A 576,716-nucleotide genomic window follows, 5' to 3' on the forward strand; every position below is an offset into this window, starting at 1 on the left:
ATCTTCCGAGGTACTGAACTAAAACAGCAACATCATGTACCACAGGCGCGTAGGAAGCAAATATTTAATGGGGGGGCAAAGGAGAGTATCATTATAAGTGGTGGATTTAACGAAGGGGGTGTCCGGGGGCTCTCCCCCGGTAGAAAAAAAAATTGTATTCTAAGGAGAAAAATGGTGCTTTTTAAGCATCTTTCGTACATAAAAATAGAATGTACTACTAGCAGAAATTTTAACTTTTTTTTACAACAAATTTACTTAAGGCTCGGCATCATAAAACAGTGTTCACTTTTCAGTTTTTGCCTCGTAGAATTCATTTTAAAGGCAATTTGTTGAATTTTCCCACTGCACAGAGTACATAAATTACAAGCACCTTCAAATTTAGTCCCCAGATATCATCAAGTTATCTAAAGCTGTAGAAAAGGCAAAGATGTATTTATAATTAAAAATATGTTTGACTAATTGCATCATAATTACATGACGGTGGTTGAAGATTAATATTTGTAGTGTGAGATAAAATATTTTGCCAACTATCTATAGCTATGGTTACATTTTCTTAATATGTGCTAACAAACAACTGCAATAATCAAAACAAGCTATAATCAAATATTTAAATGAGGATGAGCCTTGAGTAAACAATTTAACAAAGACGTCATTATCCCACTCATTGCCCACTCTTAAGTAAATTCATTTGAATATCAGAACCGGAAAACTCTTAATGTTACACACCTTTAATTAAATATTCTTAGATGATGCCAATATTCAGAATGTATTGACACAAGCATATGGTGTACCTAGTGTCCACTGAATATTAATTTAAAACGTGACAGAAAAACTGCTTTACCATTAATAAATCTGAAAATCTAAATATCTAATGATAAGTTATATGACAAAATAACACATTCAAATTGATAGTCAAATCTCAATATAACAAAAATGGGAATAGTGAGCCGTTCGACATATTATCATAGCATTTTTATGTTCCTCATAATTTAATTTACAATACATAAAAACATTTTCAAAATTCTCAGAATAATTTGTACGAACAATCCGTATTTTTTCATTGACAACTACACAGTTACTAGAAATGAAAATAAAAAATTAAAGATTGAAAAAAGCGTTTCGCAATAACACTCATATCATTTTATTCAGGAAAGTCGAAATTTTATTTTGGTATTAAAAATTAAAAAAGTCAATATTTTAATTTTTTTTACTGTCGGAATCCCTTTAAGAATAAGTTTAAAATGCGAACCCCACAGAATAGGCGAGTGAAGATGCTTAAAAATAACTCCAAATCTGCTTGATAAATTCTTGTTCAATGATTTGTAGATTCAAAGAAATTTTTTTATTACTTGATGGAATAATCACGAGCGACGAGCGGAAAAAAAATTATGTACCGACATACTAAACTTTAATGTTAAATAGGTATATTACATATGGTTTTCGGGATCATGTAAAAATTCGTCTCAGTCTAAACTGCTCAAAAGTAATACCTGAGTTAAAGGAATCTAACTCTTCTTTAGGATCTTTGTCTTCACAGGCATTACAGCCTAATGTGCACTGCTTTTTAGGCGGTGGTTGTGATGAACTGCAGGACTGTGCAGAACGGTTGTTGAAGAAAAAGTTGATGCTTTTCTGAGTCATTGTAAGCCGCAAAAATTAAAATACTGTTATAAATTTTCTCCTTAAACCCTAAATGTTTTTCATCACTGCCATTCCGCACTATTCACTCACGATACTACAGATAAATAAGTTTATTTTAAACAGTTCTGTAGTACGGCTCACAAATTTTCTTGGACTTAAAAGCAAGACGTACAGCTGTTGAATAATGACTGATGTGGAAAGCGCTCTGCACATCAGGTCGTTACCGTTAGGTAGAAACGAGGCGGGGTGAATGCAAGGGTCTGAAGGTCAGGTAGACAAGGGTGGACAAAAACGGAGCGTAAGCTACTGCAACGAGCGGAAACATTTACTGGTCTTATATCCCACAATAATATTTCCGCTATCAGCACTGTGAAACGTGAATATTTAGAAGAAAACAAGAACAGTTGCCGTATTTATTGTGCCTGTACTCTTATCGAAAAGTCTTAATTTATTTTAAGAATAAAGTAACGCACAGACAAGAAAATCCCACAAAACCGCTTAGCATTGCAATGAAGGCAATGCCTCTGTTCATCTGATGCAATGGCCGGGCAAAACCATCACTTTGCCCGGCCATGAAATGTTATGGCCGGGCAGTCACCTGGGTCGCCCCCCCGGTTCCTACGCGCCTGGGATCAAGCCAACAGGATCACGCCATCGGATCTTTTGACACACTGAACTAAAACAGCAAGCATCATGTACCAGAAGATCAAGCCAAGAGGATCTTCCCTTCAGGATCCAAGGATAAATTTATTACTCACAGAAAATGAACTACGTTAACAATTATTTAAATGAATTTCATTATTACAACACCCACAATGATTAAAGTTCTTGAAAAAAAATTTGAAAAACCCACACAGGTAAAAAACAATGAATGTCAGCAATTGCGTGAATTATTATGTTTTGTAATGTAAGCTGTAGACTGTTATTTTTCCACAAACCTTTAGGAATTAAGAAACTTTCCTTTTAGGGTTAATTCAGGAACGTCTCCAGTGTATGTAAAACATATATTCCTATTTATCACGGGTAAACAATGAATGGCAGCGGATGCGTAAAATCATAGGTATTGTAATGTTGGGTATAAAATTTTAATTTTTTCACAAACTGTTAAGAATTATGAAACCATCCTTTCTGATTAAATTTAGGGATGTTTATAGTGTGTGAAAACTATGTTTTCCAAATTTTTTCTTCCCGTTTTAAAAAGCTGTGACATCCAATAATTACCATCCATTAGGACAACATATTGTGCAAGTAGTAAGATGTACTACTTGGGCGTTTTTAAAAAATTCGCAAGAGAAGTTTTACGGGTTGAATATATACCGGTGGTTGTGACCATAAGCTTGAGATATTGCATTAGATGGATGTTAGTTGTTTACCTGTCAATAATTATAAATATAATATTTGTTGTAATAATAAACATTTTTGAACAGACAAAAAATTGGAAATTCAATTTTCATGAAAATACATGTATTTTTTTCATTATACAGGTCCGGCAAAAAGATATCCCATATTTCAAAAGGCAGATACAAACAAACGAAGAAAGATACAGAAAAAATACTTTTAATTGTGAACAACAAATACTATGCCATTTCAAATTACTTGGTTTTAAACATTGTCAGATAAATGGCGTCCTCCATTGTTGACACATTGACGAAGCCTTTCCTGGAAGTTGTCCATAGTTCGTTGTGTCATTTCCGGTGGAATGGCAGCCACTTCCTGGGTGATTGCTTCCTTAAGTGCTTGCAGTGTTGTGGGACATGTTTATAAACTTGCGCCTTTAAATGTCCCCAAAGAAAAAAGTCACAAGGTGATAAATCAGGCGATCTCGGGGGCCAGGCGATGTCTCCTCGCAAAGAGAGAAGACGTCCAGGAAACACCTCTCTCAAAATTGCTAGAGATCGCCGCGAAGTGTGAGCTGTGGCGCCATCTTGTTGGAACCAGACTTCTCCCTCTGCATGGTCTCTAAGAAACTGGTTTAACTTAGGTTGGAGGAAGGTCTCAATAATGTGACAGTAGCAATTCAAATTAACCGTTTCTGTAAGCCCATCTTCTTCAAAAAAATACGGACCCCACACACCGAATTCTGCAACGGCGCACCAAACTATCACTCGAGGGCTGTGAAGTGGTCATTTGTGAAGTTCCTGTGGGTTTTCTGCTGCCCAGTAGCGGAAATTTTGTTTGTTTACAGTACCTGACAAGTGGAAGTGGGCCTCATCAGATGAAATCAACACAGCACCAGGGGGAATGTTCTGAAGAATGTCCTCACACACAGCTCTACGAGTTTCAAAATCTCTCTCACTTAATTCTTGGGAAACCATCATTTTGTATGGGTACATGTGAAGATCTCTGTGCAGGATTCTTCTTACACTCCGATCAGACAATCCTAGGGCAGCTGCCTGTGCTGAACGCTTTGGAGATTGCTGGATGGATGCTCGAACACGTGCCACATTTTCCGACGTTGTAACAGTCCGAGGTCGGCCAGGCGATTTTTTTTTCAGTGCAGAACCTCTTGCTCTAAAGTTTGATACCCAAACGAGAATAGTTTTTCTATCCGGAACAGAATCATGTCGGCCAAGTTCGAACCGAATGCGAAATGCTCGCTGAGTATTAATCACAGAACTTATGTTACGAATAAACTCCTCCACAACAAACGCACAATGTTCACCACGCCACGCCATTGCACCTACTGACAATGGCACGTTTACCGCTATCGATCGATATCCCCTTCATAGACGTATATCCACCACAACTCACGCAGCACCCTCTCCAAATACGGGAGGTCTTTTTGCCGGACCCTGTATTACCTTTGAATTGTAATATATATGAAAGAATATGACCAGTGTTGAAAAAGTATTTTGTTAGTTAACAGTTATAAAGAGGTGAAAGTGGGCTTCAGTGCTCAATATGACTTTTCCATTATCATTTTCTTCTAGAACTGTAAGCATGTTTTCACAAAAACCAGAGTTGTGTTAAAAATGTATATCTTTAAACTCCTGAACAATTACAACCTTACAGGGGTGGAATCTTAAATTCTTATGTAAGCGTTTCCTTACAGTGGGCTCACTTTACAGGCAATGTCTGAGAATGTTTCCAAACTGTGCATGCATGACATCTAATGACTGCTTCCTTGACTCAATCATTTTTTTGGGGGTCCGAACACTGATTTATTTCGGGTGTTTCTTTTTCATCACTCTTCTTGTATACAGCAAAGTGTTACAGGATGGTTGTCACCATTCCATAACATGGTACTTTGTTTTGCCTCTTAAGTCTGTCGGAACACCGCCAGAAATGCTCCAGCAGTGCGCCTCTTTTACGGCAGTAGTTATAGGACCAGTGAAACTTGGCCCCGTCTATGGAAGAATATTCTAGGGCATTTGATCACCACGTCGCCGGAAGTCAGCGCCACGTGGAAGCCAAGCCTGTTTAAGGAAGTTCTGGCTCTCGAAGTTCTTTGCAACAAAGGGGTACATATAAACCCAGTCTGCAAGCAGAGAGGAGGAGAAATAGCCCGACCACCACCGAAGTACAACCTCACATCACTTCCACCCGCCGTCGTCCCGTACATCACGCTGCCCCCCAGCCGCCTTCAGTTATGTTTACAAATTTTGTCGCCCAAAATGGTAAGCTCAGCTATCCTTAAGTATTAATAATAAACTTTCAACGAGTCATCTCAGGTGTTGGACGTCTTGACAAGATTTTCAAAGAGGTGCGAGTGTGACTCGCTCGATGAGTGGATATTGGTATTTTTTTTACTTGAGGATAGAAGCAAGCAAGTGGCGAGGCAGGTGATGTAGAAAGTGGAGACATGTACTTTAGACTACACTGAATGACGGTTATCAACAAATCCCATGAACAATTAGAATCATCTCCGATGTTTTCTACTGCAGATTACATCTATTCCCCACGACAAACGAGCTGGATGGTGTAGTTTTCTACGTTGTTTAACAGCCTTAGTTTAGGTGAACAAGTCCGCTGGTCCACGATTACTCGTGTTGGACCATGCCAAGAAACGAGCATTCAACGTCTCTGGGACGTGGCGAGTAAATGAACGAGTTTGGGCTGATAGTAATGGATGTTTGGGTTTAGCACGTCAACAGCCCAAGTCGACAGAGAGAGTTAGAGACTGCTTGCTTGGGGAGGTGTGAGACAAGTAACCATATTTATAGGAACCGCACTTCCAGCGGTGGACTTAAATAAAATTTCTTATTTTATTAATTCATATTTGTCAGATATATTGGTACCAGTTAAAATTCATAATCGTTATAATTATTACCATAAACTGTTAGCATACCGTACTACTTGCTATTATTTAAGTTTTTGTTGTACTCCCTAACTGGCTTGTAATTAGAGTATCTCAACCCATTTATACATTGTGCTTGTGCTTGGGCTGTCATAGTAACTAACTCCCATCATCAAAATATTGTCTAAAGTGACATTTATTTTATGTAATGGGCACTGGGCCATTTACATTTGTGAGGATTAATATTGTGTAGAAAGATCTTACTGGGGGCATGGTATAGCCCCAGAGAAAATGGGGTTTTGGGGTGGTCCTCCAGAAAATTTGAAAATAAACTCTTGAAAACAACTTTACTAAGCCAACTTGGAACTGGATCTTAAATTTCGGCAATGATTTGGCCAATTTATCTTAAGAATGTTTGTTATTCCAGTTGTGTCAGTAATATAAGGGCACACACGATGTTCTCTCATACCAAGTGGCACAATATAAATGACAAACCCTATGGAGTCGGTCGTTTCCTTCCACTGCTCTACCTCTTCTGTAAGGTGCATACTAAATGTTCAAGAAACAGCCCATTTTTCTTATGTGGCATTTATCTAATGTTATTTTTCAAACATTCACACATGAAGTATATTTGGTACGAACAAAAACAACTTAACCGTGTTACAATAAAATACTGTTTTTTTCTTTAAAAAATATATATATCTGTCTCTGGTATATAAACTCAAAGATATACATTGAAATATTTGATGAATTTATTTAATTACAAAAAATATTGACAGGTAAAAAATTTTGTTAATTTTTATCTATGAATTTCAATTGACCAAAAAGTTATGTTTGCAGTTCATAGTACACATAGTAAACTTCCAATTGTATGCACTTATCAAAGGGAGAGATGCAGTGAATAATTAAAAACCATTGAAAATCCGTTAAGGTATGTGCAAAATGTAGTCCTACATAGGTCAATTAAAGCATTTTAGCTTGCATTGTTGTATATTTACTATGGACATAAAGGCCTCCTCACATGCCACCTTCGTTATTGAATTTTTTTTATCATTACTGTTATTTAAGGGCTATTCCTGTAAATTCATATTGATAGATCTCTTGCATTTGTTTTGTGGGGAGTAATGCATTATTGTAAAAGTGATCAAGAATGGACACTACCAGTTTATCACATTATGTATTAAGCTTTATTCCCAGGGAGTACCTAGGATGTATGATGAATATCAATTTATTAATGATTAACTAGAGTCATAATCTAAATGTGTAATCAGAAAATTTCTTATGTGATTATTCTGAGAAGATAGTTTAGCATCCAGTTGACATGTAACTTTGTTGTAGCATTGAAAATTGTTTACATGTAACTTTTTTTTAGTGATTAAAAATGTATTTATAGTGACAAGCAAAAACCATTTTTCAACAACAAAGGATTTGAAAAATGGATAATTTACTAATGGTAACAAAAAATTTTATGGCAGGTACAAGACTGTTGAGCATATTTGATAAAATACATTGTTTCACATTATAATATATAAGATACACACTGGGGTAACAGTAAAAGATTTAATGCTTTAAATTTCAACTATGTATATGTACATCTCCGACAAATATGGGCAATCACTGATGAAGTTTGTGTGTGGTTATATTATTTTGATTGGTATACTTGTAAAATAATAATTTGTCTTATCTTGTAAGTTTTATCTGATGATAGACAGTGGTTTTAATCCATTCCACAGGTGATTTTCTTGATTTGGTAACATCATTCTTTACACACCATTAATGTTTTGTCAAAATCTTGCTTTAAAGAAATTTTTTTTTTTTTTCACGTGGTCTTCTAGAAAAATCCTTGCCATGTCAGATATATTTAAGTTTGAACTTTATTACTGTGAACATCACTGTGTTGAATGTACATGTATGTATTTTATTTACATTTTTGTAGTGCCATAGTAATTTAGTGGTGTATAAGTGCGTATCTTGTTGATCTATTTAAATGTGGGATATAATGTATTCATCTTGAGTGATATTGCAATATATTATAATAAAATAATAATACAATAACAATTTAGAATGTAAAGAGTCAACATAGTTAAAAAAAAATTATAACTTTGTACTTAATTTATCACACAAAATGCAAAGCAAAGGGGTTATGCAATTAAAGCCAACAGTAGTTTTTCTTTTTCTTTTGATAGTACAAATTTCATTATGAATCTTGTGGCATTAAGAAACTGACTAAATGTGGTAGACTGCACTGGCTGTTTGTATGACTACATGTCACTCAAGTAGTATTAATTATTGGCTACTAATTGGTAAAAAAAAAGTTTAAATGAATTGATTCTCAAGAATATGTGCCCTTTTGTGTAAAACAATTTATTCGGTGTACCACATTTACTTTAAGTATTATTTTTCCTGTAGAGTAAATTTCACTGTTGGATTTCAGAACTCATTCTTCGTACACCATATGTACTTTTATGCCACATTCAACTCATCCACCATACTGCCAGAGCTTGAAGCTTTGCTCTCCTCTTCAGTAATTATGATGAGACCATGTACAATATGTAAAAAAGAGTTTCATAACTTCTGTTAAATAACAAGTTTTGATTGGATGTTAACCTGAAGCTTAGTTTTTCAAGCATCTTCAGTAATAACATTTGCAGGCTTCTTTGTTTACAGTAGCTCCCCATGAAGTATTACCACTGAAAGAAAGTATGGTTACATTATATCTGTTGAACCAATTTATAGTTCTTACTTATGACCAGCCAGCAAATAATTTTTTACTGCAGAATGTTGGTTGTAAAATTTTAAATTACTATATATCATTTTGACGATGAACTAGTCAGTCTGTTGTAATGATAATATCACAGTTGAAGACTTGAGAAGGCTTTCACTCAAAAGTTATTGGAGCACCACATAGAAATAATAATTCATTAAAAAATATTACTTTGCAGATAATAAACATATGTTATGGATCTTTTTTCATTCAGTACACTGCATCTGAAACCTTTAAGTAATTACAAAATTCTTTAAAAAAAAATTTGTATTTAAGAACTGTGAAATTGCTATGTGATGTTTCACAGTTATACTTGGAAATCTCTCGTCTTTACTGAAAAATGCTATGTGATATTTCACTCTTGCAATGTGACATGAAGTTTTGAATGCAGGGATTAGAATGCTCTTCTTAACAAAAACACTCAGTAATCCAGTAATATATTTCCACATGCAATTGTAATATGCTCAAAAATAGGCAAGTGTAAATTTTAATTTCATATATTTTCAGTAATGAACAGTAACTTTTAAATTTAACATTTAAATAAAAGCACACATGTAGTCTTGAAGAATTATTAACACTCACTTTTTACTGTTGATATTATCTTCAGAATTTCACTGTTTATTCATAGTGTTAATAAGTTCATTGAGATTGTAGCTAAACAAACAGCCTGTATATATGTACATATATGTTGATCTACGACTTCGTATGCACTGATAAACATAAATATGTTTCTCGGTATTACTTAGTGAAAGTGACTAAAAAATTTAGCAAGGTAGTGCATAGTTATTGGGGGGTCAATATTTGGTTAGTTTGCTTTTGCTATAGCTGCAAAAAAAATGTCTTGCTCCACTGAAGTTTTACACTAGTGTCTTGTACTCATGTTCAAAACTGTACACAATGTAAAGAAATTGTAGAAGTATAGTGATATATTTAAATGCTTTAAAATTAAGAAATTATTTGTATACACACATATAGCGCGATATGAATAAATTCCAGTTATGTTGGTTTGACAGGTGGAACACTAAACATTTGGAGACTTAACATTGGAATAATTCACAATTTAGTTAAATTGTTTTATTTTGAGAATTTTGTTGGCTTTGCTTTGATATGCTTTTCTTTCCTTCTTCACTCCCACTTTGGTTGCTTCATGTTTCCACATAAGTTTTGTCAAGCACATGATTGATTCTTGATGTTTTGTTCCTTTGATGTTCATTTGCAATTTTATTCACAACACATTGTCATCAGTCGAGTTTGTAGTTGTGAAACTTGCTTTTTATAAAATTAGTTGACTTGGAAATAAAACATGTAATACACAAAGGAATAACTTTAGCATAAATTCACAACCTTTCATGTAAAAATCTGATATTTCAATACAAAAATAAATATTTAAGTAGCTAATGCTTATCAAGCGCGGCTCCAGAAAGAGGGTGGTGGGGGCGATAGCCCCTCCCGAGACCAATTTTATTGATTAGTGTATATTTATGTTTACTCAAATATTTAATTTCATATGTTAAACTTTTATCTCATCAAAAGTTGCATGGAGCTACTAAGGTTCTGTATTTGAAACCTGTAATTTGTAATTAATATTCCAAGGCCAATATCTGACTACTTTCATTTTTTGCAACTACGATCTTTCTTTGTGCAATAGCCCCTCCCGAAAAGTCATCCTGAAGCCGCTATTGACGCTTATTTTTCAAAAAAATTTGAAAATACAAGAAAAAAATTAGGAATACTTAGTTAAGAACATAGATAGTAACAATGAATAATACTGTATTTGTAAAAGCAAAAATGATAATGTTCATCATTGAAATTGTCCATCATAATTTTTTTTTGGTAAATTTCATGTGAAAATCATAATGTAGGTACATTTACATAAAGCATCAGTAAATATTCTATAGTTAATGAATTCCTTATTATTGATCATCATATCAACATAATTGATATTACAAATTTGTTGGTTTTTTTAAGCATTATTGTAAGTTGAACTAAAATATAGCTTCATGTATTAAAAAAAATTACAATTTACTAGCATTAATTACTAGAGCATATTTTATGGAAAAAATAAAATTAAAACACTTTTCTGTGCATTTTCCACATGAGTGCATGTGACTCATTATGCAAAATGTGAAAATGCTACTATGGTCAAGACAAAGTATTTGTATGATAACCAAAATAACTTGACATTACGAAGTGTAAGAAACTTTATATATCAGGTACATATTTTGACATCAGATTTGATAATTGCTGGCTGCAGAATTAATTAGGAACAAGCTTAATTTTATCTTTGTGTGTGACAGTTTGGAGAAATTAGCAAGGCGAAGCTACGACTGATTCTCCAAATCCATACTGTACAAAAACTTTAAAAATGCAACATGGCAGCTAATTATTCAAAAAGTATGCAATAATTTTTTGTTTGCTTGTGTGGAAAAGACACAAAAAGAATACAGGTTTAATCACGTTTAACGTTAATATAAAGTAACGACCTGGTATGGTCTTGAGAGCAATTACACATGCATTCATGACATTCTGAAAACTACCCTGCAGCAAATAACTTGGCTAGGTCACTTACAGTTATTGAAAGAGAGAGAGAGAGAGAGATAAATCAACATTGACAAATAATATAAACATTCCTGTGGATACTTTGACATCCACAATTTTGTTCTATAATTTCTACTGTGTCTTAAGTGGTTTTACTTTGCTTTGTATTTATATTTTTGTTTCCTTGTAAATATAATGAAAAAGCATAACTTTATTGTTAAGCTTCTTCTTGGGCTGAAGATATTTCAATGATGAACTTTTATAAACTTAATTTCAAATTCATAAAGTTATGAACTAAGTACCTCCTAGTACATCAGATATAAGTGATAATTTGTACAAAGTAATATCTGGGAATAGATAACTTTGTGTCTCAATAGGCAGTTGCATAATTTGATGAGAAGTCACTCACTGATAAGTTTTTTTTCTTTTCATTTTTTACAAATTAACCAGAGCAAATAGATAAATCTATCAGTCTTGTGTCAAATTCCTGAAATGTGTTACTGTTTGTAACATGCACTATTTTACCTACATATGTTTTCCTTAAACTATAAGGACCAAACATCATAAGTTTTACGTCTATTATTGCTTAATTATATTTACAGGATTTTAAATATACTTTTAAGATTGCTATAAGAGAAATGAGTGGGAATTTTGCAGAGGTAAATATCAAGTCAAAATTGATTAAAAAACCACATATTTGAATAAATACAGAGAAAATTTTAATATTGTAAATTTTAAAAGGACACAATGATATGAATATAAATATGTACAATATACTGCCAAGCAATAATGAATAATTAAATGAAATTGATATATACTCCTTTGCAACGATTTTGGGCACTTTTTGTAATGTGCTAATTACATAATTAAATATAGTTATTATTTTAAACATTAAAATACTCTGCAAGTATCTTTAATTTACACCATATCAAAAATTTGAAACAAAGTCTTAAAACCCAAGTTTCATTTTCATACCCATTAAGAGAAACAACATTACATATTTACTTTGAAAAAAAAAATGAGTTGCTCCGCCTGTATAAGTAATTTCTGTTTGTAGAATTGTTGCTACAAGATTTAGCTATAATCATTTTGTAACACGAAAACTGAATAATTTTGACATCATTTCAGATTCAAAAATCTTAATTTCATAATGTTGTGAAAACCAAAACTTTTTTCAGTTTCTTTCTAAAAAAAAAAAAGGCAAATCTACAAGTTGAGTTTTGATTTTCAGTCACAAAATTAAAGAAAAACCTGGATGCATAAGTGTCTGATACACTATTTTCTTCACTTCAAATTTTCTACACTTCATAATTTACATTATTCAATAAATGCTAACATAATGTACAGACTTGCTTAAACTATCAAAAAAGCATGGATAATTTATTTATTTTTGCATTTAAATCTAAGACACAACTACTAAAAAATCTACATTTCCTTGCTATAGTATAAAAGGTAACAAAACAATGAATGACATATAAATAATGTCAAAATATTGAATATTATTTCAATAACAGTAATTATATCAATTTTAACAATAATAGTAGTAATAATGTTACAATTGCTATTATTAATAACAATAATGAAACTTATGTTATTAACACTACAGCAAAATAAATCTTCAAATTTTACTCATTTTTGATGTTATGGTAAAATACTAACTTATTGTGATCATTTTTATGTAACCAAGTATTTATAATTTAAACAAGACATTTTCCTAGTTCATTACTTATTAAAGCATGGTTTTGCAACAAGAGTTCATCACTGTAATAAATTCAGTTCTGTAGATATAATTTACACATGATAACTGTATAATGTTTCTACAATTTTTATTGGAAAAATATCATGTACACAGTTATGTGAGCTAAGTAAAATTTCTATAAAATAATTTTGTCAGATTGATTGACAAATATCAATCTGATTTTAGCAAAGGTTTCACTGTCAGAAATTTTTAAAATAGTGCTGCTTATTACAGACAAGCATCTAGAATGTAACATTCTGAAATAAAGATGCTTATATTTTCAGCCAAATACACATTTCTGTATGAAGAATTCCTGCCCAAACGGACACAGGTAACAATATGACCTTAACATTACTAACTTTTTTAAGTTTTAAAATACTGTATGCATGTATGCATTGTTTTGTTTTCATTATTTATTAAACTTTATAGAATTTTAAAACACAATTTTGTATGATATGTGAATATAAAACAAACCAGAATATGCACTTTTGAAACACTTGTGATACTAGTTTTGTTTGTAATACTGCGACAACAACATACATTTCTGAGATCACAAATTTTACTCATTTTATAGCTTCATAAAATGATACAGAAAGTACAGAAAAATGTATACATGCAACTAAGAAATATCGCAAAGAATAAGCATGAGTGGTAAACATTTTACTTCTTTTATGCTATTACTTTCTGAGGATAAAGAAAACTAATTAAAAAAAATTCTAATTGATGATATACTGGTCTTAAAGACTAGATTTTTCCCCTTTAAAGACTATCAGAGTAAAAATTTAAAGTAAAAAATTATACTATATTCTTTTTACTTGTACTACAATTTTATTTCATCATTTTTCTAAAACAAAAAAAAACTAATCAACAAATAATTCATATACAGTGAAACCCCCTTTCATTCACTTTTCAAGGGACTAAGAAAAAATGCAGAAAGTAGTAAAAGGTGGAAAAACAACTGTATTATCTTTACATTAGACCACAGAGCAGTGTTGTAAAATGCAGGTAGGTATAAAATGGGGAATGTGAGAAAAGGAGTTATTCTGTATATTTAATTTTAACTACATCAATAAACATGCTACTACTGAAATGAGAATGACAAAAACATTTCTGATTATTCATTAAATTAATCATTAATATCCTTAGGACATGAAAAATTTAAAAAAAAAATTATGTGGCTTAGTCTGTTTGTGTTCCATTTGAAGCAGAAATCATTTTGAAGAAAAATGCTATAAAATATTTAACAGTAAAATACTGTCTACATTATTTTCCTTTTTTTCGCTCATAAACCAGTTGTATAAAAATTATTATTTACTTGACAATTAATGTTATGATATTCATCCTCGAAACACATGAAACTTCATTCATACACACACAAACAAATGCACAAATGGAAAATGTCATGAATACACACAAACACACACATAACAGAAATGAATATTTATTTAAAATCTCATAACGGATAAATTCAGATATATTTTGTTCCGTAACTTATTCATAGAATTTCAGCATACTTAAGTAATAAAGGCAGCCTTATTCTGCATTTTTTTCCCTTGAGCATGCTTTGTGGATAGTCAATCTATTCACAAGATTTCTTTTTAGATAAGAAATAATTTTAATGTTACCATCTGTTAATATTTAAGCTCTTTATCACATTCAATATTTACTTGGCAACAGTATATTTATCTTTAATTTTTGGCTACTGCTGATAACAAAAATACCAACTTAATACATTATAACAGTCTTCTTATAAAATCAGTATTTGCTTAAATATGAAAACAATAGTAATCTGTAATGCTGAAATTGAAACAAAAATATTGAAATTAAATGCGTTTCTCTTTCTATACATCTTTCTTCATTCCTGTGCTTATGTGTACTAATCTCACATTAGCTTTAATAAAAAAAATATAAGTGTTTCACAAAGTACATATTCACACCTGTTATCTTCAATGATTGCACTTTTTAAATATTAATAGGGACATGAAATTTAGTTTTGTTCCCTTTCAAAACACAAAAAATCGTCTATAATTTATGAGAATCATAAAAAACAGCCATAAGTGATTTAAATACTTAGAATGTCAAATAGTAGGAATATTTTTTAATATTCCCACCTCTCATCCTGTTCTTCAGATTTGATTTGCTTTGGTAAGTTATCTAAAGTAACGCCTGATTTTTTGTCTCTGTTTCCAACAGATATATCCCACTCAGCAACTTCTCTTCTTTCTTCATTCAATGTGTTTCTTCCTTCTTCATCTTTAATTTGTTTAGTGTGATCTTCTAAACACCTGTCCACTTCTGACTCAATTTCATTGTCTTCTTCAACTTCAGTTCTTTCATCTAAAGGTGATGATGGTTCAAACTTTCCACTTCTCCTTTCATCATCACCTTCTGCATCTTCAGATGTTTGACTCATTTGTATTCTTTCTCTACAATCCACAGTCATATTCCTATTTTCTACATCTGAAAGAGCCTCACTACATTGATCATCATCATCCTCATATCTGTCTAAAACTGCAGTTGGTTCAACATGAACCGTTTCTTCGTCTTTTTCTATTTTCATGCCATAGTCATCCGTAGTCTGCATTACACACACACCATTGATGATTACTTCCTTTTCTCCTCCTTTGTCTTTCCCATCTTCTTTAGTGGAAACCTCTTGCCATTCAGGGTTTACCCACTGAGGGGCAACTGGCTTCCTTCTTGAAGATCTCCCACCACCACCCACCCCACCCACTGAGGGTGTTAAAATTGTTGAAGATTCTTTTTTAACTGATGCTTCTCGCAAACTTGTTGAGGATAGATTGGAATCTTCACTCCCAATATTGCTTTCCACATCTTCATCATCTTCAAAATCAGTTTCCCGTTTAATACTACCCATACTTAAATCTAGTCCACTGTACTGTTCTTTACTCGCACTAACCACATTGTTCATCGTGCTGGTCAAGTCACAATCAGATGATGGTAAAAGTCCACGGCCTATTAGGGCAGCTAAGTTATTATTGGCTGTGAAGTAAGGTTGATATGGAAGTGGTACTGAACCCAAGCCCATTCTTTCTTTTTGAAGTTCCAATAACCTTTGATTGAGCAAGAGTCGAAACTGCACAGGATCGAATGATCCTTGGGAACCAGAGTTGTCACGATTAATAACCGGGATTCCTCCGTTATCCGACAACAGTCCATGCGAAACCTGCTGCTTGAGTCGCATGCGATGATTATGAAACCAGTTTGTTATGGTTCGAGAGGACAGCGCCAACTCGTTTCCTAGAAACTCTATAGTCTGAACACTAGGATATGAATCCAGGGCAAACGCAAGCCTGAGAGCTTCTTTTTGTTCTTCTGAGAAAAGAACTCGTTGTTTTTTGGCTGAAGGTGGTCCAGGACCAGGACTAGGACTGTGGTAGAACTCGGATGTGTCGTTGGAAGACGTGTCGCTGCTGTTGTCTGCTGCCCCTCCCCCGCTGCCATGGTGGCCGTGCCCACTGCTACGGCGTCGCTTGTTCGCTTCTCTGCGCTCGTTCTTCAGAGCCTGAAGCCTGTCTATGTTGTGCGTGTCGCTCAGCCATAACTGCATCCGTATGAAAGGTTCTCTTCCTTTAATACTAAGCATGTGCCATGGTTTGGGTTTCGATAGCAATTCACTTACTGAGCCTTGAGATAACCCAAGTACAGCCTCACCAAAAATCTATAACATAGAAAAAAACAATGCTTCAGGTATAAAGGAAACATTGGAATCAAAAAAACTTGTGCATGTTGAATAATATTTTTAGTTGAATAATATTATATCACTATTACATATTCTAGAAAATGAGAGAGATCCTTCAAATGCAAATAAGGGGAGGGGTAATGATGAAATTATTTTATCTTAATGTATATGTTTTCATAGTACATTCAGAGAATATCGGGAGTAATGAAAATTATTGGTGTTAAATTATTTTTTTACTAAATTTATAAAAGGCTAAACATAAAAGGGTTTTCTGTACTGGAAAAAATGTACGGTTACTCTATAAGGATTAAGTAGTAATAAAATATGTTTACCTATATAATAATGGTTAGATATTAGATTTCACATTCATATTTGGTCAGTGCTTCATATGCAACCAACGAAAGCACGAGTTAAAAAAAAATTGTTCTAATTTTATTGTACATTATAAATCACACTTCCATAAGATTTTTAAAAACTGCCATTAAAAGTAGTAACATTGGCATTGTCCTTTCATTTTTATACTTAACTATTATACAGGTCATATCTACAGTAGTTGACAAAACTGTGAGTACATATTATGCAGGACATGTAGAGGAGATAGAAATGTCAATGACAAACTAAATACCTCTTATATGTCTGATTTTCTGAAGGAAACTTCTTTGCTGAGGGGGCAACAATTTTCAAGCATTACGAAAATTCAGATCGTATGAAGGGAATAGTTAGGTACGTGGAGTGGAAACCTGTAGAGGAGGAGAGTGCGTCAGCGACGATGCCACTCCAATGCATGCACTAGCGGTCAAATGGGAAGAAGGCAAGGGAGTGGGGAATGGATACTTAGTGTAGCGTGCTATATGCTAGTTATAATGGTAGAAAGGGAAGACGGCAGGGGAAAGGTAGAACTGACACAGTGGTGATGCTACTGAATTCTCGTTAACCAGCTTTTGTTTGTCTAGCCCTCAGGTTTCGTAATGGCTAACGATTGCCGCTACCATATTTCTTTTTTCTTTTATTATTTTTAAAGTATCTACAGTTTATTTATTCGTGTGGATAAGAGTTATTTATTTATTTGTGCAATTAACTTTATAACTAACATTCATTTTTATGTGAATAATGTGGTTGAAAATTTATGAAAGACATAGACTTACGAGATTCATTTTATAAGTGTAATTTATTTTTGGTATGTGAGCACTGTGAAATGTCAAAAGGACTTGTAAGATAGACTTTATAAGTTTGATTTATGTTCAATTGAAGTGTTTTTTTTTTGTGCTTTCATTTTATTCAGCATTTTAAAAAGCAGAAGCAGATAAGAGGTTTTATCAAAGGCAACGTGGAAATAAACAGCCAAACGAGGCACCAAAAAGTGTCTGTGAATGGAACCAAAAGTACAGGATGCTGAAAAAGGCTTTTTTTTTCCACTTGAGATCATACCTGCAATCATAAATTATTTATTATCTATTGTTCAATAAATAATATACTAATAATGAATCTCTATGTATACCTAATAAACAAGAAGTTTCACTTCTGTCACGCATGGACTCCACGGACTCTCTTTTTTTAAGGTTATGCATGTTTTATTCACTCAAATATTCCGTTATTACTATGTGTCTTAGGACTTTATTTCACGCCATGTTAACGGAAGACGTGTACTTATTATTCTTTTTTTAAAACCCTTGTCACTTGACTGTTACCCTATCCTAAGGATTATCTTGTTTTTGTAGTTATGTTGCACAGCAGCCCATATCCCGGTGTATGATGTTTGCTAAAAAATTTTAATTGTTGCAAAAAGTTGCAAAATGGAGCGTATTTTCAGAAGTGTGTTATGTTTTCAAGGAAAAATTTGTGTGATTACCATTAGTCACACTAGTTAATTTTTTTTTCAAAGAAATTCATATCAGAACACTATTTTAATTGAATAGTAATTACTGAACATTATGTACCATGTGAAAGAGTGGCATAAGATTTAACTGACGCTTACTTTCTGTAGTTTAGACCGTTAGTATTTTAAAAACTATGGCACCTCCTCCAAGTGTGCTTTCTGCTTACCCTTACATTGTGTGCATTCCAGGACTCAACACTTGCTTAACTGATCTGTTAGTTCTGTATTGTAATTTTACCGAAACCTAGTTAGTTTATTCGCATAGCTACTTCATCAAAACCTGCTCAATATTCGCTTTCTAGGCCTCGAAACATGCTGGAGTCTATACAGCCAACTAGATATTTTTGCTTGTTTTCACCCTATAGAGTCTTCAGTGCTTAAACCAAGGAAGGGGTTGTAACTGGGCTGGGGTCTCAGTGTGAGTTTCGCCTATGCCAGCCATGTGGGTGACATCACAGCTTAAGATTAGTGTCTGCTCATTGCTGGGTTTCTATGCTCACTAATTATAGAGTGAGCCCAAATAACCACAACAATATAACCCAATTTCAAAAATATTGTTTGTGTGTTCTGAACTATTTGAACATCTACACCTTGTGACAGATGAATTAAATTGATACTGAAATAAGAACTTCAGTGCATGCATAAAATTTTTAAAAATTAACAAACTTCATTAGACTAATTTTGAGAGGGCATATAAAAAGATAAGACAGTTATAATACAAAATGATTTGAACCATTATATATTAGTGATTCATGCTAAATATTATAGCTATGAACCTTTTAACAATATTTTAAAAGAAATTTCAAAACATACTATTATTCATATGCATAAAACATTTCATGCTGAACCCACCTTTTGACCAATATTATTGGCAAGAAGCGCTTCTTTAATCTTGGTGGTTATGCTCTGGGTGTCAAGGTCTTGGGTTAACGCCGCCATCTCGTACACGCTCGGACTCATGTGCTGCTGAAAGGCCCTCATCATGGCTGTGGACTGTTGCTGATGCTGCTGCTGTTGCTGGTGCTGCTGTTGCTGCTGTTGTTGCTGCTGCTGCTGCTGTTGTTGTTGCTGTTGCTGGTGTGGGTGATGGTGGTGATGGTGGTGATGGTGATGGTGTGGGTGCGAGTGTGGGTGTGCATGCCCGTGCAGAGCGTAGTGTGGAGTGTTAGAGGAGAGCTTCTTGGCATCGGATCCCGGGCCGGCGGAGGCTAGTGCAGCAAGGGAGTGGTGGCTTGGCGGAGTGACCAGCAGCGGTGGGAGAGGAGGTTGGGGAGGCTGCGGCTGGGAAGGCATCATTTGTAATGATGGTGGCAGAATGGGTCCTTGGCTCTCACCACTGATGTTTTTGTTTGAAGCGCTATCGGGAGGATGGTGTTTAGAGGATGATGGTGGTTTGCTGAGAGGTGGACAAGCTAAAACAGGAAAAGCAGAACAGATTAAACTAATTAAATTTACTATCACTGAGAAAGTGTATATTTATAAATATTTTTCAAAAAACTGAAATTGTATTCAGAATATAATTTTAGTAATTAAAATATTATTTTTAAGGAAATGCCCACATTAATGATATGTGGTTCTTAAGGATTCTTCACAGTACTGCGATACAGAGCGACAGATTAATCTACCGATCAAATAACTGATCACCAGTGACATCAGTAGACCACTACAGTTACATTGTCGTCAAAGCTAGCGTAGATGACATTGTGTCTGTTCAGCGACAATATTTTAGCAACAAATCAAGAGACGCTATTTAAAAAGACGATTTATTTCAGAACTTTTTTCCTTTGTATTTTATTCTTTGATATTTTTTAGTTAACAAAACAAGATTTAGGTTTAGAGCATGTATAATACAATGAATATATATAATTTATTTATATTACTGCATGGGAATAGTTCACTTATATATTGGCTTTTAATAAGCAGGGCTGTTGAGAGGAGGGGCTGTAGAGATAAAATCCCTGGGGCCCAGATACACGAGGGGCTCGGTTACATTTCAAGACTTTTAAATGCATGGATTTAACGTAATAGGCTGAAAATTACAAATCTGGAAACCTTAAGTTATGCGATATGCTCATATCACTTTTACAGTCCTGGCCACTGTAACTTTGAACAAGAAAATCTGCCTGGAAGAAAGTTAAATACCAGACTACAAGGAGAAACAAAAATATATATAAAATATTTTGATTCATCATAGATGAGGAGGAGGTTTGGTCATGGGCGAAAATCTTTACAATTCTAAGGGGGGGCCCCGTGGGATAGCATTCATCATTTCCATTTCACATTTATGATTTAACAAGTGCAAGCAGGCTCCCTCAAACAAGGGCTTGATTCAGGGAAGGAATTGGGGGGGTGGGGGGGGGGGGGTGCAATGATAAAATATATTTCTTGTAGAGTTGAGACAATACCACACTTTCGATACTCAATATGTACTTGATAATTTTTTGACCACATTACCGTAAATCAGTTTTAATTCTCTTTAGTTGTAGTAAAAATATACATTATTGTTCATTATGCATTCAAATTTAATAAACAATATTGTATGTCCCTGAAAAAAATCTAATAAAATACTTTACCAAACATAACACAGAATTAAGGTACGTAGGCCTACATATAATGAACAAAAATATGATGTGTACATTAAAAATAATAATGAACAAAAAATTTCAATTTTTACTAATTTCACTATTTTAACAAAGTTTTTTTTATTGAGGAAATAAGCATCCAAACACTTCCCGTATCAAGTTTACTTGTTTTGTTGACAATAACATATCTAGCTTTACTAAACTGAACTACTAAACTGAAGAGTAGTTAGTAGAATGCTCAGGACTTCCCAGTTAGCTGGCGTAGTGAAGGAAACTCATGTTTATTCTTCCATTGAGCATATCTGTTTGTACTGGGGTAAGTGGGTCCTAAAAATATGCTCCAACTTAATTTTTTTTTGCAAAACGTGTTTGGTCATTGGTTGCAAGAATAAACAGTAAGATTACTTAGAAATATAATGCCCACATTTCATGCTTTACCATAGGTACTGTAAACATTTTTTTTACAAAACTTTCACACTGCATTCTTCATATTAGTTAGGTCTGTATAAAAGTACTTCCAAACATCAGACATAGTGCAAACTGTAACACTTTTGTATCACTGGGATCAAATTCAAATATGTTAAAATGTTGCTCATACATTTAGAAACAATACAAAAATAGTTTCTGTTTAAATATCTACTGTACAGGTAACAAAAATTTTATTCCACTTTTCTATAGTTTGGAATTTAAATTATTATTTTTTTGCTATAAAACAATTTACCTAAATTTTTCTTTGTCCTGTGTGTTTTAAAGTGTGTTTTATATAAAATTATTTGAGCACCAATTGACCCCAACTTCTTAACATGAATCAAAATAGGGTTTGGAAACATAACTCTTTAAATACCCCACTTAACGTGAATTGGAGGAATTTTTTTTGTGGTTAAAATTTTTTTAAAAACATGTTAGTTTGATACATTTGTGGACTCTACTACTATAAAAAATTTTACAGTATGAGCATGATTAAAAAAAAATTGATTTGCCCACCAATTTACCCCATCTTACCCTACATGAAAGGTTTGAGAGCTGACCAATTTTTGTGTGTTTCTAAATTATCTTTCTTTGCACACACCCATTGTTTACACTATACATAGTGTTTTACGTATCTACATCCGTGATGTTTATCCGCATCTGCATCATTGTAGAACTGGAGTTGACAACCTTTCAGTTAGGGCCAGACCTGTCCGTCCCAGCCAGCCGGAAATATTTATGTGATTGTATGCAATGGCACAAGCACGAACACTGATATGTTTTTAAATAAATGCTATCTATCAGTGTCAAATTGTGTTCCTAGTATTTTGAGAAATGGTTGTGCTGCAAGGAAACTTGAAAAGTTGATTACTTGAACAGAATCTTAGTTTGTAATTACAGTTTAACCTTTAAGTATATCCTGCTAAAAAGCATGTTTTCTTTATGCAAAAAATTACTTACCAACATCACATACAATCTCTTGTCAGTTATAAGTTTCAGTAATATTTTTTTCTGTTTTGGTATTTTTTTAATATGTGCTTTGTGAGATTTGGAAGGGAATAAATGTAAAAAACCATTAACAAATTATTTTCCAGTGAATTTTTTTTTTTCATCAGTGTCTATGATTGAACTGAGAACCCCAAGTTTGGAAGGTTATGACAGACAACTGATTCAACCATAAGTTAATGTTTGGGCAACTACCGATAATAAAATGTAGTTCTTACTAAACAAAAATATCTAGATTTAATGGACTTCACAACAGTCTCTGCAAAATTATCCGTTTGTGTGTTTAATTCTAATACATGTTTTTGAGCAATTTTAATTGAATATTTTACTTAAATGCTGTTTATCTTTAGGAGTAGGTAATCTTGCTTAAATAATGAGAATCATATTAATAAAAAGCAAAGATGCAGACAATAAATGAAAAAATCTCTTACGTGGTCCTCCTGCATAGCTTCCAGTCCTCATCAACTTCTCTGGTGCAATCTTGTACTGGCTGGCGACCAGTTTGTGAACAGCATTGTCATCTTCCAGGAACATTTTCATGCGGATGAACGGCTCCCTCCCCTTCTGTGTGAGCATGTGCCAGGGTTTCGGCCTCGCCAGGAGGTCCGACACGCTCCCTTGCGACAGTCCCAGCACGGATTCACCAAACAGGCGTTGACTGATTGAATACTGACTTAGCGATTCTTTCACCTGGAAACCAATTAATTGCAAAACAAAAAATTAGACTTTTTACTATATATTATTGGAACTCTTGCACATTAATGTTTGTAATGGTACACATTAAGATTTAAACATCATTGTGTTGAACATGGTCCAGGTAAATAAATAAATAAATTAATTAATATAAATATATATAAGTAGACTGTCTCTACGAGAGTGTTATTCACATGAGACAGGTTCCAGGGTTTGTAAACAGTTCAGTGTTTTTCCATCACTCTATAAATAATTGAGGGTATGGAGACCTGGCTAGTGAGCTCAAGGCCAGCCTCATGTCACTTCTGTCCATCCTGAGCTCCAACTCCTGGGTTGTATATGCATGGTCAGCATGGCTGGCTGTCTTCTTCCCACACACCATCTCATAAAACGTAGACTACTTATGATGGATATTATGCAAATTATTAGATGTAGGCTTCCTACGTGCCAAATTGCATAACACAAAATTAATGGCACGCTTAGCTGCACAAACAGAAAATGCCACTGAATTGTATGATAATAATGCTGAACAAAACTATAGTTGCATGCAAATGCATACATAGCCATTTAGAAGATGGGTATAAAAACTTTGAATTGGGATGCTGGCCCCCCTATGTGCCTAGTGCTTGTTAGCATATTTGCATAGCTGCAAAAACAGAGTTACTATTGAAAGACTGATCTGTAGCCTCACTGACAAAAAAAATAAAATTAACTTACGTATAGTTGCTGCCAATTAAACTGGGAACATAAACTCTTGGTTGCATTTTTGGTGATAGGTAATTTATATTTACACTCTAGAACATTATAGTAACTTGAAGCATGGTGAAGTCTCCATGTGAATAAAGAAAAAGAGTTCAGTAGATGGGTTATTTCATCTTTGTAATAGCAATGCACTATGCATTTATTCTACAGACTAAGTACCTCACGGCAGGGAATCACATGTGATCCAGACAAAGCAAAATTGTTAGTTATTGAAGCCAGCCTGTAAGTCAGAAGTGATAAGATTGGGAAGAATAAAAAGTTTAATCAGAATTACAATAGCAAACTGATTGAGACTGGTTATACAATGGTAATATCATGGAAGGTAAGCAGATGTACATCAGTTCATCTCCCTTAGATAGGCTTGTAAGCACAAAGCCAGGTCAGTGCACAATTAAAACTATTCTTTATAGTTCACTCTACTCACAATAAAAGCATGGCAACACACCTACAACTTGGTAAAGTGGATACAAAGTTACCCTAGAGTGAGGTGGCACAATGGTAGAACATTGGACTTGCGTTCATGAGAACTCTGGTTCGAATCCCTGTGCATTCATCCGCAATTCGGTTTTCTGTCATTACCGGAAGTCATTCCAGGCAAATGGGATGGTTTCTTACAATAGGCCATTGCTGATTCTTGTGCAATGTCTCTGATTTGTTATGTGTGAAACTATTTCTAATGACTTCTTTGTCAATGAAACATAAAATGGAAATATTTAAATACTTTAAAAAGACCAAAATGCACTAAAGCGTCATGTAGGAACAGAACAAACGTCCACAATGTCGTGGATGAGTTGGGTTTCCTAGGTTGGCGACAGTGAACTAGCGCAATAATGGACGACAGACACGAGGCAGTAGTGTATAATGTTTTATCTGTAACTAAGCAGTGTTTCTAATTATCCGTCTATGTAGTCGTGTATTGTTGACAACTACCTTAGAAGTTATTAAAGGACTTTATGTGAAACTACATGGTGCCGAAACCCGGGTGTGCGTGCGAACTAATTGGTGAATAAATAGCAAACAATGGCAGAATCGGGGGTTAGCTTGAAACCGCCAAAATATTTATCGGTATCAGAAGATGGAATGCCAGCACTCTGGAAATCGTGGCTGCAACAATTTAACTGGTACGCAACAGCAACCAATCTCGAGAAAAAGGCTCCTGAAATCCAAGTCGCGACATTCATGACCGCGATTGGACCTGATTCAGCGAACATTTACAACACATTCACGCTCACTCAAAAGGAAAGTACGGACATTAGCGTCATCAAAACCAAATTTGATGCACACTTCGCACCAAAAATGAACATTACATACGAAAGATACATCTTCAACAAAATGAAGCAAGAAGAAAGCCAACCATTTGACGAGTTCCTAACCTCAATTATCAATCAAGGAAAAAGGTGCGAATTTGGAGAGTTATATGATAGCTTACTTCGTGACAAGTTGGTGGTAGGAATTACCAGTGACAAAGTTCGGGAAAAACTGTTAGCAGAAGAAGATCTCACATTTAACCAAACAGTGAAAATATGCAGGGCATGGGAAGTAACTAAACAACAAGTACAGGCTATGCAAGCTGATGCACCTTTACCAGCAGTACATACTCTAAGTCGTAAAAACCCCACCCTTGCAACTAGCGATCAACAAACACACACAAAAACTAACTGACACAGGTGCGGTTATATCCATCAACAACGCCCATGCCCAGCTCTGGGAAAAGAATGCAAAAAGTGCAGGAAATTAAATCATTTTGCTCAGGTATGTAGGTCAAAACAAGTGCACACAATTACTAGCAGACCCCAGGACCAATACTTACAAAAGGAAGACGCTGCCACGTTCTATGTGTCAACCATAAACATACACCAGGGTGAACTGGATTGGACAGAAAAACTGGTGCTACCCAACAACCAGAAGGTTACCTTCAAACTGGACACAGGCGCACAGTGTAACGTGTTAAATAGTAGCGTCGCAAGTAAAAGCTTGCTACATGTGACCCCTTCCAGAACAAGAGGACTCCTGTCGTTCACCCAACACAGTGTTCCAGTATTAGGGGAGACAACAGTCAGTGTGTCTACAAACAAGAAAACCACACACATGCTCATGTTCCATGTGGTGAACGAGGGTCTACCGTGCATCTTAGGGAGGCAGGCCTGTGAATCATTGGGGTTTATCAAACGAGTGAAAACAGCGGTTGCAGATGGTGAGTTTTTCGAAGGGATAGGATGTTTAAAAGGGTTTGCATATGACATCGACCTGGTAGAAGAACCAAAATTCACCATCTACCCACCAAGGAAAGTACCTTACGCCATTCGAGATCAAGTTAAAGAAGAATTGGATTACATGGTCACTAATGGAATCATCGAACGCGTGAACGAACCTACGCCGGCAGTATCTCCCATGGTAGTGGTGAGAAAAAATGGCAAAGTTAGAATCTGTATGGACCCATCTGATGTAAACAAAAACCTAAAGAGACGACACTATCCCTTACAGACTGTAGAGGAAATAACAGCTCGACTAAAAGGATCCAAATATTTCACACTCCTTGATTGCAAAAAGGGATTCTGGCAGCTCAAAGTGACCGATAGAACGTCCCAGTACCTGACGTTTGCTACACCATGGGGCAGGTACAAATGAAAAAGGATGCCGTTTGGACTAGCTTCTGCACCCGAAGTTTTTCAGCAGGTAATGAGTCACACACTGCGAGATGTACCACGTGCAGAATGTTCGATGGACGACATCCTTATACATGCAGAAAGCAAAGAAGAATTAGAGGAAATCACCAACCTGGCGATCAGCAAACTGAAAGAAGCAGGGCTAACGCTTAACCCAAGCAAGTGCGTGTTTTCACAAAAACAAATAAAATTCTTAGGACACATAGTGTCTGACACGGGAATCCTTCCAGATCCGGCGAAAACAGAAGCAGTTGAAAGATTGAAGGAACCATCATCGGTCATAGAACTTCAACGATTTCTGGGAATGGTGAATTACTTATCCAAATTCATTCCCAGAGTTGCAGAACTGTCAGCGCCACTTAGAAAACTACTGGAAAAAAACGTTGCATGGCACTGGGACGCAGAACAAAAAACTGCATTTGCAGCACTTAAGGAATCGTTAAAATCTCCACCTCTTCTGAAATACTATGACCACACTACGCCGGTAACACTCTCAGTAGATGCCAGTAGCCACTCTGTAGCTTCAGTGCTCATTCAAGAGGGCCAGCCTATTATGTATGCGTCTAAGGCACTCTCTAAGTCCCAACAGAACTATAGCCAAATAGAAAAAGAAGCCTATGCCATATTGTCGGCTTGTAAAAAATTTCATGAATACATCTGGGGAAACCAGCATTTGACTATAGAAACGGACCACAAGCCGTTAGAGGCAATTTTCAAGAAACCCCTCCAAGACAGCCCAGCAAGACTCCACAGAATACAATTTGAAATACTACCATACAACCCAACCATCATCTACAAGAAAGGAACGGAACTGCACATAGCAGATACATTGAGCCGAGACTGTAACAACATGCCAGAGCCAGACCCACATCCCATGTTTGAAGTACACGTGACCATACCGTTGTCACCCTCACGGGCACTACAACTGAAGGACTGCATCCAGGAAAGCGGAGAACTGTCGGATCTTCGTCAGATGATACTGCAAGGTTGGCCAGACACAAGAAATCAAGCACCAGCCAACCTGCAAAAATACTGGACCTTCCGTGAAGAATTAGCAGTGTATGAAGACATCATCTTCAAGGGCAACAAAATAGTAATACCCCCGGGTTGGAAATCATTAGTTTTGTCACAACTCCACCTATCCCACAAAGGAACTCAAGGCACACTGGCATTGGCACGAGAACATGTGTTCTGGCCAGGTATGGCGCAAGACATCACCAGGTACGTTCAACAATGTGCTACATGCCAAAAAATTCAAAATGATTCACCACAGGAGCTTCTTAGCAGTGAGCAAGTTCCATCCCGACCCTGGCAATATGTCGCCTCAGACATGTTCCAGTATAAAGGGAAAGAATATCTCCTTGTTGTTGACTCTTACTCTGGCTATTTTGACTTTGTGATGTTGAGTTCAACCACTAGCGACGTAATCATCACGAAGTTAAAAATTTGGTTTTCTCAACATGGAATCCCAGACGAGCTTCGCACTGACGGAGGCCCGCAGTATACATCCTATCAGTTCCAAAAATTTTGCAAAGACTGGAACTTTAAACACAGACTATCAAGCCCTCACTTTCCACGCTCTAATGGACTGACAGAAAGTTATGTGCAGGAAGCAAAGAATCTTCTTGCAAAATGTGCTGAGGATGCATCAGACATATGGCTAGCATTGTTACATCATCGAAATACACCAAGAGGAAAACTCGGCTCCCCTGTGCAAAGACTTATGGGATGCAGGACAAAAACGACTTTACCATCCTCCAAAGAACTTTTGCAGCCAGAATTAGTGGAAAAAGTTCAAGAGCATCTGACGGCGATAAGAAAAGCCCAAATGGATCAATTCAATAAAAACAAACGGTTGCCGCACCAACTCAAGGCAACTGATAAGGTCCTTTACCGTGAGGCGCACAAACATTGGGTACCCGCAAAAGTATTGACACACGTACCCAACGCGAGATCGTATATAATTGACACGCCCAGGGGACATTATCGCAGGAATTCTTGGTTCCTCAAGCCCAAGAAGCCTCCGGTAACACAGCCCGAGCAGCCCCACACCCCGCAACAGCCAGAGCCTGTCTCGCCAACAGCTAAGCACCAAGAGGACCTACAGTCAGTACTTTCCACACCAGCGTCGGCGACCACCCATCAAAGCGACGGATCTCCAGAGTTTCGGGGATTCGACAATGAGGACTTTCCAACAGTGACAGGAAAACACCCAACCACACCAGTGACAACCAAAACACGCAGTGGGAGAAGAGTACTTCCACCTGAGAAACTTAATTTGTGAATTAGTTAAGTCAGGTCAGGTTAAACTCCTGACCATTACATTCGAAACCTAGGCCCAAGAAGCAGAAAAAGGGAGATGTCGTGGATAAGTTGGGTTTCCTAGGTTGGCGACAGTGAAGTAGCGCAATAATGGACGACAGACACGAGGCAGTAGTGTATAATGTTTTATCTGTAACTAAGCAGTGTTTCTAATTATCCGTCTATGTAGTCGTGTATTGTTGACAACTACCTTAGTAGTTATTAAAGGACTTTATGTGAAACTACACACAAGACCACAAAATTAAATTTAGATCACAATTTTCTTGTGTTTTTTATCTGTTTGTTGAGCAAGAAGAAAATTTTGAATTCACATTCAATTTTTGAACTGACTCAACACTCGAGTATTCATTGAGTGAATGATAATAGCATTCCAGGAATGTTATCATCTTTCCGTGCAATGCTGTGCTTAGTGTTACACTGCTGCATCATATGGTATCTGGATTTCAGTCAAGTGGAACTTAAGTTTTATCTGGAATGTTTCCCAACTTCTTCTTGACCAGCCATAAGAGTTTGTTGCTAGCATAGGCCAGTAACAATGTGTTCAGTACAGCTGACTAAGAGTGCATGGCTTAATGACCCCTTGCTGGCCAGAAGTATAGCTCAGTAAAGGAGCCAAGTGCTGTAGTTTTCAGCAAATGAAGAAGCAAAGCTGAGAAAAATTAATCTTGGCAAAATTTATGATTCTAGTTTCTGCCATTTAAACCATATTTTAGGGTTTTCTATTTTGGAATTAAGTTCCTATAGTTAGTTGCATATAAAATGACACAATTTTCTGCTGGTGAAAAACTGAACCATACAGTATTTGTGACAAATAAATGTTAGTTTTAGGAGGAGGATCAAAGAACTGGTTTAAACTAGCCACAGATGTAAAAAATTTGGAAAAAATATTATAATAACACAGACGAACACAGTGGGCTAACAACGACGAGACATAAATGCAGGCAGACAACAAACCTGGACAATGCAGTAAACATATAAACACAGCAATGAAGATAAACCAGTACTACGGACATAACAACGATGATAGCACTGACGAACTCAGAAGATTTCCAATGAGAACAGTTGCAACTATTATTATTATTTTTTCCATAAATAAGTTACTTCAACGGAATTCTTGTGCTAAATGATATTTATATGTTGAACCATTTTTTGTCCGTGCTGTCGTTGTTGTGTTGTCCATAATACTTGTTTAGTTTCATCGTTGGTTCCGTTTGTCCGACATCAGCTGATTCAGTCTTGTTTTCTGTGAATTTTGTATCTTCATTTTTTAAATTTATTTTTGATTTTCAAAATTTTTCCATTACAAACAGTGAAAAACTGTAATGGCGTATGTCCAAAAACTGCACTGAATCAGGTTAGCACTGATACTGTAGAGAGCAAGGGAATATGGAGTGAGATTTAATAAATCAAAATGTCAAATTAGTGTCAGTGAAGTTAACTATGTAGGACACAAATTGGGTCTGCATGGCATTAGTCCTGATGATGAGAAAGTCAAGTCGATTGATGAGATGCCAACACCAACAAATAGGAAAGAGTTGTTGACTTTTTGGGAATGGTTGCACATGTTTCAAAATTCGTACCACTAGGAGCAGAGATAGGTTATCCACTACGGGAACTTAATAAGGATAGGTGTAGTCTGGCAGTGGACAGAAAAACATGAGAAGTCACACAATCACTTGAAAGAAATCCTAGTGAGTAAACCATAACTGTAGTATTTTGATAAAACAAAACATATTGTTTTGCCAGTAGATGCATCCAGCCATAGCTTGGGAAATGTAATACTGCAAAATAATTTACCAGTTGTGTATGTGAAAAAGTCCCTCAATCAAGCAGAACAAAACTATGCACAGATAGAAAAGGAAACACTAGCAATAGTATTTGGTTGTGAAAGGTTTCAACAGTATCTGTGGCCATTAAGCATGTCAGACTGTCCAAAATTAGTAAAGCCATACTGTAAAGAAAAGTGTCTCTTACACACAGTTGATGATTTAGTTGTTTGAGGTGAACAAGTAGTAGTACGTAAAGCTTTATGAAAGGAAATGTTGAACAAAGTGCATTATAATCACTTAGGGATCTCAAAATACAAACACACAGACAGGTAGCACTTGTACTGCCCACAATTTAACAAGCAAATAGAGGATCTAGTTTCAAAATGTCAGATTTGTGTTAATTATAAAAAAATAATGTTGCTGAACCAAAGTACAAGAAAGAAGAATCAGAAGACCATGGATGATTGGTACTTGTATTTTTGCCTCTCTAACAAAAACTACATTTTGGTGGCTGATTATTTCGCAAAATTTGTAGAGATTGAGGAATTAAAGAATCTAAGCAGTGATGAGGTAATACAGAAGTTGAAATCAATATTTTCGCGATATGAGATTCCTGACACCACACGCAGAGACAATGGTCCCCAGTACATGAATGCCAAGAATTGGCAGTTTGCAAAAGAATGGAATTTTAATCATGTCACAAGTCCTCAATATATCCAATCAAATGGTTTATTAGAGCAACAGATACAAACTGTAAAAAGATGCTAAAAAAGGTCATGCGGGAAGAAAAACAGGCAGGGATAGCCATGTTAAAGCTCAACAACACACATTTAGAGCGTAACTTGAATTTACCAGCTGAAATGATGTTTGGAAGAAAGCCAAGTAGCATGATAACATTTCATAGACAGAGTAATGAGAAAGGTCATAATAGAGAAAGGACTAGGATAGTTGCTAGGAGAGATCTACAACAGGGGGAAAAGACACTTAAAAAAAACCCTTTAAAGCTGGGGAAAATGTTATTTACAAATCCAAGGAAAGGTATTGTGGTAGATCAGGGCAGGTCATAGGCTTAGCAGCTCAGAGACTAAAATCTTACAGGATAATTACAGAGGAATGTAGAGTAATCAAAATAAATAGAGCATTTTTGCACAGAAGAAGCAGTGGGCAATAATTTAGGATAAAAGTTGAACTTTCATGAGTGGTGGGGACTCGGTCAATACAGAATAGGAGCCAGAAAGAAAAGGAGTTTTTAGATGCTCAAAATAAGGCTGAGAATAAAAGACAGTGATTAGAGGCAGCTTTGAGTAAGGCATTCATGAAATCATCTGCGAATGCTCTTGTCATACGAAGCGGAAAAGTTTGTACCACACTTGACTACTTATAGGATTATCAAACATAAAAGATCAAAGGATCTGTTTGGAAAGGGAGATGTAAAGAATTTGTAGTAACAAGATTGATATTGATGTAAGAAATAGGAGTTTTGTAAGGTCTACAGCAGGGTAGCCAATATGGCCAATAAAGTTGTGTCGGATGGAAGCGTGTTGTTTATTAAAATGCTCCAGATAATGAATCCATATAATAAGGTTTACATAACTTTACAGTGCTGATGATATATTTATTTACAATATATTATATTCAAGAAAGATATTAAAACATAGGATGTTTGAGTTTGATATGTACGGCTGGCACATGTAGCTAAGAAATGATACTAGTTTAAAGTATGTAGTAAAAAAACTGAAAAGGATACTGGTGGATTTTTAGGTAACGACAGGCACTTGCATTTTTCAATAATATCAGCCGAAAATTAACAAGCGTACTGTGAATCGGTAGAAACACTGATTAAACTAAATATCTGCAAAATCGGCTTCTGCCGATTTGTATCAGCACAGCTAAAGAGTTCAGTGTAGGTACCAGAGATCATTGAAGACAAAACAAAAGTAATAAAGACTGTGGAATAATCCTAAGCACACAAGGTTCACTTCTGTTGTTGGATAGCTGTTGTAAGCATGTAAATCGTATTGGAACATTTTATTTACTGTTAAGGTTGTAAGTAACAATAATCCTATATGATAGTTGTAGGTGGACAAATATGTTTAACTGGTACCTGAGTAAGTTTTTAAAAGTGTGTGTTTTGACTAATGCAGGTTATTGGCAAGAGTTACTAGAAATGATTATTTGTTTACTTAGACATATAAAAACTTAAATATAAATAATATAAAGTAATTACACCCACCACTGAATAATACACTCTCATGAATGTTGCTTTGCAAACAAATGTAAGTTGTATTTTTGATCTACAAAGTTTTACAAGAACGTACATTTGGATTTTTTTTTTATCATGATACAGTATTACAATCTCACAAATAATTTTTTATGGTATCGCCATTGTTCTACACATTTTTACTGACTGTAAACCATGCTTAGGTAAACAAAATGTAGTAATACACAAAGTAGACACTTTAAACAGTATGTACAGAAATTCAAACAACAAATTGTATTTCCAAAGAGCACCAAGTCATAAATACAAATATCCTGTATATTACATTAAAAGAAATTATTAATTTTGCATATTCTCTTGCCTCTGGAAGCTTAACATATAATGATATCACAAATTTTTTCTTACCAATAAAATACCAAATTGAAACATTTATTTTATTAAAACCTCCAATTTTTTAAACATTTCACTGCAGCCACTTACAAACTAAGCATCTGAAATAAATTATTCCAAATTGATATATTTAAATCATCATAAAATCTAATAACATCAGAATAGAACCTAATACTTAAGCCCTCCTTGCCCTCCTTTTTTTCTATCTAAATTCCTATCTCACTTTTACAGTTTCATTTATTACTTTGATATGCTCGCTACTGTGCTCTTAATATGCATTTCTCATTTTGTAGGTTTTGTTGATATGTGAGAAACTCAACTATAATATTAGGTGTCAGGAACTTACTTTGGGAGGGGGATTTGAAAATAAAAATAAAATGAGAATCTTTGTATTCAAAAAATGTAGGTCAACAACAGGGGTTTGAGCAGTTACATCATCATCCTCAACATGCAACAAAGGCCTTTTGTTGTTTGTGACTCCAGGTGTTTTAACAGCTTACCTTGCATCATCCAAAAGAACATACTGCCTTCATCGAGATATCACACATTTTTTTCATAACTTTAGGGTAAATATATATCCCCTCCCTTTCCCTCCCCTACAACTGCTGCTGTAGGTGTTCTAAATGTATCTAGACTATACAGTGATTCTAAGAATCGTAGCTTTGATTTTGCCTGAGGCATTCAATGTAAATTAAACAAGAAGTCATTTCCTCATAGCCTTTCAAGGAATTGTAATAGGATGTATTAAAAAAAAACACATAGGTATGTATTTTTTTTTCTCCTAGTGGTTTATGATAAATCATGAGAAATAACGATAATTATTTTAACCTTGCAAAATCCTAATTGTTTAGGTATTGAAAAAGTGACATCCGGCCGAGTACACTAGTCGTATAAAACGCTGAAATCTTATACATTTTGGAACTAGTATAACTACAAATAAAGAACATGAATATAATCTGTAAAATAAAAAATATAACTAAATGTTCTGATGCAATGATTTACTTTACACAAAACAGAGACTATTTTTTGCAAAGCAGTAAATGTAGTTACTATTCAGATGAAAATATTAACACTATTCATTTGCAAGCAGGTAGAGTAAAATACTGATGTAAAATTGAAAGGTTGTTACTAATTAATCAGCCCTCCCTCCCCAGTAATTAATATAGGTATCATATTTATCATATTACATATGCTACCTATGTTTCACTAGGTTTTCTTTCTTCCTTGTGACACTGATAATGATAACATATGTGAAAAAAAGAGTAATGAAGGTGAGATTAAACCTTGTTTATGAATTGGAGACTTGAAAGAACAAAGAGAAGTAATAAGAAGATGAGAAGAGAGTGTACGGCATGTACCACAGTGTACTTTAAGAACCGTCCTGATCCCATCACATGGTTCAACGTACCTTTTTTACAATATCTTCTGTGTTCAGATTGTTGAACATGTCGAATTGCTGTTGTGTGATTGGTGGAAGAACTGCTTTCAAGGGCCTTTGGGAAGGACTATGGTGGGTTGGCGTGCTGGGTTGTGAAATAAGGGAATTTGTGATGGAAGCCATTCTTTGTAGCGGACTTGCTGCTGCTGAGCCTACGAACTCTTCACCAGGAGCTATCGCTGGAGGAAGAATAGAATTGCTAAGAGGGCTGCTGGCACTGCTCCCTGTAGACGTTTGTTGTTGATGCCCAATTCCTGCACATGTCAACATCAGCACCATCAATACTTTTAGTTTTACAGTGAGTATACATTAATAATTGTTTGAATATATCAGGAACATAGCGTACATGGCATTCAACAACTATCTTGAATTTTGTTCAGATTAGTTTTCTGCAAGAACTTTGATTACAACTTCCGGGAATGTATTTTTTCGGTCTTCAAACCATTAGTAATGTTTTTTTCTTTAGATTGAAGTAAAATTACTGAATTGAATATTAAGTACAGTGAAAACTACAGAAAATTTGACCCTAATTTAAAAAAAAATAGTTTTGGTGCAAATGATACTTCTTGCATACATGTCCATGGATATCAAAATGTATTTCATTTGTTGCTTATCCAACAGGTCTTCAGTGGTCAGTAGTTGTGATCATTAAAGCATTACATTCACAAAATTATAATGGCAGTTGGTAAGTAGACTTTGTTATAAGTTTTGAAGATCCACCCACAGATCAAAAGATTAGGATTTGAGCACCTGTCTGATATCAAAGTTTTGGCTGGCCTGCATGATGCTTTTGGTTGAAGGATTACAATTTGTGTAAGGGGTTCTGTGTTTTAATCTCGGAGGAGTCATGGATGTGTGTGATATTTTTATTGTAATATTAGACTCAGTTCACTTTGAAAACTGCTCTCCAATGAGACTACTAGCAGAAAAGCCCCAAACAATGTAAAATATATAAATTTGGTAACCTGTTATACCTGAGACTTTAATCGTTTATACATAACCACAATATAATATTTATTTCCAGTTTACATCAAAACATGAAGTTATATTGGAGTGGTAATAGGATATTATTCCAGCTAAGTATGTTTCAAGTAAGTTACAGAAAATCAATGTTGATAACAATTATGCAACCTTAACATAAATAATAATGTATCAATGTGTATAGTGCCTCACGTCAGCTATGAGTTCACATACTGATGTTACCTGGTTCGGCTTTCGGCCTCACGAGTGAAAAGGCACTCCCTGCGTGACGAAGGACTTCCGCCACCGACTCCATCCCAGCAACGGCATCTTTCTTGCAGTCGAGCTCCACGTCGTGGCAGCCGCCGTTGGTGACCTTGGCGCCCAGGTCCCGCCTCTCCTTGGGCAGCGACAGGTCCTGGGCGACCCCGTTGAGCTGAGCGTGGGGCAGGTGTTGCAGGGCCAGCAGGCTCGGCAGGACGGGAACTGCACCCATGCCTGGGCCGCCCACGCCGGCCACCGTGTTCAGCTTCGCCAGCTCCCGGTGGTAGGAGTCCAGCGCCATGCGGATCTCCTCTTGCGTGCGGTCCATCTGCGCCCCGCCCCCGCCGCTGAACAGGTGCGGAAACAACAGACTATTAGCCAACGTGGGGTGCTGTCCTCGGAATCACTCAATCCAGATACGACAGCCGCTGAAATGCAAAACAAGCATGTGGCGTTTGCCTTTCGTTTGAAAAAAAGTGGCAAGACTGTTAATGTGACTTTGTCTGAAGTAATCTTAAGACAGAAATAGAACAGGTATTGAGAGATGAACTAAGTAACCTTTACAGGTTTGAAAGTTAAAGGGTTGAATGTACAGTTGGATAATAATTTCATTTTTTTAAAAAGATTTTTTTGAAGCTGCCATGTAGTGATTACAAGCCTCTATTATATTGTGCTTGGTTTGACTGCCAGGATCTCTGCATCATTAATAAAACCAGATATTTTAGTATGAGAAACTAATTAACTGATATCTTATCAAAATAACCTAATAAGTGGAAGAAATTTTCATTTAAAAGCACTAATATTTATTCTTTCTTAAAAGACAATAGGTTCCTGATAGACTATTATTTCCTCTCACATCCTTTGGGAATTGAATTGGGAACTGCAACTGTAAATAATTAGTAACTCCATATTAGGTACCTACATCTGGAAGATTAAAGATTGTTTTTCATCATTTAATAATATTTTTACTAAAATTCATAAGCTTGCTTTTTGTTTGAATTATTTATTGGTTTGGAATCCAAAAAGAGTCGTTTTGGCTCTCACTGCACCTGGAAAAAAAAAAACTACGGAGTTTAGATTGCATTAAATATTAAAAATTATTTGATTTAGAAGTATTTAAGTAATTACATCTTAACACGCATTACATTCAATACTATCATATGCAATTTAAGTCTAGAATTCTCTAAATAAAATCGGGAAAGTCTTTTGCACAACTTTATCTTATTTCTTATTGTTTCGTGTCCTCCCCTCATAATATTTTGATGGTGATCAAATGAGATGGCTTGCATCCATTAGTAACCTCTAACTTACAAATCTGCTTGTTCAGTTCTGAGGTAGGAGAACCTCTGATAACCTCCGAGAACCTATAGGGACTCAAACCTACACCACCCAGTTTGCATTCTGTCTCAGTTACATCAGGTGTGTCAGCGTAGCTTACAATATTTTCTTAACTCCTGTAAAGAAGGCTAATGAAGTCCAGTAGAAGAATGAGACTGTGTTATAAGTGAATTTGGAAAATTGGCAAGAAATGCAGAAGAAAAATTTACATATTCTTGAAACTGACATTACAAATATTTATTTTCTCATCAACTAAATTTAATCCAATGCCTGAAAAAAATAATATGTGACAATATCCACCATACTTGGTAATTTCGTTACCTGTAGATACATGCATTTAAACACAATCATAAACACATTTAAGAGTCAGTTTACATGTATTGACTCCTTTCCCTACAAAATAAACAAAAAGGATAATGCTAGCTTTGTAAAATTTAAGAATGCTGATTTCCATCAAAGTTATTACCATGAAGATGACCAGTGTGTAAGAGATTTATACCTAGGAAAGTGTTCACGTGGCCCGCGCATTGTGTCTTCCATTCTCCTTCCCATCAGTTTGGCAAGTTCCTCGTGATATATTCGGACCACTTTTTCTTGCGGAATGTCATCGTTTTCATACTTCTTCAGGCGGCGGTTCTGAGATCCATCCTTTGCAAAAGGAAATTTGAACAGTCAAACAGGATCAATGGATACTATACAAATATTCACTCTAAACTTATGTGATGGAACCACAAACACAAAAGTATCCAAAAAGTCCACACTCATACTAAGATAAGTTTCTTTATGTTTAAGACATTAATGGTTTGTATGAAACAGTACATTAAAATAGTTACCTATTTGGTGGCTATGAGCAATGTTTTCACTAATGATGTACAATAATATTCTTGAATCACCTTAGTTTCTCATGTCAAGATAAGATAGTGCCATTATAAATCTTGCACCAATTATGTAGGTCATGCTAAACCGAATTAGACTCGCTCAAAACATCTCCGGTTGAAACTCTGCTGCCTATTTGCAGGACTATTGTTGCATGTGGTTGTTTGTGCTCTTTGGAAGTGATATTTACAGAGCTTCAAAGTCTTTTATCGAACACATCTCGTCTGACTTAAGGAGTTTTGTGCACATTCTTGAAAGCTGTTTGTTATGTTGAAGTGCAGTAAGTAAAGTACTAGTAATGATTTCACTAAAATTTAGTTTTGCTGTATATTGTGTACTGCATTTTAAAAATATTTAATTGAAATGTACCTAGGTGGTTTTATTTTGAAAAGCATGTGAAATATTAGATGGTTAGTCGGAAGGTCATTGAATCTACACGTTGTTTTTGGTGACTCCAAAAACTATATTGGCAGAAAAACAATCTAATGAAGTCCATCTAATAAAAATCAATTAAAACTAATTACTATAGCTTCCTATTCAGGAAAAAAATATTAACAGAGGCTTTACTCATCAGAAATAAAAATATTCTTTATGATGCTCATGTAGCATCTCACTCAATTAGGTTTCAAGAATGGAAGGGATCTGGGCTCCCAGAATTCATTAACAGTTGGTAACAATTGTAAGAGTTGAAACTTATGTAGAAGTAAATATAGTCTTGTAAATTTACAATGTTATTTTAATAATCTTCTTAAGTTTTGAGTGAAATGAACTGGTCCCCAATTAAAAGTATTTATTACTATTTGGGCTTTGTGAATTTCCCACATGCATGGTATTTATGCCAGAAAGCTTATTGAAAGACAGCTTACTAACCAAAATAACTAACTTACTTCGGGTGTTGAACCTGTAACCTCTGAAGGTGGCTAGTAGTGATGGAAAAAATCATATGTATTTATTGATATTTAGGAGAAACTGAAAACTGATGTCTTTGCAAACAGTTCAATCACATGAATTTTTTACTATGATGTCGTAACCTCAACTATTTGAATGCTTGGCAAAAATTAAACAAGCGATTCCTCTTCATCGTCTCTGATGACAGTGACGGACATCAAAACCAACAACTGATGCTTGCACAATGTCCTCGACGTTGGTAGCTAGATTGGATGAAGCAAATTACATCACACTGTTGTGAAACATGCTTTACTTGTAACATGAAAATATTCATCCTGAAACTTTATGTAGGATTTTTTTTAATGGAATTGGTCTTAAAGAATGAAGGAGAAAAGCAGTTTACAACATGAAATTTCACTTCTCCTCCTCGTCCTAATTATAGAATAAGTTTCATCTTTTAACATAACAACATAGTGGCACATTTGTGACATTTTGAAAGAATTATAATGAAATTTAATTGGCCTGAAAACTGTACATGATTTTGTCTCAAAATCATTTCATTAAATAAATTGGGGGCAACACCTTTAATTTCCACATATTTTTGTGAAATGTTACTACCCCAAATTATTTCAATGAAATGATCTTTCCACAGTGACAAAATTCACGTGGTTGTACAACTCCATTCAATTAAACATAATCCAGACGTTCAGTTACATTTAAATACATTATCTATTATTTACAATAAATGTGGTTCAACTCCCTCTTTAGAGATGGGTACCAGCATTGGGAAGCACACTCGTATAAATGTTTTCAACTCATTTTGTTGTGATGAACCAGCAGCCAAAGTTTTTCGGTAAAATTCAGACTCATTCTGTGTGTGTGCGTGTACACATGCATACATACACACACATACATACATATACACACACAGACATACACATACGCACACATACACACACATCAGCACCAAAATAATCATTAATAAAAAAAATGCTGTAAAAATGTCATGATTTTATGTGCAGCATTCACCTCACTTTTGTTTTCATGATATTTTAGCTTTTAGCTTAACCACTAAAGAGTTGGTTTTTGTCTTGTTTTTAGAGTGCTTGATTTTTTGGTAGAGTTTATTATTTGATGGTAATTTTAAACAAATACATTAGAAAATATCATAGTCAGCTAACCATTGAAAAAGTTATTAATTATGTGAAACAGTGAGAGCTATTGGATTTATATCTGTTGGTATAGAAAAACCTGTGAAATCTTTTCCATCCCACTAATTATTTTTAAATGATTCTGCCCCTCACTAATAGCAAGAAGACTTGGGGCCCTTTACAGTACTAAGCCCTGCTGTTTGTCATTCCTGGTTAGATGAATGCCTGAAAAAAGTAAGCGATATTGTTTATAAGCATATTCATTGTAAAATTATGCTGGCTTGTTAATGTTTACTCGATTTCAGTTAGGATCCTCACTGGAAGAGCATTGATACAGCATACACGTTCACAGAGTGGAGTTTCTAGTGATGATAACCAGCCTAATAATGTTTTGTAGTTATTCCTCACAACATTAGTTATCTTGTCTGTGAAATAAATTAAATTGTAATTTTCTTTCTTCTCTGATTACAGTATTGGGTCAAAAACACCTTTAATCAAATGAAATTTAATTCAAAAACTAGGATGTGATGTTTGGAAATTCTGTTCTTGTAGCACATGAGATGGTGCAGAAACATTGATTGTGTTCTTTTTATGCAATTTTAATTTTAGTGCTTTAACAACTCTTTTGTAAAATATTAGTGACAAAATTTATTAAATTTTTCTAAGTGGGATTATAGACTGTTGGTGTAGCTACTTTTTTTTTTTTAAATGGAAAACTTGCTTTGTATATTACCACTGAAGAAATGAGTGTGAGTCAAGTTCAAGAAAACTTATACACAGGAAAATAGGTTCATGTGGTTCCCTGTTTGTATTTCAGTATAATGTTTTTTTCCTGCATGCTTAGTTTGTAGTACAGAGTAAATGGCACCCACTGTTTTCAGAGTAATACTACCTGGCTTGTTTGCATTAAAAATCTTATTTTGGACACCCTGGTAATTTATATTAAGTTTATTTTTTTTTTAATTTTACTATTTGTTCATTTTCAAACACCATAAAATAGTGTCTATTGATAGCAGTATTGTTACAGATGTAGTCAATCTGGAAAAAAAAAAATTAATTTCTAAACACCATTATAATTTCACATGAAGAACTATTTGTAGCAGCCGGGCATTATTAATAACAAGGCATTCCATTTGCGCAAAGTGCTTGACTACTTGAAGATCGGAAGATGTCCACACCGTCCTTTGTGGAGCTTCGGTTTCCTCCTAGTGATTCCCTTCTCTCTCCACCTGCTATTTTTGTATTGCCCACTCTTTTCTTTGCTAGCTTCCCTCCCAGGTGCAGTGATGGAGCAAGTGCAGGCGTGTGCAGGCAAGTGCAGGCGTGCAAGCCTCCTGCCTCAGCCTTGTTCTGGTTCAGTTGCTGTCTCGTATTAGTTGTTCCTGCATCACTGCGATGCTCTGAGGTAAGCCATGGCAACACTTAGCTGATTTGTGATTGGTGTTGATGTTCGTGGTGGTTGAACCAGTACACATACCCTTTTGCTTTTAAAGTTTTTTTTATGAAATATCCTTTTCGGCTACCACAGTCAATATTTTGTCTGGATTTATTGTTTTTGTCATTCCTATTTCTTGTATTTTTGCTTGCTACTATGTCTTGCCATGCCTTTCCTCACTGGGTACTGCAGCGATCACCATGTATTTAATTTTTTTAAAAGCCTTAAAATGGCTCTTACTAACACAATCAGTGTTTTTGTTCTCTCCCTTATTAGCAAACTTAAGGTAAACTGATGTTGAGGAACACATTTGTTCCATATTCTCGTTTGTAATTTAAATGCTCATGCTACATAATTTTGACGATAAACTGTTAATGTTTCTTCCTTGTGCAGTTTCCAAATTGTCATTACCATAGATACTGTAGATAGATACTGTACATATCCAAACTATTCTAGCCTGATGTCTACATTATTACAAACTGGGATTGCTCAATATAACCGAATGCTGAACTTGTAAAGTGTGGGTCAAAAATACGTCATTCTACATGACATGAAGATTTGCCAGTACAGTAAGTGTGGGTTCATTAAAATCAATAGTTTTTTTTTCTTCATTGTATCATTAAAAAAATAATACTCTACGCCAAAGCTAACTTTGACTTCCATGAACACAAATGATAAATAGCACCGTAGAAATGTTTTCTTGTAGAAAATTGATAGGTATATTACATTCAAACTTTATCCAAAAATAATATTATTAACACATGGTGTGTTTATAAAAATATCTGTTTGTGGAAATATAATGATTTTTCCTAGCAGAGACCAAGTTGTAAAGTTTCTTGGTAAAGCTGATATAAGATGTATTACAATAATATGAACATTCATTCAAAATGACTTTCATGTAAATGGATTTGGTCACAAACAATTTCCAATCTCTTTAAAATGTTAGTTGTTATTTTATTTGGTAATACATTCTCATATTACTTAAATATTTCAGTTCTCTTAGGTTTAAGACATGCATAACTATATACTGTAATTAACAAATACTGTTCTTGCTCTGTAAGAACACTAATGCATGCATGCAACATTGAATATAAAATAAGAGCAGCAGCAGATTTGATGTGACATGTTACATTTATAATTTAGTTTATCTTGAGTTATTGTACACACATTGCAAATTAAATGGCAGCTAGATTACCTGCGCATGGTTAGGTGATTTGCTGTCGTTGCTGCGGCTGTCCTCGACTTGAGTTTTCATCATCTGGCTAGCTTCGCTCAGAATGTGTGCAATGCGTTCTTCAGTCATGTTTTCAGCATCGCCTCTAGCAAATGCCGGAATACCCGTGTCTTTACCTACACATTACAAAATATATTTTCAACCAGTCTGGACAAACATGTGAGGTGAAGCAAACAGTGTTTTAAGTGACCACATAATGCTCTATTTGTAAACTTTATGTTACTATTCATATGAACAGGTTCTATCTCTATACAAATTGATCAATACTTTGATTTATTAATGTACAGTATATGTACCTGTTTTTGTGAAATTTAGCAATTACTACTGTTGGAAGTTTGTATCTTAGTAAGAATCATTCAAATTTATCAAAAAATTACTTCTAGTGTGTAGGATACACATATATAAACTTATAAATATAAGTTTATGTATTTTTATTTGACTGCATATTGGAAGGCAATAAATGATATTTTATTGCTAATTTCTACATTATGAAAATTAAAAAAAAAATGATGTTTTTGCTTTGCAGATTTGCAACAAACTAAGGTGTACCTGCCCTTAATACACCACAAAATTAACAGTAAATAAATTCTTGCTAACATTTATATTGTGCAGAACATAATTCATTGTGAGTATAAATTATTAATTTAAGATGACATTTTAAATGGAGTTTAACATGCAAGCATATAAAACAAAAACACAATTTTAAATTCTATCGTATGGTTAATAGCAGATATTTATTCGTGAAACTCAATTACACTTACTTTGATTCCCACTTAGTATTACCCACACACATAATTTTCTCTAGAAAAATTTCAATAACATATTAACATGTATGACTATTTGCATGTAGCAGTTTACGAGAGAAGATTAACATGCTCAGTGTTTTTTTTTTTTTTTTTTTTTTAAAGTTTGTTCCTTTATAACACAATTCCTACAGGCAACTAGAAAATGAAGTACCTTGTGTTACATAATATCAGTGGGTATCTCAATGTATTTTGATCTACCATTGTAGCTTATGGAGTTAAGTCTTTATTAATGTAAACATTTGGACAACACACATCACATACTGAAGCTATTTCTAATTTTTTTTAAATTTTAATGCATTTGTTAATCCTGGGAAGGAGAAGCTAAAATAATAATAATAATAATAATAGACCGATAAATTTCATATTTCACTTGGCAACCATCCTCCTACATTAGAACCTAACTTGAAATGATTGACATTACATGGTCCAAACTTGTAAAAACAAAATATTTAGCTCATTTCATTCCAAATGTTTGACAATATCAACACCTTTGAGTTTAAATAACTCACAAAAATAACAAACCATCACCATATTGTTGGATTATACTGAATCAATGTACTTGCATGCTGGAATACAGAAGTTTTCCCCTTCAAGCCCAAAAATTATTTTTAATTAAATTTTTCACATTTGGCTAAGTTTTACATGCCTAATGGATTCTGCATGGTAAATACTTAAAATGACATATAAATATCTTGCATGTAACATGTTAATTAAGACATGTTTCTTCTTTATTGCAGCCCGATAGGGAGTTGACTTTAGCGTAGTTTAGTTTTCAGTAAGTTTGTCACGTTCCTGTGTTGTGATTGCAGCAGTGAGGTGCTCTCAGAATGTTGCTAAGTAGGTAACCTAGCATCATGGCGCCTGGAGCAGAATTTCTCTCCAAAGGATGGTTAGGTGTGTATAACCATTGTTTTAAATTGCAATATGATACATTCAATACTAAACATTTCTTTGTATGCATCCTTCGTTAAATCACACTTTTAACACATGCAGTTAATGTTTGAAGCATTGAATGTTAAAACTCTAGCAAGTACCTAATCCTAAAAGTAACTGACTGGAAACTAGTACACCCTAGTTGTGTCACTTGAATCTGTAATGGCAAGTGTCAGAAATTTGTTAAGAATTCAGAATCAAAATTTTTTCAAAGTTGAAACAGGCAGTTTTTTTTAAAGGACAGCAAAAATATGTTTGAATTATGCAAAACAAATTAAAAGTTAAATTTTTTCTGTCAAATATTCTTCTGCAAAAAGCAGGTGGGAAAAGATAAATTAAGTTCACAATATGTTAAATATATATTTTAGTTTTTTTTTGTGTTTTGATTAAAATTGAGTTAGTTTTCATTGTTAAAATTAAGGGTTCATTTATTTCCCCATTTTTTACTAGCCCCTGAAAAACAATTGAACTGTATACATTTGACTTTTATTGTAAGTTCTGATAATATGTTTATGTTTAATTTGACTTAAATTTTTCCAATGCTTACACTATCCACATTTATGGGATTGAATATTGATTGTTTCCAAATTAATATTGTCTTGTTGTCTTGTTTTATTTCTTTACTTGTGTTTGTTTAACGATATTGTGAGTTTACCCAAGTGTGTGTTCACTTTGGCTGAGTTTAGTTCATGTGATTGGTCATATCCCAAGTGTGGGACTCAGGTTCACACCATGACAGCCATTATTGTGGTGAGTGATCTAGCAGCCTAGGAGATTGTGCAAGGCCACAGGACATTCTGATCAGGGGCGCAACAACAGGGGGGGGCCAAGGGTATTTTGCCCCCCATCTGAAACCTTGAAGTGGGGGCAAACGGGGGCAAAGAAAGTGCTGTGTAATCAATTTTTAGATAATAAAACTGCTTAAATAGCACCATTTTCCACCTTGAAATACAAATTTTCTCGGGGGAGGACCTCCGGACACCCCGCTTCAGTAGGGGGGATCGATAATTCTTTATAAAAAGGTATATTGCTCCCCTTTGGAAATTTAGTTGTTGCGCCCCTGATTCTGATGACAGTAAAACCTCGAGTTGGAACCCTGGCTATCTCATTTCGAGTGATACCTCAGGCACAACATACTGAAGTAAACTTAATGAGAAGAGTTAGGATATTTTTTTTTTTTTTTTTTTGCGATTATTGCATTTAAGTGTTTGCGTCGACCAGTGGCTACGCCCCTCCTGGGAGTCCGACGTTCCCATCACTCCAACACATCCAACTTCCCGGCACATTTCGAACCTCCCGCCAGTGGCATGCGTGTGTGCGTGTGCGTGCGTGCGTGCGTGCGTGCGTGCGTGCGTGTGTTCGTGTGTGCTTGTGTGCGTGTGTGCGTGTGTGCGTGTGTGCGTGTTTGCGTGTTTACCAAAACCCCGCCACCCTAAGACACTGGTGTAGTCAGACCGCACAACCCTATGAGAATAAATAACAATTCACAATGTAATATTTTATTTTACGCCCCAAAGTACCTACACGTACTTTCAGGTGCAGTGATGAGATAATAAGGATGTAGCTACGTCTTGAGCAGACATTCCCGCTCGTGAAGTGCTAGTTTTTGAACTGTAGGAAATGTTCGGAGGGTTAATCTTGTTTCAACCACGGCACAGTTTCAACGTCGACCTGACAGTCGTTTGGCTTAGAGGCCGCTCGCCTTCCTGTGGCCATTGAACGCCCCCCTCCCCCCCCCCCCCCCCATGCCCAGTCTCGCTCCAACGCCCGGCTTCGCAACATCTGATCTGAAAGCATCCGTCGTTTAGCTTTACTTTTATCACCATTTTTTTTTACGAGAATACGTCTTTAAAATTGCTTCCATAGTGGGAGGCAATTAAAAAAAAAGAATGATAACCAAATTCGGGGAATACAGTTTGGTGTTGCAGCTACATATCTATTATCTCCATCCAAAATTTAATTACACCATTGGATAGAAAGGATCAAAGAATTCGTTACGCTAAGTGAGGACTGTGACGCATCGCGCGCGGTGGAGGGGGAAGCGCCGCCATTTTGAGGTCATTTTGCTGCGTTTCGAGATTTCCATTTCGTACAACTTTTGGCTCTGAGAAGCTACGACGTTCATTTGAGTTTAAATAGTCAGCTCTCGTCACAATTTATCGATTGCATGTATAAAACATTACTGTAAAATAGTTATAGTGAATATATATGATGTTAAAATTTAAAAAAAAGATTATAACATACATAAAATAGCGTATTTTATATTTTGTATAGAAAATATTACCTGTTACGTACACGTATCCACGTACAACACACGGCCGTGTCCATGATACAGCCACACCCCATTTTTTTATTCATCCTCGAGGTCTACTTCGGGTAGTACACTACTGTAAATAATATTTTATATCTACGTCTGCGGATGTTTGAAACTAGCTGAGAACTTGTATCTAACTCAGTCCACGTCACTGGACCCCGTTAGAAAAATCCCGTGCCGTTTGCTTTTCAAGTTATACTTTTCTTACAAGAACGTGGCTGTGTAAAGGGCCGTGTCAAACGAATCAGGTGATGTCAGGGTATCTCGGAGCAGGGACTGGGGGCGTGTGGGATACCTGGGAGCTGGCCGACCCGGTAGTGTGTGAGTGAGCACAGCGCGTCCGTCGCTTGCAGCGGACCTGTTCCTGAAAGACTGCTCATTCGGGAGCACCTGGGCGACACCACAGTCCTGAGCAAGGAGCAATGGCTGGGTGCCCTTTGCCGAATGACCTGTCCGTAACTAAACAAAATATAAACCCCTTGTTGTAGGACTAAAGCCTAGTCTACAATTGCAATGTCCTAACCTGTGTCAGAAGGACACTCGTCGGTGATTGGTCCACGTGACCCTCTGACGTCATGCGTCATGTGGGCGAAGGTCCGAACCTACTTTGTCCGAAGACATTCGTCAATTTGAACTTTTTGTCTCAACCTGTGTCCTTTGGTAGCATTGAATAGCAACAGAACACTAACGATATTAGAGTTTCCGGTTCCCGTTTGCAAAACATGCACGAAAACAATAATAAAAAAATAAACAATCGAAAGACCTTTACTTTGCTCTGGTGACAACTTTAGAAATCAATAGTTTCGGACATAGGACACTACAATTGTAGACAAAGCTGTTTTCCGTGCGTCAATGTGACGTCATTCACATTCGGATAAGGACGCGGACCACGCACAGGTTAGGACAATTGTAGACGGGCCTATAAGTACTAACTAACATCCAAACTAACTATTCACACAAACAATGTAACACATTTTCATAATAATTATACGTACTTTAGAATTACTTGTAAAATTAAGATAAATTAATGTATAGTCAGAAAGGAACGTTTCACATCTGAATAAATTGTGCAGTCACTCATGTATCGTGTTTACTTCTAAAAACCATGGGTGTATTAAAAGTCACCAAAAACTGGAGTTAGGTAACTGACATTGTGGTTTATGTACGTTTTTAAGATATTGGATCCATTGTTAAACAATAAAATTAATATTTTGTATCACCTTGTGGCAATTTTCAACATTGAAATACCTTAATTATTTATATAATGAGTGTTAAAAAATATTACACGTGCATACACCTAATATTACATCTCACTGTGGTACCTCTCTTAACTACAATTTCTGTTAACACAGAACATAATCTTTATTAATTCTGTATACCACCCAAATATTTCTGCACCTTCTACTCAAATCAACTATATAAAAAAAATATTGTTATCAACCGTATATGCCCCAACAGCAATTAAAACAGCATTCTACCATTAGTATAATAAAAGTAAGTTAAATTGGTTTTTAATAGCATTTTAAAATGTATAAGACATTTGTTAGACAACATTAAATACACTTCAATGTTTGTCAATGTGTTTTGGCTAAAAAAAGCTAACAATACACTTTAGTTATTGCTTGTGCCAAATTATTGAAGCAATGATAATTTTTTGATAAAATGTTCCCTGAGTGCAAAGATTATATTTTAATTCAGTTAATTAAACATTTTTTTCTGTAGTGTTTTAAATTTAAATGATGCTGATTTTATACAATATGTTTCGTTCAGTGAAAATGAATTATTTCATGTGTTTTTAGAGTACGTATGTAAGCTTTTTTTTTTTTTAACCCCCGATGCAGAGGGGTGTTATAAGTTTAACGTGTGTATCTGTTTATCTGTCTGCATTTTTTTTTTTTTTAGTTTTTAAAGATGCATATAAATCTTAAAAAATTGATTGGTTTTGCCCGTAATTCTGTGCTAATTATTTTCAGACAGATGAGGTTTTGTTTCTATAGTCGTGTAATGCAAATAACAATTTATTTAATTGCGTTCTAAATATTTTTTTTCAGGTTGTTAAAACAAGTAAGGGGAAAAGACGTTGAAAATCTAACATCCTTGTGTCAAATGGATTTCAAACCAGTGATCTTCAAAGTTATCATCTGTTAAAATACATAGGTACTTCTCTCATCATTGACACTATCAATGTAGGAAATGGAGCATTTCTAAGATTGTAACAAAATTGCATGAGGAATATGCTATAGTGAATTACACTATTTTTTTCTCACACAGAATAGTTGCAAAGCATTGGAAAGCTTCGTTTTCTTAATCTTTCTTAAAATATACACACTTGCACCACCACTGTGGTAGGTAGCTTCTCTCGGTCCTCTTTAAACTATTTTTGTGGAGTGCCTTGCAACCACACCAGGTCAGCTTCTTGCAGTACTTCAAATTCTGAAAAATATTGTTTGCATACAGACCTTGCCTACCAGGACTTTGAACTAGTGATAATAATAAGCTGAAACAATATTTGAAGAGTAAAGTAGGTGCATATTGCCTCAGCACCTGAAACCCCATGTCAGCACCGGCAGTGCTGATTTCCCAACTTGCACGTGGGCTACAGGCACATATCTTTCACACAGTGTCATGGACATTTCTTAACCATGAAACACTGTATCACCAAAATGTCACTGCTATGTGCTTTTAACGATGGCCCTCAGCTACAGTTTCTTGATGAGGATGCTTCCCTTAGAATCCCAAAACACTACAGCCACATGCTTGCCAGCCGAGGGCATTGAATTTATTCAACAGAAAGTGGCCCTTATACTTTCATTGCCTTGACTGAGTTTGGACTCCAGTTACTAGTATTGTAGCCATGTTTCATGGTCTTAACCAAGTTGAGACATTTAAAATGATGGATCTAACTGTGATGTTGCAAGATGTCTCTGCTCAGGCACACTCGCTATTTCCTTTGCAATGTAGTCAAGGTTTTGGAAACCTTCCTGACAGAAATCTTAGTCATCATTGAGTGCTCGGGTAAGATGCACTGCAAGGTTTTTATGGAAATTCTTGTGACCGCTTTCCATTTCTGCCATTGATGTACACACTGTTTTTAAACCTTCACTATACTTGAAAGTGGCTTTTCGTAACGATGATTGATGTCCAACAATAACTTATGAATCGCTGCTGGAATCATACTCTACACCATTAGAAATTACTTTGTCTAGCACTGCCATCAATGATCCACCCCCGTCCCCCAAAAGTGTCAACATGTGTTGTGACAGTGGCTTCATGAATGTTGTGTTGTATACACTAGTTGCACCCCACAGCCAAGTGCTGCCCCAGGTAGTATATCACTGCACTATCTAACAGCAGCTGTCTTGGTCGGTCAAATGGTGAACCATGGTTGGTGGAAAATGGTAAAATGTACATAAATATTTTATGCCCCTCGTACATATTTAATACACCATTTCTTTACATAAAATTTTCTAATAAAATCTTAAAGACGAGCTAGTCTGCTGCACGAACCTCAGGGCAAAAGTCTCAAATTCTCTCAACTCTGCTTCTTTAATTGGCGATTGTATTATTATCCCTTCTGGTATAGTGCCGTGACATGAGTCGGTTTTTACTTCAGTACTCAGAGACATTGGAATGTTACTTCTCAATGGCAGATATGTGTTTAGAATTTATCCATTTGCTGTAGTACAATTGTGTGGTAAATGATGGCTATGTAGCAGCATCTTTACTGCAACATGACATTATTTATAACCTTAGACGATAGAGGCTATGTCATCTCAACGATAATAGCAGGTGCCCAAAGTCAACCATGACCCATTGTTCTTGCATTGACGAGGTACTGTGAAGCAAACATTCGGAGTGCGACTGGCATATGTTTTCCTTATTGTTTTATCTGTACTAAGTGGCCTTTGTCACGGTACAAGGTGATACACGATGGTTTATCAGCATTCTGGCAAAACACTGTGAACAATCACTACCCCTCATTTGTTTACGCGATTTCATTGCAGACTATGCCCTCTTCTTTGTGTTGCCCATGTACCAAGGATGGTATGGATTAGTATTAATAAACCTAATATTTTTATCGTTAGAAAACTTTGTGAAAGAAGTATAATTGCTACTGTTCCATTGTGACTTACATTAGAATTCGATAAAATTAAATAATAACTGTCCCTTAGTGAGGTGATCAAATTATACCTACCTGTATGCATAACCATGGATGCCTGGTTCATATCTTATGATGATTAAAAGCCTTTAGTGGAGAATGATGCGAACAATAACAGGTTATACATACACTGCACCACGTCGTATTTTCGTATATATTTTTTTAAGAAATCGGTCCACCAGATTCAACTAAGTGATAGTACATTTGTATCCACTACCCCGTGACCATAATTAACTTTATTAGTGGCAAGTAAAAGGCAGTAAAAATACCAAGGCATTGTTAGACAACTCCGGCAGTTTAAAGTTAGCCAATGGTTCAGATATATCCACAAAAATATTATTGGCTAATCTTCAGCTGCATTTGGAAACAATTGTTACGAAGGCAAAGAATATCTCAACTCAAAAAACCTTATAAATTGGTTAACATCGTATAAGTAAGTTGTGAAAGGGCAACAGGTGAGATTAAGGAACAACACATATATGGTGCCGATCTTGAAAAGTATTGTTTAAGCATTAACAGACAAATTGATGTTTGCCAATTAGCAGCTTCCAGAGTAGAGGCACATAAAAATAGCATAGTTACAAACCAAAGGTAGACAAAATCATTTTTCCACCAAGAAAGATCAGTGAAAACGATTGCCAGGAGCATACGCAGAATATCATTTGGGAAGGAGGGGGAAAGTAGAACATCTTTGCTGTTTGCTTCCTTAAATGTTTTTCCTTTTGTTGTGGATAAAGTTAGATTATTTTAGGATTTCGGTATGGGGAATATATATTCCCCTCATTTCCCTTACACTGGGTACGCCCCTGGCTATTGTACCCAAAATATGGTAAGAAGGACAATGAATACCAAATGCTCGTGTTGGATCTTGAAGCAATTGAGTCTTCCTGATATAATCTAAAATTAATAAATGCATTGGTTAAAAAGAATAAATGGGAATTTTTTCTAGAGAAAAGAGAGGAAAGGACGAAATCCTACCAAAATTTCGTTATGTTAATAGAAAATATTATACGAAAACACCCAGAATATACATTTAGCAACTACAGTAAAATTATTTCAAACAAAGTACCCTAGAAAGTAAGAGGGTATGATATGAATTAGTAATGCTTTCCAAAAATCTGGAAAACATGGCTCCGGAAATAGGTACTCGTATAGAATCTTAATCGTCAGTTATAGAGCATAAACTCAATAATGTTCCAGTGTTGAATAAATTTTTGAAGAATGCTTTAAATATGGGTTTAGACTAAACTTATTTATCTGCATCAGTAAGAATTCTTAAGAGGAAATAAAAACAGAGTAAGTAAACAGTCATGGAGCTTGCTGGTAAAGTTGATTTTGGCACAATATTAAATGGGAATAGTCTTAAACATTGAGAGGCCTTTTTTAAAAGGCTTGAAAATCTGAAAGAAAGTTTAGTTTTCCTAGATAAAGATTATTATCAGTGCTGATAATAGCCCAACTGTGATCATAGCCTAGAATTAGTAAGAATTATAAGCCCAGACTAAACATCGTGGACATTTTTGTATCTCAAATAATCATCAGCCATAAGGACTAAACTGATACTATAAAATTAAAAGAAAACTAATCGGCAGATTTAATCCGTACATGTTCCAATATTTTCAGGGATTGGGCACTTTGAGATATCTAGAAAACTAACTCCGACTCTGCCATTATGCTGTAAAATAACATGTGGGAGGAACTAATTTATACCGAATCGCTAAAGCAGATCCTGGTCTAATTGTCATTTACCGACAGAAAAAATGATAAGCTGAAGGAAAGCAAATTTCTCAAGCATGATAAAAATAAAAATTCTGTGTTCATGTTCAACTATACGCCATTTTCTTGAATCTATATCTCCACAGGACAGTTCTGGATGCCATCGACTCCATCACTTCTGGTCTCACTGCACATGGGTATCACTTAAGCGGGTATGCCACGATGTGTATTTCCTTGGAGATTTCAATGCCAGCAGGTATGGAGAGTTCTGTGGGAGGTTTTGCAGAGTGCTGGCCTTTTTCTATGGTTTTCATGGAAGTTTTGGTTATTGATATTGTTTTTCTGTAGCAGGTTTCCTACAAGGTTGAAATTTTTGCCAATTAGACTACTGTCAACGTCTTGAGTTACCAACTGTGATGAAATTTGTAAATGCTCACCCATTTTCAATCGTGTTTGGTTGTTTTTGAAGTGTATTTAAATAATCTACCGTCTTGTCCATTTGTATGCGCATATGGTGTAATATTATGTGATGTGTATTCAGATAAAAATTACGCAATTTGAAATGTACGTACGTACGCACGCACGCACGCACGCACGCACGCACGCACGCACGCACGCACGCACGCACGCACGCACGCACGCACGCACGCACGCACGCACGCACGCACGCACGCACGCACGCACGCACGCACGCACGCACGCACGCACGCACGCACGCACGCACGCACGCACGCACGCACGCACGCACGCACGCACGCACGCACGCACGCACGCACGCACGCACGCACGCACGCACGCACGCACGCACGCACGCACGCACGCACGCACGCACGCACGCACGCACGCACGCACGCACGCACGCACGCACGCACGCACGCACGCACGCACGCACGCACGCACGCACGCACGCACGCACGCACGCACGCACGCACGCACGCACGCACGCACGCACGCACGCACGCACGCACGTACGTTCATCGCCGAGTCGTACCTAAGTTATATTTGTTTGAAATTTAAAATTATCCCAAAGGAAAAATAAATGTTATTATATAAACTCATATTTGATGGTTTGAAGAATACGTGCAATTTACTGCATTTAAAAATTGCAACACAAGTGTCAGTCCAACCTACAAAATTCGTGTGTTCATGAGAAATAACTTGCAAATTACCTAACACTTTCAGTATAAAGTTTGAGGATATTATATTTGTTTCTGTGACTGGTAATGTCAAACAGTTTCTTAAATGTTAACGAAAGAGATAGAAATAACATTTTTATTTTTCGTTAGTCTCTCGTTACCTACTTAATATTTTATGTGAAAAACGCGAACATTTTCGCTGCGTAGGATTTTGACACGTATTTGTAAATTGTTTTTTGTGATTATGATAAGTAGTATTACGTCGTTTTCTTATAATCCAACTCGTTTTTCACACAAAATATTTCAGAAATGCGTCATGTTTTTCATTGCATCTGAACGTATGTTAGGCTTATATAGACTTGTTACATTTATTCGTAATAAAGTAGACCTATTCCGGGATTGAAATGTACTGCAATGAATCCAATTATAAATCAATATCGCTCGATTACAATTGAATGAGAAAATAAAGGTTATCCTTTTTTCTCCCCTACTATCTCACAAACCTATCCTACATACCTGCAGGTACACATGTGACATGTGGATAATATAATTGAAAACAATATACACCAATAAAACCCACACCAGTATTATTAACTAAACAATGACAGAAAAGGATAGTTTCTGAAAGAATATTATTTTTAACAAATATGTAGATTGTTTCCCAGAAGCCACTACTCTACAAGTTTGAGCTAAATAAGCAGAAACTATAAACTAAAACAGGTGTCTTTTAAGTGATAAAAGTTTTCGTAATACTTATATCCATAATAAATGAAGTTGACAATTGCATTGTAGATGCTGTGGATAAAGTATCGTGCCATAGGTTATTCCATAGAAACGTCCATACCAGATATCATGGAGGCTGAGGCAGCAGTTTTGTTGGAAGCTTTTAGTGGAGCCTGTACAAAACCTTCCATCGTGACTTTAGATATGTCTAGATTACAAGGGAGCTAAAGTAGAAGGACACTCAAATTTACACAAAAATAATAGAGCTGATTGACAGAATACCTTAAAACTATGGGGTTATATCTCAATTAGTTCTGCATAGCCTTGCGTCTACGAGTACGAAATAAGTGAATGCTGATTGAATCAGAATTGGAACATACCAAAATGCTGATTGTACTATGAAGAAATGTGAGGGTGTGAAATAGTAAAGTCATGGGCTAATTTTTATTATATTTTGCCGTGGCTGTAAAAAGGAACAGCGATTTTGTTCAGTCTTGGATAAAATGTAGTGGATGAAGCTATTGGAATACATATAACTAAACAAATTTCACGGCCCTACGTGTATACACGAGTCGCATCCGTGTCAGCCTTGTTCACTTTTCCACACAAGTTGGCGAACACTCAGAGGTGACTACGTTCAATTTTCGGAGTAGATTGTGTGTTGTGATAAAATTTTATATATTTGTAAAGTGTTCAAATAAATTGAATTATTTAAAAAATACCTAGATTTGCTAAGTAAATGGTTTGTTCTTTTTTATCATGCCTTATTGCGATACAATGTTAAAAATTTGGATCTCAGCACATAGAATTAAAGCAAGCTTCTTTTTGTACGCAACCAAAACGTAGCGTACCTAGCTCACGTTCTGGTGAAAAAACAAGTATTAAACGATGCAGCATTAAAAATTAAAAAACAAATAAATATTACACTTTTACTATTTAAATTGTATAAATCAACTAATGTAAGTTCAAACAGTTTTCCAGTTTTCTGATAAAAAACGTCATATCATCTCTGCTAACTAACTGTAGCCTATTTATAGCAGAAGGATCACAAATGTTTCCCCAAAGCTTAAAATGCGGCCTTTAAAGAGTTGGACAGCGATGTATGTTTTTTTTATCTCGTAATTGGATTCGCAAAATAAAGTCTGTTTTTACGACTGGACCTCACTTAACGGTACCTACAATTACGCTTGATGAAATCCCTATACCAAACCACCTAAAACAGGTAAGTTTTTCCTCCGTATCTGGGAATGGTGTGGTTGTTTTGTCGCGTCAGCAGCTGCGAATGCTGTACGTGCATGCTGAAGGTAGTCTGCTCTGAGCTCGCGACCCGCAACTCTCTCTCTCTCTCTCTCTCTCTCTCTCTCTCTCTCTCTCTCTCTCTCTCTCTTTCTCCGCGAGATCAACCTGCATTTCCCGCAATGGGGGAGCAGGTGAGCGTTGCCGTTGGGTTTTCTCGGGGTACTCCCGTTTTTTGCAACTGATGCATTTCGTCGCTGTTCCGCCCTCGTGGCTTTGACGACACTTTATCTATCCATATGAGCTAAACATCTCATCGACAGCAATACGTGTTTCTTTATCAAAGAGTAGTTTTGAAAAATACATATTACCAACATTTGAATGATAAAATGTAATATAAAATATTCCACTATCACAGGAAAGCACCTACTTTTTTTTTAAGGCTCGAAAGCTAAAAACTTTCAGAAATAATTTACGCATGATTTTAAGTCGGCAGTCTCTAGCTATTTATATCTTAACATGTGAATATAAACCAAAGTGAGGCGTCAGAAACAAAATGCAGTTAGCAAATGTGGAAGTGTGTTAGGAGTCACGGTGATGACTTGCCCACCACCAAGCCTATCAGGGGCCAATCCTCGGAGGGTCGGAGCCGAATTTTCTCTTTGTGGGAAATGTGACAGACGTTTCCGAGAGTCTCTAGGGTGTTTCTCGGGGTACTCCCGTTCCCCCCTCCCCGGTATTCCACCCCTGCTCCGTTCTACAGCCTCGTGTCACGTCACATCAACGGCCGAACTGGCCATGCTAGTGTGCCAACTCCTTGTATTTTGATTTTCACAGTGATATCGACATGGGCGTCCTCAAAAGGAAGAAAGTTCATTTCCGAACATCCGCTGGACTTCATGGGTGAGAGCTGCATGATGGTTTTTTTTATTCCACGTACCAGAGTGTGGTTCGTGGTTAATAGCGAAAAGTAAACAAAAAATATTGGAGTAGCTGTGTAATCCAAAACTCTCAAGGCCTAGCTCGTTTGAATTAACAATGAATACGAAACAAAAAAAAAACCTTGATATTTAAATTTAAAAATTAAATTGGCTTAATTAAAAGGGCGATTTGTGAACACGGCAGGAGTTTTCGCAGAAAGTCGAATGTTTGATGATTCCAAAGAACAATGCCTGGATGCAGCAAGTGTGTTCATTACAACAGCAATTGCTGTTCTCGGTTTAGTCCAACTGTGACGGTGCAGAAATACGGCTTCCTGTAGTGACGATTTCCGCTGCAGAGTGTCGGGAGGGTGGATTGGGTGTTGGAAGGCAGCAAGGCAGTAGGCGGTAGGGTGGAAGGGTTGTTGGAAGGCAGCAAGGCAGTAGGCGCTAGGGTGGAAGGGATTTTGGAAGGCAGCACGGCAGTAGTCGGTAGGGTGGAAGGGTTGTTGGAAGGCAGCAAGGCAGTAGGCGGTAGGGTGTAATGGATGTTGGAAGGCAACAAGGCAGTAGGCGGTAGGGTGGAAAGGGTGTTGGAAGGCAGCAAGGCAGTAGGCGGTAGGGTGGTAGAGGTATTGGAAGGCAGTAGGCGGTAGAGTGGCAGTCGGTTTGCGAGGTATGGCTTTATCATCAGAGGTTTTTATTACGTCTGTCGTTGGTCTTCATTTCCTCGGATGATCAAGACTTTACTGTACATCTCTTGGGCGTAAAAGCGGTAGAAGTGCTCGCTTTAAAGAAAATTATCCCGCCACACACCGCACGCTGTACAAACAAATAAAGAATATGAATTTTGTAATACTATATGCATGTGCGTACTTTATTACTAGAATCGTTTCAGGACCATGCTGGTGTTCGTAGAAACCCAACAAAATGTTGTGCAAGTGAAGTACGTACAGTTCGTAGCGTGCCCTCCGCAATTAACCTACAGAGATAAAGGAGGCAGATAGCAAGCAACAGTATAAATAATTTACTTTTCAACCAACGAAGCAACACTGCAAAAAGTCTTTTAAGTTAATGTGCAGTTTTAAACTATGCACTCATATACATTTTATTTCAAAGCTGTATAAACACATTTTGGTTTTTAATCAGCAATGCAGTGTTATTCATTTTAAATGCAAGCAACATAATTTAATGATAAAACTATTTACCTAATATTTAAAGTAAAAATGAGTCCACTAAGAGTTACGTCAAATTCAGTCATTTTGCTGTAATGCCCTAAAAATTGTAAACTAATTTTTTTCCCTAAAGCACCATGAATAGAATTAGTGTAATGTCAACATTTGGTTATGATGATTTAAAGACAAACTGGATATTTATAAACTTAAAGAAATTAATGAACGCATCGTTATAACCAAGCAAACTATATTTCTTAGTCTGGGTAAAATTTAGTAACACACTTTGTGAATATTAACAAATTTATAACATAAATAATTGCAGCTTGCGAGATAAATTTGCAATTCAGGAAAAGAATTATGCCTTGCAAGAAAGTGAATAATCCTTGATAATAAATGCATAGAACAGAGTTTGGTGTCTGTATCAAAAAATTCCAAACATTGAAACACTGAATCATTATTTTATACTTCAGTTTATTTGAGAACTCATCAATAACCAAATATGGCCCTTGGACATTTCCTGTTAACCATTACCCATTTGACCGATCATGAAGGACTAAGCTAATGATGATAATCATCTTTGTTTAGTTTCGTTTTAAAAAAACTCACTTAGCTTAATCCTACTTCGCTCATTAGAACAGTAAAATACATAGGTACATAACGTTCTCGCAATACTATTACCAAATATATTAAATATTTCCAATAAGTTACTTTCAAAAAATCAATTTGTTTACGTGCACAAAAATACAGAAGCATAGTATTCTTTATCACAATCTGTCCTATAAGCTACCTGCATACTCAGAATACATTATATCGTATCACACATCATTGCTAATGACTTCTTTACGGATGGTGATGTGAAGAACAGTTGTGGTGATGTGACGACTGGATAGCTTGATACATGGCTGGAAACATTATCACATTTTAATGCAGTACAGCAGCATTTCGGTTATCTGCAGCAAGTGTAACTCTTTCCCAAGGAAAGAATGCAGGCATTATTGTGTTATGTAGAGCATTATTTCGAAAAAGAGGCTAATTCAACGAATTTGCAAAGCCACCATGCAAGCCAATTATTTTTGTCATGCCATTATTTGTTACAGTATTATTTATATTAGCATGATGAGCATAGTTAACTACTTAGGCCTGTTCATGTTGAAGTGAGAACATAGCTAGAGATTGCCTGGCGTGCTGCGTTAACTACGTCGGTAGTCTTAAGTGACGCACCAAAAGAATGAGACAGGAAGAAGTGAATAACTACATATCGTAGTACGAGAGTATCCTTAGTTATCCATACGAAAATCAAACCAGTAGATAGAAGAAAGTAAAGTCCAAAGATACATTGCGCGTGTTGAAACAGTCTTTCATATATCAGATAGTAACACAATAGTAAATACATTATAACTTGCGGCCAAGGTATCATTATTTCCCACTGAAAAACAAATTTATACTAGAAGTTTACTGAACATCATGAGTTGGGTTATCTATTCTGAAACGTTGTGTGTCCGACAAAACAATTCGAGAGCTCGCTACCAACAAGATAAGTTTTCCAGGAGCACGCAACTGAGCTACTGAGAAAACGGGTAAGAGAACAGATGACTCAAAGTCGCGGATTCGAAAACTATGGAAATGCATTAAGATCTGTCGGATTAGATCAAAAGCTAAACCAACCCTTTAATTCGTTAATATAACTTCTGACTTTCATTGTGCTTGCCAGGATAATTATCATAAATTCGTCAGTTTCTCCAAGCAAAAGTTTATCAAAATCCAACCCGGAAACGGCCTACAGCTGTGTTATAAGGGAACAAGTGTGTAAATAACTGGCCAAACACGCTTTAGCTTACAGAAATATGCATGAGCACATAACACCAGAAGAACGTGTCAGATGTTTACAATATATAAATAAAAATTTTTTTTGTCACAGAATGTTTTAAAAATAAACCTTTTTTTTAATTTTGTAATTTCTGAACGTTGTCTTTTCCCTCTCCACCATTTGACCAATCATAGTTTTACAAAAACAAAATTTTAGTTTGGAATCCAGTGAGATTAATTTGAGCAGCTTGTATTTAAATACTTGCTCAATATTTATGCAGACGTTTCACACGCGCATAATCAGTAAATACCACAAAACTTTGGCCAGTAACATAGGTAACATTCTGAGACAACTATAATATATTTTAAAATATATTTACTACATATGATATGTATATAAAAATAAATACACTTATTTAAATGTATAGTTACTTGACGTATAAGTTTGCAAGTGGTAATGCACAAGGTGCAGAATTTATATTAAAAAATATATATTCTATAGCTGCCAGAACTGCCACAAAAATATATATAAGTTTGTGGAATATTTTGTCACAGTGTAACTAATTATTTATTTTAATTACTTTAAAATCATAGAATATTTATCATTACAAAAACTTTCAGTTTAGAGAGTCAATAGTATAACAATGAATACCCAGGGAGTGAGGATAAAGAGCGACCCTTACACCTTCATGCTTATATGGACTGGTTCTCGTGTATGAGTTCATTATTGGAGGTAGTTTATGTTTAATATTCCATTTTGCAGCATTTAATATTATTTTATTCAATTAATCGTTTGATTAGGATAATAGACACCAACACACCAATATAAATATTACAACCTTGTTTTTACCTTCGTATTAAAAATGAATTTTAAAATAAATCTTTGTTGAGTATTAACTTTTTCATGTATGGACGTCGTTATCGGTATTTAATTCTGGGTAGAATGATTCCCAATGATAAAACTTTTGAAATAGCCATGTGATCATTTAACTACTTAATCATTCATACGGAACTATAATATATGGTTAAATATTTGTAGCGTGATAAAACATAAACATTTTTCTCTTATACTCAGACTCGAACGTATTTTTGTGACAATTCTGGTAGTTGCTGTGGTAATTTTTGTTTCTACCTTATCCACCCCACACTCCTTGTAACGCGACCATCTCAACCATGCACTTTCATTTGAAGCATCTGAGGTTGGATTGGCCGTTCAGTGCGCGGGATCATGTATCAGACGATGAAGATGAAACATCTATTCACATGTGCGACTGGTGTGAGAAGCACAGGAGCTGGCGAGAGAAGAAGAGCTGTTGGCAAAACTGCAGCGAAGAGTTGTATTGCGATACAGCCAACGCAGGTAAGTACGCCACTGCATGTTTGTTTCTAAAAGTGGATACAGATTATGCGCGTGACGTGGGAAAGTGTTTTTGGTGTATCCAGCAACACCTGCGATGCTCCGAAACAGCGAGACGTGTTATCCAGTAGACGTAGAACAGAATACTCAGCCATTTGTGACATTAGTAAGAAGTGGTGCAGAGAGTTATTTTATCTCGAGTGTCATTACGCATCAGTTATTTCGACCTGAAAAAGTGTGTTATTCAGTGTGAAAAGATTTGATAAATGTGCAAGGACAGTGTAATCGATGTAATGAAAACTCTGAGGGTCAGTTATGTGCTTGAGAAAAATTAACACCTTTCAGCTCCGTGGATAAAGATCGATGAATCTTGGTTTGATAATTTCACAACATGCATGACTGTGCTTATAAATTTAAAAAAAATATATTTTTGAAGACAACGCTTGCACTTCCTACATTATTTTGCTAGTTAAATCTAGCATGGCGTAAATTTTGAACACTGTTTATTTGTTGCGCTGTTTTCAGTCATATTTTATGACCGCTTGATATTATTTAAAGTCATAGTCGGAAGTAATTTATGGATTTTATTTTACGGCTGCCAGAATAGTTTTCACGAACGTAAATGTATTAACCAATTGACTAAGGGTATGGAATCATTTAAATTCCTCTTTCTGACTGCGACTGTTTCTAAATGTGTGGCCTATGTGTATCCGTTACTATCTTTTTTTCTCGCTGGTGTATTCTATTTAATTTGAACTGTTGGGCGTCATGAAAATTTTTTTTGGAACAAGTGAATACGTTTTATTATGCCGTAAGTTGCATAATAACCAATAATACAAAGTAAATTTGTTAATATAGGGTTTTTGTGGCACCGTCATGCGGTTTTGTCACAAAGACTTAAGGCAATGTAAATTAACATGGGCTCCAAACTACTTGGCTCATAAATTTATGTGAGTCAACCTGTGGTTCGTAGCGAATTTTTTTTTATATATTGCTGTATTTTTAAATTGTCACTACCGAATATATTACTGAACTAATTTTTAGTGAATAGATCCTTTACTAACATTTACTTTTAAAAAACTCAGCCAACGACTTCTGCTTCCCAGTTTTTATGTAATTTGGTTTCAAGAGTTTAAAAATTTATTTTCACTCAAACTTAGTTGATAAATATCTTATGGCTTGAAATAATAAGGAAATATGTATCGGATGAAAAAATTAAAACAATAAATTAATATATTATAATGCTCTTAAAAATTAAAAATAAATGTTTTACTATTAAATTTTTTATATAATTTTTATAAATTTTCATAAATTTATTTTACAGAATTAAGTACTCCATTAAGTCTTATATAACATTTCACGCATATTAATTAAATTTAATATTTTATTGCCAATGTTCTTTTGAACATTAATATACACGGCTCGGAAGCAATTTTTATGTAAAAATCCGTCTCACATATGTTTTATTTTGATAGCCTACAATTTATGATTTGTAAACATTATGAACTATGGATAATAGTTTATATCTTGAAGTTTTTACTTCTTGTTTCAACCGGTGATCATTTGAAAATAAAGCATTTGTAACACGGATTCATAAAACGTCTAATTTTCGCTTGCAACAACCCATTCCACAAGCACATCTGTAATTGCTACTTTGTTTTCATCTATCGTCCATTTGTTTTTATTTTTATTATAATGCTATCCCCAGTTTGTAACAAGGATTTAATTGAGATTGATGCTTTTGCTAAATTCTGCGATGAAGTCCTTTACAAAAATACTTCAATATCGAATTGCATACGGGTCCATACATCAATTGTACCCGTATTAACAAACAGCTATTCAGCAATCAAGTAACAGAACAAATAACTGTGGATGTGAGGGATGTGAAAGGGTAAAGTAGTAACATGGTTGACTCTTACCTTTCTTTGGGATGAGTGATTTCAGAAGCAGGACTGCATTCTCGTCGCAGGCCCAAGCGTGCATCTTGCGGTAGCTATCCCGTCCCTTCTCAGTTAGTTTGTCCCACGGCTTGGGCTTAGAGAGAAGTTCCGACACTGTTCCTTGGGAGAGCCCGAGCACGTATTTTGCAAACAAACGCTGTCCAATATTATTAATTGACAAAAGTTCGCGCACACGTCGTGATATATTCAGTGTATCTAGGTTCTGAGTGGAATATTTGTCCATGTTGTACCGCAGCATTTCTTGCAACCTTGCTTCCATGGGATCACCTTTGGGAATTAACGACTCCCCTAATCGTCCCACCATGACACCGCTCGGGTTCATGGGTCCGCCGTCCTCGGTGAAACGAAATGGGCTCCTGGGATCGTCGAACCTGAACGGGCTTTTCATCGTGTCGTCACTGCGGAAGTAACTGAGACCTGCGCTGACGGGCGTGCTGGTCGGAGGGGGCGCCGCGGAATTGTTTACGTTCGAACTGACACTCAAACTGTTTGCGGACAAACCACTGGCCAGCGAATGAGGCGAACTGATATTGTTACTGCACAGCGCACTCGCCGACGACGTCACTTCTGGCGGAGTCTTTGGGTTGCCATTGACCAGGTGGTGGTTGTGCAGCGAGGCGCTGCCCTCGGGTCCAGACATGATCGCCGCGTGGGAGGTGGCATACGAGACGGCAGCCAGCGGAGAAGATATGGCCGAGGTGGTGCAAGTGTTCACTAAAGGAACACATGGCGGGGAAGTCGTCGTGGCGAAGCCCAGAGAGCCCGTCGACACGGACGACAGGGGATTGGGCGACCCCGACGGTTCGACGAGTTTCATGCTTTCTGTTTCGGGCGGCGGCTGCAGGGGTGTCGGCGGGTTCGGAGTCGACGGCGCAGTCTGCGGAGGATCTGTGGGGGAGTGAAGACTCATGATTGGTTGGTGCGGTTGCTGAAGGTGGTGGTGAACAGAGGAAGAAATGGCTGCCGCATGGCTTTGGCTCAGAATCGTGCGTTCGAGAGAACGGCGCCAGTTTGCGACTATTTCTTCGCCGAGGAACGAGCCAAAAGTCTCAACATTTTGAAGTGGGGGCGGGAACAGCACGGGACATGGAGGGGCAGAAGGGGGCGGAGGGGGAGGGGGTGGAACGACAGAGTGGTCAAGAGGGTGACTCATAGAATGTGGAAAGGAATCCACCGAGTGATGTGACGTTGTGGAGTTCGTGGTGGTAGATGTGTTGGTAATACCTGGAAAAGGGATGCCAACAAGTGTTTGCTTAGTTATCTTATGGTTTTGATAGTTCTGTCTGCTGAAAATTATACATCCCTTTAAACTCTGTAGCCAAATGTTTGGAAGAAAACTTAAGATACCACACACAAATTTCAAATGAATCTTTATGTTAACCATCACGTCACTTAGATCAACAGTGAGCCCAAAAATAAAACTTCTGGTATACATAATAACTGTAATAACTGATAAAAGCTCATGCATCAAGATATTTTAAACAGAAACTAGAGAGAAATATTTCTACGGAAACCGTCCAAAATAGGATTCTACTTTATGCTAATGAATACAGTTGAAAAGCTTACAGACCAAACTAGCACTTCATGCACTGGCTAAGCAATGCTTCGTACATGCAGTATTTTTAATGAGTTATAATTTAGTTGGAACAAAAAAAAATGCCATGCAACTTCTAACGCTTATGAACCCACATCGTCACATCACCAGGCCTAGGAACTTGGGAAAATATTCTGCTGCTTGCACAAATGTTTTCTTTATTCACATGAACTCAAAAGTTTGTGAAAGTCAAACTTTTGTGGTAGCCTTCAAAATGTTTTGAGTTCCTAAATCCATGCATTAGCTAGCCACAGACAGCCCGTTACTGCAAGATAGTGAAACACTATGTTTTGTTGTAAATATTGTCAACAGTAGTCTTGAAGTGACTTCAATTTTAACAAATTCAGAAGATATTAAACATTAATAATGATTATATCTCCTACTGCATTTGTTAGTGAATTCGCTCAGATATATTTTAATACTTTATTGAATTTTTATATCAGCTAATTGTAAGTTAGGTTATTAATTTTCATAATCTCAAGTAAAGTGAAAACATTTTAACTTGGTAAAGAAATTATTTTTCTCTTATTTTCTTACTGAACACATTTAAAAAAAAAAAAAACATATGCAGCGTTTAATCGGTGTGTAGCTAGCGTTTAACACTTATTGGAGAGGGAAATTCATACGGAGGTATTTTCTAGATTATTGATAGCACTTAAATTATTATAGAAATTAAATATTAGACGCAGTGAACAGTACTCAGTCATATATGCTTATATATATATATATATATATATATTTTCAGTATAGTGTGTATCTCAACACTTTTTAAATGGTCAAAACAAGCTTTCAATTTTTACAAGATATTACATTCTGTGAATTATTTTCTTCCATAAAGTTGGCGAAAAAAAAGTAACAAAGAGATGGCCAAAAAAAGCGTCAAAAAGCTAATTAAAAGCTCTGTTAGTTGTAACTTGACTAATTTTAAAAGCAAAAAAAAAAAAGATGAATAGGGAAAAGATAATTTTGTAACGTGAGAGCTTATTGCAAACAAAAATAATAATAAAATACTACAGCCAATATTTATAGTCGAAAATTCCCATGTCTATATTCAGAATGATTCTATGACGCCTCGCTGGTTGTGTGTGCGGCTGGGTCTCCTTCCCAGGAGACCATGTGTGTTGTCCATGCGCCCACATAGCGTGGGAGGCAACGACAACCCACACAGTCGTCTCGCCTGGACAACCCCAGCCGCGGCGCTGCCTGCAGTCTCGCAATCAACAATCAACGACCTCATTATAATCGTCTACGTAAATGTATTTGCAATTCCTCAGCATTCATTCTCACGCGCCGTGCTGATTTTTTTTTCTATTCATTTTCTCGTCATCGATATTATTTAAGAGCTATTTCTGAAATTTCAACTCGATACCTATTTTGCATGTGATGGTCTGTCACTAATATGTTCAACAGATATTCACTAAGTATAATATAAAAAGTGTAAAAAAAACCGCGCAAGTGGTAACAACTACGAACACATGCACGTCTCTTTACACCTAATTATGTTATACCAAATATCGTAATACTACAACATGGGGAAACCCTGGCCAATTATCATTGGCGAAGCGCGAGACAATTTTACTGCGTTGCTTTCAAGCTGTTTCCACTCCACGCCACTAGATGGCATTACTCTCACGCACTTAAAAAAACGTAGTTACACTCTAGGCCGCCAGGTTCGCTGACATCACTTGTCTCGCGTATTCCTTACGAGTTTCCTACATTTTACCTATTACAATATAAAATATATATATTTGATGATAATAAATATTTGTTGAGAATATAAGTGCAAAGGAAGTGTCGATTTTAAATTTCAGAAATAGTCCTTAAAGTAATAGTATTGGCGATAAAATGAAGAAGAAAAAATCAACCACACGATGTGTGAGACCAAGCTGTAACGCCAAATAAAGCATCAGTTATGTTACAAGCTCGCGTCTTGAGTTTTTAAATCAGCTTTGTTCATGGTGAAAAAATATAGATAAAATGATAAAAATGTTTTAAGCTTAAAAAATTATGAAAACCAGTTTTCTAACGACACTTCTTTAACATACCTAATATTTTCATTACTTCGTGAAACAAAAATTACTATCCACATAGCAAAATATTTTGATACATATTTTTACATACTCTTATTTTCGTATACTTTATTATAATTATAATTATTGAAGATTGTAAATAATGTTTTCCTACAGTAAATTTTCCTGGTTTTATTTGTGTAATTCAGGTAAAATCAATTAAGTTGTTAGTTTGATATGTATTAAAAATGTCTCTTAGCCCAAGGCCAAATTTTGAAACAAAAAGATTTAAAAAAAATCATTAAAAAAATTAATTTAATAGTGGTGATTTAACTTGTCCTATTTATAATATAAGCTAGATCAGTTCAGAAATAGGAAGTGGACATAATTATTTTTCTATCTGTAATAAAATATTGTTCTAATTTGTTGGCCTTGCATCGTATGATGCTGTCCTACATGTTACGATTATTTTCAGTGGGATGTCCTCAACTAACATAAAATTAAAAAGTACGAATTAAATTACATTTCCTTACAGAAATGTAATGTTTTACTTAAGTCATGCCACAAACTGATGTTTTCAAGACGATAAAGGGATAAAAATGTCACGGTGATGCATAGAAAGTTATTTAGAACTAAATGGGGGAAATACATGTGATAACAATACCTTGGTTACCAGTGCAGCTGGAAGTTGGCTTAAGGGAAGAATTGTCAGGCTGTTGGAGAGCCTTCGACCTTTCCAGAAGCAACAGTTCCAGCGACTTGCTGGAAATGTCTCCAGGATTTGCCATTCCTGCTGGGCAATCGATGGACCGCAGTATGCTGGAAAAAGAGCTCAAAGTAGAATGCATACAAAAAAGAAACAAAACAGAGAAGTAAACAACCCTGATTTTTATGTAGCATCAAGTTTGCCTTCCAGTAAAATCATTGGCATTGAAAACATGTAAACAGCAATTACTTTTAGTAACACATTCACTGGATAGCTGCCCAAAACACTAATGACAGTTATGTTTATTTGTGTTAGTAAAAGTTCCTGGAGGGAAAAGTAGGGTGAGGCCAGGTATTCAAAGTTTGATGGATTGTTGAATCCAGAGTTCCCAGCAATATTTAATTAAATGTTAGTGTCACAAATCGATAGTTTTCCGTTACAAAAATGTAAGCCAAAAAAGTACTGGTTATCAATTTATTTTAAGACATACATTTTTTTAAATGAAAAATCACTCGGTTTTAGCCCGCCAATGGAATATTATGTGCATAGGAAATTAAAGCATTAGGAACATCTTTTGAAAATGAAGCATTCTAGTTTACATATTTAAGTAAGAAACTTACAATGGTATTAAAAAAAATGATAGTTCTATTTTGGAAATAGACGTGTTTTTATTGAAATTACTCAAAATTAATTTAATAATTCCTTGATTTACAAAATATTAATTGTTATAACATTTTTAAAACTTTTTATGGCAGTGTATATGCTTGTTTCAAATTGCACAGGCCAACAAGATTTTTTTTTTTGGTGCCTAGAATTTTGGAACTGATTTTTGCTATATTTGGGGCGCTGAATCTAAAATGAAATTATTTTTTTTTTTTTCTATCAGCTCTACTTTTTGAGATAAGTGTGAAAAAAGAAGTAAAACCGCCTGCTTGACTCAAGCCACTTCGTTATAGGGATATCCCAGACTGGGAATCCCATCCTTCATTTCAAAGCTTCAATTAAAGTTAAGGTCAGTTTGTGAGTTTTAGCCGTGCAGGATAGATTGAAGTTGATAAAAAATGAGTTCCAGTAGAAGAAGTTGTGTAAATCATCCTGATGTGTTTTGCTACATATGCGGAGAATACACATTAAAAGATGACAGAAAGACTGTTAGTGACCTTGTAAAGAGAGCTTATCATGGACACTTTGGTGTTAAGCTCGGTGATAGGGATACATCCTGGGCACCGCATCAGGTTTGTAAAACTTGTACAGAACATTAATGCCAATGGACTAGCGGGAAAAGAAAGGGTTTGAAATTCGGCGTACCGATGGTTCGGAGAGCACCAAAAAACCACATCGATGACTGTTATTTCTGTCTAGTAAATATTACTGGAATCAATCGAAACAACCGTAGCAAGTGGACTTATCCTGATTCAGTCTGCAAGATGCCCGGTCCCTCACTCAGAGGAAGTACCGATCCCAGCATTTCACCAGCTTACAGAGCTTTCGGAATCGAAAGCCAACACCGTTCAATTAAGTGATACCTTAAAGTCTTTGTGGTTAGAAGATCGTAAATATTTTCTAAACTATTAAAAGGTTTTGTGGAATATTATCATTTAAGTAGTGGGTGAGACCAGCCTATTAGCTTGTGTATAATTACACAGATACATTCAAAATATGCTTAAGTGTGATGTAGACGACTTTTATTAGACCAGCAGTTTTGGTTAAGTAAACATATCGGCTGAAAAGCGTGATAAACATGTGGCTGGTAACTAATTGCAGTATGTAGGTGCCAATTTAAAACGTCACACATTCTGTAATTGCGTGTATCCGATTTCATTCATATTTAAAGGACAATTTTAAATATTATTGGAAGTTTTACATATATGATTATTTAAGATCGCAGGTAGGCAACTGCTACTTTGTTGATGATAGCGACTGCCACATCGATAAAAACGTCGGTAATATCTTCGCCTTCTTAGCGTCCACAACCCAGAAGCCAAGCAACTCCATATATGATTATTCTTGTGAGTTTCCTTGGTCTTACCGAATGAGTAAACAGAGTTCTGATGTACTGTTACAGTTAGTTGTCCTAAACATTTTCTTCAAAAGCACAAGATGGAGAAAGTCTGTTACAACGAAATGTTTCACAGCAAAATTGCGACTGAAAAATTGCTAATGCGCGCAGGTGAGTGCCTCTATACTTGATTCATTCGATCATACAATCTAATCACCGCGGAAGTAAGTCTGGCTGCATCGTTTTAATTGCCGCAGTCCTTTCGTCATTGTGAGCTTGGTGGTATTTGAATACACCTGGCATTTCTCAGTTCGAGGATCGAGCTGAGAGCTGAGGAGTGTTAAATTGCGAGAGGCAATTTAATGTTGGCTCACGAGAACATAGCTAGTTGACCCTCATCGGTGAATTTTTTGAAATGGGCAATAAAATATTACTGATGAATAGTCTAAATGTGTGCAAGAAGATTGTTAGTAGATTTTATGAGTTATTTGTTGAATTTTCTCGGTGCTGCATGAGTGGTCGAATTCATTTAAGTGTGTGGGCAATGCAACCTGGCAAGCCATTTTGAGTACTTTACTTTAGCCTGCTTGAGTTTGCGATTCAGGTGTCCAAGTAGGTAATTTGTTGCTTTAATGACTGTGCTACCAATTAACGTGATTTTATTCTTGGTAATTTTTTTCGTCACATGATAAATGCCATAGCAACGAGAATTAATGCTTGCCGAGCCAGTTAAGTTACGATTGGATTTCAAGTGTCAACGATAATTTCCGAACTTAAATAATTTGGAAATGTACTTAAAAGTCGATTTTCTTACCTATAGAGAAATATTTTTAATATGTTGGCTATTCGGAGGACTGGCAATGTGCTCGGATAAACACGGTGTTTAGACTGGCACGGTCCTCGGACGGACAATGTCCTCGGATAGACTCGGTCCTTGGACTGACACGGTACTCGGAGGACTGGCAATGTGCTCGGATAAACACGGTGTTTAGACTGGCACGGTCCTCGGACGGACAATGTCCTCGGATAGACTCGGTCCTTGCACTGACACGGTACTCGGAGGACTGGCAATGTGCTCGGATAAACACGGTGTTTAGACTGGCACGGTCCTCGGACGGACAATGTCCTCGGATAGACTCGGTCCTTGCACTGACACGGTACTCGGAGGACTGGCAATGTGCTCGGATAAACACGGTGTTTAGACTGGCACGGTCCTCGGACGGACAATGTCCTCGGATAGACTCGGTCCTTGCACTGACACGGTACTCGGAGGACTGGCAATGTGCTCGGATAAACACGGTGTTTAGACTGGCACGGTCCTCGGACGGACAATGTCCTCGGATAGACTCGGTCCTTGGACTGACACGGTACTCGGAGGACTGGCAATGTGCTCGGATAAACACGGTGTTTAGACTGGCACGGTCCTCGGACGGACAATGTCCTCGGATAGACTCGGTCCTTGGACTGACACGGTACTCGGAGGACTGGCAATGTGCTCGGATAAACAAGGTGTTTAGACTGGCACGGTCCTCGGACGGACAATGTCCTCGGATGGACTCGGTCCTTGGACTGACACGGTACTCGGAGGACTGGCAATGTGCTCGGATAAACGTGGTGTTTAGACTGGCAAGGTCCTCGGACGGACAATGTCCTCGGATGGACTCGGTCCTTGGACTGACACGGTACTCGGAGGACTGGCAATGTGCTCGTATAAACATGGTGTTTAGACTGGCACGGTCCTCGGACTGGCAACTTGCTCGGACAAACGCGGCGTCTGGACTGGCACGGCACGATACCTGAGCTGGCGCTTGAGGTCGTCGTAGTCGCGCTGCGCGTCGAGGCGCGCCTCGAGGCGGGCCACGTGCTGTCGCCGGAGGTCCAGCTGCTCCTCGAGGCGCGCGATCTGCGCGGCCGAGCTCTCCTGCAGCTTGGCGATGCTGGCCTGCAGTCGCTGCACGTCCTCCACCAGCTGCGAGACCTGCGGACACGCCGGCTGCTCACCACCACGCACCTTCTGCACTACAACTGCTGCAGATGCTGCACTATTGCAACATACATTTATTACAGTCAGGGGCGCAACAACCACGCACCTTCTGCACTACAACTGCTGTTCAAGGTGGAAAATGGTGCTATTTAAGCAGTTTTATTATCTAAAAATTGATTACACAGCACTTTCTTTGCCCGCGTTTGCCCCCACTGCAAGGTTTCAGAAGGGGAAGGGGGGGGGGGCAAAAAACCCTTGCCTCCCGTGTTGTTGCGCCCCTGATTACAGTTTACTTTTTCCATTATTCTGTGTTACTTACAAGAAGATGGTTTTTAGTTGTTTTTTTTAACCAAACCTATTTTGCATCATGAGACGTAAAAGTCTCCCTTTTATTGTTATAGCATTCTTAATTTTATTTGTATGTAATTTTTTGTTGTTGTTTTGGTGATTTAAGATGGAAATAGAGCTGTTTTTAAAGCTGCAGCTTAGGTCAACACTTGCTTGGAAACAATTAGCATGATAGGGATATTTATTTAATAATCCCTTTTAATTTTCAAGGCTCTCGATATGCTACTGGAATTCTACTATTGCTTGTGTTGTTGGTCAGTGATAAAAGTATTTAAATCTTTTCCTGCGTTACAAATTATCGTGACCATAACATGCTGCTGCTGTGTAATGTTCTAGAATTCCCATGATCTATAGTAAGCTAACTAGTTAAAACTAGATACAGCTACCACGAAATAACCGCACATATTTTTTAGTGTACAGATAACTTAGAGCCAAGCTGGCTGTCTGGTTGGTATTCTCTGCTGGCTCTAGTTACAGTACATTTAATCTTACAGCACAAACATATCAAGTAGAAGTACTGTAAAAATCTCGGGAAAACGTTCAATGATATTTTTGAATTCGTGTATTTGTACATTGTTTCGCCAGTGAAAATAACCATAGAATAGAACTTTGTACAAGAAACGTACATTCTTTCCAAAATTCCACATGAAACTCTATCGAGGGTATACTTCAGAGTATGACTCGAATGCATACCTAAAATAATATGATGGCTCACAATCGCCTCACTTCAAAATTCAAACATGACAAGCTTTTATCTGTTCTGACTCAGGCCACGGGGATTACCATATCCCAGATACAAAATTGGGTCGGTCGGTGTATGAAACACATAGAGAAGGTGCAGTGTCAGCGGGGGTCGCGCGCAGAACGGGCAACAAAGTGACACTGTGCGTGGGACGCGCACGCGATGATCTCAGCGGGGAAGTGGCGCAGGCCTGGCGAGTATCGGCGAGGACCAAAGAGGTGCCAGCTGAGCAAAGCTCGCCTGGTCCAGCGGGCAAGATGGAAGGCGGAGAGAGGAACCGACGCGTTCTGAAAGGACGCCAAGTGACGAAGTCGTATTTATTAAACACTCGCGCCCCGTTCAGAGCGACAATGGGTCCCATTCATCTCGCCTCTCCAAGGTGGTCGGCGCACTCATAGGTTAGCGCAAAGCGCTACAGCTACGAATACATATATCACTGATGGAGTTATATTATTATTTTATTTTACATTTACATTATACACAAGAAATAGAACACTTACAAAAGCTGTCTTGTGTGTGAGTGAGACTATCCTATTTTATTTACAGTATTTTTCAGCCATAAAATAATATATTTTCATTTTGATAATTAACTTTTTCGTCAGAAAGAATGGCTTCAATTTTTGAAAGCCAAAATTATAAATATCTCTGAAAATTTTTCTTTGTGAAGTAGAGGAATAGGTAAAATTATATTCTGTTTATGACGAGTGACATAATCATAGCTACGTAATTAAACTAGTTACCGCAGCTCTGATGACACTCTTTAAATATTATATATTCTTAAATGTTTAGTCAGTTCCTGGGATGGATAAGCAAAGCTTTTCTTTAGTTACATTACGTATATTCAGTGGCCAGGAACGCACGGCCAGTAGGTGGCAAGAGGCATCCATTTGGTAGCTAGACACGTCCATTCAGTAGCCAGGCACGTAATCTGCAGCCAGGTACATTTAGTTTGTGGCTGACATGTCCAGTTATAAGCTAGGCATAGCCAGTCAGCGACCAGCCACGACAAGTTTTTGGCTGGACACATCAGTTGGTGGAAAGGCACGTCCAGTCAGTGGACAGGCACATGTTTAGTGGTCAGGCACATTCAGTTTGTTGGCTAGTAACTTCCAATTTGTGGTTAAGTATTTCCAGTCTGAGGTCAGGTTAACACGATCGTTTGAGGCCAGTCACGTCTATTCTGTGGGCAGGAACATCCAGTAGTTGTTGGCTAGACTCCTCTGTGGCCATGCACGCCAGGTAGGTTGGACAGACACATCAGTCGGTTGGGCAGGCTAATAAGGACAGTCGGTGACCAGGCACATCCAGTTGTTGGCCAGACACGTTCATTCTGTGGTCAGGCATGTCAGATAGGTGGACAGGCACATGCCGTCAGTAGCCAATAGGTGTAATATTTCGATACTTGATATACCTACCGTTTTAACAAGTCATGTACAATGTCAGATGTGTAGACCAAGCATCTCCGAACCAAGAGCTGTTTTTCGACGATACTCGGTAGAACATTTTAAAAATGCCATGTTCAATGTCAGGCTTATATATCAGATATCTCGGAACCACGAGGCGAATCATCTCCTGACTACAGACTTAACGATGCACATTCATAAAAAAAGAAGCTCATTAAACGTAAAGGACGGACATTTTGATGAAAATTCAATTTGGTAAAATACGATCTAATCACAGGGATACTATGATGATGATATCGTGGGATTCAAGTGTTGATTCCGACGATGATAATATTCTGCTGGCTCTCACAGTATGTAAACGTTAAAAGAAATAGTTTCAAGAATTTAATATAAAAGCAAAATAATTCGAAAAATTTCATCATTTGATGAAGTAGTCGCTTGTGAAGACGAGACCAAATTTATGGATTATTTCAGGATAAATTCAACTCAGTTTGATAGCATTCCCTTTGAATCAAATCCCAGGCATTTTAATTTTAATTAACTTTTCCGTCGACTTGATAATTGAAAGCACAATACTGAGAGAAATTAAATTTCATAAAAACCAAACGTAGAAGTACAGCACAATTTCTCTTGAAAACAGATGTTTATGTTTATCTGCGCATGCGCAAAGTCAGTGACGTTTTAGAAAAATAGCCGAGAACCAAACACCTAACAACGTCACCAACATAGAGAACATCGCGATCATAGCTTAACGCACTGTTTTAGCTTTTTAAGGATGATTTCAAAAAAATATTTTAATTCCACGAATGAACTTACAATCACAGTCACTATTGTCGTTTCCGCCCTACGCAGGGTTCCCGCCAATGTTAATTTCGCATTGCGACGGAAGAGTACACAGTGAGATGGCAGAAAAACTTGAGCAGAGATCGCAAATAGTTATCATCAAATGTGACTCAAATGTGTGCGTATATGTGTATGCGTGTTACGGCTCTCAGCCCAAGACTCCTGATAAAAGAAAGGAGCTTCAACTACATACCTCCACACGCCAGCTATGTTTAACCAGAAAGTTTTCATTAGCAATGATAATACGGCTAAATGATAATTTATTTTTTAATTTAGAACACACATACCCCAGGCCAACATAACTTTATTATATTTCCGTACAACTACACCACTTGGTGGCATGACTACAAAAAATATAAACACCGAGACATTTACAGCGCTATTATTTTGCAAAAATAACTTCTGGAAACTACTACAACCCATAACATCACGGACAATGGTTAGTTCTTTTACTGGTGTGCATTGTTCTAAGACCCCAGATGCTTTCTTTGTAACACGTGCATCATCGAACGTTACTCACGGCACAGAGAAGCGAGTAGATAAGAAAATAAAAAGCAAATATTATGACGCAGCCTACTCTTGGTTTAGTGCTCACCCTTACCGTAGATTGCGTTGGTTGAATTTTCGGAAGAAACAAGTCTCTACACCAAGTGAGCACATTTAATTCCAGTGTATAAAATTAATTGAATCCAAGAGGAATTAGTCTATTTATAAGAGAAAATAAAATAGTGATATCTGTGCGTGTTAGTCCACCGTTGAAGAGATGAAAAGTACTTAGTTTTTAGTCTTAGTAAATTCCAACTATCCGTCACGTTTTCGGTGTCGGCGGCTCTAAAAGGGAAGCTGATGTTTAAAGGCTTCCCACCCCCCTCTAAACCGTATAACCAATCCTGATGCGAACAAAAACAACCGTGCGTGTTTTTTCGTCGCGAAAAAGACCTAAGCCTATCCACCCGAAATGTCTCAAAGCAACACTTTTATCAAAGCAGAACTGAAAAGCAATGCCTTAAGGGAAGAGGAGCATATTCAGCGACAGTCCTGTATCGGAAGCGGATAAAGGGTTGCGGCCACTCGCGGAGCTTGTTTTTTTAAAAGTGCGCGTGCTTTGGGGCGTTGGGAAGGTTGTGGGTGGTTGTGGGTGGTTGTGGGTGGCTCAGGGAGGGGACATGGCTGGAAGGATGTTTCGTACACAGCAGAACGAGAAAACGACAGTGGTGGCGCACTCAGTCGCTCGCCCATGCAGTGACCGATAAAATATGGTGGCCAAAAACCGAAACTGTAAGGCTTTTACTTCTCTGTGTATAACGACTCGTGCATTACTCATTCACTCGTCTCACCCGCGATTTTCTCCCTTTTATTCATACGGAAGAGGTGGAAAAAAGAAAAAAGAGACGGAGAGATAAAAACAGGGAAGAAAGCATAGTAAAAGAGGATACATTTTTGCATCCATTCTACACAATATCTCTGAAACCCACCCCTTCCTTCCAGCCCGAATCCCTCCTCGGCCCCGCAAATGAACGATCTATTCCATACAGTACGTAGACTGTAAGCCATAGCCTACACAGACAAAAAAATCAACCGGAGGAAAGGCTGTAAGAGAGGATAAAAACGATATGGCCATTGAGCCTGAAGGGATAGGAAAAGAGGGAAGCAAAGGGGTGGTGGCGAAGTAGTAGCAGGGACGGAGGGAGACGGGAGAAATTTTGCAAATGGAACAGATTTTGAACGTCAGACTCAACCCCTTCAAGCCCCTTTCTCCTTCCCCCCACCCCCTACAACTCCTTTCCACTTCCCCCTGCCCAGCGCACACGCACACACACGCACACTTCACCCCAACTCTCTCTCCATTTTCTCCAAACCTCTGAAACCATTTATACCCCCACACTTCCCAACTTTTTTTTTATTTTCGCCCACCGGACAAAATCACTCATTTTCTTCCCCTGTCCCAACCCCCATCAAACCGTTATTTCTGACTGTTTCGCGTCATTCCCCAAAGCCTGACAGAAAAGTTTGTCGTGGCCGCAGATAAGGCTTTTGTTTGCGTCCGCAGCAAGCAAGGAGCCGACCGCACAGCAAGCAGCGTCGGTTCTTGCCCTGCTCCGCCCGCAGAGGGCTGGATCTTGTGCTCAGGTCCACTAGCAGCGGGCTTTTTGTCCGCAGCACGCCGATAATCCCCAGTCGCGAGTACCTACATTTTTTATCCATTCACCCCTCCTCGCTCCGCGAGATATTTTCTTACCCTGGTGAATATCTGATAAAGACTGCGCGCGGTGCCAGACACAGCAGCCAAACGTATCCGTCCTTTCGAGAGACGCCTCCCTTTAGTTTGCTCGCATGCTACTCGTGCGGTCGAGAGACGCCTCCCTTAGTTTGCTCGCATGCTACTCGTGCGGTCAAGAGACGCCTCCCTTAGTTTGCTTGCATGCTACTCGTGCGGTCGAGAGACGCCTCCCTTAGTTTGCTCGCATGCTACTCGTGCGGTCGAGAGACGCCTCCCTTAGTTTGCTCGCATGCTACTCGTGCGGTCGAGAGACGCCTCTCTAGTTTGCTCGCATGCTACTCGTGCGGTCGAGAGACGCCTCCCTTAGTTTGCTCGCATGCTACTCGTGCGGTCAAGAGACGCCTCCCTTAGTTTGCTCGCATGCTACTCGTGCGGTCAAGAGACGCCTCCCTTAGTTTGCTCGCATGCTACTCGTGCGGTCGAGAGACGCCTCTCTAGTTTGCTCGCATGCTACTCGTGCGGTCGAGAGACGCCTCCCTTAGTTTGCTTGCATGCTACTCGTGCGGTCGAGAGACGCCTCTCTAGTTTGCTCGCATGCTACTCGTGCGGTCAAGAGACGCCTCTCTAGTTTGCTCGCATGCTACTCGTGCGGTCGAGAGACGCCTCCCTTAGTTTGCTTGCATGCTACTCGTGCGGTCGAGAGACGCCTCCCTTAGTTTGCTCGCATGCTACTCGTGCGGTCGAGAGACGCCTCCCTTAGTTTGCTCGCATGCTACTCGTGCGGTCAAGAGACGCCTCCCTTAGTTTGCTTGCATGCTACTCGTGCGGTCGAGAGACGCCTCCCTTAGTTTGCTTGCATGCTACTCGTGCGGTCGAGAGACGCCTCCCTTAGTTTGCTCGCATGCTACTCGTGCGGTCGAGAGACGCCTCCCTTAGTTTGCTTGCATGCTACTCGTGCGGTCGAGAGACGCCTCTCTAGTTTGCTCGCATGCTACTCGTGCGGTCAAGAGACGCCTCTCTAGTTTGCTCGCATGCTACTCGTGCGGTCGAGAGACGCCTCCCTTAGTTTGCTTGCATGCTACTCGTGCGGTCGAGAGACGCCTCCCTTAGTTTGCTTGCATGCTACTCGTGCGGTCAAGAGACGCCTCTCTAGTTTGCTCGCATGCTACTCGTGCGGTCGAGAGACGCCTCCCTTAGTTTGCTTGCATGCTACTCGTGCGGTCGAGAGACGCCTCCCTTAGTTTGCTTGCATGCTACTCGTGCGGTCGAGAGACGCCTCTCTAGTTTGCTCGCATGCTACTCGTGCGGTCGAGAGACGCCTCCCTTAGTTTGCTTGCATGCTACTCGTGCGGTCGAGAGACGCCTCCCTTAGTTTGCTCGCATGCTACTCGTGCGGTCAAGAGACGCCTCCCTTAGTTTGCTTGCATGCTACTCGTGCGGTCGAGAGACGCCTCCCTTAGTTTGCTTGCATGCTACTCGTGCGGTCGAGAGACGCCTCTCTAGTTTGCTCGCATGCTACTCGTGCGGTCGAGAGACGCCTCCCTTAGTTTGCTCGCATGCTACTCGTGCGGTCAAGAGACGCCTCTCTAGTTTGCTCGCATGCTACTCGTGCGGTCGAGAGACGCCTCCCTTAGTTTGCTTGCATGCTACTCGTGCGGTCGAGAGACGCCTCCCTTAGTTTGCTCGCATGCTACTCGTGCGGTCAAGAGACGCCTCCCTTAGTTTGCTTGCATGCTACTCGTGCGGTCGAGAGACGCCTCTCTAGTTTGCTCGCATGCTACTCGTGCGGTCGAGAGACGCCTCCCTTAGTTTGCTCGCATGCTACTCGTGCGGTCAAGAGACGCCTCTCTAGTTTGCTCGCATGCTACTCGTGCGGTCGAGAGACGCCTCCCTTAGTTTGCTTGCATGCTACTCGTGCGGTCGAGAGACGCCTCCCTTAGTTTGCTCGCATGCTACTCGTGCGGTCAAGAGACGCCTCCCTTAGTTTGCTTGCATGCTACTCGTGCGGTCGAGAGACGCCTCCCTTAGTTTGCTCGCATGCTACTCGTGCGGTCGAGAGACGCCTCCCTTAGTTTGCTCGCATGCTACTCGTGCGGTCGAGAGACGCCTCTCTAGTTTGCTCGCATGCTACTCGTGCGGTCGAGAGACGCCTCCCTTAGTTTGCTCGCATGCTACTCGTGCGGTCGAGAGACGCCTCCCTTAGTTTGCTCGCATGCTACTCGTGCGGTCGAGAGACGCCTCCCTTAGTTTGCTTGCATGCTACTCGTGCGGTCGAGAGACGCCTCTCTAGTTTGCTCGCATGCTACTCGTGCGGTCAAGAGACGCCTCTCTAGTTTGCTCGCATGCTACTCGTGCGGTCGAGAGACGCCTCCCTTAGTTTGCTTGCATGCTACTCGTGCGGTCGAGAGACGCCTCCCTTAGTTTGCTCGCATGCTACTCGTGCGGTCAAGAGACGCCTCCCTTAGTTTGCTTGCATGCTACTCGTGCGGTCGAGAGACGCCTCCCTTAGTTTGCTCGCATGCTACTCGTGCGGTCGAGAGACGCCTCCCTTAGTTTGCTCGCATGCTACTCGTGCGGTCGAGAGACGCCTCTCTAGTTTGCTCGCATGCTACTCGTGCGGTCAAGAGACGCCTCTCTAGTTTGCTCGCATGCTACTCGTGCGGTCGAGAGACGCCTCCCTTAGTTTGCTCGCATGCTACTCGTGCGGTCGAGAGACGCCTCCCTTAGTTTGCTCGCATGCTACTCGTGCGGTCGAGAGACGCCTCCCTTAGTTTGCTTGCATGCTACTCGTGCGGTCGAGAGACGCCTCCCTTAGTTTGCTCGCATGCTACTCGTGCGGTCAAGAGACGCCTCCCTTAGTTTGCTCGCATGCTACTCGTGCGGTCGAGAGACGCCTCTCTAGTTTGCTCGCATGCTACTCGTGCGGTCAAGAGACGCCTCCCTTAGTTTGCTCGCATGCTACTCGTGCGGTCGAGAGACGCCTCTCTAGTTTGCTCGCATGCTACTCGTGCGGTCGAGAGACGCCTCCCTTAGTTTGCTCGCATGCTACTCGTGCGGTCAAGAGACGCCTCCCTTAGTTTGCTCGCATGCTACTCGTGCGGTCGAGAGACGCCTCTCTAGTTTGCTCGCATGCTACTCGTGCGGTCGAGAGACGCCTCCCTTAGTTTGCTTGCATGCTACTCGTGCGGTCGAGAGACGCCTCTCTAGTTTGCTCGCATGCTACTCGTGCGGTCAAGAGACGCCTCCCTTAGTTTGCTCGCATGCTACTCGTGCGGTCGAGAGACGCCTCTCTAGTTTGCTCGCATGCTACTCGTGCGGTCAAGAGACGCCTCCCTTAGTTTGCTCGCATGCTATTCGTGCGGTCAAGAGACGCCTCCCTTAGTTTGCTCGCATGCTACTCGTGCGGTCAAGAGACGCCTCTCTAGTTTGCTCGCATGCTACTCGTGCGGTCGAGAGACGCCTCCCTTAGTTTGCTTGCATGCTACTCGTGCGGTCGAGAGACGCCTCTCTAGTTTGCTCGCATGCTACTCGTGCGGTCAAGAGACGCCTCCCTTAGTTTGCTCGCATGCTACTCGTGCGGTCAAGAGACGCCTCTCTAGTTTGCTCGCATGCTACTCGTGCGGTCGAGAGACGCCTCCCTTAGTTTGCTCGCATGCTATTCGTGCGGTCAAGAGACGCCTCCCTTAGTTTGCTCGCATGCTACTCGTGCGGTCAAGAGACGCCTCCCTTAGTTTGCTCGCATGCTACTCGTGCGGTCGAGAGACGCCTCTCTAGTTTGCTCGCATGCTACTCGTGCGGTCAAGAGACGCCTCCCTTAGTTTGCTCGCATGCTACTCGTGCGGTCAAGAGACGCCTCTCTTTAGTTTGCTCGCATGCTACTCATGCGGTCAAGAGACGCCTCCCTTAGTTTGCTCGCATGCTACTCGTGCGGTCGAGAGACGCCTCTCTTTAGTTTGCTCGCATGCTACTCGTGCGGTCAAGAGACGCCTCCCTTAGTTTGCTCGCATGCTACTCATGCGGTCAAGAGACGCCTCCCTTAGTTTGCTCGCATGCTACTCGGGTCGAGAGACGCCTCCCTTAGTTTGCTCGCATGCTACTCGTTAGGCGGTGGGACTGCTCTGGGCAAGTAGGGACGTGGTGCTGGCATGCGGCTCATAGCGATCTTCGGCCAAATCCACGCAGTGTGGTACGGCTAGTGATTTTTCTTTATTTTTCTCTATTCTCTAATCTAAAGAGGCATTTCGAGTGTAACATTGAGTATTTCAATTATAAGCCTTAACATATTTAGAGAAAGATAGAAATAAATACCTAACCATTAGCAACGGAAGCAACTTGCTTGTGTCCATAATTTTTTCCTATAATTTTTTGTAAAGTTATCTTGGAGTCACATAGAAAAAAAATCAGTAGGTTTATTGTATTAGTGTAGTAGAATGTCAACTTAAAATATCAATTAGTACTTTGTGTTTAAATTTTGAGAGTCTGTTTTGTAAATGTAAGAATATTACCCAATTTTTCAATGTATATTAGAATTTTTTTGTTACGTAATCTCTTACTAGTTTAAATTGCTCTAAACTGCTTGACATTGTTAAAAATTTGATATTTTTGTTTTTATTACTTTTTTAAGGAATCAAATAGCGACAGTGGCAAGAGAGATACAGTATTTAGATTATTTGCACACAAAGTGATATTGAAACTGATTGAAAAAGTTTTTCCATCACTAAACCAATTTCCGGACAGAATTGTGTCGCAGAGGTGGATTGTCACTCTGCAGCCAGTGATGCAGAAATTCGACGGTATAGCGGCTTCCTCCCGTCTAGTTTATTACTCAATTTTTCTTAGCGTTTTAAAATTAATTCTGGCGAGAAATTCATCACATAACTCCCAGAAAGATCATGTGCGAGCAACATGTTACTGAACGTGATAATGTGATATCTAAGTAGTTTATTAAAAAAAGACACAATTGTGAACTGAAGCAGTAAAGAAATGATAAGTTTGATTGGTGAGCTGGGAGTACCCAGAGTAAAACCAACGGCACAGGGGAAGAAGAATCCATGACAATGCCACCGAAATCCGAACCCCGATTGTCTTTATTGAGAGTCGAGTGGTTCGGCGACGCAAACCAACGCCAAACTAGTAAACCACCCTTGCTCGAAGTCATCGGGGTCGTTGCCTGTTGGTCACCACGCCTCAAACCATCATCACTTATTAAGTGTGGCCTGCACTGTTGTTAGCTGCCGTAATGAATGCAACAGTTCATGGCCACGGTAGGCCTTTGTACTGAATTCAGTTCGACTCACACGTGTGAACCAAGGCCTTGGAGCTGACTTCATCGCGGAGCAAAAATTTCTCTTCCCCTCCGAAATAAATTTCCCTCCGTCCGCGCCTGACTCGAACATGTCACGTAAAACTTAATAAGGCAACCATAGTCATTTGAGCGAAACCATAATTATTCGGAAATTGTTCGCGCTTGATTACGCACGTTCGGTGCCGGTTTAAATTGCTCATTAACGCGCCACAGGCACGTTTTAACAGTCAACATTATACACATTCTTCACCGGACTGCGAAATATTAAATGAAAAGTGACTAAAAGATAAAGAGTTGCCACATACCGTTAAGAATATTCATATTCTTAAATTCTGAGACTAAGACGAATCAAATTTCACTGTAATCAGTAAACGGTAGTTTGTTTAACAGTGAAAGGGAGATATGCTAGGGAAAATTATTTCCTCTGCAAAATTCTTTGCGTGATTTACATGCACTCATGTGCACCCAAAATGTAACATCTAGTCACTTACCCTTAGTGTAATAATCATTCAAAAATTGTTTTAATTGCGTCATTTGTTTTTTAAAAAAAGAGTCTAATATAGACAAATCCAATACTGTAGTTTATCGTTTTCTTTCTTGTCCAACATACTGAAATCAGCACGAGTATTGCATTTTAAGGTACCTGAAATATTTTTTCCTGGCACAACCTGTAAGTTTAAACAAATGATCTAAATAATAACCTATTTCAGAGCTCACTAATTCTAACAAAACATATTTAACAAGGTGTTAAGTCGAACAGTTTTAACAGCTTGCTTCATATTCTTTGTCTTATATTTATCAATTTATTATGAACATAACTTAAATTTTGCATTATTCATAAGAATTTTTTGCATGTCGTGAGTTAAATAATATATCGCTACGCTAGCTGATTAATTTTATTTTTACAGTTTTGGACCTACAGTTTCTCAGAAGATATACCTGGTTACGTCAAGCAACACTAATTGTATTGGTATTGATAGTTACACGCGCCCCTCAAAGCTTCTGTCAAGAAGTTTCCTAGGCGTAGTGCCCTGTCAAGCCAGAGTATGCTGTTATGCAATCTATGCAATGCCAAATGTTACAAGCTTCGCTGTTCTAGAGTTTAGCATACCTGATTTCTGGATATAGGTTCGTAAATTCAAGTCTTTACTGAGGCATTAATGGTGTTTAGATTAGTTTGTTTAAGTACAATAAAGAGGATTAGCTAATATTCCTTAAGTCGGAACGTCAACGATCATGTTGAATTTTGTTTTTTTGCTAATACCAGGTTGTTATGCAGAAATTTTTCGAAAATGGGCATGTAAAGATATATTTAAAAATTACACACACACCTGTAATGAACCTGAAATGTTTTTATCATGACACAATTAGTCAGGTAAAAAGCTTTTGCTATTAAAATTTGCCCAAATTCTCACAAATAGCTGATAACTTGAAGTTACGTGCTAGCGAAAAATTTGCACCCAAAATAACAGGCAATAATTATATACAGAAACATTCGTAGGAATTACACTTCAATAAATGTCAAGAAATTGCAATAAAGCAGCACGTAATATATGCAAGAGGTTGTTCTGCAAAGCAATAGGGCGACACTAACACACACATCACAAGCCTTAACGCCTCCAAGGGCAAGTTTGTGCTGGCATATACGCCTCTGCTGTTTCATGGCGTAGCAAGAAGGTAAAATGTCTGTTGATTTATCCTTATGTAACGTACTGGCTGTTCATGCCTCATAATGATGGCGAAACTTCTACTTGAAGCTATTACAACTATAAAAACAACACACGTTAAAGATAAAAATAAAAATAGTTTCCTTGATGTTATTTGTGACTAATGGCGGATCTAAAAGCTCAAGGAGGTGAAAGAGAAAAAAGGTGGGGTGGGGGAGATAATCGTGTTCAGAAACGAATGTTTTTCTCAGTTTCTCACAATAGACGTGATGTTATCAGGAGTAAGTTTTAATCTGAATGAGCTACTCACAAATGTTGAGCTATTTTTTTAATTAAAGCGTTCTCCAAATAAACCTGTTCAGGCCTGCGGTACGAATGTCCACTCGTGTTGGAAACCAGTGGAAAGATGAGCTGGAGGCGGCCAGGGCCTGCTTCGAGCGAAGCCTCTGCGCTGGTTGCGTCTTCAACACGGAGCCGCTACACGCGTGCGCGCGGCTACGACTCCCCTCCCCCGCCCCTCACCCTCGTGCACCGCGGCAAGGGACACGGGGGAGTGGGCGGGGGGAGGGGGTGAAGGGGCTTGCCTTGCGCGTCCGTCCTTTCCCCGTCTATCTGTCCGCCTTCCCACTTGCTTGCACTCCACTTCGCGAATGAGTGAGCCGGGCGGGGTGGCAAAATAAATCGATACCAGACTTAGAAGCGTATCTGTCTAATTGTCAGTACCGAAACGCAAGCAAGAACTCGACGAGGGGTTTCGCGGGGGAAGGGGGGAGGGGGTTAAAAAGGAGGGGGGAGGGAGGTAGAAAGGGAGAGCAGAGGAGAAATGAAGCCATAGGAGCTTAATCACCACTCCCCCTCCCCCCTTCACCCGCGCACCCCATCACTTTAGCCCCTAACCTCCTTTCCTTTCCCCGCAGTCGCTACCCCCCTTTTCAACCAACCACTACCCCTCACCCCTCCTGCATCTTTTCCAACTAGCCTTCCACCCTCCCAATAATCAATAATTATACTCAAATAAAGAGGAATAAGGAGAGATGGATGGCTTCGGAAGAGTGCGAGATGGAAACAATTGCAGGAAGAGCTCGCGCGTGTGTGTGCGTGCCTCGTAGTCAGACATCTGCCGGCACAAGGCAGGGGTGGAAGTTAAAAATAAAAAAGGAGGACTTTCCGTGACGTTTCACGGCAGAGACTGCTTCTTGCACCGAGGGCGAGGGGTGGGTGGCGCGGCTGTGACATCACTGACGTCTGTATTTCGGCCAGCTTGGTTTCCGTTCCAGTGTTCTCTCTCAGCTCCAAAGAAACACGCTCCATGCCACACGACGCGAGGCGACAACCACTCTCTCCTGAACGCCTCAACACAGCCGAGAGTGGCATTTTCATTCCGCGTATTCACCGAGTCCACACACAACCTATCAAGAGATCTTTATTGCGCCTTGCTTCAGACTTTCCACCAGCGAAATAACACAGTCGCCGCTGATAGTTCTGTTCAGGTGCTTTCCTAACGGAAATACAACACTCATCAGTTGGACCTTCGTGCGTAGGGGTGAAACTGCATTAGATGCACCAGCAAGTGTCGCCTTTATCCTGTGACAGACGTTTGTTATTCAGCAGATTTTGTTGACAAAATGGTCACAAAACTTCGGTTTTTATACAAAATGAATGACTTATGTCGTAGTTTTGTGTCATTGTGGTCTTTTTTTAATCCAATCCTAAATTATGCTTACTTATACACCAAACCGCCATTATCAGTGAAATGCTTGTTTTCAATCTTCAAGCTACGCATTTTATAGAGTCTAAAAAACTTATTTTACTGGCCAGTTTAAACAATAACTTCTAAAGGATTTTCCGACTGAAAATGTTTTTAAATATACCACGCTTCCTCAAGAAAAATGTGGAAACTTAAAACTGGATCCTTCCAGCTTTGGAGAAATACTGCGAAATAGTTCTATTAATATTCGCAGTAAAATATTTTATAAAAATGCAACCTTACAAAAAGGTTTTAGTGATTAATTTGTAGTGATAACCACTTTTCGTGGTAACAATCACACGTTTTAAACCAAATGCAGATTCTAAGCCGAATTAAAAATACTGTATTTAAAATTAACAAATGGTAAACGTTCAAGAAATAAGTCAAAACTAAAAACGTTAACTGAATCCCTGTGGAAGAACGAAATTTCCATGATCTACTAATTGAAGTACTGGTTAATTTACGTTAGGTATGTAAGCTGTTTTCCATTAAGCTTGCATGCGTTAATATCCGAAACGTAACATTCTTTATAAAACAGATTTTAAAATGATATGACGTGAAAACAACTAATTCCACAGGAATATTGAAAGTATACAACATGCTTCAGGGACTAATTTGGAATCAGTTTCTTCCACCCAAACTGCTGGGCTGTTCAACGGCATCCGCCTACCAACAACCGAACCACCTCGACTTCAGGCTCTCGTGATCTCGGGTTCGAGCCCCACCTCTGGTATTTTTTTGTGTTCGGGACTAGTTTCTTCGTGAGCCACACGCCACTAAGCTGCCACGCATAACAATAAGATGCATCATGTCGCCGGAAAAATAAATAAATAAATGAAAACACCGATTAAGTAGGGACATGCAAAAAATTGTGTTTCTGATTTAATGGCAGGCTAGATTACATTTCACATTTGAATAACGCGTAAAGTTGGATAAATCGTTGATTAAAACACCATGGAGTCGTAGCTACCGGAGGTAAAAAAAGAGTGACTAATGGATAAATGCAACAGTGTGTGACGTTGGGGGGGGGGGGGGGGAGAATGGGCAGGAGTACTCCGAGGAAACCCACCGGCCGTGTTCCCCACGTGGGGCCAGCACAGGATCGGAAAGCGCCTCGTCTCTGGGGGAGCAGATCTCGGCGCCCTGGGCGGCGGCTAAGAGGATTGGGACCACGAGAGCGTCGGGGTCGTGTGATGGCGGTGTCGTGTCGCCAGCTGTCCCGCGCTCCGGGTAAAAAACCACGCATCCCCGGCCCCCACACAGGCCGCATGTGCACGCGTGACGCAACTCGCTGGCCGGCGGAGCTGGAAACAATCGGCCGAGCCTCTCTCCCTCGACCGTTCTTGAGAAAGACCGGTGATGTGTGACGCCCGCGCAAGCTGTTATTAGGTTAGTTCCTGTCGTGGAGTTCCCAGGTCTACACTCATGCAGTATTTGTACTCACGTAGAAAATTGGCGGGAAACAATACAACGAAGGGTTCGGGGGTGGGTGGGTGAGACGCATGAGTGAGCACGCACTGAGTGGAAAAAGCAATATTTTGTTCCGACATACTTGTATGTTGTTTTTTTTTTTTTTCGTTGTGGGGAGGGGAAGGGGGTTTTGACATGGGAGGATCGACGTAAGCATAATTATTTATAATTTTCGGACCGAAGAAAACAGACCTGCCTACATGGCGATGACAGCCTCGGTGATTAGGCGAGCAAATTACGCGGCTCTTTGACGCCCAAGTTGCAGGTTTTATTCCGGTCTCAAGTGTTTGTCACACAACTTGTATTCGTTCAGAAGGTTAACGCACGTCTGTAACCTAGGCGCCAGTGGACTAAATGGTTCACGGAGTACACACTGGCTGAACTAGGAAATCAGGGTAACACCAGATGTTAGCACGCTATTTGCTCGAGTTTTTTTTTAAAAGGTCTTCGAATTCAAACTTAAGAGCGATTTCGGCCGCCCATACAATTACAATTTTCCCCCCGTTCGTTTAGAATTTTTTTTTACAACGAAAAGTTCTAAAACGGGTTATTTCGTGAACGTTTATAGCTAATACCTAGGGACTGGAAAAATTCGCGGTTTGAATGACCTCTAGGATGGACTCCACGATCCTCTATGTACGCGGGAATATTACACCAGCTCATTGGCTACTGACTCGTGACACCTGCTAACTGGGATGCTTATGATTCGATACTTCTTACGTTGAGGGTCATTCATTGGCTCACAGTCCTTCAGGCAAACTGTGTTCCAATCACTGAAGCGGCAATAAGTTACACGCACTTGGATTCTAGCCCATCGCGAAATGAACCCACGAATTTTTCCTATCTCTAATAATACCTATTAAACATTTGTTGAGCAAAATTGTCAACTTGAACAGGAAGGCAGTTCTTTGATATGTCCCAATACAACTAGGTGGCCATAGTGCCACATAGCTGCGTGCTGCTGCAGTGCATTGCGTGTGGAACAGGAGCCATGTTCCGCGCCTTCAGACCCAGTTGCCCAGCCAGGCGGCCACCGCAAGCCAAGAGCGAGTATGCGACTCGCAATACACGCGCGTTGCAAGAAAAGCCGGTAGATCTGAACGAAGAGTGCGCGTGAAATAAACGAAAGGTTCATCCGAGTTCTGTGTTCCGTGGTAAACAGGGCAGACAGGGTAAAACACGGTAAACACGGTAAACACGCGCGGCGCGCCTGCAGGCTTACTCGTTGGTACTCCTGTAAGTACGTGTTCAAAGAAAATTCGGCACCCGTAAATTTACCAAGATATTTGGATGGTTTGTAACCATTATTCTTTGTTAAGTTTAAGGGGAAAATGTTTAGCAATGCTCTTTGGAATTCCTGCACTCTAACTGTTAAAAAAAAATTTAACAACTTATTGAAAGAAAAAAAAAAACTGTAGAACATATGTAATTTAATTTCCAATGGATCATGTTCGATAGTAATTTGGCAATAAGTTTGCAGTGGCTGGTGGTGGTTGCCGCAGTGCCGACGGCAAGTTACGAGTCCACTCTCGCGGCCGCGCGGCCTTATTGCCGGGGCGAACCCCTCGACCAAGTTGCCTCTCGCTGCAGCCGGTCGAGATCGCTTCCTCGCCTTCAACTCGAGTGTCGAGTGCGTGCTCGAGGGCGGTTCTCGCGCACTCGCTTCGAGCCCCCGAAGCCGCTGTTTCAAACCGGCAGCGAGCCCACGTCACGAAAGAAGATCCCGCTCCTGCGGTGCTAACAGTCGCAGTCGGCAGTGGAGCTAGTTTTTCCGCCTGCACATCTCGGAGTGACGGGAATCCACCCGACAGAAGCTCGGAATGGCCCGGAGTCAGCGCGAGTGCAGGCGTTCTGCACTCTCGCAGCTGCAGGGAAAGTTGATTCGCGGAGAGCCCATCTTCCATCGCGGATTCAATGGGCAGCAAAGTATGTAGAATTGGAGCACAGGTACATCTCTTTCACGTTTGATGATTGGACTGCGGTGCTCTAGACACGCCTTTGACGTGGTTCCATCAGGTTAATATGGTACACACCTAAACTCAGCTATTGTTATTTCTAGGGGTAGGCATTTTTCGCGAATAAATCTGAACGCCTATTAGACTGCAACAAGGTATACGCGCACCAGCGATTTCTTCGTTGTGATTGGCGGCCGTCTACGAGAGAAGTAGTTGCTTTATTTGGCTAAGCCACTAAGGACGCATTTTCTTCCGCAATGAATTACTGTGATTGATGGTGTTAACAATCGTCATGTACCTGAAAGAAACTCACCCAATCACGTAACACAGACGATGCTAAAGTGTTTTAACTTTCAGCTAGTCTCGGAATCTTTTCGCGAAATATGCATGGCCCTAGTTACATATATCTCACTAAATTAAATTTGCAAGTTCTTAAGATACTTATTCCAGAGAGAAGACTTTTTTTGTCACAGATACGATAATAAAAGGTGAGTCGAGTCTTTCATTACTCGCCAGAGAAGTGCACCATCTAACCTGGGCAACGAGCAAATTCGTGTGTTGTCATGTTGCAAATACACTTATAATACGAAACTCGGACAAAAAATTTAGCGTATAATTCTTAAAAATAATACCAAGCGTGATAAACATACGCAAATTGTGTTTCCAACTACATTTCTGGACGCGAATCACGCGTAGTTCCCGCGCCCGCCGCTAGAATTCGCTGCCGGAGCAGCTACGTCGCTATCGAATCATTTTATTAGCAGACCGAAATTTTAAACTATATAATGAAACTACTCCGATAAAATCGAAAAAAAAAAAACTTGGATACTAAACCCCGGCTTTAGCCCTGATATTCTAAAAGTAATTTTATTAAAATTATACCCATCTTGTCAAAATTCACTAAACAGTTAATACTAAAAAGTTTCCCTTTGACTTTATGAATTTTGTGGTTGTTACGTATTTCCGTTCTTTGACTTCCGTCGCATTCACGAAATCACGCTCACAAAATGCGTATACCGAGAGCTAGGATGTTACACATCAAAAAGTCGACTCGAATAACTTTTTCGTGACAAATTCCTATTTTCGCACGCAAACAATTCGAAATAAATCATGATATTCAGACAGCCATTCTTAAAACTCAGCGAGCCGCCACGGCGCAGCACGGCTAAGATTTCTCCAAGGACGTTTTATTGGGTGGCTCAGAGATATCGATCGTGGTTTCGATTGGCCTGCGGGAATAATTGCGACTCAGGCCGGGGAGAAGTAATTGTTTGCGGCACAGAAGGACAGTTTAAGCGAAGCAGCGGCGCGCGACGGAATTATTGGAGGAAGGGCTGCGAGTCTGGCTTCACGGGTAGCTGCAGACATGGCGAGACATGGCGAGACATGGCGAGACATGGCGAGACACAGCCCATGCGCCATTTCTCAGAGACAGGCGACGTACAAACACACTGGCAATTATTTTCCTTCATTCCACTGGAAAAAAAAGAGCAGAGAAAAGAAAACAGAACATTTCTCTGATAGGTTCATAAAACAGCAGCTAAAAAAAACTCCGGTACCAGCAACATAACAGTCAGCAAACAGAACATACTAAAACGTTGTTTTTTTTAACAGTGTCTTATGTTGGTAAGCTGACTACACCATCTGTAAGTGTGTTATATTTCCTGTCAGATAATTTCGTTTTCAATCTTCACAGTCAGTTTTAAATTGTTGATTTGATGTTATAAAATAAAATATGTCTTTGTTTTATTTACTAACGATATGTTTTTCATTCCCTTACCACCCTAATTTTTTCCACTTTAACAGTTTTCTATCATTCAATCATAATTTACAAACCCTACTAAGATATTTTCATTTCTGATAATTTAATGTAAACTGGACGAAGTTTTGTGCAATTTGACAAGTTAATCCAGTAAGTATACATTATTTTTAACAATTTCAGTTTTTGCAAAACGTTTAATATTTGAACTGCTATTGGCCAACTGTAAAACTAACTCTAAAGTTTTAAATCGATATTGTCTAACAGGAAATTTAACACAATTTCGAATGGGGCAATGTGAGTTCTGTAATCTAAGCCCATGTGCAAATAGTTATTTGCATTTTTATACAGTAGCGTATTGAAAAGTCGGAAAAACACAAAATGCGAAAGTTATCGAAAGGTATATCGAAAATATTTTACAAGACCATCTTCGTTGCTCTTTAAATGAACAATTGATTCCCAGAGTTTAGCCATTACACGTCTGCCTTTGTATTTTGACCTCATGTGCAAACCGCATTCATGGCAATGCTCGCTATATACAGGCTACATTCAATCCAACTCTTTTTGTTTTCGTCCTTGGTGGTGGCATCGCCGTAACAAGGCTATTTTAAATGCAGATCTCAAATTGGAGTTTGCCTCACAGCCCGTGGCGCATAGCCCAACACTTTTGGACAATAACTCGGGTGCAGTATGCACACTGATGTATTCGTTTGAATTCAACAATCCTTTAAGTATGCATTAGTCTATGTTGCCTAAGGATTTTATCATTTTTATTTAAGTCGATATTAAATGTTGAAGATAAAGTTAATAATCACGAAGACTTTTTGACGCGATAACGTCTTATAAATCGATGAACGCCGGCTGCACGCACGAAAAATTGTCACGTTCCGCCTGAGCCGAGCGTGCAAGAACCGGCCAACCACCGTGCGAGAAAATCTTCTATAATATCAAACAGGTTAAGGCGGGCTTTTTAACTAATTGTTCGTGATTATATTTAAACAAATTATTTAAATTAAATTTGCAAAAACTGTAAATACCTAATATTTGAAAATTATAAAAAGTATGAAATTTTTCATCAATGTTTTCTTATGACGTTATCACGTAAAATTATTGTCCATAAACCGACTTTACACACACTGCGATGTTACCTTAACTCCAGATCAACTCAATCAAATCGCGGTCAGAAAATGTTCCTGGCTGCCAAAAGACGGAGGGAGGAGGGATAGTAAAAATCGGAAGCGAACAGCAGTTAGTTTCAAGGCAATGTTTCACAAGTTGGCGTCGGGTTATTTGCTCCAAACACATTCCCGAACATCGGAGATGCTACAGCGTCGGCGATGCGCGCCCGTGGAAACTATCGCGGTTCTGGGAGAACAGCGCGCCCGAGTGTTTGGACACAGCAACTCGCGCAATAACCCAGGAGTTTCAATAAGGAATGCCGTCCGTGGCCTACAGCGCTATTAATTGCGATCTCGGATCTGTTGCGTTTGTCGAACGTCTGCGGGAGCAGTGTTGACTCAGCCATGCTGGAGGGGAGGGAAGGAAAAAAAAAACACACGCCGTCTGTCTTCAAATATATTATCCCGACTGACGCTAAGGGCGGCCGTGTTGAACTTCCTGCCGAGTCAACTCCGCGCAACTCCGCAACTCCGCGCGGAGTTGCGGCGCAGTCGGGGCAGACACAGGTGCGCACTGCGCACTCAAAGGAGCCCCGTGCGAGCCAAGTGACCAGGCGTGCCTACAGCTCGGGGCGCGTCTCCGAAAACCAGTTGCTTGGCAGTCCAAAAAAATATTCCCAAGTCCTCGCCTTGCCAGAAATTTTGTGGGGACAGAAACATATAGTTAAATAATGACCGACAAAACTGTGACCAAAAGATTTTTTTTTTTTCCATCGCAGATGATCAGTTCAGTGAATAAAATTGCTTTGTTAGCAGCTCAAAATGTTTAGCGGCGTGAATATCTAGAGAATTTACCACAAAACTACTTTGCCAATGTGTAATGATATCGTGAAGTGGCCATTTTGGCGCACGCCTTTTTTTTTAACTTAGTTGTCAAATGTTTTTAAATAATTTTTTTCCTGCAAAACTTAACTTAAAAATAATTAATAAATTTCCTTAAATTGTAACTCAATATATTATGGGATATTTAGCATGAATCCGTTGTATCTCTCCTGCATTTGTTTGGGAATATGTCAAATACATAAGGAAATGTTTCATATTTGTATGGTCAAATTTCCATACGATTGAAAAGTTAATAACTTCGATTAAACGTTTAGCAACATTATCAAAAATTTCTTACACTGCAGATACATGGTTGTGCCTACCTTACACGCTTCTTTGTATTTCAATTATAGTTTGAGACACTTTTGTAAAATGGCGGTTTCCCAGAATATTTAATGTTCATATGTTTCAGCAACGAGTAGCACGATTTGATCAAATATTTCCTATACAAAGTGTTTTAGTCATTATGTTCAAATAAATATATTTAAATTTTTTACCGTGTGTGATAGCACTTACCAAAATTAAACGGTCAGTGCCATGAAAAATTTGGCAGTGCGTTATTTTAGAATATAAATAGTAAAGTAAGCATACTATTTGATAAACGAATGTACACTGTCAGCACCCATAAATTAAAATCATCCAGACATTAAAAATATTTTTGTGTATAAACATGTTTATGTTTACATTGGAATTTATCTTAGATGATGATGGGTTTAAAAAAATTATGATTATGAATATATTTTGATCATAATACAACCTAATGAGGATATTTTGTTTTATTTTGTCTGACAGTTAAATTTTGGTTTCTTTATTTTTTTCAAATGTAATTATATAAAAAATTTGTTTAAAATGCTCTTCATCGTTAGTTTGTAGTGTGATTTACGTTCAGACTATCTGAATGTGTTGTCTTGCACAAACGTTTGAGATAGAGTGTTGGTTTGTTTGATCTGTGCACGTATGTTGAACCGTGCACGTTTGACCACGCAGGTAAAGTGCTCGGTAAGTGCGGTCGAAGTGCAGCTGTGCAGAACCGTGTCGCGATAACAACACCAAGCCCTCGCGCAGCGGATAGGAAAGTTGGAAATAAAGCAAACGAACAATAGACGACTTGGGGACGGAATGAGACAACTGCGCACTTCCTCCCAATTTCAGACAGGTTGGAATTTGTCGACATTCGTACGGGCATGAGTGAGCACCGCACGCCGATTTGGGCCAATCAGCGGCCGGCAGAGCCATTTCATTGTTCAACCGACCATCTTCCGGTCAACCTCGACCGACTCGGGTAACGAACGTCGCCCCTCCTCCCGACCAGCCGGCTACCGCCGCTACGGCTACCGCCGCTACGGCTACCGTCGCTACGGCTACCGCCGCTACGGCTACCGCCGCTACGGCTACCGTCGCTACGGCTACCGCCGCTACGGCGGCGGACACTGGCCTCCCGCACAGAGTTCTGCTGCTGGTCTCACCACGACCGTCTCACTGCTAGAGACAGGAAAAATTCGCGTTTTCATTTCGCGATAGGCTAGAATCCAAGTGCGTGTAACTTATTGCCGCTTCAGTGATTGGAACACAGTTTGCCTGAAGGACTGTGAGCCAATGAATGACCCTCAACGTAAGAAGTATCGAATCATAAGCATCCCAGTTAGCAGGTGTCACGAGTCAGTAGCCAATGATCTGGTGTAATATTCCCGCGTACATAGAGGATCGTGGAGTCCATCCTAGAGGTCATTCAAACCGCGAAATTTTACAGTCCTTACTCACTGCACAGTGGTTGTCACTCCTGGATGACTGTATAACGTCGTAGTCAAGCCTGTTAAGACCGCTCATTGGTATAATAACGTCACCTCATTTGGCGATTGTCACTCCTTGTCCTTGTATATAACTGGTTAAGGGTCGTCAAGGACGTGTCAAGAGCACTGTAGTCTAAGTCTACTCGGTGAGCAACACGTCAGAAAACGTATGGAAAATAGTGGCGTTACCACCAATTACTTTAATGAAATAATTTTACAACAGCGATAAGTTTTGAAGAGTTTGTAGAACTTTATGTTAAACACTATCCAAACTCTGAGTGTTCCAACTTAAATACTGTCTGTTATATTTGCAATAATACTTTATTTCAGATCCAAATTCCAAAGCATATTACAGCCTATGAAAGTACTTTAGACCATTAGTTATTTCTATATTTCCAATGTTTTTTTTTCCCCGTGATGAACTTGTAGCCGATGTTTGTCTGATATGTTTTGACTTTTAATTCCTGATGGTCATTGACGGCCGGGTAAAGGGAATATGCTTCTGTACTATTCGCATTTCCTTGCAGTATTCAGCCCAGCAATCTAAAACGATTTAAAGAAATAGTCCTGCAAAAATAATGACTGCATGTACATAAACTCTTAAACTGGTATCCCCCATAACATATTTTGGTGTTATTGTTAGAACAATTAAATATATTGATTATGCAACTGTAAGTCTAGATGCGAAAATACCTCAACAACCCGAATCACAAGTCTTAAAAGAGAAACAAAGATAGCACTTTTATTCGTGAAATCCTCGTAACTGTACAGTCAAATGTTTCTCAAATAAAGCTTAAAAAACCAAAATGTAATTGGTGAGGCAATTTTACTGAAAATAACGAAATAATTTTTTACTTTAATTTAAAACCATTAGATCGTCGCTCTGCTAAACAAAGTGCTCGAATAAACTGAATAATCAATTTTTCACTTTATTATAAGTGAAGGTATTATATGTTATTTGTTAGTTTTATTTTAGGGCAATTATTTAAGAATTCACACTAAGCAATCCTGGGGAAAAAATTACTTTTTTGGCTTTAAATTTAGTTCACTCAGATAAAATTAATGTTTCAGCAAAATACTTTCGTTTTATGGTTTCATTTGGAATTTTCTGCCTAGAATGTATGCAGTAGCAATTATGGCATCATTCAACACACAGCTCTGCATAGAAAAAAAAACACATTTGTGGACACAATGAAATATAGCACTGTGCGTGTGGAATTGTTTAGTTAGGGAAAGAAAATCTACTTTCGAAAAATGTTGCTTGAAATAACTGTTTTTTAACTAGGTAGGCTCTATTTACCAAATATTTATTAAGTCAAGCAATCCTATTCCTTGGTGTGCATGAAATATTTCTAACTGTGACGTGAAGTCCATTCTAGCATAGGAGCATAACACGCTATGTTTGTATTTGCAGGCTACAGCGTGCGGCCTTTTATACGTGGACACGTGGTAAAAAGATATATGTGCGCATGGGTACACACATTTCGCGACACGTTTGCGCATTGTAGTACGAGCACCACAGGCAGGCTTCCAAAAGAAGCAAAAAAAAAACTGTTGCTATAGCCACGTTCGCCTGCTAAATAAAACATATTCCAAGTGATGGAGGTTTTTTATCTGACTGGTTTACTGCCGGGACCGGACCAGATGTCTTGATGGCCAACATTCGGCACAGTCCGTCACATGCATGGCAGGCCCGGAGCGGCACGGACAGAAATATGTACCCGCCGTCCTCCCGTGGCTCGGCGATGACATTCGTGTCCGCGTGTCGCGGGATCGATTCCCTAATGGGGCCAATCATGTCCCTCCCCGCAGCTCACATCTCGCCTCGCGCCGCGACCACGTGTCCGGGATGGACTGTGCCTTCCCACGTGAAGACACGGCGACGGTCTCTTCTCAGGAATGACGCTTGCCATTGGACCGCGGGTGGTCTCGCCTGAACCAATCATATGCGACCCGGAAAGAACACGTGGCGACCACTTGACTTAATGATTGTTAGAGACCTGCAAAATTCGCGGATTCATTCGGTGATAGGCTAGAATTCAAACACATATGCCTCTTAGATAATTTTGCTATTGGCTTACTGTTCATCTGGACGAATCTCAACCAGTTATAAACCCTCAACCAAAGAAGGATCGAATCACAGACAAACCAGCTGAGACGACTTACAAGTCGGCAGCCAATGAACTTGCGTTATTTGCCCGAGTGTACAGAGGTATGTGCAGTCTATCCTGAAGGCCATCGAAACCGCGAATTTTGCAGGTCTCTGATGATTAGGGACTGGAAAAAAACGCTGTTTCAATTACCTCTAGGATAGACTCCACGATCCTCTATGTACTTATGCAAATTACACTTGCTGATTGGCTACTAATCCGTGACACCTGTCAACTGGAATGCTTGTGATTCGCTGTTTGTTTTTTTGGTTGAGTATTCTTCATTGGCTTAGGGTCATTCAGGTAAACTGTGGTCCAATCACTGAAGCAGCATGAAGTTGAACTAGTTTGGATTCTAGCCTATCGCGAAATGAATCCGCGAATTTTTCAGGTCTCTATTAATGATGTTCACAGGCTTTCACGGCCATTGTGTGAAGTAGCTTGGCTTCTGGGTTGTAGCCGTGTCCTAGGCGAATAATTCACCGACGTTTCGGTCGACATTGCAGTTGCCTAGTAGCTAACTGCTCCCTGATGATAGCGACTGCAATGTCGACCAAAACGCCGGCTAATTATTCGCCTAGGACACGGCTACAACCCAGAAGCCAAGCTACTGACGACATGACGTAGGTCTCTGCTGATGAACAAACCTCGCACCGAGACTTGAGGTGTGACTGTACTTAGATGTCTTTACGCCGCGTTAATAGCGAATAATTTGACCTGTGACCACCTGAAGAAGACCATGACATATGGCAGGACAGGAGGATAACGATGAGCTAGAATAAAATCCGTTCACTGGATCCAAAGTATAGGCTTATCTAAAAAAAAAAAAAAACCATTCAAGAAGACTATTTTTTTGTCATGACCTTCAGTGTTATTCATGGATGTCATCGTTAAGTTAGAAAGACATTGCGTCATAATTATTTTAATTTCCTAGTTTTGAGATTTATGGTTTTCGTAGTTGTTTGTTTTTTATGTTTTATAATTTTTTTCTTCACAAATAATGTCCACGATCTTAAGTGAAATACAATCAGGGTGTTTACCACAACCTGCGAGCAAGAATCCACGACGTAAATTGGAAATCGGTGGTCGCGGTCGCGACTAGAGACAAAGGTCAATGCCCAGGCGACATCCCAGCTCTTTAGCCTAAAACGTGCCCTGGGAACCCTTTAAATCTATTTACAGCGCAGCCCCTTTTCCACACTTTTCAAGGTACAAGGGAAAACTGTTGCGAAATGCGGGAAAAGAGTAAAAAAGAGCGAAATTTATACTGTGTGAGGATTACTCGAGACCACAGGAAAGTGGTGTAAAATGCGGAAAGTGTAAAATTTGTGGGGGAGGGGTAGTGAAAAAAGGATTTCACTGTACTAAGGGTCTTAAACACGCGACGATCGTGCGCTTCCCGTGAGTTATTCTGAAGTTACCCCCGTGGGCTGGGAATTCTCGCGCAAGTCCGAAAAGCACTTTTTTCTACCTTGGAAGATGGATTGCTAACCAGATATGCTAAACCGATTCCTCCTGGTTAAGATGTTGGATGTCTGTCCATCAGCACCAGTTTGTACACATTTTGATTTAAACGCCTGCGTTTGCTGGCAAGAAGATTTTAATAGAAATCAATAAAATGACGTGCTGAAAATTTTCAATACATTCACCACAATAAGCAAATATTATAGTATTTGTTCTGAAAGCATCATCTACAATGTAAATTTTTTATGCTATTTGCTGGTATTTACGCATAATTATTTCGGAAATAAGACTATATCATAAGCCAAGGTTAAATAATGCGTGCACACAGAAAATGAACATATGATGTAATTAGTCAGGAAAAAAGGTTTTAGTTACGTTAAGACTACTAAACAGCAGATAACATGGCCACATGAAAGTGGCGGCGAAGTGTGCGACAAAAGTTACATGAAGGCTTACCTATATAGTGAGATCATGAGCAGGAATTGCCCTGAAAAAAACGACGCCATGAAAATGGAATCGTGCAGTAAGACGTCTTGATGTCGCACCAGAGCCTGCCAGCAGCACTGAGTGACTCCTCGAGAGTGTCTTCTGCGCACGAGGCCGTCGTTGGCTCAAGTTTGCCAACACAACTGTCCAAATAACCCCACAACATTGGACTCATGTTTCTGTCGAAGATTTTACATGCGACGAATGGCACTTGCAACGAAATACTTAACACGTAGCCCTACTGTGTTGACACTCGGACATACAAAGTGGCACGAGTTTTCATAAGCTCATGCTTTAGAACCGTGATTGCAAAAAAAAAAAACACTTTTTGAAGACCACATATCATTTTAAAAAACCAATCCGAGGGCCAGACACACATCTATTAATATTGCATTTTTGCAGCATTTTATTATGTCTTATAGGTTCTGTACAGTTGTCTTATAAATAAAATATGTGGTATATGACGAAGTAACGGAAAATCTGTCTTTTAAAAATAATTTTCACAAAAAAAACATTAAATAATAAAAATATTTATTATTGTACATTATAAAGATTAAAAATATATAAATAATATTTTTCAGTATTTCTCTGCGAATACTGTCGCTTCTAAACGCGGTCAGCTGACAACTTAACTTGACATGCATGTAAACAAAGACGGCTAATATACGACAGTATACGCCTAGGAGTATTTCTTTGTTAAAAGATCGTAAGAAACAAGTTACTGTTAACTTGTAAGCATGTAATAGAACTGTTCTGTTGTTATTTCTTTACTAAGTTTTTCAGTGTATGGTAAGGATCTATGTAGTAAGGATCCACGTAGTACATTTGACATAAAATATTTCTAATAGATTATTCTCGATTTCATGAGCAAAACAGAGTATGTAATTAAAAGAAAGTGTGCTGGTGTTTGTAAACTGACATTCAGCTGCTACCACAGTTATGTTGTAGTAAATGGGAGGATTAATAATAAATAAACCAGGTCGGGAACCAAGTGATTCGTAGTTCACGATTATCTGGGGATTCCTTCACCTTAAGCCTCTCTGCATAACATGTGAAAGAAAATCATACTAATGATAAAAGTCTGATTAACGACGGGAAGATTTCGCAGATTAATTTGCCAACAGGCAAGACTACCAATCTTACACGTTAATTTTGCTTTTGCAACCCGTCTCTGATGACTTCTAACCTTCCCGCATCTCACGAGCACCGACAATTCCACTTGAGGACAGCACTTCTCCGCCTAATAATGGACGGCTTACATGCTACCCTAAATGCTCCCGTGCCACCATATGGGACTTGAACCCGCGACCACAAGATTAGAAGTTTGGTACGCTGAACGCTTCTTCAATGTGCCCGGGGGCTCATAGTTTTATTTGTTCATCGATGGACATCCGTAACATTCAAAAACCAAGTGTCTGAAACCAAAACCAGCTCGTAGCTTATAACTACTAAAACACGTGTTCTGTTTCCTTGAAGGCCTAACTTTTTCTCGTCAGCAGGATTACATGGAAAAGATCGACCTTCGATCGCCTTGCCACAGACACAAAGCTCACCTCCCAAAGCAGTACTCACGACACAATCACTTGGAGGTTCTAATAATCTCGAAGAATGGTTGTGAAGAGACACTAACAGGGTCTGGACGCTCTCGCTCCAAACAAACAACGAATAAAGAGCCACGACTACATCTGTATATGCGCCAGTTTTAACGACCAGTTCGACACATCAATAGGACCCAGACCTATTATTCAATTTTAATGTGATTGGTTAAAATCGTTCTTGTTATTGGGCTTCATTGGTTACATTGAATAACTACAGTGCTGTGCTAAAATGTGTTTCGAGCGGCATCATCAATCCATTTGAAACTTTGAAATGCATCAGCAGTTTGTTTGCTTGGACTTGTATAAGAATGTTATCGTGCAAGTTGAAATAAATAAATAAATTTGCTAAAAAAAAAAAAAAAAAAAAAAGACCAAATGGAAATCTATTTCATGATATGTCCAATACTAAGCGTTGAGTTTCATATTAAAAGTTATATAGCATTGTGGTTAGAAGCGCATAGGTACAGACAGTTTAACCAAAGTAAACAGCTTTACAATGATATTTGAAAATGATTCCGATATTTAAACCCATGAGTCATTTTAAACGATTTTTTCTTTGAAGTTAGTTGTCTTGTGCTGTTGTAACTCTGCGATTTATATTGCTATCACATTAAATAGACAAAATATATATTTTTAGAGAATAGTATTCCTGTCGTTATTCATTAATGAAAACAAGAAGTAAAGGAGTTTCAGAAAATTTAATACACATAAGATATCGCCAATCAAATAACTATAACACAGAAAAATATTTGCAAAACTGTAATGAGTTGGGTTAAAATGATTTAATTTCCATTACTCTAAAATAATTCTCACAAATATCTTGGAATATAACAAGCTTAGTTAATGATTATGCCAATTATGCGTTGATAATCCTAAGCAGCTAAATTTGCATTATATTTTGTAGTTCACGAGTAGGCAAACATATCTGGGGGTTTATCGCTTACAAGTTTGTTTGATAACATTCAAAATCACTGTTTAGTTAATGTTAAGCTAGTTATAAAAATGTATGTGCAATTAATTACAGTACAGTAGTAAAACTATATAGGCAAAAGTATAGAACATGGTGTAACTAAATTTATGCAGACATATTCTTAGGTATTCTTTTTGTTTGGCCTTTGATTAAGGAAGTATTATATTTTGGAACTCATAAAGTTAAACTAAATAAACCATTCATACAAGATAATATAAGAAAGTTCAAAAATCGTTACTGAATTGCGCAATAATCGTCTCAGTTTCTTAACCAGAAGCATAAAACCCAAAGAATTCCAAAGCAGAAAATTTTCTCGCACATGAAATTCTGGAAAAAATATATTGCTCATAACATTATGTTATTATCCAGCAAATAAAATAACCTTAATTGCAGGAACATATATATAGCAATAAAATCAGGTTCCTTAACAAAGTAAATTAAGGAAAAAATATAACAAATAACGTCATCGTGAGCTAAAACACCTAAATACAATTTTAATTCCTAGAAAGAAGCTTTCGTGCTCCGCGGTAAATACTTGTAGACAGCTGCGGAAGCATTTGAGCTGATACTATGCGAAAACAGTGTTGCCAAGCAAGCAAAGCCACACACAGATATCTCCTCGCTTCACTTGTAGCGAAGCTGCCGTGGCGACGCGGAGGGTACTTGCAGAGCACCTGCGGAGGGTTTGTGTGCTGATACTTCGAGATAACAGTGTTGCCAGCTGAGCGAGGCCTCACTCGGATGGCCTCCTTGCCCCTCTTGTAGCGAAGCTGCCGTGGCGACGCGGAGGGTACTTGTAGAGCACCTGCGGAGGGCTTGTGTGCTGATACTTCGAGATAACAGTGTTGCCAGCTGAGCGAGGCCTCACTCGGATGGCCTCCTCGCCACTCTTGTAGCGAAGCTGCCGTGGCGACGCGGAGGGTACTTGCAGAGCACCTGCGGAGGGTTTGTGTGCTGATACTTCGAGATAACAGTGTTGCCAGCTGAGCGAGGCCGCACTCGGATGGTCTCCTCGCCCCTCTAGTAGCGAAACAGCCGTGGCGACGCGGAGGGTACTTATAGAGCACCTGCGGAGGGCTTGTGTGCTGATACTTCGAGATAACAGTGTTGCCAGCTGAGCGAGGCCGCACTCGGATGGCCTCCTCGCCCCTCTTGTAGCGAAGCTGCCGTGGCGACGCGGAGGGTACTTGTAGAGCACCTGCGGAGGGCTTGTGTGCTGACACTTCGAGATAACAGTGTTGCCAGCTGAGCGAGGCCGCACTCGGATGGCCTCCTCGCCACTCTTGTAGCGAAGCTGCTGTGGCGACGCGGAGGGTACTTGTAGAGCACCTGCGGAGGGCTTGTGTGCTGACACTTCGAGATAACAGTGTTGCCAGCTGAGCGAGGCCGCACTCGGATAGCCTCCTCGCCACTCTTGTAGCGAAGCTGCCGTGGCGACGCGGAGGGTACTTGTAGAGCACCTGCGGAGGGCCTGTGTGCTGATACTTCGAGATAACAGTGTTGCCAGCTGAGCGAGGCCTCACTCGGATGGCCTCCTCGCCCCTCTTGTAGCGAAGCTGCCGTGGCGACGCGGAGGGTACTTGCAGAGCACCTGCGGAGGGCTTGTGTGCTGATACTTCGAGATAACAGTGTTGCCAGCTGAGCGAGGCCTCACTCGGATGGCCTCCTCGCCCCTCTTGTAGCGAAGCTGCCGTGGCGACGCGGAGGGTACTTGCAGAGCACCTGCGGAGGGCTTGTGTGCTGATACTTCGAGAAAACAGTGTTGCCAGCTGTGCGAGGCCGCACTCGGATGGCCTCCTCGCCACTCTTGTAACGAAGCTGCCGTGGCGACGCGGAGGGTACTTGCAGAGCACCTGCGGAGGGCTTGTGTGCTGATACTTCGAGAAAACAGTGTTGCCAGCTGCGCGAGGCCGCACTCGGATGGCCTCCTCGCCACTCTTGTAACGAAGCTGCCGTGGCGACGCGGAGGGTACTTGCAGAGCACCTGCGGAGGGCTTGTGTGCTGATACTTCGAGATAACAGTGTTGCCAGCTGAGCGAGGCCGCACTCGGATGGTCTCCTCGCCCCTCTTGTAGCGAAGCTGCCGTGGCGACGCGGAGGGTACTTGCAGAGCACCTGCGGAGGGCTTGTGTGCTGATACTTCGAGAAAACAGTGTTGCCAGCTGCGCGAGGCCGCACTCGGATGGCCTCCTCGCCACTCTTGTAACGAAGCTGCCGTGGCGACGCGGAGGGTACTTGCAGAGCACCTGCGGAGGGCTTGTGTGCTGATACTTCGAGATAACAGTGTTGCCAGCTGAGCGAGGCCGCACTCGGATGGTCTCCTCGCCCCTCTTGTAGCGAAGCTGCCGTGGCGACGCGGAGGGTACTTGCAGAGCACCTGCGGAGGGCTTGTGAAGGATCGCCAAGCCGGCGATGATTCACGCGTGTCGCTGGCAGAGGTTCAATCGTGCCACCGCGCTGAAACACGTCGCCTAGTCCGTGGAAACTGTGGCCTCGGCAACAGCCTACCTGCACCCGGGATTCTGTCGCTGTCTTGAGTTTCGAACAAACACGCTTGTCATTTTCCGATTTCATGTTTCCCGATGACATCCTAATGACTACGTTCATTGTACTTACTGGCTAAGAGTGGTTATTAATTGTTTTTTTTTTTTTGCGAAACATACCATCACGCAAATATTATTCTGAATTTTAAATTGGCAAATGTTTGATAACTTTCATTTAATTGTTTGTCACGCAAACTCTAATATTAATTAAAATATATTGATATTTTGTATAATTTTTATTACATTAGGCTTTTTTCCGATGATCTTGTTAATACTTTCGGGAAATGAAGCCTTGATGTTTAGATAGTAACCAACGTTAGATATAATATAAGACTAAGAGAAGACAGTTGACGTGTGCATGAATTTTTTTTTGTGACATGCCAATGTGTAGTTATCCGTTCCTCCGCTACGGAACTATATTAGTCAAGCACGATGAAAGCCATTCTCTGGCTTTCAAATCCCCAAAATCCTGGAAGTTTGTAACAAAACATTTTTTTCTCAAAAATGTGCTGTATATTTTTTTAAAACTAATTATTTATGATCGAGTTTTTATAATTGATTTTATTTCTTCATCTTTTTCATTTGTATTCATTCTCAAGTGTTTTACTTAAAGAGTTTGATTATGTGAATGTTTAGTGTGTTAGTATATGAAGCTGCTAGCCTGTATGTGTGCGTAACGAATCAGAGTTCAACAAGAAGTCATATACATGCTGACAACAGTGGAGATCACTTACAATGTCAATTTGAATTATATTTAATAAACTGGCTCGAATGATTTTATGCATCAGGAAAACGGCTTTTGCAAAACTTTCTTACAAATAGTGCATACACTGATAATTTAAAATTATTTAATTTGCTATAATTGAATATTACAGCATGCGCAGTAGAATAAAATGTGTATTTTTACAAAAAAAAAATTAAATGGCGTTTTTTATAGTGCTACAAGTAAAATCAAACAAGTTTAGCGACGGTAAAACAATTTTTTTTACTCTGTACATCAAACATTCCTGTTCCATTAACACCGTAAAAATGACGCTCGTTAATCTATTATATTCGATGGTTTTGCTGTCGCGGCAGAGGTGAGTGAAGTCACATGCAAATGAATTGCAAAACGGATAGCTCAGACCACGAGCAGTTTTTGCTGAATGCAATCAACGAGGCTCGTTCCATGGCCTCCATACGCAATCTTTGGAAGTAAATAAATCATTAACTTGAATTTACTGTTGTAACTCCGATCAGTCCATTCGCATTTGGTCGTGACTGGTTCGCAGTCGTTGTTTGGTGTTCTGAATAGGTTTCGCTGTGCGCAGCCCGTTATCTGAATTGACACGTAGCGTTAAAAAATTAAAAATTAGAAGACACAGAATTTTTTAAGTTTTCTAGATACTCATTTTCTTTCCGTAAGAAAAATAATTCTATGAGCCTTAAAATTCTTTTAATATAATTTATCAAGCATAGGAACTGCCAAATGTCTGTTAATCTAAACCTAAGTTCGGATATATTTATATGATCGAAAACTGTAGGTCTACTTGTGATCAATTACTCGTGTAACCTATGAGAAAACTACACTGCCCAAAATTTCTGGGCTAAAACATGCATAAGTAGAACATCAAACGATAAGTTGTAACAATATGTTTACGTTGGCTGAAATTAAATAGTTTTCCTACAACAAAATCCGTGGTTATTGTAGAACTTCGTTTAGTTAAACTTCATCTAGACGCTTAAGTGTTCTATCTTAAATACTTTCTCTATTATTTACAACCAAAATGTTGTTCATCTCAACTTCAAAGACGTACTTATATACCAGCCGTGGGGAAGCACTTCACACCATAATTCGCATAGAGGTTTACAACTTATTTTGTCGTCATGAAACTGAATCCAAAGTTTGTTGGTCGAATTGACTCAGCCTGCATATTATTTTAGTGCAGCAGCATTGAACACAACATTACAAAACTGGTCTGTGCACAGTTGCGGCGATTCATTTATCTTCGAAACAAGGTATTGTTTTTAAACTTTAGTGCACCACGTCATCAGACAAATATAAATATATCACGATAGTTATTATTTTTTTTCTTTTAAGTTTAAAACACTTCCTGAGCACCAGAAGAAGAATTGTTGCACGGAAAAGCCAGGTCTTCAGCGCACCACACTTTCAGCAGTAATGCGATTGAACAGACGGGCGTGCCGCGGCAATCGATACCACGAATTAAGACTCGATATGAACATTATCGATTCTTGCTCGGGCATTATCCTTACTGCAGCACGCAACAGTGCGCTGTCGCACGGTTAGCACCCACCCGTTACAATACAGAAAGTAAAGACGAAAACATTCTCCGGATCTCCGGTTTAATGTTCTGCCACTTAACGGAACAATGTTTTTACGCTCTTGTAGTTTGAAAGCTCGTATTAAGGGAACAGGAACCTTTTTGTACGCAATGGTAAAAAAAAAAAAACTTTTATTCTCCATTTGAACAAAATAATATCGGAAACGGTTGCGGTTTTTTTCCCCCGCAAACATTCACGACGAACTGCGGGATTCAAGACTTGACCCTGCTTTCGACGGTTGCCATTGGAGGGTTTTTTGTTCGCACGCGACCTGCGGACAAAAGACAGTCGCGACGTCGAAACGGCGGTGGTTCAATTGGATCTCCTGCGAAAACATGAAGGAACCAGTCGGCTGCAAACTACACACTTAGTTGCATTACCCCACACAAGTGGAACAAAATATGACAATCATAGCTTTTGACGGGTATTCAGGCACACACAAAATATGAAATAATAAAAATAAAAGTTTTTAAGAAAAAAATACATGTAGAGCACAGAGACTATTGTGCATATGAAGCATATCCAACCCAAGCCCCAACATTTAATTTGATCATAAAATTATAGTTACTTAATAAGTTTACAGTAAGACAGTAAAAACAAAACACACGGTTTTAGTTTAACGGTGGTGTTCAAAAAAGCGACAAACGAACTCGAATTTTTATATACAAAATGTAATCACGTGGCCCGAAATTCTCCAATTGTCCTGGGCATGCGCCAAGCGTTGTTTGCTTCCAAGTCAGAAACAAAAAAAACATTAATCAACCTGCATTTATCTATTACTTACACGCTATCGGTCTTTATTAAGGAAATTTTAAGGATTCTCGGTGAAATTTAAGGACTTTTAATTGCCCTAATTCAATTAAATACAACATAAGAACTTTTTTTAAGATAATTAAGGAGGCCTACGAACCCTGTTCCAGGATGGACTCAATTCGCCTGTATATAAGGTACATGTCGACTGTTACAACACCAATCACTAGGGACCGGAAAAATTCGCGGGTTCAATGACCTGTAGGATGAACTCCATAGTTCTAAGTACACACGGTCAAATGCCACCCTCCAGCGTAGCAGCCTGTGATTCGATAAAGCTTTGGTTGGGTGTTTCTCATTGGCCCAGAGTCATCCAGGTGAGTTGTGAGCCAATAGCAGAGGCAGCACTGAGGTATAACGATTTGTATTTTAGCCTATCGCGAAATGAATTCGCGAATTTTTACGGTCTCTACCAATCACAGTAATTAATTGCGGAAGCAAAATGCATCCTGAGTGGCCCGGTCAAATAAGGCAAAGACTTCTCTCGCAGACGGCCGCCAATCACAAGGAATAATCCGCTGCTGAGGGTATACCTTGTTGCAGTCTAATAGGCGTTCAGATTTATTCGCGGAAATTGCCTGCCCCTACCCATTGGTAGAGACCCGGAAATTTTGCAGATTCATTTAGTCGCAAGCTAGAATGCAAACCTTCACACTCTCGCACTGTGTTCATGATTGGCACGCAGTTGTTTGGACACGCCCGTCTACGACCGTGAGCCAACGATGCCCAGATAGGAGAGATGTAAGCGAATCAGGTAGTGCCAAATAACAAGGATAAAAATGTTCTGGCTAAGAAATCAACCAATGGGAAAGTAAACATGGGTCGAGCACACCTATAACTTTGAATTATATCCTGAGGCCAGAAGAATCCGCGAAATTTCCGGGTCTCTACCCATTGGTCGATAACACGGCCACAGCCACTGGCGATCGGGTCGCCACTCCTTCTTGCCAATCACCAGGGCCAGGCAGAGAGAAGTCGTTGCCCTATTTGACCGAGCCGCTCAGGACGCGTTTAGCTTCCCCACTGAATTACTGTGATTGGTGTTGTGACAGTCGGCATGTACCTGAAAGAAATTCACCCAATCACGAAACACAGACGATGCTACAGTGTTTTAACTTATAAATAACTAGGGGCATGACGATTTCGCGAAAAGATTTCGGGACTAGATGAAAGTTAAAACACTGTAGCATCGTCTGTGTTTCGTGATTGGGCGAGTTTCTCCCAGGTACATATCGATTGTAACAACACCAATCACAGTGATTCAGTGCGGAAGCAAACGCGTCCTGAGTGGTTTGGTCAAATGGACGTAGTTATGCAAAAAGGAACCAACCCACAATTTTGTTATATTTTATTTGAAAATAAATTAAAATAGTACAAGGTTGATCGTACCGTCGTTGCTATTATTGTATCGGTATTTATTACTAGACCATTAAAATTATACCCATTATTATGTTATCAGTAGGATAATTACAATTTATAATTAACTTTAACTTCAAAATACTCAGAATAGGTTTCATGTGGGTTGGTTCCTTTTTGCATAACTACGTCCAAATAAGGCAACGACTTCTCTCACAGGTTGCCGCCAATCACAAGGAAGAAAAAAAGGTGCGGGTATACCTTGTTGCAGTCTAATAAGTGTTCAGATCTTTTCGCGAAATCTGCATGCCCCTATAAATAACTGATCTCGGAATCTTTTCGCGAAACTCCGGGGCTGTGCCCGTGACGCGCCACGAGGTGTGCGTCGAGAGAGAGGGGAGAGAGAGAGAGTGAGAGAGTGAGAGAGTGAGAGAGGGGTCGGTGAAGTTATTCCGAGGACCTCAGTCTGCCAAGTGGCAGCCGCACTTGCTCGGCCGCCGGCCGCAGGGAAGGCGACCCCAGCGGCTCGCGCGGTGAATCAGTGGTTTATTCGCGTCTCCAGTCCGCAGGCGGCATTGCCGTGCGACAGCGAACTGACCGAGGTCAATCCACTAGGCCCGCGCTTCAAGCTCTGCCGGCGTCTCTGACGCCCGGGCAAACCCACTTGTTCCTTCAAATATTGCATGGTCACTGAGAGGCATCACACACCGTGCCAGCACACGCCCTCTTTAAGTTATAACTAGGGGCATGCATATTCCGCGAAACGGTTCAGAGATTAGTTATAAGTAGAGACCCGGAAAATTCGCGGGTTCATTTCGTGTTATGCTAAAATTCAAATAATTATACCTTAGAGCTGCTTCTGTCATTGGTTCACTGTTAATCTGGAGGACTGAGGGCCAATTAGAGACCCTCATTCAAAGAAGTTTCGAATCACAGGCCACCCAGTCGAGACGACTCACAAGTCAGCAGCCAATGAACAGTTGGCATTTGCCCGAGTGTGTAGAGGATATTGGAGTCTAACCTGGAGGTCATTGAACCCGTGAATTTTCCGGGTCTCTAGTTATAAGTAGAGACCTGCAAAATTCGCGGATTCAATCGGTGATAGGCTAGAATTCAAACACATATACCTCTTAGATAATTTTGCTATTGGCTTACTGTTCATCTGGACGAATCTCAACCAGTTATAAACCCTCAACCAAAGAAGGATCCAATAACAGACAAACCAGCTGAGACGACTTACAAGTCGGCAGCCAATGAACTTGCGCTATTTGCCCGAGTGTACAGGGGTATGTGCAGTCTATCCTGAAGGCCATCGAAACCGCGAATTTTGCAGGTCTCTTGTTATCAGTTAAAACACTGTAGCACCGCCTGTGTTTCGTGATTGGGTGAGTTTCTCCCAGATAAATATCGATTGCAACAACACCAATCACGGTAATTCAGTGCGGAAGCCAAAGCGTCCTGAGTGGCCCGGCCGAATAGGGCAATGGCTTTTCTGACAGACGGTCGCCAATCACAAGGAAAAAATCGCTAGCGTCGGCATTCCTTACTGCAGTGTAATGAGCGTTCAAATTTTTTCGTGAGACATATATGGCCCTAACTTTAAAAGTATTATAAAATATTTACGTACAGTTTGATAAACATAATTGGTCTAGTTTTTTATATCAGGCTTCATGGAACACTAGTGCGCCGCCACACAGTCATATGTACAGGATGAGTCTGAATTCGACTGAAAAACGAAAGCTGCATGTTTCTCACGACAAATTAATTGAAAACATCTATACAACTTACGGTCTAAAGTGCTTCCCAAGGCTGGTATACGTCTTTGAAGTTGGAACTGAAAAAAAAGATAATAAATAATAAAGAATGTATTTAAGATGTAACTCTGTGCGTCTGGTTTATGTTTAATTGAACAAAGTTATTCAACCACAGCAAACCTTGTAGCTGTCATAAAATTATTTCATTGAAATAATTGGGGGTTCATTCCTTTAATTTTCATAGATTTTTGTGAGATTTACTACCCCCAATTAATCCAATAAAATTATTTTCCTACAGCGACAAAATTCGCAGTGGTTGTAGAACTTTATTCAGTTAAATGTAATCCACACGCTCAGTGTACCATATATAATACTTCCTCTATTATTTACAGTAAAAATGTTGTTCAATTCCAACTCCAAAGACGTTGGGAAGTGAAAATGTTTTCAACTTATTTTGTCGTGATGAATATGGAGCCAAATTTTGTCACCGAATTCAGACTGACTGTGTGTAAAAACCAACGTAATTGTAATACTTTAAAACCCGCTGCAGTGTGAACAATGAAGTTAATTTATGTTGGAATATTGTTAATTTTTGTTGCATGTGAAACTTATAGAGTTATAGGTAGGGACACCTGTATTTCGCGAATACATTTCGTGTCAAGGTATTTCACAAAATACTGTAGCTTTTCTCCTGTGGTTATTGGCTGAGGTCGGTGAGAGGTGTCGTCCCGCTCTTGACGGGGCCAATGAGAATGTGGTCACCGTACCTCTGCACCCTCACAATTTGCCATGACTCTTAGAACAAGCTAAAATGTTTTGTGAAATACCTTGACATGAAATGAAATCGCGAAATACAGGTGTCCCTAGGTATACGTCTTTGAAGTTGGATATTTAAGATGTAACTCTGTGCGTCTGGTTATGTTTAATTGAACAAAGTTCTTCAACCACAGAAAACCTTGTAGCTGTCATAAAATTATTTCATTGAAATAATTGAGAGTTCATTCCTTTAATTTCCATAGATTTTGGTGATTTACTACCCCCAATTATTTCAATAAAATTATTTTCCTACAGCGACAAAATTCGCAGTGGTTGTAGAACTTTATTCAGTTAAATGTAATCCACACGCTCAGTGTACCATATATAATACTTCCTCTATTTTTTACAGTAAAAATGTTGTTCAATTCCAACTCCAAAGACGTATACCAGCCTTGGGAAGTGAAAATGTTTTCAACTTATTTTGTCGTGATGAATATGGAGCCAAAGTCTGTCGCCGAATTCAGACTGACTGTGTGTAAAAACAAACGTAATTGCAATACTTTAAAACCGGCGGCAGTGTGAACAATGAAGTTAATTTATGTTCAATATTGTTTAATTTTTTTTTGTTGCATGTGAAGCTTATAGGATAGGTTGTGTAAACTTCAATAAGAAGCGCTTGATTCGTTAATACTTTATATGTAGAGACCTGCAAAATTCGCGGATTCATTGACCTCTAGGATAGACTCCACAGTCCTTTAAATACTCGCGGAAATGACACCTGTTCATTGGCTACTGAAGCGTCAGACGTCTCAACTAGGCTGTCCGTAATTCGGCACTTTCTTGGTTTAGTGTTTCCCATTGGCTCACAGTTCCCCGGATAAAATGTGGGCCAATCGCAGAAGCGGTACGAAGGTATAGTTGTTTTGATGCTAGCCTATCGCGAAATGAATCCGCGAATTTTGCATGTCTCTATTTATATGTTAGAGCAAAATTTCAAAAGAAACTGGGCAGTATGGTGCTCCTATACTCGAGCGCGCCACCAACTGCACTTGGCACGACGGACTCGCTGCCCATGTCTCGCCCCAGCATATTAGAAAATGGCAACGCCGCTCCCTCGAGCCGCTGGCAACCCTGCGATGGACTCGTTTCGGACGGGGCGTGGCCTCTGCTGTGCCTTGCTGGTGCAGTGGCGCCTTGCTCTGGCACCGCCCTGTGCATGGCTGTGTCCGGGTCGTTACCACAACGCCGAAATACCACAGCGCCGAACGTACAATAACGCCGAATGCCAAATTGACCGCAACGCCGACAGCTAGAAAACTGCTGTGTACAGCAACGCCGAACTACAGTAACGCCGAAAAATGTTGCTGCGGGGAGGGGGAAGGGGGGGAAGCACAGGATCAAAATGAAAAACAACTGAATTAATTTGTGTGCTAACCTTACCTAACCTAACCTTTGTGGCAGTCCTGCAATGAGATTTTTCGGGGTTAATGTATTTCGGCGTTGTGGTAATTCGGCGTTGTGGTACACAGCAGTTTTCTAGCTGTCGGCGTTGTAGTCAATTTGGCATTCGGCGTTATGGTTTTCGGCGTTATTGTACGTTCGACGTTATTGTACGTTCGGCGTTGTGGTACACAGCAGTTTTCTAGCTGTCGGTGCTGTAGTCAATTTGGCATTCGGCGTTATGGTTTTCGGCGTTATTGTACGTTCGGCGTTGTGGTATTTCGGCGTTGTGGTGCGTCCCCGCTGTGTCCCCACACAGGTCTCCGCAGAAGGGATGACAACCGTAGTCTGCTCGGAGTGAAAGAAAACAATAGCAACGGTCTGCTAGAGCCAGGCTAGACTCCAATTGCCTGCATAGAGGGCTCGTTGGACGATAACAAGGTTTCACGTGATTGGGTAACCACTTGTCCTTGTTTACAACTGGATCAGGGTCGTTAGGGGCGTGTCAAAAGCACTGCAGGCTAATCATCAACGTGGAGCAGACATTATGTGGGTCATGCCAACATGCTTTGCTACCCAATGAATCGACTAAGTCATGCTGGTTTAAACTATTGCGAACCTTGGAAATTAACTATAAGTTTGCAAGTGACAGAAAATCGTTTTCGAACAAGAAAAACTATTTTTTTTTAACAAGAAAAAAGTGCTGTCTCAAAAGTGTAGGACTATCTGTTGGCAGAACCGAGAGCTGGCGAATGCGCTATTGGTAGTAGGAAATGTCTTCGTTCATTGAAGGAAGGATTTTATTATTTTTATTTTTTAACCATTCGGGAAATGCCGATGAGCTGACCAGCTCCACTCGTGACGTACAGTCAGCTTCCGTGACTGACTCATCTCGGTAATAAAGATGTAAGCGGAAACCAGCCCGCACTTGCAGACATTCGCCACGCGGAGGAAAAGGTTACATCGACCCCAAACATGTGATTTAGCTTTGGTCTCTCACTAAAATTGCAGCTAAATAAGCTACGTTTCTAAACAGTTCTTGGAATTGAAAGGAAATCGCGTATGCTACTCAAAGGTATTAAAAAAAACTTCCTCAATCATTAAGGAAAACGGTAAGAACAACTGTAGACATGGAAGTTCACACACAGAAGCGTAATAATAAATAAATAATTTTAAGCAGCGTTTATAATTTAAGTAAATCAACCAATTACCTATGGAACCTCGTTTACTTGAAAATATCTAGTAGAAATAATAGATAAAAAGTGAAATGAATATACAAATGCATACTGAAGAATAGAATTAGATTAGAATTACTTCGTTATTGTTGTGAAACATAAGGCCTGATAAACTGTTTTACTCGCAGACCGTTCGAGAAGGTAACGCAGTGTGAATAAGCAGCAAAACGAGGTTAAGTTCGCATAATGATAAATGCATCACACGGAAACATCGCATGCACATAACCCCATTAAAATATCATAATTTACGTTATTTGCGTATAAAAGATTCATATAACTTTAGCACTAGTGTTCTTTGAAAGATTTGTGCAATGGGAGTGCATGACTTGATGTAAGCTTTTGGACATACGCCATTGCTAAGCAAATGTATGTCTGTAGAAGAAAACTAAAAACAAACAAAAAAAAAACAAATGACAAAAACACAAATTAGTTTTCTTCTACAGACATACACGTGCTAAGCAATGGCGTATGTCCAAAAGCTTACATCAAGTCAAGTAAACAGCGGTCTGGAAAAGCACTGAATCTCAACTCGTTCCTGTACGTCCGAGTTTTGTAAAAAAAAGGATACACAGAAATGTTTGTAGTGAAATGAGTGGTGCCTCAGGTATAAGATGTGCAGAGTGCACATTTGTGAGGCTCGCTGCTGCTCGGTCAGAGGTAGCGGTACTCTGGACGAGTGTAACTGCGTCCGGGCGAGTCACGACGCACCCTGACGCAAGTCTGTGACGCCATCAGAGCCCGTGCAGCCACCAGCCCGAACACTCGATACAACTGGTTGCAACTTGGTGGTCGTGGTCAGGGGTGCAACAACAGGGGGGGGGGGGCAAGGGTATTTTGCCGCCCCCCCCCCCCTTCTGAAACCTTGAAGTGGTGGCAAACGGGGGCAAAGAAAGTGCTGTGTATTCAATTTTTAGATAATTAAACTGCTTAAATAACACCGTTTACCACCTTGAAATACAAATTTTCCCGGGGGAGGACCCCCAGACCCCCCGCTTCAATAGGGGGGATCGATGATTCTATATAAAAAGGTATATTGCCCCCCCCCCCCTTGTGGAAATTTAGTTGTTGCGCCCCTGGTCGTGGCAACTGATCGACTGGACAGTTTGTCCGCGAGGTGCGCCAGTGTGCACGCTACAAATCGCGGCCGGGCGCGGCGACAAATGCCCGCAATTGGCCGCGTCCAGGCCCAGTATTCCGTTTCCTTCCCGTTTCACATGCGACTTGTAATGAAAGGCATCCCAGGCCGCGGCCCAAGAGTGGTGATGAGCTCATGGCAATCAACAGCAGGCGGGCGGCGCGCGCATCAAGGGCCCATGGCGCGCCGACTGCGCTCTCCCGCAGCCCGATGGCTCTTGCGCTCCGCTGCCACTCGCCACGCGGGCCAGTTGCAGCTGCAGCTGCAGCAACGTGCGAATGCAGTGGGCCCACCAGGAGAAAATATATATTTTAAAAAAATTGGTTGTCTGTAAAGTCGGTTTACGGACGATAGTTCAACGCGACAACGTCATAACAAAACATTGATGAAATGATTGCATACTTTTATGAATAAAATTGAATCATTTTTATTGAATTATCACTATTTTGTATGGAAACAAAGAAGGAGTGAAATGAAATCTACAATTTAATTGATAAATTTACTTTTATTTGCACTCATTAATTCAAATATGTTTATTACTTTAACGAAGAAATTATGTTAACTATAACTTTTATACATGTTTGCTATTTAACTTCTTCCAATCTGTGTTATTCTGTTAAGGATAGGACGATGATAGGAAAAGTAGGAAACGAACGTGAGTGTTTCAAGTTTAATGTGCCTCCAAAAAGTCAAATCGATGGCTGTTCCAATCGAGTGGAAGGGAGATAGATGCGGCGCAAGCGTACAATTAGCGTAACGGGACACAGCGTAACGGGACAATGTGCGTTACGGGACAAATTTTCGTGCGTGCAGCCAGCGTTCATCGATTTATTAGACGTTGTCACGTCAAAAATTAGTGTTTCAGTACTCGCCCGAGATGTGCAACATCTAGCCTCGGTAACGAACAGATTCATGTGTTCTCGTGTTGCAAATACAAAACTCGAACACGAAGTTTACGTAGAATTCTTTAAAATAATGCCGGGCCTGATTAATATACACGCAACTTGTGTTTTCAACTGAAATTCTGGAAGCGAATCACGCGTTGTTTCCGCGCCCGCCGCTAGAATTCGCTGCCGGAGCAGCTACGTCGACTATCGAATCATTAGATTTGCGGACCGGAATTATAAACTATATAATGAAACGGCTCCGAGAAAAGCGAAAAAGACTTGAAAAAATACTAAACACCGGCTTTGGACATGATTTTCGCCAAAAAAAAAAATTATATAAAACTACTGCTTATCTTGTTAAAATTCATCAAACAGTTAATACTATAAAGTTTCCCTTTGTGAACTTTGTTTCGCGTCTACCGCCACAGTTGGCAACACCGTGGTTACACATTTCCGTTTCATTCTAGTTCCGTCGCATTCAGGAAATTACTCCTACCAAATGCCGTATACCTAGGGCTAATTTGTTACACACAAAAATACCAAATAATAGGGAAGTTTAGGCTAGTAAGTGATTTTAACAAAGAACAAGATTTACAAGCACAAATGTACTTAACCTCGTAAGAATTGGCCGTCCTTGCAACTAAAAATACTTTTATAGAATGACTGACGAGAATATGAAGGCTTTTCTCGAAAAAGTTAATTAAATTAAATACAATCAAGACAATGGGATGCGAAGTGCTTTGTCTTGACGCTTGCCACAAAACCAGTGATTGACGAAATCGTGTCCGAACTTAGTACGAGGGCATGAACATGGTTTCCTGTCCACCATATCACACAGATTGCAGTGTCTGGCGTGTTGAAACCCGAGCCAATGGCGAGCCAGAAGCGAGCCAGGCCTCGCCGACCGAGCTGGGCTCGTCACAGCCACAGGCCGAGCGGAGCCTGACTCGTACGTGTGAACTAGAAGTGTAAAAGTAACGAAAAAATGTGTACCCGTATGTATTCGTTACTATAACAATTAGTAATCGTTACTTTCGTATCGTTAATCGTTACTTCTGATACCGCATAACATGCTATGTTATGTAACAGCAACGAATCGAGTCGTATTTCGTACGCGTACAGTATGACGTCGCGTAAATAATAATAAATCGAATATAAACAATTAAAAATATTTGATAATTAACAGCTTTTGTTAACCAAGAAACAATTAAATCTCATTAGAGCGGCTTTATTATATCTCTTTTAAGATAAGAACAAAAAACGTGAAACGCGATAATAAAAAACAAAAACATACATATTTATAATTTGTAAAAAATACTTTATTACGTTGTTTCTGTTCCAATCTCAAACTTTGTCTACTCACACAATACCTTTAATAAACAGTAAAAAACTTGGGACGACGAATTTCCAAATTATACTTTTCTTAATAAACAAACATCGTTCTTTGTAACGAATAAGCGCGCGCATGCGTAAAACATACGAAAAATGCGAGTAACGAAATGCATTCGTGTGTAACGTTTCGTTACTCGTTACTAGATGCCGCACCCGTTACTCAGTAACGAATACATAAGGTTTGCTACAGCTCTAGTGTGAACACGGCAGCACTAAACATCATTCCTTGACGCCATGGAAGGAATAGGCCGTGGCCGATACTGTAGGTAAACAACCATTCCAGCAGTTCCAATGCTTTCTTCAGCGAGAAGCAGAGTTTACCGATGAGCTAGTTATGATATTTTTTTTTTTTCAAAACAACGACATGTTAGAAATTTCGTTCTTTTACTAGAGTTTAAGTGTATATATAATTCTAAATATTTTCTTAGATTTTATATTGTTTCATCATACAAGAAACTATTCTTGGAACATTCCTTCTGATGAATAAATCTGAGGCTAAATTATGAATAGTTAATATATGCGTTCAGCATGTCCATTCGCATGGAAATCACGACGTACAGGAATATTAATAATAATCCATGTGTTATTACTGAGTATCCTATAAGGCTTTTGGCACGAAACATAGGCTACGTTCATTTCAAAAAGCCGTCACTTAAATTGTGAGCGGAACGACGGGCGGGGTTGGAGTGTCGGATCAATCATCTGAAGTGCGCGGCGCAAGGATCGAGCTGCACTCGACAGGACTGACACATTGTGGATGATTGTACCCCTGAGTGTCATCCTACCAAGACGGGCCTTGTTCGACTCCCGATCAGGACATGCCCTAGTTTTTTTGACGTGACACCGTCTAATAAATCGATGAACACCGGATGCACGCACGAAAAAGTGTCCCGTTACGCACATTGTTCCGTTACGCTGTGTCCCGTTAAGCTCATTGTACGCTTGCGCCGCATCTATCTCTCTTCCACTCGACTGTTTATAAAGTGAAGTGAAAAGTTAATGTGGTTTTCATTGCTTATTACAACAACAATTTCGGCAATAAAGGTTAATTATTCTTGCATTTTAAAAATCTGATTACTAGTATAATTTCAAGTTTTTATTTTTTTATTATTACAATAAAAATGATTAAATTTTATTCATAAAGTATGCAATAATTTCATCAATGTTTTGGTATGACGTTGTCACGTTAAACTATCGTCCGTAAACCGACTTTACAGACAACCAAAATATATATATTTTTTTTTAGCAAAATTTGAAACGTGGTGGACTTTGCAGTGAGGTGCACATGCTCATCCTCACGCCGATGAACTCGTGGCCATAGCCATGACGGCCGACGCCAGCAGGACTCTCCTGAGACGCCTGCGCGCCGACAAATGAAAAGGCGCGCGCGCAGTGTTGCCAACGCGCGCCGCTCCTTCGCGCGCGGGGAATGAATGAGGGGATGATTGCGTGTCTGCGGCTCCCCCCCAACCCCCCTCACCCCCTCCTGGTGTCCCTTGTGATTAGCTGCTGGCTGCTGGAGAGGTCCTCGTGCCGTAACCTCCCCTGCACATTCTAGCCGCAGCTGACGAGCCGACTTCAACATCGCAGTGTCTCGTGCGCAGTCGCGGCACAGTGGCCGTAGCACTCTGGCGCTCTGCGATCAGCTTCGCAGGACATTGGCCGTTGATGCTCGGCCTCTCATGGGTCCACGCACGCCTGTAGACTCAGCTGAACACGTTCATCCTTGACGCAACTCTTGAACTGAGCTCGAATGGCAGACGCCGCAGGTTTTGTTGGTGGACAAAACAGCGAACGAAACCCATTAAATTTTTGCCTTTGGCACTATTCGTCGAGTTTCACACCCTGCGGTGCCTAGGTATTCCGAATTTCAATCCCCGGAAACAAGATAAAAGTTCGAACATGGGCAATTGAAAGCCGAAAAGCAGCGAGCGCGCCGTCGTGGCTGTGAGCTGGGCAGCTGCAGGGAGCTGAGCTGAGGACCGCCCAGTCGCTGGTCAACCCAGCGTGTTGACCGCCCGACGTGAACACGACCCTCATCGCGGCATCTGTGCGGCCTCCACGCGCGGCCGCGTTTACCCGCTAACGCCACGCAGCTTGTCGTCGTTTATCAATTTTTCTTCGTTGGAATTAACTGGAGCAGGTCGTCATGCCACCCGTGTCACGTGAGATGTGCTGAACACGACAATCAGTTTAAAACATCGCGTTGTTATCTTTAATTCGGTTAGCTGTCATTTCAACTGCATATCAGACTCACTGTAACTGATTAATGAAAATTGTTACGTACAACTGTGAAAAGGTCACTGGAAAAAAAGGTTCTCCAAATGAGACTTCTTAGATACTGGCTGCTTGAATCCATTTGGCAACATTGTTATTTCTTTCTTCGCTGTACTTTACTACCATTACTGGGGTAAAAAATTACGTCTAAAGAACTTGACACAAGCTATTTTAATTTTTGTCTTCTCTTGATCACAATGATTCCGAACTTTCTCCCTCAAAGTTAGTGCACTTTTAGCCGCTGAAAGCCTTCTTTGTTCACCAGTGATATCTAGTACGATCCCAAATCCAGCACCTGGCCTAGCTTAGTCTATGTCAGGAATAATATTTCAACACGCGTCCACTCTAGACAGTTAATAATGAAGGAATTTCTGTGTGATGTTGATCATATCTCGTCTGACTTTAACAGATTAATTTTACTCGGTTGTTTCTGTAGACATGCTAAGTAAGACTTTCGTTGTGTTTCTAGACATACCCACAACGGAACATTTGAACACATACCATCCCTCCCCCTCCACCGACGCCATCAAGTTGTGCTCAACGTACTGTGTTGTTGGGTTCATTCTCCTCACGATAACCTGGTGCGTATGCCAATTCCGCTCTTGAACGTATCAAAAAGACGTGCGCAACAGTTTTTGTTTTGTTTGCAAAAACACTGTACTGAGGCATACTGTGTAAGAAAATATATTGGGTACCAACAATGAAAATACCAACCGCAATTTTACAAATTTTCCAAGTTAAAACCCCAAGGGCTGTAAAAGAGGTAGGTATGTTTCTAAAACGAAAAATTAACACTTACAATCCAATTAGAACCAGAGTTAAGAAACTAAGAATAAACAACTTGCATCTAGAGTTACGTATAGCATGTTTTTTTTAATTTATTGAAAATATTAAAATTCTTTTTTATGGGAGTAAAACGAGGTACGTTCTGTAATATTTTAAAAAAAAGTATCTCCAAAACTAATTAAGACGTAAATCATTTGGTAAGAATAATTAATTACAAATTAATTTTCTACCACTTACAAGATTCTGCCCCTAACGGGATAAGTTTGGTTAAAAAAAATGCATATTTTCGAATTTGCTAGATCCAAGTGTTAGAACTTAAAACACAGAATGAGAATAAAGAGTTACAATTTCTTTTTAATTTTCGAGATATTTAAGTGTGTGAAAATGGAGTAAGTTTGTATTTATTATAAAAAAAAACCTCATATCTCCATAGCAAATAAATCTGGATGTCTGGAACTGACCATGAATAAATTAAATAATTACGTAGGGTGCTTTTACTATTTTTCGTTACTTTTTATTCTAATAAATTAATTATTCAAGCAAATTAAGATGGTGGTAAGAATCTAAGAAAGAATAACGTACATTATATGATTTAATAACATTATTTTAAACTTCACAATTTTTCTATATTCTAAAGAAAAAGGGGTGAAAAGGCGTTTTTTTTAAATTATAAAAGATTAATCCTTGAAGCCAATCAAGCGGGATGCAAGCTAAGCGGTATGATTAGTAAACATGCAAAATCTAATCTTCCAACTTTTTTAGTTTCTTATTGCTGAAGTTCTACTTCTTAAATATGTTTTTAACATTAAAAAATACCTTCCAATAAAACCAATATAAATTTAGGATATTCCCAATGATAAATAAATAAACCTTACGCTACCTTATCTTATACAACGTGCTTCAAAATATCACCTTTTAACTTGTAACAGGGGTTAATATTATTTTTAAAAATTAAAAATTAATGTAATAAACTAAATCAGCAATTGCAAGGTTAAATTTAAGCTCAATATAAATGTATTTTACTATAATTATTTTGGAGTTTACATATGCAGTAAAAAACCAGATGTTTTGATTTTATTTGGTTAACGGATATTTCCACATTTACTCAGTTCTGAATCTTTACACAGGCGTCACTGTGGGAAAAGAGGAAAGGGGTAAAAGATTTGGGAGTTTTGTTTAAGTAATACTAAGTATAACTAAGAATCAACTAATACGTTGGATAATAAATTTGCTATTGGCATGTACATTAAAAATGAAGATGCGATTGTAAAAAATATCTTAAAATAATTGAGTTACTGGTAATAGAGTAAAATTATTTAATTATTCTAAGCATAGCTTTAACTATTATACATTAAATTTTATGTGCAAACGATGGCTTAAACTTAAAGAAAATTAAATATGTGCGAGTATATTATTCTTTTAAATCATCTACCTTATGAAATGAAAAGGAGATGAGTGTGATTTTGTCAAGGTAAAATATATCTTCAAACACATTAAAACAGTAGTTATACAATCAGATAATTAATATATTAAAAATTTAAAAAGCCTACGCAAAACCAATTTGAAAATTATCATTCATTAACGGTTATGTTACAATTAAAATTTTTCTTGCATCTGACAGTTTATTGTGTTTATTTCTCTACTAAAAACGTTTGGAATAGTTTCTATGCTTTATAAGATAAGCCTTTAAGGCTTGGCGATACTAATGCATTCAATTTGTAAATGTTCAGCTCGTCGCAATCAGGCAAATAGACATGCTGAGGTCATACATTAACTATGCATAAGTAGGCCTCAGACTTGAGACCATCAACCCAAATATATAGGACAGGGAAACTATCATGCATTCGTCAAAATTGTTTAAATCGTTATATCAAGGTGATACATATAGCATTGGCCTACTTTGCCTATCGAGATCGTAAGGTTTCGAGGCCAAAATCCTTTACCATACCTCTTGGATTCTTGGCTGAGGTCACGTCCATGCGAATGATAATTTGCCTGGCGTTTCAACCATTGAAGATGGTTGCAACAAGGCGTGGCGAAATGTGGGGAACATTATCATTCTCACGGACATGACTTCAGCCCAGAAACCAAGTATTAGATACTAATTTCCTGACATGTAGGCCTAATTACCGAAATGTTTCAAAAGAGGTGCAGAGAAAAGTATAGTTCACGAACTCACGTCTCCCTCTTTAGTGCTACATACTGGAAATCACATAAAATATAACAAGTTCTGAAAAGTTGTATGAATACGGAACAGAAATATTTTAAAAAAAGAATGATGTGACTAGGTTACCTTCAGGACACCAGACGAGGGCCAGTTGCTTTTCTGGCATGGTTGGAATTGGTTGTTAACGGAACAGAGCCAAAAATTCCACGCGTAATATATAGCATATTATATTTAGCTCCCTCAGTGACTGCTGTTTGAAAGCAGAACATATAACAGGGGCCATGATTCACACAAAAGTGGACCTGTGATACGTCTGCTAGATGCTAATGTCACAGGCTTCAAACAAATATAAGTCCAGCAAAGAAATTGATCTTGTATATATTTATGAATAATACAAACTGCTACGACCATGCACCACTAGAAATATTTATTTTTTGTGTCACAGCCCTACTGTTACACATTCACCTAGCTGAGGACACAAAATTTTTAATTTTATGATGAGGTTTCGTTGATTATTTAATTTATGGCGTAGTAGTAAACACAAACCCGTAAAACTTTCTATATTTCGTGAAGGAATTTCTATTGCTTAAATGTACACTGAAAACCCCTATTTTAACAATTTCCGATGGAAAAAAAAAAAAGAAACAGAACGAAGATTCGAAGATTATGCGTACATATAAATTACCTATCATAAAATATATTCATAATGACACAATATTAAAAAACCATCAAATTTTTTTTCAATTAAACTTTTTCTTGGAAATCGCTTGACAGCAGGGTAAAAAAAAAAAAGCCTACGCGCAGTCCTCAGTACATCCGTGGCGATGCAGAATTTGCCGGAAACAACGTGCAAGAAATACATGCTAGGTCTTGTTCTAGTGGCTGTCGTGTCTGTCTGGTGGACCAAGGGACCCGGGTTCGACTCCCGGCAGGGGAGGGGGACTCTACAAACCTTCTCCCTGGATTCAGGACCGGGTGTTTGTGATGTCCCTTTCACCTCCATCCCGCAGAAGGCCACGCGAAACCACCGTAGAATCATGCTGCCTCGCCGAGCATAGTGACGTCACCGCTGCGCTTGCCCGCGCTCACGACACACACTATAGCCCGTCCCACTCTTAGATTGCAGTACACGGCTTATGGCGCGCGCTGTTGCCAAATCTCTAACACATTACGAATTTCAGGAGATGCGTGTCTTTGTAATTTGGATAGAACAAGAAGCATTTTAAGAAATCATATCGTAATTTATAATATTTTATACTATTACACATATAAATTTGTAATAATGCCACTTTTATGTAAATTTCAAATAAAAACTACCTATTGTAGACGAAATTTTCTTATAGTTTTCTTTTCTGTTCTAAAAATCCCATATATATACCTATATATATATCACATTTTCATGGGCCCAATAAATGCCGTATTTTTGGACAAGTCATGTCCAAAATGATAAATAAAATACGGTAATGGAAATTCTCGGTCGAGTAAGTTATGGGAAAAATCCGAACAATTGGTTCGAAATGGGGAAGATTTTTTGAAAAACAGAAAAATCGCAACAACTCCCATAATATGAATAATATCGAATCCGTTTTAACGTATGATAACTCGGATTACCTAATGCCGAAAAATGTTTTCTAAATACATTTTTGATACGACCAGCCATAACTGCATGGGTTCGAAAAAAATTTTCACCGGACAAAAAAACGTAACTGCCTTAGTAGACACATTATAAAATCTGTTTAAATTGTTTGTAATAATATCATAATTATTTTCCAAAACTTTGTCTAAAACAATGTTTGATAAGATGCTTGGTGAGAAGGATAGAAAAATAATTCAAAATTTTGTACCATGATCGCTATTAAATTCCTTCGTATTTATTTCATACATTTTAAATATTATGTTCAAGAATCGATTATAATATTTTTTGTTGACTAAGGAAGCCATGTATTTGAAATTGCTTGTAGGACAGAACCCCACTTATCTAAACACACGGCCCTGTTTCCTCTTACGACGGCAGCGCGCGCTCTTGTACTGATAAGACACATCTTTAACAGCTATTTCCACGGAAACTGTAGAAGCAATTGAGATGGCGCTGCTTTTAAAAACTAATTCAATTCATTGTGAACATTTTTCTCGCTTTCGTCCCCCATCTATCTTTAATATAAAAAAAATTTTCCGCGGGTCAACTTTTTGATGTGTCAGTTTGTGAGAAAATGCATTTCAATATATTAAAAAAATTATTTAAGTGAAACCTGTACAGTTTTTGTCTTAACATTTGTTCGGTGGCGTCCTAAGGCATTAATTTACTAATAAAAAAAATCTGAATGAAATACACATGTAGGTTTTTTTTTATGTGAAACATATCTGAATACTTCAAAACAGTTCGCAGCGAATAAGTTATGTTTTTTAATTTTTTCGGACACTTAAAATATCGTTAAGTATTCAAAATAAGCATTGCCTGATGCGTATTTTGATTCTATACAATATGAAAAAAAGCTTTTAAATTTCGTTTGATATTTGGCAACAACGCACGAAGAAACAAGGACAGTGCTAACGGCAATCGGCGTGTGTTAGAGAGAGAGAGAATGCGCCCATTTACTTCCATACTGCAATCTAAGAGTGGGATGCTCTATAGTAAGACTCATCATTTATTAATGTTTTATCAGCTGCTTTTCTATATCATAAATATTCACGTTATGACATATAAATGATTACCTGAGTAATTTTATGAAGAAAAATAAATTGGTTGTCTGTAAAGTCGGTTTACGGACGATAGTTTAACGTGACAACGTCATAACAAAACATTGATGAAATGATTGCATACTTTTATGAATAAAATTGAATCATTTTATTGAATTATCACTATTTTGTATGGATACAAAGGAGTGAAATGAAATCTAAAATTTAATTGATACATTTACTTTTATTTGCACTCATTAATTCAAAAATGTTTATTACTGTAACGAAGAGATTATTTTAACTATAACTTTTATACATGTTTGCTATTTTAATTCTTCCAATCTGTGTTATTCTGTTAAGGATAGGACGATGATCGGAAGAGTAGGAAACAAATGGGAGTGTTTCAACACTGAAAGAAATTTTTGTATATTTTACAAGGAAAATCCTTGGAAACCCTGTTGCCAAGGATATATCTTGCAAAACTACAAGGCAGAGCCTTGCAAAATCGCACATGGTACAAGGCTCTGCCTTGTAGTTTTGCAAGATATATCCTTGGCAACAGGGTTTCCAAGAATTTCCCTTGTCAAAGTACAAATTTTTTTTTAGAGTGAAGTTTAACGTGCCTCGAAAAAGTCAAATCGATGGTTGTTCCAATCGAGTGGAAGAGAGATAGATGCGGCTGTAGCGTACAATGAGCGTAACGGGACACAGTGCGTAACGGGACACAGTGCGTAACGGGACACTTTTTTTGGTGCGTGCAGCCGGCGTTCATCGATTTATTAGACGTTCTCACGTCAAAAATATGACTGCAGTGAGATGTGACTGTAAATAACCTCCCGGGTAGGTTTGGCGGTAATGTTCTGGAAGGTACAAGAGCGACCAGTGCAGCTCCGTGTGCCGTGTGCCGTGTGCCGTGTGCCGCGAGCCGTGCGCCTTCTTAAGCCGCGCTGCTAAAAGCCCGAAAGGAAATGAGCGCGGGTGCGGTCTGAGCCCTGGGAGGAGGGGTGAGGTTTTGCGGCGCAGGGAGGGAAAACAAAGGGAACGAAGGAGGGGGAAAGCAGGGCAAGTTTCCCTCCGTAGTTGTCTTGTCCGGCGCAGGGCGGCGCGGGGGAATGCCTCGCGAGTTTGTGGTTCCGGCCGTCCGGCCGACACTTGACCGAAAGGCAGTGGCGCACGACAAGGGAGCGGGGAGGGGGGAGCAGAGCGCAACAATGTCCTAATTGCGGGGTGCTCCAGTTGCACAAAGGTGTCGCCGATTACGCTTGTGGCGGCAAAACATATGTACCACACCTTCACATGTTTTTGCTTATATTTTATTTGGCTTGAATATTTAAAAAAAATTTACTTTTAAACTAAAAAAAAATTGAAAATTAAAATAACGTCCTTGGATAACTTCATTTATCACATTAAAGGTTTCGGCTTCAAATTTACAACCTAAAAATTAGCTTTGAAGTTTTTTTGAAAATAATTACTCTTAGGATGTCAAACCAAACATATTGGATTATATGTGTGTGTGTGTGTGATTTTACCTTCTGTAAGGGAGAATTAACGAAAACTTGCTCATACGAACTGCTATGACTGCAATAGAAGTTGCAGTAGTCCACAAACCATGAGTGTGATAAGGGCCCACAGTTGTCGCAAGCCATGACGTGTGTTATGCGGAATCGAAAGTACCGGTTGTGGTAGGACATCGTTAAAATCACATGAACTCGAAGGCAGATGTACCTGGCATCGAAATGGTGTCCCGTTAAGAATATTATTAAAAAAATTATTCATAACAGCATGATTTAGGTATAGTTTCCTCGGTTCGACTTTTGTTTACCATTTCGATTTTTAGTTAATTTACTAAGTGCATTATTGACAGACCTGCTGTGTTCTTTAAGAAAAACTGTCGAAAGAATATTCAGTCAAAAAACACTGCGGTAGTTTTAGCCACAGCGGTAGAAACGCATATTGTGGCACCGGCCTTAGAGCTGCCAGCTACAGTGTTTCTAGATCTTGGGTATGTATATTTATTAAATCATGTCTAACACATTAAGAGGTGTGTAAATCAAGTAATGAGACTGACAACGTAGCTTTCGATATGGCATCACTGGGGACGCGAGACTTGGAAAGGTGGCAGGTGAACACGTGATACGCCTTCACTGCGAGTTTTAACTTGCCAGAAATATTTCATTGTCCAAAGCGATTTTTTTATAGTGCGTTCTAAATATGAGTAACATCAATTTCGAGTAACGGTGTACTATCAGGTTTTGCTTTAGACTTGGGCACAGTGCAACGGAAACTTTTGCAAAACTTCAGCAAGCAAGTGTTTTGTCAAAGGCCCGGGTTTTTCGTTGGTTTAAGGCATTTCCAGAGGAAAGACCGTCGATACAAGATGAACTACGAAGCGGAAGTCCTTCATCTTCAAGAACCGATGTAAACGTCGACAGAATCCTGGATCTTGTGCGTTCAGATCATCAGTTGACGGTCAGAATGATAGGCGAAGAGTTGAATTTGACCCTCACCACCGTTCATTAGATTTTTACCAATGAATTGGGGACGAGAAAAATCTGCGTAAAAATTGTTTCAAAACCTTTTCGCAGGACCAAAAGTACATCAGGAGGGAAAGGTGCCATGACATTCTGTAGTGGACTAAAAATTATCCCCATTTTCTGGAACGTGTCATCACCGGTGACGAGTCTTGGGTGTTTGAGTACGACCCGGAAACCAAGTGCCAGAGTATGGAATGGCACACTTCAACCTCTCCAAGATCCAAAAAAACAAACAAACAAGAATGAGCAAGTCAAAAATTAAATGCATGCTGATTTGCTTTTTTGATAGCGAGGGAATCGTCCACAAACATATTGTGGCTTAGGACCAAATCAACACTTTTACCGAGAGTTTCTTGAAAACCTTCGAAAAAGGATCATGCGTGTGAGACCAAACATAAAGAACAACTGGGTTGTTGCATTACGACAATGTGCCTTGTCGCACAGCAATTTCAGTAAACGAGTTTTTGGTCAGTAAAAACATTCCCGTAGCTACTCAGCTTCGTTATTCGCCTGGCTTGAGTCCTTGTGACTTTTCCTTCTTCCCGAGATTGAAAATTCACCTCAAGGGACGTCATTTTGGAACACTCGAAAACATTCAAACGGTTGTAACAGACCATCTGAAGGCTTTCGAGTATCCGAGTTCCAGCGCTGCTTCGAGGATTGGAAGAACCGTCTCCAGCGCTGTGTGGCTTCCCAAGGAAGTTATTTTGAGAGGGACATTATTGAATTATAATTCTATTCAAATAAAAATTTTGAAGAAAAAAAAGAGTCTCATTACTTGATCTATACACCTCGTATATGCATGACTGCCAAATATAAAAACGTATATTTATTTGAATATAAAATTTTATCGCCAGTACGTTAGCTTAACTTAGGGTTATTTAGTTTTTTTTTAAATTTATAAACCAGAAATTGCAAAAAATAACATACATAGCAAATTTTTATAATCATTTTTAATATATTCTGAAGACATTATTAATATTTTTAAAGGCTTTTCTAAACAAAAAAAAAATACGAAAATGTTGAAAATTTTATTATTTCCTTACGAAGTTCAAGTTCTCTAAACTAAATAAGCTTAAATATTATTGAAAATTATTTCATTTTTCAACGCTACAGTTTGACAAATGTTTGATATTTTGTAGACCATGGAAATACTAAATAGGCGAAAATATACTAAGTTAAGATACATCACTCAAGCTTTAACATATATTAAATGAAACTAGGCATTAGCTATATATATCTTACAATTATTACCCTTGACAAATCGGGTATCTATATAAAATGGGCCCCAGGGACTTTTATTCTCAAATTATAGTTGTTCTAAGTTTCAAGTCATACGAAAGTTATTTCGTAAAGAATGTTTATAATAAGCACACGCAAAGAAGAGCACATAACATATTAGATATTCCGTGGTAAATGGCAACAGAACAAACTTATAGTTCAGAAATAGGAATCTATTGTTCCCATGCTAATCTAACAAGAGTTGACGGCAGACTTGCAAGTCTGTTACTGCGACAGGTCATCAGGGAGGGAAGCGCCCAGCAAAGCATTCGGTCAAATCCCGCGGTAAGAAACCACCCCAGCATTTCTCATGCCGTGTCTGCTGGTCAATCTCAGAACTCCACTCCTGGGTTGCATTCCTCTCTCTTTCTCCCCCCCCCCTTTCCCCGCTTGCACAGTTCATGGAATAAGCCAGCGTCCATACACGGACAGCAAGATTGCTTGTTTATTCTGTTTTGCATTCACACACACACAACTAGAAATAAAAAATGACAGTATTGGGGTTCGAACCCGCGATCTCCCCAATGACAGCCCAGCAATTTACTCCTGTGACACCTCGCTCGATTAGTAACGAAGGTGTAATTATATGCCAGCAGAAGGGAGTGGAAGTGTTCATGGGGTCAGTTAAATACAGCTATCCAAAGGTTACAGCCACAATAATTTCGCGGATTCACTTCACTCAAGGCTAAACTAGCCTTTTGATGTGTAAGCATCTTAGCTCTCGGTATACGGCAGTTGGTAGGAGTAATTTTGTGAAAATGGAACGGAAGTCGATGAACGGAAATGTTTAACCAAGATGGCGGACCCACGTGTAGCAACATAACCCCGTATATAGTATCTTTCATAAATATTAGGGGACGTGCCAAACATTTTGGTGTGCCAAATGAAACTTTATGATATTGAAACTACCCTGGAATATATTTGGTAAACTAAAATAGCTACACTTGTTACGCAGAATATTATAATACATATTCTCCTTGCAAATTCCCAACAGGCTTAGTAGCATAGCGGTACAGATCGCACTTGGTAACATCAAGGGGCGACATTCAAGTCTCGTCACCAGAAATTTATTTTTAATATTTAAATAACATTATGAAATAAAAATAACGTTTATTAACTCAATAAGGTTTGGGTTAGTTTGTAGGAAGTATTTACAGACTGATTTCAGTAGTTTAAGCAAAAACAAATATAGAAACAGGATTTTTAGTGTTATAATATGTGCTTTTAAAAGTTTCAGGTTTAATATTTTAGTAATGTCAAAGAAGTATAACTTCTAACAAATGCGGAAACTTTATAGTCTTAACTGTTTAGTGAATTTTACAAGATGAACAGTATTTTAATAAAATTTCTTGTCGAAAATCAGGTTCAAAGCCGGGGTTAGGACTTTTTCGAGTATTTTTTTTTTTTCGCTTTTATCGGATCAGTTTCTGATAGTTTAAAAGTTCCAACTGTTTCTTGCTGCTAGCTGCGCGCGATGGCGGCAAGCATCGTGTACGATTCAGGCAGCGTATTCTAGCGGCGGGCGCAGAAAGTACGTGTGCGATTCGCGTCCATAAATGTTGTTGTTTGACAAGCAAATATTTTATTCATCAGTTTATTTATGACGCTCGGCACTATTTTTTGAGAATTATACTTGGGAACGCACCACAACGCCGAAATACCACAACGCCGAAATGCCAAATTGACCACAACGCCGACAGCTAGAAAACTGCTGTGTACCACAACGCCGAATTACCACAACGCCGAAATACACTAACGCCGAAAAATGTCATTGCAGGACTGCCACAAAGGTTAGGTTAGGTTAGGTTAGACTAGGTTAGGTTAGTGTAGGTTAGGTTAGACTAGGTTAGGTTAGGCTAGGTTAGGTTAGGATAGGCTAGGATAGGCTAGGCTAGGATAGGCTAGGTTAAGTTAGGTTATATTACGCTTGGTTAGGTTAGGTTAGGTAAGGTAAGGTTAGGTTTGATTGTGGTATTTCGGCGTTAAGGTACATTTAAGAAACACACAGAAATTCATTCAGTTGTTATTTCGGCGTTGTGGTACACAGCAGTTTTTTAGCTGTCGGCATTGTGGTCAATTTTGACATTCGGCGTTATGGTATTTCGGCGTTGTGGTAACGACCCATTATACTTTAATTTCGTGTACGAGTTTTGGATTACGAGTTTATTTGCAACATAAACAACATGAGAACACATGAATTCCGAGGTTAGATATTTACACATCACTGGCGAGTTCTGAAAAACTCGCTCGCATTTTTTTTTTAGAATGCAGATCGGTCGATATCAAAGTCACATCCTTTGTCGATTGGGTAACCGCTTCTACCACTTGATTGTAGCTGCGGTTGAGTGCTTCCAAGGGCGTGCCGAGACCACTGCAGTCCAATGATCGTCGTGAGGCACGAGTACAAGTAGTTCTGGTCTGATTTGCTGCCCGATGAACGAGGGCTCTGCCAACGGGGCAACACGGGATGTGCGCAGAGGACGCGACATGTCTGCTCCGCGCAGACATGAAAAGCCGCCCGTTCCAATGTCACACAATCTGCGCACGCACAGCGCAGCGTCGCTGAATGGTTGCCAGATGCAAGAGAAGTGTAGTAGATTTTGCGTCGCACTGCGCGAAGGAAAATGTCACACGTCATCAGTAGACTTCTTTTTGCCGTATTTCGTAGAGACAGGAAAAATTCGCAGGTTCATTTCGCGATGGGCTAGAATCCAAGTGCGTGTAACTTATTGCCGCTTCAGTGATTGGAGCACAGTTTGCCTGAAGGACTGTGAGCCAATGAATGACCCTCAACGTAAGAAGTATCGAATCATAAGCATCCCAGTTAGCAGGTGTCACGAGCCAGTAGCCAATGAGCTGGTGTAATATTCCCGCGTACAAGGAGGATCGTGAAGTCCATCCTAGAGGTCATTCAAACCGCGAATTTTTCCGTTCCATACATATTTGCCAATATAACTGTTAAAAAATGTGTCATGGCAGCCGGAAGTTGGCGACTTTCTGTATTGTCCAAGTTAAAATGCGGTAGGTGTTTCATTTTAATTACGAGTGCGTTCAAATGTGTTCTATTTGACGTTAAACAACGTGAACAGTGTTGAGATGGAGCAGGCTGCGGCGACAGTCCGCAGACCAGCCTGCGCTGCACTGCCTTCATTGGGTTATTCGCGCTCCAGAATGCCTTGCCAGAGCGGCGGGAAAGAGACGGAGAACTATTATTAGGACCTTTTATTATCATCGTTTTCTCCTTTCCCCCCCCACGCGCGCGTCCTCTCTCCCCACCGCTGTTTTTCCACACTACAGTGTAGCCCGATATTAGGTCGTGCCGCGGAGATGCAATTCCGCCTTCCACCAGACCCGCTCGTTACGATAGGCGATAAAATTTATTTAAAAATTTTGGTAATGTTCTTTGGGAAACCGAAATATTGCCGGATTTACTTGTCTCCAGATAACATTTTTTTTCTTCTTTCTCTTTTGTTTCTTTCGCCGAGGAAAAAAAAAAAGATGTCTGTTCGCAGTTTCTACGCTCGTTTCAAAATAAATAATGCACAGATAAAAATAATTATTTCGTATGATAAAATGTTCAACTGCAATGAGTTTATGATTTAGGCTAGAGTAACAGTTTTAGCTGCGACAAGCGGAAAAATGTGATGCATTGTCGATGTTATTCTTTAAGAAGTAGGTACCCTACAGCAATATTTTTCTAGCTGATATATGTTCATGTACGTAACAATTTTTTTGTGCGTTATTACACTATTTACAATAAAAATATTTACTGTAGGAAATTAATTCTGTTTGATTTATTACTGCATTTACAAAAAATATTTAGTGTACATACGATACAAGATATTTGACGTAGGCTATTCAGAATAAAACAGAAACTGGGCTTTCATTTGTGATTTTATACTTGTTTATGAAATGTAATTAAAACGAGGAAATTTATTCATAAAATATGTTAGTAATAAATTGCGCATTTTAAAGAGTAGACTTAACAAACAATTTGCGACACTCTTTAGCTCATTTTTTTTAATGCGTTCATCTTTTAAGTGTCTCTTGAAAATAATGTATAAGAAACAATATTATTTTTAGCCAGTAACATGACCTGGAAATCTGAAATTCCTAACTGGGCGGATCATTGGGGGCGAATACTGAATTAATCACATCAACCTATAGTAGATTATTTTTTTGGTCCACAGCGAAAATGCTTATATGCTTACACGCTTTCAGCGATGACGCGTACGTTTATGTCATTCCGATCATCGCGTCACCAGAAGCCACCCTCTGTGTTGCTCTACTTAATAGTTTGTATGTAGTTCATTACTTTGCTTATGTAGTGGAACGTTAAATTTACTTCCGGGACTCACTTTTCCCGAGTTAGCACTCTCGAGGTCTACGTTATTTCCTGGGAAAAGCCGCCTAATCAACACTGAATGGTTCTTGACCAGGAACATGAAGACTATAATACAATTACAAACGAAGTACGCTCTTGCCTCGCGTGGATTCGCGTAATATGATTCAGTCACTGGTTAATGTGGTTAGTGCGAGTTTCTTGGCAAAATAGCAATTTATTTTCGATTCTACAATAGGCGTTGGCAAACCTGCCAAAAAAAATAATTTAAATCTCAGTAAATAATGACAAGAGATTTCACTTGTCTTCCACGCGATCGGAATCACCCTCAGCAAGCCAAAGCTTTCTAGTTCAACAAATATTAATGATCCCTTTTCTTCCCCCTGCCCTTCCTTCGCATGCCCACAAACACTAAAAAAAAAAAAAAAAAAAAAAAAAAAAAAACTTAAGTTCTGTTTTTAACAAAGCTTCTCATAATGAGCTTCAAAGCTATGAGAATTTCTGTTTATAAGTGTAGGCGTAAAGTTAATTACCGGAACCACTATTCTTTCGACTATGCGTCTACCGCCAGAGAATAGTTATCGTTGAAGGTGGTGTGTGTCAGACAACTGATGCTGTCACGCTAGCATAGCTACAACATAGTTACTCGTCGAGGTCGTCAACATTCACAATCCTACGCCAAGATATCACTTACTATTATTATTATTATCATCATCGTTATTATTGTTTACTGGAAACTTCCTGTTGTAAACGCCTTGGGAGATCTTCGTCAGGTGCGAGACCTCAATCAAATCCGAATTACGAGGCAGTGTATGGTACATCAGCAGGGTCCTGTCCTTGCCAAATGATTGCCTTCATTAACGGCACGCCGTAACAATAATGTAACACTTCCAAGTAACTTCGGTGTTCGTGAAGGCCAAACACTCGAAACCACTTCAAAGTTTGGATTCAGTGAAACTTGTAACGTATTTACGTTCCGTGTTACAGCAACTTTTTAAATGCTCAAACAATATTAGTAATATGTCATTGTACATATACCAATTTTTTTAAGCCTCATAAGATTTTTAATTGTATATTTAGAAGAAAAAGAGCACTGAAACACATTTTCAATCATTAAAACTATATAAATTTTTATGGTTACACATGTTATAAATTGTAATATTCTTAGTGTACGAAATATAGCTAAGATTCGAGTCAAAAAATTTTAATTATTTTTTCAATCCCAGAAACTGAACTTGATAAGAATTTAATTTGATAAAAAGATACATTTATTCGTGTAAAATATACCAGCTACACGATAAGTAGCCACATACGATTCAACAAGAATTAGAAACAGCCATTCGAAGTAAGCAAAAACACTAATTTAACACAATTTATTTTATATTTGACGAAAACGTTACGGCAGTGAAAAAAAAAATCTCCAAATCGAAAAGAACTTTTTTTTTCACTGCCAATTTTTAATCGGAACATTTTTTGCAAAAACAAAAAAAAGTCTTAGACGTTCAAGACGATTCGCTGAGAAAAGAATTATGCTTTTAGAAAGCAAATTTGTGTACTCTTGCCTTAACCCATAAAGACTGTCACTATGGAGACAGTTATCTAATGGGTTGTGAGTGCAAGCTAGGCAACTGGTTTATGCAAAATACTATGGTTTGTTAAGTTCTGAATTGAGTTTGCTATGTTGCTGGTTCTGAAGTTTGGATGCTGCTACCTTGTCAACACACTAGCTGCCCTTGCTCTGCTCGTTTTACCCAGTGTGTAGTCGTGCGACTTCTCACGAGGATATTTCGTGGCTTGGTTGAACTACTGGTTGAGCGAGAGTTCTTTGCCCGTCCTCCGGCGCACGCAGCAGAAGAAAGCAGCTAATCAGACGTTCCTTGTGAATCGATAACGCTCTATCGATTCCAGCGACGAAAGTTTTCGCGCCATTACTCCGGCGCGGACAACATATGCCGCTCAAGATCTTTTTTATAATTTTTTTTTGTTGGCGAGGGAAAGCAAATTGCGACGGAAGGAGATAGTCGACAGCGTTGCTGCAGCCCTGCTCGGGAGGCAAGCCCTTCGCCTGTCATTTCCCTCAAGGCTCGATTGTTTTGTGTGTATAACGACGAGGGTACAAGGGGCAGGGCGGGAAGAAGGAGGCGAGGGAAAAAGCGCGGGCAGAAAAGGGGGAGAAAACGATGCGGCTTATAAAACACGGAATCAAAGAGAGAGACAGATGCTTGGCCGTAGCAGGCCATAAACCAACACTCGTACTCGGCATGCTACTAGCTCGTCGCTCGTGAGCTCACACTCGTACTCGGCATGCTACTAGCTCGTCGCTCGTGAGCTCACACTCGTACTCGGCCTGCTTCTAGCTCGTCGCTCGTGAGCTCACACTCGTACTCGGCCTGCTTCTAGCTCGTCGCTCGTGAGCCCACACTCGTACTCGGCCTGCTTCTAGCTCGTCGCTCGTGAGCCCACACTCGTACTCGGCCTGCTTCTAGCTCGTCGCTCGTGAGCTCACACTCGTACTCGGCCTGCTTCTAGCTCGTCGCTCGTGAGCTCACACTCGTACTCGGCCTGCTTCTAGCTCGTCGCTCGTGAGCCCACACTCGTACTCGGCCTGCTTCTAGCTCGTCGCTCGTGAGCCCACACTCGTACTCGGCCTGCTTCTAGCTCGTCGCTCGTGAGCCCACACTCGTACTCGGCCTGCTTCTAGCTCGTCGCTCGTGAGCCCACACTCGTACTCGGCCTGCTTCTAGCTCGTCGCTCGTGAGCTCACACTCGTACTCGGCCTGCTTCTAGCTCGTCGCTCGTGAGCTCACACTCGTACTCGGCCTGCTTCTAGCTCGTCGCTCGTGAGCCCACACTCGTACTCGGCCTGCTTCTAGCTCGTCGCTCGTGAGCCCACACTCGTACTCGGCCTGCTTCTAGCTCGTCGCTCGTGAGCCCACACTCGTACTCGGCCTGCTTCTAGCTCGTCGCTCGTGAGCTCACACTCGTACTCGGCCTGCTTCTAGCTCGTCGCTCGTGAGCTCACACTCGTACTCGGCCTGCTTCTAGCTCGTCGCTCGTGAGCCCACACTCGTACTCGGCCTGCTTCTAGCTCGTCGCTCGTGAGCCCACACTCGTACTCGGCCTGCTTCTAGCTCGTCGCTCGTGAGCTCACACTCGTACTCGGCCTGCTTCTAGCTCGTCGCTCGTGAGCTCACACTCGTACTCGGCCTGCTTCTAGCTCGTCGCTCGTGAGCCCACACTCGTACTCGGCCTGCTTCTAGCTCGTCGCTCGTGAGCCCACACTCGTACTCGGCCTGCTTCTAGCTCGTCGCTCGTGAGCTCACACTCGTACTCGGCCTGCTTCTAGCTCGTCGCTCGTGAGCTCACACTCGTACTCGGCCTGCTTCTAGCTCGTCGCTCGTGAGCCCACACTCGTACTCGGCCTGCTTCTAGCTCGTCGCTCGTGAGCTCACACTCGTACTCGGCCTGCTTCTAGCTCGTCGCTCGTGAGCCCACACTCGTACTCGGCCTGCTTCTAGCTCGTCGCTCGTGAGCTCACACTCGTACTCGGCCTGCTTCTAGCTCGTCGCTCGTGAGCTCACACTCGTACTCGGCCTGCTTCTAGCTCGTCGCTCGTGAGCCCACACTCGTACTCGGCCTGCTTCTAGCTCGTCGCTCGTGAGCTCACACTCGTACTCGGCCTGCTTCTAGCTCGTCGCTCGTGAGCCCACACTCGTACTCGGCCTGCTTCTAGCTCGTCGCTCGTGAGCCCACACTCGTACTCGGCCTGCTTCTAGCTCGTCGCTCGTGAGCTCACACTCGTACTCGGCCTGCTTCTAGCTCGTCGCTCGTGAGCTCACACTCGTACTCGGCCTGCTTCTAGCTCGTCGCTCGTGAGCTCACACTCGTACTCGGCCTGCTTCTAGCTCGTCGCTCGTGAGCCCACACTCGTACTCGGCCTGCTTCTAGCTCGTCGCTCGTGAGCTCACACTCGTACTCGGCCTGCTTCTAGCTCGTCGCTCGTGAGCTCACACTCGTACTCGGCCTGCTTCTAGCTCGTCGCTCGTGAGCTCACACTCGTACTCGGCCTGCTTCTAGCTCGTCGCTCGTTTGCCGACACTCGTGCTTGTCCTGCTTCTAGCTCGTCGCTCGTGAGCTCACACTCGTACTCGGCCTGCTTCTAGCTCGTCGCTCGTGAGCCCACACTCGTACTCGGCCTGCTTCTAGCTCGTCGCTCGTGAGCCCACACTCGTACTCGGCCTGCTTCTAGCTCGTCGCTCGTGAGCTCACACTCGTACTCGGCCTGCTTCTAGCTCGTCGCTCGTGAGCCCACACTCGTACTCGGCCTGCTTCTAGCTCGTCGCTCGTTTGCCGACACTCGTGCTTGTCCTGCTTCTAGCTCGTCGCTCGTGAGCCCACACTCGTACTCGGCCTGCTTCTAGCTCGTCGCTCGTGAGCCCACACTCGTACTCGGCCTGCTTCTAGCTCGTCGCTCGTGAGCCCACACTCGTACTCGGCCTGCTTCTAGCTCGTCGCTCGTGAGCCCACACTCGTACTCGGCCTGCTTCTAGCTCGTCGCTCGTGAGCTCACACTCGTACTCGGCCTGCTTCTAGCTCGTCGCTCGTGAGCCCACACTCGTACTCGGCCTGCTTCTAGCTCGTCGCTCGTGAGCCCACACTCGTACTCGGCCTGCTTCTAGCTCGTCGCTCGTGAGCTCACACTCGTACTCGGCCTGCTTCTAGCTCGTCGCTCGTGAGCCCACACTCGTACTCGGCCTGCTTCTAGCTCGTCGCTCGTGAGCTCACACTCGTACTCGGCCTGCTTCTAGCTCGTCGCTCGTGAGCCCACACTCGTACTCGGCCTGCTTCTAGCTCGTCGCTCGTGAGCCCACACTCGTACTCGGCCTGCTTCTAGCTCGTCGCTCGTGAGCTCACACTCGTACTCGGCCTGCTTCTAGCTCGTCGCTCGTGAGCCCACACTCGTACTCGGCCTGCTTCTAGCTCGTCGCTCGTTTGCCGACACTCGTGCTTGTCCTGCTCAACGAATTAGTGAAAATCAATTATTGAAATAATTTGATGGTACTTAATTACAGATACATAAGGAGTATTTAAACAGATTATTTATGAGAATATACAGCTTTGAAATAATTTCCACAATTTTTTTTTTTTAAATTTAAAGTGGCCACAAATGCATCCATAAGTTGAAATACGGCTAAACTACTGGTTTTTATATCCATAAAAGAATATACATTTTATAAATATAGTATATAGACCGCGCCTCCGTATACTAACGACTCTTTTGTTTTAAATGTTTCCTTTAAGTTATAGTGGGCACAGGCCGAGTCTGCTGTGCTTAAGAGACAGAAAATAAAATAGTTATTTTCAAACATAAGTAACTAACTGCTGTAACATTCTGCTCTCAGTGTTACATGTTTTAAGCTAATTTAAAAACTTTAAAATCTTTTCTAAATTACACCTCTTGAACAACGGAGCTATTAAAGAAGATAACAGTTAGGGATATCGCGAAGTACTCAGCCATGCCTATATTTGCCTGGAGAGATTTCAGGAAAATATGCAATCCCAAGAAAAGTAAGATTAACGTGGGATTCGCACCCGCTTCCTCTTTGCTACGTGATTTTATTTAGTCCATAAGATGTTATAACATGAAACTAAAAAGCCCGCGTGTGTAGTTGTCTTTTAATTCTGTGTGTGGGCCGATATGCTTAAGTTTAATGTACGTGTGTGAATGTAAGAAGTTGATCTCAAGTGTTGGGACATTGTTCATTCATTCGCAGTAATGCGGCAGAGAGATGAGGTAATTTTATTTTTCAAAGGTTGTTCCGGAAAGCGCACGTAAAGCAAGGCGCGCATGCCTGGACGCGGCCCAAGCAGGTGCGGCCGCTCGCATAGTAGTCGGTGTTATTATGAGGGCTCCCCTCCCCTCACCGACCGGCCCCCGTGACTGTTGTTATATGACACTGGTCGTCACGTGACCCTTTATGTTCCATCCCTCTTGATTCCCCCCCGCCCCCACCCCCCCTCGTGCTGGAGGTCTCGCCCCTCCGAGTTCCCCTTACATTCCCCGCCCCCGCGCAACCCCGCGCAACCCCGCCGCCAAATGAGCCGGAGGCTCTTCGTATATTTCCAAACGCACTTTACGTCGGATACCCCAGCCGCCACTTTCGCTACTGCCAGTCATTATCAATAATGGTATTCCACCATTAAGTTCCTATATTCGCCACATTTCACCATTCCGAAACAAAAAGATTTGGTTTGTTAGGCCGGAATGCATCAACGACCCTCGAGGGTTTTTTTTTTTTTTTTACCCTTCGCCCTCTTTCTGTCGGCGTTCTTCCGGGCAACGACGACTCACAGCGCACGGCGAAGTCGGTTTGATCTCGAAGACGACAGACGACCGCCAGAGATCTTATCAAACAGTTCTGGACGTGAGCCATTGCAAGACCATCCATCCTATTGTGTTCGGCTGTGTTGTTTCTGTTGTGTACTCCATTTGTCACCAACATGTATGTGAGGTCTCTGTTGTTTTGCTCATGCGTGTCTGCAAATTTGTTTGTTGTCTGACCATTTCCTTTCCTGTTATTACTTTTCGCTTCTCGGAAAGATATATGAAATTTCGTGGTAGATATTTGAACCGTGTCTAAACCTCACCGTACTCTGAGAAAATGAAGTTTGGTTCTAAGAACTAAATTTAAGTACCCACGACCCATTTACTATAACTGTCCTTCAGTAAATAGAATAGTTAAAACTGCTAGTGTAAAATTTTTTGTAAACAGATCATTCTGGTACTGAAGTTTGTTTCCTACTTCCTCTTAAATCTTTTGCAGAACTGGTGTGTTGAATTTCTCTCATTCTACATAAACATTTTGGTCCTTCACTGGCTGGATTGTTATTGAAAAACATCATGTTCTTTCACCCTAGGTTATACATAATTTGGTCACTCTGCTGCTAACAGGGGATGACTTTTTCCGGTCATGGATGGTCTTTAAAATAATTTTTTTTTATCTAATCTCAATGGAAACTCAAAAGTAAAAAAATGTTTCGAGTCCACTCTGAGATAAAAAAAAATAGTGAAATTTCCTTTCCGCGTCTCTGTTCTTGACAACCGGAAGTGAGGATGCGGAATGAAAGAGTTAACTGCAGGAGCGACGGGTCACATTGGTGCTGGAAACTGGGAAATCCACTGTCTCGCGGAAACATACAGCTGAAACATTGTGAGAAATCCGAGTTTGATCCAGGAATAACCTCTGTGGCAGGCGAGTTATCGGGAGCATTCAGTCACCGTGGCTGTTCTTTACGACCGTTAACCCACGGCTTGTTACCTTGTGTTCGTTTGGCATTTTATTTGCAATCCGGCGTAGTACATATTCCAGCATCACTCCTCTCACTAAAAAATATATATATATATATATATATATATATATATATATATATATATATATATATTAAATTTCAAATACCATGTATTACCGTGTTAGTATATGGCTCTGCCAGGCTGGCTTCCAGTACCTAAGCGTACCTTCTACTTGAGCACCAGACCTTCGTTGAGATGGTACCCTGGAACACTTCCAGCTAATGCTAAGCCTTGATAAATCAACTGATCGAATGCCGCTTCAGACAAGTCAAGCGGGAGATGGTTTCAAACAAAATCGACAACTGACAACAATTTAACCGGTTGCCGAAAGTGCATGAAACTTTGAAGTCCTATATCGAGGTTCAATAATGCTAAATGGCGGGGAAAATAAGTGGATTCATTTTACGACAGGTTTGTACTCAAGCAATTTTGTATTTGCTGTTACTGTGAGTGGTGCACAGTTTATCTTGAGGTCCGTGCGACAGCGAAACACCCTCAATGGAAGAAGTCATGACTCCACTGCAATACGGTTGAGACTTATCACAATTCAGGAGCCACTGAACATTTGATATTTATCCGAGTTTGCAGAGGGGTTTGCAATTTATCCTGGAGGTCACTGAATTTAGGCTTAGCCCATTTCTTCAGACCGCAACCTAAAACTATAGAAAATAAAATATTTTTGGCAAAGATGTGGTAAAAACATAAGTTGATAAACACGATCACCCTCCTACACGAGCTTCTATATCCGCAACTGGGTCTGAAGCCGTTGTTTTTTTTTTCCAGCCCCTAGTACTGAATGCACGAAAAACAGGAAATTCTCTCTTCTATTGTTGCTGTATGTACAGCCGTAACGTTTAATTCCTATCCCTGTGCTGTATTTATCCCGAAACATGGGCAAGTTTACGTGAAAAAGTAAAGCGTTCGCCTACTGTAAGTAACACCCAGGTATCAGCAGTAGGCTGGGACGCAGCGGCAAGGAGAAGACAAACGTGTGACGTCATCGCAGCTGGCTTCGGCTTGCTCTCGCTGCCAGAGACGCCCGTGGCCTTAGAGCTCGCCACATCATGGACGCCGCAGAACACGACTGAAGAATCGTCGGAAAGAGAGCGAGTAGAGACTCGCTGCCTGCCGATTAACCACTGAGCGAGTAGGAGACTCGCTGGCTTGACTGCGATCGCTGGTCGAGTGCTGATTCGATTCGCGAGTAATGCCGGTCCCAGAGCGAGTACCCCGGAGACGTCACGTCCAGAGCGAGTTGGAGACTCGCTGCCTGGAGAGCGAGTAACACTCTCGCTGGTAACCGCGAAGGAACGAGGCGAGTACAAATTTTAGTTGAGATTGTTCAAGACTATAAATGTTAAATAGTCGTCGGTCAGCCTTTTCAAACTCGTAGCTTTTCCCAGGGACAGTAATTAATGTAAACTAATCTGATTTCTGGATAATAATTTTAACAGTTCAGCGTTTTCGTTATGAACCGCAGTATATTTTGCGTAATTGAGCACTCTGCCTTTTAAGACGTTTCGATTCATTTTTAACTGAAGTCTGGCGAGTTTCACACACTCGCCGCTCTTGCGTTCAGTTTCTGTGTCAGTGTTTGTTCATGTTAAATTCATTGTTGCCAGTGTACGTTATTTAATATTGTTTATAGTATAAGTAGGATTTTTGGCTACTTTTTTGGATAGAAGGAGCAGCCTACGTCAATCTCTAAACTGCACAATAGTAATTTTGTGATTGTGATTTATATTAATTCATAATAAATAAAATGTTTAAATGTTCAGGTGCCTTTACTTCTTTGTGCCCCTCTCTTTTTCCAAGCTTGTTGGTTATCATCCCAACACTATCACACCGGAGGGATTACGTTTGTGTGAACTGGAAACAGAACTAATTGTCTTCGTGCAAGCAAGACGGAAATCATAATGTATTCACTTTTACCTCTGAATTCGTTTTTTTTTTTTTGCGATCATGCACGAGAGGAACAACGAAAACACGCTGTAATGAGAAAAAATTCCAATAGAAAGAAAGAGTACTTTTGAAGAACAGAGGCTTCGGGGTTCAGGGTGGCTATATCCACGGAGAAAACATAACTACGGCTAATTACGCTTCTAATCACAGCTTATAATTACTGTTCGCTGCGGAGAAAAAGCAGTAGATTGTTACTAATGTCATTAGTCTCACTGGCACGAGCTCATGCGGAAAACCGAGAGCACCGGAGGGGAAGCGGGGCATTCATATTTGGAACGCGGACGTCGGGAGGGGAAACCCGATGATGTTCTCAAGACCGCACGCGCATGGATACATCGCCTATTGTTCACTCCGCGGGGGCACAGGGGCGAACTACTGAACTGCACGCCCTGTAACCATCCCGTCAATTTAGCACCTTCCTTGCAGTGGCTTCCTCGAAATGAAACCAGTCCAGCTGTGCGATGTTTTCAATCGAGAAGTTGTTCACCCGTTCCTCGAAATGTTCGTTATCGCGCTAAGCCAGGCGAGCTACGACAAGAAGACTTGGCATCGCCGGTACATCGACGGGCGCACCTGAGCTCTGGGCATGGTTCCAAGCTTCATCGCTGGTGGGGTTGCCGTAAGCTGGTACATGCGACTGCACAGCAAGGGAATTCGGAAGTTAATCGTCCGTGACCGTCGGCATTTTTCACCAAGTTATTTAGCAAAACCATGGAAAACATAAATAATGATGGCCGGGCTGAGATTCAAACCGGACCTCTCACAAATGCAAGTCAATGTTTAACAGACTCAGATGTATTTTTTTTTTAAACCACGTTCTAAATTTTTTGCATGCCTGAACATGATATTAGCCAAAGCGCATTCCAGCTGAAGTGAACATCTTGCCATCGACTTCTGCCAAACTTTCTGTCAACAACTGAACAAAATGAACCTTAAACGTAGCCTGCACCTGTTCCAGCTGAAAACACACCAGGACAGGTATTTATTTGTATTTACTCCCTATTGAGTACAATAAAACACGTAACTATAACTCAAGCGAGTTGAGATTAGCTGTAGTACACTTCATGTAAACTAATTACTGGGTGAAAATTATTCTTTTTTTAACATAAAGACTGGCATTAATGTTGGCAGTTTCTGTGACAGACACGTGTCACATCCTCCTATCCCACATCGTGTTTCGGTAGAAAGAGATCCGCAAAAAACGTTTGTGTCTTCGTATTACTATTAGGTACGTGCACTATTGAATTTACTGTGGAGGCCACAGCTTTACCTCTATTATAATTAACAAATACCTAAAATACTTATTCCCAAACTACATGACTGAATTGCAGGACGCATTCGATCAATATGATGTATTGCAAAGACGAATACAACCGTTGCATAATTTTCGGAAGCCCTTTGTCGGTCTGCGATAACTGCTTTATTTACACCAGTGAAATAGTACAGAGCAAATGGCAATCTTTCATTACTAGCCACTATTTCTCACCCGTATTTTATTTTCTCAAACTAATTTGCTTCTAATAACAACAATCGTTAAAGAACTTCGTGCGCTTGCTTTTGTAAAGTTCTTTCTGTTGCCAACGGTCGGAAACGAAAATAGCTACTTAACTAGTTTAGCCTCACACACGGGACTCGCAAAATAACGATGTTCACAAACGCCGCACAAACGAGGAACTCAAAAAAATACGTTCGTGAATTCACGCACTGTTTTGTGTTTTATTAGTGAAGGTCACAAAAACTAATTCGCAAACCAAACCCAAGACATTCACATTGCTTTGCTGTTAGTTAAGCCGAGGGCTTGCAACAATAATAAAAACTAAACATTTCCATTCTGTGCTAAATAATTTTTTTTTCTCTTCTTAAATTAATTTTAATCTACTCTTGGAAATTCCGTGAAAATTTAAAGTCACAATTGAAGTTGTATTAAGATATGTGAACTATGGCAAACGTTTGTGACGAAGGTTGATGGAAGAGTTCATAATAGCTTTGTATTAGACTGGTGTCAACACTAATGATTAAATGACATATTTGTTTTTATACAATAATTACCAAATATTTGCCCAAACTACAAAATATTTTACCGCATAAGTGAGAAATATATTTTAATTAAGTTTCTTAAAAGACTCTACGAAATGTACAATATATTTAGTTGCTTATAATATTTCCGATTTGAAATAAATATATTCTTTGTTCTCAACTAGTGCAACTTAAAGCTTTAATTAATGCCCGAGAGAAAAATAATTCAATATTTAATTAAAGTTTTTGTTTGAAAATCATAATATTAGTATTTTTTGAAAAAATCCGCGAAAAATAACAACTTTGAACTTACAGATTATATCTCGTTTACAACTGCAACACAGCCGAGGCAACTAATTTCTCCCAACATTATATAAGTAAGAAAATTATCACTTTGTTTTTCTTTTTTCATTATAAACGCTGTCTTAACTACGTGGTTTTAATGAATAGCGTGTTATACTTCCATTATTAGACCCCAAAGGATTCACAAAGTAGAAATATGCATCTGTACCGATCTTCAAGCATGACTCACTGGCGTTCAACTCAAATTAACTACTTTTAAAAGTCTTTATTCCCACCGTATAACCGCCAAGGGAAAAAAAAACTAAAAAACACTTCTGATCCAAATCTAGGGATAGAAAAGTTGAAAGCAGTTCGCGCACACGCAATTCGGCTGAGACCAGAAAGCGATGAGCAATCGATATCGTTGATCGATAGGGGTGTATATGAGGCTTCGACACGTGATGTTGCGTTGGGGAAAAAATCCATGCATAACAGCTAGCGCATAAAGAAAGAAAAAGTCCCCTTATCGACCGAGGGTTGGCTGGGGTCAATGGTCTTCGTAAGATTAATTCCACACACACACACAATGACTAGCACAGTCCATAAGACAGACTGAGGTAGCAGCAGAAATAATGTGGCGCGAATGCTTTTGTGAACTTACCAAACCACTCACTTAAAGAAGCAGCGAATCTAGGGTTAGTAGCGCTATCTTTGGAGTCAAACTAAGAAAAATACATAGTTGAATAAAGTAGACACCAAAGTGAATACAGAGACAACAAGAAGCTTGGTTAGCGGTACTATAAATCAATTCCTAAAGCACATTAAACTGTTGCAAGATATGGCCTAAAATATTATGTAGGCTACATATATCCGTATGTTGTTTGGTAACTGCTAACTTGTATCAATGAAAGAACCTTTACTGCTCACTTGCATTTATTACAGAACTATTTACTGCTAACGTGTATATATTATACAACTGTCACTGCTAACTTGTATATATTGCATAACTGTTCTGTTGACCTTGCTCTGCTAATTTTTCTTACTTCATACTTCGCAAAACTTATCGCACTTATCTCCTTTTAGCACCGAATCGCTGTTCGAATGGTTCGGAGCTTAATGCTATCATAAACGTCCCATCGCCTTAAGCCTAAATGCATAACTGTGTGACGTAAGACCTTGCCTTTCCTTCAGTTCAGCTTATTAAGTCACACGCTATCTTGAAGCATGAGCAAGTTGGCCTGTATAAATAAATATATAATAGCAAATATGTCAGCAATGACAGGTTGTTTCACACACATGTATAATATCAGTGTTCTAACCTTCATAAAAGTATTGAGAAAATATTACGAAACACGTTTAAATGATTTTTATTATCATTTCTATAATACTAAGCACGCAACATCATGAATGCAAAAAGTACCTTTCATTATCGTGCATAACGAATACAATACCCAACGGTGTTTAACTGTGGCACTTTCTAGCAACAACTACTGGACAAAGAAACTTCATTTATGCCAAAACTGAGGTCTTGAAACTGAGCGTTTGTTAATATTTTCACAATTTAGGGCGTGAAAATTTTCGTTATACAATTAAGAGGTTCTTTATATCATTAACGTAATAAAAATTGATTTTCCTTGTTTACTAAACGACGAAAAAAATAAGATTCGTCATCATTCGCAGTACACGAGTTAAAAAGCTCAAAACGTTTAATTTGCTATACCTAACAATTAAAATGTAGCATGCCCATTCACGACTCAGTGTCAAAGGGCAAACGTGTGAATCCCGTAAGGAAATAAGAACTAAGGGATTAAATACATGTGTATTTTCATTTGGTGAAGCATTCCTACGGGCTAGGTAAAAATATTTTTCAAAAATATGTTAAATATAAGGTTCTTTTTTAGTTCTTAAATGTATTAATGCAATGATAAGATTATTTTTGAAGGAAAAAAAAAATCCTCGCGCTTGAATTTGAACTCTTAAGTTGCGTGAGCGCAGCTGTTGTAGCTAATGCAATTTCGTCACGCTCGTACGGCAAGCTCCCGATGGACGTCTGTAGTTTTTGTTCTGCCTTTTTTTTTTTTACCCGTTTTCTGGGGGAACATCTAATGCATATGCGATACGCCATCCGTGAAAACAAACACGGTAATTAGCTCTGCAAGCAGCGGCACAAAGAAATGAGCGCGCGGTCGTTGGTGCGAGGCGGAGAGCTAAAACCAACACCCGGGTTTCGGGCCGGCAACATTTGTTCAGTCGCGTTTCAATTGTCCCGTCCAAAGTGGCGAACCGAGTAGCGCGCGCAGGACGCGGTCTCGGCGGAAGTGTCTCGGACACACAACACTGTCCACTCGTCTCCCAGCTCTGCGTCTGTCCCGCTGACAGCCCACTGTCTGGTCAGCTGAGTGTGGTAAAGGGGCTGAGGCGGTGACTGGCCCTAGCCGCTGGTCACTGCCGAAGCTCCAACACCTTCCCGATCAAACACCAGGGAGTGATCCCTAACAGTTCTTTTTAAATTATGCTCTGGAATGTAAATAAATCGAACTGGAAGTTTCTCCCACCCTACCCTGACAGGGCGCACATGTGGGAGGGAAACCGTGATAATGCCGGCCGTAGGTCGGAACAATCTGTCTGTTCAAGGTCACAATCAAAGAGAGGAGCTCAAACAGTTTCAGATAGGAGCATGTGCGAGTAACTGATTTTGTTGTTTTCTCGCTTGCAGCGCCACCTACGCAAAATGGCAACTCCTGAGCGTCAAGCGTTTTAGTGTTCTGCAATTTGCTAAGAGTGAATCTGTAAACATTATTTGGCAACATGATGGAGTTCCTCCCCATTGGAATCTCTTTGTGCGAGAGTGTTTGAACGTCGAAGTCCCTGACCGTTGGATTGGCCGTAATGGTCGAGACGACAGAGCTCTTTTTCGCTGGCCTCCAAGTTCACCTGACATAACACCGTGCGACTTTTTTTTTTTCCTTTAGGGGCTTTATAAAAGATCGTGTCTACGTTCCGAGACACAGAACTGAAGAGGATATTGCTTCCATTACTCCGGACGTGTTGACCAAGGTGTGGGAATAAACGTACTTTAGGTTGGATGTGTGCCGTACAACTAAAGGTGCGCATATTGAACATTTGTAAGGAAAACAGAGGTTAGTTTACCTTTAATTTGATGTATGATTTGTTGTAAATGTCTAAATCAGACTGTCATAATATACAACTGAAACTGGGATATTATTTTACAGAAATCCTGTATTATTGTTCCGTTCAATAAACGTTCCTCCAAGTCTATAAAAAAATTTCGCAAAAAAAAAATTAAATGATTAACTTCCGTAATGCTGAATTAAACATGATTTGCTGTTGTCTTGGTTCTTAGCGGATTTTGAGATCAAACCGAGAGACGGCAAACTCATTCATAACATTTTGGTAGCCCTGATGCAGAACACAAGTATCTGGTTATTTGAGGAACTATAGCGCACATAGCCTTCATTGTTTAACCTCGTACTGCATCTACTGCAATGTAATGTACGAAAGGCGGGTGTTATGTTTCACTCGGCAGATGGCACGGAAAACGTGTTTGTATAAAAGCGTACAAGTTTCTAGCTTCCCCGAAATCCCCCCCCCCTTCCCCCCCCCGTATATGACAGGTGTTCTTAATGGAACGCGAAGCAAACAAGCGCTTCTACAAAGGGGCCGTTATTACAACAAATCAATGAGGCGTATTGCCGAACCAACGACTTCGAATAAAAGTACGTAGAGAAACCTCAAAATGCGTGATAAGAAATTCATTCTAATGATCAAATATTACGGCCAACCTTATTCTAATAGCTACCTAGAGGTGGTCGAATTCACCGCCAGCCGGTATAAATTACGTGTTACTACTAAAATTTTATCCACTGACGAATTCTCAGAATTCTTTGTTCTTTGTAGAACACATAGACACAAGTAAAGCAGAAATGTAAACTTCTAATATAATACAACTAAAGCATCAAAAGTAAATTAGAGAAAATTGGTTAATCATTTCCAAATTAATCAATCGCTTTGAAAATATTATTTATAGGAGGAATAATATTTACCTAAAATGTGAATTTTTGCAGTAATTTATTTTGTAACATTTTTTGTAAGGACCTAATGTTTTAATGGTGATGTAAGTTGCATATTTTTACTTTAGAAATTTAAATTTACATTCCCAGAGAACGTTACTCCGAAGTTTTCTATTGATTTTTAACACTTGGTCTTGAATTTTGGACTGGGGTTTTTGTTTATCGTCAGTTTTGTTGACTAGTGTTTGTAAATCAAAGACTATCATATTGCGTTCCAAAGTATATAATTTAAACTTGCTTAATACATTATAAGCGCATGAAAACGATAAGAATTCTTTAAAATCAGTTACTTTATTTAAATAAATTTATACGGTACTAATATAATATACATCTGTGTTCACACACAAAGGTTTTGCACGAAATTAAGTAATAACACGCTGTTGAACTTGCAATATTGGGTAAAATAATTTTCGTGTTTTTTACTTTCTCGGATAATGAAAATGGATTTTTACCAACCGGGGTGTTGCTCGCATTGAGTTTTTTCTTTCGAGCAGATTTATAACCAGAAATTGGCCATACGTTGTCTGGCAACGTAAACAAAGTTATTAATGCGTTCAACCTTAAGATGTGTTGATTGTTTCGTAGTCAGACAACCCAGCAGAATAATGCATTCAACCAAGACTCCCTAGACTCATTTTGGAAATATTTCTTCGTGGCAAACTGAAATTAGCAAGAGGTACCTACTACCACAGCTTGGCGGACCTAGCCTAACGCAGTGGTTGAGGTTAAGTGCTTGTGGTATAGTAACTGTCGTTACTCTTTTGTCGCTTGCTTGACACAATCAGCCACTCCCTAGTGGTAGCCAACAGGAAGGTTGCGATTATTCTTGCCATGCCAAATATTTTGTCTGATGGATAGAGACCTGCAAAATTCGCGGTTTCGATGGCCTTCAGGATAGACTGCACATACCCCTGTACGCTCGGGCAAATAACGTAAGTTCAATGGTTGTTGACTTGTAAGTCGTCTCAGCTGGTTTGTCTGCGATTCGATCCTTCTTTGGTTGAGGGTTTATAACTGGTTGAGATTCGTCCAGATGAACAGTAAGCCAATAGCAAAATTATCTAAGAGGTATATGTGTTTGAATTCCAGCCTATCACCGAATGAATCCGCGAATTTTGCAGGTCTCTACGGCGATGAACAACTCAGAAGTGGAGTCATTCGAGACCTGCGCGGTCGGTGTTATCTTCTGGCCCCAGGTTAGGCTCCGCTAACTTCTCTGTGGGTGGCACGTGACACGGCTCAAGAGTTCCACGACTCGAGAGCCAATGAGAGTGACGTTCCGACTGTCGCCGGACATGAGCGCGGCCTCGCTCTGAAGACCTGCCTGGAGGGGGGGGGGGGAGGACTGGGGGGAGGACTGGGGGGAGGGGCGGCAGGGCTACCAACCGCGCGGCCGTGCGACAAGACTGCAACTCGTTTGCGACAGGAATTCGCGGCGCCTACTTGCGTGCGTTAGATTACGAAATTCCGAATCGCCATTACAGGGCGGTGCGCTGGCAGCCAGCGTGACGTACGCGCGCAATGAATCCACTCGCACAATTTACAACCCGGTTCAATTGCTGGCGCCGCCAGCGAGGTGGCTAACTCGGTAATTGCAAATAGCTTGGTGCACTCCTTTGCGCGATCCCATTATTCCAAACATTCCCGGTTCTTTGAATGTAGTTTGGTTCGTTTGAAACGTTCCACTCAGCGGCGGTTAATGTTGTGTGCCTTTCCTTGGACCGCGCGCAACTTCCTCATCAGCGGGACACGTGTGGGCGTTCTATCCAGGCTGTTCTCTCCGAAGGTTTCTTGTTTTTTCCTTTCGAATAAATAATTTAAAATCAAATATCGCTGCGTACGGAAATACATAACAAGTTTGCTGGCACGGATACAAACTGAGTGGAAACAAATTATTTCTAGAGACCGAAAAAATTCGCGAATTCATTTCGCGATAGGCTAAAATACAAATAGTTATACCTCAGTGCTGCCTCTGCTATTGGCTCACAACTCACCTGAATGACTCTGAGCCAATGAGAAACACTCAACCAAAATTGTATCGAATCACAGGCTGCTACGTTGGGACGTCTCACAAGACAGCAGCCAATGAGTGGGTGAAATTTGACCGTGTGTACGTAGAACTATGGAGTTCATCCTACAGGTCATTGAATCCGCGAATTTTTCCGGTCCCTAATTATTTCTCGTGTGAAAAAAAAATATCACGATAACAGTCGTGACATAAACTAACTGCGGCGGCTCAAAATAATGAAATCTAACATAGCAAACACAATATGATCTGCATCTTAGTTGGGCCATTTTTTAAACAATTAACTTTAAAAATTCTTTAAATAAAATTTCAAGCTGGATGCTTAAAAAGTGTAACAACGTAATTTAAATACTTTTTTTTTCAACCAGAACTACTTCACGTATGGACTGTGAAAGGTTTTTATAAGAAGTTGAGCACATTCGAAAAAAAAATAATTTGACAAAATTTCAAGGCGGCCAGATTTCTTTTAAACTGATGCGTGATAAACACAATCAACCGAATATGTGCCTACGATAGGTAAACTACATAGGTACATATGGAAATGTAATCTGTGGAAAGTTAGTTTCACGCTTCGAAGTTCTGTGTGTCTCGCCGCATTTGACGCAGAAGCGAACTTCGCCTGTGTAATTTTTGCGCCCGCCTCAGTGAAACTTTACAGCGCACGACATACCTTCTACAACATTCGACTCAGCGATAACAACGACACAAACTGATTGTATTCAGGAAAAAAAAACCTTGCTTCCGTTTCCGGCAGTAGCAACATTTATTCAGAGTCTGCGGGAGTCCAATGCTGTATTAGTTTAGGCTGTCATTCGTTGTCGGCTCTTCAAGACCAATGCCACTTATTATATGCATTCCTAAGAAAAAATAACAGTTTGTACTCTCAACGAAACTTTAGTTTCCTAAGAGTAGCACCTAAGACTTATCAAAGCGTTTGCCTTTTTTGAAAAAAAAAGTTTAGAGGATTCTAAACGTTAGTGACGCACGCTGGACGGCTTGTTGAAAAGCGGTTGGTAAATAAATTAATAAAAAAAGGGGGTTTGTCTATAAAGTCGGTTTACGGACGATAATTTTACGTGATAACGTTATAAGAAAACATTGATGAAAAATTGCATACTTTTTAATTTTCTAATATTATTTACAGGTTTTGCAAATTTAATTTAAATAATTTGTTTAAATATATTTACGAACAATTAGTTAAAAAGCCCGCCTTAATCTGTTTGATATTATAGAAGATTTTCTCGCAAGGTGGTTGGCCGGTTCTTGCACGGCGGAACGTGACAATTTTTCGTGCGTGCAGCCGGCGTTCATCGATTTATAAGACGTTATCGCGTCAAAAATTCCCCAATTTAATTCCTCACATTAACATAAAGTTATAAAATACGCAGTTAGATGCACTACACTTAAACACCCTCAAAGTGCCATTGTGTAACAATGTTTCCTATTTAATTTACAAAGCCAGTTTGAACAACATTTAATAGTGAAACGTCTGAAATGGAAACTTCATTCATGATTTTTGAACTTCAGTGCAACACAAATGTACATACCTATCCTTTCTTTTATGTTTTGATTGTATCTGTGGACAAATTTTCCAGAGCCAAGTGAATTAAAGCTCTCTGAATACTTTGTTCTACCCAGCAATGAACAAGTCGGTGTTAACTGCATATTTTAAAGTAACAAAAATACTTAAAAAGATGTAATAACAGACAGTTTCATTCGTTGATTTCCCTCGGGGATATAAATTTTAAGTTCGGTACATTTGTTTTTCCGTTGTAGGCGCAAGCTATTTGACATTCACACCTGATGTCACAGTTGTTAAAGAGTTTCCATTGTCTCCTGAAGGCACTGCAGGCAGATGCTGGGATAGTTCATTGCTGATTTCTCCCCGTGCTCCTAGTGTCCACGAGACAGAACACAAACAACTAATGAGTATTGAAGTGTGCGTGTGTCGCTGAGACCATGGGATGACTTACACCGAGAGCTCCTAGGTTTCGCTACCGATCTTTTATTTCCCGTCATCTATAGCCGTTATGTGCACAGCCATAACATGCAAAGCCTAACGTGAACATTTTTTTTTTGTTCAAGTAGGTATACCGTCGATACCGTCGTGCCAACTTGTATAAACTCAGTTTTCATAAACCACTGGAAATCGCAGAACTGTAAAAACGTGTGGAGTTTGTGCCCGTGGCTGTTCTATTGTAGCTACAGTACGAACGTGAGTATTTTTTTTTTCAAGTTAAATAAAGTCCCCGTTATAATTTTTAGTTCGTAATATGTTAGCATTGTTTAGGGCTTATACATCACTAATGCATTAATTCACGACAATTGTTTAAAAATTTTCTTTTGGATCTTAGTTGATGATTTGTAAATGGGTAAGTATTTGAAAATATCTTCAAATGCATCCATTCAGATAAATTTTTTTTGGCGTCAAAATTCTTATATTTGAATCACAAAAACACCTCTCACCGAGTTGTGCGCCGCAGTGGAAAAAGCACTCGCACACACTTGCACACTCGCGTACTGGCTGCACTGCTGTTCTCCGGGTCGGCGCTGATCGTTGATCGCACTCGGAGCTCGCTTAGCTCGGTTGTTCCCCTGCGCAGACACTCTCTTGACAGCGAGACCGCACCTCAACCAATCAGAGGCTCTTGCCATGAGCTCCCAGCTGATGTCGGCTCGTGTGAACATCCACATGCACCGCAGAGTGGTCCAGGACGTTGTCTGTACTTAACATCTCTGTCGGATTCAAATACTTTCACAGCATTACAAATCATTTGAGACCTGCAAAATTCGCAGATTCATTCGGTGATAGGCTAGAATTCAAACACATATACCTCTTAGATAATTTTGCTATTGGCTTACTGTTCATCTGGACGAATCTCAACCAGTTATAAAACCCTCAACCAAACAAGGATCGAATCACAGACAAACCAGCTGAGACGACTTACAAGTCGGCAGCCAATGAACTTGAGTTATTTGCCCGAGTGTACAGGGGTATGTGCAGTCTATCCTGAAGGCCATCGAAACCGCGAATTTCGCAGGTCTCTACAAATCATGTTATTGTCATTAGAGAACATTTTTAACAACGAAGATTTAAATTTCTTTAGTTTAGTGTAAGTTGAAAAACTTGACTCAATGCTAACTTTTTCATCTAATGCATTACAAGGAATTTTTTTTTATATATTCCTTAGGAGAAATTACTAATTTTTTGGACGTTGTGGAACATGAAAGATAGACCTTGTTTGCAACCAACATATTGGTGTGATATTTATCAATATTGAATATATTCCAATGACATCTATGGATTGATTGAACAAAATTTGAGAAAGTATAAAACAATTAGATTAAAGTGATCATAAAAATTAATGAAGTTCAACTCAGGTGCGAATATAATTTACAAAACAATGCTAATTACTTTTTTTTTTCTTTTTTTGATCAAAATAAATATTTTTACATGGCGTATATTCCTTTCACGCGATTCACTTGCGTTGTAAAGTGCTACAGCTCAGCCAATAGTGGAGCAAAGTTCTTTCGCCGATAAGATTCATAAGGAGTGGCTATAAAATGTATGGAAGCTTGGCACTGTATTTTTCCGTGATAAATACCTCTTTAGAGAGGAATGTAAGAGACCGCTTTAATACTGGATTTCATGAGTCCTGAAGGCGTTTTACGTAAACGCGTGACTTAAAATACTGGTTTATTTCTTTTTAATAGTTATTATGTTTTTTGAATGGGTTAGAAGTGCTTTTTTTTACTCCATTCTTAAATGTAAACACATGATTTTAAATCTGTTTCTGGTATTAGAATATTATATTTTTCATGTGATGAGGACTTGAAATCCTTGCCTTACATAAGCCCAGCTAATACTCTTTTATTCACGAATAAAATACGTTCATAATTTTTATAAATAATTATATCTTTGCGTAATTCGAAGAGGAGCTTATTTCAGACGTATTTGTTTTAATGACTGCAGCTCAAAGCAAATACGAGGAGTTTTTCAAACGGAGAAATTGTTTTGATTACACGGCAACATAAGTCTCGGAAAGAGAAAAAAAAACCTAAAATATTTGGTACGCCTGCCTGGAGGGTCGAAGCAAACTTTCCGCCGTATAATCGGCTTTCAACACCGACGATACAAGCCACCTGTTAAAAAAAAGTCCCCCGATGTAGAAAATCAGATAAAAAAATATTCAGAAAGTGCATTTATCCACACGCAAAGACTTTTTTAAAACACTGTCCGGAGTCGAAAACGATTTATAAACATGTTTGGACTGGTCCGGTGCTTCGCTGTGTTTTGTTCCTGGTTGAACTGAAGGGAAACAAGAGCCCGGGGTATATGGACTCGCAGAGTGTCCATGCGCAGAGGCTTAAAGGCGGCGAGATCCGCCCGAGAACGACTTGGTGCTCGTGTGAGCGATGTCGGGGCGCTGGTGTCGAACCACGAGCGCGCCTGGTTGGTGAACAGACCGCCGAGGAAGGGAAACAAGAGCCCAGGTTATATGGATTAGCAGAGTGTCCATGCGCAGAGGCTTAAAGGCGGCGAGATCCGCCCGAGAACGACTTGGTGCTCGTGTGAGCGATGTCGGGGCGCTGGTGTCGAACCACGAGCGCGCCTGGTTGGTGAACAGACCGCCGAGGAAGGGAAACAAGAGCCCAGGTTATATGGACTAGCAGAGTGTCCATGCGCAGAGGCTTAAAGGCGGCGAGATCCGCCCGAGAACGACTTGGTGCTCGTGTGAGCGATGTCGGGGCGCTGGTGTCGAACCACGAGCGCGCCTGGTTGGTGAACAGACCGCCGAGGAAGGGAAACAAGAGCCCAGGTTATATGGACTAGCAGAGTGTCCATGCGCAGAGGCTTAAAGGCGGTGAGATCCGCCCGAGAACGACTTGGTGCTCGTGTGAGCGATGTCGGGGCGCTGGTGTCGAACCACGAGCGCGCCTGGTTGGTGAACAGACCGCCGAGGAAGGGAAACAAGAGCCCAGGTTATATGGATTAGCAGAGTGTCCATGCGCAGAGGCTTAAAGGCGGCGAGATCCGCCCGAGAACGACTTGGTGCTCGTGTGAGCGATGTCGGGGCGCTGGTGTCGAACCACGAGCGCGCCTGGTTGGTGAACAGACCGCCGAGGAAGGGAAACAAGAGCCCAGGTTATATGGATTAGCAGAGTGTCCATGCGCAGAGGCTTAAAGGCGGCGAGATCCGCCCGAGAACGACTTGGTGCTCGTGTGAGCGATGTCGGGGCGCTGGTGTCGAACCACGAGCGCGCCTGGTTGGTGAACAGACCGCCGAGGAAGGGAAACAAGAGCCCAGGTTATATGGACTAGCAGAGTGTCCATGCGCAGAGGCTTAAAGGCGGCGAGATCCGCCCGAGAACGACTTGGTGCTCGTGTGAGCGATGTCGGGGCGCTGGTGTCGAACCACGAGCGCGCCTGGTTGGTGAACAGACCGCCGAGGAAGAGAAACAAGAGCCCAGGTTATATTGACTAGCAGAGTGTCCATGCGCAGAGGCTTAAAGGCGGCGAGATCCGCCCGAGAACGACTTGGTGCTCGTGTGAGCGATGTCGGGGCGCTGGTGTCGAACCACGAGCGCGCCTGGTTGGTGAACAGACCGCCGAGGAAGAGAAACAAGAGCCCAGGTTATATGGACTAGCAGAGTGTCCATGCGCAGAGGCTTAAAGGCGGCGAGATCCGCCCGAGAACGACTTGGTGCTCGTGTGAGCGATGTCGGGGCGCTGGTGTCGAACCACGAGCGCGCCTGGTTGGTGAACAGACCGCCGAGGAAGAGAAACAAGAGCCCAGGTTATATGGACTAGCAGAGTGTCCATGCGCAGAGGCTTAAAGGCGGCGAGATCCGCCCGAGAACGACTTGGTGCTCGTGTGAGCGATGTCGTGGCGCTGGTGTCGAACCACGAGCGCGCCTGGTTGGTGAACAGACCGCCGAGGAAGAGAAACAAGAGCCCAGGTTATATGGACTAGCAGAGTGTCCATGCGCAGAGGCTTAAAGGCGGCGAGATCCGCCCGAGAACGACTTGGTGCTCGTGTGAGCGATGTCGGGGCGCTGGTGTCGAACCACGAGCGCGCCTGGTTGGTGAACAGACCGCCGAGGAAGGGAAACAAGAGCCCAGGTTATATGGACTAGCAAAGTGTCCATGCGCAGAGGCTTAAAGGCGGCGAGATCCGCCCGAGAACGACTTGGTGCTCGTGTGAGCGATGTCGGGGCGCTGGTGTCGAACCACGAGCGCGCCTGGTTGGTGAACAGACCGCCGAGGAAGAGAAACAAGAGCCCAGGTTATATGGACTAGCAGAGTGTCCATGCGCAGAGGCTTAAAGGCGGCGAGATCCGCCCGAGAACGACTTGGTGCTCGTGTGAGCGATGTCGGGGCGCTGGTGTCGAACCACGAGCGCGCCTGGTTGGTGAACAGACCGCCGAGGAAGGGAAACAAGAGCCCAGGTTATATGGACTAGCAGAGTGTCCATGCGCAGAGGCTTAAAGGCGGCGAGATCCGCCCGAGAACGACTTGGTGCTCGTGTGAGCGATGTCGGGGCGCTGGTGTCGAACCACGAGCGCGCCTGGTTGGTGAACAGACCGCCGAGGAAGGGAAACAAGAGCCCAGGTTATATGGACTAGCAAAGTGTCCATGCGCAGAGGCTTAAAGGCGGCGAGATCCGCCCGAGAACGACTTGGTGCTCGTGTGAGCGATGTCGGGGCGCTGGTGTCGAACCACGAGCGCGCCTGGTTGGTGAACAGACCGCCGAGGAAGAGAAACAAGAGCCCAGGTTATATGGACTAGCAAAGTGTCCATGCGCAGAGGCTTAAAGGCGGCGAGATCCGCCCGAGAACGACTTGGTGCTCGTGTGAGCGATGTCGGGGCGCTGGTGTCGAACCACGAGCGCGCCTGGTTGGTGAACAGACCGCCGAGGAAGAGAAACAAGAGCCCAGGTTATATGGACTAGCAGAGTGTCCATGCGCAGAGGCTTAAAGGCGGCGAGATCCGCCCGAGAACGACTTGGTGCTCGTGTGAGCGATGTCGGGGCGCTGGTGTCGAACCACGAGCGCGCCTGGTTGGTGAACAGACCGCCGAGGAAGGGAAACAAGAGCCCAGGTTATATGGACTAGCAGAGTGTCCATGCGCAGAGGCTTAAAGGCGGCGAGATCCGCCCGAGAACGACTTGGTGCTCGTGTGAGCGATGTCGGGGCGCTGGTGTCGAACCACGAGCGCGCCTGGTTGGTGAACAGACCGCCAAAGTTGCTGCTTTTGTGAAGGTCGCGGGTTCATTCGCACTGCGGGCGATGTTTCAAACAGGAAGTCATGTCAGGCAGGCACCCTCGCAGGCTTTCAGGCACTAAGCAGCGCACGTCAATATTAAAAAAAAAAAAAAAAAAAAAACACTATAGCCTACCGTTTATTTCTGATAATGGCGCGTCTGACATCCTCTTCCGGCCGTCGTGTCTACTTCCGGTGCGCGCTTGTTTAGCACTTTCGGCGTCGAACCGAAAAAACTGGTTCTTGGGGCCGCGGCGCAGACACGACTCGTCGCCCGCGGAGTGGGTTTCCTCGGGGTACTCCCGTCCTCACCCTGCCCGATGCGAGGCGAGGCCTGCAAGGCGGAGGTCCCTGGCTCTAGGCCTCTGTGACCGCGGCACGCGAGACAGCAACTCTACTTCAGATTCTCTGTGCATCACCTCGCCGGGATTTAGCGGGAAAATGAGACCAGACACCCATTAGTAGAGTCCCGGAAATTTCGCGGATTCCTCTGGCCTCAGGATAGAATTCAAAGTTATATGTGTGCTCGACCCATGTTTACTTTCCCATTGGTTGATTTCTTAGCGAGAACATTTTTATCCTTGTTATTTGGCACTACCTGATTCGCTTACTTCTCTCCTAGCTGGACATCGTTGGCTCACGGTCGTAGAGGGGCGTGTCCAGATAACTGCGGTCCAATCATGAACACAGTGCGACAGTGTGGAGGTTTGCATTCTAGCTTGCGACTAAATGAATGCGCGAAAATTCCGTGACTCTACCCATTAGGTTCAACAAATATAGCCTGGATTACAATTATTTAAATACACGATGCAAACTGATTTGTAACTAATAGTTTTGTTTTGATTGCTAGTACCTTCAAAATTAGTTATACAATGTTACTTATTGTAGAAACTGAAACAAGCTGATTTTTCAAGGTAATATATATATTTTTTTTTTCAAACACTTCTAAGATCTCCGATACCCTAAAATTTGGTTTAAAAACCTAATTTGATAAGCCGTTTGTTAATCTCAAATGACACAACTGTTATGTATATTGAACCCCACTCACAAACTAATACGATCTCTTATGCAGTTTCCGAACGTGTAGCACTAATTTGCATGCATTTATCTTCTTTTTGATGGCACAAATTCAAAAATCATTTAATATTACATTCCATTTGCTGAAATAAAAAAAATTAAGACTGTTTTGATAGAGTTGCATTTCACACACTACTGTAAAAGTCTTAGTTAACACAGGATGTTATAAACGCTATTGCTTTGTTTCCGGATTTCCTCCGGTTCACCGCGTACTTGCTGCGACTCTGCAGGGACTCTAGTGACCTAGTGATCGAGCAAGCGACCTCGGCTTCCACCAACTAGCATTCTGAAAAGGCCTGATTGTGTACAGGCAACTTGAGTCCAGCCTGGAGTTCAGTGAATCAGCGAAATCAGCGCAGCGGCGGCGATATTTGAGCTAACTCGCGAAGGAGGAAAACCACTGCGTCGCGAGAGAAGTGCGTATTGGCAGACACGCAATGGAAGCCAAACATGTTATTTTTTTATTTTGTTCGCCTCTGACAATAAACAGATTGTGTTTTATTTGCATGAGTTAAACTTGTGAATTTATAAACTGGCACCATGCAGGTAAATGTACTGCAACAATGCGAAGAATCAAAAGCTTGGATGGCAGAAAGATCCAAACAGATATAATGTCTCTTTGTAGTTTCGATACCCGAGCAATGGTTGGAACAGAACTAATGTGGGAAGTGTGCCGGCTAACCGTTGGCTAACCCAAGTGGAAATGAACATGGTTAATTCGCCCCGCTCTCTTCCAGGCGCTAAGCTACGGGAATGCATGTGTGTAGGCTACTTACTAGGTTCCTGCTCCTCTCACGAGAATATCTCCATTCACGTGTGTTATCTAACAGGAACAAGAAAAAAAAGTACCCCGTTTTTATGATCACATTTCCATGTTTTACAATGATCCCACTCTCATAATAGGCCTTCAAATATTAGACATCAAATATAGGATTTCACTGCAATGTTTGAACTAAACGAACGCGTCAGATTTTGAGATTAAGATGCCATATAACATTCAAATGGAGATAAGAGGACGCATCCTGTATTTGGTCTGCCGGAGGAAAGCTGTAAATACTTTTCTTAAAAAGAAGTGACGCCACACACACTCACACACACAGCGTGATCAAGCGATAATGATTTCATCTCATCAAACACTCGCCTTGTGAGCCAGTACATTCATCAGTATAAACGCTCGTCAGTGTGTTTGGTCAAACTTTAAGTTGATAACGACACAAACAAGCAGCAAGCAGCGCTGCTCTGCTCTGAGGATGGTCCTGTAACAGCTACACACCTACCGCCGTTAACTCGGGGTTCCCAGCCAGAGCACCCAAACATACGTGATACGTAGGGGCATGCAAAATTCGCGGATTCATTTCACGATATGCTATAATCCAAACAACTGTACCTTTATATTGCTTCTCTGATTGGCTCACAGTTTAACTGAAGGACTTTGAGCCAATGAAAAACCTTCAACCAAAAAAGTATCAAATCGCAAGCGTCCCAGTTGACAGGTGTCACGAGTCAATAGCCAATGAGCAGGTGGCATTTGCCTGAGTGTGTAGTGGATCGTGGAGTCCATCCTAGAGGTCATCCAAAGCGCGAATTTGTCCAGTCTCTAGTGATACGTAGGGACTGGAAAAATTCGCGGTTTGAATGACCTCTAGGATGGACTCCACGATCCTCTATGTACGCGGGAATATTACACCAGCTCATTGGCTACTGACTCGTGACACCTGCTAACTGGGATGCTTATGATTCGATACTTCTTACGTTGAGGGTCATTCATTGGCTCACAGTCCTTCAGGCAAACTGTGTTCCAATCACTGAAGCGGCCATAAGTTACACGCACTTGTATTCTAGCCTATCGTGAAATGAACCCGCGAATTTTTTCCTGTCTCTAGCTGATACGTAGGGGCATGCATTAATCACGAAAAGATTCCGAGGCTAGCCGAAAGTTAAAACACTGTAACATCGTCTGTGCTTTTGTGATTGGCTGAGTTTCTTTCGGGCACATGTCGATTGTTACAAGACCAATCACAGTAATTCAGCGCGGAAGAAAACTCGTCCTGAGTGGCTCGGTCAAATAAGGCCTCGCGGACGTTCGCCAATCACAAGAAAGAAACCGTTGGTGCGATTATACCTTGTTGCAATCTAACAAGTCATCAAATTTTTTTTTGCGAAAAATGCCTGCCTCTAGTGATACGTGTTCTTATCCAGCTAGCATGTTCTTGTGGTACCGCGGACTGAAATAATACGGGGTCAGAAACAGACGAATCGAACAAGAAAAACCGTATCAAAAGAATGGGAAAACATTTACTGGCGACAGCTCATTATTAAATTACCAACTTATGGCTGGCGCGTTCTTCCCACAACAGGAAGGAACTGCAGACACGCACAACACACGCCTCGCGCGGAGACTGCCAGTCTGCCAGAGGAGCTGACGACGCGAACACACACACTACCTTACAATAAACTCAAGGAAGGTGGGATATAAACTACATACTGGTTTTAAACATTTATTCTAGAAATGCTTCCGTCCTACATACTTTATTTAATTTTTAAGCTAGCCAATGCAGATTTCTTTTGCAGAAAGATGGTCAATTTTCTCAAATTAGGATTTTTTAATTTCTCTTTCCTTGATTTTTTGTTAAAAGAGTTTTCATGAAGCATTATATATATAGGTATATGTATATATATATGTATATATGTATGTGTGTGCGTCCACCGGTTTGTCAACAAGTACGAGATTCATTCCTGTCATTCCTAAATAGAAAGGTAAATAAATTTTAGTACAGGGTCCATGATATTTTTTCATTACTTAACTGGGAAACATGTCAAATTCGTTTAATATCAATTCGGGTGGTGAGTATAAATTTGATCAAAAACCAGAACTAATCCCAACTGTACATATGTGATGATTTGTATTCGCTTATTAAATATTGATGGTGTGTTACAATTTTAAGTTGCACAGGTAAATTAATCCAAAAAAATTCTCTTGAAAGTTAGTCAAACTAATAATTATGTTAATACTTAAAATATTAGTAAACAGTGAAATAAATTTTGTTACATTTTGAAAAATACAGTACATTAGAGCAAATTTTGCTTAACATACAAATTCGTTCTGCTTTGAATAAAAATTAAAAAAAAAAACTTAATAACGGTGCTGATACTTACGGCAAGGCCTCACCTGCCATATTTGAGTAATTATTTTCACGTCATGCCGCATCAACTCGCGTAAGGCACTGCACTTTGCGGAGTCTTTCCGTTGTCATCTCGCCTTTGTGTGACATCTGTCATTTTAGTACGAAATAATAAAGACGAAATTTTTAATGATTAATACTTTTTTTTTTTTATGCTGTGCATAAGATCTTTTACAGAAAATTCCAAACCTAAATGCGACTCTTGAAAACACCCGTTTTCCATTCGCTGGAAATACGATTCACGGAGATTAAAAGCAGGAACAATACTATAATTCCCGGATCGGACATTCGTCGACGCCTCTTCGGGAATATTCGGGAATATTCGGGAATGTCGCGATGCTTCCAGGCGGCGCGTGTCGACACACGAGGCAGAACTCGGCAGGCTCGGGCGGCCCCAGGCAGACGGCGAGAAATCGTAAAAAAAAAAAAAAGTTCGGATTTCGCGAACAACGTCCCTCGGCTGTATTTCAGCGAGTCAGTTTTCTGGAGATTGCCCCCTACGACAGGAACTCGCGGTGTTAAGAGCGGGCGGGGGGGGGGGGGAGTAGGTTGGGAGGGGGTGCAAGAAAGGGTTGGGGTTTCGGGCGGCGGCTCGGTCGCCTTTTCTTCCCTGGGGAACAAGGCGCTGCGCTGTTCGGCGGCCGATGCCAAGTCGCGCCGACAAGCCACCGCCTTCCTGCCTCCCCTCTCCCCCCTCCGCGGGTAAATATAATGCCGCGCCACAGAGGCCCTAGCGCGATCATCGCCCGCGCAGTCAAATGTTACGTTCGAGAGTTGGCGCGGGGGAAATCCTCGCAAGAAGACGCCTGCGACCGAAGCCCATTGTGCGCGCCGTCTCTCGGCCGTCGATTTATGCCCGCGGCTTGCCTCGCAAATGGACCGGCCTCGCGACGGCCAATGGAGCGGATATATTCCCCCCCCCCCCCCCCACCCCACAAGCCCTCTTTGAACTTTGGATTCCGGCGACCGCCGAGATAAGTCCCCCCTCCCCCTTACCATACCCCCCCTTTTTTTTTTAAAGGGATCATTTAGTTTTGATTCGTTTGTGTCTGGAAGGCCGTCCGTCGCGTAATCTAATCGAGGCCTCGCGCGGATGAGCCGCGCCTCCTCATGCGCGCAGCGCCTCTCTTTTTAAAAACACGTCACTCCTTCTTATCTGGCGGCCAGATTCAAAAAGAAGCCGGGCGAACGACGCGTATTTTAAATCGACCAAAGTCGCATTCTGCTGGAGGGATTCTATTTTTTTTTCTTTTTTTAATCTTCGCCCAGATACTAAGAATATTTAATTAGAGCGTTCACACATAAGTGATTACAAAGTAAATTGCTCTGCCGTTCCAAGACAAAATTGGGCTTCGCTCGGAAGCTTCCCTTCCTTCGTTTCTAGCGTTTTGAAAAGCGACGCCATATCGAATAACACTTTCGACCACAAATGGAAGCGAGTCCCTTGAAACGGTGTGCTTCCCAGGAAGTCATCTTCCTAAGCAACTGTCCTTGACGATGGGTTTAAACCTAGCTGGATTAAAATCAGATACGACACCTACCTAAGTGATTCACACAGCATCTCGGCAGGCAAAGTAACTTGGCTCAGACACGCTGCACAAACTCGCCACACCATGCTTCACGTAAGCATGATTTTGACAATCTCGGTCCACTTGCAGCTATATCGAATGAGGCTTCTAGACTAATCATGACACGTGGCAAGCTTACAAACTTTTCATGGCTGGCACGCTAGCTCGATGCCAAATTATTCTTCAACCTGAGACGTCTTATAAAACTGGAGTGGAATTAGACAGGTACAGGGAACATTGTCAAAGTGACAACTACTATAATGAGTAAAGCCACGGAATTTTCGCGCATTCATTTAGTCGCAAGCTAGAATGCAAACCTCCACACTGTCGCACTGTGTTCATGATTGGACCGCAGTTATCTGGACACGCCCCTCTACGACCGTGAGCCAACGATGTCCAGCTAGGAGAGAAGTAAGCGAATCAGGTAGTGCCAAATAACAAGGATAAAAATGTTCTCGCTAAGAAATCAACCAATGGGAAAGTAAACTGGGTCGAGCACACCTATAACTTTGAATTCTATCCTGAGGCCAGAGGAATCCGCGAAATTTCCGGGTCTCTAATAATGAGACATTCCTGGGTCTGAAGACTGTGAAAACGTTATAAAAACACCAAACATGTAACGAACACAAATTCATAGGCCTGTTTCGTACAAATGTTTATGTTAGATCTAATAATTGCTCAACTTGTGATACGTAAGTGTCTGTCCACCGTTTCCTGTTTTACTAACTTTAGCTATAATGTTTAAAATGCTAGAAAATATATACTACTATTGTATTCATGAATGTAGCCTGAGTTAAAAAAAAGTTCAATAAACGTAACTTAGGTTCTTAGAAGATTAATTTATTGTTAATACCGTTAAGACTGCATTCATTCACGGTAGTTCTGTGTTAGAAAAGGCTGCCATAAAACCCCGGCTTTGGACCTGATTTTCAACAGGAATTTTATCAAATACTGCCCGCCTTGCTAAATTCACTAAACAGTTGATACTATAAAGTTTCCACATACGCTAGAAGTTATACTTCTATGACATTACTAAAATATTAACCTGAAACATATTACTAAGTATATGTTTTAAATTTGGTTTAGCTTAAACGACTGAAATCAGTCTGTAAATACTTCCTACAACCAAACCTTAACCTATTGAGCTTATCAAAAATTTTATTTTATAATATTATTAAAAATATGGAAAATGAATTTCCTGTTATGAGACTTGAACCCCGCCCCTTGATGTTTCCAAGCGCGATCTCTACCGCTTTGCTAGTAAGCCTGTTGGGAATTTATAAGGAGATTATGTATTATCATAATTGTAACGCCAATTTTTTTTCAGGTATGTTAAAACTTGTATTTAGATTTTACTATGACAATTTTAGTTTACCAAATATATTCCAGGATAGTTTCATCATAACGTTACATTTGGCACACTAATACGTTTGGTATGTCCCGTAATGTTTACGAAAGAGACTACATACGGGTTTATGTTGCTACATGTGAGTCTGCCATCTTTGTGATACAGTTCAGTTCATCGAATTCCGTTCCATTTTCATAAAATTTATCCTGCCAAATGCCGTATAGCAATAGCTTAGATATTTATACATAAAAAATATTCTGTATGCAGGGACTGGAAAACTCCTCGAAATAATCTGGCGACTGGCAACACTACTGAAAACTAAACAGTAATTATACTTTTCCATTTGGATCAAAATTGTTTGAAAAGCTCAGAAGAATTCCAAGTCCGTAGCAAACCCTCTGCCATGGAAAAGAACGATTCTGGTACAAAACAATCGATATTAAAATGGGAATTTATTGAAGGCAAACACATGTTATTAATAACAGTGTCTTGGACGTCTAGCAGAAATTAGAGTCACTGAACCCGTTACATTTTCCATTCCCCAGCTACAAGTAAAGCAAATGCAGTAAATACGTCACTACTGGGCCAGAAGGTAGGCAACAATTTGCTACGAATCGCACAGCGAACTGCCTGCCTGACAGGCGCGAAGGGTTGTCAAATAACGACGGCCAGGTAGCCTCAGAAGTTGCTACTCAAAACACTCACGCTTTCAAGTTGATGTGACCATCAGAGGAAGGTTTGTATGCAGGGTGTTCAGGGTCACACACACTACATATGCACCATGTGGTGTGAGAAATGCACGTTTTTAACAGGCTAGATCAATGCGATCGGAAATTCTTGAGACCATGCGGGGGGTGTTTTTACCAACTTTCAAGACATTTGACGTTTGGCAAACATTTATTCGAGCTCTCTTTCACTAGGCAAAAAAAAAAAAAAAATGTTTTCTCTGTGTGTCGCATCTCTGTAGCTTCCAAATGAATATGTAGGACACCAGTCAAGGCGCGTGTTGCAAACTCTGCTACGCACTTCTGAACAGCAGAATTATGCAGTCCTCGCTCGAAGACGACACCTGGCGAAGCTCGCAGCTCGCAGGAGCCCGTCGCATTCGAAACTGCTCGGCGCATCCGAATAGGCTGTTTAAGAGGAGCATTTCTGAAACTGCTGACTCCCCAAAAGTACTATTTCTGTTTTCGATGTTTCGTTTCTAAACTGCATTTTTTTTAAAGCGAGAAAACGACTGCAACGACGACGAAGAGACTGCAGTTTCCGCACACTCATGCCTCGGGCTTAAAGTACAGTAAGCACCTGATATGCTTGCTGATATCGCCCTTAGGACTTTCAGCCAAAAACAAAATTCCTTGTGATTAGAGACCTGTGAATTTCGCGGGTTCATTTCGTGTTATGCTAAAATTCAAATAATTATACATTTGTGCTGCTTCTGTCATTGGTTCTCTGTTAATCTGGAGGACTGAGGGTCAATTAGAGACCCTCACTCAAAGAAATGTCGAATCACAGGCCACCCAGTCGAGACGACTCACAAGTCAACAGCCAATGAACAGTTGGCATTTGCCCTAGTGTGTAGAGGATATTGGAGTCTATCCTGGAGGTCATTGAATCCGCGAAATTCACGGGTCTCTACTTATGATTAACGGGTGGACTGTTTGAAATCCAGGTTTCCAGACAAACTATTCTATAGTTGTAGTCCCTCCTATCTGTTTTCGTACACTAAGTAAACACGTTTCAGATACTAAAGAGTAAAAAACTTTTAAAATGTCTTACATGTCAAATTATTTAGGAGCCATTCAAACAAACTATCTTTCGCCAGTCAGAATACAGAATATTTTGCCTCATTATCGAATATTTACCTCAATACCTGATAAAGAAAACATTGATATGATACGATTTTCATGACACTGACAAACCTATGAAATATGTTTTTCATGAGAATCAATCACGTTACATTTTTTAAAATATTTTATTTTAGGGATCCATCTAAGAAAAGAACAAGGCGAAGTTGACAAACGAATATTTTCAGTTTGATTCTAGTTGTACATATAAATTCAAGATGTAATTCAAATATTTTCCTGATTGAAATATTTTATTCTGATGTTAAATTTATGTCAATTTTATTTGAAATTTTATCACTTAAGAAGTCACATAAATTTCTCTGACATGATATTATAATGATATCACTAAATGTATTAGGAATTGTGGTATTTTTTCCGCGTTTAGTCTCTAAATCATAGTAAACAAGAATGTTTTATGCAAAACATTTCAGGTACGAATCATACAACCCAGGAGTAGGTACCTATATTACGGCGTAATAAAATAATAGCGTCTGGGAGATGAAGCGACCAGGCCAGTTCAGTGCGTCGTACGTAAGGCCAACTCTGCATGTGGTGCTCCAGAGACAGTCGCCCTTATCGCTCCTGCGCTTCCACTCCGGTCCACATTTCCCCCGGAATCACTCCAGGAGAAATGCTGGAGTAGTCACCACACGGTAGAGCAAGGGTGGCTAAGAGGAGGACTGTTGTGTCAGTTGTGAATATACACTCCATGGGGGTAGATCCCATGAGGGGGTTTGGGGGGGGGGGAGGGGGGGCTCGCCCCCTGGGTTTGAGAAGCCCCTCACTGAGGGCTCTGTTGCGCCTGCAAAAGCGTGACTATGTAAGGGGATTAGTTGACGTTAACATTAAAACTATGTTTTTTATAACTTTCTGTATATATTATAGTTAGATACCCGTGAATTTCGCGGATTCATTTCGTGTTATGCTAAAATTCAAATAATTATACCTTAGTGCTACTTCTGTCATTGGTTTTCTGTTAATCTGGAGGACTGAGGGCCAATTAGTGTCCCTCACTCATAGAAATGTCGAATCACAGGCCAACCAGTCGAGACGACTCACAAGTCAACAGCCAATGAACAGTTGGCATTTGCCCGAGTGTGTAGAGAATATTGGAGTCTATCCTGGAGGTCATTGAATCCGCGAAATTCATGGGTCTCCAATTATAGTTTTCTGCTGATTGCATGCATCTAGACCAAAATACGGGAATTGAAAACAACACACAGGCTTGGCTTGTGTCGTCTAACCGGACCCCCCCACCCCCCACCATTGTTCCACGGGTTTCCCCCCCCCCCCCCCCCCCTCCCTGCGCCACAGGAGCAATGTTGACGGCCGGGACGAGGCGCACTGCTGCCAACCTGCCCTGGCGAGCCGCCGTGGGAAGCGAGCGCTGACACGACTGCACTTCTCGCCGTGGGACGCGACCCGTGCGAAACAAACACCTGCGCCGCTGGAGACGGGCGAGCGCCATCACGCCCGAGACTTCCGGTCCCGCCGCGCGCAGGCCTGCCACCCCCGCCGCGCGCAGGCCTGCCACCCCCGCAGACGCAGGCCTGCCACCCCCGCCGCGCGCAGGCCTGCCACCCCCGCAGACGCAGGCCTGCCACCCCCGCAGACGCAGGCCTGCCACCCCTGCAGACGTGAACCCCGCGCTCCGCCCGGGCAGTTGGGGCTGCTCTCCCGATCAGCAGCTTTGTTTGCGGATCAAGTTTTTAAACAGAATTTATAGAAGAGTTAAAAACGGCTAAAAGGCGTGAAAGGCGTAAAACAACCGGTACAGATTCTCGAAAGCACTTAAACGGACCTGCATTACACCTTTATCTTCATTCCTCCGCCACATAATGTCACCTTCGCCGCTCAAGTTTCACAGTTGTTCCTATGCACGACGAAACGACTGCGCACCATTTCATAGCCATGCGCTTAGAGACCACACCGCGCTAGAAGCACCATAAAGCGTCGCGCTTATCATCCGGCTTCACCAACACAAGACACACCCCTGACCAGACTGGCCCCTTAAATGCTGATCCGGTATTGCTTACGACATATTCCGACTTTCATACCAGAAAGTCATAAGTCAATGATTGAGTAACGCGATCAAGACGAACGTAAGTCGATATTGTAATTTAGCCACGATAAGTGTTCGGGCCTACCTTCTCGACGCACTGGCGGAATGAATGCGCGCGGGGAACGGGAGCGCCCCGGGAAAACTCACGGAAACGTCCGCCACGTTTCCTGCCTGCGAAAAAAAAAAAAAAAACGCGGGCTCGACCCAGGTTCGCGTGATCCGGCCAATCAGCGCAAGTGTCGATGGTAAACACTCGCGCCCAAGGGCGCACGCGGGGGAGAATATTCAATTCCCGCCAACAAATGGAAACAACTCGAAAGCAAACAGTGGGCAGAGCGGGTCTGTTCTCCCGGCTGGCTGAGGTCAGAGGTCAGGTGCGCTGACCGGCGCGAGAAGCCTGAGCCTTCGTCGAGCAGGTGTTAAGTGAAGCCGGCGAGGCGAATTGCTAAGTGCCACGCACGCTGGTGCATGTAATGCAGCATCGCCTCTAAGCACAGGGCTGCGAACTGGATCTCAGTCTGTCTGTCGTGCAGGAAGCAACTATGGCACTACAAGTGCTCTCCGTAACAGTTTTTTTTTGTGGAATAATAAAGTAACCGTATTTTTTTTTTTTTTTTTTACATTTTGTACCAAATGATTTGTGGTTATTGTGGAATTATTTAAAATTTAATTTTCAAACTTAAAAAAAAAACACGCGTTAGGAACGAAAATAAAAGAACTATCAATTTTATAAGGACGGAAAATATATCCTAGAAAATGTTTTCAATGAGAAATTCTAAGTTTTTTTTTTAAATAAACGTATTTACTATGCATCGAATATAAAGCAGGTGGGCTACGTACGTACGCTTCCCAGCTCCCAAAAACACGTACATAGTTAGGAACTGGAAAAATTCGCGTTTTCGATGACCTTCAGGATAGACTACACAGTCCTCAGTATACTCGGGAAAATAACGCCTGTTCATTGGCTGCTGACTTGTGAGTCGTCTCAACTAGTTTGCTTGTGATACGATACTTCTTTGGCTAAGTGTTATTGGCCCAGAGTCGTCCGGATGATCAGTGAACCAATAACAAAAGCAGCTTAAAGGTATGTGTATTTGAATTTTAGCGTATCGCGAAATGAATCCACGAATTTTTCCTGTCCCTATACATAGTGCATAGTGTTTTGGTATATTCAGTAGAAGGATCACCAGCTGTGTGACTGGGCCAGCGAGCAAGCGAGGGCGAGCAGTTGGGTGGTAGGGAGGGCTCGCGACCTCGTGGGAAAGTCAGCTCCCGCGATACGCGACCAGCGCGGAGGTCACACGACGACGGGTGTTGGTCCGGCCGGAGGTGAATGAGCGATTGGGGACACGAAGGAAAAAAATATCTCCCCATTTTTTTTTTACCAGAACAAAAATAAGAAGGAGTTCCACAGGTGGTTAATCGAGCGTCTTCCCTGCACCCTGCAATCATTATGAAATAACTGGAAACCTTCTCATTTCCCCCTTCGCCAGGCAGAAAAGTTCTTCATCTAGGGTGAAAACGTTGGTTTCGAAGCTGGTGTAATTACAGCGTAGCCAGATTAACCTTTTACAATTTGACGATCTGCTTCGTCGCCGCCGGAGAGAGAAGCGGCGGCGCTCAAAGACAGTCTGCGGCCTCTTGTTCCCTGTGGGCGGGGCGTCCGAGAGCTCGGCCAATCAGCGGGTCGCTGGCCGTGCGCCTCCCTCATTTTCAAATACAGCTACTTCGCACGAATTATCAAACATTACATTGTTTTATTGTACTTTTGTTGACCTTTATATCTAGAGACTGGAAAAATTCGCGCTTTGGATTACCTCTAGGATAGACTCCACAATCCCCTACACACTCAGGCAAATGCCACCTGCTCATTGGCTATTGACTCGTGACACCTGTCAACTGGGACGCTTACGATTCGATACTTTTTTGGTTGAAGGTTTTTCATTGGCTCCAAGTCCTTCAGATAAACTGTGAGCCAGTCAGAGAAGCAATCTAAATGTACAGTTGTTTGGATTATAGCATATCGTGAACTGAATCCGCGAATTTTTCCGGTCTCTATTTATATCCAATTGAACTGTTTTACACGCCCGTGCTCGACCAACCGATGCCTTCCTCGATATCCTTGGTCTGTTTCGTTGCAAGATACCATTTAGCGCCTCGCTGCCGACGAAACTTTAAGTCAAAATAAAATAACCCGTAAACATACGTTATATTTTACTAAACAGAGTATTCGCAAATTTCGGAGCATAAATTCAATGTTTGGCAGGCAATAAAGCTTAAACAAGCAACTGTTGTTTAGGTACGTATGTCCGGAAACGTAAAATTGAACTTGGCGCGCTGCAGGGGCCAATGAACAGTTGGCATTTGCCCGAGTGTGTAGAGGATATTGGAGTCTATCCTGGAGGTCATTGAACCCGCGAATTTTCCGGGTCTCTAGTTATTTACAATCAATACATGCCTGGGAGAAGCTCACCCAATCACGAAACACAGGCGGTGCTATAGTGTTTTAACTTCCATCTAGTCTGGAAATCTTTTCGCGAAGTCTGCATGCCCCCAGCGACGAAGCATCCAATGACACGGGGCCGTCGATGGTCGACGGTGGTTGGCCGGGGCATCGCGTGTCTGCTTCTTCGCGGCTGTCCGCGCGGCAGATGGGCGAGCCGTCTCGATGTGTAATCACCGATCTGTAGGTTTCATTAGGACGCCAGCTGCCGCCTGCGAAGGTTCGCACGAGCACCTGCCCTGCGCAGGGCGGCCAACCTCGGCAACCTCCGCGCCTCTCCTTCCGAGCACCTTTGTGATGTAGCAGGCCGTCACCAAATACTGTCATGGGTAGGGACCGGAAAAATTCGCGGGTTCATTGACCTGCAGGATGAACTCCATAGTTCTACGTACACTCGGTCAAATGTCACCCACTCGTTAGTAGAGACCCGTGCATTTCGCGGATTCATTTCGTGTTATGCTAAAAATCAAATTATTATACCTTAGTGCTGCTTCTGTCATTGGTTCTCTGTTAATCTGGAGGACTGAGGGCCAATTAGAGACCCTCACTCAAAGAAATGTCGAATCACAGGCCACCCAGTCGAGACGACTCACAAGTCAGCAGCCAATGAACAGGTGGCATTTGCCCGAGTGTGTAGAGGATATTGGAGTCTATCCTGGAGGTCATTGAATCCGCGAAATTCACGGGTCTCTACTCATTGGCTGCTGTCTTGTGAGACGTCTCAACGTAGCAGCCTGTGATTCGATAAAGCTTTGGTGGGGCGTTTCTCATTGGCCCAGAGTCATCCAGGTCAGTTGTGAGCCAATATCAGAGGCAGCACTGAGGTATAACTATTTGTATTTTAGTCTATCGCGAAATGAATTCGCGAGTTTTTCCGGTCTCTAGTGATAGGTAGGGCCAGGAAAATTTCGCGAAAAAATCTGAACGCCTACTAGACTGCAACAAGGTATACCCAAAACCAGCGGTTTATTCCTTGTGATTGGCGGCCGTCTGCGAGAGAAGTCGTCGCCTTGTTTGCACGAGCCACTAAGGACGAGTTTGCTTCCACACTGAATTAGTGTGTTTGGTTGTTGTAACAATAGGCATGCACCTCAAAGTAACTCACCCAATCACGAAACACAGGCGATGCTACAGTGTTTTAACTTCCAGCTACTCTCGGGATCTTTTCGCGAAATTTTTATGGCCCTAGTGATAGGTAGAGACAGGAAAAAATCGCGGGTTAATTTCGCGATAGGCTAGAATCCAAGTGCGTGTAACTTATTGCCGCTTCAGTGATTGGAACACAGTTTGCCTGAAGGACTGTGAGCCAATGAATGACCCTCAACGTAAGAAGTATCGAATCATAAGCATCCCAGTTAGCAGGTGTCACGAGTCAGTAGCCAATGAGCTGGTGTAATATTCCCGCGTACATAGAGGATCGTGGAGTCTATCCTAGAGGTCATTCAAACCGCGAATTTTTCCAGTCCCTAGTGATAGAGACAGTACGTGGCGGCGTGGAGTGTACCCACGTTCTTGTACAGCGTGTGGTAAGTGCGTGAGAATAATTACAGTAGTGGCATCTAGCGGCGTGGATTGGAAAATATATATTGAGCAATGCAGTAAATTGTCTCACGCTTCGTCAGTGCTAATTGGCCAGATTTTCCCATGTCCTAAAAAAAAGTTTCAAAATTTGTCATTCCCACCAATAGTAGGAAATAATTTGAAAGCAAACAGCGGGCAAAGTAATCTCTCTCTCCCTCCCCCTCCCCCCCCCCCCCAAGAAATGAAATTTGGTGTACGCACCTTTATATTAGTAGTCTATTGAGTTACGAAGGATTGGTTATAAAGGGATGACAGATTTAATGTGTGTAAAAACACTGTAGCATCGTTTTTATTTAGTCACTGGTTTAATTTCTTACAGATACTTGAATCATGTTAGCACTCGAATCTTATCCATCCTTTGGGATAGCAAAGTGTCCTAAATAGCCTGACCGAATAAGTTCTTAGCACACTTGGGCATTCAAAAGAGAGTTTGGCGTGGACCTTAGACACACACGCCACCAAAATGGTGCAACTCTCCAGTAGTATGGCGAAACATGATTTGCCAATCAGTAGGGAGATGCAGATTTCGCGAAAAGATTTCGAGACTAGATGAAAGATAAAACAATGTAGCATCGTCTGTGTTTCGTGATTGGGCAAGTTTCTCCCAGGTACATATCGATTGTAACAACACCAATCACAGTGATTCAGCGGGGAAGAAAACGCGTCCTGTGTGGCTCGGTCAAATAAGGCAACGACTACTCTCGCAGACGGCCGCCAATCACAAGGGAGAAACCACTGTTGCGGGTATACCTTGTTGCAGTCTAATAGGCGTTAAGATTTATTCGCGAAAAATGCCTGCCCCTACGTATAGTACAAGCTTGCTTCTCGCCTGGAAGTAGACTCCGTGTGACTGCGACATGCCGCGTGTGGAACTGATCCCTTGCGGCCTGCTCGCGAGACCAGCTGGTCCCGACTCTTACTGGTTCCTGGTGCGTGCTGAGAGAGGTACAGTCGGCAGCAAGTCCTTCCTCAGCCGCCACCGGGGGGTTCTCACCTCCCAGTGCCGCCGACATTGTGTTCTTATTGGCCCGGTCGAGCACGAAAACATCTTATATTTTAGGGGCAGGCATTTTTCGCCTATTTGACTGCAACAAGGTACACCCGCACCAGCGGTTTCTTCCTTGTGATTGGTGGCCGTCTGCGAGAGAAGTCGATGCCTTATTTGACAGAGCCATTCAGGACGCGTTTACTTCCACACTGAATCACTGTGATTGGTGTTGTAAAAATCAATATGTGCCTGGGAGAAACTGACCCCAATCACGAAACACAGAAGATGCTACAGTGTTTTAATTTATAACTAATCTCGAAATCTTTTCGCGAAATCTGCATGCCCCTAGTGCAGGTGCAGGAAGAAGCTCTGGTGTTTCGACAAATAAGTGAGGCTTCGCAGGCCAAGAAACAGTCACGCAGGCATCGCGGCATCGAGCCTTGCGAAGCGGCAGGGTTGCCAACCCGCCGACTTGACTGAGGAGTTCCTCACGCTGAAATCCGAGGAAATAAAGCATTCTGCTCCTCCCCGATACTGCGCTGCAGCCGGGGCGGAATTCCGAAAGGTTATTGAACAAATAGCAGCGACGGAGCACGGCAAGTGGGGAGGGCTCACCGGGAGAAGCGTCCATAATTATATATCGGTGTATTCGCAGTATGCTGCAGGGGAAGCCGTGTCTTACGTGCGGAAAGGAACCTTCTACAGACAGACGCCAAACCAATGGTGATTTCATTGCGTGTCTTTGACACCGGGGTCAATCAGAACCAGACTCTACAACAGTCCCGGGAACTGAGGTAGGAACCATCCCAGCATTACAGGCCGGGGTTATGTGAGAAAAATGGCACAGAACTGGACCCTGGATGACTGTGTCCCCTTCTGAGGGCAGTTGAAGGTGCTTTGGCAAGGTTTCTGGAAGTGTTCATTGAATATGTTAACAGATGGTATTTCCGATAGGCTATGTTTTTATTTTAATTTTAAAGAGCATAGTATACCTTCTGCAACAAGGCATCTGCAGTCTCATTGACCCGTTCAAGAGCAGGACAAGCTTATTTCGCTGATCAGAGCTACTGATGGTGCAGTCATGCACAAAGTTTATTAAAACGTTTAGAGGCAGTCAAATTTTCCAGCCATAACTCACCAGCCTTATGAATATGTTTTTTGGACTAATTGTCATAAAATGCTTTTCTTTTGCTTCATTGAGGAACTGCCAAACATTGTTACCGATGTGCAAGATAATCTTGAACCTGTCGTAAGACACCCGTGTTTTGTTATCGTGAAGAAACAGAACGCGCGTATAATTTGAATATTTGGGACACCTAGTAGCTGAGTGCCCTGAATACCACAAACTGACGCCTGAATCTTGAGCGATTCACGTCAATGATAAAATACACGCGTGTGTGTAATCGTTTCGCGTCAAGATACATGTAGAAAATAGTTACGATTGGTATGAATATTTATAACGGTAAAGCAACAATTGCTCTCATCGCTCATGTCTCTTTCAATTATGCATTGATGTGTGTTTCCTCGTTGGCGGGCGTCTAGCATGACTTAACTTCCCAAGCACCCTGTCGGTGCCCAGGTGGCTCGGACACAATCATGACTTAGGCCCACGTCCAAGTGCCCGTCTCTTGAAACTCTACCATCGGCCGGTTATGTGACGCTGCTTTCCTATACGGCAGCTTGTCTCAACAGGAATTTAGGCACTGCTATGTTTTGCGAGAGGGTCAGATCTCTGCTACTAGTTTTAAGCTGATAACGGTCGTTCGATAGCGTTTAAATGACAAGGTCGTGTGGGTTCGAACCCAACTCCCCGGCTTGGCTACCCAGTCGTAGCCAAGAGGTTAGAGCCTACTATAAACTTGGAGGTCACGTTACCTCACGTCTCTGTGCATAAGAGTGCAACGAAAAGCCCTATAAAATCCAAAACATAACTTGTATAAAGAGCTGACCTCGTCCAACCTATCCAACCAAGGAAAAATGTTTCATTTATAAATATAGATACTGTGTTGAAGTTTATGAATCAGTCCAAGGGTTCACACGAAACAGAACTGTATCTAGGTTTACAGGAGTTTCAGACGTCAGCTTAGGCAACTATTTTTTTTTACTGTCGTATATCTCTTCGGGCTAGCTTAATTTTGCTAGCCTCCGAGATGCTATGCCATCTTGTGTGATTTTAAGCTAACCGTAACACTCCTAACACCCCCAAATGTTCGTCAGCATTCCGGGACTTGCACATTCCACGAAGATGAGGTCCAATCCCATAAGAAAAATAACAGTACCGTGGACGTTTGCGCGCGACTTAGTAGGCCGAACGGCATGTGCGACGCACTATATTTGCTCTATATAAGCATACCACTTTCATGGTGCATATTTTGAAAACTGTAATCATTTATAGTGAGCAGTGTTTTATTTTTTTTATATAATTTCGTCTGCTCAGGGGTTAGTTTTAGCTAGTTATATTTCTTAATCATGAAGATATTTTTTTGTGCGAGTATTAATCGCACCTGGTGAAAACGGAGGCGAAATGTGAGTGCATAGGACACGATAATACGACCACTCAACATATTTTATTTGCGTTAGTTAATGTAGACTAAACACGAACATAAATTCGGTAACTTAGAGACAGGTGAATTTCACCGGGGAAATATGACTGTTTGTTGTGCCGGCGAAATGGGGCATGTTACATACACTCTTTAAATAGGACATGAGAACACGGGTGTTGCATTTCAGAACGTACGTGATTAGTCTGGAAATATCCACACCATGTGAAAAGTTTTTTTTCCCCCTAAACAAACAGTGGGAAAAAATTACACTGTTTCATAACCTACCCTGGCACCATCAGCATTCTCGCGATGAATCCTCATCTCTAGAGACCGGAAAAATTCGCGATTTCAATTACGTCTGCTCATTGGCTACTGACTCGTGTCACCTGTTAATTGGGACACTAGTGATTCTATACTTCTTTTGTTGAAAGTTTATCATTGGCCGAGTGTCATTCAAATAAACTGTGGCCCAATCACTGATGCGGTAAAAAGGCAAACGTATTTTGATTCTAGCCTATTGCGAAATGAATCCGCAAATTTTTCCGATCTCTACATCTCTAACAGCGAGTTCTCTCCGCCACGCTGCCAGATCGACATAATCAATAGCATGCACAGGTGAGTACCAGCAGCGAGAGGAACTGGCCTCTGGAGGAAGGAACGTGGACTTGAGTTGGGCGCCGAATGTGTTGCTGGGTTCTTCGTGAGAAGCAGCGCCTGCCAGCGAGCTAGCGAAGACTCACTTGGGGATGCTCGACTCACGACTACCATTCCTAAACCACTGATAACATTTGTATTTCCAATTGTTTGGCTGACTGCACAAGAGATGAACATTGATTATTTGGAGTGAAACTTTCCAGGCTAAAAGTCGGTTTTTTTTTCCGGGTAATTCATTAAAATTTATATTTCTCTAAGATAATTTCGTGAACGGAACTTATCTCTGATGTCGTATTTCACACGTTTAGGAACTCTGACCTCTCAATGAAGGTAAAAAAAAAATCAGTAAGTACTAAAGATGACATGAAGTAGCATTCACTATTAAAATGACAAATCTCAGTTCCGAGATCCAGTTTATTTCGGTAAAATGTGACTTTGAGAGCTCATAACGTAAAAAAGAGAGCACATGTAACTCATTACACGTGATAGAAATGAAAATTTTTTGACAATTCAAACCTGGACTTGTAAGTGCTTTATTTATATCTCTTTGCGTCATAAACGTTTCAAAACAATGTTTCACGAAAATAACGTTGCATTAAAATTAGGCCTTGGAATTGTAATTGAAATTTTACTCTCATCGCGCCGAAATAAGTTTCAATTCAAAAATATTTAGTTGCACGCCTAAAACAATACTCATATAACAATGTTTAACAATAATGAATTACACAAGTAATTAAAATAATACGTACTTGAAAGAACACCATTTTCTTACGAATATAGGCCGTGGCGCGATTCACAACAATAAGCTCAAACCCCGCTGTGTTGCCCTCTGCACAAATACTCCCTTACTAGATGCCAGCATGTCAGGTGGCGTCAGGCGCAGCCGGGTCCCTACCGCTGCGACACGCCTATCCCTGCAGCATGGCGGGGTTCAACCTTAGTTGCACGCAGACACGTGGAGCCCGCTCAAGGCATCGGGGCCCGACAAGTTCTCTGCACCGTCCGCAACCTATTCTCCGTACTTTTCGAGTCAGAGAAGGTTTCACGTTTAATTTTATGTTAATTTATTGTTTCTTTACATTTGCTTAAATTCAGCAGCGTACACGAATTTTCCCCTTCTTAACTTAGTCTAGGCTGGCTGGCAGCCTGGTGGGAAACGACAAAGTCGCCCCCGAAACAACCAGTGCCACCAAACCAAATGCGGACAAAATATCCAAACTCCCGCCCATTTGCATAGTAGTCTTTCTACTCTGTCCAACTCTTCTTCCAGAACCATCCTTCTGTTTCCTGTAATCAACCTGCTTGTAATTAATGCATGAAATTTGGCATCCCACATATCAGTGCACAGGGTTTTCCCTGTGTCTATGCAGGTTTTACCTGGGCCCAACTTATCTAGTTTTAACTTAGAATAGTCAGTGAGGGGAGTTAGTCATGGCTAAAACGTTGCCATGGCTGGCCAATCCCCTCCTAGCACATTATGCATGCTTCCTCTCCTGCATGGTTCTTAACCTGCATGCTTAGAGCGTATAGGCTTCGGCCTGAGACGCACTTAGAGTCTTCCCTACCCAGACCCCTCCCAAATACACTTAGTAATTAGGTTAGGGGGAAAAAACAGAAACGAAGGTTTCACGAAAACATTGCATTAAAATTCGGCCTTGAAATTTTAACTCCCATCGCGTCCAAAGAAGTTTCACTTCAAAAAATGCGCAGAGTGTTTGTTTGTCCAGTGTTCACAGCGTATGGTTTGACGTGGAAGTGGCATAGCGAGGCGGAGGCCAGCCCTGGTAGGACAGCGATCGCTCTCGCCGTGGCGTCGCGTGCTGTTCCGCAACCCAATATTCCCGCCCGCGCAACACCCCTCGCCCGCCCACAGTCATTTTCTGACAGCTTCGCGATGGAGGGAGAGACAAAGAGAGAGAGAGAGAGAGAGAGAGAGAGAGGAAAAAACCTCCGCACTGCAGTTAAAAAAACGGCCGTGCCTTGGCGTTGTTCCTCTTGTCCGATTGCTTCGCGTTACGGCAATCGATTCTCCTTGGGACGGTTCTTATTTTAACTCTAGCGTCGTTAAGGGCCGGCAGGGAGAGAGCGATAAGGGCGACAGTGGCACGCGCATCGAGAGCTGCGAGCTACTATCATCTACGCTCCTGCTGTAATCAGATTTTTTTCTAGAATATGAATTTTTGTACGTAGAACTGTTTAATCCATGTTATTAATCACGTAAATACACTTTGGATAGCTTTTAATTAACTGACACACATGTAAGAAAACGATATGTAGGTTTCTTAAATATTTTTTTGAAGACAGACAAGACAGCAGAATTGTTATCGAGTTTCCAACGAAAATATTAGTAAAGCCCTTTTAATAGAGTGCGCACGTAACCTTATCATTACATGTTGAACTTTTTGTATTTTCAAGTCTTTTCTGTCTTTGGTTGACTTTTCAAGTCTCTCAAGACTTTCCAAAAATATTCATGTCTAAATTCAATTTATGATATGAACTTAGGATTTGTTTTAAATAAATTTATTTCAGCTGTACATAAATATCAAAACTATAAAAATATAAAAACTAATTTACTTCAAACAAAAATAAATGCTTTTCTCTAAAGTAAATTTTATTTCTTTATTTAGCCAGTAGTTTATATTTTTTATATTCTATATTTAATTTAGTTCTCAGTATTTGTACACACATCCCCAAAACTTATACAAACATTACGCAACAAAACTTATGTTTTTGAATTAAAAGAATTTGTTTACTTAAAAAGACCAACTGTTAAACATTACTAATTAATAAACTGAAGTGTAACACACTCCCTTAATTCGAGCGCTAGATCCGTGGAAGCGTTAAGGGCGAAAATAGCTCGCACATAGCAAACCTCCTTCACAACCGCCTGTAATAAAAAGTTTTTAAAACAGCCATTATAATAATTTTTATGTAGGCCTACAAAACGATATTCAAAATGAATATACAGAGTTTACTAAATATCGATAGCAGTCAGCTATCATCAAAAACACTTTAAATATTTAATATTTTTTATATAAAAACTTTTTCTACTAAGGCTCTGCACACGCTTGGAGCCACATAAGTGCTACGCAAAAGTTTTACCTTAGCTGTTTTAACAACAACTACTAAGTCTTTCTCAAATCTTCTTGTAATTAAATGAAATTCGCATTAGCAATAGTTCTGACAAATACCGTGTACTGTGTCAACAGTGTTTTTTTCTCCACTAACCTACCTAATAACTAGGTAGTAAACAACGTGGATTGTATTAGAAATTAATATATCGGCCCCAATAAATTGTTTAAATCCTCAGTACAAGATATATTCCCAAAAAAATAATAATCAATCGGGATTTCAAGCGACGTTGTAGCTTGAATTATATAAACGTATATTTGTTTGTCATGAACATGTTACGTCACAAATCGTCAGGGCTTATTAATAACAAGTGGGTGTCATGAAGAAGCGCTGAGAGCCAGGCTCTGCCACGCTGCAAGGAACCTGGGAAGAAGCCACGCCAACCTGCCAGCGCTGGCGACGGCTCAAGCAAGCGAGCGCGCCCGCCTGCGCGCGCCAGAGCAAACCAGAGCAGCGAATGGAACGGAGTATTTGCACTGCGCGCCTTCCGTCCACGGCGGACGTTGGGCGCCCGCGGGCGATAGGGGCTGTTTCAGAGAGGCCGAGGGCGTGTATGTCGAAACGAGCGGTGATTATCTCGACGGTGCGCACGAAGACGTATGCGGGCATAATGTATATATGGAGCGCAGGGCCAGGCCGGAGCGCGCACACACGAACAGGAGCAGAGCCGGGCAGGGGCGAGAAGAACAAAAAAACAGTCGATGTCGCTTACCTCTTTCTCCTTGGCCGCCAGCTCCACCTCGAGCGAGGACCTCGCTATCAGGTCCATGGTTTGCTCCATATCGGACGACGGCTTGCCCTTCCCTTCCACCAGCTGCAGGTTCTGGTTGGCCGTGGCGAGCTGCTCCTTCAACGCGCTAACCTCCTTCTCTGCGAGCGTGGCCCGCTGCAACCAGAGCACCGCCGGCGCCGTGTTAGACACTGCCGCGTCCTCTTTCCAGTCACCATCACTGTCCTCTAGCTTCACCTCCTTCTCCCCCACACACCACACTGCAGTCCCACCATCTACGTTCCGCACTCCCCACACCATACATCACGTCCTCTATCCTCTATCCTCACCTCCTTCACCCCCACACTCCACACTGCAGTCCCACCATCTACGTTCCGCACTCCCCACACCATACATCACGTCCTCTATCCTCTATCCTCACCTCCTTCACCCCCACACTCCACACTGCAGTCCCACCATCTACGTTCCGCACTCCCCACACCATACATCACGTCCTCTATCCTCTATCCTCACCTCCTTCTTCCCCACACTCCACACTGCAGTCCCACCATCTACGTTCCGCACTCCCCACACCATACATCACGTCCTCTATCCTCTATCCTCACCTCCTTCTTCCCCACACTCCACACTGCAGTCCCACCATCTAGGTTCCGCACTCCCCACACCATACATCACGTCCTCTATCCTCTAACCTCACCTCCTTCTCCCCCACACTCCACATTGCAGTCCCACCATCTACGTTCCGCACTCCCCACACCATACATCACGTCCTCTATCCTCTATCCTCACCTCCTTCACCCCCACACTCCACACTGCAGTCCCACCATCTAGGTTCCGCACTCCCCACACCATACATCACGTCCTCTATCCTCTAACCTCACCTCCTTCTTCCCCTACACTCCACACTGCAGTCCCACCATCTACGTTCCGCACTCCCCACACCATACATCACGTACTCTATCCTCTAACCTCACCTCCTTCTCCCCCACACTCCACATTGCAGTCCCACCATCTACGTTCCGCACTCCCCACACCATGCATCACGTCCTCTATCCTCTAACCTCACCTCCTTCTCCCCCACACTCCACATTGCAGTCCCACCATCTACGTTCCGCACTCCCCACACCATACATCACGTCCTCTATCCTCTATCCTCACCTCCTTCACCCCCACACTCCACACTGCAGTCCCACCATCTACGTTCCGCACTCCCCACACCATACATCACGTCCTCTATCCTCTATCCTCACCTCCTTCACCCCCACACTCCACACTGCAGTCCCACCATCTAGGTTCCGCACTCCCCACACCATACATCACGTCCTCTATCCTCTAACCTCACCTCCTTCTCCCCCACACTCCACACTGCAGTCCCACCATCTACGTTCCGCACTCCCCACACCATACATCACGTCCTCTATCCTCTATCCTCACCTCCTTCTTCCCCACACTCCACACTGCAGTCCCACCATCTAGGTTCCGCACTCCCCACACCATACATCACGTCCTCTATCCTCTAACCTCACCTCCTTCTCCCCCACACTCCACACTGCAGTCCCACCATCTAGGTTCCGCACTCCCCACACCATACATCACGTCCTCTATCCTCTATCCTCACCTCCTTCTTCCCCACACTCCACACTGCAGTCCCACCATCTAGGTTCCGCACTCCCCACACCATACATCACGTCCTCTATCCTCTATCCTCACCTCCTTCTTCCCCACACTCCACACTGCAGTCCCGCCATCTAGGTTCCGCACTCCCCACACCATACATCACGTCCTCTATCCTCTATCCTCACCTCCTTCTTCCCCACACTCCACACTGCAGTCCCACCATCTAGGTTCCGCACTCCCCACACCATACATCACGTCCTCTATCCTCTATCCTCACCTCCTTCTTCCCCACACTCCACACTGCAGTCCCACCATCTAGGTTCCGCACTCCCCACACCATACATCACGTCCTCTATCCTCTATCCTCACCTCCTTCTTCCCCACACTCCACACTGCAGTCCCACCATCTAGGTTCCGCACTCCCCACACCATACATCACGTCCTCTATCCTCTAACCTCACCTCCTTCTCCCCCACACTCCACATTGCAGTCCCACCATCTACGTTCCGCACTCCCCACACCATGCATCACTGTCCTCTAACCTCACCTCCTTCTCCCCCACACTCCACACTGCAGTCCCACCATCTAGGTTCCGCACTCCCCACACCATACATCACGTCCTCTATCCTCTATCCGCACCTCGTTCTTCCCCACACTCCACACTGCAGTCCCACCATCTAGGTTCCGCACTCCCCACACCATACATCACGTCCTCTATCCTCTAACCTCACCTCCTTCTCCCCCACACTCCACATTGCAGTCCCACCATCTACGTTCCGCACTCCCCACACCATGCATCACTGTCCTCTAACCTCACCTCCTTCTTCCCCACACTCCACATTGCAGTCCCACCATCTACGTTCCGCACTCCCCACACCATGCATCACTGTCCTCTAACCTCACCTCCTTCTTCCCCACACTCCACATTGCAGTCCCACCATCTACGTTCCGCACTCCCCACACCATGCATCACTGTCCTCTATCCTCACCTCCTTCTTCTCCACACTCCACACTGCAGTCCCACCATCTATGTTCCGCACTCCCCACATCATGCATCACTGTCCTCTAACCTCACCTCCTTCTTCCCCACACTCCACATTGCAGTCCCACCATCTACGTTCCGCACTCCCCACACCATGCATCACTGTCCTCTATCCTCACCTCCTTCTTCTCCACACTCCACACTGCAGTCCCACCATCTATGTTCCGCACTCCCCACATCATGCATCACTGTCCTATAACCTCACCTCCTTCTCCCCCACACTCCACACTGCTTTTTACAATCTGCATTTTTAACTCCACAATAAACGCCACATATCCCAGTCCTCAATACACGCCTCTTACTCCAGGCACCATTAACCACATCTTCCTATCTTACCAAGTGCCTCAATGCACAGAGGTTTACCAGAAACCACACCCCACACTACATTCTCATACTTCACACTCCGCGATCTACGGCTTACACTCCTCACACTCAAATGTTACGCATTATTACATTCCGCACTCCCGACACAGATTTCACTCACTCATTTGTGAGAAAATTTTTGCACACTTGGCTGAGCAGTAAATGTTTAATTCAGCCTCCTGCTAACTGGTAATTACTGACGTTGGTTCGTGGAAGGTATGTTTTAAAGTGGTGCCCCAATCACCATCGCAATTTTTAAGTGTACTTGTTGGGGGTCACCTTGAAAACAAATTAATAAACGAAATTAACGGGTTCATAGTTATCATTGATTTCCCCACATATAACTTTTGCACTCTGTTAATTTATACTTGCAAGTGACTCAAGTTATTCCACGAGATAGTTAATAGGCTCTGATTCCATTCCATGAATATCAAAACGTACACATATTTTAAGTTTTCTTTGTCACCAAAATGTAATGCGAAATGAGAGGGTCTGCTCATTTCCAATCATAAATATGCAGACACCGCACCCAAAACTACATTCCGTATCCCACACTACATACACATTTAATCTAACGCACACCACAATTTCCAAATTGAATTGTTTTCCATAACCACAAAACTTCGTGATAATTTCACAGCCAAGTACATGGGCCACTTAAAATTATGTTGCGATTTGATATGTAGAAAATTACCATACTTAATTCTACCCATAATACACTATGTTTATGCATACAGAAATTCTAATACAACAGGTCCTATAGTAAACCTAAAACTAAACCTTATAAGTTTGAATATTCTCATAGCATAAACAGATTTTTTCAATAGAACATTAAATTTCGTTTATTAGAGTAATATTTAGATATATTGCTGAGAGACAAACCAATTAGTTTATATTTTGATTAGTTACCAAATGCCTTCTGTAGCTATTATATTTCAGAATTTGAGTTATAAGCCAAATCATAGTATTGCAAAGTGAGAAAATAATAAAACTATGTCAAATCATTTTTCAATTGTAAGGCAATAATTATTTTGTAGTTATAATTTATTTAACTTCTAATAAACAGTATTAAGTAAAATTACTAATATAAAACAACTGAATTCGTTATTCCAATGTGTGGTACAAACACAGTTAAATCACTTACTATATTGCAAAGGAATAATTTACAAACAATTTTTCAGTTCCAAATAAATAAATATAACTTTAAATCAACGATAATACAATCAATGAAAGTAAAATTCTATTTTATATATTAGGTGTATCTGAACATATATTTATTTTTGATGTCATAATAATTTGACTTGTAAGACAAACTTTTATTTATAGAAATAATGAAGCTAGATTCCTCGATTAAAGTTGTTGCACAATTTCAATGATGGCAATTAAAACTTGTATTGCCGTAAATAAACATGTAAAAAAAGACTTTATCGGAGAGTAAATCTACGTAGTGGCTCATATCCAAACAAACCCTTTTTTGTGGCAAAAAAAAAGAGTTTTTAAATTATACAGTAACTATACCATTCATCTGAGAAACTTGATTCAGAAAACGAAACTTTTTATTTTTGTAGACACAAATGTTTGGGAATGATTAATGTTTTTTAAAATTTAGGTTAGGACAAATAAATATACAAAAAAAATTTAAAACATTATTCTCAGGATTATTTAATATTTTCCTATAAAAGTTTTTAAATATTTTTAAATAACGTTTAGTTAAGAATTTTCTGTCGACGCAATTCAAAATTGTTTTTTCTTGGTATGAAATTAGCAACTATTAAGCATAAAAAGCACGAGTTTTATTGTCCTGAGTCCTGGAACAGCTTTTAGCTTCAATACAACTGTTAAAAAAAACACCATGCTTAAAAATATTGTTTGCTTTATCCTGTTTATTTAATAGTCCATTCAAACATTTTCCAAAAATGTCCTATTATTGTGATGCTACCGTTTGTATAGGACACAAGAAAAATAAATAGCCGGCACATGAGCTCCTAACGAAGGAAATGTTGATGCAGGAATAATGGAATTAAGAGAGACAAGAGACAAGGGGACTACGAGGGCTCAAGAACGAAGGAAAGGGAGCAAAAATCAGCAGCTAAGCAAAAAGGATTCAAGCGATGAAATAATCTATGCCAAAATTGTTCAGAAATCCTTCGAAAAACCAGCCTGGCGTTTCTAAGGTGCAAAGAAAGGTGTACTTACTTTCTACACTGACACGAGAGAATATTCGTTAGAAATCTTCTAATCGTTGCAAATTATTTTTCGCTAATTTTGTGCCCTTATGAAGTCAAAAATATTTTGTAGACTTTTGCAAACAATTTGTCGAAATACTATTTGCCAAAATGTTTTTCATAACATAACTTTATAATGTTTTATTAATATATATTGTTAAAATAAATGAAAACAGTGTTAACTATACAAAACATTGCTGTACAACTAATTATACAAAATCTTCAACTAAAAATGCACGCGCATACACATATATCGTTACTCTTCAAACCATACCGCCTAACGGACATATTTAACGAAATCGACTTTTTGGTACGAAGGCATTTTAGCGAAAGTTTCACATTCACCAATATAATTTATACGGCAAAAATTCTAGAGTTAGCAGCACCATCGCACAAAAATATAACCTTAGGAACCGCTTAAATACACAAAGCAGACATCGCAGTAGGCTCCATGCTGAGGTAATAGGAGGAGTGTAGCTGGCTACCCTTGCTTTATAATAAGAAAGTATTCAAAACGTTGTTCTGAAATTAAAAAAAAAATATTACATTAAATACACACTATACGTACTTGAAAATAAACTTTTTGACCCTCCTATAAAGTTACCGAAATCTTAATTAGGCGGTATTGTTAGCTAAGTGACGACATGTATATATATAAATAAACTTCAAGATGTATTTAAATTCATTGCAAGTATAGGAAAAACAATGATAAGCTGTTTTCTAATTAATTGATAGCTAAAGGGTAGAGACCCGTGAATTTCGCGGATTCAATCACCTCCAGGATAGACTCCAATATCCTCTCCACACTCGGGCAAATGCCAACTGTTCATTGGCTGTTGACTTGTGAGTCGTCTCGACTGGGTGGCCTGTGATTCGACATTTCTATGAGTGAGGGTCTCTAATTGGCCCTCAGTCCTCCAGATCAACAGTGAACCAATGACAGAAGCAGCACTAAGGTATAATTATTTGAATTTTAGCATAACACGAAATGAACCCGCGAAATTCACGGGTCTCTACTAAAGGGCACTCGGAGGCTCGAGTTCTGCCACACGAAGTCTGGTGCCACATGCCACAGTGCGAAGGGACGGCGACATAGCCGCTTGTCGCACGCGGGCGGCCGCGCCGCGCGGAGAACTGCAGGCAAGACGGCGCTGAGCGAAGCGTGTGGACGCCTGAGATAATAAGCCTCGACGCAATAATCCTTTCGCCATTCGCCGAGCTTAACCAATACGACGGAAGCTTACTCCTCCTCCCCCGCCTACTCACCCCCGGGTGAAGGGGGAGAAGGGTGTGACAGAAGGGAAGCAGTGCGTGGGGCCTAGCTGCAGGACTCTAAGTCTGACGGCGGTGCCCGGCCAGGCCTACAGACCTCCGCCAATCACAGACGGGCGGCAAGGGACTTTGAATGTGGGCGGGCCAATCACCTACGAGTAGCGACCGGAATATTTCGCGGGTTCATTGACCTCTAGGATAACCTCCAAAATCTTTTCTGCTTGCTCGGCTGTTCACTGGCTGCTGACTTGCGAGTCGTCTCGACTGGGTGGCCTGTGATTCAGTATTTCAATTATTGAGTGTCTCTAGTTGGTCCACAGTCCTCCAGATCAACAGTGAACCAATGGCAGAACCAGCTTAAAGGTATAATCATTTGAATGTTATCATATCCCGAAGGGAATCTGCGAATTTTCCCGGTCTCTACCTATAAGTAGAGGTACGGAAATTTCACGGATTCATTTAGTCACAAGCTAGAATGCAAACATTTATATTCATGCGTTGTTCATGATTGGACAACAGCTATTTGGACACGCCCCTCTGCGACCTTGGGCCAACGACGTCCAGTTATGAGAGAAGTAAGCGAATCAGAGAGAGCCGATTAACAAGATAAAAAAAGTTATGTTTTTTTCGCTAAGAAATCAGCCAATGTAGAAGCAAACGTTGGTTGGAAGAAACATAAGGCTTTGAAGGTTAGCTTGACGCTAGATGAACTCGCGAAATTTCCGGTCTCTACCTATAAGGTCTGTGCACCTCGCGCGACGGGGTTGCGTGTCAATCCAAACTCTTTGGCCGACGTCCTCCACCAAACAACAAATGGCCAATCACAAATATATCCCCAATTTTTTTTTCCATATATAGCGACCTGCAAATTTTGGGTTATTATTGGCAGCAAACTGTTTAGTGCTTTATGACCTAGCTTAAGGGGCCCGCCTCGTCAGGGGTGTATGTGTGTTAGTGAGGCGGGATGATAAGCGCGACGCTCGCTGGTGCTTCTAGCGCGGTGTCTCCTCTGGACTGGCTCGCAGTCTTCTCGTCGTCACAGACATACTGTGAAATTTGAGCGGTGACCGTAACATTATATGGCCGATAAATGACGATAAAGGTGTAATGCAAGTCCCTTAAGTGCTTTCAAGAATCTGTACTGGTTGATTTACGCCTAAAAATTACTCTGAAAACACGCGTTTTAGCCATGTTAACTCTTCTAAAAATGCAGTTTAAAAACTTAATCCAAAATCAAAAATACTTTTCGGCCATCAGCGAACTCTTAAATGCTTTTCGTAAGCAGACCCCACCTAGATATCTTGAGTAGTTTTGAAATCGCGTTCTTTTTCCTGAAGCTCTGCGCACCGTGTGTGTGCTTGGGTAGGCGGAGCCCTTAAGGGAGCACTGACAGTTGTCGCTCACTGGAGGACTAGGAGCCAATAACAATCCTGCAAGAAACGTGTTCATCAGGACAATGGGTGCCGTACGGCAGAGACCAATCGACAAGTTAACACCGTTTTGTTTCCCTTCAGGAATGTGGAGTGCATACAACTAGAAAATTGCGCGTCTCTGTATAGACTTTCTCGCAAACGCTTATTATAAGTTGGCCGTGAGTTATAAAAACAAAATCAAAAATTCAACCTTTAGCATAATTTTCAACATAAAACATTTTAGAATCTGGTATTCAAAACCAAAAATTCGGTGCTACAGATTGGCTTCAAAACATCGACTTTCCAAACGAAATCATTAAGCAAAAATACCTATCTAAAATACTGCACTGCTGAAGACAAAGTTACGCACAGAAAGTGTCCACGTGGTGACGACGTGGTTTTTTTTATGCCGAACAAATGCCATTTAGAACGAATAACGTAATGAAATGAGTAATCGTGTCAACTGTCAACTCCCAGGATGGCAAAACTAGTTTCAAGCTAGTTTGTAATGACATGCTTGAATAAAGTAAATTGCTATCTTGAATTATGGTCCTTATTTCTTGGATGACAAAGAGTGATTCCTTAAAAGAACCGGGTATGGAATCATGTCTGTAATGACGAGGCCTTTTAATGGATTTAGCTTTACTTTAAAAATAATCTAGTTTAGAACCTTAAACAATAATAACGCTTTAATATCATGCCAATACTTTCGCAGTTAAAGGTATTTATAATAAGGCCCTGTTTTTAAATTCTAGACGAAAACTAATACAACTGTAAATGACTAACAAGTTACTAATAAATGTTTCTGAATTCTTCCTTTTAGAGCAGAATGTAGTAAGGGAAAAAAATGAAAGTTATGTATTTCCATGCGCGCACATATACACCACACACACAATAATAAATATCAACACACACATACAAAGCTCACACATAAAGGGATGAAATTAAGTTTTGTTCTCTTGACTCTCCGCTGAATTTAGTTCGAACAACGGGTGGGAAAATATACTGTCATTTTTACCAATGAAATGTAACTATTGAAAGCCGCAGCGCACCGCTTGTGTGACGATACTTACCATACCTGTACGTACACGCTCCTTCTGAAGTCGATTTCATGCGAAATTACCGCAATTAAAACGCTTTATTTAGATTTACGGATTTTCAAATCCGTGTAATTTAACGAACAATAAAGGAAATAAAAACTGTGGACTACACAGGGCCATTGTTGTCGACCGCTTTTTGAACGCAGCGCAGCACGTAATTGTTAGCGGGGCACGTGTACCAACTGTTGGCCTCACTCACAGGCGGCTTGCGGCAGGCGCTCCAACTTGGCAACACCGCAGGCGCGCCGCGGCACTCGTGACTCGCGCCGGCTGAACGTGACACTTGGCCGGTATTCCAACACACCAAAATAAGGGTTTAGGTGCTTAACACGGCCAGTCCCTTATTTTCAGGGAACGGATTTTCGGATCCTATTCCGTTACCGGCCAGTTTCCCGATTCCGCGCATGCGCAGAGCTCCCTCATTCGTGGGTTTCGTCCAGATGGTGGACCCGCATCTGGCGCCATGGACTCGTACGTAGTCGCTATAGTGATCATCGGTGGGCGTTCCAAGAGATGTGGTGCGCCAAAATTAAACTTTTATATGTTCGAAACTATCCGGGAATAAAGTTTGTACACTTTAATGGTCATAACAAGAAATAATTGCAATTTAAAAAGTACTTGAGAAAATTAGAAAGGCGGTTCCATTTTAGTGCGATGGTGCTGCTATCACTAGTATTTTTCCAGTAACATATGTATCGATTGTTGCGAAACCTCATCTAGAATGCGTTGAAACCAGTTTATAGCCTTGCGCAGAGCACAGTTTATTAAAACGGCTGCCGTTTTGTTTCCTTGCTGGGAATCTGTTTGGACACTTTCTGGAATACGGCCCGCGAGTTAGGTTACGATCGTATCCCAACAAGCCAGTACTTATTCGATACCTTACCCAAACGTCTTGGAATACCGCCCTTAATCCCTTCCTCAGTAAGCGAAGCGCAACGAGATGCATTCATTTAGAATGTTTTTTGAACGTACCAAGCTTAGACACGAGTCAGATTCAAATAAAAAAAAAATACATTTTAGAATTATAATAAATATAAAAAAAAACTATATTTGTAAAATTAATTTATCAACACTGTCACGCAGATTTGTAAAAGGCTCACGATTCGATCTTTTTTTCTCTCGTTATTCTCATTCAAGGATTTTCGAAAAAGTCGAACCCAGCCAACGATAACAAGCGATATTAAATGTTGATGTACGTCAGTGACATACATTGAAAGCGAAAATGGACGCTTTTTTTTATGTTGCCACCACTGTCGTCGTAAGTGTAGATACACAAGAAGAAGCAGCAGGCACTTCCAGGTATATTGTTTTACGCTATTCTTTTGTTCAAACGGAGCAGGCAGCGGTGTTGCCGTAGCCACGACTCGGGTAATACGCAATGGTTGGTACAGATGGCATTACACTCGCATTACCGCGAACCTTCAGGACACCCCGACATTACTTCTGCAGGGGCGCGGTGTAATTTGTCCGCGGAGTATTGGACGCAGTAATTCCGAACGCTGACGTAATTAAAGAGCGCGCGCGGACTGCGAGAATTTTCGGAACGGGATCCGAGGGCGGGCGGAGGCGGCAAGGAGATCGCGGCAAGGAGATCGCGGCTGCGAGACGAATCAGCCGGCACGTCGCGTCGTGGCGGCAGTCTGCAGCGCGCATGCGCGCCGGATACACGCGGGACCTCACACAACTGCGCAGACGCGCCTGGCGTCGCCGCACGCGATCGCGTGTTGCCAAAACGTTTCAAATAATGAACATATTTTAACCAAATACGCTACACACGCACCGCAGTTTTAATCGATTTTTTTTCCCTTATTGAATTGCTTCCTTCTTTTTCTGACTACATATATTTTTTTTAACTAATAATGGGAAGGAAACCCATATCACGCGTAGGCCTATATTAAACTATGCTTATTTAATTTATATATTTAACTTCCAATATTAAGTATGTTTTCTTTAGTATGTAATAATATGATATTTCCGGGTTACGTTCAAGTAATTGAACTATTCTAAAACCTCTTCTACGGGATATTTTACTTTTAATGGCTTTGAAGCAGTTTCTTGATACTAACTACCACAGCGTGAATTTTCAATTCAAAAGTTTAATGATAAATACGCTTATGAGACCAGGGAATGAACGAATAGTTTAATCAATTTTTTTTACACAGAAAACTATAACTGATTTTATAAAAAAATAGTTTTCTTTTAAATCGACTTTGCTTTTGCTTAATTGTTTTTTTTAACCGTCTACTAATGTTACGGGTTGTTGATTAGAAAATTATTGAATAACAGACAAATAATTATTTAGTACTTTTAAAATTCACACCTGAAAAATTTTTTGCGAATTCTTTCAGACAAGTTTGGCACAACAAAATGGTACAATAATGAAATAATTTACATCAAACATGTAGTTCTGTATCGTAAATAAAATTAATAAGCATGCAACATTTTATTTTGTATTTAACTTATTTTCATGTAAATTTCATTCATAACATGTTATTATAACGCTGTTGATCAGACGAGAATGCAAAAGAATTACATTGTCACAGTCAAAACATATATAATGACTTAAAAGCGCACTACATCCTAGTATTAGCCACATTATTTTCTATCAGTTTATATTAAAGTTTGTAGCAACACTATATAATGTTTTCAAAAAATACAAATATATATTTTGCGAACGCAAACCTTCATCTCGATGAAAAGTTTGCCTTATTATTTGCCTTATTATATATTCTTGCTACAAACAAATATTTTGTTTTAGAAAAATGTATAGTTTCTCCAGTATTATTTTAGCTCAACTCAATTGGTTGGTACACATAATTTATTTTGTGGCACATTAAATTTTACTAAGTAAATAAAATATTTTATTTGCACGCGTAATAGTTTGTTTCACCGTAACAAAATTTTAAAGAAGGAAGTTATTTAAAAAAATATATACTTTATTATTTCCTCGAGCTAAGTCTTTAGAAGGCTTAAAGAATAAAAAAACCATTTGAGCAGCGTCACAATGCAGTCCAAATATATTACTTTCGCAACTGTCTTGGGTTTCTGGCAAATATCGAAACGAAACACACATAATAAACTAATTAGAATGTCACAGGACTCTATTTTAAGAAAATGGAGCAAAAAATTTTGCTTGCCTTCACTGCGCGTTACGTTAAACATTTCGGAAAAATACGACTATTTGTCGAGCCATCTGAAAATATGATTTACGCCCAACGCTTCCTGTGATTCCAACCGTTTCTGATGACATTTGGCCTTCTCGTTGCTGCGCGCCTCGTATCTGAAGTTTGAGTACACAAACTGTGAGCGACCAGACGCTCAGTCCACATTTACAAATATCCACGGAGAAAACGCTACAGAATTTAATGACTAAATACCACGAGTAATGTATCTGGAAAATGACACGTTTAACAACCTCGCGTTTTGATTTTAATGCCCAGGTTTACAAAAAACAGACGCTCAGCTGTGTACACATTCTCTGGGAAATGGTTATGTCTGGCTGGAAGTGAAAACATTATGAAACATGTGGTAACATTCCGAAACGCATTACACTTTTATTCGTGTTTACCAAATTAAGACGACCCAATTATTATTTATACATTCCGTACCATAAAGTGGCTTAAACGTACGATATTTCGACTGACGTACACTTAGGCAAACGAAGTCTGAGTGAATGTATAATACTGCATGTTTAACGCAAGGATTGACCCACAAATGATAGCGATCAAGAATTTTTTTTCATGCGGACGGAACTCATGGTTATGAAATAAAACGTCGTAAGTGGAACTATAAATAAAACAATCAATAGTTTCTTTGTTAAAAGTATACAATTTTTATTAAATAAGAACAATTTAAACTTATATACCGCTAAACTAATATCAAAACGAAAATAAGAAACTTTAGGTTCTTCAAATAATAAGTTATTAGTTTATTAGTGCCTGCATTTAAATACTAAAAACCTGTGGCGGAATATAGAGTAAAACAAATATCCTAGCCACATTATATTATTTTGACTCATTTGCAATTAACATGGAGTTAAAGTGATTCCACTTTTGCTTTCACGGTAGATGGTGTCTGGCGACCATTCTTTTGCGAAGATCGGCTTACATAAGCTGAGGAGTTCCGTTCAAGACCTCCAAGACTTTTGAAACATCAACTGAAGAACAGTTATTCAAGTTCCAAGCTACCAATTTCAAATCTCTGGATCCAGCAGTCAACACATTAGACAAGAGAGAGTTGTATTAAAAATACAGATCATAGATATTCATAATGTTTTATCATCGAATATGCTGCGAATAAATTATTTTATATGATTATTTAACAAGCGCAATAACGCAGTATTCTTATGATAAAGTTTATAATATACATTAGTAATACAATATAACTTATTTTTATTTATTAAAATATGTTAATATGAGTTGACGTTCTTAAATTGAAAAAAAAGATAAAAAATTATTAAAAAACAAGATTTTAAGATAACTTGATTAGTAAGTATGTAAAAACCTAGCCTAGCCACGTTAAAGATTATTTTTTTCAAATTTAAGTGACTATCGTAAAAGATAATGGAAATTAAAAATCAACTATACAAACATATGATATACATCAAAACATATATACTGCATCGGACAGTAGCATCGAACCCATTTTCATAATTTTGTGGCTGCTGACTGGAGTTTTAAAATACGAGAAACTCAGTCTTAGCAAAAATAATTTATTGCGTCAAATATAGTAGAGTTGAACTTTTACTTATGTAAGCATATACTGGAGTTTTAAAATACGAGAAACTCAGTCTTAGCAAAAATAATTTATTGCGTCAAATATAGTAGAGTTGAACTTTTACTTATGTAAGTCCATACGGTAGTGATAAACCGAAGAAAAAAAGATAAATTGATTTCAGAAATCATCTTAAATAAATATAAATTATGACCAATACCAAACAAAGCATAACTTAATATATACAGCCCAACCAACAAACAATACGGCCTATTTATTAAACAAATAATTACGTTGCACAAAGCCTATGAACTGTAAAATTATCTTAAAACAGTTATTTTCGTTTTTAAGAAGAAAGTTTATTTACAAGCTATGCTGACACAGAGAAATCTGTGCGAAGAACTTGGATTTGCTGAAGATAAGCATACCATTACACCCCAAACACACAGCCAATTATACTACAGTTTGCCCAAATATTTTACACCACATGATTAAAAACATAACTGGATATGGCAAGCGGAAATATTTTACAGAAAATTCTGTAGTTGAAGCGAAGAGAACACTCTCAAGTGTGAAATGCACGCGGTTCGGTCAATACAAAGCATTACATACTTGGACGTCTACAAGAAGCATGATTTAAATTTCCCGTAAGAATAACTTATAATAAAGTCAATACACATGTTACTTACTTTTGTCAAAAGAGTTAAGCTACAAATTAAAAAAATTAAAAAAAAAAATGGAATCTTAATTTTTACGACGTGCACCACCCAATTGGTAGGATTTTTAGCGATAAAAAACTGCATGAGCGTAATAATTGTTCGTTAGTTAGCAATGCAGTTGTTTTGCGTGCTCTTCACTTCTCCACCAACAAGATGTCAAACACAAAGCGAGTTCGCCTCCCGAGGCTGCACTTAGAAAGCAAACAAGTAGCCAGTCGGAATCCACCAAGAGATCGTTCAAGTGAAGAGGCGCGAGACGAACCAGCCCACAGCCCCACAGATGCGTTAGTTCTTACATGGTTGATGTACCTGGAAACAGTTTCTCGTTTCGACAAAGCATCAAATGCCCGTGATGCGGCTGATGCCCTCTGAGCGCCCGCTGTGCGTCTCGACCGCTCCAAGTCCTAACAAGGCTGAAAGAAACAGAGAGTAAGGCCAGTCTTTCAATCAGAACTACCGTCCATCAACAACACCTCTAAAAGTAAGTCAAGATAAAAGTTCACAGAGCGGCGTTTCTTTTAGCAACGATCTGCGTTGTGACTGCGAAACCTATAAAGATTGTTAAAAACAACAAAGAAGAAAATAAACATAAGCAAGGTAAAATTACAATTTCAAAAAAATAATAATAATAATTCTAAGTGTCAGTTGTAACATAAAACTTGAATAAATAAAAAATAATTTCCTCAACATGGTCGCACGGAAGACGAGTGCGGTTTGCGAGAAGAAAGTCATACCATTCGGGAGTTCCTGGGTAATGGCTCCGCCAGCCAATCTTACACACCAGAAGCCTACAATTTTTCGTTGGATATTTCTGACCCAAAACGTAAGTAATGAATTTTTTTTTTTTCAGATTTACCACCAGACATCAATTTCAACCCAAAACTTAATTAATTTTAATAAATCGTGTTTTTATTGTCTTTGTTGGATAACCATTTTCTACTAGATTGACATGTTTCTTTTGTCATACATTCTATGTAGTTATTTATGAAGAAAATTCACATTGCAAGCTTTCTCAATTTCAACAATGTTAAACCAATAAGTAATTTGCATGTCATAACAAATTGGAAAAAAATTAAATGAGTATTAATGTTTTTAGTGGTGTCCAATAGCTGGACTTTATCGGAAGCGAAGAAGGCGTGTGTTTGGTAGCTGGACCGGCACTCGCATGGAAGATAAACCATCCCAGAGTTGACGGCCGGAGTCAGCCCACGAACATGACTTCGAGTCGAGTCACGCGGCTCTGCAATGACTTTGTAGTTTAGTTGTCATCATCAGTACTGTCGCTTGTGAATGAATACTAGGCCAATCCATAAACGCTACTTGGTCTAAGGCTGCCTTCTGCCTGGAACTGCCTGGGCTGCAAAACCACCTGGTCAACTTCAGGTGTCAAAGAGGCCAAGGTATCTTGAGGGTCGTCTGAAAGCATGTACCAAACTGTCCATGTTTGACTGCTGGTGTGGTTTTTCTCGCCCTGCCGTTCCCGAACCGAGTTCCAGAATGTATCCACGATGGTCTGGAAATATGAAAATTCCGGTGCAGAATCTCGAAAGCGGCAGTCCAACGAGCATCACGCCTTTATCTTTATTGCCACGCCATAAACTGATAGAGACGCCTCAGGAGGTCCCTCAGAGGCGGGCCGACAACGGGGAGATTGCGCGCCATTTCGGTGCGCCTTGCGCGTAGATGCGATGAGGCATATGCTGTGCCAGCCAGTGTAGCCCTTAGCGCCCCCGCGCTTACAGACCTCAAAAAAAAAACGCACAATAACTCCAGTCAGACGCCAGCCGAACAATAGTGCAGATCAAGATCATCCATTCTAACGGTATTTCTGTTGATGACGTCAACCTTTATGCCCGTGTGTTGCGATGGAAGTTTCTCGATAGCCTTTCTCATGGTAGATTCGGTGATTGGTAGCGTACAATTTTCTGAGTAGGATTTCCTAAAGGGCAGAAATTTTTTGCAAATAAGTTTGTGGTAAGATTGTGGTAAGAGATGTAAGAGTGATACCAAATGCAACATCATTATAAGAGTCTAACTATGGTCGATATCGACGATATGTGGCAATAGGCTACGTTGATCTCGCATTCAGAAAGACTCAGACTCTCTGATCTCAGTTCTCTTGGTCTTGATATCCCGGAATCAATTCAATAAGTTGCTTCGGCTGGTCTATTACAGTAAGCCATGACCGATAGATAGTTCTCTAATATCTGAACACTAAACTGTCAAAAATACTGCGAATCAGTGGAATCTCATTAGGAACTGTTGAATCCGCTTTGTTTAGAATCTGTTTAGAGAAGTTTTAAAAACATTTCTGTAGAATTCCTTTAATTTTCAGTATTTTTATGAGTTTGTTTTATTTAGAGTGTAATCGTCAAGCGTGTTGAAGTTCTATATTGACGCCAAGGACCTTTCTGTCGACTAGAAGGTAGTCGAAAGGAAATATGTTAAAAATAGTAAACTACCTATATATATATAAGTACGAACTACTAGAATGCAAGATTTGGCTCAATAAATAGACAATCTTATGTCGGGAAGCTGTGGGTCACGTATCTTGGTGATGGGATGTTTTTGTGGAGACCTCCACAACCACTCGTGTGCCTTTGGGGCATCAGTTTCGTTGTAAACTTCCATCGAAGCCAGTACGCAAGTGCTCCCCCCCCCCCCCGAGTCCTCGTGCAGGATGTTTTAGGCTACAGCGAGCACCGTGTGTCTACTGTCGCCCATCCAGACATTCTTGAGTTCTGCGCACGAACCCATCATGGCTCGCTATCTGCCAAGCGAACTGACATACGTAGCTGCGTGTGTGTTCACGAACTATTCCTTCAAAAAACATGTGATTTGGCTGAACATAACACCTGCAATGGCACCAGTAGGACCAAACAACGCACAGGCAGTCATGCGTGCAAAGAGGAACGCGATTCCACAACCTCAAACATAGAGTCAGGAGCGTCAGCAATGACAGCCCTCGGTGGTTGGGAAGCCTAAGATGTACATCAAGTTCTGTCCCTGCCCGATTACACCCGAACAATTCACCTTCGGCAAACCTCGGGTTTATTTATATATATATTTATATTTCTCTGTTTATTTTAATGTAGTTATACTAACCTAACTGACCGTCCGTAGTGTTTTTAAGTGTTTTAATGTAGCTAAACTAACCGACCACTTTTAATATTTGAATTCATTTTTTCCTGCGCAAAAATAAAACGAATCCCGAGGTTGGCCGAAGGTGAATATTCGGGCCTGTTCGGGCAGGGACAGAACTTGGACATCTTAGGCTTCTCTCGGTGGTTAACTGTGACGAGTGTCGCGTCGCCCCCGCAGAGACGCGGACACCGAGGAGGGGAAGCCTACGATTCACTCGTCCTTCTGGACATACCCGAATACTCACGTTGGCAAGCCTTCTTTTCACAGACGAGAGAACCAAACCCGAAGTTCCCCGAAGATCATGCTCGCTTTTTTTTTCCGTACCACAACAGGTGTATTTAATTGGGGGAAACAGTTAACATGATTTTACAGTATCTTTAATGTAGCTATCCTAACCAAATCAACCGTCCACATTGTTTTAAAGTATTTATAATGTAGCTAACCTAACCTAATTGACCATTAGTTATCATGAGTTGTATAGTTATTTACAATTAACAAAAAAAAAAAAAACGATGATGCACGATCGGTCGTTTGGCTCTCTCGGTTGTTGAAAGAAGGCTTGCCAACGTGAGTATTAGGGTATGTCCAGAAGGACGAGTGAATCGTAGGCTTCCCACCGAGGCGCGCTGCAGTTGCCAACCTGGGCGATCAGCCGGCGAGGGAGGCAGGGCTGCCACCACAGCCTGGGACCTGCGCGCGCCGGCGATTCTCACGTCGCGTCAGGAGACGCGCGCCGTATCAGCGCGGGCCTGCGGGGGCGGCTCGCTGCCTGGCGTGCCTGAGGCACCCGGTGCGATAAACTATTCAATACACACGTAATATTTATCCAAATTTCAATTTATTTTAGCATTGTGCAAATGAAAATTAGTTCTGACATATACATAATGATAAAAAAAAAAGGGGGGGGGGGGGTTGTCTGTAAAGTCGGTTTACGGACGATAATTTTACGTGATAACGTCATAACAAAACAGTGATGAAAAATTGCATATTTTTTAATTTTCAAATATTATTTACAGTTTTTTGCAAATTTAATTTAAATAATTTGTTTAAATATAAATCACGAACAATTAGGTTAAAAAGCCCGCCTTAACCTGTTTGGTATTATAGAAGATTTTCTCGCACGTTGGTTGGCCGGTTCTTGCACGCTCGGCTCAGGCGGAACGTGGCAATTTTTCGTGCGTGCAGCCGGCGTTCATCGATTTATAAGACGTTATCACGTCAAAAATTGTTAATAAAGAACCTCTTGAAAAACTACATTGCGTGTGAAACGTCTCATTCGAATATCTTTAATGGATTATAACGACATACTCGCGTAATAAAACTTGATTTTCAGCGATAAATGGAATATTTTTTTAGTTTGCGAAGTTAATTATTCTAATTAGAAACGTGAAATAATGATTAAGATCTCACGAAATTAAATAAAATTAAAAGCTCTCCTTTAACTTCTGGCGCCATCTTTTGGTGAAAAATTCAAATACATTTCTTAAAAGATATTTAAAAAAAATAAAAGTGTTGCTGTGTGTGACTACCTACGCAGTGCCCGCCTCTGACCCCTGGTGGGCGACTTCCCGCCACACGCTGGAATTCTGCAGGCAGGCGCTGTCTCACAGCGTTACGCTATCATTACGTCAGTGATGGGCCTAACTGTATACAGGATTGCTCAAGGGTTATTGAATTCCAAATCTCTTAGAGCAAGCATGGAAGCAGTCCCGTTTATAAGCAAGTACACCACGAGTGGATAAATGGGGAGATAACGAACTCTTGCAAACATTCTAGAATCAGTGCGCTAGGAACCATTTGTCGAAGATATTTTGAAATAGGTACTACGCTTTCGTGGTGTTCTTAATACTGTTTTGTGATGTTATTGTTAATTTAAATATTATTAAGGTAAATAGTTATTTTTTAAGTTGACCAGGATTTTTGGTGTAACTTGGCAACACTGGGCGTTCTTCGAAACCCAGGGGCTGGGGAGCCATAAGGGCGACAGTGGCACGCGCACCAAATACCCGGTCGCCTCTACGTGCGCGCAACTGTGAGAATCTGAGAGGTCACACGGAACCCAATGTCACCTCTTTTAGCCGCTTTCATTGACGTAAAATACACGATGAGAAGAAACCTGTGCAGAAGTTCTTAAACGTGATTTGAAATCAGAAACCGGTTAGAAAAAAAAATGTATGAAATTTTCAATAGATCGTTTTCTTTACGTAGATGCTGAACGCAGACTAAGAATCAGCCGATAAGTGGTTTTTTTTCTCCCATTCACACAACAACTTCATGACTGTCTGCTTGATATATACCTCTCATTCTTCGTGTATCACCCACACGGGACTCAAACATTGATAGACACATTATGTTTTATATTATACAACTTGCGTGCCATTTTTACGGTGTTCATTAAGAAATAATAGATCCCGACATAATCATCTGCACATTTTACAGTTACACGTTTAATATCAAGTTGAAGCGCAGAACTATTTTCATCAATTTCTGTCAAAATGACTGACGCGTACGCTAAGCTTGTGAACAAACAACGTTTTCAATGGCTCGACAGAATTTTTACGTTTTAAAAAAACATAACTGATGACATTATAAGTTATTTATAATACAAAGACTGCATCATAAAAACCATCACGGAAAATGTATGTTCAAACTATTCGACCCCATTTCCCGAAGCATTTATTAAAAAGAAAAAAAAAATGGTTGTCAGATCTTTCTACGAAATTGCTAACATTTCAAAGCAACTGAGCGAAATTATACCTATTAGTGAAAAAAACTCGCTCTTTTCAAACAAACGATAATTACTTTTAAAATAATGAACCAGGCACGTAAATAATTTACCAAATTAAACATGTATACAAAGTACTAGATATAAATTAAATTCTACGTTCTAAATGACATCTCAGTTTTTTGCGTAAATCTAATTACACTGCTGCTAACTTTAAAACACAGAGTAACGGCAAATTTTTATTTCCAGTACATATTTTAGCAATGTGTTTCAACAGCGTTGCTTTTTCCATACGACTTCTTTGAATTGGTGTTTTTAAGAACGTCTTATGCGTACGTAGGTGTTTATTTCAACACAGTTGATTTTCCATTCCCTTGGTAGAATTGAGCCAGGTCCTAAATTGTACTTGTTTGTTGTGCGACACTATATCACAGTTTTCTTGGCGGAATATTTTAGAACATTGGCTAGAGCTTAATGCCATGTCGTAAAATGTAGAGTGAGCGAAGAAAAGCAATATACTGGAAGTAAGCTTATAAACAAGCTGTAAAGTGAAGCAAATGACTTTCCCAAGAAATTTGTGAAAAAAACTGTAATTTTTCTACTGGCTTTTTTTACCTCTGTGGTCATAAGCGCGCAAACGTGTAGCTACTGTACCAGCGGATGGTAATACAGACAGCTAGACTGATTCACAGATCATCTTCCTCAACATCAATTATTTACTATGCTGATAAATGAATATCGCTTAAAAATGATTGTTTACGAAAACCAGCCAACAGTTCGTGAACAGAGAAATATTGAGATCATCGATTCAACTGGATATTCGAAGCTCTTAAAATATTCTCTGTTAATATGATTATTATTTGTAGGAACTGGAAAAATTCGCGGTTTGAATGACTTCTAGGATGGACTCCACGATCCTCTATATACCCGGGAATATTAAACCAGCTCATTGGCTACTGACTCGTGACACCTGCTAACTGGGATGCTTATGATTCAATACGTCTTACGTTGAGGGTCATTCATTGGCTCACAGTCCTTCAGGCAAACTGTGTTCCAATCACTGAAGCGGCAATAAGTTACACGCACTTGGATTCTAGCCTATCGCGAAATGAACCCGCGAATTTTTCCTGTCTCTAATTAAAATTTGTCGTCTTTAAAACCAGATTTATGACAATCCTCCGCTTCCGTCAGTCCCTCGTCCGCCAGTTAATCACGTGTCTTTTAGCCAATCGGAAGGCCCGAACAATTCTAACCGTCCGTCAGAATCTCGGCAAACTTGAAATTCTGAGTGATGGACGGATGAATAGCCTTCTGATCGTGAAGCTGATGTTTTTTTTTGAAGGCTATGAAGTTTGTATCTATTCGGGGAAATTTTTTTAATGTTATATTGTTTTCACAATCCATTTTAATTGACTCTGAAAGTTTTAGACTCGAAATGTAAATATGTAACGACCCTGAATTTTCCCGAATATCCACATCAATAAATAACGTACAACACGAGTCTTGTGCATTATGCGCCAAGGAATTGTAAGTGAAGTACAACTTGTTTTTTTTGCTGTAAACGATGGTACGTAGGCGATGGGTGACGTGAAAGTCTACTACTTAATTACGTAGTTAAAACGTATTCTTTCTCACTATCGTCTCCGAATTTATGGTAGAACTTTATGAATAATTTAACTGTCTTACGTGGCCTGTTTTAATTGATTATACCTCGCAGATCACGCAACCCGCGGTCAGAACACACGAACTCCTGGCTGCATACTTCACCTCGTGCTGCGTCAGGTACAACTACGCTAAATCATTGCACCGTGGTCATATCAAACATAAGAATACTTGAAATAACAAGTTTTGGTTTTTGTTCATAGCACAATTGCGTGGAAATGCGGAATCTATTATGCATCTTAAATAATGGTTTTTTTTTTATTGTATCGCGTATATTGTCTGGAAAAGAAATTTCCTTACATACATTGAATTATGTTTTTGTTTCTTTCGTCTTCCTGCAAAGTTCTTCTTCTTTATTTTTTTTTTTGCGTAAACTATGTGTTTGGTTTTAATTTGTGTCACTGCTTATTATTATTTTTTTTTTATTTTTCTATATCGTAATATTTTGTGCGTTGTGTGTTGTTTTCATTAGTTGCTAATTTACTGTCAAAGTTTTTAAAAATCCAAATACACGACTGCTATGAATGTACCCAGCCATTGTGTTTTCATTTTCTGTGTCACTATTTTTTTCAATTGGCTGTACATGACTGCTAGTTTTTTCTGGCGATTTCTTATTCTGTCATTTTGTCTTTTGTCCCGTGCTTGTTTTTATTAACAATATGTTGCCCAAATGTTTGCCACTTTAATTCATGCTTGACATTAAAAAATTTGATTGAAATTCTAATGAAAACTGTAAAACATATATTTTATTACAGTTTATAACTTTTTAAAATTGTGTGATTTCTACGCAAAACCTTTGTCAAATAAATATTTCTAGATTAACAGTATAACCCGACATTTGATCACTTTCCATATAAATTGTTATCTATGTGGTTGTAAAATATCCGATTCGGAACACTAATGCTGTCAAAAATGACTATTACTACGTGTACGCGCATATTTAGCAGCAAAACGTTCTGTTGTTTATGGTGTTATGTTTTTATCCGTTACTCCAATAATTTGCAATGGATTTGAACTCATAGTCACTTATTTAAGTACTGGCAAATGACTTGCAGTTTATTGTGATGGCAGTTAATTAAATATTGACTTCGTCTATCTGACGTAACTGATCATCAACTGCTTTGTTGGTAAACAGGATATCTGGACTCTGTAACGTCTTGTATCGGTTATGCTTTTGAAATTTATTTGCAAAAGAAAATGTTTTCGGTTCTATAAGCATTGGCTCACCGGTAGTTTTTAGAATTAAAGGTTATCGATTTTGAGATTTTAACGACTTGAATTAAAATAAAGGTATTTTTTTATGAAACCACAACATTATCAGAGCATTGCAGCATTACATCATTTTGTGGATAATTTATAATACGCGTGTGCAAGAGAACAAAGATTGATGAAAACATCTTGCACTAAGCTGCGGCGCCATCTTCAAGTAACTGAGATGTAGAAGGCTGCAATAATGACTTTGGGGATTTGGGGAGTTGAAAAAAGGAGGGGCCTAGGAAACAACCGTTCTTTTTTTATGTACAATTATCTCTCTCTTGCATGCATGCATTCCACTCAATCAATGCAAAACAGGCACGAAATGTATCTTTACCAACCGAGCTTCAATCCTGAAAGTTACAATTCCCTTAGGGTGAGCTCGGCGCTCACGGTTACTTTAAATAGCTACGGGACTGAGAATATCCGTAGCCAAGCTCAGAGAAAATTCTTTAACCTATTCACGAAACACAGAAAAAAACTATTGATGAATTTTTGAATTAAAAATTCTGATGAAATATTTGGTTGCGTATTTCAGAACAAAGATTTTTTTTTCTTCTCAAAAGGAAAACGTTAACATGTACATAATTATGGAACTACAGGGAAAGATAAGACTGATGTTCAACACAATAAACACAATTGCCATGAAAGTTATTTATAGCTAGGGACTGGAAAAATTCGCGGTTTCAATGACCTCTAGGATAGACTCCACGATCCTCTATGTACTTATGCAAATTACACTTGCTGATTGGCTTCTAATCCGTGACACCTGTCAACTGGAATGCTTATGATTCGGTGTTGTTTTTTGTTGAGTATTCTTCATTGGCTTAGGGCCATTCAGGTAAACTGTGGTCCAATCACTGAAGCAGCATGAAGTTGAACTAGTTTGGATTCTAGCCAATCGCGAGATGAATCCGCGAATTTTTCCGGTCTCTAGTTATAGCAATGCTGTGAAACTTTAATACGTGACTGAAACACCTTGTCAGTCTTTCTTGCACGAAAAGCACAGAGGCTTAATTTGAAATTAGGTTCATAAGAAGCTCTTCCGTAGAGTTCCAGAGGACGTCCGACTCTAGAGTAAGTGGTCATACCATACGCCAAAATGTGGCGACTCGTTCTTTACAGCGGCTTGGTCGTTGTCAAAACGTATTGGTGAATTTCAGTGCCCTTCTCTTGTTTTCTAGAGTAAATAATGATCATAACTTTGACTCGGAACGTGCGCAACTGCCCTGGAAACAGGCAAAGCCGTACCGGAGGAGAGATTACGGAATGGTTAAATTCCCTCGTTCAATGGATGTTGCCCTGTGAGATGTGTGAACTAAGCAGCCTGTGATTGGATACTTTTTGGGTAAGGGTTTGTCATCGACCCATAGGACATAGACCTCAGATAAACTGTGATTCATTATCAAAAGCAATACAGGGAATACGTATTTGAATGCTAACCTACCACGAGATGAAACCGCGAATTTTTCCTGTATCTAAGGAAGATGCAGCCGACAATGAAATCCAAACGATGACATAGTATTTAGAAATGCATTTTTTCCCGATAAAATCTTTTTTACTCCTGGCCGTCATATAATCGCACACACGTAACTTCAGCAACATCTGATTATTGTAGAGGCTCCTAAAATGTCACGAAAATCAATTTTTTTTCTAAACAACTTAGTTATTTTTTCTCAAGTAATTTAACAATCAAGCAAACTGCACACATAATCATAAATTTATATTAAATCGTTGGGAGTTTTTCACCACCATCTATGAGTATTAACATTTATTTAGCCATAGTTTGCGTTTTAGAGTTTTATAAGAGTTTGTGGAAAGACACTGCATGAGAACCAGCAGGAGACATCCCCTGCATTCATTCTAACTTAGCTAATGTTTGTCTGGTAGTTTTTTATATTTGAAGTTGTTTCATCGAGAGAAAAAAAAACTGTTCACAGCTACGACCAATAAGAAACTTCCGTGCAAAAAAAAAAACCTCGCAACTGCTTAATAATTAGGGACCGGAAAAATTCGCGGGTTCAATGACCTGTAGGATGAACTCCATATTTCTACGTACACACGGTCAAATTTCACCCACTCATTGGCTGCTGTCTTGTGAGACGTCCCAATGTAGCAGCCTGTGATTCGATACAGCTTTGGTTGAGTGTTTCTCATTGGCTCAAGTCATCCAGGTGAGTTGTGAGCCAATAGCAGAGGCAGCACTGAGGTATAACTATTTGTAGTTTAGCCTATCGCGAAATGAATTCGCGAATTTTTCCGGGCTCTATTAATAATGCTTGCCATGCCAACAATTTTTACGGTTCCAAATAATACAAACTTGCATGGTCGGATACGCATTACGAGAAGGAATTGATTGCTGAGTGACGTCATCGAAGGGAAGGCAGAAGATCTCAGACAAGGAAGGAGGACCAAGTACGAACTGGAGAAGTTCCGAACAATTCGTCTGCTTCGACGCGGCTGGAAACTGAAGAACGGCGGGTCAAGGCAGTCGTAACTCGCGGGCGGGTCTAGGTGCGCAATATGTTGGCGCGCCGGCAGAGCGCGCGCGGCCTGGGTCGGTAACGCGAATATGAAAAAGTAAGCAATATGGTTGCGGGATCGTCGGAGGCTGCGGAGAGGAGAATATGACAGAAGGTAAGGGTGAAATGCATTAAATAAGAAAGAATGGAGAGGTGAGGCGGGAGACTGCAAAAGGAAACGGGGAGGTTTGTAATATATGAAGAAAGCAGCAAGTAAAGGTGCCGGCGGAGGGTGGAAGCGGGGAGGTCGATACGCCCTTGATGGTAAATAATATATAATGGGGAACCGAGTGGTATGAAGTTTTTCGCTCGAATGATGTGAGGGCAGATCAAATATGCACACCGGCTGTAATGAGAAAACGTGAATTATGGCGTAGGGCTGTTGTCTTCCCTACGCCCTAATCCTGCCGCACCGCCCGCCTTGATGCGCCCTGCGGGGCCACTGGATGGTGGAGGGGGGGGGGGGACCTTGGGCCAGGCCTATTAGGGAAGGGGATTATCTTTTTTTATTATTTTTCAGTCATGTGATAGGAGAGATTTCATTGTAAAAAAGCTGCGTGTGAAAAGGTCATTTGGTAGCGACGCCATCTCAGCTACCACAGACTTATTTCTCAACTTTCTACCGAACTTGCTCGCGTCGTCTGATTAACAAAATCATTTCAATAAAAAGTGACGTGGTTCTTTGAAACTTACAGTAGTGAGTTCCAGTAAACAACTTTTAGCAAATAGTTAGATAAAAATAAATATTCCAATTCGGAAACCCAAGCCTACATTTTTCAAAACCACTTTCAAGGTTAAAACGAATACACATTCTATATGTTGGTATTTCATGCCTATTTTTTCACCTTTCTAACTCAAACAAAATTTATAAAACCCTTGTTTATTCTATAAAAAAGTTATACGATTAGTAATCAGCACTGATAGATCATAGAGCGGTGTTGTTATTAAGTAAAATCCCTTGATTACCAAGCAATATAATTAATAAATATCAACATAGAAGACTGTAATGCCAGACCCGGTGGCGATATTGTTCACACGTGCGTGAATATGTAAATATCTGAAACTTAACCACGATTCATATAATGTGGTACCACAGGAAACATCTACTTGGATTGCAAACGTATTTAAGCATGTTACATCATGTTATAATGAGAATGTCAGTCAATAAAAACATTTTCGCATTACTAACAATGTTTCTTTTGGAAAACGTACGTCCTACAATTTTTGATATTAAGACCTTTAAGATTCACACCTTCAAAGGCCTGTATCCTGTCCTTAAAAGAAACTTAGAACTGAGACAAATTCATCAATTTTCTTAACAAACCACCCACTGTAGTTCGTCTGTGATATTGATTAATTTGTTGGACTGTCCAACCTTACTTGCAACATACCGAACTCGTAAATATCTCAGGTCTTTGATGACATATATGATGTATCTAGTAATATAGTTGTGTGTAAGAATAACTGATTCCGAAATGAACTGTGCCAATCATCTGATGTAAGTCGCAGTGTGGTGTGGGATGAATGCCAATCACTTTCCTGAATGATGAGTTTTTTGACAAACCTATGATTGAATATCATAACGTGTCTTTAAGGACAAAATGAAAAATATTTTATATTTAGAGTATTTCTTTGCAGAGTGCCTACCCACACTACAATGTAAACGACGTACCAAAATTAACTCACATTAATATATAGTAATATTGTGTTAATGTTTCATTCAAATAAAAAAACTCCAATCCAAATAAAAGTGAAGTTTGTCAAGAGTTTAAACATGTGGTCGGAATCTGTCTAGTTTTATATATAAAATGCAGCGTCCGTAAAATGATGAGCATAGCATTAGAATAATATTCTTTGTTGCCCACATTCTCAAGATTTCTGATTGGGTATTCCTGAATGATAGTTTAGTTTTCGTTTTGAACACAAACTAATATTCGGAGTCAAAAATGATTGAAAGGGGGTTTCCCCAATACTATCTTGGACTGTAGAGCCTCCAAAGTAGCAACATGATTAGAGACCCGTGAATTTCGCGGATTCAATGACCTCCAGGATAGACTCCAATATCCTCTACACACTCGGGCAAATGCCAACTGTTCATTGGCTGTTGACTTGTGAGTCGTCTCGACTGGGTGGCCTGTGATTCGACACTTCCACGAGTGAGGGCCTCTAATTGGCCCTCAGTCCTCCAGATTAACAGAGAACCAATGACAGAAGCAGCACTAAGGTATAATTATTTGAATTTTAGCATAACACGAAATGAATCCGCGAAATTCACGGGTCTCTAAACATGATCCATCGCACAGCCGGGAAAGACCGTAAAGTCCCACAGAGATGAAGATGGTGAAACGCGCACTCCCAAGCTTCTAGGTTTCCAACACACACAATAACATCGTGTCACAACCTCGTCTGTCTCTTGCGTGATAGAGTCGTCTAGTAGTCAGATAATCAGCTAATGGTGCTACATGCAGCTACAATTGTTTTGATTAAAATACAAATGGTAATTGAGCCAAACAATATCCACAATGTAAAATTTTCTTAGAACCGTAATGGAAGTGTCGTTTATTTCACCATTTAAAAAAGTATGTATAGAAGTAAAAATATACAGTAATTTTGATACTGTCTCAGTAGGTACATAGAGTTTCTGGTGGTAAGAATCTGTCATTCTATCCGTTATCGTCACTGTGGAAAAATTAAATTATCTTTTAGATAAACACGCCTTTCTGGCAAACTGTAGGTGCGCATTGAGTTGAAACGTGCATATTTAAAAATGATTAATGATATTTTTCGGAAGAGAAGGTATGTAGATAAAGCTCATAAAACTTATTTTCCATGCATGCGGTTTCTTGCAGAACTAGCTTCGCGAGATCCGACTCTCGATTCACGGCTATTGACGCAATGTCTACAATAAACAGTCTCTGCTGCAGAGATGACTGCACAAATCTTCACGAACAGAACAATGGACGCTGTGACCTTCGTCACGAATAACTGCGCGAGGAGACGGCAGTAACTGAGGTTGTTTCGCACGAGAAATGGCGGTAAATCACCAGAGATCATTACCAAAGGCTGAGCGAATGTCGCGCAGGTGACCGCCAGCATGTGGCAGCGTGGCTGAGCAGATCACTGCAGCTTTCGTTATCACTGAGCAAACACGCCAGCTGCTCTGCTGAGCCCAGCCATTGTCGCAGCCACGTTGTTGTGTACGGCGTCACTCGATAGAGGACGTTCACGCAGATCGAGGACAACACTTCCCAAAAACACGCAGTAGCAGGCAAGCGGCCGCTTCTAGCCTAGACCAAGTCCACTAAAACCTGAAGGACTTCGTTTCTCAAAGAAACACGCTGGATGTTCCACTGGCGACTCCTTTCTAAAGGCACATTTTCTTCCTCAAAAATTCTCATGAATAATAACTAGTGAGATGTTTTGCACAAGTCGTGTGAAATATACTAGTGCAGAAGCGTTTTAAAGCACAAATCCACAATCATTTGAAAGTAATATAAACGTATGAAAATTCACCAATCTCAGTGTGTTTTTTTCGATGAAAAATAAAGCTTTACGATCGAACGCGCTATATCTTAAGACATAACTAATCAAAAACATTTAAGTTTATTTTAAGTATACTTATCACTATAAAATACTTGGTTACACAGCACGCATTTTGTACTTTTACGATAGTTTTGCTCTTACCAGAGCAAATTGTTTTAATTACCTCTAAAAAAATTATTTTGGTATGAAATTTTATTGACGCTTTGCTAGACTTACACACTTAGCACAAGAATTTGTTCAGAAAGCCACGTTTTCAACATCTTATCACGATGGTTGCAACTGTTTTCTTGGCTCGTATTAGAAAAAGCTCTGTTTCTAACAACATAGAGTGCGAGCCGTTCGACCTGCGTTAGCACTACTTCGGTCAGATAGCAGAAGTATACAACACAACCAGAAGTGAAAAATACTATGAGGGGTTTCAGAAACTCTATTCAATGGCGAATGAATTATAAACCATGTCGTATTATTCTATTTTGACTGTAATGAACTTTTTTTTTTTATAAATGCACTGTTATCTTAGCCAGGTGTTCGGACTGCAGTACCAAAGAAATATGGAAATGTGATGGGAGAGGTGTGCATGCTGTTTGCTTATTCCATCACGGAACTACGGGAAAAGCCCAGATCGTTCTGACTTCATTTGTCCAAGTTAGTTCAACTGCAGCGGCCGGAGGGCATCAATGGCTGATCAACTTCACACAACAAACTTATTTCGTGAAATATAATACGGCCATGGGTTTGGGTTTTTTATGGCATGCTTTTCTCGCGAAGCTTGGATCCACCGCTCCGGATATTCCTTGCACGACCTGACAGTTCCAAGAAGAGGAAGAAGTACATAAAGCCCACGCTAACTTCGGGGACTTGCACTGGATGTGGACAAGTGCAGCCGAAATGATGCGACGAACTTGGCCGATTTCTGTCGGACGACAGTCGACGTCATCTTTCACATAATTATTTCCTACACAGCGCCTACACGACTCACAGTTAAATACGAGAAACAAGATATAGGATAGAAATTAGAAATGAAATAACACTATACAGAGTGTTCCATAACTTAACGTCAAGCCGAGAAAAGATGATAGCCCAGTTAAAAATGAATCGTAGTTTTCGAGGCATAGGAATTTTTTTCGAAATATTTTAAATACCAACCTTGCACCTTATTAGATACTGTTACTAAAAATCTATACTACGCAACCATAAATAACCATACTGTTGATAACAATTCAAGATAAAGTCAGTCATACTATACTTTTGGGGAAAATTATTTGAAGAATTTTGCGGCAAAAAAATTAATTTTGTAAATTTGATTAGCCATACTGTAAAATAATTACTTTGCTAACTTAGCAAGTTATTTTAAAATATTACTTATTAAGGCAAATAACCTATTTAAGTTAACACAGATTTTTCTTTACACTGAATAGTCAGTGTTATCCGGTTAAAAATTATGGCTGCATAAGTCGTGAAAAGAATTACCTTTTTCCTCAAAGTATAGGATGAATGATCTAATTTTGAATTATAAAGAGTACGATTACCTATTAATGATTATATAGAAACAATTTTTAGTCAGAGTATCTAACAGTTTGGTGCAGGATGGGGATTTAAAACATTTAAAAAAATGCTTTAGCTCGAAAACTACCATTTTTTAAATTCTGATTTTATGATTCCGTGATTAATGGGCATATCAACTGCTCTCGGCTGCACGTTGAGGTATGGTACATCGTTAATAATGTTATTTTTATAATTGCTTAAAAATTAAGAAAACTTAGGAAATTTGGGTGAAAATGTAAAATATTCAGAACATAAAACATTGTAACAATGTTGTACATGTCCAGCTCAAACTAACCCGATAGTGATGGAGAATAGAGGAGGTTCACATGGTGACGTTTGCTAAATGAGCTTTTCTGAACATGTATTGAACCAACTGCTGCTCATGAGAAATTTATAATGACATGAGCACGCAAAAAAAAAATAGTTACTTACAAACGTATATGACATTATAGCCAGCGGGCCAAATGTAAAATAGCTTTTAACTTTATCTGATAAGTCAGGAAGTAGATATTTGAAATGTCCTGCTTCAACGATGAATCGAACCAAGGAATCTGCCATCAAACAGCTTAATAACATACTCCGGACAAGGACTTTAAAGCATCATAGTCACGCCATTCGATGATATGGTTTATAATTCAACTTCTATTCCTGTGAGGCTTATGTTTACGTGTGTAACTTACCAACAAAATTGTCTGGTTGCGTCTGTAAGTCCAATGAATGCTTAGTTTATAGTAATCTCCACGAAGAATCGCTATGGCCAAACGCAGCCCTCGCCAAACCCCTTGTAAAACAATAACAATAAAACTTTTATGTTTATATTGATAGGGTGAAGTTAAGGTCACGTGGTGTGCAACTCTTTACCACTAATGGCCAAACCACAGAACTTCACCCGAGGTGAAACGAATACACACATAACAACGTAATGCTAGCGTACTGAATAAAAACTACAACAATTTCAATGGCATGTTCAGTGCATAAGGACGCATATCCCTATGTAATGATTTGTTTATTACCTGAGTAAACCAGGCTCAGCAATTCTAAGTGCCGGAACATTCACAGTGAATGCAGCTTTGAATAAAAAGTCTTTTGGCTATTAAAATCACACGAATAAGCGACACGACCAACAAAGCATATTTATATACGTGAAATGCATACACAAACAAATAAAAATATTACAGGGTAATTTTTAGTAGTTAAAACCAGTAGTCATGCAAGAAAAAGTAATCTATGTGAGAGACAAAATCACTATTATATAAGCTACTAAAAACTTTATAAGTTACCTAATGTTAAATGCTGTTTTGTGTTCATTATAATTACTTCACTCCATTTTACTTGACATTAATAATACTCCGTGTTTCATTGTAAAAAAAAGTTTTTTTTCTTTCGTGTAAGCTACTTAATTTTTAATTTCTTTAAATCTGATTACCATGCGGAGATATGTTTGAATATTTTTATTGAAAATGTTTTTAAAAAATTTAACTGTTTCCTTTTTTTACCAGACGAACTTAAGTATCAGTACTAAAGCCACAAAAATAGATCAAAACTACAATAAGTGTAAACTCGTTTGATAATCTATTCAAAAATCATACACATTATTTTAATGGGGATGATGATGAAGTGGATATTTGACCGTTATGGCTGTTCCATTAAATTTTTAATGTCAGAAACACTGACATTTAAATGTTGCACAGTTATAGTGAAAAGTGATGTTTTGGGCAGCAATAAAATAGACATTTTTTTTGTGTTACAACTGTCGGTGTAGGAAAAATGCAGGCGAAAACCGATGGTTTAGCAGGAGATCAAGTACAGCTGGTTTCTGCAGCATGCGGTATGGCACTACTGGGCGTCTTGCGCTGCTGCGAGAGAAGTCCAGCCCTTTGAGGCAGGGAGGACCAGCGAGGGGCAGTGTTTGTTGATTAGCGTGGATCCGCGCCCAGTCCGAGGGGCAACTGGGCCCTCGCATCCGCCGAATCCTTCTCCGACACCTCCCCCGTCAGACCAGCAGCCGGCGACCTCCTTTGATAACTAATTAGTCGGTCCCTCATATCACTCAACTCTTTCCCTCCTTTTCCCCCGCGCCGAGACCTTTTTTCTTCCTTCGCGCGCCCGCCCGCTCTGCAGATCCTCGCATTTCTGAAAACCAGCGCAGGGCGTCATATCTTTTTACCCGCCTCTCTTTTCCCTCGCTTCAACCCCCCCCCCTCCCACCCTTCTCTAGCTCGACATCGCTCCTCCAGCGCTCCAAGACCCGCAGTGTTCTGAGAGAATGTGCCCGCCGGTACTGACAACCACTCCACATCACTCCACGTAGACCAGCGATCTCTGCGTGGTTCCGCTGCCGGCCGCCGGAGAGCGCGCGGGTCGCCGCGCGGTTGGCAACGCGTATTTGCTGCACATATACACGGTTTGAACATTGGCAGACATGGATCAACGTGTTGAACAACGGGAAGCCTACAACTCACGTCGTTTCGGTTCCCTGCAAGAATTTCCGAAGATTTCCGAAGTTTTGCGTTTTGGTATTAACGCCACTTCAGCCGCTAAATCAGAAGTTTCCAATGAAAACAAGCATGTTGTGACTGACCTAACCTAACCTAACCCTTCGATTTTTTTAATTTCAACTTTTGAGAGAAATCCGAAGTTGCACGAACGTGGTAGGGAACCGAAACTACGTGAGTTGTAGGCTTCCCGTTGAACAACATTGGTGCGTGATTCTCTTTCAACGTGTGACAAGTGATTTGTTTGACTGTCTCTCTTAGCGTAATTCCAAGGAAAAAACTTATAATTTATTTTAAGAACTGTTTTCAACGTAAGTAACACAAAACATTTTGAATGACTTAACTGTCTAATATGAATTATTTGCGGGAATATGCAAAATCATTTCCTTTAGTTTGTTAATCAATTAAGGTAATACATCAGTTATGAAAAAAAAAACATTGTGTATAAGCCCTATAAAATAAATCGTACTTGAAGCTTTAAGCTTCAATAGCTTTATACGTAAGTAAATCATACAATTTATCTAGTTGGAAAAACAAGTTTATATTACGAAGGAAATGGTTTTAAAAACGTTCTTACTCATTGTGGTTCGTATGGTTAAAGAATGTTCCCCTCTTCCATTTCTATAGTTAACTCCAACGCGAGGCACCATAGATCAATGATAAATATCCTGCTGTGCCTGTTCTGCATTTCACAAGTTACTCGATCGTTCACCACAGAGGCGACCATCCCGAGTGTTTCAAATATTTTTAATACGTGAACGCTCAAAACCAACATCAAAATGTTTTGTGTCCGGTCAAGACAAACAAACAAATAATTTTTTCAAATATAATCGTGTGTTCGATTTCCGTGGAAGACCAAACACAGCCCAGCGCAGGAACCGTCATAATGCGAGCCAAGACTTTATGTATCTTAAGATCGTCAAATGGAGTGGATAGAAGTTACATATTGCATAATAACTCTTATTTTATTACGTGTCGTTCATTGAAGATGATTTACGTGTATCCTCTTCGCCGGCAGAAAATTGAGTACTAAAAATGAAAATTGGTTCCTCTCGTTTTTTATGAATGGAGCGGCGACTCTTAAACTCGGAGCCTATAAATCAGATGGCCCATGTAAGTCATGTTCTCCGAAGTTGACGACCGTTAAAATAAAAATGTATGGCCTTGGTTCCGGTTTTGTATACAATTAATGCGACAAGATAATTAAAAAAAAAAAAAACACGCCGTAGGCCACCAAGGGGTTTGAAAATATTTGGCACTGGTTTCGAAGTCATTGAACGTATCATTGCGGCCTCACGCATCTTCATAGCGAACCCGCGAGAACCGTAACTCGCAACGTTCGAAAACAAAAATCCCGCACGAGCTAGGTTTCATTCCTGGCGAGCTGGCTCGTAGCTCTTCGCAGCGTTCGGCCCGCGGTCCTTGCTGCACTGCAGGAAGAATTTTAGCGAATCGATACGAATGAATGACAGCAATTTTATACGCCGAGTGACCTGGATAAGGCGAGTGGCGGAGCAGTTTCGCGGACGGCGAACTGCTAGCGATAAGGCTTGCGGACCAGAATCCCTTCGCGAGATGGAAAAAAAGAAAAAAATAATAAACGTGGGACGCGCGGCGAAGGGTTGGGCGTCGGGGAAGGGTCGGAAAACACAGGACGTCGTTTGAATGGGGAAGATATGAAGCTTATGCAACAGGAGCAGCGCCGAAGAGGCAGGGAAGGCTTTGTCGAGCACGGACCGAGGGTAGGTGAGATTTGACCGGGGGATGAAGGGGGATTACCGGGCAGTCGAGGCTGGTCAGCCTGCTGGGGCGCCCCCGCTGATACCGACTTGATCTGACGCCCTCCGGCCGGCGACCATCCGGCACGGCTCCGTGTTGCCGTCTGCGGCGTCGACCTCAACTGCTCGCGCACGCTTCACCAATCCTTTACTTCAATTTGGATATCATACATGCAATACGAAATAACTGTTTGAAGTCTACGATCTCATCACTAGAGACCGGAAAAATTCGCGGATTCATTTCGCGATAGGCTAGAATCCAAATTACGTTTGCCTTTTTACCGCATCAGTGATTGGGCCACAGTTTATGTGAATTACACTCGGCCAATGATAAACGTTAAACAAAAGAAGTATCGAATTACTAGTGTCCCAATTAACAGGTGAGACGAGTCAGTAGCCAATGAGCTGACGTAATTTTCCCGCGTGCATAGAGGATCATGGAGTATATCCTACCGGTCATTGAAATCGCGAATTTTTCCAGTCTCTACTCATCACTAGAGCCACGGAATTTTCGCGCATTCATTTAGTCGCAAGCTAGAATGCAAACCTCCACACTGTCTCACTGTGTTCATGATTGGACCGCAGTTATCTGGACACGCCCCTCTACGACTGTGAGCCAACGATGTCCAGCTAGGAGAGAAGTAAGCGAATCAGGTAGTGCCAAATAACAAGGATAAAAATGTTCTCGCTAAGAAATCAACCAATGGGAAAGTAAACATGGGTCGAGCACACCTATAACTTTGAATTCTATCCTGAGGCCAGAGGAATTCACGAAATTTCCGGGACTCTACTCATCACTAATGCTTCGGCATTACAGCGAAATATACACGGCGTGCAGTTAACTGAATTAAGTAATCTCTACTCCCGAGTGATTCGCTCAGGAACATTAAACCACCAGCAGTATCCTGCCATTCATAGACGTATAGCCTGAGTCAGCATGCGTCGTGAGTAATCGTCCAAAACAACATATAGGTTAGCATGAGTGGACCAGCCATCTAGCCTTTGGCCTCCAGTTACTCAGCCACCTAGCCTAGGGTGGTGTGAATCCTCTGTGATTCAACCGTCTCGCATAAGTCAGCGTGCAATCGCAAGTATCCAGCCCGGGGTTAGCATTGGTTCTATGAAGGTTCAGAGCATGCCAAAATTGCGTTAAGGTGAGTTCGCCCAGAACCCCAGGCTCGAAAGGTTCTAAGATACGAAGACGACTGCGACCAACACGATGTGTCCTGGCCCGACTGGATCAGAGGCGCCTCCACTCACCCGGGCGTTCTCACACGTGAAAATGAGCGCCATTGAAATTCTTCCGGGACTATAGGGGCAATAATAGCCATCGTGAGCTATAAAGATCTGATTCCCAGACGTTGTAAACGGCGATCAATAGGAGCCGAACGCTACCGGCGAGGCCTGAGGTTGTTCGGGTCGCCACAAAAACTGCTCCGAACCGCCGTGGTCGCTCCGAGTGCCTCGCTCCAACAGGTTGGAGCGCGCTGTAAAACTGTAAGCGTCGCAGCACATCCGATATTTCTTTTTAGTTTTGAGCGTGTTTTTGTTGCCGTAATAACAGTATTTTCGTGCAGTTTTTTTTTTGTTACAGACCCTGGAAGACTGTGTTCGGCGGATCCGGCAACAAATTAACATACTTCCTCGACTCCTGCGCCGTAGCAACAAATCTGACGGGAAACAGGAAACACATTTGGTCTTGTAGCTCAAACGAGATATCCCTTACTTCCCAGTTGCCTACTGGCAGTGCAGGGATATAGCTTGCGCTTTAACCGCGACCTATCAAACAACAAATTAAACCTACGGCATATCCTCGGACAATTATTGATATTCCGTGTTACAAACAGTTCAAACATTTAACAACACGCTGCATTTTTGTAAAACATTTATTAAGTATGTTATATATCAATGTAATGCCGTTTATTAAAAATCATCTATTGTAAATTTAAAAATCCTACATACATTTTAACTGCAACTAGAAATTATTATTTTTTTTTTCAAAACAAAAAATCCAGCTAAATTCTATTTGGCATACATTAAAATTCCCATAGTTACTTCTGTATGCCTGTTTATTCATATTAACTTCAATTGCCTACGATAATTTATACTTCGAACCTACAAAAACAAAACAAAAAATATGTAAGTTAATGTTTACTGCATATCTACTTACAGCTCAAAAGTTTTCAATTGCTTTGTCGTCGTCGAGATATAATGCAAAAAAAAAAAAAAAATACGAACATAGTGTTACGAGAAATCCAAGCATATTTTGCCGGCGCTCTTTTGTTTCCGAAATCATACTACCTCATTATTTCCTTACAAAGCAGCAGCATCTGTATTTTTGATCACGGCTGAATAAAGACTTAATGCTAGTCATTAGTATTATCTAAGGCCTATTTGTGTAAATTTTACAATAACATCTCCTTTGCATTTGTTGGTCTGTTACAAATATTTCCAACATATGTTTATAAGTACGTATAATATAATGGGTGTGAATATTCGCGATAATGTTCGTAATTATTTTCAATGGTAAAAATTACACATATAAATCCTCCCATGCCTGTGGTGGAACTACACCCACGACACATGGGCCAAATGGGCATTTGCATTTGCCCAGAGCGCCAGTTTTTGAGTGGCGGGAGAATTTGAATTTTATATCTTAATTCCATACTACTACGCATTACCTGTCAGTTATATATTTTGAATTTGTTCCTACATAATTTGGTTCTGTTTTCAAAAGTTTTTAAAAATAAATAAAAATAAGTAACTTCTTTGTCTTGAAAACATTTGCCTAAAACAATTGGCATTTTGGAAAAAAAAAATTGTTGCTTCAATTTTTTGCAATAAAAAATTAATTGGTTACCAGAATCAAGGTGAAATGTTAATTTATAGGTACTGACTATTGCAGTGCACTTAAAAATATTAAGCCTTAAACCAAATAATTTATAAATAGATTTAAAACTTGTTTAACAATATACAGTAATGTATAAAAGCTGCGTAAGACTGCAACAACCATTTATTAAATTTTAATAAGGAAAAATACAAACAGCTTTTTTAAAACAGATAATAAATAAGCTTGAATTAGTAAAATTTTATGATGTTTGGGGGAACTGGAAAAGGAAGTGTAACGGTTAAAAATTCTCTGCCCAGAGCGCTAGCTACGTGGAATTGGGGCCAGACGTAAAATACGCTGTACACCATACCACACAGAATATTTCATGAAAGAGCACTGCCTTTCGACAGTAATTTGCGTGTAACGTGTCCAGTTCATATCCTTCCACCAGAGATGTCCTGTCGCCACGTGTCTGTCCACTTCGACAGTTTCCGGCGTGCCTCGGCGAAGTTCGGTTGCCAGGCAGGGCTGGAGAGATGGTTTATCGGCGCCAATAAACCACGTGGCCCCGCCACGCGCTGACGTCACCGAGCTGAATAAACCCGAGCGGCTCTTGGAGTCTAGTGATGGGCAGAACGGTTCTTTTGACCGAACCGGTACTTTCGGATCAGTTCCGTGAAAGATTCGTTCAGAACGATTCGTTCATCTCGGTCATTTCGTTCTTTTCTGTGAATAGGATCTGGCTCTTTTATCAGGTGTCGTAACTCGTTCATCCTTTAGAGTATTGGCTACGTGTTTGCTTCCAGCCTCCCCTCGTTATCGCGTGACCCGATAACGAGAGGAGGCTGGATCGCGTGGGTGGTTATCTTTATCTACTCTGCATGGGTAAATGAAATTTCAAACGTCTAGTTGTATACTGACTGTTATAAAATTATTGACTGTTGATCGCTGCAAATGCTTCATGCAGTGATTCTATATAATACGGGAGCATTAAATCTAAGAATGTTAGGTACGAAAGTGATCTTTCTTAACTTTAATTTGTAATCGCACTATTATAGCTAGTACTTGAACATTGCTTTTCGTAGCCAGTGAATCACAGTTGCGTATATGAAACAAGATTATTTATATTGTATTACTTTTTAAGTTACAAATATTAATATACAGGCTATTTACACTCTAGAGAGAGTAAAGTGTTTACATGTAGACCAACACATTTAGAGAAAAAAAGACAAAAATTGAATACTACTACTGCGATTCAGTATGAAGAGAGAAAAATGAAGTAGGTACATTAATTAACACCTAAATGGTAAGTGTGAACATTTGTAGTTACTTTCCCTGTTATTTTTAATTCATGTTTTTTTTTCCCCCAAATTTGTGTATGTGAATGTGAAAACGCAATTTTAAACCACTACTTAACAGTTGACATTTTCAGGTATAGATACTTTTCATGTTACCCTATTTTATTTGATCAGTTATCGTTTGCTCTTATGAACATGCTCACGCTGTGATTACTAATTCTTCAGACTCCTGACGTCATGAATCATTTCACGAACGAATCAGACCGGGCGCGTGGCCGGTTCTCTCATCTCGTTCTCTCGTTCTCTCCGCGTTTTCGTTCTTCCGAATCTTTCAAGGTACCGGCTCTCAAAGAGCCGGTTGGTTCTCTCGTTCTCTCCGCATTTTCGTTCTACCGAATCTTTCAAGGTACCGGCTCTCAAAGAGCCGGTTCTTTACATCGCGAACGAATCGCAAGATTTCGTTCTCTCAAAGATTCGTTCTTTTTGAACGAATCGTTAACGAACGACCCATCACTATTGGAGTCGCCTCGCGACCGAACTTTGCAGGGACCTGCCACAGCAGAACTTGGACTCTCGCAAAATCAAACAATCATAAGAAGCATTTCGGGGACTAGTGTTATTTTTGGCTTGGAAGGGAAGGGTAGGAGGCCCACTTAAGGTCTAGTCGGCAGCGAGGTCATTAAAGAGGGCAACGCACAGCTACACAAAAGAGGAACACCGGAGAAGGAACGGGTCATGACCTGTGGCAAGGAATAACCCCAACCTTTTCGGGAGTGATTTCGGGATACCACTGACCGCGAAAGTCGAACTCAGGTTCTTCGGAATTAAGTCAAGTTTGCTTACCAACGCGCCACTGCACTCGGTACTCGAGATAAAAGGTGTGTGAAGGTTATGAGTTGAGAAGGGGGACGGGGTGTAGAGAGAGTTTGGGGTGAAAGTTCACCTGGCCAAAACTCCGAATGACACGCGCCATCCAACTGACGTCACTACACTTTCCTGCTGCGCTGGAGATTGGGAAGGCGCGTCCACAATTTACGCGCTCAATCTACTACTTCTCTCGATGATGGTGCCACCTGTCTACTTTACCATACTGCTGCAATGCTACTGAAGCACCCAGCTGGCTTCCGGCGCACAGGTGGTTCTGGTGCTTACCTTCGGGGCGAGGACATCTGGGTTCGAATCTCGGATAAGGCATCAATGTGTGGGGCGTTTTAAGTTATGAGCTGATACTGAGGTTAGCTCGTGAGCCACCATCTGATTAGCTTACCGGCATAATCCTTCTGGGAACATAATAAGCTATCTCGTAAGCCATTCGAAACGCAACATTTCCCACTTTTGGGAGTTGTGTATGAACATTTTTTAACATCCAGAATATCGTGTTTTGATACTGCCTTCGTGTCTCTTGTCGCTCTTGTCGTGTCGCTAAACGTGGGCCGTCGCTGCAGCGTCATCCCTGTTTAGCGCTTCTCAATTGTTGCGCGTTTGGTTCGCCAGGCGACGACGAAAATTGCAACGAAAGCTGCTCGAGTGTCAGTGATTGAAGGAACACGTGGGCAGCCATTCAGGTCAGCCACTTCTCGGCTGATTGTGCGAAAGCTGACGCCGCGAGCAGATAGGGCGCGGGAGGAGATAGCAGCTCCCTTGCAGGATGTTGCTGCCAGGGACAGTGGAGAGGGGAGAGATAACGCACGCATGCCTGTCAAAGGGTCAGTACACAGTTACACACAAGTCTCAACTGGACAGTAAAGAACTTGTTCCCCTTCGTGCGTACAGTCCACGCTACTGTCACTGTTGATTCTGAATGTTACCCATGTGCTGGACGTTCTTCCTCAACACATCGACCTTCGTTCAAGAGTCCTTTAGTAATAATAGTTTTTTTTTTCCCCTGCCACACACCGACACACACACGCGAATGACAATTGAGATACTATGCCTTTATCAACGTCGGGTTTTGTGACTTTCGTGAGGTCAGCGCCAGACGAGCAGCGCGGGGTCAAAGTTCACGAACAGCGACGGCGCGGTGGTCTCGGCTGGTGGGCGGGGCATTCGTTCGTGCGTTATGAAGCGTTCATGCGGAAACCGACGGCCTGGCGGCTATGAAGGTTCCTAATAATATTTACTATGCGTTCCAAAATCCTGAGGTGCCGTGTTTTTCATCTGTATCTAACACAGTTAAACCTAAAGCAAAAAACAAGCTGTCACTTTATGGAAAAATAGCTTTTAAAAACCAGTGGTAGTCTGCTGTAAATAATTTGGTAAAATAAAAATAAATTTAGCGTGAAGTGTACTATCCACTACATGGTATTAAAATATTTATCTTTTGTCATGCTGATGGATTATATGGTCAAACACGCATTCCTTTTTCGTCATGTCAAACAGTGGCTGATATATAACACTCAGGATGCCCGAAATCACTGCAGGTAAATTCGGGAATGTTCCTTGTCTGGCTTCTTCCCTGTCTCCTCGCACGAGACGTTAATCCCTTTTCAATTAAAATGAAAAGTGAATAGTATATCAACACTAACTCACAACTTAACGTGGTCGTTGAAGCATCTCCAATTATTGCACATGGTGTCTTGTGCAACATTATAGCATTCGTGATGTGTATACTTTCCCGAAGAATTACTTCGATATAAAAGATAATTAGGATTTGTTTCAACGTGTTAGGTATCCTCAAGCATAGATTTATTTTTTAGTATGTGTTAATTTAAAACAGTATCACAACTAAGGGAGGTTTGTTAATTAAAAACTCTGGAACTAGAGATACTAAAATGAAGCCTGCGTAGTTTATCGAAAAACGGAATTCCTTTACCAGTTTCGTAACTCGGACTACCATTATAATTAAACCACGCGATTTATAACACACGCCAGAAGAAAACATCTAACATAATAATGTGCGACCAGGAGAGAAGTTGGAAAAAAAGCGTCAGCAGCCAATGAACAGACGGCAAGGACTGGCGTAGTCTAGCTTCGCACCGGACTAATGACCCGAACTGGGCAGGTCTCTGTAACGTGGTATTGACAAAAAGTGGCGCGTACTGCCTGGACGAGAGTGAAGACCTACGATATCCTCTGGCACGCGGTCCGCGCGGTGACAAAGACCGCTGTTCTTGGCGCCCGGTTCCGTGCGGGCACTCCGACTGCGCCGACGAAACAAACAATCGCCAGGGCGTGGGGTCTCCACCTCTGGCCGCACCAACTGACATGCGACCCCGAAGCCATCCCCGTGCCATTTTGTCCACTCCTCCAACAAACCACGCCACCAGCTATGGAACTCTATTACGAGGATAAAAGCTGAAAAATGAGTTGGTCGCTGTTGGATCTGCACAGACTTGACCATTGCGCCGGTTAAATGAACTCCAGGACAAACTCTGCACTCCTATACGCATCCTCGGTCAAATTACTAAAGGCGTGTATTTTTAGCAAAATAAATTATTGTCCATTAGACTTTTAATGAGGTTGCCTGCGCTTGCGATGTTTCCCTATTGTAACTGGCGTCCGTCTGCAAAAGAAGCCATTGCGCTATTTGGCTGGGCCATTCAGGACCGTTCGCCTCCGCACTGAAACGGCTAAGACTGGTGAGCTGACAATAGACACGTACCTGTAAGAAATGAACCCGCAGCCAACCACGAAACACAGAAAATGCTACGCAGTTTTAAGAGACAGCTGGTCTGGAAATCTTCTCGCGAAAAATATATGGCCCTACGTATTAGGTTTTATATGTGATCTGGTACTACAATGACTGAGGGATCATTGGATAAAAGACATCTTTGTTAACTGTGTGCCAATAGCAAAATACATGGCTGGTCTGGGAAACTTATCACAAATATTGTATGGCTCTAGGGATTACACATGGCAATATAAATGTACTTAGCAAACATTCTGTTTTCGCGCCAAGTTATTTCTTTAAATACTTTAGAGTCTTCTTTCTCCACTCGTTGGTAGAATTCTATGCACTAAAACGGTATTTCCTGACGAATTAAAGACAACTTTCTAATTGGCCCAGTCAAATGCGGAATGAGCTATGCTTACCAACCGAAGCAACAGAAAAAGAAACACAGCAAACATGAACACACGCTTCCGAGGTCTACACTGTTAAAAAATTACATAAATGTACAGAAAAATGTACTGATATATGCTGTAATTCCACGAAAGTTTTATTTGAAATTTAAATAAACGGCTTTAAATGAAAAATAAATTAATTTCCTTATTTCGTGTAGCATTGGGAGTCAATAAATAACAAACATTGTCGTGGGTAGGTACATGAAGCCGGTGAATTCTGAAAATCCTCTTGCAGTCAAAACAAACATACTACTTGCACACAAGTATCTTAAAGTATACCAAAAAATGTGGCACACCACTATAAATATATTTCCATACTTTAAAGGGGGCGGCATAATAATGTAATGATTTACAATTGCAAACATAGCGACTGTTCACGCGTTTCTTCATGAGATTCGTAGGGCAACAATTAGATGGACGTACCCTAATTGTAATTTTTTTTGTTCGATATTGGATTCAAACATTTATGTTGTAACATTTTAATATTTCCTGCTTGATTAAACGCTATTTTGTATATCTCGAGAAGTTTTTAAAAACCAAATTTTGACATGCCAATCTTATCTTGACTAGGCCTATCTGTTCGACATAGAAAAAAAATTTGTGCTAGTGGAATTGTGGTTTGAGAAACCAATATTAAAGATTTTTAAATTTGTATCAAACGTATGTTCGCGACAAATGGTGCTGTTAAGCTGCTGTGGTGGCAAAAAAAAAAAAACAAAAAAAAAAAACAAATAACTTATTTTAATCAGCTATATTTATTTAAAACATTTTCGAATCCTCTTCGAAAACCAGGTATGGGCTAACATTGCAAAGTGCTAATTCAAGCGAGATGAAGGCAGTCCGTCGATAGAAGGCCAACTTGATGATAACACTCGAGGGAGGAGGAACTAGGGTTTTCAGACGGAGGGCGCGGGGCAATGTAGTTTTGCGATTCCCGCGACACGCTATTTCGGCGGAATAGGTTTGTTCGATGCGGCCGGTCGTATCTGGCGCCAATGTAGATGTAGATCTGCGGTTCGAACAGAGCACATGTGCTCCGTGCGCTGGGGCGGCGCGCGGGGAAGTGGGCTGATGTCTGCGGGAGAGGGGCTGGAAGGATAAAAACAGGAGGTTCGAAGATGTGCAGTAATGTGTTCCTTCCTGTTTGCGGCATGTTAACTTCGATGCCCATGCAGGAGGCCTCAGACTAAGGGTGGGTGAGCCAAGCCTCCCCTCCCCCCCCCCTCCCCCCCTCCCCCTCCCTGCCTTCTCCATTCTCCGAGGAGCAGCAACACACATGGCGATGTTTAAGATTAGTAGGCGAACGAACGGGAGATAGAGGGATGACAGAAGGAAAAGAATAAGGAGGAAGGGGGGGGGGCGGCGGAAAACTGGGGAGCGCCTATGAGGGGGGATGGAGAAGTGACACACATGGTGATGCTTAGTGGGCGGTTACAGTCAGAAGCGCGGAGGTTAGCTCGGTGGAGAGGTCATCTGGCCGTTCCCGTTGAAGCCACTCTACGTCCGCCAAGCGCTCGCGTGCAGGGAATTTGTACATTATGCATCTCTCCTATATAACCTGATCACTATTGCATTCAACCTCGGAAAAACCTTCAGTCAAGTAAGATTCGAACTATGAACCACGGGTGAACGAACAAACATGTTATTTAAAACACTATTTGTATATTTATTTGTTTCTACCGAAATATATCAATTTTTTAAATAATGTTTTTGGTAATAAAATGGCCCTAGTTTTCTTTTTAAACTTGACATTTTCACGTGTACGACGCACGGATAATAGTTGCTAGGTACGAGGCAATATTGATTCGGCCATGCGGGGAAAAGATGCAAAGCTGGAAATAAAAAAAGTAGAAAATAGGCAAAGTTTCAATCTAGAAATGAAAAAGATCTATGTTTGTGCTAGTGGCATTCCTTATTAGTTTTAAAGTTTCATAATTATAACTTGCTATCGAGTTTGGCTACAATAAAAATATATTACAGTTTCAAACATAAATACAAGTATGAATGGTCAGCACGGTGTGAAAAGGGGGGGGGGGGGGGAGCAGACGGCCCGCCTCTGCTTGAAAAACCATGGCCGTCAAACAGGGTTGATAAACGTAAACGTATAACTAGGTTTTATGGAAAACTTTCTGTATTTTAAAGTTTTCTGCTTATTACATGCATATAGGCCAACATGTAGGCAATATACAACATACAAGCACCCTGTCCAGAGATGACTTGGGTCGGTTAAAACTCGCGCGCAAAACTCTCAGGCCGTGCAAATTCCCCTGCGAATTTCTGCGGGTCCCCTTGTGAATCCTTTAGATCTGCACCCCTGCAAGTATGTATGTACAGTCTTATGTAAAAAATATACACGATTCAGAAGTATACAGGACAATAAAACAATTTTTCAAACAGGCCTACGTGACAGCTATTAATTAGTTTGTAGCTTAATAAATGTAAATTTGTATACCGAAATTTTTTGTCACCTAAATTAAATATAACCCACGAAACATTTATTTTATAAATCTTACTGCATGAACACAAAGGTTGATGGACTGATTTCGATTAATAAACAAAATTTTCGTTGCAAAAGCAACTTGGTTGACTAAACAACATTTAATTAGTCGTGTACACACAACTGTATTTTTTAATACAAACAAACCTTTATCTCGGTGTAGTTGCACAACATTTTGCAAGTCATTACGCAAAGTCCTATGGGTATCGCAAAAGTGTACCTACTTTAATTCAATATAACGCAACATCGTAGTTGGTAAGTGCTTTTTCTGTCGGCAGTCTGTTTATATATTTAAAAAAAACTGTTTGATTTTAGTAACAAGAACTTACTACATCATTTAAAACTTAAACTTAATTTAACTTTTAAGGGCGAAAAAAAAACTAGGCACAATAATAAATGATGACATCATCATATATGAGCAGGCCAAACAATATGGTAAGATCTTGAAGGTGATCCGACAAGAGCCATTCCCAAGCAAATGTTTCCAACGAAAACTGCTGAGCTCATTAATAACCAACGGAGGTAAATACAAACTTTCGACTTTTCCGCGGAACCTCATTTGTTCGCGGGCCTATTTTTAACCTGGCGACAGGGCACGGTTCGAGTGCTCGCAGATCCCAGTCGTTGTTTGAGATGTTGCCAGGGACTGCTGCTAGCGGCTCCTGCGGTCTAGGTACAGATGAACACGCTGCCAGAGCAGCCGCCTCCTCGCCAGATGCATCTGCTCGCCGTTCCACCGCAACTTTTCCCGCTTCATTTCGAAATGAACAAACAAAAAATTGGTTGTCTGTAAAGTCGGTTTACGGACGATAGTTTAACGTGACAACGTCATAACAAAACATTGATGAAATGATTGCATACTTTTATGAACAAAACTGAATCATTTTTATTTTAATAATAAAAGAATAAATACTTGAAATTATACTAGTAATCAGATTTTTAAAATGCAAGAATAATTAACCTCTATTGCAGAAATTTTTGTTGTAATAAGCAATGAAAACCACATTAACTTTTCACTTCACTTTATAAACAGTCGACGAAACACTTCACGTGTAGATGACTTGTAATTAATTTTAAAAACTGGCGTTTAGCTATAAAGTTTAAATATAATTATGAACAAGTTTTCATATAAATAAACTGTAATCAAATATCTATCATCAATTATATGAATCACCATAGTTCTTTAGTCAATTGTAACATAACCTATTATCACTGCACTCGCCGACAGCGTAACGGAACACAGCGTAACGGAACAATGAGCGTAACGGGACACAGTGTAACGGAACAATGTGTTTAACGGGACACTTTTTCGTGCGTCCAGCCGGCGTTCATCGATTTATTAGACGTTGTCACGTCAAAAACAACTTTTCTTCTATTGCCCAGCTGCTGGTTGCAAAACTCAAAACTAAACACCTACACTTCATCTATAACAATGTAAATTGTATCCGAATTGTTTGTGCTCATCATTTATGAAATAAACCAAATAAAATTAATTCCATAATTTTCATCAACGATGACAGGTGGCTCACCGAATATGTATAACTAATCTTACATTATGTTTTCTACAAAATATATATTTTTTAGATTCTCAAAGCATTACGAGATAAACAACAGAATCACTGGTCGTTACGATTAAACACTACATTTTTGGTGAGAAGTTCTATACTATCACAGAAAATGCTTTGCATTTAAACTAGTTATACCTAATAGGCGTGCACAAAATCCACACCAGCTTTCATATTTTGTATAGCGCATTCACTTATTTGTATTATACTACCGTGGATACAAAATGCTATCTTTAAGAGTCCAAAGGAGTTCATATATCTGCATGCATTAGGGGCAAGATGATGTACTGGTCAAACCACTCGCCTTCCATACGGCAACCCAAATTTGGATTCTCGGCAGGGTTAAGCCCGAATTTCAGCCGTCAAGTGCATTCCGCATCTGTTCCATGTAGGACGTAATTAAACGTTACATTTTTAAAGATGTTGCACGCAAGGCGGTAAACACTCCTGTGGCGGAGTCGAGCCTAGTGCCTATGTCCGCTCCACTTCTGAGCGGGCACGGCTTCACAGCCGAGGAGAAACTCGCCCTTCCTCGTCGCAGTACCTCCTAGACTCCTGGACCTTCACTGACTGATGCGAGCGAAGCTGATCCGGGCCGAATAACTCATTTACAGCGTTGCCACGTCTTTTTCATTACGTACGGGAAAATTGATTACTGTTCTTCACATCCGTCGGGTCTCCGCCGATTCCCGTCACCGCCATGTTGTTTTTTTCCCCCCTGAAGTCTTTGTGGGTGGACGACGGAGCCAGGGCGTGCCGCAGACAGTGTTTGTCACATATTAAGAAGGGGAGTAATGAAAACAGGAACAGGAAATGTCCCTGCGCAGGGTGGGGCGAGGCTTGAAAGGTTTCTCACGGCGCAGAGCGTGCGATCGAGTTGGGACGCTCTAAACAGCTATTTCCCTCTCAAGCCTCACCTGTCGTACACCAAGCATGCAGCGCACAAATAACTTACACACGATTTAAAGTTCAACCATACATACATGCTTGTTTTTATTTATTCTACATTTATTAACTCACATCAACATAAAATATTTTCATTTATTTTACACCACCTGCTTCTCTCAAATGCTACAGGATAAAAGGTTTGTTTTCTTTATGTAAAAAATTACGTAGGTTTGAATTATAAGCTGCTACCTTCTATTTATAGCCTGACCAGCTCAAACAATGGCATGTTTAGATGTAAACAAGTAAATCGGGGTCGAAAGCCCGAAATATTTTACGAGTTGTATGGCCTGCGTTTGATGAAACTGGCTCATTTGGCTTCCGACATTTATTTTTATTATAAGGGTTGTTGTGAGTCTTGTTAATCGAATAAGATAATATACGTCTCCCACCAACGCGTCCGGGTTCGACTCCCTGCAGGGTAACGTGGACGTGGTGGACGCTGCTATACGCCGTTGGAATTTTTCTCGCCCTCTTGCCAGCCCTCGTCTGTAATTACCTCGACGATGAAGAAATGTGAAGCTTAAATTAACTCATTTATTTTTTAATTTTTCGTGCTGAAGTCAGTCTTTCCGGATGAAGCGTGTGCCGCATAGGACGAGAATTACCAGCTACTCGCCGGCCAATGAAATCACGAGCGAGCGAGCTGCCACTGTCTGGCCGAGTTTCTAGTGAAGTTCGCCTTTTCTCTCACTAGGTGTTGCGCAGCAGTTGCCAGTTTCACGCTTGGATCTGTTTTCTTTCGAAATATTGTTGTGTTTCTTTGTTCTCATTACGCCTATACTTTTATTTATAACCAACTGGATTAGTTATGATTTCTTTGACTTTTCAAAACTAAATCTTTGATCTCCTTCAACAATTTCAAGATAATATGTAGAAGTAACGATGGTAAACACACCAACCCAAGCCCAAAATATTAATTCCCGCCAAAAGAGAAGAAAAAAAAGAGATCTTGTTTCACAGATGTTTTTAGTGATGATCATTTTTCTAATTGTACTTACAACAGTCAAGAATTGCGCAGTTTGGAAACCCCTGTGAAATGCGCCGACAGCCGCTAGTAATTCACAATCCCGCATCTCCGCTGGCGAATGAAGTCTCGGCAGTTGGAAACCAGGCAGAACCGCGAGGAATCAACGAGACGAACGCTGACTCGAGTTACACGTAAAGACTCTCTTATCTGATTCGTACACGAAGCATTCAGATGCGTGTAAACACCAGAGCTTGTAAATCTTTTATTACGCAGAACACGTAGGCCTATCTGCCTTGAGCAATACACGTGACCAACTTACAAATGTAAGCAGGGGCCTAAACTTCTTGAAAAAGTTATTTAAACGCTATTTATTCCCGCTAAGGCAGGGGCCTAAACTTCTCGAAAACATTATTCAAACACTATTTATTCCTTCTTAGTATTATACCAGGCTTACTGCATAATAAAACCCTACATGAAATTAGTTTACCGTTATAATATTTTACTAAATGTTGCTAAAGTAATTGGTTCATTTGTCACTCATAGCACAGAATATTATTATTTTGAGTTCATACAGGTATGTTTCATTACCATTTTATTTGCAATAAATCTATTATCGAACCTTTCTTTGTGTATTTTTAACACTGAATATCATAAATATAATTAGTTCTTATATAAATACATATTACCTAAAACACACCCATGAACTATATTCTAACAATGGTTTCGTATTTTTCGTTGCAAAGATGAAAGAAAATGTGTTCACTCTATGTATGCAAATAGGATACGTAAACTACATCGGAATCAGTTTTATTTATAATTGCTCCACAAAAATAACTATAATCGCAATGGCTGGCTTTTCGACATGAAGCACAATGGAAAAATTCACTCTAATTGCGTTTATGTGCCATTTTCTTTTTTTAATCGAGTTTGTATCTTAACGTGGTTTCAACGCTGTTAAGCAAAATTAACTTAAAATACTATTTACGTTATGTGTAAGTGTTTTGTTACTTTGTAAGTAATAGAGTAATGCAAACTATATTTTTTTGCAAAAACATTGCAATAATAAATATTTTTGTATTTTGTACTTTGCTTATAATATTATCTATCGTTAGGCTATACATTATACATAGATATAACGGATGATGTAGCAATTACATAGTAATACATAGTGGGCATCTAGTGCGGTAACGTGTATAAAGGCAGGCTTCTTGCACGAAGGTCATGGGATCGAACCCAGCAGCCCGCATTACTGAACTTTACGAGCAGTGAGTTTTTTACTCAGTGGCTCGGAGCCTGTTATGGCCTCAGCGATCTCGTCGCCTTAAGCCTGTGTCGTAACCCGTGTGCATAACATCACCACGTAGAACAATACGAAACACACTTAACAATGTGACTTAGGGTTGTCGCCTTAACATTCCGTTGCGTAGAAATGATGAAAAAAAGAGTCCCTATGGTCATTTTAAGAATTTACACAGAAAGTTTCATACCAAAAAAAATAATCCAGAAACAAAAAAAACGTTTTAGCAACTTTCACTCTCCAAAAATAAAGTTTTAAATCGAATTCCGGAAACCAAACTACCCTTTGACATTCACTTTTTCTTACATGCTTTTCGTACTCAGATGTCACTAGGATATATTGCAAATTTTTTTATCGCGTGGGTTACTCGTGGCGGCAGGCAATTTTCGCGAAAAAATATGTATATATGTACGCTCAATAGACTGCAAAAAGGTGTAACCGCAACAGCGGTTTCTTACTTGTGATTGGCGGCCGTCTGCGAGAGAAGTCGTTGCCATATTTGAAAGAACCACTCAGGACGCGTTTTCTTCCGCACTGAATTACTGTGATTGGTTATAAATCTATCGACATAAATCAGAAAAAAAAAATCTCACTCAATCACGAAACACAGACGATGCTACAGTGTTTTAACTTTCAACTGGTCTCGGAGTCTTTTCGCGAAATATGCATGGCCCTAGTTATTCGTAAGCGTGTTGAAGTGAGGAGTATCTTGTGTTTGGCGAGAGTCACGTCACTCAGTGCAACCTTTGAATATATATACTGCATAGAAGTCGCCAGCCCAGGTTAAAATTTCTAATACGGTTTTGAGGTAGTTGGTTAATTCACCGCAGCAATCGCCACCATCTCTAGGGCATCGACTTGTGGTGGTCCCTAGCGGTCAAGTGTCGAACTCTTCAAACACCCCCTTCACCCTCCTGGTGAACGAACTTGAGCTGCAGTGAATGATAGATGGGGGGTGCGGGGGAATGACAGCGGGCGACAGAGCTGCGCTCTAACGTGTAAATAACAACTAAGACGATACAGGGCGTTACGGCAGCGCACTGCAGCGGTGAAGTTCCCAAGTTGCTCTCATACGCTTCTGAAAAACGTAGAGTAAATCCTATCCACTCGCGACTTCTATACAGTATATGTATTCAAAAGTGCAACGGTGTTGACGTGTCGAGCGGGACTCCCCGCGGCGACGCGGCCCAAGGTGCCAACGTGCCGAGCTGACACGTCAGCCAGCACAGTTGGCAACGCGCGACAACAAGATGGCGGCAGCTCGCCCGCCAGTCGCCGCCCGCGGAGACGGTCTCGCAAGACAGGAACGGAAACAAAGCTTCGCCAGCAATACGACGACGATTAAACTACGGCAAATCAGTGGCATTTCCCCGTAAAACTGTTGAATGTTTGACTTTTTTGACGTGACAACGTATAATAAATCGATGAACGCCGGCTGCGCACATGAAAAAGTGTCCCATAACGCACATTGTCCCGTTACGCTGTGTCCCGTTACGCTCATTGTACGCTTGCGCCGCATCTATCTCTCTTCCACTCGATTGGAACCACCATCGATTTGACTTTTTCGAGGCACATTAAACTTGAAACACTCCCATTCGTTTCCTACTTTTCCTATCATTGTCCTTTCCTTAACAGAATAACACAGATTGTAAGAAGTTAAATAGCAAACATGTATAAAAGTTATAGTTAAAATAATCTCGTCGTTAAAGTAATAAACATATTTGAATTAATGAGTGCAAATAAAAGTAAATTTATCAATTAAATTGTAAATTTCATTTCACTCCTTCTTTGTATCCATACAAAATAGTGATAATTCAATAAAAATGATTCAATTTTATTCATAAAAGTATGCAATCATTTCATCAATGTTTTGTTGTGACGTCACGTTAAACAATCGTCCATAAACCGACTTTACAGACAACCAATTTTTTTTTTTAAAGTAAAGTTACACTGTTTCGTAATATCTAGATAGTACGCCTTCGTGGCCAGAGTCCTAATTCTTGGCTTCTAAGTTGAAGCTAAGTCAAACTAAAGACCATTACCTCTCTCTTTCTCTCTCTCTCTCTCTACCCTCATAACTAGGGGCATGCAGACTTCGCGAAAAAATTTCGAGACTAGATGGAAGTTAAAACACTATAGAACCGCCTGTGTTTCGGGATTGGGTGAGTTACTCCCAGGTATATATTGATTGTAATAACACCAAATCACAGTGATTCAGTGTGGAAGCAAACGCGTCCTGATTGGCTCTGTCAAATAAGGCAACGACTTCTCTCGCGGACGTCCGCCAATCACAATAAAGAAACTGTTGGTGCGGTTATATATATATTTGCAGTCAAACAGTTCATCAGATTTTTTTTCGTGAAAAATGCCTGCCCCTACTTATAACATCTTTTAAAATTTACTTTTTAAAACGTATAAAAAGGTTTGTGTGTTTTTTCATGCCCCCTTGTCATGTCACGTCCATGAGGGATCCATCATACGCTTTCTTTTTTAGTGACCTGCTCTGAAATTCATGGAAAAAATTTTGACTGTTTACGTGGTAGATTATCTCATATCCCTTTTAACAAAAAAAAATCCCCGAAATATTAGCAACGGGAACAAAATTTTTAAGAATATAATTCACAGCAGTTGAATTCTTTAAAAGAAGTGGACAGGAAATGCGTGCCTGTTTGCGCAGAAGTGCAACATTTGTAAACAGAGACAGGTGTAGTATTTCTGCAGGCCGCACAATTTCTACACCGCCAAGACAGTACAGCTCCACGCATTCTTTGCTGCAGCTCGTCTTCAATAATTTCTGCTACAGCGTACATTTGTTCTTAGTTTTAATCACAACCGTGCCGAACAAACTTATGGTAATGATTTTTTTCCTTCAAATTTTGATAGTTTGGTAAGAAATAAGATAGCTTTTTCTTCAGACACATTGAGTCGTGGGCTATTTCCAACAACGAATTTCGTAGCCATACACAAAATGTAGTTTAATGATGTATTGTCTCATAGCTAGAGACACGCAAAATTCGCGGATTCATTTCGCGATAGGCTAGCATCAAAACAACTATACCTTCGTAACGCTTCTGCGATTGGCCCACATTTTATCCGGGGAACTGTGAGCCAATGGGAAACACTAAACCAAGAAAGTGCCGGATTACGGACAGCCTAGTTGAGACGTCTCACGCGTCAGTAGCCAATGAAAAGGTGTCATTTCCGCGAGTATTTAAAGGACTGTGGAGTCTATCCTAGAGGTCAATGAATCCGCGAATTTTGCAGGTCTCTACTCATAGCGTTTTCAACCTTGAATCTGTTTGAAGCGTATAAAAGCAGTTTTATGCTCTGTCAGGTCAAAAATATGTGAGTGATATAAAGTATAAATTATAGAAAAAATTTATGAAATCAAAATATATTAACAAGTTACAGCAGACAATTATTATACTGTATAATTAATGCTGTGATTTTTGCACTGCCAATTGCTGAGGTTGCATAAGATTTTTTTTCTTATGGTAATAATGGGTTGCCGTAGAATCTAATTCTGTCTTTTATACAGTTCTGTGTGCTCTTGATTCCTCCAGGAAGTGTCAATTTATCCAAATACTAACGTATAGGCAGGCATTTTTCGCGAATAAATCTTAACGCCTGTTAGACTGCAACAAGGTATACCCGCACCAGTGGTTTCTCCCTTGTGATTGGCGGCCGTCTGCGAGAGAAGTCGTTGCCTTATTTGACCGGGCCACTCAGGACGCGTTTGCTTCCCCACTGAATCACTGTGATTGGTGTTGTAACAATCGACATGCGCCTGAACGAAATTCACCCAATCACGAACATAGTGCGGTTGCTTGAAAGCAGATGGTGTGCGCCATGTTTGAAGAACATTGAAACAGTTTTTAAATGGCAGTATTTCATGGAAGACTATGTTTAGTGACGGAAATTCTCATTCATACTTACTTACAACTTTTTATCAATAATTTAATTATTTTAAATTCACCTTCGTCAAGGCAGACAGCAGATGACTATATTTTAAAAATACGATATTTTTTTTAAATTTGCAATCATCTTTAGAAATGAATTAAAATCTTAACCACGATGCTATTAAAAAAAGGATTACACATAGAAAAATTACAAAATAAATGACAACAGAACAGTTATTTAACATGATTACAAGAAAAGAGTAATAAATCCTCGGTACCAGCAACATAATGGTCATTATGACGAAATCCTGAACCATGAGTTCCATCCTACCTTATCGTTGTCCCCACATTATCAGTATTTTTGTTCCTATAACTATAATATTAGTAGTTAGTAGAGACCTGCAAAATTCGCGGATTCATTCGGTGATAGGCTAGAATTCATACACATACACCTCTTAGATAATTTTGCTATTGGCTTACTGTTAATCTGGACGAATCTCAACCAGTTATAAACCCTCAACCAAAGAAGGATCAAATCACAGACAAACCAGCTGAGACGACTTACAAGCCGGCAGCCAATGAACTTGCGTTATTTTCCCGAGTGTACAGGGGTATGTGCCATCTATCCTGAAGGCCATCGAAACCGCGATTTTTGCAGGTCTCTAGTAGTTAGTTGTAGTTTGAAAAATTATGATTATAACAATCGCTGAAAAATGCTGAAACTACTACCTGTCTCGTCAAAATAAGACGCTATGCTTCTTTTTTTCCCCGCATATTATCTTTGCGCCACGGACTCGACTGTGCCTAATGCTAGGAGAAACACGTTTAGCAAAGAGCAATGAATAGAGACTGGAAAAATTCGCGAGTTCAATGACCTCCAGGATAGATTACACGATCCTCTGCCTACTTGGGCAAACGGCGCCCGTTCATTGGGTACTGAATTTTGAGGCGTCTCAATTGGATAACTTGTGATTGGATACTTCTTTGATTGATTGTCTCTAATTGGCCAAGAGTCCTACATATAAACAGTGAAACAATAGCAGAAACAGCACAACGGTATTATTATTTGAATTTTAGCATATCACGAGATGAACCCGCGAATTTTTCCGGTCCCTAGCAAGTCAGTGATGAGCGTATTTGTATTATTCATTCTCGGTGTGTGTTCGCACGTCTGCTCGACGCCTCCGCCGGACGGCGCGTGGCGCGGATCAAAGGCGGCCGGGGACGGACATCGGACGCGATCCGTATCGCGGCGTCCAGGCGAGCCTCGCTGCTCTTCTGCTCTTCGCAGACCTCCTCCTCCCCCCTCCTCCTCCCCTCCCCCTCCTCCCCCTCCCCCTAGCTGCTATCGCCCGCGTCCGGCCGCAGGGCCGATAGCGCGCGGCCAGGCCAGCCAACCTCAAGTCGCTCAGACAACTGCGAGAGGTCGTCATTAGGCCCATAAAAAAAAGCGGGCGCAAGAGGGGAGGTTTTGGGGGAATACAACTCTTCCCCGCCTCATTTTGGAAAAAAAAAATCACGAGATTTTGGTGAAGGTTTTAAGCGCGTTGAGCTTTCAAACACATGGAACTACAAAACTACGCGGGAAGTGACGCATGTTGAGAATGGTAATGTAACAGTTATAAATCCCTCGATGTTGACGTAAGTTTTTTCTATTTATTGTTTTTTTTTTTAATTTCAAACCTTCCACTTCCCTTTCCCAAAAATAACACCTGTTTTCCGCCACTGCACTGAAATGTCACTAATCGCTTTAAGCAATTATAAAATGTCGAATTATTCTTTTTTAATATCTATGTCTTTCACTAAACAAAAAGTTCAAGATGGCCTTTGAATAAAACGCCGGTGGGTTAAAGAGGAGGAGTAGACAATAAATTTGTGATTTCACAGGAGACAAACTTTCTGAATCATGTCCACATAGTGTTCCTTACCTCTGAACGAAAATAGGCATACCTGATTTTGCTATTTATAATAATTCAATGTAGTCGTATAGAAGTTTATAATTATTTTGTCGTGAAGAACCTGAAGTCTGAATTGGGCATGGTATACCTAATGGACATGGTGACAGATACATGATAGGGCAAAAGGAGTGTATCGGTTTTGAAGGGCTATTAAAAAATACGGAGCAACTTACAGAAACGGGGTTTATTTTATTGGCATCAGTATAAATCCTTTTTTTTCATAAAGTTCTGAAGATCACATCGGGAATAGAAGCATTGATGAAGGCGATTTCGGAACTGTTGGACCGCTTTTCGGCACACTGAGAGAGGCAACAGATCTGCGAGACATCTGGTCCCAACAGCACGGGGCTACAGCCCACACAGCCCGAGTTCCAATGGCTGCACTCGGACAGCTTTGTTCCCTGCGCGCCACCACTGTCTGGGGTGACGTGGATTTGAGCGTTTGTGACTTCTTCCTGAGGGGCTTCCGCGAGGAAAAGTGTTTTCAAACATCGTCCATCGCACCTTGGAAGAACTGAAGATGAGAAATCGGGAGGAAATCACTACTGCACCCCTCCAAATGTGGCTAAGAGTTCCGAAATCGCCTTCACCAATGCATCGCTGCTGATGGACACCATCTTCCTGAAATGATCTTCAGAGCTCGACAAAAAAAATCGGGATATTATGGTGATTCCAATAAAATAAACCTCATATATGTAAGGTGCTACTTTTTTTAATTTTCAATAGCCCTTGGAAACCGGTACACAAAGTGGAAGAAAGGATTGGAGCCAGGCCCCGCTGGTCTAACAGAGCCCCCGGAAGCCAGACCGCCAATCAAGCCGCTGCTGCCACGACAACACGACGACACGAGAACACGAGAACACGAGAACATGAGAACGCGGCCTCCGCGCTCCCACGCCAGGCCATTGTGGACTGCATACGAGCTCTTCGGAAGCCTGCCTCTCTTCCCAGGCGCTGGACTGAGTGCGCACCAGCGCAGTTCCACCCGACACGTGATTTCACCAGTCGGAGCGAGCTCGCTTATCGATCTTCACACTTCGTCATTTGGCGTACGTGGAAACCAATTGAAAACAAATTTATATCTTTCTTCCTGTACTGTGGAATACCTATGTAAACCTTATGTATTAGTACGCGAACACTGTAGCTTGTATGTAAATGATAATTGCAAAAAGCATTATTACCATTGTAAGTTATTTCTGCAGATATGTGTTATAAAATTCCTAGCCTACAATGTTTTACTTAAAGTTAAGAAAAAAAACTAATCTGGAAAATAAAATAAAAAATTACTAGGTGATAATTAATTACTAAGTTACCAAACAAAAAATTGCTTTCAAACAAAACTCACACTTACGAAGAGTAGTAGAGCAGCACGATAGTAGCACGAAAGCAGTACGAAAAAGTTAGGTTGAGTTTGTGATTTTAAGCAAGAGCTTATACAGGCGAAGGGGGCAGCTGCCAACCTCCCCCCCCCCCCCCATTTTTTTTATATCGAAATCAAAAAGCGCCACCTACGCAAAATGGCGAATCTTGAGCGTAAAGCGTTTTGTGTTCTGCAATTGGCTAAGAGTGAATCTGTAAACATTATTTGGCAACATTATGGAGCTTCTCCCCATTGGAATCTCTTTGTACTAGAAGGGTTGAACGTTGAAGTCCATGACCGTTAGTTTGGTCGTAATGCTAAAGACGACAGAACTCAGTTTCGCTGGCTTCCACATTCATCTGACATAACGCCATGCGATTTATTCCTTTGGTGTTTTATGAAAAATCGTGTCTACATTCCTCCGCTACTAATGATTTGCCAGAGCTGAGATACAGAATTGAAGAGGCTATTGCTTCCATTACTCAGGACGTGTTGACCAAAGTGTAGGAAGAATTGTACTTTAGGTAGGATGAGTGCCGTATAACTAAAGGTGAAAATATAAAAAATTGTAATAAAAACTAGTTTAGTTTACCTTCAATTTCATGTATGATTTGTTGTAAATGATCTAAATTAAACTGTAATAATATATCATTGAAACGGGGATATTCTTTTTTTGGACTTCCGGTATTTAAGAAAGTTTCAGTCAATAATGTGTACAAGATCGTGGGCCGTGACTGATTGCTCCTCCAGTAACCCTGTTTTGCTTTGTTGTATGATGCGGCTCTAATGACCTCGCAGTAGACACGGAGTCAAGCTCGGAAAAAAAGGAGAAGATATTCGAGCAGGAGAGGCAGATGCAGCACACATACTCATGTTTATTGCTGCGCCATAAAACCAAAGGGTCGCAGCGCTGAAATCCACGGGAAGCCAGCCGACGGCAAGATTGCACGCCAGTCCGCAGGCTTGCGCGTAAGGGCGGCGTTGCGACTGCCGCGCCAGCCACAGTCGCCCTTGCCGCCGTTGCGCTCGCAGACGTGCCCATCCTTGGTGGCTCGACACACAAGCTAGGGCGAGGTTTGCATCGCACAAACATTCGGCACAACTGCACGCGCGGACGCACTATCGCTGTTCACACACCAGTTTCTGCGCGGGAACGAGGGAAAAGTTTGTTGCGTGGGCTGCTGTCATACGGGGGGGAAAGCATCGGGTAAATGTCTCTCACCTTTCCGGAAGGGAAATCGCGTTATTCGGCATTCTTGGAGCTTCGTGAGCAACAGGCCACACACATTCTCGGTGTTGGTGTGACGAGATTGCTGGTTCGAAACATGTTGCTGATTCAATATTTTTAATTGCTCTCGAAATCACTCCATTCAGACATTACAATGCTTCCTTCCCAAAACTTCCTTGATTTCTTAGAAATTTTTTTGCACGCTTCCATTTATAAAGACTTTGCTATCGACGACACGGATTACCTTTATAGTCATAGGTCTACATTAAAGAAACACTATAAAAGCCTGGTGTAGACTGTGAGCAGCTACCACTGTAACCGACTCTCGCATAAGACATCGCCGAAAAGAATGCACGGTTATTACAATACAATGGAACGCGTTCCCTCCGTTGTCAACTTCTTTTCTTTCTAAATGTAGAAAACTTGGTGTTCAAGCATAGAGTAAATACTGATACTGATACAAGGCGCGGGCAAAATCCGTGCAGTAAAATTGTTTTCGAGTCCAACGCTGAATGCTATCAGTGTTGTGCAGTCCAACGCTACTCGGCAACAAGACAGAAAAAAAATTATCATGGCGATCGACCGTTGCGAATCGTCGAGGTTAAAAAAATCTCGCTTCTCTTTGTATGGATAACAAGTGTTTGGTATTTCATTACCAAAGCATTTAAATATGTTCTGAGTCAAATTGCTACTTCACATTCAACCATTCAAACTAAAAAAAAAAATTGCCGGTTGATGGACCATTTGTAAAAAAATTCCACATGTTTTTTTTTTGTATCAGCTACATTATAGCTCGGCCAGCACATGGTAAATCAATGATGACCTTACGCAACATTAGACAAGAAAAAGTCTGTGTTATATAATTAGTCTATGGTTTCTTGAGCCAAGTGAAATATGTGGTCATGATAAATTTACACGAAGTTACAAAAATAAAAATATCTGAAGCGACTGGACATTTTAAAATAGAAATGTCGTTGGTTCCAAACCACTTAGATGGTTGCTATCTCAATGCCGATAAATGCTAAAGTTATTTTCCAAGTTTGTTGAAATGGGGACATGTAACTTGGTGAGAAAATATAGAAATGAGCCACTGTGGTGCCTTAGTATACGACAGAGAAATCAAAACAGATCAATTAACAAGTGAAAACAAAGTGTATGAAAGAAACCCAGATTAACCGCTACCAAAATATCGCACACCAAACACGGTCACAACTGCCTATGCGCACAGGCAAATGAGACAGCACAGACGAGCACATCAGCAACAGTTCCGAAATGCGCGCAGGCAAATAAGAACGGCACAGACAAGCACGGCAGCAACGTCCCAACATGTGTACATACAAATGAGGACGCCACAGACGAGCAGAAGAGCAACAGCCCCGATATGCGCAAAGGCAAATTAGGACAGCACAGACGAGCATAGCAGCAACATTCCCGATATGCGCAAAGGCAAATTAGGACAGCACAGACGAGCATAGCAGCAACATTCCCGATATGCGCAAAGGCAAATTAGGACAGCACAGACGAGCATAGCAGCAACATTCCCGATATGCGCAAAGGCAAATTAGGACAGCACAGACGAGCATGGCAGCAACATTCCCGATATGCGCAAAGGCAAATTAGGACAGCACAGACGAGCACGGCAGCAACATTCCCGATATGCACACAGGCAAATGAGGACAGAACAGGGGCAGGAATAGCACACTTGACCCTCGCCTCAGTTTGTGGGAGTGGAGAGCTGTGGACTCGTTAATCTTGGGAGTCCAAATATTTCCTCAAAGCCACACAATTAAAAATCTCCAGAACTGCTTTTACAGTAAGTGGCGGGAGCCCAGGTTTCTAAACTTCTCGGTTGGCGCATTGTTCAAAACTATTCAAAGAATGAGTGAAACTATTTATAAAAAAATTTCTAATTTCATTTTCTAGGTTTATGCACGTAAACGAAGGGAAAGGAATAAAATGTAAAATTAAGTCTGAAAAAAAACCGTCAATTGTTTTCTCAGTTGCTCAAGAGGAATTCTGCTTACATTAACTACAATGAATTACAGTATTTATGCTTATTACTGATTCAGAATCACACACAAATTGTTCAGTAAAAAAAAACCCATTGACCTTGCTAAGGTTTGCTGGTTGCCAAATCATAATGACACATTGTATGACAACAGTTCCGATGGTTACATCGGTGAAAAAAAAGTGTTGTTTCATTTTCTATTGCTAAAAAATGGTCTTCTACGAAGAGATGCATGCAACATCATTATTTTGCCAAATAAAGAAATCTCTCTTACTTCTGACTAATTCATGCCCTCCAGTCTTATGCTCATAATGGTTTATCGTGCAATAATTACACCATAGCCTACATCTGCAACAGACACCTTTAAAAATTCTCTACTTTGCCTTATTTTTAAAGTGCTTACATTTCATCATTTCATTTATTACAAAGTTTAATAAAACGAACTAAATTTAGTGCATGTATTATTTAAGTAGAACATCAACACTACCATCTGCGGTACGCAGTTTATTTTTATTTTTTTAATGGAACTGAAATAATCATGTACAAAATACAGATATTAAAAAAAATTGTACATTTACATAAAAGCAACTGTATCACTACAAAAAATGCTTGCAATAATGTTGGGTTAGGATTCTTGTCCGGTCATTTATTGACTGGGTTGTCCCAGTACGTACATTAGTTAAAGTTATTTGTAAACCGTTTTCTGATTAGTTTTCCTGCATTGACTGCTCACATTAATCAGCGCAATGAAATATTATGTCGCGGGCCGCTCTCCACAACCGGAGCGACATTCTGCGCGCTCCCCAGACGCGAGGCTACGCACGCTAATGATACTGCCTGCGGGTGGTTCCATTTGACCAGTTCAATCATTTGCACAGGAGCTTGGAAATCGACGGTGTGCTGTCGTGCGGTCGAACAGGCCACAGGCGGGAGAATCCGTCATCGCTGCCGCCGAGCCGCGAGCTGCAGCGTAAACCTGTATATATACCGCTTCGTGAACATCAGCGGACGCACCAATCGTATTACAGTGAAAAATGCAAATTTTCAGTAGCGAAACTTCCGAGTTATGTTTGTATAAACAGGGCAAACACACTTGTAAAAGAAATAATTATGTTTTTGCAGTAGTCTTGATTTTAAATTTTTTTCGCTTATATACAAAGGTGGATAAAAGGTTAATTTCTTAGTTTAGACTTAACACACTTTTGAAAGTTTTGCTAATATGCTAAGAATGGATCCATGTTCAAAGTAAGTGAAATCAGTGTCCGTAATTTTAGGAAGATAGTAGTAAACTGACTAAGATCCCTGAATTTGTATTCTCGAGAACAAATCGTAAACTCAGACAGTCATAGCAAGAAGTAATCGCAACTTTAAAAATACGTTAGAAATATGGCATCATTGTATTGATTACTAACAATCTCAATATAATTCGTGTTGTGCATTTATAGCGCAGTGAAAAAGCATGAGCATCCAACTCAATATGAGTTCTTTTTGATTTTTTTTCCTTCCAAATTCCGGACCGGAAAATAGTTTTACATTTTTTATACATATAAATATTGCAGTAAAAAAATGGTAATTTAAGAAAAATTATTTATTAATTTTTTGTATTAATTGCTGTTCTAATAACTTTTAATACTTATATAATCAGTCTGTTGGTTCATTTTTTATACTACGTAGCCTTTATTTGTTACTTGTAATAAAAATAATTAATATAAGCACAATATCCTTGGGGAAAAATTAACTCCGTAATTGAATACGCCTACATTTGTGAGTTAATAAGTTTCCATATATTATTCATGAATAAACGAATTATTTATAGGAACTGCAGCCTTGTTAAATTGAAAAGCGAGCTGGTTTTATTTCACTAAGAATTTACGAATGGTGGGCATTACTATCACATTAAAATGTGCTTTTTCCTTTGTCTCAGTTGGTAAAATGCTTTTTTTTTTACAATTTATCAAATTATTTTAATAAATAAGTAATTAATAAAAATATAAAAAATAAACTCGGAAGCATTTTGTACTCGTAACGTTAAATGAGAATATTTATTGCTGTGAATTATCTCGAAGAGACTAATTTAATCTAATTTTATGGCTCTATCATAATAAAAACCTACATAAAATCAGACCCCAATTACCTTATAACCTTTCGTATTTAATATTACTGGATTTAACAAAAATAGCGTAGCAGGAATATTCAATTTCATTAAGTTAAAAACTGCACAGAATATTTTTTATATGTTTTATGACAATTTTGTTGCATATTTTGCAAGTTAAGTATATAAGATCTGATAAAAATTCATTCCCCATGTTACATAACTTTATATGCCACTTGGTCGTGGTCATATCCTTTCAGTATTTGGTTAAATTACAGCAATATTTTTATTTCTATTCATATATGTGGCTACTTTTGTCGGCAACTATGGTGGCTGTTTTTCAGTTGGCACATTATGTATAGGGGTTATGAAGAAACCAATTCATTTTTCTATACTGCTATACAAACTGTCATGCCCATTATACCCATAATCATTACAGAATATATGACAGAAAGTAAACTTCGTGTAAGGCAGGCTTAATCGCAACATAAATTGTCTCTGCTGGTGGATTTGTCACAAAATTGATTTTTTTTCCACATTTTACTTGCAAAAAATAATGCAATTTAAGTGTCGTCGATTCAGAAAAAAATTCTGTCCAGCTTTGGACTAAACGAGACGAATTTTTTCTTGATTGGTTCATTTATAAATGTAAGTACTCATATTATATTATTTTAAGAAGCATTCAAGAGAATTTGCGTTTGATTTAAAGTTGTAAACTTGTGATATGTACATAATCGTAAAATAACTTGCATTTAATTCATCTAGATAGTCCACGTCCACAATAATAGACGTGTTCATTTTAATAGTTCAAATTGCGCACTAGTTTTACCTCTTTAATAGGTTATTTTAATGTTAGTTTATTACTGTGTTGTATAATTTACTAAACATTTTGAGTAATTTTTAATAAACCACGATTTTTTGAAGTCATAACCTATAAACAAGCAGAGTTTAAGATAAGTAAAGTCCCCATTATAAAATAAAATCCTAAGTGAAAGGAGACCACCCCGCTTACTATAAATTGTTCGTTTGAACATGAATAATATATGGATTTTTTTCCCTTGTAAATTTATTTCAGTAAAAAGTTAATATAAATAAATAAATAAATATATATATATATATATATATATACATATATTGATTTTTTTTTAATTTTTATTGTTTATTTTAAACTAAAGGTTAAAATATTTATGTATGGCTCAGGGGCGCAACATCTAAATTTCCAAAGGGGTGGGGGCAATCATAGGCGTGCGCACGGTAGGTGCCACAGGTGCCTTGGCACCACCATTAGGGTTAACGTTATTTGGTTTTTTACAAGCACAAATAATACATACTTACAAAAATACGTATTATTTCCAAAAAAAAAAAATATGTTTTCCAATCGCGTTGAGTTACAGATATGTGCTCATAACACTATCAGTATATCAATTATCAATAGAACCAACTATACACACGGAAACAAGCCAGTTGCAATTACTTGTGTTGTACACGCGGGCCGCGGCTACAAAACATCTGAAATGTAAATACTTCTAGTTCTCCTCGAATTACATAGAATGCGCGCTCGGTGTCCACTGTTCACTCCACTCGGCAGGCGCACGGAATAATAGCCGCCGTCCGCCAGGGTTTATTTAAAAAAAGAGAGAAAGTTTAGTTAGTTAAAAGGATAGGCTTACTCGATGACTTATATGCAGTCGCCGACAAAACATTTTTGTTGTATTCCAAAAGTTAAAACTTTTGCCCAATCTTATTTGTGTATTTTTATTATTTTAATATTTTACATATTTAAGGTATGTTACAAAAACTCCCTTGATTTGTTGATTTTAAAACTTAACATTTGAGAATGTTTTTTCTAGCATTTATTTGGAGTCTTCAGAAAACATGTATGGTTTTTCAAAGCCACCAGCATGAATTCCGTGCAAACAATTTGTGCAATTTACTTTATGGCTCAACAAAGCTTAAAACTGTAAATAGTTAATAGTTTTCCTGGTGATTATAACGTTCAAGGCCATAATTTGTCATAAAAAATGTTAAAATTTTTACATCTGTGTATTTAATGTTTTTGTTCGGAAACACCTTAAATAGCACCATTTTGCGCTTTCAAATCCAAATTTTTCCGGGGGAGGACCCCCGGACCCCCCGCTTTAGGCTCGGGTCCGTGAATGACAGGGCTGTTGTGTAATCTGGCACCACCAATACTGAAGTCCTGCGCACGCCTATGGGGGCAATATACCTTTTTATAAAGAATCATCGATCCCCCCTATTGAAGCGGGGGGTCCGGGGGTCCTCCCCCGGGAAAATTTGTATTTCAAGGTGGTAAACGGTGTTATTTAAGCAGTTTAATTATCTAAAAATTGATTACACAGCACTTTCTTTGCCCCCGTTTGCCCCACTTCAAGGTTTCAGAAGGGGGGGGGGGGGCAAAATACCCTTCCCCCCCCCTGTTTTTTGCGCCCCTGGTATGCCTAACTAGTATGAAATAACGGAATAAACGGGCTGAAATATCTGTTAAATTTATTGTAGCAATTAGAAAATCAAATACAATTAATAATAATATTTTTTTTGCATAAGGTACAGTTTGTATAAAGCAAAAATGACGTATATAATAAATGAAAACACGAAATGCAATGACATTTGATCCACGTCCTGGGCAGACTACAAAATACGATCTTTGTCAAGATACTCATTACCGCTGTGCTGCAGACACACATAACCTTAACCATTGAGACGTTACATCATAAATGTAATGAATCTAATTTAATCACGGATTCTTCAAATTGCAATAATTTAATTTTTTATATTATTGACGTGACAACGTCTAATAAATCGATGAACGCCGGCTGCACGCACGAAAAAGTGTCCCGTTACGCACATGGTCCCGTTAAGCTGTGTCCCGTTTCGCTCATTATACGCTTGCGCCGCATTTATCTCTCTTCCACTCGATTGGAACAACCATCGATTTGACTTTATCAAGGCACATTAAACTTGAAACACTCCCATTCGTTTCCAACTTTTCCTATCATCGTCCTATCCTTAACAGAATAACACAGATTAGAAGAAGTTAAATAGCAAACATGTATAAAAGTTATAGTTAAAATAATCTCTTCGTTAAAGTAATAAACACATTTGAATTAATAAGTGAAAATAAAAGTAAATTTATCAATTAAATTGTAGATTTCATTTCACTCCTTCTTTGTATCCATACAAACTAGTGATAATTCAATAAAAATGATTCAATTTCATTCATAAAAGCATGCAATCATTTCATCAATGTTTTGTTATGACGTCACGTTAAACCATCGTCCGTAAACCAACTTTACAGACAACGAATTTTTTTTAAGTTCACAAAATATCTTCCAGGGTAGTTTGACCGCACAGCGGTATGTTAGGTAGAAAATGGCGGCCGTCTTGCGTGAAGCAGGCAAGGGGAACAGCAGTCGGAGGCTCGGAGACGCGAGGCAGGCCGCCACGCGCGATCTGGCAAGGAAGTGTGGTCGGATGCGCGGGTCGGATGCGCGGGTCGGATGCGCGGCCGGATGCCTGCTCCGCCCCGCGGGGACACCTGGGACTCCGTCGCACGCGAGAGCCCAGGCAGCAGGCGCGCACTTGCCGGCGCGTCCGGCGAGATTCGCCTTCCGCTTCCAGTTGTCAGTGTCTCTTTCCAAGCACTATAGATATATATTTTTTAAAAAATCTCTTATGTGTAGGGATAGGAAAAATTCGCGGGTTCAATGACCTGCAGGATGAACTCAATAGTTTTCTACGTACATTCGGTCAAATGCCACCCACCCATTGGCTGCCGTCTTGTGAGACGTCCCAACGTAGCAGCCTGTGATTCGATAAAGCTTTGGTCGGGCGTTTCTAATTGGCTCAGAGTCATCCAGGTCAGTTGTGAGCCAATAGCAGAGGCAGCACTGAGGTGTAACTATTTGTATTTTAGCCTGTCGCGAAATGAACCCGCGAATTTTTCCTATGCCTACTTATGAGTAGGGCCATGCATATTTCGCGAAAAGATTCCGAGATCAGTTATAAGTAGAGACCCGGAAAATTCGCGGGTTCAATGACCTCCAGAATAGACTCCAATATCCTCTACACACTCGGGCAAATGCCAACTGTTCATTGGCTGCTGACTTGTGAGTCGTCTCGACTGGGTGGCCTGTGATTCGACATTTCTATGAGTGAGGGTCTCTAATTGGCCTTCAGTCCTCCAGATTAACAGTGAACCAATGACATAAGCAGCACTAAGGTATAATTATTAGAATTTTAGCAAAAAAAGAAATGAACCCGCGAATTTTCCGGGTCTCTAGTTATAAGTTAAAACACTGTAGCATCGTCTGTGTTTCGTGATTGGGTGAATATCTTTCAAGCGCATGCCGATTGTTACAACACCAATCACAGTAATTCAGTGCGGAAGCAAACGCGTCCTGAGTGGCTCGGTCAAATAAGGCGACGACTTCTCTCGCAGACGGCCGCCAATCACAAGGGAGAAACCACTGTTGCGGGTATACCTTGTTGCAGTCTAATAGGCGTTAAGATTTATTCGCGAAAAATGCTTGCCCCTACTTATGAGGTTCCTGTATTTTAGTCGTAAATATTTAGTTGACAACACTAAAATGAAGACTTTGTTCTTGTTGTCGTTAACGAGTGTGCAGTGTGTTAACGAAGCTGGTGAATATCGAAGGGTGCGCTACCGTCGCATGGACATGGACACTTTTGGACACCCCTAGCCAACACCCCCCCCCCCCCTCCGCAACCGGCGCACAACCATCCCACCCCGCTGAGTGATGGCGTTAAAAATCACCTGTCTCTTTCCACGCGGCCGACTGAACGAGACGGGCGCAGGTGCGACGTAATGACACTGTGTCAATGTAGGCGCCGCCACCGCAGCCTGGCGGCGCGCGCTCGCAACACCTGCCAAACGCCCGGGATTGTTTTTCTATTTGCGGGGTCGCGCGGGCCGTGTGCCTGACACCCGTCGTTAATACACGCGCCGAAACAATCCAATAACGCGCCGTTTGCCGATCCTTGATCCCCCTTTTCTCGCTCCGCACCGACCACTCTTTTATTAATAAACATCAGCCCGTCCATAGATATCATGTGATCAACCGTTATTTTCCCCTCCACAGCTGCCTTCTTTTTTTCTCTCGAATACTCTCAAATGATGCTCGTATTCGCAAAAAATAAAAATAAAAAGTCATCCACAGGGACGTACAAAGCTGAATGGTTTCGAAATGGTTCGACATAAAGATTGAGTTTTATTTTCGAACACGGAAAAAAAAAAAAAAAAAAGACGAGGTCAACATCCAAATATATACAATTTTTTTTTCTCTCGCCATTTTACGCACACCTGCGCTAGAAGTCTTTTATATTTGCAGATTTCTCTTTCCTCACATAGGCTAACAATGAGAAAAAAAATACCACACATTACGAATCGTTAATCCAAACAACGAACATGAAAATACAGCATTACTTCTGAATTTATGTTAAACAAAGAAGAGTGGTATAAATTACATATGTTTAGGTATATATTTCTAGTATAATTGTAACAAAAAATGTGGCCAAATCTTTTATTAACAATTTTAACTGTGTTTTATGTCAAAATTCTGATATCTACATGAACGTCACCGACTTATTTCAAAGCTATTTGATGTATTGTTTCCACTTTTACTGCTCCAAATTTACATCAGATTACATAATGTATGAGCTGAAATGATTAGACGATGATTTTCCAATGTTTTTGAAGCGTGCATTTGTTTATTAATCATAGCGTTTAAAAGGTTTGACCTAAAGCCTGAATTAGTACATCTGGCGAGATTACTAAAGCTATATTTGTCAATTAGTGCTTATAAGCCAGCGCTTGTAAAATTACATCGTTTTAAAATTGGTTTTAATTATTTGTTTGTAAAATATGGTAAAACATTAACATTATTATAAAATTGTGCTTCTTATTTAATATTTATATAAAACACAGAATTTGGTTAGGTACTTGCAATTTTTTTCCATAACACCCTTTTTTCAAGAAAGCTCATGCAGCACAAATCTTGTCGGACACATTGGGGTTTATTCTATTGAATTAAAGTGTAATTAATAATTAAAATTGTTAATTTTAATGGATACGAATTTTAGTAGATAAAATAAATATTGGTGATAAAATGTTTGCTACATAAACTCTCGATATAATTTCAGCTAGCTTTTGTTCTACGATAGTTGTTTTTTAATTTGAACAAATTAAAACCGGTTTTTTTAAAAGATTTAACCTTTCTTCTGGTTTTCGCGCCCACCATTATCAACAATTTTTGTTTGTTTTATCAGGGAAAGTAGTAAAAATGCTGAAACAAATAATTGTTCAGATACTATTTTCGGCTTGACAAATAAAATATGTTACAACCAATTTTTAATGTAAAATTTACAAAACGGAAGCTGGTAGAGAAGGAGATAACCATCCAATTTTTTTGTGAAACTTCCTTAAAGCCGGTAAGATATTTTGCAGGATTTAGTCGCCATGTTTGTGACAATTGTGCTCTTTACAGTGTTAACCTCAAATGAGTACTTTATTGATGTGTAAACAACTTATCTCTCGGTATACGGCATTTGGTAGGAGTAATTTCGTGAAAATGGAGCGGAAGTCGATGAACGTAAAAAATGTTACAAAGATGGCGGACCCACGTGTACCAACATAACCCGTATTTAGTCACTTTAGTAAACATTAGGAAACATACTAACGTATTGGTGTATCAAATGAAACATTATGACAGTGAAACTACCGTGAAATATTTTTGGTAAACTAAAATAGTCGTAGTAAAAAGTAATCACAAATTTTAAAATATCTAAGAAAACGCATTTCAGAATAATAATAAATATTCTCCTTATAAATCCCCAACAGGCTTACTAGCACAGTAGTAGAGATCTCACTTGGTTACATTACAGGGCGAGGTTCAAGTCTCGTCACCGAACACTTATTTTTAATATTTTAAATAACATTATAACATAATAATAATGTTTATCATATCAATAAGGTTAATATTTGGGTGCAGGAAGTATTTACACACTTATTTCAGTCGTTTATGAAAATACAAACATATACTTAGTGTTATATTTGAGGTTAATAATTCGGTAATGACATAGAAGTTTAATTTATACTGTGTGCGGAAACGTTATAGTATTAACTGCTTAGTGAATTTAGCAAGGCGGGCAGTATTTTAATAAAGTAATTTGTGAGAAATCAGGTCCAAAACCATGGTTTTATCGGAGCCGTTTCTAATAATTTTAAAATTTCTTGTTCTTTCGTGTTGCTTACTGCTATCTGCGTTTGATGGTGGCAAGCATGGTTTACGATTCAGGCAGCGAACAGGTACCAGCGGCGCGCGCAGAAAGTGTGTGTGTGTGATTCGTATTCAGAAATGTTGGTATTTGACAGGCGACTATTTTATTTATCAGTTTATTTATCACGCTCGGCATTATTGACGTGACAACGTCTAATAAATCGATGAACGCCGGCTGCACGCCCGAAAAAGTGTCCCGTTACGCACATTGTCCCGTTACGCACATTGTACGCTTGCGCCGCATATATCTCTCTTCCACTCGATTGGAACAACCATCGATTTGACTTTTTCGAGGCACATCAAACTTGAAACACTCCCATTCGTTTCCTACTTTTCCTATCATTGTCCTATCCTTAACAGAATAACACAGATTGGAAGAAGTTAAATAGCAAACATGTATACAAGTTATAGTTAAAATAATCTCTTCGTTAAAGTAATAACCATATTTGAATTAATGAGTGCAAATAAAAGTAAATTTATCAATTAAATTGTAGATTTCATTTCACTCCTTCTTTGTATCCATACGAAATAGTGATAATTCAATAAAAACGATCAATTTTATTCATAAAAGTATGCAATCATTTCATCAATGTTTTGTTATGACGTTGTCACGTTAAACTATCGTCCGTAAACCGACTTTACAGACAACCAATTTTTTTTTTTTTTTTACAAAAAATCAGTAATTTGGAATTGCCTCCCACTATGGAAGCAATTTTAAAGACGTGTTCACGTGAAGAAGTTTGGTGTGTCAAAACCCTGTCGTCGAACTGCAGAGCCGAGTCACCGGCCACGAGACAGGAGACCGGAGACAGGACAGCTGCGCCTCGAACAACACAAACACTCTTTACGGCAGGTGCGCGCGGTGCTCGTTAGAAGGCAATGCATCACTTCGTTAGCACGCGGCAACCAATTTAACGGCACCTCCGTTTCAAATATCAAATGCAACTTTTATGGCAGCAGGCCCATTAAGCGGCAAATCGCGTTCTACAGAAGTTAAAAAGTTCTTAAGTTAAAAAGTTCTTAATGCTCTACAGTTTTAGCGAATTCTTGAGGAAAAAAAACTACAACACACGTCATTTTACAGGCGTCAAGAAGCATCATGAGAGTAGCTGTATTACTAGAGACCTGCAAAATTCGCGGATTCATTCGGTGATAGGCTAGAATTCAAACACATATACCTCTTAGATAATTTTGCTATTGGCTTACTGTTCATCTGGACGAATCTCAACCAGTTATAAATAGAGACCCGTGAATTTCGCGGATTCAATGACCTCCAGGATAGACTCCAATATCCTCTACACACTCGGGCAAATGCCAACTGTTCATTGGCTGTTGACTTGTGAGTCGTCTCGACTGGGTGGCCTGTGATTCGACACTTCTATGAGTGAGGGTCTCTAATTGGCCATCAGTCCTCCAGATTAACAGAGAACCAATGACAGAAGCAGCACTAAGGTATAATTATTTGAATTTTAGCATAACACGAAATGAATCCGCGAAATTCACGGGTCTCTAGTTATAAAGAAGGATCGAATCACAGGCAAACCAGCTGAGACGACTTACAAGTCGGCAGCCAATGAACTTGCGTTATTTGCTCGAGTGTACAGGGGTATGTGCAGTCTATCCTGAAGGCCATCGAAACCGCGAATTTTGGAGGTCTTTATGGATTACGTTCATACGAGCGTATGTCGCAGGGTATTAGCATGAATACATATTTTACCTTTATGTTCTTCTCGGGTAACACTGTTACTGACCTCGATATTAACATTTCAAATTTTTACACCCCAAAATGCATTCAAATAGAAAAGAAAAACTGTGATGCGTATCAACCTCGAAAGTCAGAAAAGTGTATCAGAAAAAGCTGAGGAAATAAAACCATGAGACCGAATATTTCAGTACTCGCCAGATATGTGTAACATCTAGCCTCGGTAACGAGCTAATTCATGTTTTCATGTTGCAAATACACTTTTAATACGAAACTCGGCCACGAAATTTAACGTAAAATTATTTAAAATAATGCCGAGCGTGATTAATATGTACGCAAATTGTGTGCTCAACTACAATTCTTGATCCGTATCACACGTTGTTTCCGCACCTGCCGTTATAATTGGTTGCCGTAACAGCTGCGTCGACTATCGAATCATGTTTTGCAGAGAAAAATTTAGAACTTTATAATGAAATGGCTCTGATAAAAGAAAAAAACACTAAAAAACACTAAACCCCGGTTTTGGACTTGATTTTCGACAAGGAATTTTATTAAAATAGATACTGCTAATCTTGTTGAAATTCATTAAAAAGTTAATAATATAAATTTTCCCTTTGGGTCGCGCCATCCGGGGCAGATGGCAGAACTGTAATTACACATTTCCGTTCCATGCGACTTCCGTTCCATTTAAGTAATTACTTCTAACAAATGCCATATACCGAGAGCTAAGATGTTACATATCAAAAACGTAAACGTAATATTTTAAAACGTGTTAAATTTTAATATATAGGTATTTTTTTTCCGATAGCCACAATTTATTTATTATTTAATGATGCTTTTGTCACAAGGTCCCATGTTGATATCCCGGGAAACCATAACCGTGTAGTAAATTGTAGTAATTTTAACGGTTGATGACTCCATCGGCATTATGACTCGAGAGTGATAGCTTAGGCGAACTGCAAGTGTTCCGCGCTTGTCCATACGTCCCGCTCATGATTCGCGCTCATGCGTTATGCCCACGTGTCTATGAGGCCAGGTTAATGAATTCTAAACGCATAATTTATGAGCACTAAGCATATTTCCAAGTGCCCGTATCCCACTTAAAACACGATAGTGCCTACTTCATAAACTGAAGTTCATGAGTGTCATCTCAACCTCCGCCATGACTCAATTTATGAGCACCGAGCAAGTACCTAGTAGTTCTGTGACCACTATAATCTTGAAGGATCCGTTATATTATTCCTCTTTGCATAACAATGCGGTATCAAAACCCTTCTCTACTCCAACAACAGTCTTCTTAAGACCTTTTGCGAATAACTGTGCGACTTGAAAAAAAAAACATCCGGATTGCGAGGTGTCAACAAACGGAATAGCGATCGGCTTTATTTCGTTTATATGATCAAGTTGTTAGTTATGGTTTCAGTTGGCAGTTTATATAGTTGCCTGAATTCTACAATGATATGCAGAGCGTCAGAGGACAAGGCGCTAGTTCAAGTACTGCCCGAGATTTCAAATTGGCACTTGTTTACAAATAGCTAGGACCATGCATATTTCGTGAAAAGATTCCGAGATTATTTATAAGTTAAAACACTGTAGTATCGTCTGTGTTTCGTGATTGGGTGAATTTCTTTCAGGTACATGTCGATTGTTACAACACCATTCACAGTAATTCAGGTGCGAAAGCAAACGCGTCCTGAGCGGCTTGGTCAAATAAGGCGACAACTTCTCTCGCATACGGCCGCGGGTATACCTTGTTGCAGTCTAATAGGCGTTAAAGATTTATTCGCGAATAATGCCTGCCCCTACAAATAACACATAGTAACTATCGATGTATAAGGATCGATGTACTGTTCCCACTAACCAAGAGATATTTGAAGCGAGTCGTTAGTGCAACTGTAGGCGGAATTTTCATGGTTATCCCAGGAAAACGAGCAAAGACCCCACAACACAAAGAAAATGGTTTTGATTAAATCTATTCCCGAACATTCGTGATATTAAAAAAAACTTAATTAGTTGAACTTTTCATACATAATCTCTTTTTTTGTGAAGGTGGAATTTATGTACGAAGAGATTTTATTTCCATGACGATGTAAGTGCACTTTCAGTAATAAAATCAGTAAAAAAATTGAGGAGTTCGTTTGATCTCAAACACAAATTCAGATGCCTGACATTCGCCAGACATTGCGCAATGAAAAGCGGATGCAAGCACAGGATAACGTGGCGCTGTTAATTCAAAGAGTACCACCTTTTTCTTTCGTAGTGGTGACATTTGAATTGTATTTATATATTTATTATTATTGGCGCATCGTTGTTACACTGTAAAACATGTTTCTATTTGTTTCATACAATGGGAGAATGGCTGCGTGAAGTGAAACCTCACACTCCGATAGTCCCCTTGAACGATAAAACAAGTATTAAATAATTAGAGACAGGAAAAATTCGCGGGTTCATTTCGCGATGGGCTAGAATCCAAGTGCGTGTAACTTATTGCCGCTTCAGTGATTGGAACACAGTTTGCCTGAAGGACTGTGAGCCAATGAATGACCCTCAACGTAAGAAGTATCGAATCATAAGCATCCCAGTTAGCAGGTGTCACGAGTCAGTAGCCAATGAGCTGGTGTAATATTCCCGCCTACATAGAGGATCGTGGAGTCCATCCTAGAGGTCATTCAAACCGCGAATTTTTCCAGTCCCTATTAATAATTTATTTAAACGATAAAACTAAAAAAAAAAGCCTACACTGAGTTTCACACTGAATGGAGATAAAAATCCTGCAAACTGGTCTTACATTTGTCTGACCCTCTACATTGCTGCCCCCCCCCCCCCCCAAACAAAACCGACGGAGCGCACCATCTCCTGAGCGTTGCTCTTTCCGTTACGCTCTGATGACTCATCGCTAGAGACCCGGAAAATTCGCGGGTTCAATGACCTCCAGGATAGACTCCAATATCCTCTCCACACTCGGGCAAATGCCAACTGTTCATTGGCTGTTGACTTGTGAGTCGTCTCGACTGGGTGGCCTGTGATTCGACATTTCTATGAGTGAGGGTCTCTAATTGGCCCTCAGTCCTCCAGATCAACAGTGAACCAATGACAGAAGCAGCACTAAGGTATAATTATTTGAATTTTAGCATAACACTAAATGAACTCGCGAATTTTCCGGGTCTCTACTCATCGCCTCCACTCACCCCACGGGCGGTAAAGAAGTTTCACATAAAAAAAAAAATCCGAGATCACCGACGTAGCGGACCGAGATGCCGCCAGTCGGCGGTGGGATTCCGGAAAAAAGGACGTTTGAAGGGGCGCGAAGGCGCGCGAAGGCGCGCGAAGGAGCGGGAAGGCGCGGGAAGGCGCAAGAAGGCGCGAGGAGGTTTTGAGTGCCGCTGCCCGCGGCCACGCCTCGAATTGTCCTCGAGCAGTGGACACACCCTACAGATACCCACAACACTGGAAGGAGACGGCATTCATTTACGGCGCGCCAACAATGCCTTATAAACGTACGATTTTCTTACCCACATGCATCAACCCTCTGCCCCACGCATCGCATTAGGTTTCTCCCATTCAGCCGCCCGCGGGAGATTATTAGCATACTGGAAATTACACACACGCGGGTTCCGATACTTAACGGGTTTTGAATTTACCCTTAAATATTTGTTTCCCAGTCACCACGCATCACAATGACCACTCGAAACAAAAAGTCATTTAGGCTCTTGAAAGGCAGACAGAAAGAACACTAATCGCCATCGGATTTACATTGAAAATTTTTTCTCAAAGCTCTCAGTTTATTCTTAACCATGCTGATTTAGCGCGTGTATGTTTTCTTGCAAGGATTAAATTCTAACGGCGGTTATGGCCTACAGGGTTTTTAATGTGTTGATATTTCATTTGCAATCGTTATCATGAGAAAAACTTAACACATCGAACAACTCTTGCAGTGTTTGTATGAAGAAAAAATGTTTCAAACACAGCAGTTGTTTAGCTGCCACCAAATATTTTGTCGATATAGACACTCACAAAAAAAAGTGTGTTGACAATATCTGATAGTTTTGTAGTCTCTAAAAAATAATTCATCAGTGAAAACTTTGCTATCACTTAATAAGCCACTTTGTGGAAACAAAAAAAAATATATTTTCTTCCCACCACGAAATATTTCGTATTGTCTGTATCTACAAAATATTTTGCAGTGGGCTCAAAGTTATTTTTCAAATTATACTTCATTAGGGGCGATGTTGGGAGAGAATTTTAGCTTACGGCTTTCGCGCGCATGCGAACGGAAGAACTTGCGAACGGAAGTTATACTTCTTTAGGGGCAGAAATTATAAAAACGGCGTATCGGCGTTATTCATCCGTATATAATTCTTTCGTGAACATCACAGGACATACACAGCCTAAGTATTAAAAATAAAGCTTTACTATCGTAAAACTATCCTGTAATACTTTATGTTTTCATTTATAGTCATAACAAGTAAACATGTTAACTTAAAAAAAAATACATTAAGATGCTTGCATTTAAAATAATTAGGGGAAAGCACGACTTCGGGATGAAATTTCGTGTACTAGTAGTGGTAAGTACATTTAGGGTGTTCACCCCTTAAATTAATAAAGAACACTGGCCAGCCAATTCCGAGAAAGAAAGCCTGTGAAAATGTAAGCACAAAGAATATAGGCTACTAGTCAAGTTTAATTCTGGTCATAAGCGCGGCGCCTAAGTGGTAACCTGCCTACTAGCTGCCCGACGCTGGTTTTTTAGACTTTTCCGTTATGTCATAGTTAGTAATAGTTATATATTGTGTATTTGTTAAAACGTGTCAAGCGACTTGCTTCTGTATTCTACTGGCAAAAGAGCACGGGGCGCTGGTGTGCCACTGTTACAATTGTGTGTATTGTACATAATGTGAATCAATAAAGAATTTTGAATTGTGTATTGTGATTGTGCCGCCCGAAGCTCGGGTTTCGCTTCTCGCTGGCAGTCACTTTTATTTCAATGATTCAAATTTTTGAAAAAAGCTTCTGTTTGCAAATATTGTTTAGTCAAATATGAAAACCTTATTTGTTTCATTTTTTAGATATTACTTGATATTTAAATTACATTTATAATAATTCAATAATGACAAGAGTCATTATCATTTTTATTTATAACTATTATTACACACATTATTATTTTATATTTGAAAGATTGAATTATTACTGTAATTTAAATATCAAGTAATATCAACTATTGATAAAAAACAATTATTCATATTTAAAGTAATAATATTAGTGAATAGTAGATTTACTAACATTTTTTATTAAAAAACTAATCGCAACGAGAATCGAACCACCGAACGTCTAGGCCGTCGTAAGGTCGATCATGAGTCGGGAAGGAATTACCGCCCACACAACATAGGCCCTACTCTCACATGAACACTCCGCGCGGCGCTAAGAGCGACATAGGATCGCGCTTCACTCGACTTATAGCCTCTACGTGACAGAGACTGTCATTTCATGGCGTAGTGTCTGAGAAAAGCTGTGACGAGCGCCCCTCAAATACATTTTTTAAGGTTTCGTACGGAAACTTACACGACTGAAGTCGTCTGAGAAAACAAACATTTTTCACATCCAAATAAGTAAAATTTAGATTGAAAACGCGACTCGGAAGTCTCTGCCATTGTGTCCGGCAGCCATTGTCTGGACTCTGGAGGCTGTGATGCACAGTGGAGCGGATTCTAAGCTGGCGCCGAGCGCCGGTGACCGGAGATTAGAGCCGAGCCTCTGGATGACCGACCCCACAGCGCCGCCATTTGTAAGCGATACGACCGTCATTATCACGACGACAGCCCAAGACTCTGTCTCGGAGCATCCTCAATTATTTCTACCCCCCCCCCCCCCCTCCGGGCCACCATCTATCTCTCCCCCCCCCCCCCCCCATCACACTCGTTTTCCCGCGGAATGACACAGGGCGTTAAACGCAATCAATCAAATTCACTTTCCGCTCGCTCGAAATAGAAGTGATCTCATAACCTAACACTCCGTTGTTCTGGGGGCCCTCCGCTCTTCCCCAGCAGACAGACGTGCGGTGCGTGCGCGGGGCTTCGGGCCGTCTGCGCATGCGCGTCACGGCTCTGTCCCCACGACACCTCCAGGTCCTCACGTCCTTGGCCCTTTGCACGCCCGTGCTTCCATACAGAAACATTCTGCAAGTTCCTATACTTGCGCCACGGCTGTCTCCACGACACCTCCAGGTCCTCACGTCCTTGGCCCTTTGCACGCCCGTGCTTCCATACAGAAACATTCTGCAAGATCCTACTTGCGCCACGGCTGTCTCCACGACACCTCCAGGTCCTCACGTCCTTGGCCCTTTGCACGCCCGTGCTTCCATACAGAAACATTCTGCAAGATCCTACTTGCGCCACGGCTGTCTCCACGACACCTCCAGGTCCTCACGTCCTTGGCCCTTTGCACGCCCGTGCTTCGATACAGAAACATTCTGCAAGTTCCTACTTGCGCCACGGCTGTCTCCACGACACCTCCAGGTCCTCACGTCCTTGGCCCTTTGCACGCCCGTGCTTCCATACAGAAACATTCTGCAAGATCCTACTTGCGCCACGGCTGTCTCCACGACACCTCCAGGTCCTCACGTCCTTGGCCCTTTGCACGCCCGTGCTTCCATACAGAAACATTCTGCAAGATCCTACTTGCGCCACGGCTGTCTCCACGACACCTCCAGGTCCTCACGTCCTTGGCCCTTTGCACGCCCGTGCTTCCATACAGAAACATTCTGCAAGATCCTACTTGCGCCACGGCTGTCTCCACGACACCTCCAGGTCCTCACGTCCTTGGCCCTTTGCACGCCCGTGCTTCCATACAGAAACATTCTGCAAGTTCCTACTTGCGCCACGGCTGTCTCCACGACACCTCCAGGTCCTCACGTCCTTGGCCCTTTGCACGCCCGTGCTTCCATACAGAAACATTCTGCAAGATACTACTTGCGCCACGGCTGTCTCCACGACACCTCCAGGTCCTCACGTCCTTGGCCCTTTGCACGCCCGTGCTTCCATACAGAAACATTCTGCAAGATCCTACTTGCGCCATGGCTGTCTCCACGACACCTCCAGGTCCTCACGTCCTTGGCCCTTTGCACGCCCGTGCTTCCATACAGAAACATTCTGGAGGGTCCTACTTACGTCTTCAAATTCACTGAAACATTTAGTAATGTTCTAATGTTTGTTTACCGAATGTAAGCAATCGCCTGTGTCACTGCCTCCATCGCCTGATTTTGACAGTTGTACCAACTAGCAAATTTTAATTGACGATACAATCTCGACTTTAACGGCTGTCACGAGGTTTTGGTTTCTAGCCAGTTCAAGATTATTGCGAAGAAATATTTCCCAAACGGGAATAAGAGTTAGTTGTATGCCTCACCCAGCTGTGAAAAAAAAGTCTTTAAAACCCTTTCATTCCCATTGATACCATATGGCAACACAAATTTTAAACCTCTCTTGTGAATGCAAATATAAATATAAATATAAAGGAAATTCTGTTTTCCAATGGTTGCTATATGGCCACATCCTCAAAATGTATATAAATTTTATTAAAATTATTTTTTAAATATAATTGTAATTCTAGATATATATTCATCCGTATTTTACCTAAGAATATTTTTTTATATTCAATAATTTGGGAATGAAAGGGATAACCATGAATCAATAACATAAAAAACCATTTTATTACAAACATTTTCTGGACCTTTATACCAATAGCACATGATGCATGGAATATATCTTCAGACAATACAGACAACAAAACGTATAATTTAATGCCTAAAATTTCCGCAGGGAAATGCCATACAATACAAGCATGGCGTGGGAATTTGCCGTGCTATTAATACTTTTTTCAACGTTGACTGCAGGATAAAGCACACTGGTCGCTAAAGAAGGGACCTTCTTCTGGTATGCGCGTGGCCAATCCTTCCAAGAATAGTTGATTCATGTTTATTTAGGGCTTTTTTTTTTGGGCTTTCTTAAATTTGGACTCACTTATGTCCCATACTGGTATTTACAGATACTGTAAATATTCACTAGTTCAATAACAAATTATTTAGTGTATTTTTTATATCGTCAAACTTTCATTGCTCGTCAAGTATGCAGTAATAAGTTACATGGTTGCTATACTTTTAAGGTTTTGTTTAAGTAATCGGTTGTCGGGCTTATGCGTCTGCTACAATCTGCTCCGTTTATTCTGCCTTACTCTTTTTGCTATACTCAACTAGGTTACCACCGGGAAAAAGTTTTAAAATTGTCCTTGCATTTATTTAATTAAACCTCGAACAAAAATTCTGTAAACCCACATTCCAAAACTTAATGCTGATATAGTAGAGTAACCCCAGTCTGGCTTTATTTTTACATTTAACTACACTATACACAAATGCTTTTAAAACCAATTTTGTAGGCTCTCAAATTGTGGTGGATGTTTCGGAAAGCGATAATTAGTTATTAAAATCCTCATTGAATAGAACATCATAGTTCAATTTGGTACCATGGACGCCCAAGCTTACGACGTCCCAGACTCCGATTAGCAAAATGATACATTTAGCTTGGATGATGTCTCCAACTCGAGGGGGTCTCCGCCGAGAGGAAAGAATGGGGGCTATCTATCACGGATAAACATCAATGCGGTGGAGGGGGGGGGGGGAGGTGGTAAGAGGTGCCATTCTGGAAGTCTGAAGCGCCGGCGAATGCTATTCGATGGCGGCGAGGCCCGACGCGCCGGGGAAGAGTGTGCGCGGAGGCGCGGTAGAACAGCCGCAGCGCTATTTCGCATGTGTGGAGTGTGGAGTGTGGAGTGTGGAGTGCGGTCGTTATAGCGATGGATGATGGCCCTCCATCGGCTTCCTCTTGCCGGCATCTTAGCGCGCCCTGCCGCGCGCAAAGCCGCGCTAAGTCACCCCTCCCCCCTCCCCCAGTCGTCAAACTCCCTCCCCCCCTTCTTCCTAGTGACGCGGCGGCGGACAAAGAAGCAGCGAGGTTGCTGCTGCGTCGCGCTGCGCGACCACAGTGCGCGCGAGACGACATCCAGACCAGCAGGCGCTGGCAGTTCAACTGGCAACACCTCATTCGGAGCCGAACTATTCTCACGCACTTTCAGCAAACTAATTTCATTGTATTTAGAACGTTAGCGGCTGCATGTATGTATGTATGCAGGGCCTATGAATCACCTACAAACATAAAGCGTAGCGTAGCCAGGAATTTAATAAATTTAAGATATGTTTACAGTTACATAAAATACCTCAATTTTATTCTCTCAATTACTTGTTTTTTTTTTTTTAAACAAGGATGAGCACAGTTAAATGATCAATAATTAGCCAACACTCAACTAGTGTGATTTTGAGAACAACCAATGTTTAATAGGCTGTGACAAGTAGTATGGCCTAGGCGATAACTTTAGTAGACGGGACGTGACCAGTTACATATGACAGCTGGAACATGACATGCCATGACGTAATAGCCTTATCTTATCTCACGCTGTTGTTGCTGGTATAAAATACCGTAGCTGGCACAGCAATTATCCAGACGCTCTTCCCAAGCAAACACTTAATGTTTTGCATGTGACTCAAACCATGCCAACAAATTATTTGTTACAAGTGAGAGAAGTTCAATTCAAAGAGAAAATAAATAAATATGTTTATATTAAGTTCTATTTTCTCCACGAAACAAAGAAAAATTTTGAAACAACTATTGCTGATAAGATGGAAGACAAAGACAAGAAAACTTAAAATAAAAATGAACTGGAAAAACATAAAATTACTGACGACAAAACCCCAGATTTTTATAACGAATGAATTTGGTTGACACGACAATCTCTTGTGAACTTGCAGTAAGAGCAAAAAATCTAAACACTATTAAAAATTAACATGGCATCTAACTTGAGAAACTTGAAGAAATCATTACCATTGTAACGTAACACAGTTTTTTTGCTACAGAATGGCTAAAAATTATTACAGGCAACAGGATACTTGTAGATTTCAGTACCTACTCGGACAAAATAGGCGCGTCTGTGTAATAATGTAAGATAATATTTTTAATACATGTCTCTATACGTTGAATGATTTTTTTTTTTTACTGTGAACCAATGTTAAAAAAAATATGAAGAACAAATCAATGTCAGATATGAACTTAATATGTATATATTTGCAGAAACGTGACTTTGTAAAAAAAATGAGCTTAAGGTATGGTCTTACCGCTACATCAGTCTTCGACCTTGCAGGAACACGATGAAACATTAGCAGCGAAAGCAAGCCGGTGCGCGGTTATGAATTACTTTTCCGCCGAAGCTGCCCAGTTTGTATTGTTCTGCGCGGAACGGGAAATACACTGACCTCCGATAAGTAAGGCCCGTGTGAGAAGGAAGTTGTGTTTGAAAAATGACGGTTTCGCGACGCGCTATCAGAAGCTTTTCGGACAGAAATAATTACAAGCAGTTAAGAAGCGAGCGCACACATAAATAGACCCTTTACTGCTGAGCCACGAGATAAAAGGAGCTGATTGGTGAAGTTCGCAAAGGACGCGTCGCATGGCGGCAACTCGTGCGATCAACAATAAATTATCGTTGCACGAGTTATCGAAATCCTGCCCTCGAAAACTACACCCATTTGTCAAGGCTTTTTTCTCGAGTTCGTCCCCTCCTCGTCCTCGGTGTTTGTGAAGTTTGTATTGACGAATAGCAACTCCTCCTTAGTTCGGCTTGTCATTTACAAACTCCGTCGTGTAGTCTGTCGTAATACGAAATAAACGTGCACAGTGCGCATGTTGACTGTAGCATGTCTGGCAAAATAAAATAATTAGCTAACTACGTCGATAATGTTGAACATGAGCAAAGTGACTACGGATAGAAACAAAATTGTTTTGAAATTTAATTTCAGTTGAGAGAGGTTTATTGGCCTGAAAAATTTATACCAGAAAGTGTTTCTATGTTTGGTATGAGTGTACTAGGCATATGGGTACATTTTCTTTACGAAAGGAGAAAACGCCCGGTTTTCAGTAAATACGAACAAAGAATTAAAACTATTCTTACTTTCATTTTTGTAACACACGGGATCTTAAATATCGTGCTGGGTAAATGTCAAATCGTCACTTTTGCATGACTTTAGTTTTCATATTCACATCCGTAACTCTTTAACATGGTCACTTTTGCTTTATTTTTTGATGAATTATGTAAGTGGCTTGCAGTCTGAATAAATAACGTTGGGCCTACCCAATTGCTCTTTATGCCTTCATTGAAACATGAAACATGAAAAAAAAAGCACAACGAAGGCATGACAGTAAGGACCTCACAAGATTTGGGATTTTACGTAGCTTGCAATCTGTGTCCTGCAGGCGAGACACAGGGTGTGTTTAAGTCCTGTTACCCTTGAGGTTCCACCTATTCGTAGAGACCGGAAAAATTCCCGAATTCATTTCGCGATAGGCTAAAATAAAAATAGTTATACCTCAGTGCCGCCTTTGCTATTGGCTCACAACTCTCCTAGATGACTCTGGGCCAATGAGAAACACCTGACCAAAGCTTTATCGAATCACAGGCTGCTACGCTGGGACGTCTCACAAGACAGCAGCCAATTAGTGGGTGACATTTGACCGATTGTACGTAGAACTATGGAGTTCATCCTGGAGGTCATTGAACCCGCGAATTTTTCCTGTCCCTACGGCTATTCGGTTATTTGTTCTTGCAAGTATTTTGAGCACGATCCCCTTTGGATTTTCCTTATCCGTTCATTCGGGAACTTGTGTGTTGTTTCATGTGAGAGATCGCGTAAGTGTGCGGAGTTCTGCTGGCATGTCGGCACACACGGCGAACAGCCGGGAAGCCTTCTTTTCACAGACGAGAGAGCCAAACGCCCGATCATGCATGTTCGGTTTTTTTTTGTTCATTGTAAAAGGTTAGGTTAGCTACATCATAAATACTTTAAAACATTGTGGACGGTTGATTTGGTTAGGATAGCTACATTAAAGATACTGTGAAATCATGTAAACGGTTTCCTAGCCCTGGATAGCTACATTTAAAAAAAGTTATTTGCTAAGCAACCGTAAAATGATTTTACAGTATTTTTTATGCAGCTATACTTACCTAATATAACCAACCATCCACCAATGTTTTAAAGTATTTATAATGTAGCTAACCTATCCTAATCGACCGCAAAATTTAACGCCACACCGGTTTATACACTGAGATAGAGCGGAAAAAAAAAATAGTGCGTGGAGTCCCTCCGCGTGGAAGAAGTGAAACTTCGTAATGTGGAAATGAAAATAGGAAGGGGTAGAAATTGATTTTTAATGAACTCATATTGTTTCTTTGTTTTCTCCATGGTAGCGTTAAACGTTTAACGCAACCTTGTTGGAAGTCGCATTAGAAGTTTCACTTCAGAAATAGTGCGCGGAGTCCCTCCGCGCGGAAGAAGTGAAACTTCGTAATGTGGAAATGAAAAAAGGAAGGGGCAGAAATTGATTTTTAGTGAACTCATATTGTTTCTTTAAAACAAACTTTATTCGAGTGCCACGCATTCACTCTCGCTCTGTCTCTTTCTATTCCCCCTCCCCAGGAGCGTTGAACGTTTAACGCAACAGTGCTTTCATACCCCCTCCATGGTAGCGTTAAACGTTTAACGCAACCTTGTTGGAAGTCGCATTAGAAGTTTCACTTCAAAAAGCGAGCGTGAACTTCGGGGAACTTCGGGTGTGGCTCTCTCGTCTGTGAGAGGAGGGTTCCCGCGAACAGCCACGCCACGGCGCTAGTGTTGCCGCTGAGCCGCAGCCCGCCGCCGCCAGGAGCGCTGGTCGCCGCGTGACGTCACCCGCGCGGCGAGGCTAGCAGTGACGACTGAGAGGGGACAGGAAACAGCTGATTGAGAGTCTATAGGGCCGGCGATATGAGGGCGGGCGTGCGTGCGTGCGTGCCTGCCTGACACACACACGCTTGTCTTATGTTCGCGGGGGACTGCGCTAGCCTCGTGTCATGGCTGGAGACCCGTAAAATTCGCGGGTTCATTTCGTGTTATGCTAAAATTCAAATAATTATACCTTAGTGCTGCTTCTGTCATTGGTTCTCTGTTAATCTGGAGGACAATTAGAGACCCTCACTCATAGAAATGTCGAATCACAGGCCACCCAGTCGAGACGACTCACAAGTCAACAGCCAATGAACAGTTGGCATTTGCCCGAGTGTGTAGAGGATAGTGGAGTCTATCCTGGAGGTCATTGAATCCGCGAAATTCACGGGTCTCTAGTAATGGCTAGGGACCTGCAAAATTCGCGGTTTCGATGGCCTTCAGGATAGACTGCACATACCCCTGTACACTCGGGCAAATAGCGCAAGTTCATTGGCTGCCGACTTGTTAAGTCGTCTCAGCTGGTTTGTCTTTGATTCGATCCTTCTTTGGTTGAGGGTTTATAACTTGTTGAGATTCGTCCAGATGGACAGTAAGCCAATAGCAAAATTATCTAAGAGGTATATGTGTTTGAATTCTAGCCTATCACCGAATGAATCCGCGAATGTTGCAGGTCTCTACCAATAAGACAATCACGTCGAGGGAAATATACCTTGTCAACTGTGAAAGTAGGCCTACACGTTCAGGATCGAAACAACAACACGTTGGATGCACAGCGAGTACCACAACTGCAAGAGCTAGAGCACTGAGCAGCAGAGCACTTGCTCATTCGCAGGCCGTCTCCTTTGTAAATGCTTGGGTCTGGAGCCTGCGGCAAGGTTGGCGTATGTGGTTTGAAGTGTAAGGGTCACACACCGACCCTCCTGCATCAAGTCCAGGGAGTTTACAACAAAAATACTAGGTATATTTCTTGCAGTTGATTATATTTTATGAACATTGTCACACATTCACAAACTATTCTTTTGAAGTTAAGACCATCCTAAGCACAGTGGTGAACGTAAACAACACATAACTAGAGACCTGCAAAATTCGCGGATTCATTCGGTGATAGGCTAGAATTCAAACACATATACTTGTTAGATAATTTTACTATTGGCCTACTGTTCATCTGGACGAATCTCAACCAGTTGTAAACCCTCAACCAAAGAAGGATCGAATCACAGACAAACCAGCTGAGACGACTTTACAAGTCGGCAGCCAATGAACTTGCGTTATTTGCCCGAGTGTACAGGGGTATGTGCAGTCTATCCTGAAGGCCATCGAAACCGCGAATTTTGCAGGTCCCTAGCCATTACTAGAGACCCGTGAATTTCGCGGATTCAATGACCTCCAGGATAGACTCCACTATCCCTAACCCTGAATAAATGGGATTTAATTCTACTCCCCTTCCCACCCTGGGGAGATAAGTGTATGGTGTAGAAATAGTTAGCTTGTAGACAACCCTTACTAAGCCCTCCTAAGCCTTTAAATTACTACAGTAGAGACTTCGATCGGTGACAGTCTTTTTGCAGATAAATAATTTTAATGTTTTATAGTCATGTCTAGCCTATTTTAAGCATGATGTAAGTAGTCAGCTGTTTATTAGGTTCGTTAAGTAAGCTTTACGTTTTTTATTTTCAGTGGGATTTTTACTCCCTAAACCCGCCTGATGTTCATCCTATCAAAACTGTCTTGTTTTTCTGCGCGACATTTTAGGCAGTTAGCCGGAGAACCAACCTAAAAATAGTTTCTATAGTTTTTGTTTTTACATTAATACCCATGAAACTAATATGTAAGTCATTTTGGTAATTCTGCTACAAATTCAATGGAAGTTATTACCCATAACATTGTATTTACCATACAAATACGGTAAACGTAATACGGATTTAAATTATTCATAAAAAATGTACGTGAGATACCACGGATTCATAGGAAATTTCCCATACGATTATTTTGAATTATAACTTTTATTAAATGGTTAGAAAATTAAAAATATATATATTTTTAATCGTGTACACGCGTATTTATTCTTATTTTATTTAACTGACAGTAAATCAGCAGGGCATTCGAAATTAAGGTCAAAGCTAAATCAACGTTCTAGTTGATAATATGATTATATATATTATGATAACTAGAGACCTGAAAAATTCGCGGATTCATTTCGTGACATGCTACAATTCAAATAATTATACCTTATTGCTGCTTCTGCCATTGGTTCCCGGTTAATCTGGAGTAATGAGGGTCAATTAGAGACCCTCACTCATAGAAGTGTCGAATCACAGGCCGCCCAGTCGAGACGACTCGCAAGTCAACAGCCAATGAACAGTTGGCGTTCGCCCGAGTGTGTAGAGGATAGTGGAGTCTATCCTGGAGGTCATTGAACCCGCGAATTTTACCGGTCTCTAGTGATAACTAATATATCTATATATTTTCTTGACGAAATTTATTTGTGCTGTTTTGTGACGTCACGTTCAGCGAGTTTCAGAAGAACGCGAAACACATCGAATGCAGTCGTCGGTCTCGATAGTTGGCAACACCGCTGCCCACCTCGAAGAAGACACTGGTGCCTTTGAATATATATACTGTATAGAAGTCGCGAGTGGATAGGATTTACTCTACGTTTTTCAGGAGCGAAAAATGAGCAGCTTGGGAACTTCACCGCTGCAGTGCGCTGCCGTAACGCCCTGTATCGTCTTAGTTGTTATTTACACGTTAGAGCGCAGCGCTGTCGCCCGCTGTCATTCCCCGCACCCCTCATCAATCATTCACTGCAGCTCAAGGTCGTTCAACAGGAGGGGGAAGGGGGTGTTTGAAGAGTTCGACACTGGTCCGCCAGGGACCACCACAAGTCGATGCCCTAGAGATGGTGGCGATTGCGGCGGTGAATTAACCAACTACCTCAAAACCGTATTAGAAATTTTAACCTGGGCTGGCGACTTCTATACAGTATATATATTCAAAGCTGGTGCTAGCGGAGCACCAATACACGCACTGCTCTTAGACGCTGGCGACGGACAAACACGCCACTACTTTCACTGTCTTTTCACTGACAACAACCAGTCGCCCCGACGCGTGCGTCGACACCGCAAGTGTCCGCGACGAACAGTTTCGCAACACTGCGGCGCGCATGTCCCTGATACAAAAACAGTCGCGAATAATAACGATTATTATTATGTTCGTTGTCAAACAAGAAAAATGAAACCCTCCAAGTTTCGCAACATGAGAAACGCAGCACATGCCTAGCCAATAAACAAACTAATTCGTGCGTGGCAAGAACATGTTTCTCGCATGTCTTAAATGTGACTAAAAGAAGAGGGTTCGGTCATAGAGCTGTTGTTGCAACAGTGCGAGATTTCAGCAGCAAATTCAATAATGTAACAAACTCATTTTGAAGCTATGCCACTTCTGGGTAAAAAATTCCTAATTCAAGAAAAAAATTCGCAAAAAATGGTTGGCTTACAAACGGTTCAGATCAAACCGCAAAACCACACGTCTTATATATATTTAAAATTCGCTTGCTAGTGGAATTTTTCGCACAACTTTTCTGCCATTACGTTCATCAATGATTCTTGCAATTGTGGAAGATTGAGTTAAAGCATTATGTTCAACATTCGCCATTGCTAGATTACACTGTGTGTCATAGAAAAAAACCTGAAAAACGGACAAAGATGAATAAACAAAAACAAAGAAAAACAAGCTGTCGGCGAATTTTTGCTATGTTTGTGTGTGTGTGTGTTTGTGTATTAATCTTTGTCCGTTCTTCAGGTTTCTCTATGACATAGTCTACGGTGTAAACTAGCAATGGCGTTTGACCAAAATACGGTTTTAAATAAATTAGTTCTATTTGTATAAAATATTCCCTACTAAAAACTACCTACGCGCCGACCCACAAATGTCAAGCTAAACTTGTCACGTGTGTTACGTGTGCGCTGACTAGTTCAACAAAGTGATTCACCAAGCTGGGACTGATTTCTTAATCTAGGCAACATTTGCAAGTGCCAAAAGCCTAATCACGGGCAACACGTTAGTGCGAAATTTTTTTTCGTCCATCGCCATTTCAACTTGGGCGCAGACAATTATTCGTTCCGCTTGCGATAACTGTGTGGAATACAGCCCACTGATGACATCATTAATGTGACGTCACTATAACTGCATCTGTTATCACCCCAGAATCACAACTGAGATATTCCTGAGGCTCTAACCGAGGGTGACCTATTTTGATACTGGTTGTTGCTCAAATACACCTATCGTTGCTCGAGTAGATGACGAGGAATATGACTCATGCAGCAAGTCGAGCGAAACAAACACAATAATTCCATAGCGCGTGCCTTGATAACGTGAAGTTGAGAAAACCTATACACACAGTGCAAGGTCATAAAATGATACGCTTTTATTTAAACCAGTCATATGGTGATAAATTATAAAAAAAAATAGCTATAAGTTTATATTCAAATATGTAAAAATTTCAATAATCACCGGATGTGTGAATATAAAATAGTCGCCTGTCGAATATTTGGCTAACTCGCAGGATTGTAATTAAAATTTCTGAACTGTTGGAAGGCTTTGCCGCGACGTCCACTTTGGCAGAATCGACATCGCATCAATATTCGCCGACAAACACGCACTCTATAACTTGTTTGGTTCCTTAATCGTGGTGATTACACCTGGTCATAGTAATATGGAGGTTGTATGTAAACAGGTCCAGTTTGAGGTGAAACGGTGTCTCGGATATTTTTTTTTCCTCCATTAGCTTCGTTCCCCGACTTGATTCGTAAGTATCATCAACGGAAGTAAATTACCGTTTTTAGATTTAAAAAAAAAAAAACAGAAGCAGCGGGCTAAAACAACCTCGATGGCCAAGGATGAAGGTGCATCGGCGTGGGAACCGCTGTCGTAGAGGCGGCAACATGCTACTTCCGGTAATAGAAATGTTTTATTCCCAGCCGCAGAGGTGGAGTGGAGTGTTGGAGGGTGGGGGGGGGGGGAGTGGCAGAGAGGCGATGGGGCGAAAACAAAAACCGAATTGTTGACAGTATCGCTTCCATTTCCGGGAGGTTGTTCCTTTTATTGCGTCGGTGCGCCTGGCGGCGGTGTGGGCCGTGGAAGGGGGGGCGGAGGGAGGGGAGCGCCGAATGGGACGTTTTCCGCGGAAAAGGGGCGTTTGGAAATGGGCGATTGGTCGGTGCAAGCTTGACCGAGTTGCGCGGTTTGGCTTGCGGGTCGCAACCGAACTGTCGCTCGCTGCCCGGGGGAGGGGAGGGGGGAGGTGAAAGAGGGGGAGGAGGGGCAGTGACTGCCACTGGAGGGGGGAGAACTGGGAGGGGGAAACACCACCAACACAGAAAATAAAAAATATACCTCAGCCCGTTCGCCGCGGTAAATAGAAAAAAGCCAATGTCGTAAACGGGGGGGAAAAGGCTTGTGAAAAGTTTTTTTTTTATTTAAAAAGTGATGTGTGAAAAGGTTTAGTTTATTGGAGAGGATGGCTTTTAATTTGCTTTTATCGAGACACGGCATCTCTTGACACGCCCGCGATGATGCGTGGCAAAGTGCGTGCCAGCGAGCCGCGGATGAAATTCACTGCATCTTTCTCCCGTCGGAGGAGTAAAAAATAATATAAAAAAAATGTTTCCTTTCAAGGGGGCCGCGTCCAAAACGGATTGGATTCAAATGTTCTATGAGAGATCGCTGACACCAAATCACTCTCAGAAATAAAAAAAAGCACGCCGACTCAACAACCGCTAAAATTAAGAGTTGGTTAAATAATTTAAAGTTCTGTAGACTGTCGGATAATGTCACTCGGAGTAAAAGCAGAGTATTAATGCAATAATACCCACTACGTCCTTGCACATTTATCTTGAACCATAAAATACACATCTGGAATGCTAGACTCATGTATACTAGCATTTAACACAAGTTACTTAGAATGAAGGATGAGTCACAGAGCTATATGGATTTCCAGTCAAAGGAAATTATTTAAAAAAAACTGGCAGCAACTAGCATAGGATAACAGAAACTTTATAGCACTAAGCAAAAATGAGTATTAATAACGTTACGGAAATTTACACTGTTTACTTTAATTAACGTTTTTCTGAAACATTTATTCGGTATACAATACACATCATGTTGCAGTCCCTTAAGCTGCACAATTTATTAAAAAAACAAAAAAAAAAACACATAATTTCAAATGCAAATGATTGGTTTGAACAACGCCGTCTTATTACTAGCACTTGCCAGGCTTCAATTACAGTGGCGATCTAACGATAAACTCAACATAATACGGCCAACCCGAAGCCTTAGCACTCATAGCTGTACACAGACAGGCCCCAACGACAGAAGCTCTAAGTTTTCCACGTTGGACTGCGAACCACTCTGGTGCTGACACTGTACCTTCTTGGGGTATTCGAACCACCGACCCCTACCACGCTAACCCGAAGTCTCAGCACTCATTGCTGTACACAGAAAGGCTTTAGACAATTGAAACCTTAAGTGTTCTATGTTGGACTGCAAACAACTCTGGTGCTAACACTGTGCTTGCTGGGGATATTCGAACCACCGACCCCTGCCACGCTAACTTGATGTCTAGAGACCTACAAAATTCGCGGATTCATTGACCTCTAGGATAGACTCCACAGTCCTTTAAATACTAGCGGAAATGACACCTGTTCACATTCTAAAAAAAAATTTGTACTTTTACAAGGGAAATTCTTGGAAACCCTGTTGCCAAGGATATTTCTTGCGAAACTACAAGGTAGAGCCTTGCAAAATCGCACATGGTACAAAGCTCTGCCTTGTATTTTTACAAGTAATATCCTTGGCAACAGGGTTTCCAAGGATTTTCCTTGTAAAATATACAAAAATTTCTTTCAGTGCATTGGCTACTGACGCGTGAGACGTCTCAACTAGGCTGTCCGTAATTCGGCACTTTCTTGGTTTAGTGTTTCCCATTGGCTCACAGTTCCCCGGATTAAATGTGGGCCAATCGCAGAAGCGGTACGAATGTATAGTTGTTTTGATGCCAGCCTATCGCGAAATGAATCCGCGAATTTTGCATGTCTCTACTGATGTCTCAGCGCTCACTACCACTGACCATCGTAAGTTTAATTGACGATGATGACAGTATCAGATACGGGGCTACTCTAGACGAGATCCGCCCAGCTAGACCAGCGTGCGAGCCTGGTGTAGTCTTGGGGGAAAACCCTCCTCCTTGAGCAGGCTCTACCCCTACAACTGCATGGACCTTCTATTAGCGGCCGCTTTCTGACAACCACATACATCTCACCCACGGTGTTTTCTTATTGTGCTGAGGCGCATCTCTGAATCTCTGCAGTGTTCGGCAGGTTCCCAGAGCCCCGTCGTGTGAAGTGGCGTAACTAGTACGCCTTTGTTCTCGCAGCTTCGAGTGTAAAGTTGGGGGACTTTTAATGACGCGTAACTTCGGAGGGCTACGAGACCCTTCCATTGGGCGAGCCCAGAGGTATGAAAAGGGGACCGACCTGCGAGTTGCAGTGAAGTGAAGAGAAGGTGAGTGAACCATTGGCGAGCGATAAACAGGCGACGATGACCGGCTTTGAAGATGGGAGCATCGGGGAGAGTGTCGAAGCAGTGATTTGGGACGAAGGTGGTTGTAAGAGCCGAACATTAGAGAGAGCCACTGTTGAGCTGAATTATAGTGGAAGGAGCAAACAGTTGACATACGAAAGTGCGATTGATATTTGGTGAGTCATTCAGAGAATTGTAATTTAGAAATAAATTGTACATATTAGTTAATAAAAAAACTCAAGTTAATTAATTTGTACTATTTTTTTCCGGACCTGTATACCCACTTGTAACAATATAACAAAACTATATCAGCAGTAAATTTTTTTATTAGTGTGTCAGTGCTTCTGGGTTCAATCAACGTCTGCGAGGCTAAAGAAAAATTTACGTTTACTTCTTTTTTCCCCAAGGGAATGCATCAAACATAAGAAACTACTCCCCATAATTCTGGTTACTGTACGAGCAAGGAGATTGTGGCTTTATGTGGCTTGCCGCCGCAAGATAGAAAGAGATAGAGAGAGAGAGAGAACAAGGAGATTACACAAAGGATATACGAAGCAGTGACGCAACTAGAAATTTATTTTAGGGGGTGGGGAAAAAAGAGGTGGAATCAGCGAGCAGGATTTGCCTCTAAGTAAGTACCTTGACCCTCCAAAACTGATATATATATATATATGTATATGTATGTGTGTGTGTATATATACACACATACATATACACACACACATATACACACACATACATATACACACATACACTCTTGCTATTTACGCGGTCTTTTAGAGAACAAATTCTTGGAAACAAAGTTGCAAAAATTTTATCCCAAATTAGTGGAAGAAAGAGTAAAAAATTTTTGTTAAATAAATACAACAGCCTTTTCAGTAAACAAGAAAGTGATATTTCTGTACTGGAAGTATATTTCTGTGTAAAAAAAATGCTGCATACCTGTGTATATTACCACCACCCTCTCCAATTATCTTGCGTGTCATATTCCCTTAGAAATTTGGTTACTATTTAGTTACATGATCATTATAGACAAATTTACTTATCTTAAGTGATCTAGAATTTTTAGTTTAGTAGCTAACTTATACTTTTCCTTTACTACCGAGAAATTTAATGGAGTAAATATATGTGGTATTGTTAAAAAATATTATATGGTAATTTTCTGTCAAACTTACTTTTTTTCAAAAAAAGATGCTGGAATATCCCAAAGAGTTGTAACAGTGGAACAAAATTTACAGCAAAATTACATACTGTTAAAGTTAACTTTATTTAAATTTTCTATAACAGTGATGAAACATTTAGATATTGCATTCAAATGCATAGTACCGTAGGCCTATTGTAAAATTAGGTATCTTTATAGTTTCTTCAAAACAAAGAAAAAAATTAAAAACTACAGTTCCAGAAACATAATTTTATAGATTCTTGTGACTTATTAGGAGCCTATTTGTTTCGCCACATAGTCTTTAGAAAAAATTTCTTTGGGCCTATTGGCTCTCGGATTTGCAGAAATCACTTTCTCTGCGTATTAATGCGTCAATAGTGTGGAGACAGTTAAATTAGAGTTATTTAGGACCCTATACGTTGGTAATTTTCATTCGAGTTCTCTTAACAAACAAAATCTAACAGGTATAGGCCTAAGGTTTAAAATATATATATATATATTAATTTTAATCTTATGTTTATGAGTTCTACTTTGAACCTTTTTTGATTATGTCTAATTTATTTTTCTGGATTCTTAGGTTATTAGATTGTTCTACTTAGTGCATACAGCCTAAAGTGTTTATTGAGGGCTTGAATAGACTATAGATATGTCATGGTAGCTTTTTAGACAACAGGCAACAGCTGCTACCCAGCGGTTTATTCCGACTTTACGCGGGAAAAAAACTTACAATCCCTGCCAATTTGGACAATGGCCTCGAAATTCTTCAAACGTACGTAATTAAGAATGTCATATTTTCTGAAAATGCATCGTAAAAAATTATGTCCAAAGCACTGTATTGTCGTTATGCTTATGATAATAGTTAAATATTGTTGAACATGGCGTGTTGTTGTGAAAATCAGAGACATACACAAGTACATCCCGACTGCATCCTTGTCGACAGAGGCAATTGCAGAAAACCGCTTTCGTAGCCAGGAAATAAAGAAAACTATTTTGGTAAGATTACTGCCTACTCAACTAGGTGAAGTCTGGACAGTAGGCATATTCATTCATTCGTGTTTCATTTCCTGCATTCAGAGCCAAATACTCTGTGTACAAGCACGCCACTTCAGTTTCTTTCCTGGCCGTCAGAGGTTTTCACCACATTGGACTGGGTTGCACATGACTGAGTAGATGTTCCTTCTCCTGGTTTTCTACTGGCTTAGTGCCGTCCAGGGTGTCTAGAGAACTGAAGTCTAACATTTAACTAGACCTGATATATAGGTATGTAAGTGGACGGACAAAAAATATTTCGTGAAATTACATTAGCGAACGTGAAGTAAGTTTAAATTTTTGTAGTGTAATTTTGCACAAATGTTTCTAGATGACCAAATTGTATTACAGGCTTCAGTAAAAATACACCAATGTAAAATTACACATACAACAATTATAGAATCAATGAAAGTTTTTTTTAGTATAATTTAGTTGTATATAAGATACTTACGTCAATGTAAAAGCGCGTAAAACCTGTCTCAGTAAATCGACAACGACCAAGGAACTACAAAAATACAATTTATTTTAGTATTCATACTGAAGAAAACCAATTTAAATGCCACTAGGTTGCGGAAGAAGTATTCCCACTTCTTCATTGTTGTTGTGCACGATAGTCGTGAGGTTAAGATGTTTGACGAATAATTGGAGGGTTCAATCCTCCGCTAGGTCAGTGACACTATAGGAAGTTATAAATTGATCATTAGAAGGTAATTAAATTTAAATTAAATCTTAATTACCCAGTGTAGTAACAGGTTTAATCTACAAAAGTAAATTTTGAAGTAGTGAAAAATGACATGTCCAGTGTTTTAAATTTAGTAAATGATGCGATAAGATTAACTGACATTTGTGGTAAATTTATAAATGCATTCCTTTATAAATCTATACAACACAGAGTATAAATACACAAACAGCTGTGGCATATTTACTACCAAACGATAGAAATTGTAATTTTATGTACACAGTGTATGTGGTAGCAGAGTTTCCTCCGAAGTTAGTGTGATTTTGTACCTACACGTGTTGGTGTATTTTTACTCTTGTGTTTAAGTAAAACTTATCTAAACAGCAAATACAAGAATAAAAATACACCAAAACATTGGTGGAGACTCTGCTGCCACAAATACTTTGTGTAAAATTACAAAGTGTTTTACATTGTGGGCGAAATCTTCGTGTAGATGTATATGATTCCAGACCAGGGCAAGAAAATGGGACTGCCGTACAATTAAATATTAAATTTTTGATACTTCTGAAGATATGTGGAGTTTCACTAAAAAAAACTGTTAAAGCTCGCCCAACTGATTCGCATTGGAAGTTTTAACAGATATTTTTCACTAAAATTACTTTGACTCGAAGAAGTTATTCATAATTTCGTATAAATAGTAGACATGGATTCAATGTCTATGATTTTCTTGAAAAGAGCTGCAATTTGTTAAATACATTTTACCAATCCGAGCAGTAAGAAAGAGATAGAGAGAGGCCTACTGGGTTTTCATAAATATTATAACCCGTAACTTTTCCGTGAAACACAACTGCACGATATTTTTTTTGTATAACAAACAAAATCCCTTTGGAAACGAGTTGTCAAATTAATTTAATGTAATGCTTAGAGACCCATGAATTTCGCGGATTCAATGACCTCCAGGATAGACTCCAATATCCTCTACACACTCGCGCAAATGCCAACTGTTCATTGGCTGTTGACTTGTGAGTCGTCTCGACTGGGTGGCCTGTGATTCGACATTTCTATGAGTGAGGGTCTCTAATTGGCCCTCAGTCCTCCAGATTAACAGTGAACCAATGACAGAAGCAGCACTAAGGTCTAATTATTTGAATTTTAGCATAACACGAAATGAATCCGCGAAATTCACGGGTCTCTAGTGATAAGGCCTAACGAAAAGTATTTTTTTCACGAAACATCACCACCCCTGATTATGTATGGTGTAACGTCACGTTTAATCTAATTTGGAAGACTATAGTAATTGCTAGAGACCTGCAAAATTCGCGGGTTCAATGACCTCCAGGATAGACTCTACTACACTCTACACACTCGGGCAAATGCCACCTGTTCATTGGCTGCTGACTTGTGAGTCATCTCGACTGAGTGTCTGTGATTCGACACTTCTTTGAGCTAAGGTTTCTAATTGGCCCTCATTAATCCAGATTAACAGTGAACCAGTGGTAGAAGCAGCGCTAAGGTATAATTATTTGAATTGTAGCATATCACGAAATGAATCCGCGAATATTGCAGGTCTCTAGCTAACTGCTTGTTCAGACAAACCGTTTATTTAAAATATTCTAAAGGAATTTACTGTACGTACAGTTTACACTGAAAAACATAACCTATTTATAGATTGGTAACTATTTTACAAAGTACTTTCTTTGTGAAAATGCTTTGTTTATTCGGGATAACGGCGATATTGGCGCCCGCTCTCAGCTCTTGCAAGACGGCGAAGCAAAGAGAAGGCTTCTTTCTCCCAGCCCAGCGCGTCACCCTTTGCTTCCTCCAAACCCGTTTCCCCTACTTCGCCCAGTCCCCCTCCCCTCTTCCAGGATTCCCCCTCCCACCCATAACGCCATGTGCGTGTCACTCCCTTGTGTATGAGTCAACCCTAATAACTTTTGAACTAATGAATCGATTCCAGCCAATCCTGGCACACAGTTGCACCACGAGCAGGCCGCGGCACAGAATTATTTCGAGGCCGCCGATTGGATGTCGTTCATAGCTCTACACATACATGCTCGCTTCGATGTTTGAATAACTACCTGTTGTAAATACTATTTAGTATTTGTAAGTCTGCTAACGTCAGTACAGAAACAAAGCTAACTAAATACTGACATGTAAATTAGCTCTATAAATTTTGCGCTAGGAACAATCGATTGTAGCAAACCCCTCTCCCTTCAAATTTTTAACGAGGCTTTAGTATTTTATGTTCACATTAAACATCAAGGTAAAGGAACTATACCTAATAATTATAACATGCTTGTTCGTAATTAGCTCGGATTTAAGTAAAATTTGTACAGGCTTTGTGTTGCCTGGGTGTACAGTCAATTTTTTTTTCTTTGAATAAAGTGTTTGCGAATTTATTTCTCGCTGAGAACCCCTGTAATTTTTAGCAGTTATTATATTGTTTTGGCTCGAGTATGATTTTCCAACACACACACACACACACACACATATATATATATATGAAAAATAAAGTAATAATTAAAACGTTTTCATAACATTAGCATACAATATTTCATGTTATGCACATTGATTTTTAATACATCAATTTATAACCATATTAAATTGTTTATAAAATGTTACTAAATAAGAACCTATTATTGATTTTCATGGACTTAAAAAAAAATTGCATTTCATTCGTAGCATATACTGAAAGCATTAAATATAAATACATTAATGCATATGTGCATGCGTAAATATTCCCACTTTACGCAGAAAATATTATTCTTTAATAAAAAGGTTTGGACATGACAAACGTTTTCCTTGTACCTATGTCTATGAAATCACAAACCTTCGTTATATGAACTTCCAGCTTGATGTGGCTCTTAACAACTGACTACACTTATAAGTAAATAATGCATTAAGTTATTCTAAGGATACACCGTAAGCAAAATACAATGCTAAATCAAGGGGTAATGGATGATTTGATACGAATGAATAATTACGGATCGCGAACAAGTATTTTACAAGATTACCAAAGGGCTAAGAAATTATTTGGCAATACATTAGCTTGCAAACCATGCATAACAGAAATATCATCTTAATAATTTAATCGCTTGTCATTTGACAATCACTGTAGCACTTGGGGTGAATAACAAACCCGCAAAAAGAGTGCAACTAGAAGAAAAAGTAAAAAAAAATAAAAGTTATACATCTATAGTTTGGCAAAGCCTAGCCTGGATCTATTAAAGCATTGCGTCTTCGCGTGACCACGAGGAAAGATGGCGAACGCGAAAACGCTACGCGAAGGTGCGTGCCCACGCTGAAAATCTTTGCGAGTCGCACGCAACGCGACTGTAATAAAATACCGCCCGCCTTGGACACATATTAGTTTTTACATGCACCTTCGGCGGGAGGGGGTGTCGAAGGAGGGGGGAAAGGGTTGGCGCGCGGACGGAGAGAAGAGAGGTGGGCGGAGCCAGAGTTCGCGACCACGCCCTGCGCTCCTCCCACCGGCCGCTCGCGCGCTCCGCCCCGTCTTCAATATCTCTGTATCATCATCTCGCGGCGAGGGAGGGGAGGGGAACTAAGGAGGGGGAGGGGGAGACTGCGTTACTCGGCCTTTTCGGCTCCTTTTTTTATACTTTTACTTCTGCAGCCAAACAAGTTACCGGGTTTTTTATTTTATTCCGTTTTGCTCGTGTTCTTGTCCCATCTTGGAAATCCAGTAGGTTTGCCGGACGCGGGAGGGAGGCGGAATCTTCGGTGTATCGATGTTGCACCACATAACCCGGTGCGGCGCAGAACATTGTGTGCCCAAGGGAGAGAGACGGAGCGAGTACAGCAGGAGGAGGGAGAGGGCAAGAAGTGGTGGGGGTATAACAAGGACGAGGAAGGAAGGGGGTAAGGAGTGACAAGAGTTGGAGGAGGGGCGAGGAAGGGGAGATGACAAGATCTGAATGTTGACAGGTGACGCGCCTCGCTAGTTCTCCAACCCCGCGGCGCTGGCGAGGCGGTCAGTTTGCTCGACTGACTCACCTGGCAGCCATGCGACGGCGGCCGGAAGTACCCGACGTCCAGGCCCGACGCTTGGAGGCGGCGTTCCGATTTGACCCCTTGGTGCGCTTCGTGCGCCACCATACACATTTCGAGCCCTCATTCGCGGTTTTTTTCATAGTTAATCGCCATCTTTCATACGATTCATAGCAAAGTTTTTCTCGCCTCAGTACTTAGCACAACAGCTTTTCTTCCCTGTTGTAGCGGGAAATAATTATTTTCACACATACTAGTATTTTTCAGGTGATTCAAAAAAATTCTGCGAAACACCAGCTTCGCTCATTATTAGTTAGGCTGGTCAATTGCGAAACGAACTTTCCACGTCGATCACAGCCTGTAACGAAATAAATGATACAGACATGGACTAAGTACCTATCGGCTATTGAAGTAAAAATACAAATTATTTTTCAGTGATAAATCGTCATACTTAGGTCTACCCTACAACTAGCATTAATATTTCGTTTTATTCATTAGGTAGCTTACTACTTTTGAAAGATATAAACATTAATATTACTTTGATGATTAGACAAAGATTCTAACAGGGGGGGGGGGGGGGGAAGATAAAATTATATGCAATACAATCTACGGATGAAACAGCCTCTGAATTCGGTAAAGACCTATAATATATATATATATATATATATATATATATATATATATATATATATATATATATATAATTATATGAACATTTTAAATTACCATGACAATATATTATTGCTTATTTTAAATCTTTTCTTGGTTTATAATTATCTGGTATTAATTACCAGTCTCCAAGATATAACCGTCAAGTGATTAGCTATGTCACAAACTGCGACTGTAGATGACGCAAATAGTTTCACAGGTTCGCGAATGTTGACATCAACAAGGTTCCCACTGATTGCTGAGCCGTGAAACGTGAACACTGGATCCTCACTGCAAGCTGTGGCTGGTATTCTGATAATCCAAGATGGCGGACATGAATCACCACTGGTGGCAACCACCGGTCTACATGGCTGTGCACCGTGCGCCTGGTGCACGTAACGGAACATGCAAATGCTTCCCCTCCTCAACTCCTCCTTTCCTACAAACTTCCCCTCCAGCTTCACTTCGGCAGCTATAAATACCTGCGTCACTACACAGAGTTTGCCTTCCGTCGGCAAACAGTTTAGTTCCCTCCGCTGTGTTGCTCCTCCTTCCCCCGCTTTATCCCCTCCCCTACTCGAAGAGAGGTGGTGCCGACCAACCCTCGCAGTCTTTGTTTGAACTGCCGCGTGTTTTACACACCGCCAGTGTCTTGCGCGCCCGTCCTCAAGACGCGCTTCATGCGGGGGTCGCTCCAGTCCGCGGATACGGGGATATCAGACTGCTTCTAGTTCATCTACTCGATCCATCTTGGATTCATTCTGAATCACTCTCATTTATGAGGGAGTCTGGCATATGATCGAAGCTACCCACCAAAATTCACTAAAATCTTAGATTAATATACAAAATGTCCCAGAACTCAACGTAAAGCCGAGAACAGTCGATGGACCTTTAAATTACGGTTACAAAATAATTCATAAAGTGTCGCAGTTTTAGAGTTACGTACACGCATTTTTTCAAAAGTAGGTATTTCAATCTCCAACCTCCACCAAATTATTAGACACAACTAATAAAAAATGTTTGGCTTTGCACTCATAAATAACCTTTAAACTGATACAAATTTAAAATAAAATCAAACGTTAGGCGAAAAATAATTATTTGCGAGATTTAAACGGTAACAATTTTTAGCCGCGTAACTATTAATATTCACTCTTTAAAAAAATTACTTTGTTAACTTAACAATTTATTGGCTTTAATTAGCCATACTTTCAATTAAATTGCTATGACACGACGTACACCGATTATTGTCTTCTGCCCAAGTCATCACTAAGTCACGATCTGTCAGAACTGCCAAGATAATCCGGTGTAAATTAACGTCTGCTTTAGCTTACACTGATACTCCAACAAATAGGTATACGTTTATGTTAATGTTACTGAATTAACATTTTTAAAGATAAACAGTATAATTTTTACTAGGTTTTATATCCAGGGTAATTATTCGATTACTAGCTGGCAAAATATTTTATTGTAATTTTAGAAGTAAAGTTTTGTACAGTCGTGGTCATAAAAACTGAGCGGTTGATGTAAACTTAGTCCACTTCGGAAATGTTCGGATATAGTGAAGGTGTGTAGCTTACTGCTTAGGCAACATGTAATACGTGAAGCAAAAGACAACCATGACGAGCTTAAACAGCATCAGAATCACTCGTTCTTTCATTGGTGGTTACCAGAGTTTAGGGAAATGTACAGTTTGAGAATAAGGTCCTATTTTAGACGAGGGGGGTGAAGCCACAAAGGGAAAGGGGATTTCAGTGTACTACACGTACTAATATGACGGCCGTTTGTTTACAAATGTATCAACCTGTATTGCAGGTTAATTTGGAGAAAAATGTCAACCCACATCTTTACATTTGTAAGATTATGAAGATTATTTTTGGACTTTAAATATATATATATATAAACATACTAACCAGTAAAATTTTGATCTAATATTCTTTGGTTCGTTAGTAAAAGCGGGCTAGAACTGCTGATACAAACATAAACAAACTTCTGCCATATTAGTATGTGAAAATTAGAAAAATGGGGGAAAACGGCTTCACGTCTGATGGCTAATGCTCCATCTGTATCATGCATTGGCCTTCTTGGTTGAATGGCAAAAGCCAGCATTGGGCCAGTAAGTGGAAGAATGGTGTATGTGGAGTTCTGCATTAAGAAAGGCGTTGGCAAACATAATAAAAAGCTCTCTATTTTAACAAATGGTACGAAATGCCTTGTAAAATATTGCATTTATTTTCAATTATGCGTTTTTGCAACAACACTAAAACCATCCTCTATGTTTTCTTTTATAATGATATACGTTATACACTGACATTATTTATATGTATGTACAATATTTTACGTTATCAAATCGGGTTCATGGACTCAACGCTGATTACCAAATAAAAAACAAAACCTCGGAAAATTTTTACTGGAGTGGGTTATAATTCCGTTTACAAAGAACAGAAGTGATAGGAATGTTAGGTATATATATTTCCGTCCTGAGTGACCGTTTCCCGAATAACCTACAGTGATAATGTCTCTAGTACAATTTTATTTGACGATAGCATCATAGGTAATAAGTTTTTTTAAATTTTGTTTATTTCATATTTCTGTGAGGAAATAAATATCTTTGTCCAAATTTGCAACACAGCATATAATTTATTAGTACTAGGAGTATTGAAAACTATATAAGCATGACCTAAAAAGTAATTATGTGATACCATGTACGCTCAAGATGCGGATAAAAATTATTATAAAAAAAACCTGCTTTTAAACTTGAATGAATATGAACAGCTATTTTCATTCTAAAACCGTGGAGTACAACTTAAAATATATATTTATATTGGTCTATAGTAATTTAAACACACGTGATATTCCGAGAAATCGTTGGGAGGGATTGAATTTGGCTCGCAAACACCACATCAGATATGACAATGTCGGGGAAAAATTGACCTCTTTCCTTCTATTTTTTTTTTCCGGTCAGATACATTTCGTGACACTGAAACCGTGAGCTAGTGATCCACTGGGGGGTGATTTCAATCCCTCTTTTTTCAACGCGCCCTCCCTGGGTGTCGCGGCGGTGGGTGGTTGTTGTTGTGGGAGGGATGTAGAGGAGGGAGGGGGGAGGTGGCGGGTGAAGCCCCTCCAATCGTGGGCTCGACATTCCGAACAGAGCGCGCCTTCGCTCCTCCACGGGCGGCCAGATGTCACTCACTGCCCCTGTTCACTCTCGTCACAGCACTCGCTCGCAACTGGCGCTGCACTGCCCGGGCCAATGAGTAGAGACCTGCCAAAATTCGCGGTTTCGATGGCCTTCAGGATAGACTGCACACACCCCTGTACACTCGGGCAAATAAACGCGAGTTCGTTGGCTGCCGACTTGTAAGTCGTCTCAGCTGGTTTGTCTGTGATTCGATCCTTCTTTGGTTGAGGGTTTAAAACTGGTTGAGATTCGTCCAGATGAACAGTAAGCCAATAGCAAAATTATCTAAGAGGTATATGTGTTTGACTTCTAGCCTATCACCGAATGAATCCGCGAATTTTGCAGGTCTCTTCCCATTACTTACACGAGAATAATGTGGTAGCTAGGGTTTATGTTTTGTAGACAGAGCCACGTTAGTTTGGCGGACACATTGGGTTTGAAAGTAGACATCTACTTAGCGTTGATGATTGCTCTACTGTGCACTTGACTCGCCCTTGAAGACACTCGGCCGCAGCTTCAAACAAGGCGTTGAAGTGGTTATTAAATCACCAAAGGAGATGACTTTGTTATCGACCAGTCATCATTCTCTAGCAGGCGAAATAAACGTGCCTCAGATATAATTATTTAATGTTGTTCCGAAATGAACGGGAAGTTTGGTCGTTAACGCAACGGAGATCTCGGGAGGAAACATTACTGCAGGAGAGAATGGGCGATGTTCACCCGGTGGCACCGCGGCAGTTTGTAATTGGCATCCGTCAAGGTGCCGGCCTGGAACCTCAACACAGACGCGCCGGGGACGCAATATTTCTTTCTTTCGCACGGAGTGATTTCTCTTTCCCTCCCGAGCCTCAGCTGTTTCCTCATGACGAACCCTTTCACCGCGGCAGTCTCGTGAGAAACGAGAACAAGCGGACATACCTCACCCGGCGCGGGATGCGATGTTTGACTGGGGCTGCCGAGTGCCCGCGTGTGCGACGGGTTTCTGCACTCCCGTGTTCGCTTGGTCGCCATTTGCTGAGCTGATGCTCCCAGACGGTCTCTGGGTTGCGAAGAAGCCCTGGGGCCTCGCCTCAGCCTTTCAAACATCCAGCAGAGTACGCGAACACTCCACTGCCCCAAACATCAGCAGGAACACCTATTACTAGGGGCAGGCATTTTTCGCGAAAAGATTCCGAGATTAGTTATAAGTAGAGAGAGGAAAAATTCGCGAATTCATTTCGCGATAGGCTAAAAGACAAATAGTTATACCTCAGTGCTGCCTCTGCTATTGGCTCACATCTCACATAGATGGCTCTGGGCCAATGAGAAACACTCAACCAAAGCTGTATGGAATCACAGGCTGCTACGTTGGGACGTCTCACAAGACAGCAACCAATGAGTGGGTGACATTTGACCGAGTGTACTTAGAACTATGGAGTTCATCATACAGGTCATTGAACCCGCGAATTTTTCAGGTCTCTAGTTATAAGTTAAAACACTGAGCATCGCCTGTGTTTCGTGATTGGGTGGAATTTCTTTCAGGCACATGTCAATTGTTACAACACTAATCACAGTAATTCAGGTGCGAAAGCAAACGCGTCCTTGAATGGCTGTGTCAAACAAGGCAACGACTTCTCTCGCAGACGGCCGCCAATCACAAGAGAGAAACCACTGGTGCGGGTATACCTTGTTGCAGTCTAAGATTAATTCGCGAAAAATGCCTGCCCCTACTCAGGAGGTTTCCGCTTCTGCCCCCGCGAGTGTTCTGCGTCCAGGCGGTTAGACACCCCCCCCCCTCCCCCAGCCCACCTACCAAGCCGCCAGTAGCTGCACACCTGCCCGAGCATTTCCTCCTCCGCCCTGCCAGACTGTCACACAGCCGCGGTCCCACGCGCAGTGTTGCCAGCTCATGCAACAGCCCCCGTCTCGTGGCCATTTTGAACCTAGTGAGATTTTAAAACGCAGTAAAATGTAAAAAAAAATACGAATAAGGAAGATAATTAATTAATTTTTAAAGTTCCCAAGAATCTCAAAACCTGATCAAAATATTAATATTTTTTGACGTGACAACGTCTAATAAATCGATGAACGCCGGCTGCACGCACGAAAAAGTGTCCCGTAACGCACATTGTCCCGTTACGCTGTGTCCCGTTACGCTCATTGTACGCTTACGCCGCATCTATCTCTCTTCCACTCGATTGGAACAACCATCGATTTGACTTTTTCGAGGCACATTAAACTTGAAACACTCCCATTCGTTTCTTACTTTTCCTATCATCGTCCTATCCTTAACATAATAACACAGATTGGATGAAGTTAAATAGCAAACATGTATAAAAGTTATAGTTCAAATAATCTCTTCGTTAAAGTTATAAAAATATTTGAATTAATGAGTGCAAATAAAAGTAAATTTATCAATTAAATTGTAGATTTCATTTCACTCCATCTTTGTATCCATACAAAATAGTGATAATTAATAAAAATGATTCAATTTTATTCATAAAAGTATGCAATCATTTCATCAATGTTTTGTTATGACGTTTTCACGTTAAACTATCGTCCGTAAACCGACTTTACAGACAACCAATTTTTTTTTTACCATTTTCAGTTGACTTTAAACATAATGACTATGTCTCAAGTGAATTGTCTTCTGTCTCAAAACACCTGGTTTTTTATTGCAATATTAATTGGCCGTCGTCTAGTTGAATGAAGACTGCTAAAAAAAAATAACTAGTTACCTTTTTTTTTAATGTTGCGAATGCAGATGCAAATGAGATATTTCGTACTGTATAATGGCATCTTACTAATTGCTATTTGGCAACGCTGTCTACGGAAGCGCCGGTTATACCTTGCAGGTCACGTGAAAGATCTTTGACTGGCGAGCGTAACCTTGAGCTATTAATAGAGTCCCGGAATATTCGCGGATTCAATGACCTCCAGGATAGACTCCAATATCCTCTACACACTCGGGCAAATGCCAACTGTTCATTGGCTGTTGACTTGTGAGTCGTCTCGACTGGGTGGCCTGTGATTCGACACTTCTATGAGTGAGGGTCTCTAATTGGCCTTCAGTCCTCCAGATTAACAGTGAACCAATGGCAGAAGCAGCTCTAAGGTATAATTATTTGAATTTTAGCATAACACGAAGTGAATCCGCGAAATTTCCGGGACTCTAGCTATTAACTTTTTTTTTTAAATCTTCAGGTGTCGATTTTCATTTCAAAAAAGTAAAGAAGAGTTGTGTTGTTTCAAATTTTATTGATAATACTCGCTTGTTGATAACATGAGCTTTGTAAATGCTTTAAAAAAAAAAAAAAAAAAACCTTTTCTAAAAATATTTTAAACACCAATTCACAACCGTAATGCAGCATTCGCTCTTTCCAAGAGTACACATTAAAATTACGTGGCAGTAAACTTTGCTTCAGTTGCGAAAACTTTTGTAAGGACTGTTGCGAGGAAACAGCGCTATCTCACCACCGCCTATTAAAGCGATGGCGCAAACCGTTTAAGTGCAAGGATTGAGCGCCTAGGCGCGCGATCGCTGCGTAAGACGATCGAGCTCCACTTATCGCCCACGGCGCGGAAGAGCAGAGTGGCAGAGCAAGCGCTTTTCCCCTGGACAATGCCAGGGCGGATGTTGATGGCCGCAGTGTTTAAACACCTGCCGAGTATATTGACGCCGTGGGCAAAACGAACACACACTCGCAACCAAACGTGTGAGCTATTAAAAATATCGACTCTTCAACTATCGCTACAAGGAAGAGAACATAGCCCGTCTATAACCACAAGTAGTCTCTGTTAACGGAAATATAAACAAAATTGACAAAGAATTTTTTTGAATCATATAAAAAGGTAGAAAATACGCAGCAAGCTAACTAACATAGACATATAATATTCAAACATTTAAATTTAAAACAAATATATTAATGACACGTGTATAATATAGCCTATTGCTTGTGGAAATCGAAAAAATGTTTTAGGCATTAAAAAATAACTTTAAGTACATAATTAGAAAAATTTGACCGCAAAAATGGGCAACTTCGATACAGTTCCGTTATTCATAATTTATAAAGTTAAACAATACATGATAACCTGACGATTTACATTCATGCAAATTCAATTTTTTTTAATGTAATAGATATATGTTAAAACAAATCCACATAATCGAAAAGGTAAACATTATTTTCATTACTAACATTTTGTATTCAAAGTAGTTAATTTATTTAAATATAATTCAATGATAAATCTACGTTTCTCCGAAAGAATAGAAAAAAAATGTATAACTCACTTGGACGTACCTGAGTGTCTGACGCTAATATCTTAGGAAGAAAAATTAGGTGAGGACATGGTTTATGTATTGGTCAGAGCACCAGCAACTGGTCCCGGACGATAAAGTGGCTGATGATTTGGCGTCTTTATAAAGGACCAATAACTGACCTAGGACGAGGTCTGGCTGAGTATGTATTGTAGTTGTCTAAAGACTTGTAAATGACCTAGGATGAGAATTAGCGAGGATGATGTGATGTACTTGTCTGAGGACCAGTAACTGACCTAGGTCGAGAACTGGCTGATAATGTGGTGTAGTCTGAGGACTAGCAAATGAACTAGGAAGAGAACTGTTGGGGGATGTAGTGTAGTTTTCTCAGGACTAATTAATGACACAGAACTAGAACTGGCTGAGAATGTGGTGCAGTAGGTCTGACGACCAGTAACTGATTCTAGACGAGAAAGTGGTGGAGTATGCAGTACCAGTAACTCATCTGGGAGAAGAACTGGCTGAGAATGTGGTGCAGTAGGTCTGACGACCAGTAACTGATTCTAGACGAGAAAGTGGTGGAGTATGCAGTACCAGTAACTCATCTGGGAGAAGAACTGGCTGAGAATGTGGTGCAGCAGGTCTGACGACCAGTTACTGATTCCAGACGGGAAAGTGGTGGAGCATGCAGTACCAGTAACTGATCTAGGAGAAGAACTGGCTGAGAATGTGGTGCAGCAGGTCTGACGACCAGTAAATGATTCCAGACGGGAAAGTGGTGGAGCATGCAGTACCAGTAACTGATCTAGAAGAAGAACTGGCTGAGAATGTGGTGCAGCAGGTCTGACGACCAGTAACTGATTGTAGACGGGAAAGTGGTGGAGCATGCAGTACCAGTAACTGATCTGGGAGAAGAACTGGCTGAGAATGTGGTGCAGCAGGTCTGACGACCAGTAACTGATTCCAGACGGGAATGTGGTGGAGCATGCAGTACCAGTAACTGATCTGGGAGAAGAACTGGTTGATAATGTGGTGCAGCAGGTCTGACGACCAGTAACTGATTGTAGACGGGAATGTGGTGGAGCATGCAGTACCAGGAACTGATCTGGGAGAAGAACTGGTTGATAATGTGGTGCAGCAGGTCTGACGACCAGTAACTGATTCCAGACGGGAAAGTGGTGGAGCATGCAGTACCAGTAACTGATCTAGGAGAAGAACTGGCTGAGAATGTGGTGCAGCAGGTCTGACGACCAGTAACTGATTCCAGACGGGAAAGTGGTGGAGCATGCAGTACCAGTAACTGATCTGGGAGAAGAACTGGCTGAGAATGTGGTGCAGCAGGTCTGACGACCAGTAACTGATTCCAGACGGGAAAGTGGTGGAGCATGCAGTACCAGTAACTGATCTAGGAGAAGAACTGGCTGAGAATGTGGTGCAGCAGGTCTGACGACCAGTAACTGATTCCAGACGGGAAAGTGGTGGAGCATGCAGTACCAGTAACTGATCTAGGAGAAGAACTGGCTGAGAATGTGGTGCAGCAGGTCTGACGACCAGTAACTGATTCCAGACGGGAAAGTGGTGGAGCATGCAGTACCAGTAACTGATCTGGGAGAAGAACTGGCTGAGAATGTGGTGCAGCAGGTCTGACGACCAGTAACTGATTCCAGACGGGAAAGTGGTGGAGCATGCAGTACCAGTAACTGATCTAGGAGAAGAACTGGCTGAGAATGTGGTGCAGCAGGTCTGACGACCAGTAACTGATTCCAGACGGGAAAGTGGTGGAGCATGCAGTACCAGTAACTGATCTGGGAGAAGAACTGGTTGATAATGTGGTGCAGCAGGTCTGACGACCAGTAACTGATTCCAGACGGGAAAGTGGTGGAGCATGCAGTACCAGTAACTGATCTGGGAGAAGAACTGGCTGAGAATGTGGTGCAGCAGGTCTGACGACCAGTAACTGATTCCAGACGGGAAAGTGGTGGAGCATGCAGTACCAGTAACTGATCTGGGAGAAGAACTGGCTGAGAATGTGGTGCAGCAGGTCTGACGACCAGTAACTGATTCCAGACGGGAAAGTGGTGGAGCATGCAGTACCAGGAACTGATCTGGGAGAAGAACTGTCCGAGGACGTGGTGCAGTGGTCTGACCCAGAACGAGCAAGCGGCGGGGGATGTGGTGTAGTTGTCTGAGGCGCGGCGAGTGAGCCGGTATGAGGTTGCAGTCGAGGACGAACGCAGCGGGCGCATGTGGCTGTCTCGCGCCAGTCGCCCATGTGTTCAGGTCGCGCGCACATGGTGCGGAAGAGATGCCGCCTGGGGAGGGTGCGGCTGAAGATGGGTGCCCCTGCTCGGGAGGACTAGACGGCTGCGGGGAAACTTGGGGGGGGGGGGGACTGGATAAAAAAAAAGACCAAACAAACATTTCACGCACATGTGTGTCCTGTCAGTCGCGTCTACTAAAATTCGATGCCAATATGAGCCGCCTTTAAAGCTCGAGTGGGCCATTACAGCTTTTCACGTTGAGTGAGAACGAAGGGGGAAGTCTTTTCCTGAGGGAGTTCGAGGCTATGTCCCTCCCGCTGTATCATCATTTACGACGCGCGATTTGGTTCATTTCCGGAAACCTACCAGGACGCTGCACGCATGTATTTTGTCTTACTGTTTGTACCCATCACGTGTTTTTCTGTCCGTAAGCTGCCACACCAAAATAAAAAATCCGACTCATTCAGTTTACAATTTAGGCAATTATCTTCATTTCAGTTGACGTGATATAATTTTTACAGACCTGTAATTTTCATATATATATATATATATATATATATACATATTTGATGACATGGTGGATATACTTTCATCATTTATATATAGAGACCTGAAAAATTCGCAATTTCAATGACCTGTAGGATATACTCCATGATCCTCTATGCACGCGGGAAAATTACGTCTGCTCATTGGCTACTGACTCGTGTCACCTGTTAATTGGGACACTAATGATTCGATACTTATTTTGTTGAAAGTTTATCATTGACCGAGTGTCATTCAGATAAACTGTGGCCCAACCACTGATGCGGTAAAAAGGCAAACGTATTTTGATTCTAGCCTATCGCGAAATGAATCCGCGAATTTTTCCGGTCTCTATTTATATATTTGGGTTGTTTTGAGGGTTGGTCGAATGTTGAGACGCCTTCCAAAAGTCCTGAGCTAATTCTAACCACCGCGCAATGAAACAAGCGCAACACACACGCCACAGAGTGACGCGTCTCCCAGAAAGAGTTCGCGACCAATGAAGAGACAAAGATCGAGCAAAGTGGTGCGGTTTTTTTCTCTCCAAAGACATTGGAAGAGTCCAGATGAAGCTTGCTTTAGCAAACGTAAGGTCAAACCAACCATACCGTTGCCAGGCAACGACCGTACAATTTATCTTTACAATATAATCATAATATTTACTTAATGCTTTTTGTATACACAAAAACAAGAAAATGAGTCTTTCCCTTCCTTTCAATAATAAAACCGTTTTTCTTAAATTGTATTATTTAGTTTCCTCCAGGCAAATACTAGAATGGTTGCTTACAAACGACAGACCATTAACTATTCCTCACAAATTTTTTTACTGCGTTCAAGCTTCGACTTTAATTACTTTGGTGTTTTTTTACTTCTCGTATTGCTCAGTCAATAAATGTTTTATAATTTCAAATACATTGAAAAAAACTGTTGGTTGGTGCTCGTGGTGGATACGCGATGTGCTTGCCTCAACACACGATTTAAAAAAAAAAAAAAAAACAGATACAGTAAATGATAGCCCATGAGAAGTTTATTTGCAGATGGCTATTTCGAATAGTTATTTACTCTTTCTGGCAGCAGATTTGAACTTAAAATTAATTATTTTAAATCTATTAGTACCTGAAATGATACTAATAAACTGCTATAAGTCACACATGAATACAAAGCATGTTCGGTACTGACAGCAAAAACATGTTATTCGTTCAGCAGACAGTAAATAAATTAAAATAAGTGCCTAGATATATTTTGCCTATAACGAACAACTGTAGCTAATATTCTTATAAGCTTAAAATAAACACGAATAGGGATATATTTGCTCGTATTTAATATTAAGCTCGCATAAAAAAAAGTTTGTTTGCTTCCTTGATGGCGTCTTTACCCTTGCCTACGCTTCATGAAATGCCTTCAACATAAAAATAACACACACTTGACCCGTGTCAGTTCCATGGGTTGATATTGTTCTCTTAACCAAAAATATACAACTTTGAAATTTTATTTAAGAGAAACAATATCTGGAAATGAACATAATATTTGTTCAAAATAACCATTGGCAATTTACAACTCCAGCTCATATAGTCCCGGCGACTTTCTTGACTCATAAAAGACAGGCTGTAGACTTGTGGAGCTTATCTGCCAATGCCAGAGCTTTATTTAAATCACGACAAATAAAAGTGGAATCGATGCAAGTGTCGTGATTACGCGATAGGTAGAGACCTGCAAAATTCGCGGATTCATTCGGTGATAGGCTAGCATTCAAACACATATAGGCCTACCTCTTAGATAATTTTGCTATTGGCTTACTGTTCATCTTGGCGAATCTCAACCAAACCAGCTGAGACGACTTACAAGTTAACAACCAATGAACTTGCGTTATTTGCCCAGTGTACAGGAGAGTGCGCAGTCTATCCTGAAGGCCATCGAAACCGCGAATTTTGCAGGTCTCTAGCGATAGGTGTTAACTTTCATTAATTTTGTTGCTTTCTGGTGTCCAGATAAGTTTAAAGAATTTAAGAGGCGAGAGACGACAGGGTTAATCAATTTTTTGAACATTCCGGTCGGACATTAAACCTCCACCGAAGAACACCGGGCGGAGAGAGTGAAAAGGCCTTACCCCGCTTGCGTGGTAAGCAGAAGTAGCGCGTATCTCCCTCGAGGTAGCAGGACAATCCGTCGCTCGTCACCCGGACTGGCTAGGTTGGCTTCAGCGAGCTAATAAGCTGCGTGATAAGGAGGTCTCTGGGAGAAGGACTGACCTGAAAAACGCGTCGCTCGTGCGACCAAGTGTAATCAAAGATCCCGGCCGTCGCGCGGGGGATGGCGTTGGGCAACCAAGGGACTGTCGACTCAGCCCAGTGTTGCAACATCTCCGCGCTGCGTGATGGCGGCACGTCTCTCTGCGCACTCACATAGTTGCGCATGTCCCTGCCACTTATTTACACGCTCGTGTGTTTCCTCTTGCGAAACGCGTCGCCTGATATAAGTACCAGCTTATCGACTTGAAAAAATTGTATCGTCCGAAATTATTATTGTTTTCAAGTGTCACGATTCAGTTTCTTTGTCAGCACATGAGTTCAGTAATTTAAGTGGTCGTGTCACTGCGTTTTCACCTACTTATGACAGCATCAACTATAAGGAAGCTACCAATATGGACATGTGAATTCGGGTAATTTTTTGGTACCAGCTAGAAGGAATTTTCTTTTTGTCAGTCGACTTCATAATCATTGCCGCCACTTTCTTCTCTCTCCTGTAGGTTCGTTACTTGCAGCCAGCCCTTACAGACTTGCTAAACAGCACGTGATCCAACTATGCAGACAGTGCAGGCGTTTGCAGTTTAAACTGTTGTCCAACATACATTCATAGGAATTACAGTAAATTACAGGCCTTTTCAACGAAGAATCCACCTCAAATAAACGAAGAGTTCTTAATTTCAGATTGCCGAAACTTCGTAGAAAATACTCAGTATTTTAACTTCCGAATTATGTTTGTATAAACAGGGCAAACACACGTGTAGAAGAAATAATTGTGGTTTTGCAGTAGTCTTAACCAGTTTTAAATTTTTTCCGCATATATGCGAAGGTGGACAAAAGTTTAATTTTTTAGTTTAGAAGTTTTGAAAGTTTTGTTAATATGCTAAGAATGTACTTTTGGATCAATGTTCAAAGTAAGTGAAATCAGTGTCCGAAGATAGTAGTAAACTGACGAAGATCCCTGGATAATTGGTAAACAGTGTTCTTCGTAAATTGAAGGTGGACATCCGCGGGATGAAGACGGAAAGCACATCACAAACACCCGGTCCTGAATCCAGGGAGAAGGTTTGTTGAGTTCCCTACCCTGCCGGGAGTCGAACCAGACACACCAGCCACTAGAACAAGTGGGCAAACCAGTAAACAGTACTGGGTAATATCTTTAGTAACTAATCTAGTCATGACTTCTATTCAGAACTATTTAAGTATATAATACCTACTCCCCTTCACCTATCTTTAAGGTACTCCACAAAAATTAACACATCAAAGTTTAAACATTGCTGGAGCAGTTGATAGTTTTTTTTTTTACATGCAGAAACATACTGTCGAAGTTATTACACATCTTTGAAGTGCTTTTTTTTCAGCTCTCCTCAAACAATAATGTGGCTGATTCGGGCAAGTTTTCTTCTCAGTGCATAAACGTTTCCACGAATGCATTCTTCTGTGCTGTTTGCATACTCAAACGTGACCGAGGTGGCTCCGTAAACGTTAAAAGACAGAATGTTTCTGCCCCAAAAAATGGCACACATGCTTCACGGAGCCTTGGCGGCCGCACTGAATTCAATTCACTTATGGGATGGTATAAATGAGTTAAATGGGCGATAAGATGGCGGGGCACGCATGGTCGTAATCCTTACGACGCGTGTACGAGCACGTACGACCTGATACGTTCCGCTACGTGCGTTGACGCGCGACGCTCAGTTGACGACGAGCGCCCGCGCTTCTTCCCACGGCGCGTTCACACCGGAGCGTTACTTCGCCAACAATCAAACAAATAATCACCGTCACAAATTTGTTAGGTGTGAGAACCGTAATTTCAATGCTACCGCAGAATGAACGTCAAGAAAAAAGATCTTAGTTTGTTTCACTTTTTTTTAAACTCATAATCATTTTTCACAGAATAAATTTTCATCAGGAAATGTATTTAAAATGGTTTTTTAATGACCATCTGAGTCTTCAGAAAAATAACAAAAAATAAATAAAGAAAGAAAATTTCGTCGAGAAGTACATTTCTTATTTCATCCTGGTAAAAAAAATAGTAAAAAATGTATTTTTTAAAAATTTTCTTAGTGGATCAACATTTTCCCGTTTAAAACAATACCTATATATATTGTTTTATATTTAGAAGGTGTAAGTGTATGGTAACCTGGTAAGATTTTAGTCTCTAAAACTAAAAAAAAAAAAGTGAGCGTGCCTTTCAGTGTGTAAACACGTAACATCGATACGAGAAAATTCATGTGTTCTCATGTTGTTTATGTTGCAAATAAACTTATAAGATGAAACTCAGACACCAAATTAAACGTAGAACTCTTAAAAATAATGCTGTGCGTGATAAATAAACAAAAAAAATGGATTCATTTTAGGGGAAAGTGGTAACAATTTTTCATCCTTTTAAAAACCAGCTGTAATTCTATATTGAACAAGTTGGTAATAACCTAACTGAACAGAACCCAACCCAGTTTAGGTTAGACTAATTTTTATTTATTTCCCACATTTTTTCTCAATTTTTCGCTTCGGGTAGTTTCGGAACAGTTATGGCGCATTTATACCTAATGATTTTATTTCACAAAATTTACCGTAAACAATTATGATGTCCACATTTGAATCAAATTCTTATTTTCCGTAATTTACTTTTGATAATACGTGTTGACCAAAAGCAAAATCTTAAAAATTTAACATAAAATATTTGAAACCAAGTTGGAGTCTTTCGGTTTCTTTCTTAAAAACGGTGTTTGTATCGTTTCGAATGTCACGCGCTCGGCAAAATTTATCATTGCTTCTCTCGTAAAGTTCGTTGTCAAACATGGCCTAAAAATACTGCAACGATGTTTACTTTCGTCAATACTAAAAAATTAATTGAAAATTTGTTGGATCTCATCGAATACTTCAGAGTTTTTTTAACCACGTTTTTTGAACGAGTATTGAATTTACGTTTCACAAATAAGTCTTATGTGTGTTTTTGTGATATCTTTGTGCTTGGCCTGTCCAATACATGTGCAAAGTTGCGGTTTGTTAAGTGACGTAGATGGTGATGGCTAGAGACCTGCAAAATTCGCGGATTCATTCGGTGATAGGCTAGAATTCAAATACATATACCTCTTAGCTAATTATGCTAATGGCTTACTGTTCATCTGGACGAATCTCAACCAGTTATAAACCCTCAACCAAAGAAGGATCGAATCACAGACAAACCATCTGAGACGACTTACAAGTCGGCAGCCAATGAACTTGCGTTATTTGCCCGAGTGTACAGGGGTATATGTGCAGTCTATCCTGAAGGCCATCGAAACCGCAAGTTTTGCAGGTCACTAGTGATGGCATATAATGTTTTTATAATATATAAATTAGTTTGCCGGAGGATGCTACAATTAAAGAAAAAATTTTTCTCTGGGTATTATCCCGAAGAGACCAATTATTTTCCAGAAGTTCGGAAATGGTCTCTTTCCCGATTATTATCCCGAGTTTCAGGATCCAGTCCACACACACTCACTCACACACCTACACACAGATATATATATATGAATTACCACGGGTCCGCCATCTTTTCGAGGTTTTTGAGACTTCCGCGCAAGCGCACCGTTCTTACGTATTTCCGTTCCATTCATGAAATTACTCCTGCCAAATTCCTTATACCGAGAGCTAAGATATTTACACATAAAAAAACATATGTCATGCATTATTAAAGTATAGAAGTCAATTAAGGACATCTTGAAAGATGTGTACGGTCTGCCCCGCAATGTTTACCACAAGCAGATATGAAAGCGTTGACGTAACGTGTGACTTGACATTTTCCACACACGAGAGAGAGAGAGAGAGAGAGAGATAGAGAGAGAGAGAGATATAGAATGCCACGCCAAACCTCTTTCCCGATTCAGTGAGAACAACTGGTGTAGGCTGGAAAATTTCAGTGTCGTCAGGTGAGGACATAACGTCTCACACTTTATTATGTCTGAGCAGAACAATACACATGGCACAGTTTCTACTTTCTATAATAAAACGGTACGGGGTACTAAAAGCGGCAAAGATTTGGTTACTAGGCTATAACAATGTATGCAAGAGCAAAAATACATTAATTGTACTTTGTCACTGAGCAATAATTTAGAGAAATAAATGCGAAATCTAAATAACAAAAATTATGCATCCAAGATGGCATGTTTCATCCCTTTTAGAACAATCAGTTAGTCAAACTGAGATTCGAAAAAAGAAGGTTTCGCGAAACCAGTTTCGAGAACAGACGCTGTGCTGAAGAAGAGAAAAGTGCGCCGTGGAAAGACATTGCGTCAAGCGTTGTGACGTGTGCGCATTTAACCCGCGCAGCCCCCGGCTAGGGCGGCCGTCGATGCAAGTTGCTAACAAGGAAACGAAAAAGGGAAATTGAATCCCGAACCGGAAGTTGAAGATCTCCGCAGTGTGGGCTGTAAAACGTCCCGGTCTGCCGCTCGGGGCAAGAGCGGCACAAGGCGCGCAGGGCCGGAGCTTTAGGCGTCTCGGAGACAAAGCAGTCGCTTTGTGCGGGTTAGCTGCGCTGGAGGAGTGGCAACACTGTCGCAGACGACTATGCTGGGTTGGTGGCCCCAGCCGAAGCTCTAACACCTTCCCGATCAAACATCAGGGAGTGATCCCTAACTGTTCTATTTTAAATAAGCTCTGGAATGTAAATAAATCGAACTGGCAGTTTCTCCCACCCTACCCTGGCAGGGCGCACATGTGGGAGGGGAAAGTGAGAATGCCGGCCGTAGATCGGAACAATCTGTCACAGACGACAATCACGCAACCTCGCCTTAGGTTTCGTTCATTAACAAGCAAACGGCAAACGTGCTAGAAACCGACATAATTTAAAAAAGATATTAGCGGTAGGCGTTGGAAAACCCATGTCGCAGAAACACTGTAATGCCAATAAATTATTTTCAACTTCTTAATATTTTTAACAAACAACAATTACATGTAAGCTTTCCTTTAGCAACAAAATATTATCATTATACTTATATATAAAATGAAATTTAGTACTGTACAGTTATGTTAATTGCATCCAATAAACAAAAAAAACGAAGAACGACTGAAACTTTTTAAAAAGGGTGGGAAAGACATGAGCTAAATATTAGTGCAAAGTGCGCAATTACTGACTGAAATTAACATTTTTTTTAAATCGTTAACTTGTTAGGAATATTTCCCTAACTGCTTAAACACTTTGTAGTTAAATGCTGAACAAAAAATTTTGAAACACAGCACATAGAGAATGAACCCTTGGCGAACCTTTGTGTCAGATGTGTACTAAACAATATTTCAATAAACCATGAAAAAGCACACATTATAAGTAACGACTGGTGCTAATGTTTAACAATTAGCTTCGAAGTGCTGTGACAGATGGCACTAGTTTCTAGAACTGTGTTTTTTCGCAGCTGTTTGTGCGACATACCATCAACGCCCAAAATCTTACAAGCATGCTTATGTACGGTTTCCAGAATTTTTGTTTTCTTATTGTTAGCTTTATATAGTTAAGCATGTGTACTTTCATTTACTGTTCGCAGAAAATTGTATGTCAAATGCTTGAAAAGTAATCAAGGTGGTGCAAAACGTTTTTTTGAATGGTGTATATATAGGGAACGGAAAAATTCGCGGGTTTAATGACCTGTAGGATGAACTCCATAGTTCTACGTACACACGGTCAAATTTCACCCACTCATTGGCTGCTGTCTTGTGAGACGTCCCAATGTAGCAGCCCGTGATTCGATACGGCTTTGGTTGAGTGTTTCTCATTGGCTCAGAGTCATCCAGGTGATTTGTGAGCCAATAGCAGAGGCAGCACTGAGGTATAACTATTTGTATTTTAGCCTATCGCGAAATTAATTCGCGAATTTTTCCGGTCTCTATGTATATAAAACGCTTTTGTCCTCCATATAAATTTTTACAGAAGGAAAAAAAAATTCATTTGACAAATTTCGCACGAATGGTCGTTATTTGACGAATGCTTGTGCTTCGCATTGTGCTGTCACCCACGAGTGTTTCCCGCCGACTTCAGCGTCATGTACAACCACGGCAACGAGCAAAGAGAACCTCAGGGGCCTGTATTCCTAGGTGGATTATCACATCATTTATGGGGGGAACAAAGCAACAAGAACGCCAAACAAATCAATAGAACACCCGCCGAAAGGGAAATAAGGACGGGAAAAGGGGGGGTTGCGGTTGTGTTTACACATCAGAAAAGTTTCCACCGCGCCGTATAAAAGGAGCGCTCCTATAAAGCTATCACAAAGTGGGCGATAAACAGCCATTAGTAGACACACGAAAGTTTCAGCGGTTTAATTACCTACAGGCTAGACTTGATGACACTGTATTTTCTCGAACCGTTATTATTAGTTAGTTAGGCACGGTTCTTGAAAATAAAGATTATATGCGACCATTCAGTCGCTCTTTGTTTCTTGTTGATTTAGTTTTATTAGGGCGTGTCAGAACAACTGTGACCCCATTGTAGACGTAGAAAAAAAAAAGTCTGCGTGTCTTTCAGCATTCGCCAGTGATGTGTAGACATCTAAGCTCGCTAACGAGCAAATTCAAGTGTTTTTATGTTGTTCATGTTGCAAATAAACTTATAATACGAAACTCGGACACGGAATATACGTAAATTCTTCAAAATAATTCGAGCGTGATAAATATACTGATAAATAAAATATTCGCTTTCCAAATGCATACCTACCAAAATGTTTAGACGCGAATCACACACTTACTTTCTGCTCCCGCCGCTGAAATTCGCTACCTGAATTGTAAACAATGCTGGCCACAATCACACGCAGATAGCAGCACGAAACACACGTAAATTTTAAACTATTATAAACGGCTCCGATAAAGGCGAGAAAGAGTTGAAAATATCTTAAACTTCGGCTTTGAACCTGATTTTCGACAAGGAATTTTATTAAAATACTGTCTATCTTGTTAAAATTCATTATAAACATAATACTTATAGTTTTCAATTAATCTAGAAGCTATACTTTTATGATATTACTAAAATATTAACCTGAAACATTTTTTAAAACACATATTTTAACACTAAGTATATTTTTTGTATATTTGTTTTTGCTTAAACGACTGAAATCAGTATGTAAATTATTACTACAAAAAACCTTAACCTTATTGAGCTAATTAAAAATTATTATAAAATACTATTTAAAAAATAAAATCCAGAGAAGAGGTTTGAACCAAGTCCCTTCAGGTTATGAAGCTTGTGCTCTACCGATGTGCCACCGAGCCAATTGCCACGTAGTAAGGAGAATATGTATTATAATTATTGTAATGCCAGTTTCTTAGGTATTTTAAAAATTGAGATTACTTTTTACTATGACTATTTTATTTTACCAAATATATCCCGGGGTATTTTCACTATCATCAAGTTTCATTTGGCACACCAATTCATTTGATATATCCCTCAGTGTTTAAGAACGTGACTATATACGGGTTTATGTTGCTACACGTGGGTTTGCCATCTTTGTGTCACATTTCTGTTCATCGACTTCCGTTCCATTTTCACGAAATTACTCCTACCAAATGCCGTATACGGAGAGCTAAGATTTCGGCACATCAAAAACGTGCAAGTATTTGTAATTTCACCTGTTGTTAAATCTACACGCAAGATTTTCGGGTCTCAAGCCTTAAGAAGACACAATGATTCGCAAGAATACTTGACGACTGCTTTTTTTAGAATTTGACACATTTGGTTTTTAAGTAAGCAACGCAATTCGTGAGTAGTTGCGATGGGCGAGAGCGAGAAAGAGAATACGTTTGATGTGCTACTGAACATTTGCGCCATGTTTAACTCGATTCCACCAACCACAGCTGCAGACACGGGAGGTAATGAATTTAGTCAGTGGCAAATTAGACTTGAAACACGCTTGGGCAGTTTCTTTACTTTGATGACTGGTCCACAACTCTTTTGACACGTCCTTTTCAACTTCAAGCCAGTAGCAACCAGTGCGAATAAAAATCACCGAATCATACGCAACTCAGTCCAAAGTACATAATGACGTGTCATGTCAATTTATGTATAGGTACTAGGTCGTTCATGAGATGTTTCGGATCACAGGCTGCCCAGAGCACACGTCTCACAATTCAACAGTCAAAGAACTTGAGTATGGGAAAAAATTTTGCGCGAAAAATTCTCTAAGCCCATAAGACTGCAATATAGTATATCCATGCCAGCTGTTTATTCCTTGTAATTGGTGACCGTCTGCGAGAGAAGCCATTGCCTTATTCGACCGGGTGATTGGTGCTCTAACAGTAGACTTGAACCTGAAATAAACTTGACCAATCCCGACACAGATAATGCTAAAGTGTTTTAACGCTCAGCTAGTCCCAAAATAATTTTGTGAACAATACATGCCTATAAACATGAATTTTACCCAAGTAGACAAAATACTATAATTGTTCATTGAACTAGCAAAATTTTCAAGTGTATACAAATTACTTGGTATTCTGTGACATAAGGATGGCCAAATTGACCAAATGGAACACTTTATAGTTGACTGAGAAATTATTGGTGGGACAGGAAAAGTTTTCATATTCAGCAACCTCTAAGACTGACTCCACAATCACCTGCTCGGGCTAACATCATCTCTTCACTAGCTGCTTACTTGACAGATGTGTTTTCTAGATCATGGTACTTCTTTAGTTGAGAGTTTCTCATTGCGGGGTCAAGGCAGAAGCAGCCCAAAGGTAAAGATGTTTGAATTTTAACCGGCCACGCCATGAAACCAAGGACTATTTCAATCCATATGCGTTGAATGGTTCAGTGTGGCATAAAGAACGCGGAGTCAGTTGGCAGCAAAGTAAACTTGAAGACATGCGGCATACATCTGCTTCATGACAAATGGTCTTGACATGTCTTTTGTGACTCTGAGTCGATTATGAACAAATGACGCGACCTGGTTATCGACCAGCGAGCATTGTAAAAATGCTTGATTGATTAGGGCCATGCATATTTCGCGAAAAGATCCCAAGATCAGTTATAAGTTAAAACACTGTAGCATCGTTTGTGTTTCGTGATTGGGTGAATTTCTTTCGGGCGCACGTCGATTGTTACAACACCAATCGCAGTAACTCAGTGGGGAAGCAAACGCGTCCTGAGTGGCTCGGTCAAAGAAGGCGACGACTTCTCTCGCAGACGGCCGCCAATCACACGGGAGAAACAGCTAGTGCGGGTATAACTTGTTGCTGTCTAACAGGCGTCGAGATATTTTCGCGAGAAATGCCTGCAGCTAGTGATTGTGAGCAGGCAGGCAAGGTCCAGGCTGGAGAGAAATGAGTCCCCGAAGCAGTGAAGGCAGTGCTGCAGGGCAGAGCAGGTGGCGGACGGAGGAGAGAAGTATGTTATTTAAAGACGTGGTCGTCGCGCGTCACGCGGTGAGTCTCGACGAAGCCCTTGTCCCGGGGACACCTGGAGGGGCAGCTCGACCTCCAGGGAGACTCGCTGGTCGGCGGCTCGCAAAACTCGTCTGCCGCCTAGACTCACCGGCGGCAATGTCGCGAGAGGGGAACGTGGCGGACGTTGCGGTGAGCATGTTGGGTTCCTCCGAGTGCTGCTGTTCCCCCTTCCACCTGTTTATTCCGTCAATGCTTCATTACTAGAGACATGCAAAAGATTCATTTCGCGATAGGCTAGCATCAAAACAACTTTACCTTCGTACTGCTTCTGCGATTGGCCCACATTTTATCCGGGGAACTGTGAGCCGATGGGAAACACTGAACCAAGAAAGTGCCGAATTACGGACAGCCTAGTTGAGACGTCTCACGCGTCAGTAGCCGATGAACAGGTGTCATTTCCGCGAGTATTTAAAGGACTGTGGAGTCTAGCCTAGAGGTCAATGAATCCGCGAATTTTGCAGGTCTCTATTCATTACAAGGGACTGGAAAAATTCGCGGTTTCAATGACCACTAGGATAGACTCCACGATTCTCTATGTACCCTGGCAACTATCACCTGGTCATTGGCTACCGACTCGGGACACCTGTTTATTGCGATTCTTATGATTCGATACTTCTTTTGTTGAGTGCTTGCCATTGGCTCAGAGTCCTTCAGGTAAATTGCGGTCCAATCAATGACGCAGCATTAAGCTAAACGAGTTTGGATTCCAGCCTGTCTCGAAAATAATCCGCGAATTTTTCGGTCTCAATGACCTCTAGGATAGACTCCACGATCCTCTATGTACTTATGGAAATTACACTTGCTTGATTGGCTATTAATCCTTGACACCCGTCAACTGGAATGCTTGTGATTCGTTGTTGTTTTTTGTTGAGTATTCTTCATTGGCTTACGGTCATTCAGGTAAACTGTGGTCCAATCACTGAAGCAGCGTGAAGTTGAACTAGTTTGGATTCTAGCCTATCGCGAAATGAATCCGCGAATTTTTCCGGTCTGTAGTTATTATTCAATTCAATTTGATCATGTATGTGGCATTTCTTTCTTAACTGATTGTGAGCGGCGATAGAAGCTCGTCTTAATCTTCACTCGGCCGATAAGAGCACAGCTGTGATGTTGTAGCACCAACGTGCTTCACCTGAAGATAATACTGTCATGTCGAATATAAATCTATCTTCCCATCATAGCAATAATAATAATTTACGTTATTTCGCAAAATACCTGGACGTAAAAAAAAAATGTTAACGAAAAATCTCAATCTGTACTCATTGTCTCACAGATCATTTTCACTCGCGGAAGATCTAGCAAACAAGGTGTGATCACGACTTGATGTAAGTTTTTGGACATACACCATTGCTAAGAACTTTTTCTGTTGAAGAAAAACTAATAAATGAAATAAATAAATAAAAATAAAAATACTCAAAAAAAGATACAAAAAACACACAAAATTAAGCAAACAATTGCTGTTGTCAACAAGGATATGAACACCACAAAATATTCCGAAACAGGAATATGGTCAGCAAACCAAGAAAAAACAAAGAAAAATGTACTAAGAGAACGAAAAAATCCCCACAAATGATGACAACACAAAAATATTGAAACCCAAAATAATTCAGCACAACAGTTGAAGCGAGACAAAAAACATGACAAAACGAAAAAACAAACAAATACAATAGTTTTACCTAAACAGAAACAAGCGACGTTTCGGGAACTGCTATCTGCTCCCGTCCTCAGGCAGAGACGCACATGGTACGGAAACACAGGTGCGACTGAGAAGGGGCTGGAAAATGAGGGTATTTATCAGAGAAAGGGCTACATCTTGCTCAGCCAATGACAGACGAGCTGTCTCCCCATTGGCTGTGCACCATGTAGTTAAAGCGGATTGGTTATGGTGGGTTGAGTATTGGCATGATAAATACCCTCATTTTCCAGCCCCTTCTCAGTCGCACCTGTGTTTCCGTACCATGTGCGTCTCTGCCTGAGGACGGGAGCAGATAGCAGTTCCCGAAACGTCGCTTGTTTCTGTTTAGGTAAAACTATTGTATTTGTTTGTTTTTTCGTTTTGTCATGTTTTTTGTCTCGCTTCAACTGTTGTGCTGAATTATTTTGGGTTTCAATATTTTTGTGTTGTCATCATTTGTGGGGATTTTTTCGTTCTCTTAGTACATTTTTCTTTGTTTTTTCTTGGTTTGCTGACCATATTCCTGTTTCGGAATATTTTGTGGTGTTCATATCCTTGTTGACAACAGCAATTGTTTGCTTAATTTTGTGTGTTTTTTGTATCTTTTTTTGAGTATTTTTATTTTTATTTATTTATTTCATTTATTAGTTTTTCTTCAACAGAAAAAGTTCTTAGCAATGGTGTATGTCCAAAAACTTACATCAAGTCATGCACTCCCATTGCACAAATCTTTTAAAGATAACAAGGTGTGATCACGTCAGATGGTACTTATATGGTAGCAACAGTGAATCGAACAAGAGACTATTTCCTGATTATGTATACAAGCGTGTGTAATTTACTATGGCGCAAGAAATGAACACGAACTGTAAAGGTCCTTGGTTACAGTGTTGCTGTGGCGGGAGCGGAATTTGGCAGTTGCAATGTTTGTTGCATTCATGACACCGCTCACCACATGCCGGTTTATCATCAACAATATCATTTATGGTAACCAAGCAACGGATGGATCGAAATGGTCCGGTTAACGCCACAGACATTATAGTCCAAATAATGATGACGGCCACCATTCAAAAAAAAAAAGTGCAAATCACAGGGGCACCTTGAATTACGAGATAAATTTACTTCCTGTATCCTGTGTGGCATGACATAAAAAAACGAAACAATGCGATTAGTATACACCTACATGTGCGTGCTGCGCATTCATATAATTTTTGTTCGTCCTTTATGTGCGCGGCAGCCTGTGCGTGCCTGCGCCACATTATTGGAACGAACTCTCGAAACGTCTATCGTGCTTTAATCGCCTTCACATCTATATTAGTCATCCATTGTTTTCACTTGCGCTCCATGCGGCTGTACACGCCCTATTACATTTTTGAAAGTTTCAAACAAAGGAGAAGTGCAGAAGAGCATAAAAGCGTCAGAATGAAATAAAACACAGAGGAACACTATTCTCACTTCACCGACACACGAGGTGAATGACCATACGCTTAAACAAGCATTGACTTCAAGAGGGAGCCATTGCATGGAACTTACGGCAAAGACTGTCTACACTGCAAAACTCAGCACCGATGTCAACGTATGCGCTCAAACCAAAGAAGTTGTCTATGTCTAAAATTTAGAAAAGCATCAAGATGTGAGACTTTACTCACGAAACTAGCTTGCATATACAGTGCTATAATCCAGACGTCAATTCAACAAAAAAAAAAGAAGATAAAATAGGTGGTGTCATAAACTACTGCGGATACCCTCAATTCGCTTGTTAGTAATATATTTGAAAGAGCTGCAAACAGTAATGATAAACACAAAAATAGCTACTCGAATTGCACGGATGAAAACAGAGGTTGTTGTTGTGCAAGGGCAGAAGTGTTGCATGTCACCAACACTGCATTTCTAATGTGTCTGCGCGGCAGGCTTTTTTTCTTTTTGTCTGTATGCGCTGTTCGCACGGAGAACGTTTCGTTCGCCTGACTTGAAGCGCTTCAGAACCACCATTCACTGCAGTCCGGCGCATTTCTATCCTTGCACGCTTGCACGTTTCAGCCAGCTCATATTCGTGTATGGTCGGGCCAACCAGGACCCAGTAGCACTCGGAGTTATCTGGGGGGCGAAAGGATCGAAAAAACCTATTGGGGAGAAAATGTTATCACTGGAGACCTGCAAAATTTGCGGATTAATTCAATGATAGGCTAGAATTCAAACACATATACCTCTTAGAAAATTTTGCTATTGGCTTACTGTTCATTTGGACGAATCTCAACCAACAATAACCCTCAACCACAGAAGGATCGAATCACAGACAAACCAGCCTAGCCGACTTACAAGTCGGCAGCCAATGAACTTGCGTTATTTGCCCGAGTGTACAGGGGTATGTGCAGTCTATCCTGAAGGCCATCGAAACCGCGAATTTTGCAGGTCTCTAGTTATCACTAAAACACTTGGCATCTGCGAACCCAACAAACACAGTTGCTGATTGTTTTGTCATGATTGTGTGTTCTCAACCACACAAAAATAAAAATATATTTTTTTTAAAATGAATTTTACCTACTTCATGAAACAATTCATTCACAGAATCACAAAACAAAATAAACACTCAGTCTTTAAAGTATACCAACGGTAATGATGGCGTGTGAATCAGTGCTATTAGCTGTTGCGGGTTTATGGTTTGAGCCGTATCACACAAACAGGTGCCACATTCACGTTACCAACTAAACATAAGAACCAAAAGCAATAAACTATCAATACGTTTTTATGACAGGGACGAAACTAGCTCGGCTAGGATTAGCCTGAGTTTGCGATGGGAATGGTCCAAACCTGCACTATTAGGCGAGTAAGCCTAGAGACAGGAAAATTTCGAGTTTTGTATAGAAATTTACTAAGAATGTTGTTAAGCTACTACGCGTACAACCGATCCGTGACAAAAGAAGTTGGGAATATGTAGCAGTATCATAAGTCATCAGTAATAACATATCGGCCTGGGACTGCAGAGGCTATCGAGTCTGGACTCAAAAAAGTCAATTAAACGGCGACATTTTCCCAAGTCATCTCTTGCACTCTGTTATTCATCTTTCGCGAGTTCCAAATACTTCCAAACAGCACTCGTCGGCAGAAATAATACTGTTTCCACAGTTTCCTTCATTTTGCCTGTTCTCTCTGCCACTGTTTCATGCTACACATTCTGTCGTTTCTTCTCTGACTGCATACTTTCTCCCTTACGCCTACTAAGTAGGCACATTCAAGATTAGCTTAATAAATCTGTAGTCAAGAAAAATAAAAAAAATACTAACAAATAAGATAAAATAAAAACCAAACTAACAAATCACTAGCAATTACAAACTTAACAAAAATAATTAGCAAAAAAGATAAACTTGAAGTCCTTCCTAGAGGCCAAAGAACACGGTAAGTTTTCTAGTTGCTACCAACCGGCGTGAACACCGCCGTTATTTCACGCACTGAAATCATTAAAAATATATCTTATTCGTGCTCTATTTGACATCCGTAATTTTCACAAATGGAATAAGTTTATCTATTTAAACGTGGCATTTTCTGTAAATCATAGATGAAAAATAATCAGGAATGGGCAAAAATATTTTTTTTTAGAAGTTTTTGTTAACGTACTATGTATTCCAGTGTAAAGCACTATATTCATAGGGAACAATGTATGTAGAATAAACTTACAACTAAACGCAATAAAGTTATTAAAACCATATTATAAAAAAGAGACTTTTGTGTCTGTTTAAATTCTGCTAAACGAATTAGGAATTTTACCTTCAAACAAATAAATACAGCCGGCAAAATATTGATTCAATAACATGGCAGGCAATAAAACTATATTGAGTGGAAATACTCAATTTAAAAAAAAACTTATTTAACTCGACAGTATGTGACCAGGTTCGCTATGGCCAGTTCCTCTAGGAAATGTGTTTTAATTGGTTATATTTGTTAATTATGTTTATTGCTATGTTCTAAATTATAAGTCATTTTTAGCTTATTTTAGTAAATTAATTTTAGTTGATTTTGTAGTTAGTTTCTTTGGCACGTAAGCACCAATAGAAACAACTGTCTAGATATTTTAAAGGTTAAGTTGGCACCCTGGTTTTTATCACGTTAAGTTTTCAATGCGTTTTTTTAGTTCAACTTGTTTTGAGATATTCTGTTGGTTTTAGTGTAACGTATATTTTACTTAAGGCCTAAAATACGTGGACAAGTATGAACTAGGGACTGGAAAAATTCGCGGTTTGAATGACCTCTAGGATGGACTCCACGATCCTCTATGTACGCGGGAATATTACACCAGCTCATTGGCTACTGACTCGTGACACCTGCTAACTGGGATGCTTGTGATTCGATACTTCTCTCGTTGAGGGTCATTCATTGGCCCACAGTCCTTCAGGAAAACTGTGTTCCAATCATTGAAGCGGCAATAGGTTACACGAACTTGGATTCTAGCCTATTTTATAAAATGTAAAAATTGAATTGTAATTTTTAAATTATTTTGGAGGACGTTCCCAGGCAGATGTCTGACTTTTGTTGGATTATCCTGGATTAGGTAATCCACAAGTAGTGAAATGCAAGGCGTAGATTGTGTGAACGAGTGGGTTGGCACTGGCTCTCGCCAGAGAAAACAGCCAGGGCACGAGGACAGCAAGTCCAAAAAATAGCAAGTTCACGAATACATCAAGTCCACGAAGACAGCAAGTCTACGAGCACAGTGAGTACACGAGGACAGCAAGTCCGCGAAGACAGCCAGTCCACTGAGAAAGCAAGTAAAGGAAGACAGCAGGTCCACTGAGAAAGCAAGCAAAGGAAGACAGCAGGTCCACTGAGAAAGCAAGCAAAGGAAGACAGCCAGTCCACTGAGAAAGCAAGTAAAGGAAGACAGCAGGTCCACTGAGAAAGCAAGTAAAGGAAGACAGAAGGTCCACTGAGAAAGCAAGCAAAGGAAGACAGCAGGTCCACTGAGAAAGCAAGCAAAGGAAGACAGCAGGTCCACTGAGAAAGCAAGCAAAGGAAGACAGCAAGTCCACTGAGAAAGCAAGTAAAGGAAGACAGCAGGTCCACTGAGAAAGCAAGTAAAGGAAGACAGCAGGTCCACTGAGAAAGCAAGTAAAGGAAGACAGCAGGTCCACTGAGAAAGCAAGTAAAGGAAGACAGCCAGTCCACTGAGAATGCAAGTAAAGAAAGACAGCAGGTCCACCGAGAAAGCAAGCAAAGGAAGACAGCAGGTCCACTGAGAAAGCGAGTAAAGGAAGACAGCAGGTCCACTGAGAAAGAAAGCAAAGGAAGACAGCAAGTCCACTGAGAAAGCAAGTAAAGGAAGACAGCAGGTCCACTGAGAAAGCAAGCAAAGGAAGACAGCAGGTCCACTGAGAAAGCAAGCAAAGGAAGACAGCAGGTCCACTGAGAAAGCAAGTAAAGGAAGACAGCCAGTCCACTGAGAATGCAAGTAAAGAAAGACAGCAGGTCCACTGAGAAAGCAAGTAAAGGAAGACAGCCAGTCCACTGAGAAAGCGAGTAAAGGAAGACAGCAGGTCCACTGAGAAAGCAAGTAAAGGAAGACAGCCTGTCCACTGAGAAAGTAAGTAAAGGAAGACAGCAGGTCCACTGAGAAAGCAAGCAAAGGAAGACAGCAGGTGCACTGAGAAAGCAAGCAAAGGAAGACAGCAGGTCCACTGAGAAAGCAAGTAAAGGAAGACAGCCAGTCCACCGAGAAAGCAAGTAAAGGAAGACAGCAGGTCCACTGAGAAAGCAAGTAAAGGAAGACAGCCGGTCCACCGAGAAAGCAAGTAAAGGAAGACAGCCGGTCCACTGAGAAAGCGAGTAAAGGAAGACAGCAGGTCCACTGAGAAAGCGAGTAAAGGAAGACAGCAGGTCCACTGAGAAAGCAAGCAAAGGAAGACAGCAGGTCCACTGAGAAAGCAAGTAAAGGAAGACAGCCAGTCCACCGAGAAAGCAAGTAAAGGAAGACAGCCAGTCCACCGAGAAAGCAAGTAAAGGAAGACAGCCAGTCCACCGAGAAAGCAAGTAAAGGAAGACAGCAGGTCCACTGAGAAAGCGAGTAAAGGAAGACAGCAGGTCCACTGAGAAAGCAAGTAAAGGAAGACAGCCAGTCCACCGAGAAAGCAAGTAAAGGAAGACAGCCGGTCCACTGAGAAAGCAAGCAAAGGAAGACAGCAGGTCCACTGAGAAAGCAAGTAAAGGAAGACAGCCAGTCCACCGAGAAAGCAAGCAAAGGAAGACAGCAGGTCCACTGAGAAAGCAAGCAAAGGAAGACAGCAGGTCCACTGAGAATGCAAGTAAAGGAAGACAGCCAGTCCACCGAGAAAGCAAGTAAAGGAAGACAGCAGGTCCACTGAGAAAGCGAGTAAAGGAAGACAGCAGGTCCACGAGGACAGCGGGGCGCCACAACTCCACCGCGACCATCGATGCGAGCGGACAGCCAGAGCGGCGCGCGGAGACCCTAGTGATGTATCTAGCGCAACGAATGGCGACGGCGACCGTCCGATACTATTCACGGTTAGCGACGGGGGGCGAGCCGCCGGCAAACAAAAAAACAAAAACAAAACAGCAGCGCCGTCGAAAGAGCTTCAGCGAATGAACGGATGCGTTTACTCAGAGACACCACCTCCGTTAATTTATGTAGTCGTCCTCCGCCGATGCCAAAAATATATATACATATATACATATACACACGAGAGTTGATCTCCGCGATATTTAAAATGAGGAACTCCTGAAACTTCAGTAGTCATAGACGATCACTATAGAAGGCGCACTAATAGTCTTCCTTAAATTAACACGGAAATATTCGTTCCAACAGAAATTTGGGTGTACCTACTGTATAGCCTACGTTATTAAGCAACTTATTTAATATGGACTACAATACTTCAAATTCTAGAAAGTTATAGAAAAATCTAATAGTCGCAAGTACCATTTTGCATTAAATTATTCATTCATTGTGACAACAATTATAATTACAGCCCTATAGGGAAGGAAGGCAATGGCAGCTTATATTTACTGTGATGTTTTAAATACCTATATAGGTCTCAAATACCTAGACGGTAACAATTTACCGTAAATGTACTAACAAGAAAAAAAGCAACACTCGTAAATTTAAAGAAATTTTGGTCAAATAAGCATATATTGTTAATAATTTCATTATATCATACATACTTCTGGAGAATACATGCTGTTATTTATCCTACCTTTTTTTCGAATTTACAAAAAAAAAAAATCAATACAAAATTTAAATTATTCCAAAATTTAACGAAACTTATTGGAAAAAATATCTCATCCGTATTCATTCATTGAAGCAAACTATATTATTATCTGTAATAACGTAGTTTTCCATAATAAATTCCTCTTTAAAGTTATTTCACGCTCTGTTGTTTAAACCCTAGGTTTTTTTTTAGGAAAAATATCTTCTTCGTACAACTTATTTAAGGTGAACATTTACAACTTATAAAAATAAATGCAGTTTTGTATCGGAATTCTAATTATGTTGCAACACTAATAGTGAACACTATAAATATGACAGAGTAACTGCTGTAGTGCGAATATAAATTAAGTTTTATCTGAAGAAGAAAATATTGTGGTATCAAAATTAATACGAACAACATGGAGATCAAACTTGATGAGTGACTTATAAAATAATATATTAAAAAGGTACATTAAATGTAGAGAGCTACAAAACAAAGTTGACAACTAGTTTCCGGAGACTAGTACCTAAATCGTCCCAGCGACGGTCGACAGCAAGAAAATAAAACAAACAGTTGCAGCATTGGCCGTACCTTGAACTCTCAAAATATGAAACCTTTAAAAACAACATAATATCAGTGAAATTTAACTAAAGGTTTGTTTAAACTGCTTCACTGACACCCGTCGATAGTCATAATTGCGGGTTTTAAGCTACTCATTTACATATCAAAGATACATTTCAGAAACAATTATAACTTAAAATAAATTTTTACCAGATTACAAAAAAAAAGTAATAAAGCAAATCCTTAATCCAACTAAATAAATAGTAGGGAAACTCGTCGTTTGCCAAGTCAAATGTTGGTGCCCATGAATATATTTGCAACAAGCCTGTCTCTTTCCGTAATTTAACGATTTTCTCACTAAAATACAAAAAGAACGTTAAATGGTTGTAAAGGATTATTTTATATAAATTTTTGTTCACCATTATTTTAAACTGATACCATATGTGGGTTTTTAAACGTTTTTAAAATGTTATTATAAAATCTGAACCAAGAAAGCATTTTTTAAAAAATTCTTTAACATATAAAAGTCACACTTGAAAAAGTTTGTCACAGAAAGATTTCAAAAGTTTTCGCATGAGAGTTCTAGGTCTGCTTTTGCCAACCACAGAGGCTAAGGTGTGCTCAGTGAAGCCGCGTCTGTCGACCTTGTGGTCATTCTCCACGACATGCAGTGCTGATAAGTATTCACGATCTCGCACTGCTTTAGAGTCAGCGCGAGTCCCACGTGACCTTGCATCGTGGAGGAGGACAAGATCGGCCAATGCGCTTTCTCTAAGCATGCCTTTCGCCTTTACGACTAGCCTGCGCAGAACTACAGATGTTATGCTATAACATATCACTGCTCGACTGGGTGGAGTCTAGTGCAAAACTTGCTAAAAAGCTGTCTGCAAAGTGAACAAAATTAAATTCGCTTACCATAAGCGTTCATGAATTGATTTAGTCAACAATTGAAACACCATCAAGGGCCACACCACTGAGCGTCTGACTTTTCCATACGCACTGACGAATCACCAACTTCGACGAACTTCTTTACCAGCCCAGTTGTAAGAAAGTTTCACCTCAAAATGTAAACATGCAATACAATCTAACTTGGAAGTTGGAGCCAGAGCGATGGGCAGTCACTCCTTCGATGACCAGATTCTCTCCCTGCGAGGACCGGAGTCTCTCCACTCGAGTACCAGAGTCTCTCCCTGCGAGGACCAGAATCTCTCCCCTCGAGTACCGGAGTCTCTCCACTCGAGTACCAGAGTCTCTCCCTGCGAGGACCAGAATCTCTCCCCTCGAGTACCGGAGTCTCTCCACTCGAGTACCAGAGTCTCTCCCTGCGAGGACCAGAATCTCTCCCCTCGAGTACCGGAGTCTCTCCACTCGAGTACCAGAGTCTCTCCCTGCGAGGACCAGAATCTCTCCCCTCGAGTACCGGAGTCTCTCCACTCGAGTACCAGAGTCTCTCCCTGCGAGGACCAGAATCTCTCCCCTCGAGTACCGGAGTCTCTCCACTCGAGTACCAGAGTCTCTCCCTGCGAGGACCAGAATCTCTCCCCTCGAGTACCGGAGTCTCTCCACTCGAGTACCAGAGTCTCTCCCTGCGAGGACCAGAATCTCTCCCCTCGAGTACCGGAGTCTCTTCACTCGAGTACCAGAGTCTCTCCCTGCGAGGACCAGAATCTCTCCCCTCGAGTACCGGAGTCTCTCCACTCGAGTACCAGAGTCTCTCCCTGCGAGGACCAGAATCTCTCCCCTCGAGTACCGGAGTCTCTCCACTCGAGTACCAGAGTCTCTCCCTGCGAGGACCAGAATCTCTCCCCTCGAGTACCGGAGTCTCTCCACTCGAGTACCAGAGTCTCTCCCTGCGAGGACCAGAATCTCTCCCCTCGAGTACCGGAGTCTCTCCACTCGAGTACCAGAGTCTCTCCCTGTGAGGACCAGAATCTCTCCCCTCGAGTACCGGAGTCTCTCCACTCGAGTACCAGAGTCTCTCCCTGCGAGGACCAGAATCTCTCCCCTCGAGTACCGGAGTCTCTCCACTCGAGTACCAGAGTCTCTCCCTGCGAGGACCAGAATCTCTCCCCTCGAGTACCGGAGTCTCTCCACTCGAGTACCAGAGTCTCTCCCTGCGAGGACCAGAATCTCTCCCCTCGAGTACCGGAGTCTCTCCACTCGAGTACCAGAGTCTCTCCCTGCGAGGACCAGAATCTCTCCCCTCGAGTACCGGAGTCTCTCCACTCGAGTACCAGAGTCTCTCCCTGCGAGGACCAGAATCTCTCCCCTCGAGTACCGGAGTCTCTCCACTCGAGTACCAGAGTCTCTCCCTGCGAGGACCAGAATCTCTCCACTCGAGTACCAGAGTCTCTCCCTGCGAGGACCAGAATCTCTCCCCTCGAGTACCGGAGTCTCTCCACTCGAGTACCAGAGTCTCTCCCTGCGAGGACCAGAATCTCTCCCCTCGAGTACCGGAGTCTCTCCACTCGAGTACCAGAGTCTCTCCCTGCGAGGACCAGAATCTCTCCCCTCGAGTACCGGAGTCTCTCCACTCGAGTACCAGAGTCTCTCCCTGCGAGGACCAGAATCTCTCCCCTCGAGTACCGGAGTCTCTCCACTCGAGTACCAGAGTCTCTCCCTGCGAGGACCAGAATCTCTCCCCTCGAGTACCGGAGTCTCTCCACTCGAGTACCAGAGTCTCTCCCTGCGAGGACCAGAATCTCTCCCCTCGAGTACCGGAGTCTCTCCACTCGAGTACCAGAGTCTCTCCCTGCGAGGACCAGAATCTCTCCCCTCGAGTACCGGAGTCTCTCCACTCGAGTACCAGAGTCTCTCCCTGCGAGGACCAGAATCTCTCCTCGCGAGGACCAGGGTCACTCCCGGCGAGGACCAGGGTCTGTCCTCTCGAGGACCAGATTCTCTCCCCTCGAGGACCAAATTCTCTCCCCTCGAGGACCAGATTCTCTCCCCTCGAGTACCGGAGTCTCTCCCCTCGAGGACCAGGGTCACTCATCGCGAGGACCAGGGTCTCTCCCCGCGAGGACCAGGGTCTCTCCCCGCCAGGGCTGGGTTTGCGTGGTCTCACGGTCCGCCGCGGGTTGACGCACGCAATATAAGCGACTGCGCGCGGCGCCGTGACTCAACGCGACCACCGAAATAGATGCACCTGCGCGCTGACCTATTTATTGCTTATGTTCGAGACGGGCCGTGTCGGCGTCGTTATACGCCGGATCACTGGAGGTCCCTCGCAGCCGCCACCATCTGTCACTGCTACTGTCTTTATTTAGACAGGATAGAGAGGATATCGAAGTCCTCCCCTCTGACATCTACCATGTCCTGGGTGGTACTTGAAGCCAGACATCATTGCCAGAAGCCACTGACACTAAAAAATAGGCCAATTGGCGTGCACGATATATAAGCAATCATTGTGTTCAATTGTCCTATAATCACTTGAATACCATTGTAAATATAGAGTTGAAATTTGTATCTAGATTTGTGCATGGTTTTCAGTTTATTGGAATAAAACATTTTTGTAAATAAGACCATTGCACATTGGGTTATTTTTGGTTCCTAACTAAATCACGCCATAAAAGCTTATGGGAAGCGAATTTAATTTTGTTCATTTTGCAGACAGCTGTTGGCAAGTTTGGCACGAGACTCCACCCAGCCGAGCAGTGACCTTGAACCACATAACTCTCTCTTCTAGTCGCCGTTGTCGGCGGAGCTGTACCGCGTCTTTTCGGCGGGGAAGCTCGCGGTGCTAAGGACGACATTGCCTGGTGCAGCTGGTGTCACACAGTCTCTACGCACACGGTAATCAACTAGTGACATGTTCGATCTTCCTTTGATTCTGTAACTTTTTGTCCTAACTTCGTCGGTTATTCTTTACACTGAGTTATGGTTTAATGCCAATCAATCTGTCAAAGTGCAAGAGAAAATGTTTTCCTTCATCTATGTGTATGACTATATATAAACCCATGTTTGAGTTAAGGGACGAAGTCCTTTTGAGGGTATGTTTAGGGGCATGGACATTACATTTACGTCGAAACTTACCACGTTAGGAAGTTATGGGAGCAGTTTTCTGATTGTTTCTGCCAGAGATTTGAAACAACACTCGCCCGCGGAGTCGACTGAGATTTAGCAGTCAAAGTGTAGCAAACTAGTTCTACGGGCAGAAGCCATTGTACGCGAATCCCAGGAACACGAGTGTCACGCTAGGCGCATAACACAAGGACGTTTCTGCGTTAACAGCGAGATCAGTCATATTTATTCTTTTCAACAATTAGTTCGTACTTGCCATCCCATACTTTGTATTAATATTTAAAGTGTGAACAGAATTTTTTTGTGCGTTTTACATCCAATATTTTCCAAACATTCGTTAAAAAAAAGCTATTATTTTCTTACGAATCAAACATTGAACATTTTTTAATACATTACTATCGGGATTATAAAATGTAAGCTATGACTCCATGTGTAATGTCGTTTGAGACTAATATATATATTTTTTTCTTCTTTCAGATGAACCATAAATAGAGATCTGCGAAATCAGAAAAGTTTTTTTCTGGTATTCAATTTATTCCCCTCGCCTCCTCGTAGAACAATTCGGTTTTTTTTTTCTGTCCGAGCCGTGCGTGACTGGGCCGTGCGGATATTGCAGCGCTGTGATTGGTCGCTCGTGCAGGCGCGCGGGCAGGGGGCGGGGCAGGGAAGCAGCGAAGCGCGGCAGGTGACGCAGTTCAGGTGCGCGGCGCAGGCGGCAGGAATTCCGGGAACAGGCGGCTCGAAGGACGCTCCACAAATACGGCGTCGCGGCGGAGTCATTGAATGCTGTTGGCAGTTCCATGCGCGCGGCTATTTTAAAAACGCGCGCTTACGGCTGGCTGGCCCCTGCTGGCAGCTGGCAGGCAGCTACCCCCCTCCCCCCTCCTCCTAGCAACCCATCGAAACCCCCCCCCCCCTCCCGCGCCGACAGACCTGACGGGTCATTGTCAGCGCCGCCAGTTCCGCGGGTTCATTGGGCAGCGCACAGTCACCTGATTCACGCGACTCCGAGCCCGTTAGAGACAAGGGGAAAAAAAAATTGGTTGTCTGTAAAGTCAGTTTACGGACGATAGTTTAACGTGACGACGTCATAACAAAACATCGATGAAATGATTTGCATACTTTTATGAATAAAATTAAATCATTTTTATTGAATTATCACTATTTTGTATGGATACAAAGAAGGAGTGAAATGAAATCTACAATTTAATTTGATAAATTTACTTTCATTTGCACTCATTAATTCAAATATGTTTATTACTTTAACGAAGAGATTATTTTAACTATAACTTTTATACATGTTTGCTATTTAACTTCTTCCAATCTGTGTTATTCTGTTAAGAATAGGACGATGATAGGAAAAGTAGGAAACTAATGGGAGTGTTTCAAGTTTAATGTGCCTCAAAAAAGTCAAATCGATGGTTGTTCCAATCGAGTGGAAGAGAGATAGATGCGGCGCAAGCGTACAATGAGCGTAACGGGACACAGCTTAACGGGACAATGTGCATAACGTGACACTTTTTCGTGCGTGCAGCCGGCGTTCATCGATTTATTAGACGTTGTCACGTCAAAAAATAATTGCGGTCACACTACCACGTGTAACCAGTCAAAATATGTGACTTTAGGCGAGTTGAGTGTTCCGAGGAGTGAAATGTACGCAAAATAACCGTGGCTTAAATTATCGATGCGTATATTTTATCTATTACTTTGCACGTCATAGCTAAAAAGACGAATATATATATATAGTTAGTAACGCTGAGAAAAATGTGCAATGAAATGACAAAAACGTTTTGTCATAGACGATTTAGTATGAAAGATTCAGTATGAAAGAGTACATCATTTCAACTTTGATGATTGCACTTCAGTTCTCTAGACACCCTGGACGACACTGTGCCAGTAAAAAAACAATGAGAAGGAACGTCTGCCCAACAATGAGCAATCCAGCCCAAGGTGATGTAAAGCATCCCACTTAGATTTCGGCTAATAAGCACGCTGAAAGAGCAATATTATTTATAGAACAGTTGAGTCTAACCTGGCGCGAAAATAATTTGAGAAATGGTCGTTTCATATAAGGAAACAATTACCAAATCTTCGGTACCAGAAACATAGTGAACCGCATAGAGAATGTTTTAAACCGTAGTTTGAGACCCAGTAACTTAGCTGGTACAATGAGCTGCAGGCTAGGCTTGAAGCCAGTGTGTTATATCCAGCCTGAGTAATCAGTAGGGGCAGGCATTTTTCGCGAATAAATCTGAACGCCTATTAGACTGCAACATGGTATACCTGCACCAGTTTTTTCTCCCTTCTGATTGGCGGCCGTCTGCGAGAGAAGTCGTTGCCTTATTTGACAAAGCCACTCAGGACGCATTTGCTTCCCCACTGAATTACTGTGATTGGTGTTATGACAATCGACATGCGCCTGAAAGAAATTCACCCAATCACGAACATAGACGATGCTACAGTGTTTTAACTTTCAGCTAGTCTCGGAATCTTTCCGCGAAATATGTATGGCCCTATTAATCAGTGTTCAAAGAGAAGACATTTCAGTCTCACGTAGATGAATGACCACGAAGCATTGTTATCACTCAGTTGCTCTTCGTTTGTATTCAGGGCGAGTGAAACATACTACTGTAGCTGAATGCGTCGTAGAAACGTGCAGAGTTCGCAGATAAACTTGTGGTTAAACGACTCCGCGAAATTCCGGGTCACTAACCATAGTGCATAACAGCCCCAAGTGTTGCAGGGACAGTTATAGAAAGGAACTTTTATCCTCGAGTTAATTGTTCTTTTTGTTCCTACAACCACTCACTGGTGTTTAAACTTCTTAGCTCTGGGTAAACGGCTATTAGTAGAAGTAATTTCGTGGAAATGGAAGAGAAGTAGATGGATTTAAATGTGTGACAAAGATGGTGGACCGCAAGCGAGAAACGTGGCCGACGTTGCCTTGAGCCCGTAGCTTTTATCAGGGTACTCCTGAGTGCCCCATATGCTTAAATTCCGTCGCTGCCCCATCACGCAGATTCGCCCACCGCTATCTCCAATGTCCTTGGCAGAGGCCAATCAGCGCAAAGGCGCATGCTGTCTCGAACACACGGCCGCCCTTAATCACACGTTACGTGCAAAGACACGACTAAGTTTTTGTAAGCTGTAAAAAAATTAAATGTCGATCCTTAAAATGCAATGGAAGTTATGAACCTATATATCGGGTAACCTACTTCCCATACATTCATTAGTATCTCTTACACCTACATTTATCTCTTATACATTTGTTTAGAAAATGTTAAATGCACTTGGAGATGTAGCCTACATTATTGGTGTTAAAAATATCTGGTAAGATTTATAAACAAGTAGCTTCCATTTCGTGCTTAGGAACATCAAAGAAAATTATTTTTACAGTTCTGCGAACCACCTGGAGACCGCTACGAGTTGTTAAGTTCTAGAAACAGGACATATCTGCAGATAGACTTGGATGCCGTGGAGATTCAGAAGACTTATATATAAACTGACTCACTTTATTTCTGATTGAACTCGAGTCTTAACTCGCCACTCCCTGTATATATTTCCTGGCCCGCGACAGCCAGTTGGCAGCTCACTGACAGGAATAATTACACAACATTCACGGATTCTCCGACGAAAAAAAAAAAAATCCACCTGCGACAATCGAGGAATTCTTCAAAGTCTCAAACAAAAAAAAAAAGGGTTCTTCGTAGGGATTACGCCCCGAGTTCCGCATTCCTTTGTTTTCCAGGCAAACAAGCAGGCGAAAGGGAAAGAAAAAAAAAAGTGTTTCTGCTGTCGACGTGGCCAGTTTCTTAGGCTGCTGTTATTAAAATGCCAAGAAGATACTCGTGTCCATGATAAAAGTTAATTTTCAAAGATATTCGTAAATGAACGCAGATTACCGAGTGATTACCAGATAAAAATGGTGACCAGGGAGAGGTTGTGTTTGCAGGTTGGCTTCCCTGCGCCACAACACGGCCACGCGACCAGCAGGAAGCAGGCTCGGAAACTGCGCAGAAGAAGCGGCGGCCCGCACCCCGAGTGCTGACGAGGGAAAGTCGGCCTCGAAGTGGGTTAAAGAATGCGCGGAAGCAGGGGATGAAGACTTTTCGGGGGGAAAACTTGGAGGAAGGAGGGGAAAAAAAAGTCTGAAAGTTTCTTTTGCCAACAAAAACTTTTCAACCCCCCACGTTTATAGCTGCTACTGGGCGCGGCCTGTAAAAAGGCGCTAACAGCCGAGGCGGCGAGGCGTGGTCCTACATCGCGCTGGCGGCGCTCGGCGCTAGATCAGGCCAATGACTTGTAGATTACCAAACACACAGCACAATTATATCCACACATTATTTACACGTTAGTTAGAAACAAACGACTTACGTCGAAGACGACTTTGTGAAAACTATACAAATTATTATAAGCGAAATCTAACTTAAATATTGTATTTAGATAAAATCCGTCATGAAGTATGATTTTAGTGGGAAGTAGATAATTGTGTCTGCATACTTTTTTCGCTAAAAGATTTTACATATTTTTTTTTACAATAACAGAATGTACTAAGGTCTAGTGTGGACATTTTTACGTCAGTATCCAAACGCACGCTCAAAGACAGTAACGGAAGATGTTTCTGTGAACCGAGTCAATGGATGCCAGACACTGGACGTGAGTGATAAAGAACTGCCGTGGCACGTCAGATATACATTACCTACGTCCCAGCTACTTTTAACTTTTGGAATCAACTCCGGCCATATCATCCTTGTCCACGACTGCCCAAAATTATTTTTCAATCCCAGCCTTTGGTTACAGATGTTTAATAATTTTATAACTTTGCGGTGTGTTTGACCACAAGGCCAGGTTCCTTATATGGTTGAAGAGTTATTAGGCTGCCGTTCGTGGTACATGCCATCTCATGATTTTTCTTCACCCACATGGAATTCAGGCACTCCACAGCTGACTGCTTACCATTTTCCAGAGGTTATCTAGGGCGTGTCAAATAGCGAACAGTCCGGTGGTAACAATAAAAAAATCGGCTACCTCGAAATATTAGGCTAACCAAACGTATGGCATTTTGGACCATTAATTGCCCATGTGGGTTGTGGATTAACCCAAATTTGGGTCCAGCAACCATAGTGTAAGCCAGTGTAAGCGAAGCTTCCAAGTGAATTCGTGGCCAGGCGACACTGGGTCAACTAAGTAGCTTTTTGGCTGCCAGAGAGAGAGGCATGTTCCTTGCACAACATATTTGCCCGGTGCAAAGACACAGGCTGTTCAAGCTTCTCGATATTTGTGTTCCATTTCTATGTATTTATTTCTGTAGCGCGTCTCGTCGGCAAGAAGGCCGTTAACGAACGACGAACACTGTGCAAGCCAGAAAAACGGGGTTGGGGGGGGGGGGGGGGAATCGGCTGGAGCCGGTATTGCTCGGAGAAATCTCGGAAAACCACGAGACACCGAACTCAGTGTGGCAGCACCAGGATTCGAAGCCGTTTCCCCTCTAATGTCTCGAGTGCAAGTCCAATGTTTTGTTGTTTCATCACCTCGCTTAGTCTGTGTTTATGCAGATCTGCACACCTTCTGCACCAATCGATGTGTTTCTTTAACGTATTTTTCATGCAAACATATGTATTTACCCAGAATTGGAACTGCCTGCAGCCTGCAGCCAAGTTTAAATTACGTTTTACAAATGGTCGAGTTACATTACAAATTTGTACTGCACCAGCGTTGATGAACAGAATTTTCAAAAGTATGCAAAGAATGCTCACGAGGAAAGATTCAGTAGAAAACGGAATGAGCTGAAGACATGGTAAAAAAAAGGCTGTCAGCTCAAATGGCTGACTAAATGAGCCCAACTTAATTCGCGGTCCCATGAGTAAAAATATTTTATAACGCATCGTCTTTGCCGAATGATTTTACGATTCAATCACAATTTCAAGGAAAATTTGATGACCTATTCGTAGGCAACAAACATGGCACGGTAACTAGGTGTAACCTAAATAGACTTGCCAAGTAACCAGGGTATTGCATATCGATTGTTTATTTGAGCACGTAACATATACTTTTAGCATTAGGCGTTTGATGTAATGAAAAAGTAAATTTTATTAAACAAACAGAAACTCTAATCCAACCAAAATAATTGTCAATAAATAAAAATCAGTATGAGAAACGAACCCATTGGAAAGTACTTACCTTTATGTGCTACTGATAAGTTGCATAACATTAGCTCTATGTCACGATACACTTGTTTAGCGTAAGTTGGAGTGAATGTTGTAACTCCAAGAGTGCACTAAAAAAACTAGTTTAGGAAGTGTAAGTATAATCTGAAACCAAAATAAAACCGAGTTATGAAATCCAGCACTTCGTTTTTATAGCTTGTGTCGATTCAAAGGACTGGACGCTTGGAAGTGTGCGACGAATTTCCGGTCGTAAAAAGCGCGCGGCAACTCGTTACGTTCGCCCTAGAATCATCGAATCGATTTCTGCTAATGATTAAATCTTGGATCGAAGGCACGCGAGGACGTGCTTGCAGCGAAGCCAGACAACAGCAGCGAGGGGGAGCCAGGCCGCCACTTGGCCTCGTGAGTTGTGTTGTGCCTCACTTGAGCACAAGTCCCAGCGTCCTCACGCCGAGATAGTCATTCCTTTTTATGATCCTTACTAGGGCCATGCGTATTTCGCGAAAAGATTCCGAGATCAGTTATAACGTTATAAGTTAAAACACTGTAGCAGCGTCTGTGTTTCGTGATCGGTAGAGACCGGAAAAATTCGCGGATTCATTTCGCGATAGGCTAGAATCAAAATACGTTTCCCTTTTTACCGTATCAGTGATTGGGCCACAGTTTATCTGAAAAACACTCGGCCAATGATGAACTTTCTACAAAAGAAGTATCGAATCACTAGCGTCCCAATTAACAGGTGACACGAGTCAGTAGCCAATGAACAGACGTAATTTTCCCACATGCATAGAGGATCATGGAGTATATCCTACAGGTAATTGAAATCGCAAATTTTTCCGGTCTCAAGTGATCGGGGAAAATTCTTTCAGGCGCATGACGATTGTTACAACACCAATCACAGTGATCCAGTGGGAAGCAAACGCGTTCTGAGTGGCTCGGTCAAATAAGGAAACGACTTCTCTCGCAGACGGCCGCCAATCACAAGGAAGATCTCCACTGGTGCGGGTATAACCTTTTTGCAGTCTAATAGGCGTTCAGATTTATTCGCGAAAAATGCCTGCCCCTAGTCGTTACTATTGAGTAAGGTACATTGCTGGAGATTCATTACGATAGCCCTCTTGCATTTGTATTTATCATTAGGTATTTGTTAAACGTTATGTCCAAGTTGTGGAAGTTCACGCAAGTGATTATAATTATGAACGCTTGCGTTACATTTTACTGCATTTAAATAATTATTAGTAACTATCTACTGAAAAAAATCTGAAACGAAACATAAAATGCAGAAGCTCTACAGTGTAGAATACAGGATGTCCATAAAATAATGTCGCAGTTTCAATGGTATATTATAACAGTTTAATTAAGACTAATTACAACAAATCATGCAACAAATTGAAGGTAAACTAACAAAGTTTTTCTTACAAATGTTCAATATTTGCACCTTTAGTTATACGGCACATATCAAACCTAAAGTCCAATTCTTCCCACTTTCGTTAACAAGTCCGGAGTAATGAAAGCAATAGCCTCTTCAGTTCTGTGTCTCGGAACGTAGACACGATCTTTTATAAAGCCCCAAAAGGAAAAAAAAATTCACATGTTGTTATGTCAGGTGAACTTGGAGGCCAGCGAAAAAGAGCTCTGTCGTCTCGACCATTACGACCAATCCAACGGCCAGGGTCTCCAAAGTTCAACTACACTCATACCAAGAGATTCAAATGGGAAGGGGCTCCATCCTGTTTCCAAATAAAGTTTACAGGTTCACCCTCTACTAACTGGAGAAAGAGTCATTCTTTCAACATAGGTGGCGCTCCAAGCGAGAAAACAACAAAGCACTACTCGCGCATACGATTATCTGTTTGAGTTGATCTTAAATTGTGGCCTTTAACTAACACTCTACAACGCTTACAGTTGATACTATTAAAAATTTATAACTGGGACAGTGTTTTATGTACCTACAGTATGCCGGCAAAGCCATCACGTGACAGAAATGACAAGAAAACGAAACCACCAACATGGCGCGTGAGAGCGAGCCTTGAGCAACAAGATGGCGGTCCTTGCCCAGCCGCCTGGTCTGTGGCGTCCTCACTATCGAAGAAACGACGTAATAACTGCGTGAACAGTCGTACTGATCTGCTTCTCTGTGTTATTTATTTCATAAGCGAAAATAGGAAAATATATTTGAAACATTTTGCATATTATTTAAGTTTTTATTTAACTTGAGATTGGGTGAAAATATAAGCTAGTTGCAAATTGCTAATGATAAAGCAACAAGGTAGTGTAGAAGCTTAACGCTCAGGGCGTGTTGCTAGCTCGGGGCGTGTTGCTGGCGTGTTGCGCGCTCGCCCCGGCCAGGGAGTAATTCATTCACGTCGCCCGTGTCAGTTGCTTAATTAATCCAACTGCTGCAGCTAACTACCCCTGACTTAAGAAACAAAACATTTCACAATATTAAAAATGAAGGAACGCGTTTCGATCGAAAAGCACGTTTATAGTGCACGAGTTGACGGAATCGCAGTACGATTGCAACTTCTCGTGAACCTCACCAAAGACTGACTGCCACTTTTCACGACGGCTTGGCTCGGCTTTGATCTGCACTGGCCCGGGTCATCGACCCGAACACTCTCGCGCCGCAGTTCACGTAAGTGCACTCTCTCGGTTGAGGCGAACACCGGACATTTCCACGACCAGAAAACAACACGAAGTAACTTCACTCCGAAAACGTTTTGGTTGCGATCCTTGCCATGGAATGGGAAACTTACGATGATAGTTCAAATACATATCCTATAGCTACATGTAAATATCCTATATAATTGTATAGCTTATGAATATAGACCCGTGGATTTCGCGAATTCAATGATCTCCAAGATAGACTCCAATATCCTCTACACACTCGGGCAAATGCCAACTGTTCATTGGCTGTTGACTTGTGAGTCGTCTCGACTGGGTGGCCTGTGATTCGACACTTCTATGAGTGAGGGTCTCTAATTGGCCCTCAGTCCTCCAGATTAACAGAGAACCAATGACAGAAGCAGCACTAAGGTATAATTGTTTGAATTTTAGCATAACACGAAATGAATCCGCGAAATTCATGGGTCTCTACTTATGAACTTCCGTTGTATGTTTATGAGTATCACCAAAAAATTCTTACATATTATGTAGTAAACTTTGCACATGAGAGACGTCATAACAGACTCGTATGTCGACCTTGCAGTCCCACTCGCCGGTACTGACTCTTCAGCCGCAACACCTCGGCTGTTCGCGCGCCTAGGAGGTCCGTGGCCGCGACACCACTCACTGCCGCTTCCCGCACTCATTTCATTGCAAATCCACTTGCGTACGTGGTATTTCACACGTCACTTTACTTGGCGAACACCTGGCGAACTTTCCTACTTGAAGCCCAGATTCCCAACGAACTTAGGCCTGCACAAATTTGGCGTTATTTTCCGGATCCAGGGTTAGAATCCGCAGACATTTGCCGATGTCGCGTGCCCATCGGCATCTGCCAACTACAGCTCGCAAAAAGATTTGAGCGGTTGCATTGTAGGTGTTTTGTCGTGAGCTGCTAGTCTTTTAGAGCGTGTCAAATAACTCGTGAGCCAATGACAAAAACATTTGCAATAAACACTCTAAAAATGAAAGTGAATTTAGAAGGTCTGTAGTAATAAATCGCACCGATTTACCTGCCAGCACCAGCTCGTTAAGATAACATGCAGTCGAATACGTATTGGATTCTGAATTGAGGCATATCCGAATAATGGTCTTTTCGGAGTGCCTTTTTGCATCTGTTTTCAAGGGCGATTGTCGAGAATCCACCAGTCTCACAGTCTCATAAGCCAAGAAGTAGTCAGAGACTCCGGTCACGAGCGCCTGCGACGAGGAACCACTCGGAGAGCGAGCTGGTTGGTCGGCTGCGCGGGGTAGAGAGAGAGAGAGAGAGAGAGAGAGAGAGAGAGAGAGAGAGAGAGAGAGAGAGAGAGAGACGCTCCCCGAACGGAGGGGAGGCGTGCGAGAGCGACTGTTGCCGTGCGCGGCGCCGTCGATCCCGGGTCGTCGCCGGATTATTGTCGACCGGAAATTTTCGAAACAAACGCACCTGCGCAGTCATCCGTCGCCGCGGCGGAATTCGAGCTCCTCGCGCGCGATTTGGCGTCTGTGCAGCCTCTGCACCCTCCCCCACCCCCCACCCCTTCTCATCACCGCGCGCCGGTACAGTCGCTGCCGAGGAAGAGGGGACCCCGCGCGCGGAGCCGCGCTAATACACTCCGCACGTGTGTAGCGAGTTCAGGGACCTAACCGAGACGAACACATGGTCACGGGAATAAACGTTTTGCACCCGAAAACCCACCATTTTTGTAATCATAGATACAACAATAACCTGGGTTAGAGGTGCCAAAAAAAAACTGTTCCTGGAACGAATTAACTGTTATAAACTGTCTTGAATGTTGCGAATATTGAGTGTTTGGTGACATTTAGCTTGTTAACACTTTATAGAACTCTTATTTGTCCTTTCGCATGACAATTTTACAGTGCGACAAGCTACTCAGCAACACCAACAGTTCTCTACATACTGCAGGACATTTTCCTTTGCCTAAGTGATTTGGCACTCACTTTGTTTCGGATCTTTTTTATTTAACTTGACGAGAGTACTCTGCAGTGAACTCGGACCATCGTAGAAGTACCGCAAAGGAAGACGTATAGCCATATTTTAATTTTAGCCTATCAAACAAAAATCCGCCAATTCGTTTAGTTTGTAAATATTTATTTATATGACATATTTTTCTATTTGTTTGTTTGAAATTTTCGGTGATTAGGCCATTATAGACAGTTATATATATAGCATACGGGCCAGGGAAATTGAGGAAGGAATCGACCATGCCTGGTTAAGACCATCCACATATTTTTCCAGGAGTGATTTCGGATTTCGGATTTCGGATTTCAGAACCCAAATCACCATGGCTGGACCAAGATTTGAAACCGTGGTTCTCATGAAAGCATGTCAACGATACTATCGTTTCGCCAGCTCACTCGGTGATATGACTTTTGGTTAGAGTGTGAACTAATATGAATAGCGTATGAACTTCGGGAAACTCAATGCTTGGAAATAGCAATTAACTATGACAAAGCAACGAGATATGGACATGTCTGCATATTTAGCCAAGCTATCGAATTACGTTTCTTCATCATGGCCACTGTTATCCCAACGGGGTTAGCCATGAACTGTTGACTGGCCGGTCAGAGCAGTTTCCTGGTCACCGGCTCGGCAGCGCCACGACCCAGAGAACGACGCTGAGAGCTGGCCGGTCAGAGCAGTTCCCTGGTCACCGGCTCGGCAGCGCCACGACCCAGAGAACGACGCTGAGAGCTGGCCGGTCAGAGCAGTTCCCTGGTCACCGGCTCGGCAGCGCCACGACCCAGAGAACGACGCTGAGAGCGGGCCGGTCAGAGCAGTTCCCTGGTCACCGGCTCGGCAGCGCCACGACCCAGAGAACGACGCTGAGAGCTGGCCGGTCAGAGCAGTTCCCTGGTCACCGGCTCGGCAGCGCCACGACCCAGAGAACGACGCTGAGAGCTGGCCGGTCAGAGCAGTTCCCTGGTCACCGGCTCGGCAGCGCCACGACCCAGAGAACGACGATGAGAGCTGGCCGGTCAGAGCAGTTCCCTGGTCACCGGCTCGGCAGCGCCACGACCCAGAGAACGACGCTGAGAGCTGGCCGGTCAGAGCAGTTCCCTGGTCACCGGCTCGGCAGCGCCACGACCCAGAGAACGACGCTGAGAGCTGGCGGGTCAGAGCAGTTCCCTGGTCACCGGCTCGGCAGCGCCACGACCCAGAGAACGACGCTGAGAGCTGGCTGGTCAGAGCAGTTCCCTGGTCACCGGCTCGGCAGCGCCACGACCCAGAGAACGACGCTGAGAGCGGGCCGGTCAGAGCAGTTCCCTGGTCACCGGCTCGGCAGCGCCACGACCCAGAGAACGACGCTGAGAGCTGGTCGGTCAGAGAAGTTCCCTGGTCACCGGCTCGGCAGCGCCACGACCCAGAGAACGACGCTGAGAGCTGGCCGGTCAGAGCAGTTCCCTGGTCACCGGCTCGGCAGCGCCACGACCCAGAGAACGACGCTGAGAGATGGCCGGTCAGAGCAGTTCCCTGGTCACCGGCTCGGCAGCGCCACGACCCAGAGAACGACGCTGAGAGCTGGCGGGTCAGAGCAGTTCCCTGGTCACCGGCTCGGCAGCGCCACGACCCAGAGAACGACGCTGAGAGCTGGCCGGTCAGAGCAGTTCCCTGGTCACCGGCTCGGCAGCGCCACGACCCAGAGAACGACGCTGAGAGCTGGCCGGTCAGAGCAGTTCCCTGGTCACCGGCTCGGCAGCGCCACGACCCAGAGAACGACGCAGAGAGCTGGCCGGTCAGAGAAGTTCCCTGGTCACCGGCTCGGCAGCGCCACGACCCAGAGAACGACGCTGAGAGCTGGCCGGTCAGAGCAGTTCCCTGGTCACCGGCTCGGCAGCGCCACGACCCAGAGAACGACGCTGAGAGCTGGCGGGTCAGAGCAGTTCCCTGGTCACCGGCTCGGCAGCGCCACGACCCAGAGAACGACGCTGAGAGCTGGCCGGTCAGAGCAGTTCCCTGGTCACCGGCTCGGCAGCGCCACGACCCAGAGAACGACGCTGAGAGCTGGCCGGTCAGAGAAGTTCCCTGGTCACCGGCTCGGCAGCGCCACGACCCAGAGAACGACGCTGAGAGCTGGCCGGTCAGAGCAGTTCCCTGGTCACCGGCTCGGCAGCGCCACGACCCAGAGAACGACGATGAGAGCTGGCGGGTCAGAGCAGTTCCCTGGTCACCGGCTCGGCAGCGCCACGACCCAGAGAACGACGCTGATAGCTGGCCGGTCAGAGCAGTTGCCTGGTCACCGGCTCGGCAGCGCCACGACCCAGAGAACGACGCTGATAGCTGGCCGGTCAGAGCAGTTCCCTGGTCACCGGCTCGGCAGCGCCACGACCCAGAGAACGACGCTGAGAGCTGGCCGGTCAGAGCAGTTCCCTGGTCACCGGCTCGGCAGCGCCACGACCCAGAGAACGACGCTGATAGCTGGCCGGTCAGAGCAGTTCCCTGGTCACCGGCTCGGCAGCGCCACGACCCAGAGAACGACGCTGATAGCTGGCCGGTCAGAGCAGTTCCCTGGTCACCGGCTCGGCAGCGCCACGACCCAGAGAACGACGCTGAGAGCTGGCCGGTCAGAGCAGTTCCCTGGTCACCGGCTCGGCAGCGCCACGACCCAGAGAACGACGCTGAGAGCTGGCCGGTCAGAGCAGTTCCCTGGTCACAGGCTCGGCAGCGCCACGACCCAGAGAACGACGCTGAGAGCTGGCGGGTCAGAGCAGTTCCCTGGTCACCGGCTCGGCAGCGCCACGACCCAGAGAACGACGCTGAGAGCTGGCCGGTCAGAGCAGTTCCCTGGTCACCGGCTCGGCAGCGCCACGACCCAGAGAACGACGGCCAGAGCTCGGGGCTCGCTGCAGCTCTCGCCTCGCCGAGGGACTCCGCCTGGGACCTGGTACTCGCGCGGACATGACGCGGTCGGCCGGAAGTGGTCGCAGGCGCCGGGGGCACGGCGGCGTGGAAGCCCCGTCCCTCGCGGGTTCGTGGAACACGGGCGGTGGGCAGACCCCAGCCAGCTCTTCCACGAGGAAGGTCCTGCGCTACCGAAGTAGCGACGTATGGAAGATAAAGAGTGCCAAGTGTGTCGCCTCGAGTACACGTCGTTTTGCCTAAAGTCATTTAGCCTAAAATGTTCTTTAGGCAAAATGACTTAAGGCAAAACGACTTTAGGTGAAATGACTTTAGGCAAAATGACTTTTAGGCAAAACGACTATAGGCAAAACGAATTTAGGCAAAACGACTTTAGGCAAAACGACTTTAGGCAAAACGACTTTAGGCATAATGACATTAGGCAAAACGAATTTTAGGCAAATCGAAGGTGGGGAAACACGATTAGGCAAAACGATTTTAGGCAAAACTACGCGCCCCCGTCGCCTCAAGGAGAGTTATTCTCCGTCATTATTTGAATAAATAGAAAGCTTCAGCTTTCCGTCTCGTCACGCTCGAATATGTTCTTAATTCAGAAATGTGGTGGATGCTAACGTTTGCTGGTTGGTGGTGCTTCTCGAGGTACTCCCGTCCACCCCAACATTGTGTTCCATCATTTATCCGTGTTCACATCATTCCACCTCATTCTCCAGCCTGGTCGGAACCACAGACGAGTCCTTCTGGCAGGGCAAGTCGGCACGTGCGTGTGCCTTGGCAAGGAACTACATGTGGAGTTCCTACTCGCTTTACGACGGAGTGGTACCACTCAAGTTTGTTGACCAGGGCAACCGCGGTCGCGCGAATCGGTAATCATCCAAACACCGCGGTAAGAAAATAAAATTAAAGAAATCTCAGCGGTTTCGATTAGACACAGCGGAACTTGTATTGTTTCTGGACGCGATCGAGTGTGCAGATTCAGTTTCATTATTAATTTTTTTTTACATATTTTGCGAAATAGTTTCTTTTTCTAATTTGCACCTTATGAAAATCAAATAATCACAAGTATGATATCTTATCATCAATTGAAATGAAACGTGTGTTCCATTGTATTCTTTAATTTATTAAATAAATATGTTTATTAAAAAATTGTGTTTGAGTCTTTCACTGCTATCCAGTGATGTGTAAACATCTAACCTCCGTAACGAGCAAATTCATGCGTTTTCGTGTTGCAAATTAAACTTATTATACGCAACTCGGGCACCAAATTTAACTCACAATTCTTTAAAACAATGCCGAGCGATATAAATACTTGTGAAGTATTAATTTGAAAGAAAAACGGTAAAATATTTCACTTCTTTTTAAAACCGATCTATATTTCTGTTTAACAAGATGGTTCTATCGTTTTTGAGGTTATACTTCTTTAAGCGCGCTGACGGTGAAATTTCAGTATGCACCATAATTGCAATGAAATAAGCGCGCATTACACAACGGAAAACTGACACGTCGAAAGTCTAATACGCATGCATGCAGAAACTGCTATAGCCACGAGCCGAAATCGTTAAGATGGTGGACTTACAGGGGATTTACTAAGTGTATTTGTGTGCCAAATTAAACTTTATGGTGGTGAAACAATCTTGGATAACATTTTGTAAACTTGAATAGTCATAACAAAATATAAAAACCAATTTAAAAACACCTATAATATATTAGCCAAGAAAATTGTGTTGGGACGAACATGGCGTCAAATATATTTGACATTTTGTTGGTTCTCTAAATCATCTTTTAAGTATTTTTTAACTTAAAAATTTGCAGTCTAATAGATCCCGGATTTGGAATTGATTTTCACCCAGGAATTATATTAAAATACTTCCTATCTTGTTAAAATTCATCAAACAGGTAATACTATACATTTTCCACACTAAAATATTAACTTTAAACATTTGCATGCACATAATACTGAGCTATGTTTGTGTATTTGTTATTGCTTAAACGACTTAAATCAATCTGTAAATACTTCCTGCGAACAAACCTTAACCTAACTGAGCTGATTCAACATTATTATATTATAATGTTATTAAAAAGTAAAAACAAGCCTTATTTCGACGAGATTTTATCACGGACCTTAAACTTACGAAACGCACACCTTACTGCCATGCTACCAAAACCGTTGGGAAAACAGTAGGGAAAATATGTAACATAGTGTAAAGTCAGTTATTTATAGGTCATTTAAAACTTGGGATTACTATTTACTATGTCTATTTTAGTTTACCAAATATAATCCAGGGTAGTTCCGCAATCACAAATCTCATTTGGCACACCAATATTTACCAAAGTAACGATGCACGGGTTTATGTTGCTGCACGTGCGTCCGCTATCTTTTCGAGGTTTCCGAGACTTCTGCGCAGATGCAGGACAATTTTGGTTTTTGCATTTCCGTTCCATTTTACATGAAATTACTCCTACCAAATGCGGTACACCGACAGCTAAGATGTTTACAGATTAAAAAAAAATTGCTGTAAGAATAGTCGTGTATGTTTGAAGCCCGTGAAACATGTTTGATGAATAGGGGCATGCAGATTTCGCGAAAAGATTTCGAGACCAGATGAAAGTTAAAACACTGTAGCATCGTCTGTGTTTCGTGATTGGGGTCAGTCTCTCCCAGGTACATATCGATTGTAGCACCATTCACGGTGATTCAGTGCGGAAACAAACGCGTCCTGAGTGGCTCTGTCATATAAGGCGACGACTTCTCTCGCAGACGGCCGCCAATCACAAGGAAGAAACCACATGTGCGGGTAAGATACCTTGTTGCAGTCTAATAAGTGCCCATATTGATGAATGATGACGTACCTGCGGGGCAAGCGAATGCCTGATGGCTAGAGACCTGCAAAATTCGCGGTTTCGATGGCCTTCAGGATAGACTGCGCATATCCCGGTACACTTGGTCCAATAACGCAAGTTCATTGGCTGCCGACTTTTAAGTCGTCTCAGCTGGTTTGTCTGTGATCCGATCCTTCTTTGGTTGAGGGTTTATAACTGGTTGAGATTCGTCCAGATGAACAGTAAGCTAATAGGAAAATTGTATAAGAGGTATATGTGTTTGAATTCTAGCCCATCACCGAATGAATCCGCGAATTTTGCATTTCTCTACTGATGGCTGCCCAACCACGAATGCAAACTGACTGACCGGTTGGAGCGGCGGCGCTGACCGACTCAACTCGGCGAGCGCGGCGTTGACGAGGCATGATACGCCCTGCCCTCCCTCGTGCACAGCAAGCCTTCTGCCGTGTGGTGATATGGGGGGGGGGGCCGAAGAGAGTTAATTAGCGGATCGTCGTCGGTGTTTCCTCCAAGCAGCCGAGGAGAAGTGTGGGTCGCGTGGGGGGGAACCTGGGGGTCGCACCTCTCTCCTCATCGCCCGAGCTGGGATTCTTCCGGCTGCAAGGGTCATCGGTAGAGACCGGAAAAATTCGTGGGTTCAATGATCTACAGGATAGACTCCAAAGTCCTCTACATACTCGGGCAAATGCCACCTGTTCATTGGCTGCTGACTTGTGAGTCGTCTCGACTGGGTGGCCTGTGATTCGACACTTCTATGAGTGAGGGTCTCTAATTGTCCTCCAGATTAACAGTGAACCAATGGCAGAAGCAGCACTAAGGTATATTTATTTGAATTTTAGCATAACACGAAATGAATCCGCGAATTTTTCAGGTCTCTAGTCATCGGCGTCCTGGATCCCGAAGTCGCCTCTCTCTCGACGGTCTGAGTGCCGGGCCCCGCTCAGGGTCTGCCGAAACTACTGCCGTCACCGCCAGAAAGGAGCGCAACTTGACGAAGAACGAGCTTCTTGGAAACTTTTTTTTTTGGTTCACGGACCTCCACGACGTAAATTCAGATACGACTTGCCCCATTTCAAAAAGTCCGTCGCAGACGACGCACCGTGTTTACATCAAAGTGCGATGCGCGGGGTCCCTCAGCACAACCGATGACTAGAGACCCGTGAATTTCGCGGGTTCATTAGTGCTGCTTCTGTCATTGGTTCTCTGTTAATCTGGAGGACTGAGGGCCAATTAGAGACCCTCACTCATAGAAATGTCGAATCACAGGCCACCCAGTCGAGACGACTCACAAGTCAACAGCCAATGAACAGTTGGCATCTGCCCGAGTGTGTAGAGGATATTGGAGTCTATCCTGGAAGTCATTGAATCCGCGAAATTCACGGGTCTCTATCGATGACCAGTCTTGCATGCCGTCATCTGGCTTGCGTCAGTTTCCCACGCACTGGGTGGCGAAGGTGGCTCGACGTGACCATCTTCTGTCTCCTCGACTCGTGCCAAGTCGGCCCAGAGCTGGAAGACGTCCCTCCTGCCTTTCGTCAACTGTCACTCGACACGGACTGGCAGCGAATCGTGGCCGAAATAAGGTTAGGGATGAAAATAAATAAATATATTAAAACTAGTTTGGAATACGGAAGGGCGGACTTTTTTTTTAATATTATAAATACCATGAGAAACATTCCTTGGTACAGCATCGATCGAAGGTTCCACACATATTAGTTTCCAAATGTGCCCCACCAGTTAACATCCAGTATTGTCGCTGTTATTTTAAAGTTAATCTCATTTTGCCGTGGTTATTTATCACCAGGGCCATGAAAATTTCGCGTAAAGATCCCGAGAGTAGCTGGAAGTTAAAACACTGTAGCATCGCCTGTGTTTCGTGATTGGGTGAGTTACTTTGAGGTGCATGTCGATTGTTACAACAACCAATCACACTAATTCAGTGTGGAAGCAAACTCGTCCTTAGCTGCTCGTGCAAATAAGCAACGACTTCTCTCGCAGACGGCCGCCAATCACAAGGAAGAAACCGCTGGTGTGGGTATACCTTGTTGCAGTTTAGTAGGCGTTCAGATTTTTTCGCGAAAAATTCCTGCCCCTATTTATCACATCTTTGACCCTTATTATTTATTTTTCTTCCATCACTGCTCTGTAACTACACAAAAAAATGCCCGTGAAAGGCTTTTTAAGGCAATAAAGAATATTTTTAAAGAATCAATTAAAGGATAAAATAATTGCGCGGATATTTCTACCTAAGGAATACTTATTCTGTAGCCAAGTACGTGTGAAGCCCACCTTGTTTGTCAAACGGTGTGTTGAGATTTAGAAGACAACATGGCTGTTATATGATATCTGTTTACCAAATAGCATTTAACTAACTCTCGGCTATTTGAATGGTGTTGTTATCGCGTTTCAAATATACGTATGTGTATATATAAATATATGCAAGGTAGAGTGAAAACGGCTGAAACGTGCGATTTAAACACTTTTTGTTAAACTTTCATCTCATAGGTCTGGACGATGTGCGGAACTTTTTGCAAGCAACAGTGTATCATTCTTTATCGCCGTGCCATCAAATGGCGGTGCGGCGCTCGAATTCGCGCGCAGGGAAGCCGACACTCACTGGGGAAGACTGCATTCGAGTTCAGGGCCTTCGGCTTAGAGGTGATGCGGCATTTTCTGTACCAGCCAATGTCGCCCTTAGCGCCCCCGCACTTGAACAACGCTACTCGTTGTTCAGGCGTGGATGTTGGCTCGTTGCAAGTCCAGATGGTTCTCCTTACTTGTCTCTTCGTGTCTTATGATACGTTGAACTCTTCATGAAGTAGTGTGCACATTAGCAGTCGAATTGCCTTGACTGCTTTTTTTCTCTTCTATTTTCTTAGCAAAGAATGCACACATATTTCATTTCGTGCTTCAAAACATTTGGAAGTATGTTCTATCAAATCTTAGACATAAAATAATATTTAAAAAAATATATATACACTAGGAAAATACTTTATATAGTTACGTTTAAACTTTTATATTTTAACAATGCCAGTTATTTTTACTATTGTTTGAAAAAGTTAAAAAAATGTTGAAATTACATTTTCCTCCCTACAAAGGTGTCTTTTTTTGCACGAGTTGCTAAACAATTTTTAATGCTGTGGTAGCCTGCGGAATCTACAAATAAACGTGATCTACAGTCAATTCATTCTTATTTGAACCCTCTAGAAATAAACTGTTAAGAAAACACTGCCCTTAAACTAGAAATAAAAGATCTTGTTCACAATTTAGTATCTAACATTGAAGAGAAATAGTTGCTAGACTTAATGACTTCTTAAAAGTTATGCATCTGATGTTAGTGGGTGCTAAAGTTTGTTTATTTACATTTTATTTGCATTGCAATTAGAACTAGCGTAAAAAAAGGATTATACTTTCAAGAACACAAAAGGTTTCACCATGCTCACGATAATGATTTGAAACGTGACGTGAACAGCTTCAGGGTCCCAGAAAGTCTCTGGAAAGTGCCTTTGGCCGAAGAGGACACGCAAAGGCCTTCAACTCAACTACACTCGAGGTTTTCATTCTATTTCTTCAAAGCTGGGTAGTGCACTAGGGTCATGCATATTTCGCGAAAAGATTCCGAGATTAGTTATAAGTTAAAACACTGTAGAATCGTCTGTGTTTCGTGCTTGGGTGAATATCTTTCAGGCGCATGTCGATTGTTACAACACCAATCACAGCAATTCAGTGGGGAAGCAAACGCGTCCTGAGTGGCTCGGTCAGACAAGGCAACGACTTCTCTCGCAGACGGCCGCCAATCACAAGGGAGAAACCACTGTTTCGGGTGCACCAAGTTGCAGTCTGACAGGCGTTAAGATTTATTCGCGAAAAATGCCTGTCCCTACAGAGACATTACTTAGCTTCGAAAGTCCCGTTTTCTGATAATGTCTTGAGAGGAATGTGTAGGTGACAGGAAAGCAAATATTGATGAAGACGGGAGACGTGAAGCTTCACACACCATGTTCAATTTTTTTATTAAGTTTTTCGCCGTTTAAGGGCTATATTTTTTTTGTAAATTTCCACAGGATGCCTGCCTGTGGTTAGTGTTTACCGGGTGTGGAGGCGTGTAGGTGTGTAGGTGTGGAGGTGTGTAGGTGTGGAGGTGTGGAGGTGTGGAGGTGTGGAGGCGTGTAGGTGTGGAGGCGTGTAGGTGTGGAGGCGTGGAGGTGTGTAGGTGTGGAGGTGTGTAGGTGTGGAGGTGTGGAGGTGTGAAGGTGTGGAGGTGTGGTGGTGTGGAGGTGTGGAGGTGTGGAGGTGTGGAGGTGTGTAGGTGTGGAGGTGTGGAGGTGTGGAGGCGTGTAGGTGTGGAGGTGTGGAGGCGTGTAGGTGTGGAGGTGTGGAGGCGTGGAGGCGTGTAGGTGTGGAGGTGTGGAGGTGTGGAGGTATGAAGGTGTGGAGGTGTGGTGGTGTGGAGGCGTGGAGGTGTGTAGGTGTGGAGGTGTGTAGGTGTGGAGGTGTGGAGGTGTGAAGGTGTGGAGGTGTGGTGGTGTGGAGGTGTGGAGGTGTGGAGGTGTGGAGGCGTGTAGGTGTGGAGGTGTGGAGGCGTGGAGGCGTGTAGGTGTGGAGGTGTGGAGGTGTGGAGGTGTGGAGGTGTGGAGGTGTGGAGGTGTGGAGGTGTGGAGAGGACCTCTCGAGACAGGTCACCGACTGTCCCCGGCGCGCGGAGACTTCGATACACTCAACACGGGAACTAATCCTGGCCAGGCGCCCCCCCCACCCTCCGGCCCTAGTCGGCGCTGTGCTAGGGCGCAGGCAAGCTTGCTACCCGGAGGCGGGGGGGAGAGGTGTCATTCTTACCCATTTACGCACCGTTTGTCCCCGAGCCTCATTCCAGACGATGCTACAGTCTCTCCTCCTGCTCCTCCGCCGACAGAAACCCTTCCGTCCCTACCCCCCGCCGCGCCCACTTCCTTATCAACGCCGTCGATGAACATATCAAATGGTGTGGGCTTTACGCAGCTTCGTTTCCACTTAACACGAGAGCCGCTTCTGGGGAATCAATACGGCGCTTGCCGCGCTGGTCGTGTGCTCGCCGGCAACATGGCGGGTCAGCTGGTTTTGGTTTTTTTTTTTTTTTTTAATGTGTGGAGGACGTCACACACCCGTGAGCTGCCCAGCATCTGGACTCGCCAGTCTCTTCTGTCCAGGGGCTGTCGTGTTCGCAAGCCTTGATCCGCAGCCTCTGTCTCCGGGAGTTGCTCGAGGTCACATGCGTCCCATTCCGCCGGATGGAAGCATGCTGCAGTAAACAACTTGCCAATTAAGTTTAAATGGACCTTTTACACAGCCGAACATTAGTTAAAAGTCTCAAAAGTCTCGGAACAAAAATATTTTTGTTTTTCAGTCATTTTTTTTTTAATTCATCTAATTTTCTGAAAAGGTTTTATAGTCATGATCTGCAGCTGTTAATATAGCAGAGACTTGTCCTTGTTCTGAGATGACATTTTTCTGATTTCTCTATGAATGTTTTGTTTTCTCTTTTTCTTAAGTTTCCTAGGTTTCAGTTCTGAATTTTTGTCCTATGATTTTCATTTATTTTTCTCGTCGTGCATTTTCGGCCATGGAAACTTTTTTTTTACTAAAGTGACAAGAATACTTCACCATTTGACATTACAACTTCAAAGATTATACTAATATGTGGAGCATAACGAATGTTTTCTATCGTCTGGACTGCTGATCTGGTGAAAGTGAGATCTTTTCGTGTTTCATTAAAAGGAAATCTCTGCTCACAATTCATTAAACCAAAAAAAAAAAAAAAAAAAGTTTCCAACCAGGTCATAATGATTCATCGCATGAGAAATAAAATAACATTTTGAAATTAAATTATTGACTTATTCGTTTGTTTTCATGATAAATATGAACGATCAATAGAAAGTCCGGTGTAGAAGTTTGTTTTCTACGGTCTTACAGTTTTATGTTATAGGGTTGGTAACGCCCTGAGACTTGCTTGCTTTATAAACAACTGTGATTTCCTTGCGTTGGTTGCGTGTTTCGCTGTTGTGTCGTTGCGTTTATCGCGTAGTTTACACACCAAACCTTAGTCATTAGTCAGCAGACTTGTTTGATGCAAAACAATTTTCTGGTGCCTCAGTACCGTTCTACATCCGGTATTATTTGCGTTTGAAAAAATACTTCTATATTTCTTACCGTCTGTTTTGCTGTACTTTACTAACTAGAACTAACATGGACGCAACAAAAATGTCAGACCAGTTCATCTATAACTTTTGTCATACATCTCTATAAGATTCAGCTCCTGTCAATACGCTTTTTGTTGGTTATTCTATCGATCTAGTGGATTCTCAGCGTTCATCTATGACAATGTGAATTTCAAAATCTTAGATTAACTTTTTTGTAATAACATGTTTTACTTCTTACGCGTGCTAGCCATTACAAAAGTTGAAAATAAAATATAAAGTTTATACATATATGTTTGATGTTTGATTTTTAGTTTAAAAAATATTTTTTTTTAAAATCCACGAAACTTACCTTCATCATTCGTAAATGATTTTACTTGCTAAGGAAACAAAAAAAAAAATCCATTTCTACTACATTTTAAGTTAGGTACTAGTTTTGCGTGATCTTCAAGTGTTTCAAAACTGTTAGACGTCACTTTCCCCTAACCACCGCATATTTCCCAGTGCTGCAATGATACAATGCAGGTGCATCGAAACAGTAACAATACCTTTGTGTTTTACAAAGCAGCGCTAACCTCCCGAAATTACGATTAAATAAAAATATCATTTGGCAGTATTTAACAAAAATTACTAACGCAGTTACTTCTTAAAAATCAGTATTATATTCAAAACATTCTTATACTAAACAAATTAAGCACATTTAAATATGAGTCTTGAAACAGATTTAAAGCACGTAAATTTTGGTACAAACGCAAATAGGTGCGAATGTGATGTCGCAGAAATCTCACAAACCCTCGAATTCAAATAATAAGGTCAAAATTAAGTTCCAAGAGCACAAAAAATTTTGAAGAAATTTTCTCAATTGCCATCAGTTAATAAACTTGTTGTTACCCATATTTCTTTAAACAGTATGATACAAATATGAAAAAATTTAAGCTCTTTAAAGTTTTGACATTATATACACACACACGTATCTGTGTTCTAATGTTGATGATAGTCTTGCAGCTCTTACAGCCATGGTGAATTTTAGTTAAGTTTAGTTAATTTTAATTTTGGATCGACTTCCATCGGTTATTACTGCTAACATACTTTTGGTTACAAATGAGAACATAGTGCAATTGCTTTTATATTTCAATACCTTATTGACTGAAACTAAACAGCGAAGGAGAAGTCAAACGTGTCGAGTTCAGCTGGACTACATGTTTGGTGTCTGCGACATGCTGTGTGGCAGAGACACTGGCAGCTGAGCGCGAACACAGGCCATGTTCGGTGCCCGGCCCAGGGCGAGTGAGACGCCGCGAGACGCCGCGAGACGCCGTGAGACGCCGCGAGACGCCGCCGGGCGAACCAGAACTCGGCAAACCGCGGCATCGGCACGCAAAACGAAGCCAGCGGTGCTTTGACGACGCCATTTTTAAAGCGATTGTCTGTTCGAGGTCATCCACAGAGGCTCGGGAAACAGTGGATGCCTGATGCTGGGCGCTGAAGGGGGGGGGGGGGGGTGGATTGTGGAGCAACGGGACACAAAGATGCGACGCCAGATTTCATATCGGCGCGCTGACTTCACAGACATTTTTAATCACAGCTCGAGTTTTGTCTCCTCACACCACCTCCCCTCTTCCCATTCTTTCATAAATTCCACCTGAGCCTTGGGGGCAGCTCGGTTTCAGGTGCGGAAGACCAGACTCCGGGCTTAGTGGCATTTTGCAATATTCTGAGCCAGCCTGTAGGCTATTTTGTATGTAGACAGTAGCGGCGGGTTGGCCGAGGGTTGCAGGCGGCAGAGGGGCAGAGGGGGGAGGGCGCGGCGAAGGGGTAAAGGAGAGTGGTGAAGGATTGTACAGGACGACTGCCTGAGAAGGGTAGCGCAGAAAGGGGAGAGGGGGGTAAGGGGTTGACGGTTGCTTCATCTAGAAAGCTGGCATATATATACAGTATTATTGATTAACTCCTTTCTATCCAAGCTTTCCTCCACCCCTTTCCCTCGCCGTCCTTCCTGCCCCCTTTCCGCTTCTACCCTCGGCTCTTTTCGCGTGCACCCTCTTCCAGTACCGGCGGTCCCTTGGGGTTCTCTGTATGTCCGCGCACCGCATTCAACCCTCTTTTTAACTGGTCAGCGCGGCCCGGCGTCAGAGTGCGGCGCTGTCTTCGACAGCCAGCGCCTCGGCCGCCCTTTGTCCCCGGCTGTCCCCGGCCGTCCCCGGCTGTCCCCGGCTGTCCCCGGCTGTCCCCGGCCGTCCCCGGCCGTCCCCGGCTCTGACCCCGCCGATCACGGTGCTGCGACGTTTTTGGCCGTCTCGGGCAGCTGCAGCAGCTACGACACTCCTGCAAGAACCTCTATGGAAAATTAAAATGGGCGAGAGGGAATAAATGTTCAGGATGCTTGAAGCTACGAACAGGCGGATAAAGCGGATGTGCCCATGTGATGCGCGAGCAATACTTGACCTTAGGGTTCCCCATCGCTTCTTAAACCAAAACCAGCTAAAATGGGAGAGTTTCGTAAGCGTGACTGCGCGTCGTTTTGGACGTTACTTGCCACAGTTGGGTGATGCAGCACTGAGGGGTTACGAAAACATAGTCTAGTTACAACTTTTAGTAACACGAACACTGCAATAAGTTTGCAAGATAAGTGTTCAACTTTAAGTGACGTATCATTGACGCAAATAGTTTGTAGCTCAAAGTGTGGAGGAAATATTACTTACCTGGATGTGATATCGCTAAAATAATGCACGACATTTTGATAGTACATACTGCAGATATATCAGACATAAATATGAATTACACTCCTGTAAATAAATGCGTTTTATGATATACAAACGATTCTGTAAAAATCTGCAATTAGCAAAGTCGTCATTTATACATGTGTTATTCGTGACACGTAATGCGAAATAATAACACCTCGTGTTATTTTTAAAAATGTTTTCCTCGTATAAGAAATTAATGTGCTACACATCATGTATTCTTTGTTTCTTGCAAGTTATCTTGGGCTGACAACGGAACGCACATCGGATCACATAAAACGCCGGGTCAGCCGCTCATATATGCATCAGGAAAAAACTTGACGGAGTTTTTTTTAATTAACGATGTTTTAAGGCCTATTTAATTATGTGGTCCAAAGGTCATGCCGCGACGTGAAATACGACGGCGACCTTGGAGCGCGAGTTGTTTACGACGCAGCCAGGATGTGCGCGCGGGCCAATGGCGGAGCCCGACTCAGAGAGGTTAGGTGGTCCCGTCAGCGTGCAGAGGGCGAAGTCAGAGGAGGCACGGAAGGGCCAACCCCCCCCCCCCATCCCCCGTAAAACCTCCAAGGGAACTCAGCAACCAGCTTAAAATAACGAATACATGGCTCAATTTACGGCCACTGAATATGAAATATTATAGTGAAGTGGACTTCTCTTTGAAGCAGTAGTACCTACATAGTGTATGGATTCCTGCCGTTCGTAAAAAAAATAAAGAGATTTGAAGGTCATCAGTAGAGATCTGAAAAATTCGCGGTTTTGATGGCCTTCAGGATAGACTGCACATACCCCTGTACACTATAACGCAAGTTCATTGGCTGCCGACTTGTAAGTCGTCTCAGCTGGTTTGTCTGTGATTCGATCCTTATTTGGTTGAGGGTTTATAACTGGTTGAGATTCGTCCAGATGAACAGTAAGACAATAGAAAAATTTATCTAAGAGGTATACGTGTGTGAATTCTAGCCTATCACCGAATGAATCCGCGAATTTTGCAGGTCACTATCGCAGCTCACAGTCCGGGCAACGCGGACCAACCGCACGGAGAAAGAAATTCAAATAATCTCACCAACACAAATAAAATGACAATCTTTCTCTCCGCTGCTACAGACAATGCAGTGAGTGAAATGATGAGCGATGTATTGGACAGGTACATTCAAGGTGGTCTTCTATTGTTCGTAATGTTTGGAATGGATTTGAGGAATTTATTGAGGGAGACAATGGAAAATAAATATTAGGTTGTGCTTGGGTGGAATCGAACCCGATTCCTCAGAAATGCGAGTCCAGTGCCTCGCCATTGACTGGCTGTACTATCTCCTGGACTGCCGGCGCGGTGCTCATGAATATGAGCACCACGGGAGGGTGGGAGCAATCCAGCGACTGCCTCATCAATGAGCAAGACGCCTCAGTGATCAGACCGTGGCGCAACAATCACCATGATTAGAGAAGTAAGATCCGGCCCAACAGGTGCAAAACAAAAGACAACGAACGACGCGAGACAAAGAGGACAGCACGGCGGCAAATTAAACAAAGAACATCGTAGAACGTGAATGATAAAAAAGGGGCGATAAATCAAACACGACGTTTCGGGCTGTGGAATATTTAACCGTTGTCTGGAGAGAGCATGTGGGACAGACATGTTGGGACTTATTTCTGTTGTACATAAGTGGTGCCTAGAGTTAATGATCTGTAAGACTGTACAAGTCCACAACTACTACGTAAAAAAATTGGTAATGTTCCTAAACACCCAATGTAAGTGGGTAAGTAAAATTATGTTTTTATTTGAGATTTATAACATAACTATACCATTTTTCTAAGAACTTAAATTTCTACTAAACAAATGTATCAGAGATACAACGAATTTATGGCAAATATTCTTACCCAATACGTTACAAAAAATTCCTGTTATATAATAGTGCATTGGCGCTTATTTAAACACATGTTTAAAAGCAATTATTAAAAAAATTTTTTTTTTGCGTGACTCCAAATGGCATGCCAATGTTTGTATATTTTTTCTCTTAAAGTTATAAACAAGCTAAGGGAAGGATAAATATTGAGAAATTTTTGATTTAAAGGTCAATTAAATTAGAATTTAACACTTTTCGTTTACTACAAATTATACCTAATAAAAATAAGTGTAATATTTCTAAAGTAATTTCGTAGACTAACATGATCAACGCATTTATACACAAGTCGTTAGTTTCACGCAAAAGTTTATTCTTACCTTCGACGGAATGACACGCAATTACTCGAAACATACGTTTGAAATGATGCTCCCAAAACACTACTATTCAATAAGTCCATTCAGAAATCGATGGATAACATATAGGATTCAATAAACTATTTCCAATCAATAAAACTTCGCTACAGCACAGCACAGCACGCAATTTAGTGGAATGCATGAAATTAATAGTTGTTATTTGTAAATATATATTTATCTTTGTTATATAATTAAGTTCTTTTAAGAACGATTTAATCAGTAATCCTATTGTCAATGGCCATGCTCAGTTCGTTTCAGAGAGCAAGGTGTCCTAATGAAGGCTAGTTTCCAAGCGCCGATGGTAGAAATAAGCTATCGCTAGGGGCAGGCATTTTTCGCGAATAAATCTGAACGCCTATTAGACTGCAACAAGGTATACCCGCACCAGTGGTTTCTCCCTTGTGATTGGCGGCCATCTGCGAGAGAAGTCGATGCCCTATTTGACCGAGCCACTCAGGACGCGTTTGCTTCCCCACTGAATTACCGTGATTGGTGTTGTGACAATCGACATGTACCTGAATTAAATTCACCCAATCACTAGAGCCACGGAAATTTCGCCGATTCATTTAGTCGCAAGCTAGAATGCCAACCTCCACACTGTTGCACTGTGTTTATGATTGGACCGCAGTTATCTGAACACGCCCCTCTACGACAGTGAACCAACGATATCCAGCTGGGATAGAAGTAAGCGAATCAGGTAGTGCCAAATAACAGGAATAAAAATGTTCTCGCTAAGAAATCAACCAATGGGAAAGTAAACATTGGTCGAGCACACTTATAACTTTGAATTCTATCCTGAGGTCGGAGGAATCCGCGAAATTTCCGGGACTCTACCGATCACGAAACACAGACGATGGTATGGTGTTTTAACTTATAACTAGTCTCGGAATCTTTTCGCGAAATATGCATGGCCCTAGCTATCGCAAAATGTGCACGAAGTAAAAAAATGGCGACAGTCCCTCCCCTTCGGACGCGAAGATACTACACGGAACGCAATGCGAAAGAAATGGAAGGAAATGATTTCCACAGAGCGTGGCTTGCAGAGGAATGCCAAGTATGGCGTGACGGGGGAAGGAAAAGGAAAAAGGGGGGGGGGGATATTTAAATGAACTGTTCACAGCAGCTGGTCACTTCTTCAGCAGGCAGTCCGTTGCCGGCACGATTCACGGAGGCCATCCTTCATCGCACTCACCCGCTCAAAGAACTCCGGCGACCGGCTGTTTCCGAGCGGCTTGCAAGGAAACATCCGATGAAGCGCTTCCGAAATCAATGGGTTGCCGCCGTCGCTCACCGCCGCAGCTCGCTTCGAGGTGCCGTGTCGTGCGCTTTGGCGGAGGAATACACCCGGACGGGGACGCACCACAACGCCGAACGTACAATAACGCCGATTGCCAAACTGACTACAACGCCGACAGCTAGAAAACTGCTGTGTACCACAACGCCGAAATACATTAACGCCGAAAAATGTCATTGCAGGACCGCCACAAAGGTTAGGTTAGGTAATGTTAGGTTAGGCTAGCCTAGGTTAGGTTAGCTTGTGGTATTTCGGCGTTGAGATAAATTTAAGAAACACACACACCAATTCATTCAGTTGTTTTTTCATTTTGCTCCTGTTGGCTCCCCTCCCCGCAGCAACATTTTCCGGCGTTACTGTATTTCGGCGTTGTGGTACACAGCATTTTTCTAGCTGTCGGCGTTGCGGTCAATTTGGCATTCGGCGTTATGGTACGTTCGGCGTTGTGGTATTTCGGCGTTGTGGTAACGACCCCACCCGAACTAAATGCAGCCCCGTGGTGGAGCGGGAACCGAACCACCAATCCTCACCACGTGTCTCACCTCACGAGTCACTCTCCCAGGAAACATCCAATCTCCGCGAAAACGAACACTTTTCAAGGAATTTTACTGCAGTCAAAGTTTTTTGTCTCGTCTGATCATGTCTTGAATTTCAAAAATAAAAATAAAATATTTATACAATGTTACTGAACGCTAAGAAAGAATCTTTCGCTATAACGGTTATAGTTTCTATAAAAAATAAAATAAAAAAAGTTCAGTTACATTGCCTTTTATTAATTTTTTTTTCGGCAGACTTAATCTTAACAAAAAACTTACAAAGAAAACATCAAACATTTTAAAATCTTAACGTATACCGGTTTTTTGTTATTAATAACTTCGACATAAATATTCAATATTCACATTTTTAGCGGGAAGAAACAAACCGCTGGGCGTTGTTAAATTCATGTCGGACTAAATGAAACCAAACATATTAGATACTTTCTCTGCCATCATTTTTGGTCAGCCTATCGAACATGAACTTAAATTTCATGTATGAAATGAAATAGGCGTTAACTGCGATACATTAAGTTTCATAGAAAAAGTACAGAATATAAAATACTTAGGTTAAAATGTATGCTTTATTTTTTCAAAGTTATTAATTAGGGAACAGTGTGATAGCATTATAAGAAAGAGGTCTATATTATTAATTTTCTTTAAGGCCAGGAAATTTATTTTATTTTTGTTATTGCCAAATACCATACATATTCGACTTAATAATACCAGTAGAACATTACTAAGACGTTATCATAAGTGAAATATTTAGGGGTATTTTAAACACTAACTATCGCTACACTTGCTGTATATTTATTGTAAGAAGATAAAAATTAAATTTGCTAGCTCCATAGACAGGGTAAATGTTAAGGTCGTTTAAGAAAAAATAAGCTTGTATTTCAACACGTATAATTATCAGAATAATGTCTCTTACATTGGGCCCGATTTCTAATGAATATTTCATCCACTGCGTTAATGGCAAATGAAAGTGGCTGGCGAAAGCCGTGTTTAAATAGCTTTGCAAATTGTAGTATGGGTCTGTGTTGGCCCGCCACAGGCGCCCAGATGCATGGCCCCGTGAATGATGTAGCACAGGCCGTGTAACCTGACAAAATTAAACGTGTTATGTTTCCGTAAACACATTGGTTGGCCAGGCCAGTTACACACCGCGGTTACAGCGGATTTCTCAGTGTATCGAAAATTATCGATAATCGCACGCGGGCCTACACAGCCGCAACTCGCTCACCACGATATAAATCTCAACGGACGTCAAGTCGGGAAATTTTACATGTTTTAGTGAGGTAGGTCAGAAGGAAAAATAGCACGAAAAAATATGTTTTAGATCGCATCTGCACCAATTCATCAATTTACGTTACAGCACGAAATGGCGGCGCGGCGTGCGAAAAAAAAAAAACTTTCATTTCTGCAACAGCGCATATCGCGAAATGTGTGTCATTTTGTAAATTCCTTCGAAGCAGCGAACAATCTAGTTGTAGGTTCTGAACAAAAAAAAAGCCATAGCATGTTAACGAACATAAAGATTTCTAGCTACAAAAAAAAATGCATTGTTCAAGAGCTTGGATTCATCCACAGACTGTTATTAGACGGGCCTGGAAATGTGTGATTTTAAATGACCCGAAAATACACTATTATTCCGTTCGGGACTTACATTCTTTTACTATTAGTTGCTTTAATTTATTCACATTTGAATTTGTATGCGATTTGTTCCTTGTATTCAAAACTGTTTGTTACTACCTCAATTCTTTTTTGGGCATGTAAAAAAAACTATGCTTCAACAGCAGAAATTACACCAAAGAAAAATTCAGTTGTTTGAAGTTTACTATGACACCAAATGAACGTACAGTTTATTTCCCTGTTTCCATCTAATAAAATTCTTTTAATGCACATGTTTTGGAGTCATCAACTAAGAAAAGTTACCAATAACGACTCAAAACAGACGATCGTAGTCTACAAAATCGAAGTCACATCCAGCAAAATAAATCTAAACACATACATACACAGTAAAAATAAACAACAGAGTAAACTGGATGCAGAGAACATTGAAAAACAAGGTTTTGTTTATTTAATTTAAAACGAATAGCGAATTGAGCTTTCTTGTAAAAGTTATTGGAACAAGTACCATTATTTTGTGTCAGTGAACCCATTGGCGTACCGCTAAAAAGTAAATCATGAATAATGTGGGTTACGAATTATTTGTTATTTATTAATTCTTCATAGGTAATAATAATTAAAATCAGCATAGGCCATACCTAAAACGATGTAAAAGATTTGGTTGCCACAGTTGTTTGTGCTAGGTTCAATTTTCTTTTTGCCCCCTTACCTCTTAATCGAAAAAAAAAAAAAAAATTGTAAAATCACAAGTGTTTTGATTGTTCCCGTACCTAAAAAGCACAACAATTTTATTCACATTTATGTTACGCTGCAGAAATGATACTATTGTTAAAACAAATTCGTAGTACATTTCTGAGATTTATCTAAAACGTTTTATTTATGGATAAGACGATAAAACGCAACATGAATTAAGGCAAGGGAGAGCTAACACGCTGGTGGTGAAACGCTTATATTCAATAAAAAAAATTGTGTAATTAATTGCACTATATTAAATTACAGATTCGATTTAAGCTATTAAACTTACTCAATGAGTTTTAAACTTATTAGATAAATGCCCCACGAGTAAATCCGTGTATATTGATACGTTAAGGGGAAAAACAATAATTACTTATATATTTATAAGTGAAGCCTTGAGTGCTTTAGCGCCATCGAACCCCGTTGAGTTATCTCCGCGCCAGAGGCTAGGTTTGGGGCACGTTGAGGTTAGGTGCGGACCAAGTACGACGAAGGGTTGAAGAAGGGGAGAGTGCAAGGAGGGACGCAAGGGTTAAAAGAGGGGCGGAAAAGGAGGGGGGGGGGCAGGTGCGGACCGCCCGCACAGTGCTGCCACCTGTGTGACGTGGCGGGTAACACCAAGCCAGGCGCGCTCTCTCGCGTCTTCAACACCCACCACACCTGCTCTGGCCGCGGAATTTTCCAAACAGCTGTTTTCGTCACCCCTTTTCAAACAACACTGACTGTTATTACCGTCGCAAATGACTCGATGAATAAATAAAATAATCTCCCGTAGCTCAGTGCATTATTAAAAGAGATAATAATCGTGATATCCCGTCACTTGTAACTCTGCGTGGTATCGTGGTTCGATGCCCGTCAAAATGCCCCCGGACACGAGGTGTCTGACCAAGCAACTGGTTCCAACAACAAAGGTGCGTGTTTTATGGTAAAAGTAAAGTAATGTAGGTTTGCGTCGCTCGGTTACGCCCAAAAGAATAATAAGGTCGTTTAAGCTAAAATAACCTCGTATTTAAACATGTTTAATTATCAGAATAAAGTCTCTTACATTCTAATGAATATTTATTTCACCGCGTTAGTGGCAAATGAAAGTAACTGGCTGAAGTGAGATCGAATCACCAGCTTACCGAGTGCGCGCTCATTATTTCAGTCATTCCGAGCTAAGTACAATTTGGACCCATGACTATCGCCACGTAAGGTTGACGTGTCAGTTGTGGACTTGTAGCGCTCACTGAGGATCTTTTTTGAACCATGTCGGCATGAGTATACATCACTCTGACAAGGCACCACGTACAGAGTTTAAGAACTATTTTATACAGTTTCGGATGTTAGAATGGGCGTAGATCCAGGATTTGTGGAGGGGGGGGGGGATTTGGTGGCAGGGGGGCTCGGGACCCTCTGGAATCTAAAAGACCCTCACTGAGGAGGCCCACTTGCCCTTGGAAAATCATAACACTGAAATGGGTATGATACACATAACTTTATTTTTTTTTTTTTAGAATTTCTTAAGGATCCTTGACTTTGACTACCTGGCCTTCCATGCAATCGTAGTGCTGTTTTCGTGTTCCATACTTGATTTGTGATTTTTTTTTGAGCATCTAAATGTCCGAATGAACGCACGTCCTTATTTATTTATGTATTTTTGTTTAATGTGTTATTGAATACTGATAGTGCCATTAAGACACGGGCCTACACCACATATAAATATTTATTTATGAGCCAGGGAATGACAAGGAAAATGCTTAAGAGCTCCTCAGAAGTTTTGGGAATTTCTCGTTTTAATTAAGCAAAAATAAATTTAACAGAAAATTGTATCGAGCAACGAAGTAGCCAGATTGGCTTTTCGCGTGGAAACGTTTCGTTCTGTAATCGACTTAACTGTGGTTTTGGATAGGTTCGAGATGTATCATAAACGTGACTATGCAAAGCAAACTGACGAGAACAGAGTACATGTCGAAACATGTCGAGTAGACCTGCAGCGCAGCATGACTCCTAGAAGACACACGCAGGCGCCACCTGTTGGCCCAGTAGCTGGGCCAGCGCGGAAAGAGAACCTTCCTTTCAATAATTACGACGGCTAGAAGCTGTGCGTGAGCGATACGCGCATCTCCAATCGATTGCGAAGCCGCGAGCGCCTGCAAAGGGAATAACTTAGCAACACCTCACATTCCCGCGGACGCGAGCAATCTTCTGCCGGCGCACGTATTCCTGGCGGCATGGGATGCGCACTAGTTTCTTATTTATAAATATTGGAGTGTAAGGTCCAGTCGACAATGAGGTCAAGAGAGATGGTCGTGCACAATGCAAGCCAAAGAAAACTGGAGGAGGTTTCATCCGATCATTCTCCCGGTGCTATTTAACAAGTGACTACAAATTAAACGACACAGTGAACATGTATGGCAAATATTCTCAAGTTCAAAAGTTTGCAAATACAAAATAATATGTTTTGCAAACAAATCTGTTACGATGTTACTTTCAAACAGAGAGGTGGCCTATGTTCGTTTGCGTTAGCAAATTATTTGAAACGTTTAGTGGTTGCAAAGCGACGTGGCATTCGCCAGCAACTGTGCAAGAGCTAGCTTGCTTCCTGACTGACGTGACAGGCCAGCGAAGCGAAGTTCTGCGTTTGTCTGCGCGCTGCGCATGAAACCGTTTGTTGCCCCGTTCTTGCTCGTGACATTTCGTAACATCACGATGCACGAAGTCGGCAGCGAAGCAGCATTCAAGCTCCTTTATATCAGCTTTACTTTGACGACAGGTCCGCAGTTATTTTTGGTCAACTCTGAACTGGTAATGAACAGGTAGAAACAAACGAATAGAAAAGTCTGTGACTTTTTTTTTTTTTTTTTTTGCAGCCGATGAGAATACGGTTTTATTGAAATCTGTATAGGACAGCGGCAACGGAGAGATTCGAGACTCGCTGTAGATCGTGAAGCCGCCGGAACAGTCGGCGTGCACGGCCACGGCACCTCGTGTCGCAGGCTGTTCGGCGAGAGTCGATAGTTGAGAGTCGATAGTCGAGAGTCGAGGCCCGACAGTCGACACTGTCTGCGGCGCGTCGGGGGGAGACGCAACTAAGGAGACATATCGACGGCGCGGCAACTTGGTCCAGCTCTCTTGTTGTCGCGAGCTTCCGTCTCGCGCGCCATCTTGGCCAGGCCCACTTGGATTTCCTTACGTTACCATTATACCTGTTGCATTTTTCGTTTGGTCTCGAATTTTCTCAACATGTATTTACTAAATATTATCTCATAGCTAGAGACCGGAAAAATTCGCGAATTCATTTCGCGATAGGCTAAAATACAAATAGTTATACCTCAATGCAAGCCTCTGTTATTGGCTCACAACTCACCTAGATGACTCTGGGCCAATGAGAAACACCCAACGAAAGCTGTATCGAATCACAGGCTGCTTCTTTGGGACGTCTTACAAGACAGAAGCCTATGAGTGGGTCACATTTGACCGAGTGTAAGTAGAACTATGGAGTTCATCCTACAGGTCATTGAACCCGCGAATTTTTCCGGTCCCTACTCATAGCGATAAAAAAAAGGTTCCGCGATTATATCAAGTGCGTGACCTTTTACAGCTCAAAAAAAAATTAGTACAGTACATATCTGGTGAGAGAATTATAACCCAACAACAAATGCGATAGAGCTATTGAAATGCATTTACAGGAAAGTCCATTTTTTTGTAGCAATGACAAGAAAACTAAAAAACAACTCGGCGTGAGAGACCGAGTCTCAAAATCTACTTTCTTTGTCCTTCCACCACTCGCCCAAGTAGCATTGCGATGAAACTGTTGGCATGCGTCGAGCAAAGCGAAACTGCTACGTTGCGGGGAACACATAGCCTAAGTTGTTGATTCCACTATACGTCTAGCATATTTTAAAACACAAAAATGAAACTTGACCTATCTCGCCAGCCACCCGTATCAAGGACACAACTTTTCACAAGACATTATCTCGAGAACTTCTCTTCTTGATATGTTGCCAACCTGACTGAAGTTTACGGGCAGTGATTTTGTTATGGTTGTTTTCAAAAGTGTTCAGACGCGCACTTTTGCAACCCACTACACTGTACTGAAAGTCGAATGCAGAGTGTCGATTCCTACAAACCCCCCTCTTCTTTTTTGGTTTTTGCGGACAATTAAGACGCCCGTGACACTAAATTCAGCTTACTTTTATAGAAAACTACAGGAAATTATGTTGTGTTATCTGGCTACGCATGCTTTTAATAAACGTTAAACTAATATGTTCAAGTTTCTTTAATGCTAAATAGGCGTTTTAGACCTTAGTTGATTTGAGTTGTGTGAGACAAACCTTTGTCATTTCACGTGACGATACTTTACTACTCACGTGTTACTTTAGACCGGCGTCGCAATGTTTTGTTGAAAGGACAATGTTTTACTTGGTTTTAGAATGTAAGTTGAATAGTTTGTCAAGCGTAAAATTAAAAAAAAATTATATTAATGATAAATCGTGGCTTACTGGCAGTTGAATGATAATATTTTTGAAGTTGTCCTGTCATTAGAAGCAATAAGAATATATAGGAAAGTAATTGCTAGGGGCATGCATATTTCACGAAAAGATTCCGAGACTAGCTGAAAGTTAAAACACTGTAGCATCGTCTGTGTCTCGTGATTGGCTGAGTTTCTTTCAGGTCAATATCGACTGTTACAACACCAATCACAGTGAGTCAGTGCGGAAGCAAACGCGTCGTGAGTGGCTCGGTCAAATAAGGCAACGACTTCTCTCGCAGACGGCCGCCAATCACAAGGGAGAAACCGCTGGTGCAGGTATACCTTGTTGCAGTATAATAGGCGTTCAGATTTATTCGTAAAAAATGCCTGGCCCTATTAATAGAGACCGGAAAAATTCGCGAATTCATTTCGCGATAGGCTAAAATACAAATAGTTATACCTCAGTGCTGCCTCTGCTATTGGCTCACAACTCACCTGGACGACTCTGGGCCAATGAGAAACACCCGACCAAAGCTTTATCGAATCACAGGCTGCTACGTTGGGACGTCTCACAAGACAGCAGCCAATGAGTGGGTGTCATTCGATCGAGTGTACGTAGAACTATGGAGTCCATCCTGCTGGTCATTGAACCCGCGAATTTTTCCTGTCCCTACCTAGTAATTGCCAACCCGCCCAGTCGACCCGACCTCGTCCTGGGAGTGCCACGGCGTGTGTCGGCGCAGATCCTTCCCGCAGGACACAGACACTCGGCAGGACCCACGTGAAGACACCGGCGCGGCGGCACGGGAGCCCGGCCGTGTTCCCGTCGACGGGAGATAGATACCCGTCCACACTGCGTCCCCGCCGTGAACTGCGTCGGCGATCCAGAGCGTGAACTGTGCGCTCGCCTGGCTGCCGACGGGGGAATTAAAAATAATAATACTAATTAATAACAATAATGAGGACAAGGTGTAGGTCGGAAATCTTAGATACTGGCAACGTCGGACGAGATTGTATCATGGACCATGATCAGGGGCGCAACAACAGGGGGGGGGGGGAAGGGTATTTTGCCCCCCCCCCCCCTCTGAAACCTTGAAGTGGGGGCAAACGGGGGCAAAGAAAGTGCTGTGTAATCAATTTTTAGATAATAAAACTGCTTAAATAGCACCATTTTCCACCTTGAAATACAAATTTTCCCGGGGGAGGACCCCCGGACCGCTTCAATAGGGGGGATCGATGATTCTTTATAAAAAGGTGTATTGCCCCCCCCCCCCCCTTTTGGAAATTTAGTTGTTGCGCCCTTGACCATGAGGAAGCTTGTGTCAGAAACCAAGCCCAAGAAGTGTTGTATACCATGTACTGAAAACGCATTTCGAAGCTTGCTTTAAACTTTGAACGTAATCAGAGCCACTGAATACCACATGGTCGCTTGTCTTCGCCACACAGTTTAGTGAATACGTGTCGCAACCCTTAGAGGTCTGGCGTGAAAACATTTCACTCAATTAGTAGGGACCGGAAAAATTCGCGAATTCAATGACCTACAGGATAGACTCCAAGATCCTCTATGCACTCGGACAAATTACATATGCTCATTGGCTACTGACTCGTGACAGCTATTAACTAGAATGCTTTTGATTAGATACTTCTTTCGTTCAGGATTATTCATTGGCTCTGGTTCCTTCAGACAACCTGTGGTCCAATCACTGAAGCAGCAAAAGGTTAAACACATTTGGATTCTAGCCTATCGCGAAATTAAACCGCGAATTTTTTCGGTCTCTATCAATTAGTACACGTATTATGTCGTACCTATCAGTTGTTATCTAGTGACGAAGAGGAAAAAGAAACTAGCATTTGGGAAGGGGGGGGGGGGAAGCAAGTTTAGCGGTTTGTACCCTTTTCAATCCAAATGTTTGAGGCAAAAAAAAAATGCAGGTTTTAAAACATATAGTTAAGACTGTTCACGACTCCAAAATGACCCACGTTTGTATTTTGGTAGTATAGTATTAATACGAATAAGGCAGTAGTAAAATCATATTAGCCACTAACTGCCAAAATAGTATTTATTTGATCTTGAGGAACTTATTAGTTAATACAAAATATTAATATGTAATATAAATTTTATTTTAGGGCTATGGGTTGGAAATATACAATGATCCCAGAACAAAGTACGAGCATAATTATACAGAAATACATCAAATTTCACGATTACGTAAGCTGAAGCGAATGTTTATGATACGAATACAATTCCTTTAAAATTTATGACAAATGTGAACTCTGCTAGCCTTCTTAGTATTTTTATTTATAATTATTAATACATATATATACTTTTTGTCTGTACTGTTTAAATTTTTTACACAGACCATAAATAAGAATTTTATAATTGAAAGATAAATAAACAAACGAATATGCATGTTTCTTCGTGTTAAAGACGCCTGCTGCGATAACAAGTCACAAAAAGGGCGTTGCTGATGTCTGCTATATGCACAGGATAATACTTCACCAAGTCGAGTCCCCTCTCAGATATTAATTTCTTGCTAAATAAAATGTACTGTTCTGCGGAGCGACCAGGGTCCCAATTAGTCCAAATGGCGGATTTTTGCGATAAAATCTTACATATGACAGGTCTGAGTATTCTTTATGTATAAACCTGCAGATGTTCGCAAGTTACCATTTGCATACTCGACTAAACCACTCAGTAATAGGATATTACGGTGGCTTCACCGTACTGTTGCAAAAAATACCTAAGTTATATGGAATTCTTGAAAGTTAGGAATCGACCATTTTCACTGAATGCATCTTACAACAATGTTTTATTTATTAATTTAGAGTTATCTTACTGATAATAATGGCACATAATTTAAGCTATTTAATGTTGTCTAGCATTTAATCTTCATCTTCTGACCAACGAAACCGCCATTATTATCATCATTATAATTTTAGTAACGTAACTTCTAAATGTGTTATTGAGTGTTCACGTTACAATTTGAGTTAGGGATTATTTAGAAATAATTCCTAGCCGTCCCTTCCACAAAGCCGTCAAACATAAGTTTGTTCACCTTAAATTTTTCTAATAAAAAATTATAATTTCTGTTTTTTTACCTGAAAAATATTAACAATTTTTCCTTCATTACAAATATACACTTTAAAATTTACCACGACGTTCATATTTCAACAAAATCATCAGGTTCTTTCTTTGATATGTTGACGTGATAACGTTTTATAAATCGATGAACGCCGGCTGCACGCACGAAAAATTGTCACGTTCCGCCTGAGCCGAGCGCGCAAGAACCGGCCAACCACCGTGCGAGAAAATCTTCTATAATATCAAACAGGTTAAGGCGGGCTTTTTAACTAATTGTTCGTGATTATATCTAAACAAATTATTTAAATTAAATTTGCAAAAACTGTAAATATTATTTGAAAATTAAAAAGTGTGCAATTTTTCATCAATGTTTTCTAATGACGTTATCACGTAAAATTATCGTCCGTAAACCGACTTTACAGACAAATCCCCTCCTTTTTTTGACGTGACGTCTAATAAATCGATGAACGCCGGCTGCACGCACGAAAAAGTGTCCCGTTACGCACATTGTACCGTTACGCTCATTGTTCTGTTACGCTGTGTTCCGTTACGCTGTCGGCGAGTGCAGTAATAATAGGTTATGTTACAATTGACTAAAAAATTATGGTGATTCACATAATTTATGATAGATATTTGAGTAGGCCCTACAGTTTATTTATATGAAAAATTGTTCATAATTATATTTAAGCTTTATAGCTAAACGCCAGTTTTTAAAATTAATTACAAGTCATCTACACGTGAACTGTTTCGTCGACTGTTTATAAAGTGAAGTGAAAAGTTAATGTGGTTTTCATTGCTTAATACAACAACAGTTTCGGCAATAAATGTTAATTATTCTTGCATTTTAAAAATCTGATTACTAGTATAATTTCAAGTAGGTATTTATTCTTTTATTATTAAAATAAAAATGATTCAATTTTATTCATATGAGTATGCAATCATTTCATCAATGTTTTGTTATGACGTTCTCACGTTAAACTATCGTCGGTAAACCGACTTTACAGACAACCCCCCTCCTTTTTTTCGAATTTACCACACTTCAGCTCCTGACCGTTCCACGTTTCACGCGAAGCTTACTTAAAGAAATAAACTAGAGAACCGTGACCCAGCGAGCCCCGCTGGCGTCTGGACGCTACCTCGCTCGGCGTCGCGGCGCCTCGGACCAGCGCCCACGAAGGAACCCCCGACACCGCGTTCCCACGGCGTGTGGCATTTAAAACTGGCGGGCGGAACACGGAGGTTCGCATCGACGATCGATCACACTCGGCGAGGCCGTCTTCGAGTCTCCCAGGTGCAGACTCGCGAGGCCTCCCGCGGACCTGGACGGCGACAGCCTCTTGGTACCTCTTGGCCGTCAGTGCCTTGTCTGAATTGTTGCCCCTTGGAAGGGCAGCCCTTCAGGAGTTTTCTCACAGTGGTTAGTTTAGGTTAGGTTAGGTTAGGTTAGGTCAGGTTAGGTCACTTTACAAACTAACCACTGTCAGAAAAATCCTGAAGGGCTGCCCTTCCAAGGGGCAACAATTCAGACAACCTTTCAAAAACACCACTGTCAGAAAAATCCTGAAGAGCTGCCCATCCAAGGGGCAACAATTCAGACAACCTTTCAAAAACACCACTGTTTAAAATATCCTGATGGGCTGCCCTTCCAAAGGGGCAACATTTCAGGATTATAAACTTACGAAAATAGACACATTTTAAGATACTGGAAGGGCTGCCGTTCCAGTCGTTTTACAAACTAACCACTGTCAGAAAAATCCTGAGGGGCTGCCCATCCAAGGGACAACAATTCAGACAACCTTTCAAAAACACTACTGTCTGGAAAATCCTGAAGGGCTGCCCTTCCAAGGGGCAACAATTCAGACAACCTTTCAAAAACACCACTGTCAGAAAAATCCTGAAGGGCTGCCCTTCCAAGGGGCAACAATTCAGACAACCTTTCAAAAACACCACTGTTAAAGATATCCTGATGGGCTGCCCTTCCAAGGGGCAACATTTCAGGATTATAAAATTACGAAAATAGACACATTTTAAGATACTGGAAGGGCTGCCGTTACAGTCGCTTTACAAACTAACCACTGTCAGAAAAATCCTTAAGGGCTGCCCATCAAGGGGCAACAATTCGGACAACCTCTCAAAAACACTACTGTCTGGAAAATCCTGAATGGCTGCCCTTCCAAGGGGCAACAATTCAGACAACCTTTCAAAAACACCACTGTCTGAAAAATCCTGAAGGGCTGCCCTTCCAAGGGGCAACAATTCAGACAACCTTTCAAAAACAACACTGTTAAAGATATCCTGATGGGCTGCCCTTCCAAAGGGGCAACATTTCAGGATTATTAAATTACGAAAATAGACACATTTTAAGATACTGGAAGGGCTGCCGTTCCAGTCGCTTTACAAACTAACCACTGTCAGAAAAATCTTGAAGGGCTGCCCATCCAAGGGGCAACAATTCAGAAAACCTTTCAAAAACACTACTGTCAGAAAAATCCTGATGGCTGCCCTTCCAAGGGGCAAGTTTTCAGGATTATTTAAACAATTAAAGAAACATGTTTTCAGAAATTGGATGGGCTGCCCTTCCAGTCGCTGTACAAACAAACCATTGCCAGAAAAATCCTGAAGGGCTGCCCTTCCAAGGGGCAGCATTTCAGTCGCCCCCCTCGGGCCAAGCGCAGGTGCACCATCCGCACATTCCAGGGACGTTCACGAACAAGCACCAGCCGAGCAGAGCTCCCCAGACTTGTGTGGCAGTCCCGAGTCCGAATATACTGTCCATTACAGTCACACGCCTGTGCAAAAAGACTTCACAAGTTAACTTCAGAGAAATATAAGTGTAGCTTCGGGATGTCTTAACTTCAGCCGCATTGAAAAAAAAAAGATCAAAAATATGTTAACTGACACATCAGCGCAGTCGTGCTCGTGTGTAAAATGACGGGTACACAGAGGATTGCCTGGTTGTAAGTTTCAGGGAATAAAATTAATTCGTGATAGCTAACATTGCAACATCTATTGCGTACGAAAAAAAATAAATATTTTCAGTAAGTTTACATGAGAGTAAGTACTGGTTTAGATGGGTAAATTTTATGATCAAGAGTTTAACATTGTCTCCCATCAGTCTTGTGTTTGGCGGAATTTATGCCACACGAACGAACCAAGGCAACACATGGCTGGAAGCCACGAAATGATTCTTTTAGCGACTTAACACCGCCCATGCCTCATGTTAAAATCATCGTATTTCTAATTGAAACCAGCTTTTCAATTGGGTAGTTATTCGTGAACGAGCCTCGAAGCGGTGAAGTGGTCAGATCCGGCGACTTGCACTCCAGTAAACTGTGCTCGATTCCCGGCGGGTTCAAATGTGTGTTTGGGAGCGTTGCGCTGCTTGTCGGGACTTCTCGAGGCATTGCCGTTCACTCCGCCTCAGCATCCCATCTCTGGGACCACGTCCTAATTCCCGGCCAACAACTGACTCAAGCTCCACGCCCTTTGCTTCTCTGGGCGCATCGCCTCACTCGCGTGCGTACATCTACCGCGAATATAGTTTGCACCAACATGTTTTCAAGCATACGTCTTTCAGCTAACAATTTCGGGGGGAAAAAAATTGGTTGTCTGTAAAGTTGGCTTACGGACGATAGTTTAACGTGACAACGTCATAATAAAACATTGATGAAATGATTGCATATTTTTAGGAATAAAATTGAATCATTTTTATTGAATTATCACTATTTTGTATGGATACAAAGGAGTGAAGTGAAATCTACAATTTAATTGATAAATTTACTTTTTTATATGCACTCATTAATTCAAATATGTTTATTACTTTAACGAAGAGATTATTTTAACTATAACTTTTATACATGTTTGCTATTTAACTTCTTCCAATCTGTGTTATTCTGTTAAGGATAGGACGATGATAGGAAAAGTAGGAAACGAATGTGAGTGTTTCAAGTTTAATGTGCCTCGAAAAAGTCAAATCGATGGTTGTTCCAATCGAGTGGAAGAGAGATAGATGCGGCGCAAGCGTATAATGAGCATTACGGGACACAGCGTAACGGGACAATGTGCGTAACGGGACAATGAGTCATCCTTTTTCGTGCGTGCAGCCGGCGTTCATCGATTTATTAGACGTTGTCACGTCAAAATATTGTTAACAATAACGTGATGAAGTTATTCACACCAATCACGGGCATCATAACGCGGTGGCTGCGTCCTCATTGGCTCCGTCAAGATCGGAAAGAGCATTTCACTGCCGGAAAGGAAAGAAATGACGCAGACATTTAAAAGTAAGTGTATTGAAGACCAACATGCCAACAGTTTTCCCAGCGATGACGCATTTTGATCAGCGTATGACGCTCGTCCAATCAGAGCACGTCCGCTACGATCTGCCCGAAATTACACTACGTCATGACTAAACTTTTTTGTCCCCCATCTTTAAGAGTAAAAAGATGCAATTTTTTGCAAACGTTCTTGGAGCAAAATGATTCATCGTGTCAAACGATTGGACAGACGTGTCCAGACACTACCCTGTGCAACATTGAACCAAGGATAGCTGGTTATGGATGGGATCACGTATAGCCCGGGAGAAAAAAAGGCTACTTTTTGACAAAAAAAATTAAATCACTGGAGATGCAGAAGCGGCAATGTCGTATGCAGAATACTCTGTGTAGTTTGTCCTGGGAAAAGCTGTAGGTATGGCGACGACTACAAAACATTTTGTCAGCATAGACCCTACCAAATTTTTTGTCGTTAAAACATAATAATTTAAAAGTTCTGACAAAACCATTTATTGTTTGCAACTAATGTTTCTGTTAATATTGAGTCCCTACAAAATGTTTGGCGTGGTTCGTGCTGAGAAAACTATTTTATAAACTATATGCCCACATCCAGCATGGATAAAACTATGACTAACGCTCAGTATCCGAGCCCATACTGAAAAAGATGAAACATTAAACAATAAGTTACTAAATAAAGAGCTCCGAACAACAAAGCTAGCGCACTCGTCCGAGCGCGACATTAAAAAAAGAAACTGACTGCGCGGAGAAGGCGTGTTCCTTTGTCGCTTGAACCCGGAAAAGCGTAGTTCCCCAAGCGGGACGGAAACAAAATGGCCACCTGCAGTTAGAGAAAAACCGCATTGCGGCCAATCAGAGACGAGTTGGTTGTGGCTTAGTTCTGGTTGTTTACGACTGGTCAATATTTACTGGGCAGGGTGCTCCATGACAAGACAAGACGCTAGCAACACGTTGTGTGGCATAGTTCACAAATGCAGAGGGCAATATGACAGGGTGTGTAAGACAGGCTGTGTTACATGTTGGTGCGGCATAGTTCACAAATGCAGAGGGCAATAGTGTGTGCGGTGCAAGGCAGGGTCGAGTAGGACAGGCTGTGTTACATGACGGTGCGGCATAGTTCACAAATGCAGAGGGCAATATGACAGGGTGTGTAAGACAGGCTGTGTTACATGTTGGTGCGGCATAGTTCACAAATGCAGAGGGCAATAGTGTGCGCGGTGCAAGGCAGGGTCGAGTAGGACAGGCTGTGTTACATGATGGTGCGGCATAGTTCACAAATGCAGAGGGCAATATGACAGAGTGTGTATGACAGGCTGTGTTACATGACGGTGCGGCATAGTTCACAAATGCAGAGGGCAATAGTGTGCGCGGTGCAAGGCAGGGTCGAGTAGGACAGGCTGTGTTACATGACGGTGCGGCATAGTTCACAAATGCAGAGGGCAATATGACAGGGTGTGTAAGACAGGCTGTGTTACATGTTGGTGCGGCATAGTTCACAAATGCAGAGGGCAATAGTGTGTGCGGTGCAAGGCAGGGTCGAGTAGGACAGGCTGTGTTACATGATGGTGCGACATAGTTCACAAATGCAGAGGGCAATATGACAGGGTGTGTAAGACAGGCTGTGTTACATGTTGGTGCGGCATAGTTCACAAATGCAGAGGGCAATAGTGTGCGCGGTGCAAGGCAGGGTCGAGTAGGACAGGCTGTGTTACATGATGGTGCGGCATAGTTCACAAATGCAGAGGGCAATATGACAGGGTGTGTAAGACAGGCTGTGTTACATGTTGGTGCGGCATAGTTCACAAATGCAGAGGGCAATAGTGTGCGCGGTGCAAGGCAGGGTCGAGTAGGACAGGCTGTGTTACATGACGGTGCGGCATAGTTCACAAATGCAGAGGGCAATATGACAGGGTGTGTAAGACAGGCTGTGTTACATGTTGGTGCGGCATAGTTCACAAATGCAGAGGGCAATAGTGTGCGCGGTGCAAGGCAGGGTCGAGTAGGACAGGCTGTGTTACGTGACGGTGCGGCATAGTTCACAAATGCAGAGGGCAATATGACAGAGTGTGCAGGACAGGCTGTGTTACATGATGGTGCGGCATAGTTCACAAATGCAGAGGGCAATATGACATAGTGTGTAGGACAGGCTGTGTTACATGACGGTGCGGCATAGTTCACAAATGCAGAGGGCAATATGACAGTGTGTGCAGGACAGGCTGTGTTACATGATGGTGCGGCATAGTTCACAAATGCAGAGGGCAATATGGCAGAGTGTGTAGGACAGGCTGTGTTACATGACGGTGCGGCATAGTTCACAAATGCAGAGGGCAATATGACATAGTGTGTAGGACAGGCTGTGTTACATGACGGTGCGGCATAGTTCACAAATGCAGAGGGCAATATGACAGAGTGTGCAGGACAGGCTGTGTTACATGATGGTGCGGCATAGTTCACAAATGCAGAGGGCAATATGACAGAGTGTGCAGGACAGGCTGTGTTACATGATGGTGCGGCATAGTTCACAAATGCAGAGGGCAATATGACAGAGTGTGCAGGACAGGCTGTGTTACATGATGGTGCGGCATAGTTCACAAATGCAGAGGGCAATATGACAGAGTGTGTAGGACAGGCTGTGTTACATGACGGTGCGGCATAGTTCACAAATGCAGAGGGCAATATGACATAGTGTGTAGGACAGGCTGTGTTACATGATGGTGCGGCATAGTTCACAAATGCAGAGGGCAATATGACATAGTGTGTAGGACAGGCTGTGTTACATGATGGTGCGGCATAGTTCACAAATGCAGAGGGCAATATGACAGAGTGTGTAGGACAGGCTGTGTTACATGATGGTGCGGCATAGTTCACAAATGCAGAGGGAAATAGTGTGCGCGGTGCAAGGCAGGGTCGAGTAACAGGCTGTGTTACATGTTGGTGCGACATTCGTGAGGGGATATAGGTTTGCCGTGATCTGCAGAACACATACCAATTGCGCGCGCTCTGCACGACCAAAGTTCGTCTTGGCTACGACGCATTCTTAGGCAGACGTATTCCAGCTTCAGCATCAACCAACATTTACTGGGATCGTGTAATCCCACATAAGATTGCTTGAGGACTTCACAAGTATTCGCAATCTTGTCTCACACGATAAGAAATCATGGTTATTACTATAGTAAAAGAAAAAATGCAAGACATTCCGCAGCTTTCAAACATTCCATTAAGAATTTTTCTATTCGACTAAGACAGAACAAAATTTGCAAGTCTAGCCTTATTTTTAAATTAAAATAATTCATCACAGTGCTAACAGAAAATCTGAGTTTGTTAAGATTTGTATGCATTAATTTTGACCCGTACGTACGAGTCTGTAAGTGTATTTAAAACTTCAATGACATATTTTTATTTATTAATTTTAAAGTAGTAGATTTTCAATAATCTTATTATAAATGTAGTACGTTAAGTTTTAGTTATAATAATTGGTTTGATTGAGTTTTTAACTTTCAAGTTTAAGTTGGATGATTTTAGTTTCGTCAAGTTATTAAAATATAATAGGTATATAAGTAAATAGAGACCTGTAAAATTCGCGATTTCAAATCCCTAAAGGATAGACTCCATGATCCTCTATGCACTCGTGCAAATTACATCTGCTGATTGGTTACCGACTTGTACGTAACACTTGTTGACTGGAATGATCGCGATTCGCTAATTCTTCTGTTAAAGATTTCTCATTGGCCCAGAGTCCTTCAGATAAACTGCGGCCCAATCACTGAAGCGAAATAATGTCAAAAGTATTTGGACTCTATCCTATCGCGAAATGAATCCGCGAATTTTACAGGTCTTTAATAATCAAATATAACAAGTATGAAATTTTTGTAGACAGATTTTAATTGAGGTGTTACGTAAAAGCTTTGAATATATAGGTACTGTATAGAAGTCGCCAGCCCAGGTTAAAATTTATAATACTGTTTTGAGGTAGTTGGTTAATTCACCGCCGCAATCGCCACCATCTCTAGGGCATCGACTTGTGGTGGTCCCTAGCGGACAAGTGTCGAACTCTTCAAACACCCCTTCCCCCTCCCGTTGAATGACCTTGAGCTGCAGTGAATGATGGGTGGGGGGTGCGGGGAATGACAGCGGGCGACAGCACTGCACTCTAACGTGTAAATAACAACTAAGACGATGCAGGGCGTTACGGCAGCGCACTGCAGCGGTGAAGTTCCCAAGCTGCTCATCATACGCTTCTGAAAAACGTAGAGTAAATCCTATCCACTCGCGACTTCTATACAATATATATATTCAAAGGTAAAAGGTACTTTTCTTGTGGTTGGCTTGTGTGTTGACGCGGGCGTGGTTTGATTGGGTGCGGAGGGAGTGACGTCACGAGCACGGCCAGCTGATCGCGTGGGGCGAAGGGAGTCTGGTCGGGCGAGCCGTGCGGTGCGTGTCGCTACAAGTGTCTGGGACCCGGTGTTCGTGTGCAGGACCTCAGCTACGTCAGCCTGGCAGCAGTCGCCCCCGCTGAGCAGTCCCGACAACCACTTCTGTTTCCATCGCCATCGTGTACTACGTCTTTGTTAACTTAGCACGTGGCCCGTTATTTTTTTACGTGACAACGTCTAACAAATCGATGAGCGCCGGCTGCACGCACGAAAAAAGTGTCCCGTTACGCACATTGTTCCGTTACGCTGTGTCCCGTTACGCTCATTTTCCCGTTGCGCTGTGTCCCGTTACGCTCATTGTTCCGTTGCGCTGTGTTCCGTTACGCTGTCGGCGAGTGCAGTAATAAAAGGTTATGTTACAATTGACTAAAGAATTATGGTGATTCATATAATTGATGATAGATATTTGTTTACAGTTTATTTATATGAAAACTTGTTCATAATTATATTTAAACTTTAAAACTAAACGCCAGTTTTTAAAATTAATTACAAGTCATTTACACGTGAAGTGTTTCGTCGACTGTTTATAAAGTGAAGTGAAAAGTTAATGTTGTTTTCATTGCTTATTACAACAAAAATTTCTGGTTAATTATTCTTGCATTTTAAAAATCTGATTACTAGTATAATTTCAAGTAGGTATTTATTCTTTTATTACTAAAATAAAAATGATTCAATTTTATTCATAGAAGTATGCAATCATTTCATCAATGTTTTGTTATGACGTTGTCACGTTAAACTATCGTCCGTAAACCGACTTTACAGACAACCAATTTTTTTTTTTTGCGGAAAATGAAATCGGCGAATTTTTTATAACCCTGACCAGTCCTTAAGCTATACAAACCCTTTGGTGTAAACTCAAGTTATCCAACTTGTCAAGCATATACATATAACTGCGCTAGTAACGACTTGATGTAAGCTTTTGGACATACGCCATTGCTAAGCACTTTTTCTGTAGAAGAAAACTAAAAAATAACCAAAAGACAAAAACACAAATTAAGCAAAAAATTGCTGTTGTCAACAGGATATAAACACCACATAACATTCCAATGATTTTTTGCTTAATTTGTGTTTTTGTCTTTTGGGTATTTTTTAGTTTTCTTCTACAGAAAAAGTGCTTAGCAATGGCGTATGTGCAAAAGTTTACATCAAGTCATGCACTCCCATTGCACAAATCTTTCAAAGATAATGCGCTAGTAACGTTTCCGGTGTCGTCATAATCCTCCGGATAATGTTGGAAGCTATAGTTAGACGCTTTCTTTCTTCCTTCTGTCGAATGGCAATACCAACAGCCGCGCTTCATCCGGAAGTGTTGCCAACGTACGATACGGTGCTAGGCCTGAACAACTCATCAGGCATACCACAGTAACCCACTCATACGCATATCGCGCTACCGTACATTTCATCTCCATGGGCCAGGCATTGTAAGGCAGCGCGGATTGCAAATACCATCGTTTGATAAAACGCGTTCTTTTGTCTCACCAAGTAAGTAAAAGAAACTATTTCATCCTTCACGTCATAACTAATTTTTTCTATATCTCAAGCCCATTTTCAAAACATATCTCTGCACTTTGTAACGTTGTGATAATATTAGCACATGGCAAGTTCTCTGGGTAGGTAAATTCTTCTTCGCAACACTGCACTATGTGTGTGTTCATTTCTTTGCTATACTCAATTTAGTAAATGGTTTTATTTTGCAGCTGTTTACGAGAATACGTTTTCAAGTGTTGTTTTTTTTTTTAAACACTTCGATATGAATTGGTTCTGACGGCTGCAGCTAGGAACGAAAACGGCACAATAGAGCAAAGAAGATTTCTTTAAAGTCGAGCTCGTGACGAATCACCGCTTACACGAGGCGTAAACTCCTTCTGCGATTCCTTGCGGTTTGTTGCAAGAGCGCAAAGTGCCTCGTCTGTTGCGCACTAGACAGCGTGATCTGAGGTGAAACATGTTGAAAATGAGACAGATCTTATAACTGACAAGGCACTAATTACGGATGGGGTAACACTATATTAGAAAGTAAAAAGACCCAAATAAAACTAAAAATAATAAAAAATATAAAGCAAATGAAGTTGCAAAAGTTCGAGAATAAATGGCTTTAAATAACGAGATGGCGCGAAACGTTGCACAATAAAAACGTCATTAGTTCTTAATTCTAGCCTTCCGAAACCAGTAAGGTATGTTGATGACTGACTTTCCACCACAGATATTCAAATTAATGAAATAAAAAAATAAATATTATCTCAATTTCGTAATGCGAAATTTTAAATAGCACGATTTGTACATCAAACCATTTGGAGAGGCTCTACAAACAGTTTTTCTAACTTCGCATTTTGTTGCAGTAGTAAATTAATGAGTAGTATCATAAAAAAATTATGAAACATGACATAAAACAACTTTTGTGAAATTAAAAGTGCTTTCCTTAAGTAAAAGTTTTATTTTTTTCCATCGCGAACTTAAAATGCTGTCACTGCTATTTGTGTAAGTAATCCTTAAACGTCAACACTAGTGAATAGGAAGACGTTATAATTTTAGTGTTTTAAGTCGGAAAGGGCAAAGATTACGGGGCACTCAAGTTACACAGGATTTTTAACGCTTGGTCATTTATCGGATTCTCGTAAAGTATTTATAATGGTGGGGTTCGGTATGCAAACACCCAGGTCAGAAAGTCCTTGCCACGTGTGTGTGACACATTAAAAAAAAACGATAGTTCATTTAGCACATATCATAGAGCGAGATCTACGATAGTCAAGACAACGTTCGTTATAAGCGTAAGCAATAACTAGAGACCCGGAAATTTCGCGGATTCATTTAGTCGCAAGCTAGAATGCAAACCTTCACACTCTCGCACTGTGTTCATGATTCGCACGCAGTTGTTTGGACACGCCCCTCTACGACCGTGAGCCAATGATGCCCAGCTAGGAGAGAAGTAAGCGAATCAGGTAGTGCCAAATAACAAGGATAAAAATGTTCTCGCTAAGAAATCAACCAATGGGAAAGTAAACATTGGTCGAGCACACCTAAAACTTTGAATTCTATCCTGAGGCCAGAAGAATCCGCGAAATTTTCGGGTCTCTAGCAATAACGAACAAAGAAGAAGAAAGAAGAATAAATTTTGCTCACACAAACAATCAATCTCCCTATAAAATTATAACGTTCTGACATCATTCTTGGGTTGAGACGTTATTGACTTCAGTATGGTTACTGAAGGACATCTATTATCAGGACAGTCCTTACTTGAAAATATATATTTAATATTCAGAACACTTCACCGAATTCACGAAATATGACACTTTCAGAACGGAGCCGGTGAAATACCGGTGATTATTTCAGTTAGCTCAAAAGCTCTCGTTCACCAATTCCCACTATTTCTGCAGTGTATTGTACCCGCTCTTCCGTGAAGTCCATTGAATTGTCAGTAAGCAGAGGCTTGCTAGTTGAAGTACCGAGAAAAGGTATTTATCTGGTGGAATATATATATATATATATTTTTTTTTTTCAGATTTAAAATAATGACACGATATAAATAAGTGTGCATGTGTTTGGTCTTAAAATCCACAGCCAAGCCCCAACGACCTGTGAAACGTAAACCTTTACCAATAAGGTACTACAAAATCAATTTTCAAGATAAATTTTTAATTTTTAGAAATTATTGGTCCAAATATTGCCGATCAAAAAACATTTTTGACTAAATGACTCAACAATTTTATTTTTAGGGCACATTAAAAAAAAAGCATAGTGACGGAAATACGAGAACGATTTTGTTGAAATAAGTTGATACCCTTACCCCGCGAGAAAAAAAAAATCCAACCGGCAAAATTTTCCTCCTTGCACGAAAGTTCTCGTTGCGAGAATCGATGTTCATTGGAATGAAAACTGCACCAATAATACGGGAACTTTTTCCCCCTGGTTTTGTGCTACGAACAAGGGGCGGAGGAAGGAGAAGACGACAGGGGAAAGGTAAAAAGTACTCGACCGCTAATTGTTGTGTTTGCGTATGGGGAGCCAAAGTATGGGATCTGATTGCCACTCACCCCCTCCCTCATACACGCCCGGGGCTCGTCGGCAAGATTATTTCCTAAATAGGGAAATGCGAATGTGTAACGTTGTGCGAAGCGTTCCTGCACGAGAACGAAGATTCCGTCCGAAACGTAGAATATATTTAAGTTTCCTTTCATATGTGTATACGATTGCTAGGGACTGGAAAAAAAATCGCGGTTTCAATGACCTCTAGGATAGACTCTACGATCCTCTATGTACTTATGGAAATTACACTTGCTGATTGGCTACTAATCCGTGACACCTGTCAACTGGAATGCTTGTGATTCACTGTTTTTTTTTGGTTGAGTATTCTTCATTGGCTTAGGGTCGTTCAGGTAAACTGTGGTCCAATCACTGAAGCAGCATGAAGTTGAACTAGTTTGGATTCTAGCCTATCGCGAAATGAATCCGCGAATTTTTCAGGTCTCTAGATTGCACTGTTATAAAAAAAAACTTTCACATTCTCTATGATTTACCATGTTTATTGAAGCACTTCGACTTACGAGAATAATGATAAATTATTTCTTATAAGAGGGGATTTTTAATATTTGTTTTATTTCACTAATTATACACTTGAATGCTTCTTTAATATCATGGTTGTGGGAAGCTTTCCCACTTGACCCACAAGATTTTAACTATATTAAACGTGTCACAAAAAATTACACTAAGATAAATCTACTTTTTGATTTTAAATAATTATTTGTACACATTAATGTCGATATATAACTTCTCCCTAGCAAATGTCGTGACATTATTTATTTACACGCCTATTTAAGTTACTGGAATATTAATGTTTATTTCAGATTAGATATTTCCAAGGTAAGAGTGTTACTGGGTTTCTAAATAATTAGGTTCAGCTAAAGCACACATCGCCACGTGTGATGACGAAGTCCATGACGTAAATAGGGCCGACTATACGAGATGATCCTGCAGTGGCTCTCCATTGCCTTCCGCAGGGCGGAGGTTGAGGACGACCCAACACAGCACTAAGTCCGATTGGTCGGCAATTACTCCAGCACCGATGACTCGCCAGCCAGACGTTCTGACCACTGAGCGAAAGATCGTACAAACAGACAGTTAATATGGAAAAAAAAAATTAAGAGAAAATTATCTGAAAAAAATATTACCCTTACTATCATATAGTTTAATTTTAAATTTTATCACAGTCTGCTCAATATAATTTTATAAACTATCATCACTTTTTTTTCCAATTTACGTACATTACATTTTGACCATGTAAGTTGATTTTTTATTATAACTACAAAAGCCTTTACTCGTTAAGGTCGTACTCTATGATGTTCAGCGTTAACTCAGCACTGACGAACACTGAACAGCCTTTATACGATCCCCTTCTTATCTCCGGCAATCCCTAGAAACATTTCTGCTTACAACTTCACTGCATGTACTTCTAGGGCCATGCATAGGGCCATTCATATTTCGCGAAAAGATTCCGAGATCAGTTCTAAGTTAAAACACTGTAGCATCGTCTGTGTTTCGTGATTGGGTGAATTCCTTTCAGGCGCATGTCGATTGTTACAAAACCAATCACAGCAATTCAGTGCGGAAGCAAACGCGTCCTGAGTGGCCCGGTCAGACAAGGCAACGACTTCTCTCGCAGACGGCTGCCAATCACAAGGAAGAAACAGCTGGTGCGGGTATACCTTGTTGCAGTCTAATAGGCGTTCAGATTTATTCGCGGAAAATGCCTGCCCCTATGGATTCCACAAGGAAAATATTTGTTTGCCGTTTCAAAAACGACCACGGGTTACTCGAGCTGCTCGAAATGAAGTCGTCATGGAGGGAACATTGTCGTCCAGCGCCACGGATTCCACCGAGAGAGGCAAAAACAGTCACAACATCAACAGGAGGCTACGACGACGACGGGATTCCACCGAGAGAGGCAAAAACATTCACAACATCAACAGGAGGCTACGACGACGACGGGATTCCACCGAGAGAGGCAAAAACAGTCACAACATCAACAGGAGGCTACGACGACGACGGGATTCCACCGAGAGAGGCAAAAACAGTCACAACATCAACAGGAGGCTACGACGACGACGGGATTCCACCGAGAGAGGCAAAAACAGTCACAACATCAACATGAGGCTACGACGACGACGGGATTCCACCGAGAGAGGCAGAAACAGTCACAACAGCAACAGGAGGCTACGACGACGACGGGATTCCACCGAGAGAGGCAAAAACAGTCACAACAGCAACAGGAGGCTACGACGACGACGGGATTCCACCGAGAGAGGCAAAAACAGTCACAACAGCAACAGGAGGCTACGACGACGACGGGATTCCACCGAGAGAGGCAGAAACAGTCACAACAGCAACAGGAGGCTACGACGACGACGGGATTCCACCGAGAGAGGCAAAAACAGTCACAACAGCAACAGGAGGCTACGACGACGACGGGATTCCACCGAGAGAGGCAGAAACAGTCACAACAGCAACAGGAGGCTACGACGACGACGGGATTCCACCGAGAGAGGCAAAAACAGTCACAACAGCAACAGGAGGCTACGACGACGACGGGATTCCACCGAGAGAGGCAGAAACAGTCACAACAGCAACAGGAGGCTACGACGACGACGGGATTCCACCGAGAGAGGCAAAAACAGTCACAACATCAACAGGAGGCTACGACGACGACGGGATTCCACCGAGAGAGGCAAAAACAGTCACAACAGCAACAGGAGGCTACGACGACGACGACGGGCGCGCGTCTACGGACGGCGTCCGACGAGCGAAGCTGACTGGACGTCATTCGAAAGACAGTCCTCACCTGTAACCGGTTTCCCTCGAGCTGACCGCGGGAGGCGAACTCACCTATCGGAGGGTAAATATTTACCCACTATCAGTCCTCCGAACCAGCTCTTCATTCCGCTGGCTCACACTCCTGTTCGGCGAGCTATAAAACAGGCAGGAATCTGGCGCCGAGCGTAGCTTTACGTGCGTTTTATTCCCCTGTGTCGCCGACCATCTCGAGAAGCTAGCAGGCAACATCTGCTTGATCTTCATGGCCAGGCGCTGAGTAGCTACACTGCTAGGAAGCGCATCCTCGGACAAGTACCTAGCCAAGTGCTGAGTAGCTACACTGCTAGGATGCGCATCCTCAGACAAGTAGCGTGGCCAAGTGCTGAGTAGCCATTCTGCTAGGAAGCGCATCCTCGGACAAGTAGCGTGGCCAAGTGCTGAGTAGCCATTCTGCTAGGAAGCGCATCCTCGGACAAGTAGCGTGGCCAAGTGCTGAGTAGCCATTCTGCTAGGAAGCGCATCCTCGGACAAGTACCTAGCCAAGTGCTGAGTAGCTACACTGCTAGGAAGCGCATCCTCGGACAAGTAGCGTGGCCAAGTGCTGAGTAGCCATTCTGCTAGGAAGCGCATCCTCGGACAAGTAGCGTGGCCAAGTGCTGAGTAGCCATTCTGCTAGGAAGCGCATCCTCGGACAAGTACCTAGTCAAGTGCTGAGTAGCTACTCTGCTAGGAAGCGCATCCTCGGACAAGTAGCGTGGCCAAGTGCTGAGTAGCCATTCTGCTAGGAAGCGCATCCTCGGACAAGTAGCTTGGCCAAGTGCTGAGTAGCCATTCTGCTAGGAAGCGCATCCTCGGACAAGTAGCGTGGCCAAGTGCTGAGTAGCCATTCTGCTAGGAAACGCATCCTCGGACAAGTACCTAGTCAAGTGCTGAGTAGCTACTCTGCTAGGAAGCGCATCCTCGGACAAGTAGCGTGGCCAAGTGTCGTGCAGAGTCTTCAAACTACGTAAGCTTGAATGGGTTGGTCGTTAAGCAAGGCTGACGAGATAATAACGTGATAAACGTTTTGCATTTACGTATGAAAACAATTATTTTTGAAGTGTCGTAAAATAAAGGAAATTGGTGTATTGTGCATATATTTTATTACAATCAAAGTTGTTTTAATTAGCTGAAAGACACATTATCACAGAAACAATAATTTCGGTGATATTAGGGTGAAGTGGGTTTCTGCAGTCTTAAAAGAAATTCGTTTTTACCCGTCAAGCTTCGGGTGATTCTATAATTTTGTATGTTTTTTTATTTCTCGACATAAAGTTAGGAATGTTCGTGCTTTTGCCTTACGCTTGCAATACGATTTACGTGAGTTCAATGGCATTTTTAACGGCGTATAAAAAAAGGTTAAGAAGGGTGACAAGCTGTAGTTAGGTATTCATGGGGGACCACATGGCATGTTGCCACAAGCGCGACCCGAAATATCCATCAACGATCCTAATGCTTTATTTTCAGATGGTTTTAATGCAAGTATACTCTTTGGATTTTGGGAAAAAAGAGGACGAATTTACAACCTTAAAATCGCTGACAGAAACAGTATTAATTTTTTTTAAAAATAAACAATGATGCAGTTGAATTTCACTTTGCTCGTAAAGAACCAACTGAAAAATGCCACTCTAATTGTGAACAGCCTCCAGGCACTGACGAAGGTTGCCTGAAAACCACTCGGTAGCAGTCGTCAGTGTAGTGATCTTCGTGTTTTCACCCCTGGCCGCCTATCAAAGAGCGGGCACGTATTTTTCTACTCGGCCCATTGACGGCCACTTTGTTCGCGGGCTAGGGGGGGAGGTGTTTCGTGCAAGAGCCGCCTACTGGCACGCACACCCACACCCACCCTGTGGTCGCGTCTGGCACACGGTGGTCCACCCCCCTCCTCACCTAGGACATTCGTGCAAATGTGGCAATTGCAACTAACATATTAAAAAATATAATTTTGTATACAAACGGGTCAAGTTTTGTTAAAATTGTAATCAGTTTAACCACAGACCAAATATTACATTGTTGTAAGACGCAACAACCCCAATGATATTCGTTAACGTTTATATATACACCGGTTGTTCGGGATTCTTTTAATGTATGACAGGAAAATGGCAAAATATGAGAATTTTGTCAGAGAACATATGTCCGGAAACACGCTCCAGCAAAGTTACTGGCGTGAACAGTAGTGCACAAATTTTAATTTCGCGTCCAGCTAGGCGCTATCCCATTGGCTGAGAGGACGCGCGAATGCAGCGCCGTGATGGTTAGATGCTCCGGCTAAGCAGGCTGACGAGCGAAGCGCAGAAGTTAAGTTCTAGTCACCCTCGCTGGTATGCAACTCGCTGGTTAAGGCGTATGAAGGATCTTTCCACTCCGTACACGTTTGAGGGGATAGCGTCTCTGGTGAATCTGCGCTGCTCCTGCTGAATTTCCTTTCGCCTTCCCGAATGTAAAAGTATTCCATACCATTAAGGTTCGTTACGTCTGTAATCGCAGCACCGTACTCACTAAAAGCGCCCCAATCGGAACATGTAAATATGCCACAACCAACCGTCCCTTGAGCTGCACTCCACACATCTGCAGATGCGCCTTGCTTGTCAATTTGCTTCGTTGGAGCATCTGGGCCTAACCATCTCGGCCACTGGAGTAGCTTCTGGTTGGGCGCAGAACTAAAATTTACGTGCTGCTGTTTGCAGATTTCCTTCTCCGGAAATTGTCCTTAAACAAAAATGGCTTGTTTTGGACTTCTCTGCCTCCCATTAAAATTATGCCACGCAATTTCGCTAACATTCTGTATATTCCTATAGATGATTCATAACAAGAAGTTTCTTTTGTGATACACGTGAAGATGAAATAGGAATGTCTTATATTCCTCAAAGTTATTGTTAGCCTACATATTCTGACTTCAAGCTAGCCAACAGTTTCACACCGCAGAGATTTCAGTTGTATCAATACGATCTGCAAGAAAGAACACAACAGGAAAGTTGAATATTTGAGTTTCAAAGGGTCGGGTTTATATCTTCATCAGTTCGATGCTTTGCGTTTCGACGGATGATCAAATTCGAAGAGAAAACGTAACTAAGACTATCAGCTGTGCAGTTTGAAGGGAAAGAAGCAAAACTCCGTGCTTCAGGACGGTATGCGGACGTAGGGCGCGTCGCTCCGCGAACCAACGGACATTGCGCGTCGGCAGATGCTCTCAGATGAGGCCACGGTTACACTGGGCGGCATCTGCTCAGCGCTGATGTTGGACTGCAGTGCTCTTGACAGGCCTTTGAAGACACCCAGTCAGTTATGAACACGGATAAGACGTGATCGCTCAATCACCTGTAACCCTGGTATCGACCAACGAGCGTGAATGTACACGGGCAAGTTGAGTCTAGCCTGGCATGAGATTAATCCGTGCAATAACGTGGGCTCCTATCACTACGGCTTTGTGAAATCCGGAGTAATATGTCGGTCACCGACATCTGCCACGAGACTAAATAAGTTGCACATGTCTATCTTAATGACATGATTTTGGGTTCGACACCTTCGACGTGTCGGTCTCGAGATCGCCATGACAAAATACGAAAATGTATAGAGTAAAAAAATTTAATTAATTTTCCACTTTCCTTGTCTAGTACGTATTTGAAAACGTCTATGGGTCAATGACCGGAAATATTAGTGTCTAAAATATCATCCCAATTAATATTTCGACACATCAACATGTACTTTTTTTTTGGCTTTGTGGTAAGAAACCTCAACATGACATTCTCAATGTTGTTCTCGACATACAAACCGAACTTCGGCAGCAGATCTGGCCATAGGCCGAATCACCAGGGCTTGCGCGAGCTCGCTCTCTGCAAGACCGCGCGCCAGCCAATGAGCGGCGGCGAACGAATAAATAACTCGAATTCGTCAAGTTGTCTGTTCGGTGAGACGCACCTGACCGCTCCCAGGCAGCTCCGTGTTAAACACGCGTGAACACCTATTTTGTCAAGGAACCAACACATGCCATCTTGGATTGAGCCGTTCTTAAACATTTCTAACGCTTCTTTTACTATTGAATATTTCACTTCTTTAGGGAATATAACATTATTAAAGGGATTGCTAGAGTTTACAAGACTTCTATAATTTTCCAGAATGAAAAGTTTGGGATGTAATAATGCATGCAAAATAAGAATCGCTTTATCTGTTAAAAACACAACATCAATAGCCACTTTAACACCCTTTGAAAATTTATGTGCCTTAAAGACGACGTTCAAAATTACGTTTTAATGGCGACTTTCTTCTTTCTCTTTACCACAGCTGCTTCGAACACCAACTGGAGCGTAGAGTTTTAGTAAAGAACGATTATTAAAATTTTATCAAGATTCATAAAAGCCCAATGTGATAGTAAAAGTAAGGTTTCACGTTACCCACAGCCTAAGGTGTTGGAAAATCCTAAATTGAAATGGACTTCGAACCTCAAAGATGCCAGCTGTATCCACGTAAATCAAGCGCGTATTTATGAAAAATTTATCATTGCCAGTAAATAACCCTAACGTAGAAACGGTTTAGTGATCCTCAACAGACTGAACTTTTTAGTTATATCTGGGCGCATGCGTCTGTGTTTCGTGATTGGGTGGGTTTCTTTCAAGTACATGTCGAGTGTTACAACACCAATAAGAGTAGTTCAGCGCAGGAGCAAACGCGTCCTGAGTGGCTCGGTCAAATAAGGCAGTGACTTCTCTCGCAGACGACCGCCAATAACAGGGAAGAAACCACTGGTGCGAGTATACCTTGTTAAGTCTAATAGTAATAGGCGTTCCGATTTATTCGCGAAAAATGCCTGCCCCTAGCTTTATGTTTTACATGTAGGTATTTCTCAGTAGTGAAAAAAGCTGAAAAGGTATTTTTTAAATATATTTATAGGAAATTTCACATATAATATTCTGGAACTAACATTTAACGTCGCTTTTTTTCTCTCTCTCTGCAAATCCCTTACTTCTTATTCCACAAAATAATCTGTTTCATTTAAGCTTTTCACAAATTCCCTTGAATGCTTTTTTTAAAAAAATAAAACGATATAATAATAATTTTTGCGTAAAATTCAAGGTTTAAATTCTTATATATGGCTTTCAAATTCAAAATTTACTAATTAAAACTGAAGTTTTGTTTTTTGTTCGAATTCTTCAGCAAAATTTTGTTTATACTCACGACAGTTAGCAAAGACCAAAAAAAAAAATCGTATTACAGTTAAAATATTTCCGTGAACCTCCAGAGAAGCACTAGTTACGAATAATCAAGAAATATTTGTAAAGTGACAAACATTACTGTTTCTCAGCAAAGAGATTTTCGCCTTGCTCGAACAGGTGAATGGGGCGCTTGATGCTTGGGTCTTTTAAGTGTAACTGTCAATATAATTGGTTCACCTGGCTTGCACGCAAATTTTCCAAGAATTTCTCCGCTAACATCATCCCTTACCCGAACTATTTACATAGTATTTAGGCCCTATTACCGTAGCACTTTATTTCTAGTACACAGCACTGCTGCATGTGAGTGTACAAACGTGGCATTTATAAAGTATCCTCAACAGTTGTAAGATTTGCAAAACGCTTGAATTATTTGAAAATTGATAAATACACTAGCTCTACCCGCGGAAGATATTATTTTTATCCTGTGGTGTGCAAAACACAACTGTAACAAAAACAATCAATTATTGACTTACAGTGGTAAAGAAAGCTTCGTTTGTCTTTCACCAATTATTCCCTGGCACCTAAATCTTCACAAGCTACGAAAAATGCTCCGCAATTAAAAAATACAGAGATTAGTTTTTTTGACGTGAAAACTACTAATAAATCGATGAACGCCGGCTGCACGCACGAAAAAGTGTCCCGTTACGCACATTGTTCCGTTACGCTGTGTACCGTTACACTGTGTCCCGTTACGCTCATTGTTCCGTTACGCTGTGTTCCGTTACGCTGTCGGCGAGTGCAGTAATAATAGGTTATGTTACAATTGACTAAAAAATTATGGTGATTAATAATATAATTGATGATAGATATTAGATTACAGTTTATTTAGGCCTATATGAAAACTTGTTCATAATTATATTTAAACTTTATAGTTAAACGCCAGTTTTTAAAATTAATTACAAGTCATCTACACGTGAACCGTTTCGTCGACTGTTTATAAAGTGAAGTGAAAAGTTAACGTGGTTTTCATTGCTTATTGCAACAACAATTTCGGCAATAAAGGTTAATTATTCTTGCATTTTAAAAATCTGATTACTAGTATAATTTCAAGTATTTATTCTTTTATTATTAAAATAAAAGTTGTTCAATTTTATTCATAAAAGTATGCAATCATTTCATCAATGTTTTGTTATGACGTTGTCACGTTAAACTATCGTCCGTAAACCGACTTTAAAGACAACCAATTTTTTTTCTGTATCTAACAATTATATTTGTCTGTAAAATATTTTAATGCAGCTTTAAAGCATTTGCAGTCTTCGTCACACAAATGTTTCAGTCCAAATATTTGTTTTTAGTTCCAATACAAACGCTTCGTAGACATTCGGTAGGAAGGTGGTATTTTTTGAAGCGCCGACAGTGAGAAGGAGGGTGCATCAGAATAGCACCGAAGACACGCGAAGTGTCCAGTCTGTGGCGTGACGGCTCCTGCATCTAGTCCCAGCTGAAGCCTGCTATATTTGAACGTGACCGACAACATGCCACCACTCAAGTCCAGTTAATCGCCCAAAATCATTTAGTAAAGGAGGGCATGGTTGGCTCTCTGATAATTAGGGGCAGTCATTTTTCGCGAAAAGATCTGAACACTTATTAGACTGCAACAAGGTATACCCGCACCTGTGGTTTCTTCCTTGTGATTGGTGGCCGCCGGCGAGAGAAGTCGTTGCCTTATTTGACAGAGCCACTCAGGACGCGTTTACTTCCACACCGAATAACTGTGATTGGTGTTGTAACAATCGATATGTACCTGGGAGAAACTCACCCAATCACGAAACACAGACGATGCTGTAGTGTTTTAACTTTAATCTGGTCTCGAAATCTTTTCGCGAAATATGCATGGCCCTACTGATAATTACAATTTCCAGAGAATCTAACATTTATAACAAAAGAAGGCAACACGTGCAAACTCGGTCTCACACACATCTTGGTTATGAAATGTCACTGTCATTGCCATTAATTAAGAGAAATTCCTGTAAATCAATTCCAATATCACGCTCGTATCTATTGTTCGTCATACATTTTTTTTCCCCACCAGATATTTCGTAAACGCTTTCATCGAGCTGTTGATTTCGAATGCCAGTGACAAGTGAAAACGTCTTGTTCCAAGTAATTATCAAAGTTGATGTTCTGGAACACGAATTTTCTTTCATGGAACCCACGGCGGAAATACCCCTGACAGTCTCTTTAAAACTTGCGTAAATACGATCTCAGGGAGCTTTAAAGACACCGACACACGTGTGTTCTAGTGATGTTTTCTTGAATGTTATTGGAAGCTCGGCCGGAAACTGTAAACTGTAATGAAGTTTTGTTTTCTTATAACGGAACAATCATCAAAACTGTGTGCGTCTCATAAAGTCACGGGTCGGCGGACGTCATGTTGGGTTGTAGCATTTTGTGTGGTTTCTTTTGTTCCAGGGCTGCTACGAAAGTTCCCCCATTGTTTTTTGTCGTGACAACGTCTAATAAATCGATGAACGCCGGCTGCACGCACGAAAAAGGATGACTCATTGTCCCGTTACGCAAATTGTCCAGTTACGCTTTGTCCCGTTACGCTCATTGTACGCTTGCACCGCATCTATCTCGGAACAACCATCGAGTTGACTTTTTCGAGGCACATTAAACTTGAAACACTCCCATTCGTTTCCTACTTTTCCTATCATCGTACTATCCTTAACAGAATAACACAGATTGGAAGAAGTTAAATAGCAAACATGTATAAACGTTATAGTTAAAATAATCTCTTCGTTAAACTAATAAACATATTTGAATTAAAGAGTGCAAATAAAAGTAAATTTATCAATTAAATTGTAGATTTCATTTCACTCCTTCTTTGTATCCATACAAAATAGTGATAATTCAATAAAAAATGATTCAATTCTATTCATAAAAGTATGCAATCATTTCATCAATGTTTTGTTATGACGTCACGTTAAACTATCGTCCGTAAACCGACTTTACAGACAACCAATTTTTTTTGTTGCGAATATTGTCGGCGGATCCGCGCGCCATGTTATCTGGCATTCGTCTCAAGTCAGGCCTGTATCTATAACTGAGATTTCCTCGTGGAACTCACCATGAGTTCGTTTTCGTGTCTCTCGGTGGCTTGGTGTCACATAAAACTGACCTGTGCAAGTCTGGCACAAGCGCAGCGCTTTTTGTGCGCCCTGTGGCGGGGTCACGCCCCGGCCAATGAGAAGCCGCCGCCCATCAGAGCAGTCGCACCTCGCTCTGCAGCTAACTCACTCAACCAACCGCGAATAGCGTCAAAGAAGCTTTTAACACAACAAGCCCTCTTAAAATGCTCTTTTTATTCCGTTACCTCCAGGTGTAGAAACATACCAACACAAATACAGCGCACCAAGTAAAAACATTCGCAAACATTCAAACGCCGGAACGTGGGCAAACTGATATATTTTCTTCTTACTGTGAGTAGGCCTAAAACTATGCAAATTGAAACTTTCAACTTTTTTTTAAAACCGCAATAAATGAACTCCTTCAGTAAAACGATTTGCCTTTGAAAACAAATTCTTTGGAAAATACTCCTCAGACCCATATTTTTAACACTTTAAGTGTCCACGTTTATCATAAATCTAAAAATTAAATACAGGCATTTGACTGTTTAGATCTAACATTGGTTTTTTAGTGTATAAATCTTACAGTTCACTTGCAGTGTTGCAAACAATGTTTGGGCAGCTATTTGCCTGGAATTATTTACAAACGAGCATTTATTTTACTTATTAGGCGGAGCACAGCTCACATGACTTACGTTTCATTTTACCTATCCCATTGCAATGTGCACAAGCGTTTATTATTAGTACGTATTTTAGTTGTAAATTCGGCGAGTAATTATCACTTCACCTAAATTTCTGAACAAACAGCATGAATTACAAATAGTAGTATATACGGTGATTATGTCACAAATGATTCTTGTAAAACTACACAAATGTATAAACACCATAGAACACGCACACTATGGCTGAATGAAATATTGATAGAGACCGGAAAAATTCAAAGATTCTTTTCGCGATAGGCTGGAATCCAAATTTGTTCACGATCATGCTGTTTCAGTGATTGGACCTTTGTTTATCTGGAGGACTTTGAGCCAATAAGAACCCCCTCAACAAAGGAAGTATCGAATCACAAGCATACCAGTTAACAGGTATTACGTACAAGTAGCCGATGAGCAGATAGAGAATCGTGGAGTCTAACTTAGAGGTTATTCAAACCGCGAATTTTTCCAGTCTCTGCATATGGAATATCTATGAGCTCATGGTGTCCTCTGTCATGTTTTGCTAAACCGCCAGTAAAACTATTGTAAGTCTGTCAAGTTTGCGTGGAACGAACATTTGTGGCTAACAAAGCGATGCAAAAATCTACCATTAACCTTAATGTGCACCGTAAGAAAATTTTCAGGTCTACCATAATTTTAAAATGTTGGGTTAAAGCATATTACGAAAGTCATGTATTCGTAGCTTAAAGAAAATTTTATTTGTACAATAAAATTCTTTAAGTCAGTATGCATTGTTAAAATGACACAGACACAACTAAAGTAGCTAATATGATTTTGCCTATACATCCGGCTTAAAGTGAGTGCATTCCTTTTTTTTAACACTATGACCATTCTTGTGAAAATTCGGTTTTTTGTGAGTCAGGACAATTTGTTTAAAGAATTGTCCATAATATTGTGGTATCAAGCACAGTTACAAGATTAAACACAGTAACAATATTATGGAAACTTCAGTACAGACTTAACTAAATATAGTTTTGAAACGTCACAGTGAGAAAAAGTTGATTCATTTATTTAACAAACAAGCGTTCACTTTTACGGAATGCTGGACTGGAACTTAAGAAATATTGACTGATTAATATTAAAGCAAGCGTTTAAGCAAAACTAGGAAATATATTCGATGAAATGGAACAGAAATAGTCTTTAAGAATACCGTATCGTATTTGTAGCTGGTTTATCGTTACTTCCTTGTTTAGGATTCGTCACGGAAATTACACTTAACTAATTAACGTCTACATTGTCTTGTAGCGAACTTCCTCCATTCTCCCAAGTCAGATGTATTTAAAGCTGACGTACAGATCTCGAGTTCGAAGTTATTGTGCAAGAAGCATGCGCGGCTAGTTACACAAGAACTTTACATCCGCTTCCGAGTTTAATAAGCATGCAGTTGAACGAGCCTTTCTTGCGGCCAGTCGCTAACGATAAAACAATCACTGCAGAATTCGGAAGTCAACCGTGCAATAATGCCACGCAGGCCACATGCGACACACGGTAACTAGCGGTATTCCTCAGTGTTACATAACGCTAACTACTGCCCATGTCTTGGGATGCATTCGCCGATTGACGTCACGTACACTTTGAAAGACAGCCATTCTTTTGACGTGACAACGTCTAATAAATCGATGAACGCCGGCTGCACGCACGAAAAAGTGTCCCGTAACCCAAATTGTCCCGTTACGCCGTGACCAATTACGCTCATCGTACGCTTGCGCCGCATATATCTCTCTTCCACTCGATTGGAACAACCATCGATTTGACTTTTTCGAGGCACATAAAACTTGAAACACTCCCATTCGTTTCCTACTTTTCCTATCATCGTCCTATCCTTAACAGTATAACACAGATTGGATGAAGTTAAATAGCAAACATGTATAAAAGTTATAGTTAAAATAATCTCTTCGTTAAAGTAATAAACATATTTGAATTAAAGAGTGCAAATAAAAGTAAATTTATCAATTAAATTGTAGATTTCATTTCACTCCTTCTTTGTATCCATACAAAATAGTGATAATTCAATAAAAAATGATTCAATTCTATTCATAAAAGTATGCAATCATTTCATCAATGTTTTGTTATGACGTCACGTTAAACTATCGTCCGTAAACCGACTTTACAGACAACCAATTTTTTAATTATTTGTTACAACATAAGCACAGCAACGCTACAAACTGAAGAAGCTACCTTAAACACGAGCACTCAATAAAGACAGAACAAGTAACTCTGAGAGACTGAATTATTTAATAAATGTGACTTTTTCCCCCCTTGATTACAAGAAATGCCAGTGTTTTGAAAATTGGTTGAGGCTGTATAAATTATGAAAAATACACCCTAGTCCAAAGGACGCGAACAACCGTTAACCCATATCACAACACATACCAAGATAATTTCTGTGAAGTGATAAGCTTGGTGTTCAGCATCGTAAAGCGATCGATACACGTGATTATTGTTACCTCGGATTTGTATCTCTTCGCAACTGAAGTACATCTACAAAAAATCGTTCACAGCTGTACACAAAATAATTCTGAACTTGAGAAAGCGCTATTCTTAAATTTTTAACAAATAAGAGAAAACTATGATTTTCCACGACTGTGTTAACTAATTTAATGTATAAAAAAAATTAAAGATTAATAAAGTGGCCTCCACTGAGTTTGTTTCGTAAAAACAAAAACAAGCAAATAACGTTCAGGATAAATAATGCGTCGTAATACTAAAAATCTTAACCATAATAAGGTTAATAATGTTCGCAGGTTTCACGGCCATTGTCTGAAGTAGCTCGGCTTATGCGTTGTAGCCGCGTCCTTGGCGAATAATTCACTGACGTTTCGGTCGACATTGCAGTCGCCATCATCAGACAGCAGTTACCTATTGCTCCCTGATGATGGCGACTGCAATGTCGACCGAAACGTCGGTGAATTATTCGCCAAGGACGCGGCTACAACCCAGAAGCCAAGCTACTTCATAATAAGGTTACACAAATGATAATGTCCAGTCGAAATAAAAAGGCATAAGAAACTACCTTATTCAAAATCGCTTCGCATTGAACTAAGTGGACACAGAGCGAGTCACCATTGGCCTGTCCGGCGAAACCAGCATACCACGTGACCAGCCTACGGACGTCTATGTTATATCGCATAGGGGCAGGCATTTTTCGCGAAAAGATCTGAACGCATATTAGACTGCACCAGTGGTTTCTCCCTTGCGATTGGCTGCCGTCTGTGAGAGAAGTCGTTGCCCTGTTTGACCGAGCCACTCAGGAAGCGTTTTCTTCCGCACTGAATCACTGTGATTGGTGTTGTTACAATCGATGTGTGCCTGAGAGAAACTCGCCCAATCACGAAACACAGACGATGCTACAGTGTTTTAACTTTTATCTAGTCTCGAGATGTTGCTTCGAGGAACACCTGCAGGAAGTTTCCCCGCGGCCGAGCCGCAGTTTCGCGGGCATCGCACGCACTCGCTCCACTGCAGGCCAGGCCCGCCTTGCCAGAGGCATGCCAGTCGCACTACAGCAAGGCCACGTCGCACGCACTCGCTCCACTGCAGGCCAGGCCCGCCTTGCCAGAGGCATGCCAGTCGCACTACAGCAAGGCCACGTCGCACGCACTCGCTCCACTGCAGGCCAGGCCCGCCTTGCCAGAGGCATGCCAGTCGCACTACAGCAAGGCCACGTCGCACGCACTCGCTCCACTGCAGGCCAGGCCCGCCTTGCCAGAGGCATGCCAGTCGCACTACAGCAAGGCCACGTCGCACGCACTCGCTCCACTGCAGGCCAGGCCCGCCTTGCCAGAGGCATGCCAGTCGCACTACAGCAAGGCCACGTCGCACGCACTCGCTCCACTGCAGGCCAGGCCCGCCTTGCCAGAGGCATGCCAGTCGCACTACAGCAAGGCCACGTCGCACGCACTCGCTCCACTGCAGGCCAGGCCCGCCTTGCCAGAGGCATGCCAGTCGCACTACAGCAAGGCCACGTCGCACGCACTCGCTCCACTGCAGGCCAGGCCCGCCTTGCCAGAGGCATGCCAGTCGCACTACAGCAAGGCCACGTCGCGTGGTTGGGCAACCGCCACTTCTCGCTCGCAACTGACCAGGGGCGCAACAACTAAATTTCCAAAGGGGGGGCAATATACCTTTTTATAAAGAATCATCGATCCCCCCTATTGAAGCGGGGGGTCCGGGGGTCCTCCCCCGGGAAAATTTGTATTTCAAGGTGGTAAACGGTGTTATTTAAGCAGTTTAATTATTAAAAAATTGTTTACACAGCACTTTCTTTGCCCCCGTTTGCCCCCACTTCAAGGTTACAGAGGGGGGGAGGGGGGCAAAATACCACTGCCTCCCCTGTTGTTGCGCCCCTGCGAACTGACCAAGAGTCGTCAAGGGCGTGTCGAAGTTGCCAAGTTTACTTTTCTATCGACCGAACACGCCAATTTCTCGTGGCTATAGTTCACTTTGAAACCGAGTAATAGTTTTGAAAAAAAGGTTTATTAACGGAAATCTTTGGATCGCATCACATATTCGTATCAAACAAGACTTAGTTTTTAAAACATAAAAAAAAAATTCTGATTGTAATTGTTTTGGTATTTTTCAAAAACCGTCTTGCGTTTCCTTAGATAACTTGGCAACATTGGTACGATTATTTATTTTTTTGGTTTATATTTTTATTTAAAGTTCCGACGCACTGGAGGAATTTTTTTTTTTGTAAATTGAACTGAAATAATCATGTAAAAACACAGCTGTCTGCAGATTTGTAGATATACATGGACGTAACGGTATCGCTTTTAACAAAAATTTTTGCAGTAATATTGGGTTCGGATTCTTGCCCGGGCATTTAGCTTTGTTTGTCCCAGTACATAAATTAGTTAAGGTTATTTGTAAATCGTCTCCTGATTAGCTTTCCAGTATTAACTGTACCCTTTAATAAGCATTATAAAACAAAATAGTGTCAAATTGTTGAATATTTGATTATAATTCTCATGGTGCAAATACGTTTTTGGTTGTACAAAACATCAAACGGAATTTTTAATTATCCACAAATTTTCGTAAGCGCGACAAAAAATATTCAGTGTTGTTTCCAAAAACGCATTTCAGACGTGTAAAAATAACCATAGCAATATGTTGTACATACTTACAGTACTTTTTCTTTAGTATTTCAAAACTTTTTTTTTGGCAATTGGTTGGAATCTTTTGTAAAAATACCGAAAATTAGGTTTTTTGTGTGTCGAACATAGCTATTAATGAGCACTGTTTATGTTCCGCGTACACTAGAGAGAAAAAAATGACGCAATAACATATTTATGTTTACAAAAATAATTATTTCTTTGAACCCGATAAAGAACGCACAATGCTACTATGCGGTGTAATAAACACAAACATATGTGACTCTATTCACAGAATGCCTAAAAAATGTTTCCCCAGCATTGGACTTTTTATCGCTTCCTATTTCGTTGAAACAAAAAGTACAGATATCGTCTCACAGTAATTATTTTAATACGTCTTGTGATGCGAACGTAAGTTCAAGAAAGTAGGCCTATATTAAGTTAAACAACAAATTTAATGTCTTCCTAGAGAAGAAAAGCTATCACTTTAAAGCTAGGAAGTTGCTGCTTTCCGAAAACAGGGCACAGTACAGGTTGAGCACAAATAATCTGTACACTTTAAAAAAATCACAAAAACTAAACGGTGAAGCTGTTTTAACTGAAACGTCTTTCAATCAGGAGAGAAACTCTGTGAGATTATTTTTTTAAACATTGTTCCGGATTAATTTACTGTAGGTCGTGACAACTAGGAACAGCTATAACTAGAGACAGAAAAAATTCGCGAATTCATTTCGCGATAGGCTAACATACAAAAAGTTATACCTCAGTGTGCCTCTGTTATTGGCTCACACCTCACCTGGATGACTATGGGCCAATGAGAAACACCCAACCGAAGCTTTATAGAATCACAGCCTGCTACGTTGGGACGTTTTACAAGAAAGCAGCCAATGAGTGGGTGGCATTTGACCGAGTGTACGTAGAACTATGGAGTTCATTCTGGAGGTCATTGAACCCGCGAATTTTTCCGGTCCCTAGCTATAACTAGAGACCTGCAAAATTCGCGGTTTCGATGGCCTTCAGGTTAGACTGCACATACCCCTGTACACTCGGGCAAATAACGCAATTTCATTGGCTGCCGACTTGTAAGTCGTCTCAGCTGGTTTGTCTGTGATTCGATCCTTCTTTTGTTGAGGGTTTATAACTGGTTGAGATTCGTCCAGATGAACAGCAAAATTATCTAAGAGGTATATGTGTTTGAATTATAGCCTATCACCGAATTAATCAGCGAATTTTGCAGGTCCCTAGCTATAACGTATGATGACGCCTAGTGCACAGCACGAATCGAGAGGAATTCAAACGACTTCACCTCCCAACAATTCAGTGCAACGCCCCACTTCGCTTGGCTGCACGGGGACACCTGGACTAACATCTCCCTGGGACGCGGCTCGGTCGGGAAAATGGCCGCCGCAATCACCGGACTTAAACGCAGTGCGATTTCCCTCAGAGGGGCTGTGTCAAAGACGACGTGTTTATCTTTGCTGGAGCTGAGACCGAGAAACACAGCGGCAGTTAAGTTCATCACCGCAGACACACTGCACAAAGCGAGGGGGGGGGGGGGAGATTTAATTCTCGCCTCTATGTTTGCCGCACTGTTTGAGTCACCATAACCTCCAAAAAAACCTTTCAGAGATTTTCTATTAGCTGTTTCGTTTTTATGATTTGTCAAAAGTGTTCAAAACATATGAGCTCAACCCGTAGGTGCTCCCAAATATATATCTTCAGTTGACGCTAAAATTAATCGGGAAATATGACCAGACATTAAATTTTTAAAGCATTATAGACCTATATGTTTGGCGAAAATGTGTAGGAATTTGTCTCGATGATTTGAGCTGCCACCGGGATACAATATTTGACAAATAAATAATAAATGTTTTGAGTAGTATGACTCTTACATGCTGAAATGAGTAATTATTTAAGCATATTGACAATACACCTCTTATATTAATTCTTTATTTCGTGATTGTTCTAAAGAAAATTTTATATTTACGAGTGTTAAATTTTTTTATATTTCTGTTACCCTTTTGATAACACTTTAATTTCTAAACAACTGACACAACAATATGAAAATGGTGATGCTATTCCGATAACCACAATGTCAACAATTCGCAACCCTGCAGGGTTCATATATGCGACCTTTAGGAATGCCACAGAGTTCAGACACCAACGCAGGAAAAAAAAAATTCGAACTGAAATACTATTTAAATATAGGTATAAGTTGAAATGTAATTTATAAATTAACTTTATAGAAATGATAAAAGTATCTTAAAAAGTCTTATTTTTAAATATCTCCTTTGAAATATTTTCAGTGATAACCGAGTTAACTGGTTTCCTGAAAAAAGTGAACACCAATGTTATATATTCCTTGGCACGATTTAAAGGCACAAAACAAATGCACGGAAAGACACGTAATGCGACTGAAGTAGTTATAATTGCCTAGGACTTTGAGTTTTGCCGTGAGGGATCAAACTTCGTGGTATTTATGCGCGCGCGGCAGGTAAACTACCAACAATCGGCAGTGTCTGTAAGGCACGGCATCGGGTCCCACCGCGGAAACTGCCGTGCAAAGCTTCACGTTGTTCTTTTTTCGTGGCGTTATGTTGCCGGCTTAGCGCGCACCGCGCGGGAAGAAAGTTTTTACCGGTTTCCCTGCCTGGGGCGTCAGCGCACAGACTCTGCGTCAATTACACTTCCGGCCAGTTGTGGGCATCACACGCGCTTCATGCGATGTCGTGGAAGCAGAGACGCGACTTTTATAGTTCAACGAGTTCACAATCATACAAAGTGGCCTTACAGTGGACACAGGAGGGCAGGTTACTACTTACATCTACTTCAATAACATCAGAGAATACAATTTTCGTTTGTAAAATTAGTATCCACAACATTTCGCTAACAACACGCTGTAATCGGCAAACGATTTAGCTGGTAAGTTATTATATGCATATAGCCAGCTCAATTTCGCGAAGGAAAGTTAACTGTCACTTGATTTCAATGGTGGTTCCCTCTCTCAACTCTATGCTGCCTGCGATGTCATTGGCTACTCGCTCGAGCCAATCCGAGACTCGGTAAGCTCCTCAAGTGTGGCAGTCATTCTACGTAGGCTATAGATATGTTCCGTCTGTTAATGAAACTTATGGACGATGGTATACAGTCCTTGCCTAGTAGCAGAGATTAAAAAAAAAAATGTTTTTGTGAAATACTATAACTGCCCAAGTAAGTAAAGAAAAAATCCATTTTTGAAAGTTTATAAACAGTCGATTGTAAATTAAAAGGAAAAAAAAAATGTGTTGAGAAATGTATAACCTACGGTGTATTGGAACAAGTAAATAATAAAAACCTTTCATGTTTTTGACGAACGCAGATTTAAAAGTCCACAGCAGTTCACCGGCCGTGCTACACGAAGTTGAGTGGCACCTGATCTTCAGAACGTTCAAAATGTTTTATGCAAGCAGCGCGCGCAGTCACGGCACACCCTGTAGTTGGCGAATGGCGGCAGCCATAGGCGAATCAACCCAGCACAGTCGCGTCAGTCAAATGGAGTACGAAACACTTGCCCTTGCCTCGAGTTCCGGCTGTCAAGAGCCGGCCTCGCAACCAACTCTCGACTTCACGATAGGGAAAGATCGGAAAGCAAACAATTTAAAGCCACGCTGCCAGGTTGTAGAGGACCAATCAGCGCTGCGTGGAGAAGTCACGCGGCTTGTGGGCTTGAGTGGTTTGTGTTATCTAAATGAGCACGAACGTCTTCGGCAAGGTTGGCATGACTGGACTGGTGCGATGGCGGAAGAAAGTGAAACCGGAATACAAAAACAGCCTCAAGAAGGCAATTTTATCGTAAATTATTCATATCAGTTTTTGAACATACTGCGGGTTTATAATTTCACTAAACAATAGTCGTGGGCATATTCTTAAAGGTCAGCTTTAAAAAAGGTTTTTGCGCTAGTTATAAAATGCTGGCATCTTGAAAGAGCAAAGCGATACAGTTCATCTGCTAAGTCGCTTGTAGTCACTTTGTCTCAGATATCAATAGTCGAAAAGAACTAAAAAAAAAAAAAAAATAATTTTATATGCCTGGCGCAGCTTTGGAATAATAATTTAAAATTAGACATTGGTAGTTTAAAAAAATCTCTTTTATGATATTCTAACAGAATAAAGTAGACATTATACACATTATATATATACATTATATATATACATTATATATATAGCTGTTATCTATTAAGAAACATCGCATTCAAATACTTCAAGTATTGTGTAAAGCATATTTTTATCTCAGATATGTTATGTAGTGGTTAATATTTAAGGATTATTTATAGTTTAATTTACCAGCTAGACTACACAAATCATCTGAGATTATTTTAGCCATATAAAGATATTAATAACTGTTAAAATGTTTTGAATTGTCGTGAGCTATTAAGCTGCACTTGAGATCAATAAACTGGATGCCAAAAATTGTTACAAAACGCAATATTATGTAAAATAAATTACCAGAATATTAGCGTTAGTTAATTACGATTTTTAGAAGTTTGGGCGATCTGGATAGATCATTGCACTACAGATCAAAAATGTTGAACCACCCCTCTGTTCAATCGTTTGCCGATTTGCACATACATATCCTTTTTAACCGAGAAAACCTACACGGTTTCATAGTCAGTTATAAACGGTAAAGATTATTTTGTGCTGTAGGCCTAAAGTTTAAACTCTTCAACTTTTGGGTCTTCACATGTCATATCATAAGCGTCTGAAGTCTTTTTTGCCTCGTTAAAGTCTGATATTTATAAACATTTCGAGGAGCCAAGCCATAAAATTTGAACACTCTTGAAGTAAGAATGTGCGCAAATGGGAGTATTGATAACTTAATTTTTACATTCCCAACGATTTAAAAGCTTCGCGTAATTGACATTCCTATGTCACTGCAGGCCGTTGGAAAAGTCTTTCGCATGTTTGAACGCACGAAGGGATGTTCAAGAAGACCTAGCATGCCTTAAGTGTACTACCAGGATGTAGCGGTAGCGCACTTTGCCGACTAACATAGCTGCGTTCCACATGTCTTCACGCGCGCCGCTTTCACAAAACGGAACAGCGATGCCGTGCTTCGATGTGTGCTTTCTGTATCGACGCCTGCGAAAGGCGCGCGGACTTGATAACTTAGCAAATGTTTTTTCGACGGGGAAAAAAACAAAACGTTCGCTATCAATGTCCGATTGATGTGAGCCGCGTAATCTAGATTGTGCAAATTGGCGCGCAGTTGAAGCATCTGCAAGCTTTGAACGAATATCGGATTACTGGAAAAGAATGCTGGGTCAAGCAAATCGACGACTTGAACAACAAATTTATTTTCCAAAATATTCTAATGCCTTTTCGGAACACTTATACAACTAAAGTCATTTGATAAACTGATTTTACTGTGTGAGAATAAAAAATGAAACTCATTCCGAAAATATAATCGTACAGCTAAAAAACTGAAGTTACCAAAAGCTTAGGGATAAAAATTTATCGCAGAATGTGTCAACAAATTTTGTTAAAGTAGCCTATTCATTCTAACCTACATATTTTTCTTAAAGGTGAAAAAAAAATTTCGTTAGATTTATTTCGAGAGTAAACTAACTTCGGCTTAATATAAGGCCACATTTTCGATTTCGATTGCTTCGTGCATGTATAACCATATGTTTTAACGCAAGGACGTAGAAACAGTTCACCGTGGAAGAGTGCCATTTAAAACAACCAACGGTTAACTGTTGGAATATAACGTAATAAAATATAAAAAAGAAATAACAGCCTCGATATGTTTCGCGTCGAAGGGTTCACACTGCCTCGGGCCACAGAAACACGCCAAATTATTTTTAGCAGTTTTCATGCCACGCCAAATTATTTTTAGCGTTTTGATATCGAAAAGTGGGCTTCGATCAAGCAGGGAACACACAGAAAAGATTTAAAAAGCTCATAACATAGCTACATCTGCTGACAGTATTGTTACACTGTCATTCCCATGAATGAATTCAACACTAAACGCCAGTGACTTAGAAGTAAAATCTGTTTGCAAGCAGCTAGACGCTATTCATTTCAGGCATTCCATTTAAGTTATATTCTACGCTTTAAGGGGCCCGCCTCGTCAGGGGTGTATGTGTGTTAGTGAGGCGGGATGATAAGCGCGACGCTCGCTGGTATTTCTAGCGCGGTATAGCCTCTAAGCGCAAGGCTCTGAACTGGCGTGCAGTCTTCTCGTCGTCACAGGATAACTGTGAAATTTGAAAGGTGACCGTAACATTACATAGCGGATAAATGAATATAAAGGTGTAATGCAAGTCACTTAAGTGCTTTCAAAGATCTGTACTGGTTGTTTCACGCTTAAAAATTTCTCTGAAAACATGCGGTTTAGCCATGATAACTCTTCTAAAAATACAGTTTAAAAACTTAATCCGAAATCAAAAATACTTTTCGGCCCTCAGCGAACTCTTAAATGCTTTTCGTAAACAGACCCCACTCGGATATCTTGAGTAGTTTGGAAATCACGTTGTTTTTCCTGGAGCTCTGCGCACCGCGCGTGTGCCCGGGCAGGCAGGGGCCTTAACGAAGCCGAGTTCGGAGAATCAAACGATAGAAAATAGTTCCGTCGAAAGAGCTGCTGCAGCCGAGAAGGCATCTCTCGCAAAGCCGCAACTTGGCGGAGTGAAGTCACGCGCCGTTCCGTTTCGCGCGCGCCGTGCGCCTCCGTGCGGCTTATGCGCCGCTGTGCGTCGCCAGATGCCGACACGTGCGCCTGTGTGCGCGTCAAGCGCTCCCACTGCGTTCCCATTTGACCGACAACTCAGAATTTACTGTCAGCGCCTTTTTTTTTTATTAATAACAACACTTTATCCGTACCGAGACAGAAATTGCAGCTATGCACAGCTATTGCGGTCATGCTTTTTTTTTTTTTTTTTTTTTTAAGCGCGCCGAAGCTGAAATTTCTTGGTATGCAACGAAATGCGCGCGCTATGCGACGGGAATGAAGTCCAATCGGAAAGCGCGTTTCATAAAGTTGTGTTGTGCAAATGCTACAAAAACAAGTGTAGCGCGTGGTTTGTTTTCAAATGAATTAAAAATAGTTCACGACACAAACAAAATGAAAAAAACACATGCTCATATATTTTTAATATTGCACTTAAGCTAGCTACCTACAACTACTAGTGGCCTTTTTTAAAGGTTGAAAAATGCGGACAGAGTTCCTGCAATTTTTTTTTACTTGCTTTAGGATTACTTATCGTTTATTAGCCGAGGAAAATGTCTTAGAACATAAATTGCGACATTTAAAACTCGGTTGGATCTCTTTAATACGACGAACGCTTTCGATATTAAATTTATATTTTTTTTATAATTATGCCAAAAATGTTACAATACGCGCGCACCTACGTAGATGCAACTTTTTATTTATGTAGCCTTCTTGAAGTGTTAAAAAAATCACTGTGTTTTCAATTTTTTGAAAACTTGCGTCAGTTTTAAGCGCTGATTGTTTATTTATTTTATTGTTTCTATCAGAACATGTAATAAGTTCCTTAAAGGTAGTCTGAACTAATAAAAACTCATTGAAAAGGGTGTTCGATCAGTGCTGAGCACATTAAAAACCAAACTTATAGGACTCCTTAAGTGTTGTTCGCTGGAACAGGTACAGACGGCCTGTGTTGCAGTTGAACTCAGTGTCTTAGCTGTCGGTTTTCAAGCGACTTCCAGCAAGTCAATATCGAACAGCGTTATTTCTGCTGGGAAGCGCAAATGTACGATAACAACACGGCAATTTTTTTAACATTTTTTAATACCGACACAAAGAACATTTTCAGCGTGCACGCCAAAATATAGACCGAAGCTTAAATCCAAATCTTGGCGGTTGAAACATATAATGCATGACATCACTGTGGTTCCACGCATATTTCACGAATTCTTTCCGCCCCGGGCTAGGCCCCGCTGTTACGAACATACGCATGCCACTTCCGCGCCCTCCTCGGCGGATACAGATCCTTCACGCCACTGTCTGCTGCGGCCCGCGATTCAAGTCTGCTTTGCCCCCGAGCTACAGTGTCGGAGCGCCGCAGTGTCGCAGTGTCGGAGTGTCGCAGTGCCGTAATGTCGCAGTGTCGGAGTGTCGCAGTGTCGGAATGTCGCTGTGTCGGAGTGTCGGAGTGTCGCAGTGTTGGAGTGTAGCAGTGTCGGAGTGTCGCAGTGTCGGAGTGTCGCAGCAGCCGCGGGAGCCGCGCCGGCAGGGCGGATGTGTGGTCCTCGGACGCACAAAGTCGCCGCGCGGCCGCCCCGTAAATCAGCGGCGGCGATCGCGCGGCTTGTAAACAGCGCGGGTGGGCGTCAGGTACCCGCTACCCCCCGACACTCCCCTAGCACGGGGCGGGGCGCGAACACTCCCCCCAAGACTGCTCCCGAACAAGCCTTCACCTGTCCCAACACCTGTCCAGGAACAAACACTGGCGATTGCTAAACCCAAACCTTCCCAAGCAACAAACGCAATCGATGGAAAATGAACAGACCAGGAAAATTACGACATAGGTAAAAAAAATATGTTACCCGTAGTAAATTAAATAAAGCTGGTTAAGTGACCGGATATGCCTATAAGGTGGGCACGAAGTATGACAACAGCTGTTCGGCGAGAATCCCTGTAGCGCGCACGGCCACCAAGGATTGTGCCGAGAAAACAACAACTGTGACCATCCACAAGCGGTGAGCGGATACACTCACCAAATAATGATTGTTCACCAGCTTAACGTTTTTTCCAATGCTTGCGTTGGCTAACCTTCCAAATGTCACGTGAATGTTTCGAAAATACGTATAACGAATACCAGTAGTTTATAAATCGTTTCGTTTTTTTTCCCTGTCATTATACAGATATACAGAACTATGCTCGCACAAACATTCGTGTGAGAAAACATAACTTGGTTTACGCCGTTAGAACGAAGCATGGCAGGAAGGGTTTAGGTAATGAATACTGGAAAGCGCCTACAGCCATAATCAAATCAGAATAACAAAAAAAAACTACAACTGTTCTACATTTAATCACATCTCTTTTCAAGCTGAATCATTTAAAAAAATGGTCTAATATTTAAAATGGTCGAAATACACGCAACAACTATTAATAAAAGTTTATAGTTGGCAAACAGAAATAGAAATGGCTGAAAACCATAAACATTATTTACTGTTAACTTTAACAAAAATATGAGTTAAAATGCTTACGTTTTATTGATATGCAATTAAAATCACAGTAAGTTATGTTTATACGGATATGTTTATCGTGGAAAAATACAGACAAAACGTTTTGTAACCAACACTGCTGACTGATCCTCAAAATAGGGTACTTTGCAAACCGGCAAAGAAAAAAGAGAAACTTTTAGCTGCAACTTCAGAATGGAAGAATGACCGCCAATACCAACATGCCAAATCCCTTTGATAACATTCGCGTGATATTTCTATAGACAAATAAACTTGTTGTGACTGTGTGTAATATTATTAAGAATCCACAGCTGCTGAATGTAACGTGTGGACGTCAAAGCAAATTTTTACGAACTGCGAAGACAATTGTTATTGTTTCCTATTACAATTTATTGTTCAATTTCAACAAATAGTTAATGTCGTCACCATAAAAAGCAGCCTTCGAATACTTTGGATGGATATTCGAAACCAGCCGTTGGAAATTGAATATAAAAAAAATAACTTTATAATAAACTCACTACAAAACCATTCGTATTTATTACTTTACCTTTCAAAATACTATCCCATATAGGACTAACATGTAATAAAATAACTTTATATATTTGTTCCTAAATCTAACGTAAACAGTTAAATATTCAGAACGCAATGCTGGAGACTACTCAATCGACGCAAAGCAAGACGAGACTAAGGTATTTCCGCGAAAAAAAAAAAAAAAAAATAAAACCAAATTGAAAGCCCCATGAAAAGAACAGTGTAAAGTTGCGTTATTATTAAGGACAGGCTAGACCGAAAATCCTAGTGTTTTTTCGACGGGCGGTAATAATTAAATAAAATCGTTGGTTACGTAACATCTTGGATGGACTGCACAGTCGTGTACAAACTTGTGCAAAAGTCCGCTGTTCATTGGCTGCCGACTTGTGAGAAGTCTTAACTGGGTCGCATTCGATTCGATACTCCTTTAATAATTGTGGGTGGCTCATTGGCTGAGAGTCCTAAAGGAGCTTCACAAAGATAAGAATTATTTAAATTTCAAACAGTCGCGAAATGTTTCTGGTCGCAACTGGTGGATTATGTAACACGTTTGTAACAATAGCTAAAAAAAAAAAAAAAAAAAAAAAAAAAAAAAAAAAAAAAAAACAACGGGCTGGGAGGACAGCCAATGAATGAACGACGCCAATGTGATCATCTTTGCGGGCATTCTGGAGAGCACGCTGAGACGGAGTTGGGGGTTGGCTGGCCTGTCGCCGACAAAGTGACTGCCGCGCGCGCCGATGACAGCGTCGCGCCGGTTGAATGGCGAGTTGACGCGACAGCGGCAGAAGCGCCGACAACAAAGTTACGCGCGGAGGAAAAAAAAAAAAAAAAACACAAGAGCAAGTCTGTGATGACGGGAGAAGGAGTGGAGGGGGACTAACGGACTTCCGAACAGAAGCGCGCGCTAGGGACCTTTTAATTCGCTTCGTTGTGATTCCCCCTGGTTCCCAATAATGTTGTTGTTTTTCAATTCGAGTTGTAGTGGGGAGGGAAAGACAAAAAGGGGAGTGTTTGGCAACGCTGGGGCGGTGTTTTTGTCGCCGCCATTCCCGCCAATAATAGCCGGCGACTGTAGGTGTTCGCCACTCGGCGCCCCCCCCCCCCCCCACCATCGCCTGTTACTCCCCCACCTCTGCCCGAACAAGCGCGGGGCACCCCTTCAACCAGGCGTCTCACCCTCGGCCCCATTTAACCGCCCCGACAGATAGCGGCGCGAGCAGTAGGGCCCGCGCAGGGGGCCCCATTCGACCGCTGCGGCTGCCTCAGCGGGGCCTCGCCTCTGGACGCGGACAGTCCTGTCTGCCGCCGTGATCGGAGACGCGCATAGACAGCGCGGTGCTGTCTGCTGCCGTGATCGGAGACGCGCATAGACAGCGCGGTGCTGTCTGCTGCTCACCGCGAGACGTCTCAGCCGAGGTTATTGGCTCGGAGACCTTCACTGCAACGGCGATTACACAACGTAAACTCTCGATTTATACTGGTCTCCGTTCAAATGTACGGCCAGCGATTTTCCGCTCGAAATATTCGGCACTAGCTGTACATCATCGTTCGTGATTCGTGATTGGCTGAGCTTCGTTCAGACACACGAAAACTGTCGGTGCACGAATCACAGCAATTCTTTGCAGAGGCCAGGCCGAATAGGGCAACGAATTATCTTGCAGACAGCCGCTAGTTACAAGGAATAATATGAATGGCGTTGGCATACCATGTTGCAGTCTAGTGAGCGCTCGGGTAGTTTTGCGAAAAATTACTTCCTCTATCCAAAGAAAACGGAAAAATTCTGTGAATTTCTTCTCGTCGAAAGGGAATACGAATAAAGTCTCAGAACTCTCACGCTCTAGAGAATTCTCAGAAAACCCGAGGGAACATAACAACACGCGAATCGTGCGCAGTCCACACACAATGGCGTCGTCCCAAATGTGCACAGGACCGAGCCGCCTATAGGTCATCGAACACACGGCATTTTCGAACCTGTAGCTGTAGATGTAAGAAAAAGATACCTACAGTGTTTTGGGAAAAAACGCGGGACCAGTTATTTTCACAGTCACTTTCTATACATAATATATTTCATTTGTAGTAGGCCTAACTATAGCACGATTTGTTTTCGCAGATTCATTGGTTGGCAAAGTATAGACTTAAAGCACACATACAACGGATTCACGTTGATTATTGGACTATAGTCCACTCGACACGCCCTTGGCCAATTAAAAACCAGCAAAAGAATTGGTTCACTTGTAACCCGCCAATGATGTCACCTAGCTATCGACCAATGAGCATTCCGAAAAGGCTTGACCACATGCAGGTAAGCTGAGTCTATCCTGGAGTGAAACGAGTGCGCGAAATAATCGTAGCCATCGCAGTTATGGCGTGGCCTATGGTGGTATAGTTGTCCTCAGACGGGTCATTGATGTCGTGAAATGCAGCAATTGCGAGCACATTGACGGTTTTATTTAAAATAAGTTAAAGGTAATGCTTTGTGCGGACACGAATAAAGCACAACAAACAGCGAACGTTTCCAGTGATTATTTAACATCACCACGCATATGTTGAAAACACGTGCGACCAAGCTGGCGATGGAAAAAAAAACCATCGATTAGATTACGTAACCGCACAACAACGTTTTAATGCTCGCGGAAAGAGTAACGCTGGCAAATGGCGCGTAACGACGAAAGTAAAGTCAATTAAAAAAACACGATTTAAGTTGCAAAATGACACAGGAAGGATTACTATTTTCCACAGTGAACTGCTGTTCCGCGGCCTTTATCGTCAAACTCAAAACAGCCCTCGAAGTCGTCAAATGTATTTCGGATGAAATTATTTAACTTGATAGTTCACGGCAAGGATAAAATTACAGTCCTGTATATTTATATTCGCGCGCAAATGTCGCAACTCATTGGCTGATTCCTTTGCGAGGAACAATTTGCTTATTCACTGCAGTGGCCGACGCACAATCATCGGCAGTGACACTGATTTATCGCGGCCTCATACCTGCATTTCTCTCGTCGCTGGCTGTGATAGGCCAAGAAGTTCGCCCCGCTCGTAACTCGCCCAATGACAACGCAGCTGCCACGGAACTTAAATGATTCAGCTTGTGGGAAGTAGGCCTATGTCGGGTTCGAATTTTTTTTTTCCATCTTCAAACGAAAGAAAAATATTACAATGCTTTTCTGACTATCTTGGCATAAACGTTGCTTTTACTATTTGTAGGGACAGGCATTTTTCGCGAATAAATCTTAACGCCTATTAGACTGCAACAAGGTATACCCGCAACAGTGGTTTCTCCCTTGTGACTGGCGGCCGTCTGCGAGAGAAGTCGTCGCCTTATTTGACCGAGCCGCTCAGGACGCGTTTACTTCCACACTGAATCACTGTGATTGGTGTTGTGACAATCGACATGCGCCTGAAAGAAACTCACCCAATCACGAAACACAGGCGATGCTACAGTGTTTTAACTTTCAGCTAGTCTCGGAATCTTTCCGCGAAATATGCATGGCCCTAACTATTTGGCAAGAGAAACATTTTCTGACAAAAAAAAATATATATTTTTCTAACCGCAGTTACTGCTAATTCCCGCTGTCGTTCGTGAAGCCGTGTCTGCCGCGGCGCGTGTTTCTGAACAGAACACAACGCTGAGCAGCAGCGCGGAGTGATATTTAATAAAAGATCCGGAACGCGGTCAGATGTTCCGGGCCCGGAACAACTCCGGCGGCTGGCACCCGGAGCCCGGCGCGTGTAGCGACATGTCGCAAGCGGCGCCGTCAGCAGAGTCGCTTCTCGGAAGACGGCCCCAGGCGAGGGCTGGTTTGTTTGTTTGTTTGTTTGTTGGTTTGTTGGTTGGTTGTTGACAACAAATGCTCGCGGCGGCGCTGTGTAGTTCGGAACCCTATCCGGCGGTGGTCTCTGGCTGGCCGCTCCAGTAGCAACACGAAAAAATTCTCGCGAAGCTGTACCAGAGAATATTCTCACAGTTTATCACATTACTTAGCGGTTACTAAACCTAAATATTCAGTAATCTCAATTCTTATCATTCAAAACTTGTAAACTAAATTTAATGTATTTTCAATTCACATTTTATTAGATCCAAAAAAATTCTTAATTCTTAATTTTTACTACTATTAGTTTTGTATAGGCCTAACTGCATATGGACGGTACAATAAACTCTGCCCATTTTATCTACCATACAACGAGTGTTCGCGTAAATGAAATTTATATTCGTAAAGAAAGTTGCCACCACTGTCATCCGCTTGTTTGTTACTTTGTTGAAGAGCCAATTATATTCCACAAAATTATTTTTAGAAAGTCGTTTATTTAAAAAAAAAAAAGCGATAGACCCAAACACGTAGGGCCGTAAGACCCACTATAGCACATGCGCGGCACCACTGCAAGCTAATAAGGTACACTAAAAAGAATTAAAACCCAGTTCCAATTGAACACGATGACTCGCCTAAGCCGTAACCAATGAACGAACGGCATCACTTCAAGATCGTGAAGAGGAGTTTGAGGTATACCTAAGTTGCCACATGGCAATGTACAGTAAACATTTGTTGGTCGAATGGAAACAGTTCACCTCCTGCCATTGGCCGATGGTCAAATTTTCTTTCTTAAAAAGTTCGAGTCAATAATAGAACATCTACGGTGAAATCTCGCAACTCCTCTAGTATGGAAACTCCGTGTTAAGTATAGTAGCCAATGAAAACACACGTCAACAATGTTAAATAATGTATCCAAGTATGCAAAATACAAGAAATAACGTGAATTTCGTAAGTTTGTAATCATCGCGCTTCGCGTAAATAGTTGTTCTTTCCGTGAGGGCATAAGAAATTTGCTTTGTTATTTTGGGATAAGCCATATTTACTGTTTATTCTATCGAATTGTTTCTGATATTGTTACACGATCTATTAGAAAGTTTTGAATGGCATTTGGCTAATGATTGGCGTCCATGATCATCGGTGTAAATTTTTAATCAAGCCTTTTATATTATATTTATTATTTATATAATATATAAAAAAACTTTCATAAAGTATTTTACATACCCGCCCACAGCTTTATTTCAGGTGTTGATACCTCGTATGGACGCGATTATTTTTTTAAATATTAAACCGGGCCATTCGAAGTCCTTAACTGCAACAATTGCCGCCAATCTCTGGCCGGAAACACAGGTGCAAATAAATCCCAGCAATAGAATAACAAAAGACAGCTGGGCATGGCTACGGCGTTCCGAAATAAAGATATTTGCTAATAGTTCCACCGAGAAAAAAGACGTGGAGGGGAAAATGCGCAGGTACTCACAAAGAAATGTATCGCAAAATGACAGAGTGCGTTGTCTTACGAGGTCGCGATAAAATAATGAGAACATTGCCTGTTATCTACATTGTACAATTATGTGTAAATTAAATTGAAATAATCATGTAAAATTACAGATATTTGTAAAATTTTTATTTTTATATGAAATAAACTGTAGCGCAACAAAATATTTTGTAGTAATATTGGGTTTCGAAACTTGCCCGGGAAATTTTTGCTTTTTGTCGTCCCAGTACCTACATTTAACTCTAAACCGTTCACTGAATATCTTTCTAGTATTAACTGCTGAAATAAATAAGCATTATAAAATAATATAAAGTCTGATTGTTGAATATTAGATTCAACTTTCCCATGGTTTAAAATAATTATGATCGAATAAAACACCGATCCAAATTTAAATCTGCGCGTAAATGTTCGTAAGTGCGACAAGAAATATTCAGTATTGTTCCAAAAAAAAAACGTATTTGAAAAATGCAAAAATAACCATAGCAATTTTTGTAGTAGTATTATAAAACATCAGAAATAACAAAACAGCAGAAATGTTTTGTAAAAGAAGAAAAAAAAAATTCTGCGTGGGAACGAAATCTGAATGTCGCTAAATTTAAATTATAAGCGCATCTAAGTTTTTTTTACTCTACTGGCTCTCGCCTGTTCTTTTAGCTGTCCCGATGCTGCTCGATCGCAAGATGTGCGCGGATTTATCGCTGAGACAAGCTCACCGGAAGCAAATATAACTTGAGCGCCTGTGATTCGCTCAGCCTCTGGACCACAGAGCATCTCACGGCGGCCAGAGCCTATTAACGGATGAGAGACTAGGTTTGGTGCCAAAAGATGTCGTGTGACATGCGGTACGGTGGTAATAACGATTGGCCTGCTTATATTTAAGCCTTGGGAGAAAAAAAGAAAAAAGAAACACATCCAGAAGACGTGAAAGCGTTTTGAAACGCACAGTAGTACGGAACATGTGCGCGACAATTCACCACATTATTTCTTAAAGTAGAGCAATATGGCGAAAGCGAATATCCAAGGCTATTTGGTGAGACACGAAAAAACTCGCAACTTCACTACCTAGCACGATGAAATGAATTTTTGTTATCGGGTAACAGTTTGTATTCACTATGAGGCACAGCCTCAACAAAAAAAATAAGCCGTCATGTATGAAAAAAATATAAATAATTTCAGACTCAGATAAATATATTTTATTATTTATTTTTTTCCCTTCGATTAGGAAGAATCCAATGAATGCGCAACGAAAGCTAGAAAAAACATTGGGTTGTGAGTTCTAACTTATTCAGGTCAGAAAATACCGCGACAATTATTTTTGAACACATTAAAAAAAACAACACAAAATACAGAAGGTATAGTATTTAGTATGTTTTCATTGCCTGTTAGTGATAGGTTATCTAAATATATTAGACCTTTAGGCAAATGAAAATAATGTGGCCAAACTAGACAACTTTGCTTTGTTAAAAATATGTTCTTCAATTAAAAAGGGTAAGATAGCGCTAGAGTGATCAGGAAAATATATCGGCACGAAATATTTTTGTAGGCATCTTGTTTACGTATATGTTTATATACGGCATAATAAATAACTGCTCTACTATTATAGAAGCAGAAGTATATATTTGTCAGCAAAACAAAAAGTGTTCTAACTCGAATTGGTGCAAGTTATTTCATTGGCTACTGTTAATTTAAAATATTTCAACTCTTATCTTTGTGACTATTAGGAATTGTAAACATCACTGTAACCTAAAAGCAGAAGTCGCAAAAAATAAAAAATATTTTACGGTTAAGTTTGTCACAAAATAAATCTGCCAAAGCTTACAATTCCTATTAAGGCTGCTTGTTTGAAGAAATCTAAATATTTTGTCATCGTAGATAAATTTACTGGCTCAGTCTAGGCCTAACGCGGTCAGAGAAAAACAAAAGCAAATGCAATTTCAAACGAAGGATTGGAGCGCTAGAAACATTCAGGTTATTTAACGAAAGAAAACGCGAAAACTTTCAGTTGCATGTCGTTAACATGACCAATTTTCCAAATAAAATACAAAATTCGCCTGACTAACGCGAGGAAGACAACACAGCAACCTTTGTAGAACTCAACATTCAGGATCTTGGAATAAACCATGAGACCAATAATTTATTTGTGGTTGTCATTTACTTTGCTGGAGAAACACGTACTTATTTGTCCAAATAGCCCAGTTAATTCGTTTAACTCTTTTTTATTGTTATTTTCTAAACTAAAAAAAAAACGTTTACACGAATAGTTTAAAATCAAGTTTAAATTAATTAAAGAGATCTGAAAACATTAGAAAAGCTCGCGATTGCCTAAAAAAAATTTCAACCGTTGTTGAAGTGACACAAAAATACAAATGCACAATAATTGTTATTTAATTTCGTCACGTGTACGTCGATGTTACTGTGGCATTAAAATTTAAAAAAAAGTCTAACATGTGAAATTGAAATTAAGTATACTTACGGTTACTTTCGATAGATTTTTTGAAAAAAAAAAAAAAGCGTTGGGTGCGAGAAATACGTGTGTTATTTCTTTGATGCGTTTAGCTCGTCTGGTGTTACGGAACGAACACGAAGCCGACTTGACAACGAAGGGAAATGTGAACACGCGTAGCTGTTCGAGCGGCGAGGCTCTGACCTTTGCGTCGTCTGCGGCGCGGGCAATTTTTCATTTCGACAATGAAGAGCAGTGCGGCGGCATACTTTCTTCTGTTTCCTCACGAGAAACTGCGCAAGACAGGCGAACGGGGCGCACCATCGCCGCTATCTGATCCAGCCGCCTCCAGAGACCGCAGCTTTCGCAAGCGCGCTACCAGACGCCGCGCGAGAAGAAACAAATGCCTGGCTGCAGCAGCTCATAGCTCATAGCTCATAGCTCATAGCTCACACGTCACCGAACATGACCGTCCACTGGGCCTATCAGAACTGCCGATTCCAAGTGATTAACATTTTCCAGCAAAACAGGAAGAAATCTAACGAAATCTTGAAACTATCGGATTCATTCAGCGAAATTAAAAACAAATAGACTAAGGTGTAATTAAGGATATAAATTCATGGAATTTTAATTTTTCTGTGTTTTGTTTATGAGCTGACTAAAAAACTATAGTTCCTACTTACTCTATAAGCCAATATATATTAAAAATTGTATGAAAATTTAATGAACTTTATCTTGAAAGTCACGCCAAAAAATATTCAACTAAAATTATTTTAAATTAATTTTGCTTTAGGTAGACTAAAAATTGTTGTATTTTACACATCCATAATTGCCATGAAATAATTTTAGTTAAAGTGAAGTATTATCAAAGAAAATTTGCTAAAGTAAATAAAAGGAAATGAATTTTCAGGGAAACTAGCTCAAGAAGTAAAAAAAAAAAAAAATGTTAATTTGCCAACTGATACAATTTGTTATGTTTTAGGCAAAGGCCAAAATGTCGCAAAACAAACACGCGACTTCACAAAATAAAATTAAATAAGTAATGTAAATTACAAAATTATTTAAATATCTATAATAACATTAAATTAACGTGTTTCCAAATCGTATAGGCTAAAGTAATTTGTTTTCAAGAAATGAGCGTCAGTGTATCACGCCATCTAATCGCAGGTTTACAGTAGCCTACTTGCTAGGGTATGCATACAACTTGTGCTAAACGACTTTCTTACAAGTAGGTATGCATGTTAGCCGTGCAAGCGGCTGAAAGCTGACAGTGTAACTAACAGTAGCACAACCCTGCCACTACATCATCATTCAACCTGGACTCTATCCAAAACTTCACATCAGACTGCTCACGCATGTTTCAAATGTTCTGATTCTACAGGCATCGCCAGTGTGTCTACAGATCTCTCCGTGTACGAAATTCATTGGACAACTCTCTACGCGAACAGCCTCAATTCTATTTACTTTCAGGCAGTGGCGGATCCAGGATTTTGGTTTGGGAGGGGCTTGACCCAGCTGAGGCTAGGCTTTATCAAGGCAAACACTAAAACAATAGTGAACCCAGATGCTTTTGGAGGGGGCTTGAGCCCCTTAGCCCCCCCCCCCCCCCCTCTGGATCCGCTACTGCTTTCAGGAACGCAATTTTATTCGTGGTCGAAATACATACATACGTATTTTGTTAGCGCACGGCACGGCCGATACCCAGTGGACAAATCATACACCTTCCTCGGCACTGATTTACAGTACCACTTGACCGAATTCTCGCGAACCGCCAACCTATCACCTAAATTTAATATCGAGTCTACCACAACAGTTCTCCGGACGCGTTTTTGTTTTGTTTTGCTTACGGCCTCGCACGAGATTATATGAGTTTTGATTTAAGAAGTAAACAGGTAAGTAATAGATGGTCAGTGAATACGCAAACAATTATCGTGTGGCGGTTTATAACAGCGTTGTTAGTTGATGAAAATATTGTTATTACAAACACTGTCAAAATTTCTCGGCATATGTACGTTTTGCAAACTAAATTTTGGTATTTGCTGTTAGAAAAACCTCCCAACAATTATTCGACAAAACGACAACTGTTGAAAAACGTTGGGGACGGAATGTAGCAGCGAGGACCACGCGACAGCTCTTACCTGTTGCCAGAACTGTGCGAGTAGGTAGATGCGCTCCTTCTTGAAGAGCCAGTCCATGGACTGCATGGCTTGGATGTCCATGCTCTAGGCGCAGCAGGCAGCTAGGACCGCCGCAGACGTGAGGTGGCGAGCCGGGGGCGTGTCATCTGTGGCACAGCAGCGCACAGCGCTCTCACACGTCTGTGCCTCGCCATGCACGCGCCGAGACACAGCTCTACCAACACACCGACGTGACGCATGTCACCAAGCCAGATTTGTTCGAATCACACGCAAAAAAAAAAAAAATTACCTAATCCGACTTAAGTGTTCGGACGAGCATCACAGAAACAATACAACAAAGTGTGCGAAGTGGGTTCGAACCACGATTTCGTAGTCTCACGTGACGCAAAATATCAACCATTTTACAAACTTAACGGAAAAAAAAAACATTTGCATGAGATAACATATTATCATCGTTCACGAAAGGACTACGACACCTAGTGTTTTTAGATAGTTTATAACAGCGTTGTTAGTTGATGAAAATATTGTTATTACAAACACTGTCAAAACTTCTCGGCATATGTACGTTTTGCAAACTAAATTTTGGTATTTGCTGTTAAAAAAAAAACCTCCCAACAATTATTCGACAAAACGACAACTGTTGAATTTGCAAATTTTAACACAAATTTTATACCAAGCTTAAACCCGCCAGAAAAGTTAACTTTATTAACATACAACACAAATTAAGTGACACTTTAGTTAAGTTATATGCTGGTAACCAATATCGCGAGGGATCGTTTAAATAACTGACAGAAGATAAATTAATCAGTTACTATTGCTGTTATGATATCGACAGATGTTTTTATACGACATTCGTTTGTTAAATATACTATTTCACAGTTTTACATTAAAGAAAAAAATATTTTCAAAGCAGAACAATGAAACAACCACATGTCAACAAAGGCGGTGTACACTAAGAAACTTCAGAAAGTATAAACTAACGCAACGCTATTTGCCACGAAAAGAGTCTCGGCGATTGGCGGAAATTCAGGCGGTACTCACGTCAGGTTCAAGACAAAAACATCGGCATGACAATGGGAACTTCGGGAGGGGGGACACTGTCGTCACCGGCCAAGGGGGGAGGGGTGGGGGTCGGACAGCACTCACTTCCTGACGGACGCTGCGTCGGGCTGCAGAAGCGGCGTGGCGGAGGCGCGAACCCAGGACGATTGCGGCGTCGACGGAGCGTGCGGCATGATCGGCGGGTGTCGTCGAGGGGGACAGGGGGGAGGCGGGGGCGTGTGTTGCTCGAGGTGGCGTGAGGCCGGCTCAGCTGCGGGGCGCGCGAGGCGACGGCCGCATCGTGCCCACGTGCGAGCTGCGACGACAGCCTGTGCGCGCTGCTGCTGCGTGCTGCCGGCGTAGCTCCCTCCCTCGGACTGAAGTGACAACTTCCCCCGACGAGCGCCGCGCGGCGGAGGGGTGGCGGCCCGCGAGGGGAGGGGCGGCGCTGGAGGGGAGGGGAAGGCACCCGAAAAGCGGGCTCGGGGTATCCGTGGAGGAAGAAAAAAAAAAAAAAAAAAACGGGCGCGCACACAAGCTCGGGGAGAGAGAGACAAATCCTTCAGCGGCTTTTCCCCTACTCCTGGCTCCGCCTTCCGCGCTGCCGCCGTACGACCCTGCCACCTCGCGGCCGAGAAAGGAAGCTGGGCGCAGCGCACACACGGAGCCCTCCTAAAGCTTCGCCGCACGCGGACCCACCAATAACCTCACCAAAAGGACGGCTAGTGTAGCGACGGCGGCGCGGAAGGGGTAAGGGGGGAGAAAAAGGGGTATTCGTCCACGGGTGGGAGAGAAAAGAAAATCGAACGATCGCGCAGGGGCACTTCAGTATTGTATGTATGCGCATACTATATATTTTTTTTTCTTTCTCTTCGTCCTCCTTTTCGTTTTCTCGATTCCCTAAGCCGCTGCGAGAGCGTCTATATATGTGCGTGCGTATATCTGTGGAGGCCTTGCCCAATTTTTACCCCTTTCTTCCCTTTTTTTTTTTTTTTTAGCGCGATCTCCCCTCCCCTGGCTGCCTTCGGCCAACTGCGCGGTCCGTGTCTCTTGCTTTTTCCGCGCGACACCGCGCGCCTCCCGGGGGGAGGGACCTGGCCGGCCGCGACTCCGCAGGCGCGGCGCGGCGCGGCTAGGCGCGGCCAGGCGCGGCCAGGCGCGGGGAGGCGCGGGGAGGGGCCGCCCCCGCCGCGCCGGGCGCTGGGCGCGCGCCCTGGCGGCCAGCAGCGCCTCGACGCCCGCCAGGCGGCGCCTCCCGCCGCCGGTGCGTTGCTCATCCAACAACCGCTGCTCTGGGATATGCAGCATATCAAACACAATTTTACTCATTTATACGAAATGCGTTTAGCATACTTTTGAATTTTTTAACTGAAACACAAAAAAATGATAGAATATTACCAATGTTTTTTTTTCCTTGAAAATATACATTTTGTAAGAGTATAAGTTAAAAATTTCACTTGATGGGGGAAAATTATCCTACATTATTCTTATCCACTTTTAAAACGAAATACCTACCTCCTTAAATCATCTAAGGGTATTTGGTGGCCGTTTTAAACATCAACGTGTCGATATGAGATTCGCCTTAGATAAATTCTGGTCTGGGGTTTAATTATTCAATTTTTTTAACATAATTAGGTTATTATCTTAAAATATCTATTATAATGTGTTTTAAAGAAAATCACTATTCGTATTTCAACGCGTGGTTCATAATAAATTTGAGTGAACCTTGTACTGTGCAGACTTCGGCACGAAATCGACCCGTAGCTATCGACATGTTAAGATGAATATTTTTAAAAGACATCGACCCAATCGACTAGCAAAACACGTCGATTTCTGCATCGATATCTCCATTTCGCCCAAACTGAAAGGCACCTCCAGGTATGCGGAGACCACTGTTGTCGTCTTCGTGTGTAGCGGGCCGAGCGAGATGGCTGAACGCTGTCCGAAACCACTGCAGACTCCTCGCAGTAGCCAGTATCTCCGACTCGGACGGCGCATGTCCGTCTCCAATGACGGGACGTGACAAGATAACCCACAACCACGTGTCACTGAAGCGGTTAAGCTTCGAACAGCTCCTCTTCAGTCACATTATTCCACCAAATCACGTGACTTGATGTAAACTTTTGGACATACGCCATTGCTAAACACATGTATGTCTGTAGAGGAAAACTACAAAAAAAAAAAAAACCAAAAGACAAAAAAACAAATTAAGCAAAACATTGCTGTTGTCAACAGGATATAAACACCACATAATATTCCATGACAGGAATATTGTCAACAAACAAAGAAAAAACTAAGAAAAATGGAATAAGAGAACGAAAAAAACCCCACAAATCATGACAGCACAATAATATTGAACCCAACAAAAAAATTCAGCACAACAGTTGAAATGAGACAAAAACACGACAAAACGTCTACAGACATACATGTGTTTAGCAATGGCGTATGTCCAAAAGTTTACATAAAGTCATGCACTCCCAATGCACAAATATTTCAAAGATAATACCAAATCACGTGCTCACACGATACACGCTAGTTCACTGCCTTGCACCTAGAGGTGACGGGGTGTTTGTTGCGCTGGCTAATGTCGCCCTTAAGGCCTGGTCTCACACTCCGCGCTGGTTACTTCATTGTATTGTCTTTACTACGACTCAAGGGATATTCCTGTTAATTTCCCACGGTAGATTTCTTGTACTTAATATTTGGCACCACATTTTGTCACCAGATATTTATCAAAGTTACTTACGAGCCTTCAAAGCCAAAGCAAGTGATATTAGTTATGAAAACGTGCGCTAATGACAACATTTATGACGGGACATAAATTGAAAGAGAGCTATAGTGATAAATGTACAAGAATACTTAATAAATAACAGCAAGGCCAAGGAAACTTAATAAACCAATCTGGGGTGTGAGACCGACTTGCCTAGCTAGTTTAGGCCTACTGGCGACTCGTCGGCACAAGTGCGCACGTATTGTCACTCGCTTGGCGAGTGTTGAGTAGACGGCGAGTAAGAGGTTTTTTTTATTCTTCCGTCACAGTCATTCCTGAATGTATTTTTGTTATTACTGTTTAGAATCAAACAAAAAATAATTGGTTGTCTGTAAAGTCGGTTTACGGACGATAGTTTAACGTGACAACGTCATAACAAAACATTGATGAAATGATTGCATACTTTATGAATAAAATTAAATCATTTTTATTTTAATAATAAAAGAATAAATAATAGAAATTATACTAGTAATCAGATTTTTAAAATGCAAGAATAATTAATCTTTATTGCCGAAATTGTTGTTGTAATAAGCAATGAAAACCACATTAACTTTTCACTTCACTTTATAAACAGTCGAGTGGAAGAGAGATAGATGCGGCGCAAGCGCACAATGAGCGTAACGGGACACAGCGTAACGGAACAATGTGCGTAACGGGTCACTTTTTCGTGAGTGCAGCCGGCGTTCATCGATTTATTAGACGTTGTCACGTCAAAAAGATGGTATTTATGAAAATTTCCTTCTTAAACAGTTTATTGAGTATTTCAGTCACCAATCTGAACACAGAAAAGGCAAACGAGAAGGAGGCCAGAATAGCGGTGTTTAACTTTGCTCCCGGAGGAACTGTTTTAACTTTTTGTGGTTTGATAGAGAGAAAAAAAAACTATTTTTTAATAAAATGATAAGCAGAGTTTCAAGTTTGATGAAAATTGTTTCTGGCCTCGGAGGTGGAGTGTTCCAAACAAGACAGTCCGAGCTTCTTTTCCCGGCGGAGTCAACCCGTATGTTTGCCGTGGGCATGTTGGTTTTCTCTTGGTGCTCCCGTTTCGCCACCCATTCAATCCGTCATCGATCATTCGTTTGATGACGTTACGTTGTGTTACTGATACGCGAATTTAAAATGTAGTCTATTCTCTATTGCTAAAGAGAGTCAAAAGAAAATGTGAACATACTGAAAGTAGTGACAAAATAACGGGATTATAAATTAATCTAGACAGTAAAAAGACAGAGAGTTGTAAAACACATAATATTTCAGAGTTGCATACGTACTGGAAAAAAATCGGCAGGAGTGTAACGAAGGTGCGCGCAGAAATGCTCATTCAAGGGCCCGCCTACCGGGGCACACATACTGTAAGGTGTGCACGGTTTCAGAAAAACTGCTCAAGAAGTCAGAGTGGCGACTGTTTACGTGAAGCATTTAAGAATATGCTGAGGACGCATGAGAAGTTATGTCTCCGTGTTTCGTTTCTAAGCTGTATTTTCAGAAAAGTGGAAAGGGCTAACACGCGTGTTTTCAGAATAATTTCTAGACGAGAAACGCCCTGTACAGATTTTGACGTGACAACGTCTAATAAATCGATGAACGCCGCTGCACGCACGAAAAAGGATGACTCATTGTCCCGTTACGCTGTGTCCCGTTACGCTCAATGTACGCTTGCGCCGCATCTATCTCTCTTCCACTCGATTGGAACAGCCATCGATTTGACTTTTTCGAGGCACATTAAACTTTAAACACCCCCATTCGTTTCCTACTTTTCCTATCATCATCATATCCTTAACAGAATAACACCGATTGGAAGAAGTTAAATAGCAAACATGTATAAAAGTTATAGTTATAATAATCTCTTCGTTAAAGTAATAAACATATTTGAATTAATGAGTGCAAATAAAAGTAAATTTATGAATTAAATTGTAGATTTCATTTCACTCCTTCTTTGTATCCATACAAAATAGTGATAATTCAATAAAAATGATTCAATTTTTTTTCAAAAAACTATGCAATCATTTCATCAATGTTTTGTTATGACGTTGTCACGTTAAACTATCGTCCGTAAACCGACCTTACAGACTACCAATTTTTTGTAGGCACTCTAAGCGCCTTGCATTACACCTTTATCTTCATTTCTCCGCCGTCTCGTGTTATGGTTACCCTATGTACGACGCGTAGAATGCGCGCCAGTTCAGAGCCTTGTGCATAGAGGTGACACCGCGCTAGAAGTACCAGCGAATGTCGCACTTATCATACCACCTCGATAACACAGATACACTCCTTGATATGTAAGCTTATTGTGAGGAAGGATTTTCAAAATGGGCAGAAGCTACGGCATGTGCACGCGGTACTGATATGTGGGATTAAATATTTAGTATAGAACATTGAATGTTAATATAAAAAATAAATGTTTACATAAAGGAGATTTAACTGATAGACAATGATTCACCCACTCTTCATAACTCCTTTTAAAAATAATCTAACATATATGTGCCTCATAACTGAACATAAAACTCGGCCAGAACCACAAACAACACACATAAACTTACCCGATTTAGTTACTTTAATGTTCAGTTTTGCAATTCTTTTCAACGCAAGTATGCACACGTGTGACTGCTATGCTGGTGCATGCAACACAGTGTTTGGTTGAATTGTTGTAGGATTGAGTGGCTTTAATGGTGTCTTCTCCGGTTTTCTCTCTCTTGTTTGCATTAGTATAGTTCTATAACATTTCACATCTGGTGAAGACGTGCTCTGCAAAGCCAATACTGATTTTGAAACAAAATATACACATCAACTAATTCAAAGACGAGGCCGACGCGAAAGACAAGCAAAAAAATATAGATTTATACGTATGTTTGTTATATTATTTAAAATGCTAAATTTCTACAATTTTCCATTTAGAAAAACATAATTGATTTCGCAAGCAGTAGGTGTTAAAATTTCTGCACGTTTAATTAAATGATTGTATAAGATTTTGTCAAATTTTATATGGAGACACACGATGAGTTTTTCATAAAAAACACAACATTATTTTTAAGTACGAAACATAATGTTTGTACTCAACTGCCGAAGATCCGAGAAAACAGAACCGAAGAGGTGGCATTTGCAGTGGTAGTGCATAGTGCCAAATATATTAATGAAGTGCCTACTTTATAAGTTATTATTAGTTTGCTTCTTCTTTCCTTGGTTGAAGGTGCTACAGGATGCTGGGTGTTAGTAAAGTAGACATACACCACCAAGCATAAAGGCGCGCAACCCCCGCATGGTAGACTCTTTTCTGGCCCGATAAACTCTTCATTCGATCCATGCTCGGTCTGATGTGTTCTACTGTTCGCTATTACTGCATGACCTTTCACCCCGCATGTCTGTGCCCAGGGATTTCCCTGTGTCTGTGCAGGTTTCACCTGGGCCTGATTTAGAACTGCTAAACCTTTATTCAAGACAGGGAGTTGGTCATGGGTGCCAATCGCTGCCATGGCGGGCCAATCCTCTCCTAGCACATGATGCATGCGACCATCTCCCCCAGCATGACTATGCGTATAGGGTTCGGCCTGAGACGCACCTAGGTTCCTCTCTAACCCCTCCTACAAATACACTGAGTTATAGTTAAAAATAATAATCCAACAACGACGGAATCATTCGTATTCAAAAAAATACGGAGATCAGATACTTTTTTTTAAAAAAATGATGGACCAGATTTCCGTGAATCAAAGGTACATTTACAAAAATGTATCCGTCTGTTTACAACTAATAGAGCACAGGTAAACAAAGTAGCTTCTTAAAATGGAACGCTCATGAAATTATATTACTTAATCAAAAAACACACCAAATTAAAGAGAAATTTTTTTGAAGATTTAGCGTGTGTTAGGAGCAATAGAAGGAAAAGTCGAATTTAAAACGAGTGAGAATTTCTTAAACAGATAGAGAAACTGATATAAAAACAGCTAACAAGAAAGTCTTACAGCGGCGCCGCCAGTTAGGAGGTGCTGGTTTGCTGTTGGTTTGGACACGAGATGGATGAAAATATATTGTTAGGTATTGCAGAAAACGTACAGGATTTATAACAAAAAAAAAACCTCGAATAACTAAATTTTCGTTGTAGTTACAGATGATTGGATCTCCGTATAATAAACACCGTATTCCGACTGCTGAGTTATGTGTTTCACTGTAAACATGGCAAACAACCATTTGGAAGCAAGAAGTGGGTTTTTGCTACAAAATTTGCAAGTTTTTAAATGTTTCGTTCTTCAAATGATTCATGCAATGGGGAATTTTGATTTGATGCAATGGCGCATGTCCAAAAAACTGCATACAATTTTTTAATGTTTGTTAATGCTACAATGAGTTTCTTGTGCGTTCATGTTGAAATTATGTTGACTCCTTACCCGTAAATTTGCGAAGATACCCGGAGTTCTTCGTCACTAATTTAAAGTAGAAAATTTTAACATTGTATGAAAACTTCTTTATTTACGGAATTTGCTGGCACCGTTTGTGTTTAATTCGAGGAGCCGTCCTCGGTTGTGTGCTACTGTGTTCGTCGGCGCTGTCTTTCTTTATAAGCCGTCCGGGATCTCCGTCATGTGAATTGTCATTTCGTCATCATTATTCCACCAGCTTGGTTGTTCGTACGTTCATTCATTTTGGTTTATGTCACTGACTTTGTCCTTCCGCAAGTTTTCATAAAAGTATACTTTTATTTTGACAGAACCTGAACTGGGCGTTTTTATTGGTTTTATACATATCTGTACATTTTCTTTGCCAGTATTTATTTTCTGTAATGTCTTTAGTCCATGAATTTTCGCAGAGTTTACATAACTGATAGGATTCTAAGACGGTAAAAATTAGTAAAATGATTACAGTATTACGTAATTAATTTTTTTTGTATTATTGAAAGAAAAAAATAGTGTTTTCAACATTTGCAGAAATGTTTTTTAAAAACCTTAACAACATAGGAAGAAGCATTGGGTAAAAAAAATAACATTTTCAAACAAGCAATCTCAGACAATGGTCGTAAAAGCATGTGATACTTACATAATTGCAATAAAAAAATAGTAAACATAACGCGTAAGTGTTCAGAGCCTTTCTGACACTAAATGTAAGTGCCTGGAGTATTTCTGATAGCAATTGTAAAGGTCCGCTGAGGATTCCGACACCACCAGGATAAAGTCTGGAAGGAAGGCGATTGGGAAAAGAGAGCTTTAGGGAGAAGGCGGAATCGTATCGGGCTGGACTCGGTATCTTCGCACTTATCGATTAAGGATTTGCCTTAGTCCGGTAAGTCATAAGGTTCAGCTCAAGTATTACTATCTACTCGTTCTGTTCATTAAACGACATATTCATTGTGTTAGCACAGATTTGTTATTTACTGATTCGGCCGCAGGATGCTTCTACTCTGTCTAGTTTCAAACCAGAGACTCCCAACCAGTGCAGTACATCCTAACTAACGGATACACAACCGGCTCTACTCGTTGATATCTACCACTCCCCTATTAAAGTATGTTCTATGTGCTTCTCGATGCAACTTATACATTTCCTCTCGCACTCTCGCATGAAACACAAACCCGCTCTCGCCCTCAGTTCAGACTGTCCCGTCACCACAGAATTCGCCCTTAGTTCAAACTGTCCCGTGGCCCAGACCACTTTTCAATGAAATCTTACATTAAATTCCTTACACACATTATAAGAATGTGTGAGAATGCATGGATGCTAGGTGTATAATTAGAGAGTACTCCAATTTTACTCTACAAAGATTTTTCATAAACATGACCATGTCTTTGCAAAAGAACAATTTCCTCATACTTTATTTAAATTCATTGAAATTCTAAAAATATTAAATTATTTATTGACAAAAACACATTAAAATAACATACACATACTTCTTGTACGGCTGTAGTTGAAGACGTCGCTGTGTCAACGTCATCGCAGTTGACACCAAAGAATCGTAATCGCGCTAGACAGTCGCGTGGTCAAGGTGCTAAGCGAGTGATAAATAGTCGTGGGTGCGCATTCCGCAAGGTCAACAATATTAACAACGTGGACATGATACACAGTAGAGTTACAATATACGACTATGAAAGAGTAGGTGTCGTAAATTAACGGGGATAAGAAGCACACAAACAAAGAAGTAATTTAAAAATTACAAATTTCCCTTTTCTTTTCCACGTTAATTACAAAAAAAAAAACACATTTCTAAAAAAAAATTAATTGACAGCCCTTTCTAAAGCAAAGTTCTTTGACAACTTGTCACATGCGTAATTTCAGAATAAATTCTTTAGCCTTTACCTGATATGCAATTCCTAACTCACGTATGTACTCTTGGATATTAATCAGGTTGTATTAAATACAGTTTTATTATAAATGTAACTATATATACATATACATATATACATATATATAGTAACCACTCGGTTGTTGACTTTCAGAAATATGTGTGTGACAACAGTCGTTGGCAAAACTTAAGACACGGAGCGAGATGGTGCATCCTGAAGTACACGGCCTCGAAGCGCCGCCAGCCCTCCTGGGTGGTTTCCGAAACCACGCGGGCGACTGCAGGGACAGACACGGGACGGCACTGGCCCTTCTGTCTTGGGCGCCGTCCTTAAGAGGCCACTCCAGTGTTTCAGGGGCACTACGCAACCCGCGTTAACCTCATAACATTCAATGCTATTTTCATTTTGCTTATAACTTACTAACTAATATAGATTTCGAAATGATGCTTGCTTTATATGTAAGACAAAGATGCTCTTATCAAAGCCCCTTTCTTCAAAAACGTGCATACATTATGGTTTTATACTAATCTTTACTAATATGCATAAGTGTATTAGAACCATAATTTATGCACGTTTTTGAAGAAAGGGGCATTGATAAGAGCATCGTTGTCTTACATATAAAGCAAGCATCATTTCGAAATCTATATTAGTTAATTAGTTATAAGCAAAATGAAAATAGCATTGAATCTTATGAGGTTAACGCGGGTTGCGTAGTGCCCCTGAAACACTGGAGTGGTCTCTTAAGGGGCCCGCCTCGTCAGGGGTGTATGTGTGTCAGTGAGGCGGGATGATAAGCGCGACGCTCGCTGGTGCTTCTAGCGCGGTGTCTCCTCTGGACTGGCGCGCAGTCTTCTCGTCGTCACAGACATACTGTGAAATTCGAGCGGTGACCGTAACATTATATGAGCGAGAAATGAAGATAAAGGTTAAATTCAAGACCCGTAAGTGCTTTCAAGAATCTGTACTGGTTGTTTTACGCCTAAAAATTGCTCTGAAAACATGCGTTTTAACCATTTTAACTCTTCTAAAAGTACGGTTTGAAAACTTAGTACTTTCCGGCCCTCAGCGAACTCTGAAGTGCTTTTCGTAAGCAGACCCCACTCGGATATGTTGAGTAGTTTGGAAATCACGTTGTTTTTCCTGGAGCTCTGCACGTCGTGTGTGTGCCCGGGTACACGTGGACGAGAGGTGTTGGAGTCTCCTTGGACGGACTGCGGCCGGGGTTGGGACGTCCACCAGCTCGCGACAAGTCAGAACAAGTCGTCAATCCATTCTAACGACTAGACAACATACTCAAAATATTCCTTTCAGCGATAACACTACCAATAAATAGGGGCAGGCATTTTTCGCGAATAAATCTGAACGCCTGGACCTATTAGACTGCAACAAGGTATACCCGCACCAGTGGTTTCTCCCTTGTGATTGGCAGCCGTCTGCGATAGAAGTCGTTGCCTCATTTGATCGAGCCACTCAGGACGCGTTTGCTTTCGCACCTGAATTACTGTGATTGGTGTTGTAACAATCGACATGCGCCTGAAAGAATTTTCACCCAATCACGAAACACAGACGATGCTACAGTGTTTTAACTTATAACTAATCTCGGAATCTTTTCGCGAAACATGCATGGCCCTAGAATGGCACCAGGTAACGAGAGGTGGGAGGTCCTTGATGATCACTCTGGGCTTACGGCAACGGCCGCCACGTTTCCCACACGACCTCCTCGGAGCGGTTTGACCACCAGAACCACCAGGCTGGTCAAATGAAACTACCGTTGACAGCGCTGTACAGTCGACAGTTTTGAAACCTCCCCACCAACCAAGTCTGGTGAAATGCTTGTAGCAAATAAGTCCTATAGTTAGGGGCAGGCATTTTTCGCGAAAAGATCTGCACACTTATTAGACTGCAACAAGGTATAACCGCACCTCTGGTTTATTCCTTGTGATTGGCGGCCGTCTGCGAGAGAAGTCGTCGCCTTATTTGACAGAGCCATTCAGGACACGCTTACTTCCACACTGAATCACTGTGATTGGTGTTTTTACAATCAATATGTACCTGGGAGAAAACTCACCCAATCACGAAACACAGACGATGCTATAGTGTTTGAACTTTCATCTAGTCTCGAAATCTTTTCGCGAAATCTGCATGCTCCTACCTATAGTTAATATTTGTCCGACATATCTTGATTTAAATTTTTTTTCCACGGCTTTCTGAAATAATTCCGGGAAATGTTCGGATGCTAAAAGCAGGCCATCACCGATTCCTTCGACATATTCCTTGCATTGTAATAACTGTATGTGACTGTCTCTCATTACATCGTTATCCACGAAACATGTATCCTAATTACATTTCAAAGACACATAAATAAATAAAATCCTATCCAGGATACGTTTTTGTGAGCTCAATAACGCATGAAATATCATAACTTTCATTTAAAAAGTCTTAAATTAAAATGGAAAATATTAAAACTAGGTATATCATAAGGTTGTCAACAGTAAAAAACTGAAAAACTATCACATACGTAAACTTATAGTTAAAATAAGGCGTTAAGAAAGTTAATATAAAATGAATTATTTTTAATGACCTCAAGGTCTCAAAAACTAAATTTTGGCATTTAAAATTGCTGTAAGAAAGACGGCTCTAAACAAATAAAAAAATTAAATTCGGTCTTGAAAGGCGGTTCCGACGCGGGCTGATAAAATAGTTCGTAAGTAAGGATGCATTGTCCTATATACAATTATAGTGAAACAAGGACAAAGGCAGGAAATGTCAAATTGCACGAGCGTCAGCTTGTGTTTTGACATACAAAAAAGTCATTCCTACCAAATGCGCGTTATTGTCTGGCTTCAGGATAGACTCCACAAGCATGTGCATTCTCAAGTCGATGGCATATGTTCATTGTCTGCTGCCGCATTTTACATTCTAATCGGGCCGCACATGATCTTGATTTGGTCAGTTGCATTTTAGGTGTTTATCATTGACTTATTGGTTATTGCCTTTCTGGGCGTGTCAAATAACTCTTGAACCAACGGCGAGAGCCTTTGAGTATACAAACCTTTGCAATATAGACTATCACATCACGACAGATGCTGCTGACCCGCAGTTAATCTGGATGACTCTAAGATTTAACCAAATAAAAACAATATCGCATCTCAAGCTACAGAGCTACAAGTTGTTTCGAAAGTCAGTAACCAATGAACAAGTGACATTTGCTCGGGTATGTATAGGGCTGTGGTGTTCCTTTAAACTCGCCAGATTTTTCAATAATGTTAAACTAACCGTAGATAAAACTTGAACATACGACTTTACAATTTCCCCTTAAATAAAAACAGAAGGTTTTGAACACAATTTAACTAACACTAATTATATTTTGTAATAAATCTTGATCTTTTCAAATAATAATGTTTAATTACGTCTGGGACGATGTTTATAGCCTCCGTAATCTCGTTTGCTTGTAGGTTTACGACCAGAAAAAAAAAATGGTTTTGTGAACTGAATTCGTGCTTATTCGTGTGGTGTTATGGCGTGGCTATCCTTCGCACTTGAAACGATAATGGAACCAGGATAAATTTTAAGTCATTCCATTCGAATGAAACACAACCAATTTGCCTTTCGTAATTATGAAGCCGTTGGAGGTATATATATATATATATATATATATATATATATATATATATATATATATATATATATACTCTTCAGAAACTCTAATACTCCTGGACTTTGTCTGACATTGTCTGAAGTAGCTTGGATTCTGGGTTGTAGCCGTGTCCTTGTCAAATAATTTATCGACGTTTCGGTTGACATTGCAGTCGCCATCATCAGGAAGCAGTTACCTACGTTTCGGTCGACATTGCATTCGCCATCATCAGGGAGCAGTTACCTACTAGTAACTGCTCCCTGATGATGGCGACTGCAATGTCAACCGAAACGTCTGTGAATTATTTGCCAAGGACACGGCTACAACCCAGAACCCAAGCTACTCCTGGACTTAAATTTAAATAAGGTAAATTTCGGAAAACAATAAATAAGTGAAGGTATTTTAAAGTATGAAAATAAATCATTACAAATAACTTAAATCAAGTTTGATCAGATTGATAGTATTTATACTTATATTATTATATTTAAGGATATCATTTTAGACACTGGTAAAAGAGAGAGCAGATTTTGTATGTTTATAAATCAAACTGAATATTTTACCTCTCGATGAATAAATTGAGAAAATAAATATAATTTTTATAATGAAACAAAAAATAACTTTTTTTTTCACCTCCTTTGCGGTAGAATATTAAAAATATGTTAACAATATGTTATACTGTGTATGGGTTATTGTAGCTCAATTTCTTACCATCTGCTTGATTTTCTTGAAAGGTATGATTTAGGTATTTATATACCCAATACTAACTCACCCCTTTACAGTAGAATTTCTAAAGCTGATAAAAGCACGCTGCGAATGTCTTTGTGTAGGTTATTTTTGCAGACTTTCTTACCTCCCACTTGATTTGATTGATGATATGATTTATTATAATAAAAACTAACTAATCTTCAATTCCCTACCTTAACGATCGAATTACAATAAATTAATTAAAATCACGCTACGTAACTAATTTTTCACAATAATCGTCATCAGCTTTTATCTCTTGCTTAATCTGCTTCGGAGGTTTGATTGTTGATTGTAAAACTTAACTTACAACCTTTTAATCCCTTTTTTAATCAATTTCGAAAGAAAAAACAGTACGCTACTCATAATGTAATTTATTCATATTCAGTTTCTTAACTTCTGATTGATTTGCTTCGGAGATATGATTTATTTGTACAAAAACTAACTGCATTCACTTTGTAATAGATTAAAAGAGCAAAAAACATCTAAAGTTACTCATTATGTAAGTTATTCATGCCCAGTTTGTTACCTAACGTTCAAATTTTCTTTGGGGGTGTAATTTTTTCTATAAAACCAAACTAACCGCATTTTCACCCCCTTTGCAGTCGAATCACTTTATTCTGCCCAGTTTTCTACACGCCACTTGATTTACTTCGGAAATTTATATATTTTAAATAAAACCAAACATACACCATTTTTTACCCCTGAAACGGAAGAATTTGAAATATGGAAGAAAATAAATACAATACGTAACTTTAAATGCATATTGTTCAAAACTTAGTTTCTTTCTTCTCTACTTCTTGCAGATTTGTAAGTACGCAATTTTCTTCTGATAGAAGCAACTTCGCTGTGCTTCGGCCTTCGTCTCTCTTTCTCTTTCTCCCCCTTCCATTCCTTTCCCTTTCGCCGACACTCCTTCCTACCTTGCTTTTCCTAGATTCCTTCCCCCCTGTTCGTCGTCTACGGCAGTGTTAACATTAACACGTCAGCGAGTGTCCCGGAAAGATTCTCCGAATAAGTCATGGCAGTTTGCTAACATAGAGTTTGGTCGGTGATGTGTTGTGACCGCTCCTTAAACACGTAGTTGGACATTGTTTTCTTCTTATGAATTCTTGTCTTGGCCGCAAAAGTCAATAATGCACCCTGATTAACTTCTGTTCTGGCGGCAGTGCTAGAAATTCCTGTGAATATAGGGACTATTAAGAGAAGAATTGAACTCAAATGAAGAGTTATTCGTTATTTCAAATAACTGAATCTTCTTAGAAACCACGCCGCATTTTGACTTCCGAGTAGTATGTTTCGTCCTTAAAAATGTAAACACACACATAGAAAAAAGACGAGTTTTCTTTATGTAGACTCAAATTTTTTTAAAATGTTTTCTTGATTTACCAAAAATATTTTTTTTATTCATGTCCAAAGTAAGTGAACTCAGTATCAGTAAATTCACGAAGATAGTCGTAAATTTAATAAGATCCCCGGACAATGTGTAACCAGCGTTCTTCGTAAATTGAAGGTGAAAATTTTTAAGTCTGCGTGCTATTGTCTTGTTCGCCATGGCTTTCCCCGAGGTTCTTCCTGGACTCACTCGGGAAGTTTGAGTGTATTAGAAATTCTATTACTTTTTGCCCTTCTTCAACCTAAGAATTGTCAAAGACAAATAATCATTGCCATGTTTGAAACCAACTTTAACACAAATATTTGGGCGCTCTTTACAATCTTGTAACTTTCCGCCCACAGTTATTCTAGTCGTAAACCTTTACTCTTTTGTGCCATATTTAATCGCATCTTCCCATTTTTAGTGATTATAGAGTTAAGACAACTTCTTATATTAAATTTAATATATCTCGAGCCCTGAGCGACTATGGCTTGTAATTTGACATCAGATTTTTGCGGGTGTTATGTTTTGCACACGCTTTTGTAATCGACTTCTCTTACATGCTATCGTGGTTTTTGTTAGAGGACAACTTACACAATAATGTATTTTCTAACCTGCGTTCATTAATTGTCTATTCCTGCCCTTCTAATGTTTTTCAGAGCCTTTTATTTTCAGATTTTTGTAAACTTTCATTTCTTGTTCTTTTTTTAACGTACTTGCATCTTATTTTATTACGTTTAAAGTTGGATGTCTTAATTTAATACTGTTACGAACGTGGCAGGCAGGCCGCAACGCGCGTCAGGTACCTGAGCAGCCAGGCGGCCCCGCACGGCCAGTGACGTCACGCGCACATACCGTTGGGGATTAGGACGGCCTCGCCACCCCCCGCTCCCGCGCGCTCCTTCCTCGGCACTGTCATCCATCCCTTAAGCCCGCCCCACACGATGCCCAATTTCTGCTATCTTTTTTCATACCCATGGGTATAACAGTGGGTATAGAAGTTTGTAAAGCAAAAGTGGAAGCAGAAATATTACAATCATATCCACACGATCACCAAACTGGTAGCAGAAATAAGTAAACAAACTGAATAGTGCGCAGAGAACAGTCTTTTGTTAGTGTAAACAGACAATATGGATGACAGTGAAAGTTCATGCATACGGAGAAGAAAATTATGCGCTGTCGTAGCATTGACATCAACACTTGCGAGAGAAAAGTCACGATGTAAAATTAAACGTAGGGCACGACAATGGTGGACAAAACCTTGGCTCCAGAAACGAGATGAAGGAAATGGCCACGGCATGTTGTCTTTACTCCGGAATGAATTGAGGTTAGTTTAAATTGTGTTAATAATATAGGTACGTAACTACTTTAAAGATTTATTATTCCCTTTTGATGTTCAAAATGTTTGTGTCTGATGGCCTTCACAAAATCTACTGATTTGTTAATGTTTCATAGGCTATATGACACCGAGAGTTTTAGAAACTTTGTGCGAATGGATGGGGCTCTTTTTGACGAATTGTTGGGACGAGTGTGTCCCATCATTCAGAAGCAGAATACAGTAATGAGGGAAGCCATCAAGCCCCGTGACAGGTAAAATTCTTGAATTATTTATTTCAAATACAAGTGGTTTAGGTGAAATGAATATCTTGCTATTTTAATCAATTGTATTTGTTCAGGCTGGCTGTCACCCTTCGGTATTTGGCAACAGGATGCACATACAAAGACTTGCAGTACTCGACAAGAATTGCGGCAAGCACACTTGGTGTCATCATACCAGAAACATTGCAGGCAATTTATGACACAATGAGGGATGAATGCATCAAAGTTAGTGCTGCTAACTTTTTCTTTACTAATGATGGTTTCTCAAATGTTGGGAATAACTTTAAAATGGTCTATTGTGGAATAGAAGCCCCTTGTTGTATCCAGATGAGCTAAGATTACCAAAGGTTAAAGTTCAGTATTGCGTATGCAAGTTAACGCTGTGATCCTGATGGCATGATCCTGAACACGATCCTGTGGTACATGATGCTTATTTTTTTCAGCAGTAGGGAGGTGCGCAGCGCCGACGTGTTTCCCGCGACAGTGCGGAACTTGATGATGTAAAAACTATTTTACATATAACAGAAATTAATCAGGTATCGTGCCATCGCGCTAAATGCTTCGGTGTTGTGCCTCCCCACTGCTAACCATAGGATCAGGTGTACAGGATCATGCCATCAGGATTATTGTATCAGAATCACAGGGTTAACTTGGATACGCAATACAGAACTTTTACCAAAAATAAAAATACTTTAACATTTCGTGATCAGTAGGTTATGTTAGCTGTATTAAAAATACAGACAATCTGGTGAACCATTTTACAGTACTTTAAATGTACCTAACCTAAACAACCATACACATCGGCTTGTAGTAGCAAATTTTACTGCAAATAGCCTAACCAAACATGCACCCTATTGTTAAAGCTTGTAAATGAACAGAGATTTTACTAGATTTCAAGCTTTTTAAACAATTACTAAAATTCAGTGTCTTAGCTTCTTATCTCCACCTGTCCCGAAAATTGTTGGTATAACCTATCATAATGTAATCTATTGATTATAATAAAAAAATTCTAAATTCCCAGCCATTTCAGCAATACCACATTCTTTGTAAACCAAAAAATCCATTAACCTAAACTTTTTGTAATACATACTATATAATCCCAATATTTCATAACTGAAAATAAGAACATACGAGTTGTAATCTAAGTAGACAGTTGCATCATTCCAGGATAAAAAGAAAATTTTAGGTCTACAGATTACTATGTTAAAATAAAAAAGAAAGATAACTTTGAAAACTCTAATATAAGTATAGGGTAATTTTCTTGTGTCACGGCTTTTCCATAAGTAAAATAATAGTATTCATAAAACCCCTTTTTTCATACCTAAAAAAATAACCCTATTTACTCTTAAAGGGCCGTTTCAAAAATTCCAACTGGTTTCCGAGATATTGCTGTTTGTAATTCAACCTAGCTAGCCTATGCATTGAATCGGCCATCGCCATGTTGTGCTTTAAATGTGCTGCCGATCCTGTGGTTTTACATATGTAAGAACATGAATATTTTTGACATGGGTATTGAAACTCACTGTACCGTAAATAATAAAAAAATATACGTGAATTCCTACAGTGCATCTAAGCCCAAGCGAAAACCCTTGACAGGGATTATTTTTAGTAGTATGGAGGCAGGAAGCGCCAATGTAATACGCACGACTTAATCCGACATGCAATAGGAATTGTAGTTGTAATTCCTTAGTTTCACAATTTTTTCTTGCCATTATATATATCCTCATACTTGTAACCATTGAAATTGACAAGCTATGCAATCAAAATTGACGATGCTACATTGTTGGAAATAGATAGCTGACTCATTTTGTAATACTTTTACTTCGTATATATGTGTGTAGGTTAACAGATCCAGTAATTGTAGTATGCTTATGAGTAGGTTATTTCAAACCCACAAACAAACTCTATCAGTAACAGGATGTATAATGTATGAGTAATTCGGTTTGCAGTAAAAGCCTTGATTATAGTTTTTTTTTTTACATTTTGTGTTAACTACTTTTCGGGAATTTTTTATACTGTTTTGTGTTTTCCACTAGATAATGCTCCTAATTAATGTATTTGTTAACTGTCCTAATTCTTTTTGTTTTATCTAGGCGCCAGATACTCCCGCTGAATGGGAAGTGGTTTCTAATGGTTATCACAGCATGTGGCAACTGCCTCACTGCATTGGTGCCCTTGATGGAAAACACATCAACTTCAGACCGCCTCGAAACATGGGCTCTTTCTTCAGGAATTACAAAGGGCATGACAGCATTGTACTGTTGGCGCTTGTTGATGCAGAATACAAATTTTTGTATGTAAATGTAGGAGTCAACGGCCGCATGAATGATGCTGGAGTCTTTCGTGAGAGTGACCTTTCTGAAGCATTACTTGGTGGGACTCTCAATTTGCCCAAAAGCCGTCCACTGCCTGGAAGAGACTTGCCTATGCCATTTGTAATAGTTGCTGACGATGCATTTCCACTTACACAAAATATAATGAAGCCCTACCCAGACAAAAATCTTTGTCAGGCCAAACGCATTTTTAACTACAGATTGTGCAGAGGACGTCGTGTGGTTGAAAATGCATTTGGTATGATGTCGAATAAATTCAGAATATTGCTGTCAACACTTCAGTTACCAGTTAAGAAAGTGGAGTTGTTGACAGCAGTATGCTGTATTTTGCATAACTTCATTCTGTTGCGAAAGAATGTGCATTACCTTAAGTCATGTGTTGCGGAAGACACTGCTGAAATTGACGATTTCCTGCCAGTACTGCAAGGCCTTAGCCAACAGGGTGGAAATCACCACAGCAGAGGGGCAGCAGCTGTTCGAAATGAATTCAGTGAATATTTCAGTGGTGTTGGATCTGTTCCATGGCAGGATTCTAAGGTAAGGCTAAATCAGTGGTAGGAATTCTATTCTTAACTGTCAAAGAGAGAGGCACATCCAAAATAAATAAGTGAATAAAAATAAATAAATACAATAATGTTATTTATTTACTTCTTCACATAATTTCTAATCATTCTGTAACAGCTTTGTGATCTTTTAAGTATTTTACCGGTAATTTTACTTTCGTATGGTAGGTTAGGTTAAGTAAGCAAAATCTGTAATACTGTAAAATCTTGTGACTGGTAGGTTTGTTCAGATTCGCTACATTATAAATAATGTATAATAGTGTGGAGAGGTTGGCAGGGTTAACTTAACATTTAAAATACTGCAAAATTGAAGCAAAGGTCGTTTAGGTTAGGTTCGTGACACTTAAATTTTTATTGTGGGACGATTACCTAATTAACACCGAAAGAAACAGACTGATTATCATGGTTTATTATTTTTTATTTTTAGAGTGAACACTGAGTGATGCTAGTTGAGTGGAATAACTATGAAGTTATTTTTAATTTTGGAGGCATTAATGGCAAATTGCCTAAGCTAAAATAGGTTATGTTGGTGGATAGAAAGAAAACAAAATAATTCATGATAAAGCACTTAAAAATGCAGAGGTGTAGTAGGTATCGGATGAGGCAAAACAATGGCAGAGAGCAATGAGCCAGTGGGGCAAAATGAGCCTCGGATGAGATGCGAGAATTGCATTAGAGTAAGCCTCTAACTTGCGAGAAGTGACGGGAATTGCGAAATATTTTTAGTTTTCTCAATTTTTCTGCAGTGGCCAATCGACCGTCAAGTAATTAATACGTTCTTCGAATTCACTGATAAAAATATCGCAATATAATTTTTTTATTTTGAAATGGAATATTTATTCATTTCATACAATACGTTTACATTCAGCGTGATGGAAATTCATGAAACAAACCCCTGGTGGCTGTAGTCGCAAATTTTTTGATGTGTCCCTCTCCAAGTAAATTACCATTCTGTTACAATTTCTTGCATTTGGTGTTTTGAGTGTAGCAAGAGACAAACTATTAAAGATTTGGCCACACAGAAAGTTACACTATGTCCGCAATGTTCATTGTCAGGAGGTAGTTAAGCCTGTATTCCACGATGGAAGTTTCCTTGCAAGGTCTTCCATACCAGCTGTTATGGATTATTCTGAGGTAGAATTAGCAGAGCATTGGCCGGTTTCATGGAAGTTTTTGTAATTGGCCACGTTCAAATTTCTGTAGGTTTCGTAGACGGTGGGAATTTTATTCAATCAGAATGACATAGTAATATACCCCTGGTGTTTAAAACAGTAATTCATTTAGGAGGGATTGAGATGTTTTTAGTAGTGGTGAATACTTTTATATTCATATTGAAGAACATAGTTACAATATGTGTTTCGCAAAACGTTTTGCCAGTTGATGGTTTTGATGATGTACTTGTAAATGCTCCCCAATTCTTTTTTAAATTTATTTTTTTAAGTAAATGAGAGTATTCAAAGTGTATTTTTAAATAATCAAGTTGCCGGACCGTGGGCCCTATTCTCGACGCTGCCGGAATAATTCCGGTAGCGGAATGATCCTCAAGTTTCAGCCCGGTAGATAACTAAATGTCAATTCTTGAAACTGCTATTGTAACTACCGGAATCAACATTGTCGGTGTTTCGAAATGTCTTTATGGAAGTGTGGCAACGTTTAATTTTGTGTTGACGTACCTGGTAGAAGGCCAATCACAAAGAGGGAACGGTCTTTTGTTATGAAAACGAATGAAGTGTTTTCGTTATATTCATATCTTTTCATTAGTTGATGGACATGGAGGTTATGTATGTATATAAATACTAGTAATAATTAAAAATGAATTTTATGACTTGACTTACATGAAAACAACTGCGGAAATACCTATAGTATGTTGTGAAATCAACAACTTCATTTCATGTAGTAAAAAGTACTACTAACACATAAATATTTACAAAAATATTTACAAATTCATGTGCAATTTTAGTTAGAATTAAAGATTCTTATCACTTAAAAATACTCGTTTGTTAGTTATTGTTTCTGCTTACTTGTTAGAATTTAGAATTGTTATCACTTGAAAATACTCGGTTTTTAGTGTAGTATTGTTTATGCTTACTTTACCATAACTTGTTATGTGTTTGTGTATGAATTGAGGTGAAAATGAATTTTATGCAGTGTTTCTTGATTCAGAAAATAATTTGTGAATGTGTACATTGAGATTTCTATAATAAATGCAAGTCAGTAGGCCTACAAAATTATACAATTTTATGGACAGCTTCTTGGCAATTATTTCAGAGAGAAAGTTAGTAATTGTTTGCTGTAGTGGACTTCTTGAAAACAATCAAATATATTCATCCAAAAAATCTTTCAACTATATAATTGTTTGCTGTAGTGGACTTCTTGAAAACAATCTTATATTTTAATCAAAATAACCTTTCAACTATATCTTCTTTCATCATTTATTTAATAATACTTTATGGGTTTTCATCGATGTGTTGTTTTCAATCATATTTTCTACATGTAGGAATATTGGCTCTGTATGCAAGATAGGGATGGGTCAATATGATAACCTTTATTGTCACAATCACTTCTATTTGAGGAAATTTCATGTATATGTGGACTCATTTTGAGTACATTTCAATTCTGGGATTGATGTACTCTAAGAATGCATGTGCATAACCTAACACTAGTTATGTTCCATCAAAACATTTCTTTATAAGTTAATTTGTGTTTATTCGGAGTATTTCATTTTAATGTATTGTTGACACGTGTGTATCTTGATAGTGCTGTGCTTTAAGTTTTTATGTTACTGTATTGCTTATTTGTAAAATGTTTTTTAATTATAGAATTAACATACTTTGCAAGACTGGTTTTTTATTTAGTGTTCTGTATACGTATTTGCTAATTATTTCCCATCAGAATGACTAAATTGTTTTTAATACTAAGTTCTACTGTATGAGTTATTCATAGTTCCTCAATAAAACATTATTTTATGTAAAAATTATCAACTTGATTGTTGTTATTGTTGCTGGTTGTTGTATATATTGTGGCATTACCACTTTTGCATTTTAATGTGAACTTACGTTAAGAGGTTAAGTAAAAGGTATGACCTAATATTGTATTGCATGTATGTAGTTATCGAGTGCTTGCTAATATTTAATGTGTATCGTGTTTGTAAGTTTTCTTATGAATAAACACAAATTAATTACAACATATATGTATTTTATTACTTTCAACTCTATGGAATGACATTTTAGTATCTTGGTAATAACTAGGGACACCCGTATTTCGCGAATACAATTCGTGTCAAGGTATTTCACAAAGCACTGTAGCTTTTTCTTAGAGTATTGGCGAATAGTGACCGTCCAGCACTACGGTACTCACATTTCCATTGGCTCCGTCAAGGGCGGGACGACACCTTTCACCGACCACAACCAATAAAATATAAGAAAAAGCTACAGTGATTTATAAAATACCTTAACATGGAATGTATTCGCGAAATATAGGTGTCCCTAGTAATAACGCTTCCATTAGTTACACATTAATATTTGGACCGATTACACATCAGTAATGTATAACGAAGCACAAACTTGGTATTTAAATCACCTATGCACAAACCAAATTTTGTCTAACATTTGCATGCAAAATTAAAAATTCTGGATACATAAAATGAGTAATTAAATCTTGTTATTCAAACTTGGTTTGTTTAAACTAGGTGGTACCTGGCATGTTGCTGCCAAAGAAGAATTAATTATGTAAATGTTTAGAATTTGGAAGCATTATCTAGTTTAACTAGGAATGATAAAATATTTATTTTCTTGTCAATAATGAATACATTATATGAAATCCTATGATATGTAATATTTGTACTGTCCCTATAACCTTCAACAAATGCAAGCATTCTGTTGACACATGTTTATTGCAATCGGATTAAAGAGATGGTAGCACATAAAACACTAACAAACAAGCGTTGATTTTTATATATTAAATTTATCTGCCAGGCATTAAATGTTGCAGGATTAAGTATCCAGCTTTTATTTTGTTAATAACAATATGTTTTGTAACTGAGAGCATATAATATTTTAACACTTATTTGAAAATATAAATAATTGTAGTATCCATACTTATTATTTTGTTAGCTGTTTAACAGGATTATTGATTGCAGAAGGATAAATATAAATAATTTAATACATTAAACAATTTGACCCCAGTGGTTGTATTCTTGGATCATATATTGAGGGAAATATAAAAGCCAAACAATGGGCTGGAAAATTCAATACCAAAACAGAAAATACTTTCATTATATAAACAGAGATAGTTTAATGTTCTCCAAACAGAAAATTTTCTACGAGCACAAATATGTAGTGGTGTGAATATGATTGATAGTATCTAAAACATAAACAAAAACCTACATATATTAAGTATTTGGCTTTTTATGTTACAAAATAAAACCATTGCTTTTTTATATGAATGATCACCTCAATTTATGCCCAGTAATGATTATTATTCAGTTAAGTAGGTAAATTACCCAAATGAAATATAATTTTTTTTTTGTATTTAGTATGAATAACACTATTTACATACAATCTTGCACACATACGCATGCAGGAACTAAAAATTTGAAACCTGTCTCTTAAAATTCGTAACTACTATAAGAAAAAAGTATAATTTTTATTTTACAAGTTAATAAGTAACATTTTTATTTTACAATTTACAAATTTACAGAAAAAAGGTACGCAAATACAAAGAAAAACACATAAGCTTGATGTAACATCATTTGAGCAAATTAGATGTATGGGAGTCATCCAATTCAGCTCCCATAATTATTCTCATTATGTCATGTTTGGCTGCCATGCAGACACCCCGATCTTTTATGCTGTCTAACGCACAACCTAACCACTGGCCAAAGCGCTCATTTACCGTGAGGCGTGGTGGTTCCTTTTTGAGTTCGTCGACAACACTGTTGAGGACTGCCGTGTACCCATCCTCAGAAGGTGTAGAAATTTTTTGTTTTTTATGCGATTTTGGTGTACACGCAACACTGTCTAATGAGGCTGAAGTCCCTGTATGTCCTGTGACGGGGGGCTGTTCCATGGTCTTGCACAGCTCTGCAGAGGGCCCGGGCTGTCCCTCGGCTATATGTGCCCGAGACTGACATGACAGTGAAATAGCCTGGTTTGATGTCGTTGAATCCTGGCTTTCATTGGGTGCTTCTGAAAGCGACTGATCTTCATCCTTTATAAACCAAAGAACAAATATCGAAATAATAAAATTTTACAAAATATTTTGGTCCCAGAATTAATACAACATAGGGCAAACACACAAATTACCATGTTCTTTTAAAGTAACTAAGAAATGAATCAGGGTTGTCCTTGGAATGTGGAATGTTTCATTCTACAAAATTTAATGCAGATGAATTACAAATTCAATATGTGAAACTAGTACATAAGCCAGCAAATGAATCTCTTCATTGTATCTAGTAGTCTGCATGTAATCGCAAACGGCAAAAGATAATGGGTGCATCACTAAAATCCACTGTGACTATTCACTCAATGTGTTTGTTCACATTACAAAACTTATTTGGTACAACAGATTTTGGTAATAACATAGTAGTATTTATTTCACTGATGCATTATTTACTACATTTCAGGTTGATGTGTCATGTTTGTGTCACCTTATTTTAACCCAAGGTTAATTTTAATTATCAATTTGTGGTATGAAGTTAGTCAAAACTTCCTTTCATGATGATTACAAGTAATTACGTAGAGGTAATCATTAATATATACTGAATTTGGGTCAGTTTTTTTAAAAATACATACTAAATTAGTTATACAGTTTTATATATATATACACAACAAATATTATACAACCCATTTAGTTAACAAATATTATTAATACCAGTGAAATACCATGGCGATGATAACTGTAATAATTGTGTGGCTTTAAGGCACAATTTAATACCACATAACATCTAGCATGACCGATGCTCAGTGCAGACCATATAATTTGCACAAGGAACTACTATAAAGTGCATGTCTCATTTTACCCCACTTGAGCCACTTCACGCCCTAGCTGGGTCAGATGATGGCACCCATAATAATTGTTACATTAATGCACTCTCACTAACCAACAACTGGCCCCAAATTAGATAGCTGTGCAGAAGAAAGAAGTGTTTCTATAAGCCTCATTCTAACCATTGTGCCAAATAAGATCCTTGTTGAGATTGTGTTTTATTGTAAGGCAAATAACACCACATTACTTTTCAAAATTGCCTGTGCTTTGTCTATCAATTTTCATTTTATCAAGTCTATCAAATTTAATTCCTCTGTTGTAGGCTTGTGGTCAATGTGGTACAGTTTATATGCTTAGAAAAAAAGTAGGCAGAGAATTTTATTGAAAAATTACTTATTTAAAAACACAGGATTTGGTTCAGGGTAGACTTGAATCATATTGGTGTTTTACCTTAAGTAAGTTTATATCAGCTGTTATATAATAAAAATGTTTTGAAGAAAAAAATTGGTCACTATAATATTCAGTTACACTTAAAAAGTAAATTAAGGGAATGTAATAATGTCCCCACCTGTACATTACCCTTTATGCTAACTTTTACATGTATGAATAATGCTAAAATTAAAATTTGCTTTAATGTTACTTGGCACTTCTAAAAGTTGGCATGTATATAACAATTACAAAAAAATTACTAAGTAACCATTTGGTGTGTGCCTGAAAATTAAATTATTTATTTTCCATCTGCAAAAAATGTTTATTTGCAAATGGGTAAATAGGTCACAATCTAACAGCAACCAATTTGAGAATCATACTTACATAAACCACTAAAGGCTCCCACACCCTCGATGCAGGTGCAACTTTTAACTTTGTTTCCACACCCTTCCTCGGAACAATGTGGTTTATAAGAAAAAAGAGTTTCTTATAATACCAAAAATTTGGTTCATAAATCTGCAAAAAAATAAAAAAAGGGTTTACTGTTTTGCAATCAAGTATAATAAAACCAACATTTACAAATAAATAATTCTGCTACAGTGAAGTCTGACCTTTTCCTTCCAATAACAATGTGTATGACCTATGCATTTTTAATTTAGCTGATCCAATGTAATTAAACCAAGCAAATGATTAACAGATATAAGTAATAATCGATTGAGCAGACATGTAAATGCACCAGGGCATTGAGGTAATGAAGGGGCAACCCATCCCCAAACAAAGCAAAGTTGTCGACAACAGTAGATATTTCAAAATAAATTACACCAACTAAGATATTTTTAACATATACAATATACACTGTTATTTTCCCACACTTAAATAATCTCCTGTGTTAAATGGATGGTGTTATGCAAAAATGAGTTAACCAACAAAAGGAAAAAAAGTTATTGAAATAATTCTGTACGTAAAATGACACTTTTAATTGAGCTAATTTTTTTTAACCGACATTCCTTGCTACTATGCCATCTTGAGACCAAACATTCAACGCACTGCCACAATAGCGGTTATTGTGTGTTCAACTTTGAGCTCAATTTACTCAGTTGAAAATGTTTGTGGGTTGAACCATTTTTACATAACACTGTCCAAATAACCTCTTATGTTTACAATTTTTTTTGTACATGCTGGATGTGTAATCATGCATATAGACCTAATGGCAGTTCACCATATCAGTGATAGGGTTAATTATATTTCATATAGACCTATAGTAAACAATTGAGTGGTTAATCTAAGTTTATGATACTGCCAATATTTCCCTATAAATTTTAATGTGAGCATGATTCATGCAAAATGTCTCAGGGGAAAAGGTGAGTTTTGTGTTAATGCATAGCGAAATATATACAATTTTACAAATGAGCATTTATCCTTAAGGGTAGATTGTGTGCTGTTATATTTTTGTAAAGGTTTACTTTTACTGATAATTTTTTTTCAATTTGGCTAGGTCCCCCCCCCCCCCACACACACACACAAACATATGTATTTACATAGTGGCCAGAATAGGCCTATTCCTAAGGTAAACCTAAATGTTAATAGTAATTTTATCAGATTTACTACAGTTATTTCATTCTTTAAATAATATATCTTGATTTACCCATTTATATATATTTTTTTTTATTTTCATTGATATTATTTAATCCATTACTTCAGAATCACCATACGCCAAAAATTATTAATATTCTGAAATACCATTAAGATATTTTGCTCTAAAATAGTCATTCTCATTATCAATAGGTACCTACTTTAACAAGTAGCCTATGTTTAAATTGGTCAGAACATGAATAAACCAAATCATTCAAAACCCATACAACCTAATGTTAAAAATAATACAGTAACTTTCTGACAGCCTGGCAAGCAACGGTCCAGAATGCCCCTAGGCCTGGCACTATTGAGGAATGCACAGATTTGAGGCATGCAAGCTTAAGCTAAAAACCTATAATTTTTAACCAAACTGAAAATAACTTTTAAAATATACAATCAAAATTGATTTTGTGCCTGAATTACTGTTTAAAAGTTTAACCTTATGTTTGTGCTTAATCAATATTTGCTGCCAAACACCGTATTACAGATGCATTTGCTCTACAACTAAGCATTTGGTAATTTCAGGCATTCTACCTATAAGCCCAGCATTTTCAGTGATCCTGCATCTGCAAAGTTTTGAATGTTACAGATTATAAGATGTCTGATGTATTAAATTTTTGTTTACAGAGCAGATAGTATCTCGCACCAACCAAATTAATTTTTTTAACAAAAACAATTAAGAATCTTAAAAACTCCTGGCGATAACTATTAATAAACACCACCGCAATGGCAGCAGCCGCATGGGTAAAAGTTTCGTATAGCGTGTCCACGTTAACCCTGTGTTCCTGATGGCATGATCATGTACAGCTGATCCTGTGGTACATGAAGCTTATTTTTTTTAGCAGTGGGGAGGCGCTTAGCTCTGATGCGTTTCACACGATACTAGTATAAAACCTAACGTAATTTATTTTTTACATCAAGTTTCGCGCTGTTACATGAAACGCGTCAGCTTAAAAAAATAAGCATCGTGTACTTACCACAGGATCAGGAGTACAGAATCATGCCATCAGGAACAAAGGTTTATCTGGATACACCTGGATACGCAATACAGGATGTTTACCCTGCACGGCTTTGAAATGTAACCTATAAATAGGAATTTCTCAGAAACCAGAAGAAATTGAGAAATGCTGTTTTCAGGGTAAAAAGTGTTCGATAAAACCATTTACAGAAATTAATTATTTTATTTACGAAAAAGCTGCAACGTTAGTTTTTGATACAAAACCCAACCCAACCAACCTTTTTCACAATAGCACAATATTTGTAATGGAAATTTCTAGAAGTACAAGGGTGAACTCTAGGAAAGTCATAAAAAAGAGCAAAGAGGAAAGAATTATTTTTTTGTGAGCAGAGAATGGAATGTATTGGAGTGTATGTTGGCTAGTAGTGTAATTCAGTTTGGGATAAAACAGGAATGTAGGAGGGATGCTTGTCACTGAGTGTTTGTCCTTTTGCAGCACAAATCAGTAACCTGCCCCAACTATTGGTAATAGTAAACCATTGGTAATATATCAAGTAACAAAAAAATTTTTAGAATTTTTATTTAAATTATTTCACTAATGCCACTCTAGCCTACTTGCAATTTAAAATTTGTTACTTCATTATAACTAACTCACAACAATTTTATTTTATTTAATAACATTTTTAACAAGTGTGAAAACCTGCTCACAGCGGGCTTTTAAAGAAATTTAAAAAACAATATATTCAAAATTATTCATCACGCTTTTACTCTAACACTGTATTTGATACAACTGCAAATGAGTCTCTGAATAAATACGGATAGTGCGAATCCTAATCTCCATAATGTAGACCTACATAATAATTTAGTTACAACTACACTTAAATATATGTAACTTACCTCATCAGTACCGGTCCCACTCTTCTCTGAGGTTTTCTTCTTGCTGAATTCAGCGACGAAGTGAGATCGCAGTTTTGCAAACTTATTCTTCACTTCGTCGACAGAAGTCCCAGGCCTCAACTCTGACACAGCACTTGCTATAGCTGCCAGCGCTTCATTTCTTGCGTGTTTATTATGATATATGGGGCTTTTCACGTTGTAGAGACAAGGGTATTTCTCATAATTTTCAATCAAACATTCCACATGTTCCACACACCACTTGGCCGCCATGTTGATAGTTACTTTATTTTGAAAACCCGGAAGGACACGTGACCAATATACGCAGCTATGATTGGTTGAGGAGGATCATGGGTAATTCAACAACAGATTTCGTAGCAGAAAAATAGGACACGTTCTATTACGGTTTTGGCTAAGACTTTGGGTATGAAAACTTTTATACCCATAGCCAGACCCCTTGGAAGGGTGCTGGAAAGTTACCCACACGGGAGCAGGCGCGCTAGCATAAAAATAACATGAAAACTGCTAAGGAAATGGGCATCGTGTGGGGCGGGCTTTAACGGCCTGGGGATTCCTCGGGCTTACAGATGCCGCCGCGTGGAGTGGCGTGAACAAGCGCAGAGGTTCTGGACGCTTAGAACTTCGGGTGGGCCCGGGATGACGCGACACGTCGCAACCACGCCAGGCCGTTCCAGAAAGACGGCCAACGGGTATAAAAGCGGCGACGCCGGCCTCCGCGGGAGTTCCAACAGGGGAGTGGAGTGAAGTGCGAGCTCGGTGAGTGGCTGAGGGGCGGAGCGAAGGGACCGTGTGTGTGTGACCGAGTGGCGGGAGACTGTGTGTGTGGACAGGTGCGTGGTAAGAGCCTGGTTCCAGTGAGGAGTGTGAACTGTGGACTGGACAGATACTTACTCATTGTTGTCATGTAACTAGTAATGTTAATATTGGTAGCAAATAAAACTGTATAAAATAATTGGGCTATCTTTACGAACCCGTTTTCCCCTCATGTAACAATACATTTACATCTTTTGTTTTCTGCTATGCGGCTTGTAGGGTACTAATCAATTTTGTGAAATAAAATTATGGATATTACCTCTTTTGGAAGCATGTGTGTAGTTTCTAAACCTTACTTATATACATCAAATATATGCTCTTCTAGCATGTTAGTACCATAACCAACTTTTGGTATTCACTTTTTATTCGTCAGCGAAAAATGAATTTATGTTGGGAGCGAGTCCACCCTAATAGACTATACCTCACTTTTTAATACCAAAACCAACAATTTTAAAATCCTTAGGGCAGAGATCTTTCAAAAGTGTAAAAAAAAGAGAATATTTAGTTTTATTATGTTTGGTATTAACCTAATATTTTACATCATGCTATTATTTTCGGAGATACGAATTTAAAATAAAACAAATCTTACCCCATTTTAACCACCTTAATGGACGAATTTAAAAAAAAAAATTGCCATTTGTAACTCTATATGCATGGTGTTTATTTTTACATTATTACATCTAGTTATAGTAGATTCGATAGTATGTCATTTTCTTCTTAAGGGACCAACCTATTCAGCATTATTTATGCATATGCAAGACGTAAATATAGTTTTTAAATAATTAATGATATTTACGAATCTCATCAGCAAAATAAAATAAATGGGGTTGAAAAATAAAGATACCAAAACTACATTTTAAAGGGCCTACCTAGCTGGGCACATATACAGTGTGCAGAGTTTCAGAACAATCCACGCGATTTGAAAACTGCTGAAGATATCCGAGTGGTGTCTGTTAACGATAAGCATTTAAGAATCCCCTGAAGGCGCGTGAGTAGTTCTCGTGTTTAGTTTTTAAACTGTTATTTTTAGGAGAGTGAATTATTTTTAGACATGAAATGCCAGGTGAAGATTCTTGGAAGCACCCAAGGGCCTTGCATCACACCTGTATTTTCATTTCTCCGTTTCTCCGCTCAAATTTCACAGTCGTCCTATGCGCGACGAGAAGTCTGCGCGCCTGTTCCGAGCCTCGCACTTAGAGGCGATACCGCGATAGAAGCACCAGCGAGCGTCGCACTTATCGTTCTGCCTCTCCGCCACCGTTGACATCCGAGGGCAGTGCTTGTTCCAACTTGTCTTCAGACCGCGCTGGGAGCGGCGTAGCTGCATGTCTGATAGCTGGCCACTCGTGGTTGCATCACGATCATGTTCCCTGCCGTGCAGCGGTGTACAGCAACTTATAATTACTTAGTGATTTTTTCTTCAAATGGTTTTTAAATGCAGTTTCTTATGTAACTTAATAACTGAAATATAGCTAAAGGTAAGATAAACTTAGAGTTGTTGATTAATTTAAATTTTACAATTTATAGAAATTTAAAAATCTGTAAAGAGATATAAACACAATTTATTGTAATTAGGTGTCTTTTATTTATATTGTTGATAAGTATTTTTGCTTACACTAACTTTGTAATGTAAAATTTAACAAAAATATAGTTTTGCAAGGAAATTACAAACGAAAGCAACGTGGGGGCGAACCTTTTGCAAACCGTGAACTTTATTCGGCTGCAGACGGCAGACTGTCGACTGCACAATATGAATGGAGCTTTAAAGACTAGACGTAATCGTCCGCTGTTGGCGTCTGGCCTCGCGAATGTGGTTCGTTCCTTGAACTTGAGCATTTCGGATACGCAGCGCTACACCCTGCCGCCTTTCTTACCGCCTCTCCGCCAGACATCAGAGACTATTTGAAATGCAGATTTCGAAAATTTGGGGGGAGTTTCGTGTGAGAAATAACCCGCCTGGCGGCAGACTTGCGAACTACGTGAAGGTCACTGGCGAAGGGCGAAGCTTCTCCAGTGAAATGCTGGAGGGACTCTAGTAACGGGATGAATGCCACCGGGAATAGAACAAGGACTGCCGTCAACGGATGCCAGCTGCCTCCGGGAGTCATAGGTACATAAGCTCTCTGAGCGAATGCGTACACTTCTTGCCGCGCAACGAAGCGGTCAGTCCTTGTTAAGTATCTCCTGCTGACGAGACATTACCGACGACACAGCTTCGTCGCTGTGGTGTAGGTGAGTGGACTTTCATCGGGAATAAACCTAATAGCACCGCACGTTTTAACGCGCACTTCGAGTGTCCTTTTTATTTCCTGCTTTCTGTACGAAGAGCGACATCCCTCAGTTGTACCAAACCACGTTGTCAGCGGCAATGCTGACTTACATGATTACCGAGCAGACAAATAGATTCTATAAGACAGAATATGTTGTGGTTATTCAATTGAAAAAAATATGAAGACCATAATTAAGTTATAAGCCTTAACGACTCCAGACGTTTTGAATATGTACTACTAAGTACAGTAATGTTTTCATTGTAGGACCTTTTTTTAAATTTTTTTTGAAATAGCAATTTCTAATTTAAATTAAATAAAGAAATCTAAATTTTAAACTTATTTTAGACATATTTTTTGACCTTGACCTTAACCCTGGAGGCCATTTGGATGGTGTCATGTCCGCCATTTTGAATTATGATGTTATGCCCGCCATTTGGATTCTATAACTTTTCGACATTTTGGATTATGTCATATTAAATTCCGCAGTTTTGAATTATGACATCCCCGTAGATATTTGCGTTATGGTGGCCATATTGAAAATTAATATTTACTAACCAAAATATTGGAAACAATTTAATGTATGAAAAAAAATTTTGATAAAATTTTGTAAAAAGAAACGCACTTACATTATGAGGTCCTTAGCTTCAAACCCGGTGAATTCAGAAAAATGGCGAAATATCCTTCCGCGGAGGCTACCAGCAGACTGACATCCCACCACTTATATTAACGAATATATTACATCATCATCCAGTGTGCTGTCATAGCGAGCATCACGGAGCCACCCATTTTGATTTCGTCTTCTAGAGTTCGCTGCCTCCATAATAGTTTGTTGTTTACCCAAAGAGTGCAGTATTAGTATTTATTATCAGACACTCAACTATTTTCACATCCGCCATATTGTCGGCCATCTTGAAATTCTGTAATTATTAACCTACAAATTCGCAATAAATAAAAAATCATTACAAATTTAATTATTAATAAATTGATTAATTTAATCGATTACAGTTATCTGTTCGATACTTAGACCATGTAAAAAAATTAATTTGAGGTTCAAAATGTTTATCTAATTAAATATGACATTAATTTAATATTTTACCATATTATTTATTACCCTACCGTCGCGTCGTGGCAACCACCATCTTGTTGGCCATATTGGCCTTGACCTTGAAAATATGTAATTATTAACCTAGAAATCCGGAAAAAATCCCGAAAATCAAAGAAAACATCACCGATTAATTTACTGAATGATTAGTTCGAGCCTTGGTCAATGCAAAAAAAAACTAAAATTATTAAATTTTACTTCAATTTCTTATAAAAGTGACAGGTTTAAGAAATAAAACACAAGTTATTTTAAAAATAAAATATTTATTACATAATTTATACTCTACTACAAGAACAAAAACAAGCAAATTAATAGCATTTTCGATTTATTCGGTACTCTTATAGTGTGAAGAAAGTCCTTTACATGTCATGACATGTATTTTCATTTTATCAGGTCGACTAATTGGTAAAACAAATTCGTCACACAGAGAAGAATTTTATATTTCATTAAAAGGATAGTATTATATTTCATGATATTTTGCACTGATGAACGTTCAACCGGTGCTTTGCAAAATCACATGTGCCTTTCCAAGTTTCCGTAGCGTACAAACTGGCTACAACACTTGTTGCACTATTATTTAATGCGATCAGAATATTCGTGTATTACGTAATCACGAATTTTCAAGTTTTTGATGTTATCACAGTATGTACAGTTGGGAGGTGGAACACCGTTAGTCGCTGTTTCCTTAAACATTGTCACTGGTATTGGTGACAACCATTGCAACATCGGTGAAACCTAACCAACGGAAGTCTCCAAGGTCTGCTCTGCTGACGATACTGCATGTGTCGAAATCTCCTGCAGTGTGGGAAGTGTAGATGCAACTGTTGACGTCTTTACAAACAGGATCCGTGCCATCGTCGGCGTCGTTGCCATAGGGATCTCTGTAGCTGTCAGCAACGTTGCCATCGGGATCTCTGTAGTTGTCAGCAACGTTGCCATCGCGATCTCTGTAGCTGTCAGCAACATTGCTATCGGTATCTCTGCATATGTCAGCAACGTTGCCATCGAGATCTCTGTATCTGTCAGCAACGTTGCCATCGAGATCTCTGTATCTGTCAGCAATGTTGCCATCGGGAACTCTGCAGCTGTCAGCAACGTTGCCATCGAGGTCTGTGCTGCTGATGGTAGGCCTTCCATCAAGGTTGACCTTGGACCAGCAACAAAATACTTATAATTTTACTGTGTAAGAACGTAGCCACAAATATTTAAAATCAAAACATCAGCTAATCATGCTTGTAGTCTTCAGCTAATCCAAGAATTATGGCCAGAGGAACACAACTTCAAATTTTCCATCGGCATAAACAGTTAGCCTGTAATCATCCTTCAGGCCCCAGCCGACCATCTTTGAAGCAGACAGTTCATTCGGCATGAGCGAAAGGCAATTTTTTCATAGGTGATGTTATGCCCACATTTATCATCTGGTCTAACTCGATGCCATGGAGTACATATGTATTGCGCCAGATTAGGTGAAGAATACTATTGCAGGATATTATCTTCGTGGTCGGATGCATGCCATTTGCCTTTGCAAAGATACCTCTTCTACTCAGAAAATACTGTGAAGGTAAAGTACACATATTTTGGTGCTATACATCTACGCGTACTTCAGAAGGTAGTGTGTACGGAATGAGCAGGTAAGGATGGTACTCGAGTAGTTACATATTCGTAATGCTGTCAACCAAAATTACCGGGTCTTCTTAGTTGAGTATTTCATCTTCCATATTTATTGGGCACTTGAATTATACTGAGAAGAAACTTTACTCTGCCAGGTGTTAATGAACCGACAATGGGTTGGCCGTCTCGAGCATCGCCACGTGGAGATGAACATAACGAGACAGGACTTACAAGACAGACGAGTTGATTCTGCGAGGGTTTGGCATTGCCTTCCTCCGTATAGAGGTGAAGGAACAACAAATATCCAGGCTTGAATAAAGCAGTGTGTGTGTGTGTTATCTTTGAAAGATTTGTGCAATGGGAGCGCATGACTTGATGTAAGTTTTTGGACATACGCCATTGCTAAGAACTTTTTCTGTTGAAGAAAAACTAATAAATAAAATAAATAAAAATACACAAGAAAGACAAAAAACACACAAAATTAAGCAAACAATTGCTGTTGTCAACAAGAATATAAACACCACAAAATATTCCGAAACAGAAAAATGGTCAACAAACAAAGAAAAAACAAAGAAAAAAGTACTAAGTGAACAAAAAAACACACAAATGATGACAACACAAAAATATTGAAACCAAAATAATTCAGCACAACAGTTGAAACGAGACAAAAACACGACAAAACGAAAAGACAAAAAAATACAATAGTTTTACCAAAACAGAAACAAGCGACGTTTCGGGAACTGCTATCTGCTCCCGTCCTCAGGCAGAGACGCACATGGTACGGAAACACAGGTGCGACTGTTTTGCCCCTTCTCAGTGTTTTTTTGTTCACTTAGTACTTTTTTCTTTGTTTTTTCTTTGTTTGTTGACCATTTTTCTGTTTCGGAATATTTTGTGGTGTTTATATTCTTGTTGACAACAGAAATTGTTTGCTTAATTTTGTGTGTTTTTTGTCTTTCTTGTGTATTTTTATTTATTTTATTTATTAGTTTTTCTTCAACAGAAAAAGTTCTTAGCAATAGCGTATGTCCAAAAACTTACATCAAGTCAGTGTGTGTGTGTGTGTATATATATATACATATATACATACACATATATATATATATATACATATATACATACACACACACACACACACACATATATATATACATATATATATATATATATATATATAATATATATATATATATATATATTGAGAAAAAAGTTAGGACATTTGAAAGAAATAATGAGATATTACATTTAACTGTCACAAAATAACAATAAGTCTTACATAAACAGTGTCAAACGACAACTGGTTTTCATAAAAACTTTTACTCTCATAGTTAAAGAAACCGAGAGTGGTGTATGATTTAAATAAAAAAGCGTTTTCTCACAACTGAATCCAGCATAAAAGTTAGATATTCATGTTACATATATCACTTTTCATCTCTGGCTGGAATATAACTTATTTGCAACTTTTTTTTGTTCCATTTTAGTATTTAATACAGGAGCGAACAAGCCGATATAATTGCGATTGTCGCGTGGTGTTAAAAAGATATGAGGTTTCATCACGGCAAAAAAATCAAGGTAAGTAATTTTTTGTGTTAAATATATTCAAATACTTATTTTTTAGGGGGGAAAAAAGGTTTGAAGTACCAAAATCACATATATACAAAAAAGAAAAAAAGTTTGGTAGCGGAAGAGAGACAAACGATGCAGCCGGAGGGCTCGCGATGAACCATCGTTAAAATGCGAATAAAATAGATCGATGTGCGGCGTGTAAGCGGAGATTGTGTTGCGTTTCACCTCCGCTGTCTAAACCCAGCGGCCTTCAAACGGTTTTAACTGGTTTGAGGTCTTCAATCAGAAACAAACACCGTTCGACAAAACGTTTCAGCGTTTACGACGCGAGTGAATGCAAAAGAAATAATATTATTCGTTGCTGAGAAAATTGTAACGACTCTCATATACAGCGGGTATTTTGTTAGGAATGACAGCCTTCATTTCTGAATGTGTGTTGATGTGAAAATAATACAATTTAGAAGAAAAAATTTCCTTTCACCTGTAAAATTTGCATTACTATTTGGAGGGAGGCTAGACTGCATAACTCTGTACACTTGAACTGGGTAATAATTAGACAATATAATAGTTTTAAGTAGCCCCGAAAACCAGAATCTAATATCAATAGTAGCATATGATTGTTTGTCCTATGCCTGGGTGCTGGATGATGATTGAGATTGTGGGGTCAACCATCTTCGATTCTTACGTCACGGTATAAAAATTGAATTTCCTATGACCCTGACCTTGACCTCAGCAGCCATCGTGGAAGACCTTCACCCCAGCTGCCATTCCACCATAATGAATTCCAGTGATATGTTTTCTATAAATTTACGCCATCTTGGAATCGAATGCCCCACTCCCAAAAGATGCAGTATTTCGTTATGGTGACATCACCGACGAGTGCTACACTCCTTAATGTTGCACTTTTCGCAACTGTATAACTTTAAAATATTTTGAATTATGATGTCAAGATCGTTATTTTGAATTATGACATCACAACAACAATTTAGTTTTATAGAAAATTCAACCATTTAGGATGGTGATATCACAGACGACAATTTGGATTCTGACATCACAGCCACTTTCTCTGATTCTGACATCACAGCCGCCATATTGTTTTCGTCTGCTGGAGGTCGCCAACTTGGATGACATAGTGTCCGCCATATTTGTTGCTGCTGTTTGTCCCTACAGTGTACTAGCATAGCTCTGTATCAAGCACATAAGGTCGATGTTAAATTACCTACCAGTGTTGTTATGTACTTTATACACATATTATTTTTAATTTGTATTACAAAATACATTGGAAGCGAGGTGATTCGAACCGTGACAGCTCGGACTGTTGGAATGGAAAACATATGCCTTTGACCGCAATGATTTTAACAAGGAAATAAAACAAATCATTATTACATGGGGCCAGCTTCCCTCAGTTCTTTGAGTATGAAGGCTTCTTCATTTAGGTGCGAGTATTTTTCCTCTACCAATCGATGCCATCAGTAGTCTTAGACGATCGACCAATATATTAGGATCTTCCCATGATGCATAATCAAACTCTTCTGCTGCTGTCACCTTCCTTGCATGTTTATTATAAATATTATGAAGATAAGTTTCATCCCAGTGTTCATTGTAAGGTTGATTAGAATTATTTATTTTGCCACATCGTTTCCATCGTTTTGGTCACAGTGTTTCATTACAAATGGTGGTTGTTACATCATCCAAGATAGTGGCCTCCAGCAGATTGAAACAATATAGAGGACATGACATCAGAATCGAAAAAAATGTTTTTGTGACATAAGAATCAAGTTGGTGGATGTGAAATTAAAATTCAAGATGGTGGCTGTAATGAAAACTGAAAATTTCTAAAATCCAAGATGGCGACCATAATGGAAAGTACAACATTCTAGAATCAAAGATGTCGACCATATTGGAAATAGCAATGTTCTATAATCCAAGATGGCGACTGTAGCGAAAAGTGCAATGTTCTAGAAACCAAATGGCAGGCTGTAAAAAAAAGTGCAACGCACAGGGTTGGGTCATTCGATTCCAAGGAAAACAAAATGGCGGAATGTTCTCGAATTCAAAATGGCGGAATACAAGATGGTAGATAAAAATTTTCCTTTGGTCATCCAATATGGCCGCCTTGATGTCACAATCCAAGATGGCGGACACCGGCACCAGGCACCTCACTCTTACTCCTGCCGCAGGAACTCCTAATATAGTAATATATAATATATACTCTCACCCTTCACCCATTCACAGGCATACTTTTATATATACTACTATCAACATTAGAAAATGTAAAATATCCCAATCGTCTGTAACCCTGTCGGAAGGAAAAATGTAGAATGTTTTATATTTTTGGCAAGTAAACTAAAAAAAAAAATTAATTTGTAATGCTTAGCCAGTGAAACATACGTGTAAATAATCTTTAAACAAAACCAATGGCATTAATATGCAGTAAGCCAACTTTGCCTGTGAAGATGAGACATAAGATATTCACGCTAAGAAACATAAGCAGATAAAGCACAGCAAGCATTTCTGTTATACGTTTACAATGTAGTAGAAACAAAACTTCAATACCAGCAACAGAATGATTCCCGTACACACAACATCCCAATAATATCCTTTAACAGTTCCATATTTTGAAGGAACAGTTAGTTATATTTACGGTGGAAAATCTGTCGGATTCTTAGGGGGTGAAGGGGTACGCGGTATACTATTTTGCAAGCACAAGCAAGCCCCCTCAGAAAGGGGCCTTTTGATTCCTGCGGGCCAGGGCTTGCAAACCCCCCCCCCCCCCACAGGATTCACGCCAGTGGCCCTAGTGATTTGTTAACAACAATCCAGATAGTTGTTGTTTCTAAATTCATAGTCTGAGAGGCTTCTGGGTACTGAATTTGGTTTTCAATGAAAAGCTGGCATGGCATTCTTTTCTGTACGCGCGCGATAGTGCTTTCACGAGAGATGAAATCTCCCCGAATTTTTACTGGAATATTGGTAAGGCCTGAACAAATGAATCCTGCACAATCATGTACATAAAATCACAAGATTCTGTTGAGTTATGTAACGTTCATTGTTTCATAATACTCCACGCCCCATGAAGAGCTAATGTTTTCTACAATAAAAGTTTCTATTATGAAACAAACCCCAAAAGTGATTGATTTCTCTAATAATATTAAAAATTAAAATAACACTTAACATTTCTGACTTTTTCTATATACTTTTAGGATTTAGTTTTTATTTGGTAACTTTTTATTATTTTACAACCTATAACCTCAAAATTAAGAGTTTGGTAGACACCGTGGAGTAATTGTGCTCCCGAGAAAATATTCTTTGAGCAATCTAAAACCACGGGTTGCAGAAAACGTTAAACATTTACAGCAAATAAAAATGATCAGGAGGATGTCTATTTACATGCCACGAGAATAATCGGGAGAAACGGAAAATAAAAATTAGCGTGTTAAAAAACAGAACTAGGATAAAAGCTATTTTATTTAATTTGCAATTTTGCTAAGCTCTATAAAAAATGTTGTATATGGTGTATAACTAGAATTAAGAGATACTTACGTAACTTTCATTTCATATGTTTCGGGTTCATATATTCGTGGTTGCTACAAATAATATTTTATTATATTTGAGAAGAATATTAGTATTGACTTTTTATGCCGTTAGTAAACACGGAAATTTACCACTTAAGGAAGAAGAGTTCTTAACAAGCGTCTAGGTTCCATTGTGGTGAAATAAACACCAAAGACGACGACTACCTGTATGGACTTGTTCAAAAACCGATTTCCTTATGTTTGTGTGAACGCGTGATATCTGACTTGGCTTTTTAATTAACTCTGCTTTTCCAGAGGGAGTCACAGAAATGTAGCGCTTGTTAGCTAGAGGTAATTATGAACTGTAATATGTTTGTCATCTTCAGATACACATCTCTGCCATTCACATAATATGTCCTGGCAAGCTGCCATGTTCTGCTGCAGGCTACCCAACCATCGAACAGTGTAGCCTCGAACACAAACAAAATTCCTCTCATTCAGCATTTTGACTCTGCATATCCTTAAAGCTTTCAAAATCAAATACATCTAAATAATGCTCTACAGGGCTACGATGGCATCGGAGCTCGTTTGATGGTTAAAAATGTGATTTTTACTCATATTTTCCTTGTAAAGTATGTCGACCAACCTCCATAAAATATTATTTTTTTCTTTCAATTTTTTGAATTACTCTACATTCGTGGGAGGGGTCCTGCAAGCGTAACTTCAACTGGCAACACAGTGATAAATCATTGCATACATCATCAATGCTTTGGACTGAGTTCTATTGTTTTAACTATTAAAGTAACTGCTCTTCCACTGCAGTAAATTAGTAAAGTATTCTTAAGACGTGCCTAAACTGTAACAATGGTGTTGTGGGCTGTACTTCTCGTCAACAGCCATGTTATCAGACGACACGTGCACGGGAATCTTCCTCATAGCTGCATAGCGAAAGACATGCTGTACTCTTACAAAGACATAGCCTGTGTACTTGTTGCCGAAACATTTGTTGTTAACTCAACGAGCAGAATAAGTTTTACAATAATTGCCGTGAAATATATAAAACTAACGCTTTATTTCGGCTCGTATTTAAAGTCGCCGTGTTTGTGATACAAATAAAGATATGGAATAAATTTGGCATGTCTCGCAGAAATGTCCACTTGAATATTTCCTCGAAGAGTTTATTAAAATATTTTGAAAAAAAAAATACTATTTACTAAATTAAGTCTTTGGTATGTGGTTAGGACCCATCCCAAATTCGTCTAGAGTAATTTCATGAAGCCAATATAAAACCGATAATCAGGACGGTATCTCGGTATCATAATAATTAATTGTCAGTGAAATCTAAAAATATGGAAAGTAGAACAAAGTGCCAGTGTTGGAAAACTACTCTTCAAAATAGCTAGAATCACAGAAACAAATATTAATGTTCGTTATCTGCAAATATAAAATTACCATTCAAAGTTAAACGCTAAGAGTTTGTGAATGGGTAGCAAAATAAAAGAAAAAGAAAATGCTTTTAAACCTTCTCGTTTGTTTTAAATTTAAAGTACTTAAAGTTTTTCTTGTAAGTAAAAATTCTATTAAAAAAATACTGTCACTTAACTAAAATAAACTACATTCTTGAAGAAATTTTATTGACAGTGGCGACGTTTCGGGAACTGACATCAGTTACCGTCATCAGGCAAAAACAGAATGATTGTGTCATGTTGTCAAGTTGATCATGCCATGTTGTCATTGGAAACCTTTTGTGTTCGTCAATGCTACCGTCGTTGTGTTGTCCACAGTACTTGTTTATCTTCATCGTTGTGTTTATGTGTTTGCTGCGTTGTCCAGGTTTGTTGTCTGCCTGCATTTATGTCTCGTCGTTGTTAGCCCACTGTGTTCGTCTGTGTTGTTATATTATTTTTCATGACAAAGTTACTTCAATGGAATTCTAGTGCTTTCTTATATTTAGAGGTTGAACATTTTTTTTCCGTTCTGTCGTCGTTGTGTTGTTCATAATACTTGTTTAGTTTTATAGTTTGTTCTGTTTATCCGACATCAGCTGATTCAGTCTCGTTGTCTGTGAATTTTTTATCTTTATATATCTATATTTTAAATTTCGGAATTTTTTCATGACAAACAGTGCAAAACCGCAATGGAGTATTTCCAAAAAAAACTGCATTAAATCATAAGATGGTCTTCATCAAGACCGACTTGTTTGCGATCATCACTTGAGACAATCTCAAGCAACGTCTATGGCACACAGTGGTATGATATGTCGATGATGGGACAGGGACCTCCAGGAGGAATCGAGAATGCCGGACCGCCATTTTGGATTGTGACATAATGGAGGCCATATTGGATGACCTTGACCTTTGGCCTTGACCTTGACCCCGGCGGCCATCTTAGATCCACCATATTGTATTCCGCCATTTTGAATTCTTACATTTTGTTTTCCTATATTTGGTTTTCTAGAACACTCCGCCATCTTGGAATCGAATGTCACACTCCTTAACTTTTGCAATTTTTGTTGCAGCGGCTATCTTGAAAACAAAATGGTGGAATTCAAAATGTCTGAATCCAAGATGGCGGATCAAAGATGTCCACCGAGGTCAAGGTCAAAGGTCAAGGTGAAGGTCATCCAAGATGGCCGCCGTGAGGTCTAAATCCAATATGGTGGACCGGTTACTCTCGGCTCCTCTTGGAGAACCTTGTGCCTGTATCGGCATATCTATAGCCCTACTACTGCTCACAAACATGGAATTAAGGATGCATATAAGAATTTCTTAATGAAGGTAATGCTCAAGTCATAAATATGAATACCACCCTAGGAGGGAAGGTGGGTTGTCGCAGCAGCCAATGATCACATTACATCGATTTGATCATGCACATGCTTGTGGAGACTAACCTGGAGCCAGGAAACAAAGCGATTTGTTGCACGACTTGCAATTGCAATATGAATTGTCTGGTGACTGTATAGATCAGTTCAGCCAGTTTTCTGTAGATGGTAAGATTTAGCCTTTTGACTTTAGGCAGGTTGGTTATTTAGCGTGTGTATATTCTTACAATGTGTGAAGCTGAGGACACAACAACAAAGTGTAATTCGCTGCTTCTTCTCTCATACTAATGCACATTTAAATTACTATTTAACGAATTTTTATAATTTACAAACGATGTAACATGTATTGATTTACGGATTTAAAGCTTAATATGACACGTTTCTTCAGCATGTGGGTATGCTTAAAAAAACTTTAAAAAATCAACAGCAGTAAACACAATTACGGTGCTTCTTAACTAATTTAAGCTATCTGTTACAGGTATGTAACTGAAGACCCAAAACATTCACATTTTTAATGCCATTAACTGTACCTAAACGTGAGTCATTTCAGGAAATCGAAATGGTACACGTCTGAAATTGGTGGTTTCGACATTTCCCGTGTTTTCAAGAATTTTTATTGTAACGATGTACAATAGTTAATGATGTTGGCGTTGACAGTCAGCGCATGTTCGCACTGACGCTACTCGTTTTTTTTAAGACCGAACCAACCATTCAGATACGATTAAAGACGTTGTTTTGGACATGCGCCTTTGATGTTTACGCTGTATGTCATAAGAAACCTCAATAAAGGACAAATGAAATGTAAACACACAGAAAACTAGGAAAAATCAGGCGATGTCAAAAAATTACAAACATGAACCGCAGAGAAAATTCCGTGGAAGAAATTATTCAAAAAATGATTACAGTGGAGACAGACACAGTGGGGTTAGACGGCGAGACACTATATAAACAAGAACATTAAAAATAAAGATAGAAAAAGACCTTTGACAACTCAGCGACGAACTGAAGATCCCAACGATGATAACAAACAGATAATGTGGACAAAACACTGACAACATAGAGACGCCCAGGCGAACCCAGCAATGTGACAAAACACATAATGTGGACACCACAACGACGACAGCACAGAAGAACACATGCTTCCTAAGACAGTTGCGACGTTTCGGGAAATAAGATCTCATTTCAGTCATAGAGTTACATATTCATATTTTTACCCGCAATTGATGTTTCTTACAACATACAGTGTAACCACAAATGGCTTATGTCCAAAACAACATCGTAAATTAATCTTCCTCATTGCTAGAAAAATTCAAATAACATTTAGATACGCTTACATATAATCTGTTTATTTTAGAGTCGTATGTGCAAAACATCCTGGCGTATGTTTTAAATAACTACGTCAAGTCCACGAAAGAATGAATAATCATATATATATATTTACTTTTAAAGCTCACACATTCCATAAAATTAAATAGGCCTATGTGATAGCCTATGGATTATTTTAGGCAACAACTAAAAATCACTTTTAATACGATTATCCGGCTACTCAGAACTTTCCAACAGACTATATAATGAACTTGAAAATCTTTTTGGCTTGTAGAATTTACAATTGGCTACAATTCTGCAAAGTGATTTTTTTTTTTACGGAAATAACCTGTCAAAATCACATTTCTAAAATGTTGACTTGCCCGTAAGAAGTTATAAATGGATTACAGAACTGAAATTATTCAGGTAAAAATTCAATACTCTGACTTCTTCTCGAGATAATTAGAATTCCTCTCGGAGAGATTAATTCTCCTGCGCCCGGGTGTCAGATGTTCCGGGATCAAAGGCTGACGTGTCCTGACGTGTCCTGACGTGTCCTGACGTGTCCTGCCGTGGAACGGGTCTCGGAGGACCACGCACAACTGGGTTCGAATCACGCCCGGGGCAAACACGGGTAACCTCGCCTTCGACTCTCGCTCACGTCCAGTGTGCTCTACACTCGCTCTCTTCGAGCGAGACAAACACTACGGTCTTTTCCACACAATCATTCCAATACTGTCACAACCATGCTTTAAAAAAAAATGTAAATAAAATTTTAACAGTGATGCAAATTTTTAAAAGAAAAAAAACCAAAATTTGCACATGATCATTTCTGTTGATTGTAATATTGTAAAATAAATGTTTTGATTGTAAAACAGGAGCAGAGTTACTGTTTGTCAGAACACTCAGTTTTGTCCAGTTGACATAAACTAGTGGTGAGATTGGCTTGAGTCTCACCAAGCCGCATATTATGTTGAGTGTTTTGCAGTGGGGCCAGTGACCTTGGACCTGGTGGGTAGCGCGGGCGACAGGGGTGTCACGTGACGACCCCACTGCAGGTACGCTGGCGCGAGGCTGTTGCTGGGCTCGCAAGCAGCGCCTGCAGGTCAAGCTCGGTGCTTCTTCTCGCCGTCGTCACAGCGACGACGCGTCTCCGATGCGACGGCCGAGTTGTGACGGCCGAGTTGTGGCGGCCGAGTTGTGTCGGCCGAGTTGTGTCGGCCGAGTTGTGACGGCCGAGTTGTGACGGCCGAGTTGTGTCGGCCGAGTTGCGACGGCCGAGTTGTGACGGCCGAGTTGCGACGGCCGAGTTGTGACGGCCGAGTTGTGACGGCCGAGTTGTGACGGCCGAGTTGTGTCGGCCGAGTTGTGGCGGCCGAGTTGCGACGGCCGAGTTGTGACGGCCGAGTTGTGACGGCCGAGTTGTGACGGCCGAGTTGTGGCGGCCGAGTTGTGTCGGCCGAGTTGTGTCGGCCGAGTTGTGACGGCCGAGTTGTGTCGGCCGAGTTGTGTCGGCCGAGTTGTGGCGGCCGAGTTGTGATGGCCGAGTTGTGTCGGCCGAGTTGTGTCGGCCGAGTTGTGGCGGCCGAGTTGTGACGGCCGAGTTGTGACGGCCGAGTTGCGACGGCCGAGTTGTGAAGGCCGAGTTGTGTCGGCCGAGTTGTGACGGCCGAGTTGTGGCGGCCGAGTTGTGACGGCCGAGTTGTGTCGGCCGAGTTGCGACGGCCGAGTTGTGACGGCCGAGTTGCGACGGCCGAGTTGTGAAGGCCGAGTTGTGACGGCCGAGTTGTGACGGCCGAGCACGGATCCCACCGCCAGAACTCTCTTGTTACCGCCACGGCGTCGTATCGAAGACGGCCCGGCATTCGATGATACACAGAAGTTGGCAGTGAATTCGCAGGTATAACGTGTTTCATTCGGCAGTTGGTGTAACTGCTAGCAATTTACAGCCATTATAATACTACCGAAACGATAACAAGACTGTGAACATTCATAAAATTTTGGCATGATGTTTCTATCTTATTATAAATTTTCTAGAATTATATATCAATATTTATATCATTTTGCATTGTATACCTACTGGTTTTCCGTGAAATGTAAATTTTATAAACTATTATTTGCACCGCAATAAATCCGTCACACATCAGACTCAGAATATAATTAAATCATTAACATGCCAAATTCGGTTATGATTATTTAATACTACATAATAGGCTTAATAAATGTTTTTCAATATGTCGACATTATTTAGCCATCATGTGAAATATGTTGCACGTTTTTGTTACTTTGGTTTTTGGTGGTCATTTGTTACTTATAACTAGAGAACGGAAACATTCTCGAATTCATTTCGCGATATCCTCTAAGCTGCTTTCGCTATTCTCACATAGTTCATAGGGACTACTTTTCCAATGAGAAACCCTCATTAAAAGAATTAACAAATTACAGGCTACCAAAATGTGATGTCTCATAATTTGGCAACTAATGAACAGTTGACATTTGCCCGAGTAAACAAAAACTGTTTCGACGTGAAACATTATTAGACTAACTGCTTTAATCATAATTGTGTTATTTTCGTTACCCGTTGAAGATAGCTTGCCGATTTGAAAGAACAGTAAAAACCCAATGTGCTTTATGTCCCAAAAAAAAACTGTTTAAATATAGTGCTGTTTTATCAAAATACATTATGTTTATACTTGTTTACAGACTTTTTTAGTGCACTGTAATCATTATTCACAATATTTTGCACCCAAGCATACGTATCGGGCTAATATGCTGATAATAACATTTATTTAGCATCTTGAAATTTTGAAACAGCAGAACACGAAATCCGTGATGTTAATTAAATGCCTGAATATTATTTAAGGAAAATGTAGTTGACAGTATTGTGACAGTTTTATGTAACTACTAGAAAAATAAAAGAAGTAAAAATATACCTCTTTTTTTAAAATTTTATTACTTTCTTTTCAAAGAAGCATCACCTCACACAAACTAAAATTTTTCTTATTAATGATCAACCCGAATAATTTTAACTCTACGTGAAATACTGTTCCTAAATTGTTACCATTTTATCATACTTCAAAGTATTTTATGGAAGCCTTTGTGTATAAAATATGTGGCAATATGCGATACAGCAGGAGCAAACCTAGCTGCCTACGAAAGTGGGTAGTAGGCCCAACTAAAATTAAATGACATTAAATATTGGGAGGGACTGCTTTCTGTTTAAAATGTGTTCTAAAATAACCAGTAGACTGCTAAGTATTTAATCAGCAGCATTATTGTGTATTTTCATCCATGTCAGTGCAAGTATTTTTTTTAAAAGCGAAATGTTTTTATCACATTAGGACAGCCAAAGGAAAATTTTTCTGTTCTTAGGAGTTACATAAACGAAACCTTTGTACATGTTTTTCACTTAACTTTTGTCAAGAATTAGTAACTAATGTGACGTTATCTTGTTTAAATATTACGTGCTTCTGTCGTGAAGTTAATTTTTTTTATTATTGAATGAAATAAACTTAGATTTCTTGTAGACTATTACTTGAAATATGACTTATCTTGGCAAATATACGGTATATATTTATGCCGCGTATCTATCAGACACGTCCTACAATGGCACGGTTATGGAGAAGTATCTACCGGAATATTTCATCATAGCGTTTGTTGCTTTGACAATGCACGGAACTGTAACACATGGCAGCCAATGAGATTGTATTTAAAGGCTACGAAATATTAATTTAACTAAAAAAAATAACAATTTTGAGATCATAGCACATGCAGAAATTACATATATAATTAAAATATACGACTAAGTAATAAAAGAACACTAGATTTTCTTGTCCTTGAACGATTTTTAACGTATTTAGAACATAAACAACATGGCCATCACCGCAGCCAAGCGCTCGGCTTCTATTGGTCGCACGGAGCTACGTAAACGGATAGCCGAGCCATTGTAGAAACTCTGTTCCGTGAGATCCGTCTCCGTTTACGTAATACGTCTCCGTTTCCGTGTCATTGTAGTACGGGCCTTAGCGGAGATGAGTGGTTTCGAAGTTTGTTCAGAGACCAACATAACCTGTATTAGATCATTCATATATCGTGTCTACATAATTTGTGGGTATAAAGGATTGAGGAAAAAAAAAACATTAAATCTGACGAAAATATACTATAAGACCCGTTTGAAAGAACTATTTCAAGTATCAACGAAAGGAAGACTCGTCGTCGGCTGTGTGGCGGGGTTGAATAAACGTCATGCGTACGACGGGCGTGCCATACCGACGGCGCCGTACGAGAGACGACTTACAATCTATGCTCGCCTTCAGTGACGAAGCGCCATGTCGTCCATATGGTCTGGCGTGTGCGCTAAGGTCGACACCGGACTGCGCGCCACTCGCCTCCTCGCCTCTACGCGCACGACGCTGAGCTGGCGGCCATCTTGCCGACGCAGACGTACCTGTCAGAGACTCTGAGCGGCGCATATCGCGGAACAACAAAGTTTATTGCTCTCTGCTCCTGTCCCACACTGTAAAAAAAAGAAGTGTTTTTTTTGTAAAAAGTACAAATATTTATAAAGTTACTAAAAATTAATAGTAGAATTTCAAAAAAATATATACTTATATGGTATTAAAACAGAACACTTACCTAATGTGTGAGTAGGTAACTGCTCCCTGATGATGGCGACTGCAATATCGACCGAAACGTCGGTGAATTATTTGCCAAGGACACGGCTACAACCCATAAGACAAGCTACTCAATGATGATGGACCACTGGTTGCGGCTTCATGATTGTTCGAGAAGGTTCACTGCACACATAAACCACGTTGGGGGCCACTCGAGTGACATTTCAACTCCAAGTTTAAATACAGTTTTCCTGTCGGTAGCTTCTGGGCAGCGGACAGACACGGGTGAAGAGCGATACAAAGCAACGCAACACGCAAGAGGAAAGTGACTGTCAGGAATCAAGCTTGTATTTCCTGCGCTGCAGTTTGCATGTTGCAGCCGCGACACACGGACACCAACACAATTCATCACCACAAACTTTTTTTTTTCGTTCTCAGAGAAAAACAGTTATCACTAGTTTAAATTTTTATGGCGAACGGCACAGTTATTGCTACTGCATGAATAATGAAGTAGTTATCTGAGATTTTGCCTCGATGATATAATTCTGAGAAATACGCAAAATTAATTTTATTTTTTGAGAAGAAATATTCGTTCTCACCGGCGAAGTGGTGTACGTACATCGTGTTTTAAATATTAGCAAGTTTATAAAGACCTTTAGTGTAAGGAGATTAAGTTAATAATTATTAATTTTAATTGAATAAAGTACGAGATAGAAATGACACATACAATAATAAAAGACACAAACTTATTGCTAAATTCACTTTAGTTCGTATTTAATTACATATATTAAAAGCGGGCCACATAATGTGTTTCATGATATAAATTCGCATTTATGCAATTTGTTTTAAAAAACAAACGTCCGAAAAAGGATTTAAAATTCCACCAAAGCGTAATTGAGAGGAATATAATCATTTAATATTTAACATGCAACCATACATCCATCCTGTTCTTGGTTGCTACGATAATGCTCATCTCAAATCTTATTGAAACAGAATGGTTTTAAGAGTTGTTTAACAGCCAAGGGGTCTACGCCTGCTGTCGCAAGGGTGAATATGTGTTCATTGAACTCGTGTTACTCTACCTTGTAGTTATATTCTCCGGTACAATGCGTCACTGGTCCGCACACTTTGCAGCAGGATGAACTACCTTTGGTTCATCCATTAAGGCAGTACTTTCGGGACCTCGGGATAGGGACTGGAAAAATTCGCGGTTTCAATGACCTCTAGGATAGACTCCACGATCCTCAATGTACTTATGCAAATTACACCTACTGATTGGCTACTAATCCGTGACACCTGTCAACTTGAATGCTTGTGATTCGGTGTTGGTTTTTGTTGAGTATTCTTCAATGGCTTAGGGTCATTCAGGTAAACTGTGGTCCAATCACTGAAGCAGCATGAAGTTGAACTAGTTTGGATTTTAGCCTATCGCGTGATGAATCCGCGAATTTTTCCGGTCTCTACCTATTCACTGAGCCACGATTATTCTGCGGTTTCACAGAACAGCAAAGTAGACTTGAAGCACATATACATCTTCTACACGTTGATGATTGGACTAAAGCGTATTTGACACGCCCTTGTCGACCCTGAGTCAGTTACAAACATAGATAGGCCTAAGTATTACGCATAAAGTTATGACATACAGTATAACCAAAATTAATGTTGTCATTAAATATGGCCATTAAAATATTTTCCAAAATTTTTACGCTGATAAGAAATTGATTAAGATTCAATATATACATTATAACTCATATAATACCTATATGTATAAGCACAATTAAAAAATTCAAGATACTATTTCACTATCTAATAAAAACAGTTTCATTTGAAAATGAGCTTGGTATGAAACAGAAAACTGGTTTTATTTCTCTTTCATAATATTATTTAGATGGTCTAAATAAGTATAAATCTAAAAAATACGATAGTATATGAACAAATTAAGATTTGCATGCCGAATGTAACACTAAAATCACAATAGAAAACCTCCGTACTAAATATTCGCTACAAAACTAAATAAATCCCAAAAGTGAAGTCTCTACAAACGAAACCAGTTTTTTTTCTGGCAAATATTTTCGAAAGCAAGCGGGAAAGAATAGCTTAGTACGAGTAATGCTTCAAGAAACCGGCTGGGTTTGGTCTACGCCCATTTATTCCGTCGAGGTAAACAGGCCCACGCACGAATCGATAAAACACAGACAGACATGTGGGGTACTTTACACGATGCTCTACACTCATAGGATTTTTTTTACAAGCCAAATCCTATCGAGAAGGATGTAATAAGTTTAAGGGATGGCCCATAGAGAAGGTCTTAATGTATTTCTTTAGTAGCAGCAGATGCCCCAAATGGCTGAGTGGATGCACGGCGGAGCCATTCTTACAAAAAAAAAATGCACGAGGACACAAAACAAGTTTCAGAATGGTTATAAGCCCATTCGTTTAGAGGGATAAATGGCAGCTATAACTCCCCGAATATTCAAAAGTGGCAAAGAAGCTTATTTGCATAAGGGGAGACATGCAGACAGGTTTTGAAATGCTTTCATTCTGAAAGCTAGCTGGAGAAAAGACGTCTCCAGGTCGATAACTGCTCCCGAAGATCCTCGCGCAAGTCACTGTCTCAACGATCGAGAAAACGCTATTGAACAATTTTCTCTAAAATGGTTTCGGATAAAAGACTCTCGATTTTAAATAAAAAAAAAAGAACGTTCGGACAAAGAAGTGATTTCCATACGCCAAAAGCGCGGAACACAGCCACGGTGCAGGGTGAAATATGTTGCAGCTAGTAGGCACTGCAAGCACACTTGGTCGCCGAGACAGACGAAACCCGAGGCGTTGTTGTGATTCCCGAGCAGTCTGTCCGCAGGAATGCGCTTCTAGCGCAGCGGTATGAAATAAAACAAGAGGCTACATAGAGGCAAGTTGGAAAATGGCCGCAGATGCATTCACTTGGAGGGAAAACTTAGCTACAGAATTTTTCGTCACACCAAAAATTTTTTTTGTTGTTGTTTTCAAACATTTGTCTAATTAAAAAAGTCATTTCCAGAAACTCAACAAATTTACTAATAAATGTGTGAAACTCAGGGTTCTGAAGTGTTCGCGTTTATCGACGGCCTAACTAATTTTCTGAAAAAGGGAAATATTTTTGTGATGGTTCCTATAGTTGAACAAGTTGAACATCACTGAATACGTATTTTCTCTCTTGCCTTTTTTTTTGTCATGATCAGCTTCGCCCTCCAGGTTGTTGTATTGATTTTTTCAGGTAAATATTTTTTGTTTATTGTTAGTATTACGAAAGTTTCAAAATATAAATTACTTTTTTTATTAATTTTTGCACCAGGTTGTTACGTTTTCTTTTATTTGTAATAAAAGCCAGTCAAGTAATGATAATTATAAGTTTTGCCTGATATCGTCATGGACACTAAATATCATTTTTTTTGTATAGCTGGGTGATTACTGCAAACTTTATTTCACAGTCCCACTTTATAAAAATTCACAAAGATCTGTAATCAGCAAAAAAAAAAAGCATAGCGACTGAACTGAAAAGTCGCACCACTCATTACGGCGAGTGAGTGACTGAGTGAGTGGTCAGCTCTCCAACGAGCCACTGCGGCTTCCAGCCCGCGAGTGGAAATGCGAGCCGGTGGTTTTCTCGCGGTACTTCAGTCGGAAATGTTGCTAACTCCAACGGGAACAAAACTGCAACACCACGCTGACTCTGGTTATTTTACTTTGGAGCCACTTAAGTTTCGGGCGCATGCAAACACATTTGAGCGAGAGCCAGACAACAGCCACTCATGAGCACGTGACGCGCAGATGTGCGGTGGCAGGAAACAGGCCCAGGGTTCAACTCCATGGGAGGTCGTCATGACTGCTGGTGCCCACGCAGTCATGGAGTCATTGCTAGAGACTGGAAAAATTCGCGCTTTGGATGACCTCTAGGATAGACTCCAAAATCCCCTACACACTCAGGCAAATGCCACCTGCTCATTGGCTATTGACTCGTGACACCTGTCCACTGGGACGCTTGCGATTCGATACTTTTTTGGTTGAAGGTTTTTCATTGGCTCAAAGTCCTTCAGATAAACTGTGAGCCAATCAGAGAAGCAATGTAAAGGTACAGTTGTTTGGATTATAGCATATCGTGAAATAATTCCGCGAATTTTTCCGGTCTCTATTCATTGCCGAGGATGTTTCCCTCTCTAGAGCATGTGTGGTCTCTTCACCCACTGTACCTGATTTGTGCTGTAGTGTGTATCCGCCGTTGACACAAAACAGCAATTGCAACCTTTCTTAAACGACCTTTAAATCCAGACTGATTGAAGCACGACGTGTAACGCTGCTCGTAGTAGAATCACTGGCGGGCAATTGTGGAACAACTAATAACTAGAGACCTGCAAAATTCCCGGTTTCGTTGGCCTTCAGGATAGACTGCACATACCCCTGTACACTCGGGAAAATAACGCAAGTTCATTGGCTGCCGACTTGTAAGTCGTCTCAGCTGGTTTGTACGTGATTCGATCCTTCTTTGGTTGAGGGTTTATAACTGGTTGAGATTCGTCCAGATGAACAGTCAGCCAATAGCAAAATTATCTAAGAGGTATATGTGTTTGAATTCTAGCATATCACTTAATCAATTCGCGAATTTTACATGTCTCTACGTAATAACTCTAAGAACGGACAAAGAAAGACGAATACACAAACACACAGAGAACAAGCCAAAAAAATCAGCCGATTTAAAATGTTAAATGTAGTTGGAAAACGTTCCAGTATTTGCCTGGAGTGATCTCAGAAACAATGGAAAACATCAATCAGGTTGGATGGAACGGCATCAAAAGCCCAGAGTTTGTTCGTTGCGCCGTCTCCCTCGGTGAACATCGTTCGCCATTGGCTGTTGGCAACGAAGCGCCTTGGAGAGGCTGCGAGTGATACGTAGGGACCGGAAAAATTCGCGGGTTCAATGACCTGTAGGATGAACTCCATAGTTCTACGTACACACGGTCAAATGTCACCCACTCATTGGCTGCTGTCTTGTGAGACGTCCCAACGTAGCAGCCTGTGATTCGATACAGCTTTGGTTGAGTGTTTCTCATTGGCTCAAAGTCATCCAGGTGAGTTGTGAGCCAATAGCAGAGGCAGCACTGAGGTATAACTATTTATATTTTAGCCTGTCGCGAAATGAATTCGCGAATTTTTCCGGTCTCTAGTGATATGGCTCCTTCTTTTGTTACTGGTTCAGCCATTGGCCCGAACCCACTGCGGCGCGACACACGGCATTTTGTCCAGTTGCAGAAGTCGTACTAAAATACACGGTTGGAGTTGAAAATGCCGCTGAAAAATTCAAACAATATCTTTTTTCTATCTTAATGTAAATGCTTTTGTTTTTTTTTTTTTTCACGGATTTTGTCCTGTTTATTTATTTTCAAAAGTTAACGGTACTTCCCTTGCGTAGGACCACGGTGGCTGGATTGTCGGCTCCCTCGCCTTCCGTCAAAGAGATTTGGGTTCGACTCCCGGCGGGCTCACAGCTGTATTTTTTTTTTGCCAGTGGGAGACGTGGCGGACGTTGCCGCACATTAGGTCTATGCTCCAACTGACCGCTTCCCCGTGATATCCGTATAAACGTCCTTCAGGCCGACAACACGTTCCACCCGGACCAGTCACGTGGGTTTATTTGTATAAAGAATCATTTACTGTTAAACAAATATTCTTCACACACATCAACATTCAGCAGAATATCAGTATTTTATAATTGGTTTCTTTCAATTTTCGGTCATGGACTGTATTTGTTTTGTAAATGCAACAGAAATAGTTATGTAAAATTACAGATATTTGTAAATTTGTACATTTACATAAAAATTTTTTTATCAGCAAACAATAGTGTTAACAGTAATACTGGGTTTGGATACTTACCAGGGACTTTATGCTTTGTGTTGTTTCAATAACCGTTCACTGAATAGCTTTGCCAGTAGTAACTGAGCAAATTTCACAAGCATTATAAAACAAAATAAAGTCTAATTTTTCGATAGATACTTATTGTTATTAGTTACTATCTTTTCCATAGTTTAATAAAACAATTATTGAATGACATGTTAATTAAAAAATATTTTTTTTTGTTCGTCGATCCGATTCATTAACCTAAAATCCGTTTTGCAGAGGTGAACAAAGAGTACCCAAGCCCAACAAACACAAGCTGTTAACATTTTCTGGTGACCAATCACCACCTACGTTAGATACAAAGAGACTTGTTTCGTGACTGAGCCGTTCGCGTGGACAGACAACAAGGGTTTTGTCTGGCCAGCGAGGCGCTCGATTGCCTGCGACAGCGTGTGACGGGAACTGCAGCATTGCAGAGGCAATGTCTTCCTGCGACGTCTGCCCGGAGTCACTGCAGGAGAACGATTCTCTCCCCGACTTCACCGGACCTGTGTTGCTCGGTGTTTCGGTCCGCGACTGCCTCGCTATCGACAGGACGTAAAGCCCAATAGAAACGATTCCAATAATTAACCCCCCCCCCTTTCCACCAGCTTGCCGATGCCGTGAGTGAGGGTCGACGCCCCAGTGAGAATGTTCTGGAATCACAGGTCACATGAACGAGGTATCGGGTGTGTTCGACCTGCTTCACTCCCGCTCTTTTCAAACGCCGCCTTTCTTTCATTCTTGCTATCCTTTTTTTTTTGTTCTGCTGGTGATATCAGGAGATATTGTCGCCCCACCCCGCCTCGGTGAGGCCCGTTTGTCTCGGTTAAGGTCTAATGAATAAGAAACGCCTCTAACACAAAGGTAACCGGGACTCCTCGCGCGTCTGAAAGGCTGACCAGAATTGCTGAGGGCAGGGCTGTAAAATTATGCATATGCGCGAGTTAGCATAAGTTGTCAAGGATAATGGTCGAGGAGGGCGCTGCGCTAGGGGGACGGCGTGTGTGTCGTGTGAAGAGCGCCGGCGTGGAGGGTCGGCGCATTGATAACAGTATAAACACTCTCGGCTGCCAGAGAGCATGAAAATTAGCGGCGCGGTGATTTGGAGAGGCGACCCTGCCGCAGGTACCACGGACCCTGCCTGGGGGGTAAAAACACCCTCCGCCCAGGGGGGCCTCTACCCACTTGTGCCCTTCTTGAGCCCACCTTGCCCTTCGGTTCCATTTTTATTTAGATCGCCGATAGCGAAATGTAATTAAAATGCAAGCGGCGGCATTTGAAATGAGACATTATGCGCCAGTGTCTAACCGGCACCCAGCGAAAGTAAGACATAAAGAATTGAGATATGCAAATATTAGTGAATGGAAATACCGTTAGATCCTTACATTTAGATTCAGTTATTCCCACAGCATCGAAGGAAAGAAAATACGATTTCCAAACACCCCAAAACGCCGTATATCTAAGTCATGCCTAAAAAAAAAAACGTACAGAACAATGTAGGTATAAACTGTATCGTATGTTATTCATTTAAAAAAAGATCTTAAAAAGTTTAACCAGAGAGCTAGATACCGTTACGTAACCAACCCTTTTAAATACTTCTCTAAATTTTTCTCCGTAGTACACTCTGGCGCATTAGAGGTACGTCACATTACATCTATATACAAATATTTACACGGTAACAAAATAAGTAAAACCGAATTGTCTTAATTCAAAAATTAGGCGAAGCATCGAATTGACCAATTCAAGCCACAGAATCAAGGAGATAAAAAAGGAAAATAAATGTTTACATTGTCACACCTCCCCTTCTTGATGCTACATTAAACATAATTCACTTACATAAAACGACCGTAAGCTGCTGTCAGCTCTGAGCTAAGCACTTGTTTTACAATCGTCGCGCTGAAAACCCAACGACCACCTACGCCAAATGTTCAAGCGGCCATATTGGAGCACAAATATACTGAAGAACATCTTTGTGGAACTTCTGTGAAATACTAGATAAATTATTACTTTTAGTGAATTATAACTAATTATCTTAATTGCATTAAACGACAAAACCCTTTTTAGACAGTCGTTTTGATGCTGTCAAGAACTCACCCTAAACAAAGTTTTTTTTAAAAACTATTTGCTGCCTTTTTCGGACCTTCCTAAAATTACCCTTGGGCCCAATATGATAATATAACAAAGTTGATTACAACATAAGTTTACCGAACAACTAGGGAAATATACCATCCCGCTTTAAAGTTGTAACTTTCTCTCAGTTGATGTATTAACTTGCCCAAAGCGTTTTTTATAACTGTTTAACATTATATAATAAGCTATATAGATTTTCTTTATGCACCCATTAGCGGGGAGGCTATCTCTGTAGGTAGCAGAGTGCTGTTCGTTCTGACCCAGGCATGTTCGTTAGTGCACTTAAAAACGTTGGTTATTGCAAATAAATTATTCAGTGTAATTTATGTACCTTTGCAACCGATCGATGCCAGGACGCAGACTCATGACGAGGAGCTCGACTTGCCGCCGGACAGGAGAGCCAACCTCTGCAAGCCCAGACGTGGCTGAGTAGCGAGCTACCCACTTGACCGCGCAACTGTCAAGTGGGGTTAGGGGCAGGCATTTTTCGCGAATAAATCAGAACGCCTGGACCTATCAGACTGCAACAAGGCATACCCGCACCAGAGGTTTCTTCCTTGTGATTGGCGGCCGTCTGCGAGAGAAGTCGTCGCCCTATTTGACCGAGCCACTCAGGACGTGTTTGCTTCCGCACTGAATTACTGTGATTGGTGTTGTAACAATCGACATGCGCCTGAAAGAAATTTCACCCAATCACGAAACACAGACGATGCTACAGTGTTTTAACTTATAACTAATCTCAGAATATTTTCACGAAATATGCATGGCCTTACTTATAACTAATTTCAGAATCTTTTCGCGAAATATGCATGGCCCTAAGGATGCATTAACCCGTGTATAGTGCTTATCGTGAACATGAGGGGACGTACCAAGCGTAGCCTATATGCGTTACAAATAAATCTGCGTGTTAGCGACACTATATTTAACTTAATTATTAGTTTGCCCACTTGGGCTAAGGGACCCGGGTTCGACTCCCGGCAGGGGAGGGGGACTCTACCAACCTTCTCCCTGGGTTCAGGACCGGGTGTTTGTGATGTACCTTTCCCCTCCATCCCGCAGAAAGCAGTGACAAATCACCGCAGGATCATCCTGCCTTGGCAACCACAGGAACGTCACGGAATTTCGCCGTGGCGTTGCCTGTGCTTACGACAGCCAGTTAATGGGTAAACTAACTCATCATTAGGGACATGCCGATTTCGCGAAAAGATTTCGAGACTAGATGAAAGTTAAAACACTGTAGCATGGTCTGTGTTTCGTGATTGGGCGAGTTTTATCCAGGTAAATATCGATTGTAACAACACCAATCACAGTGATTCAATGCGGAAGAAAACGCGTCCTGTGTGGCTCGATCAAATTAGGCAACGACTTCTCTCACAGACGGCCGCCAATCACAAGGAAGAAACCACTGGTACGGATATACCTTGTTGCAGTCTAATATGCGTTCAGATCTTTTCGCGAAAAATGCCTGCCCCTACTCATCATTATCACAAGTGAACTTAAAAAATACGTTAAATTCCTGCAATCAAAACATTGATAACATAATATTCTCCAATATTCGTCTTAATTCTCATTGGGAAATGCGTGTTGTCGAATTCCAGGATTAAAGTTTTGATACCGTCATTACGCAATATTTCTTTATAATTTATCATATAATTTCAAAAACTAAACTTGAAGAAAAATACGAATATATTTGTTAAATTAATTATTTGTTACAATAACTTTAAATTTATAGCTCTGGTCCGTTTTACACTTTTTGGGCATATCAACTTAATATTCTGGTAAGTCTTGGTGAAATTTTGCACACTTGACATTCAAAATAAGACAAAAATTACTATCTTCATCTGAATTCGAAACTAATAACTACTCTCATTTTCCAAATAACAGTACATTGAATTTCTAAAATCAAAATTTATGTTTGTATTCTAATTACTCCTAAAAAAGTAAAGAAGCCTCGTAACTATGCACAAAGCATGGGCAATGCCGGATTATTCTGCTTGTATAATTATAACCCCATGTTCATTGTGCTCCAAAATATTTTTTTATGACAAAAGTTATGAACTATAATTTATTAAGTTTTTGTAACTGTGAAATAAAAAGCGTAAGTATAGTAAATAAAAATAACTTCTTACGCGCATACATAGTACACGCACCCTTTTTTTATTATTTGCACAAAAACCTTGTATTTTGCAAATTGTTACAAATTACGTTAATTTACACACACATTATACAAACTAATAATTCTTCGTAGTTTCATGTAATTGGATCTTTGTAAAAAATGTACACCACATCACGTCATCCGAGTTCTCTGTTGTAAATAGGGTCAATGAACATGTCGTGCATTTAAGGTGGGAATTTTTAACACGGCAGGTAAACATATAACACTCACAAAAGGTAGCTTTTGGGGGTTGTGCTACTGTTTGATTATGCCTAAGTGCGTTACATTTTACTATACAGCATACAATAATGGTATTGATAAGTATGTATTTATACATATAAAAGGTAAAATAACTAAGGACAAGACTATATGGTGCATTGCAAAAAAACAAAACTAACGCCGAAAAGTTTGTCAATACTGCATTTAATACCATGGTACACCGTATATCACTGATATATATACATACAATTATTAAATTGAAAATTATTTTAATGAACATTAACTTAAATAACGATAATGTTATGATTCAGTATATTATATATTCAAAGAACATTATTAAATTATATGCATTTTACTTCAAAAATATATTAACCAAAAGTAAAAGACATAGTTAACTATAGTGATTATGTTTGTTTAGACATTTTTGGATTAAGAAAAATTTTCAAACAAACAAATGCTTGTAAATTTTTTAAAATATTTTTTATAAACACGCTAATTACAAATTAGTTCATTGTAAAAATTCACAACGTATCAGCGTATCACGGTCAAAATTACACTGTTTTGGTGAAATAACTATTAATAAATATTTTGTTGTAATAATTTTTAATATCAAAAATAATGTTTATGAATAAAGTAGATTTTTTTTAAAATTTGAAATCAGTAACACCCAAATATACTGTTTTAAAAAAAAACTAAATTGACTACAAAAGAACAGCGTGATATCGGGTCCCTAAAAAGAACACATCGACTGCAGGTTCATTGTCGTCGCAGACGACGCGCCTGAGGCAGGAAGGCGTGACCTTGTAACCTGGCCCGCGGCCTCCGAGGACCACCGCAAGAGCCCGCTGTCTCCAGTGGGGCCTCGTGTCATCTCCACGGAGTTGCAACTCAGTTCAACCCGCTGCCAGGCCTGATAGATAGCTAGGGACTGGAACAATTCGCGGTTTGAATGACCGCTAGGATGGACTCCACGATCCTCTATGTACGCGGGAATATTACACCAGCTCATTGGCTACTGACTCGTGACACCTGCTAACTGGGATGCGTATGATTCGATACTTCTTACGTTGAGGGTCATTCATAGGCTCACAGTCCTTCAAGCAAACTGTGTTCCAATCACTGAAGCGGCAATAAGTTACACGCACTTGGATTCTAGCCTATCGCTAAATGTACCCGCGAATTTTTCCTGTCTCTATAGATAGGGACTGGAAAAATTCGCGGATTCAATGACCTCTATGATAGCCTCCATTATCCTCTGCATCTCTCAAGTAAACACGCGTGTTCATTGGATACTAAATTGTGAGGCGTCTCCAATGGGTAGCTTGTGTTTCGACGCTTCATTGGTCGATAGTCTCTCATTGGCCCAGAGGGCTCCAGTTAAACTGCGAGCCAATAGCAGAAACAGCAGAATTGTACACATGTTTGAATTTCAGCCTATCACGAAATGAATCCGCGAATTTTTACGGTCTCTACTGACAGATATTCTTGCAGGTGGGGAAAACACATATCTGGAAGGATAGACCAATAAATACTTTGTAGTTATTCGTCTTGCGTAATATTCACTCTGTTAGTTAACTTACAACAATTTAGCTGTCTGTCGACGAGTCCACCATTCACTCTCCTCCCCACTGGAGCTCGGCTTGAGAGTGGCTCTCTCTACTGTTCGTCTCTAACCAGGCACCTCCTCCCAACACACGGCCTCGCACCACTCACTCGTCCGCCGCACACACAACACAACCTTCGCACACGAAGCCCGCTCGTCACCCAGTTATTGCTGGCAAGGGTTCACTCACCCTCTTCACTTCACTCTCTCAATGCTCCGAGGATCCGCCGGAATCGTCACCAGCCACTCACACGCACATCAGTGTCGCCAACAGCCTCTGTTGCTCTCACGCCACTCGCCACAGGCCGGCCTCCGCCTTAAATACCTCCAAGTCCCGACCTCGAAAGGTCTTGAAGCCCTCAGAAGTGTCGTGTCATCAGAATCCCCGACTTAAAACTCGAAGGTTCCAGAACAATGGCGCTCTAGTTACACCACTTTACGCAGACGGGGCTCTGGGGATATGTCAAAGACTCGAGAGATGGAGAGGCGCCGCTCCTAATTGGATTACCTCAGTGGGATGGGCGCTACCTGCCCAGGAGGTGGGGCCTCTCCTTGACCCCTGCTGTGCTGGCTTGCTGCGTTGCCTCGCCTCTAGTATCCTCGTAACAATATGTTTTAAGTTTCCCTCATATTTCATTACTTATGTTTACCTCCAAAGCATTCTGTTATGATTTATAATGTGGGGAGAAATGGGATCGTAAGGAATAGTCCAATTAAGTTTTATTAATTACTAATATTTACATTACTAATAAATAGAGACCCGTGAAATTCGCGGGTTCAATGACCTCCAGGATAGACTCCAATATCCTCTAGACACTCGGGCAAATGCCAAATGTTCATTGGCTGCTGACTTGTGAGTCGTCTCGACTGGGTGGCCTGTGATTCGACACTTCTATGAGTGAGGGTCTCTAATTGGCCCTCAGTCCTCCAGATTAACAGTGAACCAATGGCAGAAGCAGCACTAAGGTATGATTATTTGAATTTTAGCATAACACGAAATGAACCCACGAATTTCACGTGTCTCTACTAATAAATAATTCTACTTAAAAATGTTTCATCACCAATCACTGGCACTTAAAAATGTTTATTCGCAAATCACTCAATGTCTTTCAAGTTCCACAGTTCGCGCTCCTAACTGAAGCTAGGCTCAACAGTGGTTCGCCCCTTACCTCGCGCCTGTCCACAATCACAGTCTCGCGCCACTCAGTCGCACTCTCTCGATCCCGTCACTCCGCGTCGCACCACTTTCCAGGGGGTCTCTCACTCTCTTCGCCGATGTCGCACTGTCACTCTCCGAACTCTGGGAACTCGCTCGGAACTCGTCGCGGAACTCTCGCGGAGGCCGGCATCGCTGCTTCAGTACCTGAGGGTCGTCTTTCCAAAACCGGCGAGCGCGGCTGTGACGAGTCGCGTCATCCCGGGCCGACCCGACGCCCGAAAAAAAAAGTCCAGAAGGACGGCGTTTATTCACGCCACTCCACGCGGCGGCCCACGTAATTCCCAAGGCCGCTCAGCGATAGATAACAGCGCCGAGGAAGGACGATGCGCGTGATGCGGCGGGGGGAGGGGGTTAGCGACGACCTTTGTAATCCGGCCAGGCGCGCGTGGCATGGCTGACGTCAGCGGGCCGCATGTGACCGTGCAGGGCTGCCAGCCAGCTCCGTACCTGGCATCGCGGTCTGGTACCTCGCGTTCGTAACCATACTTTACTTAAGTTCCAGGTGCGGTGAGGGAGTTGAATTGCTTGTGATAAAGAATGGAAGCTTGCACTGTTAACAATTCATACCTTCAATTTACAAAGATCAGTAGTTAAAAACTATCCAGGGACCTTCAATGAGAAACCCTTAAAGAAGTGACCTAAACACAGAATAATCATGGATTCAGGAGTGAAATTGAGTGCGGTTCTTTTAACAAGGGCGTACTCGGTTGTCTATTGGCCAAATAAGGCTGCAGAAAATGGCATGCGTTTGATTGGTTACTTGCTCCACACTGTAGAAGATCCCGCACTGTCCGGTCCTGTCACCTGGCCAGTTTGCTGTTCGGCAGTGATTGGTGGATATTGTTACGCCAAATGCTTGCCAGTTGCAATATTTTGGTGGCATGCACAACTTAAATTTCTTAAATTCGAGACAGTCGCACTTCTGAATCCGTAAGTATTTTGGGACAGTAGAATGCGAGATCTGTGAAGAACGTGAAATGTGGTAGCAGGCAGTGAACACTTTGAGTTGAATTGTCTGTGCACACGTTTGTGACCTGCACGATTTGCGCTATTTTCTGGTGCGAATCTTCAAGTCTCTTGCAAGATTCTTGCGAAGTGTGTTAAAGCCCAAAAAAATAAAAATTAAAATGGGCCCAGTGTGTGAATATCCGGTGCTCGTATTGAAATCTTCCCTCAGTGCAGATCATAACCCGAAGAATAAAATATATACATATTATTAGAGACAGGAAAAATTCGCGGGTTCATTTCGCGATAGGCTAGAATCCAAGTGCGTGTAACTTATTACCGCTTCAGTGATTGGAACACAGTTTGCCTGAAGGACTGTGAGCCAATGAATGACTCTCAACGTAAGAAGTATCGAATCATTAGCATCCCAGTTAGCAGGTGTCACGAGTCAGTAGCCAATGAGCTGGTGTAATATTCCCGCGTACATAAAGGATCGTGGAGTCCATCCTAGAGGTCATTCAAACCGCGAATTTTTCCAGTCCCTACATATTATTGTCTACTGCACATGACGCCAACACTGGCTCATAGATTGCCCAAAGGATTGTCAGATTAGCTGATGTCAAGAAGGCCATGTACTTTTGTTTACAGATGAGGTTCCAAAAGACACACGTTTCTGTTGTAATTATTAAATGTAAAGTTGCTCTAGTAATGATAGGGACACCTGTATTTCGCGAATACATTTCATGTCAAGGTATTTCACAAATCACTGTAGCTTTTTCTAAGAGTCATGGCAAATTGTCAGGGTGCAGCAGTACGGTGACCACATTCTCATTGGCCCCGTCAAGAGTGGGACGACACCTTTCACCGACCTCAGCCAATAACTACAGGAGAAAAGCTACAGTATTTTGTGAAATACCTTGACACGAAATGTATTCGCGAAATACAGGTGTCCCTATAATGAAATATCCACCACTTGCTGTATTCTAACTGTGCTTTGAACTTTTATAACCATAAAAACGCGCTCTCTGCGGCTGTGACAGTGGTATCACCAAGAAAGTGTTCCATGTTTGGCACAGGAATGTTCCACTGCGCAGCTTGTGCGCGCGGTTCCCATCTGTCATTGGTAGAGACCGGAAAAATTTGCTTATTCATTTCGCGATAGGCTAGAATCCAGACTAGTTCAACTTCTCGCTGCTTCAGTGATTGTTAGAGACCTGCAAAATTCGCGGTTTCGATGGCCTTCAGGAAAGACTGCACATACCCCCGTACACTCGGGCAAATAACGCAATTTATTGGCTGCCGACTTGTAAGTCTTTTCAGCTGGTTTGTCTGTGATTCGATCCTTCTTTGATTGAGGGTTTTTAACTGGTTGAGATTCGTCCAGATGAACTCGTAAGCCAATAGCAAATTTATCTAAGAGGTATATGTGTTTGAATTATAGCCTATCAACGAATGAATCCGCGAATTTTGCAGGTCTCTAGTGATTGTACCACAGTTTACCTGAATGACCCTAAGCCAATGAAGAATACTCAACAAAAAAACAGTGAATCACAAGCATTCAAGTTGACAGGTGTCACGGATTAGTAGCCAATCAGTAGGTGTAATTTGCGTTAGTACATAGAGGATCGTGGAGTCCATCCTAGAGGTAATTGAAACCGCGGATTTTTCCAGTCCCTAGTCATTGGTAGACAACTGCAAAATTCGCGTTTTATCCACCACCAGGGTGAAATAAGTGTTTTTATAGAAATCAGGACGGTTGCTGCCACTCATTACCCTCAAGCCTCGTTAAACATGATTGGATAACAATAAGTTTTTGCATGATTGCCATTGGCTCCTACTGCATAAGTTATGTCATATAACCTATGATCCAACAATATATGTTATTGCAACGTAAGATAGTTTGCAGAGATGTCTGTGGCCAAAATAATAACCTTAATCAATAGTATGAACTGGAAAATTTATGCCACTTGTGAATTGGCTGCTCACTTGCGCTATGTCTTAACTTGATAGCCTGTGATTTACTACCTAATAATTTCGTTTAATGTGTCCCAATGGCTCAGAGTGGTCCATAATAACTGTGTGCCAATTGCAGCAGAAGTCCAGATGTACAAGCATTTGGAGTTTAGCGTATCGCAGGTCCCTAATGGTCAGTCCCCGGCGCAAACACGACACTGCTCAAGGGTCGCCCACAATCTAACAACTATTTCTCGGCGCCGCAGCGCCGGCACGTGGCACGTGGCACGTGGCACGCGGCTCTAAGCGGCAAGCAATTGATCGCGCCCTTCGGGGGTGGACCGAGGCCAGTGGTGCCGGCCGGTGGCTTAACTTCAGCACATATTTTACTAATTCAGCAGGAGAGCGAGTTCCACATCTACGGGCCGCACAGGCGGAGGGGTGTGTTACATCTTGGGATGATATCTGGGCATTCGCAAAGACAGGCTCAGCAGGCATGCAGGATCATTTAACAGGTAATCTGATATTCGTTAAGGTTGATACATAGAGACCCGTGAAATTCGCGGGTTCATTTCGTGTTATGCTAAAATTAAAATAATTATACCTTAGTGCTGCTTCTGTCATTGGTTCTCTGTTAATCTGGAGGACTGAGGGCCAATTAGAGACCCTCACTCATAGAAATGTCTAATCACAGGTAGAGACCGGAAAAATTCGCGAATTCATTTCGCGATAGGCTAAAATACAAATAGTTATACCTCAGTGCTGCCTCTGCTATTGGCTCACAACTCACCTGGATGACTCTGAGCCAATGAGAAACACCCAACCAAAGCTGTATCGAATCACAGGCTGCTACTTTAGGACGTCTCACAAGACAGCAGCCAATGAGTGGGTGAAATTTGACCGTGTGTACGTAGAACTATGGAGTTCATCCTACAGGTCATTGAACCCGCGAATTTTTCCGGTCCCTAATCACAGGCCACCCAGTCGAGACGACTCACACGTCAACAGCCAATGAACAGTTGGCATTTGCCCGAGTGTGTAGAGGATATTGGAGCCTATCCTGGAGGTCATTGAATCCGCGAAATTCACGGGTCTCTACATATAAGTTATGTTTCATATGTAGAGACCTGCAAAATTCGCGGATTCATTCGGTGATAGGCTAGAATTAAAACACATATACCTCTTAGATAAGTTTTCTATTGGCTTACTGTTGATCTGGACGAATGTCAACCAAAGAAGGATCAAATCACAGACAAACCAGCTGAGACGACTTACAAGTCGGCAGCCAATGAACTTGCGTAATTTGCCCGAGTGTACAGGGATATGGGCAGTCTATCCTGAAGGCCATCTAAACCGCAGATCTCTATTTTGCAGATCTCTACTCATGTGATGTGAAACTATACAGGCTGAACCAGTTCTCAATGGAAAAACTGTTAAAAATCATTTGTACAGCTCAAAATAGAATGAAAAACACTTTTTAAAATGTTTCAAAAAATCCTTCGTTAAGCAGATATTTCGCATTTGGTGATCCTTCATCTATTGACTACCTTACCCTGTAAAAACTCTAATAATTACATAAAGCCAAGGGTTATTAAAAATCCAATCGCACTATTCGAATGAATGTTTGATTTAATGTAAGAATATATATATATATATATATATATATATATATATACACATTTTCAGAGTTTCAGAGTCTTTTGATAATTGTCTAATATCAATTAAAATATTTGAAAATAAAATAAAAATTGACTTTGTGAAACACAGTGCACAATTTCTGTAATTTTATATACCAACAAAACTCGACACATTACACAAAAAAAATTATCATATAATATATTTTATATTCGAGGACCCAAATAAAACAAACAAAATGCAGTACAGTTAGAAAATGATGACTAAATTTAAAATTACTATCAGGCAGATTGAAATTGGTTAGAAAGATAGTAAATAAAACAGTATATTTTATTTTTTAAATATCCAGCTAATATACGTACACGATGATTTCATCATATATTTTTTTTAAATGTTTGCACTGATACTGACTAATGTTTTAACAACACTTTAAAATTAATTTTGAAGTTGTAAGGAAATAACTTGCAGGGATATTCTTGAGGTTGGGGACGGATCCATTACACACTTTTGCAACACTTTTATACGTAAAATAGTATTCGTCTAAACTAATTAAAATCAACATTTAATAATTAGCTTTAGTAGTATATATAATTGGGCATACTGGCACAGGATTAAGGGTGTGGTTGTAGACTGTTGGAATGCCTTCTTGGATTGTGACGTCATTATGGTTACCATGGATTACCTTGAATTTTGATCTTGACCTTTAACGTTTCCAAAATCGACTCAAAATATGTCAAAATTCGTCATAATTCGCCCGCAATTCCAGTTTTTGGGGAAACCTTTTACAAGAAAATCTCAAAAATATCTTAAATATAAATAATTCTTCTTTGTACATTTTTACTCAGATTTTACACCAGATTTTTACATTAAATTACCAATTTTAGAAAGTAGTGAATTTGTTCATGATAAGGTTTTTTTTTTGTAATAGTAGGATGTATATATGGAATTATATTAGAAAGATATTTTAAATATGTTCAAAGCTTGGCCATATTTACATACAAATAGAAGTATGTATATATTCTTAATTGCGAATTATTTTTTGCAACATTTTAAGCGATAATGTATAAGAAGTTAGAGGGAACAGTATTCTAAATTTGATCAGAAGTTCTTAGTTCATGAACTTTTCATCGAATGTTATTAATTTTTTTACCGTGTTTATGCACATTAGTCAGTTCGATGGTATGCCTAAAATTCACAGTTAAAGGCTGCGTTAGTTATTTCCATTAATGATGTAATCAAGAATCACTCTCTAACAGTAACAGAAAATATGTTAATTCGTTCCTATTTTATTAACTTGGCGAAATAGCGACCGTTCTTCAGACGCGCCTGCAATCGAGCGGCGATGTTCGATGTATCGATACAGGCGCAGGTCGCAGCTCGCCTGTGACGGACCGCAGCTGCCCGGTGCTGAGGAGGGGAGAACGCGAGACGATATCCCCGGAGCAGTGATCGAGTCCGCGGCGCAAGAAATCGCCTGATCCGTTCCAAAGATAGAGCCGCGTGCGCCTAATCGGATTTGCACCCCGACAAGGGCCACGGCGCCTAGCTCAGAGAGGCGCTGCGCTAAGCTGCGAGACTGCCACCCCGGTATTGCCACCCCGGCACTCCCACCCGGTGGCCAACTCCACGGGCTGGGCTTGCCCGCCAGCGGCCATGCTCAGGGCTACGATTCCTCCGCCGCTCCGCTCAGGACCAGGGTAGACTTGAAGCACCTGTACATCTGCTTCACTCTGAAGTGCTCTGGGCACGCCTTGGCGACCCTGCGCCAGTTATAAGTAGAGGTGCGGAAGATTGGCGAAATCATTAGACCGCAAGTAGTTGATTATACCTCGCCCCTCTTAAACCGTGAGCGAACGATGTCCAGATAGGAGAGAAGTAGAGACCGGAAAAATTAGCGGTTTCATTTCGTGATATGCTGAAATTCAAACATGCGTATAATTCTGCTGGTTCTGCTATTGGTTCGCGGTTTAACTGGAGCTCTCTGGGCCAATGCGAGACTATCGACCAAAGAAGCGTCGAATCACAAGCTACCCAGTGGAGACGACTCACAATTTAGTAACCAATGAACACGCGTGTTTACTTGAGAAGTGCAGAGGATAATGGAGGCTATCCTAGAGGTCATTGAATCCGCGAATTTTTCCGGTCCCTAGAGAGAAGTAAGCGACCCAGGTAGTGCTAACAAACGAGAAAAGGAAGGTTCTCGCTATAAAAAATTACATATAAAAACAGATTTGGTAGGGCAATACAAGGCTTCGTATTTTGGCCTGATGCCAAACGAATTCGTGAAATTTGCGGTTGTCTAGTCATAAACAATTTGAAACATGATTAGTTTACCTGTTCACGCGTAACCCACCAAAGGATGTGACCGTGTGGTCGACCAATGAGGCTGCGTTACATATAGACATGTTAAGTCTTGCGTGGCGTGAAACGCCTCCCCCCTATACCCGTGCTCTATGCTCTATGCGTAGGGGCATGCAGATTTCGCGAAAAGATTTCGAATTTCGAGGCTAGATGAAGTTTAAAGACTATAGCATCGTCTGTGTTTCGTGATTGGGTGAGTTTTCTCCCAGGTACATATTGATTGTAACAACACCAATCACAGTGATTCAGTGCGGAAGTAAGTGCGTCCTGAATGGCTCTGTGAAATAAGGCGACGACTTCTCTCGCAGACGGCCGCCAATCACAAGGAAGAAAACACAGGTGCGGGTATACCTTATTGCAGTCTAATAAGTGTTCAGATCTTTTCGCGAAAAATGCCTGCTCCTATCTATGCGACCTGTGATCGCACGGCCGCCATGTTGCGACACCTCGCGCAGTGTTTGGAGTGCAACGCGGTTGACGTATACATAGAGACCCGGAAAATTCGCGGATTCATTTCGTTTTATGCTAAAATTCAAATAATTATACCTTAGTGCTGCTTCTGTCATTGGTTCGCTGTTAATCTGGAGGACTGAGGGCCAATTAGAGACTCTCCTTCATAGAAGTGTCGAATCACAGGCCACCCAGTCGAGACGACCCACAAGTCAACTGCCAATGAACAGTTGGCATTTGCCCGAGTGTGTAGAAGATATTGGAGTCTATCCTGGAGGTCATTGAACCTGCGAATTTTCCGGGTCTCTACGTATACATTCCTAAACGTTTCCTCTCCCCATGCGAATGGTTAAAACACAGGCAGCCAAAGGGGCTCATGAAATGTCGCCTCTGGTGCTGGAAGGCTTGGCATGGCGTATGGTGTCGGAACTGGTGGAACTTGTTCACTTGGCTGTGTACCGGAGCCACCCTCTGGCCTGCAGTAGTTAAGGCCTTGCATGGCAGGTTTCTGTCAACGGAGCGGTTACATATAACAGGTTAGGAGCTGGCTCAGATTTGCTCTGCCCTACACTGTGAATACACATATATTAAAAAAAGAAATTCAGGGCATGAAAAAATTGGCTTATTCATTGGGGAGCGTAGTAGACTTGAAACACATATGCATCATATACACGTCGATGATTGGACCAAAGTGGTCCTGGCACGCCCCTGATGACTCTGAACCAGATTTAAACCAGGAGCAGTAATGGTTAACTCACCCAATCACGTGCAACAAGTCAGTAGGATGAGAAGCGTCCGACATTGGTATCGGCCAAACAACACCATGGAATAACTTGACTGTGTATAGAGCAGTATAGTCTAGCATGTAGCGAATAGAATCCACGAAAATATCGTGGCTAAAGTAACCTATTACTAGAGACCTGCAAAATTCGCGGATTCATTCGGTGATAGGCTAGAATTCAAACACATATACCTCTTAGATAATTTTGCTATTGGCTTACTGTTCATCTGGACGAATCTCAACCAGTTATAAACCCTCAACCAAAGAAGGATCGAATCACGGACAAACCAGGTTGTGACGACTTACAAGTCGGCAGCCAATGAATTTGCGTTATTTGCCCGAGTGTACAGGGGTATGTGCAGTCTATCCTGAAGGCCATCGAAACCGCGAATTTTGCAGGTCTCTACCTATTACATTACTTGCAGGTAGATTTTGGAGGTGCCTGAATATAGTGGAGTGTACTTCATAGCCTGCCGAGTAGGTCCCTAGTTTCTGAATCTGTCACAAACAGAAACCTTCTCGGTGTTAACAGCTACGTGAAGTGCGTCACAACAACATGAATGCAAAACTACTCTCTCTAGAATTATCAAAGTAAGTTGTTCCATACATTTGCGTTTATTCACGGGTCTCACAGTAAATTTCCAGATAAAGTTTTCTTACTTAAAAATTAACGCACAAAAATTAGCTTAGTAGGCGTATATACATTACCTCAAGAAAGTCCACAGCTGAGCACTCTTCTTTCGTCTAAATGCATATTCGTAGGGACCGGAAAAATTCGCGGGTTCAATGACCTGTAGGATGAACTCCATAGTTCTACGTACACACGGTCAAATTTCACCCACTCATTGGCTGCTGTCTTGTGAGACGTCCTAAAGTAGCAGCCTGTGATTCGATACAGCTTTGGTTGAGTGTTTCTCATTGGCTCAGAGTCATCCAGGTGAGTTGTGAGCCAATAGCAGAGGCAGCACTGAGGTATAACTATTTGTATTTTAGCCTATCGCGAAATGAATTCGCGAATTTTTCCGGTCTCTACATATTCGCTTTGTTAACTACGGAATACAATACACGGAAGACACAATGCGGTATATTTTCTATGATCACAATGCGGTATATTTTCTATGATGATTCAGTTGTCTTTAACTACGAAGAACGGTTCGTTAATTTGAATGATATTTTTCATTGAGAAAAAAAAACAGTTAATTTACCGTAATGTCTTACAGTGAAATAACCTTCAGTTTGAATGACCTGCAAGAAAGACTCCATACGCCTCTGTGGCGGTGACATCTGCTCAGTGAGTCTACAGGTCTTTCCTGACTCTGCAGTTGAATAACAGCGGTATTCCAAGACGTTCGGGTAAGGTAGCGAATAAGCACTGATTTGTTGGGATACAAACGTAACCTAACTCGCGGGCCGTATTCCAGAACGTGTAAACCGAGTCCCAGTAAGGAAACAAATCAGCAACAGTTCTCATAAACGATTCCCTGCGCGAGACTAGAAACTTGTTTCAACTCATTCTAGCAGATGTTTCGCTACCATCGATGTCATTGTTACGGCAAAAACACCAGAGATAGCGGCACCATCGCACAAACGGCCTTTTTTAATATTCTCGAGTACTTTAAAAGTTGCAGTTATTTCTTGTTAAGACCATTAACGTGGGCAAAATGTATTACAGGATGGTTTCGCTATCATAAAGTTTCATTTGACAAACCAACACGCTTGGTACGTCCGCTGATGATTACGTAAGTGACTACATATCATTAGTGACCTGCAAAATTCGCGGTTTCGATAGCCTTCAGGATAGACTGCACATACCCCTGTACACTCGGTCAAATAACGCAAATTCATTGGCTGCCGACTTGAAAGTCGTCTCAGATGGTTCGTCTGTGATTCGATTCTTCTTTGGTTGAGGGTTTATAACTGGTTGAGATTCGTCCAGATGAACAGTAAGCCAATAGCAAAATTATCTAAGAGGTATATGTGTTTGAATTCTAGCCTATCACCGAATAAATCCGCGAATTTTGCAGGTCTCTACATATGAGTTAATAGCGCCAGACGATGGTCCGTGATCTGGACGAAATAAACGAAAAAGTGAGCTCTGCGCAGGCACGGAATTCGAAAAACAGATCAGCGATGGATAAGACAGAAAAATCCGTTACTTAAAAATAAGGGACTGGCCGTGTCTTACAGTGCACTGGGAACTCGATTAGGGTACAGGTGTGGCGTATTCAACACCTAAACACTTGGAATGCCGGCCTTAGTGGCGTCTTGTCTTCCACTGTCGCAGTGTCGCAGGAGTGCCTCTTGGAGCGGCGGGCCAATGGACGACGCGGCAGGCCGAAGCAAGCTCCAACCTGTCCTGCAGAGAAGACGGCGCCTTTGATGCGCGCCTGATTGGTCGCAGCCCGCGCGCTCCCCATTGGTCAGCTGTCGAACCTGGCGCGCGGCGGCCGAAGGAATGTTCACCATCTCACTCTTCTGGATTGCTTCCACTCGGCGAGTCAATTTCAATGTTGCATGTGTTCTACACTGTTAAAAATTTTCACCTTAAATTTACGATGAACGCTGGCTACAAATTATCCAATAATCTTCGTGAATTTATCGCTATTTTCATAGATTTATGAATAGGGGCAGGCATTTTTCGCGAAAAAATCTGGTGACATGTTTGACTGCAAATAGGTATAACCGCACCAACGGTTTCTTTATTGTGATTGGCGGACGTCCGCGTGAGAAGTCGTTGCCTTATTTGTAGAGACCGGAAAAATTCGCGAATTCATTTCGCGATAGGCTAAAATACAATTAGTTATACCTCAGTGCTGCCTATGCTATTGGCTCACAACTCACCTGGATTACTCTGAGCCAATGGGAAACACTCAACCAAAGCTGTATCGAATCACAGGCTGCTACGTTGGGACGTCTTACAAGACAGCAGCCAATGAGTGGGTGAAATTTGACCGTGTGTACGTAGAACTATGGAGTTCATCCTACAGGTCTTTGAACCCGCGAATTTTTCCGGTCCCTACTTATTTGACAGAGCCAATCAGGACGCGTTTACTTCCACACTGAATCACTGTTATTTGGTTTTATTACAATCAATATATGCCTGGGAGAAACTCACCCAATCACGAAACACAGACGATGCTACAGTGTTTTAACTTACTACTGATCTCGGAATCTTTTCGCGAAATATGCATGGCCCTACAAATACACAATTATTTTTCCCATGTTAGTGTTTAGCCTGATTATAACTTAAAAAAAACTGGAACTTGGAAGTCGAAATACGGCGTTGTTTCTACAAACATCGAGTTATCTGAAATGACAAAGGAATCTTCGTTTGTTTCAGGCGAATTCATCGTTGAAATGTCTGTAAATTTACTCTAAATTCCAACACTGTATGTAAGAACATGTTTATTTAGCGGAAAATTTTAAATCGTTCCTAGAATTCATGTTTTTGAATATGATTGGCAAGGTAAGGTGATATCAGCTCTTTATCAGTAGAGCAACGATTATTTCGCATATATTTTGGGTATGAAAGTAGACTTGACGCACATATACATCTAATTTACATTAGAGATTGAACGAAAGCGTATTTGATACGCCTGAGGCAGTTATAAATAAAGAGAATACGTGGTTAGCTTCAGTTATCACGAGCATCCCGCCGAATGATGGGATATATGGTCATCGACCATTTGAAACCCTAAAAAGACTTGAATATATGTGTGTATATATATACGAATCAAATCTAGCATAGAGTTAAATGAATTCGCGAAATGAACGTGGCCCTATAACTTAGATCACTCACCAAATCAACGTCATCATTTGTAAACAGTTTAGATTGCAAAGGTTCTTATAATTAAAAGAACCTCGTCATTGCATCAGGAGTTATATAATTAGGGACTGGAAAAATTCGCGGTTTGAATGACCTCTAGGATAGACTCCACGATCCTCTATGTACGCGGGAATATTACACCAGCTCATTGGCTACTGACTCGTGACACCTGCTAACTGGGATGCTAATGATTCGATACTTCTTACGTTGAGGGTCATTCATTAGCTCACAGTCCTTCAGGCAAACTGTGTTCCAATCACTGAAGCGGCAATCAGTTACACGCACTTGGATTCTAGCCTATCGCGAAATGAACCCGCGAATATTTCCTGTCTCTAACTAGTATATGAAACGTGCGCGATTCACTGAAAAGAGCTGCACTCTACTTCAAATAAGTTATTACACAATAAATACTTTTAATATTGATGCATGTCCGTACATACATTTTTCTGCACTAAAATGATTGCAACTAAAAATGATGCTGGAAACCACTTTTGGAAACCACTTTAAAACCAGTTTTGATTTGCAAAAATATCTAACAATTTAAATAATACATAATATGTTCAAAATCTCAAAGAGAGAAGTAATAATGCTTGTAATGTCATTAATTAAGGAATTATTTTTTGAATTATCATTTGTAGTGATTGGTAGAGACCGGAAAAATTCGCGGATTCATTTCGCGATAGGCTAGAATCCAAACTAGCTCAACTTCATGCTGCTTCAGTGATTGGACCACAGTTTACCTGAATGGCCCTAAGGCAATGAAGAATACTCAACAAAAAAAACAACACCGAATCACAAGCATTCCAGTTGACAGGTGTCACGGATTAGTAGTCAATCAGGCAGGTGTAATTTGCATAAGTACATAGAGGATCGTGAAGTCTATCCTAGAGATCATTGAAACAGCGAATTTTTCCAGTCCCTAGTGATTGGTTAATTTTTCTGGCTCAGTGACTTCTAGGATGGTCTCCAAAGCTCTGAACGTACCCTGCGCCGTATACGTTGGCTGTTTACTTGAGTTGTGTCTAAATTTTATTCGCTACTGCTTTGGTTGAACGTATTTGTATTTTAGCTTAGCGAGAAATTAAAAACCTGCGAAATTTTCCAGTCTCTACATACATTGAGAGTGTGCAAAATATGTGTCGCGAGTGAGAGAGAGAGAGTGCGTGAGTGAGAGAGAGCGAGAGATAGTGTGGTCAGAGTTTGAAGAGGGAGGGGGAAAAGAAAAAAAAAAGTGTGGAAGATAGTGAGCACAATATTTTTTTTTATCAATCGTATGGTATTTTACCAAACAAAAATTGATGAGTCGTTTTGCCCATTACCGGGAGTGGCTGACACAGCCGTGGCGTCCCTATGCTCGGCGAGGCAGGATGATTCCGCGATGGTTTGCCCTTGCCCTCTGCGGAGAAGGCCGGGGGTCGAACCCTCGGCCCAGAGGACAGACTCGCCAGCCGCTGACCAGAAGAACCGCTCGGCAGAGCGGCTGGACTCGCGACGAAGCGAGGCGCGTTGCTGCAGCGGCGACCGGAAGGGAATTGAACGCGAGCCCTCCGGAAGACTTCCGCCGGTGCCCTCGACTCAAACCAACCGTCGAACCGAGCGCGAACTTGAGGGGGAACGTTCGGTTGCTTGAGGGAGGGCGTCTAATCTATCGCCGGGGCATTTTTTTTTATTTTATTATTTGTTGAGAGAGAGAGCCGTGTCATCTCACGGCGAGCGAGGGAGCAGGCGCTGCTACCGCTCTTCGTCCTCCATCGAGAGGACATGTCGAGGAAAGGGTTATTTATTCTTCGCCCCTCAATAGCTCGACCCCACAAAGAAGAGGAAGTGCCGGCCGAGATGCGTTGGGCTCCGAAGAGGTGCGTCGTTCTAGGCCCCGGGTTGGATGGGGGATGGTGGGACGGGAGGGAAAGCATTAGACCTATTTATTAGAATGATAGCAATTGTTTGGTTCAGGGTCATTTTACTTTGTGGTGAACACGAAGAAGAAGAGGAAGGGATTACGAACAGGTTCGGGGTTGTGCGTTTGTTGAGTGCCCGACTTGGTGAGTGAGTGTGTGTGTGTGTGTGTGTGAGTGGAATATTTAATGAAAAGGAGCCTGGGAAACGAATGAAAGGCGGTGTCAGGTCGAAATAAATCGATGGCTCCACGGAACGGTATCGCGGGCCCGCGCGCATGCAAAATACGCACGCTAATGAATAATGGCGGCGGTAATTATGCGTCCTTGAATAAATTAAATCAGATATCACACAATAGCGAGCTGTCGAGCATAATTTATTGTGGTTCAACGATAAATTTTCTTACCTAGAATACCAAGTGGAAAACATTTTAAGAACTGATTTGATATTTCGAAAATTACTAACAGGATTTCTTTTTCGTCTTAAGAATTGCCAATTTTGAAACATTTACAAATTTAACCATTGTTCTCAAGAGGTTTTCAATTTCAAATTTAATAAGCTAAAAAATGTAAGCATAGATTTGCAATTCACAACTCATTGTATCAATTAAATCTCACTTTTTTATTACCCAAATGGAAATTCAAAGTGTAACATTCGTCCAGTATACATTATCGTTTGAAGAGATGTGAAAATTCTGGACACAATTTATTTCACGATCGTCGATCAAGTTTAAAGGCCAAAGTTAGTATGGAAAAGACGGTAGCTATATCTTAAATTTTGATTGATACGATCACATTAAACAGAACATAGATATTTTGAGGCGAATCAAAAATTTCCATTAGTACATTTAAATAATTCTTATTGGCCCTGTTAAGCGTGGTATGTGCTTCCTTTACCTAACATGGAAAAAAAAAAGAAACTTTGCAAACATGGACACATGTTCCAAAGCCCAACAATCAGGTAAATGTTTCCCCCAAATAAAAAGTTAAAAATGCTATACTATTGCAATAATAATTTTTACACTAGTTGCTACAATATATAATTACAGAGTAGATGAAATATTGCATTTCATTGTGGAATGAAAAAAATGATTTATATTTTTAACAAAGAAATACAGAGTTCATGTTATCATAATAATATTAAATCATGAATTGTATAAATTTTACGTTCGAAAACGATAAAATTTTTACTTTTAGTGCTACAAAAATATTTTTGGAACGAGTTGAAAAAAACTCAAAACGTAAAATTTAGGTATAATTTTTACTGCGAGTTTATTGAATATATCTCTCGTTTTGATTCCTTTTCCCGCCAGTTCTTAAAATATATAATTTACATATTTTTTCGAGTTATTGATATCTAAATTATTTAAAAAAAATTTACTTCAGTGACAACTTTTGTTTTGGCTGTAGAACTTTGTTCAAGTAAAAACTATCCAGACGCTTTGTGTTCAATATGACCACTTTATCTATAAATGCAATAAACCTGTTATTTTGCCTCTATTTGAAAGGCATATATCAGCTTGGGAAGCACTTTGGACCACATTTCTAGCATATATATTTTATTTTCTAATTATTATTATTTTAGTGGTTATCCTAACGCTGAAGTTAGTTGTTCGAATTGGTGTAATTGTATGTAAGTTTTGAAGATATAGAGTTAACTATTGAAAACTTAACTGTTTTTTATCTTCTTAATTGTGGATTCTGCACATATATACACATATATTATATGTAGAACCAAATTATAGAATACCTTTGTTCAAAATTCCATTAAAATACGTAGAGCAGTTTTAGGGTGATGAATGATGATATAACAAATTAAAAGGCAGACAAACCAATACACATATGCGAATTTTAAATACTTTTGGGGGGAATTGAATAATTTTTTTTCAAATCAACATATTTTTTGGAAATATGTATTATGTACAAACACGAATCTGGTACATATTTATTGTAAGCATAGAAGGAAGCATTCTTTTTACCAAACGTGAGACCCAGTCATGTGCAACATGAACAGAAAGTACATACAATTTGACAGCAGGAATTACCAAGCGACACTCTCTTGCATATATACAAGAATGTGAAATCCAACCTAGCGCTGAAAAATACTGTTTTACCTATCGCACGTTTCCTTTCAGTCATTATTACCGATACCAATTAACTGCGGGAATATATGTGGAAAGATAGTCTTAAAAACATTGTAATTTCTTGGTGTTATTAAATGTTTGGAAGAATAATTTTTCATAGGAAGAAGTTATTTTCAAACGAATCATAGACCGTCACTAATGCAACAACTGTGTTCACATTGGGCCATTCAAGAGTCAAAAATGATTCTTTGTTTGACTGAGCAGACTTAGTGAAAGAGCCTTGAAGCCCAGCAAACAGTGATATTTTTTCGCTGCTAATCAGCATTCCAAGTGGCAGTGTTTTAAGAAGAAAAAAAATGTTTTCAAGTATAGATGCAACTATAACATCATTTGTGTGTTAGAGATTGGTCGAGTTTCTTTCTATATCCATGGTTTTAAAATCACATCTATTCTTTACGGAAGAAAACATGTCCTAAATGTCTTGGCCATGCTAGGTAATGGCTTTTCTTGCATACATGAGTGGACCTAGCTTAGAATATTGGATGGGGCGATATAAAAGTGAAAAAAAGGGGGGGGGGGGTAAATGACAAGAGAGTTTTGGGTGGCTGGTATGAAATACCTTCCAGGAAACTAGGGTGTCAGCAAATATTGAAATATAGAGAATTTATGACGTCTTGAAAAGTAATTTTTTGATGTGTAAACATGTTAGCTCTTGGTATAGGGAAAGTAGTAGGAGTAATTTCGTGAAAATGTAACGGAAGTCGATAAACAAAAATGGATCACAAAGATGGAGGACCTACGTTTAGCAACACAAATCCGCATATAGTCGTTTTCGTGAACATTAGGGGACATACCAAATTAGTTGTGTGACAAATAAAATTTTATGATAGTGAAACTACCCTGGAATGTATTCGATCACTGGATTTACTTTACTTTTTAAAATAATTTAATAATAATGTTGAATAAGCTCAAGTAGGTTAAGGTTTGTTTGTAGGTAGTACTTTCAGACTGATTTTAGTCGTTTAAGCAAAAACAAATATACAAACATATAGACTTCCTTAGTGTAATAATCATAATGTGAGGTTTAAAATGTTTCATGTTAGTATTTTAGTAATGTCATAGAAAGTATAACTTCTAGCTTGAGTGTAAACATTATAGTATTAAATGTTTAGGGAATTTAGCAAGACGGGCAGTATTTGATAAAATTCCTTGTTGAAAATCAGGTCCAAAGCCGGGGTTTTATCGGAGCCGTTTCTTATATTTTTAAATTATCGGTTGTGCTGCAAATTACTATCTGCTTTTGATGACGGAGAGCAACGTTTACGATTCAGGCAGCGAATTCTAGCGGTGGGCGCAGAAAGTACGTGTGTGGTTCGCATCCAGAAATTTTGGTTTTTTAAAGTGACTTTTTTATTTATCAGTTTATTTATTACGATTGGCATTATATTAAAGACTTCTACGTTAAACTTCGTTTTCGAGTTTCGTATTATAAGTCTACTTGCAACATGAACAACGCGAGAAAGCATGAATTTGCTCGTTACCGAGGTTAGATGTTTACACATCACTGTCAAGTAGTGAAAGACTGGCTCACATTTTTTTTACATCTCTAGTTATTTTTAGATATGAGGGTTATGGGAGTAAATGGTGGAAGACTAGAAGGGGGGTGATGACGGATACATATTACATTCCCCCTCCAAAAATCCTAAAAAAAAAATTCTCTTTCACCAACAAATTGAAAAAAACATTAAAAGCAAACAGCGGACAAAGTGGTTCTATTTCTCGCCTCCCGCCCCCTCCCCCGAAAATGAAATCATGCGTACGCTCTTGCTGACAAAGAAAGCTTGATTAAAGCTGATTTTAAACTTAGATTGGACCATTATGGCTGAGACCTACTTTCTGCAAGATTGTTCTCTTCATCTAGATGCTGTGGTAAGCTTGCTAAAAACTTACTGCAACCTTGTTGGCTTGTAATGGCATGTTTGATTGAAGCTATTCTAAAATTTTTTGCTATCTGGGACAGCGTTTTGTTGTTTTAACGTTGACCCCCTTACACGGTAACGCACACCAGTTACACATTTGTTGCAAACATATTTAATTAATTTACATTCATGTAACACGCTGCTGTGGGATGAATACAAACTAGTAGTATATAATAGGGGCTCCGTAAACAGGGTTCAGGGTGTGATGCCGGTGCCGGTGTCCACCATCTTGGATTTGTGACGTCACGGCGGCAAAAATTCCTCAAAATTCCTCAAAAATGACTCAAAATGACTCAAAATTTCCCGTTTTAAGAAAAAATTTCCCGTTTTCAAAGGAAAAATTCCCGTTTCGAGGGAAAATTTCCCGTTTTAGTCCTTAAAAATTCCAGCGGCTAGAAATGTCCTGATAGAGGCTTAAGCTTCCTTAACTCAAGCCTCAGTTAAGCCTCTATCAGGATGTGACCTTGACCTTTGACCTTGACCCCGACGGCCATCTTGGATCCACCATCTTAGATCCGCCATTGTGTTCTCGAACATTCCGTCGATGTGTTATCCGCCATTTTGAATTATGACGTCACCGTTGCAATTTTCGTTACGCTCGCCATCTTTAACTTTTTTATTATCCGATTTTAATGAAAATTTTTTTAAAAATTATAAAAAAATTCACTTAATAAAATTTTAATCAAAAATATCGAAAAAACATATATTAACGACACGGAGCTCGGAGTCCTCGGTTCGAACCCGGTGAGGGCAAAAAAAAATAAAAATGGTGACCGATCCTTCCCCTGTGGCGGGGTGCTGGCAGACTGACCCCCACCACTTATGTCAATGCACATATACCATCAGGTAGTATGACGTCATGTCCGCCATCTTGAAATTTGGACGCCATCTTGAAAATCTTTATTTATTATCCGATTTTAATGAAAAAAATTCCAAAATTCATCAAAAAATTAACGTATTTTAATTCTGTTTGATTATATTGATGTACGTCCTTGGTTCGATTCCCGACGAGAGTAAACAGTCGATCCTTCCTCCATGAAAGCTACCTAGACTGATCTATCACCACCAATACCAAGGTATATATCGTCAACTGGTATGACATCATGTCCGACATCTTGTCTTCATCCACTGGAGACCACCATCTTGTTTTCGTGTGCTAGAGTGTGCCGATATCATGTAATATAATTATCTGGTCACCACACCTTTGACCTTGACCTTGAACTTTGACCTTGAACTTGAACTTTGACCTTGACCTTGAAATTTGACCTTGACCTTGAAATTTGACCTTGACCTTGAACTTTGACATTGACCTTGAACTTTGACCTTGACCTTGAAATTTGACCTTGAAATTTGACTTTGACCTTGAAATTTTACTTTGTCCTTGAAATTTGACTTTGTCCTTGATGTCCATCACGGATCCGTCATTTTATGTTCAGTACATGCTACCAGGAGCGACCACCTGCTGGAGTACACCATCTTGTGCGTGTACTCGTATTACCATCATGCTAGTTTTATTCTAACATGCTACAGTGCAGTAATCATTTATTACTGAGGTACCCACCATCTTAAAATTTGACCGCCATCTTGAAATCATGTAATTATTTAGCTAGAAATGCGGGAAAAATTCGAATAGTCTCCGAAAAAATCATTTATTAATTTACAAATCGAATCGATGGATCCCTGTCCACGGTTAGATTCTTGACCAGAGACAGTTGTAACTAATTATTAAATAAATGTTAGGTTCTGTTTTCCATTATCTTTCGCGGAGTTTATTAATCATTCACTCTACGAAAATCAACTCAAGTCAATATACCGGACCAACGAATTAAATCAGTGCCGATTAGCCTATTATGAAAGTCTAATTTTTCAATAATCTGAATAACATATAAGCCGTTCATGTACAAAGCCACACATATAGATCAATTGCCTTCAGTCCATGAGACCGAGTCATGTCATTATCAGACGTATAGGCTAGTCATTTCAGGACCACATGACCTTCGTAATCCATCGTGACATTTTTATACATTCTAAAGGACCAAGTAACATTGTAAAATATTTTAGTAACACCAAGAGGTGATAAACTAGTAAATATTCAATCACTACATTTTGTACTACGCGCAGTCAACAAAAAAGGAAGCACCAACAACGAAAATACAGCACCACCAACGAAAAGACAGCACATTTGGAAGCACCGACTACGAAAAGGCAGCACATTTGGAAGCACCGACAACGAAAAGGCAGCACATTTGGAAGCACCGTCATCGAAAAGGCAGCACATTTGGAAGCACCGACAACGAAAAGGCAGCACATTTGGAAGCACCGACAACGAAAAGGCAGCACATTTGGAAGCACCGAAAACGAAAAGGCAGCACATTTGGAAGCACCGACAACGAAAAGGCAGCACATTGTAAGCATCGACAACGAAAAGGCAGCACATTTGGAAGCACCGACAACGAAAAGGCAGCACATTTGGAAGCACCGACAACGAAAAGGCAGCACATTTGGAAGCACCGACAACGAAAAGGCAGCACATTTGGAAGCACCGACAACGAAAAGGCAGCACATTTGGAAGCACCGACAACGAAAAGGCAGCACATTTGGAAGCACCGACAACGAAAAGGCAGCACATTTGGAAGCACCGTCATCGAAATGACAGCACATTTGGAAGCACCGACAACGAAAAGGCAGCACATTTGGAAGCACCGACAACGTAAAGGCAGCACATTTGGAAGCACCGACAACGAAAAGGCAGCACATTTGGAAGCACCGACAACGAAAAGGCAGCACATTTGGAAGCACCGACAACGAAAAGGCAGCACATTTGGAAGCACCGACAACAAAAAGGCAGCACATTTGGAAGCGCCGACAACGAAAAGGCAGTACATTTGGAAGCACCGACAACGAAAAGGCAGCACATTTGGAAGCACCGACTACGAAAAGGCAGCACATTTGGAAGCACCGACTACGAAAAGGCAGCACATTTGGAAGCACCGACAACGAAAAGGCAGCACATTTGGAAGCACCGACAACGAAAAGGCAGCACATTTGGAAGCACTGACAACGAAAAGGCAGCACATTTGGAAGCACCGACAACGAAAAGGCAGCACATTGGAAGCACCGACAACGAAAAGGCAGCACATTTGAAAGCACCGCCAACGAAAAGGCAGCACATTTTGGATGCATCATCGAATAAGGAAGCACATTTGGAAGCTCCATCAACTAAAAAAGGCAAAAAGGAAGCACAAGTTACGAGATCTAAGTCTTAGTAAGAAATCATAATACAAGAAATAAAAACATTACATTCTTATAATTTAAATTATTAATTTTATTGCTTTACATTATACAAATGCAAGTAAAACAAGTCAATATTGTATGTAGCCAGCATTCCTCAGTTCCTTGAGTATGAAGGATATTTCTTTGATGCACGAATAGTTTCCTGCACAAAGCGAACCATGTAGAAGTCTTAGCCGGTCAACCAATATGTTTGGATCTTTCCATGATGTGTAATCATTTTCTTCTGCCACCATCTTCCTTGCACCTTTATAATAAATATTATGATCTCTGGTGTCTTCCGTTTTACCACCAACCTCAGGGTAACTTTCATGTTTGAGACGGTGATCATCACAAGCTTGATCAGTTTTATTTAATATATCACGTCGTTTCCATCGTTTCGGTCTCAGGACACCGCCACATTCTTCGATCTTGGCAGCTTTAGGTGCTTCATCATAGTCTATGTCTTTGTCAACAGCCTCAGAGTCACTGTAACAATCACCGTAGAAGGAATCGTCTTCACCCAATTTACCATAATAATTCGATGTTGATGATGTTGAAGTGTCTTCATCGTCTTCGTGCTTCCTTTTTAGGAGTCCATCATTTTTACAAAGTAGGAAAGATCTACTTGAATTCGGCTGGAATATATTCTCACTTTTCACGTTAAGGATTCTTCCATTGTCTTCATTCTTCCGTAAATCATCAACCTTCTTCAATTTAAGTTCTTTGTCGAGATCGGAAGAGCCAAGAAAATTATTGTCGTAATGCAGATCACTCTTCCTTAGGCTAGTAGATTCATCGTTGTCCTCTAGCTTGTACGCAGGCTTGGCGCTACAAGTTCTGCCATGTCTTTTTAGGCTCTCTCTCCGCGTAAACGACTTGCTACATCGAACACAACTTATCATATTGCGCAGTGGATTTTTAACACAGTCATTCTTCTCATGTTGTCTTTTATTCTTTCTCAAGATAAACTCTTTACTGCAAAACTTACACCTATGTTCTTCCGATACAGCGTCAGATCCCAAAACGGAATTCATATTAGTTACTGAGACTAATGCCAGATACCAATTGAGTGTTTTAAATTATATTCAATACTTAAATAGAAATTTTTTCATATTTCATCAGCGAGAATTAATATATCTCATGCAAAAGTACTTTATGCATGTAGTTCTGCTTTTCAACAACAGATGTCGCCACATGTTGCTTGCAGGTAAATAATATTTAGTTATTTTATGCGGGATGCGGGATGCTCACTAACGATCGCAAAAGAAGGATGGCTTCGTTAGACTCCAAGGAAAAGGAAGTTCGTCTTGCATGTTGGTGCTCCACAGATGTCTCATGGCGTAATATTAATTTGACTGAGTAATGATATTTGTTAATTCCACCTGATAAAAATATTGCAAGTTTTGATTTAGTAGCATAAATTATCGAATTAAATGTAACTCTAAATAAAATGACATGTCTCATTAGAACAAAAAAAATTCCATGCAGAGAGCGGTTTCTCAGAATAGTCAGAAACACTTGAAGAAACCACAGGAATGATTGCAAGAACACGGGAAAAACCATCAAAATATTGTCAAGAATAATCAGGAGCACACTGAGAAAACCACTATAATATTAACAATAATAATCGGAAGCACACGAAGAAAACCATCATAATATTCACCAGATAAATCGGAAGCACACAGAGAAAACCACCACATGTTTTCTTTGATATCATAAAATTACAAGAAAAAATATTTAAAAATAAAAATAAATTAATAAAAAATAAAAAATAAATAAAAAAATATGCATAAACAGTTTCTGCTAGCTTGTAAACTTATCATTGTTGAGCAAAGATAGAGTTCTTGTACAAGCCAGAAATTTATGCATTTTTTTATATTTTTTTAAAATTTTTTATTAATTTATTTTTATTTTTAAATATTTTTTCTTGTAATTTTATGATATCAAAGAAAACATGTGGTGGTTTTCTCTGTGTGCTTCCGATTAATCTGGTGAATATTATGATGGTTTTCTTCGTGTGCTTCCGATTATTATTGTTAATATTATAGTGGTTTTCTCAGTGTGCTCCTGATTATTCTTGACAATATTTTGATGGTTTTTCCCGTGTTCTTGCAATCATTCCTGTGGTTTCTTCAAGTGTTTCTGACTATTCTGAGAAACCGCTCTCTGCATGGAATTTTTTTTGTTCTAATGAGACATGTCATTTTATTTAGAGTTACATTTAATTCGATAATTTATGCTACTAAATCAAAACTTGCAATATTTTTATCAGGTGGAATTAACAAATATCATTACTCAGTCAAATTAATATTACGCCATGAGACATCTGTGGAGCACCAACATGCAAGACGAACTTCCTTTTCCTTGGAGTCTAACGAAGCCATCCTTCTTTTGCGATCGTTAGTGAGCATCCCGCATCCCGCATAAAATAACTAAATATTATTTACCTGCAAGCAACATGTGGCGACATCTGTTGTTGAAAAGCAGAACTACATGCATAAAGTACTTTTGCATGAGATATATTAATTCTCGCTGATGAAATATGAAAAAATTTCTATTTAAGTATTGAATATAATTTAAAACACTCAATTGGTATCTGGCATTAGTCTCAGTAACTAATATGAATTCCGTTTTGGGATCTGACGCTGTATCGGAAGAACATAGGTGTAAGTTTTGCAGTAAAGAGTTTATCTTGAGAAAGAATAAAAGACAACACGAGAAGAATGACTGTGTTAAAAATCCACTGCGCAATATGATAAGTTGTGTTCGATGTAGCAAGTCGTTTACGCGGAGAGAGAGCCTAAAAAGACATGGCAGAACTTGTAGCGCCAAGCCTGCGTACAAGCTAGAGGACAACGATGAATCTACTAGCCTAAGGAAGAGTGATCTGCATTACGACAATAATTTTCTTGGCTCTTCCGATCTCGACAAAGAACTTAAATTGAAGAAGGTTGATGATTTACGGAAGAATGAAGACAATGGAAGAATCCTTAACGTGAAAAGTGAGAATATATTCCAGCCGAATTCAAGTAGATCTTTCCTACTTTGTAAAAATGATGGACTCCTAAAAAGGAAGCACGAAGACGATGAAGACACTTCAACATCATCAACATCGAATTATTATGGTAAATTGGGTGAAGACGATTCCTTCTACGGTGATTGTTACAGTGACTCTGAGGCTGTTGACAAAGACATAGACTATGATGAAGCACCTAAAGCTGCCAAGATCGAAGAATGTGGCGGTGTCCTGAGACCGAAACGATGGAAACGACGTGATATATTAAATAAAACTGATCAAGCTTGTGATGATCACCGTCTCAAACATGAAAGTTACCCTGAGGTTGGTGGTAAAACGGAAGACACCAGAGATCATAATATTTATTATAAAGGTGCAAGGAAGATGGTGGTAGAAGAGAATGATTACACATCATGGAAAGATCCAAACATATTGGTTGACCGGCTAAGACTTCTACATGGTTCGCTTTGTGCAGGAAACTATTCGTGCATCAAAGAAATATCCTTCATACTCAAGGAACTGAGGAATGCTGGCTACATACAATATTGACTTGTTTTACTTGCATTTGTATAATGTAAAGCAATAAAATAAATAATTTAAATTATAAGAATGTAATGTTTTTATTTCTTGTATTATGATTTCTTACTAAGACTTAGATCTCGTAACTTGTGCTTCCTTTTTGCCTTTTTTAGTTGATGGAGCTTCCAAATGTGCTTCCTTATTCGATGATGCATCCAAAATGTGCTGCCTTTTCGTTGGCGGTGCTTTCAAATGTGCTGCCTTTTCGTTGTCGGTGCTTCCAATGTGCTGCCTTTTCGTTGTTGGTGCTTCCAAATGTGCTGCCTTTTCGTTGTCAGTGCTTCCAAATGTGCTGCCTTTTCGTTGTCGGTGCTTCCAAATGTGCTGCCATTTCGTTGTCGGTGCTTCCAAATGTGCTGCCTTTTCGTAGTCGGTGCTTCCAAATGTGCTGCCTTTTCGTAGTCGGTGCTTCCAAATGTGCTGCCTTTTCGTTGTCGGTGCTTCCAAATGTGCTGCCTTTTCGTTGTCGGCGCTTCCAAATGTGCTGCCTTTTTGTTGTCGGTGCTTCCAAATGTGCTGCCTTTTCGTTGTCGGTGCGTCCAAATTTGCTGCCTTTTCGTTGTCGGTGCTTCCAAATGTGCTGCCTTTTCGTTGTCGGTGCTTCCAAATGTGCTGCCTTTTCGTTGTCGGTGCTTCCAAATGTGCTGCCTTTACGTTGTCGGTGCTTCCAAATGTGCTGCCTTTTCGTTGTCGGTGCTTCCAAATGTGCTGTCTTTTCGATGACGGTGCTTCCAAATGTGCTGCCTTTTCGTTGTCGGTGCTTCCAAATGTGCTGCCTTTTCGTTGTCGGTGCTTCCAAATGTGCTGCCTTTTCGTTGTCGGTGCTTCCAAATGTGCTGCCTTTTCGTTGTCGGTGCTTCCAAATGTGCTGCCTTTTCGTTGTCGGTGCTTCCAAATGTGCTGCCTTTTCGTTGTCGGTGCTTCCAAATGTGCTGCCTTTTCGTTATCGATGCTTCCAATGTGCTGCCTTTTCGTTGTCGGTGCTTCCAAATGTGCTGCCTTTTCGTTTTCGGTGCTTCCAAATGTGCTGCCTTTTCGTTGTCGGTGCTTCCAAATGTGCTGCCTTTTCGTTGTCGGTGCTTCCAAATGTGCTGCCTTTTCGTTGCCGGTGCTTCCAAATGTGCTGCCTTTTCGTAGTCGGTGCTTCCAAAAGTGCTGCCTTTTCGTAGTCGGTGCTTCCAAATGTGCTGCCTTTTCGTTGTCGGTGCTTCCAAATGTGCTGTCTTTTCGTTGTCGGTTCTTCCAAATGTGCTGCCTTTTCGTTGTCGGTGCTTCCAAATGTGCTGCCTTTTCGTTGTCGGTGCTTTCAAATGTGCTGCCTTTTCGATGACGGTGCTTCCAAATGTGCTGCCTTTTCGTTGTCGGTGCTTCCAAATGTGCTGCCTTTTTGTAGTCGGTGCTTCCAAATGTGCTGTCTTTTCGTTGGTGGTGCTGTCTTTTCGTTGTTGGTGCTTCCTTTTTTGTTGACTGCGCGTAGTACAAAATGTAGGGATTGAATATTTACTAGTTTATCACCTTTTGGTGTTACTAAAATATTTTACAATGTTACTTGGTCCTTTAGAATGTATAAAAATGTCACGATGGATTACGAAGGTCATGTGGTCCTGAAATGACTAGCCTATACGTCTGATAATGACATGACTCGGTCTCATGGACTGAAGGCAATTGATCTATATGTGTGGCTTTGTACATGAACGGCTTATATGTTATTCAGATTATTGAAAAATTAGACTTTCATAATAGGCTAATCGGCACTGATTTAATTCGTTGGTCCGGTATATTGACTTGAGTTGATTTTCGTAGAGTGAATGATTAAACAACTCCGCGAAAGGTAATGGAAAACAGAACCTAACATTTATTTAATAATTAGTTACAACTGTCTCTGGTCAAGAATCTAACCGTGGACAGGGATCCATCGATTCGATTTGTAAATTAATAAATGATTTTTTCGGAGACTATTCGAATTTTTCCCGCATTTCTAGCTAAATAATTACATGATTTCAAGATGGCGGTCAAATTTTAAGATGGTGGGTACCTCAGTAATAAATGATTACTGCACTGTAGCATGTTAGAATAAAACTAGCATGATGGTAATACGAGTACACGCACAAGATGGTGTACTCCAGCAGGTGGTCGCTCCTGGTAGCATGTACTGAACATAAAATGACGGATCCGTGATGGACATCAAGGACAAAGTCAAATTTCAAGGACAAAGTAAAATTTCAAGGTCAAAGTCAAATTTCAAGGTCAAATTTCAAGGTCAAGGTCAAAGTTCAAGGTCAAAGTCAAAGTTCAAGGTCAAGGTCAAAGTTCAAGGTCAAGGTCAAATTTCAAGGTCAAGGTCAAAGTTCAAGTTCAAGGTCAAAGTTCAAGGTCAAGGTCGAAGGTGTGGTGACCAGATAATTATATTACATGATATCGGCACACTCTAGCACACGAAAACAAGATGGTGGTCTCCAGTGGATGAAGACAAGATGTCGGACATGATGTCATACCAGTTGACGATATATACCTTGGTATTGGTGGTGATAGATCAGTCTAGGTAGCTTTCATGGAGGAAGGATCGACTGTTTACTCTCGTCGGGAATCGAACCAAGGACGTACATCGATATAATCAAACAGAATTAAAATACGTTAATTTTTTGATGAATTTTGTAATTTTTTTCATTAAAATCGGATAATAAATAAAGATTTTCAAGATGGCGTCCAAATTTCAAGATGGCGGACATGACGTCATACTACCTGATGGTATATGTGCATTGACATAAGTGGTGGGGGTCAGTCTGCCAGCACCCCGCCACAGGGGAAGGATCGGTCACCATTTTTATTTTTTTTTGCCCTCACCGGGTTCGAACCGAGGACTCCGAGCTCCGTGTCGTAAATATATGTTTTTTCGATATTTTTGATTAAAATTTTATTAAGTGATTTTTTTTATAATTTTTAAAAAAATTTTCATTAAAATCGGATAATAAAAAAGTTAAAGATGGCGAGCGTAACGAATATTGCAACGGTGACGTTATAATTCAAAATGGCGGATAACACATCGACGGAATGTTCGAGAACACAATGGCGGATCTAAGATGGTGGATCCAAGATGGCCGTCGGGGTCAAGGTCAAAGGTCAAGGTCACATCCTGATAGAGGCTTAACTGAGGCTTGAGTTAAGGATGCTTAAGCCTCTATCAGGACATTTCTATCCGCTGGGATTTTTGAGGAATAAAACGGGAAATTTTCCCTCGAAACGGGAATTTTTCCTTTGAAAACGGGAAATTTTTTCTTAAAACGGGAAATTTTGAGTCATTTTGAGTCATTTTTGAGGAATTTTGAGGAATTTTTGCCGCCGTGACGTCACAAATCCAAGATGACGGACACCGGCACCGGCACCACACCCTGAACCCTGTTTCCGGAGCCCCTATTATATACTACTCAAACTCTAATACACATGCCTGTCCGTTGTAGTCTGAACTTTTCTCAGTGACTAGGACTAATGGTTCATGAGCTAAGGTTCCCGCGTTCAATTCCAGTCTAGGTCCTTCTTGGGTTCAAGACTGGGTGTTGTCGTGTCTCATCACCTCCACATTGCTGAACGCAACGGCTTTCCCCTGCAGAGTCAACTCGCCTTGGCCCCTCCACATAGTGATATAGGTGGGAATCGAAACCAGACTTTGCGCCCATCAAACTTTGATTACAGTGTTGTATAATTTTGAGGCCGCAGAAGCCGCATATTTCACAGTGAAGACTGTATTGTAACATTTAGGGTAGGTGACCCAAATATGAGACCCGGCCTTAATATGAGACCCTTGGTTATATTGACAAGTAAGAGCTGCTACCTATCAGCCACTCTTGGAACTACCAGCAGCCTCCATTTCCCGACCACGGATAGAGTGAGACTTTTATCTGATGCGCGCGAGATCCAGAATAACAGTTTATAGGATTTTCTTCATTTTGAGTTTTCGTGAGTGGCATCTTGCAGCTTTATTATCAACATAGAGGTACGTTTATATTAATTATCCATTCATACTCTCTTATGAGCAGTGAAGTAAGCTTCCATGTGTATAAATAAGGAACTATGGCAGTTTAAAATTTCAGCCTTGTTGATGTGTTTTGTAGCAGCCATTATAAGGTGCCTAATATGAGACCTCTTACGTGTCCTAATTTGAGATAGGGTCTCATATTAGGAGTAAGGGTCTCATATTAGGTTATTTAGATTTAAAATAATACTGTCGCTGTAAGAACAGTAACTAATAAGTTTAATTATATATAAAATATCTTAAAATTTTGTAATAGAACATAGTTAGATATGTAGGCCCTGTGAGTAGTAATCCTTACAATTATTTTGTCATATATGACCCCGCCAAAACGCAAGAAATGGGACCCAGAAATGATGATTGGTGCTGTTCGAAGTGTGAGAGCAGGTGAAATGGGCTACAAGCGGGCCGCAAAATACTTTTGCGTTCCAAAAGGAACTCTTGAACGGTACATAAAAGATAAAAATAAGTCACCTGAAGTTAGTAAATGTTCAGTTGGGTAGACGACCAGTTTTGACAGATGAGTTGGAATCGGAATTAGAGCGTTACTGTGTTGATATGGATTCCCGGTTTTATAAAATTGAGGAGAAAATACATCAAGCGCTTAGCATTTAAGTTAGCATTAAGGAATGGCATTAAACATCCTTTTTCAGAAGACAAAAAAAAACTGCTGGCAGGAAGTGGCTGAAAGGGTTTTTAAAGCGTCACCCACGGCTCTCTGTCCGCAGTCCTCGGGGAACATCGTTTGCAAGAGTGAAAGGTTTCAATCCTGACAGTGTTTCGAAATTTTTCGATTTATATGGAAGAGAATTGGAAAAAATTGATAACCAGCCACACCGCCTTTACAATGTAGACGAAACAGGAATAACTGTTGTACAGCACAAGCACAGCAAAGTGCTCACCTTGAAGAGTAAAAATAATGTGGGATGCTTGACATTAGCAGAGAGAGGTTTTTTAATTACAGTTGTAGCTTGCATTAATGCAGTGGGATCATTTGTTCCACCTTTAATTGTCTGGCCGAGAAAAAACATGAAGGATGAATTAATGTGTGGGACTCCAACAGGTTCAATATCAGCATGTCATCCATCAGGATGGATACAGACGGACATTTTCACGATGTGGTTCAACCATTTCCTAAAATTTGTGAAACCATCCAAGGAAGATACAGTCCTGCTAGTTTTGGATGGACATAATTCTCATACCAGGAATATTTCTCTTCTTGAGAAGGCCAGGGAAAGCCACGTTTCGATCATCTGCTTACCTCCACACTCATCTCATAAGATGCAGCCATTGGATGTAGGTTTTATGTTCCCTCTCAAGACATATTATGCTCAAGAAGTAGAAGACTGGCTGCGCCAAAACCCAAATCATGTTGTTACAAACTTTACAGTGGCTAAACCTTTCAATGCTGCATACCAAAGAGCAGCAACAATGGAAATATCTGTTAATTCTTTTAATAAAACAGGCCTGTTTCCATTTAACCGAAACATATTTCGTGATTATGAATTTGGTACTTTCTCTAAATCATTAAATGGCCAAGAAACTAGAGAATAAAATGGAGCTCAAGAGAATTCAGATACAGCCATTTGTAGAGAAGACCAGAGCCACCCAAGAGAAACTTCGATGCAGACAGATCAGCCATGTTGCAGCAGTGCAGTTAGGCCCTTTATCAGACCTGTGGATATTTCACCACTACAAAATTTTCCTTCAAAAGAAACATCCAGTAGATGTGGCAGTGCTAATGTTATCACATCATCGCCATACAAAACAAGCTTGGATGAAAATGTCGCAAGAAAGAAAAAGGCTGAAGCTCGTAAGAAATTGGTTCTTGGGAAACAGAAAGGAAACGAAGCTAGACCTACACAAACTAGATCTCGCAACACGGACAAATTAAGGATTACTACCAAATCATTCATCGCTGTAGATTCTGAGGACTCCAGTGACGAAAATATTTCGCTGCGTGACAGTTCACATGAAAGTGATGGATCTGAAAGTGATGATGATGCAGAGTGTTTGTTATGCGGATGCCTTTTCTCAGAGGACAAACATGGCGAGAAATGGCGGCAGTGCCTCCAGTGCTATGGGTGGACTCATGAAGATTGCAAAGCTGATGCATGTTTTGTGTGTCCTATAACAAAAGTGCAAAAAGTGACTAAATGATATCAAATATGGAATTTGGAACATAATGAAGGGGGTGTCTCATATTAGGAACACATTTTTGTTTACACAAAATTTCGCATTTTTTAATTTCTTATTTTAATTATTTTCTGTTTTAATACAAGTGCTCAATCCTGTTTTGAAGTAAAAGTGCATTACATAATATATCATCTAAGATAAATAAATCTACCAATAGTGGTTTTAATAACAAAACATAAATATTTTTAAAAAGGGGTCTCATATTCGGTACACTTGCCCTAAATAATCATACTTGCAATTCGTGGCAGAACCAGAAGCTCGTAAAACATTGAGTTAATAATGTTTTCCTAGGAAACGTATTACTATACATTCTAAGCTGCTATAAAAAAGGAAAGAGGGTGAGAGAATTATTTCGGCTCCCCACTTGCTCGCATAATCCTTCGGCTTGCCACTAGTTGTAGCATCAAAAGAAAACTATTCTGCAACTCGTTATCATAAAAGTTTTCCTTTCGCCGGAAGTGGACCACGGCGCAAAACGGGATGTGGGCGTTAAGTGACGATAATATCAGCACTCTTTTATTCTCTTTCGAATGCAAATGCCTCGTTGCGCGGGGGACGCGTCGGGCGGCTTTGTCAACCGCCGAGCTCCAGGCCTGAGGGCCGCGGTGCCAGGTGCTCCCGCGCTCTTCGCTCATCCCTCCTCGCGACCTTGAAGACCCTCCCTCGACCCGCGCCCGGCCGGTAGCGCAGACAACCTCCGGCGAGCAGACGCGCGAGCGCCGCGCCACTTGTCCGAACTGCCAGTTGTTCGAACTCTCCTCCGCCCCTCCCCTCCTCTCCCCAACTGCGCGCCTTGTTCCCCCCCCCCCCCCCCCGGTTCCGTGGGAGTCGCGCACGCCGCCGAAATCATTGGCCGCAGTTGTCAGCGGTATAGGCGGGCACAATCCGGCGGTCACTATAATCACGAGTATCTCTCGGATTACTCTTCGCTACTTGCCAGATATTATGGTTGCAGGGACCAAGTTTTTGTACCCACAACCTGTTTTATAGGAACAGTTGTCCGATGGGTGGGTGGTACTATACAAATGTTCCTGCAACACACAGCACTGTTAAAAAGAGAGACCTCCAGCTCACGTTATTTCCCAGCACCATGGTGGAATCCATATTCTGTTTACAAATAAGAACGATGTCATTTGTTGTTTGGCTGTTGCTACTTGCCCTCTATCCTAAATGAACTTGACTGGGTAACCCATATTTTTGCATGATTTTCATTGTCTCCTAGTCCCGTTTAGCGTTTCAAAATATCCATGATCCAATATTATGTCATTGCAATGTATAACATTTTATAAGTCTGTTGTCGTATAACAAATTTAATTTGTATGCCCCCATGAATTGACAAGAGTAGGTACGAACATTTTAATTTTTCTGAGATATATTTCTGAAATCTCCAAAAATCACGTTACTCTCTGACTCCGCAAAACTAACCTGAAACATCAGTTAGCTTTTGTTAATAGGAAGACATAAACTTCCACCCCTTATGCCAGTTGGCATATTGTGGGGCATGTTACAACCATGCGAATTCCTAACCCACCTACGCCCGAGAAGGGAAACGAACCTACGCCCAGAGAGCTGGACAAGAGGAAAACTGACCACTACCCCACTGAGATAATCTATCAACTTTTTAAGTATCAAATTTATAGAATATATACCTATAACTATAGACCGAAAACATTCGTGGATTGATTTTACGATGTCATATCGTCCAAGCACGTTTACCGTTTCACTGCTTCTGTGATTGGGCCGCAGTTAATCCTAAGTACTATGAGCCAATGCATAACCCTCAGTAAATGAAGAATTGAATCACAATCATGCTAGTTAACTGTTCTCACGAGTCAGTAGCCAGTGAGCAGGTGTAAGTTTCCCGGGTACATAGAGGATTGTGGATTCTATCATCAAGGTAATTGAAACAATGAATTTTTTCAGTCCCTACCTACAACTAAGCTCACTTAAATAAAAACAATTACTTAGAATATGATAACCACTTCTAAATATTGAAGCAAAATACGAAGCACAAAATAAAGAAATTACTAGCAAAGTAAAAAAAAATTGTGACGTATAAAGCAAAAAAAAAAAAAACCAAAACATAATTTGAGTTTATATGCAGTAAAAACTGAATTAGGGAATAAATTACATACTTTAGTAGTATATAAATGTAGTTCCGGCGTCCGGTTCTGATGCGTAGTGACGGTGCCCGCCATCTTGGATTGAGACGTTACGGCGGCCATCTTCGAAGACTTTGACTTTGAACTTTGACCTAGACCTTCAAAATTGGACAAAATTTGAAACAAATTCGCCATAATTCGCCAAAATATCGTAACGGCTGAAGATTGATGGTGTCAAATTTATTTTATTTAAAGAATCTACAATTTTTTTATGCGTATGGAAAAGAGTTATTATTTGTTTGAGTTTATAATTATCATTCATTTTTATGTAAATGGTTTTTTCGAAAATGAAAATAATTTATCTCTATCTAAACCCAAAAAGCCTAAAGTTTCACTTCTGTAGTGCGTGGATACCACGCGCACAATCTTTTTTTGTTTCAATTACTTTCATCAATATATTTATAGTATTGTTATGTACACATTTTAAGTGACTTACCACGAATAATTGGAACATTCGATGAACGTAATTTTGCGTGATATGTAATTATTATTACATGTGTTTGAGTGTTCAAACGCGATGAAAACGAAATCCACTATTTTAATGGCGGAATTTTATTTTATAAAATTTCTGCTGTACATATTACCAACACCACAGCTCAACCTAAACGTCGTAGCAGAGCAAATACCTGACTAATATCGAAGCGAAGTTATTTTAGGAAGTCCGTTCGAGACGCGTACAGTGACAACAGAAAAGTTGTTGCGTCTGCAGCTGTCTGATGTCGAGGAACGAGTGAGGAACATTTTCTCTGACGTGTACCTATGGGATCGTCCATTAATCATGTGAGGCTCTTAAAGGGGGGGGGGGGTGTCGGGAAAAACCACGAAATATCACAAGGGGGGCGGGGGGGGGGGGGTGTAGAGAGATATCACGTGTATTTATTTTATCGCGCGATTTCTACTAAACCGAAAAGCGACTCGTGACCTTGACTCGCCGTAGCCAGGTAACAATATCCCCGCCCGCCGCAACATGAACCACCCGGCTCGGCTTGCCAGTCGCCAGTAAAGACTGTGATTTTGGCGCCGAATACATGCGTAAATCACATATAAGCCTTTCCTTTATTATTTTTATGCCAGTGAGAATAAACCTGCAACCTTAATGTGTGTCTGGACATTTTTATCACTGTGCTTAATTTTCCAGAATCAAGTTAGATTATACCTATATTTAAAGATAATATTCTTAAATTTTTAAAAAATATATTTTGTACCAAAAAAAAATACACGTGATTTATTTGGGGGGGGGGGGTAGTCTGAAACCTCACCACAAATCACTAGGGGGGAGGGGGGTTAAAAATTTGCTAAAAAAACATCACGTGATTAATGGACGACCCCTATGCTGGTTCGGGAACCGAGGTAGCGCCACTCGCAAGACGAGATCTGGCAACAGCGCGGCAGTTTGAGAGCCATCTCAACACATCCTCATTTCGGATCTCCGCACTTTCTCGAAATCACTCAAGGAAAATGCCTGCTATGGCTGGCTCGTTCCCCAAACTAACTTGCGATGAGCGTTGCCGTCATTTATGAACTGGCTGTCAAAAGAAGGTCAAACCTAATAAAAAAATTGTTTGTCTGTAAAGTCGGTTTACGGACGATAGTTTAACGTGACAACGTCATAACAAAACATTGATGAAATGATTGCATACTTTAATGAATAAAATTGAAATCATTTTTATTGAATTATCACTATTTTGTATGGATACAAAGAAGGAGTGAAATGAAATCACAATTTAATTGATAAACTTCCTTTTATTTGCACTCATTAATTCAAATATGTTTATTACTTAAAAAAAACAGATTATTTTAACTATAACTTTTATACATGTTTGCTATTTAACTTCTTCCAATCTGTGTTATTCTGTTAAGGATAGGACGATGATAGGAAAAGTAGGAAACGAATGGGAGTGTTTTAAGTTTAATGTGCCTCGAAAAAGTCAAATTGATGGTGGTTCCAATCGAGTGAAAGAGAGATATATGCGGCGCAAGCGTACAATGAGCGTAACGGGACACAGCGTAACGGGACAATGTGCGTAACGGGACACTTTTTCGTGCGTGCAGCTGGCGTTCGTCGATTTATTAGACGTTGTCACGTCAAAAAACAGCAAAGTCAACGAATCCAGGGAATGCTCAGTAAGATTCGAGATTAAAGCTCCCGCCGACCTGCAAACATAAAATGTGCCATGAAAAATTGTTTCAAATTTGACTGTTTTTTTTTAACGTCAACGTCCGCGGTACCCATTTCCCAACTGTCACTTGAAAAAATATTTATTATGTTTGTGTGCGAACCCTGACAACCGCTTGAAGATGTTTACAAACACGGTCGACGGAACAACCGCCGCAGAAGGATAATTTGACAAGTGGGATTCCTTTTGAGAAAATTCACATGACCCAGACTAATACAAGGCTCTGGTTTGCGTAATTCAGCCAGTTTCTTAAAAAAATCGTTTCCAAAACTAAATCCACATTGTGCATTGCATTACAAAAGGGAAAAACTTTGTTACAAAGAAATTTTACGAATATATATATATATATATATATATATATATATATATATATATATATATATATAAACATATATATATATAAAGTCACTTGGTTCTGAATGTTTTAAAGTATTGGAATGTTTTAACTTTAAACGCAAACCTAGGTACAATTACTTTTACGCAATTTTTTTTTTCGTTTATAGCTAGGGACTGGAAAAATTCGCGGTTTGAATGACCTCTAGGATGGACTCCACGATCCTCTATGTACGCGGGAATATTACACCAGCTCATTGGCTACTGACTCGTGACACCTGCTAACTGGGATGCTTATTATTCGATACTTCTTACGTTGAGGGTCATTCATTGGCTCACAGTCCTTCAGGCAAACTGTGTTCCAATCACTGAAGCGGCAAGAAGTTACACGCACTTGGATTCCAGCCTATCGCGAAATGAACCCGCGAATTTTTCCTGTCGTTATTTATAGCCAAGCATACAGAGGTTTCGTTTGAGAGCGACATCGGTGAAACTGGACCAGTCACGTGTCACATCGAGCCTGTAAAGCGAGACCCTGTTCCCAGGCAGGCAGGCAGGCTGGAAGGGTCCCCATTAAAGGAGCGATGCTCCTCCAGACAACACACGCGCCATCTTCCGCGACGAGATCAACCCAGCTGACATGGAAATATTTCAACGCCGTGCGAACTCTAATGTGACAAGCGAGCTACATTGCTGGAGGCGCGAGGCGGACTAACGGCGCATCTTTGCTCGCGCTTATATATATATATTTTTTTTTTTTCCGCGGGGGAGAGACAGCAGGTTTATTTTCCCTGCAACCTCCCCCTCCTCTGCACAACGACAGGTCGTAACAAGTCCGGCACAAGCGAAGGAACGGCTCGAAAAAGCCGTCTCCGCGCGCATGCAGGACGTTCTGAGACGCGACAGCGCAGTCGCGCTCAACAGTCAAACAGAACTGTATCACGTCGTTCCCACGGCTCGCTCTCTCTCTGCCTTATCAACTGGGGCATGCATATTTCGCGAAAAGATTCCGAGACTAGCTGAAAGTTAAAACACTGTAGCATCTTCTGTGTGTGTTACTGGGTAAGTTTATTTCAGGCCATGTCGATTGTTATAACACCAATCAATCACAATGATTCAGTGGGGAAGCAAACGCGTCCTGAGTGGCTCGGTCAAATAAGGCGACGACTTCTCTCGCAGACGTCCGCCAATCACAAGGAAGAAACCACTGTTGCGGATATACCTTGTTGCAGTCTAATAGGCGTTAAGATTTATTCGCGAAAAATGCCTGCCCCTAGCTATAACTTATATAAAAAAAATTTAAGCAGGGAAAAATATTGTTTTCTAATTCAAATGTCAACTTTCTTTCTTACGGAAAAATTACTATAAATACACTAATATGTACGAAAAAATTTTACATGTTCATGTTTGTTTTAGTATTAAAAAAAAAAAACTCGCATTACTTAAAATACCCCAATTTTAGTCTATAGTTTCTGCATAATTGACTCCAACTCGTATCATATTTTTGTGTGTATTTTAGGAGAAAATAAATTTTATGCAGTGTTTGTTGGTTCAGCAAATCATTTATGAATGTGTACATTACGATTTTTATAATCACGGCAAGTCATTACAAAATGATAACTTTTATGGGCAGTTTCTTGGCTATTATTTTGGGAGAAGTTTAATAATTGTTTGGAGAAGGGGCTTCTGGGAAACGATCTATGTATTTATCAGTAAGTCTATCAGCAACTATATTTTTTGTCATTATTTATTAATAATACTTGTGTGGGTTTTTATTGGTGTAAGTTGTTTACAAGGATATTTTCTACATGTGTATACCTGAGTGGCAGGAATGTTGGCTTGGTTGGCAAGATAGGAGGAGTAAAAAGGATAAACTATATTATTGCAATCAATTGTAATTGAGCGAAATTCATAAATAACTGGACTCATTTCGAGTGCATTTCAATCCCTCCGAACAATTATCCTTTTTTACGAATAAATGTCCGTAGCCTATATAAGCATACCACTCTAGTTTTCATCTAACCAAAACATGATGAATTTCTGCAATATTTATTGTGAAAAACTAATTACATCATATGGAAACTATGTAATAGTACCTAATTATCACAAAACACAACAAATACGTATCAAATTTCTACACAGCGAATTTACTTTCTCATGTACATTAGGTAAAATGTTAAGTAACGAAAAATTGCAAATATAACTTTCGTTAATATTTATGAAACTGTTTGACATTTCCAATCACAGAAAAAATGTTATATACTATACTTAGACTTTAAATTGTAGTTCAATTACAAGCTATTTCTCACAAACACACAGAATTTAAAGGTTGGAATAGCACTCGTGTTGCAATTTTTAAATGCATTAATTTGGACACACCCCTAAACCCATTGCATAAGATGTTATATAAGTAATGTTTTTGTTTCCTTTATGATTAAATTGAATTTCAATCAAATAACCTACGACTAGGTGATAGGCCTACCTACAGTATCACGTTGCGTATTTTTATCTGAATATACATCACATAATATAACGGGGTAAATATGTTACTGTTGGTTTTAAATGTAGCCAACCTTATATATCTAGCCATCCGCACTATTTTACAAAACTTAAATGATATATCGAACCTAACTTAACCAAACATCCACACTATTTCAAAGTAGTTCAGAATCCAAACAGAGATTTCATTTTCAACAGATCGAGTTCCGAAGAACAACAAATACTGAAATCTCTAGCGGAATCGCGATGTGGCGGAATAATTCCGACGGTCTGTGATGTCATTCCGATACATAGTTCCGCTAGCGAGTGTTCAAGAATAGGGTCGGAATTTAGTAATTCCGCTAGCGGAATTATTCCGGTAGCTTCAGGAATAGGCCCCCTGCAGTCCTGCAAGGCAGGAGCCGCTCTCACGGACCACACTTCCTGTGGTTGACGCAGCCACCGGGTCGTCTAGGCACAGTGATTTATGGAGATGGTGACAGTAGTATATAATAGTATTTCCGGAAACAGGGTTCAGGGTGTGGATTGAAGATTGTCGGTCCGCCATCTTGGATTGTGACGTCACGGCGGCAAAAATTCCTCAAAAATGACTCAAAATGACTCAAAATTTCCCGTTTTAAGTAAAAATTTCCCGTTTTCGAGGGAAAAATTCCCGTTTCGAGGGAAAATTTCCCGATTTAGTCCTTAAAAATCCCAACGGCTAGAAATGTCCTGATAGAGGCTTAAGCATCCTTAACTCAAGCCTCAGTTAAGCCTCTATCAGGATGTGACCTTGACCTTTGACCTTGACCCCGACGGCCATTTTGGATCCACCATCTTGGATGACGTAATTTCGTTTTCTCGAACATTCCGGCATTGTGTTATCGGCCATTTTGAATTATGACGTCACCGTTGCAATTTCCGTTACTGCCGCCATCTTTAAATTTATTATCCAATTTTAATGAAAAAAAATTTTTAAAATTATAAAAAAATCAAATGAAAATTTTTTTAATAACATATTTAAAAAACAAACATTTACAACACGGAGCTCGGAGTCCTCGGTTCGAACCCGACGAGTGCAAAAAAATAAAAATGGCGACCGATCCTTCCCTCGTGGTGGGTGCTGGCAGACTGACTCCCGCCACTTTTTATCATCATCTAGTATGACGTCATGGCCGCCATCTTGTCTTCGATGCTGGAAGCCATCATCATTGTATCGTCGGCTAGAGTGCGCCGATGACATGTAAGTTTAATTCGTATCCGCTAGAGTGCAGTAATCATTTATTACTGTGACACCCGCCATCTTGTCATTTGGCCGCCATCTTGAAAATCCGTAATTATTTAGCTAGAAATTCGGGAAAAGTTCCAAAATTCATTAAATAAATCACTCATTAATTTACATATTGATTCGATCGATTCCCGTCCTCGGTTCGATACCCGATCGATGCAATAATGTTTAATCTTATTTAAAAAATAATAATTTCAATATACCATGTTCAACATTCGTAAAGAGTCTCTAAATCCTCTACGACCACCATCCTATCAGACATCAAGACCACCATATTGGAAATGTGTAATTTTAATGCTAGAGATCCGGGAAAAAGTTCAGAAATCATTAAATAAATTTCCGATCAATATACTGATTAATTAGATCGACTAAGGTCCTTGGTACGATCTAGGATGATGCAAAAAAATTAAATATAACATCAATTTAACATAATAGTAACAGGTTCGAGGAATTAAACACCGCAAGTTCTTTTACAAACATAATATTTATTACATAAATTCTATTCTACTACAGGATCATTTGCGAAAGCCAGCAATCTTATAATCATTTAGTTCCGCAGCGGTGTGAAATGACTAATTCTTAGCTCCAATCGGTTTATACTAGACAGAGTCCAGCCAGAACCTTTACAGACATAGTCCACCTCTTCTTGACAGAGTTTCTGGATACCGTTCTTAACCGTTTGCTTCACATCGCTAGAACTGTAAATTACTGCAGCCGATGTCTTGAATGCACACTTCTTCACTTTGTCATCGAACGGATATGGCTTTCCATATATACAGTCCAACCACAAGTTATATTTCAAAGGTCCGTTTGTTGCTACATCATCAGTAAGCTGATTGATTATGTCCTCTCTGATATCATCAAGAAAATTACAAATGTCTTTCGACTCACCTAACGTATTTAAATAATAGTAGTCCTTCAATGTTCCACAAAATGCAGACTGCGCCAAGTAGAAGCCATCATCGTTCACTTGTAATGCGCCGAACACAGTCTTAGGTTTATTTTCCTGTTCAGACGTCATACCAATCGGTTGCTGCACATTGGTTTTCTTGCTTGTACGCTCACGAGCCTTCAACCTAAACCGAGGAGTCGAAATTTCTGCAGGTAGTTCAGCAGTAGGCACACGGACTTCACCTTTACAGTTTTTCGCATGTCGTCGCAAATTATCAATTCGAGTAAACCATTCATGACACTCATCACATCGAAACTTCATGTGAGATGGATTCTTCGTGCATTTGCTCCGCTCATGTCTTCGTGCATCATGAGCAAATGCGAACGACGTATCACAGTAGCTGCAAAGATACCGTGGTGATGAAGACAAACCTTTCAGACCCGATCCAGATACTGACGTTGCCGCAGTTGCACCATCTCCAGGCATACTCTCATGAACATCAATGCATCGTTGTTGCACCGAAACCTTTACTTTCTGCCGAACAGCAGGACCTTTGCATGCCTTCATGTGCGTTTTCATATTATCTTTTCTGGCAAACTGCTTATGACATTTCTCACAAACAAACATTTTACGATATAGGTTCTTGGCACATTCTCTATTCTCATGTCGTCGAGCATTGCTGTTGTTTGAGAAAATCTTGTCGCAGTAACAGCACCGATGTTCGTTAGTTGTTGTCGATTCGGCATCCATTGAAGTCTCCATTGATGGCGAACCAGCGTTCGCCGAGTTTCCCTGTGCAGCCAGCACTAGCGGCATTAAAGTCTCTTCTGCTGGCGGTACCACGTCTGTTGAAGTCTGCTCCAGTATTGACATCGACGTTGCCAACGGGATCTGCTCCACCATCGTCGTCGCTGACGTCATGGTTCCCGCAGTCGATGGTACAACCTCCATCGAGTTCGTCGTTAAAGTCGGTAAAGATGCCATCGTGTTCGCAAGAACAGGTAATTACGTGATTAATGCACCAGAAGAAACCAACTAGGTGATCCTTACACCGACGACGTCAGTAACAAACTGAGCGTCCTGTTGTCTAGGACTCGCTTATATACATGCACCGTATGGAATAATACGCTAGTCAAATCAAGAACCATTTACAATAATACTAGAGTCAAAACAACATTAAAAATAGAAGGACCATCAACGAAAAGGCAGCACATTTGGAAGCACCGACAACGAAAAGGCAGCACATTTGGAAGCACCGGCAACGAAAAGGCAGCACCGACAACGAAAAGGCAGCACATTTGGAAGCACCGACAACGAAAAGGCAGCACATTTGGAAGCACCGACAACGAAAAGGCAACACATTTGGAAGCACCGACAACGAAAAGGCAGCACATTTGGAAGCACAATAAAAAGGCAGCACATTTGGAAGCACCGACAACGTAAACGCAGCACAAATGGAAGCACCGACAACGAAAAGGCAGCACATTTGGAAGCACCGACAACGTAAAGGCAGCACATTTGGAAGAACCGACAACGAAAAGGCAACACATTTGGAAGCACCGACAACGAAAAGGCAGCACATTTGGAAGCACCGACAACGAAAAGGCAGCACATTTGGAAGCACCGACAACGAAAAGGCAGCACATTTGGAAGCACCGACAACATAAAGGCAGCACATTTGGAAGCACCGACAACGTAAAGGCAGCACATTTGGAAGCACCGACAACGTAAAGGCAGCACATTTGGAAGCACCGACAACGAAAAGGCAGCACATTTGGAAGCACCGACAACGAAAAGGCAGCACATTTGGAAGCACCGCCAACGAAAAGGCAGCTCATTTTGGATGCATCATCGAATAAGGAAGCACATTTGGAAGCTCCATCAACTAAAAAAGGCAAAAAGGAAGCACAAGTTACGAGATCTAAGTCTTAGTAAGAAATCATAATACAAGAAAAAAAAAACATTACATTCTTATAATTTAAATTATTTATTTTATTGCTTTACATTATACAAATGCAAGTAAAACAAGTCATTATTGTATGTAGCCAGCATTCCTCAGTTCCTTGAGTATAAAGGATATTTCTTTGATGCACGAATAGTTTCCTGCACAAAGCGAACCATGTAGAAGTCTTAGCCGGTAAACCAATATGTTTGGATCTTTCCATGATGTGTAATCATTCTCTTCTACCACCATCTTCCTTGCACCTTTATAATAAATATTATGATCTCTGGTGTCTTCCGTTTTACCACCAACCTCAGGGTAACTTTCATGTTTGAGACGGTGATCATCACAAGCTTGATCAGATTTATTTAATATATCACGTCGTTTCCATCGTTTCGGTCTCAGGACACCGCCACATTCTTCGATCTTGGCAGCTTTAGGTGCTTCATCATAGTCTATGTCTTTGTCAACAGCCTCAGAGTCACTGTAACAATCACCGTAGAAGGAATCGTCTTCACCCAATTTACCGTAATAATTCGATGTTGATGATGTTGAAGTGTCTTCATCGTCTTCATGCTTCCTTTTTAGGAGTCCATCATTTTTACAAAGTAGGAAAGATCTACTTGAATTCGGCTGGAATATATTCTCACTTTTCACGTTAAGGATTCTTCCATTGTCTTCATTCTTCCGTAAATCATCAACCTTCTTCAATTTAAGTTCTTTGTCGAGATCGGAAGAGCCAAGAAAATTATTGTCGTAATGCAGATCACTCTTCCTTAGGCTAGTAGATTCATCGTTGTCCTCTAGCTTGTACGCAGGCTTGGCGCTACAAGTTCTGCCATGTCTTTTTAGGCTCTCTCTCCGCGTAAACGACTTGCTACATCGAACACAACTTACCATATTGCGCAGTGGATTTTTAACACAGTCATTCTTCTCGTGTTGTCTTTTATTCTTTCTCAAGATAAACTCTTTACTGCAAAACTTACACCTATGTTCTTTCGATACAGCGTCAGATCCCAATTCGGAATTCATATTAGTTACTGAGACTAATGACAGATACCAATTGAGTGTTTTAAATTAGATTCAATACTTAAATAGAATTTTTTTCATATTTCATCAGCGAGAATTAATATATCTCATGCAAAAGTACTTTATGCATGTAGTTCTGCTTTTCAACAACAGATGTCGCCACATGTTGCTTGCAGGTAAATAATATTTAGTTCTTTTATGCGGGATGCGGGATGCTCACTAACGATCGCAAAAGAAGGATGGCTTCGCTAGACTCCAAGGAAAAGGAAGTTCGTCTTGCATGTTGGTGCTCCACAGATGTCTCATGGCGTAATATTAATTTGACTGAGTAATGATATTTGTTAATTCCACCTGATAAAAATATTGCAAGTTTTGATTTAGTAGCAGAAATTATCGAATTAAATGTAACTCCAAATAAAATGACATGTCTCATTAGACCAAAAAAAATCCATGCAGAAAGCAGTTTCTCAGAATAGTCAGAAACACTTGAACAAACCACAGGAATGATTGCAAGAACACGGGAAAAACCATCAAAATATTGTCAAGTATAATCAGGAGCACACTGAGAAAACCACCATAATATTAACAATAATAATCGGAAGCACACGGAGAAAACCATCATAATATTGACCAGATTAATCGGAAGCACACAGAGAAAACCACCACATGTTTTCTTTGATATCATAAAATTACAAGAAAAAATATTTAAAAATAAAAATAAATTAATAAAAAAATAAAAAAAAATAAAAAATGCATAAGTTTCTGCTAGCTTGTAAACTTATCATTGTTGAGCAAAGATAGAGTTCTTGTACAAGCCAGAAATTTATGCATTTTTTTTATTTTTTAATTTTTTTATTAATTTATTTTTATTTTTAAATATTTATACTTAGATCTCGTAACTTGTGCTTCCTTTTTGCCTTTTTTAGTTGATGGAGCTTCCAAATGTGCTTCCTTATTCGATGATGCATCCAAAATGAGCTGCCTTTTCGTTGGCGGTGCTTCCAAATGTGCTGCCTTTTCGTTGTCGGTGCTTCCAAATGTGCTGCCTTTTCGTTGTCGGTGCTTCCAAATGTGCTTCCTTTACGTTGTCGGTGCTTCCAAATGTGCTGCCTTTACGTTGTCGGTGCTTCCAAATGTGCTGCCTTTACGTTGTCGGTGCTTCCAAATGTGCTGCCTTTTCGTTGTCGGTGCTTCCAAATGTGCTGCCTTTTCGTAGTCGGTGCTTCCAAATGTGCTGCCTTTTCGTTGTTGGTGCTTCCAAATGTGTTGCCTTTTCGTTGTCGGTTCTTCCAAATGTGCTGCCTTTACGTTGTCGGTGCTTCCAAATGTGCTGCCTTTTCGTTGTCGGTGCTTCCATTTGTGCTGCGTTTACGTTGTCGGTGCTTCCAAATGTGCTGCCTTTTTATTGTGCTTCCAAATGTGCTGCCTTTTCGTTGTCGGTGCTTCCAAATGTGTTGCCTTTTCGTTGTCGGTGCTTCCAAATGTGCTGCCTTTTCGTTGTCGGTGCTTCCAAATGTGCTGCCTTTTCGTTGTCGGTGCTGCCTTTTCGTTGCCGGTGCTTCCAAATGTGCTGCCTTTTCGTTGTCGGTGCTTCCAAATGTGCTGCCTTTTCGTTGATGGTCCTTCTATTTTTAATGTTGTTTTGACTCTAGTATTATTGTAAATGGTTCTTGATTTGACTAGCGTATTATTCCATACGGTGCATGTATATAAGCGAGTCCTAGACAACAGGACGCTCAGTTTGTTACTGACGTCGTCGGTGTAAGGATCACCTAGTTTGTTTCTTCTGGTGCATTAATCACGTAATTACCTGTTCTTGCGAACACGATGGCATCTTTACCGACTTTAACGACGAACTCGATGGAGGTTGTACCATCGACTGCGGGAACCATGACGTCAGCGACGACGATGGTGGAGCAGATCCCGTTGGCAACGTCGATGTCAACACTGGAGGAGACTTCAACAGACGTGGTACCGCCAGCAGAAGAGACTTTAATGCCGCTAGTGCTGGCTGCACAGGGAAACTCGGCGAACGCTGGTTCGCCATCAATGGAGACTTCAATGGATGCCGAATCGACAACAACTAACGAACATCGGTGCTGTTACTGCGACAAGATTTTCTCAAACAACAGCAATGCTCGACGACATGAGAATAGAGAATGTGCCAAGAACCTATATCGTAAAATGTTTGTTTGTGAGAAATGTCATAAGCAGTTTGCCAGAAAAGATAATATGAAAACGCACATGAAGGCATGCAAAGGTCCTGCTGTTCGGCAGAAAGTAAAGGTTTCGGTGCAACAACGATGCATTGATGTTCATGAGAGTATGCCTGGAGATGGTGCAACTGCGGCAACGTCAGTATCTGGATCGGGTCTGAAAGGTTTGTCTTCATCACCACGGTATCTTTGCAGCTACTGTGATACGTCGTTCGCATTTGCTCATGATGCACGAAGACATGAGCGGAGCAAATGCACGAAGAATCCATCTCACATGAAGTTTCGATGTGATGAGTGTCATGAATGGTTTACTCGAATTGATAATTTGCGACGACATGCGAAAAACTGTAAAGGTGAAGTCCGTGTGCCTACTGCTGAACTACCTGCAGAAATTTTGACTCCTCGGTTTAGGTTGAAGGCTCGTGAGCGTACAAGCAAGAAAACCAATGTGCAGCAACCGATTGGTATGACGTCTGAACAGGAAAATAAACCTAAGACTGTGTTCGGCGCATTACAAGTGAACGATGATGGCTTCTACTTGGCGCAGTCTGCATTTTGTGGAACATTGAAGGACTACTATTATTTAAATACGTTAGGTGAGTCGAAAGACATTTGTAATTTTCTTGATGATATCAGAGAGGACATAATCAATCAGCTTACTGATGATGTAGCAACAAACGGACCTTTGAAATATAACTTGTGGTTGGACTGTATATATGGAAAGCCATATCCGTTCGATGACAAAGTGAAGAAGTGTGCATTCAAGACATCGGCTGCAGTAATTTACAGTTCTAGCGATGTGAAGCAAACGGTTAAGAACGGTATCCAGAAACTCTGTCAAGAAGAGGTGGACTATGTCTGTAAAGGTTCTGGCTGGACTCTGTCTAGTATAAACCGATTGGAGCTAAGAATTAGTCATTTCACACCGCTGCGGAACTAAATGATTATAAGATTGCTGGCTTTCGCAAATGATCCTGTAGTAGAATAGAATTTATGTAATAAATATTATGTTTGTAAAAGAACTTGCGGTGTTTAATTCCTCGAACCTGTTACTATTATGTTAAATTGATGTTATATTTAATTTTTTTGCATCATCCTAGATCGTACCAAGGACCTTAGTCGATCTAATTAATCAGTATATTGATCGGAAATTTATTTAATGATTTCTGAACTTTTTCCCGGATCTCTAGCATTAAAATTACACATTTCCAATATGGTGGTCTTGATGTCTGATAGGATGGTGGTCGTAGAGGATTTAGAGACTCTTTACGAATGTTGAACATGGTATATTGAAATTATTATTTTTTAAATAAGATTAAACATTATTGCATCGATCGGGTATCGAACCGAGGACGGGAATCGATCGAATCAATATGTAAATTAATGAGTGATTTATTTAATGAATTTTGGAACTTTTCCCGAATTTCTAGCTAAATAATTACGGATTTTCAAGATGGCGGCCAAATGACAAGATGGCGGGTGTCACAGTAATAAATGATTACTGCACTCTAGCGGATACGAATTAAACTTACATGTCATCGGCGCACTCTAGCCGACGATACAACGATGATGGCTTCCAGCATCGAAGACAAGATGGCGGCCATGACGTCATACTAGATGATGATAAAAAGTGGCGGGAGTCAGTCTGCCAGCACCCACCACGAGGGAAGGATCGGTCGCCATTTTTATTTTTTTGCACTCGTTGGGTTCGAACCGAGGACTCCGAGCTCCGTGTTGTAAATGTTTGTTTTTTAAATATGTTATTAAAAAAATTTTATTTGATTTTTTTATAATTTTAAAATTTTTTTTTCATTAAAATTGGATAATAAATTTAAAGATGGCGGCAGTAACGGAAATTGCAACGGTGACGTCATAATTCAAAATGGCCGATAACACAATGCCGGAATGTTCGAGAAAACGAAATGACGTCATCCAAGATGATGGATTCAAGATGACCGTCGGGGTCAAGGTCAAAGGTCAAGGTCACATCCTGATAGAGGCTTAACTGAGGCTTGAGTTAAGGATGCTTAAGCCTCTATCAGGACATTTCTAGCCGTTGGGATTTTTAAGGACTAAATCGGGAAATTTTCCCTCGAAACGGGAATTTTTCCCTCGAAAACGGGAAATTTTTTCTTAAAACGGGAAATTTTGAGTCATTTTGAGTCATTATTGAGGAATTTTGAGGAATTTTTGCCGCCGTGACGTCACAATCCAAGATGGCGGACCGACAATCTTCAATCCACACCCTGAACCCTGTTTCCGGAAATACTATTATATACTACTGGTGACTTAACTCCCGGGTAGCACATGTGGTCGGGAAATTAAATGAATAGGCATGTGGCGTGCGGGAGTTAGTTTTATGGCTAATAACAAACGTCACGTTTTGCACGAAGTGTTTTTCTAATTGGCAGTTAATTGCAAGACGAGCGTCTTCAAAAGATCAGAGCCCAACAAGATAAAAATAAAGATGATATTTTGGACTATCATACGGTAAACTTTTCCAGCATTCAGTCTCCATATCTAGCTACTAAAAAAGGAGCTTAACATTTCTGTATGTTACAAACAGGATAGCCTCCACAGTCATGTACATACTCGGGAACTGGTCTTCTGTCCACTGGCTGCATCATCTGTTGGAAGTCTTTTCCCTAAGCAGGTCGTCCATCTGGTGATATGAATGTCAACTGATTACGGAACATTCGAGGCGTATTACATTTTCAACGGTCTAATCTCTCACCAGAAACAATCCTCCGTGGGCTGGTTTGCGGTTAGCCTGCAGTTCAAACATTACGCGACTTCGTGAGCTTCGTGAGTATAAATTTATGGGGCCATGGTAGAGACCTGAAAAATTCGCGGATTCATTTCGCGATAGGCTAGAATCCAAACTAGTTCAACTTTACGCTGCTTCAGTGATTGGACCACAGTTTACCTGAATGACCCTAAGCCAATGAAGAATATCTACTCAACAAAAAAAAAAGCAGCGAATCACAAGCATTCCAGTTGACAGGTCTCACGGTTTAGTAGCCAATCAGACAGTGTAATTTCCATAAGTACATAGAGGATCGTAGAGTCTATCCTAGAGGTCATTGAAACCGCGATTTTTTCCAGTCCCTAGGCCATGGTAATTGAGCTGTCAGGTTGCCCACCCAAGTGGCGGACTGTAAATAAAAACAATCATTCTTGAGTTGAATCATTATTTTGGACACACGTTTTAAATAAATCTTCCCCATTGCAAGAACAATTAAAAAAAAAGACGTAACAAATAATCTACTCAATATCTTTGATCATGATTTTTTTAATATGTGAGAGATGCGTTGAAATTGCCTATTTAAGGAAGCTGTTAATATATATTTATTTTCAAAAGTTCGGACTGGCCTTGAAACTGGGAGTTGTTCGCTGCTTCCAAAGTTCTGCTGAGACTCGAAGCTGGGTCTGCCCTGACTCGTCCCGGCTGGGGCGACGCTCGCACTTCTTGCCAGCGGAGACGTGGCGGGCGTTTCCTGTGTGCCTTGATGTAAGCTTTTGGACATACGCCATTGCTAAGCACATGTATGTCTGCAGAAGAAAACTACAAAAAACGCAAAAGACAAAAACACAAATTAAGCAAAAAATTGCTGTTGTCAACAGGATATAAACACCACATAATTAGAGACCAGGAAAATTCGCGGGTTCATTTCGTGTTATGCTAAAATTCAAATAATTATACCTTAGTGCTGCTTCTGTCATTGGTTCACAGTTAATCTGGAGGACTGAGGGCCAATTAGAGACCCTCACTCATAGAAGTGTCGAATCACAGGCCACCCAGTCGAGACGACTCACAAGTCAGCAGCCAATGAACAGTTGGCATTTGCCCGAGTGTGTAGAAGATATTGGAGTCTATCCTGAAGGTTATTGAACCCGCGAATTTTCCGGGTCTCTACACATAATATACCATAACAGGGATATGGCCAACAAACAAAGAAAAAACAAAGAAAAATGGACTAACAGAACGAAAAAATCCCCACAAATGATGACAGGACAAAAATATTGAACCCAAAAAAATTCAGCACAACATTTGAAACGAGACAAAAACACGACAAAAAAGACGAAACAAACACAATAGTTTTCCAAAAACAGAAGAGAACGAAAAAACCCCCACAAATGATCACAGCACAAAAATATTGAACCCGAAAAAAATTCAGCACAACAGTTGGAACGAGACAAAAACACGACAAAACGAAAAGACGAAACAAACACAACAGTTTTCTAAAACAGAAACAAGCGACGTTTCGGGAGCTGCTATCTGCTCCCGTCCTCAGGCAGAGACGCACATGGTACGGAAACACAGGTGCGACTCTGTGTGCCGCTGGCGTGGCCTCTACACCCCGCTGCCCTCCAGCCGCCAGCGCGAGAGACCACTGTGTCTAATTTCAAAATGGCATTTTCGGTTTATTCCTCACAACAATATCTTGCAGCTGACGGAGGAAAAAATGAAGTACTTGTTTTCTATATATTCGATTTCTAGAGTGATTCTCTCTATGAGTTTCACTAAAGGGTTTATTTTATGGCCCGCAATCAGTGAAACTCATACGAATTGAGGTGGTGCAATTGTAAAAACATTTCACTCGGTTTACACGGGATTTGGATTCGAGTATCGATCCGATCTTCCTGATTTAGATTTTACATGTTTTCTTCCTACCTAAATCACTCCAGAATGATTCTAAAATTTTTATTTATCCATAGGCCATGGCCAATTTCTGTCCCAAAGACCTATATCTGTGCCTTACCGTCAATAATGATTTTGTTGGCGAAGTGATTTCAAAATACAGTAATGAAAATTAACAACTTAAGATGAATTAGAACTGCAAAGACGAGGTTTAATAGCAAACGGTAAAGCTCTTGCTACATAAAGAAAATACTTATCATTAAACTGTTTGAGGTGAAAGGTCTGTACATTGGCTGAAACTAACATTATTAATAGCTCACAGATTTGATTTTTTTAGTTTTTTTTTTTGCCTGTGGGAATTTAAAAGATGGCACCATCTAAACTAAATTTCAATAGGTGAATGTTTTAGAATATTTAAAAAAATTTTTTTCATTATGTGAAAAGTAGGTAAGTTTAATTTCATTAAGGAAAATTATATCTCTGAAACTGTGAAACGGGAGTTATAAAAATAAAATTGTCCTATTTAATCTGTATTAAATAATAAGCAACATACGTATTACAACTTAAATAATGTCAACCTTAAACGTTTTTGTTCTGAATTAAATCTTACAAACAACCTGACATTTAATTGTTTTTATTTTTAGTAAAACGTTTGGAACTATGCACTTTCTTTCCCTACAACGGTAAAATATGAGTGTCTTGAAATTTGTACGAGCTAAGTGTGGGTTATTATTTAGTACTATGTCAATATAACTTTGAAACCTATTTCAGTTTAAGAACAGCTTCAATAATACCAACTGTGAAATAACTTGAGATTAAAACACCAACTTTCATCTTAATAAGCTGAAAGTGACGGTAAAGATATTTGATAGGATCGCAAGTGAAATAAGATCAGCTATAAACACATTCATTTCAAACGCTGCCTCGTGTATTTTATTCGTGCGCGTGTCGGTATTAATTTTGTCCACGGCAGGAAGGGCGCCGCTGGAATGAATCAGGTTTCACTACGCGCAGCTTAAAACTGTTGGCAGTTGCATTGCTCGCGTTATGTAAGTTGTGCATGCTTACACTTACAAAACACTTCCCTCGCGGCCGCATGCCGTGAAGAGCATTTCGCTCCAGAACTCTCTGCCCACGAAGAAGCCACAAGTGCTCCAAAGCCACAAGTGGAGCAGGAATATGGGAAATAGCGCTGCTTGTTTAGTTTAAAACAAAAAATATCACAACACGTACACACGTAAATATTTATTCCTTTGCTTATTCGAGACGAACGGCGCTCTGCTGTCGACACATTCGTAGAAACGGCGCGTTTTGAAAACTTCCGAGTACTGGTGGATGTACGAACAGTACCTACTTTCTTGCATCGTCAAGCGGAATGAATACTGCAATGGAGTGCTTACTTTCGTAAGAATGTAAACATCGCTTCAATTGCTGGGGCACTCGATACGAAATAAACAGACGGTGATATGAATTCGAACAAATATTGCAAACATCAGACAAAAATTCAATAAAATGTCAAGTGGAATGCTATGTTAGGAATAATCGATACGAATTGAGAATTGTCCTTAAATAATAACATGTAACTGTAAGTAAACTCATGTCGTAAGGCTTCTTTAGTGGCTAGTTTTTTTAAAGTTAGTTGGAGACACTACATAGCAGTGTTTATAATTAATTTAAGGAATTTTATGTTTATGACTGACGAACGCACCGAAACCTTTTTTTATTCAAGGATTCCTTTTTTTTTATTTAGTTCTGTGGCGTAACACCCCAACGTTTCAGGACCATTGGCCTAGGCGATCGAAAGGAGGGGTGGAAATCGTGTTATCGAAGGGCAAAGGGCTATAATAGGGGCAGTGAAAAGGGGCAGTGAAAAGGGGCAGGAGTTAACGATGTGCCAGTAAACCTGCAGCCACTTCAGATCTTTATACTTTTTTCACTCTTCTGTAAATCACCAGCATATTATCGTGCAGTAAAACTAAAAAAAAGTAATGTTTCTTAAATTGTTCACGAACACAACGAGAACATAATCCTACTCACAACAGAGTGAACTGAAAAAAAAATGAGATGACAGTTTGAAGGAATTTTAAAAAACCCCTGAAAGTTTTTCAAATAATTTTTTAAAATAATACTGCTTGTCCGTGAATCTACCAAAGAACGCTGGAAACAAATATTTTGTCTCCTCAGAACGAATGAATTAAAAGCAAAAAAAAAAAAAGTCACACGTGTGTAATACTTCTCACGAAACAAAAAAAATCTTTGAACTGAAACATGATGTATCTTGGGTCATGTGTTGCTGATTAGTAGGGACTGGAAAAATTCGCGGTTTGAATGACCTCTAGGATGGACTCCACGATCCTCTATGTACGCGGGAATATTACACCAGCTCATTGGCTACTGACTCGTGACACCTGTTAACTATGATGCTTATGATTCGATACTTCTTACGTTGAGGGTCATTCATTGGCTCACAGTCCTTCAGGCAAACTGTTCCAATCACTGAAGCGGCAATAAGTTACACGCACTTGGATTCTAGCCTATCGCGAAATGAACCCGCGAATTTTTCCTGTCTCTACTGATTAGAGGTACGGAAATTTCGCGGATTCATTTAGTCACAAGCTAGAATGCAAACATTCATATTCATGCGTTGTTCATGATTGGACAACAGTTATTTGGACACGCCCCTCTGCGACCTTGGGCCAACGACGTCCAGTTATTAGAGAAGTAAGCGAATCAGAGAGAGCCGATTAACAAGATAAAAAAAGTTATGTTTCTTTCGCTAAGAAATCAGCCAATTTAGAAGCAAAAGTTGGTTAGAATAAACATAAGGCTTTGAAGGTTAGCTTGACGCTAGATGAACTCGCGAAATTTCCAGGTGTCTAACTATCAGAATAATAAGACGTATACTGACATGCATAATTGTCACAGTTTATCCAAATATATTGAGAAATATTATCCGTAAATATGTAATTCATTGCAAGTACAGATTCAGGAATTTCAGACTGTTATATCTACAGTCAAAAGATGCTGCAGCCAAGTAAATGACTAGAGACCCGGAAATTTCGCGGATTCTTCTGACCTCAGGATAGAATTCAAAGTTATAGGTGTGCTAGACCCATGTTTACTTTCCCATTGGTTGATTTCTTAGCGAGAAAATTTTTATCCTTGTTATTTGGCACTACCTGATTCGCTTACTTCTCTCCTAGCTAGACATAATTGGCTCACGGTAGTAGAGGGGCGTGTCCAGATAACTGCGTGCCAATCATAAACACAGTGCGAGAGTGTGAAGGTTTGCATTCTAGCTTGCGACTAAATGAATGCGCGAAAATTCCGTAGTTCTAACGATCATATGTACAACTGTTTCTTGGACTTATAAGAAGGGCAGGCATTTTTCGCAAATAAATCTTAACGCCTATTAGACTGCAACAAGGTATACCCGCACCAGCGGTTTCTCCCGTGTGATTGGCGGCCGTCTGCGCGAGAAGTCGTCGCCTTGTTTGACCGGGCCACTCAGGACGCGTTTGCTTCCGCACTGAATTGCTGTGATTGGTGTTGTAACAGTCGACATGTACCCGAAAGAAACTCACCCAATCATTAAACACAAACGATGCTACATAATTTTAACTTTCAGCTAGTCTCGGAATATTTTCACGAAATATACATGCAACATGCCCCTACTCATAATAATAATGATGATTATATCTGAATATAACCAGACAAGTTATATCAGTTCTTTTTTTTACAAAGTCTAAATAGGCTGTCGAAATGACAAGACTAAAACTGTTTCTTTGATTATACGTGTAAATAATTCCCCCCACAAATATATTTCATATTTGGTTTTTATTTTGCATTGTAGTCAATAGAAGGATTATTCAGTATTGTACAACATACATAAGTCATTTTATGTTACAATATCAAATAATTTCGTGCATGGTGAGGATTTTAAAATTTAAAAAAAAAAAGGGATATGGCTCAAACATTATGGTACTTTTTTATTTTTTTATATTCATAACTGTCAATTAGGGGCATATCAAGTGTGTCTGTCATGGCGGTGAGCTGTGGGAAAATTTATTTATTTACACGACCAATTTCACACAGAAACTTTCATAAAGATACCAGTAATGACATCGCTATTTAACTAGATGAAATTGCTGACTGAAAAGAAATTACGATCAAAATGTCTGACAACTGAGAATTCGTAGTAACATTTCACCAGTAACTGTTTCAATTCTTACAAAAGTTTTTCCTCATTTGCTACGCATTGACGAGTACAGATACTGACCGTCCTAATTAAGTTGAACGCTTCTGAGTGCCTCCACGCTAGGCTGCTACTCACAATCCCTGCGAATTAAAGCAAGCAGTTAATGAAACTGCTAATTGGCTTACGTCTTCCCGGAACATTATTCGACAGAGTTTGGCTCAACAGAAACCGATTTTCATTAGAGTCTAAAGATATAAAACTTAATTTAGGTCCGGGAAAAAATTCGAAATACTTGATGCCGTTCTTGATATTAAATAGCATTATAATTAAAATAATCCTAAAAATATATCGCTACAAAAATTAAGAACATGACATAAACTAATAGCTAATGATTACTTTAAAAAAAAAATGTAAATGAATTTTTAGCGAACAGGACTTGCAACACAGGTTTTATTTTCGGACGAAAATAGACAGCGTAAATCTTTATTAGCTTCCTGTAAAATCACGCACTTGAGACAACACGTAACACAATCACGCGCAAAAAAAAAAAAAAGACGCTAACTTGGAAAAATATTCCTGGTTAAATATGTCTTTTTTGACATTAAATCCTGTTTATAATGGCGAGGTCACAGTTTAAGCTGAAATTTTCATCAATATGTTTTATAAACAAATTATATTTTAAAATACCTAGAATTCCGTAATAACCTCTGCCCATACGCATATATATATTAACTATTATTATCACCCACCGGGAATTTCATGTTCATTCACTTGCCGGCTATACAGGTTGTTCCTGAGTTTATCGAATCACAATATTTTTTTTGAATTGGTTGCTGTCCCCAAAATAATTATTTTTTTGTCTCTATTTGCCTGAATTCGACCGTTCTTTTGCTTTTTATTTGTTATTGGACCAAACAACCTCGGGGCACGCTGTCAAAACTACTGCTGCTCACACGACGACATCGCAGATACGTTAGAAGGTTTAGATTTTTAACTTTTTAAATAAATATACAGATTCTGCTTGTATTTAACTACCATGCAACGTTAGGGTCAAACCTATAGTCTTATTCAGCGAGGCCTGAATGATAGCGCAGACTAATAACAATAACCTCACAGAAGCTAGACGTTTCGTGGCTGATCATCCGGGGAAGGCATTTTTCGCGAATAAATCTGCACGCCTATTAGACTGCAACAAGGTACACCCGCACCAGTGGTTTCTTCCTTGTGATTGGCGGCCGTCTGCGAGAGAAGTCGTTGCCTTATTTGACCGAGCCACTCAGGACGCGTTTGCTTCCCCACTGAATTACTGTGATTGGTGTCGTAACATGACATGTACCTGAAAGTTCACCCAATCACGAAACACAGACTGTGCTACAGTGTTTTAACTTATAACTAGAGAACGGAAAAATTCGCGAATTCATTTCGCGATAGGCTAAAATACAAATAGTTATACCTCAGTGCTGCCTCTGCTATTGCTAGAGACCGGAAAAATTCGCAAATTCATTTTGCGATAGGCTAAAATACAAATAGTTATACCTCAGTGCTGCCTCTGCTATTGGCTCACAACTCACCTGGATGACTCTGAGCCAATGAGAAACACTCAACCAAAGCTGTATCGAATCACAGGCTGCTACGTTGGGACGTCTCACAAGGCAGCAGCCAATGAGTGGACGAAATTTGACCGTATGTATGTAGAACTATGGAGTTCATCCTACAGGTCATTGAACCCGCGAATTTTTCCGGTCCCTAGCTATTGCCTCACAAATCACCTGGATGACGCTGGGCCAATGAGAAACACCCAACCAAAGCTTTATAGAGTCACAGGCTGCTACGTTGGGACGTCTCACAAGACAGCAGCCAATGAGTGGGTGACATTTGACCGAGTGTACGTAGAACTATGGAGTTCATCCTGCAGGTCATTGAACCCGCGAATTTTTCCGGTCCCTACTTATAACTAGTCTCGGAATCTTTTCACGAAGTATACATGGCTCTACTGATCATTAGTTTCAATGTGACCTCTAGGACAGACTATACAACAATTCACATACTTGAGCAAATGTCACCTGTTCACTGGCTTCGAACTGGCTTGTCTGTTATTCGATGATTCTTTAGCCTGTAGTCTGTCACATGCCCAGCGTCCGCCAGATAAACGACGAGCCAGTGGTACAAGCAGCACAAAGGTGCAGGTATTTGAGTTTTGGCTTGTCACGTAAAGAATCCGAGAAATTTTCCGGTCTCTGTTATTTGGTAGAGATATGGATTTATTTGCGCCTTGACCTTTTTTTGCTTAATTTGTGTTTTTGTTTTTGTCTTTTGAGTTTATTGTAGTTTTCTTCTACCGACATACATGAGCTTAGCAATGGCGTTTGTCCAAAAGCTTACATCAAGACATGCACTCCCATTGCACAAATCTTTCAATGATAATACTACAATTTTTTTATTATGGCTAGAATACATTTTTTTTCGACACGACGTAGCTGTTCAAAGATTCGGTTGGGCAAAGCTGCAGCTGCTTTCTCATTGGCGGAACTTCCATCTTCCACAGACGAGAGCGAGCGAGGTGGCCACACTCTAACAGCACCTCTCGTGGCTGCTGACCGCTGCGGCTTCTGGTGGCCTCTGCTCCGTGCTGCAGGCCACAGCTTCCCAGATGTGACGCATCTGTCCGTCTGTTGTGACGCAGTAGCCGGCGTGACCTCGAGGGCCCCGGCCTCGCTGGTGCTTCTAGCGCTTCTAGCGCGGTATCCACTCTCTCAACTGGCGCAGTCTTCTGGTCGCGCACAGCGGTGATCATGACTAGAGTCCCGGAAATTTCGCGGATTCATCTGGCCTCAGGATAGAATTCAAAGTTAAAGGTGTGCTCGACCCATGTTTACTTTCCCATTGGTTGATTTCTTAGCGAGAACATTTTTATCCTTGTTATTTGGCACTACCTGATTCGCTTACTTCTCTCCTGGCTGGGCATCGTTGGCTCACGGTCGTAGAGGGGCGTGTCCAAACAACTGCGTGCCAATCATGAACACAGTGCGACAGTGTGAAGGTTTGCATTCTAGCTTGCGACTAAATGAATCCGCGAAAATTCCGTGGCTCTAATCATGACATTATCTGCGTGCAAGTCCCTTGAGTATTTCTACCGGGTGTTCCGTGCTTAAATATTATTCTGGAAACAAACGTTTTGGCCCTTTTCATTCTCCTAAAAAATGAAGTTTATAAACTAATTACGGAAACGGAACTACTTATACCCCCTCAGCGTATTCTTAAATTCTTTATTGAAACAGTTAAATTCGGATATCTTGAGCGGTTTTTAAAATTACGTGCTTTTTCCTGGAGCTCTGCACACCGTATGTGTGCCCAGGTAGGCACCTACCTATATTTTCAAGCCTTCAACAAATTTGCACTCAAGCCTAACCTACAGACAAGTGTTCACGCCATACATCTCCATCCTCAAAGACAAAACATTTCCCTCGAGTATTCGTATAGTTATGTGGTCTATCGATGTCATTGAACCCGCTGGTTTTTCAAGTTCCCTGACGTCCATTTCTAATTGTTGGACTGCGGGCCGGCCTTTTGTCTGATTGGTAGAGACCAGAATAATTCGCGGGTTTATTTAGTGTTATGTTTAAATTCAAATAAATATACCTTAGTGCTGCTTCTGTCATTGGTTCACTGTTAATCTGGAGGACTGAGGGCCAATTAGAGACCCTCACTCATAGAAGTGTCGAATCACAGGCCACCCAGTCGAGACGACTCACAAGTCAGCAGCCAATTAACAGTTGGCATTTTTCCGAGTGTGTAGAGGATATTGGAGTCTATCCTTGAGGTCATTGAACCCACGAATTTGAAGGGTCTCTACTGATTGGCTACTCCACGCCGGTCGGGTCAGCCGCCAGGTGAGTTACCTACTGGTCTCTGATGGGCATATCGTGTTCTGGAATCTTGTTGGTAGGGATGTGCAGAGTTCTCATTTCCGCCCAACAACATACCGTTTTACATTTCCACATTTATCATTGGTAGAGACCTGAAAAATTCGCGGGTTCAATGACCTGTAGGATGAACTCCATAGTTCTAAGTACACTCGGTCAAATGTCACCCACTCATTGGTTGCTGTCTTGTGAGACGTCCCAACGTAGCAGCCTGTGATTCCATACAGCTTTGGTTGAGTGTTTCTCATTGGCCCAGAGCCATCTAGGTGAGATGTGAGCCAATAGCAGAGGCAGCACTGAGGTATAACTATTTGTATTTTAGCCTATCGCGAAATGAATTCGCGAATTTTTCCTCTCTCTAATCATTGGCATGCAGTGCATTTGACACGCCTGGCAGGCACATGTGCAGAGCCACGTGTAGCCATAACAGCAGGCGGCCGAGCAACAGGTGACACCGTCCTGGAATGACGGACAACTGTGGCGGGTGGTCGCGGCAGGTGCTCGCGGTGGAAGGGCAGCCTCACCCCGCACGGACTGAGTGTCCAGTGACGATAGTCTGGGTAGCTGTGCCTGCAGACACCGAGTATCGCACGAGATGTTTGCAGGGCAACTTGATGGCCCCCATCGCGAACTGGCAAGGAACCACGGACAACTCAATAAGTAGAGACATGAAAAATTCGCGGATTCATTTCGCGATAGGCTAGAGTCCAAACTAGTTCAACTTCATTCTGCTTCAGTGATTGGACCACAGTTTACCTGAATGACCATAAGCCAATGAAGAATACTCAACAAAAAAAAAAAAAAAACCCAGCAAATCACAAGCATTCCAGTTGACAGGTGTCACGGATTAGTAGCCAATCAGCAAGTCGCCGCCTGAGTATTGGAGTGTTCGATGTCCACTTTTTAGGTTTTTTATGGTATGGACACGAAATTAATATTAGTATTCCTTTGTACTATATCCACACACGTCTACGCACATAAAAATGTTTGTTCTTAATTTAAGACCAATATTATTTTGTTCTATGGCATGATATTCATAGTTGTTTGAACTTTCAAATGCTTATATCTCAGTTCCGACTTCAATGGACATAGAACACTCCAATTCTCAGGCAACGAAGTGTAATTTCCATAAGTACATAGAGGATCGTAGAGTCTATCCTAGAGGTCATTGAAACCGCGAATTTTTCCAATCCCTATGAATAAGGATCAAACGGCTCGTCCACACGCGGGTCGCTGGAGACGGAGCATCGGCGGAATGCATGGGAGCACCCTGAGGAAACCCACCAGCCCACAGCGACGTCCGCCACGTTCCCCACCGCCGAGTTGCCGTGGAGGGCGGCGGCGGCGTGGGCGTGTGGTCCCGCGACGCCCCAGGCGGTGATACATAATGCATGTCCCGAAACAATTAGCGCTCGGGGAAAGGAAAAAAAAAAATAATGACGTCAGCTGCGCGTCCGGCCCTTCTCCTTCCCCGCGCGATCTGCATTCGATTTCCGTTCATTGTTCCTTCCGCCGTTCGATATCGCCGCGGGCTGGTCTCGGGTAACCGCCGCGCCGGCGGCATTCGGCCACCTCCGCGCGGCGCGAGGTGGCCATCCCGCGGCCCGAGGTGGCCATCCCGCGGCCTGCGGGTGGCCATCCCGCGGCCCCAGATGGCCATCCCGCGGCCCCAGGTGGCCATCCCGCGGCCCCAGGTGGCCATCCCGCGGCCCCAGGTGGCCATCCCGCGGCCCCAGGTGGCCATCCCGCGGCCCCAGGTGGCCATCCCGCGGCCCCAGGTGGCCATCCCGCGGCCTGCGGGTGGCCATCCCGCGGCCCCAGGTGGCCATCCCGCGGCCCCAGGTGGCCATCCCGCGGCCTGCGGGTGGCCATCCCGCGGCCCCAGGTGGCCATCCCGCGGCCCCAGGTGGCCATCCCGCGGCCCCAGGTGGCCATCCCGCGGCCCCAGGTGGCCATCCCGCGGCCCCAGGTGGCCATCCCGCGGCCCGAGGTGGCCATCCCGCGGCCCCAGGTGGCCATCCCGCGGCCCCAGGTGGCCATCCCGCGGCCCCAGGTGGCCATCCCGCGGCCTGCGGGTGGGCGGTGGCCACTCCGCCCGAGGGCTGTCGCGACCCCGTCTTCGCCACGCGCACTGCCGTTTCAAGCATCTGCGTGCCAATTATTACGGCCATGCATATTTCGCGAAAAGATTCCGAGATTAGTTATAAGTAGAGACAGGAAAAATTCGCGGGTTAGTTTCGCGATAGGCTAGAATCCAAGTGCGTGTAACTTATGGCCGCTTCAGTGATTGGAACACAGTTTGCCTGAAGAGCTGTGAGCCAATGAATGACCCTCAACGTAAGAAGTATCGAATCATTAGCATCCCAGTTAGCAGGTGTCACGAGTCAGTAGCCAATGAGCTGGTGTAATATTCCCGCGTAAATAGAGGATCGTGGAGTCCATCCAAGAGGTCATTCAAACCGCGAATTTTTCCAGTCCCTAGTTATAAGTTAAAGCACTGTAGCATCGTCTGTGTTTCGTGATTGGGTGAATTTCTTTCAGGTTCATGTCGATTGTTACAACACCAATCACGGTAAGTCAGTGGGGAAGCAAACGCGTCCTGAGTGGCTCGGTCAGACAAGGCATCGACTTCTCTCGCAGACGGCCGCCAATCACAAGGAAGAAACCACTGGTGCGGGTATACCTTGTTGCAGTCTAACAGGCGTTCAGATTTATTCGCGAAAAATGCCTGCCCCTACCAATAAGCTAACTTTTTTTTTTTTTGCTTCGTGAGCCACAAGACTTTATTTATTCATGTGATCAAAAGTTTACCCATGACAGGGCATATCAGTTAGTAAATGCATCTGAATATAAATTGTTCGGTTAAATGAGAGTTTGCAGGGGGGGGGGGTAATACGCGCTTACTGGCCTCTGTCTAATGCGTGCATGCCTTACATCACTCACCTACGTACTTTGAAGGATTATTGCAAAGGGGAAGCTTGATACAAAAGATTGTTATGAATGAAACGACGATGCTGGTTTTAACGTTCTGCTCTAGAGAAACCACGATAATGAACAAGATGAATACCCACACACAAAGATAATTAGTCGAAATTCGACCGATGACGAATGTCAAACACATACATAGGCAGCACAGAGAGAATTCCGTGGAAGTAATTAGTCGAGAAAAAAAATTAGTTGTCTGTAAAGTCGGTTTACGGACGATAGTTTAACGTGACAGCGTCATAACAAAACATTGATGAAATGATTGCATACTTTTATGAATAAAATTAAATCATTTTTATTAAATTATCACTATTTTGTATGGATACAAAGAAGGAGTGAAATGAATTCTACAATTTAATTGATAAATTTACTTTTATTTTCACACATTAATTCAAATATGTTTATTACTTTAACAAACAGATAATTTTTTTAACTATACATATTTTGAATGAAAGTGATTGTTTAATTGGAATGTTCAATTGGCTCCAAAAAATAGTATATTCCCTTGCACGTCGGTTAGGCGGTTCAACTTGATATTAAAATTTCTAAATATTTTTTATTTCTATTTTATGTTTCTTTTTGTTTATTGCTCTTTATTTTGGAAAAATGGAAAAATTGAAAAAATAACAAAAAAATATTAATTAATATAAAATAGTATAGTTAAAGTACTAAATTTAAAAGCTACTTTTGAAAAGCCCACCTTAACCTATTTAGTATAATAGTAGATTCATAGGCCAATCGAGTGGAAGATAGATGCGGCGCAAGCGTACAGCGTAACGGGACAATGAGCATAACGGGACAATGAGTTATACTTTTTCGTGCGTGCAGCCGGCGTTCATCGATTTATTAGACGTTGTCACGTCAAAAAATATTACAGCACAGACAAACGGTGGGCTGACAACAACGGAAAAGTTTAATCAATAACAGAAAATCCAGACCAACAACAATCTTGGACCACACAGCGATAAACAGACGAACCCAACGATGATTAAAAACAGATAATCTGGACTACACGACCATGCAGTTGCGCACAGGCGAACCTAGCGATTAAACTAAAGAATTGCAGTTAAGCATAAATATTTCATTAACAGATATAAGCTACGAAAATTAATTTTTTTTTTTGGAATAAGTACACACTATCATGTTCATGGATTTTGCAAATGAACTCAATGATGCAGTAATATTAACCGGCAGTTTGGTAAATTTACAAAAACATGCATCCCAAAATTTTATACATAATGGAGTAAAAAAATACCAACTGATATCACATATTTACCAAACAACAGCTATCGTACTTTAAAACTTTTGATGGAATTTTTGTCAACACATGTAGGGGTAAAATTACACTGACATCGGTTATGAATCTACTGCCGCATGCCAAATACATTTTGTGTAATTTCTTGAGGTGTACCATCTTATCTCTCGGTATAAGGCATTTGGTAGGAGTGATTCGTGAATGAAACCGAAGTCGTATAGAACGGGAAGGTGTAAGCACGGTGCTTCCATCTGTGGCAAATGATGCAAACCAAAGCTCATAAAGCCAAATGGAAACTTTATAGTATTAACGGGTCGATGGATTTTAATAAGATGGGCAGTATTTTAATAAAATTCCTTGTCGAAATTCAGATCAAGAGCACGGGTTAAGTATTTTTTTCAAATCTTTTTCCATTTTATCGGAAACGTTTCATTATATAGTTTATAATTTCGGTCAGCAAATCTAATGATTCGATAGTTGACGTAACTGCTCCGGCAGCGAATTCTAGCGGCGGGTGCGGAAACTACGTGTGATTCGCGTCAAGAATTGCAGTTAAAAAAAAAACACTTGTTGCGTGTATATTAATCAGGCTCGGCATTATTTTAAATAATTCTACGTTGAATTTCGTGTCCAAGTTCCGTATTATAAGCGTAATTGCAACATTAGAACAAATGAATTTGCTCTTTAAGGAGGTTAGATGTTACACATCTCCGGCGAGTACTGAAACACTCGCTCACATTTTTTTTCTTCCAGTCTAGGTCACATCCTTTGACAGGTTACACGTAGGGGCAGTCATTTTTTGCGAATAAATCTTAACGCCTATTAGACTGCAACAAGGTATACCCGCACCAGCGGTTTCTCCCTTGTGATTGGCGGCCGTCTGCGAGAGAAGTCGTTGCCTTGTCTGACCGAGCCACTCAGGACGCGTTTGCTTCCCCACTGAATTACAGTGATTGGTGTTGTAACAATCGACATGCACCTGAAAGAAATTCACCCAATCACGAAACACAGACTATGCTACAGTGTTTTAACTTATAACTAGAAACCCGTAAAATTCGCCGGTTCAATGACCTCCAGGATAGACTCCAATATCCTCTACACACTCGGGCAAATGCCAACTGTTAATTGGCTGCTGACTTGTGAGTCGTCTCGACTGGGTGGCCTGAGATTCGACACTTCTATGAGTGAGGGTCTCTAATTTGCCCTCAGTCCTCTAGATTAACAGTGAACTAATGACAGAAGTAAAACTTAGGTATAATTATTTGAATTTTAGTATAAAACACGAAATGAATCCGCGAATTTTACGGGTCTCTACTTATAACTAGAGCCACGGAATTTTCGCACATTCATTTAGTCGCAAGATAGAATGCAAACCTCCACACTGTCGCACTGTGTTCATGATTGGACCGCAGTTATCTGGACACGCCCCTCTACGACCGTGAACCAACGATATCCAGCTAGGAGAGAAGTAAGCGAATCAGGTAGTGCCAAATAACAAGGATAAAAATGTTCTCGCTATGAAATCAACCAATGGGAAAGTAAACATGGGTCGAGCTCACCTATAACTTTGAATTCTATCCTGAGGCCAGAGGAATCCGCGAAATTTCCGGGACTCTACTTATAACTGATCTCGGAATCTTTTCGCGAAATATGCATGGCCCTAGTTACACGTTATTGGGTAACCCCTTCTTCTTTTTCTTTGTCATGACTCATGAGCACTGTATTCCTAGAATCAACGTGAAACAGATGTTAATGTGCTTTACGTCTACTTTACCACTCAATAAACCCTGGAAATAACCGCGGCTCTAAACATTGCACCAGTTGATATGGATTTGGAAATTATTAAAATTGTTTCTATAGTTCTTCAATGAACGTCAAATAATGCGTGATTTCATGACGGTGGGAAACAATAATTCACAGTATACTTTGATAAAAAAATAACGAGCACTTTGTGGTTACAAAACTATCTATATGGGCTGGAAAATCTGTCAGGTTTAATGACCCAGGCGTCTTGAAGAGGTAAGGCTTGAATTAGCACTTGCTTTTGTCCTTGGTTTACCGCGGGTACAACTGCAAAATTTGTAAAAAGTACGTCTGTTTAAAGTTGAATTAGTTACCTGATCAATTTACTAAAGGTTTTCGTCCATACACAATTTATAATACTGCAAGAAATATGTTATAACGTTGTACAACACTTGGTTATGGTTATTTTTGTGTATATGAAATATGTTTTTTGAGGTAACACTGAGCATTTCTTATTAAAATTGGGGCATGATTGTGTATTTTAGTTGATGTTTCTATAAGCATATTTTAATATTTTTAAGCCATGGAAAACATAATCGAATATCCAAAAAATTAACTTGAAATTATTATATTATGATTATATTAAAAAGGCTATTCAGGGAACGGTTTACATATTACTTTAATTACTGGAGGTACTGGGACAACACAAAGCAAAAATGCTCGGGTAAGAATCAGAACCCAGTGTTACTGTGAACAATATGCTGTACATGAAAATGTAAAAAAAATTTAAAATATATGCAATTTCACTTTGGTATTTCTGTTCCATTTACACAAAACAAATCGCTGTGTATCGGCCGTAGAACGGTTTTGTGCGTTCCGCAGAACAGGCACATACGTTCTTGAAGCTCGTCTTAAAGGTGTGCCTCCCATTTTAGGTCAAGGTATTATATTTACAGTAATTACAAATAAACTTTAAGACTTTTTCAATTGTTTAACTTTCACGAAATGAAAAATATATACAGCACATACTTTTTGCATAATTAGCTGCCAAAGTTACATTTTTAAAGTTTTTGGGTTGCACAAATTAGGAGAATTTAATTTATTGCAGAACTGAAACTTTTTACGTTTAACTGCAATGCCACTGGCTACTTCAAGAAATGGTTTGAATTTCTTTAATAAAATATTAATTAATTTTTACCTGGCATTTCAAAATTCTCAAATTTGTTACGATTTTGACAGCTAAGAAAAAATGAAACCAGTTTTTGTGATAGAAATGCAAACCACATCATGAAGTAGCCAGTGGAATTTCAGTTGAACCTAAAAATTAAATTTGCCTTATTTGTACAACCCAAAAACGTTAAAAATGTTACTTTGGAAGCTAACTATGCAAAACGTATGCGCTGCATATATTTTTCACTTCGTGAAAGTTAAACAATTGAAGACGTATGAAAGTTGATCAGTGATTAATACAAATATAAAATCATGACCTGAAAAGGGAGGCACCCCCTTACAGGCGCTTGCATGCTGACGGAGTCCAACATAAATAGGAGTGGCGGGTTTAAGGGGTGTAGTCTCGGAGACCTAACACGGGCGTGGGCAATATACGTGGCGGGCGGTGGAGGACAGACTTCGAAAAGGTAAAGGGGAAGGGGGGGGGGGGGGAAGTTGAGCTCCCCTTACCCAGAAAGAGACGATATAACTTATTTCCTATTGTGTGATAAAATTAATAACGCTTCGGAGGTCATCACGTCTTCGGGGCGCAGCGAGAGTACCAACTGCGCAGCACTTAACTCGAATTTATGACTCATTCTCCTAAACACACGCCACACAACAGCTCCCTCCCCCAATCACAAAAAAAAAAATATACATTGAATGTATGCGTTGCTCCAATAAAGGACGCATTGTGAATTTGATGTGTTATTTAATAAAATCAAAGTCGTATTTACAACAAAAAAAAAGCCTGATCATTGTCGGTGAACATTCAAACAAGAAATATACCATTTATGTGGCCGTTATAAAGTATGCATTTTGAACTTTAATAAAAAATGGGAAATAATCCCTTATGTATTTGTTTTATAATTTTCGACGATGTTTGATTTCGATAAGGATTAGCGTAATAGCGTTGTGGAGGCCGTGGTTTAACCGGAAGCTTTACTGTTGCTGGTAAAGCTGTAGCTAATAAATAATTAAATACAGAGAAAATAGCCTAAAAACTCACCTAAGTTGGAGGCGGTAATTAAACACCGTTTTAAACAATAAATGAACTAAATAATCACGTATTGGTTCATTTGAATTCTGGTATATCTCGAACAATCACGTGACATCATTATAAAATAAAAAAATAGATACTCGTAAACAAGAAACAATAGTGAAAGCCACATGAATGCACTGGTATTGTGATGAAAATAGCCTAAGAATGAAATATTATTAGAAAGCTTTACAATAAATGATAAATAAAAAGTTAAATTTATTTAATACATATAATATTTATTCAACTCTTTTTAAGTTTAAGCCATACAAAAATTACATTTGTTTCCTTCTTCGAAATACTAAGGGGAATCACCTTTAAGCCAGTGGTGCTGCCAATCAAAAATAATTGTTTTATTCCTCGATTTCTGCTTCTAAGATGGAGTTCTCATAATACAGCTATTTTTTTTTAGTATGCTTCCAAATGAGCTTCCTTTTTCTTAATGCGCTTCTACTTGTGCTTCTTTTTATTATGCTTCATTTTTTTGATTGAGCTTCTGATTGTGCTTTTTTGTTTGTGCTTCCATTTGTTCTTCCGTTTTTGAATGTTCTTCCGATTGTGATTTATTTTTATTGTGCTTACGATTGGGCTTAATATTTGCTGATTGTACTTTCATTTGTGCTTCCTTTTATGATTGTGCTTCCGATAAAGCTTCTTTTTTTATTGCGCTTCCAATATTGTGCTTCCTTTTCTTGATTGTGGTTCCAGATGTGCTTCCTCTTCATTGTTTGTGCTTTAGATTGTGCTTAATTTTAAATGTTCTTCCTTTTCGTTGTTTGTGCTTTAGATTGTGCTTCTTTTTTAAATGTGCAACCTGTTATTTTTTTTAGAATGGGCTTCTTTTTTTAAATATGCTTCCTTTTTTTGAATGCACGTAGACAAGACTGTAGACAGACCATTATTGGTATCGTGGTCCTGAGAAGCCTGGTCTAAACGTCTGACATTGGACATGGCATGTTTAAAATGTTTGCCGAGTATTGTTGAAAAATATCTCTTTGTTCGGAGACGCTTGGCTTATACGCCTAACATTGTACATGACCTGGTTTGAAGGTATTTCAAGTATAGAATAATTAGACTTCAGTGGTAGGCAGAGTGGCAACATATTTATTTCGTCGAAGAGGTATCTCGTATAGATTCGATTTTTGTAGAGAGAATATTTAATAAACTCCACGAAATGTAAAAGGAAACAGAATTTAATTTAATTTTAAGCTTAAGTTACTATTTATCACTGGTCGAGAATCGAACCAAGGATGGATATCAATCGAATCAATCATTATATTAGAATTTTTTTTGATGATTTTTGGAATATTTTTCGAATTTATAGATCAATAAATACTTTTTTCCAAGATGTTGGCCATATCGGCTTACTGGAGTCTGGTAGATGAGGAACTTAAGCCACTTTTAGGATTTTGAACATGATTTATTAAATAATTGATTTTTACTTTAAATATACTTTTTTGAATCAGTCAAGGATGGAACCAGGGACGGATATCGATCGAATCAATTAATATTTTAACAAGTAACCTTTATGATGATTTTTCGGATTTTTTCCGATTTCTAGATTAATAATTAGAGAATTTTAAGATGGCGTCTAAATGCCCCAATGGCGGACGCCACAGTAATAAATAATGTCCTGCACTCTAGCTGCTGCGAATAAAACTAATATGGTGGCAACAAACTCTAGCAGATGTCACGTGTACTATGTGACACTAGGACTCCTTGTATCAATTATTAAAAACAAGATGGCGGCAGCACCCTCTAGCGAGGGATGTGTGTTAACTAGCACTCCTGGTAGAAAGTACGAAAAAAATGGAGGCCACACCCACTAGCGGATGATGATATTATTCCTTAAAATTAAAAAAAAATACAAGTCCGTATATGTGTTGTTATTAGAGACCGGAAATAATCGCTGGTTCATTTCGCGATAGGCTAGAATCCAAGTGCGTGTAACATATTGCCGGTTCAGTGATTGTAACACAGTTTGCTTGAAGGACTGTGAACCAATGAATGACCCTGAACGTAAGAAGTATCGAATCATAAGCATCCCAGTTAGCAGGTGTCACGAGTCAGTAGCCAATGAGCTGGTGTAATATTCCCGTGTACATAGAGGATCGTGGAGTCCATCCTAGAGGTCATTCAAACCGCGAATTTTTCCAGTCCCTAATTATGATTTATATACCTTATTTAATTCTCGGCCTGGTAAATGTCTCAATGGGCGTGCAGTCAAAGTCGTATGTTTTCCAACCCATAGGTACTAGCTTTCATGTTTCGAATCACCGCGGTTCCCATGTAATTTGAATAAATAATAAAATTTAATAAGTCTGTAAGGACCATAATAACATAGACAGGTAATGGAATATCGACCTTAAGTATTTGAGACGGAGCGATACTGGCTCTCTCAAGGAACAAACACCAAAAACAAAGATGACGGAATCCAAGATGGCGGCCTCCAGCAGAACAGAAAATCAAAGATGATGGCCGTGATATCAAACAATATGGCGGCCACCAGCAGACGACAACAAGATGGCGTCCGTAACGGAAATGGCAACGATGACATCATACATGTTCAAGATGGTGGGCGTAAAGAAAATTGCAAAATTAGGGGAGTGAAATGTTCGATTTAAAGATGGCGAAATCCAAGATGGCAACTGACTTAAAAATTCAAGGTCAGTGTGAACTTTAAAGGTCAAGGTCAAAGTCAAATTTCAAGGTCAATGGTCAAATCTAAGGTCTAAGTTCAAGGTCAAAGGTCAAAATAATCAAGAATGCAGCAGTGACGTCAAAGGACGGTCGGTCATTGACCCCACTTCACACCTCCTCCAGACTCCAGCAGCAGGGGCCTCCAAACTATGTTGCTAACTGATAAAAATAATAATATAATAAAGCCAAATTGTTGGCTATTCGTTTATTTTTCCATGGTTTAAAAGAATTTTGCTTGCATGAAACATCAATTAAAATTAAAAATTATGCGTAAATTTTCGTAAAAAAACAAAATACTCAGTATTATCTCGAAAGACGTAGCCTATTTCATATTTGCAAAAAAAAAAAACTATAGCCATATGTTATACAAATTTACAATATATTTCGTGTAGTATTAGTGTATTACCAACTATTTCTTGGAAACTTGGATCCAAAGAATTCTTTTGTGAATGTACAACATATTTTTTTTCTGTGTAGAATTGCTGTGTACGGTCAGCTAGTCACATTTAGTACTCGTACAATGTTTCACCTTCTTAAATGGCTTTGTCAAGCAGCACTCCGGGACCCGGAGCTATTTCGCTGGATGTGACGAGCCCAATTTGCCCCCCCGTCGCTGCTCGGAGCTGGCGCATTTGACGCTCCAGCGGGCCGGCTCGAGATGTAGTGTCGGGGCACTCTGCGGCGACCGGCGCTGATCTAAGGCTGTTCGAGTCGCTGACCGAGGGGTGGTTTTGACGGCCGGGGTCGTGGCGCGGAGAGGGCCAAGGGGGGAGGGGCGAAAGGAATCGATTGTCGCTGCTGATTGATATCTACCCCAGCCGCGGGCCGGCCACGCGATGTGAAGAACACACGCACGCACACGAGTCATTGGCGACGACTGCCGAGTGCTCCGAAACACTCCAGTCATCACCAGGGACTGGAAAAAAATTTGCGTATTCAAAGACCTCCAGGATAGACTCCACGATCCTTTGCATACTCGGACAAACGTCACCTGTTCATTGGCTACTGACTTGCGAGGCGTCTCAATTGGGAGACTCGTGATTCGATACTGCTTTGACTGAGGGTCTATTATTGGCCCACAGTCCTCCAGGTTAACAGTGAACCAACAGCAGAAGTTGCATAAAAATACAATTATTTGCATTTTAGCATGTCGCGAAATGAATCCGCGAATTTTTCCGGTCTCTAGTCGTCACCTGCTGGGAAGCCGTCATCGAGGACCTGCCAAGTCCGCTCCATTGTTCGGCTACAGGCTAGTCTTTAGACTCCTGTAAGTACTGGGTCGCTTGTCAGTGGACACGCCCTGAAGCACTAAGAGCCAATGGTGAACACCTAAAACACAACTGCTTCAATCACGAGCGACCCTGAGAGAAACTATCAGTGTGGCAGCAAACAATGAACACATGGCACCGATTTGATCATGCAACTTTTTGTGAAGTCTAACATAAAGCCAGAATATAACAGACATTTTACAGGTTTCTGTTAATAACGATCACTAGGGACTGGAAAAATTCGCGGTTTGAATGACCTCTAGGATGGACTCCACGATCTTCTATGTACGCGGGAATATTACACCAGCTCATTGGCTACTGACTCGTGACACCTGCTAACTGGGATGCTTATGATTCGATACTTCAAACGTTGAGGGTCATTCATTGGCTCACAGTCCTTCAGGCAAACTGTGTTCCAATCACTGAAGCGGCAATAGGTTACACGAACTTGGATTCTAGCCTATTGCGAAATGAAACCCGCGAATTTTTCCTGTCTCTAATTATAGTTTCACAAAAAGTAACGAAAACGATTAGCTATTTCTATCACGTGACTCTGAATGAACACATACCCTTGCCTAAAATAATGAATGACATAACATTGCCAAAGATAAAATCCCACAGGACAACAAAAGACTCACACAACTAAAAAATTAAAATAATTTCTAATAATTAGGGCCATGTATATTTCGCGAAAAGATTCCGAGATCAGTTATAAGTTAAAACACTGTAGCATAATCTGTGTTTCGTGATTGGGTGAATTACTTTCAGGTGCATGTCAATTGTTACAACACCAATCACGGTAATTCAGTGGGGAAGCAAACGAATCCTGAGTGGTTCGGTCAAATAAGGCAACGACTTCTCCCGCAGACGGCCGCCAATCACAAGGGAGAAACCACTGGTGCGGGTATACCTTGTTGCAGTCTAATAAGCTTTAAGATTTATTCGCGAAAAATGCCTGCCCCTACTAATAATTGAACAGATGATGCAAAAATTTGTGGAAAAAGAAAGGAACTAAAAAATGGGTATTGTTAGTAAAAACATTAATACTTCTTCGGCTATCGGAAAACAGATACAGCTCAAAAAATAAGGGTCGAAGCCAAAATCTTAGGCTTGCCTATAAAAAGAGACTGGAAAAATTCGCGCTTTCTAACACCTCTAGGATGGACTCCATAATCCCCTACACACTCGGGCAAATGCCACCTGCTCATTGGCTATTGACTCGTGACACTTGTCAACTGGGACGCTAGCGATTCGATACTTTTTTGGTTGAAGGTTTTCCATTGGCTCAAAGTCCTTCAGATAAACTGTGAGCCAATCACAGAAGCAATATAAAGGTACAGTTTTTGGATTCTAGCATATCATGAAATGAATGCGCGAATTTTTCCTGTCTCTACCTATAAATAATATAAAATTAAACACGGTAACAGTAAATAACAAGTTTCGAACGTTATTCTCGGCATCATATAAAGAGGCAAACTGACAGACGTGTTGGACTGCTCGCAGACAAGGCCGCGGCGGCGGAGTCTCTGCTCTCCCTCGCAGCTGCAGACGGGGTCTCGAACAATGGGTCTGTCCCGCGGACAGGCAGGGCTGCATCCGCTTAGGACTGGCTCGCCCACGCGTCCACTCGTTCCGTTCGCTTCGGGCCGATTCCCGCCCGGCTAGTTCTCTCGTTCGCCCTCGTCGCTGACGCTGTCTCTGGACACGGACTGCACGCAGTCTGACGTTCACGGACAGGCAGGGCTGCATCCGCTTAGGACTGGCTCGCCCACGCGTCCACTCGTTCCGTTCGCTTCGGGCCGATTCCCGCCCGGCTAGTTCTCTCGTTCGCCCTCGTCGCTGACGCTGTCTCTGGACACGGACTGCACGCAGTCTGACGTTCACGGACAGGCAGGGCTGCATCCGCTTAGGACTGGCTCGCCCACGCGTCCACTCGTTCCGTTCGCTTCGGGCCGATTCCCGCCCGGCTAGTTCTCTCGTTCGCCCTCGTCGCTGACGCTGTCTCTGGACACGGACTCCACTCAGTCTGACGTTCACGGACAGGCAGGGCTGCATCCGCTTAGGACTGGCTCGCCCACGCGTCCACTCGTTCCGTTCGCTTCGGGCCGATTCCCGCCCGGCTAGTTCTCTCGTTCGCCCTCGTCGCTGACGCTGTCTCTGGACACGGACTGCACGCAGTCTGACGTTCACGGACAGGCAGGGCTGCATCCGCTTAGGACTGGCTCGCCCACGCGTCCATTCGTTCCGTTCGCTTCGGGCCGATTCCCGCCCGGCTAGTTCTCTCGTTCGCCCTCGTCGCTGACGCTGTCTCTGGACACGGACTGCACGCAGTCTGACGTTCACGGACAGGCAGGGCTGCATCCGCTTAGGACTGGCTCGCCCACGCGTCCATTCGTTCCGTTCGCTTCGGGCCGATTCCCGCCCGGCTAGTTCTCTCGTTCGCCCTCGTCGCTGACGCTGTCTCTGGACACGGACTGCACGCAGTCTGACGTTCACGGACAGGCAGGGCTGCATCCGCTTAGGACTGGCTCGCCCACGCGTCCATTCGTTCCGTTCGCTTCGGGCCGATTCCCGCCCGGCTAGTTCTCTCGTTCGCCCTCGTCGCTGACGCTGTCTCTGGACACGGACTGCACGCAGTCTGACGTTCACGGACAGGCAGGGCTGCATCCGCTTAGGACTGGCTCGCCCACGCGTCCATTCGTTCCGTTCTCTTCGGGCCGATTCCCGCCCGGCTAGTTCTCTCGTTCGCCCTCGTCGCTGACGCTGTCTGTGGACACGGACTCCACTCAGTCTGACGTTCACGGACAGGCAGGGCTGCATCCGCTTAGGACTGGCTCGCCCACGCGTCCACTCGTTCCGTTCTCTTCGGGCCGATTCCCGCCCGGCTAGTTCTCTCGTTCGCCCTCGTCGCTGACACTGTCTGTGGACACGGACTCCACTCAGTCTGACGTTCACGGACAGGCAGGGCTGCATCCGCTTAGGACTGGCTCGCCCACGCGTCCACTCGTTCCGTTCTCTTCGGGCCGATTCCCGCCCGGCTAGTTCTCTCGTTCGCCCTCGTCGCTGACACTGTCTGTGGACACGGACTCCACTCAGTCTGACGTTCACGGACAGGCAGGGCTGCGTCCGCCTAGGACTGGCTCGCCCACGCGTCCACTCGTTCCGTTCGCTTCGGGCCGATTCCCGCCCGGCTAGTTCTCTCGTTCGCCCTCGTCGCTGACACTGTCTGTGGACACGGACTCCACTCAGTCTGACGTTCACGGACAGGCAGGGCTGCATCCGCTTAGGACTGGCTCGCCCACGCGTCCACTCGTTCCGTTCTCTTCGGGCCGATTCCCGCCCGGCTAGTTCTCTCGTTCGCCCTCGTCGCTGACGCTGTCTGTGGACACGGACTCCACTCAGTCTGACGTTCACGGACAGGCAGGGCTGCATCCGCTTAGGACTGGCTCGCCCACGCGTCCACTCGTTCCGTTCTCTTCGGGCCGATTCCCGCCCGGCTAGTTCTCTCGTTCGCCCTCGTCGCTGACGCTGTCTCTGGACACGGACTCCACTCAGTCTGACGTTCACGGACAGGCAGGGCTGCATCCGCTTAGGACTGGCTCGCCCACGCGTCCACTCGTTCCGTTCGCTTCGGGCCGATTCCCGCCCGGCTAGTTCTCTCGTTCGCCCTCGTCGCTGACGCTGTCTCTGGACACGGACTCCACTCAGTCTGACGTTCACGGACAGGCAGGGCTGCGTCCGCTTAGGACTGGCTCGCCCACGCGTCCACTCGTTCCGTTCGCTTCGGGCCGATTCCCGCCCGGCTAGTTCTCTCGTTCACCCTCGTCGCTGACACTGTCTGTGGACACGGACTCCACTCAGTCTGACGTTCACGGACAGGCAGGACAGTCTCCGCGGCGGTCAGCGTGCTCGGGCGCGAGCGGTGCACGTGACTTGATGCTGCTTCGTCCTAAGGCGTCCCATTGGCCCAGATCGCTCCACAGAAACTATGGGCCAGTTGCAGCAGAAGTCCGAATTTAGTGGTCTTTCGATTTTAGTCTATGGCGAAATGAAACAAAGAAATTTTACAGTTTCTAGGAATTTGTTCATCATCTTACAGTCAATAATATCGTGCTTCGGTAAATTGAATGACCATGTTCCTGTTTTTTGTTTTAAATTTTTTTCATAAATAAATTTTATCAGCGAACACAAGAATCTCAAAATGGTTAGTAAAAAAAAACTGTTTTTAAACTTGTCTTCGCCCACCATATCGGTTTATTTGATTTATTCTTGTTCCAAATAATGATAAATACATATTGGGAAAATGGAGGTACAGAAGTACAGTAGCAAGCAGTACTCGGCTGTGGAAACACAGAGAATTTACCTCTGGGAGTAGCCATAACCCTAACATTTATAAAAAAAAATTAATTATGAGTATTAGCTTGACGTTCTAAAAATATAAAGAAATGCTTTAAACATTTCTGGCCCAGAATTTAACAAAAAAAAAAATTTATTTTCAATGATTTTATTGTGATATACCTGTAAAAACTTCGCTAAAAAAATGACGTGGAAAATTGAACTACAGGAGCCGTGCAAAAATCGGGTTATTTTCTGGCTATAGTGTGGACTCGATAAACATGTGCATGATCAAGTCAAACTCATGTGTTCATTGGCTACTGACACTCTTTACCTGTGCTCCGGTGTACACATGATATTTAGGTGTTTGTCGTTGGCTTCTAGTTTCTCAGGGCGCGTTAATCACTCGCGGTCCAAATACAAGGGTAATTAATAGAGACCTGCTAAATTCGCGGATTCATTCGGTAATAGGCTAGAAGTCAAACACATGTACTTCTTAGATAATTTTGCTATTGGCTTACTGTTCATCTGGACGAATCTCAACCAGTTGTAAACCTTTAACCAAAGAAGGATCGAATCACAGACAAACCAGCTGAGACGACTTAGCCAATGAACTTGCGTTATTTGTCCGAGTGTATAGGGGTATGTGCAGTCTATTCTGAAGGCCATAGAAACCGCGAATTTTGCAGGTCTCTACTAATTAAGTTATAAGAATTTTAAAAATCTAGACTGTCGCGAAACGTTTACGCGTTATTTGAAGTTAATACAGCAATATAAAACATGAAGGCATAAGCCTAGCATTAAGAGATACACCTGCCTCATAAAGAGGGTTTTTTGTGTGGTTAGACTAAAAGTTATCTTCTTTGGCCTAACGTATGCCTCTACGCGCAAGGTTCTTGGTTCGTGTATAGTGTTTAATTTGGCAATACGAGACTTTTAAGAGTTACCTCACCATCATAGACCTGCAAATGTACGTTATTTTCCATCCCTAAAGTGGGATTCTTATTCTGTATACGAATCAGAATGGTGTCATTTGTTTATTGTCTGCTGCCAAATAGCATCCTATATCGTAATCGAAAATGACTGGTTTACAACTCTATTGCATGCTTGTCACTAGCCACTCGTCCATTAGGGAGTGTTAAATAACGCATGATCAAACAATAGATGCCAGTGTTGTATATAGTAGTTTGCAGACCAGTCTGTTGCCAAGAAAAAATACTATGCAGGTAAGTTATTTGATTGATTAATGCAGCGGGGAAGATTAAACCATTATTTTGGCATACGTCCATTGTTTTTTTGCACGGTATGTCATAGAGAAAACGCGAATTATGGACAAAAAAATAAAATACTCAAACACTCAGAAAACAAGCCAAAATTAGCCGATGTCAAAAGTAAAATTTAAAGGCATTGCAGAGAATTCCGCGAAATGAATTGGCAAGAACAATACGTCTGTGTTGTGGTATTGCTCTAACTAATACCTACCACGGAATATCCCATGCTCTGTTTACATTTTACCTTTTGATTTCGGCTTGTTTTCCGCGTGTTTGTTTAATCATCTTTCTTTGAATGTTATTCGGGTTTTCTCTATGACATTGTAAACCCTACTGTAAGTAAAAACAAGTGAAAAATGATAAATAGCAAAAAAAAAATATATTCTGCTAAACTACTCGGTTTATGGTTAAAAGGTAACAGGGAGCGATATGTTCCCATGATGCACGAAAACATGAGAATAGTACATGTACGATGAATCTATCTCATATGAAGTTTCGCTACGATAAATGTCACGTTTGGTTCACACGTATTGACAGTTTGAGACGACACGCAAAAAAACTGTAAAGGTGAAGTCCATGAGCCCACTGTGGAACCACCTGCAGACATTTAAACTCCTCGGTTTAGGGTGGAGACTCGTTTGCGTACAAGTACAGAAACAGATGGACAGCAACCGATTGCGATGACGCTTGGACATGAAACTAAACACAAGACTGTGCTGGGTGCATTACAGGTCAATGATAATGGATTATATAAGCGCAATCTGAATTTTGTGGAATGTTGAAAAACTACTATTTGCTTAATACCTTTAGTGGGTCGAAATAAATTTGAAATTTTCTTCACGAAATCAAGCAGAACATTATCAATCAGCTTGCTGATGAAGTAGCAACGTACGGACCTTTAAAATATTACTTGTGGCTCGACTGCTTATATGGTAAACCATTTCTAGAGCCAGGCATTTTTCGCAAATAAATCTTAACGCCTATTAGACTGCAACAAGGTATACCCACAACAGTGGTTTCTCCCTTGTGATTGGCGGCCGTTTGCGAGAGAAGTCGTTGCCTTATTTGACCGAGCGGGTATACCTTGTTGCAGTCTAATAGACGTTCAGATTTATTCACGAAAAATGCCTGCCCCTATGCATGGCCCTAACTATTTCCGTTCGAGGACCAAGAGAAGAAGTGCGCTTTCAAGACATAGGCTGTTACCATTTACACTTCTGACGATGTGAAGCAGTCTGTTATACACGGTATCGAAAAACCCTGTCGGGAAGATGAAGACTATGTAGGAAAATGATATGGCTGGTCTCTGCCTTCAGTAAACATCTTGGCGCTGAGAATTAGTCAGTTCAAGCCAATGCAGAACTAAATGTTTCTTAGATTGCTAGCTTTAGCTAATGTTTCTGTAGTAGGGTAGAAATAATGTAATAAATATTTTATTTGGAAATTTGTTGTTTATTACTTTTTTTTTTTTTTGGTAATTTGAATTAAATTATCTCCATTGCATCAGTCAAGTTACGAAACAAGGCTATCGATTCAGCCAGTAAATAAATGTCTGAATTTTGCGATGAAGTTAAGAAATTTTTTTTCCGATTTTATAGCTTAACAATTACAGATTTCCAAGATGGCGGACATATTTTAAGATTGCCGGCGTCCTGAAATAAATTAATACTGCACTCAAGTGGTTAAAATTTAAACAAATATGTGGGCAGTGCACTTTAGCATACGAAAACAATATGTCGGCAGCGAGCTCCAGCAGACGAAAACAAGATGGCCGCCATGACGTTATACTGGAATATATTGTATATTCAGCAAGATAATTTTAAATTAAATGTAAATGTAAGTTAATTTTAAATATTTTGGATTTCACACCTGCTGTAGTAAAAAAGGAATGAGTTTTTTTGTTAATGGATATCGCCTAATTTACTAAATATGTATTTTTAAATTTTCACATAAGGGTCCGTGTGGGAAAATAGAAGTGGGGCAAAAAATTGTGAAATTTTGTTAGTTAATATTAATTATTACTCTTTAACAACTAATACACACGATAAGAGATTTTGTTTACTAATCTTTATTCTACATTTCAAATAAATGTGGGATTGTTTCAAAAATCTCAAATTAATGTAGGTATCTCTAATAAGGTGACATTTTTTAAAACTATTTTGACCATATTTATAACAAACATAACGATGGCATAATCTTAATTAAAACGAAATATGCTCACGTTTTACAACTATTTAAACTTGTTACCTCGTGAAATGAAAAGTAGGAAAGTATGATCTCATCCAGGTAAAATATATGCTAGAATACAGTACAAATGGAGATATAAATTAGCCATTCTTAATATATACTACAAATTAAACAGGCTTATGCATTGCCACTTTAGTAATTTTAATCTTAAACGGTTTTATCAACTTAATATTTTATATATCTGACATTTTATTATGTCTAGGTCTTTAGTAAAAATTTTGCGATTAGTCTCATACTTTTTTTAATATTAAAATATCAGCAAAATATTTATGTTGCTCGAGCGAAACAAATAGTTATTTACTGTAATATGTAAGTATTTAGGCTAATCCGTTGGTTTGACAGGTACAAAATCATTGTTGCCGACAGATGCAAGACCACTAAATTACGTAAATTTCCTTTAAATTATAAAAACTTATTTACATAAAAAACTTAATTACATAATCTAGATATTTATTCTGCCACAGAAAGAAGGATAAAACTTACTATGAAAAACTCGTTGAATTCGGTTGTGGCGACGGAGATTTAAATTGCACTTAGATATGTTGTTCTAATATTTCCTTGCTCCATAGTCTGAAAAGAATATAGGCTACGTGGGAATTTGTTCGCTTCCCAATACATTGGGTGAGGCCAGTTTATTATTCCCTCCACCGCCCCCCCCCCCTTCCCTTCGCCCTGAAATGGGAATTAGGAAGCTCTCAACAAAGGCCACTGCAGCTAAACCCTGGCGCTGAAAACGAACACCTGGCTGAAATACGCCCGCCTTTCCGCCACGCCGCATACTTTCAATTATTCATCAGGAGGAAATCTGGAACGTAATCATAATGCCCCGCGTTCACCGCCACAGCCGAGATTTTGATTGCACCGTGTTCTCCTTGGACGCATTGCACCGTGGTCTTCTTGGATGAATTGCGCCATGTTCTCCTTGGACGCATTGCGACGTGTTCTCCTTGGACGCATTGCACCGTGTTCTCCTTGAACACATTGCGCCGTGTTCTCCTTGGACGCATTTCGCCGTGTTCTCTCCTTGGACGCGTTGCAGTCACATTGCACCGTGTTCTTCTTGGACCCATTGCACCGTGGTCTCCTTGGATGAATTGCGCCATGTTCTCCTTGGACGCATTGCGACGTGTTCTCCTTGGACGCAATGCGCAGTATTTTCCTTGGATACATTTCGCTGTGTTCTCCTTGGACGCATTTCGCCGTGTTCTCCTTGGACGCATTTCGCCGTGTTCTCCTTGGACGCGTTGCAGTCACATTGCACCGTGTTCTTCTTGGACGCATTGCAGACACATAGTGCCTTGTTCTCCTTGGACACATTGCGCCGTGGTCTCCTTGGACGCATTGCACTGTGTTATCCTTGAACACATTGCGCAGTGTTCTCCTTGGACGCATTGCAGACAACACATTGCGCCATGTGCTCCTTGGACGCATTGCACCGTGTTCTCCTTGAACACATTGCGCCGTGTTTTCGTTGGACGCATTGCAGACAACAAATTGCACCATGTGCTCCTTGGACGCATTGCACCGTGTTCTCCTTGAACACATTGCGCCGTGTTTTCCTTGGACGCATTGCAGACAACAAATTGCGCCATGTGCTCCTTGGACGCAATGCACCGTGTTCTCCTTGAACACATTGCGCCGTGTTCTCCTTGGACACATTGCGGCGGGCGGTGTCCCAAGCATCACTCAAGGTGACGTCCTTTCAAAACTGATTACAGATGTTTGCACTTATAAGAAACAAACTGATGGCTGTTTTTGATTGGGTGAACAGCGCATGTTCTATAATCAGCAAAAAATAACAGGAGTTTAAACGATTCCGAGGCATAATGAAGGGGTTGCTTACTTACTACTGGTCCAGAAATAAAATAATTTAATTAGAGTGTTTTTAATTAAACCTAGCAAATTGGGCGTGCAAAAATGAATTTCGAACAAATAATTAAATTGGCAGTAATTTATTTATGTGAAATATTCAACAAGTAATTTTGAATTTAGTAATTGAATTTAGGAAAACAGGAAAATGTTTAAGACATGAAATTATTTACGACTTTTATCTAAGACTTTATGTTACCGTAAATAAGAGGTCGCTGAGAGTTTTCCACCAGCCATAGGCATAACTTAATACCTTTGACGGCACTAGTTAAAATTTAAAACGGTTTGCGAAGTCGAACAAAATTTTAAACAAAATTTTGCTGATTAATAAAAGGGGAAATATTTATGTCTGTCTCAAGAAAGCTGTGCAAGGGAAGCATTAGTTTGTATTTTGTGAGCCCTAAACTATATTTATAAGCATGACCTGATACTAGCCTTGGATTTAACAACATGTTTGTCTTTTACATAATAAAGTTATATTTTTGAAAATTGCATTAATATATTACTTCTATTAATTTTTTTACAACTATTATGTAGTTATATTACTGCACACGAATTTCACGTATACAATTTTATATGCCTAGGTGTACAAAAAACAATGGTGTGAAAACGTTTATCCCGCTTTATACTTTGTTTATTTTTTCATAATTTTTAAAAAAGATTTTTTTAAAAAATTACATAAATAGAGTTATACTTAAATTTGGTGGCATACTCTAACCCTTAATAACTACTTTCACTATTTCAAAAATGTATCTCGGATGTAAAGAACGTTTACATAAAAATTGTTTCCTCTTATGTATTTTATCCGTAGCAAATCTATAATTAATTTATCACTTAAATAAATGCACTATAACAAATTATTTTACTAAAATAAGTGCTAAATCTGGCCTTAACTGCAATTTCAACACATATTTAACTTTACAAGCATTGCATGTTATTGAAACGAGGCTGCTAGAGATAAGACAGGCCAGAGTGCTGCAAGACTGCTAGAGACGGAGCAGGCTGGCCGGCCAGTGGGGTTGCAAGGGAAGCCCTTCCTTCTCTCGTAAACGGGTAGTGCCCGTTACTCCCTCCCTCTCTTCATACAAGTACCCCCCCCCCCCAACTAGTCGGCGCCTTGTGACAAACACGGAACCTGAGCTCCCTCATTGCACGTTCGGCGGAGGGTGGGGACACTGGCGAATACTCGGTGCGACGAGGGCACTAAGTGAAGAGGGAGAGTGACCCCTTGGTGACCGATAGTGGACGACGAGCGACGGGCTTCGTGTGCGAAGAAAGGAGTCACGAGTGAGCAGGGCGAAGCAGTGTGTTGGGTGCGTGGTGCGTGCTAAGATAAGAACAGAAGAGAGATTCACTGTCCAAACGAGCTTCGGTTAGGATAGTAAATAGTGGAATTATGAAGGTGTGGTTAATTTGTGGACAGACATTTAAATTGTTTTAATTTAACCAATAGTGTAAATAAAAGGTAATAAATAAAACTGTTATTAAGTAATTATTTGGGCTATCCATTCGGACATGTTTTCCCACATTCGTAACATTATGTTTAGTTGCGTAATTTGTAGCCATTATGCGCTTAACGCAATTGTCTCTGTGTAAAAGTCAATTTTGTTTTAGTTATCATTTTTTTTTGCTACTTGGTGACTTTGTAGACGTTATTATTTTCCATTTACAGAGATGTGTGTCTTACAACTTTGTTTCTATAGTCTAAATTTATATTATTTCTTATTAAAATGTAAAACAACAAAAATATCGTCTTCTTGGAGAGGTCTTACATTGTAAGATTTTAAAGGTAAACGTCACAAAAATATGGTTTGAGCAATATTGCTTAACAAAAATGAGCACTTGGTTTTATTACTAACCGCACAGCGATATTTAAATTTACGGTGTTGTTTTATGTGAGCGGACAAGTGAGTAGTGAGAGGCATTTCGTTGAGACAGAAGTGCGCGGCAAGAGACGACCAGGGGGTTTATTCTGCGTTTCTCGGAAACGAGTTCCCGATCGTAAAATGACGATTATCGGAAGATTTCACGTGTTTAGCATTCTAAGTTACGCGTGGTGTCTCGATTCTCGTTGGCCGCCGGAAGGGAGAGCGCGACTGCTACTAGGGTGTCAGAACTTGATTTTACGATTGGCAACTCGCTTTCAAACATGGCGGCCTGAAAGCGTGGTGGCAACAGTTATGCATAAGCTTGGGTATTCACTCATTCACTGTTTATGAACCACTTACACTATTCTTAAATTAAATTTAAATACATTTACGGATTTCTATTTAACTGTCTATTTTTCCCCCCAGTAAATACCACTAATTATATGCAGATTGCTCAGATTGTTCACTAAAGGTAGAAGTGCAGAGAGCAGGTTAGGTCATGGAGCTGTAACCAAAGTCAGTATGTTTTGTGACTTAAGATATCAAAAATAAAATAAAAAATACAATTTGTTGGAGAACCGAATACAAAACAGTCTCATGAAGCAACTTGGATATACGATGCAGCCACTCTAACTACTGAGATAAATCAATCTGAACTAATTAAATTACTATTGTAGTATATAACAAAATAAAATGCAGATTACGTATGAAAATAAAGTTTAATTATTTTTGGTTAGTCGGTATTCTATTTCAAACTTTAAAAAGTTCATTTCTGCAAGAGCTTCAATGTTTAATGTACTAATTTGCCTAGTAGCCGTAAAAACCCCGTTGAACTTTAATTCCATTCAGCCATAAAAAAATAGTAATCTAGTGATTGTGTTACAATTAATTTAGCAAAATGTTCTTGTTAAAATTGTATTAAGATTTTTTTACGACAAAAAACATTTTTCCTCTAACCTAATTGTTCACACGGGGATACATAGAGTAATTTATCGACATACAGCGGGAAAATTTACTCTAAATTTCCCTTGTTTCATGCTTAACGAAGACTAGATGTTTGTTTCATTTGCGAAAAGGTATTTATTATAAATAATATATGCTGTTCCACGTTTTAACGGTATCTTTAAGTTTTGCAAGCGTAGAGTGTAAATAAATATCTACGATTTAGTGACAAAACAATGAAGATTTAGCGGCAGTTTCGTGTCGCCATGTTGCTGTCCTGGAACGCCCGGGAGAGGCAGGCAGGAGAGACGTGGTGGGGAATCGCTCGACCCGAACATTGCCAAGAGAGCGGACCCTCGTTTCCATAGAGCACTTACAATAGCATTTTAACCACTTGTCGGTAGAACTGATTTGTTCCGATCGGTGAACGAGCAGTATGTCGGAATCGACATCGGAAGCTTGCGATATAATAAACGAAAAATTTAGAATGGCATCCCAGAAGATAGAGCCACTGTCGAGTGGGAAGAGTATGGAAAGTGGACTCACAAAGGTGCTATTAATTTGCAGACAAACAGTTAGTTGTAAACTAAGAAATGGCGTAGTTATTACATAACAAACAAATCTGAGGTTAGTTGATAGGGCTATTCATTCCGAACCTGAATTTCCCACTCGTTATAATAGGTTTGTGAAAATAACAGTTGAAAAAAAAATATTTAAATCTTCAAACATTTAAGCCTGTAACGGTTTCGGAATGTAGACGTGTTAAGAAGCTACGATTAGTTATTTCTTCTACGTGTCTATATAGTAGAGGAAGGGCGTCGATACACACTGTCTTATCACTGGTTTGTTAGTGTTTTGAGTCATAACAAATAATAGAGGTTTTTTTTATAAAATTGCAATACTTTTCCTCAAAATATATATAATGAACTAAAACATCCCGTTTTCCTTGCACCAATTTCACTTTTACCCTGTCCTAAAGCTCCTTAAATGTTTCTTAAGATCCGAATTCCCATATGGAGGAAAAAAATACCTTTATGATCCTAATAAGCCCATGAAATTTCTAAGCATAATTTATTTAATATTAAAGGTGAAATTTATTTTTAAATAACATAATTATGTCAGGCCCTTCCAGACATACATCCTCGCAATCAGACCAGGACCTAAAAATCTATCATGAAAAACTGTTTTTTTAAATACAAGTTTTATATTTATTTTATAATTTATATTTCATATTTCTTATGTTTGCCTAGCAATAGTTTCTAAATCAGTTATAAATGAAAACAAATGCGATGCTTTCATTAATAAAAGTTATGTATTTAATAATTAAAGTTATGCTTGGGCAAAATCTTGTAATAGCAGTGAGTTGTACATGACACCGATACTAATCATCATAAAAAAATCACCGTTATGTGGAAAGGACCCAAGAGTAAGTTGAGACTGTCAATAAAACCGATTGATACCATTTTAATTATTCAAGAGAAAGTTATGTATTTAATTTTTATTTTGAAATTCATTGAACACACTCTAAGACCGACGAACCACAATATTATCGTCCCCAAGGAAAAACCCAGGTTTATATTATAATCCTTGCAACACCCACGTTAAATATTATTTTTGTAAAATATTCGTACTTCATTTTATAATTATAGTTGTTCATCGCGTGGTTGTGAAGTAAAACCACCAGTATCAGTCAGTGCAAGAAGATTATACCAATTTCTGCAATTTGCATGATTAATTAATTATTTTGGTATGAAACTTATTGCCTCACCAGAAACGAAACTTTCATGCTAACGGTACATGATATTAAAAAAAAATACTATTTCAAGAAAAGGATCGATTCCAATTTATTTATTTTGTTAATTATTTATAGTGCCAAATCCTATCAAAACTGAAGTCAACATTCCAACTTGCTGTTAAGGACATTATGTACAATTCACACACTCCTTAAATTCAACAAATTAAATAAATTAGTTTTAAATAATTTATATATTGACAAGTTTACATAATGTTTGGTATATGCAGTGTCACAGCGCTATCATCAAGCGTTCTTAAAAAAAAGTTAGCAACTTTAAAAAAACAATTTGTGAACTGCAATTTTCCCTCGAATTTTACGTTCTCCTTAGTAACAAGAAGGTTCATCTTCATATTATTACGGCTATGAAATTATATACTTCAAATTAAATCTGAGTCCTTTCTCTTCCCGAGAATTAAGGAAAGTTTTGGAAATGCCAAAATTATACCACTATATGTGCCCTACTGTGAGCCTAAGTAATATCTTGGAACAATGTGTTGCACGAGGGAAACACCAGGAACAGTCCTTTGGTATTTGACCTATGCAACAAGCTTTGAAACAGTCGCCTCATTAACTGCAACTGCTGCACTGCCGTCATCATCCCGCTCTCTAACGTGATGCAAAAACAAGTTGCTTGGACGTAAGTGCCACTTAATGAAATGTTCATTTGTTTGTTATATGTAATTAAGATATGTCGCTGTTATAGCTGAAGCTTCTTCGCTGCAAAGATTTAATATTCGTTAATATTTAATAGCTTAAGAGAAGAACGCAGCGCATAACATGCATCGTCAGAAATAACTTGATTGGCCTTTAATACTGGAGTCAGTAATCAAGCAAAAAACATTCCATCATTAAATATATTCTCAAGACGCTATAATTATAAAAGCTTGTATGTTGGCGCGACATCAGCGATTGTACTTTCATGATCTGTAGTTCCAACAAACAATCTGATTCAGACTTGTTGGTTATTGTCAAAGTGATATTCACTATTTAAGATCTTATTATAGGCAATAATCTCAACAAATCATAGTTAAAACAACAGCTGGTACCAACAAAAATGTTAACTTATAATTTTAATTCTACGTGTTTTACCTAATTATTTTCAAGAGAAATAGTAACGTTTATGAACCAGTCTTTGGTAGTTTTACATTGCGATCTGTAAAAAAACAGTTTATTAATATGGTTACGGTTTATGTAAGGGATAACCCAATTAATTTTTAAGTGAGAGTTATTGATTACTAATATTTACATTAATCATAAATGGTCTTAAAAAAATGCCTAATCACCGATTACTCGCACTTAAAAATGTTTATCCCCAAGTCACTCAGTATCTGTCAAGTTACACAGTCCGCACTTCTCGCGCAACTCATGCGGCACAGTCCTGGAACTCTATCGCCAAACGTAGGAGATCGGTAGTACTGGTCCAAGGGCTAAGGGATCCAGTCAACTGTCTGGTTAGCCAAGTCCCGACTGCATGTACGGCGTGAACCGTACCCACGCCCGTGGGGGCCTGGGGCTGAAAGGCGCCGGGTTAACAAAGAACAATTTAACGGATAGATGTAAATCTTCCATAGTACCTCAAAAATACAAGGTCATAAGAAACCCTGGAAGGCTTAAGCTAAGAGGGGTCCAGATTATACTGTGTTGTGATACCAAGAAGTATGTAGTTGATAAAGTTGAATAAGTATTGGAAAACGATCATTCACTGTGAAGTATAATTTGTGGCTGGTATGTACTTATTGTAAACCTGAGCCATTTCAAGACCAGACTTAAAAAGAGCATTCAAGACTATGAATACTGCTCTTTACGTATTAAATATTAAATCTTCAGTCCTGACTTCAGACTTGACTACACACATTCGTCTAGGAAACACATTTGGATGCAGTTTTGTAATTTTGGACATATATTTGACCACACATCCGTCAACTTGGACACACATTCAACCAAAATGGACACATATTTGTCATCTACGACACAAATTTGGTCAAAAATTCAACATAAAGGTCATATATTTATCATCTAGGACACACATTTGGACGAAAATTCAAAGAAAAGGTTGCACATTCATAAAAAAAAAGAATTTAAAAAAGGACGCTCATTTGGATATGAAAATTCAAAGAAAAGTATGCACAAATGGAGTTCATTAAAAAAAAAAAAAGACTCGCATTTTTAAGCACATTCGGACGTACATTCCTCAAGTGCTAAGCTTGCCTCATGTGCCCGGTTTGACTAGTGTCAGGTTGCATTGTGCCTGCCTAGTTTGATTACATACTCGGCTTGCATCCTGCCTGTCTTTATCTATACTTCAAAAATAGTTTCTATGTTATACACATTTTTGACAATATTGCCAATCATCAATAAATATGTAAGCGGGATCAGAAGAACGCAAAATTATGAAATAGTACAAATACTCGTAATCATCGGGTCAATAGTATATAGCCAATGGTGACATCAAAAATATTACTATAATATCTCTATAGTTCAAGTCATCATAAAACGAATCAAAAACTGACAGCCGATTATTATTAAACTAAAACTTTTACATCCTCTGATTTTTTAATCAATTGCACATACTAATCAAGACCAAAGTTTTTCTGGCCAGAAATATTTATTTATTGCAGGCAATAATTTAAACTGAAAAATATAGCATTTGTTAAAAAGTAGTTCCACAAAATTCTTTATCAAAATGTACTTATAAAATTTTCTGGTGGTCTCAACACCACGTTCTTTTTTTGCGCTGTTTACGCATGCATTTTGTTATTTCAAAAACGTTTTTTCTGGTAACGATTGCTGGACTTTGAAGTGAGAACGCTCGAAGCATCGCCCCAAGATGGCGGTCTCCGGGCGGAATGCCAGAGGGGACGCAGGAAGGGAGCCGGGGCCAAGGTCGAGCCGGGTGTACCCGGACCGGCGCAACACCACTACTCGGGTGCATTCGTAATATTATTTGCACGCGCGCGATGGCGTTCGGTATTTGAACGTTCCTCGGTGTTTTGGTGTGTGAGGTGGAGAAGGGGGGAGGGGGAGGTTAGGGGGGAGCAAACAACACAGCAGGGCTGGCAAGTGACTGCGGCCAAACAAACGCGGGGGCACACGCCGCGGGTTTCTTCGTGCCAGGGAAGGGAGAGTTCTGCGCGGTGGAAGGAGTGGGGGCAACAAGGCATCGCTTCCTTCTCGCTCGCGGGTGATGTGTTGCCGGCCAGAGAACCGCGGCCGCCTTGCCCCTACTGCCCCCCCCCCCCCCACACATTGCCAACAACCCACCCGGCATTTTCAAATATGCATCGCTGGCCATAACCGACGCGGCCACCGGCCGGCGTTAATACAAATTAGAAATGTTATTAGGTCCACGCCTAAATGAATAGGTAAAGGTAACCGAGGCGCGCGCGCGACTATAAATTTTCAAGTGCGCGGACGCAAAAACAAGGCGCGCGCTGCCCCCCCCCCCCCCCCCCCAAGCGCGGCCGACTCCAGACTAACTCATTTTGAGAGCAAGGAAACTGGGAAACGTTAATAAGGCGAAGGCGCTGCATTATTGATGGCGCGGGAGCGGCGGACAGATAAAAGTGACCCCGCCTCTGGCCGGCTGCAAACTGGCGGGTCGTCGCCGCGGGGAGACGCCCCTCGCAGACGCCTCGACGCTTTGCCACTTCAACTAACTAACTATCTTTCCTGACGAAAACATATGTAATTAGATTATTATGAGAAATATCCTCTTTTGAAAATCTCCATCTTATACAACAGCTCCAAAAGTATGACTCCCAGAGATATTAGCTATTTGTATGACAATAATTAATAATCATTTTGAGATGTCATAGTAACTCATTAGGTGTCATGAATTATTTAGGAGCAGAGGAAACAATTTAAAAATTCATATATAAAAACTTAAATACATTTAAAATGTTTCTTAATCAATAAAGATGAATCGGTTGATTTTTTTCTTCCTGTAATTTTTAAAAAGTGCAATAAATGTTTGCCCGAGGACAGGGTTCAGGATGAGCTGCCGAGGTGCCGACCGCCATATTGAATTGTGAAGTCTTGGCAGCCATTTTTGGTTTCAAATTTCCTCAAAATTCCTCAAATCGATCAAAAAAATTCTCAAAATAACTAAAAATTTCTCTATTTCGAGGGAAAAATTCCTATTTTAAGGAAAATTTCCCATTTTTTCCCTCATAAAGGTCCGGTGGCTTAATTTTCCTCAGATAATATTAATTTTTTTCATATAGGCTTAAATTTCGTCAGAGTGGCTTAATTTTCCTTGCCGATGCTTAAATTCCTTAAAATGGCAAAAACTTAAGCCTCCGGGTCATGACCTTGACCTTGATCATGAATTTGAAAATATTTAATTTTTCAACAAAAAAATACCAAAAAAATATTACAAAAAAATATTTTCTTCCAATATTTGATTTGTTATCGATTTCAGTGCTCGGCTCGGCATCGAGTCAAAGCCCAGGTGCAGCCGTGGTCGCAGACGTCGTCGTCCATGTATTACCGAGGCGGTCGTCGCCGAAGATTACCAGTAGGATACCTGTGTTCCTGAGCCCGAGTCCCGCGAACAAGTTGGAACAGGAATCGATGAGACAGTACCCAGAGTCGACGAGGTAGTCTGTGCAGCATTAAAGACTTTGCTTCCGAAAATGCTTAATGCCTTGACCTTATATGTATTGGTGTATTTTCTAAATAAATTTGTAAAACTAGATCTTTATATGTTTATTTTATTTCTAGAGTTTTAAGGTACCTGTATTTTAGCCTGATAATATAATTTAAAAAAAAAACCTTTTTTTTTACTCACGTAGTAAACCAGTAGCCGCGGCTATATATGAGGTACAGACGACAGAACCCTCAGTCCATCTCTGGTCGCGTTGCAGTACGGATAATCTAGTTTGACTAGACTGGTGCATAAGTCGCGTAATTTGCCTAGGCCTGTGAACGCGATGGCATCATTACCATCATTAACGTCGACCTGGATGGAAAACATGCCATCAACAGTGCAGAACTCATTGACAGCAGAGCCAACAGCCGCAGCGATCCCTATGGTTGGTGTGCCATCAACATTGTTGGACCTGATGGCAGTGACAGAGACCCCGATGACAGCGACCCCGGCAGCGGCGAAGATCCTGTTGACAACAGCAGCACCTGGTGTTCCAGCACTGCAAGAGACATGTGTGCCACCAACTGCAGGGGCGACATCGAAGTCTTCCACGGTTGAATTTTCGCCATCGACCTCGGAGACTTCAATGTACGGTGGACTTTCATCGCGTCAGTGCAAATACTGAGGTATGTCTTTCACCACAACTACAAGTGCTCGCAGAAATGAATGGAGCAGATGTCCAAACAATGCTCAAAGAACGCTGTTTAAGTGCGACAAGTGTAATAAACAATTTGGACGCCATGATAACACGAAAAGGCATCTTATAACCTGCAGTAGGTCTCTGACATTATCTCGGAAGACACATAAGTGCGGCAAATGCAGTAAGGTTTTTTTAACATTGTAACAGTCTGGGTAGTCACCAGAAGTTATGCACAGGAATACAAACAGGTGCTAGTATGCCTCAAAACTATCACGCACCATCAATTTATCGCTTTGCCTGAGTCGATAGTCAACCAAATGCTGCAGTCAGTTATCTAAAGGTTGCAAAAATATGCCAAGATATGCAAACGTATGCCTAAATATGTTTAAGTATGCTTAAGTGATATGAAAAATAATTAAAAATTATGGACAAAATGACAAAGTATGGAAAGGTTGTGTGACTACCCGATATTAAACATTAGCATACAAAATAATGCGAAAGTGTGTGAAAATGTGCAAAAAAAAAAGGGACAAAAATATGCAGCAGTACGCAAAAGTAAACTAACATCTGGAAAATTATCCAAGAGTATGCGAAAGTATTGAAAAGTTTGTAAAAGTATGGGAATTCGTGCAAAAATAAGCATTAGGATGCAAAAGTAGGAATTGTGTGCCAAAGTTTGCATAAGAGCATACATTTGTGTGAAAGTATGTATAAGTATGCGAAAATATGCTAAAGTTTGAAAGAGAATGAGAAAGTAAGAAAGTATACCAAAGTATGTAGAATTAAAGCATGCCTATTTATAATACAAAAAAGTATGCGAAAGTGTACAAAATTTTGCAAACATGTCAAAATTGCACGGAAGTGTGCAAAAAATGTAAAACCATGAAAAATACTTGAATGTATGTAAAAGTATTATAAAGAATTAATATCAATGAAAGAAAAAAGTATAAGAAAGTATGATAAATAATTCAAAACTTTAAAAAGTATTAAAGAATATAAAAGTATATAAAACTATTTGAAAGAATTCAAAAGTATGTGAAAGTTTGCGAAATTGTTAAAAGTTTGAAAAAGTTACTGTGCAAAAATAAATGTTCTGTAGTATGCAGTAGTGTGTAGTAATCCACTTGATGATAAAACTAAAAATAAATACACAATGGATGTAAAAAATTGTGACAAACATGGTGACGTAAATCTAGTGATTTTTTTTATAGTTTTATTACTCTCTACATTATTCGTTACAAGAGAATAAATTCATGGAGTCGTGGGTATTGATTGGTGGACATAGAGAAAAAACGCCAACTTTTTTGTATTATTATTACTGACTCAAAACTTAGATTTATTTTATTTATTAAATAAGTTATCCCATTAAAATATATAAAGCACAAAACTAATTAATTACGCTACCAACAGCCTATCTGAAGGGGAATTTTTATTCACAGAGCTTATAGAATAAAAACGAAATTGAATTAGGTATTTGGAAAAAGAAAGCGAAGAATATTTTCTTACGTCTCCGTCTGCCAATCACAGCTTTTTTTTGTTGTGAATGTGGCTCACAAGTGGCATCACTTCAGTAGTTTCTTATTTATTCTCCCCGCTTCTTGCCATGCTTGAAATGATGCGGAAATATCATTATTTTTGGAGAGCATTTCAGTTTCAATAACGGAACACTCCGATCTCAAGTTGTTGCGCAGGCGGGTCGAAGGGAGCGAACCACTTATCAAGGGCAGCTTCTCGCGACCTGCTCGTTACCAGGGCGTGCAACGCAACAAACACAACTGGATGATCTTTTACACTCGACACACGCTGCTGGCTGCACAGCGAAGCACTTCGCGATACATCAAGAATACAAACTTAAATAAACAATCAACCAATATTTCTCATCAAAAGTATTTTTAATAAGTAATAACATCTCATTTGTCTAGAAACCATTGTCACAAAATAAATACAGTTGGTTATCTATTAGGTATTATTAAATAGGGCCACCTGCATAATTGTGCTCAATTTTTGTGTTCCTCACATTTAACTTACACACAAAGAGAACAATGTTAAAATAAAATCCAAAAGAAAAAGAATATTTTTTTTTTAAATCACCTAAGAAAATGTGAAGTTGGGTTGACAAAAAATTTAATTTGGGTGAATAAAATAATTTTTAACTCAAAATTTTGTTTGAATTAACTCTGTCTATACTGTGTTTGCCATATTCCAACAAATATATTGTTTATGCAAAATAAACATTAATCTCAATGAATAAACTAGGAAGATTTCAAACAATAAACATCTAGCTTATGTTGGAAGTACAGACAGTATTTTTCCACTGTTGCTTCAAGGCGATACTGGTTCGATTCATGACGGGATAAGGCCGGTTTTTTTTTTAAGTGGGATACGAGGCGGATGTTGTCTTGAAATGGCTGTTTCTACCACTTATTATTTTGTTGCTGCTTCTAACCATAGTTTCATTTGTGAGCAGTATGTGGTGACTGCGGTATCGATGAGGCCTCGACGTGGACAGAAGGAGCGCTTTAGTCGCGCGGTTGCTGAGATGGCCAGCAGGAGCGCGAGCGCACTGGCGTCGCAGGCGGGGCTAGTTGGCGCGCACGCCGCCAGGTGCGCGCGAGGCAGCACCGCGCTCCACACCTCGCCACTTGGAGGGGATGCGTTATGCTAATGCGCGCGCGGCGATCCGTGGTAATCATCGGTGGAGGCGCGGCGCGCGCGGCGTGACGGCCTGGCGCTGTATCCGGCCCCCGCGATCCCCGGACATTTTTATTCCGGCCGCGGGAGTTGCGCAGCTGATTCCTATCCGCCATCTTGGCGCGGCCGTAATTGCCGCCTCGGCCTGCTCGCCTGCGCTATGAATAAACATGGCCGCCCGACAAATAATTATTGATCTCTTCCTCCGAAGTGCACCAGCTGCGCGCTCGCCGCTAATTATTTCTTACGAACTGAATGTTGGAAAAGAAAACACGCATAGGTAGGACGCGTAGCGGAACAACAATCTGTTATGTACTTGAAAGGCAAAATTCACGCAACTACCAAAAATAACACAGCGTGAAATTAGTATGAACATTTCATTTTACTTAACCTCGAAAATCTCTTAGCAAAACTAGCAAGTGCGATGGTATTTAACGTGAAGATATTTAATCTTATTAGTCACCAGTTTATTCCTCATTGGTTAATTTTATCACTTAGCCACAATAGATACATGCAGACTTACGGTCCGTAGTTGTTTACATGACAAATGTGAAAAAAAAATTGTAGTTCGTTTTCGTATAGAATGTTTCAAATTACCGACATTAGATTGCCACATTCAATATGTCTTTCAGCCTATCAAAACAATTCGGTGGACTCCTTCACTACTCAAAATTTTCGTGAACTGCAAGATATTTTAAAGATAGTTGTCCAAAATAGAAAAAAAAAAAAAAGAAACTCTTTTGCGCAGCTGTAGCTGAAAACGTATCCACAGAAACAGGTTCACACATAATATGTTAAAAGGGCCGTCAGCCAACCTTGCTGTGGAATTTCCACTATAAAATAACACATCTACAGCTCGACAGAAGTAAGTGCCGACGGTTGCACACAGAGAGGATTTAAGACTAGCCCGCGTGGGCCCCTTTGTTCACCACGAGAGCGGAAATGAAAGGCGATCAAGAAGTGAACCAACTCCACATGTATTCCGCAGGTGAGGAGCAAGGTGGTGCACTGAGGCTGGACTCGCGGGGCATGGGTTCGAGTCCCGTGCCGTCTGCTCGTGACCTCGTCAACGAGACGTCAAGTCTAACTGAAAGAATATTAAATAAGTAATGCATAGAAACCTGCAGAATTCGCGGATTCATTCGGTGATAGGCTAGAATTCAAACACATATACCTCTTAGATCATTTTGCTATTGGATTACTGTTAATCTGGACGAATCTCAACCAGTTATAAACCCTCAACCAAAGAAGGATCGAATCACAGACAAACCAGCTGAGACGACTTGCAAGTCGGCAGCCAATGAACTTGCGTTATTTGCCCGAGTGTACAGTGGTATGTGCAGTCTATCCTGAAGGCCATCGAAACCGCGAATTTTGCAGGTCTCTACGTAATGGCAGTAAGCAAGAAAGATGGTTGACGCCGTAAAAAAACATTTTTTGTTTGTTTTTGTTTGACTTTGCGGCTCGTTAAACGACGATGTTCCAAGACACGTTACGCCTAACGACAGTATTGGGGGAAGTGGAAGTGCGACGAGGAGTCGGGGTGGAGTGCGGACTGCAGTTCCACTGCAGGAAGCGTTCAGGCATTTTCGGGGATCTGTGGCACGCGGAACCCGGGTCTTCTGGGATGCGCCGACAGTGCCTGAGCTTCTCGGTCGCCTCTCTGCATGAAACATATTTCCGTTTGGAATTTCGTTTGAATGACATAATTAAAAAAATATTAACTATCTTCGTGTTTGATTTCATTATTTTTAAAATTTACAGTAAAATCTTCAAATATTTTTACTTCGACATGCAATACAAGTTTAAACATTTTGCCAGCATTGCAATTTTTATAAGGTATTAGTAGCTAGAGACCGGAAAAATTCGCGGATTCCTTTCGAGACAGGCTGGAATCCAAACTCGTTTAGCTTAATGCTACGTAAGTGATTGGACCGCAATTTACCTGAAGGACTCTGAGCCAATGGCAAATACTCAACAGAAGAAGTATCGAATCATGATAATCGCAGTAAACTGGTGTCCCGAGTCGGTAGCCAATTACCAGGTGATAGTTGCCCGAGTCCATAGAGAATCTTGGAGTCTATCCTAGTGGTCATTGAAACCGCGAATTTTTCTAGTCCCTAGGTATTAGTGAATATGTGGATGAATAAATATACATTTCACTAAAGATTTTAGGCAATATCTTGAATAGATTGTTTTTTTATCTGTTTGCACAAGACATGGCGTATTTAAGAAAGTGAAAAATAAAACAGTTTCTACATGGCACTAGCTAGTGTGCACGTCCTTGTTTACTAGTCGCTTATGCACTCGGTCATTACAAGTCTAGTGGCCGGTTTCACCAATGTCCCCTAACTTTTAAGGGCTGCTTAAGGCATGTGTATGGGCTACCTAGCACATTGAATCGTTTCACCAACAGTTAAGGAACTCTTAAGTAATCTTAAGCATCCCTTAGTTTAAGTGGTGGAAATCGGGCCCCTAACTATTTAAGCGGCACTTACTGTCACAAAACAAGAAAAATAAAATGGATGCCATGGAGGAATACGAAGAACTAGCCGAAGATGTACATTTTATTTTTGATATAAATGTTATTGCTGAAGTTGTGGAACATTTTTAAGGTGGACTTAATGTGAAATCCTTTATTATACAAACATTTGAGAATGTTCGCATACTCCACTTTTATTTAAGAACTCATTTAATAAGGAAGTAATTAAAGGTTTCTCTTTTGAAAAGTCTTAAAAGAACATGTATTACAAGGAATTTTGTATGTCCTAAAGGAAATAAACTGATCTTTTTTTTTATTTTCATCTGCTATTAAGACTTAGTTTAAACTTAGACAAAATTACAATAGCGAATAAATTCTCCCATGCTGCGTCCTTTTCGTTACTCGAAACAGCACCCATCCTTTTATTTTCTATTATATTTTTATGCCTCTCAACTAGGCTCAACGCCTTCATTTTCTCATCAGAAGAAAAGTTTTGCGTTTTCATTCTCTTTGTTTCAAACATTTTCACACTACTTTGCAACGACCATATAGCTACTACTTTCCGTTAAAATACACAAACATCGTAACATCCAATTACCGCGAAATTAATAAACATTCAGATATGTGTTTACTGTTTAGTAAAAATATTTGATTGGCTTATGTATGTCACGTGACAACAAGTTCGAAGTACCAACCTGAAAACTATTAGTACTTATATCTGTACGAACCCTCGCTCTATGGCAAGCCAGTCCCTAACTAAGCAACCCCTACATAAGTGAATGTTACGATGGTGAAAACCAATTTCGTGAGAATTGACTTTAAGGAACGCCTAAACTTAAACAGTCCTTTGCTGAGGGTGTGTTTAGGAGGCGTTGGTGAAAACGGCCATAGGTGTACAAAGAGGTGTGCACACTGCAAGCATGGAACGAAAGTATTTTCAATATTGTGATCTTCTCGAACCCAGCCTCCATGACTTCTGAGGCGGGTGTGCATACCTGTGCGATGTTCACACTATATTTTACCTCCCTCCCTCCCTCCCAACAACTGTGTCAGAAAATCAATTGCACTATGCTATTACACATTCTAAGGCGTTGTTTCTTAAATGTTCTTCATATTATGAATGTTCAATGTTCACTAGAATTTCTTTAGAATAGTTTTGATTTGTACAGCGAGACTCATCAGCTACACTACGCTAAAAATTGAGAAAATAACCTCTTGGTCATAATAAGTAAGACTAAATGAGATTTCTGAAATTTCAAACAGGAGCTAAAAGAAGTCTGTTTTATTAGGATTTGCCTTTTACAACACTTGTAGCATCTTTATACATTTTGAATAGTATTCAATAAATAAATAGAGACAGGAAAAATTCGCGGGTTCATTTCGCGATAGGCTAGAATCCAAGTGCGTGTAACTTATTGCCGCTTCAGTGATTGGAACACAGTTTGCCTGAAGGACTGTGAGCCAATGAATGACCCTCAACGTAAGAAGTATCGAATCATAAGCATCATAGTTAACAGGTTTCACGAGTCAGTAGCCAATGAGCTGGTGTAATATTCCCGCGTACATAGAGGATCGTGGAGTCCATCCTAGAGGTCATTCAAACCGCGAATTTTTCCAGTCCCTACCAATAAGAAATTGACGTTAATTGCAGCCACATTGTAATACATAACCATTTTCCACTGTTGCTCAAAACTGTGCTTGTCAACAGCTTGGAGTATCAACACAGCAGCGGAATTACCTGGACGCGCGCGCGGCCGTTAAGAAACTTCAGTTTCCGAGAACCGCAGTTTTACCTCGCCAATCTGGGTTACATGAAAGTTGCCGACGTGCGCTGCCCTGCGCGCGAAATGCACCAAGCACGTTTTTCGCATGCAGACATTGCGAACAAGGGAAGAAAAAAAAACTTGTTGTCTGCTTGAAAACAAGCGCGCAAGCACACGTGACTTGCGGGTCTGGCGTGCGTGGGAAAGTACGAGACCACCTGCGCGCTTGTTCGAAGAGGTCACTGGCCTCAAACGATAACAACTTCAATTCATTAGCTGGGAAGTAAGGCTTCTGGTGACACAGAGGAGTATTCAGGATCGTAGCCAGTCAATATCGGAGAGGATTTAAAGAGATTACCACACTGCTATCTAACACTTGTTACGTGGACAGTAAGCTATTGATTTTTTTTGGACGGAATTATTGTGCAGTCTGATGTTTATAGATCCGTGATTTCGTCGTTGTGTTGTTCATAATACTTATTTAGTTTCATCGTCAGTTCCGTTTGTCCGACATCAGCTGATTCAATCCTGTTTTCTGAGAATTTTTTCCCTTCATTTTTTTTTTTTTACTTTCGGAATTTTTCCACGAAAAACAGTCCAAAACTGCAATGGCATATGTCCGGAAAAAATACTGCATTAAATCAAAATTTCCCATTGCATGAAACATTAAAAGAACGAACAGTCAGATATTCCTCAGGTTATTTAAGAAACCTTTTTTTTTAATTTGTGAGAAATACAGTCCGCCTGAGCGGCAGTGTTCAGTTCCCAGCGAGATGGTGTATTCTCCTGGTCCAGTCCTGGTGTATGCTGCGGAAGGCAGCGGCCTGCCTCTGCAGCATCAACACCGTAGCAAGAGTCGCTCGCCGTCATTGCGAGCAGCGCTGGGCGTCGCGCTCAGCTCGATGACGTCACCGCTCGGTATTCCACCGTGCCGCCTCGGGGTCTGGCGCGTAGGGGCGACCTGGCAGCTGCTGCGCGACGCGACGTCGTCCTTATCGCCCCGTGCGATTCTGCACCTCGAGCGCGGCGTAAACATTGATCCTCTAGAAGTGCTTATCAGCAGGGGCAGGCATTTCTCGCGAATAAATCTTAACGCCCATTAGACTGCAACAAGGTATACCCGCACCAGTGGTTTCACCCTTGTGATTGGCGGCCGTATGCGAGAGAAGTCGATGCTTTATTTGACCGAGCCACTCACGACGCGTTTGCTTCCGCACTGAGTTACCGTGAATGGTGTTGTAACAATTGACATGTACCTGAAAGAAACTCACCCAATCACTGAACACAAACGATTCTACAGGGTTTTAACTTTCAGCTAGTCTCGGAATCTTTTCGAGAAATATGCATGGCCCTACGTTATCAGTAGAGACACGGAAAATTCGCGGGTTCAATGACCTCCAGGATGGACTCCAATATCCTCTACACACTCGGGCAAATGCCAACTGTTCATTGGCTGTTGACTTGTGAGTCGTCTCGACTGGGTGGCCTGTGATTCGACACTTCTATGAGTGAGGGTCTCTAATTGGCCCTCAGTCCTCCAGATCAACAGTGAACCAATGACAGAAGCAGCACTAAGGTATAATTATTTGAATTTTAGCATAACACGAAATGAACCCGCGAATTTTCCGGGTCTTTAGTTATCAGTAGAGACCCGTGAATTTCGCGGATTCATTTCGTGTTATGCTAAAATTCAAATAATTAGACCTTAGTGCTGCTTCTGTCATTGGTTCTCTGTTAATCTGGAGGACTGAGGGCCAATTAGAGACCCTCACTCATAGAAATGTCGAATCACAGGCCACCCAGTCGAGACGACTCACAAGTCAACAGCCAATGAACAGTTGGCATTTGCCCGAGTGTGTAGAGGATATTGGAGTCTATCCTGGAGGTCATTGAATCCGCGAAATTCACGGGTCTCTAGTTATCAGATACACCCGGGACCTTACTATTAATAGCATTCCGTTTTTCATTCTCTGTTAACCCTTGCATGGAACATGAAAACCATACTCTAAAGTCGTGTAAAATAATTCACGAAAGAGTCACAAATAACTATTTACAGTAACTGTAGAAATGTTATTATTCTCTTTTTACTCCACACTAATGCAACCGCGTCGCATATGGCGCGGTTATGAATGTACCCCACTGGCCCCTGTTTTTTTAGAATCACTCCCTCAAAAAGGAGAGCTACAGAGCACTATCTCTACGTGCACGTGAGTCATAGATGAATGTGCTGGTAGCCTGGCTGAAAACCGCATCTCAAACATGAGCGTTCACTGTAAGTTTAAATGTGGCGTTCCCATTTGTGATCACTGGACCGTGGTATGTTTCAGCCAATCACAATTTCTGAGCATCGGACTGCGTTGTCATTTGAGAACTTTATTTAATAAATTGGAAAATGTGATTGTTGACTTGATTGTGCCCTTTTATTAAATTTTTTTCTATTCACAACACGGCGGGACGCTGTAAATATCACGATGCACTTTGTGTAGGGAAAGCAATATTTTTCTGCATTTAATTTCAAAATTACTGACCTGTGATAGAATTAATTCTGTAATTACAACTTTTTTTCTTCTAATTATTGCATACCAACAACAGCAGCATTAATTTTTCGCAATTTAAAAAAAACAAATATAAACAAAAGAATCAAGCTAAGATTATGTCCATTGTAGCCAGGCCATTGTGCTTGTTTTATGTCGTGTAAGTGCTAATTGCTACAACTAACCACGTGTGCATGTTTTTGTCGATTGAAGACCACCGTCTAGACAGAAACCTAACTTAAATGTGACGGTTGTTTTGTAATGGGATTGTCATGGCCACACATAATAAGTAAAGGTTTATAATATTTACTGGCCAGATCAGTCACTTCCATCCGAACATTCTCCGCAAGTGAGAAACGCTTGGTGGGCGTCGCAATGAACCGATCGGTTTTCTCATGGTACTCCCGTCCCCCACCCAGCCATTGCGTCAACGCTACATGCTTGTCTCACCCCCACCCCCTCCATAGTCCCAGATAACCATGGTGTTGTCGAAACGCAGAGCCTTAACTCATTCACAGAGAATGGGAAAATCATAGAGAGTGTTCGTCACTGAGCAGCCCACTGACACCCAGACTTCCCTGGCACACGTCTCTCCAAGATGTCTGCGCCGTCGAGAACATGCGGTGTATCACGCCCCCCACCCTCCGCCACACGCGAGGGCCTCATTCCGGCGGAGGTGATACATTTGCTATTCGCAGCTTAACTATCGCTAGAGACCCGCAAATGTCGCGGATACTTCTGGCCTCAGGATAGAATTGAAAGTTATAGGTGTGCTCGACCCATGTTTACTTTCCCATTGGTTGATTTCTTAGCGAGAACATTTTTATCCTTGTTATTTGGCAGCTTACTTCTCTCCTAGCTGGACATCGTTGGCTCACGGTCATAGAGGGGCGTGTCCAGATAACTGCGGTCCAATCATGAACACAGTGCGACAGTGTGGAGGTTTGCATTCTAGCTTGCGACTAAATGAATGCGCGAAAATTCCGTCTCTCTAAATATCGCCCTACGATTCGCACCTGTCAGTCACTGCGATCTTTAATCAAACACATATAAATGTTCAACAGAGTTTCTACAGATAGGTACCTTATTTGGATATACCGGATATACATTTGAGGTTGTCTTCCAGTCTTCTGTGCTCTCTAACCTGTGGGAGGGTCAACAATCGAATTATTTATCTGTGACCGTCTTGCTGCGGGAAAAAGATTTCACTTACGAAGCTGGTGTCGTGTTTAAGTGACTCCACTGCTTCAATTAGTTCTCTTCACTAAGCGCGCTCGAACCGACATTTTCTCATCGTTAGTATGCACGCGTGTACGCAGGAAATGGCGTCACTCGGAACAGGTGGGCTGGTTCCGAGTCATGGCTTCCTGAGCAATAGAATTAATTTGTAGAGCAATATTAATTGGGCAGGAAGTGGCTCTGGTACCATCAGGAGCGCGGGCGCTAAAGGGAAACGTTTCAACACGGCCAGAGAGCCGCTGAAGAAAGAAAACCTTCCTTTGCCATACAGTCGTGCCTTTGAACAAAAGAACATTTTTTTTCCCCACGTGTTAATAAAAAAAGTGTCTTATTGCTAGAGACCAGAAAAATTCGCGGATTCATTTCGCGATAGGCTAGAATCCAAACTAGTTGAACTTCATGCTGCTTCAGTGATTGGACCACAGTTTACCTGAATGACCCTAAGCCAATGAACAATACTCAACAAAAAAAAGCAGCGAATCACAAGCATTCCAGTTGACAGGTGTCACGGATTAGTAGCCAATCAGCAAGTGAAATTTCCATAAGTAGGTACATACAGGATCGTAGAGTCTTTCCTAGAGGTCATTGAAACCGCGAATTTTTCCAGTCCCTACTTATTGCGCTATTATCAAAACAGTTTTTAATGTTATAAATATTTTAGAGCATCGTCAGATAAGCATTAATTTTGTACAATTTTTGCGTCAATAATTAAAAATTATTTTAAAACAACAAACAAATTAATGTTTTTATATTTTTAAGAACGCCCTTTACGCAATTATTTGTTGTTGTAGCACATAACTATTTTTGATATATATAATGTTTGAAGTTTTAGGGTTGTAAATATTCCAACAGGCATCAGGCACAATACTGCAGATTACTTTATGAAAATATACGTTTTTATAAATAATTGTAAATAAAAGAACCGGGTGAAACAACGCGAATGTACGTCAAAAATGTTAGGTTAAGTTCCGACTGTGCAGCCTGTTGTGATGACTGTAAGGCGCAGACGGGTGCATTGCGAAGCGGAGAGATTTCTTGCCTCCGCGACAGTTACGGAACACAGGCCTTGCATCGCACTTACCGTCAGAAAAACATTCACGTGTGGTGAGGGTCTCGCTTAACCAACACATTTGTTCTTAAATGTCGGCCCTTTTTTTTTGTCAGAGTGAACAGATTTGCGTTGGGCGTTAACAATGCAATTACCGCACACATAAAAGTTGCCTAAACTCATTATTTCAGTACACTGCATTCATGGGTAAGAAGAAGTTCAACCGAGTAAGTGAAAGTAAAATGCCCTAATGAAGTCGAGTCACCTCAGCAGTTAGAATAATCGTAGATTACTTCATTGATAGGGGCAGGCCATTTTCGCGAATAAATCTGAACGCTATTAGAGTGCAACAAGGTATACCCGCACCAGTGGTTTCTCCCTTGTGATTGGCGGCCGTCTGCGAGAGAAGTCGTTGCCTTATTTGACCGAGCCACGCAGGACGCGTTTGCTTCCGCACTGAATTACTGTGATTGGTGTTGTAACAATCGGCATGAGCCTGAAAGAAATTCACCCAATCACGAAACGCAGACGATGCTACAGTGTTTTAACTTATAACTGATCTCGGAATCTTTTCGCGAAATATGCATGGCCCTAAATATATGATGTTAAATTAAGTAATTCGATAAATATGAACTATATATTACGTGGTGTTATGCGCTACAATGAAGGAACTCCCAGCATTAGAATAGTCATTAAAGTTAACGTAAACTTTAAAGCCATTGCGTGCTTAAATATGTCTATGTTTATGCACGGTCTGACGCTAGAGACCATATGCAACTATCAATAAGCAAAACATATGGCTGAAGAAAACAAAATTATTAGAGACCTGCAAAATTCGCGGTTTCGATGGCCTTCAGGATAGACTGCACATACCCCTGTACACTCGGGCAAATAACGCAAGTTCATTGGCTGCCGACTTGTAAAGTCGTCTCAGCTGGTTTGGCTGTGATTCGATCCTTCTTTGGTTGAGGGTTTATAACTGGTTGAGATTCGTCCAGATGAACAGTAAGCCAATAGCAAAATTATCTAAGAGATATATGTGTTTGAATTCTAGCCTATCACCGAATGAATCCGCGAATTTTGCAGGTCTCTAAAAATTATGTATCCAACACCGTCGTATATTGTTAACATAATGACAACTATAAGCCGCGCTGGAGGTACTAAAAAAATGTTCCTGCAACTAATAACACTCTAATAAACAATATTTTAGAATGGTCTGTACGTAGATAATTCCGTTTTGCAGTCTGAACTGTTTCGTTCTCATTCTCTGCCTGCTTTTATTATTTAATTAAACTTTTTATTAAATGGCGTTTACTTTGGTTTCTCTCGGGACAGAACCGCGCCTGGGAATTGTCACCAATCGAACGCGAGTTTCTTCTCGCCGCCGGTGACTTGGGGTTCGAATGGGGAAGGGCGCCGCTGGTCTTGCCGGATAATGGCCTGTCACTCACGATTACCATCTCTGCCATGCTCGATCGAAACCTACACCCCCTGTGCCTTCTGCGCAATTTGTTCGCTCTCCAGAAGGCAGTTTTATTTTGTTCTGGGCACCCAGAATCACGGGAGATCTGCTGCGGTAGTCGACTCCAACTTTGCCAGCGCCGAGCCATTGCCCGCAAGAAATTCCTGAAGGGTGAAGAAACAGGTTAACACGTCACATAAGCGGTGTTCCATATTTATATGTATACGGACATAAGATAGATATGTAATGAGTAGAGACCGGAAAAATTCGTGAACTCAAATCCCTAAAGGATAGATTCCATGATCCTCTATGCACTCGTGCCAATTACATCTGCTGATTGGTTACCGACTCGTAACACCTGTTGATTGGAATGATCGTGATTCGCTAATTCTACTGTTAAAAATTTTTCATTGGCCCAGAGTACTTCAGATAAACTTTGGCCTAATCACTGAAGCAAAATAATGTCAAAAGTATTTGGACTCTATCCTATAGCGAAATGAATCCGCGAATTTTACAGGTCTCTAGTAATGAGCCACCTAAAAATTTACCCTGCCGGGATCATGTATTTTTAAAAATGTTATGAAAACTGTAACCATTTATACAGAGGCGAAACATGTTACGACGAATTATACCCGAAACAACAATAGCGAGACGGACGCGACGCGACAGCAATTATCGCGTTATTGTGTACATGCATTTTTTTTGAAATCGAGTGACAAAACAATAATAAAACGATTACGAACAAACTGCTTTGTGCTTTTGTTCATTGAGTATCCGCCACACACATGACCGCCATTAATTTCCATTGATTCTTTCGGTTGACGTGTTTAGGAAAAAATGAACTCTTGTATTCAATTCAAATTTACCTCTCATACAGTAAAGTAACTGTAGGCGAACACATTTCAAAGAATTCAGAGTTAAGGTTTGTAAATAAATTGGTTGTCTGTAAAGTCGGTTTACGGACGATAGTTTAACGTGCCAACTTCATAGCAAAACATCGATGAAATGATTGCATTCTTTCATGAATAAAATTGAATCAATTCTATTTGAATTATCACTATTTTGTATGGATACAAAGAAGGAGTGAAATGAAATCTACAATTTAGTTGATAAATTTACTTTTATTTGCACTCATTAATTCAAATATGTTTATTACTTTAAAGAAGGGATTATTTTAACTATAACTTTTATACATGTTTGCTATTTAACTTCTTCCAATCTGTGTTATTCTGTTAAGGATAGGACGATGATAGGAAAAGTAGGAAACGAATTTAAGTGTTTCAAGTTTAATGTGCCTCGGAAAAGTCAAATCGATGGTTGTTCCAATCGAGTGGAAGAGAGATAGATGCGGCGCAAGCGTACAATGAGCGTAACGGGAAACAGCGTAACGGGACAATGTGCGTTACGGAACACTTTTTCGTGCCGGCGTTCATCGATTTATTATAAGTTGTCACGTCAAAAACTAAAGTTTTAAAGTGTACAATAGCAGTTACATGAAACCAGAATACTGACGAGGCGACGGGAACAGACGCGCCTGCGCCTGTGTTCGCTCGCTTCGAGTCGACGACCCGCAGTTGACGCGCCGTGGCGACTCCGGCATGACCACTCGTGTGGCGGCCGTTGATTGGACGACGCCGTCCCCTCTGGAGTCAGCCAACCAACAGGAACTGTGCTTTGGCGTACTGCAGACAGTCACTAGAGACCGGCAAAATTCGCGAATTCATTTCGCGATAGGCTAAAATACAAATAATTATACCTCAGGGCTGCCTCTGCTATTGGCTCACAACTCACCTGGATGACTCTGGGATAATGAGAAACACGCAACCAAAGCTGTATCGAATCACAGGCTGCTACGTTGGGACGTCTCACAAGACAGCAGCCAATGAGTGGGTGAAATTTGACCGTGTGTTCGTAGAACTATGGAGTTCATCCTACAGGTCATTGAACCCACGAATTTTTCCGGTCCCTAACAATCACGAATTATTAGAGACCGGAAAAATTCGCGGATTCATTTCACGATATGATAAAATCCAAAAAACTGTACATTTATACTGCTTCTGTGATTGGCTTACAGTTATCTGAAGGACTTTTAGCCAATGGAAAACCTTCAACCAAAAAAGTATCGAATCGCAAGCGTCCCAGTTGACAAGTGTCACGAGTCAATAGCTAATGAGCAAGTGGCATTTACCGGAATATGTAGAGGGGTGTGGAGTCTATCCTAGAGAAAAGTAAAGTACGAATTTTTCCAGTCTCTACGAATTATCATAACTAGGGACTGGAAAAATTCGCGGTTTCAATGACCTCTAGGACAGACTTTACGATACTCTATGTACTTATGGAAATTACACTTGCTGATTGGCTACTAATCCGTGACACCTGTCAACTGGAATGCTTGTGATTCGCTGTTTTTTTTGTTGAGTATTCTTCAGTGGCTTAGGATCATTCAGGTTAACTGTGGTCCAATCACTGAAGCAGCATGTAGTTGAGCTAGTTTGGATTCTAACCTATCGCGAAATGAATCCGGGAATTTTTTGGGGTCTCTAATCATAACTCATTTCAATTATACCATCCATTAAAATCACTTGTTTTAACTCATTCACATTAGAAATAAATGTTAGTGATTAGGAGCTGTATTGTTTAATGTTCGTTGCAGATGTTGCAGCATTTTTTCATGCATTATTTTGTGACCGATGGTAACGTCACGACTTTATGAATATTTTGGTTTTTATGTTTCTCAATTAAATACAAGTTTAAGTATGTAGTTTCCCTGCTCGGGCAGTGTTTACATGGATGGACTGGGGCTCACCTAGATCGATTGTCGCCTGTGGATTTACAAACCAGCGAAGAATGTTTCATAAGATTTTAGTTGCAGCTCGGACGTTGAAAATTCGTGGTGCATTTTAGGGGCATTAAGAGGGAAGGGGAGAAATTGTAGCGAATTTCTACCCCAGAGAAACAGCAGAGTAGCGTTGTCATGATGGAGACACACGAGAGACAGCCCTGACGCACAGAGAAGAAGATTTCACGAAGGATGTGTATAGATAGCTCAGATTCATAGTGGTATTATTTTTCTGTAAAGGTCTGTAGTGTTATGGATGTGGATTTTCAACCTTGGTGTAGTTATAAGGTTTCAAAAAAGATTGTTCTTGTTGTAATGAGGAAGCTTTATATGCATTTCCTTATCGTGATGCACTTGTTAAAATATATTAGAGTTTTTGGGTGCTCGCAAGTTAGTTTCATTTCTGAAATTTTCTGCACTCACTATTACCGAGTGTTTTTATGGTCATCTTCCATTCAGAAAATAAATTATTTTTATCGCTACGAAACTATAACCTTATCGCTAAAGGTATGAGTTATTATCAGGTTGTTTTCTCAACAAATTTTTCCAATTATAACATTTTGACAGTATTAGTTTTAAAATACATTATGTTGACCAAACTGTATAATATTTAGTGTGATTGCTATCAGAGTATTTAATGTTTGCGTATTCTGCTTGAAATTCACCTTTGTGTGTGATTTATTATGTTAATATATATATATTGCCCTGATATTATAAAAAAAATAACTGCTTAAATTCTATATTTGTTTGATCATTGTTATTTGTTAAAATATGTGGTATATATTTATAGATAAGTATAAAATTAAAAAAAATAAACGTATGTTTTTTTAATGTTCTGCTACCCCTAAAAGTTTTTGACTTAAGTTAATTTTCTACTGTTTTGTAATCTATATGCAGGTTAGGCCCATCTAGGCAAGCAAGTTTTACCATTGATTACTGATTTCTTTGTTAAATGTAGTTGTTAGCTCACAGTGAGTGGCCTCAATTTTTAACCCACTCGACTTTCACACATATTCAGCTATTTTTTATTGATTCCAGATAATAATATTCCTGTGAACAATATTATACCGTGCTAAGAAAAAATTGATCAGCACTTTTATTTTCAGATTTCTGAATGAGCCACAGCGGACCCTTCTTTTATGTCGCTTGAGCGTGAGACCTATCTTCATTTAGATGGGTTTTCCTTTGAGTGCTCACATGAACACTACATTTATTATCATCTATGTTTTAGTATAGTGACATGTCGGCAAACACCTATATGAGGGGATTTATGAAGATTTAGAGAATGTAGGCTGGCAGAATCTGGGAATGACCAAACGCATACGTATCTTAAAAAAGTAGTCGATGTTCAGTGTTAAAATCAGGGTTTGAACACGGTAAAACAGAATCACTGCAAAAATTTTACTCACAACATTTCTAAAAGTGCATAATTTTCAAAGAAAAAAATATAGCGTTACTAATACGCAAATAATGTTTGACAAAATTTATTAAACCTATTAACACACACTAATTACGACGCAGCACGATTCTTGCTTGCTAAATGCCTCTACTTAAAATTGGTGTATATATAAATAAAGTGTATATATATAAATATAGTGTATATATATATATAGCCTCTACTGTAAAATAACAAACACTTAAAACAACACCGTGTAACCATGAGACAGGTGCACAAAAATTAATTAAAAGTTTTACATTAAAAATCTGAAGTAAAAAACCTACTAAATATTTATTGAAAGCCTAATGTGATATAAGATTAGTGCTAAGCAAAGGGTAATAGGCTTGAGAGGAATTGCTGCAAATTAAAAAAAAATTATATCACGTAATTCAAACACAATCGTTCACTAAATCCTGAACACTAATATTTTATCACGAAACACTTGCGTTTTATTTTATGTCTTCACCAAAATTAACTTAATCCGAATTTTAAAACTTATTTCAGACATAAATAAATAACCAAAGCATCATAAACCTTTAGGACAGTTTAGCACCTAGCAAGCAGAAATGCATTAAGGCCCTTCCTAAACACGTTACCGCAT

The 576,716-nt window shown here is 40.6% G+C and overlaps 3 protein-coding genes and 2 long non-coding RNA genes across 10 annotated transcripts; 2 read left to right on the forward strand and 3 right to left on the reverse strand.

Moving 5' to 3' along the window:
• The first annotated feature begins 13,187 nt into the window (after window positions 1–13,187).
• Window positions 13,188–37,792, forward strand: LOC134529694 (uncharacterized). The gene is made up of 3 exons (XR_010074668.1): window positions 13,188–13,249; window positions 34,943–35,108; window positions 36,222–37,792. It is a non-coding gene; the product is annotated as an uncharacterized LOC134529694 (long non-coding RNA).
• LOC134529692 (homeobox protein cut) lies at window positions 13,188–406,852 on the reverse strand. 5 transcript variants are annotated; one of them, XM_063364052.1, is made up of 13 exons: window positions 406,579–406,852; window positions 405,433–405,578; window positions 181,294–181,467; window positions 71,303–71,484; window positions 67,466–67,620; window positions 63,157–64,086; window positions 42,918–43,072; window positions 37,872–38,020; window positions 36,014–36,405; window positions 34,781–35,064; window positions 22,984–23,242; window positions 19,350–19,909; window positions 13,188–16,600 (listed from the first exon to the last, which is right to left on the reverse strand). In XM_063364052.1, the coding sequence occupies exons 2-13, from the start codon at window positions 405,511–405,513 to the stop codon at window positions 15,017–15,019; spliced, it is 4,905 nt and encodes a 1,634-aa protein (XP_063220122.1). In that variant the 5' UTR covers window positions 405,514–405,578; window positions 406,579–406,852; the 3' UTR covers window positions 13,188–15,016. The 5 variants fall into 5 exon arrangements, with proteins under 5 accessions (XP_063220122.1, XP_063220119.1, XP_063220120.1 ...); XM_063364049.1 differs by having other exon boundaries at window positions 63,157–64,422; XM_063364050.1 differs by having other exon boundaries at window positions 36,014–36,381; window positions 63,157–64,422; window positions 406,579–406,838.
• On the reverse strand, window positions 406,575–422,175 carry LOC134528969 (atherin-like). Its single transcript, XM_063362636.1, has 4 exons — window positions 422,112–422,175; window positions 407,568–407,765; window positions 407,055–407,117; window positions 406,575–406,921 (listed from the first exon to the last, which is right to left on the reverse strand). Exons 1-4 carry the CDS (start codon window positions 422,173–422,175, stop codon window positions 406,575–406,577), a joined length of 672 nt encoding a protein of 223 aa, XP_063218706.1.
• A 50-nt stretch (window positions 422,176–422,225) lies between these two features.
• LOC134529695 (uncharacterized) lies at window positions 422,226–426,301 on the forward strand. Of its 2 annotated transcripts, XM_063364054.1 has the most exons (4): window positions 422,226–422,583; window positions 422,712–422,846; window positions 422,933–423,080; window positions 424,949–426,301. In XM_063364054.1, the coding sequence occupies exons 1-4, from the start codon at window positions 422,387–422,389 to the stop codon at window positions 425,744–425,746; spliced, it is 1,278 nt and encodes a 425-aa protein (XP_063220124.1). In that variant the 5' UTR covers window positions 422,226–422,386; the 3' UTR covers window positions 425,747–426,301. The 2 variants fall into 2 exon arrangements, with proteins under 2 accessions (XP_063220124.1, XP_063220125.1); XM_063364055.1 differs by having other exon boundaries at window positions 422,226–422,846.
• Window positions 426,302–429,511: 3,210 nt separating this feature from the next.
• On the reverse strand, window positions 429,512–436,190 carry LOC134529696 (uncharacterized). The gene is made up of 3 exons (XR_010074669.1): window positions 435,653–436,190; window positions 432,550–432,681; window positions 429,512–430,959 (listed from the first exon to the last, which is right to left on the reverse strand). It is a non-coding gene; the product is annotated as an uncharacterized LOC134529696 (long non-coding RNA).
• Between the last annotated feature and the right edge of the window lie 140,526 nt (window positions 436,191–576,716).

This window comes from Bacillus rossius, chromosome 2, assembly GCF_032445375.1.
Source record: "Bacillus rossius redtenbacheri isolate Brsri chromosome 2, Brsri_v3, whole genome shotgun sequence".
In the NCBI taxonomy this organism is placed as follows: Eukaryota; Metazoa; Arthropoda; class Insecta; order Phasmatodea; family Bacillidae; genus Bacillus; species Bacillus rossius.

What these genes read in the sequence shown, in the direction of transcription:
- LOC134529692 (XM_063364049.1), bottom strand. Translation starts at nt 405,513, where the DNA reads ATGGACATCCAAGCCATGCAGTCCATGGACTGGCTCTTCAAGAAGGAG. An exon ending in ATCACTCATCCCAAAGAAAG is followed by an intron (nt 43,073 to 63,156) that starts GTAAGAGTCAAC and finishes TGTAATGTGTAG; the next exon opens with GTAAAGACACGGGTATTCCG. An exon ending in CAGAAGATATTGTAAAAAAG is followed by an intron (nt 23,243 to 34,780) that starts GTACGTTGAACC and finishes ATTGGTTTCCAG; the next exon opens with GTGAAAGAATCGCTAAGTCA.
- LOC134528969 (XM_063362636.1), bottom strand. Translation starts at nt 422,175, where the DNA reads ATGACAGTGCCGAGGAAGGAGCGCGCGGGAGCGGGGGGTGGCGAGGCC. An exon ending in GGCCGTCCTAATCCCCAACG is followed by an intron (nt 407,766 to 422,111) that starts GTATGTGCGCGT and finishes TGCATATCCCAG; the next exon opens with AGCAGCGGTTGTTGGATGAG. An exon ending in GCGGAGTCGCGGCCGGCCAG is followed by an intron (nt 407,118 to 407,567) that starts GTCCCTCCCCCC and finishes CGCTGCGCCCAG; the next exon opens with CTTCCTTTCTCGGCCGCGAG.
- LOC134529695 (XM_063364054.1), top strand. Translation starts at nt 422,387, where the DNA reads ATGGATGACAGTGAAAGTTCATGCATACGGAGAAGAAAATTATGCGCT. An exon ending in TTACTCCGGAATGAATTGAG is followed by an intron (nt 422,584 to 422,711) that starts GTTAGTTTAAAT and finishes AATGTTTCATAG; the next exon opens with GCTATATGACACCGAGAGTT. An exon ending in GCCATCAAGCCCCGTGACAG is followed by an intron (nt 422,847 to 422,932) that starts GTAAAATTCTTG and finishes GTATTTGTTCAG; the next exon opens with GCTGGCTGTCACCCTTCGGT.